Source organism: Phalacrocorax carbo, chromosome 6 (genome assembly GCF_963921805.1).
Source record: "Phalacrocorax carbo chromosome 6, bPhaCar2.1, whole genome shotgun sequence".
Lineage (NCBI taxonomy): Eukaryota > Metazoa > Chordata > Aves > Suliformes > Phalacrocoracidae > Phalacrocorax > Phalacrocorax carbo.
In genome coordinates this window covers 35,690,156-36,240,622 of record NC_087518.1, presented here as the reverse complement: position 1 = coordinate 36,240,622, position 550,467 = coordinate 35,690,156, and the positions used below count along the sequence as shown (strand labels likewise).

Genomic DNA, 550,467 nt, shown 5'->3' with positions numbered 1-550,467 from the left:
TGGTCAGACTGGATCGTTGGGCTGGAGCCAACGGTATGAGATTCAACAAGGCCAAGTGCCGGGTCCTGCACTTGGGTCGCAACAACCCCATGCAATGCTGCAGGCTTGGGGAGGAGTGGCTGGAGAGATGCCTGGAGGAAAAGGACGTGACGGTGTTGGTTCACAGCTGGCTGAACATGAGCCAGCAGTGTGCTCAGGTGGCCAAGAAGGCCAATGGCATCCTGGCTTGTATCAGGAATAGTGTGGCCAGCAGGAGCAGGTGCCCCTGTACTTGGCACTGGTGAGGCTGCACCTCAAGTACTGTGTTCACTTTTGGGCCCCTCACTACAAGAAGGACACTGAGGTGCTGGAACGTGTCCAGAGCAGGGCAACAAAGCTGCTGAAAGGTCTAGAGAACAAGTCTTATGAGGAGCAGCTGAGGGAGCTGGGGTTGTTTAGCCTGGAGAAGAGGAGGCTGAGGGGAGACCTTATCGGTCTCTACAACTACCTGAAAGAGGTTGTAGCGAGGCAGGGGTCGGACTCTTCTCCCTAGTAACAAGTGATAGGATGAAGGAAACGGCCTCAAGCTGCACCAGGGGAAATTTAGGTTGGATATTAGGAAAAACTTCTTCACTGAAAGGGTTGTCAAGCATTGGAACAGGAAGCGCAGGGAAATGGTTGAGTCTCCATCCCTGGAGGTGTTTAAAAGAAGGGTAGACGTGGTGCTTGAGGATATGGTTTAGTGGTGGACTTGGCAGTAACAGGTTAGCAGTTGGACTCGATGATCTTAAGGGTCTTTTCCAACCTTAATGATTCTATGATTCTGTGACTAAACTTCTTTCCTGTGGGGGTGACAGAGCAGTGGCACAGGCTGCCCAGGGAGGTTGCGGAGTGTCCTTCACTGGAGACATTCAAAACCTGCCTGGACGCAGTCCTGTGCCCCCTGCTCTAGGTGCACCTGCTCAAGCAGGGGGTTGGACGAGGTGATCTCCAGATGTCCCTTCCAATCCCTACCATTCTGTTAAATAATAATTACTCAGTATTGTTATAACTCTCACACCGATTTTAGGTAACACTGATGTCTTGGAAATTATTATTTTTCATTGAGCAGATCTGGTTGGCTTCTTTCCTGTTATGCAATACAGAGTTATCGAACTTCTGTCTGTATCCATACGTTGCTGTAGGTAGAAGCTGGAGATATACACAGGTATGCAAAGCCGTTCATGCATCCTTTCTGTTGATGATAGCTTCTCTTTCACCACAGAGCTAAATTCAGTGACTTCTATCTACTGCGTGGTTTACTGCATACACAAACACAATGTACGGGAAATAAACTTTATAGTTCTCAACTGCTGTAAAATCTTAATGACTGCGCTCATAGCAGACATAGTGGGTACATTGTATGCTTCAGGTTCTATTTCCAGTAGCCTGAATTTACAGTCCTCATATCCTGGTAAATATAATTCCTTGCTATATGACAAAAGGGTAGCTCCAAAGATAGTAATCTTCACTGTGATGAAGCCAAAGTCCAGATCTTTGTTCTGGTATAAAGGCTTGCTTGTCCATATAAAATCCTTAATTTTGAAATCATACATTCATATACTTCTTCCCCGCCCCCCCCAAAATTAATAGAAAAATCAGTGTATCAGATGCATCAGCAGTTCCACTGTTGAGAAAAACTGATGCGTACTAATGTTTTTTTGTAAACGTGAGCCATGTTAGTTGGTTATGGTTTATAAGTTTCAATTAGTTTTGGACTTAGGTTTCATATGTCCATAAGGAAGTCTTTAACTATCCTTCTCTTTCTTATGATGATATCGTGATCAGCAGTGGAGCTTAACAGCTTCCTGGCTTTTTTGGATGGTGTCACAACCTATTTGAAACTTTTTTAGTGTGAGAATTTTTTTCCCCAGCATTTGACTGATCCCACTTCTGCAAATATTTATGTGCATATGAAGAGTCCTACTAAAGTCAAATTTCCTACATAAATATTTCATGCGGACATGTAGGAAATCTCATGCTTGCATATATAATTTATGCACTTGATTAGTTCACTGGCTTTGAGTAACTACTTGCTGTATTTCTAAACAGTTTTCAAATATAAGATCCTAGTGTCTAACTGCAGAAGATAAGAAATACCTCCAATGTTTTCTTTCATGCTGTAAGTAAAATGAAGTTCACAACGGCTCTGAGAGCGATGAATTAAAAATAAGATTATGTTTAATTTAGACTGGGCTTTAGTCTATGTTGTTCTCAGTCCATTATTTATAAGAGGTTTTATGCTTTACTGTTCTCTTGTGTATTTACAAACTTGATAAATGTTCAACGTTTGAGGTCACCATTTCTTCCTTCTAAACCATTTGTTGAACAAAGTAAAAAATCTCCTACATACTGTTCCTATTCATCATTTTTCCTAAATCTATCTTTATTCTTTGTTACTCTTGTAATTGATTTCCTGACCTTTTTTCTTTTGCAACATGGTCAAGCAAAATATATCAGTTTCACAAGTTTATGATAGAAGGAGGTTGAAGAAAAACACAAAATTGAGTAATATTTATAGATGCAAAGACTACTTCAAAATGACAAAATATTAAACTAGCCTGCTTTGCATAAAGTACTAATTAATTAATCCAGCCCCAGTGTATGCTGTGGTATTTTTGTCTCTGAGGATAAGGTATACAGTAATGGATTTTTAGACTTGAAAACCCCATTTCTTTTACTATTATGTAGAAGTGGGAGACAAAGGTAGTTTTTTTCAGTGGTAGCTTGATCTTTGTCCAGCTTCCTCATTGGACTTTGGAAATGTTGGAAGTATTAAGGCATATTTTTACTTTTAAGCGTGTGATGTACCACATGCATGGTTAGTACATACAGAGTTAATAAAGCATAAACACTAATTAGGTTTGTATTTGCTTTTTTGTTAAAACTACCTCAAGATTTACCAAGTAGTCCAACTCTTCTTGTATCTCAAGGATACAACGTGTAAGACCAAGTCAATGCTGGACATGTCTTTCTTTGGGAGCTACAATTAGTGTTGATAAATGCCAGCTAGTTTTACTGACTGATTCTTTTTATCTTTTAGACCACATCACAGGCTCGATGATGTCTGACATGTCCAGAAAGGCTTGTGACACTGATGGGAGAGGAACTAGTCAGCTGGGATATTTTATTTTCCAAAGATAATGCATGTCAGGAGCTTGGGAGGATGAACTTGCTGCAGAGACGAGACTCTCCTTTCTGCCCAAGCCAGACAGGGGGAGTGCCAAGTCTGAATATTCTCCTGCACTCAGAAGTGGTTTGCCAAGTGCCTTCAGAATGCCCTGTCCTCAGTGAATATTTTGGCCAAAACAGAGTTGATAACAGGGGATCCTCCCTAGCTGTTTGCTCTTCATGTTTTCAGGCTATATTTAAACAGCCTAAGTTGGCTACAATATAACTGTAATTTATTATGGTTAATTGGAGTGAAAATGCAGAAAATGCAGCCAGCAGAGACTGATGTAGAAAGCTCTTTGCTACTTACAGAGTGGACAGTGTTTCTCTGTTTTTATTGTGTTCCTATTTTCTGACTTTATCTAGATTAAGGTACATCTGCCCCTACTGTTACGCTACACCCAGTGGCCTTGCTATGGGAAAAAGAGGGGATTTCTTCTTTCTTCTTTGGGGAATGCCTTAACCATGAGGGGTGATGGAGCAGGTAAGCAATATCACTGCTCTTTTCCTCTGTGCATCTTCAAAAGAAAAGTGTGAATCCTGTTCTTCCTTGGAAATGAAAGTTGTAGTAACATGTTCATCAGGTATGCGCTGGACTGCACACAACATCACCCTCACATTCTCCTGAGCTTAGTGTCCTGTGCTGGCAGAGGAGGGAGGGGGAGGATTTACAGTGGCGTTACTTTGGGCATCTGCTATAGGCCACTTGTAGAAGTCTCCGTCTTCCTGTTTTGGATGACACCATCTAAGTTCCTCCTCAGTGTTGTAGTAGTAAACAGCACTTTACTGGAGCTTAGAGACCATCTGCCTAAAAGATACAGACTTAAATCCTCAGCTTCTTTAATGGAGTTGGATGCCAAGAGTTTCTGTGAAAATCGTCGCCCTCAGCCACTTAGGTTATCATCTTTGGCAACATATATTTTACATGGTATACTACCTTTGGTACTGTATCTCTGTAAGAGCAGCGAGGAGACTCAATGTACACAGCATGTCAATAAATGACTGGATGTGCATAATGCAGGGCATAATGCTGGCTTCTTGGCTTGGTATTTTCATACCCAGTTGCTATAATGCATTGTTGTAGCATGTTGGATTTGCCTGTTCTACACAGACTTCTTTAGCAGGAGGTCTGAGTAGGCTAGATGTGGCTGAACTGTGTTAATAATTGAATTATAATTTACAGTCTAACATGATTTGGTTTTAGCATACAAATTAAAATTAGCTTTTTAATACAATTCAAGCTAATCGTAATAAGCAAGTCGGTGGCAAAAGTCCTGATGTAGAGAAGTCTTAAGTCTTAGCTGACTAAGAGTTAATATTAACTTCTAGGAGCTATTGATTAATGTAATGTAAACTCAGTTAGACTGAAATCACCATTATGCTATATTTTGGAAATTCATTAAATAAGGAAGTTTGCGCTTATGTTCAGTTGCGTCAATTCTCTTGCGATCCATTTTGTTTGCACCTTTATCTTTCTTCAAGTCCTTGGCGCTTACTATAATTATTAGAGATCAGTCATGCCTGTAGTTAAAACACTGTTTAAATTGTTAACTGGATTGAAAAACTGTAGCAGCATCCCATTTTGCCTCAAGACTTGCAACTAATGACTTTCTAGTTTTATTTGGGTTTTTAAATGCAATTTTCTCGGTATGTTTTTGTTATTTGGATGATTATATATGACCTTCATGAGTTATTAAATAATCATGTTAGTCTCTTTACACAGATTGGAGGAAGTCAGTCTAAAATTGTCAATATCAGTATCTCAGTGAGCATTTTAATAATCTTTTTTCCTCAAGAACATTTTATTTGAGTTCAAAATCCTACATGAATAACTATATTATTTTAGTATGTTATCACTTATGAAAAGTTCTTCTCTCTATTAAAAAAAAAAAAAAAAGAAAAAAGAAAAAAAAAACAGTATGCAGTCTCCTAGCAAGGTAAGATACCCACTGTCACAGAAAAACATTCTGGCTTGTCAGTCACTGCATTAAGTTTCTCAACATCCATGCTGGTTTTGGGCACTTATGTCCAACAAACAAGGATAATTTTCATTATTTCATAGCTCCTTGAACAGAATAACATCTTTAAGTGAAATTTCAAGTGCAATATCCTCTTTGTGTTGGTACACATAGCATGCAGGGTATTTTGTTTTAGTTTCCTGTGCAAAATAACATCCCTTTTGTAAAGTTTGGTTGTGGAGATAGAGGACTACAAAGGTGTCATGGTTTTAGCTGGGATAGAGTTAATTTTTTTCACTGCAGCTGACACAGTGGACTTAGTATGAAAATAATGTTGATAACACACCAATGTTTTAGTTGTTGCTGGGTAGTGCTTGTACTGGTTAAGGACTCTTCCAGCTTCCCATGCTCTGCCGGGTGCACAAGAAGCGGGGAGGGGAGGGGGCACAGCTAAGAGAGCTGATACAAACTGGCCAAAGGGGTATTCCATATCATATGATGTCACGCCCAGTATATTAACTGGGGGGAGTTAGCTGGGGGAAGTGGTGATCGTGGCTTGGGGACTGGCAGAATCAGTCGATGGGTGGTGAGCAATTGTATCACTTGTGGGTTTTTTCCCTTTTTTTTTTTTTTTTTTTGGGGGGGGGGGGGCTTAATTTCTCTCATTATTTTCCTTTTTATTATTATCATTATTATTCATAATAAATATTCTTATCTTTACCAATATTACTATTTTATTTTAATTATTAAACTGTTCTTATCTCAACCCACGTGTTTTCTTGCTTTTACTTTTCCAGTTCTCTCCCCAGTCCCACCAGGTTGGGCAGAGTGAGCAAGCAGCTGCATGGTGCTTAGTTGCTGACTGGGGCTAAACCGTGACAAAAGGTTTCAAATGCCATTCATGAACTTCACATTAACATGTACCCTAGAGCCTGTTGACTAATAGGAAACAAAGTTTAGCCACGACAGCCTGAGGTACAGATGTTGTTGCTGAAGTGGAGACTCTTGCTCACTTTAGTTCATCTGCCAAAAAACTGTAATGATAACTTCTGATTTTTGTTTCATTTCAGAAGAAAAATTTGATCTGAGTTATGAATCTATAAAACATTTTGATTTGGAAGTAGCAGCTAGCCCCTTTCTGAAAAGAAGATTCTGGAAAAACATTTTTTTTAAAAAGTTTAATTTGAATAGGTACCTTCAAAAGCAATCCTTAGACTCTAGCTGACAGTGCAGTGGAGCCTCTGAAAGGCTTCAGTTATGGCATAATCAGTATGGTAAAAAAAAATACGGTGTGAAGAAAAAAGTTGACAGCAGAGTGCAAGAATCTCAGATGGCACTAGCTAGCTTATCGCCTCTGTAATCAGTGACGCAAAATCAGTTTGCAGCAGTACTAGTTCCCATATATTTATGTAATTGTGGGAATAAAATCTAATGAATCTCTTGAAAGCAAAATGTTTTAGCAATTGTTGTTGGGTTTTGTTTCCTCCCCTGCCATTTTGGGTCAACAAATTCAGACAAAAGAAGAGCAGAAGCAGTTCTGCTGTGAATATGAGTATTGCATATTCATACAAGTATATGTAGGTGTGAGTGATTTTATTAATTTATTTATTTTAAAACCAGCTTTGACTGTTATGTTTACTTGCACGTCGATGTTAGTTTGCATAAATTAAACCTCAGCTGCATAAAGACAATGACAGCTACTGCAAAGAGATGCTCCTGTCTCTTTCTATTCTTAGATTTGTTCTTTAAAAAAAAGAAAAAAAATCCTGGAAGTCAAAACTCAAATCTTTTAATTATGGTATAAAAATGTCAGAAAGAAGAAACAAACATATGTGTAAGGGATCTCCTTGTGCCTCGTTCTTTCATCCCAAACTTTGTCTAAAAACCTGAAGGTGCTACTTGCAGTATTGCCGAGTTATCCTACTTCAGAGGGGTGCTCAGGATTTATAGTATTAGTTCCCTAGACACCTAGGCTGTGTTTGATTTTTTTTTTTTTTTTTTTTTTTAAATGCTGGCTTAATTCAGTTACTAAGGATCTCTTCTATTTGTACAGTACACGTTAGATAAAGAAACTATATACTTTTATTAGGCATACCTCCCATTCTGTAACAGGATTACTTTTTTTTAAAGTATTGCTAGAGCAGAACTTCAAAAGCAGTCAGTGCTTCCTGTTCTTCTAATGAGTTGTTGTTAGAAACTTCATTGAACACAAAAATATCCTGTTAAATCTCTTGCATGAGACTCACCACACCATGACCTGAAGCAAATATTTGTCTCGCGTTTCATAATACTGGCTGGCTGGTGGGAGAAAGTAAACCTGAGCAAAAGGAGATGATGTGTGTGTCCTGCAAAAGTAACTGTAGCCTATTTTTATCAGGGTCCAATCTTTTTCCTACTTTCAGAGGATGTAACCCTGTATGAATAGGGCCTGCACAGATTCTGACATAGATATATTACTTACACTGTGGATGTCAGAACTTTTGTTCCTTGCTCCAAAACTTACTCTACTGAATTTCACAGTACTGCAAAAATAGGCTGAATTCAACAACTGAAAAATTGGGCAAAGCATCTTTTTATGCATGAGGGCAGGAAGCATTTTTATGAATTGCTACCTTTGCCTTTCAGGTGGCCGCAGCATTGCACCTAGGGCGTCTCAAGGGAAAGTAAATCTTGCTGTTGGCAGCTCAGCAGCAAAACAAGTGAGAACAAGTCCTGGCATAAATAACGGCAGCTCAGATTGTATAGAGGATGATGTTAATGAGCAGTGTTTTGTCCTCAACATCGGTTTCTGGCTTTCCCTTGTATCAGATGTACAGTCTTTCAAATACAGACTTCCAGGTTGGGTTTTGTGGCATGGGCTTTCCGTGGGCCAGCAGGCCTCCCCTGCTGGTGGCAGGGAGGTGAGCAGTTTCTCAATTTTCTTGGACAGTCTGATCAGCCTTTCAGTGTGCTTTCTGGCTCAAATGTACTGCGTTGTGGGTGTGTCTACTTCTATCCTGAGACTTCTCTCAGGAAATAGCTACGCTAATTTTAGAAACAAAAACAGTTGAAAGAGGCCCATTGCAAATGCAGCCAGAGTATCTCCCGTCTAATCAGTTATGAAATCTGATTGATGCTAAAGCTTTTTCTTAGCAGAATGTTTATTAATCTTGAAGGGGTGGAGAGAAAACACAAGAGATCTTTTACAAGGCAGACATAAATGAACAGAAGCTCTTTAAAAATGAATTTGTGGGAACTGGGAGATTGATGCAATACATCACAGGGACAGAAAGGCCAGACAACGGCTTTCCGAGTACTTGTTGGCGTAAAATCAGATAGAGAGAAAAGAAACTATGGTACTTTTTGCCTGACATGACCTGAGGAAAAATACTGGCTGTTGTGCAGCTCTTGCATGCTTATCTCGGGCATATCATGTTCTGTAGTGATTAAAATACAATTTCTGGTAACAGCAAGAACCCAAATGCGCTCCTGAATTGTGCGCAAAGTGCGACAGTTGTTCCTGCAGCCCCGGTCATGTTTCAGTGTATGTTTTAGCAACTGCTTTTTATTGCGTTTGATCCCTGTATCGTTGCTCTGAATGAAAACACAGGAAATACAACATTTTATAGCAATATTCTGTTTATAAGGGGAGAGGTAATGTGTTGTCAGGGTCTGTGAATGTTGTATGGATTCACATTGTACCAGGAAGGCAGGGAAGACAAAAATTAGATTGCTCATATTTTTAAATCTTTCATCTAAACTCTTCTACTGCTTTTTAAAGTCATGCTGCAGAATGAACAGCTGCAGGAGGATTTTTTGCACCAAGAGTAGAACTAGTGTTATTTCCACAGCAGGACTACTGTTAAGGGCTCCTCTTCTTATACTGACTGCAAAAGCCTGGGAGAGATTAAGACAGTGTCCAAGAGTGTGTACGAGCTACTTCACTTGTGTTGTCTGGTCTCTCATCCATTTTCTGGTGCCTGCTCCTGAATAGATCTTTACCATGGGGTAGATCTTTCACATGGGGTGGGGTTTTTTTTGCGTGTACTGAGGATACTGTTACTAGACTTGAAAATGTTAATGGGCTGTAGACATAAGAAACAAGCCTTAACCTAAATAAAGTATGTTTGAAACTAAAAGGTTTGAGCCTAGCTTTAGACACACACAAATTTTTGGCTGCATATTATAGCCTGAGTTACAAGGTACAACATTATTTGGAACTGTACATACATTTCTTCTGTGATTGCTACATGCAAAACAACCAGTTCCCTCTCATATTCAGTAAGGTGATGCTTCCTGGTCTTCCTTGTAATCAGCTTCAGAAAAGGGGTATTTTGTACAGACAAAAAACTATCTGTCATAAACTTAGCACCATTCTAGAACATTTTGCTACAACTGATTGTGCCTCAAATGTTGTCTTTGGGAAGACTTTTTTACCTCTTTAGTCTGGGCCAAACTCTGATGAGCTGTTTCTTGTGTGATTGAAGTTCTCGGAGCACAACTGACAAGAGCAATGACAGTCACGTAACGTACAACTTGTTATAACTCTCTGCTGTAGAGGGTTTTACCAAGCTCTTGCCACAAATGTAGTAGGAACAGATGAGTCTGTGCTGAAAGCTTTTGACAAATCCTACCCAGAGCATTTTTTGAGAACTGTAGGACCTTTTTGAGGATATATGTAAAGACCCAGCATGAGGCATGGGAGTGAGAGCCCGAAGGCAAGGAAACTGTTCCACTATTCATGTTCTTAAAATTACTTTGGTGCTCATGTGACTTCTGAGCCAAAACCAATCAGATATTAGACCTTGGCAAACTTGAGAATGTCAGAATTGTTTTGGGGAATTGGGATCCTTCATCATAACCAAATCTTTTGCCAAGATATGGTATGTGGCACCAATTAAAAGAAACTGTAAATGCTACAATTTACCCAAATCATTATTCCATTCCTGTGCCTAAACTTCAAAGAAAAGCAGTTTCTTAATAGTTTGTATGACGCTATAAATATTTTTTTCTTGCATACTGAGAAAAGAATAGCATTTCATGAGTCATACTTATTGTGGGGTCTGTGGACAAAGCTTTCAAGGACTGATGTGTTCCCACAATCTGCAAAAGCCTTAAGGTTCAACAGTCGTGCTTCTTCCAACAATTGATTAAAGGCAGATTCTTAAAATACTTTGACATGAATAGCTGAACCTACTTCAAGAAACATCTTGGTAACTAAGTTGCTATCAGATCTGAGCAGAGGAAAGGAACTATATACAAAGCCTCTTTACTGGTCTGAGGAAGAAAAATCTTTGTCCAGAAATTTCTTGAGTTTGCTTGGTGTCATCAGTTAGTGTGTTGGTGGTAATGTGTTTACTGAATACTTTAATGCGTAACTGCCAGGATTGTTTTTGTTTGTTAATTACTTACTTGAAATGAAGCCTGCTTAAAAGAAGTGACACTTGGCCATAATTTATTGTAAGCGGCACAAATCCTCTTCTGTTTCACCTCTCTAATCCTACTGAAGTCCATGTGGCAGCAAAGAGAAGAATTTGACCCTCATTATTATAATTTAAAACTCTGAGCCAAATTGCAAGCTGTCTCTACATAATTTTCATCAAAGATTTTAATGTTTCTCTTATATGAGAATTACAGAATGCAGAAATTCCAGCTAGACTGTATCTTTTGTAAAATGACAAAAACAAAACCTGAAAAGACAACACTTTTCCAGGTGTGCATTTCTTTGCCTACATAAATTTCTTCATCAAATAAGTACGTTCTCGAGTATCCTGAAACAACACTTGATCCTTCCAGTGCTGCAGGCATTTTGCTGGCCTGTGTATCAAAAGATGTGAAGTTCAGTGGATGCATCTAGATGTTTAACCAGGTCTTGCTTAGCTTGAAGGTTAGTGGCACTATCATTCATTTTGTCTGAACAACAGCTGAAATAATAAATCACACTCCATCATTTGACACAGTTTTAGCACAGGAGAGAGAAACAATCAGAGCTGCAGTGAGGACAGGATCGCAAGGGCTGCTGGAAGTGATTGAGTAAGGTTCTTTCATGAAATTCACTGCATCTTCAGATATTTCATCCAGAAACATCCATTCATTTTGCAATGGATCTGAGGAAAGCATATGACACACTAAGCCACACTGAATGATCTTCTGACGGACCAAATCTATTCCATAACATTGTCAAAGAGTCCAGTAAATAAATATGGGAATCATTTCCATTTGCGTGCAAAAGCAAATATAACTGACCTTGTAATACATTTCTGCAGTCAGTCATGTCTATGAACTTTGCATCCACAGAGATTGCATTCAGATTGCCTCAAATGCTTTGCCCGAACTCAGAAGGCTGAAGTGAAACTCTAACTTTTATTTTTCACCCTTTCAAGAATGAGGTTCTCTTCAAAAGGTTGGGTTTGTTGATTTGTCCTCTACTTCGGAGCAGAACTCTCTTCTCCTCACTATGCTTCATTTTCTGCTTTGCTAACATGTAATAATCTCTCATTCCCTTCAATTTGGAGACTAGAGAGAATGATACTATGTGGGTTTTTTTAATTTGTTTTAGATCAGATTTTTACAGGATGGGGTGAAAGTACTGCAAAACTACTAAATGATCCTATATGATACGTTCTATAAGGAAACGTAAGATTTCTAGATGAGAGCATTGTGACAAGGGAATCATGCTACTGATCTCCTATTAACTATGAAAACACTGTAAACACTGTGTGAGAATAGATTGCTGCAACTGATAGTAACTGCAGTTTTTCAGGTGGCAAATTATGTACTATTCCAAGGACACTTTACAAGAAAATGTGATTTTTACAAATCCTATACGTGGTTGGAGGTAAGAAATATTTGCATTGATTCAGTGATTGTAGAATTTTCCTACTGAGTTGTCATATTGCACTGGGTTGTGTGGGTAGCGTGTTAGGGTCAACACAGGGTTCCGTGGTTTGCAAGCAGCAGCCAGCTGTGGGTACTCTGCTGTCACCCACTGTGCCAAGAGGGAGCCTGGTGCCTGCAGACAGAGCAGCTCTTCCACCCTCTCCCTCTCTGCTCGCCTGTTCACAGAATTTGCGACACTTTTTGTAGAACTTCTTGAAGTATCTTCCTGTTATGTTCTTTTTACTGTCTTTAAGTATGATTTTTCTCTACGTACTGGATGAATGTCAAATAAACTATGGGGAAATACTTGACTGTCTGGGATATTTGCTTTTATGGTTGATGTTTTTTTCTTTAACTGTACTGTCAATTCCATGAAACAGCAAGATACTCAAGCATGGGCCTCTCAGCTCTTCAGCTTGTTTACAAATAATGACTTCTTCCTTGGTATCTCACCTAACACACAAATGTCAATATTTATAGGGGGTTTTCCATAAGTCATGGGGTATTAATACTGTTTCACAGAATCACAGAATGGTAGGGGTTGGAAGGGACCTCTGAAGATCATCTTGTCCAATGTCCCTGCTTGAGCAGGAACACCTAGAGCAGGGGGCATGGGATTTCCATGCAACGGATCATGATTTTCCACCATCAAGAAATCAAAAGCTTTTATTGTTGCAGGGTAGAAGATATTAGCAGCAACTAAAACCAATGCTAGAACAAGAAAACAAGGGTTGACTTTGTATATCTTTTTTGGGCACTCATCCAAACCAAACCATTTCAGGTTCAGCCTGAAAGAACAGGTTGGCATAGCTGAAAGCAGGGGCAGAGATGCTACTTAAGGACATGATGAAGTAATAAATAAGTCAGTTTTCTGTATCTGTCCTTCCCTAAGAGACCAAGTCAGTTTTTTGGGAACCACTGTGAAAATTCTGATTAACCTCAGTAGGAGATAAATGTAAATATTAGCATGCCTTGAGTAACACCAACTCGATCCCAGTAGATCAGCTCCCACTATATTTTCCCTAGCTAGTGTCCCAGTGCATCCAATGCAAATATAGCTTCAATAAGAATAATTAGGTAGAGGAAGCTGGGTCTCATGACTATACCACTGGTCTGTGAGTCCAGGACTCTATTCTGTTTGGCTTGTTAGGAGAGTGGATCTCCACAGCTTTGCAGACTTCTGCATTTTCAATCTTGCTGCCAAAATTCTTCCCAATAGTCTCAATTGGACAAACATACCTTACAGCTCTTAAGGTAACCAGCTTAAACCAATCAAATATCATATTAGAATTTTTTAGGAGTTTCTTTTTGACATAACCCTCTACTTCTGAGACATTCTTTCATGATCTCACTGTTGTACCAGTCAGGTACTTTTCTTCTAACTCCAAATGCAGCCTGTTCCCAAGCCACAGATGTTTTTTCAGTCTTAACTTGAACTGTGCAGAAAGTGCTTACTGTTTCTTCTCAATATTTCTTCCAATGGGTGTTAGCACTTATTATTGAAATCATGCATCTAATTTCTATTTTAAATATACCTAACTTTTGTTTCTTTTTTGTTCTTTTACAGTAAATAAGTAAGCCTTTCCCTCAAAGGGCTGATTTTAGCCTCTTTACTCATGTCTAGCTGGTAACTGTGTTCCTACTCTTTACACCAAATCCTTAGATTTGTGCACAAAACCTGAAAAAAGTTAAAGTTTTTTTTTTTCCTGCGCAGGAGAATCTTCTGTGATCCATAAAGGGAAAATGAAGAAATTTTTATGCAATAAAAATATTGTATAAATATTATGCAAATATAAATTACAGGCAGTGATGGGACATACTGAAATCTTGAGTTGCCACGTTAAAAACTAGTAGATGAGAAATTATTGCTCATTTAACAATACTATTTCCTAAATAAGTCAAAAGGATTAGTGATGATCTCTTCACTGAAGTTCTTTGCTGCATTACAGGATATTTACCTTGTTTGTTGGAGATCATTGGCCAGTGGTTATTTTAAGACGGGGCTGCCGAGACTATCAGCTCCACTGACCCTACAATAGCTTTAGCACTTTTGAAGTTATGACTTTAGAAATGAAAGCTCTGGGTTCTCTTAAAGATTAATAACTAAAACATGTATATATATCTGGGAGACAAATCAGGGACCGTTTGGTTTTTACTGAAACTAACATCAATGTCATGGGTTTGTACAAAATGCAATTTCTTTTTTTCTCTTGGTCACACAACGTACCAGCTGGTGTTAAAGAAAGTAGGTAAAAAAACCCTCTAGTTTTCAAATCTCAGATTATTTACTTTAAATCAGTAGGAAAGTTAATCCTGAAGCACAGTGGAAAGGATTGTATTACAAAGTCTTTATTCAGACAAAACATTGTTTCTGACTGGACTTTGTGTGATGAGATGGAATAGACCTTTCAGTTGGTTGAGGTATTTTTATTTCTTGCCTGGAGGAGAGCAGAGGGAGAAGGAGAAGCAAAGGAGAACTAAGACAAGAATTCATCAGTATATTTAAATAGATCAATCATAGAAATCAGGTGTATCAAATGCATCTGGTCCTGGTCTTTTAGTTTCAAGATCAGGACAAAATATTGAATCACTGAGGTCAGAAAAGAGCAAAGGCAAGGGAAGCCAAATCCATTGTCAGCAAGTATGTTTCCAAATATAGAATAGTTTAATTGTTTTTCCTTGTTAGGCCTGTTTTCTAGGATTTAAAAATAGCTGTGAACACTCTTTAATCAAGACTTACAAACTATGGTCTGACAGTGACCTGTGTGGAGCATCTTGCAAGCCTGTGCTGTCCGGGTGGTCACAGTGGGGACAGATTTATGAGTTTTCCTGAATGCCTCCTGGACAACTGGGAGGCCGCTGTTCTTTTCAGCATACAAATGAATGCCAGTTGTGGTAATGACAAAACTTAATGTTGGGCCATGCCCTTTGCCTTCAGACAACTACCTCCAGTGAAAAACAAAGAGGTGGGATTTATCTTCGTCACTTTTAGATGTGTAGGTGCTGTTACTGTGCTGCTTGCCTAGCACTGCACTAACTTAGTGCAGAGAAATATGTTCATCTGGACTGTCATTTGCCTGCTTTATTTTAAACATCTTTCTATTTAAAGTAAACAACTTTGAAATGTCTCTTTCTCTTCACTAACTTTAAAAGAAACGTAAGCAGTGAGACCAGACATAGAATTTTTATTTAGGAGTATGAAGTTGGGCAAAACCCCTTCCCACTCAAAAGAGGCTGTCGACAGAGCCTCCTTTCTGCTTACTCTATTTAGCAGACCTCAGGTAGGGATGTTAATTTTGCAGCACTTAGTCAAGATCCAAAAAAGGTACTTATGTCCAATGGGGACCTGCTGGAGCAGCTGCTGTAGTGGCAGGTAAATCAAATTCTCCTACCCCAAGTGCATCTTGGGCGTCCCCACACTCACTGAGGATGGAAGGCCAGAGTGCAAACTGGCAGCTACTCCCTTTACCTCCTCTCTCCCCTCATGTCTAATATGAGGGGAGTTGCCACAATATATGCACCTTGCTTTATTAAAATATTTCAAACTGATGTTTACCAAACTCTCAGATTTAGACCATGCTGGTCTAAAAGGTATATGTCCTGTCCTCCACTGCTCTGTGGCAAAAGCGGGATTTGGGGGAGAAAACTGGGTGGTGATTCACAAGCATTTTTAAGAGTTGCTAGCTGATCCAAAAGAATTCTGCCTACCCCTTTAAACTACTGTATTCACATAGGTGATTATTTTCCAGTGCTCCTCCTATTTATACTATCCTTAAACTTTTTCAAAAAATGAAATGAACTGTCGTTTCTCCAACCGTTTAAAGAAATAATTACTTGCTACAGGCGTTAGCCTATTTATGTAACTGGCCCAAGTTTTAATTGAATATATATCTGCATCATTCCACTAAATTCAGTGAGAACTCATTAGAACTGGTAACTGAACTAGAACTATGCTGATTAAAAGCAGCTGATGACCCAAGAACAGTAGAAATGTCATTATGCATGCTTATAATGCTCTCTAAAATGTAATAAGAAAATTATTGAGAAAAGTTTTGCAGGGAGGAAAATACTGCATTATCCCTGCATATTGTATTGTTGTCTTCAAAAATGACTCTGAAGCAAGAATGACTCATTTTGGAAAACAGAGAATGTAAGGAAATATCCATGAAAGGTCTGAAAACTGGGTGATTACAGTGACTACTGTGAATAGACTTCCATAAGCTAAACAGGGGATTTCAAGGAGTGAGTTTGATCTGGTGGAATAATTAAGAATTCTTAAGTCACAGCAAGTATTACAGTGTAGTCCTTATTTTGGTTACCACTGCCCCTCCTGCATCTCTCTTCTTTCTCATGTTGTCTTGTTTGTAACTTTTCCTTGTGCATTGCAGGGTAATAGTAAATAGCTGCAACTATTGTACCTTGATGCTTGATTAAAGTAAATGAGAATGGGGTGGGGTGGGGTGGAGGGGAAGAAATCTGTGCAATCAGAGGAATGCTTTTATAATCTGGTAAAATATTCTTAAGAGAAAAAGTAATCCCTATGAAATGATCTCTGTTCCTAAATGGTCACCATCTTATTAGACTTTGGACTGGTTCTTCTCAAAGACGAGCTGGTCATGGAGCTCATCAGTCATTTCTAACAACATCAAGGCAACCACAGCTGCGGAAAGTAACGGCTATAGATATTTCTTATTCTTTTGCTTGGGATTGAAATTAATTTTTTTTTCTTCAAATGTTGTTGTATTTGAGATCTCCTTCTATTGTACTATCATTTTGAAATCCATCTTAACTAAGTTAGCTCTTCAGCATCTTTATCTTGTCAGTCTTACTAGAAACGCTCGATTACAAGTCCTTACCCTGTGGCTTTGTACCTGATCTGAGGTAATGTTTTTCTTCAGCCCTGTTTTTTTTAACTCTGACATGCAGGGTGAGAGAGAGACTCATAAACACTGATGAGGAAAAAAAAATAGTGTCCTACTTACATACTTGCATTAGTTACTGCACAAAAAACTTCCTGGGACTGTAAAGTTTCACTTCTTTCCTGTCCCTCAGCTTGAACAGTTCTGATATTTCTTGTTCTTTATTGTTCCACACTATTTATAACCTCTAGATACCCAGGTTGCCCTCACTGTAGCTCCCCTGCTAGTTTAGAAGAATGTTATTGTCCTCTTTCTGTCTAAAATTACTTGTGTGCTTTATCGTCTCTGTTTCCTCTTATTATTCTTCCTCAGACCATTGTTCTTGATGTTATTTCTAAAATGAATATATTGATTTCCTGTCTCTCTCCCTGTCTTTTGTTTATTAAGATGGTAAATGTTTTAAGATGAAGTCTGTCATTTATTAAATATATTGGATCTCTCTGATCTTACAAGAAAATTGCTACCTCAAATATAAGAGCTGAATCACAAGTGTAATAACTCTAGAAGATCCATCGAACACCTCTGTGTTCTTTGTTTCATTACTTCATTTCCAGGCTTCTGGTAATGAAGGACTATGTTTTCCAGGAACAATTATATGACGGCTTGCATTTACATCTCTGAATCAAACTCCCACTAAGTGTCTGTCAGACAAACTGCTTCTAAAAAGATGCTGCTGTAAATAAAGAAATAAAGATATTAGTCGTCTTTAATTTTCTTTTGCTCATAAATTAGATATGGGCAAAGCCTAAAAGTTTCAGGTTCATAAGTATGCTGCTTCTTGTAGCATGTAGTTAAATGTTCCAAAGCCAAAACTCAACTGCAAATCACGAGCTGCTGCTGCTTTGGGTTTAACAGCTATAAGCATATGAAACCAAAGGTTTGTTTTCCTACCTGGAGCCCTAAGCCAGGCTGTTTCTTTGATCTGGTAAACTGTTAAATGTTTTGATTTAAAAGTGAATGTTTTCTCTGATAGTTTTGCACTTTTGCCTGCTTGGAGCCAAGTCTTGATGTAAAGTTGCATACCTCTGCTGCTGGGGGAGCCTTCTGCCTCAAGGTGCAATGCCCTCACTGCTATGTATAAACCTCATCCTTAAATCAGGACTTAGTATCTCATGTCTGTCCACTTCTGCTGATGTGTTACAGTTGGATTTCTCTGGAGAAAGGCAGCCAAGGCAAGTTCTGAATAATTAAATGGTCCTTGGGTGCAAAGGAAGAGAAAAGGGGCACACGAGCGAGTGAAAGCCTGTATGAACCTGGGGAGACAGAGAGGAAAGGAGCTACAAAAAAGTAAACTGGATGAAGGGCAAGGACCCACAGGAGTGGGAAAAGGTGGGAATGGAGAGGTGGATGCTGCTCCCTGCTTGTTTGCTCAGAAACATCAGGAGGATGGTACCCCAAAGTATCCTGCTGGAGGCAGAGGCTGGAGCCCCCGGATCCTGTGTCCAAAGGGCAGCGTGGGCAGTGTTGGACTTCAGTGTAGCTATGGCACTGCTTAAAGATGTGATCTAAATAGTCAAAACAAAAGATAACCCAGCCCGCGTGTTGGAACCTGGCTGGATACCATTGACTTGAGTGGAATTTCACTCCAGCAGAGGTTTACTCCAGACATGGTACTATATTCAGAAAGATAAACATGAATGTGTGTTTATATCCTGAATGCAAGTTAATCAAGTTAGATAAGACAAGAGAAAGTAAATATAAGTAATACTATAGACCAGGATGCCAGCTGACCTTGTGAATTGACAGGTCACTTCTCAATATTTGTTCTGCTAAAAGGAAAACTTGTGTATTTCTTTGTAATGTTTGTGAATGGGTTCATGTATTTGTCTTTGTGCTTTTCCGCCGCAACGCTGTGAATGAGATAATGAGGGATGAATGTACCCCCATAATAGCATGAGCGGTCTGAGTGACATGCCAGCTGTTCCCACTGAAGCCCAGTGATGAATATAGCAAGAGGAAGATGTGTTATGTGTACAGTATGTAAAAGGATCTGCGGGGAGTTGAGGATGTTTACGCAGCCATAAAGAGAACAGGTGTGAGTGTGACTCCAAAAAAATACCTAACATCCTGTTTATCAAAGGAAGTTTCTTGTTTTTTCATGGAATGAGTCGTCCTTATGTTTGCATCTCTGGGCAAGAGAAATAGGGAGCAATATTAAAAATAGTTGCACTATCAAACCTTCTTCCTGAAAGCTGCTTTGCAAGGGGTGTTGTTGAAAGGCTTAGCTCCAGCAGAGAGATGTAGTTGTGCAGTGAGCTCCCAGGTGGGAGCCCTGCTTAGTCTGCATGCTATAGAATAATTTCCATCTGCTTGGTTGGAGCAGAAACCCTCTTTTTCTGACAATACATGGCATAGTGTTGACACTAGAACTACAATTTTCCACTGTTGTCTTGACCCTGGGATAACTTCTTTTATGGACAAAAGCTTACTAGCTCTGCATGTTTTGTATTTAATGTAACTGGCATTCTGCCACATTGACTTTCCTACTGCATTTTCATTAGCAGAAGGAAACTGCAAGACGGTGGCCGTGCATAGATGACCTCACTTATTTCTAGTAAGGTGCTCAGCAGCACTGGGGGTGATATCTTGGCCACTGGAGACATAAGCTGTAGAGTTAACTCTACACCTCAAAGATTTCCAGATCTAAATTAGAGATGGAAACCTTTATTTTGTCTCTTTCAGGCCAGTGAAAGTCATCTCAGGCTCCCAAGAGTCAAAGAGCAATTTTTCCAACTTGTATATAATGACAAACAATGAATATTCTATTAGGCCCTACCAGGGCTGTAGCAACAGCAACACACAGGCTGTGATGCACATGTGCAGCTTTGCAAATGGTTTTATTCATGATGCTCAAGATGGAATAAAGCCACGTTGCCCCTAGACCAAGAGTGCTTGGATTGGAAACTCAGTGGGGCATGGACGATAGCTGACTGTTGCAAGGCTCCCTTGTGTTGCAAGTAAATTGGGAGCCTGATCAGGAGCACGGGGTTACAGGGCATGCGGGTGCAGGCACCAGCTGTGGGGGTTCAGCAGCAGTGGGAGGGAAGAAGGAGCTGCAGCTGCCCAGTCACCCTTCTTGAGGAAGGAGGAGGGAGCATGTTTGGGGAGTGACTTTTCAGAAAGAAAATCTGCAGGTTTATATTAGATCAACCAAAAAAAACCCAACCTGTAACTGGGGGGAAAAAAGCCAAAACAGAAAAAAACCCTCATAATTTTGTTACTTTTAGGCATGTGCTACTTTTCACATATGGTGAGCCTGACACGGCATCTTTGCTGAATAACGGCAATAATAAAGTATCTTTAAAAACAAAATGCACGCTTTCATATCTACTGCAAAGCTATTTAAGCTGTATTTGCAAAATGTAACCCCTGAATGAACTTTGAAATGTCTGCTTCTAGAAATACAAGCCAATGCCTTTTTATAGCAGCATACTGACAAGGATAATTTATGTATTTCACCATATAGAAAATCCTGGAGGCAGTGTTATTTTTAGCTGTGTAACCTTTAAGCATATTCGGCTATATACTAGTAAATTAGTTTTTAACAGGTGAATGACTTCATATAGCAAGGCAGATGAATTACAGATGTGGATAATGTCTGTCCAAATTGCTTTTTTTCCTGGCTCTAAATTATTCATTTGCGATGGCCAGAAGCCAGCTATGGGGATTATTGATAAAAGTGAGTTAAGAATAGATTAGAACATTTCTCTTGTGAAGTATAATGTTTCTCTGACTGCGTTATTTTCCATCTTCCATTAAGCGCCACAAGCCAGACTTTTTTAACCCAATTTTAAACTATTCATGTTCTATTTAAATTATATTATTATAAATGCTTGAGTTCCTCGTTTATAGGGTGAGGGATGTTCTTTTAAAAGAAATAACATTGGTCTAAACAAGAAGACAAACATTACAGCGTTTTGCTTAGGGTTAGATTCTGTGGAGAAGTAATACTCTTGCTCTTCTAAGGACTTGCCCAGCTGTCCAAGCTGGGTGGCTGAAATGTGCAATACCCATTAATTTTAGTCAGTGGTGCAAGTGCAGTCAGTATTCTCCTGTGAGTATCAAAGTTTTAGACCAGCTGTGGTTTTGTATAGTTTTTTGTTCTCTGTCGCTTTTTTCACTATTGCTCTTTATTTTTTATAAATTCAGATCCCTGAGAAAATTAAAAAAGTCTTTGGCCTGTACCAAAAGTTGGAGGGATAGAGTTACATATGGGGAGTTAATTTGAAATGTGATTGTGAGAAAAGCATCATTCATTCTAAAGCACAAAATAAATGAGATTTTAATCTAAAAGGTGTGCAGGAAAGTTCTAATAACTATGAAAAGTAAAGGAAGACTACAATGGTGTAATAAATGTGAAGTGACTCTGTCCCTGTGAAGGTCATAAGGACTTTTTTCTATTGTAATGCAGTAAGACTGAATGCTTTGTTGTATCTGCAACTCATTTGGGCTCCCACCTGCCATATGGAGATTATAACTGAGATCAAGAAAACAGGCCAGAAGGGTAGAAAAATGAATGATTCATTAATGACAAAACAAAAAGGTATAGAAACACTGAGTTGTCAAAAATCTCGAAGTTTTTTATGGAACAGAACTGGAGTATTTCACTCCTTGAACATCTTTCCCACCTATGTCATGGTGAATGGCTGTAAGGAAGGAGTGGTAAAAACGGTAACATTGAATAATTCTGGTGTTCTGTACCAGGAGCGTGGAGAAAAGACAGCAGGCAATAACAAGGTAAGCACTAAGGGTTAAAGTTTCAGCTCTAAAATCTGACCTTGTGTTTTTCTGTCATCACCATGTATTTTCTTAGTAATTTTTCCCCAGTGTGTAATGAATATAGTTCTTTCTCTTATGTATATTGTCAGAATTGTTATTTATTTCCATGAATGCTTTTTTTTCCCATCCCAAGATGAAAATTTTCTGTTGTGTACTACATTCCCATGTGACTTTTAACTGTAAGGTAACTGTGAAACAAACTGCATTCATCTGTTGTGGTAATAGAAGAGAAAGCATCATCCTAAACATCTTTCCTGGCAGCCTCCCTGCTTTTGATCTTTCTCCAGCTCTAGATTTCTGAACTATTGGAAATGGTGCATAACTTGATAATGTGAGTAAAGAAAGTTTTTGTCTTTAGATGACTGGAGTTTATTTGAGGTACAAGTAGTATATGTGAAGATACTGTATTTAAAATGTCCAGCCTTCTTATTTTCATCTCTCCTGTCTTTGAATTTGTGTGTAACTGGGATATCTGGAAAAAACGTAATGGTGTGAACCGTGGTGGTGCCTCTCAATTAAATGTCATTGTCATTGCATTCATTATTCAAATGGTCTTCTCCTAGAAAAGGAGATTTGGTAAGAAATATTGAATATAAATATAAACCTCCATAAACATTATAAGAGTTAACGAAGTGTAAACACAGAAATAGAAGAAAGTTGGAAGTAGAAGATAGCTCCTGTGTTTAAAACTGATATTGTCTCTCAGAAGATTTTTTTTGCATTTTTTAATGTGCTAACTTGTTCTGTATATCATATCATTAGACTTTTGCAGGTTTTTATGATTACTGTTGTTATTCCACCAAGTCTCACTTCTTCTTATATTCCCTCATTATTATTCATATTCCAGCCAAGGTATAGCTTGACTGCCAGGATGAAATATTCTAGGTATTCAGTATTGTTTACCGTAGCAGTCTAGCCAATGCGACAGCTTGTTTTGCTGCTTTCTCTTCTTCCCTGCCCTACCTCTTCCTTCCTCTGCCCTTTCCTCTGCTTGCTCTTGGCTATGCAGTCCTGCTCCATCCTTGAACCCGTTATAAACCATAACTGAGCTAATTTATTTTTCTAACATAATGTAAAGCATATCAAACTTTTTTCTGGATCATTTTCTGCCATTTCAATGAGTTAAAATGGAAAGGCCTGAAAAGTGCTGGGCAAGCTGGCTGAGAGCAGGGGGAAGGGTGGGAGGGAAGATTGGAAGCTGTAGACTACAGAACGCTATCTTATGGCCTCTTCCATGTCATCATCAACCTACATGTTTGACTTTGTATGGGTTGTCCTGACTGATGGGACTGGGCCTGGACTGGGATCTTGGGTGAATGTGGGGCAAAAAATATTGCTTTTGGTGTTTGGAAGGGATACCGTAACCCATGAGGGAATCCTCTGTCTTTCTCTTCTTTCTCCTATCTCCTCCCAGGAGGAGGATGTACCTTTTCTTCAGCTGGGGAATAGCTGGAATATTATGTGCATAACCTTCAGAGGGATTTTTTCAGTAATGTCATGAAAGTCAAGTCTTGCATCACATCTGTACTTGTTCTGTTGACACACTGTAGAGGAACTGTAAGCTTTTACAGAAATACCTGGCCAAAACACACCAATTTGGTGAAAATGTATAGTTTAGAGAGCATGTGCCAGAATGAATGCAGCCAGAACTGGGGAGCAAGCCCTGCATGGCACAACGGAAAATACTTCCCTGGTTAACCTTGGCATGGTTGTTTCCTTTCTCCCCTGTATAAAAAGTTTTCTCTTCCTGGACATTGCATTATATTTCCCTGAAACGTTTCAGTCTCCCTCATGGAAATTATGCAAATGTCAGTGTACGCACATAAAAATATCTGACAATGGCACAAAAAGTACAGGACTAAAATAGGTTTTGAAAAAAAATGATCATTCTATGTAGCAATGGGAAACCTAATTTCCCTGTTAGATATTTAAATTATTGGGCGATAATTCTGTTCACGGGTCTGCAAAAGTCTCATTCAAAAAATGAACTATAAATTTTAAGGAAGTGGGTGCACAAATTTTGTAACAATGATGAAGTAAAAGCCCCTCAGATCTAAAAGCTAATTACTTTGCTGCCCCACTTCTTTAACAACTGAAAGAGTTTTGTTCATGTTTCAAAACAAGCTGACCTTCTAGCAGGGGCCAGGCATGAAGCTTTTCGCCAAAGGTGAATGGTTTGGAAAACTCTGAGCATGTGTGAAAAGGGAAACAGTGGAAACTATTCCGTGTTTGGAGCATGCTTGGGCGCTGGAAAGCAGCTATGTAAAAACATCAGCCTCTGACTAAATAGGTCTATATTCTACATGTATAATCAGCCTCAGCTTGCTCCCTGGTTCATGTCCGGCATGCAGGTTGTTACGATCACTGCAGTCAATATATAGATGTCAGTATCTCAGGCACTTAGTGCTTCACAGCCAACAGCAAATGAAGCAGATGTTATCTCAGCCCTGGTCATAAGTGGAATTGCTCTGCAAAGAGGGCTGCAGTTCCTTAATTCAAAGAAGGAAACCTAGGTGGAGATAGTGCATATACATCCCAAAGTTTTAGGCACAGAGGATTTGATTTGCAGACTTTTCTCTGCAGTGTCCTCTTGCTTCATCCTTCCAGGTTCTTGCAATGCCAGCAAGTCCCAGCAATATTCATAGAAGCACAGGATGGTAGGGGTTGGAAGGGACCTCTGGAGATCATCTCATCCAACCCCCCTGCTTGAGCAGGCACACCTACAGCAGGGGGCACAGGACTGTGTCCAGGCAGGTTTTGAATATTTCCAGGGAAGGAGACTCCACAGCCTCTCTGGGCAGCCTGTGCCCCTGCTCTGTCACCCTTAAAGAAAAGTTTTTCCTCACATTCAGGTGGAACTTCCCATGTTCCAGCTTGTGCCCATTGCCCCCTGTCCTGTTGTTGGGCACTATTGAAAAGAGTCCAGCCCCATCCTTTGACACCCACCTTTCAGATATTTATAAGCATTGATAAGATCCCCCCTCAGTATTCTCTTCTCCAGGCTGAACAAACCCAGGTTCCTGTGCCTGCAATGCCCCTTGTCCCAGCAGAGTCCCTGTTGGGGTATTTGCAGAAAGCTGGGGCTCTGCAGTACAGAGCTGCTACACATGCTAGAGGCCCCTCTGCCCTGTGAAATATAGGGGTCCCTTTGCCAGAGAGTCTGATGAGCAAGGATCAGGTCTGTCTTTCATGAGTGTCGCTCCAAAACTTCCAGAAACGAAGCACTGAGACCTTACATTTAGCAAAGCACATGAGTAGTGCCACTAAAGACAATATAGCTTCTCCTAGTGTTTTGCTGGTGGCTTGAGGTCTAAATTGTGACAGGAGCCATCCACAAATGTCTATTTTGATGTAAATATGTGTATTACACATTGCTACATTTATACTTCAGCTTTCCATCAGATTTTTAGTTCAGCTAATAACTCCCGAGGTGTAAGAGGCAGGTATAAATTACCTGAAATTGAGTGTCTGTCTGACAGGGAAAGTTAATAACGTTAGTCTTTGAGGGAACTATAGCAAGAAACATAAATAGGAGCAGAACACTGTGTTCCTTGTTCGGTGTCTTGCACTAATCCTGGCACGTGAGCAATCTACCAACACAAATAACGTTATCAGATCAAGATCTCCAGCCAATAATAAATGACTCCTGGCATTAGCAAGGCTCTCTCTGTACAACAATGTGACCTCTAGTCAGGAAGAGACTTCATATTTTATCAGAGATGCTTGTATTTGGTAAGAAGCAACTCAAGCCGGTACTTGGGAGATGTACTACACAGGTCGGAAAAACCAATAGAGACATGGGAAAGTGTAAATTTCTATAGAATATGCATTGATGAGGCTACCTTCCAGTTACCCAGAACAGTTGCAGAGGCCAGTAAGTGTTTACAAAACACAGCAGAAGTGAGCGGACAGCAGATGCTCAGCAGCATATGGGTTATAGCTCAGAATTGGAGTTTATTGATTGCAAATGGCTCACTGCTAGCTTACGTTGGTAAAGGTAAACCTCTCCATACAAACATGTGTAATACTTGAAAACCTGATTATAGGTAGATAATGGAGCCTGCTTTCAGTTACCGGCATTTGCACTGACAGAAAAAAATGCCTTTTAATCTTAAAAATTATTTGAGAATAACAATCGGTGTAGAAACCCCAGCATAACATATACGACTATCATTTGCCCTTTCTGAAATGAGCTGGATGTGGAAGAATGAAGTTCAGTGTTATTTTATTTATAGATGTCTCGGCAGCAGTGGGTGTTTTGTTGCAACTGAGTGCCTACTTGCTATTGGCATCCATAAATACATTTTAGCTAGATCCCAAACCAGAAGCTCTAGGGTTGTTCCATTCCCTCCTCTGCATTTTCTAAGATTTTGTAATCCCAACTGCAAACTATATCAAGAGTTGCAATAAGTGGGTAAATCATTAGCAAGAATATCAAGATACTGTTTCCAGCAAAAAAAAAACCAAAACGTATTTGATTAAAAAATATTGTCTAGGCTTAATTTCTATTTCAAAGTCAACAGTGTGAATCTACTGACCCTAATGCAAGATGAATTATTACGAGAGTCAGTACAAACATTCAGAGCTACTTAGCTAGAAGTAGCAGGCTGTCTCAAAACCAGAGACCACATACCACATTAAATGCACATACTTACTGTTTATGTACTAAGCAGAAAAAAAGGGTGTACGGCACACCAGGAGAGCACGACAGAAGAGAGGGAGAGAGACAGACAAGGTAACGTCTATTTTATGCCATGAAATTGCAGCTGATAACACAGTGTATCTATTTGTGAGTAGTGTAATTGAACCTGTACCATATGGGGAAGTACATAAGAAGGGATCTGTGCTGTTAGATGTACAGCCCATGACAAAGGAGGTTCCCTGTACTTTCTGTACTGTACAGAAGGGGAAGGAAGGGAAGGTTGCATGAAGGCAGCACCGAGCAGTCAGGATTTCCTCCCCCAGAATTTCTGGTGAATGTCACAGAGCATTGTGCGTTACACAAATAGACATTGCATCAGTGCATAAATTAATCATGCACATCTGTGTCAAAAGATCATAATCATGGGTGTAAAACCGGGCATGCAAAGGAAATTTTTCAATTATGGTTGCTTGTAAAATTTTTCTTAGTCTTCTGTGAGTATATGCATTGAGACATGGTCTTTAAATCCAGAATTCAAGTACTGCTTTGACTTCCAAAGATACTTTAAATGTATACTGTTGTCCTAGTTTGGACATGGCTGTGGCCAGCTCGTACCCCTGTCTCTGTGCAGATCATTCACAGGTAGGTGACATATGAAATCCGCATGGAACTGGCTTTTTTTGGTGCCCTTCTGCATTCTCTAGTTTCTGTACTGCTTCGCTGTCGCACAGTACGTCTATAAACATAACCCGCAGTCACCTTTTGTACTTTCTCATTTTCTCCCCAAACAAGAATGGTCTGGTCTGGACTTTGCAGTAATATCTGATGTACAAGCAATTTATCTCCAGTGATGCAGGAAGGGAGTTGCAACCTCTGTCAACGATCTGTGCTTGCTGGTAGGAGGCGGTGCTGGGCTCAGCCTTATATTTGAAGGCAAAAATTCAAAACTTTGAACAGACCAAAGGGACTCAGTTATTCGCTTAACACATGCGGAAACATTCAGTGGCTTCAAGATGGTGTCAGAGCCAGAATACCCGAAAAAATCCCTGGGCTTCACTACAGCAGGGGATGGCCGGTAATGGGAACTTCTTCCTACCTTCCTGTACAGCGGCTCGCAGCACTGCTGTCTATCTGCGTGGCTCATGGGCAGGAACTCCTCAGCTGCCATCAAACTCTTCTCTTGTTTTGCAGTTTATCCTTGAGCCAGTTCCTCTGCAGAGCCCGCCAACAGCAGCAAAGAGCAAGCTGGCATTGCAGAGCTTTACTTCACAGCGCTTTGTTAAACTATCTCAGAGATTTGTATGTGACACTAGCTGTTTCTCTGAAAGAATAATTAAAAGTCCTCAAAGCGCTTAAGGAAAATATGGCAAGAATTTAAGTCTTGTGTTAGAAAAGTTGTTTGTATCATTCCTCGGAGAACTTATTTATAAATAATGTTGTCTTACATTAACTTCTTGTGCATCCAGTCCTAACCTATCCTCTTTCTGACTTTTGAAATGTTTAGGTAGAAAATACAAATATATCTTATTACGCTTATTTTCTGTCTCTTGCATTTACAAAGATGCCACAAAGTTTAGAGCTAAACTACAGTGCTTGTTTGAAAATGTGCAGTTTCAGAGACCCTTGCGTAAAATGTTTGAGTTCTGGATTCTGCTTGTGCTTTACTTTTCCTTTCTTTAAATTTTTCTTCTCAATGTCATCCACATGGAGGAGAGCTTTTGTGTGATTAAAAAGTGATCTAAACATATTTAGGCCAGTTGCATCCATGTGCTCAGATCCTAAATCAATGTAGATGCAGGTGTGAGGTCTGGACAGTACATTTCAGAGAAAAGCAGCCTTTACACTGGGATTGACTTGGCATCTGTAACAGCTCCCTGCCTGACTCCACAGGTTGTCCCTGGAATCCTGAATAACTGTGCTGCTAAGTGTGATTAATGCTGTTTGTATCCAGCTTGTGGTAACAATAAGAACAACAAAAAACAAACCCACCACCCAAACCTCTGAAAATCTTCAGGCCCTTTCATGCCACCACTAATTACATTTAGGATTACACAAAAAAAGTCCCTCGTTCGTGAGACCTGACGCTAGCTGCACTGAATTAAGTACAAAGTGTTGCACCGAGAAGTAGGAGACGGTGGTGCCCGGCGAAGGACGTACAGGCGTTACGACATTCCCTGGAGATGTGACGAACGCAGCAGCCCGTTTTGTTTCTGCACGAATTGTGAAATCACTTCTTTGTCCTCATCGAGGCAGTTTTCACCTACTCTTGCAGTAGTTTGTGCTGGTCCTCTCGCACTTTGTGCATGATTTTGCTGTGTCTGGAGGCTGCCACGGGCTCTGCTGTTCCTGCTGCTGATGGTAGGGGCTGGGACATGGCTGTCCCCCAGGGACAGTAGCAAAGGCCAGGGCTGTTTCACCAGTTGTGCTCGCACACGTTAAACCAACCATAAGGCAACAACAATGCAATGCCTGGTTCCAGATCTGCATGCAGTTTTATGCTCATATATCACCTCTGTCGTCCGTCTGCAGCTTTTTCCATGATGTGCCTTTATTTTGGCAGTTTCATTTGATTCTCTCAATCTGAAATACGAGGTTCATACATCAAAAGGGGATCCCACCCCTGTCTGTGGGGTTGTGTCCATAAATGGTATTTAGATTTATAAACCAAGTAAACAGTTGCTATTTTAAGAAGCTGCTGCTGAAAGTCTGGCTCTGATCCTTGCAGCTGGGTCTAAATAATGATTTTTAAATGTTCTACAGTGGTGAGAGTCTGTCACCTTCCAGCAGACCCCTGCGCTGCAGCAACAGGGGCTCCAAGCAAAGGCAATGACATCGCACCGTTTTATGTTAGTCCTAAACACTCAATAAGAATTAAGATGTAAAGACTTCTTCAATAATAAGGCAAAGAGGATTTGGGTTGGGGGAGGACAGGCCAGGTATTAGCCTTGTAGTGTTCTGTGCTTTTGGAAGTCGTATTTCAGCCTTTGCTCTGCCACCACAAATGCTATAAATGTGTTTTAAAAACAAAATTGAATTTGTAATGTTAAACCACAACTCCAAGAACTGAGAGATCTCATAAAAGCAAAAAAGATCCCAGAAGTTAGAAATGCTGCCTGCGTACAACCTGTTTTTAATCTACATCTGATTCTAAGTCTTAAACTTTCACTTTCCATTTTTCTCTCACCCAAACCTTGTCAAATAATCTCACTACAATATATTACTAAATACCCACTTAATTAACATGCCATGCTTGTTTTCTGCCGCTGCTCTGGTGGCGGTGAGGGGTTATTTCCTCACCGCCCTACTTTTACTGCTCCGCTCAGGAAGCTGTGTCACAAGGACGCATAAGTGCGACCACGCTGACATCTGTAGCTGCGCATGATGACATCGCCGAATGAATCAAAAGGGAAGGGCAAATTTCAATATGTGTATCCTGGTGTGCAGCAGTGACTGATATGGAAAATATTAAGAAGCGGCATAATGAGTAGTGTATGTGGGAGTGCTGGGTGTACACGGAGCTTCACTAAAAAAAGCCTCACGCCGTCTGACAATTGTTTGAATAAGCCTTAAATCTACAGAGTGAGAACAAAAGGACTGCACCTAAGCTTTCTGGGCTGGCTTATGTGAACAGCAAATCAAACAAGTGGAGGGCATCAGGTTTCTATTCTTAAACTGAACATTTCTTTTGGTTTTGTGCAGAATGATGTGCAAGCGGTGAAGGGTGCACCTTTCGACGGTATGAGTGGGATGATGGGGAATTGATGTGAGTCCCCACTCCTGTTGGCTGGAAGCGTGGGAATGCGCACAGACACTGCAGTGTAAATACCACCTTCGTGCTCGCTGGGACATGCCTGTAAAGTGTAATCACCTGCAGGGTTGTTAAGAAGCTTGTCGTGGCTTGCAGCACAAGAGGTTATCAAAGCCCACTCTGTGGGTCAGACTCGGTGCAGTGCAAGCAGCTCCTATGAGAACTATGTACGTAGGTTTAATGCCATGTACTATCAAGTGTTTGAGAGCTCTGAGTCACTTAACCTTTCTCTCAATCACCTAAGTAGTTGGAGGTGATGAACTGTTTTGCCACCAAACCCTGCCTCGCCACGTGCTCTCACCCCAACTCAAGAGCTGATACTTGCGACACTGACATGGAAGGGCATGTAGGGAGCCGGCTGGCTTTCTGTTCCAGAAATGCCAGAGCTGGCATCCTGCTGAGGGTGAGAATGTGTGGGTGAGAGGGTAGGATTGCAACACCCTAAATATAGATGGGAAGTCCCCAGCTACGCTTCTGTGGGATTACATTCCAGTCTCTGACAATAGCACATGATTTTCAGACATTTTTGCAGCATAATGCTAGTTCTACCTCTTTCTCAAGTGCCTTGTGCTGTGCTATTCAAGCCCTGTGTGTGCTAGCATCTTTGGCATAATAATCTTTTGCATCCCTGACATAAAGCTAGGCAAGTACTTTCATGTCAGCGTCTATGTCCTTGTCTGTTTTGTTAAATAAGTTTGTCCTGGGCTTTTGCAGTGGGTGTGCAGAAAGAGAGCTTTTAATCACACAGATTTTTGCCATTTGTGAACGGCTGCATCTGTGCTCCTTCCTTAGCCGCACAATTCAGCAACTGGCAGCACTGGCAATGTGTGTTTATAAAAGTGTACAGGAAGGACAGACAAAATACGCAGCTCCCAAGTCCTAATTACATCCTCAGCAAAAGCGCTGAGAAGTTTTTCAGCTTTGCTTTAACCCATTCCAATTCCTAGATCTGCACATCAGCTGAACCCCGTAACTTTTAAGCGTGCTCTGCACAATGGCACTAATCGCTGCTCCTTGCCTTACTCAGCATGTCAAAGTGGGCAAGTACAAGATGATCCCTCTCCTTTCATGCCCTGGCTGCAAACCACTGCTTGATGATTTCTTGCAAGCAGACCATCAGCTCTAATAATCACTCAGCCCAATTTTATTTTTTTATCTAGCTAGTCATATATTAAAGCTGTTGATACTTTCAGCCTCTGGATGATCCAGGGTGTAATTACAGAGTGTGCAAGGATGTGCTCCCACTTGTTTGTTTTAGATCTGCCTCCTAGCAGACATAGTTGGGTGCCAGACACTTCCCGTATTGCATGAAGCAAAGAGGATTTGTTCTGGGGATTTTTTAAACATCTCTGCACTATTTGCAAAATAGCGGTGGCAAAATAGCCACCTTTTTTTTTCTCAGCTTAAAGTATTAAACCCTCTCAAAACGTGTCAGGGAACAAAATGTGAAGTCCTTCCCGAGGACAGACCCTCCACCAGCTCCTGGCCTGGTGGGATGAGTGTGGGTCTGATTTCACAATCCAGGTCTTTCTGCTTATTGTCTTGTTCCCATGGGCTTTTCTGTGGTAAGCAAGTCACCGAAAGGGAAAGTTGTCTGATGCAGTAATGGGATTTCTCTTAAGCACTCGCTACTGAAGGCCCAGGGAAGCCAAATTGCTCTTGAAAGCTATTCTGACGTTGCCTGGGGATTTTGTACATCTCTCTATTTTCCATCTCCTCCCAGCAGCACATGGCAATAAAATAAGACGTAGTGTTAGGAAATTGCTCTGGAGTTAGTTCAGGTTTGTTTAATATCTAATGTGATTTCTGAACGTCTCTGTTCCTGGAACATTACTCCAAAGGCAAGTCCATTTTAGCTTAATTCCCTGAATGGGCTAAACTAAGTAAGGAAAAGATAACTGGGTACCAGCAGCTGAATATTTCTATCCTGGACTGGGTGCTGTGGAATATTTTATTCCACATTAACCATTCCAGCAAATTTTCCTGTGAAGAAAACGTCTAATGGAACTGTGGAAAGAATTAACCCCCCCTTTTTTTCCCAGTAAACTGAAGCATCGCTGTAACCTCATTGAATTGCTTCATATTTTCCCAGACTGAAGAGCCGAGGAGGATATTTTGGACAGAAATCTCAAGATTTCTGTTATGCTGACATTTGTAAATGCCAGTCTTTTTACCTACCATCTCTTTTTTGCAAAATCTTGTACTCTGTTTAGATCAGAAGCGTCTTTGAAGTGACAGGCTTCGTTTTAGTTTGAGAAGCAAGAAAGATATAGCAGTAGCTTCCCTTTTAGAATCAAAAGTGTGCCAGCCTTGTTGTATCATGGAGCCAAGTCTAAGCCAGGGTGTCTTCCCTCATCTCTTTTAATGTGTCCCCAAAATCTAGGCTATTTCAGAAAATGAGGTTTTTCGTCTCCAGTTTCCGGCACTCCCATGCAGGTGAACAGATATCAGGGAGGCTGGAAGATCTTCTCATCACTCACTTACTCCCAAAACTGTTGTTACTGAACCTGGTGACCGTTTTTCAGGCAGCACTTCCCAGCAAATATCTTTCAGGAAGCAAAGATAGAAAACTGCAGAGCTGGAAAGCTGATGCTGGCTGCTAACAGTGAGTAGATCAGAGTGAAAAGCTTTTTCATAACCTGGGGCTGCTCCAGGGGCAGGAGAAAAGGTGCAAAGCAAGAAGGTGCCTCTGCTGCCATGGCTGCCCCATCACCCATCTCCAAACCAGGCCGGCTGTGAAAACCTGCATGTTCATCTACAAGAGTTGAAGTCACACCTTTGACTGCAGTTTGCACATATGCCTAATTAAATGAAAATTAATTGTCCTAAAACAGTGTCGGTTAGCCCTGAAGATCAAAGAATTATAAGCAAGTTTAATGTATATACTTTGGCTTTTGTTTCTTGTGCCCATTGTTGTGGCTTTCCAAACACCCAGTATTGTATTTCTTCAGTTTTCATGTCTTAACAGTTTTAGTTAAAAAAAAAAAAATAAACCCCTCCTCATTGTATTTGGCTGCAATCTTACAAAATCCACGTACAGACAAGGCCTCAGATGGAGCAATGAGAAAGGATGAAGTTAATGCTTCTGTGGCTGATTACTTGGTTTCAATTTCAGGCTTTTCTGAACGGCTGAACTTGCAGGGAATATCTATTTATTCAAAACAGTTGTTATTTCATATGTCTTGTTTTAATATTAGTTTTTGTATTTTAAACACAGTCTTTAAGGATGGTAGCTCCTATCTAAGCACTAACTGATAGGTAGAAGTGTATGATAAGTCCTTGAAGTAAATGGGATAATTTCCCTTTGCACTAGGTCTAGCTATTAATCAATAATTTGGATACATTACCTAACACCAGTCAGACAAAAAAATGTTTTTAACCACCTACAGAGTGCACAGATATCTTGTAATGTAACTCACTGTGCCTTATTTTGACTCTAAATCAAGAGCCGTACCAGTTAGCCTTTTGTATCAGCAGAAATGAGGGCAATTTTTGAAGCTGAGACTTTCAAGCAGAGCTGTAGGTCTTGATGTGCTTGATTCTCACCCTGTAAGGTGGCATTAGTGCAGTTGTGACTTGACTGAAGTGATGTTGGCTGAGCTTCCAACACCAGCTTGGTTTCAGACAAACCTAGCTTCTTGTGAAAGGTTAATCGGAAATGTAAATGCTGTATGTGTGTGGAATCTTATTGGAAAATACACACCAGATGCTCCCTCTGGGAGGAGAGCACTTGCTGTAGAGGATAATGGAAGGAAATTTGTGCTGGTGATGTGTGGCTCAAGATGTGCCCATCGGTAACAGGTGACAGGGAAAAGCTACATTTCAAAGGCATTTCAAACCAGAAACCTGGCTCTGAGGTCATCTCATGGTGATTTTCTGTCCCTTGGATCCAGCTTTTAGCGACCAAGGACAGATTTGGTTCCTTGCTTGTAAAAAGATGACAGAGGGAAAAAGACATCTGACATAGCTGACCTCATTTACTCCTGCCAAGGAGGAAATGTGGGTGAAAAGGATTCCCTGAGTTTTGCAATACTGCAGCTATGGCAGTAAATAGAAACAGTGGCTGGGGAATCAGAGAAGACTGCAAGAATAGAAAAAATTATTGTCAGACATCAGGGTCTGGGAAAGGGAAATAATCTGCTACATCAACTTACCCAAGTCTTCTGGCATTTCTGAAAGTGCAGCAGGGGTCAATCACAGCACTTCCTTGCTTGATCCCTGTTGGTGAGTAATGTATCCCCTGCTTCTTTGGGAAAGATTAAACTAGGAGGTATGGGTTCTTTAGGAATCGTCTGACAGGCCGCACCCAAAGGGTGGTGGTAAGTAGTTCTTTTTCAAACTGGCAACCTGTCACTAGTGGGGTCTCCCAGGGATCAATACTGGGCCCAATGTTATTCAACATTTTCATAAGTGGTCTGGATGACAGCATCAAGTGTAGCCTGATGAAGTCTGCTGATGACACCAAGTTGAGTGGGGAAGTAGACACTCCAGAAGGGAGAGCTGCTCTGCAGGGAGATCTGGATAGGCTGGAGGAGTGGGCCAACAAGAATCTTATGAAGTTCAGCAAGGAGAAGTGTAAGGTCAGGCACCTGGGAAAACATAATCCAGGAGTGCAGCACAGACTGGAATCCACCTGGCTGGAGAGCAGCTCTGTGGAAAGGGACCTGGGGGTCCTGGTGGACAGAAAGCTCCACATGAGCGAACAGTGTGCTGCTGTGGCCAAGAAGGGCAACAGGATGCTGGGTTGCATCAAAAAGGGCATCGCCATCAGAGAGAAAGAAGTCATCATCCCACTCTACTCAGTGCTTGTCAGGCCACACCTGGAGTACTGTGCACAATTCTGGTCCCCAATATACAAAAAGGATGTGGACAGGCTGGAAGGGGTCCAGAGAAGGGCCACCAAGATGATCAGAGGACTGGGAAGCCTGCCATATGAGGATAGGCCGAGAGAACTGGGTTTGTTCAGCCTTGAGAAAAGGAGGCTCAGAGGGGATCTCATCACTGTGTACCCGTACTTAAGGGGTAGCTACAAAGAAGATGGAGACTCCCTTTTTACACGGAGTCCCATGGAGAGGACAAGGGGGAGTGGACACAAGTTGCCCTTGGGGAGATTCTGACTGGACATGAGAGGGAAGTTTTTCAGTGAGAACAGTCACCATTGGAATAATCTCCCCAGGGAAGTGGTTGACTCGGACACTTTCACAAATCGGCTGTACAGGGTGCTGGGCCATCTTGTCTAGACTGTGCTCTTCCTAGAAAGGTTGGACTAGATGATCCCTGAGGTCCCTTCCAACCTGAGATTCGGTGATTCTGTAATGTACTCTAAACAAATTTTCAATGAAATTTTAGCAAATTTTAGGTGAAAGTTGAAGATGTTCAGGCAAGAACCATTAAAGTCCTTGCTTTAATTGGAATTCGTTTGTTTGGCCTTAGTCAAAGGGTAAGTCTGGTAACTGCAGAAGAGACCATGCAGTCAATAATAACAACAGCTTCAGCTGCTGCTGCTGAGTTGTGCCTGTTTCCCGTAAATAATTTTCTGTTACAGGTAGTGCCTAAGAGAGGGAGAATATTTACAAACTACACAGTAAGAAGGGTCAACAAACTAAGTTAAAATTAACCCTCAACTCAAATATACTGAGTTCTTGATTAAGTCACTCTGATCCTAACTTATCTCTGGGAAGATATCACTGCTTGGTGGTATTGAAATACTGCAGAAAGCAGCAAATTCAGTTGGCTACCTTAAGCGTTGGTAAAACTGGCTCCTGGAAAAGGATTTGTAGCAAGGAGTTATTCAATCTGATATTTGCCCTATAAAAATCCATACGGTTCTTGTAGACAACATTCCATATTCCATAACAGCATGGGTTTAACTTATTCTGGAATCAGCACTCATCACTGGGAAGCCACTAAATACATGACTGTGTAGTACTGGAAGATATGAATTTGCATCACTGCTTTTCTAGCTCTATTTGGAAATCAGCTAAGCTGCTTTTGGAAAATGATGGTGCTGAGCAGCTTTGTCCATTTACACTTTTGCCCATTTGCATTATGCCAATGACTCAGATCAGGCCACATTGCCAATGTGCTAGAATTACTTTCAGGCCATAATTGACCCTTGGACTTCCCAGCAAGGAAGTCAGCGTCAGCAGGTGTATTCAGGTGATCTATAATGTGAAGCTATTTATTGGCTGTTAAACCAGCCAATGAGCCTTTCCCTTTCCTAATAACCAGCCCAAGATGTCCCTTCCCTATTTGGGCATCACCACCTTCACAGCTTTGCTGGTGATAGCTGCCATTTGAACATTGCTCCCACAGTCTCTGAATGTCTCCTGCTGTGCTGCCATGTGACTGGTGTGGCTGGGTTATCAAGGAAGGAGGGGCAGAAAATCAGCAGTCCTGTATCCAGATGCGTGGCATTCCTGTCGAGGACACTGGTAATGCACCAGAAGGTGGTGGAGGAGGAGTGCAAAGGGGAAAGTATGACAAAACAGTGATGAGGGACCTGAACCTTGAGGCTGATCAGACCCACCTTCCTGCATATCAGGCCATGGGCCCCTACCAGCATGTTTCTCTCTTCCCCATCACCCTCATCTAGTGGTTAGGTGGCTGCAGGGTAGGTCAGCACAGCGTTCTGATCCCATGGAAAACAAACCCACCAAAGAAAGAAAAATTTCCTGCCCAATCAGCTTGCTCATCCAGCTCTGCAGCAGCCGCACAGCTGCTAAATCAGATGTAAGGGCAGTGAGGGACGACGTGCAGGGAATGGGGAAGGGGAGGGAGCAGGGAAGCACAGCTGTCCTGCTTCCTGGTAAAGCAGCTGCTGCTGGTACGTCATGCCGAAGCATAGCGTGAAAACCATATCCTTCGTTTGTCTGAGCAAAATTCCCTGAATCTGTGCAGCTAACAACACCCAACTCGGCCCATTGGAAAGCTCACTGAGGAATGCTGATGCTGCCCCAGCAAAGGCATAACCCGTGCCCTGTCAGTCACCCAGTGTGGCAGTGATGGGAAGGATGTGACCAAACAGCTGACACCCAGCTGCCAATGTCGCTCAAGTCCTTTGATACGCATGTTAACAGCATGTTGAGATTTAAAGAGAAGCTACCCAAATGTGTCTGGTTTTGGTAAATTGCTATTAAAATAACCCTGTGTATCCATTTGTGGTTGTATCTGTTCTACAAGTGGCTTGTTCCAGGAAAAAGTAATTTGGGCTGTATTAACTCCCACAGGCACAAGCTACACGCTGTTGTCAGTAAAGGAGCAAATCAGCTGCATTATTTCTGTCCTTGGGGACTGCAAGCAGTGATGCTTCTGCCAGGTCCTTTTGATCTGAGGGGGGGAATATTTCCTATCTGTTGGCAATCTGCTATCAACTACACCCACGCTTCCTTAGTGACATTTCATCCACGCTCCTCTATTGTTCGTGCCACTAAAACCTAATGCAAACCCTGCAGCTTTAACACGTTCTCTGCCTGTAAATAGTACTTTGTTCCCCTCATATTTGTTTCTGGTGGCATTGACTCCCAGTCCTCCCATTGCCACCAGCAGCACCTGCCTGAGACCAGCCTTCCCCCCGGGGCAGCTGTGGGGCCGATGCTCCACCAGCCTGCGCTTACTCAGAGGAGCTGCTGCTCTTTGGATGTTATTTCCTAACTTGTCACCTTGTTAATGACTACCATCATCTTTGGTCACTTACTCATTCCTAGTGGAAAATATGTTCAACATGGACTCCCTCCGAGTCCATACTGATTCTACCTGCTCATCTGCAAACAGGGGATGACTCTCCTCTCCCTCTGAAACCTTCACTCAGTGGTGATTCATGTGGCTGAAGCAAGTGCTTGGCAGGTTTGTTCTGGTGGCCAGCCAGTCCCTTTAAAATGTCCTGCTTTGACCATGCTGCCTACCACGCATCAGCCCTGACGGAAATGCTCTGTCTTCTCCAGGGAAGCCACTTCCCATGCCAGGGGCACGTCTCTGTTGTCTCTTCAATCCCAGTGCTCCTATAATTATGCTAGGCTGCTGGGCTGGACTCATACTTTTGTTCTAAGAGCATACTGGTGACTGCTGAAGTGGTGTTTCAGAGAGACTCACCTTACTCTGAGGTTTCTAGGTTTCTAGGTGCTACTTTTGGGAGCTGGCTATTACAACCCAATTGTAGGCATACTCCCTGCTTTGCTGTTTCAGTTACACTGCATTAGCTGAGTTCTTCTGGATGCTCTAGATTGGTATAATTTCTCTGCACAAAGCTGAGGATCTCCATTTAATATTTCCTAATGTATCACTCTGCCTCCTATGTATGTCGCTTAACTAATCAGGGATTTGCTTTCCCCATCTCTATCACAGAGTGAGGCAGTGGTGGTTAACCTGCTGATGGATGTAAAGCCCCTTGCTCAGAAGGCACTAGAGAAGGGCTATAGGTATCCCTGGCTGCAGTGCTGCTGGTTAGCTGTGCAATACTGATGTTTCACTGGGCTGGTTATCTCTCTGTAAACCCTTAGCACAGCAGCGGGCACAAGTTCAGTGGTATACTGGGGTAATTTGACACCAGATGCAACACCTTGCTGAAACCCTTGATGGACACTGTAAGAAAACAGACTTTGCTCAACTAGGCTTTATGTAATAATTACTCTGGGTTAAATATGTCAGGAAGGTTGCAGGACAGGTGCATCAGCTGGGATGTGGGGTACAGCCTGCGTGGTTGCTGCTTGGTGCTCTTTTCAGTACTAGACATTGTCATTCATTAGTTTGTTGCCCTGATAAATGTTTCATTTTCCCACAGGAGGGAAATTACTGAAAGAGAATAACTAACTGCTTTATGATGGTCAGTAGAGCTGATTAAAAAGTATATTTCTTCTGATTCCAGCCATGAAAGGGCAAGGCAGTTAGGAACCACTTTCAGGAGGTTCCTCTACAATCAGCACCCCAATAAAAATATAAAAGAGACTTGCTAAAGTTCTTGTCTGTGTGGTGTAGATACCTTCTCCAGAAGTTATAGTGTATGAGCACACCAAGGCACAAGTGACCCTTCAGTGTGCGAAGTCTGCTTGTTCCAGAGCACAGCATTTTTATGCTATTGTAATTTTTACTTTTTGTATGGAAACATACAAAAGGATAAATGGTTTATAAGTGTGCATATGTTCTAGAACACCACACTTCATAAAAATTGTGTACTTTTGTGTTTCCTCAGAGCCAAAGAGCTTCAAGGCATTATTATCAAGTGATACATTTTAGATTGTGGGGAAGGAATACTTGGATGGGGGGAGTGAAAAGTAGAAGGGAGGTTGGCTGGAAGGGAGGGCTGGTGCTCTTTAACCCATTTCAGGTTTTGTATCCAGACACTTGGCTTAAATGTTGAGCTCAAGGAAGATGATCTTTTTGCCTCCTAGGTATTAAAAGTCCAAATTCCACTGCTCCGTTCTGGACATGAGCTTTCTATGGCATAGTGTGAAGGCCTGAGCTCAGTGACCACTGCCAGCATCAGGAGGGTCTCTGTGGCTGAGTGAAGCTCAGTTTATCTGGGAACTGTCCTCGGAACCAATTTTCAAAGGAGATATGAAGGTTGATGCCAAGTACTGTTCTCATACTTGTATCCACCTTTTTCCAAATCTGCCTGCTGGCAGACTGTACTGCTCCAGAGATTAATTTTTACAGCTCATGGTGTTGTTTTACAGCACCAAAGATCCCTACAGGCAGCTCTGAGGCACAGAGCACACTTAACCTAGTCAGAGACCCACAGAGGCCGCATGAACCTTTGGGAAATTGCTCTGAATAAAAGCTCTGGCACATGGAATCTTCCAGCAGTTGGGAACATTTCACTTGCCAGACTATGGCAAGTAACTGCCAAGGATTTAAGCTTCTCAGCATTAGTAAAGCATGCATACAGTGGTGACTCTTGGGGGTAACTGAAGCATTTCTACAGCACCCTGCAGGTGCAATAGCTTCTATCAGGACTGGGAGCCCAGGACCAATGAAGAGTTAGCAAATATTAGTTGTAGGTACGTGGAGAGGGCAATGTAGCGTATTGTTGCTTTAGTGCTAGCAAAAGATGCGTCTACCGTTCCTTCTTTGCTGACTTACGGAAAGGGGCGTATGGATGCTGAGCTGACTCCTGGCTTAGTCAGGCCCTCAGAATGACAGACTTGGCCCTGATTTGTAAGTGCCTCTCTAGAGACATAACCTAGTTGTCAGAATTTCAGCTGAAATTGGATTTTGTCCCTTTGTGTTAGGATAACCCAACCTCTTATCACAGCCAGCTCTGTAGAGCATCTTGGTTTTTCCTCTCTAAAAACATGAAGCCAAGAGGCTTTCTTGGAAAAATTCTGTACATTTTCAATGGCTACCTATGTGTTCATACAGGCATTAGCCTGTTGAAACAAGTGTGATCTCCACAGCGTCATAAAAATGCTGTAGTTGGATCATGTAACTACGTCACTCCCTCCTGCCCTCCAAAAGTTCTGTCACTCTCTGAGCCTAAGGTCACAGCTAATCTTTTCCTCAGCTTTCAACTGTGACCCATTTATGCTGCATATTTATCTGGCACTTCCATCTCAAAGGCCACTGCTGCTGAGTGAGCTGACCTCTTCTTTTGAAAGTGGACAGACCTTACTCCAAAACCCAGCAGCCTGAAAAAGCGAGGTTTCAGTCTGTCAATGGCACTGAGTGTGGCTGGAAGGGTCTCGCCTGCCTGGCAGTCATTCCTCCCCTTGCTTGGACACCTGGTCCCAGCCCACAGTGGGTATCAGGGAAAGCCAACAGCAGGAACCAACCGCAGCCAAGTCAGGAGGCAGCTCAACTTCGCAAACAGACGTATTCAGGCTGGGTGGACGCCAGGGAGGGCAGCCACACACGACTGATTATCTCTCTGACGCAGTACAAAGCCTGCTGAGAGCTGGGGAAGGTTCCAACATCTGCACATGCCACAGCTGCGATGGTCCTGGGACAGCGGGGATGGCTCCCCCCGGCAGTCCTTCACCTCCCAAGCTCAGCCCCATCACCTCCAGCTGGTCCCAGCGAAAGGGTTAATCCTGTCAGCCTTCAAAAGCAATAGTTGAAACAGGAGGGTGCTAGCACAGCTCCTTGCTACCCCTCTGCAGTGCATGTGCCCTATCATGCTCCTGTTACTTCGATCTCCCTTGGGCATCCACAAAGGCAAAGGAACACACCAGCTCAATAAACAGCCTGCTCTGCTCCTGAGTGCCTTTTCCATATTGGACAGCTGACTTTCCAAGCTCTATAAATATTAGATTAGTACTAGTACCACGTCCCCTGAAAACCCAAAGTCAGGCTCCCAGCCAAGAAGCCATGGATCTGTTTTCTGGCCTAAACCTGTAACTCAGAAACACATCTTATTCCATGATATTCCAAGTGGGAAAACTGGCAGGGAAACACAAGTACTAATTTCTGTCAATTAGATTGTCTTGAATGGAATATTTAATATTTTTAATGGAACTTATTTAGTTGCTGCTCATGGGTACTTTGTAGCTGTCAGAAACTCTGATCTAAATTATTGTTTTAATGAAAGATTGCCAAAGGACTTACATTGTAAACTCCCACACAGGATACCAGTGTGACTATTTCCCCTGGATTTCTGTGCTGGGCAGCCATCATTTGCTGGTTATGGTGCTTGGCACTGGTAACGCCAGTTAGCACATCTACAGACCTATACAAGGCTGATTTCTGAGGGTGTTCACCACAAAGCCAACTGCAGAACCTCCTCAAAAATTCAGACAGAAAAAGGGCTCCTTCATATTTGCGTCAGGGCCCTGAGGGCACAGGGGACTAGTGGCCTTGATTGCCCTGAGCAGCCCTACCTGGGCCCCCACCCACCCCCATCAGCCAGGGTCTCCATTTAAGCTCAGCCTTGAGGGCCTTGTCTTTCCCTTGAGCTGTGCTGTAGGTGCAGCCTCATATCCAGCTCACTCTCTTGCATGGATCAAGGACCTGTGTTGCAGGTAGGTCTATCACTAGCTCTGTTTCTGGCCTGCCTCTGGGACGGACCTTGGATTAATGTAGTAGCCTTGTCTCCAGCCCTGTCCGCATCTCCTGCTGCTCCCTGGGAGTTTGTCCCTGGCATGTGTGAGTCTGTAGGGACAGCAGGTATTGCTGTCCTGGTGGGATGAGAAGGATCCATTGGTAATGTTTTGCTATCTGAAGGAAGATGAGTTTGGGATTCTGTTCCAGGTCTTGACTAGTTTCTCCTACTTGAACCACAGTAAGTAAAATTAAAAAAAAAAAAAATCCATGAGGATCCTAAAACTGCTTCTAAAGGTCACTGTTTTGCTCCATGCAAGTTGCCAAGTTATGAAGTCTCATCCAAGAAACCCTTCCACACGCATATACGTGTGCCTATAAAGCCTTTTAAACCGTCATTTGTGTCCCCTTTTCCAAACATTTCAAGTGGAAATGCAGTTTTTATTTATAGTCTTGGTATATTTTTCAGCCACAATACATAAATACATGCAGCAAGAGCACTGCAGTTAAGTTTGTTTACTGAGTGGCATTGCTTTCCCATTCGGCTGGAGTGGTGAGTCAGCATTGCTGTTGTGCTCACCCTGTTCTCAGACGTCCTCTCCAGCCTTTGGGCCAGAGGGCACTTGCTGAGGGTCAGTTGCTTTGGTATCATATTTTAGGAGATCACTTTTTGTGTTGCCTTCTTGATAGCATGGAAGACTCTCCTTCAGATTACCCTACGATGCAGTGACAGCACAATCCATTAAAAACTTCAAGCTCTTGCTGGATCAAGACAGTTGAAACTCGTGACCTAGTTGTCAAAAAACATGAGATTGGCTTAGAAAATTACATCTATTTTTTTAAATGAGTGCATAGCCTGTGCATTAAGTTCTGGTTTGGGGAATTACTAGGGATACTCTAGTTGCAATTTCAAATTTGTTTCATAAACATAAGGGTAAGAAATGTATTTTTTTGTGTTATGGAAGAGGGGAATCGCTTCGCTCTAGCAGATAAGAAAAGCACCAAAAATTGTGAGACTGGTTTAAAACCAGTGATACATGGACAGAAAAAAGTTGCCTTTATTGTGGATTTGCTGGTGTTTTTCAGCAATTCTGGATCCCTAGACTTTACACGTCACCATCAGTTATGTTAGCAGCGCATTAACTGGCATTGACTTTTTTGGGATCAGCCAGGGCTCACTGTGCCACTGAAGGCTGTACCAGCAGAGCTGGGGTGCCTTCCTACTGTCCTCAGCTCTTTGCAGCAAGTCCTTTTTCTAAAAACACTTAGCATGTTTACTGACTTGTTCAGGACCTGTGCCCCTTTGCAGCTACAGTTCCTGGAACGTAGTTACCTGTCAGGATCCCTTCTCCTTGTTTTCCTGCCCAGGTGGCTGTCAACAGGGATACGGGATGGAGCAGCTTTATAACATGATGGAAGCTAAAAAAAAGGACCGTGCTCTGGACATCTGCTTTGCAGCACCCTCACCTTGGCCTGCAGGACATCAGCTCTGCCACCCTCCCTTTGCCATTTGCAGGTGGGTCTTTTCCGTCCCACTGCGGTGAGTTCGGCTGTGTGCAGCCCAGCAGGACCGGGGTGGGAGGGTAAACTGTTCAGCTGGGCTGTGGAGGAATGAGCAGTTTATTATTTGTTGCTGTTGGATACTGACACCGGAGTACTAGGTTTAACTGCAGCTGCAAGGCTGACCAGAGTACAGAACCAGCATCTCTGAAAGCAATCAGTGGTTTTGTATTTATCCAGGAAATGTTCACAGCAATCTTTTGGGTTCCGGCACTCCCAACAAGCCTGTAGAGCCCTCTTTCTGGTGAGGCTTACCTGGGAGTTGGGAAAACAGGGCTTTTATCAAAAACTGGAGAAGCAATAATTGGAAGGAATGTTGTGTGCACAGATGTGCTGCATTTTACTAAAAATAAGGCTTTTTCCTGTTGATACACCAAAGTCTTGCTGCAAAGCTTAGCCTTGAAACCAGGGCTCTCAGATGCTGCAGACAGACCATGCCAAGGACTTGGCATGGCTTAGTTCGCTTGCTGCCCTGGTGGTATGCTCTATGGAGGCTATGGAGCTGCCTCATAGACTTCCTAAAGACCAGTGTTCACGATTCAAAAATTAAAAATACACAAGAACAGTCCTTGGGCAGTGATGCCCTGCCTAACAGCCCCACCTTATTTCCCCTCTGAACTACATACTGTCCTATAAGTAGTTCTGGCACCTGCTGAAACTAGAAATGTTTCTTTCCCAGAAACCAGACACCAGCAGTGGTTAATGACCACATCCCAAATTGGCAGGGATTAATTCAGCTTCACTGAAGCCAATGAAGCTTCATGGAATTATTCCTGCCCTGGCTCTGAGTCATTAATATGTATAATTCTAGCTGGTTTTATGATCTTCAAATTATTTTGTTAGATTACAAAAGCAATTATCAGATGAAATCTGTCTTTCCTGATTAGTAAAAACCTCTCTATTACAGTAAATTACTGGGCTGAGTTTTTCTGGTGCTGATTTTATGTCGACTCGACTGATCAGCAAACTTAGCTGTGTGAGAACAAGCTCTCACAGGTGCAGAAATGGGCTATATCAAACTAGGGGCTGTAACAAATTTGTTTCTTCCCTTGTATAGAGGCTGTAAAATACATATCTGTGTGTATATATATACACACTGCTATATAGGTGTATATATATGCATGCATTAAATAGTTGCTTTTGAAAAATCTTTGGATATGTAATTGAAGTGGGAAATCCTGTAGTTCAAATTTCTTGATGCTTGGAGAAGTGGACCATTATAGAAGTGACTGCTGTGGGTATATGTGAAATAAGCAATTAAATCTGTGACCCAAGGAGTGGAGTCAAAATAGCTGGAGCCAGGACCTAAGCAGAGCTAGAGTTCAGATAAGTCACAAAACTAACAAATTCAGGCTTACAGCTGTGGGACTGTTCTGGAAATACTGCTCTTGGATGTTGTCAGTTAGAAAAAATTATATGGAATAACGATGACCAGTAACTTTCCCCCTAAGCAGCACCCACCTAGCAGGGAATTAAATGCTTTCTTTATCATTACCTCTGACTCTACATGGGGTTTAGAGCCTGATTACTAAAAACCTCCTAAGCCCCTTCTTGAAGCAGAAGCCTTGAGCAGGAACAAGTGTGCTACTCCTGTACTATTGGTACCTGTATCCTGAATAACATCCCATGAGCTCCAGCAGCAATACTGCTGCTTCACTGGCCTGCTGCTGTCATCATGTCTGGCCATACATGTGCCTTACCCAATCTCTAAGACAGTGCAAGATTGTTAAGACAGGGGATGTGAGCTGCTCAGCTTTCAAGCTCTAAGGGGTTTTATTCTGTTAAAAAAAAAAACCAAACACGCTTGGCAGATTAAGAACTAACTGCTCTAAAGTTAGCCCTATTAAGATAACACACAGGCCCTACAATCCCAGTACTCTGGATTTTAGTGCCGGATGGTGTATCTCTGTATGTATCAAACAAGTTAAGGAACAAAAGCTTTGTATCAAAGTAGTTTATTAAAAAGAAGACAACTTCACTGAAGCTTGCTGTCCTCAAGACAGAATTATGACATTATTGCAGCATTCAACACAATCATAACCCACATATAAATATAACACTATATAGCTCCTGTTCACCTTGGCCAAGTTTTGCCCTAGGTCTGGCCTTGTGCAGTCCTGCCGCCACAACCCAGCCTTGCATACTTTAGTTGCAGAACCTGTTCCTCTGGGAACAGTCATATCCCTTCCTTACTTCAGGCTGCACAGTGCTGTTACTGTTTGGAAGTTGCACAGAAACCCAACACATCTCTTTACAGCTAGAGGCAGTCCTCAGAACCTGCGTGAACACACCAAGTTGACTGACAGCAGCAACACTGGCTGATGTTTAGGGAAAATAAATAGGTAACCAATTATTCAAGTTGCTGCACAGAGCAGCTTCTGATTACAAGGAAGCTCTGCTCTGACCTGCTGCATCGCCACTTCAGCGGTGACAGAAGGACCCTTACACTGTACTGTTTGGTCTAATGCATGGAGTCACCTTTCGCTGCAGCACTTGCGGAGAAGTGCATCACCAGCAGCTGGCTGGCACGCTTCTGCCATCACCTCTGAATGCCCTCCAACAGCATCACTCCTTGCCATCAGCTTTGCACCAAAGTCAGTATTTGTCCTTGCACTGTGGCAAACAGACTGAGCACTCAGTATCTCAGTCATTCAGGTCAGGATGCTGCCATGAGCTGTGGCTTGCTTCCTCCCTAGCCGAGAGGCTGCTGCTTGTTCTTCTCCATTGCTCAAGTCCCCTGGGCCACTTTGGTGATGGGCGTCTTCTTGCACAGCTCCTGATAGAATTCAGATTCCAAAAACCGGGGGTACGAGTTATTCTCCATTAAGCTGTAAACCCTCTTCTGTGCTGCACTGAAGCAGGTATGTGTGGCTTCTTGAATACTCTGCGCAATCATGTTCTTGGTTTGGAAGTCTATGTTTATCTGAAATACAAAAAAGGACATTTACTTTTGAGACCTGAATTTTAGTAAGTATAATACATCATAAAATTTTTGAAGAGGTAAAAAAGGCAAGACCCTATTTGTTACAGGGTTAAATTAATGAAGTTTCTTTTGAGAAAACTCTTTAATATAAAAATTCATATATACTATCTTTCAGTGCTAAACTCAGATATGGTACAGGTGCTAACTGCAGCTGCAGACTTTTCCCAGTTAAGATGGAAACTCTGAAATACTGCTTATGCTGTTTATTAACAGTGAGGTATGTACAATGCAGTTCAGCGTCTGAATCTTAAAGTGCATTCAGAGAAATAAAGGCTGTAAGAACTCAGAACAAGGCACTTATGTGAAATAGTTTTTCTTTACCTCTTTGGGAGCCTCCTTTTCAATGAAGTCATTGTAGATTTTTTTTGCTTTTGATGTCAGTTTCTGGGGTGACTTGGTTTTCTTGAAGTCCTCACAGGCCAGCCAGAACTCTATGTTCTCTTCACAGAACTCAGACTTCAGAAAAGCTCGGAAAGCAGCAAGACCATCTACAGAAAGAAAAAGAGACCACAACACATCAATTAACTGTTTCAGAAGTCTTGATTTTACCTATTGGTCATATCTGTTTCTACCAAAACACTTTGCTGTAGTTCTGGTTCTCTCAGTGACATCATTGCAATAAAAAAATTCCACATTTATATATGCAAATAAACTAACCCTTGAACAGCTTGGCAGGCTTCACTTTGAGTTAGTCATTTTTTTAGGTAAATACAAGCCATTTCTAGCTGGTATGTTCCCTTTTGTGATGCCTGCATCTATATATATTAAAAAACCACCCCTCTCTCTAGATGGGATCTCCTGGGTTAACCTTTACACAGGAGTAAATATTTATGACTGTGCTACAAACCTCTGGAATATTTTTTTCAATGGAAAGGATGACTCAAGTGCAAAGAGCAAAGAGGCGATATTTTAGTCTTTTTGCTCTGCTATTGAATGCTTTTCTCTACAGAGATACAGTAAAACTCTGGGATCACTGCAATTCTGCATTGCAGAATGTATTTGAATGTATTGGTCTTGGTTAAGCAGTGAACTCTGTGACCAAATGCTCTTTTCACATTTGGCAAAGCCAAGCTAATAGGTATGATTTTAACTACAAGGGTTACAGGAAAAAAAAATCCACTACAATGAAGCACTCCTGATGTTTCAATTGGTTTACAATTTTTTAAGAGAACACTTCTATGAATTTTGGCTTTAAACAGTTTAAAGCTTTTAACTTTCAAGACTAGAATCAAAGCTATTTGTGTTAGAAAGGTGCGATGCTGACATGCAAGGAAGCAGTCTCCTACAGACTTCACCATGCCTCTACTCTTGAATGCTTCTTTTTGAAGACAAACTTACATTTATTAGCAAGAAGTTCATCAAAGGCTTCTGCCCACAGCTGGGCTTCTTCAGGGGAAGGCCTGCATAAAGAGATTGTGAACATTAGACCCCATTGCTCAAGCTTTATTGTTTATGTAAAACACTTAAGTTACTTAAGCAGAGTCACTTTCTCATAGCTTACCTGAAGTAGGTGCGGTGTTTCCCCACCTTCTTAGATTTCATTTTAGAAGAATTGGAAGAGTTCTGCAGGAAGTAGCTCAGTCGCGTTTTCCAATCTTTAATGCTGGAAAAACAAAGAAGGAGGTACACGTTGGAAAATGACGACTCAGAAAGCTTTCGACACCAGCCCCTTTACTGGCAAAAGCTGCAGGAGTTTTCCAGGCATCGCTTTGCCCGCCTGCACCCAGAGCGCCCGTCTGAGGGCAAGAAAGCTGGTTTTCCCTCGCTTAAACCAGCGGACCCGCCCGCTAGCCAGGGGCTAGTGCCGGCCAAGGCACAGCCGCAGGTGGCGGAGGCGGGCAAGCTGCTCTGCTCCCACCGACGGCCCGGCCCCGCGGCCGACCCCCCGCCCCCGGCTCGGAGCCTCTGCCCGGGGGAACCCGCGGGGCTGCGGCCCCGACCTCCCCCCCCCGCTCTGCCCCGGGACGGGGACACGGGGCGGACACTCACATCGTCCTCTTCATCCTGCCCTTCTCCGCCTCCTCGGCCTCGCTGCGGCGGCGGCCGCCCCGCTCCATCCGCCCGCCGTCGTGCTGCAGCGCCAGGAACACGGCGCTTTGCATGGCTACGGCTCGCGCCCGCTGCCCCGCCGCCGCGCGCCTTATAGCGCCACCGGCGCGGGAGGGAGCGCCGCGCCCCGCCCCCGGGCCCGCCCCGGCCCCGCCCCCGGGCCCGCCCCGCCCCGGCCCCGGGCCCGCCCCCGGCCCCCCCGCCCGGCGGGGAGGCGGCGCAGCGGGCTGCGCTCCGCCGGCCGTTCTGGGTTTCCTGGTAAGCCCGTGCGGGGGAGTTTTGCGTTCCCCTCGGCACCGCGCCTCTCTTTTCCTTTATTGTGTTTTTCCTTTCTTTTCCCTCTTTTCCCTTTACGTTTCCTGTCCTTCGCGCCTGCCCCGCTCGGCGCGCCCTCGCCAGCGCCCTCTCGGGAAGCCCCGGTCGCACGGGCACCCCCCGAGGGCGGCCGCCCCCGGCGCTGGCAGAGGCCGGCTGGCCTTTCTGTTCCGTCACTCTGAAATGCGCCCTGCATTGCTGCAGAATCTTTTGGTTTTTTAAAGGGAATACAGACTTCTGAGTGTGGCCCGTACACGACAAAGGGTAAGGAAGGACTCAGCCACGGTTCTTCAGAAACGAAGTAACCGTAAATTCGAGTAGATGGTATTTTTGGTGGGCACCTCTCTGCTAGCTCAGGCTATCTATCACCTAATAAGCTGTCTAGACATGTGTTTTTCCTCTGTATAGTGTTGCCACCTACCAGTGAATTGTGTAAATTACTCCCAGTACACGAAGCTGGAATTGCAATGACTTACTCCAGCCTTTGGCTTGTCGGAAAGGCCAGGTGGTCCTTCTCAGCAGCATCCAGCTGAAGGGTATCAATCCCAAAGAATTTGGTTTTAGGGTTCATGTGAGTTTCTCTTTAGCCCACCTTGCTTTTCTGCTCTTTTCTGTGCATGTCTTCCTTTCGACAGTACCCTGCAGCGTGTGGTCTTCTGCCCTAAAAGCAGCGTTCAGAGAGACTGATTCCCAAAACACCGGCTGACTTCAACACAATCTCGTAGCATCAGGTGTCCGATGCTTTTAGGTGATCACTGTAGTCTTACAACCCCTCTGCTTGCTAAATACACACAAAGCTGTGCAAAGGCATTTTGTTTTAAATGAGGTGTATGGAGAAAATGAAAGCATTTAATTTGTGAAAGCATTTAAGCAAGGATGCTTTTCAGTGCTGTCTGTTCTGTCCTTTGCAGTATATAGTGGTGGCCTCATAGGAAAGTAATTTCCATCCCCTACATTTGAGCAAATCGCTTTAAACTATTTTTGTGACAGGTGTCTCTTACTCTTGTATCTAGTACGTACATTTTTTAATGGGAAATTATTATGAGGGTGTTACCATGGGAGGGAGCAAATGTGTAAACAGTAACAGAGGGAAGGCTCTAAGTGCTGTAAAACCATCAGTTCCAGAAACTTTATAGGGGGGAACTTGCCAAAGAAAAGACCAGGGCAGGCAGTGCCTATGTGATGGATGGAGCTGTGCTGACTTGCTTCCAGGCGCTTCCATCGTCACTCTTGAGTGCCAGGGTCAGCCAAGCTGTGCAGCTGTGAATGATTTGGGCAGGAGCTTGCCAGGAGCTGCTGAACAGCCTGTAACACGTGCAAGGACGGGAACACTGGCGGCACGTGCGAAACCCGCAGCACGCAGCCTCCTGGGCGGGGGGGGGTCGGGGGGCTTGCCTTAGAATAACAGATTGAAACTCAGCCCAGGGCCTTGCCCAAAGTAGAGCCTGTGTAAAGGATCAAATGCTCTGCAAGGAGAACAGTACATCCTCACCTTTCACCTGACTTGTAGGAGATTTCCCCATTTTTTATGCTGGTTTCAAGTTTCTTTCTCCTGATTCTCAAAGCTGATTGGGGAGAAATGTGCCCAAGACTAGTGGGAATGGGAAAACTTCAAGGTTTAGTAAGGTACAGCAAGGTTTTGTTAAGCATTTTTATTTTGGGGGCTTACCTGTAGCACACCAGAGATCCTGCTGATGTTTGAAGCCTGACAAAATGTTTTCTTGATGGACTTGCAAGGGTAGAACTGGGATATTCCCAGCATCTGCCAAGCTGTAAAGTTGGCAGCAGTCAGCGTATGGAAAATTGCAGCATGAATCATGTATTTGTCTGATACTTTTTATTTTAAACTTTTTAATAGCTTCTTTCAGATACCCATAAAAATGGAAGTGCCGGTTAAGGAAGGTAGTTATAACATTTGTAATATCTTTAAACAGTGGAAAAAGTAAATAGTGTTCCAGGTAAAAAAAAATAAGCTGAATATGGAATTGTGAGGTTAGATGGCCTTATAAAACATACTTACTGTAACATTTGGTTTAAAAATGATTTAGATTATAATTGAACTTTATTGGCTGCATTAAGGTACATTTTTAGTTTACATTTTTATTATACTTTTAAAGTGGATATCACTGTTTTTTCAGTAAAAGAGAACCTTTACAAAATACTTCCTCGCTTCATCATGCTGTTCAGTGTGTTTTCTGGCTACGATGCTAACCTGTGCCAGGAGGTCAATTACATATCTGCATGATAAAAAGTATTTTCCATTTATGTTTAAAAAAAACACACACAAAAAAGCATCTGACCTCAACCAATGTCATCCATGCACTGTACAATGAGCCAGTCAGGCCTGGCATGGGGGGAGTGCTTCTGGGAGGGGGCCGCTGGCTCCCCTTGCGCTGCCTCCCCGGGGAGCAGCATGCGGGCGGCCCTGGCTGGCCGGCTGCACCACCGGGTGCTGCCTGGAAGAGCATTTGGGCTTGCTGAGCAGTTTTGGATACACCAAGCCTAAGTATTATTTTGTTTTACCAATTTCTAGTTTTCGAAGCAAGGGTGGCAAAGGGGCTCAGTTTGTTAGCCTGCCTTTCTGAAGGTGGGTCTGGTTTCATACAACGGATAACATACGCTGATCTGGCAAAGCGGGATTTGGCATCTCAACCCTGTCCCACGCTGTTTCTTGCAACAGTATGTGGAAAAATTCAGGAAAATTAGGTATTGCTGCTCTCCAGAACAGCCCTGCATTGCAATTGCAGCACAGGTTCAGGTGTATTATCGTAGCCCAGTGCATACTGCTGCTGAAAAGTAAGTGCCTCCATCTCGTGATGCCTCTTGTTGGGAATGGGGCTGTGGGGCTTGTGGCCCTGGCTGTGTGACTCAAACCAGCGTACAGATCAGCACTCAGATTTGTCTGTGTACACGCTGACCTCTGCTCTTTCAAAACAGTGAAGCTCTTGGTAGCTGAGGACAAATACAAACATAGTGCCAGAACTTTTCCTTTACGTGCTTCTTAAAGCTTCAGTCTATTTCTGTTACACTAATCTCATTGTCAAGGAGAAAGGCCAATGGAAAGTGATGGGGGGGAGCCTGTCGCCCAAACTTTGCTGTTGAAGTCAGTGAGAATTTTGCTATCGCCTGCAATGAAATCTGATGTCAGACGTTTAATGACACAAGCTCTCACCCTGGAGATAACACTTCTCTTTGCAGAGGCTTTCTTGAGAATGTTCTGTTCTTCTGCTTATATGATTGCTATGAGCATCAGTGATGTCTGGATGTACAGAGGACCGTAATATATGCAATAAACATCCAGGATGGAAGATGAGGGTTTTTTTCCATCTCAGTTACGTTATGTGTTGCAATAGCTGTGTTCATCTTTTTCAAGTCCCCAGTGAGTACTTGTTCTCACTGCATAATACTTAAATTCGTGTCTGCGTTTTCTGAAATGCCAGCCTTTGTTACTTCTTTTTATAGAGAAGACTTGGATGATAGCAAATAACATATAAAAAATGGTACAGAGACGTAATAGCTGAGTTTCATAAAGCCAAGAGGGGAGAATATGCTTTTGTATGGTAGTTCAAACCATGCATTAGAGTTATGTGAGGGATGCCTCATTGAATTCTTGGTGTCTTTGACTAGCTGAAAAATCATATTCAAAAGAAGGAATAAGATGTTGAGCTATGTCTTTTTGTTTCGTAGTACAAATTGCAAATTACACGAGTCCACTTTCTTGTATTTTTACAGTACTCTCTTTAATTTACAGCTGTTCAGTCCTGGTGCTGTGTCTGTGAGATGGTTCACGTAAGCATGAGAACAGGAGATCAGCGAAGAACGCCACCGTGCTGCTTATAATAGCATCAGCTGAGCCTCTGTTCTTACCTCTCTGTTAGGCCGTGTCTTCTCTGAGGCCCAGAGGACTGATATGTATTTGTACAAAAGAGAACAGAGGTTTGCCACTCTTTCTGGTATTTTTTGTATAAGAGAAGATGTTTACTCAAACCCTTAGTCTGATTCTAGTTCTGTTCATTGCATTCTGCCTTTCTAGTCCCTTTTACTATTTCTATGGCATGTAGTCTGCGTGGGTGTTTGGGTTTTTGTTTTGTTTTTGGCTTGTTTTTTTGTATAATTACTTGAAGCTTGCTGAGGTCAAGTTGTTGCATTCTCTGACTTTGGCCCTGCAGGCTGTGCCTCACTGGCTGCTGTACTTCCCCCGGTACTATTTTCCAGTCATAAAGCTGAAAACATGCAAATCATAAGAAGTCATTTCTGGATCTAAATTTAGCACTACTGTGGATTAGCACTAAGACTGGACCAATTATATGTTCAGTCTTTCCTAAATAGAAAAGAAAATGTCTCATTACAAATGGGTAAAAGGATGTGTACGTATCTGTTATAGTGACACTAAAAAGAATACGAATTTAGGCATCGAGCAGTTGATTGTAATTCCGCCTCTACCTGCAGACATTTGGAAATGTTAGTTTTTAAAGGGAAGATACTCAGTAACAGCGGGTGAGAATCAGAACAGCGGGTTCCCTGAGGATCCTGGGATGGCTGTCCTGCTCATGTAAGATCTGCTTTATCCCTTCTGCAAAGACAAGCTGAAAGGAGACCTGTAAATATAGTCTGCATTTTGAAGGACAGGACATTCTCATATTCCTTATGTCTTTAGTCAATACAGAAAGCAAACAGCTTAGCAAAAAGCAGTATATTTTTAACAATGACATTTCCTTAGCAGATCCGAGCTGGGTTACACCATCTCAGGTAAAGAGATCTGATTAATCTTGTTTGAGGATAACTAGGTATTGCAGAACCCTGGCTCCATGTTCTGTTCAAATTGCAGTCTATTCCCCCCACCCCCCGCAAAGGCCGTATTTGTTAAACCGAGTGTGCAGAGGGACATTAAAAAATCAAATACGTTTGTTAAATCTGGATGTGGGCACCATCTTTATCATATTATCTGCATGTAACGTAGTCAACACAGAGTCCTTTTGGTGACTATTTAATCCGTCTTAATGAAACCCCCTGTAAATGCCTAAATGGTATGAGTCAGATATTGATCTAGAAAGTCTCCGTGGCTTACAAAATCAATCCCTTTTACAACTCCTACAGGTGAGTACTGTCAGGACCACAACAGTGAGAAAGCTGAAGATTACACAGGAGTATAAAAATATTTGCATCACCTAAAAAGTTCAGATTTTTGAAAAGAAGCATTTCCTTTGAAATGGAGATAAAATGTTAGTCTTTCCTGTTTCATGATGGACAGAAAAGTTTAAACAAAACCATTTCTTGGATCAACCTGATCTCCATGCTGGGCAGAACTAGCAGAGGTTTAATTAGTCTTTCTTAGTGGAAAATAAAAACACTAGCAAAATACCAAATTTGTCAGTGGAAATTTTTTAAATTTTCTTAAAACTATTTTAGAGTGGTATTTTCTCTTCATCACTTTCCATGTGCAGTATAGGCTCTCTGTGAAAAGTAGAAAGGTAATGAATGTCTTTCAGATGTGGTAAAGGATGCACGGTAATGGAGAGGAGAGAAACCACTACGTGAGCAAATCCACTCAGGTAAGTCAGAGGACATTTCATCTGAATAAGGGCAGCCTTACATCCTTTCTACTTATCATATTGACAAAAACTGTTCCAAAGTGTGTCAAGTTAATATCTCTGGAGTTAGAAAAGGCCAGAATGAAGGTTTCCTGTGCAATATTAGTAATCCCACATTTATCCAGTGGCACCCTTGCGTGCTCCCAGAGTGAAGGCTGGGAGATAAATGAAGGATGGTGTGGTATTTGTCTGGCTTCATCAAACTGTGGAAATTCCCTCCTGGTGGTTAAAGAGTACACTGAAGAGGTCAGACCCTACCAGCATTGTGCTGAGGGTGCAGACCGTCTTGCAGGTAGCCTAGGAGAGAGACATAGCCAAGTAGCTTGACAGCTTAGTCATTCCCTTAATGCCAAGTATTGCAAGATAATGTCTCAGTCCTCCAAGTGCATTAGTTGTAGGCAGATACATTGTTCCCCTAGAACATTTTTCTCATCAGCTATTAGTTCAGCATTCAAACAGGTCTTCAGAGAAAAGCAGCTCATAGCTGACTTTAGGTGAATCATTCCATGTGGAAAATAATGGTCTAAACTTTTAAAATACATGGATAAGAATGATAATGCCACTTTTTGTGTTTGAATGTACGTTAAACAGGTAAAACTCCACAGAAATTAGTAGAGATATGCTCTGCTGCAATTCCAGCATTAGACTTAGAGCAGTTACTGTCACAGCAGACAACGGTGACGGGTAATTTTGCATTAAACAAGCATTTTCTGGGATGTTTACAGAGCTAGGAAATGGCAGTGCAGGACTGTACATTACCACGGGTGGTACTTAGAAGTCTAAGAGGCTGCATATAACTCATTGACTATGTTTTGGCAAGCTGTATTTTAAATAGATGGTAGTTGGTTCCACACTGTGTCACAGCCTTCAGCTGGGAGTCGTGATGAGACCTCTACGTTAATATAGTCAGTATTTTCCTGGTTGCAAGAAGATGCTCTTCAAGGATTGCCTGAAGCGTCACTGAGAAATGAGAGCAAGAAGCCTTGATTAACAAAAGATCTAATAAAAATTTAAAATTTCTTTACTGACCATAAATACTAAAATGTACCAAATAGATAATTTAAAAACAAAAAGGTAAGTCTTGCCAGTTTGTAAAGGATGGTATAGATTGATCAGAAGTGTCAGAGAGTGGAATATGCCTGTGAACAAACTCCTATCTGAAAGTTTGGTAAAGACCTGGAAAGGCCGGCAAGCTGTGGACCCACCCAAGGATGTTGATCAGCTCATTTGGAACCTCAAAAGACACCATAAATCCTAACCTTTACAATCCCCCAGCTAGGATGAAACACATTGATAAAGTCCTGGGAAGAGAGCGATCTTCCAGCATACATCTAGATGGAAAGGAACGGAGAACCAGAATGTGTCTCTTGAGTTGCACACGAGTGGCCAAATGTGGATGCTTCCTTTGCTTTCCTCAGGTGCAAAGAGGCCTTGCAGATCAGCATTTCTCTCTTGGCTGGTAGCTTCTTTTCAAAGATAAACAGCTACTGCAGATGAGGTGCATACTCTGTGATGTTAGCTGTGAATTTACCTGACCCTTTCAGTAAGCTTTTCTTAACGCTAAACTCTTTTAAAAATGAAACCAGCTGTGTGGCAGTTTCTAAACATACACTTCAAAATAGGATCCTTCAGTACTTTTTCTGATACACGTTGCTCTGAGGTGTGACGTGAGCTGCAGTTCAAGTTCTGGAATGGTGAACTTATCATAGAATCATTAAGTTTGGAAAAGACCTTTAAGATCATCGACTCCTACCACTAAGCTATCACTGCCAAGTCCACCACTAAACCATATCCTCAAGCACCACGTCTACCCTGCTTTTAAACACCTCCAGGGATGGAGACTCAACCATTTCCCTGGGCAGCCTATTCCAATGCTTGACAACCCTTTCAGTGAAAAAGATTTTTCTAATGTCCAACCTAAATTTCCCCTGATGCAGCTTGAAGCCATTTCCTTCATCTTATCATTTGTTACTAGGGAGAAGAGTCCAACCCCCGCCTCGCTACAACCTCTTTCAGGTAGTTGTAGAAAGCGATAAGGTCTCCCCTCAGCCTCCTCTTCTCCAGGCTAAACAACCCCAACTCCCTCAGCTGCTCCTCATAAGACTTGTTCTCTAGACCTTTCAGCAGCTTTGTTGCCCTTCTCTGGACGCATTCCAGCACCTCGGTATCCTTCTTGTAGTGAGGGGCCCAAAAGTGAACACAGTACTTGAGGTGCAGCCTCACCAGTGCCAAGTACAGGGGTACCTGCTCCTGCTGGCCACACTATTCCTGATACAAGCCAGGATGCCATTGGCCTTCTTGGCCACCTGAGCACACTGCTGGCTCATGTTCAGCCAGCTGTGAACCAACACCGTCACGTCCTTTTCCTCCAGGCATCTCTCCAGCCACTCCTCCCCAAGCCTGCAGCATTGCATGGGGTTGTTGTGACCCAAGTGCAGGACCCGGCACTTGGCCTTGTTGAATCTCATACTGTTGGCTCTGGCCCAATGATCCAGCTTATCCAGGTCACTCTGCAGAGCCTTCCTGCCCTCCAGCAGATTGACATTTCCACCCAGCTTGGTGTCATCTGCAAACTTACTGAGGGTGCACTCAGTCCTCTCATCCAGATCATCAATGAAGATATTGAAAAGGACTGGCCCCAACACCGAGACCTGGGGAACACCACTCATGACTGGCCGCCAACTGGATTTGACTGCATTCACCACCACTCTCTGGCCTCAGCCGTCCAGCCAGTTTTCAACCCAGCACAGAGTGCACTTGTCCAAGCCGTGAGCAGCCAGCTTCTCTAGGAGAATGCTGTGGGAGACAGTGTCAAAGGCCTTACTAAAGCCCAAGTAGACAACATCCACAGCCTCCCCCTCATCCACTAAGCAGGTCACCTTATCATAGAAGGAGACCAGGTTAGTGAGGCAGGACCTCCCTTTCATAAACCCGTGCTGGCTGAACCTGATCCCCTGGTTGTCCCGCATGCGCTGCATAATGGCATTCAAGATGATCTGCTCCATGACCTTTCCCGGCACCAAGGTCAGGCTGACAGGCCTGTAGTTCCCCGGATCCTCCTTCCAACCCTTCTTGTAGAGGGGCATCACATTCGCTAGTTTCCAGTCGTCTGGGACCTCCCCAGTTGACCAGAACTGCTGATAAATGATGGAGAGTGGCTTGGCGAGCTCCTCTGCCAGCTCCCTCAGTATCCTTGGGTAGATCCCATCTGGCCCCATGGACTTGTGACCATCCAGGTGAAGCAGCAGGTCGGTGACTGCCACCTCTTCAACAACTGGGACTTCCTTCTGCATACTATCTCCATCTCCCAGAACAAGGGCCTGACAACCCTGAGGATGACCAGTCTGACTATTAAAGACTGAGGCAAAGAAAGCATTAAGGGCCTCAGCCTTCTCCTCCTCTTTCCTGGCAAGGTTCCCTTCCGCATCTAACAAAGGAGGGAGATTCTCCCTGGCCCTCCTTTTGTCACTGATATATTTATAAAAACTTTTTTTTGTTATCTTTAACGGTGGCGGCCAGCCTAAGTTCCAGCTGGGCCTTCGCCTTCCTAATCTTTTCCCTGCATAACCTCACAACATCCTTGTAGTCCTCCTGAGTCACCTGCCCCTTCTCCCAAAGGCGGGAAGCTCTCCTTTTTTTCTTGAGTTCCAGCCAAAGCTCCCTATTCAGCCAAGCCGGTCTTCCCCGCCACCTGCTCGACTTACGGCACACAGGGACGGCCTGCTCCTGCGCCTTTGAGACTTCCTTCTTTAATAACATCCAGCCTTCCTGGACTCCTTTTCCCCTTCAGGACTGCCTCCCAAGGGACTCTGTTAATCAGACTCCTTAACAATCCAAAGCTGCCCTTCTGAAGTCCAGGGTAGTGGTTTTGCTGACCCTCTTCCTTACTTCTCCAAGAATCAAAAACTCTATCACGTCATGGTCGCTGAGCCCAAGACAGCCTCTGACCGCCACATCACCCACCAGGCCTTCTCTGTTTGTAAACAGCAGGTCCAGCAGGGCACCTCCCCTGGTCGGCTCGCTTACCAGCTGCGTCAGGAAGTTATCTCCCACACACTCCAGGAACCCCCGAGACTGCTTTCTCTCTGCTTTGTTGTATTTCCAGCAAATATCTGGTATGTTGAAGTCTCCCACAAGAACTAGGGCTAGAGATTGTGAGACTCCAGCCAACTGCTTGTAGAGTACTTCACCTGTCTCCTCATCCTGGTTGGGTGGTCTATAACAGACTCCCACCAGGATATCTGTCTTATTGTCCTTCCCCCTGATCCTTACCCATAAGCACTCAGCCTTATCATTATCGTTGTTGAGTTCTAGACAGTCAAAACACTAACATATAAGGCTACCCCTCCACCTCTCCTTCCTTGCCTGTCCCTTCTAAAGAGCTTGTAGCCATCCGTTGCAGCACTCCAGTTCTGTGAGTCATCCCACCATGTTTCCGTGATGGCGACCACATCATAGTTTCCCTGGCGCACGATGGCTTCCAGCTCCTCCTGTTTATTGCCCATGCTGCGTGGATTGGTGTAGAAGCACTTCAGTTGAGCTATTGATCTCTCTTCCAACACAGGCATGCCACCCCTAGGCTCATCCCTAGCAAGCCTGGTTTTATCCCCTTCCCCCTTCGCATCTAGTTTAAGGTTTAAAGTTTTATAGCTAATATAAAACTAGTGTTTATTTGCTGTGAATTTTTTTTTAATGAAGTTGTTTACTTAACTCTTTGTTTTAAATAAGTTTGGTTTTTTGGTAGCTTTCCACCAAAAACTGTTATTTGAAGACTGAGACAACATTCCTGGCAAGCCTGGAACTTAGGAAGAAATCAGGGGACAAGATGGCTGAGAGTAGCTCTCTGGGATATACTTGAACAATTTTTTTCTCATTCTTTCTGTAAGTTTTTCAGAAGGAGCCCCAGGTTTAGTTTACCCTGATGAGAAAGATTAGCAGCAAAAAAAAGAGATGCTTGAGTTTGAAATGCCAAAACTTCTGTGACTACTCCAAGACTGGAGCAATAATGGGACTCAACAGCAGAGAGGACTTTCAACACTGCTGGTGACTGCTTGTTCCCCAGTTTTGCAGAAGCTGCTCTTATAGTAGAGAGCTCCTGTCAGTGATAAAATGTGCATGTTTTAACCTGCAAAGGAATTCCTTTCTGAACAATTGTCCAATCCTCTTCTGCTGACTGTCAGCAAACCAGTGATGTGGTTAGGGGATTTGTGCACCATACTATTAACTTCAGCTGAAGGGGTAACATGCGCAGAAAACAGGAGGGTGATGTCTTGATACGCGTAGGGAAAATGACATATAATTACTGAGAAATTCACTGATTGTTTTCATGAGGAAAGTAGTGAGTGGAACAAAGATGATCATGCTCTATCTCGCTGGTTCATAATGTGTTGCATGTTTAAGTGCCAGCTCTCAGGGGTACATTATGATGTATTTGTCATCAGAGCTGTAATCTCCTGATTATTTTTAAATGTGTGTTCAAATCTCGGCAAAAAAAGAGTGTAGATGTACAGAAAATACTATGTAAATTGAATATTAACTTCATTAACATAGTGTTTAATAAGTAACTGCTTTTTTATGTTACTGTCATTAATGACTGATGTTGACATAGCATTTGGCACCAATTTCTTAGTACCATGCTTCTGTTGTTGCTGCTAAGTGGTAAGAATATGGTTTCAGTCACTACTATGACTTTGCCTAGCTGACTTTATTAATAGCCTGCAATGCAAAGCCTTGAAATGTTAAAAAATATGTCTGTTATACCTGGTTTTCCTGACTTCCCTTTATATACAGAATGCATCTTAACTGTATTTTCCCTACATAATTAATAGAGAAGGGATGGACATTTGGAAGTGGGTGCAGAATCAACACATGGAAAACCTCTTGAGACAAGGGGATATTTTTGCTCTGACAGTTTCTATATAGGTGGTTTACAAGTAAAGAAGAGTAGGAGAGTAAAGGAGAGTAAAGGAGAAAGGAGAGTAAAGAAGGATGTGGCGGTTTCCTCTGCTGTAGTTTCTGCTTTTTGGGGGGTGTTACACAACTAATCTGTATGCATCATACAAGCCTACTCTGAATATTTTTTACTAAATCTTATGTCTGCCCCATAGTATTTGATTTGCATTATTAAACCTAGCAAATGGGGAATTGAAGGAAAAGGTTATTTTGTTACAACCCAAACCAACAGAGCTACTTCTGTGTTCTTTCCCAGTTTGCTTTTACATTTCCAATGGTGTTACCAGCCAGCTCATTTTCTCTTCTGATTTTCAGTTATAATTACAGCTGAGAAATCAACAGCTTTTTATTAAACTACATCCCCACTTTTTTTCTCTTTCATGGACACAGTACTGATTTTTGGGGAAAAAAGAAAAAGGAATCCAGAAATCTGAAGTTGGGCATCTATTTTCCTTTGCATGCTTTATATCCCACAACACCTTGCAGAAGCTGATGACAGGGTCAGAAGGGCAGAGATCCAGTCTCATCTACTGAACCTCTTAAGTAATGATCTATGGCCCTTCATCAGAAAAATTTATTGCAGTTTGCCCAAATCCTGCACACTCTCCCTCTCTACCCCTGTCCCCATTTTGGACTATCCACATTTTAATCGTCAGCTCCTCCATTTTGTAGTCAGTATAATTTCTGATGTTCTGAATGTTTTTATTCATTTATGGAAAGATATTTTATCATGTTCAAGTGGCAGGACTGTAAGAATCCAGTCTGTTAACAGATTGCAAGTTGTGGAGTTTCTTTTAAATATTGTAGTTCTTATCCTGTTTTTCCTTCTTTCTTTTTTTAATTTTTCTTTAGTTTTTTTAGCATATCATATATCTTGCAGGATATGTAACTTACGATTGCATGTCTTGCTTGTCAATAAATGCTTCTGAATGAGCTCAGATCTGACCAAATAATTCCCCAAAACTGTTGAGGTGACACTGAATCAAGAAGGTGATTTTCTGCCAGTATATTGTGGCAGAAAAAGGGAGAGGAATCTAGTAAGTCTTCCTTCTGCTTGCCTGTCTGCTTGACTTCTAAGTTTCTGGCTGAAGGATCAACATATGTCTGACATTACTACAGTGAGTCCTTTCTGAACTGGGGAAACTAGATAGAGAAAGTCTGCTTGAATAGACCTACTCTGGGTCTGCCAGTAGTTTAGGCTGGCTGTCTTGGCGATGGCGCTGTGTTACTATGATGGTTGTAGTACTGAAAAACAGCATTTCTCAGCTGGAGCACAGCCCCATGCAAACACGGGAGCATGGCTTTCCTGCTAGATCTGGCTGATATCCACCCAGTGGCAGGACAGGCAAAGTGATGGTAAGTCTGGCTGAACCCCCTCTGAATAAAACAGCCTTTAAAAGAGGACAGGTTGTGCCTTGTTCTCTATGAGCCTCCTTTTTTCCCTGGCATGATCAAAAATCTATGTGTTCACTTATTGAGAATGCATATTCAAAAACAGTTTTGCCTGGAAAGGGAAAAGATTTTATCAAGTGGTGAGAAACCAGCATTAGCCATTCTGTGTCCGTGTTGATCAGTATTTATCTGCCCCTGAAACAACATTCCACAGGAGATCACATTTTGTGTGAAACTGCACAGTGCCAAAATCCCATGTAGCTATGCTGATTTACACCAGCATGTGACTTGGCCCACAGCAGCACTCCCTGCAGATCTCTCTCCGGTTGTGGCTGGCTCTCACCCCTGAGCAGGCTGAGACATCCTCAGGCTGAGCAGAGGGGAGAGCTGCGCAGCCCCAGCCCCGCAAGGGTGGGAGCTCACTTTGGACCCCGTCTCATTCCCAAACAGGTGTGTGCCAGGGCCACACACTTACTGCTTTTCTTCTCTAGAAAAGTCTCTGTGGCTTCCTTCTTCCTGTATAGCAAAACCTCAGGCTCAGCAAGCCCTTTAAAGTGATACTGGCATTTGGGAAGTAATCCTCTGAATAACGAGGCAGAAGGTTTACTTTTCTGTATATTTTTATTATTTTACTTCTAACACTTTCTTTCTACTCTCAGAACTGTGTATTCAGTGCTGCTGTAATTGTAATTATTTTTTCTTTTTTTCAAGTCCTCAGTGATATAGCAATACCGGTCCAATGTTTTAAGCTTCTAAAAGCAGCAGAAAGCATATTTATTTCTAAATATTTGCCCAAAGGATAAAGAAACAAGAAACTGGGAATGTTCTCCCCAGTCTGCTATACTGACGTGATCGGGTGGCACCATGTAGTAGATTTACAGTGATTTTCCAGCTCCATGGGTTCTCCTAGGTAAGGAAACTGCCAATGAGCAGCTCCTAGTTTTCCTTTGTGCCAGCAAATACACTGGGAAAAATGGGAAAGTATGGAGCATCGTGAAAAATCGTGGGTATCTCTGTTGGTTGCTTTAACCTGCATTATACCTGACATTTATCCTCACCTACTTTGCTCTGCATAAGCTGTGTGTATCTGGTCCAAGGACGGGATCAGTAAGATTAAACAGTAATTGAATCTTAATTACATTAACAAATTATGTACTAATCTGTATGGAAGGTTACACAGGGACAACACTTGCTGTGAAGAGGATGTGATGAGATTTTTAGATCAGTTTAGTTGGCACCACAAGATTTTTAAATCATAGGCAGCTGAGTACTAAATCATGCAACTGCATTGTCTTTTGCATGAATAGGCTATCATCTTTTAGTGGCATAGCATTTATGCTTTGTGTTTTGTCTCATACCTCTTTGTCATTTTTTAGCAAGAGTTTACATGCTATGGGACTTCTTTTCCTTAAGATACATGTAACCTTTGAATATTTTCAGCCATCGATTAAATACATTGAACTTCCTGCTTAATGCAGTTGCTGGTTTTAAATAGATACTTTTTAAAATGTTTAAGTTTTAAAAAGTTGTAAAAGTTTAAAAGTTCAAATTTGAATGTTTTAAAAAAACTTTTCATGGAGCAGACTCAAATGCATGTGAAATTACCCTCATCTACAGCAGAGCTCAATTTGGACTGGAATGTTCTCAGAGTGTGATAACAGCATTTTGTGCTCTTTGGAATTTAGGATAATTTTAGAGAGAGAGATTTAAAGCTCCAATGATTCTTTTTCTGAAACCATTTTGAGGCGAGATCCTCTCTAGATAGAGACATCCATTTGTGTTGTTTACTTTGCCACAGTCACCCTTTGCTCAGTCATTACCAGGCTGTTTTTTCATCAGTTCCTGGATAAATTGAGCTTCTTTTCTTCTGGTGCCTTAGTTACTACAATGCCATTTTCATGGCCGCACAAGACATCCTCCATTTTCTAGGCACACATTTTGTGAAATATCGAAACATTACTTTTGCTCCTGTTTTCTTTATCCATGTTTTCTAATGAGATTCTAGTCAGTAGTTAAATGTGGATGCCCTCAAGGAATGTTGCAAGTACTCAAGATGTAAGACAAACACATTACTAAGCAACTACTGTTTGATGCTTAATTGTTGTCCTTTTTGGAACGTCATGTTCAGAGGTATTTGAAAAATGTAGTGAAGGTAAGCCTTCCATGTTATTTTGTTTCTTGATGCATGGGGCCTTATGGCACGTGGTGTCAGTTCTTGCTGGGAGCAGGCTGGGATGTTGTTCATCAGCGATAGGTCTGTAAATCGATACTAAAGGACAGTTGTTTACGGCTTTTCTAGCAAGGGCAAGGAGATAGTGCAAAGGAGAGAAATTACAATGATCAAAGGGATGAAACTAGAACTAGGGGGTCACTTGATAAAAACAGTAGGAGGCCAGTTAAAACAGAAGAGAAGCAAGTATGTCTTCAGCATGGTCATTCAGGTAGTGAATATCTGGAACTTGCTTCCATAGGACCATGTGGAGATGGGGCAGTCACTGGGTTCAAAAGGCATTAAACGAATTCGTTGACAACTGATCCACAAATAGACGCTGAAAAGGATCAGGATCCCTTAACTTCCTTAATGTAACAGTTGTGAATGCTGAGCAACCGTGAGGGGAAGAGAGCAAGAAAGCAGTTGTTTTCTCATGCTTTCCCTACTTAGCTGCTTCTGCCACCACTGGAGACAGACTACTGGACTAGATGAGGCATTGCTCTGACCCACTGGGGCATTTCATACGACCTTATAAGTTTTATTTATTGCTCAGACCACTACGCAATTAGGATTTAAAGCATTTACCCCTGAGAAGCCTACAAGTAAGGACCTTGTATGTGCACAAGATTTTGCTAGACTCAGGCCCTATACTTTATTTGGTTAAATAGTACCATGAGCATTTACACAACTATATAAATAATCACATCCAGCTAGGGCTGTCAGCTGAGCCGAAGTAGCGATTTTAAGTGCCAAGGACTTAGAACATCTCTTTCTAATTTTACCCTGGCTCAAAGTATGTTTAGAAGATGAGGTATAGATAAAATCAGATAAACAAAATTATTTAGTATCCTGTCACTTGTAAAATGTTTATCAGTTAAAAATAAAAGAGGTGAGAAAAATAAGTTAATCTTTTACAAGAAACAAAACTATATCTAATGGCTGGATTGGGAGCCTGTGTTTAATAAGCGACAAGAGGTGATTACAAACAGTCCACACTGGCTGTTGACAGACATCCTGTTTTCGGTGGTTTGTGCATACTTCATAAAGTCATGCTACCTGCAGAGGTAGCAAATCTCCATGCATTGTAGCTAATTAGCTGGAAGATCGGTAGAAAAACATGAATGACTAAGCTGAGTACTGGAGCTGTTTGGAGATGTTCCAGCTGACTGGTTTTCTGGCAGAAAATGCTGATTCTTCCAAATGAAAATGTTTTGCTGGGAGATGTACTCTCTATGAGACTATCATTTGTGCTTGTTCCAGGCTGTTGTCCCACTTTGCCAGGCTCTTCGGCAGTCTGCCAGTCAGATGGTGTAGAGGAGAGCTCTTTGCCTCTTCCTCTGCCGGATGTGCAGTGTCTCCTGGCTGGTCTGGACACCAGGGTCACTGAGCTCTCCCACCCTGGGGCCGTGCAGCCAGTGACCATATCTGTTCTTACAGTCCCATCAGCTGATTTTGTTGGCTGTCCAAGTCTACTACTCCAGATGATATTTTTTCATATGTTTGAAGTATTTCACAGGTTGGATAGAAAGCTGTATCTTGTTTTGGCTCTGAGGTGTACAGGCTCTCTGTCAGAGAGATTTATTTTGTGCTTGGTAATTTATATCTTTGGGTTGCAGATGTCAAGACCTTGCAACATACAAGGCAATAAAAATGTTAAGCTCAGCAAGTCATATTCCAGGAAGAAACGTTAGCCATGAGCTTGTCCTTCCTGGAAGTCAAGATGAGATATTACCTCAAGGAGAAGCAGTGAAGTCACTTATGTTTGTTTATCACAGCATAAGGACTAACTTATCCTGGTGGTGGGAAATTTGTATTCATCTTTGTCTTTTCTATACAAAAACTACTGTACTAAAAAGGAAGGAAGGAAGAAGAAAAATGGGGCAATTGCTAGACAATTAATTCTTGCAGAAGAGAAAAAATATGTTTATGGAACAGTGTTTATGTTATGGGATGGAACAACCATTAGTGACTTTAAACATGAGCCACTTAAGTCTCTATAACTCCCAGATGTTCCTGCTGGCAGAGGCCGGCTGTCCCTCAGCCCTACTGCTTGTGCATCCTTAAAAGGGATACAGAGTGATGTGGTTTCACCTTACAGCTAAACAGATCAGGTGGTGATTTGCTTCTGCAGGGAGAGGTCTTGCTGTTTCTCCATGTGCTGGGTTTAGCCCTCATGACCTCTAGGTGCAATTCAGCTGCCTATTTCAGTGCAGAAGTAGTGTTTTTTTAATGTGCCCAGTCACTGTATCTGACACGAGAGAAATAACGGGAAGAGGGTGCAGGGTACAGCTCCTGTCAGTGCTTCTTTATGTGTTACACTGACTTGGCTGCATAGCATTAGTCCCTAAGGAATGTGTATATTACTCCTTTGTTCTGGAGCAAATCCATGCCTGGAGTTCAGGACACCTACAACAGGATTCTCTGATGGGTAGAAGTTTAGGAGGAAAAATAGTTTTTGGATCCATCAAATAGGCATTTTATGGATCAGATGACTTCCCTTTTTCAGTGATAACTGGTGAAATAAGAATGAAGCCAGTTTATAGAAATGTGTGCTGTAACAGTGAGAGAAACAAGATTGGGTTGAAAGATTGGAGACGGTCCCATGGCACCATGTTTAATCTACATCTGGAATCATGCCTTTTCTCTTTGTTTTCCTTAGGACTCTGTAATTATTTAAAAAAAAAAAAAAAAAAAAACGGAAAAAAAAGAAGTCATCCAGCACAGCAGCTAGATGAAACAACACATTTAAAAAACATTTTTTTCCCCCGTGAAACATTTTCTTTTAACCCTGAACTGATGAGCACTGGAAAAACAAATTATTCCTTTCCTTTACAAGGAGAACACACCAGTCTTTCTCTATTTCTGATCAACAGATTTCACCAAGCACACACATGATATAAAATACCTTCTTTTTTTACATTATATGCACTAGTGAAACATACTTGGAACAGTTCAGAGTACTTGTGAGATGGCCAGGTTTTAATCTTCAAATAAAAATGCATCTGTACTTTCCAATTTATTTGTCCTATTTATTGACCTTTTTAACAGTTAACAAACTAGCTCCCAAGAATAAAGCAACACATGAGAAATAGTGTGGTGGGAATCCCAGTGCAGTGCAGCCTATAGAGATGTTCAAAGAAAAGCTGTCAGCCTTAAGCTAGAGTAAAAGAGAGGGCTCAGGAAAGGACGGCTCACAGTACTTCTTAAATTGATCACAGCCGGCCAACAAACCTGCAATAGTGGCAGGTGTTGATGATGACTTATGCTGCATTTTAGTCGATAGATGGAGTTGGGTGTAGTGGTAGGGTCTGTAAATATTATTGCTGGACTTTGCATGGCCCAAAAGCTTGGATAACAGGGTCCAGTAAGATATGAATGTTCTTGTATACATCTTACATGGGTTGTCTTGATGGGCTGAATACTACAGACAACATTACAGATAGGTTTCAAAAAACAGGTGCTTCACCATCATATCTTGTCAATAGCACAGAGTTTGCGGTTGCAATGAGGCCTGCTGTGATCAAGTTTTAGTGACAGTGGGTTAGTTTTAGTACTGGTATGTATTATTATACACAGGTCACAGCAAGCTTGTTTTGGGATTGTTTGTTAAAAATACAAGCACTCCACTTCTGTAGTAAAGATTCCAGTTCTGAAGTTCTCACATTCCTTTAATCTCTGGGAAGGGACAGGAGAGGCAAGCAGGAGGAAGCTCCAAGAGGCAAGCACATCCTACAGTTTTAGAAGGTACTTGGAGAACACATTCGCATTATTTTGGTTACATGCTTTCCAAAATTAAAAGCAGTTTCACTACAGGAAGGTGTTAAAATAATCCAATCTCATATTGAAAAAGTGGAAAATTAACTTCCCAGTATGACATTTAAAGGGTCTCTTGTATTAAATGGTCTTGTCTTTTGCAGTGCCATATCAAAAGAATCAACCTCCTCAGGACCAGATATAGAGTTTAAAAAGCAGAGAAAGGATGGCTGCCAGAGTTCCTTTTCCAGCAAAAGTTATTCTTGCAAGTTTTCTGGGAAAGAAGCAAGGTATATTAACAAAAAGGAGTGTTGACATACCTTCCTTTTCTCCAAATATATTCTAAGAATGACCTAAAATATATTCTGTCTCTAACCTTACAATGGACGTACTCCTGCCTCTCCAGGCCCTCTCTAGTAATGACGGAATTGCTGGAACAGGAATAAGATCAATCCCTCATCTGGATTTTTTTGCTAGCAATAGATTGTTAAAAGAACAACTTGAGATCAAATTTGCTCCCAAATATTTTGTAGAAATGCTATCTTGGTGGGGGGGGTGTGTGTGAAAGTCATAAGAATATGCCCAATCCTCTATGATTTTTGCTTACTAATTTTAAAAAAGAAAGAGGTGCCTCAGAAGGTAAATAAACTCAACAACAATTTGCAGACATTCCCACAAGGAAGGTTTTCAGTGCCCATGAGAATGCTAACAGCTCTATATAATTTGGTTTCTACTGACTATGTATTTTGGCTTGGCTTTGGTAGTACAAACACTGGAGTTTTGATTGGTTTGCTGTAAATAGATGTTGTGGGGATGCTGAAAATTAAAAAATGCGTTATTTCTGTCACGTTATTTTCTTCTCGTTGTGTAGGAACCGCTAACAACCATACCTATTTTATTGTATAGCTTTGCTACTTAGAGTTATTACATACTAGTGATAAAGTTGCTTAAGGAGCCTAGAAGGACCTTCTCCTAACAGGAACCAGTCTCAAGAACCAGCCACACAGTTCTTAAAAAGGAGACTTTTATCTGTTGTCTCATTTCCAAACCATTTGTCTTTCATTTCCCTCATAATTGCATAGTATGTTTAGGAGGCATTCTGAGTCCTGAATCTCATCTCTTCTCATAACTAGACAGAAGAGGCTTTATAAAAGTCTCTCTGTCAGTGGGATTTTGTTTGAATAACAACTCTTTCATACCGGAACAATTTTGAAGACTAAATGCATTGTTTAGCTTAGTTTATTTTTTGGGAGTTTAAAATGGTAGAATACACTTTTGTGCAAAATCATCATGTTCGCCAGAAGAATTAGAGGACACCACTTAACATCTGTATAGTTTATCTGTAAACAGGGGAAGCCGAAGAAGAATTAGCAGGAGGCATTGACTTGTTTTCTTCACACAACTCTAGGCTCAGTGCCAGAGAGGTCTTTCTACCCAAAACCTAGGAGAGGCTTCTTGGACATGAAGTGCATGGTTGTAGCTGGTTTGAGAGAAAAAAATTCCTTGATTTTGGTGTGTGAGCTTAGAAATCCAGAAGCATCAGGCAGGTAAGGGGAGAAGGAAACATTCTTGGGCTGCATTCAGAAAAATAGCAATAAGCCACATTCAAGGAACTGTCCACCAAGGAAATTAGTTTTAAAAAATCAACCTAACAAACAAACGAGGAAAAGGCACAATGGTTTGCAGCAGGAGGTGCTTTTCTATAGCACAGGAGCCTGGCACGGGTGGACATGATGGAAATACTTCGTCTTAATGAGAGTAGATATTCACTATTTAGCATGGTCTGGGGTGAGAATTGTTTGCATGCCTAATGACAGCTAAAAGCATATCGAGGAACTAGGTGGGCCTTGCTGTTTCTGGGAGAACAACCTCCTGGGCCTGTCCCCGTCGCACTGGGCAGGGCTGGCTGGGGCTCTGCCCGTCTGCCTGCCCGCGGATCTGGCTGCCTACGTCCTTCTCATGTCTGAGGCCATGGAGGTAGGCTCACAGGCCTCCCAGGCCTGGCCCCTCATCACTGCAGCCAAGCCTGTGGCCATCGGAGCCCTCCCAGCTTGCTTCGCTCGTGGGACAGGGACGGCTGATGAGGGCAGGGGCCGGCTGCTGCCCCGGCTCGCTCCCCACGCAGGCAGCCAGCCCTGCTGCCTCATAGCTCCTTCTGCAGGGCCTGTGGGGGAGGCCTGTGCTGGGGGGAGGCCGCCAGAGAAGGAAAAATTTGTACCACTGTAAATATTCTGACTTTAGACATTTTAAAACTTTCACAGACAAGCAACACAGGGAAGGATAAGAATGTGTCATCTGGGCAAGAAAAAGTGCAACCTGAGCCCGCAAGAGACATCCCATTCGGAGTGGGGGCTGCCGTGCCAGGCCCGCGCTGCAGGGGCTACTCTCCCACTGAAATACCTTCAGGGAGGTTACTCTTATTTGCCAACACACATTAATGTTACCTTAAAGGTTGCGGATTGAACATAGAGATCTAACTAATGATCATTGCCGAGAGGTATTGAGCCACTAAATACAACCTGTTCATAGATATTTTTGACGACTGTAATGAACTTATTCTGGAGAGGCCATCTTGTTGTTTAATTGCAGTTATATTATTCGTGTAGCTGGAAATGAAATGTGCTTTTTTAACTTTCAGAGAATGAGTGAGAGGACTGGTTTAACCGTTATCATATAACATTTTTTCCCGTTTGTGGTCTCCTGGCTTTACCTTCTAGTCACGGTGTAAACATTTGACATATTTCCAGGTAAACTTATCTGATAAATCTTACCTTGCATAAAATAGTATTTTACATTATTAACCAAAATATTTATTTAATCCTCAATTAATAGGAATGAGGCTGAAAGGCTTTCACAGAAAGACACAAGGTTTGAGTGACTTCCTCTAGCTTTGCTAGCAAACTCATGACAAAAACATGGAACTATTGCAGTCCTGTAAAAGTCCATGAAAACAGTCTGTGAAATCTCGCTGAAGAACAGGCATGTCATTCTCTGGATGCCTGCAGTGGTTCCTGCCTTCAGCCATCTGCCTGCTGCAGGGAGGAGAGCTCAGCCGCCAGCACCTGAGCCCCCATCAAGATTTGCAGTGTATCATATCAAGATAAACTAAAATTGCTGTTTTATGCTGTGGAGTCTCAGCAGTTGTTTCATTATCAGCTGAATCATTCTTGCAGTAGGAAAGGAAATCTCAAAGAATAGGGTAGATAGCTGGATACAAACTCTCCCTTCCTCTAATAGGGGAAAGATAAAAATTGGAGATAATTCAATTTGAGAACATAACTGCCAAACACAAGAATGGTAATAGAGGAATATGAGGGAGAGAAAAAGGAAAAGAGACATTGAAAAGGTCAGGAAAGACTGGGCATCACATGGCTTGCAGGGTACCGTGACTTCTTGTTTTCGAGTACATGTATGTTTAGAGGGGAATAGGAAATGGGAGGCAAGTTTTAGACTGTTAAATTTGGCAGGCAGTTCATTTGAGGATGAATTGGTTAGTTTTGTAATGCCTATGCTTACAGCCACTATTTGCTACATAGTACTGAAATGTACATTGTAAACGGAGGGCTGTAGGGATTAGTGTGCTCTTGCAAAGCAATTTCTTTTTAATTTTGATAGGAACATTTTTCCTTCCTTTTGACAGTGAAAAGAAAGCTTAAGTAGGTGCAGTATTTGTGAATTTCACCAAATACTACCAAAGATAGGACTAATATTGAGTTTGGTAAAAGGTAAGCAGGAAAAGGTATACAAAATTCTGCTTGTCTATCTTGTATAGCTTGGACAGCTCACACTGTATGTGAGAGTTCCTCTGCTTACAATACATTGAGCTTGCTGAAACTGCAATAAATCTTAAAAAGCTGCAGTACAAACTGAATGTACTGAACCCTAAAATTTATGAAAAATAGTCTTATCTCAAGTTCTGTTGTAGATTCGGCTTGTTTCCTAGTCTGATGCCAGACTTAAGTCAACAAGGTATTTTTTAAAGACTCATAGGATTTGGAAAGAAGATATTTGCATAGGCATCATATGCGTTTTTTGTTCTACCCTCTTTCTTAAACTGATACTGAGGATGTGCCACTATTAGTGAAAGTTAATACACCATTTTTGGACAAAACTATCCTACTCTTCAGCAAGACATATCGTAGCAGTCACATTTAGTGAGAAAATCACAGTAGCTCTTTAAACTCACTTCATTACTGCTCAGTGCTACCATAGCATTGTGCACCATTGTTAGTTAAGTGCTAAACTCCAATCTTTCAGCAATGGGCTTCTCCTGGTGAAATGATTTCTTATGCTACCTTGTAAGGTTAGTTATCTGTTACTACCTTGGGGAGTTTTATATTTTTCACTTTACCTCCCAGACCTAAGCTTCCAGCTTTGTGTATAAGCATGCAAATAAATGGCTGGAATTTAAGAAAGGGCAGAGTGACCTAACATCTAATGAAAACCTTGGGGAGTTGTGATTCAGGCTTCTAACCAAAGTTAATGGGAGCTAATCAAATGCAGGTCATACAACTACGTGAATAAACACAGACAAGCATCTAACTTTTGGCACTGTTTTTTGGAGAAGTTTGGCATGGATTTCCTGAAATGCATCGTATAAGCCGTTGCGACTTGACAGCTTCTCCAGACAGTAACTGTGATAACTGTCCTGTGATGCATCTTCTACTAAGAAGGGCAGGCTCAGATCATCACAATTTTTAATCTCCTCCTCTGTATTTCCTCTGAACTCAAGGAATTTGGCCAGGGCTGTCCTCTGTTCCATCTGTACTGGAAATTTGTGCTGAATTAATTGGCAGACTTTGTGATGCTTTCCTACTTTTGCTGATAGTGGTTTCAAAACAGTGCAATAGCGATTACAAATCAGTGCAATAGCAACCTAGAGGTAACAACTGCTCCATTGCTTAAAAAGAATAGCAGATAGCTGTGCTCCTGAGGATATAGACTGCAAGCAGAAAGTTCTCTTTTTCTTAATGATCCTTAACAGAATGGCTGTTTTAGGGTTCCCTGGTTCTGTAATCATGGTGTTATGTCAAGGGGTTTTGCAAATTCAAGTTAAACACCATGTTTTCTTTGCACGCCAAGGATATGTACTTGCAAATAAAATGCAGTTGTTCAAACTAGACAAAATTATGTTTTAGAGAACACTATTCAGAAGAAATACCAGGAAAAATATGCCATACTTCTGGAGAGAGATATTCACATCTAAAATTAACCATATAGGTAATTTGAGTAAGGGTAGCCTAACTTGGACAAGGTTAACAGTTCCTGCCCTACTGCATATAGGGTTTAACAGCTCACTTAGCAGCTGCTGTTGATTACAGTCTTGAATCCCTATGGGTTTGGGGTCATCCTAAATGGTAAACAGGTGATGTGGTGACTGCTAATTGAGAAATTAACTGCTATTATATAGAGATGCTAAAGTTTCACAGAGTTTTGAGTAAAGGCAGAGGCATATATCTGAGAAGTAAGGAGGGGGTAGAGGTGTTTTGTAAATGTTAATGTGATGAGTTAGTTTTGTTTAAGGTATTTATGTAAAATATATAGCTGAGTGATTTAAGAAGTGGAAGCTGTGCTGAATTACTCTTCTAATTCACTGACAGAATATATGTACCAAATCACCTGAGCTGCTGAGGTTACAACATTCCTATAGCAAGATCCTCTAGTACAGATGTTTGGATATATAGCCTGCAGGTGAGTTCACTGGGATTCTAATACCACAGTTTTAAGTAAATGTGCTTAATCAATTGAACAGTTGTTCATGTTTTATCAGATGTTCCCTGCAATGTGGGCTTGAACCCTGTCAGAGAGAGGAAAGATCAGAACCTGGGTTTCCTATAGCTTTGAGTAAATGTCACCTCCCTTTCTGCATATAGTAGGTGTATTTTAAAACAAAGATTTTGAACTCTCTTCAGGCTGTGAAAGTGACATGGCTCAAAGCAGCAAAGTCTGAATGAACACTGTGACAATGTTCTAGGTATTATAGAGCCTAGAAGCAGTGTTTCCCAGAAGTTTGTGCTGTTGCTTGCAGGCAAAAATCACCTTGGTCTGCCTATATGCTGAGCTGTTGGAAGGGACATTACTGTAGCTGTCTTGAGCTTAGTGGTGTGCTAGACCCTCCTGCTATGCCAGGAATATTACCTCAGGGTTTTTGCTCTACAACTTGTGAACATTTTGTAGCACAGGCAAGAGCTTTTGTCTGGTTTAGTAATGAGCCAGGCAAGCTTGATTCTGCTTGCAGTGTACTCTAAGGACAATCTGTAGGTTCAATACAAGGCTAAGGTATGTCTAGCCAGAGTATGCAAAAGATGTGTCTCTTACCAATTCTGTTTCCTCTTTGTATTTTCTATTATCTTTTGATAAAGATTTTATTGTAATGCTTCCCATAACTGCCAAGAAATAAGCTTGGGGAGCAGGGATATAGATTTGAACTGCTACCAGGAGGACAGAATGTACCCACTGCTCTGTAACATCTGAAAGCTAGTAAACTCAGCAGAGCTCACAGAGCTTATGCTTGGAGTCTGACTAGCAGTATTTACCAGCACTACACAGAGATGTGTGTATGTACTCTTCTGTTCTTTTTCTGTTTTAAACTCATCTTTGTGCTTTATCTGGAGAAAGGGTTTTTAGTCAAGTTCTACATTTGTTGCCTTCTGCTGTATGTGTGCCCTGCACCCAGGGATATTCAGCAGAGAGTAATGCTACTAAATCTAAGCCCAGACCTGCTCCAGTAACTCCCATAAGCTTTTCCTTTGCTCTTTGGCACTTAGTGGGCTGCACTGGCTGCTTATCTATAAAATAGTTTGTCACCGCAGCCGTTTCCTTGGAGAGGTACGTGACCCTGTAAGAAACAATAATAATAGGAAAAAATAGGCAAGAAGTTGGTGCTTATTTTTCTTTTGTTTTTGGTTTAATTTGCTTTTGAAATCCAATGCAGAGCTTGAAAGTGTCTCTTTTAAGAGCTGTAGCATTTTGATCAGATCACAGTCTATATGAAGTGATGTCCAACATGTAAAATACATGACGTGCTTTAGAATAAATTAGGGATGGTTTTTATACTGATGAAATTAAGTGCATCAAAAGGAAATGGGAATGTTATTTTGTTGTGTGATCTGTTATTTCTGCAACTACTTTGTACAATATAGCTATGCAAGTGTCTGCCTTTGTGAAGAATGCCATTAATATACCCGTTTCTTTTATTTGCAGCTCTGCTTTCTGGACTTGGTTATCCTCAAATTTGGGCATCACAACGTGTCATTTTTTCCACTGAAATAAGTATGAAAACTGCACTACCTGCAAATTTGTACAAGTGATATTATGCGTTCTTTACAAACCAGTAGAATTTCTTTCCTCCTTCTTCTTTAATGTTTGTATTTTGTAGCCATAAGGAGGGAGAAGAGAGAAAAAGAGAGAGCAGGACACATCATAGATTTCCTTGCATATAATTGGGCTGGGAATGAGTTTAAAAATCTTGTACAAATTAAAGGGTTAAAAGAGTCACTGGGATATAACATTTAGAAGTATGAGGGCTTTTAGTAATAAAAAATCAGCAATGAAAATGCTGAGATTGTCATTGTATGTTTCTCATTGAAGAAAATGAATGTCAGAGCACGTTTCCTTACTTCCATCTGAAATATTCTCTTGAAAACAGTTAGAGAAAGTGGGTGTAGAATAAATATTTTTGATATTGCAAATGTATACCAGAGAATGTTATGTATTCATTTTATGTCACATAAACCTACTTGGGCTTAATGAATTGCCCCTTCTTGCTAACCTTCCTTGAAGTAATTTGGCACTTGCTTTATTAATTAAGGTTTTGCATAATTACAGTTTTTTATATATTGCTATTATGTCACACGAGATAGTATCTGAGAAGTGTCACAGGGAATTAATGTTCCAGTTATAAATCTGCAAGCAAATTTGAACAGTCTGTTCTGTCTTTCTATGCAAAAAGTACAAAGTATTTTAGAAAAGCTATGTTGGTAAGCTGCAACAAGTTATGTGTTGGTGTGTATGGTGTGTGGGTGGGTTTTGTGTGCTTTAAATCTGGCCAGATCTCTGTGGTCTTGAGTCAGTACAGCTTTGCTGATCAGGACCAGGCTAATGTGTAGCTAATTGTTGGCTAATGTCATGTTGGAGATCAGGCTTGATATTCCCATCCTGTCTTGTATGTGTGAATTTGTGCAAAGCTTGACTCATGAATTGCCTTTAATTTCTCTGTTTAACTATATTTTGGTTTTGTGTTGTCATCTACAAGGAGCCCGGAAGGATTTAGATCACTAGTGACCGTTAGTACCATGTCCTGATTCAAGGTGGCTAAAACATATCCATCTCTAAATTCTGTCTTTCTGAGTTTTTCCCTTTTTGAGAGATGGCATTGTTCACCTTTTCAAACAAATCTTTCTAAAATATCTTCAAAAATATTTTTTTCAGACTTTATTTCTTTCCAGAAGCTACAAAGAAAACATGCAGTTTAAAATGTAACTAAAAATAAATTGATACAAAAAACCCCTTGCCTTATTTCAGTTTTATTATGGGTTCAGTGTACTAATAGGATGCACACTGTAGCTTGGGCATAGTAGGAAAGGACTAGCTTTCCCACCACTTAGTCCTCCTGAGGGTATTCTTAGGCAGGGGAAGGTAAGGTAGGCTGTCTGTCAGCAGGATGGCCTTTTGCTGCTCAGGCATGTTTGCTGAGTGGAGGCAGCTGTGCTGGTGGGGCCTGTTGCACTGGGGAAAGTAGAGAAAATTTCCACAGCAGAATTCTTCCCTTCACGGTATTCTAGGCAAGGTCTCACCAGGGCAGAATCACTTCCCTCAACCTGTTGGCCATGCTTCTTTTGATGCAGTCCAGGATACAGTTGGCCTTCTTGTCTGCAAGCACACATTGTTGGCTCATGTCCAGCTTTTCATCCATCACCCCCAAGTCCTTCTTTGCAGGGCTGCTCTGTCTCTTCATCCCCCAGCCTGTATTGATACTGGGTGTTGCCCTGACCCAGCTGCAGGACCTTGCACTTGGCCTTGTTGAATCTCATGAGGTTCTCACAGGCCCACCTCTCCAGCTTGTCCAGGTTCTTTGGATGACATCCCATCCTTCTGGTGTGTCAACTGCACTGCTCATCTTGGTGTTATCTGCAAACTTGCTGGGGGTGCACTCGATCCCACCGTCTATGTCATTGATGAAGATATTAAATAGTACCGGTCCCAGTACAGATCCCCGAGTGATACCACTTGCCACCAGTATCTTCCCAGGTAGCAAGCACCTCTTTCTTCTATAGCCCTGGCTTCAGGGGAGGCAAAGAAAAAATGCCCAGCAGAAAACCTGTAGGTCACATGAATGGTTTTTTGAAGACATCACTGAATAAATGTTTGTGATAGAGGTAGTTCTCAAAATGTGTTGTGCTCTTTCCAAGTATACCAGGAGGAAGTACGCCTCATTGACTGGGGACATTGATGGTTCTATTGAAAGATGGAAGAATGAATAAAGAGGACACTTTGTCTAAACAAACAAAAAGAAAAAAGGAGAAAAAAATTCACCTCTGGTGCCTGGGTACCAGAAGCAATGCTGTTTGCTTTGATCCTTTATTTGCACAGTATGTAGTCATCTTAATCTCTCTGATTCCCATTATAGTGGCAAGAACATGTTGCCCATTTCACCTTTGTTGTTGGGTTTTATGTTCCAAGTATTGTAGTCCATATAGGATTGCCTGGAAATGCTAAGTTTGTTATTGATGTAAATTCATTGCCATCAGTTACTTTTGAGTGGGGTTTTGGCCCATATCTGATGGAAGAGAAAGAACAGCACAGTGGTGTGCTGTGCATGATGAAGAAATAGCTAGGGCAATCTCTACATCTCATCTAAGCATCTGGCAGAGGATTCTTGTACTTCAGCATGCCTGTCTGTTTCTTTAAACTTGCGCACTTAAGCACAAGATGGAATTTTTTCAACTACACCTCTAATCTGATTTGTGATGTTGAATTACTTTTTAAATGAGCATGATAGATATGTGTAGTAATGGTGCTTTTTTCTTCCCACTTATGGTATCACTTACTCTTCATTTTCATGGAAATACTTAATGACATAAGGCAGTTGAAGCTTAACATACAGCTGTTCAGCAGATGCATATAAGTAATGGTGCATTTTATTTACAGCAAATATCACTTGGAGATATGTGGCAGTTAGAGATGTAGCTGATGAACTGCAACTTTCTTGTCTTTCCTTCCCTTCTTGGTCTCTAACCCAGCTAATAAGCTTATAAAAACAAACATAGTAAGTTCGGTTTCCCGTCTTATTCAGATTCTCTTGCATAAACATATCCACAAATTAAAGGCAAAATTCCTATGGATGTCTTAGTTTCATACTTGCACTCTTTTCAGAAATGAAAGGTTTTGCTCAGCTGAATGCTTCAGTTACCCGGGCCATAAGCACTTCGTGTATTAATGTTTTCTCCTTATCAGAACTTGTCTGTAGCTTTCTATGGAAGAAGGCAATGACAATTCGACTAGCCTTTTCAGTTTTGATAAAAATCAGTGGTATATGAGTTGCTGCTGGAAACGATTTCTCAGCTCTGTGGTGAAATTCTTTTCCAAATTTGAGAGAAAAACACCTTTAAAACATATTGTCTGGATGCTCAGGTGGGTTATGGGAGACCTGGCTGGAAAACCCAATACCTTCCATTTGTTTTCAGAGCGCTCTCTAAAGCAGCAGACTGCTGGCTGGCCATGGCTGGCAGTTAAACTCTCTTCTGCTCAACTTTGTGTAACTGAGCTTAACAGGAGCATTTTCTTCCATACAGTAGCTGAGGGTACTGATCAAATTACTGTTTAACCAGATTTTGGCAGGATATGGAAGCTCACTGTGATGTGACCTAAAGCTGCCTACTTGTAGGGATCTAGGACATCTACTTCTGGCTTTGAATGAGGCACAGCAAGGGCTGGTAGCTAGTTATATCACGTGGTATGGCTCCTGAAAACATAAACGGGCACCCAAAACTGATGGATGTCATTCCTAGCTTGCACTCAGCCTCAGTTAACACTGGTTAAGTCTTCGCTAACACCTTCTTGATGAAACTTTTGTTATTTGTAATTGCACCTTGTGAGATCATTGGAGAGTTTGCGCTCTACAGGAGAAATCTTTCTGATACTGACATCATGATCGCAGAGCTCACCACTGTCAGCAAGCAGGGATGAAATGGGGGATGTTTCCGTCAGTCTGTGGGTGAGCCCTGGAAATCATGCAGCTAAAACTAAGTACAGTAAGACCCTCAACAGTTGCAGTGTCCTGAGCAATGTGTACTCTATATGATTTTGAAAATACTGATTTCAGAGACTACAGATGAACTCTGCTATGTAAATGCTATCTTATTTGCCTGCTGTTAATACCACAGCATCTGTGTCAGGCTGGGTCTGAGTCTTGGATTATTTCCTGATAGACCATAGTTTTGGAGCTATTGTATTATAACAAATTAACTGAAACATCTGCTTTGTAATAGTTACATTTTCTTAGGTTGCTGAGCCAGCACTATGCAATTTCATTTTATTATGAGGATATATTACCATTTAGTGCTTTGTTGACTTGCCAAGTGTTGGGGGGCTGAGTGTTTGAGCAGCATTAGCACATGGAGCACTCTGGCTTTCTTGGTTGTTTTTTTTTTCTTTTAACTTATTATTCCATGTCACCATAACATTGAGTCACCTGATACACTAAAATTATTTGGTAATATTCCTGGAACACTGTATAAAACAGTTTATTTTGAGAAAGTTACAAACTAACACTGCCATATTCTTACTCAGCAGATCACCTCTTACTCATTAAAACTTATTCCAATTGACACTGAGAGGCAGCACACTTTTTGCTGTTTTTTGTTTCTGGAAAATTTTTGGTCAAATGTGTCATTTCCCAAACCTGTGGTATCATAGCATCTCCTGAGAGATGTTCTATTGAGCACCCCTGGACAGCTCTACATGGAAATACTGCTCTCTTCAGACATCTCGATGAGGAAAGCGAGTTTGACAGTGCAGCAAATTTTAATAATCTTCCCCTAAAGCTGCAGTGTTTGTGCACACATACAGAGGTGAGGATGATAGAAATGGAAGATGAAGAGACATGACTGTAGATGCATAGTACATTAGAAGAAAAACTACACATTTTAAACATTTTTTTAAAAGTCCACCATATTTACTGACACAAATCCCAGCAATAGGCGGAGAGATTAATAACAAGTGCTCTTAATTTTACAAAGCCAATATTGGCTACTTTTGTGTTCTGGCCCTGCTTTTTGTGAACAATGTGAGAGTGATTAATTACACAAAAAGTTATGGAGCGGGAATTTCTTGGATGAGAATTGTTTGGTGGCAATAACTGTTGCCAAAATAAAACCCTGTGTTTTATACACCCTTTAAAGAGCTGTTCAAATGCCTTTCTTTAAATCATAACCAGAAAATTGTGGTGCTGGAAGATATTGTTTTGTGATAGGCTAGTTCTAAGCTTGTGTGCTTTACAGAAGACATGTAAGCTTTGGAAAGGAAGGGATCACTTCTGAAAATCCCTCTGACTGCTATCGGTAAAGAAATGTGCTTCCTGGCTCCTTGCCGAGCCTCAGGGTTGCATCTGTCCTTTTAGAGTATGCTTTGTTAATGCTAAGGAGACTGTGTACTGTTGTATGTGTTGTCACTTCTAACTAGAATAAGAGAAGTGACCTTTTGAAGAAAAATTAATTGGATTTTCCTTACTTTTTTTTTTTGTTAGCTACTTTCCTAGTGAACCTAAGCTGTAAGTGTAGAGACCTACTGGCTCTGTGGTCTGCAGAGCTGGACTTTCACTCAGTCTCAACACGGCAGCAAATTTTAAAGCTCTAATATCTATCTATGTTGAATTAAGGGCTCAGTGGGTGGTTAATATTCCAAAATACATAGGCATCATACACTTGTATAATAATTTTGAAGAGTGAACAAACTTATAAAAGTTGCTGAACTTCTTTACTCAACATATAATGAGCTGATAGCAAAATTTGAAGGCCGCTTTGATGGCCATTTAAATTCAAATTTCTATTTGTGTAAAATTCCATCGGAATATCAGTATGCTATTTAGACACAATGCCACTCAGACTCTTATTTAGCTTATTACAGTTCATGTTTGAAATTAAAAAGGCTTTTCCCTGCTTTTACACTTATATCTCAGTACTAATTCATTTATTTATGAGTTGTCAAGTTTCCAGAATTTGGAAGTCTCTGAAGAAACCTTATAGAGAGCTGCATTGTTTACAGTAGTAGGAAGGCAGAAATATGCTGCATATCTGATAGCAGCAGCTTTTTAAGGAATTACTAAAAGGGACCACAGGTGACAGATCTTAATGAATATTTATTAATGTGCTAGAACAACATGTGCTGCTTGATTGGCTACAGCGTGTTCTGCAATGTGCACATACCCATTACAGTTTCAGTAATGTCAGGTATGCCACCTTCCTCATGTTAAACAAACTGCAATCTTCACAAAATTGAGGCAAATATGAATTTCACTGTATACAGGTTGGTCAGACTGCTTTATATGGACTAAATTGTGACAAGACCAAGGACAAGTGTAGCTTTTGGCAGTCTCCCAGTCTAATTTGGAATGAAGCAAAAAAGCAGGTTTTAAGTGTTTGTTATTCTTTTTTTTTTTTTTTTTTTTTAGGAGTCCCTTATCAATAATGGGATAGAATTCCTATAAGGAAGTTGTTAAGGTTTAACAAGGTTTAGGTCTTTTAATGTAAGCCTGTGAATGGAAGACAGAAAAGTCTAGAAATTAGACTTTGATGATATCTGTGAACTTTTTTGGCTTGGCTCGTTAACTGAGCCCTGCACAATCCTGATACTTCAGTTAAAAGCAGAGACATCAAATACACCTATAATATTTAAAGTCTCCTGCCTCAGATTTTCAAGCCTCTGCTGAGATAGCCTGTACATAAGAAAACGAAAATCTGTTACTACACAGGACATGATTAAGGTGAGTAACAGATGCTCCCTGTTGCTGTCCTGCATGGGTGCTCCGTCCTCCCAGGGTGGACCTATGTCGGATCATTTCAAATTCCAGCTGTTGCTGAAAAGATGAGTTCCTGAGCCCAGCAGGTGGCTGAATAACGGTGTATGGGTGCCCAAACCATCAGCAAAGACATGGAGCTTGTTCCTCTAGCATCAGCGTTTCAACTCTGCTTTTTGGAGTTAATTCTCAGATGGGCTAGAAAAGGCTGGATATGGTTTATCTTCTCTTTACATGAGCAGGATAAGAAGCAGTAGTGCCAGATTAGACCTACTTCTGCTATAGGTTCATAGAAGGAATCTGCCTTGTCTCTTCCTTGTAAGCTTAGCTTTCCTTCACCTTCAAATTCTGACAGATTTATACATGGGGCAGAATATTATGTAGTTGTAACAAAAGGCAGATAATTCCCCATGCTTCTCTTGCTTAACATAAATATTTGTAGTCGCTGTGTAATATGTATGTGTATATATTGGGCATATTATAAAATCATTCTTTCTAACAATGCCTAACAGCGCTTATTAATTCTTTGAAGATTGACAGTTAATACTCTATTGTCTATTCAGAAGTATCACCATTTTAGCATGTTGAGGCTTTCTTATGTGCTATATACTTGTAATAGTAAATAAAGCCACATTGTTCCTCAGAACTGGATGGCAGGAATAAGTGGTCCCTCTTGAAATTTAAGCATGGCCACTATATAAAATATCAGATTTGTCTCTATGAGGGAAAAATAACTGAAGAAAATTAATGCAAAAAGTGTGACTAGTCTTGTTGAGTATCTAGATGGGCATGCACAGCAACTAACCAATATAAAGTATATTTGAATTAACTGGACTCTTCAGGGCTTTTTACAAAGCCAGGTGCTTCTAACAGTGGAGAGGAGAAAAACCCAAAAAGGAAACAAAAAACTCCCCGTGTCCTCAAGAATGTACTGGTGTGGGGAGAAGCTGAGGCAGTGAGAACTTGAAAGGTAAAGGAAGCGTGTGGGCTTGTTGGGTTTTTTGTTTTGTTGTTGGAGGTTTTTTTTCCTCTCACAGACCATAGTTGTTATACATTCCCATTCTGGACAGTGTCATATACAGTTGTAGGAGTGCTTTGGCATGACCTGTCATTAGATAAAATTTTTGTATTACTTTAGTATGTTATCTTACTAGCAGGCTAATATAATCTACATTGAATAGGAAAAAAAAGGTTACAGCGGCAGGTTGTGCACATGTGGTATGGTTGTAAAGATACTGTTATACTTGAAGTAAAACTTCTCCCATGGAAGATGCTAGTTACGTATCTTAGAACTAAATTAGGGAGTTGTAATTAAACAAGGAAGTTAGATCTGCATATCTTTGAATGTGATCTTTAACAACGAATGAGAAGGGAAGAGGAAAACTGGGTAGAAACAAGTACAGAAACAAATAACAGTTCAAGAAACAAATAACTTCATCTAAGCTAGCTAAGTCTCTATGCACCAAAAAGGCTAGGATTTCTGTTAATGTTGGTGAGCTTACTAATTTTTAGGGTCCAGGTGGTTTTTTGTGTCTGCAATATTAGCCACATGCTCCCTGGAAACTGTCATGACAAATGTAGTACTGCTTTAAGCAGTGCTGGGAAATTACTTTCTTGCTGGGAGCTGATGAGGCCTTTCAGATGTCCTTGGGGGCTTTCAAACTGATGCTGAACAGCAGTCTTACTTTTAAAAGCATGAACTAGAACTGGAGGGAAGCACAAGACCTATGGCTACATGACAGAAATTGTGGGCTGTATCCAGTTTCTGGCTTTCCCATCTCTCTGGGCAATTTTCACTGAACAGTAATGCTAACTTGAAGGGATGGCTCCAACCGAACTCTAATATTGAAGTGACTGAGTGATATAACTGGTCTTTTGCATGTTGAAACCAATGCAGCTTTGGAGAGACTGGAAAGTAGATGTGTAAAAGGGTATAACTTGCATGTTTCCTGATCCTTTCCCTAAATACTGTTCTGTTTGTAAAGCTACCTTTGAAATCTCACTCTCTACCACAGAGAAATTCTTCTCTTGCTGTCCCCATGCATGTCCAGGTGCAACTTGTTGTTCTTCTCCTTTGATCAGTATGGGTCAGGACCAGTGCAGGACTGACACAGGAATGAAATGCAATGGATTTTAAATTACTCTATATGAAAGTTGTTCACCTTGTGCCTTTGTTTTTAAAGCACTATTTTGTGTTTGTTTCTCTTGTTCTTTTTTGATTGATTGTTGTAGGTATAGGCACATCCCCTCTTGTGACACTGGTTTTTGTTTCATCACTTTTCTGAGAACCTGTTCTGGGATTAATTCTGCATTGGGTAGTGTGGTTGCATCTGCCATTTCATTTGTCAAGCTGCAGTAGAGCAGAGTACACTTCGTGCTTTTAGCTCCATTGAGCTTTATCGCCCATTAATTGTCACAGACTTTAGTCATTTGTTGATGTGAATTCTTTTTCAAATCTTTCACTTCACATTAAAAAGAAGAATAATGGTAAGCAGCTGAATTTAAATGACAGACCTAATGATAAAATTGTTTCCCGATTAGACCTCTTTAGACAAGAAGCAGTAACAATTTTAGTTCCATGAATGTGTCTGAGGACCATGTTTCCTTTATCATGAAAGACAAAATTCTGCTATGCTTGTCCAGGCCAGTCTGCTTTGTACATCTATCGACAGAGCTGTTGGCCAAGAAAAAAGAAGAGTGGAGCTCCAAACAAAAAAAAATAGCAACAGTGGAAAACTGACCAAAAGCCATTTTAATTCATTGAGAACCAAAGGAACATTGAGTTTCTGTACTGGTATTTCCCATGGGATCCAAATTGCCCCCTTTACAACACTGGTCATAAATACTTTTTTCATTGCTTCTGTAATATTATTACACATCTGGGCTAAATATGATCAGTCTTAGATCTTGCTGTTCCAATGTATGCTGGTGCATTGGCATGAATGGACTGTGCACAAGTTGGGAGGGAGAAGAAATCTTCCGATCTCCTCCACATGTGGTAGACGTCAAATTGTTTGAGAGGGTTTTAGAAAGCTTTGTGTTAGCCTAAATGGGAAACCAGGGTCTTTTTATAGTTGGTTTGGGTTTTTGTTTTTTTGGTTATTTTTGGTTGTGGGTTTTTTTTATTCCTGCCCCCCCCCCCCCCCCCCTTCTGAGCTGTTGTTATTTCTGGTCTTGCAGGAGTGGTGTCCTAATTAAAACATTCTGTCTCTGAAGCCTGTTGGTCACATGTTAATCACATGTTAATTGTATTTTTAAATACAAAAATTCAAATAAAATAGAATGAGAAAAGTCTGTTGGAAACTATAACTTTGATTTACTTGTAGAAGTTTGCCTGGTGCAGTATGCTTCTCTAAATGCCTCTGTATACCTAAATGATTAAGATGGATTGTTTTGTGGGTTTTTTAAGCTGTACATATTAAAAAAAATTGTAATATAAAAATACAGAACTATGCACTCTTACTGAAATAGAAGATGTAATTTAAGATAGCTTGATGTGGTAATGCAGATATTCTGGGGTTAGTTTGAAATTTTAGAAGAATTTATCTTAAATAGCTGAGGATTTTTATTCATATTGTCTCTTAATTTTTAATCCTATACCTTTGAACACTTAACAATTACCATTAACAACATGGTAATAGCACCTAAAGCACTCCTGTAACCAGTAGATTCCATGAAGTACAACACCGTGGTTAGGTTGCCTGTTTTGCAGAGGCGACTTTTATCTGGTGGTTGTAGTGGGTAAAGAAGGTGCCCTGGCCTGTTGTGGTTTTCCATTCCTAGGGTTCTGAAAATCCAGCTGCCTTGTAAGGCAAGGCCCATGCCAATGGAGATGGATCGTGCTGTCCTGCAGCCTTCTCCCAGGATACCCTGAGGGACTCTTCTCAAGCCCTCATTATGGCTGGGAGTGGGTTGTCTAACAGTGTGGGTCCTGGCCAAAGAAGAAGGTGGAGGGGAAGAGGTCATGTTGGGGGTGAGCTGGCCCTTTTCCAGACTTTTCAGCTGTTTTATTTGGGGCAATATTTCTCCAGGAAACCTGGTATGCCCCATGTCTCACTAAGTTTCTTACCTGCTGGCTTTTCAGCTCTGTGTTACTCCTCCATGAGTTCTCTAAAGCAGCATGCACTAATGCCCTGGGGCATTCCATAAGGATTACCAGAATTAACATAATGTAAATATATGACAGTCTAGTTCTCTCTGCCCAGAAATCTTTCCAAATTGCATTGTTGCTAAAGCCTAACTGCCTCAGAGTCATGAGATGTGCTTTTATCAAACCAGTTTCTCAGCAATGGTTATAAACTTGTGCTAGAGAGGTCAGATCTTGACACTGGAACTGATCTTTCTTCTGCTGATGTGAAGTGCAGAAAGAGTAGATTAACACCTCCCTACAAATACTCTAGTGTATTCCAGTTAGCTGACTTCACTTGTAAACTGTTACATGCTGAGTAGAAGTCTAGTTTTACAGCCAAAATGGCTGGCAGACCCAGTGCAGATACAGAAATTAGGAGGATTCTTTCAAAATCTGTGGGAAAATAAATGTCTAGATTATTTAGACTATTAGCTTCATGTAACACTGTATCAGTATATCCAGACTGAGTTGCTAGAGGCAAAATGATTAAGATGATCTATTAAACTTTCACCTGTTAGAACAAGTAACTTGTGTGCTAGATTTCATCTTTACTGTTTGATCTCATTTTCAGTCATGCTGAAAAAAGCTCCCTGAAGTTTTTGTAGTATTATACCTTAACAAGCTTATTAGAGAAGCAGAGCTAGCCAGAACATAAGTAACTTGGCAACAGTTCTGATTTTTACAGCAACTTATTACTTTTAGAGCTGATACTAGAGGTGAGTTTTGCCCACTCTTCAATACTTTTACATTAAACTTTTACATTAAACTGTCTGATTTTAAATGTCAGTGAACTGTTCATCCAGTGTACTACAATTGCAAAGACAATGCAGGCTTATCATCCTCTGAGCCATTTTATCCTATTTTAGCACTAATCATGTTGCTAGGAAGTAATTGCCATGCTGATGTAGCAGCAATAAAAGTTTAACTAGAGTCACCCCTGTGTAATTTGTTCAGTAAAATTGCTGCTGTGTTTGTATTCTGGAATTGCATTTGATAACGTGGTATTCACCATCTCAGTCTTCTAATTAATCCCTGTGAGTAGACCTCTGAATCAGTCAACAGGCCCACTCATCTTGTGGCACTCCTTCAGAGCAGCAGAGAGCTGCCATAAGCAAACTTTTACTGCACCATGGTTTGAGTGGGATTGTAGGGAACCTGCCTGGGAACAGCATTTCTGGGAAGGCTTTATTGTATGCTCATATATTAGTGGTCCCCTGGGGCATGTTCTCTGGTGTCATGTCATTGGAGATGCTGATGTCGTTGCCATGCTGATGAAGACAGAATGTGGTGGTGTTGGAGACCATGCTGGAAGGCTCAATGTGTATGGAGTGGAGAGAGGTCTTTTAAAGTAGCATCAAGGTTACTCCTGAGAGAGTATGAACTTGTCCAAAAGGGCTGTAAGTGATCAATGTTAATCTAAAACCAATAGAATTTACAGGATGTAAGTCTTGTTTGTTTTAAATATCTCAACAATCTCTTTAAAATATGAATGTTAAATATGCTTTAAAAAAAATCAGTATTGAATGCAAAGAGAAATGGGAGGCAGATAGAAAGGGAAGGGATTTGGGGAGCTACTGAGATAAATATACAAAGAAAAATGTGTTCCAGAAAACAAGAGCAGGGTGACAGAAACTGCTGCAAAAATATAGCTAAAATGAAAATTAGTGAGAGAGTATAGAAGATAATGAGGAATAAACAGGTAATTTTTGTATTGGTATCTGAACTAAGATGACTTTATAAAGCTAGTTATAAAGTCATCTATCGTTATTATAAGATTATTTCTAGCAGCACACAAAATTGAGTGAAGGATCAATGGGGCAATGATTCACAGGCTAGAAGTTTTTAGACATTTCGCCCTTCTGAATTTTTGTTAGTTAATTGTGGCCTTCTTGAATTATGAGACTTAAAACTAAGCATGTCTTTGGTAAGGGAGAAATAGAAAATATTGATGGTTCCCACAGTTGAAAAGTGATGTAACCTGCCATGGTACCGAATGACTCATTAATAACTGACTGGATCATGTGTTGTGAATGGTAAATCTTTATAATTGCAAATGTTTGAAAATTGCTTTTAGAACTTTGACTGGAAAGTTCTTTCCCTGTGTATTTATATGAGTAAAGTTAGTCCTGTGCTCTTTTTCTCTAAGCAAAGGCAAAGCGGATCATGCCATGGTAGAAAGAAAATAACTCCATTAAATAATTGAGTATGTAACCATTTCTTTGGGGTGGGTTGGGGGGGTTGGGGTGGGGGGGTAGGAGGCGGAACCTTGTTCTTATTTACTCACCTGTTACTGAGGTGATTACTGGAATCACCATTTGCAGACAAGGAGTGTGGGAGAAAAAACTATTTGCTTTGGCTGGCGCTGTATGTAGCAACAGCCTGGGTGATGGATATTCTGGGAAACTTTTGACTTATCAATCTGAGACTAGTGAGATAAGCAAACCAGGACACAAAGCAGAGGTAACAATTTAAATCTGTCATTAGATGAATGCCATGTTCCTTCGGGACTTGGCGAATACAGTGACAATTTGTCATTTCTGATTATTGGCACTTCTGATGTTTATGAAATGCAGTCTTTCAGCTGTGGTTTCGCATTATATGTTAGGCCTTGTTACCAGCCTGGCAGAGTGCACTCTTACCGCGGTTACAAAGCTTCTGCTCTTTGCAGCTGGACAGGAAGGCAGTGGTTGTATAAAGTCTTTGTGATGTTTAGGTTTCGGCTCACTGACTTTTTTCACACTGAGAACTACAGGCTATGTGGTCCTGTAAAAATTACGTACAGGGGGTTGGGGTTGTGGAAGAGGAACTGCAGCCCTGTCTCCTGCCCTCATGCTGTCAAGCCTCAGGTTTTCCCCCTTATCCTTGGATCTGTGTACTGATGCAGAAATCCAGTGAGAGGATGTGGCATTGAGGAGCTAGGGTTGCAAAGGAGGTCCACAGCCCATCAGTGAGGGTTTTCTATGGGTAAAATCCACACTTATATAAAATTCTCAGAGTGGACCTACCCTGTTTCCCATTCATGAGGTGTGTGTACTTGCAGTGAGGTGCTGCTCTTAGTACCTGGATAGTTGCATTGTACTTTGAGTTGAGCAAAATCTGAGATACAGGGGACAAAGATTTCTGTATAAGCATGGTCATGTTGAGATAATTGTGACAGTAATTTTGGAAGGAAAATAAAGTTATAGATGAAACAGCTTTTCAGTAAGAGGTTTAAGATGGGTAAAAAATAGCTAGCAAATGTGAAACCTTTACCTAATAGGTAGGCTTGATTCTGTTGTGTAAACACAGGCATCTAACCCTACTGATGCTCTAGGATATCTTTGGCCTCCGTTTGCCACTGCAGCAGGGAATGGGTGGTATGTCCATCTACCAGTCCCAGGGGAAGCCTTAGCCCAAGGGCATTACATACTAGAAAGTTTTTATGCAACTGAGTCAAGACAGAATGTATATGTACTTAACACTGACCATTTGCAGTATACTTGCAAGATCACAGAATCACAGAATGGTAGGGGTTGGAAGGAACCTCTGGAGATCAGCTCATCCAACCCCGCTACTTGAACAGGCACACCTAGAGCAGGGGGCACAGGACTGTGTCCAAGTAGGTTTTGAATGTCTCCAGGGAAGGAGACTCCACAACCTCTCTGGGCAGCCTGTGCCACTGCTCTGTCACCCTCACAGGAAAGAAGCTCTTCCTCATGTTTAGGTGGAACTTCCTGTGTCTCATTCAATGTCACCGTTTCTAGAAGGATATGCAGACACGTTAAAGTCAACGGAAGGACACTGCCTGGAATCCATAATATGTTGTCATGCTCTTAATAATTTACATTCCTGTCTAAAGAACCAATTGCGCAACTTGGCTGCAGTGGCTGATATCTTTTTGCTGGTGTGATTAAAATCCATAGTTCTTGGAATCTGCACGCATATGACGTATAATACCTAAAAGAGTGCTTGGCTACCTGATTTGCTTCCCTAATACATAGTTTTGTCCTCTTCTGTTTTTGTCTTTCTATATTGTTGCACCTGTTTCTTTTCTTTTTCATTTAAAGAATAAACAAGTTGGAATCCTTTATGTAGTCTAATCAGACCATGAAATGGGGCTCCTATTTTAAATTTGATTTTTTAAAATTTTATTTTTCTAAAATTTCTTTTAAGTTTGAAGTTTGAGATTTTGGAATCAATGCATCTCAAAGCTGTACAGTTACTCTGTGTTACTGACATCTTATTGAATGGGTAATTCTACCGAGAGAGGTTACTGCTGCTGTGAAGCTTTGCTGTAGGAGACTAGGCAAGGCTGTGTTTGGATGCAGTTTTTTCCCTGAAAAGGCTATGATCTGTAGCCATGCAATCCAGCTAATTGTCATGTGCAGCAAAACTTCATTTTCAGCAGACTTCTTCCATTGCACTGGTTGTCCTGTCTTTAGTGAACATTAGACCAAACATCAGTTTCTGAAGGGACCTGTGATTGCAGCAGTACTGTATATTTGGCAATACTTGGAAAGGCTACAGTCATTTCCCTTTTCTCTGTTAGGTTCCTAAACATCCTCATCTGCCCTTTAGTGATAAACATCTCAGCTCATAATATCTGTTTCAACCAGTTGTCTACAGTATCAAGATGTCCATATTACTTCATTACTGTGATTAGAGTGAGGCTGCCTATAGTTTATTTCTTGGGATTTAAAAGCAGAAATATCTAGAATTAATATGGAAGTATGAAATAATTGAGAGAACTTGAGAGAAAAGCCTCCTGACAACTTATTTTCTGAAGGTATTTGATTGTACAGTGGAGAGACATACATCTCATTTAACTCCCATCTGTACAGAAAAGATTAACTATTTTATTCTTAGTTTTGTTTTGACTGATTCTAATTATAAGCAGATTTTTACTTTGTTTTTTAGACCTGATACACAGATTGCATTTGTTATTCTACACTTATCACCTAGACACCAAAAGTGGATGTAAATCTCATGAAAACAGCAGTATAACAATAGAGTATGAATTGCGTCATTTTTATCAAGAAAGTAGGCCAACACAGCTCATATTTACAAAGTGAAAATGATCTAATTGTCAGCTCCTTTTTAAAACAAAACAAAACAAAAAAACCAAACCAAAAAAAAACCCCAGACCATCTGTCTAGTGCAGTATCTTTTTTATTGTTTTGTTTTTTAGGGAACCTTAATAGGTCAACGGTTTCCAAGGTTGGATACAGTTAATTATTGTAGTGGTTCTATTATCTACATTTTTATCTTCCCAGATTTAATGTGTTTGAAGAATTGCTATAGTTTTGATTTTTAAAATTTTTTTCTTTTAAATAAATGAGGGAAGAATGAGCAAGAATTCTGCAATTTAGCTATTTTAAAGTTTTTTTTTTATCTAACAGTAGCTTTGAATGATTGATGTGAGCAAATGCCTTTTAGTGTTTTCTGCCAGTGGAAAGTATACCTGAGCTCATTCAAGTGCTGTTAATGAAAATGTTAAAAGCAGTGATTTGTTATTGCTGCTGCTATTAGTTACTGGTTTATGAATCATGTGACCTGATTAAATAGACTGTTGTTGTCACATGTCTGGTAACACAGAAGAAAAATCAAGCACAAGAAAGATCTCTGCCAGTTAACAATAACCCTATTTTGGGAAAAGGACCCTCTCTTCTTCCAACTTTTAAGAAAAATAAATAAAAGCTTTTAGTTATTTCTAGAAGGGAATATAAAGTTAATAATCCTCCAGCAATAAGGATTGCTAGATTCATGACCTCTTAGAAAAATAAATGCTAAAAATTTCATGCTGTAAAAATGTGTTTGTGAGCCCCTCTGATTTTTTCTGAGTATTCTGAGTATTCTCTGTGGATTACTTTTTTCCCCCTCCCTCTGGATAATCCCCTTTCTGCAGGGAGGAAGGTTGTGTCTACAAACACACTACCTGACCAGCCTCTTTGTGTAACCCCTTCAGCAGGCTGCATGCTAAGCCTGTTTTGGATATGGAGAGGTTTCATCCTCAGTCATCACAAACCTCTTCCACTCAGAGACCAATATCTAACTCTTCTGAATTTCTAATCCTAACAGAAATGGGAAGGCTTTTCAGAGTGTAGCCCCTTGTTTATCTGGTTTTTTTTTCTCTTTTCAGGCTGGTTTTTGTCACAGACCTGCTTCCCTGCAGGAATTGCTTTTTAATAGCTCCTCCAGTTTTTCTTTGCTGTGAGGCTGTGGTGTTTGCAGGATCAATCAAGCCAAAGTCCAATACACTGTACATACATCAGAAATTAACAGCAGCAAAAGCTATACTATCTCTAGCTGGATTTCCTGTGGAGTGCTTGCTTGCTGCGAGTGGTTTTATGAGCTGAATATTCACACATTCCTATGATAATCCCTTTATATGGGGCCAGTGCAAAAGGAAAGGATCTCCAATACTGACAATCTCTTTTTTCCTTACAACACTTTAGTTGCCCTAAAGCATTCTGTGCTAGTGTAGATTATGCTCAGACTTGCTTGGTAGTCTCCTTTAGGCATGTACATAAGTTCTAGCTTGAGAATTTCATAAAAATGATGGATAAAAAGGATTTGTGGAGCCTTAGATAATTGAAGATAAGTTACAACCTAGTCACTTATACTGTAGTTCATGTGTTGGCACTAGAGCACACATGCACAGTTACAATTTACCAATATAACTTCATACAAAGCCAGACATCATATTATGAATTTACATTTGAATGTAAACCAGAGTCCTTCAATACTTGATCAATGATCAGGAAGTTTTCTTTTGCAGTTTATGTATGAGAGAGGCACCTGTTTGTCTTACAGTATGATATTCAAATGTCAGGTCTGTTTGTATCTAATAATTAGGGTGCCTGAAGGGAAAGCAATATATTTGTGTGTCTGTGCCCAGGGGAAAAAGACAAAATACTAATGAGCTTTATCACTGGAGATAAGTTCAGGAAACAGTGGCAGTATTATACTATACAGTAGACCAAGTACCTTTATACCATATGTTCTACAACACAATTCAGCATAAAATCAACTCTACACCATATGAATCCCACAATTCATAGCTCAAGATTAAGCAGACAACTGTACTTCACAGTTTATCTTTTACTTTGAAAGAATATAAGAATAAAACAAAGTAAATTAAGCAATGCAGATTTTTTTTGCTTCTGTTATGTATAGCCAAATAAACACTTGTTTCCTAGCAGCAAAACTATTTTATTTCAGATATCTTAAAACAAGAATACTGAAATTATGCTACTGGAGTTGTCAAATGTCAATAAAAGACTAGAAACTTAGGCTATCATTTTTGGCCAAAACTTTTTTATACCCAGTTTTCACTAGTTTTTAGGGTTTTACTGAGTGGAGAGGAAAATATAAACAGAACTCTTCCATGGGAAAAGAAAGGGAAGGGGGTAAGATAGTGCCTCATCGGTTCTAACATCAACAGCACAGTTTAGCACATTAGTAATAATATTTGTCTAATGCCTGATTTTTCCTGCCTACTTTAAATCTTAAACCCTTGCATATGAGAGGAAACCTCTCTAAATTTTTGACATTTCTCTTCAATTTACCATTGAATTATTGCCATTAGTTTGAAGGCTGTGTTTGAGTTTTTGATAAAACTTTGATTCAAGAAATCGTGGATAGGAATTTCTTTCCATGTGCATGTAAATTATTCTCTGTGCTTCTTCAAAACAGGACTGTGTTGGCTCTTGAATATTCCTTATAATTACTTTCCTTGCAGGACTGTCAATGTTAATCTGAAATAGAAAACAACATTACTAAAGTATCATTGAATATATGCAAAGGAAGGGTAAGGAAGATTGAGTTTAGGGGACCTGTACCAAATGCCTTTTATACCTTTTTATATATCCTCTAGTCTAAAATCAGCACCTAACCAAAATCATTGATTCTAGCAGAGTGGATTTCTCCTTATAATGCGAGAAAACCTTCCCTTATTAGTTGGGTAATTTGATCGTCTTTTGGTGTTTGATTTAGTAAGAGGTATGTTAGTGGCTGGATGGGGAGCTTGCTCCCTTGAGGACAAGAAGCCTGGAAGACTAGGAGGTATCTGAATTTCCCAGTGTGTCCCACATCCTTAATGGAAAAGCCAGTTTAATCCTGACTGTTGTGATCAGTGTAGCTCAAGAGCAGTGGTATAGTCACTACTGCTGGGCCCACATGTAGAATACAGGCCCAAGACTTCAAACCTTAGGGACGTGAAGCGGTATAGGTTGGATTTGCTTGCTGCTTCTAGAAAGAATAAGAACACATGTATGATTTAGGCAGAGTAAGAATTCCTGAGGACATGGTTTGCATAAAGTGGCTGCAGCAGACAGAGTAGCTGAAAGGTGCTGACAACCAACCCCCCTTTCTTTTGCTAAGAATTGTTCCTGGAGCTAGAATTAGATCCCTGAAGAAGCAGCCTGACTTCTGGTTTCTAAAAAGTCCAAATGGCTGGAGGCATACAGTACCAGTGAAAAACAGTTGCTAAAATTATTGTGATATCTGAGATAAGATAAAACTGAGGCCATATATCAACCGTGTTTAGGAAAAGTTTTGATTCCTAGAGCTCTTCTGCTGCAATCCAGGGTTTGTAGCAGGTAAGTTGAAGCTCTGTATATGTGTAAAAATGTTTAGTGATAGGACAATATACCAGATAAAATGGTAATTTTGGATAATCTAATCGATTAATAGCTCATGATGAATTATATTGCTTTTTTCCCAGCTTCACTGTCTCCTAGTGTTGAGAGGAGAGCTATAAAGAAGTGAATTTAGTGCTGATGTCTTTCATGGGTTGGGATCTTGCTCCTCCAGAGGAGTCATTTGAGTTGCATCTTTTTAAATGCTGCTGCAGTTTGAATGTAAACTGTGTTTAAAATTCTCACGAGCATCTACCGGTTTAGAGTGGTACTTAGTTCTTGTGTTAATAGTGAATATCATATCAAGAAAACCTGAAATCAGCGTGTCCTGAAGACCTGGAAACCAGACAGCCAATAGCAAGATTCAAACACATAGTATTTTAGAGAAAAAAAAATACACAGCTTATTTTTAACTGTCCTGATTTAAGCCCTTACTGTTGATTAATGAATTTGTGGTTGGCAATACTGACATTTCTCTTTTAGAAATGCAGATGTCTTGCTGAGTTTCCTATAGCTGCACATGCTAAAAATAAAGTAAATAGAAAGAAAAATGCATTGTCTTTCCAATTGGCATTTAAAACCAACACAGGGAACTTTCAAATTTCATCAAGTTTTGAATTAGTGGGAGTGGTTTAGTCATTTAAAACAACAACTGCTCTTGGCCAATATTTGGGAATCCAGCTGAGTTGGTTTTGGCTTGCCCTTCAGTATCAACAGGGAGGCTGCCTTTTGAGACTTTATAACAGTTTTATTGTTATGCATAAACCAGAAAGTAATCTAGCCTGATTTTTCAGTTATTCAGTCTGACAGAGGCAGCGGCAGTTGAAGCCAGTATTAGCTTAGTTTTGCAAGGAGAGTAATAAGCAGGGATAGTTAAAGGTCACAGAGCAGGAATAACTCTCCTTTTTTGTATAGCTACTTGTCAGGAAAAAAAGAAAAAAGTCACTCAAACAATTCAGATACAAATTTGCTCTTTTCCCTAAATCTTGTGCTGCTGGAAGCAGAAAATAATCAATCTGTCTTAGAACCTTTCTTGTAGCCCATTTTACAAAGGGAACAGCACTGGGTAGAGTTTTTACTTTGTTCTTTTGAATTTACTGTTGCAAAGACGAGAGTAATATATACAGGTGCCAATGGCATTATCCAAAATCTATTGAAGTGATATCAGTGGCCCCGGGACGAGATGCTAAAAAGACTAGAACAAATCCAAGAACTTGGTTCTTAATTTAGTTGTGCCTTCTGCAAGATTTGCCTATAAACAAGATGTGAAGGTAAGTATTAAAATTTTGTGTGCAAAAGACTTTGGGGAAGATGAATAGCAACAGTTTTAATCCCATTAATACATGAGGTGCTAGGCACTTATTGTTGCTTTTTGTCAGCTACATTACACATCAGGCATTTCTATTACAGGAAATAGCTCATGTTATTTATTTTATGTCACCTCGTTGGGAGCCTCACGTTGAATGTAACTTGTAAAAACTTTCTCGCCATGGAAGTCCTCTTCCTCTGTGATGTGATCTTCTTATAAGCTTTGCAAGCAAGCCAGAATTCTGTTTTTATCACTGTGCTCTGTCTTCAAGTAGGTCTTGTAGATCATAGGCCCATCTGAAATATTTCAAAAGTTAAATGTATATACCACATATACATGCATTACTTTTACAGTCCTTTGAAGGCAATAGGGATGTTTACAAGGCAGCATAATTCTTGATTGTACTCCTATAAATATTCTTATTAGCTTATGTTAAAGTGGGGAATTAAACACATTAACTCACCCCAGAGCCCTATGCTTCAACACTGCATTTTCCTGCATGTGCAGAGCTCCCTTTAACCTCAGTGGCATTTCACTGTGTAGGGACAGAGCACCAAGAAATTTGGTCTGCCTGGTTTCTGTGAACACTATCAAACATTCAAAGACTGACAGGTATTTTTGAACTCCAGTTCTAGTTTTGTACAGAAGATATCGAAGAATTAACAAATAATCATGATATGAGTAAAAAAAGATGACCTTTTCTTGGTGTAAGAATTGGGAGAAAAAGCAATTAGCAAAACAAGGAAATAACTTTTTTCTTGCTGCTGTAATTGAGTGAAGTAAATCAGTTAAAAGAATACTCTGTTCAGCAAATAAGTGGTTAAGCACCTGAGGGTGTCTTTGAAACACCTGGCAATGAATTTTGACAGCAGCAATCAGTGAGATCTTGTCAAAGATTAAATTCCTGAGGCTGCCTTTGTCATGTTATTAGACTTACTTTGTACAGGGTTATGAGATAGAGCTGCTAAAATGCCTCTAGCCAGGAGAACATTTGTGACACTTCACTTGGTCCTAGCACTTGAGCAGGAATGGTGCTTGCAGCTGTAAGATGTACTTTCAGAGTGAAACCTTATGTAAGCAAATACTTTGCCTACCTTTCATAAAGAGCTGCACATCCATTGGCTTTAGAGTTTCTGGCTTTTCGTGCGAATACATCTTTTCATTTTCTGAGGTCATTAAGCATTTAAATGAATTCAAAACCAACAAATAGTGCCATCTAAGTTTGGTGAATGAACTGTTTTAAGAAGGGTAGTATCTGAGTACTGCTGGAAGCTACAAGCATTTTATTTAAAGCAGGGTTTCCTGTCGGTGCAGCACTCTGGGCTTTTGTATTTCTAAAGATATTGAGCACTGCCTGTCATCTGGCAGTAAGGTGATCACATGCATGACTGCTGCCTGTGCTATAATTTTGTATTTTAAATGTTTTCTGTTGTGCACTTTCTCCCTCTACTTTCCCTGCAAACTGTAACATACTAGATTACTTGCTGTTAAAGAATGTAATGGCAAAATCTTTTTCTTTATAGTTGTTACAAATTCTGTCTGTTAGTCTTCTTGCTTTTTGTAGTCTGTCTGTAGTTTGAAAATAATACCAGTCTTTAGGAATTATTTTGAGGTCTCTGCAGCGCAATGACTCTGTAAATTACTTTCTCATTGATATTTTCAAAAAAGTAATCCAGAAGTGATGTGCCAGACTGCCAGCAATATGAGAAATGTGGATGAACTTTGAGCCCTGAATGAGGCAGGGGTATGCTGGAGTGGGAAAGTTCAGATTTGCTACTGCAGCTATAGATTTTCCCACACATGAGATGAGGGTCTGAGTTTCCTTCCATGGTATTACACTGTACAGATACACCATTAGCGATGGTGGTTTTGCCATGCACAGGATTTCCCACATCCACTTCTCTTTCACTTTCTTCTAATATGTATGGCTCTATAGTGCTCTAAGTGGGGATATGGCAGATAAACCTGCTCTTATTACATGCCTTTAAAAGAATTACACATGCTTGCAGAAATGGCAAGTTTGGGAAAGCATTTACAGCGTGCTCATTTATTTTCAGTGTGATGCATGCTAAGCATGTCACACTGGAAGGAATATTGAGTTTGTTGGCAACACAAAATTGGGAGGAGCTGTTGACACTCTCAAGAGCAGAGAGATCTGGTCAGACTGGAGAGCTGGGCAATCACCAACTGTATGAAATTTAACAAGGGCAAGTGCCGGATTTTGTACCTGGGGCACAGCAACCCTGGATGTACATACAGACTGGGGAATGAGAGGCCGCAGAGCAGATCTGCAGAGAGGGACCTGGGGGTTCTGGTCAGCGGCAAGTTGAACATGAGCCAACAGTGTGCCTTGGCAGCCAAGAGGGTCAGTCATGTCCTGGGGTGCATCAAGCCCTGCATTGCAGCTGGTTGAGGGAGGGGATTGTCCCGCTCTGCTTTGCGCTGGCGCAGCCTCACCTTGAGTACTGTGTGCAGTTTTGGGTGCCAGAGTGTATTAAGGATATAAAGCTGATAGAGATTGTCCAGAGGAGGGCCGTGAAGTTAGTGAGGGGTTTAGAGGAGAAACTGTGTGAGGAGTGGCTGAAATCCCTTGGTTTGTTCAGCCTGGAGAAGAGGAGACCGAGGGCAGACCTCATCACAGTCTGCAGCTTCCTCACAAGGGGAGGAGGAGAGGCAGGCACTGATCTCTTCTCTCTGGTGATCAACGATAGGACCCAAGGGAATGGCGGGAAGATGCGCCAGGGGAGGTTTATGTTGGATATTAGGATAAGGTTCTTCAGCCAGAGGGTGGTGGAGCACTGGAACAGGCTCCCCAGGGAGGAAGTCATGGCACTAAGCCTTATGATATTCAAGAAACACTTGGACAACACCCTCAGAGACACAGTGTCAATTTTGGGGCTGTCCTGTGCAGGGACAGGAGTTGGACTTGATGATCCTTGTGGGTCTCTTCCAACTCAGGACGTTCTATGATTCTATGATTCAAAGTAGTTTTTCATTAGTTGCATGTAAGACAGCATGCATTATACTGCATGAGTTATTGATTTTGCTTTGTGGGAACTTTTTTCAGTAATCCATCTGAGATACAAACATACAATTATTTATATTTACTTGTTATCAGCTTTTCAAAAGACTGGGACCACTGTAGTACTTCCTCCAGAGACTCCCTTTAGAAAAAAAAGGAGAGATTATAGTCAGATTAGCTGTGGTTCAAAGTATAAAAAAAATTAAATTCATTATTGAAAATCTGTCCTCTAATTTAAATAAGATCTGTATGAAGTTTACATTTAAAAAAGTTTTTCTGTGTCCTAGATCTTATCCTTACCATGCTAAAACAAATATTGCTTCACTTGTCAATGTCAAGCAAGTACAAGCCTGTACTTGCTCTAACAAATACAGTTCCAACTCAAGGTGCTACCACATAATTCCTTCGGAAATGGCATTCACTTATTTAAATGGTGCTTAGGAGAAGCACAAGGAAAGTGCTTTCTAGATAGCAACTTCTTTGGGACAGGAATCGTAATATAGTTTATGAAATGTTGATGTTTGTATTTAGTAGCAAAGCCCTTAAGGGCTCAAGATCTTATTGTAATATTTAAAGGCCTTTAACATCTAAGTTGACGTATCAGCTGAGAGCTAAATATGAGCTCTGAACATAAGGTAAATAATGAAGGGTTAATACAACCTCAGCTGCAAGGGACTTCCGTCTCTCTCCAGTTGTTCACAATGCAGTATGACACATTATTACTAATCTAGGCAGTTCTCGGAGGTGACTAAAATCAGATTGCTTTCTTTCGTGTTTGTTCTTCTTAAGCAATACTCTCATAAACTTGCAGGAATCTCCTGCCTGATTCTGGGAAAAAGTATGGCAGTAGTGAGGTGAGAGACTAAACAATTTAAGGAAAACCAAATATTTGAGGGCCAATAACTCCATTTAAGTGCATGTAGCTCTATTTACACCAACTGATTCTTAAGCATTGCAGTTATAGGACATCAATGCTGGTAACTTGGAAAAAATGCTTATGCTTATATTAGTAGAAGAAAACACTGGGTATTCCACCGGTTGCTTTCAGTTATGCATCAGCCAAGCTTTGGAGGCAATCCCTTCTCATTGAGTATTTTGTTTTCACATGAGCTACAGGGTTTTTTTGTCAATGCTGCTTAGTATCACAGAACTTTATTTAAATTAGAAGTAAAATTGGCTTTGGTATGAGTGCTGCATGACGCTTCATAGATTTCTGCTGCACAACAGTCATTAGTAGCTTTGTAGCTTTTTAATTGGTGATTACCTGTTTATTTTTGGCTTGATATAATTCTCTCTTTCACTGAAAGAGTACATGCTGTGGCTTATTGATTTTTATTTTTTCTTTTTGTCTGGCTTTCCTGATCAGTCTGACTTGATCAGAGAAATATATAGTAATAGAAACCTTAGAACTGTCAAATTGTGGTGTCAATAACTCTCTAGTAACTCTTGCCAATAACAGATTTTTATTTTCCCCCTCCCCCTTCTCATGAGCTACTGGCCTCCTCTCTGTATAAACTCATGAAGCGTGTTGTTATGCGGAGTGAGAATCTCTAGTACTTTGAATGCTATTTTTTGCCTCACGAGCTGCTTCTGAGTCATATTCACTGTTACTGACACAGATAATTTTTCACCTCTGTCAGCAATGGCACCTGTATATTGAATGAGTGACAATCTGTCTCACTGAGACAGTCTGTCTCACAGAGCTTCATCAGTAGGGCCATCTTATTTCCATTTCTGATTATTTGTCTTTAGCATTAATCTGTGAAGCAGAAAGAATCCTGCCTGATGGGGCAGCTGACACAGAAGAAAACCTTTTTACCTTTTTACTTTCCTTTTAAAATCAGGAAAATATGAAAGGTAGTAAGGGAAATGTGAACATGGGTTATTAGGATCTGTAATGACAGTGATGTAATCATTGTGATACAGTAATAATATGTCATACTGCATTGTGAACATCAGGAAAGAGACAGAAGTCCCTTACAGCTGAGGTGGTGTTAACCTTTTATTAGTTCCCTTATGTCCCAACAACAGGCCAAGGGGCAATGGGCACAAGCTGGAACACAGGAACTTAAACACGAAAAGTAACTTCTTTACTGGGGGGGTGACAGAGCAGTGGCACAGGCTGCCCAGGGAGGTTGTGGAGTCTCCTTCCCTGGAGACATTAAAAACCTACTTGGTCATGTTCCTGTGCCCCCTGCTCTAGGTGTGCCTGCTCAAGCAGGGGGGTGGGATGAGATGAACTCCAGAGGTCCCTTCCAACCCCTACCAATCTGTGATTCTGTATTAATGCCACTTTCACAGCTGCTGTGCTGACAGTAAACTCATTGCCACTCTGATTTGCAACATGATTGAGTTTGATGAAGAATGTATATTAGACTGAAAAAAATTTTAATATTCTCCAAAAATAACTAAGGCTTTACAGCTGGGGCTCCAGAGTTTAAATTGGAAAATGCTGTTGTGGTGTCTTGTGGGAACTATTGTTCACTTATTGTACTCTCCAGTGTGAGGGGCTTCCCTGGCCACTGCTGTGTGGGAGAGGAGTCCTCCTCCTGGAGGCTCTTTTGGAAATGCTCTCTGGATTTCTGCTGCTTAACCTCACCTAAATGGCAGTTTCAGGAGCCATCAGACACACATCAGTAGTGCTGTGAAGGACGCGTCCTTCTCTAATCAATAAATCAATACTGCATATGATCTGATACCAGTTGTCAGGCATGCTGGGTGGAAGTATTTCACCACCCCAACGTGACATGCCAACCGAAGTTTTAGCTATGGTTGACCTTCGCTGAGGTTGGTGGCAGCTGAGGACTTGCAGGAGGCGCTTAGCCGTCTCTCTTATCCACCACGTGTGTATTCAATCTTTGTCAACAGTCTGCATTCTTTTAAAGGATTAATCAAAAATATTGGGTTTATAGATTCTTCATAGGCCTTTTTAATATAAAAAGTTCTCACTGGGATATACCCTCTTTCCAGTAGAGAAAAGCCAGTTTACACTTCATGTACTGTAAAGGAACTGGCTATATGAAGGTGGTCAGCCGGGGCAGTTGTGAAGATGTTGCACTCTTTTGCATGATCTTAAGCTTGCAAAGAAAACTTCAACTATGAATTTGAGATTTTTGTCTCCTACTCGGATAGTTGCATGCACTGCAGAACATAGGAATCATATTGTTACTTCCTTAGAACAGATCCCGTTTTCTTCTGTTCTGAATATCTTGCAAAGCCAGCAAGTGTTTGGACTCATTCTCCTAAACATGGAAAAATATGTGAGTTTTAAACCTGCTGTGCTCAGTTTTGGCTGTCTTAAATTCCACTTATAATTCAGTCTCCATATAGCAGTGGTATTCTTATTTTATGCATCTAATCTTTATCTTTGAGTTATGGCTGAAGCATTAGAATAAAATATACTTTTGTAAGATGCAAGAACTTAAAATTATTAAAAAGAAAAATCAAGCAGTCCAATAGGTATCTCTATAGGTAAAAATAGAAGTGTTAATAATTCTCCCTCTTTGTTTCTCCAACTGTGAAAAGAGATTACAAGTTTGAGCCTGACCCAAGCCAAAAGGAAACCAGAAATCTTTCCCTGAAAGTTCAGGGTGACCTGGATCAGGGATCAGAGCTCAGTGTAAACTAGACAATGCTGAGTAAGTTAAGTGTCTGAGATCAAAATTGATTTTGTCCAGCAAACATCTCAAAGTCAATAAAAATTGGTATTAAGCTTGTTTTTGTATAGAAATTACATCCATAAGAAAGCAAGTAACTTTTTTAGGAAAGAGGCAGTCAAGAACATGTTTATCTGAAAAACAACCTCACCCACCCCCTCCACCCCCAAAAAAACCCTAAATGAAAACAAAAAATCTTATGACCAGAAGTATGTTTATTTCTTCTCCTTTGGCTTTCAAAAGATGCCAAATTCCTTGCAAAGTTTACATGGAACAATGGGTAAGTTTGTATATAACTGCCTGAAATCAAAACAATAGTCTTATACGTTATTTATTTAAACTCAGTTTTTTTCAGGTTTGGGTTTGACTGGGACATACTCCTCCTACAGCCAGTTTTCTTCAGACTGAAACGTACAATAAAACACACAGAATCACCGAATCTCAGGTTGGAAGGGACCTCAGGGATCATCTAGTCCAACCTTTCTAGGAAGAGCGCAGTCTAGACAAGATGGCCCAGCACCCTGTCCAGCAGAGTCTTGAAAGTGTCCTATGTGGCCGAGTCAACTACTTCCCTGGGGAGATAATTCCAACGGTTGACTGTCCTCACTGTGAAAAATTTCCCTCTCATGTCCAATCAGAATCTCCCCAAGAGCAACTTGTGTCCATTCCCCCTTGTCCTCTCCATGGGACTCCGTGTAAAAAGCAAGTCTCCATCTTCTTTGTAGCTACCCCTTAAGTACTGGTACATGGTGATGAGATCCCCTCTGAGCCTCCTTTTCTCAAGGCTGAACAAACCCAGTTCTCCTGGCCTATCCTTGTATGGCAGGCTTCCCAGTCCTTTGACCATCTTGGTGGCCCTTCTCTGGACCCCTTCCAGCCTGTCCACATCTTTTTTGTGTAGCGGGGACCAGAACATAGAACAAGGCTGTACTTCCCAGCATTATGAACCTGTGGAATGACTGCATTTACCTTTAGTCATACTTTCCTTCTTTCCCTGACATCTATATCCAATTTTGCATTGTACAAGGTTCCTTCCGAGTAGATTTCCTACAGGATATTGAAATGTCATAACTCTGCCCGACTGCTATATTGCAAATCCTGCTGCCCAGGCTCCCCACAGCTCTGTAGGATTGCCTGTCGCCATTGCCTGTTTCCTACTTCTGTGGAATTCTCTGAACTATGCCCTCTGCCTGGTCTCTGTACGACTTACGCTACACTTGCCTATTCATTTCACTAGTATTTATTCATCTCGCCATTTGCCTGAAAGTAACCTTTTAAAACTACACAATATTCCATATTTAAGATGAAGTTATGCATTTAAATTCTGGCATATGGTTATAACTTATCACCTTATTTTAGACTATTTTACCCAATGGCCTCTATTCTGGGTGTTTTCATGCTGCAATTGTTAGTCTTCTATTCATAGAATAGAATCAAAGAATCAGAATCATTAAGGTTGGAAAAGACCCTTAAGATCATCAAGTCCAACCGCTAAGCTATCACTGCCAAGTCCACCACTAAACCATATCCTCAAGCACCACGTCTACCCTGCTTTTAAACACCTCCAGGGATGGAGACACAACCATTTCCCTGGGCAGCCTATTCCAATGCTTGACAACCCTTTCGGTGAAAAAGATTTTTCTAATGTCCAACCTAAATTTCCTCTGATGCAGCTTGAAGCCATTTCCTTCATCTTATCACTTGTTACTAGGGAGAAGAGTCCAACCCCCGCCTCGCTACAACCTCTTTCAGGTAGTTGTAGAAAGCGATAAGGTCTCCCCTCAGCCTCCTCTTCTCCAGGCTAAACAACCCCAGCTCCCTCAGCTGCTCCTCATAAGACTTGTTCTCTAGACCTTTCAGCAGCTTTGTTGCCCTTCTCTGGACGCGTTCCAGCACCTCAGTGTCCTTGTAGTGAGGGGCCCAAAAGTGAACACAGTACTTGAGGTGCAGCCTCACCAGTGCCAAGTACAGGGGCACCTGCTCCTGCTGGCCACACTATTCCTGATACAAGCCAGGATGCCATTGGCCTTCTTGGCCGCCTGGGCACACCGCTGGCTCATGTTCAGCCAGCTGTGAACCAACACCATCACGTCCTTTTCCTCCAGGCAGCTTTCCAGCCACTCCTCCCCAAGCCTGCAGCATTGCATGGCTGTTGTGACCCGAGTGCAGGACCCGGCACTTGGCCTTGTTGAATCTCATACTGTTGGCTCTGGCCCAATGATCCAGCTTATCCAGGTCACTCTGCAGAGCCTTCCTGCCCTCCAGCAGATTGACATTTCCACCCAGCTTGGTGTCATCTGCAGACTTACTGAGGGTGCGCTCAGTCCCCTCATCCAGATCATCAATGAAGATATTGAACAGGACTGGCCCCAACACCGAGACCTGGGGAACACCACTCGTGACCGGCCGCCAACTGGATTTGACTCCATTCACCACCACTCTCTGGCCTCGTCCGTCCAGCCAGTTTTCAACCCAGCACAGAGTGCACTTGTCCAAGCCGTGAGCAGCCAGCTTCTCTAGGAGAATGCTGTGGGAGACAGTGTCAAAAATACCACCTTTGTGGCTTTTTTGAAACCCGAAGAAGCTTATGTAGGTTGCCTCCTACATAGAAATGCTCAAGAAATATTAGCTGAAGCAATATTAAGTAATCTAGTTCAGCTACTTCCTTCTAAATTTGAAGTGTCAATAGGTACTTTTTTTTTCTGCAGATCGTTGCTGCATGAAGTCACATTTTTATGAGGAAATGTTATTGTTCTGAGGAACCATTTTAATTTGAGTTAGAGGCCTTAAGAAGGTATTGTTCCCCAGGGCTTGTTGAGTATACACATTTACCAGGTATACATCCAGGGCTTTGTGGTTCTCTCTTTTTAGATTAGAAACACTTCCTAATAGACCAAGGAACAGAGCATGCTGATTTTATCTTTTTCAGTGTTTCTTTGGAATGTTTTCTTTCCACTGAAGCAGAGTTTATGCTTCATTAGACTAATGTTGCTTGTATCTGCTGGCAATAGTCTTAGTCCTAAAACAAGACAGGAATAGCACAAAAAAGCTACAACATGCCCTTGAGCAATTTGTGTCCGTTCTGAATTGGCTAATCTTCACAAGTGCAGCCTCTGACTTTACCTTATATTAGTGTCCTATCTTCTATTGTAAATGGTAGCCCATCTACATCTTAACTACTTAATATAGCTTTGCAGTATTCAGCTAACTAGACGTGGATCATGGGAGCCATTTTCACCTGATACCTATAAATGACATGAAGGATCCTTTCTGTTTGCTCATCATAATGTTTTATTGCAGCAGGGCCACAAATTCTTTAGCATTGTAGGATCCGTGCTTCCTGCAGGTCTTGCAATCAAAAAGAAAGTCACATGGTTACGACAACTTTCAGAGAAGGACTTTCTTGTCTGATAATAAATTAATTTAAGTCCTGAAGTTATTCATGTCTGTAAAAGATATGAACAGTACTGATCTGGAAATGACTGTTTAACTGTTACTATATTTTATATAGGAAAAATATCAGGAAAACTGCTTTGGAAGATCAAAGAACAAGATCTTTTTGTCTTTCAAACTACAACATACATTTTGATTTTCCAGCACCCTTATGCCATGCTAGTGGATCTGTAAACTACCTAATGTCACAGTTTTTGGACACAGCATAGGTTTCAGCAGAGCCCTCAGAGAGAAACTGCTATGCAAAAGTTCTAATTAATTGCCTTAGTTTGTACCAACAGCATTATACAAACAGGGATGAAGTTGTTTATATGTCAGAAACATTTGTAAAATGAATGCCTTTGCTATTCTGAGACAACTTCACATGCCACGAGAAAAAAACAGGTGTTTCCCTGCCTATGCTACACTTTCTCTGTAAATATTTCAAAGTACAAAACCTCATACTTACAGAAACTCTTCTTGGATTGTTTCCCTTGGTTAGAGTTTCATTTAGTAGTTGCATTTGTAGGGATAACTTTCCAGATTCCTTGACCTGTTTTTTTTTGCTTTATTGTTTTCTTTTACTGTAAAAGCTCTTAATACCTTTTGGCTGTGTCTGTGCTGCTCTTGTTAGTGCCCAACTCCTTTCTTATACATACCATAGGCAAGCAGTGGTTGTGGTTTCTATCAGAAAAAGTTCAGTTGGACTCTGATGCACCACTGATAGAGGCTGTTTGCTTTGAAATTGTCTTGCATCTCTACTGATCAGCTGTAGTGAAATGAAGCTGTGTTTTACTTCACTGAAATTGTGCATGCATTGTCCAAGTTTTTTGACTAATGTTTTCCATTTCTTTATCAAAGTTCTTTATGTGAAACCTAAAGTCCATGTTGAAATGAGACAAAAGTCAAAAAGTACCCTAGCACTAAAACCAAGTTTTATCTTCTTACAGACAATACTATAAAGCAAGTACTTCAGATTGCTGTGAGAGCGCTTTATTTTCTGCTCTGACCCATTGGTGCGAGGATTTCATGTGCTTCTAACTGGCCAGCTTGGTATTGTACACCATCTGAGTGATGTTAGAACAGAACTTTTTTCAAACTTGTATGAGGTCCTCTGTCACTTTCCCATAGCTTTTGCCCAGGTTATGGCCTCTTTTTAAATTAAGACTCAAGTTATTTATATTTCATTTATTCTTCTCTAGCTCAGTGTTTCAAAGCAGCCGTGCAGTGCAATAGCACTGAAGTTCCTCTGTTCATGCCAGTGGTAGGCTCATTTGTAGTGATACAGGGGCTTTGGGAGTAAGCAGTTGCTCAGCTAGTTGTTGTAAATTAGTCACAGACTGGGGGAGGAAAAATATCTTTCTAGAGGGCTTTCTACCCTGTCTGGGGGTAGTTGTGAGCTGTGATCTCTCAGGATTTGCCAAAGTAGACACAGGCCCAGACTGACTGTGTCATGAGGGAAAGGTTGGTCTTCTCCCACTTCCATCTGAAAGCCCAGCTGTGTGCAGTGTCTCTTTCAGTCTTACCTCTCTGGTTTGAGTTGTCTTTCTTTTTCTCTTACAATGCCTCCTAGGCAAATCATGAACTGTGTAGTATTTGAACTTAAATTGAAGTTTGAGCCTACATCAATACAGTACACTCATTTATTTTATTGCATCTCACACTACTGGTATACAGGCCTTGTGCGGAAAGATGTACATCCATTTTCTAACAGTAATGATTCTGCTAGGGAGGAAATGTGTGTGGTGTGCACACCTACAGCAGAACCTGGTATCTGAGCAGGGCAGCATGAGAGCCTGCCTGTAAGGAACTCACCATGGGACTTGGCCTGTGCTTATGGAAAGGAAGAGACAAATATCACAGTGTGATCTACTTTCTATGGCTGCTATTTCATTAAATCTTCCTTTGTATTCTTCATACCTTCACACCAGTTTTTGGAGTATTTTGTTCCATTTCTGCAATAGGAATGGGCAGGGGCAAATATCTATGGAATGTAACTTGAGTTGATCATTCAAGTAATCACAATTGTGAGATGATCCGACTTTCCCGCATGGTCCCTTAAAAATAATACTTCTAATGCCTGCACACATAGGCAGTTATATACTAAAAACATCTGAGGGAAGTAACTTTGGCCTGAACTTGACAAGCTAAAAATGACTATAAAGAAGCTTATTCATAGAACTACTTAAATAAATAAAGAAGCACCATATGAATAAATGTGATTCTGGAAAAGTTACATACTGAAAATCCCAGTTATGTTGGTAGTCTTCACTAGTGATTTGCACCAGTATTTAACTATTTGTTTTACATATATTTAGTAAAAACCTTGTGTGTATCATATGTGCATATGCAAGCTCTTTTACAAAAGCTTAAAAATCTTATTTTTGCAATAAATTTTATTGGCATTAAGGGATAGCTCATCTAAAATCTTAGCTCATTATCATTCATTTTAATACTATTTAGGGCTTTTTTTTATCATCAACTGATGTTTATTATCAGGCCACCATATATGAGATCGTATCTTTGTAAGTTTAAATTGTGCAGTGACTGAGTATCAGTAACCAGTGACTTTGTTCAAATATTTTCTTTTACATATTACAGACATCAAAAAATCCTGTAACATTGCTTAAAATTGAAATAAACTTGTTCTGGGTTTTTTCCATAAGCTCGTTTTTATTATTAAGCTGAAGAAAATACTTCTTCAAATCTCCTCTTGACTTGTACAGTGGGAGGATAGTTAGGTGTAGGATTTGTTGCTTATTTCATGTCTGCAGTTTTGTTTTATCTTTGACCATGCTCTAAAGCACCATTTGAAATTTAATGGGTATCAGCAGGCACTTAGGATCACCTCAGTGCCTTAGTGTTGGGTGGTTGACTTGCTGGCAAATCTGTCCTTGGATCAATGCAGAGGAACTGTAAAACCAGAGAACCTGGCTGGCTGGGAAGCCCTCAAAGGCTGAGGGACCCTGAAGGGCTATGGATACGTTCCTGCCTGTCATCACAGTGCCTCCCAGTCACTGTGAGGGTTCTACCTTCTTATTCTCAGCAGGACTGCTACCATTCAGCTTGTTGCTATTTCATTAAACTTGTTGCAAATATGATTTTACAACTTGTTTCTCTGAGTCAGCTGCTTTCTACTACTGTTCTTTCATAGCTTGATACCCAGATCAACACCTTTCTTCCTCCCTTTCCAGCATATTTAAGGCACACAGGAGTGGAAGGTTTAGGCATTAACCAGGTATGCTGCTTCACTGAAAAATTACATGATTGAACCTTAATCATACCCTTCCTCTTATTACATAGTTATTCCACTAGATGTCGTCTGATATCACTCTGAAGGAGAAAGTATAACTTCTGTATGCATCAGCTCAAACTGTGATCTCAAGAGGGTGGACGTGAGTGTAGACTCTGGGCAAACTCTCTGCAGTTTCATTGTAGTGAAGGGTCTTATCTAGCCTGAAAGACTTCTTGGACAGATAGGTGAGACACTGAGACAAGCAGGTAACTGAGGCATATGTTGAACAGACTGGTTAACATGACTTCTTATATGGCCTTGTTCCTTTGAATTCCTTATGTTGCCACGTGTATGGGTGCAGAACAACTTGTCTTCCCAAGTAACCGTTATGCGTGATGGAGCCCTGCTTTTGTGGAGATGGCTGAACACCTGCCTGCCGACAGACAGTAGTGAATTAATTCCTTGTTTTACTTTGCTTGCATGCACAGCTTTTGCTTTACCTATCAAACTGTCTTTATCTCAACCCATGAGCTGTCTCACTTCTACTCTTCTGATTCTCTCCCCCTTCCCATCAGGGGTAGTAAGCAAGTGTCTCTATGGTGTTTAGTTGCTGGCTGGGTCTAAACCATGACAGTGTCGTGAGGGCATGTGCTATGTAGGAATCAATTATTGCTTGGTTCATTCAGCAGTTGAGCTGGACATGCTTTTCAGAAAGAAAATTATGAGGAAAATTGAAAAGTCAGAGTACCAAAGTGGAGAAAATGGCTATATCATATCAGAGCTGCTGAATTTGTCAGTTGTTCTGCCTGTTCTTTTTCTAGAGATTAACTATCAGTTGCCAGCTAGTTTAGACAATACATGTTGACCATCTTGATTGCAACAATTTTTTCTTATGAGTGAGAATAGTGCTCCCAGATGAGTTCTTGATTATAGTCTTGTATTTCCTTTTCTATTTTCCTGTGTTCACTTACCTAGTAGCATCTTTGTTAATTCTCATGCCTTCTTTTTATTTTATCTTGCCCTTATATTAATTCTTTCCTATTTGTGTTTCTATTTTAATACTCTTCTGCTTAATAAACATCTCTCCCACCTACATCTGTTTCACACTAGTGAACATAGAAGCACTGTCTGTCTCATTCTCTGTACCCATTCTTTCCATCTACCTTACATACTCCCTTGCTTACACATCGCTACCCGTTGTCCTGCCATACACCCACACAATGGCATTCATGAATGTAGGAGCACTGCTTGCTGGGGCTTGCCTGGTAGTCATTCCTGATGCCATGTCTTACAAGGGTATGTAAATAGGAGCACTGAGGATATGGAAAAGCACAGGAAAAGCAGTAAAATACTAAGAGGCCTTTGTTAACCTTGAGGAGAGCACAAAGTGGATACTCTGATCTAGGTGCTGCTCATCCTCATTGCTGTTTGAGTGGGCGTAGTATAGAAATAACAGATCATTGTTCTTGCTTTTCACTTAGTGCAGCCATTGAGGTTTCCAGAACACAGTCCTGTTTCTGTGGTTGCATCTTACTTGGTGGCTTTGATCAGGTTCTGTTGGGAACTTTCTTGCTACATAATTCAAAATAGCCTCAAGAAAAGTTAGATTCAGTGCGCAGCAAAGATCTGCTCACAGAGCAACAAGGAACAGTGTTGACAGGTTCAGCTCCTTACTGTAGGCCACAACAACCAAGAAGCTGACTGTGGCTATACAGATGATGAAGTGATTTCTGCTTCTGGGTAGAAGTAGGCATGGCCTTGACAGTAGTAGTCACTGATTTCAAGAATTTGAGTAGTTTCTATATTTGTGGCTTCAGGTTTTATCGATAAGGTTGGGCAAATCTTACATTGCACCCAGTCTCTGCAAACTCTGTTTTCACTCAGCAGATGATTGTTAATAGACTGAAGTCTAGTTAGCACTTCTGAAAACCTTACCTCAGTTGTACACTATGACCTTTCTCTTCCCTTTTTCTTCCTAAAAGCCGTGATGTCATTGTGTGAGCCTGATGTTCTGCAACCATCAAAGTAGAAAAGGAAATCATGTGACTGGAAGCTTGGACTAGTTTTTACATGAACTTTCAAACCTCCCATTCAATCAGGCTTCAGAGAGGTGGGTACTGCAGTTTGAGTGCACAGCACTGTGTGCCCTTAGCTTGCTGTCAAACTCTGTGTACACAATTGCACAAAAGTGCAGCAGTAAACAAGGCTACTTACACTTCCTGCAAGCATACTAAGTTTGAAGATGGCAGTTGTCTATCTTGCAGTTGTTTGTTTAGTGTAAAGTTATTGATTACAGTTTGGCCAAAGTTGTCAGAATATCTGACCGTGTTAGTCCAGGCCGCCCTGTCCTCCAGGTGCTTGTTCCAGCACATGAACAGTTCCTGGTTGGACTTCGTGCTTTGTTTGAACATCCTGAGTGTGCTCACTCTTTCCTCAGAGTGGCATGAACAAGTACGTTGTCTTGCTCAGACTTGTGCCTGGTCAAATTTTGTTCAATAGCAAGTCTCTATCTCTGAAGCTGTCTTCATGGTTGACAAACCATTTGCTATAGTAAATATAGTACAGACTTTTCCCATAAGTGGTATGAAATTCATAGGTTACTGAGTTATTGCTATTATGCAAGAGTGTTTATTTTGCTTTATTTTTAAAATTATCCTCTAATAGCAGAAGTCCTCTGACCACAATAACTTGGGAAAAAACCAAACCAAAACTCCTTGTGACTCAAGTGATGTCAAGTTTGCAGGCAGTCGTACTGTCACTTTGGTGACTTTAGTATCTTGGCTGTATGACAAACTTTGAAGAGAAATATTGCTAATCTGTTCTGTTTCTCTCTACGTGCAAGTCTAGAGTGATCCTGAAATGTTTACATTTCTGCATTTCATTTTTTTATTCAAGCTATTTTTAATTTTATTAATGAAAGGGACCACATGAAAGCTCATCACCGAGCTAGTTTAGATAAGTACTTTAAGGTTGCGTGGTGCTAGGCAGTTTGAAGAAACTGAAGGGAAGTGCTCAGTAGAATTTAAATGTTTATCATCTTTAGGGTCTTTCAAGAGAGTACTTTCTGGGGATGTTTTGAGAAATGAGGGAGAATGAGTTTACTTCCAAAATAAGCACATCAGTTCTTAGTTGATATAAATCCCCTTTTTGTGACTGAAACCTTTGAACCTACCCAAAACAAGCCAGGGGATAATCTTAACTCCTCTCTGAGCATCCAAGACAAATTTAAATCATCCAAATAATATTAAGCAAGAACTTGTTTTGCAATTTCAGTCCATGTTTAATGACTAAAGACTTAATTTCAGAAAGCTTCATTTATAGACATTACAGTCTCTGATACAATCAACCCATGTCTCTGAATGGAAGATGAGAACATCTAATTTTTCCGCCTATTGTAATCTATTTTTGCTTTCAAACTCATTTCATAACCATAAAGGAGATGACATCTGGAAAGTCTGTTACTTCAGAGTGTGGGCAAGGACGGGTGGCACTTAAGCATCTAAGGTGATGAATTTTATACTATTCACCACCATTTCAGCTTTAATTTCCTTCCTGTTTCACTATGCATAATGATAGGATGTCTCTATTAACAGGCTTTCATGGATGGCCTTTTCCATGTATCGGAGAGAATGGTACTATGTTATACCATATTTTTAGTTCTATTTGGGCTAATATGGAAAATATCTATTTCAGGGAATATATTTAGAGAGGGTTTCCCAAATTGGAGAGGTTAAAGTTAGTCTTCTACATTCACGTTCAGGTTCTGCTGGACTCTTGAGTCCTCCTATAAAGAAAATGTCTCTCTGCAGCAGGCAGAAATTAATTCACTTCAAAAGTATACCTGAAGGTGGTACAATGTTTTTTTTTGGGGGGGGGGTTATGTTTTTGTTTTGGTTTGGTTGGATTTTTTGCTGAAACATTGTCAAACAATTAAAATGTTTCCTTCAGGGGTAGGGTAGAACACTTAAAGAAAAGCCTGAGTCACTACTGTCAAATCTTAAAGCTTCTCCATGTACGGCAACCTGTTTTCCTATACTGAACTGTAGCTGATAGCCAAACTGATTCAACCATTTTTCTTGGAGACGGTGAATGGAACCTCAAATTTCCATTCTCTTAAGGTATATTTTTTTCAAAAAGGGAAAGCTAAATGTCGTTAAAATAAAAATAAGCTGTTTCGCATACATATTAAATATTTTAATAAATATTTTATGACAGTCAGAGCCTGATTGTTCTGGAAAGTTTTAGCAGTTAACTGATAACTAACTCATTCCAGGATATCTTGGAAAAGGACAGTTTCCTCCACTTGCCCACTATTTACAAGATAGTAAATAGAGCTTGCATTCACAAGTTTCTCCTTTGAGTATGGGAAGTTTCCAGGGAGGCACGCTTTCTGTATTCGATGTGTAATATGCCCCGTTTTGGAAGAGTCTGCCATGCTGGGCAGGGCACAACCCACAGCTGTGTGAAACCAACCTGCAGTACTGAGGTTATTCGTGTGCATGGGCGGGAGGAGGTGGTGAGTAGGAAATCACAAACGAAGTTATATGGTGCATGCACCTTGTAAATGAATCAAGAGTCACAGAAAACACTAAGTCCTTAATCCCTTTGATCTGTGTGTTCTACTGTTTTTCTGAGTCCAAAGAACCTCCATTTAGTCAATATTTTAAAAAAAGGATTCACTGCAAAATAAGCATTATATACTGCATTTTGAAAAAAAAATATTTTTAAGAAATAATAAAAATAGCTATGTCTGGACTATTTTAAAGCATGTAAATATTGCTAAGTGTCTTAAAATACCGTAAAAATTGTTGCAGTTGTACCGTTGTGTATTACTTACAGCTTCTTCCTTTGATAAAGTAGATTAGTATGGATGGCACTATAAATTGCCATAAAACGCTTCCAGATCTCTTGGACCTTGTTTAAACAAACAGCTTTGTATAGCCCTGCTATAGCAACAGATATATAATGCTAGGCTTATGACAGCACCCCAGAGAGACAGCTCTGAATTTCTGCTGCGCTGTTTATTGCTTGGTGAAACATGCTCATGTTGCCAGGGACACTGGAGTGGGCTGGAATATCTCTGGAATTAACAACCTGGGTGAGTGACCTTTGTAGTTGCTTTCAGGTTCCTGCTGCAAATGAGGTGAAAGACTTAGAAAAGTACCAAGGCTGGGTTGTAAGGAGTAGAAGAGTTTGGTTTTGAAGGTAAAAAAAAAACCGACCCAAAAAACCACTTTCTGTTCTCACACTGTGCAAAATCATGAACCAGGGAGAGATGCTTGTGGAAAAGAGTGAAAAGTCCCTTTGTCTTCCCTCCTCAGATACTGTGGTCTGTACTAACTCTGTGTAATACAAGTGGTTGGTGTGCTCCCTGAGAGATGTGTTAGTGTCTTCTGTGGATAGGTTTAGCTTATTTTTAGAGGGCTCTAACCAGCATGTCATAATGTCACTTTCTCAGCCTTTCCTGTTAGGGCGGACCCAGTGACTCTTTGCAGGAGGTGAGGGTGCACAGTGCCAGGCAGCAGCTGTGAATACCTGAGCAGCTGTGGTGTCTGCACTCAGTCTTTAGGCAAAAGATTTCCTCTGCTCAGTGCAAAGTCACAGGGCAGTGGGTACAGGCAGTGGTGTGGCCATCTCTTGAAGTGAGCAGTGGCTGCTGCATCACCCAAAACAGCACAACTGCAGAGCCTGCCTCCTCCTCTTCATTATACTCACCTCTGAGACCTATGTTGAGCTGGAAACACTTATCCACCCATTACCTTACCCAGCAAGTCTCCCCAACAGTAGAAGAAATTACTTCTGACAGTCAGTCATCTCTGGCAGCAACAAACCATTTAAAAAAATCCTAACTAGCCATACTATGAAATATGATTTTAGTCAGAAATTGCATACAGGTGTTTGACTAAATCATGGCAGAATTGTGAAACTGCTGTAAATAGAGGCTGGGCCCATTCTAATTTTAAGGGATTTACAGTCAAAAGAATAATGTTACTTGAAGGCCCTGTCTGTTTAGAGGGTAGCTGATATTTCATAGTTCTCTTTTGTCTTCTGTGAGTTTGAAGCTATGCAAACAGTGACATTTGGTCCATGTTAACTGTGTCAGAACAAACAGAAGGATGTTCCTTGTGTGGGAGGCATAGTTGTTATCCCTGCTTCATAGGAATTATATTTACTCCTACTGATCCTGGAAAATTGATTCACGTAAGAGACCCAACTGGAGACTGGTTTACACTGTTTCAGAAACATTCAGGTTGTGCAATCAGAAGCTTTCTCAGGTATTGTATACTTAACAAAAGGAAAATAATACTGCAAGACCAGATTCTTTTGTTCTATATTTACTGGCCTTGAAATTAGGAAGATGTGATTTGCAGAGGCTTCCAGCTACAACTATAGGTGATGGTGGAAGTTGGCAGCAAATGCCAGTTAGCTATGTTCGTTCCAGCAGAGTTTTGCTTGCTGGTTTGTCCTCCCTTGAAGGTCACAAGCTCCCCAAAGGGTGGCAGTATGAACACGGTCTACTCTCCCCATGAGGTCACGTCTGTCGGTTTACAGTTTCTCCATTTGGTATGGAATAACAGAGTGTGCCTGACTAAGCTCATGTTACTTTGGAAAATGGAAAATCTGCAAGGGTGTGATAACATCTTGTATTGTCACCTAGGTAATAACTGTCTCTCATGATGGTAACTCATGAAGACCAGGGCATGCTTTGATTTATTTTCATTATGAACTCACAAGATCTTAAACATTTTGATTTCACAGAATCACAGAATGGTAGGGGTTGGAAGGGACCTCTGGAGATCATCTCATCCCACCCCCCTGCTTGAGCAGGCACACCTAGAGCAGGGGGCACAGGAACATGTCCAAGTGGGTTTTTAATGTCTCCAGGGAAGGAGACTCCACAACCTCTCTGGGTTAGTGCCTGCGTTCATAGATAGATACTTCAAGCAGAATTGCAACTTTTCTTTTACTTTAGTTCTCATCACTACCTGCTGTGATACAGGCTACTAATAACATTGCATATTTTACAGAGTAAATTTAATGCAACATTTGCAGTGAAATTAAATTACCTTTCATGCTAGTTTTGGTGTTGTAAATTGGAGTCTGGATCTTGCCAAGATTAGGTTGATTAGTTCTAATATCACAAGGAATGTGACTGCCAGTAAGACTCACCAGTTACTGCCTCTCTACATAAGCAAGTGTGGGTGATCTGTGCTCAACACATCATCAGTATCAAAGCAGATTGAACTGTGGGGTCAGTGATTAAATGGTTTCTATATTTGAGACTTGACTCAGGTGCTGGTAGCTGGAGGAGTATGAAAAATAGGAAGTTTAGACCTTTTTTTTTTTTGTAGTTTCGTTTTCTTTATGGGGTTGTGAGAATGGGTCTAGGTAGGTCAGGATCACCTACTCCAGATAACTAAGATTATGGTTGTGTAAAATGAGTTTAAAAAGAGAAAAGGCAGAAAGGTGGTGTGGGGAAAATGGAGAATAATATTTGGATAATTAGATGGGAATTAGTGGCATAGCAGAACAGAAGGTAACCATGTGTTTCAATACATCAGGAATTGCAGTGGAAAGATCACTTAAAATAAGATGTAAAATGACCATAAAACTTTATTTTTAAGTATATTCGATTGAAGAGTTATTATTATGCAATAAATTAAACCGGAAAGATGCTACATACCTGCCTGTTGAATACAAACTTAGTAAAAATACAGCTTATGTAATCCATATATAATTTGAAATATATCAGTTGTAAGACACGTTAACTTACAATATATTTACATAGCACAATAGCATCATGGAGCTGCACTCATTAACACTTCGCAGATTTTAAAAAGCCATTAATCAGTCTTGTCTGGGCATTTTCTTGTTATGCACAAAATTGTCAGTCATCCTTATTTTTCTTCTGAACTTGATAATCTTTCCCAACACTCAGCTTCTTAGTCTTGCACTTCTCCTACTAATCAGCAGTACTTTGGGATCTAAGACTTGGTTTAATATTCACAGTGTTGTTCAAACATAAATAGTATCCATATCCTGTCTTGACTCCATGGCATATGGGAGGAAAGGATTTTCCTCCCTGGGATTCTTTGGTATTTGTAAGTCTTGCCAGCATTTATCCTGCATTCTCTTGGCTGTGGAGCTGTTTGCATCTCCCTTGTATCCCTCCTCCCAAGGCAGGGTTTCTCCTTGCTGAGATCCAACCACCCTGAAGGATCTCTCCACAGGATATTTGACACAGAGTCTACTTGGCTCTTCACTGCCTCAAAAGCTTCATTTTGAAGTGTTGGTCTGCAGCTGGTTCAAAAGGTTCAGGTAGGCTTTGGATTTCAAAAATCTGGGATATGAATCCCTTTCCATGAGGATGTACACGGTTTTCTGGGCTTCATCAAAACTTGTGTGAGTTGGGTCTTTAGCCCTTTTGGCTGTTGCTTCCCTCATCCGATAGTCAATATTGATCTGGAAAGTGAAAAATAGATGCTATTGACATCTTAAAAATATATGCTTGTTCTGTAACTATCACTTTGTTTTGTCAATAAACAAATTTGCAGCCTTAGAACTCAGTGTCAGTTCAGTATCAGGACTGCAAAATGAGAGAATTTTAACACTTATATCTCAGTCATGCACAAAAAGTGATACTCCCTATAGAAATGCAGTTTCTTATGGAGTCAGAAGTAATACAACTCAGCAATGGAGTAAGCAGTGAAACAACCTCCAATTAAAACAATAGGAGAAATCTTGTGTAGAATGAGTCTCCAGTTTGAAATATGATCAACATACACCACTTTTAATTCTGCAGAATGTCCACGTATTTTAGAGGACAAGAAATAATCCACAGCACTGCTACTAGCAAAGCTCTCTCTAAGTGTCTGACTCCAAATACCAGCAGTAATTCAAACTGGCCTAACTCAGAGAACAGCAGCATGTGCTGAGCTGCTGGTGCCTCTGCTGAGCTGCTGTTAGCGGTGCTCCCAAGTACTGGCCTGTATCGTGTGACTCTGATAATATCACAGCTGAAGACAATAATGATGCAAATATGCTCATAAAAACATGCCACTGTGTCATCTTCCTATATAACTGAATGAATGTATGAGCATCTCAATGAAGCTACACTTCTATCTTCTGATTTTCCAAAATCCTTGTACTGTAACACTTAAACAGATTAACTTTGTACGTACCTGTTTAATAGCATTTGACTGAACAAACTCCTCATAAATCCTCTCTGCTTTGCCATGTAAGTGATCAGACTTAGTTTTCTTGTAATCCTCACAAGCCAACCAGAACTCAATGTTTTCCTCGCTGAACTCTGACTTCAGAAACTCCCGAAAGATGCCTTGGCCACCTAAAGCCAACACAAATACATCATCATTTATAGCATGATATTTGTAACCAGGGAGGATAAAATAAAAAACAGGAGTTGAAATCTCTTATAAAAATCTTCTCAAAATACACTGTTCTTCCCCTCTTCAACATACTACAGATGCTCTAATATTAAGGGTAAGGGGAGTCTTCCTAATAATGTTCAGTGTTTTTAGATCTAGACCCAGGGCACCAAAATACACCAATCCATTTAGGCAGGACTAGAATCTATTGTCTTAGGGTACAAGAGAAGAGGAAATTCCAAATTAAACTGATGCATTATGCACAGAACACTTACTGGAAGACTGATCAAAAAACACTGGATTGAGCTACTTGGGGTTTATTTGCTATACTGGAAGTAGAAAATGGAAGGGAAAAACCCAAACTTGGAAGCAAAGCTGAATACAGTAGCCATGTTACACTGAAGCTATAAATAACTGAAATGCAACTGGCTGTTCCCTGGCAGTGTTTGCAGAATGCCACAGCTTTGCCTATTTGATGAGATTAGATAAAATTTTGTCCTCAGAATAAGAATGAAGTCATACTGAAGTAATAGACTTACTTTGGCTGGCCAAGAGCTTTTCCAAAGACTGGGACCACTGCATTACTTCCTCTGCAGAAAGCCTAAGATGACAAGAAAAAGAAAACACTTTAAGCAAGAAACTGTGGTTTTATTTGCATGTTTAAAGGAGACAAATTTTATAATACTTTATTCTAGTATAGGAATATGTACCAGGTATTTATTAAACTTATGGCTGTCACATTATCTGAGACCCTGAAGGCAAGCCCACGCTAAGAAAAATAATCAGAGATGGAAAACCAAGGAATGTTATTCTGAAGTCTGTTCCCAGGCAGATGAGCTTTTACTGTAAATATGACCAAAAAATTTTGTATGTGTACTACTGTTTCCATATTCCTGAAATAAGAATGGTAATACCCCTGTTCTTCACTTAAGTGTAAAGCATCATTTCTTGTAAATCTTTAGAGAATGCATACAGTGTTCATCTGAGGAAAATAGATTTAACTGAGGTGTCTTTTCCTTCACTGTTTGATGCAAATATGTAGGCGTCACTAAGAAAAAACTCTTAACTCCATGAATAGTTTCTACTTCCTAATGTTCAGCTGTTCTGTACTTTGGAAATTCTAGGCATTATTATAATATTTATTGTTCTAGAGTAGTTTAGAAATTAATAAAATAGCTTCCTATATAGTAATCTGGCTGTACTTAGATTTTGTTATAGCTTAGTTTATCTCAGTACTTACATGACATTTCTGGAGTTAGAAGTCTTGATCCCAGATTCGATATGTGGTACCATACACTTCAAATAACTTTTGAGATCTGCGCCACTGAAACCAATGAAAAGACATTTTTGTAATCCAATAAAATTGCAGTTGCATTTCAATTCTACTTAAATCTCTGAAAACATTTCAGCAGAGGCTGACAGCTCCATCCTATGACTGAAGTCTGGGAAGCTACCTATCCAAGTACCTTTTTTCAAAAGAGTAAGGGGCTCCCAGTGTATCTAAAATCTACTCCTGATTACTTAAAAGAATCAATTCATTGGTATGCCTCAGCCCAAGCCATTTTTAATGCTATAGTCCTGGGCTCTGAGCAGGCTTTCCAGTCATTTAGCCCAAACCATTGTGCTAATTCTTAATCTCCAAGATTCTAGTGTTATTTTCCCTTCTAATACACTATAGTTTATACTAAGATGTATATACTTACAAAGCCTTTTGCTTCTTTTTATGGATTTTGCCTTCTGCAAGCTTGCAGTCTTCTTTTCCGTTTAATTCAGTCATGTTGTTGTGGGGGAAAAAGAATCCTGGCATTTTATTTAACTTTAATGTGAAGCGACGTTTGCAACGATAATCCTCCAAGCACCAAATGTCAGTTCACTGACTCTGCTACTGCCTTTTATTGACGCAGGCGGCCCTGCTAGTTGGTGTGAACTGATCTGTTTATCATGTATCCTCACCACAAACTGTGGAAGTTCCCTTTTTTCAGTGCACAGTGACGTGAACCTTTTGAGAAAGAAAACAGACAGCGGCGTCTCGTGGTTGAGGTTAAACCGGATTAGACTGAATTACTTTGGGTTTGTTTTGTGTTTCTGTGTATGTCTGTGTTACCAAAAAAAAAAAAAATCCCCTCTAGAACTTTGAATTCTTGTGCCTTTCTGATTGGTACTTTCAAATCAGAAGTACTTCTTGGTTTTGTTAAATGGGGTGCAAATATTGCTGTTTTATCTTGACAAAATTCACCTGCTACATGCCTGTGTTCTGCAATTTCATACTTTCCATTGAGCCCATCAAATCAATTGTAAAATTATTTTTAAAAAAAGACTTTAAAATATGCTAGCACCATATGCAACAAGTTATTTACAAGTTACCAGTTGCCCTTCAAACTAGAGTACTATGTTAGATAGAGGAATCTGATTTGTTTAGACACATTTGCTGTGAAAATGCTTAAAAGTTATTTTCACAGGAAAGGGTTTTGAAGCAGCAAAACCTTAATTAATTTGGCTTAATCTTTCCAAGTCAGATTATTTGGAAGCATGCTGCCATATTTCAAGAATGACTCCATATTTTTAAGCGATTTGGCACATTTAAAGATTGATTTAGGTTTAAAGAGCCCTTATTTGTAAAGACAAAGTGAACATTAAAATGTGTTTGAGGGAGTTTTATGTTCTGTGTATATACTTGAGTTCCACTGCAAGAAGAAACCATGGATACAAAGCAAGATGAAGAATCAGTTGTTACCCTTTTTAATCCGAGTTGATGATTTAGAGGTTTAAGTACTTAATCTGGTCCCTGGGCAGCCTAGATCTGCTTGTTGGATTTTTTCTGGGAAGTTTCAAGATTTTGTTTTATTGAATAATGCATACAACTTTTGCTAACTTATAAATAACTCATGAATGATTTTTGCAGGGCTGCATGTGATTATGGTAACTGAGAACTTGCTCACATATCTACAGTTTCATAGTGGACTGTGGTACAAACGACTCAGGGAGACTGAAAGCTGCCTGCAGACAGATGTGCATGCAAGGACAGACAGTCTGCATCAGGGTGGTTTTAACCACAGGAGGCTACTGATGTTCTGAATATTAGCAGTGACATAAATGTGTCTGCATACTGCAGGAAGCACTTATCTCCACACTATCAGGTAAACACTGACCTTTGTAAGGTAGAGGTATTTACTTAACTGCTCTTAACTCCCCTGTACAAGGCTAAGATGGAAGGAAGAGATGTTATCAGTACCATATTTGTTTTCATATCTAGCAACCTGATTTTTGACATACAGCCCCTTCAGTCTCTCATTGTATTTCTTCAGTTAGTAGCTGTCCTTAATGAATTACTGGAAGGCTTATAGAGATCATGGAATCAGTAAAGTTGGAAAAACCCTCTAAGATCATTAAGTCCAACTGTCAACCCAACACCCCCATGCTTCCTAAACCATGTCCTGAAGTGCCATGTCTACCTGTTTTTTGAACACCTCCAGGGATGGTGACTCTACCACCTGTCTGGGCAGTCTGTTTCAATGCCTCACCACTCTTTCATGAAAGAAATTGTTCCTAATACCCAATCTAAACTTCCCTGACACAACTTGAGGCCATTTCCTCTCATCCTATCACTAGTAACTTGGGAGAAGAGACCAACCCCCACCTCACTACAGCCTCCTTTCAGGTAGTTGTAGAGAGCGATAAGGTCTCCCCTCAGCCTCCATTTCTCCAGACTAAACAACCCCAGCTCCTTCAGCCATTCCTCATAAGTCCTGCTCTCCAGATCCTTCAGCAGTTTTGTTGCCCTTCTCTGGACACACTCCAGCAGCTCAATGTCCTTCCTGTAGTGAGGGGCCCAAAGCTGAACACAGTGTTCAAGGTGCGGCCTCACCAGTGCCAAGTATAGGGGTACAATCACTGTCCTGCTCCTGCGGGCCACACTATTCCTGATACAAGCCAGGATGCTGTTGGCCTTCTTGGCCACCTGGGCACACTGCTGGCTCATGTTCAGCCAGCTGTCAACCAACACCCCCAGGTCCTTTTCCTCCAGGCAGCTCTCCAGCCACTCCTCCCCAAGCCTGCAGCATTGCATGGGGTTGTTTTGACCAAAGTGCAGGACCCAGCACTTGGCCTTGTTAAACTTCATACAACTGACATTGGCCCATTGATACAGCCTGTCCAGATCCCTCTGCAGAGCCTTCCTACCCTCAAGCAGATTGACACTCCCTCCCAAAATGGTGTCATCTGCAAACTTACTGAGGGCACACTGGAACCCCTCATTGATAAAGATATTAAACAAGACTGGCCCCAAAACTTGAGCCCTGGGGAGCACACTGCTTGTGACTTGTCGCCAACTGGATTTAGCTCTGTTCACCACAACTCTCTGGGCCCAGCTATCCAGCCAGGTTTTAACCCAGTGACACATCCAGATGCTGATCCAAACTCTTCTCAGAAGGGTGCAATAAAAAGGTAAAAGGCAATAGATGTAAGTTGCATCAAGGGAAAATCCCTATTGCCTACCACATCTCTGAACTTTTTAGCCTCAGGCTAAAAACAAGGCAATGCCTTGAACTTATGATTACAGGCAGGTTATAAGTAAGCCACCAGTTAGGTTCTGTGAGTCTAAGCGGGACTAGATAGAGTTGCTCCCCTGAAGAACAGGAAGGTTTGTTTCTTTGTGCCTATTAACAATGCAGGACTGTTGACAGTTTGTTTACCAGGTGAGGAGTGTCTGTTCTCCATTTAAGATGAAGTTACTATCTTTACCTTTGGGGTTTGTTAAACATATCAATGCATGTTCCATGTGTTTCTTCAGACCTTTCCCTAGAAAGGGATTATCACATGCTACTATGCGGACTTTGTACTGCACCTTCTTGCAATAAATATTCTCCTGAGTAAATAAGGAATAAGGAATAAAATTCTTATCACTTACATGCAGGTAATGCTGCTGTCACACAATATTTGAATTGTTTTCCAGGTATTTTATTTGGTAGAGAAGATCAGTTATATTGGTATTAGACAACAGTGAGTTTGTAGGATGAAATAGACTCATTTCACTGTGAGCTTTGGCCTCACTGTCTTAAGGAATTCTGAAATGATGAAATGAAGCCTCTGCAGGGGCCACAAGCTTGTTTTCTGGCACATTGAATGAATTACTTTGGCTTGTTTCTGACAAACTTCTGTGAGTCTGAAGTGTTTTCCAGCCCCATCTCTATTCCACTTTTGACATTCTTGTTGTAACATCAATTGGAGGTGATGTTATTTTTCTTGATAATGTTGCTCTGAGTGTGCTCAGGGATATTTTAATAGTAACAGACACCAACAGAAATAAATGCAGGGTTTGGTTTTATTTTCTGGCTGTATTTGCTACAGGTTGGAGGAAGTTTGGAATAGGTGGGAGTTAAAGTACATTCAAGAAAAATGCCTATTTGTGGAAAGATTGTATGTAGCCCCTTGGAAGATTATTACCCCACTTGGCTCTGGGTTGGGTAGTAGCCTTTGCTTTTGGTGTCCTGGTGCTGCTGGACTTGAAGGCAGTCAAAATTCTGTAAAGGAGAAAAAAGTTGTGGTTACCAAGCAGACCACCTGAGATTAGTTGGTGTTCTTACGTTCTGCTGTTCTCATCTTCTGAATTTATAATGCATTTAACATACTGATGTTATGTCCTGACCCTCTAAGCTGTCATCTGAGAGTCCTCTCCAGTCTTCCAAATCAGTAAGCCCCAGCCTCTGGACTACTACTGCTGCTCTTTATCCCTGTGCAAAGAAGATCCATGCTGCCTCTATGGTTTGCTCTAAACCAGCTCTATTTTTCAACTTGTGTAAAGGCTTATGTAACACTGGCAAAGATAGAAATAAGACTGGGAGTTATGAGTATCTGATTTGGAGAAGGGATGAACAATGTGTATCTAGGAAGAAGTATGGGATCTAGACTTCTAGCTTAGGGGTTATAGGAGGTGTAAAGACAACGTAAAGCAAAAATATCCTCATGTTCTCCTGTAAGCCTTGCTCAAAAAGCCCTACTGCATTCAGTAGCAGATATCTCAACATTGGAGTTTGATTATTATTCACATTTCATTTTTTTCCCTCCACTGTGACTGTGAACAATTACTTTCTTCCTCTGAGTAACTCTGATCTTCAAGGCATCCTTTTTTCTCAATTATGTCCTGACCCAGTGGAAAGCTTTTCACATAACTTCTGTCTTCCTAATTTGCTGGGGGTTTTTTCAGTTTCACCATGAGACGGTTGGTAACAGACCTGCCCCTTTCATCTCCCACCACCGTAATCTACATATATAATACTTTGCTCTATTTAATGCAGAGCATGATGGCTAATTACTGTTTAAAATACTTTCTTCTATTATTATCATTACAGGAAATTGAAAAAAGTATATTTTGAGCCTTACAGTTATAGGGCTTATTAGATATAGAACCCTTTTTGTCCTAAGGTTGGCATCACCTCATCTGACTCTTTCCAATAAAAGGACAGAGGAGTATTTCTTGCAGCAACAGTAGCCCAGCTGGCTATCACCAGCTGTTCTTTACCATTTTCCAGATCTCTTGTAGGTTTGTGATGAGTAATTCATCTAACTTCTTAATGTGCACAGAAGAAACTTGCACATACTTCCTAGTATTCAACCTGTTTCCATGCATTGTTTCCCATTCTTTCTGTCTACCACTTGGTAGAGTGCAAGAGAGAAAAAGTGTGAGAGAATTTCCAAGATTACAACACTGGACAAGTTTAGTAAAGCAAAGAGGATTAAAAAGTTCCATGAACTCTAAGTCCCACTCGCTGGTGTAAACCATTTCAAGCTTCTCCTTCTGACTTCTGCTTTCAGGTTTCATTTTGGTGACTCTTGACTGGCCTCGCCCTCATCCATTCTCGATTTCAGCCCAGTTTTCTTTCTGAATGTTACATTTTGGCTTAGGCAGGCTGTTAGCTTCCATGTATGGAAAATTTTTAGCTTTACTGTAAAACTTTACAGATTTTAACTTCTTGCCTATTCATCATACACTTCTCTGGAGCTAGCTGGCCAAATCTGTGCTGGGCTGGAGGGCGGAGCTCGAGTGCCCAGTCAAGCAATGCAGCCCCATTGCAGAATATCCTCTTGCTGGTCGCGTAGCTGAGCTTTAACTTAACTTTGAAAACAAGTGATTTCTTTGAAATGCTTCTGTCTTTTACATGACCTAAAGAGGTAAACTACTGATAATCCATCTCTTAAGTAAGCATAATTGGCGCTTAAAGGAAATAGAAACTAGTTTCTATTTGAGAGGAAACAGTGTTTGTTTTCCAAAAAAAGGGGGTGGAGTGCTTTTGAGTGGCACGGATAATAATTTGGAATATTAAAGTTTTCTCTATTATGATGTAGGTGGTCTGTAATGGAGTGATGGCATCCATTATGAATTTTCTTTTAGATCTAATTTCTAACACAAGCAGGTGTTTTCTGGAATGACATACTGTAGCCACTGAGATTAAAATCTTGCTACTGGTTTTAGTGGCCTCATTCTTGGTGTTGGACAGATTTGATTGAGAATTGGATTTTTTTGAGAGATATTTCTTTGGTTTGAACTTTCGGATGGTCCCAATGTTAGCTTTTATTCCTAATTAATTCAATGGTAGTTTTATTTTTGCAACCAGTAAGGCCTAAGCAGAACTGAATAACATCAGACTTCTCAAAATACAAGAGGACTTTCATGTTTGAAAAGTATCTGATGTCTAATGCCAACCTAGAGCAAGGGATGCCACAAGTCAACTTTGGGTAATGATCTTCCACTTGAAAAAGTCTTGTTGCATTTGTTCTGTGGGCAGCATAAAATGAGTAAAAGACATACTTAGCTCAGTGTTTCAGTTTATGTATGGACAGAGCCAGAGACTTCACTCCGGAGGACAAGTGACCAAAGTTTCCTGAATTCCATTTTAACTCGTTCACTTCCTCAGTATAAAATGCTTTCACAGAAACACTCCTGCAAACTGCCAGTTGTGTCCAAAATTGCCCTGTCTACTTCTGAAGTATTTGCAGAATACTTTTAGGGGATTTTTTAGGGGTTCCCCTCACTTCTGTAGAGGACCTTGTGAAGTTATTTTTTTACCATGACATTGAAGGGGAGACCTGGCAGGAGCTCTTGAACTCACTGTGGGGAGCCTACAAGTGAAGTGTTCCCTGTTTTTATGGATCCTATGGAGATTAAAATATAGCCCATTCCCTGCATCCATTCTGGTATGAGTACTAGCTCTGTAAACCGATTATGACAGGTTTTTCCTTTGTCTCAACCTCTAAATATTTCCATAAGCACTGAGCTCTTATCTTGTGTGACTTCAGTCATGTTACTAACTTCTCTGGCTACTTCATGTGGCTGTTGTGAGTCACCATTAGCTATTGGAAGTCTCCAATAAAAAGCATTTCTGAATAGAAGTTGTTCTTACAGTTACTATTTTCTCTATGATATCTTTTCAAACTTTTATCTTTACAGAAAAATATTAACAATATTTTAAGTGTTGTTAGCATTAAAAATCATGTTTATACTATAGAGTCAGTGCAAGGAATTATATACATTTCTGCCTCATACTGAAGCACATTTCACTTTGTGACATGCATACCCAGTAACTCTTCTTTTTCTTATGACCGTTTCTTAATTAGAGTGTAATAAGCTTATATGATTTATCAGAAATCAGATCATTTTCATTCTGGGGTTTTCCATCCGAAATAAATTAACTGTTTTATTTCTGTGAAATCAGGGTGCTTTTGGTTCTCAGCCATACTGACTGACACATGGATTAAAAAAAAAGAGAGAAAAAAATGTGCACTACTGTGACTTTTGGGTGCTGATGGTGATGCTTCCTGTGTCTGATGTTCGGTAGCGCAGGAAACGTGTTCATCACGCACCATCTGGGAAACACACACATTTCTGATTACCTACTCACATTTTTATGCAGTCGCACACTGATGCACTACACCAGTGCATTTTCTTGTGTGTGATTAAGCAAAATAATGTGAGAACAGGGCCTGAGGTACTGGGGTGTGAAGCAGGGTTTGAGTGTTTTCACTGTGAACCTGGAAATGTGATATGTGAGCACAATACAAGTCTAACTTTTGAAATTCGCAGGCTTCAGTTTCACCTGAATCTGAATGGAGAAAATTCAAATGCTTTTTCCCTTTTACTGTTTTAATAGATGGTAAAATTCTGTATCCTTCACTTTTAGAATAACAAACAGTTTGATTGAACACAGACAACAAGCTAAAACTCTTTGTTTCCATTTTGAGAAATTTTTTTAGCCACTTTTAAACAGAAAATATATTACCTAAGCATTAAGTGGAGTTATGCTGATAAAGACTTTTCTAGAGAATTACAAACAGTTTCAAGTGTCTATTTTATACTTGGTGTTACACACTTCCTAGCTGAATTATCACATCAGTGCAGGCTCAGATACATCTTTCACTTTGACCGAAAAAAATCTTCACAGGGATGGATTCATCCAAAGATTGCCTTATTTATGGGAAGCCACTCCAGATGCAATAAGGGTTTGTCCTGACACTCAGGAAAACAAGCAGATATATCAGGAGACTATCTTGGCTAAGCAGGGATCTCACGACATTGCTCAGATTCAAAGAAGTAGTGTACAAGGAGACATTGTCCAGGTGTATAGGAATGGCTGTTGGAAAACATCCTTACAGGGGGGTTATCAAGAAGATGAAATCAGGCTCTCATGATAGTGTGTGGGAGGAGGATGAGAGACAATGGGTGCAAGTTGGCATAAAAGTAGTTCATGGATATACAGAAAACGTTTTCCCCCCTTAAGGGCAGTCAAGCAGTGCAGCAGGCTGTGTGGGGGGTGGGCCATTTCCACCCTTGAAGATTTTCCAGACCAGGCTGGATAAAGCCTTGAGCAACCTGGTCTAAGCTCATAGCTGATCGTACTTAGAACAGGGGGTTGGACTAGGAACCTCCTGAGTTCCTTTCCAACCTGATTTATCCCAAGATACTAGCTACAATGAATGAATGAAAGACACACTATAGAAGTCGAATTAATTTAGAATAGTCCTACTCAGGAAAGAATGGTAATTGTAGAAATTAATACAAGTTTCCAACTTGACTTTTTTGAATGAGAACTGCATACTGAAAGTGCATCATTCAAATTACCATTTCCTCTATCTCCCTCTGAAAATACTTGCCTAGAATGTAGGTGAAGTAGCAGAAAGTCACTTCAAGAAATGGGCAAATGAAGATAGCTACATAATCTCAATGTAAATATTTAAAAATTTAAAAGCTATATGTTTTCTCTAATGTCCTCTTAGAACTGGTTCTGCTTGTGATGAACCAGGGAAGGGAGTTTAGTTCTGTTTCCTGTCATTTACTTTGAATCTCACCTGCTGTCTACTTTGAATTATCAGGTATTAGAATGTGTGCAACAGAAAGACTTGAATGTCTTCATACTTGCTGTTTTATGTGGGAACTTTGCACTTTACAAGCTGTACCACAAGGACAGACCCCATCCATCCTATTAGCCTTCATCTACTGCCCTTCCATACGCTTTGCACCTGACATATCCTGACAGTACAGATGAAACTTTGATTTTTCCTGATGCTCAGGAAGGTTATTTCCTGCCAACCATGCTGCCTCCTTCAATCCATTTAACCTCTAAGGCAAAGCCAGTCCTGCTGCTGATCACACAGTGTAACAAAAATTTCAGTGCAAAACTGCAACAACTGCAACCAAAAACTGCAGTGCCTTACGAGTTTGCACACTCACCCCTGCAGAGCTTGGGCTAGCTGGGAAAGAGCTGAAAAGCTACTGGTATTTTAGCAGTTGCTGCTGCATGCATGGGAGCTGCAAAGGAAGCACTGTGAAAGGGGGGAGGATGAAACAAGGAGAGGGATCTGAGGATTTGGAGAGTCTCCAGATGCTTGAAGAAGATGAAGATGACCCTGGACAATGAAAATACTAGGAAGTTCTAATTTAGTCTGGTGAAGGGCTTTGACTTGCTAGCAGGGTGATTAGTGTCAGTTTAGTTTAATGAGGAAGAAGCCTGTAATAAATCATATCCAGAGAGTATTGGTCAATGGGTCAATGTCCACATGGAGATCGGTGATGAGTGGTATCCCTCAGGGGTCTGTGTTGGGAACAGTACTATTTAATACCTTCATCAGTGACATAGACGGTGGGATCAAGTGCACCCGCAGCAAATCTGAAGATGAGACCAAGCTGAGTGGTGCAGTTGCCATGCCTGAGGGACAAGATGCCATCCAGAGGGACCTGCACAAGCTCGAGAAGCAGGCTTGTGTGAACTTCATCATGTTCAACAAGGCCAAGTGCAGGGTCACACACCTGCATCAGGACACCCCCCCAATATCAATACAGGGTGGGGGATGAAGGGATTGAGAACAGCCCTGCTGAGAAGGACTTGGGGGTACTGATGGATGAAAAGCTGGACATGAGCCAGCAATGCACATTTGCAGCCCAGAAGGCCAACCATATCCTAGTATCCTGGGCTGCATGAAAAGAAGTGTGGCCAACAGGTTGAGGGAGGTGATTCTGCCCCTCTACTCAGCTCTGGTGAGACCCCATCTGGAGTCCTGCATCCAGCTTTGGGGTCCTCATCACAGGAAAGACATGGACCTGTTGGAGCATGTCTAGAAGAGGGCCATAAAAATGATCTGAGGGCTGGAGCACCTCTCCTATGAGGCTGAAAGAGTTGGGGTTTTTCAGCCTGGAGAAGAGAAGGCTCCAGTGAGATCTTATTGCAGTCTTTCTATTCTTCAAGAGGGCTTATAAGAAAGACAGGGACAGACTTTTTAGCAAGGCCTGTTGCGATAGGACAAGGGGTAATGGTTTTAAACTGAAAGAGAGCAGATTTAGGCTAGATATAAGGAGGAAATTTTCTATGATGAGGGTGATGAAACACTGGCACAGGCTGCCCAGAGAGGTGGCAGATGCCCCATGCCTGGAAACATTCAAGGTCAGGCTGGACAGGGCTCTGAGCAACCTGATCTAATTAAAGATGTCCCTGCTCATTGCAGGGGGGTTGGACTAGATGACCTTTAAAGATCCCTTCCAACCCAAACTATTCTCTGATTCTATGAAATGTCTTTGCTAGAATGGCTGCTACTTGTGAACTACTGGCACCTCTGTGCTTTTGGGGAAATCCAGCTACCAGTGGTTAGTGGTCATTCCTGGGAAGAATGTGGTCAAAGGCATTATTACAATGCAAGTCTACTATGTTTCTTTGAAAACTGAACTCCTCTTTGATGATACGCTTTTTAGTTAAAACAAGTTATTTGTAACAAACAGTGGTTTTATGTTTGACAAGACGTATATTCCTGAATGTATTCCGCCCATGTTACCAGTGCCTGTGCTTGGCACCTGTTCAGGCATGCATGATTCAGGGTGCCAGTCTGAATGCTTAGCAAAGTCTTCAGGGCATGAGTCTGATTAAGAACAGCCTAAGCCTTCAGATATCTTCTCGTTGCAGAGTTAGGAACAGAGCTTACGTAGGTGCCATGGTTCTACTAAAATGTGTATCTGCCTCTTTGGGTCCCTAAGTATCTGGCTCCTCTCTAAAATGGATGGGAAGTTACTCTAATTCACATCTAAATTACAGGACATAGAAAGATGGGCCCTTGTCATTCAAAACCAATGTTCAGTTCCTTACTAATTCTCTATCTGGAAGTCTGCAGATGTCGGCTGATATGAACACTGAATATAGCCTTTGTTGAAAAGAGGAGTTGTCGTACCTCAGAATGGATTTTCCTAATAAGTATCATTATTAAAACACAAAGTAACTACCATCCCCTACCACTTCCCCACCAGTGATTAAAACTAATTATTTCAGCCTGGTTTCTGTGGCTTCCATAGATGATTAAAACTGCCATTTCTGCAATGTGGGCTATATGCTGTCAGGTCTGGAATTCCCCATCAACTGTGTGCTGTACATGTCTACTGCAGTACTGTAAACCAGGTGAGTTTTAATATATGTGACCATTTCCCTTTAATTTTGAAATGAATTTGAAGATGAACAGAAGAAAATTCAGTGTGCAAACCAAGATAACCAAATCTGGAGGGAAGGTTTCATATGAGCAGCAGGAAACGGAACTCGCTGAGTTTCATGACAATAACAGTTTTGCTATTAACTGCTGAGCTTTTTTGTGGTGCTTTAAGTTACTCTGAAAGCAGTCATCAAAGCTTCATGTATGGTCTAACCTTGACCTGAGAAATGGGGCCTGGAAACAACTCGCTTATAAAGATAGCTTTTCTTTTGGTTGGTACTGCCTGGGCAGTGTAAAAGAAGCAAAAAAGACTTTTTAATCTTTTCTCTCTTAAAAGTGTAAGATATTTCTAAACACATGTGTGGATATGTACATGTCTATATAACTTTACATTACCTCTAATATCCCTTTAAATGTAATAGTAGAATGGCTCTTTTCTTTCCACACATGATATATAACATCAGAATGTTTGCAGCAGGTCTGATGAAAACATAGCTGTTGGGAAATGTTTGTAGACCTTTACATGTGTTTTATTACTGGTGTTACTTAAATCAGCTTTGCAACTTCCAAGTCCACTCAAACACAGTTTATGCTTGGTTTTCATTTAAACCTTGGCTGTCATCTTTAACACTCAGGCAATATACTGGAACATGCTGTATTCCGTGACACAGAAGCACTGGACCATTGGTGTTACAACTAGAAAATAAGAGTAACATGGTAGATTATTATTCTGTACAGTAGTATGGGTCTGATTTATAGAATTGTTTAGGATCTGATAACACCCTTCAGTTTATTATAAAACTCAGTTAATGTAGGAATTTCCACATTAAATGAAGGAAATGGAAGATGACAAATTTTTCAGGTATGATTTTGTCATTTTTTCGTGTTTATTAATGTCCTTGAAATCCTAGCACTTGCTGTATTTGTTTTTCTGAAAACTTCTGAATAGCCCCTCCACCTATTTACTTTTATTGAAAAAATCAATCCAGGTAATGCAGTTTGAATTAAAGTCAGTGGAGCTAGACTGATCGATGCAAACAATCTCCCCCTTAATTGTAATGGTAAAAGACACTTCCCTTGAGCTTGGAAGCTTTTTGTTTCTTTTTAGTTGTCACTTCCTTCCTCTTATTGCTGTTATTCAGAAGGAGGAGACTTGGTAATGAATTTATAGTGGTGGGGTTTTTTGGCTCTGTTAAAAGGCAAAAGAATGTGGAGGAAAGGTGTGCTGGACATTTGAATATAAAGGCTGGAACCTAAGGACCAAGTAAAGACGATAGGTCAGCAAATAATAAAGCTAACTTCTAAGTTGAATAATAAATAACAGTCTTTACCTACACCAGAAGGGCACAGATAAGTAGTGGAAGATTATTGATTAGCTTTCTCCTACCACTGGAAAATGGCAGGATTCTTCCTACTTTGTGGTTGCCTTCTTCTAGTGAATTACCATGTCATGCCACTTACTTTTCAGATGTTTATTGTTATGAAGAATTTTTTCATGGATTCTTCGCCATGGGAAGGTTTTCCTTGTAATAATTTTGCTTGGTTACATTTGGCTGAGGAACTTGAATGTGGCAGACTTCCTCTCACATAAAAAAATATTGCTGCCTTGAAAATGACAAAATAAGGATGTCTTATTACTGCTGGGGGAAAAAAAAGTGTTATCTGACATTCTGCTCAACACGGCCACTCTAAATTTGACCATCAAGGATGGTGTAATCAGAATACACTAACAGAATGTTACAACGAACCTAGATGAATATTTAATACATGCTTACCGTATTCTCATGTGTCTTGCAAATCAACCTCTGAAGTTCAGGTCATAATAAGAGAGACACCTAAAAACATTTACTTACGTCATTTGAAGTTCAGAATACTGTTTGCATATTGTCACCCTCTTTCTTTTTGATCCCTCTTACGTTCATTGAACAACCAGCACTACTTTCACTTGTCATCTGGTTTAGTCTCACTGTGTGTTGCTATGGAACATTCCAAATATTAGGGAGCTGCAGTATAACAAAGCCCAAGGCTCCATGTGGTTTCCAGTCACAGATCAAAACAATTGGAAAAATATAATCTCTGAACCCAAGAGACTATCACAGACCTCAAAACATTACAACACATGGAATATATGGTTTACAAAACTTATGGTTTTACTGTTGAACGAGGATGTTGTTTACCTGAGCTATCAGTTGACAGGCTTGGTTCAAGACCAGACGTTTTCAGATTAGTCTGCTATTTCTGCAGATGTCATTTCTGTGAATTTTACTTTCTTGCTTTCACTGAATTATACTCACACCTATTTCCTTTTTGTCTAACTTTTGTTATACCTTGGTATTCATAACGAAGGAAAAGCACTTTCAATCAAAAAGAATCCCTTTAGGGACTTCTCTGAACACAGACAGCCGTAAGACTTAACTCAGTACTGTATATGCTTCTTGCATTTTCAGGAAATTAGGTGAGGGCTAATGCTAAGACAAAGAAGCAAATAACAAATTACTTTAAAAAATATTTTTAATGTATGTATCAACCTGGACCTGTACTTTATCTGGATTTTCAACTCCTTGCTTTTCATCCTCTTCTTTCTATGAAGTGTCTCTGTCAGTGCTAGAGGGACCGTTCAGCTCAGCATTTCTACCTTGTTATTACTGCATGTTAACTTCAGGAAGATGGCAGTCTGCAGGACTGTGGGTGAGGTAATGGTAATAGATGACTGAAACAAAGGAGCTGGTAAGAACATAAAAATAAAGGAATAAAAGAGTGAGAGGGCACTTTTCCCATACAACCCACAGCTGTGCTGTGGAATGAGTCCAAAGCCTGGACTTTCTACAGGTCAGATTCAGTGAGATGAGGAAGAAGCTGTTACATCATTTTCTCCCTAAACGTGAGAGCAGTTTATCTTGAAATTTCCTCATGTTCACGGAAGCTTTCCATGAAAATAACAAAGAAAGCCCAGGAGTGTCCCATAGGTAAAACTTGCCAAGGATATGTAAGGTGAGGTTTTAGAAACAAATGACATAGTTTTAAACTTCTCAGTCTTTTAAGGGTGGTAGTGAGATCTACTTGTTAGCATACAGTGGCTCCAGGAGTGATACAGAAACCCAGCCTGCATAAACCTATTTGTTCTAGAGTTAATATCAAGGCTGTAAGGCACTTCTCTCTCCTTTTTCATGTGATCTGAGGCACACTGCTCGACTCTCAAACACCTGAAGCAGTTGTGGCCACCAGTGCATCTGCAGCTGCTATCCCTAGGGGTTGGCAAAAGGAAACCACTTCAGGATGAGTGGTTTTCCGCTGTCTATGCAATGTTTATCAGCCTTTTTCAAAAGGTAACTGAGTCCTTTTCCCTGTTACAATAGCCAACAAGACGTGGTAGGGAGGGCATACCTGAGACTTAGGACAAACACAAAGCCATGATTCTTCAGAATATACTTGGAAATCTGTCACATATACAGAACATTTGCATAGCAGTGTCTTTCTCATTCACATTTCCCTCCTCTGCGTTCTTCTACATAAATGACCCCAACTGCCTTTGTTATGATCTCTGCTGAGTAGCCAGATTACTGCAGAATATTTTTGGTACCGGGCAGATGAGGAAGTTTTATGCAGCACTCACAGAACTGTAGGATGCTCCAGAAATACAAATCAGCAACTGTTAAGAGCTTACCCTGACAATGAAAAGCACTGATCTTATTTCAAAAGCAGATAAAAGGAAGTCACTTGACCATGGGCTCTAAGAAATCTGTGGCACTGCTAGAGTAGCATTAGGAAGTTTATTCATCATTCTTAGTAGACAGACTTGGAATTTTTCAGAGTATATTTTCATTAGAATATTCTAATTAAAATACAATACTTCATAGAATTGCACCTATATTAACAGGAAAACTCTCTCAACATAATTTTTAAGTTGAGATATATTTTCTGTTTCATTATCAAAGATCCAGCTCAGTCAATGGCCTCTCACTTCAGGCTCACCGCAGACCTCTGCAAGGTTCATCCTCATGCCCCTGCTCTGCCTAATGCTTTCAATTTTCTAGCTGTGTTTCCTATCAGTTGTTCTGGGAAAAGTCTCTCATATCCTTTTTTAATTCTTTTTTATTCCCTTAACAATGCAGTCATGTGCATTACAAGCACATATCCCCCTTCTCAGATGTGGGTTTCCCTATTTGCACATACCTCCTGTTGGACCTGTGAGTGCCCCAGCTTTACATATATGCCTGCTCCTCCCTACATCTCCACGTGTCAGTGAGAAAACCACCAAGGTCACATACAGACACCCTGGTGTGTGTCCCTGGTGCCGCACCCTGCACTGTCTCTGCCATAGCTAGATGCAGGCTGCTTGTGACGCCAACAGGGAGGATGCTCTGCCTGGCCTTGGCAGAAGTCGTGGTGTCAGTGGAGTAACCTCAGCATCAACGAGGTTTTGACTGCTGCTGTTTACACTCAAAGGGCTCTTTCCTCCCAGTGTCAAATTTTAATGCTTTTTTCAGGATGACTCCTCCTTTGTTTCAAAGCCTGTTTGTAATTCCCTAGTCACTGTTGAACCTGCCTAATGGTGGCTGTTTTTCTCTTTAAAACGATGAATTTTGAGCAAATACCATGCAAACATTCTTATTTTAGCATGCTTTCCAGACCATTTGCTGAGGGTGGGCCATGCAGGCACCCCCACAAGGAACACCAAATAATATCACATTTGTCCTTGTGTAGAATGGGAAAGTATTTGGAAGCTATTTTGCAGAGAAAAGGCAGAATGACACGCTCTAAAACTCACTACATTAATAAGCTTTCCTGATTGCAGAGGATAAGCTCACTAAGTACTTGTAGACAGTAAAGAATGTCAGAAGCCAGTGTGAATGCAGACACAACATGCTTTTTTAAGCTCCTTGCTGCACAGATATGGTCATGTTGTTTTAGCTCAAAGCATCAGCAGGAGGAAGTTGCAAACATCTGTGAGAGAAGGGGTAAATTTGCTCAGTTTGGCTGCCTTTATTTTCATAAAACCTGGGACACAGGCTTTGATCCAGTACTACCAGGCATTGCTGTAGCTACTGATATTAGCACACTTACATAAGTAAAGGTGAATATAAAAACCTCTTGTGATTCCTTTCTCTGTTCCAAGGTGCCAGTCGTGGGTAGTCCTGGGTCCTCAAGGTCTGGGAATAACGGGAGTAAGTTTCAGCACTAGAGAGCCAGAGGAGGGACAGTAAGTGGTGGATAGCCATAAACAATGCATAATTCATTTAACAAAGAGTTCTGGTTAGCTGTTGACAATGATTTATACAGATGTATATTTTACATAACAGAAAGAGAGAGGAAAAACATCATTTTTTATTCTTGAGTTCAACCTAAGTGAAATATTAAGGGAATTATAGCAAAGCGTTTTGGTCTTTATGTTCTGGGGCATACTGATCTTCAGTCCCAACATACAACAGTCTACATTTGCAATGCAAAAAGGTAGTTTGTGAATTCCTGGAACAACTGTTGATGTGATAACACAGGACACTCCTAGTGTGACTGCTACAGGTTAAAAAAAACAAAACACAAACAAACAAACAAAAATGCCACAAACAACAACAAAACCAATCAGAAAAACCTACCCATAAACCAAAATGGTAGATTATGCTATATTCTTTGGGCCTTGGATAAGCAAAAGTTGAGCTCGGTTGCTTTTTGATAGAGCTCCTCCCTAAATCTTAATATGAAGTTTTGTGAAGAAACAAGTATCCATAAGTGGAGATTCTTACACAACTGGGGTTGTAGATTGTACATATAGTAGTAGTCTCAAATTGGCTAGTCTTTGTTGTCACACACAAGGCTGCAACATCATCTTGGAGCCCATCCTATCTTCAAAGAGATTTTGTCGAATGCTTTGTGTAGCCCTAAACTTTATTGTTTCTTTGGAAATTATTTTAATGTTAAACATTAACATAATTAAAAGAAAATAACATGAGCATACTTATAGAAACCTACAAGGAGATACTTGTCAACCTTTGCAAAACGTCATCATAGGATATTTGACTTTGTCTAGTTCCAGTTCTGAGCAGAAGTGTTGAAGGATGTTCCTTGCCCTTTGTAAGATGAGGTCTTGATCTGAACTGTCACTTTTGAGCATAGAATAGCCTCCAAAATCTGGTAATGTGCTCTCTAACATGTGAATTTTATTTCTCCTTCATACTTTGTTTTTTTTTTTTTTTTTGCTTTGTCAAAGAGTTGTCTGTTATTCCTGTTATTTCTCCTTTGACTTCTACAACCTGTTGAGTTCACTCTCCTATCAGTTTGCTAGATGCAGCCATGCACCTGACTAAATATCAAAGCTGATTAAAGGCATTTGGAACTGGTGAAAGTATGGCCATGTGGAGAAAAGGAAAACAGATCAGCTTGCCACCTCAAAACGATTAGAGGGATTCAAACTTGCATATTTTGAATTCAAATAAATTTTGTCTGTTTTTATTTGGCTTGTAACTATTGTGCTATAGAAAAAGTTTCATTGTGTCAGCTAGACACAATTTCACTTCTGAAGAGCACACTGCGTATACTAGAATATGAGATTGGCAGATATGCAGCTTAGTGCTTCAATGGATCTTAATCTCTATGTTGGTCACATATCAGCAGTATTTACTGCTACAGCAGTGAGAACAGTACACGACAGAGAACAGGAGAAGGAAGCAGATCAAATGTTAGGGACAAAAATAGCTGAGAAGTCTTGTCAGAGTGATTGGAAGATAGAGCATGGGTTTTTTCAGTGTTGAAGGATGTATAAAAAAAAGGCAGTTTCCCACCACCAAAAAGTGGTGATCTGTTTAAATAAGTTTCATCACCAGCAATATCAGAGGTCTTGTAGTTACAGGATGACACTTAAGCAAATGGGGTCTAATTTCTGGGTCTGCCATGGATTTTCTGTGTGAGTTAGAGCAAAACTTAGTTTTTCTGGGTTCATATCAGTTGCCTCAGCATAGGTGTCTACTCCCATATGAGACATAGCAGGGTATCTGGAAAGTCTAGGCAGCACTGGCAAGTATGACACAGGACGTGTGGGGAGCCCTGTGGTATTGTGAGGTCATGAATGAAGATCAGGTGGTACATGAGGGGATGTCAGATGGCATTATATCACTATGTGTGGGCAGCTGAGTTCAATCTTCTAATTTTTTTGACACCTGTAAAATGAGGGAAGGAGTAGTTTTTTCTTGCTTTGTTTAATTTCTGTCTTCCCTACTGAGATTTTAGAATAAGCTTTCTAGAGGCTATACATGATATAAAGAGGCTGGGTGATCTTAACATTCCAGCAGTCTTTTTCTGAGCATTCACAAAAATAATTCAGTCTCTTAAGTAATAGCAGAGAGAAAACAAACATGGCAACCTGGTTAATAGAGGTTTGACAGAATAGTAATGTTATATTCAAGAAAAATTAAATTTAGAGTAGCAGGGTGTGAACATGGGCTGTCACTTTATTCACTTAAAGGGGAGATTTTTTTAAGTTGTCTAATAATTGTCAATTTAAGCTTTATTAGTAGCATAAAAAGATCCTTTTTTTCCTGACTTTGAGAGTCACAACTTGCCATCCTTGGTCAGTATGGTGAGAGGTTTTGTCCTGTTTCCATCTGCTTTAGACACTGGAAGGCTCCAGTGCTGTGCTCTTTTACAAGCATTGAACGCCTCTTCTGCGAACCACAGAGAAACCTTTCTTCCCACCTTCAGTTTGGGGCATAGTGAGGGAATGGAGTCACAGGGTCACAGAATGGTAGGCATTGGAAGGGACCTCTGGAGATCATCTCATCCAACCCCGCTACTTGAGCAGGGACACCGAGAGAAGGGGGCACAGGAACGCGTTCAGGTGGATTTTGAATGTCTCCAGGGAAGGAGACTCCACAGCCTCCCTGGGCAGCCTGTGCCACTGCTCTGTCACCCGCACAGGAAAGAAGTTTCTTCTCATATTCAGGTGGAACTTCATGTGTTCCAACTTGTGCCCATTGCCCCTTGGCCTGTCATTGGGCACTATTGAGAAAAGCCTAGTCCCATCATCTTGACACCCACCCTTTATATATTTATAGGTGTTTATAGGTATTTATGAAATCCCCCCTCAGACTTCTCTTCTCCAGGATGAACAAACCCAGGTGTCTCAGCCGTTCCTCATGAGGGAAATGCTCCACCCCCCTGATCATCTTGGTAGCTCTCTGCTGGACTTGCTCAAGCAGTTCCACACCCTCCTTAAACTGGTGGGCCCAAATCTGGACACAGCACTCCAAATGTGGTCTCACTAGTGCAGAGTAGAGGGGGAGGATAACCCCTCTTGATCTACCAGCCGCACTCCTTTGAATGCATCCCAGGATACCGTTGGCCTTCTTGGCCACAAGGGCACGTTGCTGGCTGAGGGTCAGCTTGTTGTCTCCCAGCACTCCTAGGTCCTTCTCAACAGAGCCACTTTCCAGCAGGTCATCCCCCAGCCTGTACTGGTGCATGGGGTTGTTCCTCCCCAGGTGCAGGACCTTACACTTGCTCTTGTTGAATTTCATGAGGTTCCCCTAAGCTCAGCTCTCCAGCCTGTCCAGGTCTTGCTGGTCAAAGCCCTAGATCTTATAAATTACTGTAAGGAAAGCAGAATCTGTGATTACTTGTATCCATGACTGAAAAAAGCAAAAAATACTTATACCTGTTTGGCCTCTGATAAGTTAAGTGGCAAGAACAGAAGTCAGAAGAAAGGATTTTTATGGGATTTAGCAAATGAGCTGTATGTAGTAGAACAACCTAGATCCAAAAAATAAACTTGTTAAGGAGAAAACCTAAAATGAACCTTGGCACAGTCTGATGTGAACAAAGACTAATTTTGAGTTTTATGATTCGAATGCTAGGGTTACTACATTTCACGTAGCCCTGAGCTAAGAGCTAGTGTTTACAGGGGAGTTTTATTCAGTTTAGATATGACCAGTCTGGGACAGGAAAGCTGAACTCAGAAGGTTATTAGTCCAACCTAATGTGCATCTGAAATTAATTGATAAGTTTTATGAAGCTGTTAAAGGTACTTGGCCTGGGTTTGGATTTTTCTAAGTGGTTCGCTCAGAGTATGAATAGCCAAAGCACATAGAGTTTTGGCCGCTTTAGACAGACTGACCCTGCATCACAGTTAACATTGGATTAGTTTGCCTTTCTTTTGGGGGACACCTTCTAAAATGCATTTTCTCTTCTTGCTTTAATGCTCCTTAGATAATTAAAAACAGAAAAGTATTTATTTTTCTTCCTTGTTTCTTTTTCCACAGCTTTAGATATCTATGACATGATTACATCTAGTGCTTTCCTTATTTACACGCTCTACTGTTTCACTTAAAAGGTGAATGTAGGGAGACTCTGCTTCCTCCACACTCTTACAGTGTCCCATCATTAAAATAGAAGGTCAGATAGGTCCTGAATGTCTTCTGCCAACACAGCTTTTTTCTTTTTTTAATCTCACCATGAGATTACAAATATCGAGTGAAATGAGTAACATGTGTCCCGACTGATTAGTCAGTCTTTTAAAACGGAAGCCAAAGACTTCAACCCAGAACCACGCTACAGAGGAGACCAAACACAAAAAAGGAAATTGGGGACAAGTTGTCTGAAAAACTGCGTTTGAGACATACGTCCCACATAACCACACGCTCTTGCCAGACAGACCCAACTCTGGTCTTACGTACTGTCTCCTCATATGAATAAATCAACATATTGAATAGGTCTTCATTACATCTTTTGGTACTATATTTTTTCAATCATGCTATACGTCATTTTCTAAAAAAGAAAAGGTTATTCTTCTGTTTGCTTATAGTGTGATGGGTTGTAACTTAAGCTAGATATTAAAGCAATTAGGGTGTGTATTTTCAGTATATGTAATTCAATTTTCTTGAAAATACTGTTCCCTGACTGACTTTACAACAGTTAATCCTGAGGAAAAATGTTCTAAAATATGTTAAAGACCTGGTCAAATGAAATTTTAACTCAGTTATTATAACATTTGGGTCTAAGAATGAAGTAGATTGTAAGCCTGATGTCGAAAGAAACATTTTAAATATATTTAAACGGTCTTTCTTTAAAATGCATTTCTTTAAAATGGTTTTATTATTATAAGCACAAGCCCAATCATAGAATCATAGAATCGTTAAGGTTGGAAAAGACCCTTAAGATCATCAAGTCCAACCGCTAACCTCTCACTGCCAAGTCCACCACTAAACCATATCCTCAAGCACCACGTCTACCCTGCTTTTAAACACCTCCAGGGATGGAGACTCAACCACCTCCCTGGGCAGCCTATTCCAATGCTTGACAACTCTTTCGGTGAAGAAGTTTTTTCTCATGTCCAACCTAAACTTCCCCTGGCGCAGCTTGAGGCCATTTCCTCTTGTCCTATTGCTTGTTACTAGGGAGAAGAGTCCGACCCCCGCCTCACTACAACCTCTTTCAGGTAGTTGTAGAGAGCGATAAGGTCTCCCCTCAGCCTCCTCTTCTCCAGACTAAACATGTAATTGTGATTGATGAACACAAAAGATAGTATATAAAAGAAAGCTTAATCGATCATTTTTTAGTTTAAACTTTTATACTTTCAATTTGAAATTATTCGTATGCGGCATTTAGTTGTGCAGTGAGACATAACTTCTGTCTGTTTAGAGCATGGGGAGGGTGAGGAGGTTTGGGTTTTTTTGTTTTGGCTTGATTTTTTTACCAGACTAAAACTTGCAAAAATTAATGAAGTTCCCCTATCTTACTAATATATCTGTAGACACTATTAAATTTACTAGCTTTTGCCTTTGACAAGACTATGTAAAGGCTTAAAGAGAATGACAGTCATTATTGGTGGTGGTTTTTGCTTTTTTTTTTCAGTTAGACATGATAGGGACAAGAATGTCCTGGTTAGTAGAACTATGATTCCATTTGTAGGTGATCCGAAAACTATGTATATTCACTCATATGCATTCCCTTCCGTATTAAATGCACCATAATCTGGTCATCTTTACGTAGTTCTGTATTAAACCCATAGTTTAATTTCTCATCTCAGATAATAAGGGAAAGATTAAAGTCTCTAACAAATAAAATACCTTGGTAATATGACTTATGTTCCTGTAGTTGATCAGCCCTCAGACCTTCAACTGAGTTCACTGGGATCTTGAAAAATGTAACTCTAGAAATGCTCCTTAATCAAGTTCATTAATCATTGGTATGATTTTCAAGTTCTTGCAAATCCTGCTGACAATGAAACAATGCAACTGCCAGAGATTTTAAACTGTTTCTAGCTGTTAATAGCAACCAGTGTATATCATTGAATAACTGTCCAACAGCCAGGGTGTTCTGTGTTTTCTCTTTTTGAGCGTTATTTGATTAATGTTAGTATGCTCAGCTTGCATTAAAAAAGATTTATAGATGGAAAACAATTTCATGTACCTCATGAATAGCAATAAAACAACACGATGCTGCTGATTCTGAAGTTCACGTGAGTACTTATGAGGTTCATGACGTTTACAGCAGGGCCTACAGTAATTCTAGATGACAGATCACAGAGGTAATGATAAGATTATAAGGGGCTTAAAAATATTTGCAAAATATTTTAATACAATAGATTCAGAGATTTTAAACCCCCAAAAGACCTTGATGACCTAGTTTGACCTGCTGCAAAATAAAGGCTTTAGAATCATGTACGAGTAAAACATTCTTTAGAATGCTATCCAGTTTGTATTTAAAGTCTCAGTTTAAATCTAACATGTCTTAATGCAGTGTTATCATTAAAAATGTGTCTCATTCTAGTTTGAACTTCTCTTGCTTTTGTAATTTTATTTTGATTATAAGCTGTGATTAAGTTATTTGTTGGTTTGTTCCTTGAAAAATGAAACATATTGAATTTCTTTATTCTTTTACTAGTAAGGAGACTGCTGGACCTCAACCCTGGTTCTCTTTATAAGCCTTTTAAATTTGAAAATGGTAGCTTTAAAGCATGGAAAATAGAAGTTATCTATGGGGTGGTATTTTTGGCCCACTTTGTAGGCAAGGACATTAATACCTTTCTGTATGAATAATCAAAATACAAAAATAAACTTCCTAATCACTTTTGGAATGCAGAAAATATGCATGTGCATGTATATAATATATACATATAATATAACACAGATTTTGGGGTTATAGTCTGTTGGCCTGGTATCTACTTGCTATGGGTGATGTGTAAACAGCTCCTGAATTAGAAAGAATGCGGTTTTGTACATGAAGAACAGGAATAGTTTTCCTTTTTTGATTCTGCAGACTACTTTTCAAAGGAAACTGCAGTTTAATTATCCACAGCACTTGCATACATTGATAGCTATTTGGAAATGGTCCCATTCGTTTTTCAGTAGTTGGAGATTTTACAGGGTAGTGCATATTTTTCAGAAACATTTTTAATAAAACAAAAATGTCTTATTGATATTTTTTTTAAAAGAACACTTTTTCTTATATGCCAAAGTTTAAAAAGAAGACTTCTCAATTTTCACCAGTCCTTTAAATAAGAAATCCCTTGTACTGATCTTTAAGACACAGTCAGTGCAGGCTTTTGTTAGTTTGTGATGGGGGACCGCATGAATGATGTCATTCCTCAGTGATAGACGTGTCATCAGATCTTGTGGAATATGAAGTCATGGAAAGACAGCTATGATCAGAAATTATTACATGTGTTTTGAAACACCTTCCCTACGCAAAGAATCAGAGTGTGAGCTAGCTGCCTGGTGTATACTGTCATTGTAGGTGCCCTAAAATATTGAAGGTCTAGGGCTGTCAGCTATGACATTGAACCTACAGACCTCTGCCCTTCTGAAGTAGTAACTAAGGGCAAGTAGGATCCTGTTCAGCATGTAAAATAATGTCATTAATTTTAAATCTCTCCCTGGGTATTTTGGTAAGTAAAATAGGGTGACGGTCGTATTTTTAACCTAAGGTTGAACCTTGATATCAGTACTCTGGATCTTTACTATTATTATCCTACAGTTATGGCTGAATGAGCACTTGCGACTCTTCCTTTTTGGAAGCCTTTGCCCAATGGTATCTAAAGACTGAACAGTCTCTTTTATCAGAGCAGAAAACCAGATAAATCTCTTTACATATAAAGCCTTGCTGTCCCCTGCTGGTAACTCGTGTAAAATTTTTTTTTTTTTAACACCTTTTACAGAGTCTTGTCTGAGCCCACTTTGCTGCAAACTACCATTCTTTTTGTCCCTTTAAACCTTGGTAAAGTTTTTGTTTCTTTGTTTCTTTTATTTTTGTGCCTGTGCTTGAGTGATTTTGGTCATTGAGGCAGAGTCCTCAAAGCCAGTGGTTCTGCCAGTGTCTGCTGCTGTATGTAACCGTGTAAACAGGATGGAAACCAGGTAAGAAGCCAGGTTCTATTCCTGGATGATTTATTCTTCATAAAAAGGGAGATTAATGAATTATCAAACTTGTTTCCCAAAGAAATGGAGCCTACTTATCATGTTATCTTCTGTCTGCCTGGCCACCTTGCACAGCAACTCTTTAATCTTTCAGCCAATTGTAACTGAACTTGACGGAGAGGTGCAGGTATGGTCCTTCTGGCTTTATGAAACTGGTGACTGAGTAGGCTGGGTTTGATATACTGCTGACAAACAGCACATGATGTCTCCAAACCACGTGCTGTTTCTGCTGTTCCTTTTCTTGCTGGAGGCCCACAGGCAGTGGGAGGGAGAAAGCATGAAACATAAGGGTTGTGGGTGTAGAAAATAGTGTCTTGTGTAAGGGTGAGGTGGTAGGTGACAGCAGGGCAACTATGTGATATTCGGAGTAGAAGACACAAGTTTCCATAGTGAAAAAAGGCTTCACTGGTTCCAGTGTTCTCACCACAACTTGGTGAAAAGATGCAGTCACAAATGCCATAGCTAGATTTTTACTTCTCAGTCTAAGAAGGAGATGTCTTTGAGTGGAAAAGGGGATTGTGTACCAGACTTGGTCAGGATGGGTAATTCAGGAGTGGCAAGGAGGAGAATACAGTGGGCTGACTCAAGCATGCATTAATAGGTGGGCATGTTAGCAGATACTTTCCCTGCAAGTCACCACCTTCTTTGTGTTGAGACGGCCCTTAAAACCTGCAGTTGTGGAAATATCATAGCTATACATCTATTTATAGATGAATAGGCTCAAATGTGGGCCAGAGTGCTACCTCCATCCTCCTCCCACAAGTCAGACAAACCAAAAAAAGCACACAAGCCCATAAAGTCCACCCACACACACAGTAGCATTTAGCCTTCCGTGGGTAGAGACAGGCAGGGGATCACATCATCAGAACCTCAAAAACCAAAATACCTCAAATCAAGAGAAAAGGCAAGAGGATGGAATGGGAAGTGGGGACAATGAGTCTGGCTTAAAAAAAAAAAAGTCAGTATAGAAGAACCTCACTATAGAAGTTCCTCGCTCTAAAAGAACTGAAACTACTGCTTTTACAGAAGAACCCACACCAGTCAGACAGACGCCCCTTAGTCACAAGATAAGCAGCATATGGAGTGAGGGAGAATTGAGATATGTGTCCTGTGCTCTGCACGTGCCTCCAGACGTCCCGTCTTAGCTTGTAAATCACCGGTTATTTTCAAGAGAGAAAGTGTTGTGGTGATGAAGAAAATAGATTCCCCCCTCCAACTTTGTCCTGAGAAAATTTCCTGACAACGCTTTTGAAATATATTTTTTTCTTTCGAATATCTGGGGGTTCACTCAGAATTTTCCCTTCAATAAGCTTTTGTTAAAAAATCCTAGCCAGGTTTTATCACTTGACATACAGAAACAGATTTGCAAGCTACTCATTTGTATATTGATTGCAAGATATGAACTTGGACGGATACAGGATACAAAGCTGAGGAATTGAGGTACCAATAAGTTAGGAGCAAAAATATTCACTGTTTCAGGTGCATCTGTTGAAAGCCTCCAGTTTTGTATCTCTGCCACCTTCCAGCTCTCCATTTTGCAGGCAGTTTGTGTATGGTAGTTTACAGCTTCCTCATGAAGTCCACTGGGGCATTATTCTGCCTGTGTTAAAGGAAAAAACCAAAAAGGCACAAGGAAGTATACAAGGGCTGTGTCACAGTTTGAAGATTCTTACAGAGCCTTCACAGTTTGCAATTCCAGTTCTGTGTATGCAAGTGACTACATACAACTTTGTGATCATACCCTTACCACTAACCCTATAACTGCGGGAGCACAAATGAAGGAAATGGAGTTTTCACCTATCTTCTTGCATAAATCTAAACTGATTTCTAAGATGGCTTCAGAGGAAATCTGTATTTCTGTTGTGCTTAATTATGTTGTTGTTCTTAGGCAGTCATGCCCGTGTTTTCTCATAATGTTCCTTCTCTTCCTCACACTTCTCTACAGTGAGGCACTTGACTCTCTGCTCACCACCTGTGAGGTGAGCACGTCTTTGAATACTTTCTGAATTGGCCTTCCTTGCTGAGTAGATGACATGTAACATAGTCTATTACAAGTATACAGCATAAAATGATAAATGGGAGCTTAGTGTGTTAAGGTTAAAGAAACTGTTTAAGAAACCTTCATTTAATTGGCGCAACATATCTTCCCCTTCTGTTGCTTCTCTTGTTATGAGTTACGACTTATTTAACATAACATCAAGGCATGGGCTTATAGCTACCATAAATGACAGATATTTGCCAAGATTATTCGCCAGGTTACAATCAACATTGCCTTATAGAGTATGCATGAGAAAGTTTGGAAAACAAATGTCCCAGGTACATAAGTGCCTACTTAGTGGAAAAATGTTTTACTATAGTAACAGTCTGTGATGCTCACTGTAACACAGAAGTGTGTGCTTTTAAAAGGGTAGCTTTTAAAAACTAGGAAAATAGTAAAAAGTACATATCTGATTATTCTACCAGAAACAAGCATCCATCAGACTGCTTCAGGAAAAAGTGTTTTTACTCCTCTAATCACCAAGCAAGCACTTTTTTGTGATTTTTTTCTTTTTTTTTTTTCTTTTTTTTAATCTGAGTCTGAGGTGAAGAGGTAACACCAGCATTTGGGTGGAGACATTAGAAAATGTGACAGGAAGATATCTAAACAGAGAGTATTCTTAAGAAGATGTAAGAGCCTTTGTTCACTTTTTCGATTGCTTTATATTTTAGCCTATGCTTTCTCTTTAGCTTGACCCAAACATCTGATCTTTTTGCATTTTCATATTTCATTGCCAAAGTTAATCAATAGGTGCCATACATAATCCCAGTGCTTTTCTCTTTGGGGTTCAGCTGCAAAACTAGAAAGCGGGATGCTGGAGGACAACTAGACCTCACAGAGCCAAAAGCCCTTGCTTCAAATGGTCTCATTCATGCCTAATTTCTGTGGCAGTTTTTAACCTTTTTTATGCTAAACTGATGCTTATAGTTAGTGAACAAAACAGGAGCACATATGAGTTTGAGCTGGAATGTGGCAAGCTGCTTCAAATTTGAAGAAACCCAGAGCTTCCTTGTACACAAAATAAATAACCTGTTAACTACTATTTTCAAACAAGAGAAGTTCTCCTTCCTGTTCTGTGTTTTCAAATCAGTCAAAACTGTAAGAGATAAATTGTACTTAAACTTCAATAGCCTGAGATGGACCTAAATGAAAGCAGAAAATCTAAACAGAAGGTACATCTTGTTTAAGAGCAGAAACCTTATTTCCTGCAGTGATGTGGAAAGGAGAAGGTGACTCTGGGAGAAGCAGACCAAAAAGTCCTTGAAATAGTACTGTTTGTTATATTTCACTGTCTCTAAAAACATTCAAACCCAGAAGAGTACAAAGGGGCTAACTAGATACTGGCCTAGCCAGGTCACCTAAAATAAATGGGTTTTCAGTATGATGTCTCCAGTCCAATTAGCAGTATATGGATTTCTGTGTTTTTCTTTCCAAAAGCTGATCTTTACCGTGGCAGCTCAGTTACACACCTACTTGCCTTCCAGAGTTTTCCATGCCTTCCTCTAACTTTAACATCATAAGTGCAGAAGCTGCTGTCTTCCCTGCATCACCACTCTATAGCTCTTACTGGCTTCCTTCTCTTTGTAGATCTGCGAGATAACAGGGACAACCTGGGCTCCCCCACATCTGTTAGTTCCCTCTTGTGTTGCTGATACCACCCTGCTCTCAGCAGCCTCCTGAGCTTGCACAGAGAGGGGTGCAGTTACAGGAGCTGTCAGTCCCACCTGATGGATCTGCTTGGTGGCTTCTTCCATTGCTGTGCCTCAAAAGAGGTTTGTTTTTGTTTCTGGAGCCCAGAGTTGGAAATGCTGTTCCTGATTTGTCAGCCTTGATGGAGGCAGGAAATTCCCTTGTTCGTGTCTTTTTGCTTCCCAAATTTGACAGTATTTGAGTACATGCATAACTCCAGATGTAGAAAATTCAACTGATGAGTTCTTTTATATGTGTGTGTGTATATATATGTATGAAGTGATTTTCTAATAGTGTTGAAACACTGATGTCCAGCTTGCACTGAAATACATTTGAAATTTACTTCAAATATTCTATAACACAGACACCCATAGACCCATTAAGTATTCTAATTGCTAGGAGGATGCAGATGGTTCTAAACATAGCTCAAAACTCTACTCAGAGCAAATGCTAGTTGTTCTAATTTCATTTTTAATATAGTCATTCACAGTCTTAATGCCAACAGTGCTATCTAAAAAGCTACCACAAGGTGGTACCACAGTATTTTATGTTTACATTACCATATCAAAACAACTATTTTCTTAATCTAGGTGTAAAGTAAAATAGATGTGGATATAAAACACGCCTTTTTTTTAAGATGATGTCCCTTAGTGCTGCAGAAGTACTCCCCACAGAACTTTGAATCTCTCCTATAAATGCATTAGCAGTTGGGTCTTTCTGTCTGCTGACACTGATTCAACAGGACAGAAATGTTTGCAATGTATTTTCCTGCCATAATTACTCAAGATGGATTGCTTAAGTGCTGAAAGATAAGCAGATTAAATATGTTCCTAAATTACTGTCTAAATAAGCAAATTAATCTTGATGTCTGTCTTGAGTTTTCACCTTCTTGCTTCCATATGTTAGCCACTGTAACATTTTCCAGCTCTTTGGTAAGGACAGTTGTGCCTGAATTGTACAAAAACATTTCCCTGAAAACACCAGGGTACTTAGGAGTCAACGGAACAAGAAACCTGGGCGGTTTTGTTGTATGGGAGTTGAGCGCCAACTTGGTGTTCAGCACCTGCAGTAGTGGTGTCAGTGTCCGACTGAAGTGAATTATGGCAGAAAAGAACTATTAGTGGTGAAGCCCATCTGCTGTGCCAGTGAGGATTTCTCCTCTGGTCCATTATCTATTTATTATTCCAATAAGTATCCCATCTCATGGGAATTCTGCCCTTTCCCTCAGGATAAACAAGGAAAAAAACCCTAATAAAGCCTCAATCTGTATTGTGTAGGTGTAAACCCATCACTCTGGTTCCTTGAATCACACTCCATGTCTTTTGTTTTATGCTGCATTAACGCACATGGATCATATCTGCCTGAATGAGACACTGTACTTATACTGCTTATACTGATCTCCTTAATGTTTCTTCATAAAGCAAACATCTGTTGCCTTAATTTCCTAGTCACTGAGTTCCTGCTGATTGATTAAGATCTTTCAAATAAATGACGTGCCTCAGATTCCAAAAAGCCAACGTATAAAAATTTTGGAGAGGAACAGTTCTCTGCCCTTTGAATACTAATAGTATTCTGAAAAAGAAATGAGCCCTAAATAATTCCAAACTGTAACGTTCAAGATGTGTATTGAATTCTGGAGCTGTGTTTGGACCTGTACGTTCAGATCCATACGTACTGCTTTCAACCCTTGAAGCAAAGCTTAGTGGAGTGGGTTGCTCTTAATGCAAGGCCATGCCCCTGGAATTCAATTTCTATACTTCCCATTGTATCCAAGGCCTAAAGGGCCGTTGTATAAACATTATATATTGGTTCAGATCTTTGAATGGTATTTTTGATCAGTTAATACGTACATCTGAATACACAAGCTCTTACACCAAGGTGCACAATGTCCTTCAACAATATGGCTAGATATCACCTGCCCAATGGGCTGCATTTCAAGCTGTCTTCCCTTAAATACATTAGATTAACAGCTGACTCTAATGATATTTTTTCCTGTCATTATTCTGCTGCATCTGTGCAGTTTCTCTGCAATTACATTGTACTACCTTTCTTTTTAATGCCAGCAGATTTCATTTGCATATGAATTTCCCTTGCTTTTATATAATTGAAGAACTTAAAGGACATCTCTAATAGGCTGTAATTCCTTTTGTAATTTCTCTTTTCTCATACGGTCTGCCAACAAAGGATCAATTTCTCAGATAATCTAAAATACATAATTGAAATAAAAATTACTAACAACACTAAAATAATATTGATATTTATCACAAAGTTGAGATGTGAGACACAGTTTTCTTAAAAAATAAAACCTGATAATTTTGTGCATAAAATGCAGTGCTTCTCTACGTGCTTTCATAGGCAACAACTAATAGGAATTGTCTGATGCACTTCAATTGCCAATGCATAAAAACCTATTTTCACAGAGGATAGTAAAGTATGAATTAATTCATGTTTCTGTTCATTCTAAAGGGAAATAAACTGAACAAAACCCCGCTTTGTTTAACAAAGAAACAAACGTTTTTATTTTCATAATAATTAAATCCATAGATAGAGTTGACTTGAAACCGCATTATTAGGGGGAAAAGTACTTAATGGTGGTAAGCATTCTTTTTTATTCATTCACTTCACAGAAACCTGTGGAGATTTTTAGGGGAACAGATGAACATTTTTTTTTTAAACTGGAGTCCTCCGTTTATGTCCCCCTTTACCATTCCTCGAGTTCTAATTTCAGTTCAGAATACAGGCTTACTACGTGGTCATGCGTGGCAAAAAAAAAAAAAAGTGTTAGTCCTAATAAAAATGTTAGAAAAAGCATGGCGACTTACCATTAAAAAATTACTGCAACTGGCTAGCATATTTTTAAAATATCCAATTTTCCTCTTTTAAAATTTATGCAAAAATGTAATTTCCCTAAGAAAACCAAGGTATTCCTGGCAACAGAATTCAGCTCCAAGGCGGTATGCAGTTGTCACTGCAGAGATCTACATAAAGTGTGAGAATAACTGAAAAATGGCATAAATATCAGAAAGTATGAAGTATGACCCAACTACAGTTTATTCTAATAATTCCTGTCTCAGAATATAGAATTTCCAATACTGACTTGCTATCAACAGTGAAAAACATTTGAGACTATAAAAGATGTCAGTATTAATGAGGCTGTCTAGTCTGGAATATGTTGCATTTATCATCTGACATGAAAAGATATGTCACCAAAACCCCTTTTATGTCATTTAACAAGCCACATTTTTCATTTTATTCCAAAAGGCTCAGCTCTGGTAAGAAATTCAATAAATACAAGGGCTTTTCACTACCACCATTTTATCTCATTACAACAGGCAAAATGATTGCATTTAGATCAAAATCCAGTCCATTTGTTCTGGAAATCAAATTCAAACGCATTTGAAACTATTCATATTGTATAGTTGCTGACGGTGCTTCAAGACAAGTGATAGCACCGTGCAAGTTTAGAATGGACATGAAGCAAAAGAAGTCTGTTCACAGCGAGGAGCTTGGGTAAAAGACCATGTAGGCAGAATGCAGAATTTAGGAAAATATTAGTAATACAAGCATTAGTATCTGTCCATGGCATTTTATCTGACATCTCCTGGTTTGTGTAGTGTCATTTTACAGTGTCAAGAGCATTTCAGAGGTTTTCAGCCTGAATTTCCCTATGCATCTTCTTCATTGAATGCAATGCTTTAAATAACAAACTAGTTCGACCTTTCACAGGAGCTTCCCCTGTTATATCATCTGAAGAGTGAGCTTTCCTGAGTCTGTGATATTTACGCTTCTTTACTTTCTTTATCTTTTATGTATTTAAAAGCAAACGCCCCTTAGCCTTGGGTGTTGGGTATTTGCTTAGGTTAGTAGCAAAATATCTATAACTAGATCAGAAGAACTATTAATAGCATTACTTATGTGTGGTGGTAGTTTAAAACCTAGAGACTCGGTAGCCTGTAGTTAACATAGTACAGTTATTCTATACTTCAGAGGCAGAAAAAGGTAATACATTTTTAATAAGAGGGTTTTTTTGCCACTGGAATTGGGTGAAGAACTGAAAGGTGAATACTGTGCAGGTCGCCAAAGAAGCTTCAACCCAGGGATGGCTGGTCGGTGTGGGAGACTGGGTTCGGTAATCTCTCTGTATCACGCGTTGCTACATTCCCCATGCTGTGCAGCCATGGAGATGTTGCTGCCAACACAGATAAAAACATGAAGGTTTTTTATCCAAAATACTAAATCATTCATCTTCATGATTTCTTCTCTTCCTGCCCTCTTCTTTCTGCTAAAACATACTTAGAAGACAGCATAGCACATTAGAGGTTATTCAAGAAACATAACTTATTTAAGGATTTTTATTTTTTCCCTTTCTCTTCTGGTTTGTGAGCTTTCTAAGTTATATCCACTGTATTAGAAACAAAAAAAGAAAAGTCGTTTCCCTAGAGTTTTTACCAAGTACATGGTTTTGTTTGCCTTTCCAGGACTGTTATGCATAGTAGGGAAACTATTCATAGAACTAAAAATAACGTACATGCAAACCTAAATGGAAACAGATATGGACTGAGAGACAAATCCAGCTCTACTCATTTTATATGCAAATAACAAAACCCATGCAATATAGAAAAAAAAAATATAAGGCAATGTCTCATTTAAGAGAGAAATAATACCATGGCAGCTAGAAACCATAGCAACAATATAAAAAAATAAGGAAGGGAATCATTTGCTCTAGTATTCTCTCATTTTTCTCACTGAAGATCAAAGCATCCACAGTCACCTCTGAAATGTGTAAGAATACATTGAATCTAATTTCTGATACCTAATATTATAGAAGTTGAAAATCTGGGAAAAAATGGAAGAAACTTTTCTAGGAGGTGTTTTCTCCCAAAATGAACAGCTTAAGAATACTTTAAGTGGAGCTTTTAGTGATAATTTTAATGTGACTTGTCAATTCTTCAAAATACTTTGTTACTAAATGAGTATTTAAAATTAAGCTATTTCAACATTACAGTACCAAGCAATTACAGTTCCTAGGCAGTGCAGAGACAGCCTTTTATGCTGTATTTACTGAATGAAGGTGAATATGCATGGAGATCTTGTTTTCATTACTGAATTTCATTTTTCCTTAACAAACATGGGCTGCCTCTTGAGCTGCATGAGACCTTTAACCAGTGTGACAATGCCTCTTTTCATGGGCTTTTTTTCCCCCTTGTTTTTCAGTATACTTGAAGGCAGAAAATATGTTTCATTTTTCAGATCCATAACGTGCCTTTAGAGTTCTACCAGCAATACAAAGTGTAATTGTCATTCAGAAATAAAGATGATGTACTGATTTCATTAATTTGATCTACCTGCCGTTCTTTGTAGGAGCCAAATTCTATATGGTAGGTTTCCCTTTCTTAAGCATGGAAGTAAAATACAGATGTAGCAGGTAGTCTTCCCCAAGATTGAGGGAGTCTTTCTGGTAAAAACCAGCTATTTTTGGCCTCTAGTCTTCAGAACTTCTGGATATTTTATATTTCTACTTCAGATAGTGGATTGTGTTATCTTGCATCTGATTTACCACCCACATAGGTGAGCAGGGGCCCTTGCACTGGGTTACGTGCACATGATTTCACACAAGCTGGAGTATTCCTAAAGATGTGTGGTATAGAGAAAAGATAAAAAATGTAGTGAGCCAGCTTTGACGTGCGTACGTGGGGAAGTTGTCAAACTGAGCATTTTCTAGCTGCTGCTTGCTGGAATAATTTGACCCTGCTGGTACCATTCACGTATGGATAAATTGCAGCAGTTTATTAAATGCTTCTTTCCATGATTGAATTTCATTACAAAAGCTGTATCCTCTAAAAAAGGGAACCTGCTGTAGACACCTTAACAAGAGGGAGATCTTATATGTAGAAAATACGGCTAGCTGAAGAAGGGCACTGTTGCCCCAGTGGCTGGAGAGAGCTCAGGGAGGAGAGGATGAGCAGAGTGCCAGTGTGCCATGGGACAGGTCTCTTGGGTCTGACATCAATCAAAATGCCTCAGGAGAGCCCTGCACCTAAAACTGCTAATTTAAAATCCACCTTGACAACTCTGTAACCAGAGCTGTGTTGGCAGCAACATCTCCATGGCTGCACAGCATGGGGAATGTAGCAACGCGTGATACAGAGAGATTACCGAACCCAGTCTCCCACACCGACCAGCCATCCCTGGGTTGAAGCTTCTTTGGCGACCTGCACAGTATTCATCTTTCAGTTCTTCACCCAATTCCAGTGGCAAAAAACCCTCTTATTAAAAATGTATTACCTTTTTCTGCCTCTGAAGTATAGAATAACTGTACTATGTTAACCACATACTTGGGTACACGAGCAAGACTGTTATTCAGTATGCGTTAATGGGTGCAAAACTCTTCTCCAACTGTGTAGGTTCTTAGCACGATGGTTGTCTTATTTAGCGGCAGACACTGCTTGAGGGATTCTGTGTTCTGAATTTTTTGTTTGGATCAAAACAGAAGTCTAGGAGGTTCTCATGCAAAATCTGTGATTACGTGTGTTTGTTCAAGTACATTTTTGCATTATAGTGTTAGCAGAGAATTTTCTGACAAAACAGAAAATACAGAGTCTTTGTCTCCAACATTTACAGAAGCATGCTGAGTGTAACAAACTGACAAGACATTGGTAGGAGTCTCACAAAGTCCTGTCTGCCGTTGGAAATATACCTGGCTGCCTGTAATTTGGGATCCTGTGCTTCAGAATAAACCTGATATCAGTCCTGTGTGGATGAATAATTATGCATTTATTATATTTATGTATGTGCTTATGAATCTATATATATTATATAAATATACAATCTAGCATACATTATTTATTATTATGTTATTATGCCTTTAATTTTAATTCTGAGGTAATTCTGTCATGATGTAAGCATGATAGATCTGATGGGGTCTGCGAGTCTAAGTGCTGTTGGAGCTTTAGGATTGGCACTGCATGCAGTAATTGAGGTTTTTTATTTTTAAGAAATGTGTTGTCCACTTTACATTTCTTTATTATTGTTATTATTATTATTATTATTATTATTATTATTATTATTATTATTATTATTATTATTATTATTATTTATTAAGTCCTTAAAAAATATATATTCTTCTCAGAATGGAGATTTTGCCCAGCTGGGACTTCTAAGCAGAGGGGGAAAAAGCCCGAATAGCCACTTTTTGTTTTCAGTGAATGCAAGTGGGAGGCTTGGAGTGCAAGCATAGTTTCTAACGCAACTTTTTACAAGTGCTTTCTATTTAGCAAACAGTATTTTCTTCCTCTTTTTATTATGGGCTAGCAAAAACAACCCACAACACAACCTCCCTAAAAATTCCACCGTAACTTCTACAAGATAATTATTCAACATGTAAAATTCAGTGTTAACACCACCTGTAGTCTTCTTTTCCTATCATAACCCAGAGCTGATATTATGATAAATAATTCTGGTAATGTGTTAGTGCTTGAGGTTCCACAAGAATAGGTGATGTAGAAACTTATAAGAATAGTTGTGACCCTTCTTTACAAAATTTATATCCAGGTTTTTAAAACTTTAGTGGCATTGACAATGAAGATCTTACTCTGATATTAAGTGGCTTTGCTCTGAAGCCTGAACGTAGATCCTGCCTTCCTGGAGTGTCTGCATGTTCCCCAAATACGAAAGGGCATAAAAATATATTGCATTTTGATGGAACATGGAGGGAACTTCTCCATTTCATAACTGCTGCACAACAGGTTATACAACTGGGCCAAGCTCATGCTGGAAGTCCTTGGTAAAGCTCTGGGATTTTGGCAAAGCTCAGTCTAAATCTTCTGAATCACCCTTCAGTGCCTGGCCTTTTTCTATGTCCAATTATCAGAGCTCAGATGCTAGGCCGTGACCTTTTTTTTGGTGTTGTAGACATAAGAAGCATCAGTTTTAGACCTAGAAAATAGAGATAACTACTGGCTCCCATCTTTCAGATCTGTGTATTTTCAGATACATTTGGAAATGGATCTTTAATAATGCTTTAATAATAAGTTATATTATACACGTTTTCAGAAATTTTATTGTTAAACTTCAAAACACTTCAATATGCTGTAGATTCTTTTGTTTAATTGCGTGTGATATAGTCAGATAGTGCTCTGAGGAGGTTAAAAATTAATTGTAAATGTGCGTCCAATTATCCAATTATGGATATATATGAATATACAGTGATCATTTATTTAAACTTTGCAAAGTTTCATCTCATATTTAAACATCTGACACAGATTAATTAACAAAAATGTTGAAAGGCTTGATCAACAACAAAAGTTTAATTAACTTTGTTAGTTAATTAACACTAGCATAGTTTTAATGAGGGAATTATGAAAGGATCAGTATCGTTACTTTACACTTTAGTCTATGATAACTCCTGAAAGTGCAATTAGTATACATTTGTCTTAACACATTTTCAATTAATTTAAAATGTTTTAAAACCTTTCATTATATTTCATTATGTAATTATTAAAAAGAATGTCAAATGCTAAAATGTTAAAAATTATCTACTCTTTTGACAATGATTATGTTGTTGTTTATAGAGAATCAGCCAGACATGATGTGAACAGGATGCTCCCTGCTACTGTTTTACTGTTTTTGTATAGTTATCAGAATAATAACAAGCATTATTTTATTAAATTTGACTATTTTATATATTTTTCTAACTTCTCCTTATGCTGTGTTTTCAAATAATCAGGATTTAGAGATCCCTGACAGCCATCTTTCTTCCACTTCCTAGCTCTGTTTGTGATGAGGTAAAGTCAGAAATGTGCAAGTTTTAAAGGAGCACAGAGACAGTTGTGAGACTTCATGATCACACATCTGTTTTCAAGGTACTTTTTTTATCCTTAACTCCCAAACGATACTTGCCCTAGTAAGAAAGATGACGTGATCCCACTTCTTCCTACATGTGGGAATTTTCTCTTCTGAAAATGAGGATTGGATTTGTAAGAAGGGAAAATTACTTGCTACATTTTTTAGTAACTGATGTAATTTCAGCAATCCTGACTGCTGTTTTTACTGTGACTTTAACCAGCAGAAATCCCCTGGTGCAGAAAGGATACCCAGGCTGCGCTGCAGGCGGAAGTTGCAATTTTCCGCTGAAGTATCATTGCAAAATAAATGGTAGCTGTGGGACTGAAAACAAACCCACATCCTCCTTGTAGCTCAACTTCAGTGATCGAGTTCATTTCTCTGTTAACCACTAGTAATGGGGAAGAAAGAAAAGAGAAAGAAATGCAGACAGCAAGAAGAAAAACCAGGTGATAGAATAGATGATGGGTATCAAAGAATAGGTACTTTATACCCTACCTACCTACCTAAGCTGTGGCAGGACATTAACCAAAGTATGTAATGAAGGCAGCCTACTGGGGCTTTCAGGTTACTTAATATCCTTTACTGTCTAAATGAACTAGTTCCTTAATGTAGTTTGATAAAATAGAAAGGATCTTTTGTATAGTGGGTGTGATGGTGTATAGGCATGAACAGAGTTCCAAACAGGGAGAGATTCCTGGAGGTTTAGAGCAGCTCAAAAGTAAAAGAATCAAAAGGATCAAATTAATATCAAATGAAAGGGGTTTGTTTTGGTTTGGTCTTTTAGAAAAATCTTATTGCTGTCTCTTGTGTTTAGAATTCTATCCATAGTGAAAATTCTTCCTGCCCCATATGGTTTAAAATATTTTTTTTCTTCCATACTATGACACAGCTCCTTCCTTCACCTAAACATATGCACTAAATCCTCTAATAGCAATGAACAAGATCTGGAGACACCTGAGATTGCACTACAGTCCTATCATATCTTGCTTGTTTGAAAACTAACACCGTGACTAAATTCTGATTTACATGCTTACTTGCCTGAAACTGTTTCTCTGATGTCTTTTCTGCTTATCTGTATTTCACTGAAAAGTGGTAATAATTATTGACACTACTTCTTCATGAGTGCATGAGGACAGTATCACTGATACATTTGGAAAAGAAAAAAAAAAAGAATTATTAATTGAAAATATACAAGGGAAGATTTACTCAGTTTTTTCCCAAATGCATACACAATTAATAAATGAGACTTTTCAATAAAAATTTAAATGAAGTAAACACAAAGAAAATTGAAGAGAGTCATAGCGAAGACAGCTGTATTATGAAACATTGATTTGCTCTGAGTGCCAGGAACATTTGTTATAAAGCAGCTGCCTATTTGTTAAATATTATTATAGCATGTTATCTACCATATTTCTACTTCTTCTGTTTTGAATTGGTATAAAACATGTTTAAAAGAGAATTTAAAACTTTTTTACAAATTACAAATATGATGATGAATGGATGAGTAAACGTATTTAAGTCCCCTGGGAGGAATTTATTTCTGAGGGCATACTTCTAAAGAGAAATCAATGACAAACCAGAAAACCAAAACATTCTGCTTAAAAGTGTGAAAACAGTTTGACAAATAAAACAAGCACTGGAAAAATGGTCAATGGCAAACTTCTTTACTAAAAATGTTGCTAAAATGTCTTAGCACATTCCATCCTCTTTCTTGAATATTTCCCTGCTGTTATGAGAAAGTATCATGTGCATATTGCTCTTAAAAACAAGTTGGCACCACAATTCTTAGGTCCGGATTGTGCAGTCACTGTAATACAATATTATCTGTACTGAGTTGCAATGGGAGACATTTACAAATTCATAATCCCTTGGGTATTTTCTCACAAAAATGGGAGCCATCTCTTCTGACTTCCATTCTGTTGCTTCTTTACTAGTTCCTTGTATGCCTCTGACCTTAGAAACCTGGGAAAAGAGTCCTTTGCCATGAGACTATAAATTAACCTCTGAGCATCATCAAAGCAGCTGAGGGTGGGCTCAGAGATATTCTGGGAGATGTGGGTTTTGGTATGGAAGTCAATATTAATCTGTTGGAAGAAAGGAGGCATAAAACCAATGTCAGTTTTATTGGAAAGCTGAGGTCTGTTCATGTCTGCATTTGAATTTCCTCCCAAATACCCTGGCTGATGCATATAAGCAGGAAGGTGACCCCTTCTTTCTCTAGCATGCCGAATTCTTAATTTCATTTGGCTTTTGAAAAGATGGAATCACTAAAAAAAGAAGGGAAGAACTTGGTTCTGATTATCTCATCTTTTTACCAAACCAAATCCTATGAAGTACCAATTACCGAAGAGTAAGTTAGAGATGAAGGTACCCAGTATTGTTTTAGGTTTTGGCCCTATAGATTTTGTAAGGATTCTTTGGTTTTAATAATAATAAAATGGATTTCAATCAAATGTAAGATATGGGGACATTAAAGCACGCTCACTATCAAAGGCAAAAACATCAATGTAAAAGTTTGTTACGGAGTAGAATGTGAACAATAATTAATTAGCAGATTGTTCCCTCATAGTAAGGATTTTTAAAATACTGATAAAATTGAATGCTGTGATGGAAATTTGTGCAAGTTTGCACTTTAGTTTCCATGATGTCAAAAATACCTGTACAAAAGAACAAATAGAATCATTAACATTCCAATACACTGGTACTTAAGATATGGAGGAAATGGCACTTATTGCATTATAAAAATGGTTAGAGAAAACAAATTATATTGAATACATATTTCCTTATATCTTAAGGTAGGAATTTCAGGAGAGACAAACCCATGCCCTGTGTGAATAATATATCGAAAATATAAACCATACCTGGTACTCCCTGTTTTCTACCTGGTAAATAATTGACATGAAAATGGGAGTACAGCCGTGTTGAATTGTATTTTCTGTCATGCCTGGAAGTTTGGATCTGAATTTTTCACTTGATTCCTACCCTCAGTACCCAAAGTACACATGAAAACCTATTTACCTCCTTTGGAGCATCAGCTTGTATGAAGTCAGAATAAATCTTTTGGGCTTTTGAGGCGATCTTAATAGAGGACTTGGTTTTCTTGAAGTCCTCACAGGCCAGCCAGAACTCCACATTCTCCTCACTGAACTCTGACTTCAAAAATGTCCGAAAAGCTGCCAAGCCATCTGGGGAAAAATGCATGAGGTGATGGGTAGCTGAAAACTGAAAGACCAAAGCAGATTATATCTATGTGTATACACACGTGTGTGTGTGTGTATATAAATATATGCAGCATATGTAGTGCAATTTATGAGCTTTTGTGTCTGATATTGTTTTGCCTGTCAGCTGGCAGTTAGTCTTAAGAGGCTGTTGTGGGAGAAATAAATAGCAGATGAAACTATAGCGATGTATGAGGTGACTAAGAGAATTCTTTCGGAGTTACCAATTGAGGAGTGCTCCCAATGCCTGCTGCGGTTTGGTCTCTCTAGCACTGATATACTAGTCAAAAGGGGTTCCTGGAGATTTTGGTCTTCAAGAAGATCTGTAGTGACTAGGAAATTAGGGATTTGAGGCTGACCCTTTAATCCTTCTAGTCTAAGAAGCAAGCAGAAGATTAAGTCATATGGTCGTAGTGTGCTCCTATCAGAGCTAAGGTTAGCCTGCCTCAAAAGCGCTTCTATCTCCTTTCAAGTAATGATTAAGGCTTAGATGAAGAGACAAAGTCTTCGTTACTTTTTTGTTTGGCATTTTTTCCTCTTTTAAGGGAAAAAATGAAACAAAGAAAGGGTTTATTTGGAAGAAATTGTTTTAAAATTAATCCATATCACCAGCTCTTAGAAAAGAACGTTGCCAGCACCCAAATTTAGTTGTGTCAGTCAAGTTAATGCTACTCAGAAAAAGTGTGGAGGCACTTCTGGGTCCAGGCCAAAAAGTTGCTGCAGCAAAATGGGGCAGGAGTGAGGAAATTTTTGTTACACGTGGTTTGGTGTTTCAGGTCCGTAGGAATGGGATCTCTTGGAGAAGTGACTTTGGCTATAATAGAAGTAATCATTTTTTGTTTGACTGAAAGTCAATGCACAACACATAGACTTCTTTGTGACAGGAGAAACCTAAGAAAAGGTTTGTGGCTTCTTTAAAAGAAAAATTAAAAAATGGAAAACCAGAACCATTACACAGAGAGTTTAACAACCATTATCTTCATAAAACAAAACCCTTTCAGAGCACTTCTGCTTTCTTACATGTCCCTTAAGCATTGGCCAGAATGTATATATTGTGTTTGCAGCTTGGAGAAACATGTTCCCTCTGTCTTTCAGCACAGCAGCTCGCATGCCTCCAGCAGTAGCGCCGGTGTGGTTCAAAGCATGTGGAGAGTTGAACTGGACAGCAGCGTGAAAACCTGGCAGCAATGTTTGTGAACTGGGTTGACACACGTTTTTAAAAAAATGTTTTTCACTTGCTTCTTACCTTTATTAGCTAGTAGTGTATCCACAGAATCAGACCAGGCCATTGTTTCCTCAGAGTTTGACCTGTGGAAACAACATCTATCCTTGAAAATAGCATTGTGATCTTTTGCCTGTGCAGTCTGTGGTAGTGAGTCTATTATTTGGCTATCTCCTTGAGGGAGCAGGGCGAGTAATTCATGGTACCCTATGCACTGAAAGCGACCAAAAAATTGTGACAAATTTTTTTTTAGAGCGTAGAGAACTATATAGACTCATAAAGTACACCGTTATTTGACATTGGCAACTTGATTATTCATCCAGGGTATAGTAATGCTTGCTATTGGCTGAACTAGAATAAAGGCATAGGAGGGATATTAATGTTCTAGAGCGTTCACTGAATTTCTTCTCAAGTTCAAATGGATTAACCATTAATTTATGTGACAGTTTTTGCTAGGAATGAGTTAAATTATGAGTCAAAAAGTTATCATGCTAACAGTGGTAGGATAAATGGACATTATTTCTGTTTCTCAGTGGTATAAAAATTGAGTAAATTCATAGTTTTGCATTTCCTTTGTAATTTGCTGTAGGCTTCTGTTAGAAATGAAGCATAGAACTAAACGCTTTTAGAAAGACTGGGCACTCTGAAGATGTTCAAGCTGGTTCAGGAGCAAGGCTTAGTGTGCAGGCTAACAGAGGACAGCCGCATGATCTGACAGGCAAAAGGATGTCAGATGAGGGAACTGCATGTCAAGTGTGTGGAATGGTTTTTTTTCTTGTAACTTGGGCAGGATGCTGATATTCAATTTAGTCCATGAGTACATAGGTAAAAGACACCTGTCTTTTATTCTTGCAAAATTATGCTTTGATTGAAATGACTATCGTATGAGTTTTTAATTTAAACATCCAGCAGAGAGAAAGAACCTCCTTTACCAGCATTATCATTATTGCTTGTATTTTTTTGTCACAAAACTTTGGAAGAATATGATTTCTTGAAAAGGAAATAATTTGTGGAAATGTCAGCCACAAGTCAGCATGTGCCTACCTGCTTTCTTGCATGCCCGTCTTTCTGTTTGATTTTCTCAGGTTGTTGGCAGTCAGTTTGCAGCCTCAGGCAGCCCCAAATGAATATTAGTCTCTCATCTGCCGTTTGGTGATAAGCAGGAATAAATGTGTCTAGTCATGTATCTCTCTTTTTTTTTTTAGAATAAGGCGCATACTTCTTCAATAAACCTCAGTTCAGTGGTTTGTAACTGTTTTTTTTTAATAATACCTTTTTTAAAATAAAATTTTGAAAAAAATTCAAATCTAACATATGTCCTCAGCCAAAATTTTTGAGCTAGAAATTTCAACTGTTAATCAGTTCTTCTTGTGATGTTTAAAGGCAGGTGGTAAAAGGTAGAAGAATTTTATTGAGGTGGTACCCTATTACCTTCTCAGAACAGACTCAGTAGAAGGTTTTATGCCAACTTATTTTAAATTTTAGTAAAATGAATGCTTTTTTTTTTAACATAGAAGTTTGGAGGGAATGAAAAATGTTTTACTAGCATTTTGTACTTGTGAAACATCTTGAAATGAAACAAATAGTTCAAAGTGCAAGACCAAAGCAGAGTAAGTAATTGACACTCCCACCCCCCCCACCCCATTTGGATACAGATTTGTTTATAAGGAGATACATCAACTCTAGAATACCTGCAAGAATACCTGGAGAGGTAGGTAATAATTAATTAGATCGGTATCTCATGTTGCTGTTGTTGAGACCGTTACATTTTATACAAGTAGTAAAGACGTATTAACCAACTTTCTAATTCGCTGGTTATGTATCTTGTATAGGTTATGGTAGGCAGGGATTTGAAACTGAAATTATATTCTGTGTGAATGTAGCAGTCACTTGATATCTTGGCAGCTCTGGAATAATTAGTATGTATCTTCTTTCTCGTTTGGTAAGAAAGGGGAAATTGGAAAATTTGGAAACATTTTGTTTAGTTTCAGTGCAAAATCAAAACAAATTCCAGGATTTTTGACAGAAACAGAAATCTTATTTTCTGACTAGACCCTATTACCATTCGAAAAAACCTCACAACTTAATTTTCATGGAGGTTGGTCATTCTGTACTGAAAGGTTTTTCTCAGTTGGTCTTTCTGGTTTCAGATATGCAAACTCATAGGGTGTAGGTCTTTTCTACCTCATGCCTAGTTCTTATATTCACATCCCTTACAGAAGACAGGAGTTCATCCTAACTAAAAGTAGAGCAGGTCATCCATGGCTCAGCAAAGCATCACAAGCCACAGACATTGTCCACAATACTGAGGGGTGGGAAATTTGGGTGAGTGGAAAACAGGGTGGGAAAGGATCTGCTAAAACACAGCACCTGCCTGCACATGCAGTGCTGCTCTTTCCTCTAGGCTAGCATTATAAGAGCATGTATTTTCACAGCTGATAAGATGCCCATCTATCAGGAGAGCATTTTAAAATAACCTTTGAAATGACGTTTACTACGCCTTTTTCTGTCTGAGCAACTGGTGTCTGAAACCACCTATCAAAAGACCTTTATGCTGACTATTGACTGTATATACTTGCTTTAAAAAGTGAGTATTTTAGGAGTTAAAAGTCTCTGGAGTCTAATAAATGGACCAGACACTTTGTTCTGTATAAAATATTACAGATTTTCTCAATTTACAAAAAAAACCCACCCTAGAATTCTGTAAAAAATATTTCATATTCTTAAGGGGACTCTCAGACCTCGACCTGCTCTGACATATACTGGTTAGTTTGAGAGCTGTATTCCACAGCCACTTCTCAGCATCACCAGTAATGGTATTTTCTAATTGTAAATTTATAAAGAGATTATATGATAGTGTCACCATATTACGTAGCTGTAGTTATTACAGTAGATTGTGACATTTACACCTTTCACAAACAAGCTTTTTTTGTAGTTGTCAGCTTGCTTGTACCCAGAGTGCACAAAATTATATTTTTTAAAAAGCATAAAATTATGCATATTTATACATAGATACGCACACATACATGAGGGTAACTGGAGTGGAAATATAGTCAGTCTGTATTGAATACACAAATGAAAACTAGATGTAGCATTATGTAGTACTTTGAGAGACATTGTGTGCTGATGGAATTAATCAGCAGAGAATTAGTTTTAGTAACTGTAATAAACTTTTATCAAACGTATAACAATTTTTCAGGTTGTTCAGGAAATATTTACTAGCTTTCTTGTCAAACAAAAAAGTAAAATGAAAGAACAGGGTAAAGCAGACAGCATGAACTTAATTCTGCTTCTCTTTCTTATGGATAATATTATTTGTTTCAATATTTACTTACCACTCAGAGAATTATCTCACTGACCTCATGGGATCTACTTAGATGGGAACGGCAAGCAAAATTGACAACAAGGAATCAAAATGGTCATATCTACTTTAAAAGGGGAAGGAAAAGAAAAGCTGTCCAGATCATTCAAAAGTTGATCATCCCATCTCATAAATCTCCTACAATTAAAATAGCCATAAACAACAACTCACTTCACTGGCATTTTTTGTTCCACTGTCTGACTGTCACAGGTAGGGCAGAATTTCTTTTTCTGACTGATCTTCAAGCTGAAGGTAATGTGACAGCAGGAACAATACAAATTAGCATGTGAATAACCAAACAGTAAAATGCAAATAGACAAACTGCTTCTAACAATTCCTGTAAAATTATTTCTTTCAGAAACATGGCTTATTTTCTAGCAGTGGCCATTCTAGCTTAATCTAGCAAAAGTAATTTTAAATAACAACAATTCATATGCAAATATTTCTCAAGACATATTTATGTTCTGACCAACATCTTAAAAGAGAAATCATCTTGTGATTTTTCTCATTGACCATTTGGCTTACTGACTGTTGAAAAGAAAAAAGGGGAAAGGGTTTCAATGCACATAAGTAGAAAATTCTTCATTGTAATTATTTACTCTCATATTGCGTCTGCAAAGCTGATCCATCACCTTACACGACTTGAAGGTCTAAGGCCCTTGAGTCATTATCTGTTTTGTTGATTCAGGCAAGACTTACAAAAATGGGACTAAAGACTGTTGGGGTGGTCATCATTTGCACATTGATACTGTTACAAATAATGGGATCATGCAGGATTTGATACTTTCAATGCAGTGATTTTGTTAGTCTTATTGATATTTCATCTATGAGCCCTCTTCTAGGAGCGTTTCTCTGCCCCAAAAATATTTTAATATAATTTTGTCTTTTGTTCTTGATAATTATTCTTTTCTCCCCAGCTCTTTTCTTCCTCTGTACGTGGCTTGCTGTCCTTCGCTCTCCTGAACAAGCAGACTTACTGGTTAGCTTCTTGCCTCCCTCCAAATCTTGTCCTGCTGCCTATTCCTTTGCTCACCCTACCCAGCTTTCTGGTTCTCAGTGTCTCCACTTGATATAAACAAAATTCCAGTAGTTCAGGAACCGGGATCCAGCTGTCCCAACCTGCAGAATAAGGGATTTTTGTCTTCTCTGTTAACATATTTTACACCAAGTAAAGCAGCCTCAAGAGTTTAGGTCCCATTTGATTTTCCCACACGGTATAGTCACATTCAAAGCTGCCTTCTGCCTGACTGAGGACAGTCTTTCTCATTTTAGATATGCCTATCTTCTAAGGTAAGAAAGAAAAACCCAAACACCACATGCCACATTTTGACCTCAGCAACGTTATGGGGTTTTTCTTTATCCTCAGCTTTTGTGGATCTGTAAAAGAAGTTTCAGGCCAAACTATTTGACAAACTTCACATGGGACAAAAAATAGTGAATCTGGTCAGTAGTGTGCCAGGAAGTTGAAATCAAATGGGAACAGGTATAGAGAGGTGGGTTACTGGGATGCTTGGGAGAATTGAACTGTCTTGCAGGAGAAGAAAAAAAGACTCCAGTTTGTCTGTAAAATGAAAGCAAAGAGGAGCCGTGATTGCTCTCTGTGAATACGGAGGGGTAACCCAGAGGAAAAAAAAAGAAAATAATTATTTTAGCTTAATGATCATGTTGGCAAAAGAAATAATTTATATAAACAGCCAGTGAATAAATTTGGCTGGAAATCAGGCAGCTTCAGAAAAGTGTTGTTTTTAACAGTATCCCATAGAATGCTTGTCCTCTCTATTCCTCTGTACTTCAAAGATAGAGCTTCATATATTTATGAAAGAGATATTTTTAAATTGTTGCCTTTGGTAATAGGGAAGTATAAATGATGAGCCAAGATACCCCTTTCAGTCCTACATAATACTAAAAAGGATTCCTGGCAGCAAAATACAAATTCTTTCTGCAATTTCTTACTTTTGCATCCACTTGCTTCTGAAAGTTATAACGGACAGAAATATGAATAATCATCCTGATTCTCTGCAGTGCTTCTAATTTTCCTTATTTTCCTCTTATTTCCACAGAGTATGCACTGTGGACTGTAACACTGTGCCAGACAGGACCAAAAACCTTCCATGTATTGTGCTAGTAAGACTAACTTCAGCATCTTACAGCTAGAGAGAAAACCTTCAGCATCTGCATTTACATTAAATCCTTTGAGACCAATTCAGTCCCAGGTTTGAGCTTTGGCAAAAGAGGATAAACATGATACCAAAACCAAACAATATTTATTTGTAGAGTTTCTGGCCTGGCAGACTGTAAGTAGCTACAGCTTGAATTTTCTAACAGTAAGATTGCCTCTTTCTAATTTGTTGTTGAAACGGTACTTTTTTTTCCTAACGTTATGTTTTGTGACTGCTGGTCTACCTTTCTCATGCAGCAAACAGGAGGTTCCTCTGCAAGTATGTACAGGCATTTACATGCATTACTACGTCATTATTTTTAGGACGGGACTTTACTTCTAAGTGCCCTAGGTCCTCACTGAGAAGTGGCCAAGACTTAGAAGCAGTTCAAAATAGGTTTTGAATTTTCAGCCAAGTAACAAAATTCTAGATAAAGGCTTGATGCAAGTTTCCTTCAGATTCCTTGGTGTAATGCCAGTAAAGTCAGTGCAGTTAAGAGGACAGATATGACACCAAATTAAGCAACACATCATTCTTGGATGATTGCATTAATTTCTTGATGTTTACCCTGTGTCTAATCCCAATTATTATACTATTCACCCACCTTAGAACTGTGATTATATATTGAGGTCATATCATTCTTGTTATATAATAGTCCCATTAACTTCTGTGAGACTATTTATGAAAGGGAGTGTTGCAGGACCTGTGCCTTTTTATAATGATCATCTGATGATATCCTCTTTTTAAAAAAAATCTCTTGAACATGTTTAAGTCAGTCTTAGCAGCCACAGAAAGATGATAAAAACCACCAGTATTCTGACTAGCACACAGAATAGCTGGATGGATGCAATCCAATTGCTCTTGCATTTTATGGAATACTGATCAGAATTCGCAAAAACACAAAGAAGCTATGAGGGATTTTCACCATTGTATAACATGCTGTTCAGTGGCTGCTTAGTCTATGTAAGCTGACTGTATTTCATGTACAGAGCAGGTTATTACTATTATCCCAGTACAAATATCACAAGTACACTAACAAAAGTTAGGAACAGTCACCTCTTTCCATAAAAAGTAGCTGGTAGTATTGTCATATACTTGCTCTGCTTGGAACTGAATAATTTCTGGAAAGAAAATTTAATATTTTACTGAAATTTCATAAGGAGAAGAAGCAATCAGTATTAAAACAAATGCATCAGATGCTTGTGCAAATATATTAGGTCTTCACAATAAACAGTATCAAGCAAATAAAAAGAAATATGAATATGTACTAAAGGTGGGCTGGAAATTGCAGATAGAATTATTTCTAAATTTCTTGGAAATCTGGACCCACCTGACACTGCTGATGACTGCAGCTTCAGTTCACTAATAACCCAAATTGGTCTTGCAGAGTAGCTCAGGCCCTTATCTGCTTAGCTAATTTCAGTGTATTTTAAAAACTATCTGTGAGGCCTCTGGCTTAACAATTTTGTTTTGAGCCCCTGCCTTTGACAGGCCATAGGAGAACCAGAACTGTAGGAAAGGGAATATGGATCTATTGGTTGAATGTTTCCTCTTTTGCCAATATTACTTGCTAAAGACTATTTAAATCTCCTGAACTTTTAGGCTTACTGCTTGACTTTTTACTGATACTAATCTTTTATTCTTTAGCTATCTTTAGCCATTAGTTTCACTTAGTTATCTTCCTTTATGAAAAGCTATTGGCTGCTTAGCGGAATAAGGCATGTCATTTTTTTGTTCCTCTGACCCACATCTGACCCAGATAATTATCTTAATAGACAGTATCAAAAAAAAACTCTTCATGTTCAAACTATTGGTGTATTAACCTAAGAAATCACTTTCGTTTATATGTGTTCCTAAAAGGGTTGCCTTGTACTCACCTGAGTGCAACGTAATTAAAGGTCCCAATGGCTGTTTTGGTGTGTTGGTGTTTCCCCTGGATCAGGTTCAATATGTTATTGCCCTTCAGCAATCCATTAAATCCATTCCACACCCAGGTTTGCTTGGGTAGTGTTGCTTTGTACAGTGTGACCTCAGCAGAAAAAAAAGTTAATGTGCTGCTCGTCCAAGCAATTCAGGCAAACAGAACTTGACTGCATTTCTTATGTTGGGAGAAGGCAAGATCATCTGAGCACTGCTGGCACCCTAGTAACATGGAAATGTCTGTCATATGGGATGCAAATATATTTTAATCACAGCTCTATGTAAAACCTACCTTCTAACAGCACTGCACAGCATGGTCAACTCACAAAAATAGGGTTTTTTCCATATGAATAATTCCTTGTGTCTTCAGTATGCCACAGAGTGGTTTTGCATAAGGAAATGAGCTGTTATTTTCCACCCAAGCAAAGTATGCCCTTCAGGTAAAATGTTTCCGTTTCAAGAATAATCCATCAATCCCCTGAACCAGCAATGTACCCTTGTGGCCAAGGCGGCCAACAGAATCCTGGGGTGCATTCAAAGGAGTGTGGCCAGCAGGTCAAGGGAGGTTATCCTCCCCCTCTACTCTGCACTAGTGAGACCACATTTGGAGTGCTGTGTCCAGTTCTGGGCTCCCCAGTTCAAGAACGACAGGGAACTGCTTGAGCAAGTCTAGCGGAGAGCTACCAAGATGATCAGGGGACCAGAGCATCTCTCTTATGAGGAACAGCTGAGACACCTGGGTTTGTTCATCCTGGAGAAGAGAAGACTGAAGGGGGATCTTCTCAATACTTATAAATATCTGAAGGGTGGGTCTCAAGAGGATGGGGCCAGACCCTTTTCTGTGGTGCCCAATGACAGGACAAAGACACAAGCTGGAACACAGGAAGTTCCACCTGAATATGAGAAGAAACTTCTTTCCTGTGAGGGTGCCAGAGCAGTGGCACAGGCTGCCCAGGGAGGGTGTGGAGTCTCCTTCCCTGGAGACATTCAAAACTCACCTGAACGCAGTCCTGTGCCCCCTGCTCTCGGTGTGCCTGTTCAAGCAGGGGGGTTGGATGAGGTGATCTCCAGAGGTCCCTTCCAACCCCTACCATTCTGTGATTCTGTAAAAATGTTTTGCAGCATTCTGGGCTCCTCATATACAGTATTACCAAGCACTAGACAAACACAAACCTACATTAGAAGAGAATTTGAAACAATTCTCAAGAAAATATGCAAGCTTAAGGATTCTCATTTAATACTAACCAGCAGATTATTGGCACAGCTCATGTCCTGGATGAATACTACCATTTACATAGCACCTGACATCACAAAACTTCATACAAGAAGCCTACACAGCACAAACATATAGTATAGGATCATATTATGAACTTGTGTGTGGAGACAAGTATAAATCACACCAATGAAAGAATATACAAAAGGTAAGCATTATGCCTCAGAAAGCTCTTGAACCGTAATTTCCAATGTCAGTTATCTCTTGAGTGGTGCCTTGTGGGTGGTCTGTCCCAAGCCAAGCTGTGCTAGGAATGAATGAAAGGGAAAACCAATATACTGGTGTTCTTGATTACCTTTTTGTAATGTAAATGGCTACTGGACTCTGACTTCTCCAGTGTGCCCATACCCAAGTACTCTGGGCAAAGTATGTGTACAATGCCAGAGATCTCCTACTGAGTCCCTGACAGGGGAGCAGTCCACATGAGGATTTAATCCTTAGAAGCCTTCTCTTTCTTAAAGAAAAACTGGAGTAATGTTAACTGCAGAAATTTAAAATTAGTCTGGAAAATTGGGAAGAGTTTCTGAAATACAGGCAAATGGTATGGTGAAGAAACAACAGTTCTGGTTGTCCTTATGTTAGGCTTCAGCTTAATCTTTTTAATCTGTTTGAAAACTCTAAGTTGACTTCCAAAGGATCATATTTCATGCTAGTTAATTTTAGTTACGTTTCATAAAGAAGGCAACAGTAGAGGCTAGATTGTAAATCTTGATGTCTAGATAACCTCTTGTAAGGAGGCTTATGAGGAGGTTATGCAGACGGATGCCATTTGGGAGAGGTGAGAGAAGAGCTTTGATATAAAGCCAGAGGGAGCTTTTATGAGACCAGCCGTAAATGATCAGAGTACAAAAAATGGAAGATGACAACAAGACACTAGCAAGAAAAAAAGTAGGAACGGAAGCATGCTGGACAGTGTATCGAGGAGATACATTTTCACCTTTGGCACAGATCCACAGAGGAGCTTAAAGGGCATTTTATTGAGGTATTTGACTAAAATGCAAAACAGCAGGATTGAGGATAGGCGTCTGAGCAAGGCATAAGTTTATGAGCATATGAATCACTGAAGAGAGGCAGATGATTTTCACAGGTTTTTTTCTTGAGGTCTTTTGACAGTATACGTGGAAAGGAGAGGGAACTGCATTCAAAGCAGTAGTTCATTAAGACAGGCTGAGCAGCTGGGACAAAAAGGAGAGAAAAATGATCTCCATTTTGTGAGTCACTTATAAGCTGTAGCATGTAAAGGCATGTAAGAGCCATATTACCAATCACTTACTTCAGCAGAAGATGGAAATCTATCTTTTTCTTTGAGACTCTTTATCTTAGATCCTTTTGTTAGTTCAAATATTAATCAAGTTGTCTTTTGCACAATAACAAATCACAAAAGCTGAAGAAAATGTGTGTATATGTGTATTTGCATCTCCCTCAAGTTAAAGAAGAACAGCATGTAATTAGACCTAAGTATTGAAACAGGAGGCAAACCTGTGTGCTGTATAAGTCACCAGACCCTCAAGTAATTAGACCCTCATACTTTGGGTCTGGAGACTTCATGTATGTAATGAGTAAAGGGAAGTGTTTGTGTAGGGTAAATTATTGTGTTGGTAAGAGGAGGATTTTGAAAGCTCTTACTGACTGCTGAATGGAACACACAAATCTAAAAAGCTGCTACATAAAATACTTGCCCAATAGGCTCTGTATATATATTATTTGCACTAGGTCAGCTAAACAAGAGGATTTACATAACTGTTGTGTTGATTCTGCCAAATCTAGAGGAGCCCAGCTACGTTCTCTGGCACTACTGTAGTGTTCGTTCTATAAATACATCTGTACAGGGCTAGCCCTTACTGTGATCAATCCTGTCTAACTCAATCCTGGAACAACATCACAGACTTCTACTAAATCTATGCTTAATTCATCTTCCAGAGTGACAACAGAGCACTAAATAGTAGAGCACTAATTTTCTCTCACTAAAGGAGCCTCTTCTGGAAAAAAAAAACCCCTTTGCAGGATAATTATGTCATTTTAGCTTATCTGTGCGCCCTTTGCCTTCCTTTCTCTGAATTTATCTTGACTTTCTTTTTACAGTAGTTCCCATGGCATTAGTCTGCTGTAAATTCATCTACGGTTCATAATTATCTTTGAAAAACATACATGCATAAGTAGCTACCAGGAATATGTTATTTGTTTGTTTTCATTGTAAAACTCTTAAGAGGGACTAGCACTGTCAGTACCACAGCCTGATGGCTTTGAGGAAGGCCTTCCTGGAGATAAGCAAAATTTTCCATGTGTCTGTGAAACAAAACAAAGGGCATGGGCTGACTTATATTTACCATTACAGACCTTTTTGACTAACAGCTGGTTTTTTACTAAGACGAAAAAGTCTTACTCAAGGTACTATATTTGTAATTTGTTTGGATTTTGGAACAGTATTAAATATACATATTTTTTTCATTTCATCCATGGCAAGAGCAAAGGTGCAGATTCTCAGCTGGTGTGAAGGAACATAATCACACCTGGGGAGAATCTAGCTGCAAACGTGTAGGTCCTGCACCTGTGTTGCAACAGACCCACTGTGAATGCTCAGGTGGGTCTATTCTCAGATCTGTTCTCTTTCTCTCACAAAGTTAGTAATACAAAACATAGGAACATGCATATTGTACCTATCTGAGAACTCTGGCATCCAGACATTCCTGGTGATATTAGAGATTCCTTAATTGGAAACAGGATAATTTCTGGCAGAATTGATGCATGTTTAAGGGACAGACAGTCAAAGAGCAAGGGTAAATAATCTGTATGGAAAACTATACTGACTTCAGCAATGAAATTGTGTTAGAAAGTTGCCTTTCACTGCATTCACTCATTTATGTGACAACAGGAGTGTAAAGTTCTTTAAAAAAGGAGGCTGGCAAGCTCCAAAGCTGCATCTGATATTGATAAAGAGACCAAAATACAATATCAACACTACTAAAATATTTGATTTGTTCCTGAATCCCTGTGCCTAGGTTCTGACTGGTTACAGAGTTAGAAATAGCATGTGCCTGGAGTTTGGGATCAGGGAAGGATGATGGAATAAACCAGCAAGGATCATGCTCCTCATAGTTACAAATGTATTTCCTGTCTCTTCTCCAGGTAAAGCTAATATCTTGGAGATAGTTCCCAGGTCATTGTGGCTCAGCAGCATTTCCTGTAAGTTGGTCTCTGTGCACATTAATACTTTTGATTGAAATGGTAATGATTACAGCTAGTATTGAATTATAAGTGAAGTCTTCACGCTTTACTCATCAAGCTACTAGTGATAAACTGAATCCTGACAGCTTTTTAATTAGATCACTTCAAATTTATTGAAAGTTGGTAAAGCAGACAGAAACCCTCAGACCACGCAGTTCATATATACACTGAATTAGTAATGAACATGAAGTCCTATCATCAGGAACCACACCTCTTCACTTTGACAACTTACAGAAAGGGGAAGAAAAGGGAGAAGGCTTAAATTCCATGCAAAGTGACTGAATATACAAGTCATAGTTACAACTAAATCCTGCAGCCACTTGCTAAACTGAACCAATGTTTAAGATTTTAAGAATTGTCCCATGCTTCAAGGTATGTCTGCATCAATTCTGAAAGAAAAGGGCAGGATAACTGCGTATACTGACTATGAAAAGGATATGCATGACTTTGATGATAGTAAAGAAAGAAAAGGGGAAAATATATTAATGACTGGTAGAACTGAAGGTTATCCTACCTGACTCCAAGAGCTGTTAATTTCCAGATTCTTTTTCAAAATAAAAGGCAGAAAATATTTAGAACTAAGTTTAGTAACAAAGTTGGTAATAATGAATATTTACAAATAAAAGTAGAAATATTTTTAATATACACATACACATGACCTGGTATTTAATGACACACATTATGTTAAAATAGCATTCTTGGCCCTTTGTTGCTGCTCATTTGGTTGCAGAAAATTAAAATACAGGTATTTGATGGCAAAGCTAATCTATACAGGATAACTTAAACTGAGAACAGGCACATGTAACAGGAAAACAGTACAACGTGTACCCCAGAAAGTTAAATAGGTATTCTTATATTCCTCTTAAAACATGCAATAGCTAAATTTTAATTATGCAGTGGCTGTAGTTAAAATCCATGTAACTTTACATTATGCCTAATAACATTCCGATGTGTTTTTCAGTATGAGAAAATACCACAAATACTCTGTGCTTAGTGTAGGAAAATTTGCAGAAACGTAAATATGTGCAAAGGCTAGGTATATAGATTCTAACTGTGATCAAACTCTGTCCTAAATAGTACAGGCCCAGGATACATGATGGATATTATCAAATAGCATTTTATACAACATTTTGATGCAGGAAACTCAATTTTTTCCTCCAAATAAAATTACAGCTTTTGCTTGAGTTTAAAAAAAAATACTTTATGAAAACTTTACATGATACGTCTTGCCTGCTCCTCTATAATAAATGAGATTAATCACTGGCTACAGAACTCTGACCTGGTATAAGTGCGTGTAATTTTGCTTTCCACTCATTTACACCTGCTAAGGATTTGGATTTTAAAACACATACGAGTTGCTGCAGCAGGTAGAATTTATGATAGTTGAGTTTCCCTGTTACCAAACAGTAAGGTCTGGTCGTACACCCTGGAAATCACTGATAGTAAAAGACCGTGATCGTCTCCTCAGGGTAGGGCGACTGGGATTTCTCCCCTTAACCAAGTTTAAGTAAAGATCAGATCTTAGGAAGCGCTGGTAGCTGTCTTGCTCCATCAGCCTATAGACTGTGTTTTGTGCTGCATCAAAGGTGGTGATGATGGGCTGCTCAATATTCTGACTTGTGACTTCTTTGGTTTGAAAGTCTAAATTCACCTGGAGAATGAGGAAAAGTATATTTCTTTAATGTACATTCATGCATTTACTGCGTAATTATCCATAGCAATGATACTGTACTTCGGTGAAAGTCTTTTCTGATAACAGGGCCTTGAATCCCTCATACAAAGGGATATTAATACCACAGAACTAGTTAATATGTTCATGTTCAGTAATGGCTGTCAGAAAGTCTTCACAGATGTGTCATTGGTCAATGGAAAACTGGTAAAATAGAAGATAAAGTTCAATATTTGACTAAAAGTAACTCTATAATAGTGATCTTGGTATAGGTGCAGCTGTCAGGCTTTGCAACACCACACTAATGCAGAACTCCATTCTTATTTAGGATTCATGTAGAACTTCATCTCATTAGAATATGTCAGTGAATATTTAAAATTTCTGGATCTTGTGTACAGTTTGGGTAGTAGGAAGGTGAGAAAACCCTAATAATAATAAAATATAAAAAATATTTGAATGGGTTTCTGGAGGCTTTTGATGGGAAAAGCATATCAAAATGATCATTTATTCCATGTACATTTATTGCATGTCCATCCTGGGAAGTTTTAATTAGTATGAGAATTTTACTGAAGTGTCAAGCACTGATTTAAGCATGCTATTTTGAAAACTAAGATAGAATATATATATATTAAAAAAGGTTGATCCAGTCAAAAAATGACTTCTATAAGATGCTTTTTTTCTCACTGAGATACACCTGTCATTTCCATAAAGCTAGTTAAAACAAATAAGTGAATAATAAGTGAAGCGCAATTAATGATGATAAAATGGTCCACTCATCAAACCTAAGATTTTATGATCTTATTGAACTGTATGTTTAGAAATTTCTGTGTAAAAGAGCTCTGCTGGACAAGAAGTTAGAGAAAGGATGCAATCTCCAGAGCTGCGTGGTCTGAAACAAGAAGCTGTTGGCTGGTCTCAGATGCTCAGCTGAGCCCAAGGAAGTCAGTCTTACCAAAGCTGACTGCTTAAGGTGAAGAGCACCCATGCTACGTGCACCAAGTCAAAAGCACAACAGATAAATAAATTGTTACATTACTGTCAAGTCGAAGTACGAGTTCCACAGCCTGTCCCCTCCCTAGCTTTCCTCCTGCTCATCTTTTCACTTGCATCAGTCTCATGAGCATTGCCAGTATCAGCACTTGATGCCCACCATAAATGCTAATAGATTGATAAATAGTCAATGACAGGTACTACCTCAAACAACTCAGGGGTTTTTTTTTTATGTAAGGTCCACCCCAAAGGCATGCAGCGGGGAAAGAAATAAAAAGGGATGTAAGCCTGTGAAAGTGGATATTTCCTAGAAAAATCTGATCTGAATCTTAAATATACTCTATGGGAATTACAGGTGGAGATTGCACTGTTTTGCAATCCTCTTAAAATGAAATTTATACCTTTTTCACCCTTGTTACATGGAAGTAGCAGTTAGTGTTTAACTTTTGCTATTCTGGCAAATAAAAGAGAAAGAATACAGGGGAAAAGGAGTATTGGCAAGTGACAGATTTGATCTGCTCAAACTTGATAGAATTATAGGAAATTTTAAGTCCAAAAGACGTATTGAAAAGGATGATTGTGATCTCAGTGAGAGCTGATCATCTCCCAACCTGTTCATTTCCTTCCTAGAGCAAGCAAAAAATGTTCCTTTTGCTCATTTATGAATTTTTAATAGCACACTTCAGTAATGTGAAGAAATTGTAAATATGAAAATTTTTTGCACTACTGTAGTAATATAAAAAGGCCTTAGTGTTGGTGAGGATTAACATACCAACACATTTTTGTGCATGTGCTGGTAATAACATGCCAAGAATATGCAATTAGAGCTGGGGGGCGGAAAAGGGGGAGGGGCCAATCGAGACAAGTCCATGCTTAAAACATAATTAATATTTCAAAGGTTATGTTTCATTGAATAGTTTCTTCTAGTCTCTTTTAGTCTTTGGGCTTATTTAAAATTAAAGCTTCTGAATCTCAGTTATGTAATAATTTAATAGTTCATTACTGGTTTAAGAGAAAAGGAGGATAAGTCTGTTGTTCTGGAGGTAGCTTTAAATAAAGGCAGAAGATACTTTTTCACAAATGCTAGCTGCTGTGTCTTATTGCAGCTTTAACATTCAACATCACTATTTTTTTCTTAAATATTCCCTGTATATGTGTATATATATCTGGGCTTTACAGACCACTAGGAATCTCTGATTCCTATGATATAATACTTAAACTCTTGCTCTACACTTAGAAGGGTTACATGGAGGGACTATTGAAAGGAGTATGGAGAACAGTGAAAATAAACTATGCAGTTGCTTCCAGATTTCCTTCCAGAGCTTTGACGTTTAAGATACAGCCTTCTTACATCAGCAACTGCATGATTAACTGTTGCCCCTACTTCTGGGCATGTGCTGCTTAAAAGCAGATTTCATCAGATGCAGTTGTGTCAAACACTGTGTACAATGAAGAAAGATTCTACTGTACCTCTTTTGGAGCATCTTTTTGTATGAATGTTTCATAAATGGTCTTAGCTTTTGGCAAAAGTTCGTGTGCACTTTTGCTTTTCTTGTAATCCTCGCAAGCTATCCAGAACTCAATGTTCTCTTCACTGAACTCAGTTTTCAGAAACTTTGTAAAGGTATCCAGTCCAGCTAGAAAAGGGAATGTTGATTGCATGAAAAAAAAAAAATTTCCTTATCAGACAGTTACTCTTTTTGCGCAGTCTGTGCAAGGTAACAAATTAGATTGTACTCACTTTGAATTACATCACACTATAGAGAATTTTAAAAATATATATATAAAGGTTTTCAAATAAGTGCAGTTCCTTCATTACGATCCTGAGTGCTGTAACTCCCCTTACAATATTCTCAGCATCTGTAAAAATCCACCACCAAGGTCTCGTGAATTTAGAAATGGAAGCAATCAAAACATGTGGATGTATGTGGAAGTGCTGGACATTGTTCCAGCTGAATATCAATTTAGGTTGACTGAAACACTATTTGAATCTTTGCTCATAAGTAGACTGTTCTCCAGTAACAATTTCCAATGAATGGCTTTTAGCATCTTTAAAATTTGCTTTATCCTATTGTTATTATGGTGAAGATACTTTTCTTTCCCAAATGTGCTTAATCTGTGGAAGTAGTGCAATTGTACAGATGTCAGCTATTCAAGGAACCGATCTGAAAAGCACATAGTGTCCTGCACTGTAGCTGGATCATACGTATGTCCCTCCAAAATGGAAGGAGGGGCATATGTGCATTTGATAATTATGTAAGAAACAGGCCCTTTCAAATGATACGCCTGATTTTGTTCCTATCACTGTTTTAGAAACAAACTGTGCCAGAAGTGACAAAGTCTTTTCTTAAGTACATAGAATATGTTTTAAATTTTAAGGTTTGGTCCTGCCATCAGGAATATTTCAGCAATATTCAAATTAAATTCTACTGTTTATTGAAGGAACTGTTTGCTGGTTGTTCTATTACTTTGTTCAATAAAATATGAAACTTAAACGTTATTTTCATCTATTTTCAGTAGTTGACAGCACGCAAAACCTAAGCACATGAGAAGGGCAGAAACTGCTATAAATTATCTAGTTTAGGTAACTACCTAACAGGTACCTAGTTAGGTAACTATTTAGGTGCACGACTGGATTTTCTTTTCCATCATTTTATTTTTCCATCAATTTTCCATAGTCTGCATGGAGAGGAAAAAAACTACTAACCTTTCTCAGAAAGCAGTTTGTCAAAAGATTCTCCCCATTTCACTGCTTCTTCAGGGGACACACTGTTTAAGAAACAGAAAGTGGATTTGAGAATTGTGCATATTGTGAACTTACGAAGCTGTTGTCTGTTACCATCATTGCCTGGGACTGTTTCGTAAAGCCTTTGATTAGATCACATTACTAAAGGAGCTCATTAACTCATTCTTTTATGTACTTCAGAAACATTTGGTTTAATTTTTTTCTTATATTTTTCCTGCATAGTTGTACTTTTTTCCCCCTGTTTAAAAAAACATCAGAGCAGAGATTTTTCTCTTCAGTGTTTGTGTTGCACTACTAATTTTTAAGGAAATTGAGATCCTGCAGTATGGTGGACTCATGAGGGAACCAGGTCTGTCAGCTATTTAAACTTAAAAAATAGTCCTGCAGAGATGTGGTTTTGAATGCACTCGGTCTGAGGCTGTGTTACCACACACTATTTTTAATGAAATACAGGAAATGCTATAGCCTAAAGAAACAGTTGTAGCGATATGGTTTAGGTGATAGTTTTATAGGGTAATTGCACACATAGCCTGTTTTTTTTACCGCAAACATGTTTCAAATGTCATGATATTCTCAGACACTGTTGTCCATTTATAAAACTCCACATATCCATCATCAAATATGTCACGTTGCACGTATTCTACTTGGATTTCAAGTATTCTGCCTTAGAGAGCAATGCAAAAAGGAAAAAAGGACACCCTACTTCATTCACTCAAATACAGTTTTGGGGAAACCCTTTGCTGGCATTGTATAGATTAACCCTGAACATACACCTGGACAGTACTTTGAGTTTTGTAGACCAGAACTGGAGTAAGCCTGGAGATGAACTGTATCATACTAGGACTTGGACTTAAGTTCTAAGCCTGAAGGTGAAGTCAATGTTTATAAGATGCTTTATGAATATTAATATTTAGAACTATTTTCATTCTAGGGCAAAGCACAGTACACTGAAAGTATCAATAAGCAACTTGTCCAGGGTTAGTTGGTTAGAACAGCTTCCTATGGACTGAATACTTCTCAAAAATTATTCCCCCTTCCTTGTGGAGGTTTGCCATTCACATAGTTGTGAATTGCCTGATTCACATAGTTTGGGTTCCATTGGCAAAATCGGTAGGCATATGAAGCTTAGATGAAGGGAAGTTCCAATCACTTTGAGACTGAATTTAAGCCAGTAATGATCTTGATTTTGCACAAAACAAAAAGGAGGATTTTTTTTAATAGGTGTCACATCTCTCCTAGCTGAAGTCATTGCTTATAGGAATTAAATTTTTAACTAGGGAGAGACAAACAGTTCTTGAGAGGTACAAATTCTGGAGAACTGAAATTCAAGAAATGAACATAGGCCACTAAAGTAGGGGGATTCTGGAGTCAGGGAAAATCAGACCTCACTCCCTTACAAAGTTTTTTGATTATGAGAAGTACAAAATGTGCAGTTCTCTGAACTGTGTGGACTTGTATGTCTGGGAACAGTGGATTTCTACAGCTACAGAAGCTAATGTGGTCATAGTGAAAGATAAACCCTTATGTCTTCAGACAACATATGCAGTCCACAACTGCACAGAGTGGTGGAGAGGTTCTTTGCTGGCTTTGGAAACTCCTGGTGTGAATTTCTGATTTTCTTTCAGGAACTGCACCAACCCAGTAGCCTCACAGATCCCCAAGAGCTGGCTGTAGCAATGAGTTGCTGCAATAGACAAAAACCTAGATTTGTTCAGCTTTGCCACTTTCTAAAGAGGAGAAGAAACTAGTTAACAGGTTATAGGCATTTCCACTATCACCATGCTGTCCACCTGCAGTGTTCCATTAAGTTCTTTTTCCATTAAGTACTTTTTCTACTTATGTTAGTATCTCTGTGAAAAATCATAAAAACTATGTAAATCACTTAATAAATCCCAAAGTATTATCTCCCTTTATTATTTGAAAAGGGGTATTTTTTTTTCATTTTTACAAAAAATAACCTACTTCTCTATATATATGATGTATGTAAAGAGAAAGATCAGTAAAAAACCACCAGTTTCTCTTCTATACAATAAAACCAGCAGAATCACTGCTAGTCAGGTGCCTGGCTGAGAGTAACATGGTAAAAGGCAGTTGGCTGAGTAAGGAAGTGGTAATCTGTTAAAAGGGGGAAATTCTTCAGAGAATTTTTGTATTGCTATTGTATCTGCCTCTGAAAGTGCCTTTTCACAGATTATAAGAATGCACTGATGGCTGTGTACTTTGTATGAAATACCCAAGGGTAATCAGCTACCCAATACCAGTTGCATACAGGTGGCAGCTGGCTGAGCTTTCTCTTTTTAGATGCAATCTTATCATGGTTTTACATGTCTGGAACCAAGACACAGAAAAAGAGTGTTCTCAGCACTGTTTTAGCTTTGTTCACCATTGCAACGTCTTGTATTTCTGAGTGAACTGTAAAACCATTGAATTAAGGCTTCTGCCAGCAGCAAAACAAGAAAGAAAGAGAAAAACAGAAAGTAATGGAACTCCCCACAAAGGTGGAGTGGAAAGTCTCCCAGGTCACGATTACAGCCTATCATTTGGATGGGCATGATATTTGGACATGTGAGCAACAAACATTGCCTAATTATCCAGATGCATATGTGCAAATGTTTAGATACCCACTTCTCGGCCACTATTTCATGGGTTCTAGAAAGAGAGTTTGGGCCTTTATGCAGTTTTTACCACGTATTCACTATTAGTAAGGGCTAGTAGAAGCAGTTGTGATCATCGCAGGCATCTTGGCCACAAAGTTAGTAACTTCTTAAACAACTTCATCAAGCTTAACAAGACAAAAAGGCATAGGAAGTCCTGAAGTGTTCTGAAGTGATCTGTGATGAAAAGAAAGGGGCGGTAAATCTTCTAGGCCACGGAGTTGCAGTATTTTACACATTCCTTCTTTTAAGTCAAGACCTACAAATGCAATTCTTAATATATCAGTGAGAACTTGGTACCCCACTGAAGTCAGGAACTAAGCTGTTATTGAAGCCAACAAAAACAAGATTTCACCCTGCATTCTTATGAGAAATAGTATAACAGGAATGCTATTACAACAGCATTTAAACATCAGTATCTGAATTTTGGAGACAAGAGTGTTCAAACAACTACCGCAACTATTGAGGAACTATGCATTTGGTATTTGACATGCATCTGGCATTTGTACGCAACAGAATTTTTTTGAAAACCTGCTTTCCAAGGAGCTGTATGATTTTCCTGTGAGCAGTAATTTGTCTGCTATATTTCTGAGTAGATTCTTGCTCAATATAGTCAGCGGACTAATGAAAATGGAGTTGGCATGAGTAAAGGTTTAAATGTGCCTGCAAGTGTATGGGGATCGGTCAACACTTAGTGATGTGAAAGCACTAGTGGTGAGTTACCTTGACGCATACCAAATAATTCTATAGTGCTTGTATGCTTCAGTTAGATTGCTAACTTTTAGATTAAATAGATCTTGAAAGTGTTGCTCTCTGCCAGGTCTGAACGCACACGCACAAATGCAGGAAACGTTCTGAGTCACACAGTCACTTCCTGAAAGGAATCCCCATCGGCTCAGTCTTTTATAATGCTTACCTTGCTGCTTTTGTCAAGTTTCCAGGTTTACCAAGATGATCACCTTCATGGAATTCGGATTTCTGCAGGAGAAGGCTCAGCCTATTTCTCTTCTGCTTAGCTCTACAACAGAATTAGGGTAGCTTTTCAAGCAACCGTGTTGAAAGTTGGAGTTGTTTTAGTTTTTTTTTCTCAGACATTTCCTTTGACTAATATCTCTGCTTCTACATCATAGATCTCCTTATGTTCACTTACAGAAATGTTGATGTTACTTCTCCTACATAAATTATTCCCATGAATGATTTTTTTTCTTTATAGCTTAGAACAAATTTACATATGAAGCACTGGCAAAGAGAAATGGAAATGTTTTAATTTTCAATATCTTTTTTATTTATTTTAAAGATGAGGGGGTGAAATTTCACATTAGCGAACATAAACAGTTTGCTCAGCATCTTCTACTTTTAATGTTTTGCAAAGAAAAAGGAAGTATTGCTTCCTGTCATTTGAAATTTTTAAAAAGAAACTTTCCCAGATCATGTTCAGAATTTAAAGAAGCATTTCCCAGAACTTCTTGAAACCTCCGCCTCCTGTTTTCCTGCTTTATTTGATTTGTTCTTGTTCTTAGAAATATTTCCCCAATTAATTAATATTTTATATATACAAATCCTAGGACTGCAGTATATGAGTTTTCATACAAGTCATAAATAAAATGATCTGTGCACTAAATTCCTACCCACAAGCTATGTTAGAAGAATCCTCTATGTACACAGAATGCTCGGAGGGTCAGCCTGACCTTAAAACTTACCCAGACTTGCTTGCTTGGTGCGGCTCTTCTTTAATTGTTGTTTTCATTACTTTGTAATAGGACTTATCCTTTGAAGCAGAAATGTTTAGTTGGGGGAATAAAAGAAGTGGGTTCTCCATCTTCCTTTAAAAGAGCTTCCCAGTTTCAGAAAATGTTGCTTTTACTTCCTTACAGCAGTTGCATCTGGGGTAGCTCATGCACTCAGGAGGGTTCTCACATGCTGTATTGGGCTGGGTTGCCCCCAATTGGCTGTTGAGCAGTTTCCAGAGCAGGTAGTGTGAAGAAGGAGGTTCTCCACCTTCACTGCCACTGCAGCTGCACATACACAGGACTTTAAGTAGAGTTCTGGTTTTACAGTCGTCATTTAGGGAAGTGAGATTGCAACTTTGCAAAATGGACGTTGATCACCCAGACAAACACAGCTACCAGCAGACAGCAGCTCCTGGGTTTCTGCTTGTGGAACTTGATATTTTACTAGGCTCAGGGTGACACTATCACTTTCCCCCAAAGCCCTGTGAGAAGTGTACACAGTTTCTCTAAAATTAACTTTAATGGGAATACTTTTGCGTAAAAGAATGTACAATGTTGTCTTAAGCTCTTAGAAGAATTTCTGTCTGACCTGATTGCCCTCTACAGCCTCAGGTGCCATATGCTGGACACAAAAACAGTTCTATCTGCACCTATCTGCAGCATGGTAACTTGAAACTCGGGGTTTCCTAGAGTCTCCTGCAAGAGCCAGATGAAGCTGTCTTGATCAGATATTTTGTAAGCAGAGATTTTAACTTTGCTACTATTTTTCAGAAATGCTTAACACTTATTTCTAATTTCAAGTTTGTCTGCTTAAACCTCATCCTTTATCTTTTATATCTAGGGCTTTATTTTCATTTATAATCTCCCAGCCAGGATAAAACATCTTTAGTTCAGCACAAATTTTGGGTGGGTTTTTGTTTTGGTTTTGGTTTTTGGTTTTGGTTTTTTTTTTTGACAGTCAATAACCAGAAGTTTCTCATTTCAGTTTGCATAACATAAAAATGTTTGGGTTTTTTTTAGGCTGATCAGCACAAATTACCTCTTCACATATAAGCTTGATGTCAATTAAGTTTCTCATTCTTAAGTACAATTTGTGTTGGAGATGTCATAGGAGCAATACACCTACCAGAGAAACCTCTTCAGTGTTAGTTGGATGAGGGGCTGGCAATGATGAAGATTATGCAGCCAAGAATTGATTAAGAATTAATTCGTCCTCCTTTTTTTAATGCAAACGCATCATTTTGATTATTCAGGTAAGACACCGAGCCTTGGGAAGAAGATGTGACCCCATCACCTTCCCACAGTTTTGCCCAGTTCTGTGCAATTACTGCAACACGGGCAAGTTCTGGTGAGAGTCCCGCCATGGCCTTTTCCTTGTGGCTTGCAGAGCTGAGGAGGACGGGAGATACTAATATTCAAAAGAAATTAGAAAAAAAAAAATCAGACAACTCTGCTGGGACTCTAAGTTCCTGAAACATAACAAAAATGTTATCTATTGTGATGTTTTTTAAGAGAGACAAAAATGAAAGAAAACTCACTTGTATTTACATATATGATACAAATTTTAAAATCAGACTGAATGGGAAATATTCTGCCTTTTGTGACCCAAGGACTTTTAAGAATCAGGGGTATGGTTTTAAACTGCATTTTCAGTTTCAGAGTAGGTTTATATATCACATCCTGTTTCCTTTAAACTGGCTTTAACCACAGCTCTCTTTAATAATATATTTTGCCTTTTATCAATAAGTAAATAAATATAGAATGCATTCTTTTATTTCACTTTTCTGCAACAATGGTAGGGGTGGTTTTCTTTTCACCTATGATGTGCATATAATACTGTCTGTGTTCATCTGCCGTAATTATATTACCTGGTGATTTCAGTTCCTGAAAAATGTTGTTAATTGTAGCTTCAATAGTTAATATAAGCTGATTTAAGAAAGATTTGTAGCATGAAACATCACTCACAGGTGAATTATGGTGGCCTTGCCACTATACTGTGTAACTTATAAAAGGAAATGACCTGTTATGTCATCTCTTTTAGCACCCACCACTGATGGGCTCTCCCCAGCACACATCTGAATGGTTTGTCCAATCCACTCTAAAATGACTCTAAAAGCAGCGGATGTTATGTCTTAGTTGCTTGAAATATTACTGTACTATACAGTGACAATAGTATCAGTCCCAAATGTAGCAATGTGCTGTGCATCTCCTGAGAATTCATTTGGAAACTTTGGGAGGACAAGGGAAAGAATAATTACAAACAATCTCTTTTTTTTCTTCTCCCTACTTTTTTTTCCATTAATAGAAAACTAATATTAAAACCAGGCCCTGAAGGAGCCAAATTGCATCAAAGTCAGTCTGTGTTTTGTCAATGGTGGTGCTGGAGCTAATAAGTGTTTCTGTTTTGCACTGCAGGCTACAGTAGTTATAGCAACGGTATTAATGACCCTATGAATGCTTCTGGGCTGTTTTGTATACTGCAAGATGATGATATAGAAAAATGAATGAGTTATTTTAAGCCAGAAAAAGCAGACCCAGAATATTATGTTGATGACATGACTAGAGACCTAGAAAGCTCTAAATAAATTTGGGATGTCCGGATTCCCAACCATTTCTCTAAACACTGAAATGTATTCACAAATATTTTGGGAAGGAGACTAGTGATTTTTAAGCCCTCAGATCAAGATCATCTCTGCAAAGTGAAAGCAATATTGACTTAACGATTTATTACTTGTAGAAGAGAATAAATACATTTTTCAAGAGCTTTCATAGTTACATGAACAAAATATGTATTTTCAAAACAATCTTTATGTAACAAAAAAGCAAAATTGAATAGATCACAAAGTGCAGGAAGTTCCTTGAGGTGATGTCCTGATTTCTTTGGGCCTGTGCTTCAGTTGAAAAGTGTCTGCACTGGCTTCTGTTTGATAAGATCCTATCATAGCTGATGATCAAGTCATGCTTGACTTGTGTAGAACCAATAGCTGCCCCCTGTGAAAGAAATATTGACTGATACCATTAACAATAAGGACATTGTATTTTACACCGAATACATCATATTTCTTCTTTAAAGGTAAGTGCTGAAAGATCCAGACTGTCAATTCAGCTGAACAGACGTGAAGCCCCGATTGAGAGGTTCAGCTCAGCACAAAGAGCTCGAGCACAATGAGTTCTCCTTTGTTAGTAATCCTGTCACATCTCTCTTCAAGCTCTTTTTGTTACTTCCCAGGTGAGTGTAAGCTTTGCCTCCTTCATGTCCATGCTCAGGTTCTAGCACTGCCTGGGCTCTTCCACAACTGAGCTCCACCATTGTTCTTATTCAAATACAATTTTACCAGTATGGCTTTTGTGGAGTTATGTTTGTTTTAGTTTCTGCTGAAGGGAAGTGATATTCATCTTTGTGGGAAGAAAAAAAAAGCAACACATCCTCTTTACTGTCCTGTGAAGAATAAGCATGGAAAGAAACTTCACTAAAGAGCATGGACTGAAAGGATGTATTTCCATATTTCTCTTCCTTTTTCCTGTAACGGGATCTGAAGAGTTCAAATTTAAAATTAAATTTTGAATTAATTTGGCTTTAATAAATAATTCTGTTCTTCACTAACTTATTAACAATTTGTCACTCCTCAATATTTATGTTATTTATTCCTTATTGGAAACCATAACTGTACCTACGAGTTAATAATTATATGATCTAACATATGGTTGATTTGCTTATCTTCAGGTAAAAAAAAAAAATGTTGTTCTTCATGAAGCAATACCAAAAGGAAAATAGTTTTATTGTAAATCTCAAGTCGAGGAGCTTGCAGTCTGCTAATTCAGTGAATTTCTTTAGTGGTGCACTTAAAATATTAATCCTAGAGGAGGAACTTGGTATGTGCGATACTTCAGGGTTAGTGGATGGGAAGCATTATAACACCTACCCATAGTTCACATCATAAAACCCTCTTTTGTTGCTGCTGTTTAAAAGGAAGGAAACAAAATTGCAGTTCTTCAGATATGAAAACTCAAGCTTGGTGCAGGCTTGGGAATCTCTGTGGTTTCTGCAGAACTTCTGCTGTGGAAAATGTTTACATCTGTGCTAAACTAAACTAATCTATTTAGTCTTTTGAAAGGTCAAAATAAGAAAGTGAGTCTGCAGAGTTCTCAGCTGTATTCATTTCCTGCCTGCCCCATGGTTATATGGCCAGCATCTCTGATTAGTTCTATTTACATATTACATACATCACTGTCACAATTAATCTACAGGAAGCTGGTTTCTCAGTTGAACCACTCAGTGTTTACAAGTAGCTCTCCACAAATGTATAGCAATGACATCAGTGTCCATTAGACAATTGCGTTCTGATGATGAGCTTCCGTAAGTACTCACCTAGGACACTCACATGCATTTTAAAATGTGGTTTTTTTAGTGTGGTATTCACAGGAAATGTAAAAGGCAGGAGTGTACTCTAAATCCTGCCCAAAATATACTACTGAAGTTGTTCGCTACTGGATTTATTTCCGTCTTACGGGAACCCAGAAGAATACCTCACATGACAACGTGCTTTTTTTCCAAAAGAAAGATTTTATCAATCCCTGCTAACAGTGCAAGCAACAGCAAGTATTAGGCTGAGTGTTTTCTGGTCCTTCCATGAAAGGTGTGAGAGAACAGAATGGAGAGACTATCAGTCATGCAAGAGGGCTGTGACTCCTGGTCCACTGAATAGTAGCCATAAAAACAAATTCCCTACAGCAGACAAGGCAATAAAATGCATTTTACATCAGAACTGAGTCTGCTATCACTGAACTGCTGTGTGGTTTAAGCAGAGCCCTCATGTTGGATGTCAGGTATGTCCTCCCTCTGCGCTTTTTTTTGAGGATAGAAAAAAGCTGTGTTCTAAAATATAACTTGGGCAGTTGGGCAGTTTTATTTCCTAGATGATGAAAGTTTTGCAGTACTAGTTTCCTTTTCCTTCTCCCAGTCTATTATAAATCTTCTCTTACAAGGAGGCTGGCTTCAAGACAGGGACACTCATTGTCACTGTTCACCAGCCAGTCATAGTCTCGCCTCTTCTTACCTAATACCAGACTTTCCAACAAAAATCTTGTTATTAGGCATCAGGGTAACACCAGCTTCCCCAAAACTGCCATCCAATTTCTTCTTCAGATCTGCAAGTACCCCCAAGAAAAGCTTGCTGGTTACCTAGCACAGTAATATCCAGAGGGTTGTGAATCTTAGCCTTCAGAAAAGCTTCAGGCATAGCAAAGATAAAGTTCTGCTCTAGTAAAGTCCTTATGCATATGTTTAATTTCAGTCATGCAAGAAATCTTATATCTGATTAATTTGCTATGTTGGATTGGAGACTATGTGATCTGGCCAAGATCTGAGACATTCTGGGATGCAGCAGATGTGAACTGCAGTGTAAGAAAGAATTGGACCCACTCTCTGTTCTGGACTCTAGGCAGTTACGGATTTTATGGTTTCCTCACTGTCACCCTTGCCATCATGTTTGTGACAAAACACCTTGCCATTTGGGCACTATCCATGTCTCTAATGTTTCTGGCTTTATGATGTGCTTCATTACTACGGTTTTGATTTGACACAGTCCTTAACTTTCGCAAGTGTTGACCCTGTACATAATGCTGTCCAAGATTAAAATCTTTGCTTTCTGATGACCAAATTACGCCCCAGTCCTGACAGTGTTGTTATATCCTCCCCAGAGGGTGGAAGGTGAGATAGCTGTACTGGCATCCAGGTCTTCTAGCGCCAAAAAAAGGCACCTCAGGTTGACAGGGTTGGCAGTGCCATGGCCACGGCTGTCCCTGTGCTCCCTCTACTGGAAAACTTCTGACATATCCTTTCTCCTTTCCAGCAGCCCTGCTTTTGGAAATCAACGTCCCAGGTGTTTTTCAGTCCAATGCAAGAGAGCTGTGTGCGAGAGCTGTGCACCAGCGCATCCCTCTGCTGCTGCCACCTTCCTTCCTCCCTTCCCACCTAACGCTGGGATTTGTCTGATGCAGCCCAGAAAAGGGGAGCTTGCTTTGGTTTTGTTCAGTTTGGAGTAGCGATATACAGAGCAATAAATATTTTTTTTACATTTAATACATTAAAAAAAAAAAAAAGAGCAGTAAAATAGTCTGATCTCTTGCAAATATTTTGCCTAGGAGGTTTTCTGGCGAAAGGAGTTTGTTGGGGGTTTTTTGCTGGACAGAAAACACCTGGGCTCGCCAGGCCCATTTCCAGTGCAGGGCACAGGCCTTGGCGTGGCAATGGCCTTGGCTCAGCGATGGCCTCGGCGCCCTGCCGGGGCCCACCAAGGGGCAAAGCCTCAGCCTCCACCACAGCAGCGGGTGGCTGTCACTTGGGAGCAGACACACGGCGTGGCTTGGGCTGCGGGGCCACGCTTGCTGATGGGAAAGGCGGTGAAAGCTCTGCTGGGCAGAAAAGGGCCTCCAGCAAGGCTCCATCTCCCGGCATACTGTGGCCACAACATGCTGGCCTGGATGGCGTTCTCTCACATGAGGGCTCCAGGACTGTATCTCCTGGCATCCCTCTGGGTAGGGCCAGGGAAGGGCCCAGAGAGGATGACCCTGACAGGGTCCACCAGCAGTAGCTGCCAGTGTGGCCCCTGGCATGGCTGGAGCAGCTTGCAAAGCCATCACCCTGTGCAATTGCACACAGGGCAGTGCTCTGCCTCTGGGCTTGCCCCACTCTCATCTTCCTTACGTGGGTAGAGAGAGTAACAGGCAGTGGCTGGACATGGGCTGACAAGATGTCATCTTGGGGTGTGGTGAGGCTGTGGATTGCCTCAGCGTTCTGAAAACAGTGTTCTGGCCACTGGGTTTCCTGCAGCAAGCGGGTGGCAGAAAGCCCTGCTCCCTCACTTGTTGCTGCTTGTAAACAGTTGCCCTGGGTTGGGCTGGCTGTGCTCAAGGACAGGCAAACTGGGCTTCCTGGTCTGCTTACCCTACTCTTTATCCTATGCCTTTTACCTGTGCTGTTTTCCTTATCATACTGCATTCCTTTTCTGGAGGTAATTTTGTCACATCATGTCCTGTTCAGGTTTCCCCCAAGGTTCAGAGCTCTCTCTGTGAGCAGGGCCAGACCTGTAGCCAGCAGAAAGACTAGCCAGGGAGAGGTGAATACAGCCAGGCCGCCCTGGGGCCAAGGGGAATACACCCGTGTCCATGATATACCCCTAGTGGACCCCTGCAGTGTCTCCTGGTGGGACAGCTGAGCAGCCTACATGAGTGCACAAGTCCTGTGTTGACTCTTGCCCTGGCTTCAGGTTTGGGCTTACAGCCTGATCTGCCTTGTGAGCTATGGGAGAGCTCATATGTGAGCCAGGCCTCTCTAGTACCCTCAGTTTTGCTATTGGGTTCACAGTGACTCACCCCAGACACATGCCACAGTGTGAACTTCCTTGTCAGCCACCTGGGGGGACAAAAGAGTTGGCCCCCTTGACTCTGCAAACTCAGACCACCAACCCTCAGTTCGAAGACCATTTGTATCAGAGAACCCTTCTGTCCCTGCTGAGAATGATCAGGATGCTCTTATTACCTGCTCAACCTATACATTGTCACTTCTGATGGATCTCTGATATCTAGAGCTGGGTGATCATGCACCATTTTCCTGGTCACCTTCTTCCAATGACAGCCCCATCAGTAAGAAATCTGTTTGTGTTGAGGGCACACACCCCGGTCATTTTTGTTTCCACTACTTTTGTGGCAGGGCTGTGTAGACGTGGCAAAAGCCACAACTGCTCTATTGACGTTTGCACCTGGCGTCATTATATTGTAACTGAGTGTGTGCAGGAACCTACATAATCTCAGTTGCAAGAAAACAGATGGACTATGAGCTGGGGTCCTTTTCTAGCTTCTGAAGAATTATTTGCACTGCTTCACCTCTGTGCTTGCCATGCTGTATTCATTTAGCAGGAGTGACTGTGATGGTTATCTGAGCAAAGCTGAAAACAATGAAGCCAGCAAGCCCTTGGGGCAGAACCAGAGCAGCCACTTCAAAGTAAAATCCTAGGCTTGATCCTACTACACGAGGGAAAGCCTCTTGCGCACAGGTAAGCCTCTCTGAAGTCTCAGGCTCCCGCAAACGTGCTTCTTTTCAGGTGACTTCTTAATCTGCACTTTCTGCTTGTTGTCACTTGAGGGCAGTTAAGCTCATATCAGGTCTTGCTCTAGCTAAGCGTGATTGGATCAAACCTTAGCTGTAAAATTATAAAAAACCCAGTACAAGCAAGGAAAAACTCATGGCTTTGGGGCTGGCTATGCCCAGACTGTGCCAGGGAAGCTGGGGTTTGTTAACTACCATCTTCCTTGGTGGGATAGGATGCTCCCCCTTTGCTTGAATACTGCCTGCTTCATCAGACCAGCTGGGACATTCTAAGATTATGAGTGCTAGATGTGAGACTGTCCTATGGTATTTCTTGATGCAGTCTGGTCTACGCAGAATTGAAGCTCTTGGACAGAAGTTGCTGGTGAACAATATTAGTCACGTGAAAAAGATGGTTGTCCAGTGACCAATGTTCAGCCCTCAGTGTTTAATTGCAGCTGAATGCCACAGTAATAACAGGAGGCTGAGTAAGTCCAGCTAAAGTTAGTTTCTTGAAGAGGACAGAAGCTTCTTATCTCTCATCCGCACTAGGAGTGACTCACTGGCTTTGTATGGACATAGTGTTGGGCAGATGTGGACACACAAGAAACAAGTACCAGGGCTCCTAAGATGGAGGGATGCAGGGTTGAGGAGAGAAGGCCAAGGTGTATGCAGAGCAGTGACCCATCAAATCACAAGTGTGTGGTGAAAACAAACCTGAAAAAAAGTGATGCTCATTGGTGCCTATCTACTGCAAAACAGGCACCCAGCTGGCTGTTGCCTCCTTGCTGTCCTTCTGGCAGGGGTGGTAGTCCCTGTGCCATACCTTCCCCTTCCTTAGGAGACACTGGAATTTTTCTCCTGCAATTTTTCTCTCCCTGCATTAGCAGCTGTGAGCTTTGGGAATAGAGGCATGGGTGACAGATGTGTACAGCTCCTGTCCCTGGCCTTAGTGATCAACATTATGAAAAAGTGTGAGGTGAAGTGGTCCAGTGTCATCTGAACCAACACTGAAAGAATAAGCAATATTGTTTTGGCCTTACAAAGCTCTGAGTAGGCTAATCAGCCAGGGTGATGGCATGGCTAATTGGACAAGTCTGGGTGTTGTGCTGGTACAGCTGCTTTCCTGGTATGTGCAGGGAGGAAGCCTTCTTGGTCAAAGTTAAACCACTTCTAGGTCCTCCCTAACATGCCTGGTTGAGATTTCCTTTTGGTGGGACCAGCTATCACATGATCCCTAGATGATATCTCACATGACTGGAATGCTGTAATGGATGGCTACATACTTTTTAGGAAAGACAGGCCAACAGAGCAAGGTCGGGGAGCTGCTCTTTATGTGAGGGAGCAACTGGAATGTACCGAGCTCTGCCTAGGTGTGGAGGAAGAACAAGTCAAAAGCATATACACAAAAATTAAGGGGCAGGCAAATATGGGCAACACTGTTGTGGGTATTTGCTACAGGACACCTGATCAGGAAGAGGAAGTTGACATGGTCTTCTATGGGACAGCTGGAAGTAGCCTCACAATTGCAGGCCCTGGTTCTCATGGGGGACTTCAACCACCCTGATACTTTCTGGAAAAGCAACACAGCAAAGCGCATGCAATCCAGAAAGTTCCTGCAGAGCATTGAGGATAACATTTTGACACAGGTGGTGGAGGAGCCAACTAGGCAAGATGTGCTGCTGAACCTTATATTAACAAACAAAGAAGGTCTAGTTGAGGATGTGAGGATTGGGGGTAGCCTTGGCTGCAGTGACCATGAGGTGATCAAGTTCAGGATCCTGCACAGTAGAAGCAGGGTGACAAGTAGGATTACAGCCCTGGACTTCAGGAGAGCTAACTTTGGCCTCTTCAAAGGCCAGCTTGGAGGAATCCCATGGGTTAGGACTCTAGAAGGCAGGGAGTCCAAGACAGCTGGTCAGTCAGTATTCAAGGACCACTTACTCCAAGCTCAAGATCGGTGCATCCCTAGGAGAAGTCAAGCAAAGGAGCCAGGACACCTGCATGGATGAGCAAAATGCTTCTAGGGAAACTCAAATGGAAGAGGGACAACCCCATGCACCAATACAGGTTGGGGGCTGACCTACTGGAAAGTGGCTCCGGCTGAGAAGGACCTAGGAGTGCCAGAGGACAGCAAGTTGACCATAAGCCAGCAATGTACCCTTGTGGCCAAGAAGGCCAACAGTATCCTGGGTTGCATTCAAAGCAGTGTGGCTGGCAGATCAAGAGGGGTTATCCTCCCCCTCTACTCTGCACTAGTGAGACCACATTTGGAGTGCTGTGTCCAGATTTGGGCACCCCAGTTTAAGGAGGATGTGGAACTGCTTGAGCAAGTCCAGCAGAGAGCTACCAAGATGATCTGGGGACTGGAGCATCTCTCTTATGAGGAACGGCTGAGACACCTGGGTTTGTTCATCCTGGAGAAGAGAAGACTGAAGGGGAATCTTCTCAGTGCTTATAAATATCTGAAGGGTGGGTGTCAAGAGGATGGGGCCAGACTCTTTTCAGTGGTGCCCAACAACAGGACAGGGGGCAATGGGCACAAGCTGGAACACAGGAAGTTCCACCTGAATATGAGAAAAAACTTCTTTCCTGTGCAGGTGACAGAGCAGTGGCACAGGCTGCCCAGGGAGGCTGTGGAGTCTCCTTCCCTGGAAACATTCAAAACCCACTTGGACACAGTCCTGTGCCCCCTGCTCTAGGTGTACCTGCTCAAGCAAGGGGGTTGGATGAGGTGATCTCCAGAGGTCCCTTCCAACCCCTACCATTCTGTGATTCTGTGACACAAGACATCAAAGCTGTCCTTGCTTTGCATGAGTGTTGGACCAGATGAGGCTTGGCTCCCTTCCAACCTCAGTTACTCTCTGATTCTGAATGCACCAAAGGACTCAAGAGTGTTCCTCAATACAAACAAGCCAGCAAATTGTCCCCAAAGAACCAGAATATTGTAGAGCAATGAACAACACAAACCCCATTGATCTTTGCCTCAATCCAGGGTAGCAACTAAAGGAGTTGTACCTTGAAATCTCCACCAGTTTGCTCTCAGACATGCTTTGCAGGGGCTGCAGGTCCCTGATGTGAGGTGGGGTGTACCTGGCTCTGCCTGGACCAGATGCTACAGCTGCTGTGACTCTGTCTGAGTAATTGGCAGAGACGCATGGTTCAGGGAGCAGCTGTTGAACAGGAATCATGGAGGTTTATTTAGTTGAAGTTAAAGCAGAATCAAAATATAAAGTGTTTGCCAAAGCAGATATTTTGCTGTTGGCAGGGCTGTGCTGTGCACACCAGCAGTGGGCAGTCAAAGTTCATTCTAATGTGCACCCAGTGTCCAACATTCACTGAGGGTGGGAGGCTGAAGAGGTGTCCCCAGCAGCCAGGGGAAGGCAGAAGTTTTGCTTTGTGTTAGAAGGTAGGTTTCCCCTTGGTCTTAGCACTGCCCTGGAAACTAGCACCTGAATGGAGTCTGCAGGCCAGATAAGAGCTGGGAAGAAGGTTCAGTGTAAGGAAGAAAGTAACTTTGATTTATTTTTCTGAGACAGATGAGATCATTTCTTCCCTCCATGTCACGGTCCTGGGCTCTTGTATTTTTCATGCTTCATTACAAGTGTTTGTAATTATACGTGTGGCTTCAGAGGCCAATTAAGCCTTCATTTGGCGGCTGCTCTGGATGCTGGAAGCCCTCCATTAGGCTGGGCTTCTGCCAGGGAAAAACACTACATTGTGTTTAACAACTGCACCAGCTCCTATCTGCTTAATGTTGATTTCCCGATTAAGTTCAGCTAATACTTTTCTAATTGTGTGAGCTGGGCCTGAAGCCAGGCTGGGTGACTTTTGCCAGCTGCTTCCTAGGCTGAATCAGAGATGTGCAAAACCCTCACAGAGAGTTCACTGTGCACATGTTCAGTTACATCTAAACAGTGTCTGTTCTCCCCAAAACTGACTCAGGCTTTTATTTTTGCCCACCACATTGCTTCCCAAGGCAAGCCCCGCACAATCAGGAGATGTGGATGCTAGAGAGCATACTCACCAGAGCATTCAGGGCCTGGTATGGCATGCAGCTTACACCATGAGCTACCAGAAAGGATGCCATGGAATTCAGAGACTAGCCCACATCTCTGCTTGTGGGTGAGCCACGGACCATGAATCCTTTGAAGCAGATAATACAATACCAACTGCCCAGGAGGGAATATTTACAAATGGAAGGATCTGCTATATCCACAGGTCTGGACGTTCACAGGGGATGGAAGGGAGGACACTGACACCATGGTAGGGTAGGAGATCTCAGACACCGTATTCAGGCAGAGTGCTCAGGGTGTTTGTCTGCTGCAGATGAGTCACTCACAAGAGGGTGGTATGACAAACCTACTGGACCAGACACTTGTCACTGTGGTGGAGGCAGAGGTGTGATGTGGACCACCACTGCCTAACTGGAGAGGTACCAGCTAGCTGCAGGCTGGGCATCTGTGTCCAGGAGATGGTTCTGGAAGCCTTGAGGAAAGATGGGATTTTTTTCTTTTGGGAGCAAATGTAGAGGGAACATCCAAACAAAACATGTGTGTATAACACTAGTAGAAGAAGGCTTGGCAATTCTCTGACATTCTTGCTGAGAAATAGAAGCCATTATCAGCAGATGACTGACAGCCATCACTGGAGGAGATGCATGGGCTACACATTAAAAGTGTGTCCTTCTCAAGCTTTTTCTCTCCGCTTCTGGTTCAAAAATACATATGATAACTAAATCTAAGCAAATGTGTCCATTAGTTGCAGGGTAGGAATGAACCTAAGTACGTATTATTTTATTTAATAAATGAATTAAATTTAATAATTGAATATGCAATGGCCAAGCAAACAAATAATTTAATTAAAAAGCGTATTTCATTTTAATTTACTCTGTGGAACGGCTATACCTTCAAATTAAAATATCAGTAGGGTAGAAAGCACTAGTTTTGAATTTCTTCATTTTAGAAACATTACTCTATTTTAACTTTGAAATCCTTGCAGTTCTAATACAATTATTACACACTGGTCAAGTTTTAATGCCTTATTACAGCCTAACACTGACAAATGCAAAAGAAATTCACACTGTCTCTCAGCAGCTTGTGTTTGGAGCTGATTTGCTACTGAGTGCAGCAGCCCCCTCCTTCAAGCTCCTCGCAGACGTGGCACTGGGCATCTCTGCAGGCAGTCACATTACAGGGAGCCTGGGCCAGGCCTGGGCCAATGCTGCATGACAGCACCTGCTGCTGGCCAGGGCCCCAAACTCACTGGTGGCCACAGGACAACCTGCATTGGCTGCACATGCTTGGACTGCGTAGATCATCAGGTCTCAGCCTGCGCACATTTTGGAGAATTTGTTTTTCAAGAGTTTATTCATCTACTAAGAGAGAATAAAGAAAATTAAAGAGATTGATGAAAAATTAAGTGTTTAAGATAGGAAATAAGGTCTGGTAGAAAAAAATCATTATTTTCTTGAGCATAAAAAATGAAAATAAAACTTTAAAAGTGGCCACATGACAGGTTGAAAAGCTCATTTATCTTGGAATTTCTGGCAACAAAGCATGCTTCCTGCTTAAGGTGTTTGAACCACGAAGAGGAAAGTATAGAAGCTTGAGATTCACCTCAACTGAGCACTAGACATCCAAACAAGTAATTATTGTAGATGGTTTCCTGGTAGCATAAAGAAGCAGAGGGAGCAGGGGCTATTTCAGAGCAAAGTTGAAAACACTAATTGACTTTTACTCACTGGGGAAGAAGACGTAGCATGAAAAATGGCTTTGTGGTTTGAATCATTAGAGGCTTAGGGCAGACTTACCAGCTAATGGGACGCTACTGGGAAGAACTGGCAGTGTTAGTAATGTTGTAAGCAATTTACAAAATGCATTTAAAGCACAAAAGGAGTCAGTGAAACCTGGCTGGAACTGCATGGCCAAACCTCCCCTATAACTTCACAGAGCCCCATTATGACTTCACAGAGCCCCCGTATCACTGCAGAAAGCCCCCCCTATAACTTCACAAAACTCACGATGACTTCACAAACCTCTACTATGACTTCACAAAGCTCGTCTATGATTTAACAACAATCCTTTATGACTTCATGAACCTCCTTTACGACTTCAGAAAATCCGTTATGTCTCCACAAAGCTCATCTATGATTCTATGAGCTTCCATTATGACCCCATAACTTCCTCTAAGGCTTCACAAAGCAGCTCTATGAATTCTCAATTCTCCTCTATAACTTCGTAAAACCCCACTATGAATTCACAAACCCCATTACGACTTCACAAAGCTCTCATTACGGCTTCACAAAGCTCCCATATGACTTCACAAAGCCCCATTATGACTTCACAAAGCTCTCCTGTGACTTCACAAATCATCTATACGACTTCACAAAGCTCCCTAGGATTTCACAAAGCACCATTGTGACTTCATAAGGCTCCTCTATGACTTTTGAGTGACCAAGTATGAGTTCACAAAGCCTCTTTTGCCTTCACAGATCCCCATTATGGTTTCTCAAATATCCACTATGACTTCACAAATCCCTGTTTTGACTTAACAAATCTCCCTATGACTTCACAAACGTCTTCTACAATTTCAGAAAACTCCCCTTTGACTTAACAAAGCTCCATTATGACTTGACAAAGCCCCATTATGATTTCATAAAGCCCCCTGTTTTTGCAGAATGCTCCAATAGGACTTCACAAACCTCCCCTATGATGTGAAAAAGTTCTCCTATGACTTCACAGGGCCCCATTCTGACTTCCTAAATCTTCTCTATGTCTTCTTAATCTCCCTTCTGACTTCAGGAAGCTTCCCTATGGCTTCACAAAGGTCCTCTATGACTTCAAACAAATTCTGTATGAGTTTAGAAACCTCCTCTGTGACTTCACAAAGCTCTTCTATAACTTCATAGTCTCCCCTATGACTTCATTGATCTCCCCAGGACTTTACAAAGCCCTATTATGACTTCACAAACCTTTATTATGACTTCACAAAGCTCCTGTTCTCATGGTCCAGTAGCTCTTTATGAAGTCAGGCCTTGGGCTCCAGTTCTCTCCAGAATGATGCTTTATTTGGGTCTGTCTCTGACACATATCCTTCTGCTCCTTAATGGTGTCTCTAAATGCTCCCTGCACTGATGCCTCCCAGGGCTGTGAACGGACCATTAAGTAGCCCCTCTGCAGCCTGCCCTGCACCGGTGCTGTGGGACTGTGCCCCTCAGTGAGGGCAGAGCCTGTTCTGGAGTTATCCTTCAGAGCCTGGCTTGTCCCTCCTCATGGAGCATCTCCACTCCTGCTGCTCCCTAACACAGTGCGTTTTGCAGTGGGTCCTCCTGAGAAGGTGACTGAAGTCTCATGACATGCAGAGGCATCACCAGACAAACCTTAGGATGAAGGAGCTGCTCTCATGTCTTGTGGCCTGTTTTCTGGAGGAGAGATACCTTCTAGCTACAGCAGTCAAACATTAATATTTGTTGAAATAATAAGGTATGAGTCCAATGCTCCTTATTTCACATACTATGCATGTAGCTGCTGGAAGAAATGAGCTCAGAAATAATCCAAGGGTCAGTTTTCTAACATTAGACTGGAAATGTCTGTATTTACTTTTACAAACTTGGCAAGGCTCAAGGCACTCTAGCATTATGGATTGTTCAGTAAACACAATTAACTGGAAAATCAGAAAAACTGATATCATCTTTTTCCCTTGGGACTGGTCACTCTGAGCTGGTTTCTCCAGCCAGAAAATCAGCTTCCTTTTCCCCAGGGTTGCAGAGTAGGTGGAAATCATTTTGGCTCAAAAAAAAAAAAAAAAAAAAACAAAAACAACAAAAAAAAACCAAAAAAAAAACAACCCAGGTTTGGTGGTGCAACCTAGCTTGGCTTATTGCAGTGGTCAAAGAGTCACAAAGCCTGGTAAGGGTGGGAAGCTTTGGATTACAAAGCTGCACTTCCTGTGTTGAAGACAAGTTGTACAGAACCGGTGGGTCCCTGCTATCCAACAGCAGTTCTGTGTTTGTCTCTGAGGCAGCCAGGTGGGATCATTAGGAACAGGATACACTGTGCACCCAACATTTAACCAAAAACCTTACGTGTGGGTATCAAAGCTGAACTTTAGACTTCTGTTTTATCACCTCCTCAATAAGTCCTTGCTGAGAAAATGCAGAAGGGCCATCTAGAGCCTCACCAAGGTCCAGGGCAGAGGTAAATAAACTACATTTGTAGTAGGAGCTTTTATAAGTGGTATTATAAGCCCTTCCCCAGCTGATCCAGTCTAGTATTTCATGATCTTACAGCTGGAAAAATCTTTTCTGCTGTCTGAGCTAAACCTTACTGCCATAATTCAGGATAAACATTTCTTGTCCTTAACCATCATGGACACACTGAACAGTTTATCATCTTCCTCTCTGTAACCGCAGCCTTTTACGGATGTGACATTTAGGTACGTCATGTATCATTACCCTGTGTCCCTTTGGTCTGCTCACTTCTAGATTGAACAAACTCTCATTTTTTCCATCTTGCCTTATAGGTCTGTGATCTGGACTCTCTCCAGTTGGTCTATAGCCTTCTTGAAAAGCAATACCCATCTTCCAACCTCTTACTGAACATCTGAATGAAGCAGAGCATATTGATTTTTCCACATAAACATGTGTAAAAGATTTGTAACAGAAATAAAGGTTGAAGCGAAGTCTGAATTAAAATGTGTGTGTAAATGATTTGGGGAAAACAAACAGAATGAGGATTAAAAGAATGACCTGTGCTGATAATGCAGAGGACTGCTTCCAGAACTGGGTTCCTAGGATGCCATTCCTGGTTGTAAAACTTAATATGTGTTTGTGCTATGACCAAAAGGCCTCCACTCTCATAAGGTCACAGCATAGACAAGTCATCAAGCAGATGACCCCACATCCTGCCCAGAAAATGGCATTGAGGTTGCAGCAGTTCATATACCATTTCTATTCTTGACAGACCACCAGGAAAACAACTGTGTCCAGGCTAGGAGAAGCAGATAGTTCTCAAATCTGAAAAGTTTAGCCCATGCTGTTTTGGTAGCAAGGAAGGCACTGTGTACAACTTCAAGCTGACATACCTGGCTTTCTGCACCTCCTGCATCTTGCCGTGCCCTCAGCAACCTTTCCCTTCCATTCCTCCAGCAACAGGAGGCTGCCCCAGCCTTTGCTGTTCTCCTGTCTGTACTTCCAGGTCTTTCGTTCTTCGGTCTCTGTTGCTCCTCCCCTGCAGTCTGTTACCTTTCTTGCTGGTCTTGCAAAGCTTCCATTTTGCTGCTGCATAGTGCTAGTCCTGCTTCTCAGTGCATAGTGGTCCCAGGCTGATGGCCTTTTACCTCCTGGGAAAAACTTTGTCTGCTTAGCCATGCAGTTGATTGAAAGCTTCTGTATCTCATCCATTCATCCTGCACTGACCTTCAGCAGAGCATCTGTGTGGATAGCAAACTCTGCTCTGCCTCCCTTCATTTTCTGCCCAGGATTGCTCACATTATAATTCTCCATGATTTTCCTCATTATTAAGTCTGTATTTACACTGCTTCTGAGTCCTGTACATGCTAGATTCAGCACTGCTTTTCCATGCCTGAATATTTGGAGATTCTGGACTGATTAGGAAGGAGGACAGTGTCTCCACCCAAGCTCCTTGCAGGTGTGATCTGATGTACTTGCAGCTAAACAAAGTATTTGCTTCACTGAATTGAAAATTTGGGTAATTGGGCCAGTTAGTTCATCAGTGGAGGTTGGTTGAGATAGTCATGTTTCTGCATCAATACTGAAACAGGTTTCCTGAAAATACATTAGCAGCTGCAGAACACAGAATAGGGCTTGATAAAAATTGGATGGAGTCTTGGCTGGGAATGACTTCCATGTCCCACTAGAATAACACCTGGGCATATACTGTGGGTCAGCTTGGGGTTCAGGCTCTGTTACTGTTTTGTTGTGTTATCAAGCAGATACTGTTAGACTAAAGGATTTGCTGTAAGGCTCTGTTGATCTCAGGCTGGGGGTAGCACATTTTTCCCCCACTCTCTAATGAACAACTCTAGACAATATATAAAAGGGAAATTGAAAAGGAAAAAAAAATAATAATCCTTTGGCTCTTAGAGCTGTCCCCATTCCCTTTCCAGCCTCTGCTGGACATTACCTTGTGTGACTCATGCAGAACAAAGACAAGCAGGATTTTAGAACTAATGTCTTTAAAATTTGAGCCTACTTTGGTCTCTGCTGCTAAGTCCATCCTGCCTCCCCTACTGGACTGATGGGCTTTGGACCAAGTGTGCACATATTAGAGAATTTAAAAAGCAGTAATACAACACAGTGGGATTATGTCTTTATTATCCAGGAGCAATAAGTAAAGGCAATCTACAGCTGGATGCAGGAAAATGGAGAAAAGCAGAAGCAAAAGCCCTTCCTGACAACACTATATTTCATGCAGTGGAGTAACTCTCTTACGCTCAGGACTATCACGTTTATGTACCTTGGCTATGAAAGTACATGATGTGGGTGTCATCTGTTGACAGTGCCTGTTCCCTCCTAGTAAGAGCATCATAGTGTGTAGTCCTTTTGATGAACCAGTCCTGGGGGTGTGGCACCAGGCCGAAGATGCTAAACTGGAATATGCTGGCCCTAGGGCAATGAGTTCTTGAGCAGGAGCAGTCTAAGTTTTCATGAGAAATACCTTGAGCCATATTTTCAGGAGTTATGGCAGTGCTTTAGCAGGTGACGCTCTTGGTCCCACTCCTTTCTCCATTACTTTTTATACTTTTTGTGATTGGGATACAGGTGGCAAGACAGCTGGCCTCTGTCTCTCCTGGCTTACTTGCTTCACATCTCTTTGATCAGCGGCTGCTTCAAGAGTTGCTCATTAACTCTCAAAGAGAAAAATCCTGTTGAAATAGAATTTTTGCTCGGTACAGAAAGTGTCACAGCCCTCACTGGGAAGCTGCAACAGAACAGCTCTGCAGACCGATGGAAGCATGCCCAGGATGGTGCCTGTAGAGTACTTTAGCACAGTCCCTCAGCATAACAAGGATATGAGCACCAGTGATTAGCAGAGAAACCAGGCTTGAGGGCTTGTTTTGATTTCTGCTTCAGCCTTCCATTCTAATACAATTAATGCGCATCAGGGAGCAGGCCTAGGAAACGCTTTGTTCTCATATCTTGCAAAGTCAATCAGTTGGATAATATGAATCATAGAGGCAGCAGGAACGTGATCAAGTGCAGAGAAGGGACACATCAAACACTTTATTGTGGCTATGGGGAGGGGTGAGCCAGCTTATCTTTCCCAAAGTGCCTTTAAGCCTGTTTTGTATCAGCTGCCTGTCACTCTAAATACAGCTCAGACTGCAAGGTAGCTTCCCTGGAGCCCCCGTCTATTAGAATAGAAAAGGTAAGCACCCCCAAAAGACTCCAGGATGATGCAGAGTTTAAATTAGCGCCTTCCTTTGCATTAGCCTCACAGCGGGGCACAGATTGCTCAGGGTCTGCACAGCACTGTGCTGAGTGGAGCACAGTTAGTGCCAGCATGCGTGTGAGACAGGTGAGAGACAGCATCAATGCAGGGTGTCACCCTGGCCCTTTGATTCAAAGGGCTGAACTCTAAGGGGGAAATGGCCTTTTTTCTTAAGATAAGGCTTAAACTTGGAGCTCCTGCAACTTGGGAGATGTGTCTAGGCAGCTGGCCTGGTATGGTGCAAGTAGGTTTCTTCCTGTCTCCGCCCCCACCCTTCTGAAGCTGGGCCACTGTGCAACCAGGCATACCTGTCACACCATCCTCACACCTGGTGTGAGCATGATGGATCCAGGTGTCATGGTAGCCTGAGCTCTTGGCTGTTTCCCCTCATGAGGCTTCTGCTTTTCTTTCATCAACACATGCTAAAAAATTTTGCAGATCTGTAGTGCTTATTCAAAGCTCAAGCCGCAGATGTACTAGCCTGCATCAGAGGGGACAGACCCTCCACAGAGGGCAGAAATTGCAACACCCTAACTGAGGGTGAGCCTGAAAAAGCCATTCCTGGTTTTGGCAGCATCTGTGCCTGACAAGGAAGAAATGCCTCATTGAAGCTTGATGCTGACTTAGAAAATGGCAGATGAGCAGCCTGTTCGCTCCCAGCACAAGGTTTAACAGGATGCCTTTACCAGATGCTCTGTCCACACCTGCTGGCAGCTAAGCCCCAAATATTTTGGCTGAAGGAAGCAGAGCTACAAAGCGGAGAGCAGTGAGGTATGTTGAAGAGAGAGGAGGCAAAAAGAAATCACCCCAATATGAAGCCTTCCAGACATCTGTCACTGTCTTAGGCAATTTCCTTCATTGCCTAACAAACAGCAAGAGCATTTGCTGTTGAAAGCACATCTGAAAGCTGTGGGAGTGTATAATGACTGTGAGGGGCTTCTAGGCTTTCTTGCTCCACTTCGTAAATTCATCTTTCATACTTGTTATATTAGCACTATTTTTAGCTGCTCTTACTCAGAACATAAGTGACTCTCCATTAGGAATCTCAAGCACAAGATAACAAAAAAGACAGTTAGGTTTGTTGCTGAGCAGAAGGGTCATGCTGGAGGCCTGTGTCTGGCACAGGTCCCCTAGAGATCCTACCGCACTGTCCCAAAGCACTCGGGCACTTGTTTCAGCTCTCATTGACCTCCCTTGCAGGGCAGCAAGGCCACTCAGTGCATGTACGTGCTTCCTCCAGAGATGGTCACGTCTCCCTGGAGACCCTTGGCTGCTGGACTGTGTTCCCAGGGATTGTCTTGTCCTGTTGCCATGGGATGTGACAGCCTCCTTCCCACGGCTCATCTCTGGGGCCTCTCCTCCCATAGCTTCCTGCCCGCTCTGTACATCACTGACCATTTCTTCCCCTCCTGCTTTCCTCCTTTCCAGCTCTCATGACCCCAGTCTTTCCCATTTCTGGCCAATGAGGCTCCATCCTATTCCTCAGCCTGGCCTTCCCTCCACAGGCTCTCCAAGACAGCAGAGTTTACAGGGCAAGGGAGGAATACAGCTGGGGTCTGTAAAGAGGTACGACATGTCTCACAGAGTGGAGGTTAATGCAGAGTGGTATGAGGCTATCTCAGTGACAGAGGGAGAGGTCAAGCAATGCCCAGGAAGGATTTGCTGGCTGATGGGATATTGGGCATGTATTTGTGGGCATATAGTATTCTCTGTAATGATCCAGGGTCCATGCCCTGCAATCCTTTCCAGGTGGGATAAGCCCATGAAATTAGGCTGAGTGGCAATCTCGTGTGAGGGTTTTGGGGGTGAAGTTTAGCTGGACTGACTCGGACTGCAGCATTATTTCACAAAATGGGGAAACAATTTGTCAGTAGTACCCTCAGCAGGGGCTTGCAATTTCCTACAATGCACAAATAAGATAAACACTCTAGTTACCGAATATAAAGCACTTTGTACATGATGGCAGTCAATTTATACCGTGATAATGTTGAACAGTGCAACTCCTGTCAGAGCCATGCTTGTCTTTAGAGCTAGTTTATCTTTCCAGTGATCAGAAACAGTAGACTGGATCTGAACATACTTGATCTGAGAAAGTCCAGGTCCATAGTGTACCTTTGTGACTCCATCTCTGAGATTATCCAAGGCAGCACCTCCTTTGATTTTTGCATTATATCCTTGGGACCACAAGTTCTCTGTGGATGATCTGATGTGATGATGTGATGTCTAAGGATTGCTGCTATAGGTCTTGGGCAGATTCCTCTGTGATCCAAGTGATCCTGTTTTAAATGAGCCAGTTATGGATACTTGAGGCTTGATTCAAAACAGGTGTAGAAGCCCATTTTTTTCCTTCTGTGTTGAAACTTATTTCTAGCTGAAACACCAAAGCACAAATGTGCCTTGGGATAGCAGCTTGCAAGCGTCTCACCTGCTGAGCCAGTAATTGCAGTCTTTAGCATCCAGCCTGCATCCAGAGTACCAGAAAGACGGGCAAACACAGTTTCAGAAGAGACAGTAAGATCTCAGCCACATGCATCCTGCTGGGAAGTTCAGAAGGATGAAATGTAACAACATGGAGCATTTATTTATTTTTTGTAAAAAGCAGAAATTTCTAAATGATGAAGCATTAAATGTTGTCACTCAGCATGATGCTGTGAGCATCATCTGCAGGGCACAGCCATGTACCATAGATTTTGCTCACGACTCTTCCTCTGCTTTTTCTTTCCCCTCTGTGGCACAGTGAAGCTCAGGTCTGCTTGGATTTTCAGCACTGCTGCAACATAAATTTCAAGTAGCCAGAGGTCTTGGCAAAACTCAGCTCACTGAGCAGTGACTGTTTTCCAGTAGCCTTTGCATGTCTATCATATATTGTATACATTCCTGTGCCACCAGCCTCTGGAGCAAGTGGCTTCTTCCCAGTGTAGCAATTCCACATTTTAGCTATATTGGATGTTTGCCACTTGTGGTTTCAATCTACCCAATTCACCTCCAAGACACAGATCAAGGAACTTCAGGCTAGGATCAACTGTTTTCCGTGCAGTTTCATTTTGCTGCTTCCTTTTTGTGATTTCTAAACTAACTGCACATCAGGGCTGACTGATCCGTTGAATACCTGGCACCTCTTAGACCTGCCCTTCAGGCTGGGGCCACATCAAAAGCATTTACTTCTACTCTGAGTCAACTCAGCCATTGTATGCAGCAGGCTGGCATCATGCAGTGCTTTTGAACAGACGCTGTTTCCCTCCTGCAGGTGCTTGTCCTTGCCTTTGTGTTTCTTTAGCCTGCAATCACCATGCTCTGCAACCCCATCTGCAGACTTGTCAGATATCACCTTTTAAATAACTGGCATACCCTTGAGACAGACATTAACAGTTGCTTGCTGCTGCCTTTTGTAAGAGGGCTTAGAGAATTAAACAATAAACAGTGACCAGAGCAGTAAGCAACGTGCTTTGGATGCTGAGCCATGACCCCACTGACAAAATGTCCCCTGGGCTTTGCACCTTTGAATAAAGCTCTAGCCTTTTCCCCTGGCATCAGCCCTTGTGGTATGGCACCTCTAATCCTGCTCAGCTGCTACTGGAAAGATAAGAGAGAAGGAAGGTTCTTCTTCTCTAACCATCTGAGGGTAAGACAGTAGATCTCACTAGATGTGCAGCAACAAAAGATTTAGCCTTGCAGCCTGTAACTTCACATCCTGTAGTAGTTGTCTAGGCAGAAGATAGCTCGATCACGTTAAAAAGTTGGGCTTTTTAAAGCTGTAGAGAAGTCACTGCACAACTGGGTTGCTAAGGTGCTGAAGACGGGGAGTGGTTTTGTTGTACACTGTACATAAAGGCGTCTTAATTTCTGATGCATCAACCCTCTTCCTGCCTCCCTTTATGCCTCCTCCTCCTCCTCTCCTGTACCTTAAGGCACATTTGCATGAAGCAATCGGCCCATGAGTGAGAGGTCCCCAGGCGAGGTGTGCGCAAAGCACTGACTGTAAGCTAACGCAGTGATGGGCCCACAGGGGTCAATCTGAGCTGTCCCACCATCACCCATCACAGCCCCCATCTCAATAGGGGATTTCCCAGTAAGCTTCAAATAGTTAAGTGCAAACAGCTTGCAGAGAAGAACATGAAGGAACACAGAACTTGGTGTTTAAATCAACAGCAGCTGAATTCATGTTACACTATATCAGGTCAAAATATGGAGTGAAAACACTTAGACCTAGTTACTGTCAAGGGTGAAGTTGCTCACTGTGAGCAGTCCATGGTGCATCTCTTACTAGAGCCGCCCTTGCTCAGCGGGAGCAGCACCCAGCTCTCTGGTGCTGTGCTTCAGCCAGGGTGTGTGGGCCGAGGAGGGGCAGGCAGCACACAGACAGGACAAAACCAGCCGCTTCACGTGCCCAGCCATGTTTCAGGGACAGAAGCAGCAATGGCAGTGTTGAGGTTTGGCACTGGGAGACTTCCAGAGGAGCTGGGACATAGTGCAAGTGACTGCTCAGTGTCCCTTGCAAAAGACCGGTGAGTGTGTCCCCATCTGGGGGCTACGCAGCCCTGTTGGTGATCTACACAGTTTTATATCAACCAAGTGCAACTAGCTTGCACTAAGATTCTTGGAGGAATAGGCAAAAGAGCTCTCGGGACAAAGAGTGATCCTTTTCCATACATTTTAGAATAAAAGGAGAATGGAAGAAAGCCATGCTTTAAGAGGGGATGAGCTATATAGTCACAGAGCTATTAACCTTCTGATCAGTGCAGGAGCACTATTAGTATGCACAATAGCAGGCTCATTTGAAAAGGTGGTGATATAATTGATACCAGCTGATGTGATTTAATGGAAAAGTAGACCTTTTCTAACGAGCTTAATAGAGCTTTTATGAGGGAGTTGTGGTGGTGAAATAGATTTATAAATGAATATGACTTGCTATCAATGTTTGGCTTAAAATGTCATAAAATCCATATTAAATGGACTAAAAGTGGCTAAATGAGACATTTCAAAGTGTTTTTAGTGTTGGGAAAGCATCAGTGAACAGGCATATGTTGGCTTGGTTTGAGATCCAGTGTTATTGAAAGCTTTTTTAGTGATTAAGAGGAAATGTTTAAGGGGCTGTTAATCAAGATGAATGACGAGACAGAGATTTGGGAAACTGGAGAGCAAATTACTCAGATTATAGCTTTTTCTGTTGTCTGATGCCCACAAACAAGAAAAATAGCCAGACAAAAAAAAAAAAAAAAGAAACCCATACTTATTTCTTTAGCAAACCCAAACCAGGAGAAAAAAAAAGTCCATGTGGGCTGAACAAAATTCTTTGATACAAGATGGAATATTTTCTTCTGGGTAGTAACAGAAGAAGTAGGCAGCCCAAAAACTGAGGGTCGAAGCAAAGGAAAACCCAACCAAACCCCCCAAAATTATTAGGAACTTCCAAGCTCTTAGAAATTACAAAAATCCACTAATGTTGTAGGTACATGTATAAGTAGAAAACACATGAGAGCATGGGAAAACTGTATGAGTTGTGCATTTGCTTGTATGAGTTGTATGAAGTTGGGGCTAAGGAGCATGCTGAATGAATGTGCTAACATTTACAGAACATCACATCAGAGAGGAGTAGGATCAGCAAGAAACTACAACAACAAACCAAAGCTCCTCTGCCTTTAAAATTTCATCCTTGCCTCGTCCAAGAGAAGCAGAAAGGTGACTGTGTCAGCCTTGAAGGTACATCCATTTGAGAAAGTTTCTGTTTGAGCAGCAAATTAACCATGTGGCAGAATGATGAGTCATCCCTCTCATCAGGGCTAATTTGGGAAGAGATGTTCTCTCTTCAAAGCCTGACTCTGGGAGCTGGTTGTGAGAGCCATGGCTGTGGTCAGGCGTGAAGTCAGCAAATCAGGGAGTTCAGCACAGGTCCAGGCACCCTCCCCACAGCAGGGCTCAGCGCTGAGGCTGCTTACATGGGCAGAAGTGTCATGGGGACCAGTGCCACCATGGTTAGTGCTTCTCAGGGGTGTGGGAGCTGCTCCCGTTCCTCACCAACGCTGTCTGCAGAGGAGATGGAGGAACAGACATGTGCTGGGTTGGGATTTCCCATGAGAAAGATGGGCATGCTCTGCCTAGCATCCCCCTGTGTACCCAGGTGATTTGCTAGCTCAGTCCCAAGATGCCTGGCTGGCTTTGGGAGACATGAAGAGGAGGAAGAACAGGCCATTGTTAGCCTCTGCAAGGTGGTCTGGGGAAGGCAGCAGTGACAGGAGAGGGTCTGTCTGGCCCAGCAGTACATCCTCACAGCGTCCATGTCATGCCCTTCTCTGTTTCCAGTGACACAAAGCAGCTGTCTGCCTTGCATGCTTGTGCATCACACAGCACGTTGCACTGATGGGAAGGGACTGAGGCGGGACAGCCCCGTGCTGTCAGGAGGGCAGCAGCCTGTAGTAGCTTTGCTCCAGGCAATGACCACCAAAGCGTTGTCCCCCATGCTCCCTGCCTCCTCCCACGGCCTGCCACTTGGCTGCAGCTGAGCTGAGGGATACATCCCACACGCACTTGTGTACAGGGGGGAGCATGCCTGTGTGACGTTCTTCCCCAGCAGTGATGTGGGAGGTAAAGCTCCATTTCATAGTCTTGTGTCTAGCTGCTTGGGGAGGCAGGGCGGGGGATGCAGCAGGGATGAGTGGGTGGGGAACAAGGGATGCCACAACGGGAAACGAAGACATTCACTATCGAGCCCCCAGGTGAGCCTCCTGTGAGCCCCTGGGTGCCTCCAAAGCACTGCACTGCCAAGAGATGTATTGTCCAGCAAGCCCCCATCCCCATCCCTTCACCCCCCAGCCCATTCTCACTGCTGATTTCTCCGTGCAGCAGGTGAAGTGAGACAGAGATGATGTGGCAGGCATAAAAAGTGGCATGAGCTGCTGCTCCTCTATCTGGCAAGGAGGATGAGATTTTGGTGTTAAGCACAGCAGTCTGTGCCCTGGGAGAAGAGGCCTGACTATGAAGGGTAAGAGGTGGAAGTGGGTTCTTTTGACTGGGGACTAGTTGGAGCAGCTAAGAGGATATTAAACTGCAACAGCTGGGAAGCACAGCTTGGAGGAGATACAGTACACAAACTCAAACTCCTTGCATGGGGACTGAACCAGTCTGTTTTAATGAGCTGGAGAAAGGGAAATTTCAGCTGTAGCAGTTCTAGCAGTCTGCATACCCAGGGCAGGGAGGATGGGCTTAATTGCAAAGCCCTTTGGGCTGGCTGTTGTGACGGCAGTGTTAGACATTCCTTATTGCAACCTGCTCATACAGAAGTCGGGGATTACAGAAGGTGACTTGATGTTGACAACAACAGCATTTGAGCGTCATTAGAGCCATGCAACAAACATGCTTACAATCCATAGAGAAGTGCGACATTCCTAAATCTGGTTAAATGCCAATTTGCAGAGAAACTGCAGAATTTCTGTGTTCCGCACAGAGGTTCCCTGCCCCAGCAAGCAGGCTTTTGGAGGTCAGGCTCTGGCTGCCAGGATTAGGGTCAGGGTTAGAACTTGCAGACACCTTGACCATATCGACCAACTGAGCTCTTGAATTGCTTGAATGAATGTGCTGCAGTTGCACACAAACAGCAGTAACATCGCACAAGTTTGAGACTAAAATTAAATTAATTTAATTAATTAAATTCAATATTTAGTAATTAATTAATTAGTTATGTTTTTTAAGTTTGTCCTTATTCTGCCCTTTGGCTTCTCTCCTCCCCAAACAGAAGACATCAGAGAGCTTTGGCACCAACTCTGCCAGTGCTCAGTGGCTTACTACAGATCCACTCAAGTGCTGGCAACTCACCAACACTAAAAACACAAGGTGATGCACTCAGCTGAAGTTTTACACTGCCCTGCACTGGAGCTCATTCTTAGTCCAAACAGTGCAGGACTTGCAGGCATGTTGCCTCAAGGTTTGGCAGCAGAGATAGTCACATTTGTACAAAAGCATTTTGTACCTGGGGTGCATTCAAAGGAGTGTGGCTGGCAGATCAAGGGAGGTTATCCTCCCCCTCTACTCTGCCCCAGTAAGGCCACATCCAGAGTATTGCATCCAGTTCTGGGCTCCCCAGTTCAAGACAGACAGGGAACCACTGGAGAGAGCCCAGCAGAGAGCTACCAAGATGATCAGGGGACCGGAGCATCTCTCTTATGAGGAACAGCTGAGAGACCTGGGTTTGTTCAGCCTGGAGAAGAGAAGACTGAAGGGGAATCTTCTCAGTGCTTATAAATATTTGAAGGGTGGGTGTCAAGAGGATGGGGCCAGACTCTTTTCAGTAGTGCCCAACAGGACAGGGGGCAATGGGCACAAGCTGGAACACAGGAAGTTCCACCTGAATATGAGAAAAAACTTCTTTCCTGTGCCGGTGACAGAGCAGTGGCACAGGATGCCCAGGGAGGCTGTGGAGTCTCCTTCCCTGGAAACATTCAAAATCCGCCTGGATGCGTTCCTGTGCCCCCTGCTCTAGGTGTCCCTGCTCAAGCAGGGGGGTTGGATGAGATGATCTCCAGAGGTCCCTTCCAACCCCTACCATTCTGTGATTCTGTGATATGCCCCTTAGAGCTTTTTTTCAGCCTCACCAAAGGCATATATCCATATTCCTCTTGAATAAAACAGGACAGTCTTATTTGCCTGGGTAGTTACTGGTGAATTTACATTCTTTTATCCTTAGAGCTCTGGTTTCTGCATTTGTTGGGATTATGGGAACATTTTGTGTTTAAAATTGTTGTCCCTTATTTTCCCCAGGTTGCTTTAAATAGAAGGGGAAAAATGAACAGAGGGACCAGCAAAGCTTATGTCACTTCTCAGAATTGATTCTCTGACCCTTTTTACTGTCTGTGCCCCTCTGAAAATCTCCTCCAGCTTTTATCTGCACTGTTCCACCTTCTGCAATAGAGGAAAGCCCCTGAAGCATTTTCCACCCATTTAAAAGAATCTATCTCTGCAGCCAGACACCAAGCTTCATTTCTGGTAAGGTCTTCAATCTCACTCACTCCTTTGTCTTGGCTTATACGTCACCCTCTTCCTCTTGGGTGGGCAGAAAGGGGACGGGTGCTGCTGCTGTGCTGACTTCTGACTGGGTCATCAAGTGCTGCTGGGCTGTCTGGGCTAGGCTATAAAACAGAGTCGAGGCAGCACAGCTGGCTCAGAGACGAGACTGAATTCTGCAGACAGCAAAGGATACACACACAGCCTCTGCAGCCTCCTGCGTTGTTGTTTTTCCTGGAATACAGAACTGACCTTGGGAGCAAGATGTGCAAGGGACTCGCTGCACTGCCAGCCACTTGCTTAAAAAGGTACTGTTTATTTCCAAGCATCTGTTAATGATCTTGTTAGTTTGGAGATATACTGATGTATTGCACTTTGTGTCTGAAGCAGAAGTGACAGATTTGGCTCTGATTCTTTTGTTAGATTAGATACAAATGATTGCTTACAGGCTTTTTTTTCTGTTAGTCAGAAGCAGAATTGCATGAAGGTTTTGTACGGAGCTGTTGGAACTCTAAACCCATCCTTCCCATCAGCAAAATAAGCAGCGTTTAGCGTTGCTATATTTTGATATTCCTGTCATCTGCTTCTGCCGCAAGCTTTGCACCCCTTTTCTCCTTTGAATCCTCTTTCTCTGCTGAATTTTCTTTTCTTGATTTTTGAGGAGGAAGCAAGGCAGACAGGATATAAAAAAAAAATAAGAGTTGTTCCCCAAAACACATCCCAAATGCAGAAACCCAGCCTGGCAGGACCAGAGACCCAGCCGCCAGCAGGCAGGGCGGGGATACAGGCCAGCCCAGGGCACCGCAGATCTGGATGCGGCACCAGCCGGTGTGGGGTCAGCCTGTATCCCCTGGGGGTGTACTGATGGTGAGGGACCAGGTCAGGCTGTACCACTGATGCGCAGCACTATGGTGCTGGCGTGGGGCTGGCTGTACCCCTGTTGTGCAGTGCCAGTCAGGATGGGCTGAGCTGTACCACTGCCATGGGTGCATGATCTGGCTGCACCCCAGTGTGCGGTACTGACCAGGCGTCCCAGTGCTGGCAGCGCGGAGCCTGTGCACCCCACAACCGTGCCCTTGGTGGTATGGCCTGTCCCACAGCCCAGCATCAGAGATACTTGGTGGTATGGCCTGTCCCACAGCCCAGCATCAGAGGGTCTCCATGCCTGCATGTGGCCACAAGCCCTCCTGGAGGGGTGTTCCTCACTTTCAAGTGCTCTAGGGCCTGGAGACCCCAGCAGGCTGGCCCAGATACCCAGAATGGCACTGGCTCCACAAAACTCCCTGCTCATCCAGGCCACGCAAACCTGCACAGGTCTCTGATGGTGCAGTGCTACCTTTCTGGCCACTCATCCCACCAGGAGCAGTCCTGAGGCTGCTTCCCAGTAGCCATGCAATGGGAAAGGGTTAGGAAAATAGAAACTGAGACTCAGCCTGCTCCCGTCCGGGAGAAGTTGTTCCCTGCTCATGGTGGATTTGAAAACAAGTGTTGAAAATGTGAGGAAAAAATATTGACACCTTTTACCCCCAATTTGCAGGAACATTTGATTGGGGGGGGAAGAAGAACATTTGAAAAAATGCAAAGAAAAAAAAAGTCCATGCCTTTTAACCACTTCTCTCCAGGATTCCCAAGAAAATCCCTCTCTCCCAGAAAGCTGCAGAACCCACTGCAAGCAGCAGTGTCTTGTTCTCTCCTGCTGCTGCCTTCCTGCAGATCTGAGTGGTCTCCTCCTTCTGGGAGCAGGTAGTATGGCAGCACGAGACATCCAGAGTCTGGCAGTGCAGAGTACCTGATGCCCGCCTGAGCAGGGCCTGGATGTTGGGCCTGGTCACATACACCTTGCTCTAAAGAAGCTATGAGTTTCCTTTGCTCTTACCCTAGTACTGGAGTTGTTAAGGAAACATTTATGAGGACAAGCAAGCAGTGAGATAAGATATGGCCAGGACTGCTGACAGGGTGCTACGGCTGGAGCAAAGAGCAGTGCTTGGGAGGCTGAGGAGCTACCGGAGTTCAGCCCTGCGGCACAAACTCTTGCTCCTTTCCAGGCACTGGTCTAAGGCGCAGAAGAATTTCCTGCTTATGCTATTGTTGTACCCTGCAGCAGGGCTTGCGCACCTGAGCAAGCAGGACTGATTTATCCACCCCCTCATTCTTAAACTGGATGGAAATCCAGAGGGATGCTGAGGCCAATAGCAGCTGCATATCTAGATGCTGCTGTCAGGAAATTGTTGTCCTGAGCGCACTGGAAAGCAGAACAAAATTAAGTATGCGTTCTCACAGGAGCTCACCATGGAGCAAGGGAGTAGCTTGCAGTCAGCATGGACTGGTTGTGGTGAAGCTCCTGGCTCATCCTCTGATCTCACCCCATGGTCCTGCTCCAAGCCCTTTGCTTCCTCCCCTTCCCTCTGTGTCACAGGCAGCTGCTTGGTGGGTGGCTTGGCACTGCCCTGCTGCTCCTGTAGCTGGGTGATGAGGTGGGGAGACGGCAAGGGCTGCAGGAAATGGTTAGTAAGCATGTAAGAACTGGACACGGGTAGCTGGGCAAATCAGACATTTACAGCACAGTGACACCTTCCTATCACAATATTTCAGTAGGAAAACAGCAACCTCTCCCCCTTTGCCAGCCCTGCCTTGAGGCTGATGACCTTCTCAGCAAGAAAACGGTGCTGCTGAACACGAAAAATTACTTCTTTAACTTTGTTGTATTTGTTTAGCAGCAGAAATGTGCATTATGTGAGGACTGGAAAGCCAGCACTGGAGTCACCAGCAATGACCTGGATTTGTGTCACTGAGTAATGCTAAAGGAGCTTATTACGGGTGAGGAGGCTGCAGAGGGAGTTGTAATGCATTATCTTAATCTTGTTCTTGAATTGTTTCTTTTAGTGCCAAAGACATGAAGCATCGTCTGGGCTTCTTGCTGCAGAAGTCAGACTCCTGTGACTACAGCTCTTCCCAGGGCAAGAAGGAGAAAATATCTTCAAGCCAGAGGTAAGAGCAGATGCTGCCATGTACCCAGGCTGGCTGCAACATGTTTACTCTTTTACTGCACTAGACTTCATTAGCCTTTCTGCTGCTGTTTTCCAATACCTCCTGAACACCTGTGTGTTTGAATCTAGTGTGGCAATAGTCCTCAGGTATTGATAGTCCCTTTCCATTTTCCAATCACACTTCAATAAGCATGTACACATGGAAAGACTTGTGCAGTCTCCTGCGCAGGGGAATAACACCATCACAAGACCCAGTGTGACTTAACATGTCACAGAATCAGCATCGCTCCCTCTTTGAGTTGAATTTGTGCAATGGTCCACACAGCTGCACAGAGATATCAGCACAGAAAACAGAGCGAGCAGCCTGTCAGGTTATAGTTGCTCTCACTGAGGTCCAAGTAGATGGTGTCCTTTCCAAGGAGGACTCCAAAGGCCAAGGTATGCTCCTGAAATAGATGAGCCCTAGGATTATCTGCTATGGTAGGAGGAATGGATGCAGGATGTGTTCCCACGTCCCTCTCTCTTCCACATAGCTACTGTTCCCCTGAGAGGTTAAAGAAATCAGCTCTTTGGAGTTCACTGATATGGCCTGTAAGAATGATCCCAGGTCCATGCCCCATCAAGAGATGCAGCCAAAATAAACTCAAAGTCCCCAACAGTTTTTCCAGGAAAAATCCTTTCCAGCCCATGACTGATGATGGGGATGGCAAACTGGAATTTCCATAGGTTAGATCTGGGACCCCCAGGGCTCTGTGAAAAGCAAGCAGACATTTCCTTCTTGGTCTCTTCTTGTGTATGCTCTTACAACAATCAGGGAAAGAGATTTTGTAACAGTGCTGAGCAAAAACCCAAATTTATCTTTTCTGTACTCCCCTTAAATCTTCCCTATGCTTCTGCCTTTGTCTCCTTTTAGGGTTAGCCAAGAGGAAGTCAGAAAGTGGGCAGACTCTTTGGAAAACTTGATCCATCATGACAGTAAGTAAAGAGGGCCCTTCTGCTGGAGATGTTGAGGGTGCTGCCTGCTAAGTGTGTGTGCTGAGCAGTCCCCCGGAGGGGGCATGGGACATTATCTTAAATCTCTCAGCAGCACACAGCAGCTCCTTTGGCCACACAGGCCTTTGGGAGGGGTGGTGAAGGGTGCTCTTGGTCAGATCCAAGGGACAATCCGAATGTATCATGAGTGGGACTTATGACCTACTGCTGAGCCATCCCTTTTGTGAAGGCAACTGGTTTAGCCCTGTGCAAGGGGAGGGTGAGACTGCAGCACACAGTTAACAGTGGGTTAAACAAGAACCAAAAAGTGGAGAAACTCTTTGCAGCTGAGCCCATGGGAGACTTTGTCTTCCTGCTGGCTCCAGGCTACACTGATGTCCTTAATGTTTTCTTCATGTTGTTCCCATGGCCTGAAACTTTGTGGCGTGTGTTGGCTGTCTCCTTGGGGCCTCCTGGGAACACGCAAGTTGCTTGTGTTTTCCTGGCTGAGCCACTGAAGGTCACAGTGGGGGAGCAGGCAGCTGAGGACCACTGTGAGACATCCCCATGGAGCCTGTCTGAATTCCAGCCTCCCTCAGCATGCACAAGCGACTGTCGTGGAAGCAGGCAGCCGTCCCCAGGGGAGCTGCTCATTCAGCTCTGGGAAGGAGAACACAGAATTGCTGTTTGCTGGGATTCATGGGTATGACTGTCCAGGAACCCACACTCTTACCTGATCTGGTTTTCCTCTAAACAATCTGTAGGAGGACTGGCTGCTTTCCGTGCTTTTCTCAAATCTGAGTACAGTGAGGAAAACATCGAGTTCTGGGTCAGTTGTGAGGACTACAAGAAAACCAAATCACCAGCCAAGCTCAGCCCCAAGGCCAGAAAGATCTATGATGAGTTCATCTCAGTGCAGGCAACAAAAGAGGTATGTGCACAGAACATTTCTTGAGCAAAGGTATTGCCCTAAATCCTGAATCAAGCCAGCAGCACAGGAAAGTAGAGATCTGGTAGTTTCACAAGAGTAGAAGGATGTTGCTTCTCTGTTAGTTAGCAAGCAAATGGTGTCATTTTTATTGCTTTCATATTAAACTTGGATAGAGAGAAAGTGGGTTCAGTTACAACCATGTGGCCGTCCCATGTGCACACTCAAAGCCCAAGAGGACTATGATTCCCAGTGTTCCAGCTGCTCCTGTGCAGTTGTTTGAGTTTTCGGGCTGGTTGAATCCCAGAGGGATATGTGTCAGTCTCCCCTGACAGTTCATCTGGCAGCAGAGAGATGTTGGTATACAGCTGCACAGAGTCTGCCAAGGCTACAGGGTGTCCATTGGCCTTTTCTTACCACTGCCCATCAAGGACAGCTTAAACCCACTTGGTGAAGAGACACTCGGATTTTTCTTTACCTATGCTAGCCAATTCTGGGGCAGATTTGACTTGTGCTGTCCCTTTGGCCCACAGGTGAACCTGGATTCATGCACACGGGAGAAGACGAGCCACAATATGCTGGAGCCTACACTGTCCTGCTTTGATGAGGCTCAGAGAAAAATATTCACCCTCATGGAAAAGGATTCTTACCGCCGTTTCCTCAAGTCCCACTACTACCTGGACTTGGTGAGCCCACCTGGTGCTGGCTGCGGGCCCGAAAACTGCAAAAGCAGCCACAGTCACACCTTAGACTGCAACTCGAACATCATCTCTCAGTGCGCCTGAACCTGCAGCAAGGCAGGGGCGGGCTGGGCTCTCGCAAGAATATTCGGCAGCAAAAGCGTTCATTCTCATGAAGCAAAAGAGCTGTCTCCAATAGCTGTCTAATGTCCCAGTTGTATCCCATGTCATGCAACAGCCAGCATTTGTAACCCAAGCCAGGCTCAGTTTGTGTAGCAAACCCTCCTCTGACTCCACCGGTATAGGAGACCTGGAGTCTGTGTCTGACATGAAAGCTGGGTGCAATCATTGCGTGTCTGCTGTGTTTCTGGCAAGCCCTGCAAGCCCAGGAAGGGGGTTGCGGAGCACGTGCTCAGACCCAGCACTACCCACCAAGGGACCAGACGTGCAATGTTGCAGTGTGACACCTAGCAAGGAGCAGGGGAAAGAGGAAGCCAAGGCAAGTATTGGGGACAGTGATCTCCCCTTTCTAATCAGCAAAAGCTTAGACGAAAAGGACTTGCTCTGGACCTTAGCTGTTTGTATAGCTCCTGAATGTCTGGGCTTTCAGTAGTATTTGCTCAGAACTCAGGCTGTGCTGCATTACAGTCATCAGACATAGGAAGAGCCCCTGAACTTTCTTGAAGGGAGACCAAAACTCAGACAAACAGCCTCCCTCAACCATCACAGCCACAATCACAGGGAAGCTCTCCCCAGTGGGTGCTTCTCCCTCTGTAGCTTCTAGTTTAGGCTGGCAAGGCTATTATTTTTGGGGAGGTTCATTATTTTGTATATTATTAATTGTGTCTTTCACGCTCCCAGGTTAAATACCATAGCTGAGCAGAAAAGAAATGTGTTCCTTCTCTCCCAGACTGGCAGGTGTATATTACTAACTCTGGGACTGCCATCTGAATTCAGGTTTGACTGCCCTGGCTTGGATGCAGCAGTTTGCAATGGAATAGGACCACTACCACAACAGCTGGGAAGAAAGGCCCTGCCTGGGTGTACTTGAAAATGCCTTCTTTTTTTTTTTTTTTTATATGTTATGCGAGTTTATAATTCAGTAGTAGCATGACTCACTTTTTCCTGAGGATGGTAGGAGGAAGGTGTCAGTCTCATTACTGCTCCTGGGCCTTGCCAGAAGGCAAATTACTTTTTAATCATTGCGGTTAGATATGGCCTTTACTGGGGGCTTTGGGACTGACACTGACCTGCAGTTGGAGGTGCAAGGGATATAGACGCAGGGCTTGCTGTCTTGGGTTGCAGCACCAGGTATTGCCAGCCAGCAGCTGGGACCGCCTGCTCCGAGCAGTCCAGAGCTGTCCGAGCTGTCAGTGACACTCTCCCCCAACCTTTGGTCCCTCCTTAGCTGGATATTGCGGCCCTGACAACCATGTATTCCTCACTCTGCATCCCAGCCCAGACAACAGTTCTCACACCGGGGTTTTGACATGGCAGGAGGAGGCTGTGGTTCTCCCATAGGCATATCCAGGCCCTCTTTTGACATTAGCTTTATTTTGTATTTATTAGATTGTACTGACATATACCACCCCTGCATGTTCAGCTAAGAGATGGAGAGGCTTGCTAGAGCTCTGAATATAGCCAAGCATGTGGCTATGTTTTATTTTCCCCCGGTACTGGGAACTCTTGATAACTATTGCAAATACTGTATTGATATTTAAATAATGATGAATACATTCTAAATAAAAATGTTTGCAGTAGTCCATTCTAAAATGCCATTGTGTGAACCAAAGAAAATGCATGGTGATGCAATTCATTGGCCAAGCTTACTCTAAAAAGTGATTTTACAAATGGCTTCACTCAGAGGTTGTTTTAAATTACAGAAAGATGAAACAGCCATTATAACCTTCAGATGCCCTCAGCACTGTGAGCCTGAGGGATGCTGGGCTTTTTGGGGTCCATGCTGTGCCTGACAGCAAGCTCAGCACAGAGGCAACCCATCCTCGCCAAGGGGCTGGGGTGAGCATGACACCCCTTTGACAGCCTTGGAGGGAGGAACATAAAGGAATACCTCCTTGCTGCAAATGTTTTCCCACCCAGAGCTCCAGAGGGGAACACGTTTTAGCTCAGAGCTCAACCTGTCCCTGGGCCCAAACCCTGCGAGTGCAGAGCTGCCGCTCAAAGGCGGCATGGCTGGGGGTGAGCAGGGCTGGCTCTTGCTGTGCCCCAGCCCCTGCAAGTGCTGCAGGTGCTACCACAGTGCGAGGCAACTCTGCGAGCCAAAGCCTGAGGCTGCACCCAGGCAGTGGGGTTGGGGGTGCCCGTGCCATGCTGGTGCTGGGGAGTTTCCTCTGGACCAGCATCCTGGGGTGATATTTTTATTCCCTTTTCAGTCTCCTGAGAAACCACCACATCTGTTGCAGCAAAAGCCCTTGGAGGCCTTTGGTCTTGCCAGGGCTTTTGGGGACAAGTTTTGGGAGTGCCCTGCAGAGAGCAAGGAAACACCACACCACCAGTGCAAAGAGATAAAATGAATAGTCCATTGAGATAGTAGCAGAAATACATGTTTATGTGTGGATTATTGAGTCGTACAAGAATATGGGTTAACACAACCAGCCCCTCAGTGCACACCAGTGGCCCACATGAAGATCTTTAGTGGACATCACACAGGGAACGTCAGACTGAAAACCAGCTGCCTGCAGGTGTGAAGAGTCAATCCCCACTCCTGACCTCACCCTGGCCCTTGGCCACAGCATTCGGCATTCTCTGGGGAGTGACCAAGGACTGGGGCGAGCCTGGGGGAGCCCTGGGACACCTTCAGCCCCCCATGGGCAGCAAGCAGCTCCTGCCGCTGCCTCACAGGCTTCAGCAGGCCCCAGGGCTGGGACAGGGCAGCACTGGCAGAGCCCTGCCTCAGCATCCGGGGGAAAGCTGGGTGATTCACACCGTGGCTGTTGAGGTGTGAGGCTCCAGGTCACTGAACTAACCAGAAAACACACAGCAAATAATACCCAGCATTAATTCGAGGGATGCAGCTGCAAGGAGTCCTCCTCCTCATGTCCCTGTGGTGGGGAGTGGGTGCCAGGGAGACATGGAGGCAGCACCTGGTGCCCCAGGGACCCCGGCTGCAGCGTGGGGTTGCCTTGCCCCACGGCAGGGAATGGGTGTCCCTCGGAGGACATGAGCCCTGCCTCCTGCACCAGCTCAGTCACCAGGACATGCTGCAGCTGTGGGCACCCAGCAGCCACGGGCACAGTGTGATTTTGGAGGATGTTTTGGAAGATGCACCTTCATGGTCACTCTAGCGGATGGCCAAGGTTTCCCTCAACAGGGTCTGACACCACAATAAACCCACACATGCTCATTTCTGTGACAGATCCCAAACACAATAACCAGAAACTCTGCTTTTTGGCTCTCTCACTTACTGGGGATCCAGATTCCTGTGTTAAGAGTATGTATATATGTGTTTGTGTATACCTGTTGATGTCTATAGAGATATAGATATACAATGTCATGTGTATAGTGCTCATACATATGTCATATTTGACGAGAGCAAGAGTGATAAAATACATGAAGTATTTCCTACCAGAAATATAATGGTTGGTATCAGCCTGACAGTAAATACCTCTGGGCCTGCAGAAAGCTCGGTCGTGGGGTGGGTACAGGCATTGCCACCTTTTTAGGGCAAGCTTGCTCAAGTAATTAGCCAAAGGACCCTTCTACACAGACACAACTTCCCAAGAGCTCCAAAACATTTCAGGGGCCACATTTCATGGCCACTCGGTAGCTCACTGGCACCTGTTCGCTCATCCCCTAAAGTAGGCCTCCAATATTTTAGCAGAAATCAAGCTGGGGAGGGATTTCCAATAGGGCTGTTTCACCTCTCCTGAATCCAGCCTCCACCTTTCTTTTCAGCACATGCATACCGAGACACCTTCTCCCTGCCCCACACGTCACTGTTGCAGCTAGTGACATCTCAGGTTTTGATGGTGCTCAGCAGGCCAGCCTCCAGCAGCATCCCAGTGTTGGCATTTAACCATAAAATGTGTGAGAGTATCTGGAAATAGCTGCCAAATGATTAAGTGAACATTAAAGATCTGGATCTTTTTGCAAGGAAGCCTGTTTAGTTTTGCATTTCTATGAGTCATGCTGCGAACAGGGAGCTTGAACATGCTGAACCCGCTTGTCTTGACATTAGTTCGTGGAGGTGTTAGGAGGGTGCAGGGACCGCGCCTGGGCAGAGGCGATGGGAGCACCCTACAGCAGAAGGGCTGGCCAAGCGCCCCCTCCAGTGCTCAGCCTTGCTCCTGCCTTCCCCTTGTTGCCCACGCTCTCTGGGCAGTGGGCGCTGCCAGGGGTAGTCCTGTGCCCTTCCAACAGGACCCTCCTGCTGCTTGCGAGCTCCCTTGGGCTCTTTGGGGCCACCCAAGCCGCCCGCCATGCTCACCCCTGGGGAGTGCCCCACAAGCATCACAACCTGCCGCTCCAGCACTGACTTTCCCAGGCCACTTGCTTCAGATGAAAACAAAAGTCACGTTTGTGACTGCCTCCGTCCTTCCCCTGCCTCTCCATCCCTGCCTGGAAAACAAGCTCGCTTATTGCAGCTCGGGATGTATTTTTCTTCGTAACCATAGTGACAACATGTAAATATTTGGGGCTGATGGGGTTTTGATCAGATTTTGAAAGTCTTGAAGAGGCTGGCAAACCCATTGTTTATGTTACTGTATTTTGGATGGAGTCTTATGACTTGCAGTTGAGGTTGAGCAGCCGGGGGTGGCCGGTCCAAGCTGCTTGCTGGGAGCACTGTCACTTTTTATTTTGTTGGGTTGCTGGCTGGGCAGCTCGATCCCTGCAGCGTGCTCATTGCAAGCCACGGCCCTGCAGATGCTGCACCAGGAAACCATCACAGTGACGAAATGTCCAGGCCCCACGGAGCACAGGTTCATTGCATTCACCTCATGGCTGAAATGAGACCCCAGCCACCTTTCATGTATGCCCTTGCCCCATCCTCAGATGTGATTTCTTCTGGTAGCGAACAGTGGGCTGGCTTTGAATCATTCAAAAAGAGCTGGTCTTTTTAAGAGACAGCCTGATGGAAAGACACGTCCTAGGCAGACAGGAGGAGACAGGAGAGAGATGCAGGCTACACAAACTCAGCAGAGTTTGTCATCTGTTCAAGAAGACAGGGGTTTATTTTTCGTATTTCCAATGATAGTTTTGTCTTTGGGTTTTGGTTGGGTTTTTTTTTAATTGGATCTGAACAGTTGCAATTAGCAGCTTTTTTTTCCCCAGCATGATTTTCCTCCCTCCTCTAATTGATTCCCCTTGATTGAGTTTGTGCAGAAGTATCGCTTTGGCATGCCTACTGCAGAGAGAAGCAACCGGAGCAAGAAACCTCTGCAGCAACACCCAAAGCTACAATCCAAGCACACCACCAGCTATCAGCACTGCTGAGGGCTGCGCATAGGCATTGGGGATACAGGCACAAGCTGCAGACTGGGAGCTCAGTACATCATGCAAGTGGCTGGAGCAAGCGGGAGGTCTGGGTTGCTAAACAGTCCCGGTGTTTTGAACAAACAGATCTCATTTTATCCTCTTTACTGTCTTCAGTGTGAAACAAACAGGCTGTCTCACAGCTGACTCCAAGTGGAGTGGTGCTGCAGGCTTGCTCGGCCCATCCCTTGTGCCAGCCAGGTGCACACTGCCGCACACGGACGCGCTGCTCCTGGCTCTGCCACACAGCCGTCCCTGCCATAAGCCATCACTGTGCCTGCTGGACAGCTGCTTTCTGAAGACAAGATGACGCTGATTCCGCAGTGGGCATGCCCCACCCTGCACCCCAGGGCTGCAGGCATGCTGGACTTGGCCAGGGAGGGGACAACCCATAGGGTGCCCTGTGCAGCCTCAGCAATGCCCTGGGAAGCCAGGAGGAGGGAGAGAGCCTGGGGCAAACCAGCAATATGGGCAAAATTGGAAGAAATACTGGAATGTCCTAAGAAGTCCTAAGACAACAGAGATGGTGCCTCAGAGTCTCTGACTAAAGCCGATCCCCATAGTGCCAGCGATGCACCAGCTGCCTGAGTGGCTCCCAGTCACTGCGGGGCTGGGGCTGCTCCGCCGCCCTTCTGGGTCCCAAACCCAGGGAGGATCGCCAGGGGTTTCTGCTAATTGGTCTTTTTTGGGAGGGGAAACAGACTGTAAGAGAGGAGACACCGGGCCATCTGGCAGTTGAAAGCACAGGGGAAGGTGTTTAGCAATGCCCCTGCGTGCTCTTTTAGGGTGGTATCAAGAAAGCAAAGCGGCTGCAGGAGAAGGGGCAGGTGTTTAGACAGAAGCAGTGGGACCACCCGTGGGGAATGCCTCGCACAGCCCTGCCACATTGCTACTTGATTAACTCCTGATAAAGCTCCGACCGCACAAATCTGGGCAGGGAGTCTTTCTCCATCAGGGCAAAGATCCTCTTCTGGGCCATGTCAAAGCTGCTTGGTGATGGTTCCACCAGGTTCTTCATGGTCACAGCCTTGGTGAAGTGGTCGATGTTCACCTGTGATGGGAGTGTAAGAGGGATGGGGATCCTGCCTTTGCAAGGGGTGGGTGATGGCATCTACCCTTGACTGCTCTGTCCCACCAATAGCCACACAGAGGTTATGGGGAGGGACCAAAGCAGGTTCACTTATCTGGGGGAATTATGGGTGGCAAATCTGTAATGGAAGAAAGATGAGGTCTATCCTGCAGCAAAGGAAACTCTGGGGTGAGGGCTACCATAGATTGTAATCACTTATGATTAATGTAAGCCATCTGTTTGGAGCAGGGGACAGGTATGTGCCTGTGGCAGGAGGCAGCCCAGCAGAGGCTTGAGTGTGTGAACAGGAGCACTGGGGCTGCGAAGAGTGGGATTACAGCCTGTGGGGATGGGGTTGCCCCTTGCCAAGGGTACAGCCCTCTGATCCCCTCAGCCATGGTACAGGGTGCCCTGCAGCCATCACTCTCTTTTGGGATGGAGGCCACCTGGGCAGCAGCCTCATCCCTCCCAGCACAGTCTCCTGCCCTGCAGCCACTGACCTCTTTGGTTGCCTCGGTCTGGATGAACTCCTCGTAGATCTTCTTGGCCTTCTCTGCCATCTTCATAGGGGACTTGGTTTTCTTATAGTCCTCACAGGCCACCCAAAACTCAACGTTCTCCTCACTGAACTCAGAGCGCAGGAAGCTGCGGAAGCTGGCGAGACCATCTGCAGGGAGAACAGGCCCTTGCTGAGCACTGGGGGTCACAGGGGGCTGAGCTCTCACTGAGCACCAGGTGGGACATGGGATGGGGAGGATGTGACAACAGGGGGATGTGAACTTACAGGGGTTTTGCAGGAGTTTCTCCAGGGAATCACGCCACTGCAGAGCCTCCTCTGGTGATGGCCTGAAGGGAGTAATGAAAGCCCAGGTAGCCCATGCTCACCCCACAGCCCTAGTCTGGGCTGTAGGTTTTTAAATAATTACTTTAAAAATGTGGAGGAATGGAGTAACGAGCTGTGGAGACTCTTGCAGAGCAGGGGTGATGGTTGAGCAATGGAGATGTCGCTGCATCACAGCATGGGTACCCTCCTCCTGGGGACAGCCGAGAGCCAGGGGAGGTGAGGACCAGTTAATTCCCCTGTGTTTTCAGCAGAGACATGGCTTAACCACAAAGTGAGTCCCCTCTTCAGCCATGGGTCCCCTCCTTGCCCCAGCACCCATGTACAGGAGGGCAGAGTGGAGGCTCTGCAGGCAGCTGGGAAGCATCCCTATGCTTTTCTGCTGGGGTGAGGAAGGATGCTCCCCACTGTGGAGGGGTGGACGGGGCCGGATCCTACCAGCCCTGCGCTGCCAGGGCTGGGGTCAGCACCCCTCCATCCCCACAGCCCTCCCACCCCAATCCCATGCCCTGCAGTGGGGCAGGACACCAGCCTCGGCTCCCTCCTTCCATGGTTTTCATGTGTGGCTTTTCCTCTCTTTTTTTTTTTTTTTTTTTGCAATGCTTGCAATGTGAGTAAAGAAGGTTGTGGGGTCTTTGTTTGTGGTTTGTGGGGTTTTTTTTTAAGCCCCAAGGAGTTTGACTGAGCTGCCCTGAGGCACAGGGCTCTTGCCCACCCTTCTACCCACCTCAGCTGATGCTCAGTGCTGGAGGGGAAAGGATGCCTTACGAGGCTGCTGAGCACTGGGCTCACTGCCAACCCGCCCTGCTCCCTGTGGGCAGTGCTGCAGCTCAGGTTTGTTTTGCTGCCACAGGGTCACATGTCAGGGCTGAAACCATCTGGGCGAGCAGAGCATCCCTGTGTATGGTGAGGGAGCAGCAGGCAGGACAACCTGCTGGTCCTGGGGGCCTTGGTGCTTCAGTGGTGGGTCTGCAGAAAGACCTAGGAGCTGGGGTGCTCCTAGCTCCACCCAGCTGCCCTGCCTGGGTGGCTCCAGCAGGGAGAGGGTAACAGCAGAAACACACGGCTTGCTCAGGTAGGGTATCCAGCCCTCAGTTATCAAACTGCCAGCACCCAGCAGTAAAGACTATGATGGGGGCTCTGATAATTTTCTTTCTGGACTTTGAATTGCATTTGCACTTGCTATCAAGGATCAAAAGCCCTCCCTGCCCCCATGTTCCTTCCAGGTATCTTTGCAACCCCGGTGAGGGGGAGCATTGCTGCAGCGACCCAACACATTCCAGATTTCCTGGAAACTACCAAATTCACTTTTCCATTAGCTGAATGTCCCAGGGATGATACTAACTGCAAAGCGAGATGCTGACGGGTGAGTGATACCGAGGCTGTATAACAGTGCAGTGCAGAAGAAAAACAACTCCAGCCAGCAGGGAGTGAAGATGTTCTCCGGCTTTCAGCAGGGACAGCTAATGGGGACAAATGTGTCTCCTTTGCAGAGGCATCCGGGGCACAGCAGTGACTGAGTGCAAAACATGCTGCCTGCCAGGGCTCTGCCTGCCCTACCTGACCCAGGCAGCTCTCACAGAGCAGCACTGCAGTGGGCAGGCACCACGCTAGCAAGTGTCCCCACACACTGCAGTTGTTATTTTAAAGTGGAAAGAGAGGCTTGGCCTTGTGAAGAGTGGGCATGTGCCCCTCCTGGTTTTAGTTTAGACATGGCTACTCGAGCCCTTGAAGATGAGCCATTGTTCCCAGTGCCATGAGAACAGCTGGCTGGGTCAGTCAGCCTTGCCTACCTCCAGCAAGTTAGATAGTCTTGGTGTCATCAGACCTGGGTCCTCCAGCACTGCGTGGGTCTGGGTGCAGCTCAAGGACAGGGAGCAGCTCCCTGGGGCAGGAGCAGGTGTCTCTAGGAGAGTCACCCACATCTGATGGCAGCAGGGCTAAGAGGTGGCAGAAGAGCAGCTAAGCAGCAACTCAGGTACTCGGCTCAGCTTCCTGAGGCTGGGCTGGAGGTACCCTGGGTAAGGCCATCACCCTATGTCTGGGAAGCCATCCTGCTTTTAGATTTAAGCTAACCTTTCTTTTAAAGGTTTATTTAATCTCCTTTGAACTGTTACTCCTGTGGCACAGCCCATCTGCCTCTCTAGCTTCTCCTCTGTTTTGCTTTGTCATTAAACCAGCTCAGTGCTGGAGAGCAGAGGCTCAGGACAAAGGCAATAAGGTGGGACGGCGCCATCATCACAGACCTGCCCAGAGCCAGGCATCACACCATGGGACTGTGCACCCAGCTCAGGGATACACTGCCGCCCCAGAGCCACCAGGATGTGCAAGACTGGCACCTCTGGGCTGAGGTGGTGACTCAGAGAAGTCCCAGCGCCATATGCCTCTGGCAAAACCTTTATTGAATGAATGTGAAATCTCATCAAAGTAAATTGAGTTTCTGTGGGAAATCTGGTTTTCATAAAGCTGTATTGCCTGACACGTCTTATGCTGCCCTGATGTAACTCTCAGAGCCCACACCTAGCTGGCAGGTCACGAGGAGCGTGCCACGAGCCACCTGGCACGTAAAACCCGCTGCGCCCACCCTGGACTCTGCAGCAGGGAATTCAACTCCTCTGCATCCCGAAAGGGCTCGCATCCACCCCTCCAGCCAGGCACGGCCAGCACAGCCTGCCCTGGTGCAGTACTCACTTCTGGGCCTTGGGTGGCTTCTCCGGCTTCTCTGGGTAGGGGATGATAAAGTCAATGGCCGAGTCAGGCTTCTGGAGCAGTGTGCCCAGCTTGGTCTTGATCTCCTTAGCCCTGCAGGAGGGGACAAGCAGAAGCAGGTCAGGCAGAGGGATGGGGCAGCTGGGATGGTCCCTGCCCCGCACCCACATAGACCCTAGCACAGTCCCTGGCCCTGCTGCTGGGGAGGTACAAAGCTGTGTAATTAATTACGCACAGACAAATGGACCCTAATGCTGTAAAGGCACCTGGCTGAGGCATTTCAAGCTGGGCACTCAGAATTAGCAGCAGCTCTTGATCTCAATCTGTCTGCTTTGTCCCCATCTGTGGCCAGGATAATTGTATCAGTGGAGCTGGTGGGCTGCTCTGAGGATGAATTAGGGGATATGTGTGCAGCACTCAGTTTCTATAGTGATGTGCTCCGAGGAAACACTGGTGAGGAGCCGAAGGGGCTCCATTTGGAGAGGAGGCTGTGCAGGGTTCTGCAGTGGTCTGCATGGCAGCACCTGCCCCGCTCTGAGCCCTATCCCACATTGCACCCACCAGCCCCACAACACCAATGGCCTCCGGAGCACGATGCCCTCCTCAGGTCCTGGTCTGCAGCTAGAGGGAGCAGGAAACTCTCCTCATCATGTCCCCTGAGCTTTCTGAGGGCACTGCCTCTGCCTCCAGTGACACATGGTGCAGACCCCGAGCCCTGCACTCTGCTGCCAAGCACGTTCATGCCACGCAGCCAAAATGCTCCCTGTCCCAGGGGATGCTATTGCTAACACACAGGTTAGCATGCACATCTATACTTGCCAAAATCAGAGTGAAACACTCCTTGGTGTGATCTGTGCCCACCCCTGATCTTCCCAAGCATTCATGGATGGGAGCGTCCTCCTCTTTAGGCACTTTTATTAGGATTGTATTATTTTTCTATTGCCCTGTCAGGGACCTCCAGAAATACATGCTGCCAACAACCCACCACACTTTCTGCTAGTGCTTGAGGTTTCTCTGCTCACACCTAAGTAATATATAAGCCTTATATCTGCAATGGGAAGGGTCCTGCAAACAGGTAACTCTTGGGTGCTACTTTCCCTGGGCAGAGGGGGAAGAAGGGTTTCAGGAGGTGAAATAGGTTTGACTAGCAATGGAGTTTTATCCTTCATCTTTCACCCTTCATCCATGTGGAGGATACATAGACAAGGAGGGTCCTGGGTCTTGAGACCAGGTCCAGCCATCTCCCAAAATGTGCCCTTTTTTTCAATATGACTTGCAACATGGTCCTGAGCATCCAGAGCCACCAAGGAGGCTCCCCACTGCTGCAGCTCAATGTTGGCAGCAAGAACAAGCTGAGATTTTGCAGACAAAACTCAGGTGTTCTGTGTAAGACTGAACAAATAAAGGGGTGAAAATGGACACACACCCATCTTTGCAGGGCAGGACTCGTGGCACAGCAGCATTTGGTGACTTCCAGGCTTACTGCCACAGGGGTGCCTTCACCACAGCGCAGCTGTCAAAGCTGGGCTCCAGATTCCCGGCCTCAGGGCTCATTGTGCTTCTCTCTGCTGTTTATTTTCACAAGCCCTCTGTGGATGATCACTCCCTTGCTATGTCTGCTATTTCGTTTCCATTCCTTCAATTTTTTCCCCTCCCTGTAAAAATCCCTCTGTGTTTTGCCAGCCCCCATGGGTGACTTTGAGACCTGGCATGGGCTCTGTTCCCCCATCAGCTGCCCCCTGCTTCTGCTGCGGAAACCTGCCTCCAACAGCTATACTTGCACAGGAGTAGGCAGGGGCCAGCAAGGCCAGCGTTGGTCGGCACAGGAGCGGGAGTAGGCAGCAGGGCCAGCCGGAGCGAGCAGCCCAGCCTGGCCCTGCACAGACCACCCGCAGCGGGTGTACAGCACGCAGCAGAGCAGACCCAGAAATCCAACTGTTCTCATGGAAATGTCAGCAGCTACAGGGACAGCTTGTGTTGCTCATGCTTCTGAGAAAATCTGCATCTTGCCTGGAAAGACCAGGACCTTAGGTGAAGGGTGATGAGGTCCCCACGCTCCCTGCACTGAGGTGTCTCTGGGACAGGGATGCTGTCATGCACAGTTTGTCCCATTCCCTCTAATAAGTAAATAAAATACAGATAAATGCTCTGAGCCAGCTCCTGATGCGCAAAGCCTGGGGCTGGCTCTCCTGTGAGCCTCAGGTGCCCCTTGGCACCCGCAGGCTGGCACTGCTGTGCTGGGACCCCCACAGCACAGCCCTAACCCACATGGATGGCACAGCTGCAGCAAGGAGGAGTGGGCAAAGGCAGCAGGAGCTGCAGCCCTGTTAGCACTGAAGCAATGGGTGAGTGCAGAGGGTGCCCCAGGAAAGCTAATGGGGCATGACAGCCCCCATGGGGTATGATATCTGTGCTTGTGGCCACTGCTCCCCGCAGGGAAGGGGACACATGGGCTCGGGGAGCATCCCTCAAAGAGAGGCTGAGCAGAAACGCCAGCTGCCACATGGTCCCTCTCCCTGCCACTGCCCTGCACTTGAGAGGGCAGAGCCAGAGATGCTGTTGTGGCTGACCCACTCACAGTGCTGCCTGCTGTGCACTAGGGAGGGTCCGCTCCAGGCAATTGGACCACGCGCCTCATCATGAGGGTTTTATCTGGCAGGAGCAGGGGTGAAGGGGCTCGCCCACCTCTGAAGCAAGAGCAGTGGATGCCAGGGGGTCCCAAACAGGCAGGCGGAAAACACAGGCTGTGCAGAGTGCAGGGGCACCAAGAGCTATATCTAACACACAACACCTAAGGAGGTGGGAAGATAAGATCAGGACTCTGTCACTGCCTGAGCAGGACCTGGGAGCCTCGCTGCTCTGGTGCAGGTGGGGACAACACACATACAAGATTTGGATGCAATCGATGGTGGCTTCACACAGCAGCAAACACTGTCCCAGATAATGCTCAGACCTGGTTCAAAATCTTGGTCTCCAATTCCCTCCCTCTAATAGTAACTTACAGCCAACATCTGTTGGGCTCAAAGGGCACTAATGGGCCTTAATGATCCTGAGCAGCCCCAGGTGAACCCCATAACCTGCCCACAACTGGGGGCTCCATTTAAGCTGGCCCTCAGTCCACCTTCCTTTTAGCTGTGCTGTAGGTGGGCTTCTCCCTAGCCTGATCTCCTGGCTTGATGTTGGACCTATATTGCAGCTCCACTGCCTGCTGCTCCTAATAGGGCTCCCCGGATGGTTCCAGTCCTGCTCCATCCCATGGGGCTGTTGGTGGACCATCAGCAGCTGCCCACCCTGCTGAAGCCCCACAGGTCCCAGTGTGGGGACAGTAGCGGGAACCTCCCTACCCCAAGCAAGTCCTCAGCTGTAGGGCCTTCATGAAATATGGGGAGATAGCAGAGATAAGGAAGCTTGTTGAAAGGAAGCGAGAAAGGACAGCCAGAGGGCTGAGTTCTTGCAGGCAGGCAGGCTGGCTGGTGGGAGGGAAGGACTATTTAAAGACATCATCCTGGTGTCTCCCAGCAGATGTATTACAAGCTTTCAAGCAAGACTTCAGCAAAGGCTAAACAGCAGGGTAAAAAGTCAGTTATAAACAGAAGGGCACCCTTCAAAATGCCCCCAGCGATGTCCGAGTGAGAAAAAGCAAGAGGACCGTGAACTCGGGAAGGTTAAGTGTGAGAACATATGGGAGCAAGCCAAGAAAAAGTCTGAGAAACAGCTTCCAAGAAGCATTTAAAGAAAATATGGGCTCTGTCAAACACAGCAAGAGCAAGAAGGCTGCCGGGGAGGGCCAGGAGAGACTCCAGCTTTAAAAATAAAAGAAAAGAAGCTCAAAGAAGTTAAAGCTATAGCTGAAAGCTAAAGCTGTTGCTGTGTCTGAGGACAGGGAGGTGCCAGAGGGAATGCCCCTTCAGGGGAAAAAGGCTCCAGGGTGGATTCAAGAAGCTGTAAAGCTGCAAGTGTGATACTGTACGAGCATGTCAGCGGCAGCTATATCAGACAGCCATGGTGGACACGTGGACAAATATGGTCTATTGGAGAGTAGTCAAGGCAGCTCTGGCAGCAGGAAGAGATTCCTTCAAACCCCTTGGCCTTCTCTGGAGGCCAGTGAGCATATGCCTTGGGGAGAGTCAGGGGGTACCAGCCCCTTGGGTCTGCAGGAGACCTTGGATGGGCTCTCCAGACCCCAGGGCAGCTGCAGAGGGGAAGGTCATCTCATGGATAACAGCGTGGGAAAGGTAGCACACAACATGTAGGGGACATGGTGTGTTTTCCTCGGTGGGGACGGTCAGAGGGGAACATGGGCTAGGAGCATGCTGTTAAACATGTCACACACATGGGGAGAAGGGCTGAGCAGCAGATACTGTGCTACCTGGGTACAGCACTTGGGGGGCAGTTGTAAGGAACTGCAGCAGGGTCTCGTGAGACTGGCAGTGAAGCGGCTGTTGAAATTCCTCAAAAAGCAATATAAAACAATGCACATGGCACAAACCCAGTCCTAACTCCATGTATAAAACAGTGGGCTGTAAGCGAAGCAGCCTTTCAAGAGTGAGGATTTGAAGGTGTAACAGAGGTCAGAAAAGCATCAGCATAGCAGCAGTGAAAAAAACCAATGTAACATTAGAAGTAGCAGAAGAGTGACAACAAAGGCAATAGCAGGGCGTAAGGGTGTGGTTCACCCACACCTGGAAGAGCGCTGCCCATGGTGCAGGAGGCTGCAGGAGACCAGGCAAGGTGAGTATGGAGCCATGAGGATGGCCAAAGGGCACATTTCAAGCAAAGAAATTGTCACAGACCCACGCTCCTGTTCATGCCTGTGCTGGGAATTTGCCTTGCTTTCAGGCAAGGAGCATCAGCTTTAGCTGGCGAAGTGGGACTTCTCCAGAGCTAACCCAGTACTAAGGTATTTGCAGCTGCGAGGAAATCCTTACTTGGTAATTCATGTGTAAAATCTTTTACCAAGTTTCCTCCTTGGGTGAAGGACCAAGTGCCCCTACTGCCACAGGGAGGCCCCAGCCTGATGCTGTGGCCCCCCTTGCACCTCTGCTTCTCAGCAGACCCCCTCCAAAGCCCTTCCAGATCCACTGGAGTAGAAGAGGGGTCATTTTCAATTAGCATGGAAATGGCTGGGGGCTGGGGGCTGGAGCCTGCCTGGGCCCTTAAGGGGTGAGAGCAGCCTGGGAAGCACTACCACCACCGGGGGCAGGTTTTGAGGTGAGCACTGGGGTGGAGGAGGATGAAGATGAGGATGGGTGCTATGAGCAGGGCAGAGCAGGCACTCTGCACAGAGACAAGCCTTGTGAGAGGGGCCAGGGCTGGCTAATCCACGTGCAAGAGAGGCGCAGGCAGTTAAAGAGGATTTTGAAGCACTTTGGAGCCAGGGCTGTTTTCACTTCAGAAAAGCAACCTCTTTCCTCCATTTTTCCTCCCCACCATATTTTGCAAACATTAAGGTTTGAAGACAACATGCTCCGGCTCCAGGCCCAGAAAGGTGAGCAGCTGAGGTTGAGGGGTGGGTTTGGGGCAGCCTGGACTGGCCCAGCAGAGAGGTTCCCAAATCAAAGGGGAAACTTTGGGTCTGGATCAAGCATTTTCCCCCCACAAGGGTCCCAGCTACTTGCAACATCCCGCTGAGCCCCTACCACCAAGGCTGCCTTCCCTCCCAGTTCAGAGCTGGGTGATCCCAGTTCCCATAAGAGATGTCCATCAGGGGATGTACTGGATGAAAAGCCTTTGTGCCCCCAGCTGCCCCTGGCAGAGCTCTGCAGGGACACAGGCACCCCAGCATCCCCACGCGGGCTGTCCGCTCTCACCTCTCTAGGCATGTGTGGGGCAGCGCTGCTAATCCTTTGCACATCTTGGCAGGCTGTAGTCTTCCTCGTCCACAAGAACAGTGTGAGCAATGGCTAAAGCAGGCAACAGCAGCTCCATCTGCAGCCCAGCTCCCCCCTCTCCTGCCTATATAGTGCTGGGAGCTGGACCCCTGCCAGTCCCGTAACCAATGCCGTCCATCTCGCCGCAACTGGCCTCAGTCCCAGCAGCTTCTGGATCTTGTTTTCTCCTCTCTAAGCTCACATGGGGGGAAAAATGTGTTTTTTCTGGGGTGAGATCAGGTAATAAAAATGGAGGGGCCAAGCTGCTGTTGGGGGGCCTTCAGAAAGCCCACAGGGTTTCCTCTTAATAATATGTCGGGCTCTGGGTCAGTATTTAGAAGAGCCAGGTAGAAATGTTTCATTCAAGTGAGGGGCTTTTTCAATGAAAAATATCACTTTCATAAAAATAAAAGTATTAGGAGAAGTCCTGCTGTTGACTTAAAGGCTGTGGCTAACATCAAAATATCCACAGCTTCAACAGTGGTTATCAGCTTGTGGGTAACAGTGACTTTTGTTCCAGAACAAATTCATTTTAATGGAAGCTTAAAAAAAAAAAATCTTTTAATCATAGCAAATGTTCCAGGTTTACCTGACAGTGACACTTTGATGAGGCCAAAAAGGATTCCTACGAAGAATTTTGTTAAGTGGAAAATTTTGACCCTTTTTCCAGCCCCTTTCAAAGCAGTAAAACACACACCAGAGCCCGGAGCTGCCAGCAACGTGGGTTGCGGGGCCTGAGCAGGGACTAGTTCCCCTGCATGGCTCTGCCCCATTGGGATGCAGCCCCTTGCTCACCTACAGCTTGGGTGCTGCACAGTGCTGCAGTATTTCTGTTTGCTTAGGTAAGATCTCTTTGATTTCTCCACTTAAACTCGTAATCACGGAGCCAGTGCCTCTCTATGGTCATGGTATCTGTGGCATGAGTTCCTCCCAGCCTCAGCCAGGCACCCAGGCACAGAGTAGGTACAACCCCAGAGAGAGGCTGCCTGCTGAGAGGAAAATCATGGCAAAGACGGGACAAGCCTGGCTCTGACGGGCCCTGTAGCCAAAGCCCTGACTTGGTGGCTGCACACAGCCACGCAGGGGGAGAATGAGCTGCAACCAACAGCAGCAACGGAGTCAGTCCTAACACTCCTTATCAGTTCTTGGAGTGGAGAAGGTAATTGCAGCCATCCCGGATGTTTCCCTCCTGGCTTCCAGCTGGGATATGACAGCCCATCCTCCACAGGGTCACCCGGGGCACCGCTCACCACCTGGGGTCTGTACAGACAGACTAGAGCCAGCACACAGGGAAAGCCCTCAAACACATGTAGGGTGGCTATGGGGGCCTCAATGCCAACTCTTTTGCAGTTTGTGTAGCAGGATTTACACCAACCCAGGTCTTTGTCACCTCACACCAGTGCCTGTGCAACTACACATGCACCTGCACAGGCACACAGAGGGTGTGCAGCTCTGCTCTGCCTCCACCTCCCGCTCCACCACTGCCAGGGCATCCCCTGGGCATCCAGCTCAGGGTTCACCCTGAAAATCCACCACATGCTTGTCCCCACCTCAGCTACCTGGGTGACTTTGAAAATTTGCATCCAAGTGCTTTATTCAACACCCACAGCTTGGAGTTGGGAATAAGAGACCTTGCCCCCAACCTGGCTGTCTAGACTCCAAGGACGCTAATGGCCTTAATTGCCCTGACCAGCCCCACCTACCCCTTCAGCCCAGGGCTACATTTAAGCTCTGCCCTGGGCCCCCTTTCTCTCTCTGAGCAATGTCAGAGGTGTGCCTGACTCTGGCTCCTGGATGGTCTTTGGACCTATGTTGCAATCTGTCTCCTGCTGTTCTGGGATTATGCAGCAAATGATGTCTGCATTTCAGCATGTGAGTGCAATAACTGAAAGTTAGAAGTCTGCTAGAAACCGTGCCTCACTGTGGAGCTTGGTTTAGCTTTTTACTGGTTTGTAATAAAAATCTAATGAAAAAAGTACACACTGAAATTTCAGAGGATGAGATGCTTGAATGACCTTTCCCTGCTTTTGTACTGACTAGAGACCTCCAGATGCACTCAAGCAGGGGTGCCACACCTGCTGGAGTGGGGGCTGCCCCTTCTTGCTGCCTGGCATTGATGTGCCCACCAGCCACTCCTTGCGCCTCGCAGAGCGGGGGAGGAAACAACAGCAGCGGCAGAGGATGGAGGTACTTTACTCCTTCAGAGCCTGCTAGTATTTTGCCATTTTCACAGAGTGGGGGGGAGGGTCTGTTACTAGCACAGAGGTGCCTTGGCCAAATCTGGGGATAACCCAGGTCCCAACTGCCCCATCTCCCAGCAGATGGGGTGCAGCAGCCCCTGTCTCTGCTGAAAGACTGCAGCCTTGCAAGCTCAGCAAGTCTTGGGGCCTTGGGGCCACAGAGGGACCATTCATTTGCCAGCAGGGATGTCACCAGGGTATCCCAAGTGCCAGGTCAGTGCCTGCCAGCTCAGCGGCTGCTTTGAAGGGCTCCTTTGAAGTTGAGGTGCTGTCTGCAGGGTGCTTTGATAGCTGGCTGGGCACTTCCCAGCACAGAGGGGAGCAGGTGGCAGTGAGAGGTGGGCAAGAGCTGCTGGCGGTTCTCAGAGCTGCTAGGCTGGGAAGGGCAGTGGGGCCATGGGACCACGTGGGAAACCCTCACGCTTGACTGCTGAGCCACAGGGAACACAGTTATTTTTTCTCATTAATCTTCAGTAATAAAGCCAGTGTCGGAAATCCCAGGGGAGCTCGGATCTGTGGGATCAGGCAGTTTGTGTGAATGCTGTCCAGCAGACACCAAGTACCCTTATGTGCTCTCCTTCCAGCTGCAGCCAGGACCACATGCCCCTGGAAAGCAGACAGCCTCTCCAGGCATACTGGGAGCGTGGCTCCAGCTCTGCAGATCTCCTGCTGCTTGGAGGAGCCTGGGGCTTTGCCCTGTCAGACCCCATGGTGGAATTTTGTCTGTCCCCCAAGGACTTTTAGCTACTTTACCTCTTTCAGTCCTGGGAGGGCAAATCTCCTGGTCCTGTGTCTCTGCCGTAGTTCAGTGACCGCTGCTCTATAATCTCTTCCACAGCCCCAGGGTGGGGGGGTTTAATTAATGCACAGAGCAAGTTGGGGAGACTGGAGCCCAAAATGAGCGATGAAGCTTCATGCGAGAGGATCACAAGGAAGCTATACCATGTGCTGGGATTGCAGTTGTGCGTTTTAGCAGAGACTTACCTGAAACACTGAAAAATAAACCATATACCATTGAGCAGAAACAAGGGTTATACAGAAATAGCTTGTATTTTCCACAGACCTTTGTCCAGTAAGAAATATTTGGTTTGTGCATTTTAAGGCTTTAGAGTGCTAAGAAAATATTTCCAATTAGAAACTACCCAGACCTTACTTTTCTTCCCACGACAGCTTAATTTCTTTAGAAGCCCTTCTGGGAGAGCTTTTTGGAGATCCAAGTGCACTCCGAGGACCAGATTGTCTTGTGTACACAATGGCTGGTTTCCTCCAAGAATGCCTTGCAACTGCCCCCTCAAAAGCCATGTGGAATCTCCCATTAAACCAGATTTATCCTGGGCTCTGTTATTTCAGGACTTTATCCTTTTAACAATTTGCCTTTTATAGAAGGCAGCCTTGCTGCTTTGCTGTTTCCTGGTTCCCACTGGAACTTTTTAAAAATTAGCATCTTATTTAACAACATTGGCTTTTTGGTAGAGGGACCACTGTAATTCTCACCCAGGTGAATATTTGGCGGCTCATCTGAGTGCTCCTTCTGGCAGATTTTTAACAATGTGTTCTAAAATAAAGTTAAAAATATTTTTGGGGTTTTTTTTCTACCCCCTCCCCCCAGTGCCTTGGGACAGTCACGTAAACGTGTGTCTTCTAAGAAATGAACCTTGTGTGAGCTTCTTCACAGCAAAGACCAATGCAAGTAACTCACCAAGCTTTTCCATCGTGCCTCTTTCCTTCTCGTAGAGCCTGACCACATCCTGTCCCCACGGCTCTCTGGAGACCTTTCTCCTTCTCACATAGTCATGATTAATTTTTATGCCTTTAGGATGCTTTCCTCGAATATTCAGTGGCCTGCCTTTCACCTGTAACTTTCCAGAGCTTGTATTCTTTCTTTACTCTCCCATCTGTATGCAATTTTCACTTCTTTTAAGGTTCATTTCCACTCCCCTGTATAAGCACATCACCTTTTTCAAGGCCAGCCTACCTCTCCTTTCTCTTTTGACATTAGATGTTACTTTAAAGTTACTGCTTTTGTAATTACTACAAGTAATTATGGCTCCATGGCCTCTCATTTGTTGCCTTTGAACTAAGCCCTGTGCATGGTTCAGGAGACATTCGGTTAACACACAGTGTGGGGTTACACCATCCCACTGCCTCCAACAAGCTTCTGAGGTCCAGCCCGATGATAAAATGCTTGTGTAGAAGGAAGGAGGCAGGGGATCCCGGCTCCCTCCACTTGCTGCATCCAAGTCACTGACACAGGAGCTACGGATGAGGTCAAAGAGGAGAAAACCCTGGAAAGCAGCATTATCCAGAACAGCGGGACTCTGGCCAGCTGGGAATTCAGGAGTCACGTAAGCCCTGCATCCCAGCTGCAGAGCCACCAAGTTCCTCGACCCAGAGCACAAGGCCTGAGAATAGCTGGGGCCACAGCTGGGACACAGCGCTGCTCCTCGTGCCTGTTCTGTGCCTGCAGCAGGGACCTGCTCCCCTTCCAGCACCCAGGCAGTGCAGGGCAGGGGCAGGCCCACCCTGAGATGTGCACAGGGCTGGCCTCACCTCTTGTGCACGCAGATCCCAGAGGAGCCAGCAGTGATAGGCTGTCAATGCAAGTATTTCTGTGGCATTTATGCTACTATAGGTACTAAAGCGACAGCCTGCATCTGAACAGCAGCACTGCTGCTGCGGCCCCTCTGCACCCAGAGCAGGTCAGCAAGGACAAGGCACATGCTGCGTGTTTGCTGCAACCAACTGCAGGCAGAGCCAGTGCCCCAGGCGCATCAGCAGCCACTGCTGGGCTTCCAGGAGCTCCCGCTATTCAAGTGGCATTGGTGCCACCGTGTGCTCTGTGGTGTGCAGCCTCCACACAGGCAGCTGCGCACTGCCTCTGCTTGCCGGTGTCCCTCTACAGCATGGCCACTTGCCCGTGTGCATTCCTTGAAGTGTCACCAAAAAACACGATCTGTGAATAGATGCAGTTGGGTTTGGCAATGGGCAGGAGACAAACGCAATTTCAACACGAAGTTGACACAAAGAGACCAGTCATAGGATTTTATTTAAGGCCTGATTTCAAGAAATTGCCTGGATTACACCATTTTTACCCAGATTCGCATGCTGGATGCAGGCAGCAGAGCACATTTTTTTCTTTTAACCCATCAGCCAGCACTTGCATTTTTGATCACTGGACAGAATCAGCTGCCATGCAGAGAAGTGCACCTTTCTCTCCAGATTAGCCAAGCACCCCACTCCCCTCCCACACGTGCATTCATCCTCGACCCAGAAGAGCACCTGAATGATGACTCAAGCTCTTTCCTGCCCACTCCTTCTGCTCTACGTGCCCTGCTGTGGCACTGCCTTTCCCAGCCTGTGGATGGCCGCGTTCTCCAGCACCTCCACCTTCCCCTCGCCTGGCTGAAGCACACTGGCCACCATAGCTCTGGCCACTGTTTCCACAGGTACCGAGTAAGCAGTGGGGAAGACCCGGGCCACAACACTCAGGAACTGCTGGGCCATCCATTCTGTGGGGCGGGACTCCTGGCGCTTGCACAGCAGCACCCTGCAGAGCGAGGAAGTAAGGTGAGTCAGGCTGAAATCATCCCCCAGTAAAAAACTAGAGACTGGGTTCTCCAGCTGCACCAGGGACCCAGCTCAGCTTGCGAAACCCACGTGGGGACCATGGGGCTTTGGCAGGGTCCCAAAACTGAGCTGAACCATGGGACACTGAACTCCTTTCCCTGCAGTGCTGCCAAAAGCAGGATGCCAGTTTCCCCAGGCAGCAAGAGCATAGTACAGCTGAAAGAATACAGGTGAGTATGCCCCCTGCATAAGGGGAAGGTCTGTGTGGAGCTAAGCTTTGACCTATGTCCCCCAAACTCTGCTCTTAACACAAGCCTCTTCTCCTTGCGTGTCATGCAACACTAACATTGGGATGGGCTGTGGGAAACTGCTGTGCCTGCTCCCTGCGGCACTGGGAAGCAGTGTGCTCGTCCAGGAGCTGCATTTGCAGCTGGCAGCTTTCTCCACTTCCCTCACCAGCTCTCCCCTTGTGCATCCTTTTGCTCTTTCTCCATCTCCTGACCTGCTGCCCTGGCAACACTGCACCTGAGTCCTGGGCCCTCCCTCCTTGACCACTACTCACGCTGGCCGGAGAATTGTACAGCGATCAAAACCAACAGCCTCGACCAGGTTCTCCACTTCTCCCTGTCAGAGCAGTTGGGCAGGATGAAAGAAGACAAGGATGACTGCAAGCACCATTCCTGCCACCCCGTGAATTGGCAGAAGCGTTGCTGAGCCAGGGGCAGGACGGCACTAATACCAATGCAAAGCTGGTACTGGTCAGGCACTGCCTGGGCAGCCAGCAGCCCTCCAGGAAAAGGCAGCGTGGGGCGAGTGTCCACGTGAACATGTTGACTGTTAGTCAGCAGCGCACCCTTGCAACCATCATGCTAACTGCAAATGGATGCTTCTAAGACAGCATCTGGACACAGCGTCCAGCCTGGGAATCTCAGCACAAGACATGGGCAGACAGCAGTGAGTCCAGCAGATGTTGCGGGCTGCAGCACACAACGTATGGGGAGAAGAACTTTTGTGATGGGTATGGTCCCACCCGGGGAGTCTGTGTGCTCTCCAGATCTGGATAGTTATATCTCACCTGGACACAGTCCTGAGCCTCCCCACCTAGCTGTGAAGCTGTCCCAGCCTGAGGGCTGGGGAGCCGGGCTTGGGCTGGAGAGCCCAGCGGGTCTTTCTGGTGGTTTGAAGAGGGAGGTGCACAGTGCATGCAGGTGCTGTGCTGCTTTGGAGGAGGCCAGTCACACAGCTGTCCTGCCAGCCCCCTTCCATCACCCCCTTGTCCCCCACACCAGGAGGACCCTTGGAGTCATTTGCATCTCTTGACACCTCAGGTCCGGCTTCCTTCCTGAGCATCCCAGGAGGAGCCCACCCCAGCTGCCCCCTCACCTTCACGCGGAGGTAGAGGAAGCGGCTGTGCTGGTTTGCCCCCTGGGAGGACTGCAGGACGAAGTGTTTGCAGCCCCCTGCCCGCGCCAGCTCTGCTGCCTGCGCCACGTAGTCCCGGTCCACGCGGACAAAGCCAGCCTGCAGGTAAAGGGAGAGGAGCGTGAGCACGGCGGTGCAGAGGGCAGGCAGGACCCCTGCCCCCCCGCCCCGGGGGTCCCACTCACCGCCCCAGCCTTGGCCCTGGTGGTGCCCAGGCAGCAGAAGCCAACGTCGTGTCCCTGGAAGGCGGCGGCGTGCTCGCTCAGCCGCTCGAAGTCCACTACCGCCTGCTCCTGCGGGGAGGCCGAGGGTCAGCGCGCCCGCCCCGGCACCCCCGGCGCCCCCGGGACCCCCGGCCCCACGCACCACGGCCGCCCCCGTCTCCTCGCCCAGGCTCAGCCGGCGCCGCCCGACCAGGGTCACCCTGGCGAAGAGCCGCCGGGCCAGCAGCTCCCGCAGCAGCGCCCGGCCCGTCTCCCCCGAGGCGCCCAGCACGAAGCAGGCCCCGCCGCCCTCCGCAGCCGCCGCCATGCCGAGGGAGCGGCGGCCCGGCTGGAGGCGGGGCGGGCCCCGGCGCGGAGCGGCTGCGCTGCCGCCCGCCTGCCGCGGGGCGGCCTGCCGCCGGCCCGGTGCGCGCAGGCCGCGGAGCTGGCTCCTGCCGGCGCTGCCGAGGCGGCGGGCTCCAGCCGCGGTGCCGCGCGCTGCACTTACACATAAGACAAGACCCTTTTCAGGGGCTGGCGGGGGTTGCAACCCGGGAGGTTGCAGGGTCTCTGTCCGCCCCCCGCCCCGAGCCGGGGCTGCCCCAGGGGACCCCCCCCCACCCTCGCCGCTGCTCCCAGCGCGCAGGGAAAGACGTCTGCTGGTGTCCCCACTCCTGTCCTTCCACCTGGTGTCCCTGCGGGTGGCAGGAAGCGTCCCCGGGAGGATCTCCGTGCCCTCCCTGCTCAGGTGGAGGGGATGAATCCCGGGAGGGATGCTCAGAGGGGTCTGTGACCTGTCAGGCAGCTGCTTCCCAAAAACCACTGTGCTATCAACCGGGACGCCCCGTAGCTGTGTCCCCTGGGCAGCAGGTGAGTCACCCCCAGGCACCAGCTCCACACCTGCACACAGCCATGCGGCTCGCGCCCCAGCAGTGGCAGCAGCCCTGGCCACCAGCAGCAGCCTCCCTGACTCCTGTGTGAAGCAGCTGCCGGTGTCTGAGCGAGGGGACAGAACCCACTTCCCGGGGCGCCCTTGCCAGGCTGGTCCTGAGGCATGCTGTCAAGCACAGACACCCTGCTCCAGATCACGGCCTGGACGTTGGCCCACTCATGGGGACGATGGCAATCATCACTGGGGGTCCAGGTCCCACTGGGAGCCAAGCTGGGGCATGGCTCTGGAGCAGACGTGTGGGCACCCCGGAGCTCTGCACAGCCACTCCCATGGGTACTGTCAAGGGGCCCCGCGGCACCCTGATCCCGTTTGTCCTGATTCCTGGGGAGGGAGGTGCAGAGGCCTGAATGGCTGCTTTTGGGATCAGCCAGGTAATTTTCCAGCCCGGCATGTCTGTTGAGCGCTCCCCTTGGCCGAAGGCTGAGGATGAATCCCTGGTGCACGTGCTGCATGCCAGGCAGGATGCACGTCATGACTGTCACCGAGTTAATGGCCAACATCCCGCTCCACCTGCCAGTGTGCTGCCGGCACCCACTGCTGTGCACCCCATCCAGCGGGCTGCACCCCACCCCACAGCCACAGGCAAACCCAGGTGGGTGCAGGAGAAGGAGGCTGGGATGTGCCGGGGCTCGGGGGTAGTGGGGCAAGTGCTTGAGAGTGGGAGGGGAACAGTACAGTGCAACAGTGTGGAGTATCAGCAGCAATGTGTACGGGGGACATGGTATGCTCTATGCAATGGTGGGGATGCCTCTGGGGAGGGATGGGATTGGGATGCATGGGGGCCATGTAGTGCTCCCACTGCTCATGGTCTGCTTGTCCTCAACGGCAGGGCTTGGCGGGGCTGGCCAGGCACCTGGGTGCCCGCTCTCCTCGTGGCATGGAGGCACGGTGCCGGCACAACGCGGCATTCGACTGCATGCCCCAGCCGGCAGTCTGCTGCCCTGACTGGATGGCGGCGCTCCCCGATGCCCTGCCCCTCTCCCGCCTCTCCATCCCTGGCACCCATGACTCCCTCAGCCTGTTTGGCGGCCGGCGCCTGCGGTGCCAGAGCTGGGGCCTGGAGGCTCAACTGGCGGCTGGCATCCGTTTCCTGGATGTGCGCTGCAAGCTGGCACGGGGTGAGCTTCACGTCTACCACCTCTGCACCTTCCAGCGGGCCAGCCTGAGGGGGGTGCTGCGCCGCACCCTGCGCTTCCTCCGTGCCCACCCCAGTGAGGCCGTGCTCATGCGCATCAAGGAGGAGCTGCCCATCTTCCCCCGGTCCAACTTTGCCACCCAGCTGCACCACTGCTTGCTGGAGGAGGGACGAGGCCATGTGTGGTGCCAAGAGGAGGTGCCAACGCTGGGCCAGGCACGGGGGAAGATCGTGGTGCTGGAGGCGCTGGCACAGGAGGTGCTGGGCATCCCCTACGAGCAGTTGAGCATCAGCGACGCCTGGAACGTGCTCTCACTGGAGCGCAAGTGGGCCCGGGCGCGACGGCACCTGGAGAGGGCAGCTGGCGGGGAACCTACTACCATGCACCTCACCTTCTGCTCCGGCAACGGGCTCTTCACCTGTCCTGAGGAGGTGGCTCGCTTTGTGAACCCCCGCTGCTACCAGCACCTGCGGCGCCGGAGGGGGCAGCCCGTGCGCTGGGGGGTGGTCATCATGGACTTCCCCGGGGCAGGGCTCCTCCGGCTCATCATGGAGAGCAACACCTCATGGGCCAGCGGACACATCACAGCAGCCCCTGGCACCCCCACAGTACCCTCACGGCACCCCCATGGCAGAAGGGACAGGCGCCGCAGCCGGCACAGCTCTGCTCGCTGCCCACGCCGGTGTCCATTGGGACAGACGCTGCTCCCAGCCCCACGCCTCTGCCAAAGGACGTCAGCGCCCACAGAGCAAAAACGGTTTTCTAGCTCTTGCTGGGCACCAGTAAACCTTCCCATGATGATGATGTGACAGCGCCAGAGGCAGCAGAGGAGGGTTGGTGGCTCCAGTCAAAGCCAGGCAGCCTGGGAAGCTGCCCCCTGCACGGCGCCGCTCACCCCCGAGGAGCCAGGTACAGTCCCAGCACAAGGCTGTGCCAGCCGGGTCCCTGGCAGAGCTGCAGGGACGGGTGGAGGGAGAAGATCCTGCCTCCTCTTGGGCCAGTGAGTCCAGCCAAAATGCGTCTCTGCAAAACAGTCCTTTTCCTTTCAAGGGTAAATGAAAATAAAAAGAAGCTAGGAAAGCGTTGCCTTGCCATTTCCTAGCAGAAGCAACCTCTTCCTTTTGCTGCTCAGCTGTGAAAGAGCCTGTACCCCTCTGCCCATGGCTGAAGAACAGTTAAATTGGTGTTTGTAACAGTCTTGCTCTTAAAGCAGAGCTGAGAAAGGTCAGAGGAGGAGGAATTAATTTCAAAGTTGTCAACAAATGCTTAGGAACATCCTTCCTCCTGTTATTTTAGCTTTTTTCTTTTTTCTTGCAGGGGCTTGCCCCAAAAGTCAGGACTGTTAGAGAGAGACAACTTCAGCAGGCACCGCCGCCCCCGTGCATGGAGAGCTGGATGGCCACAGCAGTGGTGTTTCCGATGGGGCTACTCCATCCCTGGGGTTGCACACCCAGGGGACGCTGCACAGGGCAAAGCCCAGTGGTTTGCAACGGTGCAGGCAGAATGGGTGGGGCAGTTTGTAGATCCACAAAAGCAAAGTGAGTGAGACATAAAAAAGACCTTAAAATACACATTGTGCCAGCACCTATCCTACTTGCAGAAAACAAATCAGCAATTTAAATAGACTAGCAAGTCGCAGGGCACAGTAGCTCCTTGGAGTAGAAAGATGACTGAGATCCCAGGGGAGAAAGGATCAAACTGCCAGCTGTGCTGAACCAGGGAGGGGAGAAAGAGAAGAAAGTTTAGCCCTGGCCAGCCAAAAGGTGAAAAATGTCCTCAGGGACGCTTCTGTCTCAGGGGAAAACGCAGCTGGGCTCGGTGCCTGCTGGCAGGGATGCCGCAGGATTTCCTGGCCAGAGAAGAGGACACTGTTGCTCCACAGGGGCTGGCCCTGGCTGGAGACATGGCTCTTGGTGCTGAGTATGTTCATCCGCTAGGCCCAGGTAGGCTGCGGTGGCCCTGCTTGGGGAGCAGGGGAGGACATAACCCATGCTGCAAAGAGCCAGATAGGATGGGAGGGGAGCAGGCAACAGCACGCAGACAGTGACAGCTGTGACAAACAGAGGAATAGGTCTCTGCGCTTGCTTTGTGAGACAGGAGAAGACTGAAATCTCTGCATTAAACCGGATACGGGACAAAAGCACTGGTGATGTCCAGGGTGCTGGTGGCCTGCTCCACCAGCTGCCAGTGCCTCCGCTGGCTGGGTTGCCCCTGTGCCAAGCCACCATGACAGCTCTAGGTATCACTCTTGTGCTGGGAAGATGGGTGCCATCAAGGGAGGGCCAGGCGGGTCAGTGGCCGACCCCAGCCTTCCAGAGAGACACAGTGCCGTGGGGAGCTGGGCAGGGTGCAGGCAGAGCAATCAGTGTTCCCAGGAGCTGCTCTGCAGGCTGGGTGGTTCTGCTCTCACTTAGGGCAAGGGCTGCCTGCATGGCTGTGGGGCTGCCTTCATGGCTGTGGGGCTGCCCCTGGGTGCGGCACATCCCTGGGGCTGCGCCCCAGCAACCCATACCCATCTTGTGCCCCAACTCACTGGCAGGGCAGAGGCGCTGCCTGGGATTCCCCAGGTGGGCAGAGCCACTTGTTTACTGCCTACCACACAAGCAATGAGATATCTTCTGTGTTATCTATGTGCCCTGCATCCTGTTTGGAACCCTTATCTGTGCCACCCATGTGTTTCTGCTGCCAGGCACCAGGGAGCTGGCAGGCAGCATGGGGAGGAGTACCCGGCTGGAAGCAGTGCCCAGCAAAAAGGCTCTCCATCACCAAGGTGGCAGGACAAAGGCACAAGGCAGAGAGCTGTCCTACAGCTGAGATCAAAGAAATATCTCTGAGAAGGACTGAGTGGGGTGGACAGGAGTCATTTGCCCAAAACTACCCCTGCATCCCACAGCTGGGGCTGCCCCAGTGCAACAAGGTCCCTGTGGGTGGGTTGTGGGTTGCCACGGCCCCTGGGCTGACTTGGAAGCATCCCCATCCTTCTGGTCCTGGCTAAAACTTGCAACCATCTCACCTTCTGCAAGCCAGGGCAGCACTCAGATAACACACGTGTCTTCTTGTGGCCAAACACTTTCAAATTGTGAGAAAGATTTTATTGGGCACTGCTTTCCTCCAGGGCCATTGGAGGAGGGTTTGGCTGCTCAGGCTGCAGGCCAGGTGTCATACAGGGAGATGTGCCCAAAACCACCCTGCAGCTCAGGGACACCCTTTGGGTCAAACACCCCCTGGGGACCTGCAGTGAGGGGAAGCCATCCCCTGCCTGCACTCAGTAGGTGCCTCGAAAGCCTCAGAGAGCTGCCTCGGTCCCCAGAGTGGAGCAGGGGGATGGCAGCAGTGGGGCTGCAGCCCAGTGGGGTGTGGGCCCTCATGGGCACTGTGCCACATTCCTGCAGGGGTGCCTCCGGGTCCCTCCTCACTCTGGTGGGCTGCTGAGCCCTCCCTGGCGGTGGGGTCGAGGGGGGCTCCCCAGGAAGGTGCACGCTGTATCGCTGGGCACAGCCGAGGCAGGCCAGCTGTGTCAGGGTGACTCAGTTCCTTTGTGGTTTGCTGGGGGACATTGCTCAAAGAAGGGAACAGGCTGTGCCACCATGGGGCGGGAGCCTCTGCCAAAAACAACACAAGCGTGCCTCTGCATGGGGAGGGAGGAGTGTGGCGTGGTGGTGATGAGGGTGACCCTTGCAGCCCCTGCCCCCAGGGTCTCACTCCACCAGGTCCTGGGCACTCCCTGGGGATGCATTGCAGGGCACAGCCTGGACTTGGCCCTGGGGCTCTGCAGAGGGTAAGCCCTGGGGCTCTGCCCACCTCTGCCCATGCTCACCTACCTCCCCATGGAGCACATGCAGGCCCTGGCGCTGTGGGTCACATCCATACCTGGGCACTCCCAGCATTGTCAGGGTACTTGTGCAGGCATTGCACCCTGCCCTGCACGTCACCCTGGCCGCAGCACGGCCGAGCATGCCAAGAGGGAGCAGAGCATCAGCCTGGACGGGCAGTGACAGCTGTAGCAGCAGAGCCACTTCCCGCTGGCAAGCCCTGCGGTCACAGCCTGTGAGTGGGTTGCCCAACTCCGCCGGCTGTCCAGCACCCTTGGCAGTGGTTTGCAGGTGGGAGTGGGGCACCCGTGCCCCTTCCCCACAGATAAAGCCCATGGCAGGGCTCTTGTGAGAGACAGAGCATCACCTCGATCTGTGGCTCAGGACCAGGGCACAGCAAAGGAGGCACATTTCCATTCCAGATCCCTGCAGAGTCCAGAGGGACAGTGAGGAGGTGACACAGGAAAGTGTCTTTGTACCTGCTCCCTTGAGGCCCTGCCAAGCAAAGCCCTGGCTTGTAGCTTGCGCTGTGCCCTCAGAGGGGTGGCCGTGGTGACAGGATGCAGCATCCTGCCACCTCAGAAATCCCTGAACTGCTCAGCCTGTAAGGCAGGGACAGACCATTCCTTGGTAAGTGGGGCAGCAGGAACCCAGTGGGGAGCATGTGCCAGGCAGCATCCTGAATCCTTCCTGGGGAGCCAACCTTGGAAACCACCCGAGATGTGAAAGGGCTCCTGGTGATTAGCCAGCTCCCAGCAGAGCTGCAGAGCTGATTTGGGTCTTCTCTTCCTCCCACCACGTGTACCTTTGTCTACTACCTGAAAAGCAACCCTCAGTACCTGTCCTGCCATGCAGGACCCCCTCTCTGAGCCCAGGTACCTGCGGGCATGGGATACCTGCCCCCACAAACAGCTTTGAACTTGGCCACGTTCTTCCCTTTGCCGCGGCAGCCGCTGGGTCTCAGCCACCTTGCTTCTGTTTTTCAAACAATACCAGAAACTGTTTGTAGTTACAAAAATAAAAGTGGGAATAATTTTTTGTTTTTTTACTGCTCTGTCCTATCGTGTTGGGTTTCAGCAGAAGTGAAACTGGCAGGGGCACAGCCTGCGCCCCCAACCCCGCCAGCGCCGTGCACCTGTGAGCACCCCTCTGACTTCCCGCAGGTCTCCCACCACATGGGAGAGGCACCTCCCACCTTGCCTGGGTGACCCTCAGCATTTGGAGATGCTCTCCTGCCCAGCAGCTGTCCCTCAGCCTATCTGCCTGCTCGGCTTCTTCTTCCCTTGCCGTAATTGTGCACCCTCTGCACATGAGCTGCTAGAAAGCAAGCGCTCCTAAATTACTGGACATAAAGGCTCATCCTCTGCAATTCCATAAAAATAGATAATTGCAGTAAAACATTTTTCAAGGAAGATATCCAGAGACAGGAACCAAGTTTCATTTATATTGGCCAAGTATAAAGTCATTGTAATAATCTACAGCTTTTGTGGTATGGGTTCCTCCTTTTGTCTAGCATGAGTCCCACTGGAGCAGCATCAATTTCTCTGGAAGTGGGAAATGATTGTGACCTGCATGACTCTCACTTTGGCTTTAGCTGGAAGTGAGCAGAGTAATTCCTGCAGAAAACCATGCCAAGGCAATTTTTTTTAGAAGCAGATCAGGATAAGGAAAGATTTATGATGATTCAAGAATGATCCAAGGGGAGATGGACACAATAAGGCATGTTCCTGAACCATTGGTGGAGGAAGTTCATAACAGTTATTAGCAACTCAGGGGAAGTTCCTCTGGCATGTTCTTGGACCTTTCTCATGAAGGCTTGAAAGCAAAGATCGGAAAATACATTGTATAAGTAACTGTTTATAAACGGTATATGAAGATTCACAGCCAGAGCAAAAAGCCTGAGAGCGAGGAGCGCATCCGGCGCAGGAGCCGGGAAGCTGTGAGCCACGCTCCCACTCAGCCCGCACAGGAGCTCATCACTCCTCGTCTCTCCTCCATCCTCTGACCGCCAGCGCGGGCACTGTGACATGGGCATGGTGGGTCGGAGGGGTGTCAGTGCCCTGGGCACCATGGGCTGGGACTGGACCCTTCTGCACCTCCTGGGGGGCTCAGGCAGGCCTGGCTCGTTGCAGGTTGGCTCCCGTGGCAGCGTGGGGATGCACCCAGCTCCTGTGCCATGGGGTGGGTGATGAGCTGAGTCCCTCCAGGGCTGCAGCCGGTGCTGACCCTGCTGTTCCCTTACAGCCCCAGGCTGGGATCAGGGTCTTGTGGGGTGCGAGAGCCCCACGGCAGGGGAGGCGGAGGCGTGGGGCAGGATGTGGGCTGGCAGCAGGACTGGGGCGGGAGGGGAAGAGGCCAAGGGCAGGGAGCGATACCCTGTGCACTCGGAGGAAGCGTGAGAACCGCTGTCCGCTGAGGGTCAGACACGCCTGGTGCTGCTGGTGGCTGGGCAAGGTGTGTCTGTGGCGCCAACATGGTAGGTCTTGCTCCTCTCCTTGGGGATGGGTCGGGTTTCCCCCAGAAAAGGGTGTTAGGGAAGGGCAGGGCTGCAGGCAGGCACTGCCAGGAACTGCTGCTGCTGCCGTGGACCCACGGGATGGACCCAGGCTGCCCCAAAGAGACCCTGCCCTGGGCAGCAAGGCAGTGCCAGGCACACCGGGCGCTGCGCTGCAGGGGCAGCTGCCAGCCCTGGGGGGGAGAGGGGTGGGGGGCACAGGCATGCCCTAGACTTAGGGGCTCCCCAGGAGTGAACTGCACTGCTGGCACAGCCTCCTCCGCTGCCCAGCTGTGCCGCGGGCACGGCCCCCGCAACGTGCCTTGCTGGAGGGGCCCTTTCTACAGCAGAGCTGTACCTGGCTGGCAGCACCACAGCATGCAAGCTGGCACAAGCAATGTGCCCTTGTGGGTACCAGGACTGCCTGGTAGCAGTAAGGGTGTTTGGCGAGGTGCATGAGCCCCCGTGGGATGTGCATGCTCACATCTCCCTCCCTGGCATGCAGGGCACTGCTGCGGGACTGCGGTCTGCTGGGAGGACATGGGCTCTGGCATCTCATGGCATCTGCTACCTGGGCATCGCCGCCATCACATGGGGTAAGCTGCCTGCTGCCTGTGTGGTAAGCCCAGCGTGACCCTGTTGCGAGAAGCCTGCATGTCCAGGAAACTGGAGAAGGGCAGCAATGTTATTTTGGGGGTTCATCAGTCACACCCCACCATGCCTGCCTGTCCCAGGGCTGGAATGTCCAGGGCTTGGAGAGGGCTGTGTCTGCCTGGGACAACTCCCTCCAGCCAGACCTGCCACAGGACCATGTTCCCGCCGGGAGGGACAGGCCATGTGCAGGGGCTCCACAGGTTGTCTGGTTCCCCAAATGCAGCGCAGCAGCCAGTGCATTGTACTGTGAACTGTAAAAAGGCAGCAGCAGCTCTACCCACTGCCTACACCCATGCCCATGGGCATGGACCTAGCCACAGGACCCACAGGTGCAAGGGTTGGGAGCACAGCTATGATAGCACCATGCAGAGTTAAAGGTCCTAACTGACATCAGGAGAAGAACTCAGAGTATAAACTAATTCAGTTTTGCTGCTTGTAGGATATCTCCTTCATATGTTGGCATTGCACAGAGCAAAACCTGCTGGTACCTGCTCTGTCCCTAAAGAACCTCCATGGGCTGGGTTATTTTCCAAAGGACCTTTCATGTTTGAGCTAAGGAACAGAGGCAAATGCAGAAGTGCCAGGAGGAGGCTGAGATTTAGCTCTCAGGGGAAAACAAAAACACATAGGCACCACAAGTGCGGCAGGTGCTGAGCACCACCCTGGGGGGAGGCGTCAGGGGCTCCCAGGGGAGCTGGAGGGTCAAAATGCAGGCAAACAGCACCCACCCGGTGGTTCAGCACTAGGTGGGGCACAGAGAGGTAAAATAAGGTTGAGGGGAAGGAGTGGGTGTGAGCTGTGCTACAGAGATAGTGTTACTGCTGGAGCTGGAGGAAAGAGGCAGGAGGCTACATAGAGGGTGGGCATGTAGCAGATGGGGTCGCTTGGTCCTTCTCAGTTTGGGGATGGTGTGTGCAAGGGTAGTAGGGTGGCTGCCCTGAGCTGTGCTGGGGAGGTAGTGAGGGCCAGGAGGTGGGTGGTGGGAGCTGAGGATGGAGCAGGCACCCAGGTTGTGCCCTGAACTTCTGTCCTGCAGCCCCAAACTCCCAAGGGGTGTAAAGGAGGACTGTTATTGAAGGCCATGTTTTCCTTAGCTTCAGTTTTATTGAACAAAGTGGATAGGTTGCTCTTTCACAAGGAAAACCAGACAAATTATGGGAATTTTGCTTAGAAAAATGCGTAATTATTGACCAAGCTAGAGCCCTAATTAGACTTGGGAAGCCCTAGATTTACATCTAATCTGCAATGCCCAGCCCTTTGCCCGCATGACCACAGTGTGATATGCTCTCCTGAGACACAAGGGTACCCCAGGCTGGTTGTTTGGAGCAAACTTTGATCCCCATCTCACTTTTTGCACAGATGGAAATATGATCCCTGTATCATTTTCTGCAGTTTTGGAGATACCTTCTTATGGGGAGGAGGGAGGAAGCTTTTTTTTGTGGCTAAAACCCTTTGATTGCATCAAGTTGTGGTGCAAAGTGCTGTAAATAAGAGCAGAGTTTCAGCAAAGTGCTTTTTGCTTCTGGGTGTGGGTTTCAGTTAATCTCTGTCTTTCCCCTGCCTGGTGGGCACGATCAGGATGTGAACTTGACTTTTGCAAGACATTGTTTTGCAATTCTGAATTTTACAAGACTCTTCAGACTATTTCTGGCTCAGATGAGCAGCTTGGGATCCAAATGCTTTTGGGGGTGAGGGCATACTTGTTGCTCTGCCTTGCTCCAAGCTGACTTCGTGTAGAAGCGTAAAGTAAGAAAACCGAAGTGGTACACATCTGTGCTCAAAGAAGGAACCATGTTTAAGGAACCACCTTGAGGTTTAGTTTTCCCCTTTGGGAAACCTTTGTGGGCAGGGGAGTGGGACTGTGGGGCTGGGCTTTCACCCCTTGTGCTGGAGGAGGGGTTGGAATCACTGCTTAGGGCTCTTCTGCCACCTGGGCTCTGCCTGCCCCATCCCATGCTGCCATCTGTCTTAGCCTTCACCCCATCTCCCCCACCTTCCTCCTCCCTGTGCCATTCCCCCTCTGTCCCACCTGAGCTCCTTCTGCCATGCCTCATCCACCTAGGTCTCCGTGTACCCTTAGAGCCCCATTCTCACCCATGCTTGTCCCTTCATCCCGTTTCCTCACCCAGCTGGTTGCTGGCATCTCTTGGCCCTGATGGAGCCCTAGCTCACCCTATGTCCCAAGGGACCCCACCCCTGACATGGCTCCCATTCTTTCTGCATCAATCCCACACCTCATCCTCTCTTGCAGGTGCAGTGACATGGGTGGAGGTGGGTGCCTGGGTGTACCACTACAGTGACCAGGGGGACTACACATGGGAGCAGGCCAGGAACTACTGCCAGACTTTCTTCACCGACCTGGTGGCGATCCAGAACAAGCAGGAGATCGAGTACCTCAACAAGAGCCTGCCCTTCCATGGGCACTACTACTGGATCGGCATCCGCAAGCTGGGTGGCACCTGGACCTGGGTGGGCACCAAGAAGGTGCTGACAAAGGATGCGGAGAACTGGGCAGCTGGAGAGCCCAACAACCGCCGCTCCAACCAGGACTGCGTAGAGATCTACATCAAGCGGCAGCAGGAGTCGGGCAAGTGGAACGATGAGCCCTGCAGCCGGAAGAAGAAGGCACTGTGCTACAAGGGTGAGCAGGGGAACAGCAGCACGGACCCAGGTCGGGTGGGCTGGGGGCCTTGGCAGGGTGGCCAGTGGTTCCTGATGACCATCCTCTGTGTGTGCAGCCTCGTGCCAGCCATTCCCATGCAGCCAGCATGGTGAGTGCGTGGAGACCATCGGGAGCTACCGCTGCGAGTGCTACCCTGGCTTCCACGGCCCCGAGTGTGAGAACGGTGAGCCATCCTTCCCCACCACTCCCTCCCTGGTGGAGAGCCTGAGCCTTGGTGGCAAAGCGGGCAGGTTCATTATGCACCTAACAGGCTGGTGGCACTGTGTCTCTCCCAGTTGTGCAGTGCGCTGAGCTCGAGCCCGCGGGAGCACACATGAACTGCAGCCATCCCTTCGGAAACTTCAGCTACAACTCCACCTGCACGTTTGAATGCCAGGAGGGGTTTGAGCGGCAAGGGACAGGCGTGCTGCAGTGCCTGCCTTCCCAGCAGTGGTCAGCAGAGACCCCCACCTGCACAGGTAGGGCCTGCCAGGAGCTGGCGGGGTCTCAAGAATGCAGCACTGATGCTTTGGGCGCCCAATCCTGCGTTGCCCAACATTGCTCAGGCAAGCAATGGTCTGGGCTTGCTGTCCCCCTGCTCTTTGGGGAAGCAGCTCCTTGTGCTGCGTGCAGGGACCAGTTTCCCAATGTGGCTGTGATGGTCAGAGTGGCTGTGAGCTCTGGATAAGCCTCCTGCTCTCCCCAGCTGTCCCTGTGCTCTTGCTCCCCATTCTGAATCACACCCAGGTGCCAGCACCCTGTGTGCACCACATGGGGGGAGAAGACAGTGTCTTGCACCTCCATCACCCTGGTGGCACCATCTGATCCTCCCTAAGCTCACTTCGATGCACCTTGGGAGTGTGCTTAGCATCTCAGAGGCCCTCAGAGAAGAGTGAAGGGGGACTGCCATCCCACAGCGGGGGGAAGGGTGTATCCTGGCAAGCAGGGTGAGGACTGGTGAGATCAGATTAGATCTAAGCTGGGACAGACAGAGCAGGGCAGGAAGCCACAAAGGAGAGAAAGCTGTAGTATGTTATGCTGCAGGGGCAGGGAAAGTCTTCCCACCAGTGGCTCAAGAGTTTGCAGCCAGGTGCCTCAGAGAGGTGCTGGGCTTTTCTGGGGGTGTGAGACCCCTGCTCCCCTTTCCCTGTGCTGCTGTGTGGTGGATTCACAGCCTTGCACAAGGGAAAAAAAGAAAACCTGCCTTGAAGTTAGTGCTGCCAATGACACCTGTGCTGGGTGGGCCTGTGGTCCAACCTGGGACTTGTTTTAGGCATCCAAGAGCAGCAAAGCTTTCTGCATTTAAAGCGAACAGGCATGGAGATGTGATGTGACTGTCCTGTGGTCAGCATTGCCAGCAGTGGCAGGGACAGGAGCTGGCTCCCAATTTTGTGGAAGTCCCCCAAGGCAAGCTGGGCTGAACCTGCCCACTCCAGGCTTTTCAAGTCCCCAAAGGCTTGCTTTCCCAGCTCATTCTTTTTTTCCTGCTGGCTGTAGGTATGATTGTTTTTTATTTTTTGCAAAGAGTCAGATGAGTCAGTTGGTCACCCTTGCTGGTAACGAAGCTGCATTAACAAGCATTGCCACTTGGGTTTAGCCCAAAAATGAGCAGAGGCTCCTGCTGCGGTGAGGCTGACAATGCACTTGCACTGCAAGGGATGAGGCTGCCTGCCCTGCCCTCATGCCATGCCCTGTGTGCGCCTATAGTCATCGTGTGCCCCCAGCTGGTTGCCCCCAAAAGAGGCTGGGTCAATTGCTCCCACCTGTACTGCATGTTCGCCTTCAACTCCACGTGTGCCTTCTCCTGCCATGAGGGTTTTGAGGCAATGGGAGCATGGAGGCTGCAATGTGTGGTCAGTGGGGTCTGGATGGACCCACCCCACACCCCGCACTGCATAGGTGGAGCCCAGGCTGCCTGCTGGGGACTGCCTCAGTGCTGGGTTTTGGGGCCCCAATAGACAGCTTCAGGGATGCTGTGAGAAACCAGACTTGCCTGTAAAATAGCTATGAAATAAATCCACCAAGGGAAGTGTTTGGTGTCAGTCTCAAAGCAGTAGATGCAGGGAATGGGGTCTGTCTCACCCAGGCTGGGTGCCAGTAGTGTTAGATGTCTTCCTGGCACTAACTTGCAGTGGTCCTGCAAGCAGTGGAGCTGCTCGCCCAAGCAAATGTTGGGTGCTGTCCCAGCATGCAGCAAAGCACACCCCAGGCACAGCCTGGGGAGGCTGGCATGCAACCCCTGTAACTTTCTGTCAGCCCCTCCTGGTCCCCTACAGCCTCACAGCCATCTGGGTGTCCTTCCCACTGTACCACTGTGACAAGGCTGGAGGCAGGTCTCTGCTCCCCTCCAGGCAGGGAGGTAAGTAGGACTGCAGCAGCTGTGGTCCTTCATCCCAGGGGCTGCGACCCAGGGTAGCACAGCAGATAAACAGGGCCCTGGCAGAGCAGAAACTCCTCCCCCCAGGAAATCACTCATATGGCACAAAAATCATTGTGCCAACTACATTGTTATTGTTTTTGAAGACATGAGACTTGTCCGGGTGAGAAAGGTAAATCAAAGACATATCACCATAGATCTGATTTTATTTGACTGTGATTCATCTATCCTGTCTCTGAGACCTGCTCTCCCATTGCAGCCATCACCTGTCCAGTGCTCAGCGCTCCAGACCGGGGAGAGCTGAACTGCTCCCACCTCCACGGGGACTTCACCTTTGGCTCTACATGTGCCTTCTCCTGCCAGACGGGGTTTGCGCTGATGGGGTCAGAGAGCCTCAAGTGCACAGCCACAGGGACTTGGACTGGGGATGCCCCACGTTGTGAAGGTAGAGCTGCTGCTAGAGCTCAAGGTGCCATTGGCCTTGGGTGACACTAGGATGTTCCCCAGCCTCTTGGTCCCAGCAATTTAGTCTCCCAGTCCCCAGGTTCCTGCTTGAAGTGTGCCTCTATCCCTGCAGCCATTACCTGCCCGGTGCTTAGCGCGCCAGACCAAGGAGAGCTGAACTGCTCCCACCTCCACGGGAACTTCACCTTTGGCTCCACGTGTGCCTTCTCCTGCCAGACGGGGTTTGCGCTGATGGGGTCAGAGAGCCTCAAGTGCATGGCCACAGGGACCTGGACTGGGAATGCTCCAAAATGTGAAGGTAGAGTTGCTGTTCAAGGTGGCACAGGCCTCAGGATGACACTAGGATGTTCTCAGGTGTCTTGGTCCTTTCATCCTAACAGTTTAGCCTTATAGTCTCCAGGCTCCTATTTAATTGTGCCTATTTACCATTGCAGCCATCACCTGCCCGGTGCTCAGTGCTCCTTTCCACGGAGAGCTGAACTGCTCCCACCTCCACGGGGACTTCACCTTTGGCTCCACGTGTGCCTTCTCCTGCCAGACGGGGTTTGCGATGACGGGGTCAGAGAGCCGCAAGTGCACAGCCATAGGGACTTGGACTGGGGATGCCCCACGCTGTGAAGGTAGAGCTGCTACTAGAGCTCAGGGTGTCACTGATCTTGGGTGACACATCCTAGTGTCTCCCTAGCCTCTTGGTCCCAGCAGTTTAGTCTCCCAGTCCCCAGGCTCCTGCTTGGACTGTGTCTCTACCTCTGCAGCCATCACCTGCCCGGTGCTCAGTGCTCCTGTCCATGGAGAGCTGAACTGCTCCCACCTCCACGGGGACTTCACCTTTGGCTCCACGTGTGCCTTCTCCTGCCAGACGGGGTTTGCGATGACGGGGTCAGAGAGCCGCAAGTGCACAGCCCCAGGGGCCTGGACTGGGGATTCCCCAAAATGTGAAGGTAGAGTTACTGCTCAAGGTGTCAGAGGCCTAGGATGACCCTGGGATGTTCTCAGGTACCTTGGTCCTCTCATCCCAACAGTTTAGCCTCATAGTCTCCAGGCTCCTGCTTGAAGTGTGCCTATTTACCCTGCAGCCATCACCTGCCCGGTGCTCAGTGCTCCTGTCCATGGAGAACTGAACTGCTCCCACCTCCACGGGGACTTCACCTTTGGCTCTACATGTGCCTTCTCCTGCCAGACAGGGTTTGTGTTGGTGGGACCAGAGAGCCTCAAGTGCACAGCCCCAGGGACCTGGACTGGGGATTCCCCAAAATGTGAAGGTAGAGTTACTGCTCAAGGTGTCAGAGGCCTAGGATGACCCTGGGATGTTCTCAGGTACCTTGGTCCTCTCATCCCAACAGTTTAGCCTCATAGTCTCCAGGCTCCTGCTTGAAGTGTGCCTATTTACCCTGCAGCCATCACCTGCCCGGTGCTCAGTGCTCCTGTCCATGGAGAGCTGAACTGCTCCCACCTCCACGGGGACTTCACCTTTGGCTCTACATGTGCCTTCTCCTGCCAGACAGGGTTTGTGTTGGTGGGACCAGAGAGCCTCAAGTGCACAGCCACAGGGACCTGGACTGGGGATACCCCACAATGCAAAGGTAAATCACATGTCTGGAAGTCCTCTCTTGTAGCAGCCTGCTTTCCCCAGCATCCTGTTCTCCTTAGCACCCCTGGTCCATAGCAGTTCATCCCCGGGCTCTGCAGCCCACATGTCCCCGTCCTGCCACCACGGGTCCTGTCCTACTGATGCTACCACTGTGCTTTCTCTCCAGCTATCAGCTGCCCAGTGCTGGACCCCCCCAGCCGAGGCCAGTTGAGCTGCTCTCACGTGCACGGGAACTTCACATACAACTCCACATGTACCTTTTCCTGCGAGGAGGGGTTTGTTCAGTTGGGAGCAGAGGTGCTCTGGTGTGCGGCCACAGGGAACTGGACCAGGCGTCCCCCTACCTGTGCAGGTATGGTGGCACGCCCCCCTCCTCTAGCACTTGCAGGGTCCAGCTTCCTGCAGCAGATCTTGAATGTGGTGGAAGGCACCCCAGCAACTTGGGGGCTGTGAAGTCCTTCAGACAACTTTCTAACCTGTGGGTCTGTGTATCTGTTTCAGAGGACAGTGCCCCCTTCTTAAAGCAAGTCCTGGCTTACAGCAGCGGCACAGCTCTGGCGGTAGCTGGTATCGTGCTCTCAGGGACACTCATCGCCCTCCTTGCCAAGCGGCTCAGCGACAGAGGTACAGAAATGCCTCTCATAGCCCACCATCACTTTGGCCAGGGGCTCTCAGGCAAGGTGGTTAGAGTCCCATGGAAGGGTGGGATGATCACAAGAGTTTAACAGTGTGACTGCCTCAATCCATGTCTCTTATTTGCTGTGAGTTGCTTGGGTCCTTGGCAGTTTTTCCAGCTGAAAGTGTCAGCAGCCAGGTTTGGAGGGCAGAGCTAGAAAAACACCTTCACTGTGAAGGGGAAGAAGGCAAATGCTTCAGCCCCTCCTCCCTGCTCCATCCCATGCTCGTCAAACACGGTTCAATTTCAAACGCTGCTGCTGTGGCTTTTCACATCCTTCACTAAACAGATCTGATTATTTCTTTCCTATCTACTCTATCCCCGTGGACATTTCAACACCATTATCAGAGGAGAAGAAGAAGCTCCTGAACCCGACCAGGTGAGAGCTGCGCTCTGGAGAAGGGCGGCTCTGCCCTGCGCCCCTCAACAGCCCTGCAGTGACTCCGCTGCCACAGAGATCTGCCTGTGTGAGGCTGCTCTTGTACGCAGTGGGAGCATCTTCAAGGCTGACTGGGTGCTGCTGGCCCACGCCCTTCATGCTCCCGCCCTCTCCCCCAAGGTGACACCCGTGTGTCTGTTTTCCAGTGACCTAGGATCACCGGGAGTCTTCTCCAACGCAGCGTACGACGCCAACCTGTGAGGTGAGCGCTGGCGAGACGCTCGCCGCACCGGCAGCGTGCTGGAAATGTTCCCCCCGTGCTTCTGCTGAGTGTCACATGTGGAAAGCTCGCCTGGGCAGCTGTACTCCTGGCTGGGGTTCTCCCGGGTGGCGACACCCCTGGGAGGGGAAGGGGGAACCCGCTACTTTCTATGCTGCTCCAAAGGGGGTGACGCCAGCTCCGGCTCTCCCGCGCTTCCAGCCTGGCCGTGACCGAAACCCACCGCGTCCCCCAGCGCTGCAGACCCAGCGGGAGCCGCAGCCGGCTCCCAGAGGGACTTCACGCCTCCGGCTGCAGCCCGGACCGATGCTGCCGGGTGGAGACGGCACCCACGCTGCGTGTACGCCGCCCCTTCCCGCCCGCCCCGCCGCGTGAAGCTGCCTTCCTGCACCACTCACGCACGAAGACCAGCCTGGGGCCGTGGGTCGCCTCCATCGCCTGCCGCGCCAGCCCCTTCCCCTCACGGAGCTCTCTCCCTCCCCTTGGACGTTCCCCCACGGCTCCTCCCGCTCGGGCTTCTGGCGACGGGCTTGTGTCAGCGGGGCCTGAATAAACGCCTATGTCTAATGAGCCGCCTCTGTGTGCCTGTGTCTCAGATCCCGGGCTCTGGAAGCGAAACCCCGGGGCGGGCAGCGGCCGTGGGGGCCCACGCGAGCCCGGTGAGAACGCCGACGTTGTCTGTCCGCCGGCGGCCGCCGTAGGCGGGGCGGGGCGCTGCCCGGAAGGAGACGTGGGTTTGGGGAGGAAGGCGGAAGCGATGGCGGCGGCGGCTGAGTGGGAGCCGGCGGGGTTGCTGCCGGCTTCGGGGGGCGGCCTTGACTGGGGTGAGCGCGGGGTCCGGGGCCGAGACTGGGCGGGGAGTGGCTGGGGCCGAGCGGGCGGGGGCTCGGCTGGGGACCGGGGCCGGGCGGGGAGGGGCTCGGCTGGGGACCGGGGCCGAGCGGGGAGGGGCTCGGCTAGGGACCGCGGCTGGGCGGGGGGGCTCGGCTGGGGACCGGGACCGGGGCCGGGGCCGGGCGGGGGGGCTCGGGACCGGGGTCGGGCGGGGGGGCTCGGCTGGGGACCGGGGCCGCGGCCGGGGCCGGGCGGGGGGGCTCGGGACCGGGGCCGGGCGGGGGTCTCGGCTAGGGACCGGGACCGAGTGGGGGGACTGGGTTGCGGTTGAGGCTGCTATCTGTCCTGCAGAGGCGGTGCTGGGCGAGGAGCTGAGCGAGCTGCTGGGCGCCGCCGAGCCGCGGCGAGCCCCGAGGGACGAGCCCGACGTGAGTAGCGGGCGGGGGCGGCGGGAGGCCGGGGTCCGTAAACCCTTCCAACACCGGTGTGACCCCACGGCCCGGCACGAGACCCCCCGGGAGCAGCGCTGTGGGTCTCATGGCGATCGTCTGGCAGGAGACGCTCTAGCCCACGGGCTGCAGCGCCGGCGGCCCCCAGGGCTTCACCCGTTCTCCCCTGCCTTAGCTACCGGGGTGCGGGTCCACCAGCCCGTGAATAAACTGTCGGTATCAAAGTTAGGGGTTTAAAGGCTGAGGTTAGAGGTTTGAGGTGCTGTCGCTGACGTCGCGAAGGTAAGGCTCCCGGTCACGGCAGCGCTGACCAGAGAACATGCTTCAGGGTTACGTGAAAGGAGAAGTGTGGAGAAGCGTGGGTGTGCTACCTCTGTGTCCGCCAGGGCTGTGCTTTATCACCATGCCTACAAGTTGGCTTCTTGTTTTTTTTCTTGTCTGTTTTTGGATTTTCTCCCAAACCGTTTGTTTGTAACCTTCTCTGTTAATCCCCATGCTTTTCGCTGTCCAATCCTACATACTGCTTTTTCCATCCCGGGGCATTTGCCTCCTGGATTCTCCACTCTCTGTTCTTCCCCCTGCCTTCTCGCTGCTCTCTGTGTCCTAACCCACCTCCAGCACAGCCCCTGGGTTATCCAGCATAAACCTCAGGTACTAGAAGCATCCCTACAGGTGTTGTAGAGCCAGACACTGGAGAAAAATTGGGAAATGCTGTGTTGTACAAGGGCAGGGTATCTCTCATCAGCAGGTCAGCGTCAGTTACCTGCATGGAGGCTCTTGCTGCACAGCTCAGGTTGTGGGTTTTGGTCATTCTTCCTATAAATATGCTTGGATGAGCTTTTTTTTCATCCTAGCCTGCAAATACTAATTTCTGTGTAGTCTGCAGATTTTCCGAGCCTCCCTTTATGAGGCAAGCTGAAAACATAAGAAGAGGTACACCTGCAGGCTAGTTTTTAGTAAGAGAATCTTTGCTGTGTATTTGTGTAAGTTGTGTATGCAATATTTATATTTTTTCATGCAAGTGCCCATAAAAATGTTACATTTGAGTAGGGAACTGAGACTTACAGTTGCATCAGAAGAAAAAAATGGAGCGTAGGTGTACCTGGTCTAGGTGTACCTCCTCAAGCAGAGGGGTTGGACAATATGATCTCCAGAGGTCCCTTCCAACCCCTACCATTCTGTGGTTGACCTGTTTTAAAGGTCAAACAATAAATAATATGTATTAATTGATTTTAGTCTTTTTTTTCCTGTTGGAAAAGGAAACTGGTGTCCCTGGCTTTAGAAGATCATGATGTCTGTTTATTCAAGTGTAGGGAGGCCTAATACATACTGTTCATCAGATCTTGAGCAAATCTTTTCCTGCTGGTAAACTGATACTGCTTTTGTTTATAAAGTGCTTTGAGATCTGATGATGGAAGGGCATTATGTAAATCTTTCAGTTAAGGTGAAGGGGAGGATGCCAACAAGTTGCTAAAACTTGTGATTTATGTGAGGGGGTTTATTGACTGGACTTAGAACTTTCACTTTACAAGTTACTGATAGTAGTACAGTAATTACTGATGGTCTTAAACTGGTATGCTCCTTTCCTACAGCTCGGAGCTTTAAAAGAAGCCTTGTCTTGTGTATTCCAGTTAAGAATTGCCCCCTTAAGGGCTTTTATCTCTGAGTGCCTCAAGGCAGCTGAAGCGATAGTTTTGTTTTGTTTTCCAGAGCTGTGAGAATGTGAACATAGTGGCTGGTGGTTTCAATGTGTATATTTTTTTAATTGTTTGTTTTTCTGAACTATCATTTCAGGAAAATGATCTCTATAACTTTCATTTTGATTTGGATTTGATGTCTTGGGACTCAGACCTTTGGAATATTACAGGCCATGCTTATGCAGGTAACTTACATTTTGTACTTTGCAGATGTGACTATTCTCCCACCTCCACCCCACAAGGGTGAGCTGTTAATAACTTTAGGATAGTCGTAACTTATGTGAAAGTTTTTGGTGTCCTGCAGCACTTAGCTCTGTGATGAGAAGTCATCCTGTGTTTCTGTGGGATGGGTAGAGCTGGCAAGGACTGCCCTACAAGCTAAGCTGTTTAGTATCTTTAATCTCACTATATTTTCTGCTGTGCTTTGCTTCAGAATTAAATAGCTGTTGTAGGGCAGCGTGTTCTTTACTGAACTCTCATTGTTAAACACTTGTACAGCATAATTTCTTTATCTGCCTCTTGCAGATACAAGTGTGAAGACAGAACCCTTGTCACCAGCCACTTCAAATTGTTCCATCCCTTCTCCGTCATCGGTGGACTCTCCAGTGCAGAATGTGCCTGTATGCATAAAGCTCCATGTAACGCACATAGTAGCAGTCACTCAGAACCAGCTGTGACAAACAAAAAGCCCAGTGATTTACTTATCTGACCAACTTCACAGCATAAGAGGAAACAGCTTATATTTCCAACCCTTGCAAAAAACAACTTCCCTTCAGTGATGTTTTCTTTCCTCTCCTGTTGTGACCCATTTTAAAATTAACATGTTCAGTTCTGTTTCCTCAGCTGTGTGTATTGGCCTGGTGCCAAACAAAATGCTTTCTGAAGTCTAGCAGTTGCTGACTTCTGCCCCTTTCACTCGGCTGATAAAGAAAAGTACTACTTCGTTTTTCAGGGTACTTGGCATTGACCAGAATAAAACTGCAGAACAAAACCTTTCTTCTGTTTGCTGAAGCAGCAACACAGATGCATGATGAAAGGCTGTTATACTCTGAACCACTGGTAGACACTTTTATGTGTTTCTGAAGCATTGATCTCATGTACTTTCTGTCTGCAGGATGATGTGGACTTCAGCTGTAGCTCCCAGATGTCTCCCATCTCTCTCTACAGCAAGAGCTGCAGAAGCCCTGCATCCCCCGAAGGAGATGGAGGGAAGAAGCCTGCTGTCAGCATCACTTCTCGGTCTGGTATGGAAGACTGAATTACTTTGATTCTGCAGATAGCATGTGTATTGTCCACATGCAAGACATTTGACTAACAGACACTAGTATATTCTGTCATTTCTGACTTGAAATTGTGATGGGGTATGTCTATTTTTAGTAAATATTATAGAGGGGTAAAAAACCCCATACCAACAGCCATGTTATTACTGCTTGTATCCTTTATTTTATATCTTCTGGTCCCACTCTGACACTTTTTCCTTTCCTAGCAAATAATTCTGCAAGAACTCTGAAGAGGTGTGGTCAGATGCCATCCAGGCCTTCGATACAGCCCAAACCCCTTTTGCCTGCTGTACCCGAGGCTCAGGCTAACATTGGTATCCCAGCTAAAACCATCATTATTCAGACTCTTCCCACGCTTGTGCCACTGCCAAAGCATCAGCCAGTTGTTAACATCCAGCCAGCACCTCCTAAAGGTACGTGAATTGCCATGACTGAGCCAGGTCTTGGGGGTAAACACCATATCTGTTTGGGACAGTTGTTAGAATAAAGTTAGCTTTGGCAGGTGAAATGGGAGGGGTAGGGGAAAAAAAGAGGGGTCCTACATGGTTTGCTGAAAAAGCTTCAGGCTAAGAAGATGGCCTTATTCCTCTGCCATATAGTCCTATGAGAAACAACACTCACCTGGGCATTGAATGGAAGGCAGTATAGCAAAAGAGGCTGTGCTCAGCACTAGCAGTTGTGGAGATAAAACTGCTGAGCTGGAAAGATCTCTAGGGACTCTTTGCTCTACTTGTGATGACAAGTGGTGTATAAGGTGATTACAGTGCTGTTCTGTTTGTAACCAAAGGAAGATCCAGCAGAAACATGTGGGGTGGCTTGAAAGCTTGGGAGGAGTGATGAACGCTTTTTTTTTATCCACGTGAAACTCTGCCACAGGATGGTGGGAACATGGGTTTATGGCTTTTTATCTCACTAAACAGTGTTAAATAGCATGTTGTAAAACCTGCTAGCAGTTGAGTGTGTCCTGTCAGAGGTTGGGATAGTTGCTTACAGCTCAAGCTGATGTTAACAAGAGGGAGGTGATACTTGATAATTCTTCACTGATAATTCTTCATTCCTCTTGTTGCCCTGTAACAGATTTTTTGAATTAGCTTGAGCCCTCATTTCTGAAACCCAAACATTATTTTACTCTTCAGCTAAGGCAGTAGGAACATTACTTGCATTGCTGAAATGGTCAGACGCAGTTACTTTTTTTCACCAGCTGATGGCTGCAGTCCCTTGTGGTTGGCTGTATGGGCACTGAGGCATGGAAGTAAAAGGAGTCAAATACTTAAGGGCATGTATCTAGAAATTATTGCAATAGTGAAAATTTGTCTTCATTACTATTTGCTCTTCCATCAGGAGTTAAGCGAAAGCCGGAGACACTGATATTTGTAACAACATGCCTAAGATTTTTCAACTGCTTAAAACACAGGTCAGCACAGTGTGGCCTATTTCTTATTCCTTTTGATGTTCCAGCTGATAAAATGCCATCTGGAATAAGGAATGTTGGGGATATGGATTTTTTGGATAGAAGTATAGTACTATGAAGATCAGCTTCTCCTTTTCCCTGAAGAAAAGTCAGGAAAGGCGTTTCTGTGAGGCACTAAATACATGCCATTTATTTACTTTAACTGATGGTGTGTTTAAAAATTCTGTAGTGCCGCTTCCATAACAGAAGCCATAAGGATCTTTTTTGTAAATCAGCATCCCCTGCACATGGCAAGTTGGAGCTACCGTTTTGGAATATGCTATTATCTTCAAAGGAGCATGAGGAATTATATTTTTACAGTCCCTTTCATAAAAGCTTAAGAAGAAAGTGTGATCTTAGAGCATCACACACTTGATGCATTAAAAATATTGTTGAAATAATCTCAAATTCACCATTTGAGATTCTTAGATAGGGTAGCACTAACTTAGGATGTCTTCAAGATTATCTCTGCAAAAAAGGAGATCTAATCCAACACCTCATACATAAAAGACCTTGATGCTAGGTAAATGAGTGCTGGGTAAATGCTGTAATACATCATCCTGCATTTTCGTTGTAATGCTGAGCTGGAACGTGCTGTTTCAGAAAGCTGGCAAGATCATCCTGTTACAAAGGATTAGAGAGGCGTTCATGTGTTTTCAGACAACAAAGTATTACTCAAGCACCTGCTTCAGTTAAATGTAGTTGTTGGACTGAAATTTCTTGGAAGTGACTGTTCTTAATTCCATTTCAAACTCTGTTAAAATTACCTCATTTTTTCTGCTTGGTTTTCTTTAAGCTCTGTTCAGCTTGTGCCTAAAATTTCCTACATAAGACATTTTTTTTTTAAAAAAATGGTCTTGTCTTAGTGTGAATTGAGGCTTTAGCTTATGTTTTGAAAGTGTAACTTGCACTGTTCTTTCTTGTTTATCTTCTTTCTCTGGACTGTTTCTGTATTGGTTTGTATAGTATGAGTCATTCTGTGTAGCAAGTTTTCCACTGAGTACAGCAATAAAGTAGGGATGGACAAAAGGGAGAAGAAGGATTGAGGTAAGCTGGCTAAGGTCTTTGAAAAAGTTGCTCAAAGTGCATCAGGTATTAGCAATACTGAAACAAGTAATGTTTCTAACAAGTGTTGACTTTAATTAACTTTGAAGAGCCATCAGGTTTTGGGAGAGAGCTTGATTTAGTGGATCCCTTTAATATGTGTAGCTTTGGTTTGCAGGATGGATTAAGAGCTCTGCAAACTTTTGAGCTTTTTTTTTCCCTCCATTCCTACCCTGTGGAATATACTGATGCTGAAGAACTGGACTTGAGATAAATCATGTGGGACAGGAGAAGCAGCAAGGCTTTCTACCTCCCATATCAGTATTTCTGTACAAACTGGTCATGTACATTTCATATCAGACACTGAGCACTCCTATTTGTTTCTTCTGTTCTAGGTCAATCAGTGGTGCTCCCCCAGCCTACTGTGGTACAGCTCCAGGCTCCTGGGGTGCTTCCTGCTTCCCAGCCAGTCATTGCTGTCCCTGGAGCGACCACACAGCTTCACAATCATACGGTGAATGCATTGCCTCCAGCTGCTGGAAATGGCTCAACAAGCGGCAAAATACCAGTGACTAAGCCCTTGCTTCAGAGCACCACACCAGCAATGGGGCTGGATGTAAGTTCTGACTGTGTGATGATAGCTAATAACCAAACCCTGGGAACAGTTTTCAGTTACCCGCATGAGGGATATAATGGGAGAACCAGATCCCTTTAGAGTCTCAGGAAGACAGCTGTAGTTGGGCTCATCTAACAGGATTTCTAATAGTAAACAGAGAATTCGGCAGCTTGGCAAAGAATGGGGAGGAACGGCTTGATATCTGCTGGCCTGCCTGGTGTTGCAGACCAGGTATGCAGACATTGTGGCAGAAGACAGTGCTGATATATTTTTCCTTCTCAACTTCTCAACTGCAAGCTCTCAATGGCTGGAGCTCTGTTACATACAGGAAGACTTGACACATCTGATTTTTGATTAGTGCTAAACAATTCTTCTAATCCATATAATAAAAACACTCCTTTGGAAGTAGATGAATTGGAAATGTCAGCAGTAGGCCTGATTCTTTTTCCATCCCCTTTATCTCCCCAGATTCTACTCATGATTTTTAGAAATTTCGGGGTTTGAGTCTCATAGGATCCTAATCTCCTCAGGCTCCCTTTTGGTCATATACTGGATGAGTAGAAAAGGGGATAAGCTCTCAACAGTCACTGTATGAGTTTTTCCACAGTAGCTCACAGTAAGCAGTAAATGTAAACAGAAATAGCTTTTGAGATGTGTGGGGTTTTTCTCCCCCATCAGCTTTGACATCTTAACTAGCTTGCAAGCTGGGTGTTAACTTGATTTAGTTCCTAGTGGCTGGGAGCTGCTTTCATTGCATTTTGTTGTCCGAAAGAAAGCATGGTTGTAGAAGGTACTGAAGCTTCTTGTTTGTGGCTTTTAAACTCTCAGGGGGTCATTCTCCAGTGCGGCATTCCAAGCGCAGTTGTCGTGAGCTGAGGGTCCCGTTGCATATCTCTGCGAGGGAGAAATCACTGGTGTTCGTTCACATGAAATTTTGCAGTATAGTCACCTGCTTATTAGCAGTGCAGGACACTTCCTCAAAGGCACGTGCCTTCTGGCGTCTTTGGAGGGATGTTGTTCTACAGTTTCTAGTGTCTGAGAATTGCCACTCGTGCTTGATGTTAAATTTTCTTCGCTATTTGTGTTTGTCTGTGGGCTGCATTTTTAAATGAAAAATTATTTGCTACAAATAATTCAGTAGCCAGACTGCAATGGAAACCTAATCTTGAATTTGCAAGAAGCTAACAAAAGGTCTGTCAGTAGAGAGACTAGTTAAGAGTGCTGTATTTTTAAACGATAATTGCCTGCCATGCAAAGCCAAACTGAAGGGGCCTGTCAGCAGTCATTAGATTTGTGACTTCCTGTAATTGGGACTAGCACGGCACCTTGCCATTGTCTGAATATAAGGTTTAATTGACAAAACCCACTTATTATCATCACAGTTCATGTACACATCTGTGACAGTAGTCAAATATGTGGCTGGGGTAATGAGTAGCTGTTTTGAATGATGGTTGTGTGGGTATTTCCACTTGAAGCTGTTTGAGGGAGGCAGTTTTAAGACTTGGTATCAGCCTAAACGCTGCACATCTTACCTGTGTTTATTGAAACATGAAAAAACAGTTGCAGCTGCTCTTTGGCACATACTGTGAAATAGCCCTTTGAAAAAGAACAAATGTTTCAGGATGCAGCTTGTGCCAGCAGGGTTAAAACATCTTGTTACTACCATAGATGACATATGTGGCGCTCAGAGCTGCACAGATGTAGCTGTCATTTGAGCTCTATAACATGTGTTTTTGTTTGCTAAACTAAGGAGATGTTGCAGGACAAAAAAATACTGCAGGACTTTCTTTTGGCCTTAGAAGGGATAAACTCTTAGCTTAACACTTAGCCCTTCCAATGGATTAGACTGAGATGAGCTGATAGCAAGCTGTACACGTGAGCCCTACATTGTGCTTGTCCTAATGGCACATGTTTATGCAGCTTGCCAGTCCCGGGGAACTGCCAGGCTTTGAGTGCAGTCCCTCTTCACTAGGAAACTGGTGAAGAACTTTCCACTAGGAAATTGGACTACAGAAACCACTCTTCCTGTTGAAGGAAAGAGGCTCGTAACTGAAAAAGCAGATTGCTTTTCCTGTTGCAATGAAATGGTATGAGGACTTAAATGGTAAGTGTGTGATGGAACCCAGTTTAGTTGTGTCCTTACAGGGCCTTCCTCTCATGTTTCCGCTCTGCAGTGAGAAAGGGTTTAATTCTGCCTCCCAGTTCTGTTGATAAAAATACACTGAAAATTTTTTTAAAAGTTAGATTATGCAAAATTACTTCAACATAAGTGTGGATTTCTATTAAAGAATCCTGGTTTTGGTGCTGTACATTGGATAAATTTCATATGAAATAAACCCATCAGTCAAGTTGTGTTCTGTTGAGCTAGAAACAAGAAAACCCAGATCTTTCATAAGAACAGAGAAAACACTTGCATAGGTTTTGTATTCCCACATTTAAGATGCATCTTCGAAGATGGCAGCTTTCATAAGCTGAGATAAGAAGCCAGCCAATGTAAAGCTGAAATGGTTTCTACTTTCAGCTCTTTGTTAACTTTCCCAGCATGCGTACAAAAAACTCTGTGGAGCATGAGAGACATTCTTACCACCTTGTGCTAGAAATACAGCTTGCGTTGGAATCGAGGTTAAATTTTGGTCAGTACTGAGTTTTCTTTGGAAAGCTAAATTGAGGCAGTGGTGTTTATTTGTGAAATGCATGACTTTGTAACAATTCTGAAGATAGCGGACAATGCGATTCTAGTTAGTCCTGTTTGAAGCAACGTTTTGCAACGAACCTTGCATTTCAGGTTTACAACAACATCTTTTTGGTGTGTGTGTTAGTGGTCTTAGTTTTTAAAGCTAGGAAGCAGAAGTTGCACCTCTGATTTAATGTTTGATTTTAATGACAATGTTTTCCCTTTATGGTCTGTGTTTACTGAGAACCAGAAGCTACTATCTTGAGTGGTAAATTAATACAATATGACCTACAAAGAGGGAGGCTGCAAAAGAAGTTAGCAGAGGTGTTTGCTACGTTTAATCTTTGTTCAGCACTTGTGCAAAGCAATGTTGCTCAAGCAGTCTGACATTATAAATAAGTTCCTCTATCTCTTCTGATTATCAAAATGCTCAAGCAAGGGGCATGTTTAGCTTGATACCAAGAAAGCTATGTAATGCTTAGGGTGATACTGCTTCCAGGTTTAAGCATTGTTGCACTATTTCACACACACAGCTCTTTCTGTTTCCTGCATCAGATTTAGGTAGGATCAGGCGTGAACTTGTGGTTTATTCCCCAAGAAAAGCCAGGCAAGTGCTAGAGGGTTGACCAAGGGCCTTAAACTGTTTTAGGGATTGTCAATTAAAACAAAATAACTCAAGGACACAAATAGTTGAGTTTCATTTAGGCAAGCTTAAGAAATGTGTTGAAGTGAAACTAGTGTAGTATAGACTGAAACATGCAGTTATTGCACAAGAGTACCTTGAATTGGACTGGGGAGAGCTGCTGTTCCTGACAGTGTTTGGAGAATACTGAGTAAAGCAGGGCAGTCTAGGTAAATACCATCTGAAACATAGCTGGTAGTGTCTGAAACAGCGATAGATGTACCTTAGTGTAAAAACACTGTACTGGTGCTTTAACTCCATGTTTTGTCCAGGGAAGCAGGTAGATTTGCCAGAGGTTCCAGATACTTAGTCAAAAGCTATCCAGTAGTGAATAATCCTGAGCAGGTCTGCAAACAAGAATGGAAGTCAAAAATTTGGTGGTCTTTGACTTCATGATGCAAAACCTCTCTTAAAAAGAGGAATGTAACTACTTGTTTGGAATGTCGCACAACCCAAGCCAAAGCTGCTGCATGAACTCATTCCTTATTATTTAATCTTTGGACAGTTGTAGTGATCCTGGCCCAAACTAGTGTGTTCTATACACTGCAGTCCTTGGCTAGCCTGAATCTTTGTTGGTTTTTCCCCCCCCCCATAGTTTTTATATGTCTGCAGAAGTTTTATGTATTGTGGTACTTAAAAAAAATTCAAGACAAAGATTAATGTTAATGAAAATATGTTAAAGTTTTTTCCTTCTCCACTCTCTGTTAAAGAGAGAAACTGGAGTTAGAACAAACAGCTTCACTTTCACAGACTTGTTGGTGGCAGCAGACTGGACATATAATAAATGATCTTTACAGAAAGCAATTACATTAACATGGAGACAGCCCAAAATGTTAATGCCCTGTAACGTGTTTTCTTAGTCTTTGTCACCAGACTGCAGTATCATGAAGAAGAATGACTTCTTCAAACAACCTGTAGCCAATTTTTCTTGTAGACACTGAAGCCCTAGAGCAACATGTCTGTGTGCATGTGTATACAGGGAGAAAACTATGGTTCAGGTTCCTTAAGCAGCCAGACTGTGAAGCATGCTATTGGAGATAGTTAATGTTACTATTCTGTGACTTATTTTTTTCCCTGGACTGATTCTTGTAGTATCTTATCCTTTTTCTTTAGCTTTCATGCTTGAATAGATCCAGGTTATTCCAGTGTGAGTGTTGGTAGCTACTGGAGGACATACTGGGGGTCTGTGTAAGATACAGCATTCAGTTTTCTTTCAACGTAAACATCATTAAGGCACATCCTGTTGTAGTTTATTAAAGTGATGGAAGTCTTCTGTTTTTAATAAAAACAGAGCTGCTGTTGCTAATCTGTGAGGTAAAGGAAATAAACAAAGTAGTGTTTAAACTTAAAATTTCAAGTAGTTTTGTATAGCTCTGCAGTATCGATCATCATTATCCTTGTCAGCAGCAAGATGCTTTCAGTCTAGGTTGTCCTACTCAGTGCAAACCACAAAATAAGTAAGTGGTAAAAGATGATAGACTGTTCTTGCTTGGGGAGAAAATCAGAGTCATGAAGGCTGTTGGAGGATGGGGAGGGGTTACTTTGAACTGTTCCAGTCTGATCTTGCAGACTGAATGTCTAATAGTGGTTGGAGTGGATTATGTACCCTCCTGGAGTATACTTGCTTGTTTAGCTTCATCCAGAAGGAATCCAGTTTGTACACTCTATCAGAGACTGTTCCATGATGTGAACGAGAGCATCTTAAGTGGGAGAACCAGAAAATGTGCATCAAAGCCACGCTCCTCATCTGAATTAAAATGCTAGTATAGATGCACCCAGAGACTGCATTTAAACTGCCATGTAAGTGCTTGATACACATAGAATGACAGAATCACAGATTATGTCAGGCAGAAAAGTTGATTTGCATCACTAATTTCTACCTGATATTAATTTGAAGTAAAGACAGATCCAGGATTAGCTCTCAGAGTTTAGTATCCGAACATCAGATAGTCTGGCAGATAGCATGTGAGCGTTTCCCCAAGATAAAGATCCTCCCCTTTTCAACACCCTCCTCCTCTCTATCCCCTTCCCATCTCTGGAAGAATCACAGTATCACAGAATAACTTAGGCTGGAAGGGGCATCAGGAGGTTACTCAGGGTCTTGTCCAGCTAAATTTTATGTATTTCTAAGGGTGGAGAGACCACATATATTGAACCACATTATACATGAGGAGAGAAGTCACTCACATTTGCTATTGTACTGGTGTTTTGAACAATGCATACTAGGACAATGTTGGTGGGATTTGATTACCTAAATAAAGACATTTGCCATCTGTGATGCTCTAGGGTATTCCTCTCAGCTTCCAGCTCAGGCTTCTGATAAACACAGGTGTCTTGTATATCCCATATAATATTGGTCAGACCCAGGAGCATATATTAGACACAAAAGGACATCTCAAATAGCACAGACACTTGTTTAGTCAACTAAGTCATCTTAGCTGAGGACAATATTTCCCCCTGTCCCCTTTCTGTTTGTTAAATTCACTTTAGGCAAAATCCATTTAGGTTTGGCTCTTCATGTGAAGTGGAGGGAAGACAATCCAATCACACTTCTTTCCTCACAACGTCACTACTATCAATAGATGCGGACCAAAGACAAACTTATTCTGTCTCTTCTGGTGGAGGAGTATAGCTTTTCCACTGCAGTGTAGCCCACGTATGTCACTCTTTTGCACTGTAAAGCAGTGCTTGAAGTGACAGGAGTAAGTAGAAGCATGGTTCCCAGGTCAGTGAGAATCTAGTCCCTGGCTGAGGGAGAGCTAGGATCACAGAATCACAGAATGGTAGGGGTTGGAAGGGACCTCTGGAGATCATCTTGTCCAACCCCCCTGCTTGAGCAGGTACACCTAGAACAGGGATCACAGGAACGCATCCAGGCGGGTTTTGAATGTCTCCAGGGAAGGAGACTCCACAGCCTCCCTGGGCAGCCTGTGCCACTGCTCCGTCACCCGCACAGGAAAGAAGTTTTTTCTCATATTCAGGTGGAACTTCCTGTGTTCCAGCTTGTGCCCATTGCCCCCTGTCCTGTTGGGCACTACTGAAAAGAGTCTGGCCCCATCCTCTTGACACCCATCCTTCAGATATTTATAAGCACTGAGAAGATTCCCTTTCAGTCTTCTCTTCTCCAGGCTGAACAAACCCAGGTCTCTCAGCTGTTCCTCATAAGAGAGATGCTCCGGTCCCCTGATCATCTTGGTAGCTCTCTGCTGGGCTCTCTCCAGTGGTTCCCTGTCTTTCTGAATGTGCAATGTGAGGTCAACAACAGTATTCAGAATCTCAAAAACCATATATCAGAGCTGGAAAAGCTACAGAAACAGGTGTAATCAGTGTGGAAATGGCTTCCATACAGAATGCACTAAAGAACTGTAGGACATACCAGTTAAGAAAACAGCTGACTGATTCTAGCTTATAAAACATGGTAAAGAGAAGGTGAAAGACATTCTTGCTACCTTGCAGACCTCTAGATATGTATTTTTTTATCTTTGTGATGTGATTGATCAAATCAAGCTGCTGCTCAAGCATACATTTGGTGTCTCCTACACATAGAAGGCTGAGAATGCAGGAGAAAACAGAGGCAGTGCAGGACCTGTTTTTTCATTATTCATGAGCTGTAACTCTTGGGGGTGTATCATGATTCCTAGCTGCCTCTGTACTCATCATTTCAACTCATTTGAAGCAGAGTGCAGGAAACTATCTGTGCAGACTTTTGACAAAGTAGAGGAACAGCAAATATGCATTAAATAAATGCACTTTTAACTTGCAGATCAATAACAGGCCTCCATATTGTCTGTCCAGGTCAATGTCTTGAGAAGGCAGCAGCGCATGATCAAAAACCGGGAGTCAGCCTTTCAGTCACGGAAGAAAAAGAAAGAATACATGTTGGGACTGGAAGCGAGGCTAGAGGCAGCCTTACTGGAAAATGAGAAACTCAAGAAAGAAAACAGCACACTGAAGAGGCAGCTGGATGAAGTGGTATTAGAGGTAAGAGATCGTGGTGAAGATCTGACTCTATATAAAGACAGTTGCTCAGTTGGAAGGCACTTGAACAAAAACATGGAAGTGTTGACTGGAAGACTTTTGGGAGTTTCTAGCCCAGTGTCCCACTCCGACCAGGACTTTCACTAACTCCAGGTCAGGACAGCTGTTGCTTTATCTAGTTGACTTTTAATTCCTTGTTCATGGTGCTTCTGAAGATTTCACTGAGAAGATAGAGTGGATAGAAGCTGAATATAATGTACAGACAGAAGAGTTTTATTTTGAAGTAGTCCTGGGATGTATTCTTACATAATTAGGCACGTATAAATCTAAAAAGCAAGCATAATTTCGTTTATTTAGGTCCTGACATACCTTTGCATGTCTGTGCCCCTTTTTTATTGCATGTCGTCTTTGTTTTTTTCCTGTCTAGAACCAGAAGCTCAAAGTATCATCTCCAAAGAGAAGGACCTTGTGTGTGATGGTGATACTGGCTTTCATAATGTTGAATTATGGTCCACTGAGGTAAGCTGCCTAAAATTCTTTTTTGCATAGTGAGTTTGCTGTCCTGCAATTTTTGTTTGAATCCTTAATACAGGCTGAGTTGTGTTTTGAAGCCTTGTGCTTGAAATCTGACTTCTGTCCTTTACTCTTCTCCTGCGTAGGGGAAGACTTATATGTATAATGGTTCCTCTTTCAGAATCCTTCTGGCAACAAGAGATGGATCTTGTACTTCTAATTTATCTTGGCTTGGCATTTTGTTCATCAGCGCAGCATACAGCAGTTTGTCTGCTCCATTTATACCTGAAGAGATTAAAGACCTGTGTTTAGAATCCTTTTAGGAAAAAAGTCACAGGCTTTGAGAGCTCACCTGCTTGTTTATACCTGTGCTAATCTCAATAGCTAAGAGTTTAAGCTGCTTCTAGTACCCAGTGCAGGAAATCCCACTGTTCATTCCTGTGCTTTGCAATCCTGACCATTAGATGTATCTAGCCACAATCTTCCTCATTACAGTGTAAGTCCTATATTACTTCTAGATCTGGTGAAGAGGTGGTTCCCTCTCCTTAATTAGTTGAACTGGTAATCAGAAACCTCTCTTGTTTGAACTGTATCAACGTAGGAACCAGAGAGCAGGAAGGAAATGCTGCATTACTTCCCAGACACTTTATAAAGAAATCTGTGGAAGAGAGGAGACTAAAAAGGGATACTTCTTACACATATCTGTCTATTTAACCTGGCTTTGGAACATAAGGACCTTTTATATGAAGCTGTTAACTTTTTCAAAAGGGGAGGATATTTCAGTAGATTCCCAGTCAGCAGTGTCTCCATTTGTCCTCAAAACCCCAGATGAACTAAAGGAATTGGATGAGTTTCTGACTATGATAAACTTTTACAATGTTGGTGTTTGTATTTTTAATCATATTAGAAAATTTGCTGAAATCACTTTTAGAAGTATTCGCACTTATTGCAACTTCTGTTCGTCTCAGGCAGTGAAATACATCTGATAATTTTACTTCAGTATGGATGATTTTAAGGTAGACCATTTCTTAGTGAATTTAGGGTGTGTATTGGGATCTTTGACTATTGGGCAGAAAAATCAGTTTCCAGATACTAAGAGATCGATTTGTACAGCCCATCTGCATTTGCAAACATTACCACTCACTCAAGGGATACCGTTCTTACTTGGTGAGAAGTAATAGGACCAGTAATCTTTTTGAAGCTGGAAGAAATTTTAGTTCCCTCCACATTACAGTGAGGAGTTGGCATGCATGAAGCTCTTGTTAGTGTTGAGAGGCTTGGAAACATTCAGAAGATGAGTGGGAGTCTTCTACCACAGTGCTCTAGAGTTCCTGTGTCAGCTTCTCTACCCCCAAGAATGAGTAAGGCGTTGAGCTTGATGGCAAGAAACTGCTGTCAAAGTAGACTGAAAGGTCAGTTTGTGTTCATATCTTTGCAACAATCAGTAACTATAGAAATGTGACAGGGTTAATTTCTTGGCCTGTTTGATGTTTAATATAGTAGATAAAGCAAAAATAAATTCTTGGATGTCTGGCTGAGCATGCCAGTGTAATCGTTGTGCCTGAACTAGGTGGTCTGCGTCAGTGCTGGATTTAGGCAGTGAGGAGAAATGTGACTGCAAATTTGCAAAGAATCACTCTTATCTTTCTGCTTTTTTTTTCTCCCTAGCAGAATAAATGCTTGGACTGCAATTAAAAACTAGACTGTCAAGGTGGTGTGAATGTTCATTGTGCAATACCCTTTGGAAGGCCCAGAATGTAGGATATGAAACCATTACTTAAGATTTCACTCCTCCCATACACATTTTCTTCCTTTTATAGAGGTGTCACTGAGTTGTAGCTCCACCAACATGATAGTCATGATTGCTGTTCTGCTTAGTCTTTAACAACAGAAGTTTCCAATGCACGTGGTGTTTTTCAGTCCCAACAACTTCTTACAGAAATAAGGATTTTTTTGTTGTTGTTGTTAAAATATCTGTGCTAGCTTACAGTTCACAAAAGTATTTTTTTTTCCCCCCAAGCTCACTATCTGTGGAATACTTAATTTCCATACAGCAGTCAACTGGAGATAAATCTGATTTGGAACTTTGTGACAGTGTTGCCATTTCTTCTATGTAGGAAATAATTTCATTTGCATACCTGTATGGAGCTATGACAGCATTCAAGCACAGGATGTTTTGATTCAAGCATATTAGCAGTGAATATTTTATTATTTAAAACCAATGAACCATTGCAAGGAGAGGGTGATATCCAAAAAAAGCAAAAATGTGAGAATTTCACCCCCTACATTCCATAGCAGACTTTGAAATTATGTAACAGACTTTGAAATTCTATTAGCTGGCATTATTGTAAGATGCTTCTCACTTTCTTAACCAGAAGTGATGGGATTCCTTGAAGGGTAGAGGTAAAACAAAAGAACAGATATATAGGTTACCTCTTTAACTGCCTATTTCCATCAAGTGAGAGAAGGCAGGGGAGTGGTGGGGTTGCTCGGGGACGGGGCTGTGAATCTGAACGACAAGCAGTCCTGCAAACCCTCCCTGGCCTGTAGCAAGTCAGTAGAGGTGCAGTGCAGTGTTTGGGCGCTCGGAATCCCACATAAAACCATCTGGATGGTTGGCTGCGTAGTTAGTTTTGTTTTCTTCTGTGTTAGTGGACATGTGTTGTACTAGCACTGGTTCACACATAATTTTCTTTACTGGTCTTAAGTCTTGTTGACTGCGTATGTAGGTGGGGGGATGTTTTGTGATGTTTCATGGAGGGCTCTGAGGCTGTGCTGTTCTGCTGGTTTAATATTTTGAGAAGCAGCCCAGGATGTGGCAGCCCTTGGCAAACAAGTTTAGCAGATAAAATTATTCTACTGACACATTTTTTCATGCTGACAAATATACTCTGTGTATGGGTAATCTGTAACATTGAACATGGAAATATGGGAGTGAGGCTGAAAGTCTGGTAGGGAAGGTGGAGTATTGACTCAAGAAATCTGTTCCAAAATATTCAGAGGAGAGTCTAGTCCAGTCTGTTTAATTGCCAACAAGCTTTTCAGAATATCCTTCAAGTCTTGGAAATGGCACCATGTTATCTCTGATAAAAAATATAAGTTGAATTAAATATAAATTGAATAGAAATGTGAATTGAATGCTTTCTGGTCATGAAAGTGGCTTGTATTGAGTTAATGGTAACTCTGCCTTATATTGTACTATGTTACTAAACTCTTTTGGGTTTGTTGATATTTGTATAGAAAACTGAGACTTTCAGTTATTAAAAGCAGAAGTGATTTAGCAGAAATTCTAGTAGTATAAGTTTCTATTTCTTCTCTTTGCTTTATATTAGAAGAAAGGTGTCCAGGAATTTTCCATCTGTGTGTCAATGAACTATTCTCTAATCTTTGTGAATGATTTGTATTTGGATTTAACATCTATAAAAATTTCATTTTATTATTATTTAAGAATGATTGGTGAGGTGTATGAAGGGAAGAGGGTACATTTTGATTTAATTCCTTGAAGAGGTCACCCCGTTGCCCCCGGTCTTACATACCATGAGGTGAAAGACAGGAATTGGCAACCCACCGTGTTTGCACAAAAGGCAGTGAGCATACAAACCTTGGCATGTGGCAGGGTTGGGAGCTGGAACCACGACGTCTGGAGGCAGGTATCTGTGGGAGGCAGTGTCTCCTGCCTTAGCATTTACCTTCTGTAAGAGCCAGTGTCTCGGTCAGCGTGGCTGCATTCTCAGCTGGCATGGCACCCCTGAAAGACTGCTGACTTCTGGCATTAAGAAATATCTAATTAGCTTTGGTTTTTTTAATCACCTACAACATGAAATCTGAAGATTTTGAGAGTGTTACAGTTCCTGGATACTTTTTTTTCCTTTATTAATTTCCATATTTGTGTTACTGTGCCTGGGTACTAACCAGATCTACAAATGTCTTAAGCACAAACAATGTTGAAACAAATGGAAACCAAGCACACACTCTAGTCTGAACAATACCTGTATTTATTTTGGGACTCTTTTTCTTATGTTTCTCTTCCCTGTTCCCACGTGAATATAAATTGTCTTGTGTGTTTGGTTTTTTTCATTAAGTCCTACATGTGATAGTAAAATATGTGCAGGAAACTAACCCAACTAATGTATGAAAAGTAGGGAAAGGAGAAGGATCACAGAAGATGCAAAAGATAAATGTTTCTGCATCTTTTCTTCTTGGGGCAGTAGCAGCAAAGCAGGTAAGCGAGGCACTTGCTAGTGGCCCTATCATTATTTTCTTGGCCATGAAAAATGTCCAAGTAGTTATTTTTTTTCCCCTAATCAATCTGCTCAAGCTTACATGGTGGTAATCATCTAACAACAGTCTTGGAGCGTTTATAAAGATGTCAGCCAGACAGAATGTGTCCTAACTACCATTTCACATATTTAGTGGACAGAAAACAAAGAAAAATATGAAGTTGGAGAGAGGAAAGGCAGATCTGCAAAGAATTGGAACAGGGTGTTTGAGAAGGTGGTGTGATTTGTTTTTATTAATTTTGGGGTTTTTTTTCTTACAAGTTGGCCATCTCTGTATGGCTGGAACCCCTTTCAAACTGGAAAACAGACTTGGTGATGTAACCAAAAATTCTTAAGCTGTATTTGTGGTGGAGGATGACTGAGGTGGTGATTGATGGAGCTGAGTAAAACTGGTGCTTGAAAACCTCCTGTGTCCTGTTGACCTACAGCAGCTGTGCTAGAATTGCTGGCCTTTTGTAGAGACTTCACTGCAGCTCCTCTCCAGAGTGTCCTGATGGTGTTTCCTCTACTTTCCAGGACTATCCTGGAAACTAAGTAATCTATTAAAAATTTAGATCTACTGAGCAATCTGCAAATAAAGACACCAGCGTGGGTAGCTGAGAAGCAGGATTTTTCTGGTGTTGTCGTAGACTGCAACAATTGGAGAAGCAGTGATTTTTGACTATTCAAAGACTTAGGGTGTGTCCCATTTCTTAGATTCGTAGCACAAACATTAGGAAAGAAACCCAGAAGTGGTAAGATTAATCATCCTTTACTAAAAATGAGTAAATAACCCAAGGGTTGTTCAGCTGTGTGCTGCCATGATCTGCTGCTTGTAAACATGAAGTAAGCAAAACACAAGTCTCTCACCAGCACCAAGATTAGTATCTGACCTAGTCTGCAGGCTTCTAGTCAGTACTAATGTAGCCTGCTGAGCTTTTGGAGCATGTGTGGTTTGGGCTGCTGAAAGCACCATCCATTAAGCACACCTGTATTGGCGTCAGTATGGTCTAGAGGCCTTGCGTGAGCTGAGAAATCTTGAGTTGGTATGTGGGAGAGAAGGATTATTCTGAGTTTTGGTGCATTCGGCAGTGTTTCGTACAAGTTTGCTATTGTTTGAGCCTTAATGCAGGACTCCTTGATTAAAGAAACAGACCTGTCTTAAGGCAGTGTTGTGGTTTAACCCCAGCCAGGAACTAAGCATCACCCAACTGCTCGCTCACTCCCCACCAGTGGGATGGGGGAGAGAATCAGAGGAGTAAAAGTGAGAAAACTCGCAGATTGAGATAGAGAGTTTAATAGGTAAAGCAAAAGCCGTGAACGCAAGCAAAGCAAAACAAGGAATTCATTCACCTTTTCCCATGGGCCGGCAGGTGTTCAGCCATCCCCAGGAAAGCAGGGCTCCATCACACGTAACAGTTACTTGGGAAGACAAACGCCATCACTCCGAACATACCCCCTTCCTTTCTCTTCCTCCAGCTCTATATACTGAGCATGATGTAATCTGGCATGGAATATCCCTTTGGTCAGTTGGGGTCAGCTGTCCCAGCTGTGCCCCCTCCCAACTTGTTGTGCACCCAGCAGAGCACGGGGAGCTGAAGAAGTCCTTGACTCTGTGTAAACACTACTTAGCAACAACTAAAACATCCTTGTATTATCAATGCTGTGTTTAGCACAAATCCAAAACATAACCCCATACTGTGAAGAAAATTAACTCTATCCCAGCCAAAACCAGCACAGGGAAGCAGGAGCCTAGGAATACTTCGGTGGTGGGATGTCAGAAAGCTAGAGAAATAATTTTGTAGTTCCCTTAAAGGGAGCTTTTGCTGTGTGGGCAAAGGAGCTGATCTTGCTACCATAGTATCACATGCAGCAAGTGTTGTGTTCTTGCAGAGATGTTTGAGCTGTATGTTGTGTGCTCATGTTTGCCAGTTCAGATCCCACCCACAGCAGCCAGTCCTGGGCCAAGGTCTCAGTATGGTCTGGATCACACCACTGTGGTGTCCTAGGAGGTGAGCTCAACTGTGAGGTTGAGTAGCATCGTGGCATGTTTGAAAACACCCCAAACGTCCACTTGAGTAATACATTCTAAGCAGACTAAAGCCATGTGTCTGGCACCTGCCTAAAATGAAGGGCAATGACTAGCAATTGAAACACAGAATGTTTTTTTTTGTTTTTCCTGTTGCCTTAACAGTTTTTCCTGATTGTATGTGTGCTCTTTCTTCACACCATTCCTGTGCAAAGCTGGGCAGGTTAGTTGAAACCACCGATGTCTTGCAGTGTAATGGAGGAGGAACTCCCCAGCCAGGCACCTTGCTTGGCCCTTGCCACCTTCCAGCTGACCTAGTGCCTGATCTGGGAGTGGACCTGAACTGTAAGCATTGAACATTGTACCTGTGGCCCGTGATTTCCTTCAGCTGCGGGTTGGATAGTGTTGTCTAAACTTGCGCCAACTGCTGAAGCATCTTTAAAAGATGTTATGAGAACAGAGAACCACAAACTGTGGGCTGTACAACAGGGTGTTTCTTACTCTCAGTTCATCCAATCCTGGGCTTTCTTGCACTTGGTGAAGGATAAAGGAGGATTGTTTCTCTGCTTTTTGCAAGCCTCAATAGCCTTCCATTTATCTTCAGAAGGTTAATAGGCTTAAATGTGGTGTGTACCTGAAGTATGCTAACAAACATACATACAAATCATGGTAATCAAAGGGCTATTAATTTCTTACACACTAGTAGAGGGGAACTGGTGAAATGTGAAGAGAAAACTATTAGATGAGTGCAAGAGGCCTGCAATTGTGCCATGTTAGCCAGCTCCTCCTGGCTGCCAAGGAAATACGGAGCCCTCTGAGTTTTTTAGCAAAATCAACAGAAGCTCTGGAAGACATTTGTGGCTCTTAACACTTCGAATATGGGAAACTTACTTTAATGTTTGTGACACTGAAAGAATCCATTTCAGTGCTGATTTGAGTGTGCATTTGTGTTGGACGTGGCCCAAAGCTAGGAAACTGTAGCACATCTCTGACCTTGTGTTGTAGTTTCTCCTTTAAGAGAGAGAGAGAAATTGAGAGGAGGAGAGGTTGAATAATTTGAACTTGGGTTCAGGTTCCAGACCTTTCAGAACCTGTCTTGATGGACTGGTGCTTGAATAAAATGGAACAGCCTTGATTTCCTTACAAACTACAACTGCAGGAGCAGGAAGTGATTCCTTCCTCCTTTCTTTACTGATCACAGCCACATGTTCACCCTGGCAGAATTGTGCCTTGGCCTGGCTGTGCTCGCTTGCCTTGTCCTGCTGGTGCAGTTGCAGAGCCTGCACGGAATGCCAGGTGCACTCGCCAGTAACTTACCCTTTTCTCCATACGTTCATCTGCCTGGCTGGGAATGAAATAAAGTTTTTGCCCTGAATGAACACTGTAGCCTGCCCCAGCCCTGGCAATAAAGGCCAGCCCACTTCCAAATAACTCTATGTCATTTTCTAAGCAAAAATAAATGCTCTGGGTGTTGATACTTGCTTTCTTCCTTTCTTTTCTAACAGCTTTATTAAAACCAAATTTCTTTTTAAAGAAAGCAAAACAAGAAAAACAGATACCGTCCCTCCAGTTGGGGTTGCTTTCCTCATTCTTCCCAGCAGAGGAAAGAGGCTGGGCTCCTCTCACCAGCCCAGCACTTGCAGAGGGTAGCTCTGGAGCAGCCTGGCAGGAGAAGGTAATGCCTTGCTGTCGGCAGATGGTGCCCTCATCAGGAATAAGAAACAAGAAATACTTTCCAGAGAGTGTTTGGCACTGTGGCAGCCTCGTCTGGAATCAGTTAGGAAGAGGACAAGGTCCTCGGTTGGTGTCTCCTTGCAATGTCAACTTTAGCCCATTGGAAACATCCCAGTTCATATTCAGGGATGGTTCTGTCCCCAGAAAACTCTTTGTTATGATATCACTATTGGCTTTTGTCTACAAGTTACCGTACGACTTAAATGTCGGTATTCAAATCTTGAAGTGCAGGGGGTTTGTTCAGCCAGAAGTACAAATGAAATTTAGTTCGGGCTCCTGGCAAGCCTTGCTTTCGCATTTATCAAACTGACATTCAAACCAAAGAAGTAAAAATACAGCTAAAATATCAGGTGCCATTGAATGCCTGGAGAAACCATGACAGGATTGTTGCTTTTCTTTCCCTCCTATAATCAAATTTATCTACACTTCTGAACAAACATCTGCATGAAGTATTTAGTGTTTCTTTCTTTTTTCCTTTGGATCTGGTATTGCATCTTAAACAAGCCAATAGCTCAGCCAGCTTGGACAGGGTGTTTGCGGCTGTGTGAAAACCCTTTAATGCTCTCTGTATCTGGGATGTCCAAATGCAGGCTGCAAAGGCCTGGTAGAACCCAGGTGTGTAAGTGTGACCAAACAGAAAACGTTCCAGCTTCCAACTTTTATAGTCTTGTCCAGTAAAGCCATTTCTCAGCTTCAATCTTTCTTGACTTTTAATGTGGGGCAGTAACTCAATTCCTGCAAATAGTAGTACTTCCTCAGGACAGATATGCCAAAGTACTCTTTCTTTTCCAAATTCTCATCTTGTAGCCCAACAGAATGAAAACATTTTCCATGCTTTTACCATCTGTCATATTAAAACATTTTTAAGCAACTATTGATATCTTAGCTGAAAATACTGTTTTTCAGAAGTTTTTTTTCCCTCTGAATGGGATCATCTACTTTCCTTTTTCACTGTTTCTAGCCTATTCTACCTAATGCTTTTAAACGCTCAATACTGACTTCATCTTCAGTGTCATGGTGTTGGGATCTGCTCTGTAGACCCCTTCTTTTCCAGATTGTATTGTTGCTGTTCTGCCTAGCACTTGTAAAGCCCAGTATGCCTCAGGTGGGCTGGCATTTCCAGATGTAGCTCTGCAGGAGAGTTCTGTCCTTCATCCCACCTGCTAAAGGGATTCCTTGGTCCTAAGTCATGCTTTTCCCCCTGTGTAAATTTGAGTTGTCAAAGGAGGAATATTTCTGATATCCTGTGTCATACTCTTCTGTACCCAGTTGGGAAGGAAAGGTCTTTGAGAATGACAAGTCAGAGGATATAGAACATTACTTACCTGTCCTCTCCTATCTATTACCTGAAGATGGAGCCCTGTTTACAGACAAACTCCACAAGTGATCCCTTGTGGGAGAAAAGAAGGGGAAGAAATGATAGAACAGAACATCTTCTGTTCAGATGGGGAAAAACTAACAAAACTCCCCAAGTAACTAGAAGGTGGAGGCAGGGCAGTATTTCAAGTTGTGGAGTTTTTCCTTATCGGAAATGAAAGTTATTTTGGTTTTGGGTCATTGCCACAAACCAAAGGAGCAAGGAAGGGGATTTTTTTTTTTTAAAATGTATTTGAGAGTTTGAGAAGGAAGCTTTTGATCATCTTCAAGGTCCTGAAAAAATGAATGGGAAAGGGGAGGCAAATGTAGCCCACGTAGCTTAAGGCAGAAATTGCTGCTAGTCCTGTTTCAAACAAAGCATTTTGTTGAAAATAACATTCCTGATAAAGGAAGGGGCATTGGAATAAATACGATAAAAAATACCATATTTTGTCATCAAGTTGGTGCCCATGTCCTCAGAAGTGAGAGCCATGGTTTATGGCTGTAAGAATGGCAAAATATACTCTGTTTGCTTCCTTCTTTGTCTTTTTCTGCTGAAGATATCTTTGTTCAGGTTGAAACATCCCATATTTAGCTGCTGCCAAAAGTGAAATTTTATTTTTTATTAAAAGATTAAGGTGTTTTAAGCATGACAAGAGTGAAAATAAACATTTCCTCTCTATTAAAGCTGATGTAATAAAATGAGTTGTGTGTGGTTTTGAGTGGCTGTACAGCTAAAACAACTAAATTACCAAAACTGAAAATCAGCTGTGATTGCAGAGCAGTGCTTATCTTTATCCTTGATGGACTTAGTTTGGATTTCAGAGTTAAGGGTGGAGCAGAAACGTGTTGCATATGGCACTTCACTTCAGAGTAGTCACCTTGCCAAGCTGGAACCTGAAATAACAATAATAGCCTTTGCGGAATGAGGCAAATAGGAAGAACCATGAGGAAAAATGCAGATTTATTAAAATTCTACTGATTAGGTTTTTGTCCGCTTTAACTAAATAATTACATGTAAAGTTTCTCTGCTTTGATGTGTCATTTTGAACAGGAAAGGAGAGAAGTAGGATAGGATAAAGCACCAGACCCGTTAGGTCCATCAACACACTGGATGGCTGTGGAGAAGGTTTGCAGGAGAGTTACAACTTTCTGATGGATATTCTTGGTTTCACAAAGAAAGTTCCAAATACTTTTAGCTGTTGTGGCTACAAATTAGGTAGAGACGAGACAGTTCACAGATGAGTGACTTCCAGTAGGAACATGTGGCATTCCTTTAAGCCTCAGCCTTTGTTTTGAGCTCTGGTTCTGGACTTGAGATGCTGCCAGCTGTGCTGACGGTTTCATTGGAAGAGAGGAAACAGGATCTCCAAAAATACAGTAGATAGTGGAGATAATTTCTGCCAAATTGGATAGCTTGGTGTTGCCTGGTGGATGAAGCTGTGAATAAACCATCCAGCTTTCCATGCTATGCATTAGAAGCAATGAGACATTGGGATGCTAGTGTACATATACAGTAAGGAAGCTGTCTGTACTTTTCTGCCCACTGTCACTAGTGCAAACAGAGCCTGTAGCATTTCTGCTGCCCTGATTCTGTGCTGCTGCTTCAAAACCTGAAGGAGAAGAGGCAGTCCAAGCAACATCAGCCTGGATCTGGGATTGCCCTGGCTCCGACAGTTCTGCAGAATGGGACAAAATTGCTCATGGGTAGACCTGGGCTACGGCTAACAGGAGCGCAAATGTGTTGGCAAAAGAGAGGGGATTGCTAGGCAATTATGGCTATGTGCCTTCTGCTACGTTGTTGAGTATTTGATCTACTCTCCTTGCTAGTTCTTGCCTTCCTCTGTTATTATCATTTGTATTCGTTGCCTGTTACAAAGTGATGCCATGTAACAAATTGGAAAATGAGATCTTCCCCTGCAGAGTTTATGCTCTGCTACACAGGAGAGGTGGGGCTTGAATTAGAATGTACTCTGTAATGAGTGATCAACATGCATAGCAAAGATCTTATTGGCATGCTGGGGTCTTGTATTTTCGTGTTTTCACTGTGTTGCTGCTGGTGATGCTGTGCTGTTGTCAGCTAAGAAGGTTAGGACTTGATTTTATAAATATACGTGTTTCAGGAAGCAGCCATGTTTACTGAAGAGTAAAGCTAGCCTCTGGAGAGGATATCTTGAAGTATTGCTTTTGTGCTTTCAGGATTTCTCACTTGTAAATCACCCTTCTGAACTAGGATGCAGTCGATCTTGTATAGCAGTTGTCTGGTCATTTTTCCAGCTCACATGTGAAACGCTGCTATGTTGCTTTGCATGGAGAGCAGCACACAGACATTCCTATGCTGCATGGCTGGCTGGCTGGCTGAGCAGCCCCCAGGGGAAGATCCTTCAATCAGGGCAAGACAGACCAGAACGAAAGGGTAACTGTTGCTGCAGCTATGTAGATGGGGTTCTCAGCCCCGCCAGTATTTCTAAATCCAAGTAGAACTGAACATATGTAAGTTTGTGTACAGTTTTGTTAGATGTCTGGCATAGTATTCCAGGCTTGCATCTGCACAGAATTTGGTAGCTATATTTTCCTTACATATTGTATTCATATAAACTATGTCAATTGTGCTTTGAGGCTGATGAAGGTTAAAGTTCAGGGCTACTTTGATTTGAATATAGGTAATTTTCTTATGCCTACAGGTCTAGGTTACAAACAGATTGATCTCAGTTTCATCAGGTGAAGCTTATGGGGGAACGGGAAAACCAGGGCATCAAAATCCTTCAAACAATTAAAAGTGAAAAAGAGAACAGACTTGCTTTTCTGTCTATTGATGCTTTGAATGACAGTAATATAATGACACAAGATATCATGTTTTTGCATTAGATATGATGTGAACCTTATCTATGTAACATGGCAGGAGCCAGAGACTTTTCCACCTGAGTATTTCACACCTTACAGTAAAGTGTCTTGCAGACCTTTTATATATGTGATATGTTTTGCTATGGTTATTACGTTTTCCAGTGTATTCGAAAAAGATCCCAATGGAGTTGATTCCACTGTGAGTTCCAGCCACCGGACCAGAAATCTTCTGGAGTTCTCAGCCAGCCAGGAGTCCAGCACAGCTCAGAAAATACCTGAGGACATTATTCCTGAAAAGAGTAATAGGTGAGATTAAAACCTTGAACATTTTTTAAGTCATACAGGGCAATGGTGCTTTTAGACCTCACTGGCCTTCCATTTGCTAACCTTTTTGGCCATTGCTGTTGCTGCTCTTGTAGAGCAACTGAGTTTACAAACATAGTGTTTTGAAAGCTGACCTCTTCTACTTTTTATTATTTAACAAAGTTTACCAGGTTGCTTTTCAAATGAATATATTGTATCTCTAAGATCACCAAATACATAGAGCTTCAGAAGTGTACCCTTGGCTATGTTGTATGGTGTTAGGGACAGTGTGGTGGAAGAGAGCATATAAGCAAGTGTATATCATGGAGATCTTTATGACCTTATTCAGTTCTTCATCTGTCTTCTTTTTTCCCTGATCTTTATTTTAGTTTGCATAGTTATGGTTTTTGTCATATTGTCTATCTCTTCTTACTTTTCAAGCTGGAGTATTTATTTTCTTAGTTGCTCAAGAGAAGACTGGAGAAGTTCACAATTAAGAACGTACTCCGAGCTTAGCACTGTACTTTTTTAGAAAACTGTCAGTCCATCCTTATTATATAGTTGCTTTCAAGCTCCCTAGATCTCTAGCATTCAGTGCTTAAGTGAACACATAATTGTCTCCAGATTGAAGTCTGGCTAATCCAGCTCATGTTTTCCCCTTACAAGATTTATCCTATCGGATTGTCCCTTTCCAGTAGAGTGTTTTGGCTGGTTGAACAAAGCCAGGCACAGATGTGCAGAAAGCCCTAATGTATTTTGCCATGCAGAAAGAAGGCAATAAATCAAGAGCGTTTTAATGCTGTAGCCATGGTGAGGGCTCTGTCCTATGTGGCACATTTCAGACATGACTTATGCAACGTAGTAGTAGAGTGGTTGTTTTAGGAGGATATGCTAGTGCCTGTACCTTCTTATTTTCTTTCACCCTTTCACCCTGTTTTTTGGCAAGCTGTGAGCTCTTTGCTGCATATTCTTCTTTATCAGCTCTAGATGCAGTAAACAGGAGAAGCAGACATGAAGATGGCGAGAAAGCTAGGAAAGGGAGGGGAATGTAAATAAGGCTTTCATAAGCTCTTATACCTGATTTTTCAGGAAGAAGTTGAGGTGAGGAGCTACAAGTCTCTATCAAAACCAAGAGGACTAAGGCTGGTATATTGATACCCTGTCAAGAGAGGAACTTATGTTAGGTATTTTGTGATAAGTAGTTAACCTCTCAGGAAGTACAGATAACCAGGAGAAAGGAATATTAGTCTTTGTTTTGTTGCTGAGAGTGCTGTGGATTTTCGTATTGAAATACGTGCTCTTTTTCTCTTTTTATCAAAGTCAAGCTCACTTCTGGAGACTGTTGAAGATGTAAATCCTCTCCACTCAGTTGTAATATAGTTTGTGGCTGCTCCATTGTCATATAGCTCATGGTCTTTACATCTGCATGGTTTTAACGGCTAATAAATTTAGCATTTCTGTAGCAAATCTTGCACGGCTCTGGAATGAAGGAGAAAGTTGCCTCTGCAGAGATCTCATAGTTTTCATATTATGAGGAATATTTTACAGGCTTAATTTTTTTTTCAATATCTGGCCTGTTTGGGAAGAGATCCAACATCTGCTAATGCTCATCTGTCTTCCCTGTGTTGAGTGCTATCAGACCCTTTTGGGGAACTGACTGATACCATTCGATGTTTGCTAGAAATTGTTATTCACCTGTTTCAAAAGTCCCATAGGAGCAGCTGTAACCTTTGTGGGTTTGCTGATGGTAGTGCTTATTCTCTGGATTTGGTCAAAGGCTTGTGAAAAACTGTTTTAAGAGATTTCTTGATGTCGTCTTCTTTTTTCCCCAGGTATGATCATTCTGTGTCTGATAACAAAGCACTGATGATAGTCTCGGAAGAACCACTGTTATATATTTCACCACCGCCGCCCCCCTGTCAGCCCCTGATCAACCGGACAGAGTCGCTGAGGTGAGCAAACAACCTTTACTGAGCATTTAAGCTTTTATTAGGAGTTTAGATATAAATAGTGTGTTGGGTGAGTGCTACTGGACGGACAGATGTGAATGGTGTTATTGTCCATTCATAGTGTTCATCCAGTATGTGACCAGTGCCTCTGAAAGTGCCTGCACTGTCCAATGTCTGCTATCATGGGGGCAGGAGATTGATGCAGATCATTGTCATCTTTTTATGTTTTTAGTAATGATTTTCACTCAGTTTTCCCACTGATCATTTACTGAATAAAAATTTTCTGGTTGCCTGGAGGTTTTTCATGACTTGAAAGAGAAATCGCTTCATAAGTAGAAACACTCATAATATGGAAATCAAATCCAGCTAAAAGCCTGTTCCATCTGAAATACATAAAAGATAGTCTTCTACTCTTCAGCTTCTGATACAAGCAGACTTAAACTGACATTGCAGATGTGCTTTATTCACTGTTAGAAAACACCTAGCTTCACTTTTTCCAAAGATATGTGTGTCACTAACCTTATCTCCATTCTGCTATGTCCATTCTTTCTCTCAAATTTATTTGCCGGATTTTAGCAGCCTTAACCAATATTTTATCTTGAACTGATCAACTTTTAATTTTAAGTTTCAGTAGTCCTTCCAGTAATTTCAGAACTACTGTTCACTGGGCAAAAGAAAGTACTGTATCTGCTTTATATTGAAACATCCATGATCCAAATATTTTATAGATATTTCCTTACAAATTCCCTCACAAATTTAATCTTGCAATTATATTTTCTTACTCTGGTATTAAAAAATAAGTTTTCATACGGTAAAAAGAGTAGTAGTCTGCAGTGATTTTATAGTGGCTAGTTAAACTGTTTTCTAAAATTAAAAAATTCTGCCAACTGTTCTTTGAAACATCTGTTAACACTGTGAGTTTTTCTAGGCTGAACCATGAACTTCGAGGATGGGTTCATAGACATGAAGTGGAACGAACAAGGTCTAGAAGGTTGTCAAATAACCAACAGCAGAAAGCCCGGGTCATGCAGGTAGGCAGGTTTATACGGGTGAGTCAATAGCATGACAAGATAATTTCAGACAATGTAGCAAAATATTCTCTTTTACTTGTCTGCACGTGTCATTATAGACAAAAGTAGCAATGGTGCCTATAATTAGGGTACCCACCACTTCACATTTTAAATTGCTGTGTTTGGTTGATTATTATGTTGTCAAAGTTCTTCCATTCTTGCTCTTTGATTCAGGCTAAAAGCTTTTACTTTTTTTTAGCTGTCATCAAAATATGATCAGTGCTTTCCAAAATTTCCAAAATTACTTTTATGACTTCTCTGTAAGTCTGTGTAAGGGTACGGATAAACAGTTGGTTAATGGAGAGAAATACAACTTACAGCACATTCATGTGGCTCATGTTTAAGGGGCACAGCTGATTGGTTTTGCTGCAATATTTCCGTTTCATTTTTTTCAGATTTTTGCTAGAGGCATATGTTTTTGGTAAGACTACAGAATTATGAGATTTGTGCTCCTGCTCCTATTTCCCATTTTTTATAATGCCTTTCATCTACATGGCATACCTATAGTGCAGATTAAATTAAGACCATGAATGTTCAAAGTGTTTCACTTGATTAAGAGCTAATAACAGCCTTAAAAGGAATTGAACTTAACAGTGTGGGGTCTACCATGTTTTTCTAGAGAAAAAATATTGAATATTAAACTTCAGACTCTTCTCACTGTTTTCCAAAGAAGAATGGTAGAACATTTAAGTAGGGTGAGTTTGGGAATTTCTGGTGTTTCAAACAGCAGAAGTGTATTGGGGGTAGTATATTTTGGCAGAGGTACAAACTGAATGTGACCTCAGCAGAATTCTGCAAATCTGATATCAGTGATAGCAAATTTTGCACATGGATGACACAGTATGTGCAACTGTTGTGTTTGGTGCCGGCTTCACTTTTTTGTCTCTGATGTGCGACTTCAAATTTGGCTGTATTAGAACACTTGCTTTTTCTTTGGCTCCAGCTTGATTGCTGGTTGCTATTTCAGTTATTCACATTTCACAAGTGAAAAAATGTACATTTATTGTTCAGGGCACTAGTTAACCTCTGCACCTCATTATATATTGACTCTGCTACAGATGTGATTCATGTTTCATGTAGTGCCAAACCAAGAAAATGCTTATTGTTTTGAGTTTTTGTCACCTATTTGTTTTCTCCTGTTTTTTCAGAGCTCCTTCAGTGAGAAGGCAGATTCCCAGCTAATGGCCATGCCTTACACAGACACCAGCCTCAGGTAAGGCAGAACAACTACTTTGTTTTTGCTTTTTACTTAATAACCTATTTTTTCACCAACAGCTGGTAAAAATGCAGTTTTCACCTTGTCACAATTCTTAGGCCAGGTGCTAGCTACATTTATTGGCTTAATTTCTGTCCCTTAGCAAATACCTGCTTCTAATGATTCGAACTACACTTAAAGAAACCCCTGTGACACAACAGCACCACTCTTCTGGGGTCTTTCTACCAAAAAGTCTTAAGAAAATCTTTATTTCAGTCTCAAGGATCCCTTCCTAAACAGATTTGAATCTTAAGTGGAAAAAAAGGGGCAAATTGTCTTGGGATTATGTGGAGGAACATCCTTAGTTTGTAAGAAAGTTTCAAGGGGCCATGAGTTCAGTAAGAGAAAGGTTTCTCTCACTATCTTGAAGAATAAAGTCATTACATATAGCACCAAATTATTTTGACAAAGTTAAAGTATCATTACATCTTCCTTGCATGGTTTGTCTTGATCTCCTGATTTTCCCTGCTGATTATTAGAACACAACAATACGGAATTTCCCGATTGCCCCTGCCCTCCCTCCCGCATACCTACCCTGTCCCTCTTCTCTAGGTACAGGAAGAACTGGAGAGAAAAGGTTAAGGAAATGAAAATTCTCTCTCCTGAATTCTCTGTGACAGTGTTTAAAAGGATCTCTGCTGTGAAGTGCCAAAGAGAGGAGTATAGAAGCAGAATGGAGTATAAAAGGGATTTTTGTTGAGAACACCTGAAATGTTACCATTGAAAGTAAGACAGCTGGGGCCCTTCTGTTTGCATTATGGCTTTGAAAGCAGGATCAGCCTGGGAGAAAATAGCAAGCTGCAGGGAAATGTTATGGAAACCAGACCACCAAATTTTGATATCTCTTGACTAATAAGAAAAAATGAAAAAGCTTTTTAGTTCTATAGGCAGAAGAAGGATGTCTGTTTTAACTGGAGACTGGATGAACAAGCCTCATGGCATAAGGCAGTTTTAGATACATACTTGCATTATTCTTAAAAAAATATTATTTGGATTATTAGAAACAGTCTGCAACATCATGCAGCTCTGTATAGAATAATCTGCTGTGCTCAGAAGGAAGTGTGGGGTTTTTTCGGATGAATGATGTTTAAATGAACAGGACCAGCGAGTCATGGCAGCTGCATGCTGTGACTGTCCTGGAACTGCTGAGAACATAGAACAGACTTCCAGTTCCTCCCAGAGCCATCAGCTATTAGATGCTCCATGAAATCATAGAGTCACAGGATGGTTTAGGTTGTAAAGGACCTCTGGAGATCTCCAGTCCAACTTCCTACTCAAAATATGTTTAACTTCAGGTTTACTGTGTGTCTCTGTTAGAAGAGACTGTCTCCATCTGCACTGTAACCCCCATTAAGAAGCTGAAGACTGCAATTAGAGCTCCCTCAGCCTCTTCTCCAGGCTGAACAAGCCCACTTCCCTCTGTCCTCTGTCTGTCCTTGTATATCCTACGCTCCAGGCCCTGACTGTAATGCCAGCCCAGTATGCAGTTGCCCCCCAGATGCCCTGCTGGCTTGTGTTCAGCTTCCCTGCCAGCAAACCATGTCCTTCTCTGCAGCGCTTGTACCTCATTGATTGGAAAGACAGAAAAGGTGCTGTTTATTCAGTGCTATCACTGATGCTACCCCTGAGGCATTGCCGTTGGAGAACAGTTAATGTGCTAGTGGTGTCTCTACAGCTGTATAAAACCAAAACCTAAACCGCTTGTAGGTTTTCTGGTACATAACATAGATGTTTGTAGATGGCCCTGAAGTTTTTATTAATGATACAGGTGCCTTTTTGTGGAGCGTACAGTCAAGGCTTTTAATTTTTAATACCAGTGCTGTGGCTGGAAGATGAGCGACCTTTACATTCTTCAACACCCTTGTTGGTGACCTGAATCCATGAACAGGAGGACATTAGCAGGATCTAGATTTATCTTTGTAGCACTGATGGTACAAACATTGTCATGTTGGTCCTGGATTACAAAAGAAAATGGATGAATTGAGAAGTTTTGCAGGGAAGTCAAAGCAGAGGAGGAAGATAAAAATTACTAAAACAACTGGTAGCTTTGCACCTGCTTTCAGATCTTAAGTTCCTCCCTTCCTTTCATGGAGCAGTCCACAGTGAGTACCCTTAAATGCCCAAAGGTAATGATGGTGTAATACCAGTGATCCACTCGTATTACTTGGAATCTGGGACTAGTGTTAGACTTGTTCCATGGACCCAAGAGAGCTTTTTAAAGCACCAGTGGTTTCCAATTGCTTTGGAACAACTTTCTCCCATGGCTGGACTTAGAGTTATAAAAGGCTGCTTTTTACGTCTGGCTGTATCTTCTGGAGTGTGGGCGAGCAAATGGATCTGTGGGGCCTGTCTAAGTTTTCAGGATGTGTTTTACTGAGCAGTGCGTGGGCGTGATGCCTTTTATCAGAGTAAAACTTCAATGCTGAATCTCAGGGGTGGTTTGGTGGGCCTACGTGTTTTTATGAATGAGTAATCAAGCTCAGATTAGCTCTGATCTTTGTTTCCTGTGTGTGAAGGATGTGATCTGATTCCTCACTTGCATGGCTCTGCTAAAGAGGATATATAGGGTAGAGCTGCCTGCTCTTGATCCCCCAGGACTTACACCCCCAATCCTGTTAAAGGGCAACTGGCTTGGCAGCTGCAGTCCTTCGATTGCAACAAGACTATATTAGCAGTAGGAGAGGAGATAATGACCGTCTACTATTACTGCTGCTCAAGAAAATCACTTGATGATAGATTTGTGCTTTGTTTTGGGTGCGTAGTTATGTATATTTTAGAAACATACCAAAATAATCTCAGTCAGCCATGATAGTTTAAAATCTGGGTCAGCAGAAGATGGCTTGGAAGGGATAGCCTGATCAATGTTTTTGCCACAAATACTGCAAACAGACAGTATGCTATTAAAGTGGGAAAGAATTAAAATGACTGGTTGAAGGTCCAGCTAATGGTTTGTGTAAGTACAGCTTTCCAATTTGATTAAATATGTTATTTTTGAATGGGATTGGGGAAGTATACATGATAGTGATGTGTGCTGGGAATTTCTCACCTTTCCAAGATAAACAGTGGATAAGTACCACGACTATATGACTTCCAGTGTTTTTGCTTAGAATAGTTTAGGCAGAGTGTCTTTTCCTCATGTCTGGTATATGTGAGACAAGGAATTGTGAAAAATTATGTGTATATCTTATTTTTGCTCCACTGTCTAAATTGAAAACCAAGAGCAAATCTTTCAGTTGACCAAATTGATGCCAAAAAGATAGTGGATGAGAGAGAAGGTGGGGTTGTCACTTGACAGCAAATTAAAAGCTCTGTGTTTAACTTTGCATTTCTTTCAGTCTGAGTGTTTGGGTCCTTAGCAGTAAAAAAAAGTTAAAATGTATTAAATGTTTTGATTTTTTTTAAATTTCAGAATAACATTTCATTCTAAAATTTGCTAAAAACTATTTCCAGAAGTCATCACAGTTTTTCAGACACGTTAGGTTGACTTGAAACTATTTTTTTTCCTGATGAGCTAGCAAGCCATCAAATTTTTTGCCAGCCTCAGAAGCATGATTAAAATCAAGCCTGGAAAAGTTTCCTGCAGCAGGACCTCTAAAGCACCTTGAACTTTCAAAAACTACCCAGTAGTTTCACTGTCTTCACTTGTGTTTAATGTTCCTCATGCTTCTCTCAATGGATGAAAAGCTGCTGTTCTTTTGAAAAGCAGGTCTTTAAAGTCGTTGTCTCACTGAAGTTAACTTTCTTGTCTAAAATAATTACCTTCCCCCTTCTTTATCTTAGCAGGAACTCAGGGAATGAGCTGCAAGTGTATTATGCCTCTCCAAGGAGCTATCAAGATTTTTTTGAAGCTATTCACAGAAGGGAAGATACATTCTACGTGGTGTCATTTCGCAGAGTGAGTGTAGTATTTGTTCAATACTGGTCTTTTATGTGTATCCAGAGGACTGTTTCTAACACTGTCTTTCCTTGTAATACAGAAGATGACCTAGTCAAGGTTGAAGCTAAATTTGTTTCTTCATAAGTGATGCTTCTGTATATCCGTTACAGTAATATGACCAGATTGTGGTCTTTGCAAAATACGTCCATCACAGTTAGAATGGAAAAAAGGGCTTGGCAGTAAAAATTGTAGTGCCACAGCAAGAGAGCAAAAAATTGTATGAACACTGTGGTTAACTCTTACACATGGTAGCAGTCCAGTAATCGGGATAGTTAACTGAATATTTATTTAATAGGTGTATAAACCTTTTGTGCTTCTGGGTATGGGAATAAATGTACCCTGTGCACAAATTATTTCTGCTAGCTTAACATAGTATTATTTTATCTTCCCCTCATAACACTTGCATTTGCAGTTTTATATGTTGCATATTGCGGCTGCACAGGACCACGTGCAGCAGCACAATTTTCCTGCTGTTTTGAGACTTGTAAGTTGAGACAGATGAGCAATTCTGCTGTGCTGCAGCTTTGTGCTTGTGCTACAGCTTTGTCAGGCACATCCTCACATCTGCAGCACAGTTAGTGACAGTAAAAGCTGTTTTAACATGGAATTCCAGGTGTTTGAAGGCAATTTCTGTACTGCAAGCCTAAACAGTGTTGAAGCCAGGACAGCTGTAGTTGTGAGAAGCTGCTTGGGTTCTGATGATGGAAATGATCAAGGCAAACAGTGATTGAAACACCAACTGGGGGTTGGGAGAGTTCATTCCCTCTCTTTTGCAGAGGTCTTGATGAGTCCTTAGACATGACTATAATGCATATTTTACCTGGCCTGAACCTGGGGTCTTGGCTTGCTAAGCCTCCTTCCTTGCTGTTTTGTAGTTGTGATATTAGATTAGAATTGTTAAATGCATCTCACTTTCCTAGCCATGGCTTTTCTAGGATCCTGTAACTCTTCATTTGATTCCTCATCATAGGAGTATCCTGAGAGGGGTCCCAAGGTTGGGGGGACTGTTGCCACTGCACAAGTTCATCCTGTTAGAGCATACAAATGAGCATAACTAGTTTTAGCAGTTTCTGTGTTGGCATAATTATACCAATCTATAGATGCCATACGTACATAGGTAATACACGCCTGGTCTACGGTAACTTTCTTAATCTGTGAGATAAGTGTCTTTAGGAAAGGTTCAGGCAAATAAAAGTAGTGGTGTTCTTGTTAGGATTCAAGTTTTATGCTGAATAGAAATATGAGGTTAGTTTCCAGTCTTGGGATTACTGGGTTGTGTCACAAGGCTGGAATTTTGTTATTAAACGCTTGGCATGTTCTGCTGTTCTTTCAGCTAGCAACACAAATATAACTGACACCAGGCTCTGCATATCCTGAGGATGAGTAGAAGAGAGTGGAGGCTTGATTATAAAGCTTTTCTGGAAACTCAGAACAAAAAGCAGAATAGTATTTGTCTAGTTCTTCACTTTCGGCCATTGCTGTAGTCCACCTGAATGCATATACGGGTACATAGGTTCCGTTTACACTGTTGGATTAATGACCTGGAATTTGAAGGCTCTCATTTCGACTTGCAGAGCTGTCCTTGGAAACAGAGTGTGTCTTGTGCCATGGAATCCCTACAGCTTGGCTCTGCCCTATTGCAAGAAGAGGTGTGGGGACTTTTTAAAACCATCTATGAAGTTTATTTGGTAGCAAAGCTGTTGGCATTTCTGTTTTATGAATGAAATGTCCTCAAATCGAAGGCAGTTTTATGCATTACCTTTTATTATTTTAACAGGGCCAAACCTGATCTAGTGACAAGCTCTGCCCCCAGGCACTTTTAAATTACTTGCTTGGATTCTTTTGTGAGTGCAGAAGAAAGGACTCCTGCAGGGCCAGAGGGGTGTCATCAGCAGGGCCTCAGCCAGGGAGGTGCCCTTTCACCTCTCTTGAGCACTGCTGCCTTCATGTTCTTTGGACCACAATTCCCTTTTCACTGATGATTAGGAGCTGAGAGAGGGGAACTGATTTCCTCCTCACTGTTCCAGGACAGCTCACTCGTGTTGCTTACTGGCTTGTACAAGGTAGAAGGCAAGGCCTGGAGACGATTGGTTTTGTTCTCCTCTCTGGCTGTTTGCCATGCAGACACTCCCAAGCAGTTAATAAGCTGTTAACAGCCATACACAAAAGAACAGGAATCATCCAGTTAAGAGTCCCATGAATGGTTCTGGTATTGGGGATGGTCCTGCTCCAAATGGGAGGTGGGACTATGGATCTCCAGAGATCCCTCCCACCTGATGTCTCTGGGATCCTCTGTCCACATGCTTTCTGCTGTGTGCAGTGTCATGTAATGCAGCACCTCTCCTGGGTGCATGTGCTGAAATGCAACATGTTTTTTGTGTGTTTTCTGCAAGTTCTCACTTGCACTAGAGGACCTGTGCCCTGAGTTCCTTGGATTTTCTAGAAAATGGAATTTGCTGGAGCTGCTCATGCCACTCATATAGTAGGTCTCATCCAGGGCTCTGAAGGTGCAAGGCTACGGAACAAAGCTCACATGCACTGAGTTATCCTCTGGTGATGCTTGGTACCTGTAAGACTGAATTTCTCATGTTCTCTTCAACTTTGTTTTCTTTCCTTGCCTTGGAAGGCTTGCATGTCTGCGTATTTACAATTGGAGTTTGATTTTTTTTCTTTTTTTAAGCAGGAGAGAGGAAAATAAAGTAGTATTTGGATCAGCTGAGTCCATACAAGAAGCAGGGCTTTCACTCTGGGAGTCTAGAGAAATTAATTTTCTGCTATTGCCAGGGGAATCTGTAATGTCATTTTTAAACAAGAAGAAATATGTAGCTGACAGTGAGTAAAGAATTCTTGAACTGAGGCAGTGTTGTCTCCCAGATCTGCCAGGCCTCAGCAGCCAACATCCGTCATAGGCAGGGAACATCACCATTTATTTCTTGAGAGGTTAACTTGTAAATTTTGTTTTTTCTTGCTGCTTAACTTTTAGGAAGCCATTGTTCTCAGTGTTCATTTAGTACTGCAGAAACTGACATGTGGCAATGTAACAATATACGCATTCCCTCTAGTATATATTCACACCTGGGACCTCTGCTGTCCCCAAATGCTCCAGGACTCAGAGCTATGTCTTTGCAGCCTGCCTCTGAGTTGGGCTGTTTTGGGTTGGTTTTGGGAACATGGTCAGAGCTGAGAGGTCTGTGCAGTGGGTACCGAGCACAAGTTGCTGTACTTCTGTGAAAAGGGTACAGTAGTTTAAGCTCTCCAGTAGTTTAAGCACACTGTAGTCTCCAGTTGGCATTGAACCTTCCTCCCATTTCTCCCAAGTTTGAGAGGCAGAATTCAGAGTCTGTTGCTCTGCCAACACCTTTGATTTCTGCCCTTTAACATTTCTGCTACCAAGTCTGCTTGATCTGTTCTAAAACCCCAGTGGAGCATGGCTGCAAAATTCAAGCTAGTTGATATAACGTGCTCTGTCAGCAGGGAGATAGGCACCTGGCTGCCGCTCTAGTTCTGTAAGCCTGGCGCTAAAACAGTTCTCTCTGAGAGCTCACATCTGGTTTGCCATGGAGTATTCAGACCTTGAGATTGTTTCTAGAATTACTTGAATAACTAGCTTAATTTGAAAGGTAATTAAGTAACTCACTGGAGAAAACAAATCCGTTCCAATTTACTTTGGCCTGTAAATGCTGCTCCAGATCGTTCCACTCTTGTGTGGGTAGGATCAGAGTCCCCACAACTTGCAGTGATTAAGCAGGAGATATCCCCATCCTAGAAGATTCTGTCAGTGATGCTTTGATGTGATGACATCTCTGCCGGCTTATTAAGGACAGTGACATTTTTTAGGGAAAGAATGTAATTACTGTTCTTAAGGAAAGCATGGTTTAAAGTTTGATTAGCTTGGGAAATTTAGAAGGCCACTAGCATTTCCTCTCACTACTTTCTCCATTTGTTTCAAAGCACAGATGTCTCCTGGTATCAAAGTTTGCCAATTACATTTAATGCAGCATGCGTACAATATCTTACAGTATATTGCAATTAAAAAAAAATACATTAAAAGATGATTCTGCTTATTATTTGTTAGAGCAAGAGTGGTGTTGGCCGTATGGAAATCAATAGCAAAGCCTTTATCAACTTCAATAGGACTAGAATTTCACTTTGTAAATTTCTGCTTCAGTGCTGTGGCACTTAAACCATAGATTATTATGGATGTGGATTTCTGGTCCTACAAGCCAACATCTGCAACAAGCATCCAGGGATTTCTCATTTCTGCAAACAAATTTTCATTGAAGTGATTAAGCCAAATCAGAACTTTTCTTCTGTCTTTGTGTGCCCAATGTGCTAGGAATAAAAATATCTAGGTTGTGTTTTGCTTTTGTTGGTAATAAGCCTGTGCTGTGTTCCTTGTATTTGAGATGATATATTACTTTCAGGCAGCAAAAGACTATAATGCTTGGCTTTGACATTCTTGTGTAGCAGTAGTTTACTGTGCTGCACACACAATTCTGGCAATAGTTTGAATTTATTCAGAGAGCACGACTGAGGCAGGTTCCAGTTCACTGCACTCTTGATGCCATCTGCATCCTGCAGGCAAAACTGCATTATAAGTCAGCTTCAGGTGATGTTTCATAGCCAGAAAATCAGTCCTAATGTATACTTCTCTCCTATTCTGTTACACTTGACAGTGGGTGGTTTTTACTGAACATGAAGTTTGCTGCTGTTGACTTTCTATGTGGATTTCCCTGGGCTGGGATGTGTAATTTGGTCTTCCCGTCAGATAAAATGCGATTAGACTCACATAATCCTGCTGCTCCTAAAGACGCGGTAGCTAATTTAAATGTTTTAATATACAGGGTTTGCAAGTTAACATGCAGATTTTCAAAAGACTTTACAAACTTCCCTTTCTCCTTGAGTAACCTGACCTTTGCTATTAAGAGGAAAAAATTACTTTATCCCAGGATCCTAGGATCTTAAGATTTTGTTCTATATTGTATACAGATGCTGAGAATAATTGAGGGTAAGGATATAGAATCCATGATAAACTTGCTGCCCTTTTCAAAGCAGATGTCATCCTTTAGCCTGTCCTCTCTGTGAGGCCAACCCTTGCCTTCCTGGGAAAATTTCAGAAAGCAAACAATGTGTGTGATTGTGCTTCATCATGCCCCAAAGCTCAGTGAGCCAGCTTCTGTCAAATTATGGGTGCATTTGACTTTCAAATTTGAAAATTCATTATGAAAATCTGCTGTTTCCATCTTAAGTGTCACTAGTGAAAATGAAGTCTAGTTTGCTGCATTCTTTGTTACAAATTCCCTCTTTTCTGGCTAAACTGTGGATTCTCTCCATGTCAGAGAGAACTTTCTCCTCCCAAAGCCCTGGTGCCCCTATGAAAACAGTGAAGCAAGCTTTCTTTTTGGTCTTTTTGAACTGTCATCCTTCCTGGTGTGGTACATTTCTGGTAGGTGAGGAGCGGGGAGAGCTGTCTGTCAAAGGGGCTGGGGGGTGATGGGGAGAAGGGTTCTCTGTGATCTTCTGGATAGTCAGCTGAGGAAGATGTTGCTTTTGGTAGAATCTTAGAACTTAGTCTAAAAACCTCCAGAGAGAATTTAATAATCTAAAATTAAGTCTAAAAATGTATGTTGGTTTATAGAGCACAAATGGCCTTACCTCAGTCCTGGGATTATCAAAGTACATGCATATAAGAACAACACAGTTCCAAGTCTAAGTAACAGGAAGCTCAAAAGAAGGTTTTTTAGGTTTGCAGCTAAAGGCCAGCAATTCTTTAAAAAGCATTTCTATCAACACCTTGTAGTATTTTCCAGCAAAACCTCTGCTTCGTTATTTCTCACTCTCGTTACTGTGCGATGCCTAGAAGTTGTGTTCCTGTATGAGAACATACTTTCAAGAGTGAAGCAGCAGAAGGCTGTGCGTGTGCTGTAGAGAGCAAGCAGGCTGAGCAGAGAAGGAAGAGAAAGAGCCAGGCAATGAGACACCTTAGATCTGTAGTGAGTGGAAGCCAAAGAGGAGCAGCCAGCAAGTACCAGCTGCAGCGCAGCCGCTTCTGGGCAGCAGCTGTTTGGCTCAGCCAGATGCAAACAGCGGTTAGGAGAGACCGGAATAAGAATGCAAAACGCGTTTCTGAGAAGGGAGGTAATGCCTGTCGCATCAAGTGGGGTTTTGTTTCATTTGGAAATGTGTGTTCTGTTCCTAGCTCTTCTAGACATTTTGGAAGCAAAGTCTTAGTCATTCTGATTTTTATCTCCTTGGGTCCCTTTGAACCTCACTGTCCTCCAAATAAAATTGGGAATGAATGTGCTGTTGAGGACAGATGTATAGGCAGAGACAGAAAAGTCAGTCGAATATGTCTGGCATGGAGCAAAAGATTCTCTTGAGTTTTATGTGTATAGTCTTGATTCGTTTGTCTTCTGTATGGTTGCTGGAACTTCATGAATCATATTAATGCCATCACTGAGCTTCTTTCAGCCTTATATGTCCCATGCCTAACTAATACTTTGTTATTTTTAAACTAGTATTTGGAAAGACAACATACACTGTAGATAATTACAGTGAAAATAAAACATACTGCAAAAAATGTCTCCAAAACCCAAACTGGTTGCAGACAGACGTGACCAGTAATAGTATATGCTTATTTAAAATGTGCTGCATGGTTAACACACAAAGAGTTGTGGGCAAGAAATAGAGGAAGATTGTTGGTTTTGGAAAACCTCTGTAAAAGACCCACTGCTTATGAAATTGGTGTGGACATAGGCTAGCAAAGTGTAATTGGGAAGTGTGGGAGGAAGATGTGATTATAAAGTGGGAATTGTCTCAGGAAAGGAAGTGATAAGAGTATCTCAATTATTAAGAATAGAGAACAAACAATTGCTGGCAACAAAGTGAGCAGGGACACAAGTTTATTCACAAAATATGTGGATAATGTGCATTCAGTTAGGGCAGGCAGTGGAAATACAGCTCTGAAGAGGTTCCTTTCCTTCAGGAAATAACCGAAGTTTAATAATGCATTAATAATAGTTTAATAATGCCAGACAATAATGCTTTTTTCTTTAGTAATAGCATGGCATTCACTGAAGAAAATTTGGCCCAGATTATTCTGAACAGTTCCCAGAAGGGAGTGATAGGTTCTTGCTTATGATCTGTAGCAGGATTTAATTATGGAATCGGTGCTGACCAAGCCCTAACTGTATAAAGACATAAATGATACCTTCAACTCTGGAGCTGCAGTAGCTGGTAAGGCATTGACTTCTGTGTGGTAGGAATGAGCTTCTGTATGAAAAAATTACCTTCATGATATTTCATTTGCCTTGAATGATAGTATATGCAGAGAGCACTTTGAAATACCCATGCTTATTTTTCTTAATTGGACTTCACACTTTCACAGCTTCAGACTACTGATTTTTTCTATTCATTTTCAGTTTTTATATCTAACAGCCCTAGACAGAGTCTTTATAAAAGTAAAATGTGCAGAATTGAGATGTTCTTGATTTCATTAAGTAGTGTGTATGTGTACCATAGAAATCCTACCTTTTTAGTGAATGTTAATAATTATGGTACTACATTTGAGAATGTAATTTAAAACCTTAGGCACACTTTTAGAGTTAGTTCTGGTCAGATGAAGTTATTTGCTTCCAGTTTGAATTAATCCTTTTGCCAGGTTTTTAGCTGGACAGGACACAAAGCTTATTTTATGAAGTAAGAGCCCAGGTGCTATTATGAGTGTGTAGAGATTATCATCACCTCCCACTGGACCAAACAGAACATTTGTGGCTTCCAGGTTTTATTTTTAAATCACTTACACTCCTAGGACAAGTGTGATAAAATTAACTGTACATTTTCATCTTTAATCTAGTTTTGAAACTCGTAACTGGCTTTAAAACTGAGTGGAACGTAAAACTTTTCTTCTTCTGGGATTCATGGTTGCTTGTGGCCTGTCTACCAGGATGGCTAATGGAAAGGCAGGGTAGTAGCTGCAGAAATTCACTTGCTTCTCATAAAGGGCTAAGACATGTTAGGAGACTCTCTGACACCTAAATCTTATTTCTATGAATCCTAGGAAGCAGTAGGGCCTTTTCCACAGAATGTAGTTGTTTGTTCTTCAGTATGTTTTATTACAGTATCAGGATGGGTCTGTTGATGGAATATATGCTCTATGGCTAAACACTCTTTTAGAGAGTCCTGTATAGGTGTGTTCTACCTGTGTCCATAGCAGCTTGTCACCACTTAATTTGCTTAAAATATACTTTCATACTAACTCCCAGTGGGGTGGACCTTTTTTTCTGATAGTTAAAGGAGAGGAATGGGTCTGAGAATGAGATCATTTTGCTTCATGCATGGTGTGGCTTGCTTCTCACCATGTAGTTGGATAAACTCCAGTTCTGCCAGCACAGTTGATGGAAACTGTCTGGCTTTGGGTCGGTGATTCAGAATTTGGAATATCTTGGGCTAAGCTGAGAGATCTTTCATGCTGGAATCCACTGATCAGGAAATCCTCTTTGTGTTTTGATTGCAAATGTTAAAACGTGTCTGTGAATAATTCTGGCACTATGAAATACTTCTCATCAAGAGAAGGCAACGCTATGTGGGAGAGGCATGTGCACAACTTGAACAGCATGTGCACCACGAGAGTCCTAGGTAGAAATGGCCTATATGTTAAGTCCCGTGGATCCCTGCCCTTGGAGTTTGGCTAGCAAAGCTCCACTAAGCATTGTTTCATAAGTGATTATTATTGTTCCTTGGTTTTGTGACTATCCAAAATAAGGTTTGAAGTGTTAGCCGCCTCAAGGAAAGGTGATACCCGATATGAGGAAAACAATCTAAGCTGTGCTCAGACTGAGAGCTCGCTCTGTGCGAGGAAGGTACACAGGCTGCCTTCTCTTGATCTAAGTCCAGCCAGGCTCCTGTGTATCAAACAAAACTCTCCTCTGAGGCTCTAAAAGTACACATTCCCAAGCTGTTCCTCATTGATGGTTCCTTCCCTGAAGCCTTGGCCAGTGATGAGGTTTCCGGGTTGAGTCACTTGTTAGTGTCTGGGAGGCCCTTGTTTAATATTCTTTCCAGGAAACCCACACAGAGCTCTCCTCCCTTCTAAGAACAGTCCTGAGTGCTTGGACCTGGAATTTTTCACCCAGATCAGGAACTCAGCAGGTAATCACAGAGCAGGTGACTAATGGAAAACAAGGTTTCAAAGGAACCGTTTTGCTGTTTCAGGTAGTCTGGGGCCAGCATCTCCAGAAGGGTATCTCCTTGACATCAGGGAAATACACTGTAGGTTTCTTGTTGGTGTTGCTAAACCATCTGTTTGGTATTTGCTTGCCAGCTGTAACTTTCCAACACGCAACCAAGGTGCCGCGTACGATCTAGGGAAGAAGTTTCCTAACTTCTCAAGTTCAGTTTCTGAAGTGCCAACATAGAGAAATATGTACAAAAATGAAACAGGACATAAACGTGCTGTCATTTGAAGAAAAAGGACAGATGCAGCAGTTTCCTTGGTGCAAATTTTTGACAAAAGCAGTTAATTATGGCACTAGGAGAATAAGAGAAAGTGTAAAGAACTACATCTACGGAAGCAGAAGGGAACTCCCTAGCTTCAGGCTGAATACAGTAGTGATACTACAAATGTTAAAAAAGGAGCGTTAAGCCAGCTGGGTAAACTGTTGCAATGTCATGACAGGATATTTCCGTTTCAGTGTAGAGTCGGTTAGTGTCAGTTTGGTATGGCTGTCCAGGATCAGCCATACTCCAGCGTGCACAGTAAAAGGATGTAGCAAATGCGTGTAAAAAATGTGAGTGTACTTCAGTCTCATTATCTTGCACATGGTGTCTGTAAACAGGAGATTATAACTGCAGACCTTGTGAGGGAGCCCAATGTCCTGTATGTTCTCAAATAATTAGCGTTTAATTCCCTGCAGCACTCCTATTCCTCCTTTGCTCTCCTGGCAGCTATAACCATCACTGTCCATTATCTTCCTGCATGTGGATCAAAACTGACAGCCCGTATGACTTATATAGTCTCTCCAAATCTCAGTAGTTGATTTAAGAATTTACCTGTCACTTCCGGTAACTTAATTCCCATAGGAAGTAGAGGCCTAAGAACAAGGCTGGTCTGGATTAAAGCAAGGAAAATAAACCCACAACCCTGTACCTTGGCTATGGCATCTTTTGTCTGATTCTGTGACAAATCACCTTTACCTGCTTGCAGTGCTTTTTCTGTTTGAAAACGTCCTGACAAAGCCTTGATGAAGCTGCTTTGGCTTGTATGAAATTACAGTATTGAATCTGACCCATCAAACGATGTGTTGCTGTGCTCCTTGTTTGCGTTTCCCTCCCAGTAATGGCATGTGTAGTTGTTATAGGGCTGTGTGCGCTTTTGGTATGCTTATAAACAGATTTCTGTGTGATCAGAGGGAGGGAGGGAAATGATCTGCAGCTCAGGGACTGCCTGGAGTTCACATTGCCTTTGTGGAGGTCAAGGGTAGCTCTGCAGAGCCAGGGGAGGTTCAGAGGGCAAGAGGGGAATGGCAGTGAAAGGGAGTACATCCACCAGGATGAAGTAGCCTCAGTCTTTTGCTCTTCTGTATACCCTCATGTTGAAGGCCTGATTAGGTATTTTCACTGATCAGCTGGAGTGATAGAAAGAATAGAGACTACACATATTAAATTGGTTAATGACAAGCTCAGTGGTCCTCCAGCTGTGTTGGAGGAGAGGATTAGGAGTTAGAGCCTTCAGGGTTCTCATTACTTCCCTAATATTTTGCAGAAGTTGTGGTGAGTCTAAGATGTTCAATCTTCTTGTGTAGAATTAAAAGCACTACAGTAGTAAGAAAAAGAGGGGAGGGTTCATATGAGAGTATAGTTCAGATGATTTAAAAAGTGTCCATGCAATCGATGTTATCCAATTCGTGAGATCAGTTATTTTGCCGTAGTATTTGTAGCCTCAGTGTCTAAGAGTACACTGAGGTACTTGTCAAAGAACCTTCATGCATCGTTCTTCATACCTTTAGAATTCCAGTAGAGCCTTTCTTTGACCTGAAAGTTACCTGTATTTAGCAATAGTTAGAAAAGCTGGAAACTCCAGTGGCTTGGTGAAACATTGTCAAAGGGATATTTATTTTTTAAGACCCACATTTATGAAAGCACAGCATCTGTGGTTCTCTGATATGTTTGCATCATACTTTGTAGGATATTGGCAGGAAATGTTGAAATTCACTTGAGACTCTGTTTCACAAGCAAAATGTACATAATTAGAATACTTGAAGGCAAAAGCATTTATTGTAGTTCTAGATATTTAAGCTGGTGGCACATGTCAAGTGAGATGTGCACAGGTAAAGGCAAAGAAGTGCACCCATTCGTTTCTGTTTGGTATCACTGACACCATCTCCCTGTACACCAGAGTTTCTAAATAATCCTTAATGAAAAGGATTTTGTAAAAATCCACTAACAGTCTTGTGCAGTATTGCCATTTTGTTTTTACTTGCTAACAGTTACATTCAAACTGTGAATTCACAAAATCATAGGAGTGTTTGCTGGAGGGACATCTCCAGGTCTCTAGTCTGAAGTGGGACTGTTGTCAGCATTAGATCAGATCAGCTGCGGCTTGGCCCAGGCAAGTCTTGGGACCCACCAAGGTTAGGGAGACCTCCCACCTATGTGATGAACTATCACAGGACTGCACTGTCTGGCAGGGGAAGAATCTGAATGTCCCAAACCACTACACGTGGCTGTGGCACCCTGGCGTGTAATGCAGCACTATGGAGTTTGGCTCCATCGCCTCTGTAACTCCCTTCAGGTAGTTGTAAGTTGCTCCTATATTGGCTAATCGGCCACTCATCTCCTCTTCAGCAGGCTGAACCAGCCCAGCTCCCTTCATCTCTCTTCACAGACCACGTGTCCCAGGCCCTGACCATCCTGATAGCCTCTGCCAGCCCCTCTCCAGGTTCCCCACATCCATCTGCCTGAAAGAAGAGAAGGGGACCCAAAACTTTACATGGTATTCCAGTTATGGTCTCACCAATGCTGAACAGAAGGTGACAAAACTTTCCTCAGTCCCCTGGCCACACTCCCCAAATTAGGCTTAGGTTTGCTTCATTTGCAGCGTTCCTCTAATACTTCCATTTTTCTTCCTTAGCTTCTTTGCGTCTGGGTTTTTTTCTTAAATCATTTCACAGACTGCTGTTGCTCCTTTAAGGACTATCAAGCACCACAAATTCTCAAGCACTACGCAAGGCTGCTTCTTCACTTAACAGAGGCAGAAAAGCCCATCTCAATTGTTCCCACCTATCCCAAACACCTACCATTGCATGCACTGAATTTCCTTCCGGAGGTGCCTCTCTCCTGTAGATTCTAAAGGGAGCCTAGACAAGTCTGTCAGGCAGCTAAAGCTGGAAAAAATTAATCTCACCCTAAGTGGGGAGATGAAAGGCTTCTATTTGCTCAAGCCATTATGTTTTAAATGTGGTTGAGAGTTGGCAAGTACTGATAGAAGAAAACATATTGCTCTCCAGGAAGAGAGACAGGCCCAGCCTGAAAGCTATAGCCGGATGTGTCTTTTGAGTAGCGTGCAAGCAAGTCTCTCTCTACATTTTTATCTTCCCGAAGCTGACCTTTCACTCTCTTTAATCTAATCTGGTGCCTGTGATCTTACTAATTCAATTCCTGTGGCAGGCAGGCAGTTACTTATATGCACATCCACGAGATGGACAAGGAGTATGATGTTCCTGCACTGGTTTACACTCCTGTTTATCCTTTACCAGTCAGGCTTCAGACCAGGATCCAAGTAAACTATTGTTGTCACAAGAAAAAGCTTTTTTTAAGGAAACTCTCATTTTGGTCATGAAAAGCGCATAGTGCTTAGCCTCCATCACAGTTCTGTTAGTTTTGATGGCTTGTAAGAGTTCCCACAGCACCGTAGTGAAAAAACAAATGCTGTGCTCTCACACTGTTCAAAATTGGATATTTTATTTTCTTCCCTAGCTACATGAGCAGCTTCCAGGATTTTTTTAGGGTAAAGACCAGTGAGCCAATTAAACAGTTTACCACCACCAGAAAGGAGAGTTCCTGTTGTCAGTGTTGCTTTGGTTGTGCATGCTCTTGTCAGATCTGTCCTTGAGCCATTTTATTGTATTGGCAGAAAAACAGTCTGAAGAGTTCAGGGTACTCACAGGAGAGCCTAGCGATTGCCAGAGGTAGGCATGGAGTGTGAGGTCTGAGGGAAGGAGAAGGAACCCTCCTGTTTCTGGTGGCCATGGGGGTCAGATTGCTCAGCCAACTGTAGGATATGCCCAGCGATTCTGAAGTACACTTTTGTAAGGTAGGTCGGGGGTGATTAAGGAAGGATCCTCAACATCAGGCATTCAAGATCCTTTTTGCCACCAAGTGTGAGTTAATCATATAACTTCTTTATGCCTTTTAAGACCATTTTCCATCAGGTTATGTTCTTGTTTTGGTTTGAGGTTTTCTTTTTTGGGAATAAAATGTTAAATGTTTATTTTTCCCCTTATAAAATGAAACTTGGTTTTAGAACTTATTTACGCCTTCCTCAGCAACACTAGAAATTCAAACAGAGCAGGCGCTTGGCAACAAAACTGGACCTAAAAATGAGAATTAAAAGTGAAACTTAGCTACAAATGTGAAGAGGAGGAAGCTCATCAGGCTGGGGGATATACGAGTTAAGCAAACCAACAGGCAAGAAAATGGAAGGAAACTTCATCTTCATGCTCTCTTGTTTTAACTGAGATTATTAGTAACAGAGATGACAACTTCTTTAACATTATTGTATTGAATATCTCAATTTAGAAGAAACTATGAATAGTTGATGAATCCTTAGCCATGCAGATGTCCTGGGATCTGCAGAATGAGGAACATCTTTCCAACAAGCATCTGTAATGCAGTACACATTGCACAGATTAAAAAGCTGTCGTGAAATTTGGATTCAACCCACTGCATCTTGATATTAAAACCTTGTTGTCTCTGAACCGACATTTTGGGGAAAACAAAAGGCAGCTTGGATTTGGAGCACCAGCCCTGGCCTGAGTGTGCCAGACCACCATCCAGCCATCGTTGGCCTAGGAACTTTGCCTGTCCCTGCTGCCAAGATGTACAGAGACCCACCCAAGTCTGAGCTGAAGTCATTGCTGAGCTTTGGGTAAATCTAGGGGATTCAAGCAAAAATGCAGTCTTGCGGCTGACTGAGAAGAGTGTTTGTTTCCTTGTTATCTGGTTGTGTTTCTGAATCTCTCATGCTGCCTTATTTTTGTGGTTTTGACAGTGGCATTTGCATTGTGGGAAATTATGTAAAGGCACACTTTTATTCAGCTTCGGCAGAATGTGGAAGGAGGGGGAAACCATTTTCTGTAGTGAAATCAGAGGAGGGAAAATGATAGATCAGTAGAGAAGGAAGAGCGCCCATTTCTTTAGGTTCCTCAGAGAGATGCTCCTAAAGCCTCACCCAGCAGATGCTGACTATGCAAATGAGACCTAAAACTTTAAAACCAGGTCAAAGGCAGTTTACTGAAAGTACTGCCTGTATTTATAAAACACCTTTCTGCCTGTAATCTAAAACATTGTTTCTTGCCACTGCTGGGAGGCGATACCTCCATCTCAGTGAAGAGGAATTACCGTCGGGGAAGTTAAAAGGTATGTTCAGGTACCCTGAGCGTATGAAGTTGAAGGATGGGGGGCAGGAGGAGGCCTCTGGCGACTTACTTCATGGTCAGTTGGTTTTTCCAGAAAGTTGAGGGATAACAAGTATTTCTAACAGAGACTTTCCAGTTCTTCTGATGTATGTCTGTGTAGCTGATTCAACTGCCATAATTAGGAAAGATGTTTTGCTGCTAATTTCCTGTACATCTGTGGCTGTCTCAGAAGCAGCATCTCTCTAGCTGCAGATTAGAATCAGGCTGCCAATCTCTGCTCTTGGGCAGTCAAGGGCAAACAGGCACAAGCTGCGGCTGTCCCAGCAGGGAAAATAGAGAGGAGCGCGCTCTGCTACTGGGTTTTGTTTTCACTGTTGACTGGAACCTTCAACAGAGCAGAAGTTTAATCTGCAGAACTGGGATCATTTTTAGATAACTTTAATTGCATCTATTTAACAATTATTTTAGCCTAGAGTTTAATTCAGACTATTACTTTATTCTCTCCTGTCATTAGACTTGAAAGCTATTCCTGGTTTTTGCCACTCACTGCTTTCACTTTTTTCGTCTCCTCCTCCATATGCATTACCTTCCCCAGTGAAATATATTGCCAGTAAGTTAGTGACAATAATGGATCACCGTATGGATCAGGAAGAGGGAAGAAGTCACAGTGACTGTGAGATGTAAGTTGTTGTTGGCCAAATGTAATTTCATTCCCTGAAACCAGATTTGAATCCAGTACCTGATATCCTGGATGCAAAGGACACGTATGTTCTTTTTGCAGACACTAGAATATTTTTTAAGATAAATGCCGTGCTAGGTGTCAAGCTCAAGAATGCACCTGCTCACGTTCAGTATTTGGGCTAATGAACAGTTTGGTCTTTTTGTACAATATGACAGACCGGGTGCATACTTTTTGGAATAATTAGTAGCTTCTATAAAATGGAGTTTTGCAGTCTGGCAGTACTTTTATCCAAAACTTTAAATGTATATTCACCAGTGCACCAGTAATAAATAAAATTGTTCTTTTCATGAGAACATCATTTGGATCCATTTTCTAAAGGTTGCCCTTCAGACTGAACCCCGCACCTGTGTTCAAATTCTGGCTGTTTGGCTTTTGGCTGAGTCGTCCAAGGTGATGGGTTCACCTGCAGGTGATCCGCTCCTTGCCTTGCAGCTGTCTTACATAGTGTGGAGATTCAGTGGGAGATTTAAATAAATTATTTCTGTTGCTGCAGAAGGCAAAAAGACAGTAATTTCAAACCAGAGTTGGATCTTGTGCCATGTGTTGTAGGATTGAACACACTGTGATCAAGTTAATTGCCTTGATTTAAAAAGGTTAAAGTGTAAACTCTATTTGAGAGTTGTTTCTGGTTAGGATTTTAAAGTTCTCTCGCATTCCTTACTACCTGATTATGTGGGCAGTTTTACTCTGTAAGAAAGGATGCTTTCTTTTGCTTTGAAAGGAAATAGTTTTGCCAAAGAGGGTTCAGTCACAGGCTGTGCAGCCTTTCATGAACTTCTGTAGCTATTCCTAAACATTTCTTGTGTGTATGTAGCCCTGATTGCTGTCAACATCTTTCTCATACGGTCTCTTCATGAGTGGCCTGCAAGTTAGTGAGACAGGGAAAGGGTAAGGTCAAAGCATAATCTTGTCACACCCTTGCAATTTTGAGACAAGGTCCATATGGATTCTAGAAATGGCGGTTAGAAAAGCCCTCTGGTCCAACCTTCTGTGTGAAGGAAGGACACTGCGTGAAGTTGGTTGTGGCATTGTCAAGTGGGCTCTGAAGACCTCTAAGGATGGAGATCTCACCACAAAGTGAGATCAAAGAACTTCGCTGTTCTTTGAAATCAGTCAGAAGAGGAAGCAGAGCACAGCCTCATTAGCAAATGGACTTTGAACTGCAGTGGTATGTTGATCCAGCATTTGGAAAAAGCCTGACATAAATTTCTTTTTACCCATCCAGCTTCTGTTTCATGGGCAATCTGATCTAGAGAGAAATAAGGGTTTACAGTCTAGTCCATCTCATGATACTGGATCCAAGAGGCATGCCCATGAAACCACGTCATTTTTGTTCATTGGTTGGCTCTCTGCTTATGTTGCAGGGCTGCAAAGGCAGAACAGCAGAAGAAAGGTGTTAGTAATAACATTTCCCACTCCAGTCTGTGTTGTGTGTGCTCTTTTGGGGCAGAGTCTCCAGTTGGGCAGTAATTCTGGGAATCCAGAATTTGTCTTACGTAGAAGACCTGAGGTCTTGCTAGCAAATATAGAAACTTTGGGTTAACGTTTTTTTCTCTTTTGCTGAGAAGCAAAGAATCTGGATTATATCCTTTTTGGTTTTCCTGGACCTTATTCACATGCCCTACCTAAATTACATGTTTTTGCAATTACAGATTGCAGTTGCAAAACTAATAGCCTGCAGATGCTATGCAAAAAGCAGAGCTCTGCTGCACTGAATTAGAGAAGGAGGGAAATTTCTTTTTATGGGTAGTAGTAATAAAACAATTAATTCCTTTTGGGTCTTACAACTTTGCAAAATCTACAAAGATAATTGACAGGCTCAACTGGGAGTTACAGATGAACTGCATTTCTAGCCCAGAATATACGGGAAGGACAGAAAATGGCAGAGAAACATAATTTTCAAATAAATTGGAGTGAACTTTTTTTAATTTTATGATGCTAGTTTGATTGAAAGGGCCTTTAAAAGAAAACCTGATCCTTATCAAACACAATAGGAGGAACTTTTCCACCAGACCAAGCTGGGACTTTTTTTTGTTTTCACAGAAGTGCAGAACTGAGTCAACTATTCATATACAGGTCTTCTCTAGTTTATCTTGAAATTCAACTAATTTCCACAAGTAACATACATATAAATTATCAGAATGTTTTCAAGTCCCTAAAAATCTTCCTATACAATTTTAGCCAAAACTGTCTACTTAAACATAGAATTCTGTTCTTCACATCCTCTTACTCTGTGTTTAGGAATTTTTTTTTAATCTGCTGCCAAACCAAAATTACATCATAGCAAATGCATGCATTGTTCTTTACTTTCGGGTCTTGCGAAGCAGTCCTGCAGACAAGTTTAATTGGCTGGATTTCTGTCCAGTCTCTGTCCTGTGCCCTCCTTGTTCACGTGGCCTTTCTTTTTCTTTCCTATACAAAGGAAAAAAAAATGAAACTACAAGGAAGAATACGTTTATGATAGAAATAAAGTCCAAATGGAGTGTCTTCACCTCACTCGCCACTGCAATCAGACTGGCCTGATTAACATACATGCATGCAAGCTTCTGTAACTGTTGTCCTGGAGTATTCCCTATTCAAGGGTGGGGGGGTGGGGGGGTGGGGAGGCTGCTGGTATTTAGTGCCCCTCATTTAGGTTGCGTTGCAAGTCAAAAATGAGATTCAGAAAGCTCGGGAAATGAGGCAGGTTCATCTTGGGTAATTCCAGAATGAGGGATTTGCAGAGGAGTTGGGAGCTTGAGAATAGCTGGTCATTTTGGAGCTGGTGTCACTGTTAACAGGATGAAGATAGATGTTTCAGTAGGACGGAAGGTTAGTGGGCCTGTCTTCTGGAAGTGTGCTTATATTCTGATTCCTGAGGGGAGACAGAATTTATTCTCAGAGGCCACTGGGTAGATTCTACTGTTTGACTAATAGATACCTAATTACCAGCATATTCCAGTGTTATCTTAAAGCATAAGTCCTCCTCTTTGGCCTTGAAAGTTGAATAAAGGGATTGTAAAATTGAGTGTAAAAAACCTATGAAAATAGAAAAACTGAATATTATATAATTTTTCCACCTTTGATGACATCTGCTTTACAGCTGCCTTTCGTGCATCTAAGTAATACTTTGCGTTATAGTCTGCTGTGTATTAGAAAGTTGTTGTGTTGGTCTTCTCAACTCTTGATGGAATAACGAGATTCTCTTGCATTTGTATTCTTGCTTTCTCAATTGCAACCATGATCTTCTACCTAGAGGGAACTGAGTGGCATACGAAATGAAATGAAGGGCAGCAAATTAAGCTAAGAGCATGCAGGTTCAAAGCCAGGAAAGGAAGCGATTTATACAATAGAAGTAAACCTGTGGAACTTCTTGCCAAAATGCACTATAGATGCTATAAGTTTACATGTATTCAAGGGAGGACTGGGAAAGTTCATGGACAAGAAATCTATTAATAGCTACTAAATATGTAAAAGTCATGTCTTTGTTAGAAAAACCCCAAAACAGTAACTGAAAATGGTTGGTGGCTGGAAGACAAGTAGGGGAAAGTGTCATATCTGTACACTGCTTGTTTCCATCTTAGCAAGATGAGTTGGCTTTCCTTGGAGTCAGAGGAGACAGCTTCAGCTCTCAGGCAGCAGCAGGAATGCCCAGCCCAGGACAGGCAGGAAGAGGAAATCAGGAACAGCTTCAGCAGCAGGAAAGCTTGGTTTGCCTCAAGTCATTGTGATGCTGGGTCCTCTGCTTTTACACCTGGAGAAACATCTTTGTTCTAAAATAGAATCATATGGTGACTACTGTTATGTCTTAGATCTTTTGGGAGTCACAGGCTACTAGAGAGATGATCTGAAAAAACATCTAAGCCCAAGATACTTGCAGTCCATTTAAAAATATAAATTAGGTCACTTTAATTTGGCCTCTGTTTTTTAGGTTCCTTTTGGTCTTTAAGATAACATAACATAAATTCAGTGCAAAAGGAGAAGGGACAAAACAAAGTAGTAATTTTTGCTTTATTTGTGTTTGCTTTCTCCATTCGTGAACTGCAAAGAGGACACAGTTCACAGCAGGCCTCCATATATTTGGTAGTCTCCATAACTTTTTTAGTTCTTAATCCAGCTCTTGTCCTTTGCCACTGGTTCTCCTTTTGCACTGAGAAAATGTTTAGTGCTGACCGCCAAAGCTAAGCCCTGCTTGTAGACATGCTGTAGTGCTGCCATTGAAGGAACGGAGGAAACTCCTCCAAAGGATCCTTGTGACAGAGTGAATTTTCCACTCCTCTGAGATCTCTGGGATTTTCATAAGGCACTCTGACTCACAGAGAGGTGCTTTCCAGTTAGTTTAGTTTTGGAGCCCAGGCCATATCACATCTGGCAGTAGCACGGTTGACAGTAAAATGCACTAAATACTTCTTCATTAAAAAGTCTCTCATGTGGGAACTAAACTGGATAGCAGCTCCCTCTTCTGCAGGGACAGTGACGAGAAAGTGTTCCAGAGTGCAGTTAGGTGTTATTTATAAAAATTTGTCTGGGAATGTCAGAAAGTTGTAACCTTACACTACAGGACATTTTATTGACTGTGGGATTGAGCTATTTCTGGTAAAACACTTAAATAAAAAGCGTATCTCGTCACTTCGTTGCTGTGTGCAAAGTATAGGCTGTAAAAGCCACCTGTGCACAGAAACACTGGGTGTGAACAGAACAGCATTGGTGTGAATAGGAGCAAAAATAAAAGCAGAAGCAGCTCTATTCCCACCATTTTTGGGAGCTTTCTTGTTATGAGACTGTTTGCCCCCCTCCTCAAAATAGGCTTAAACCTTAGAAAAGTAATTAAATTCAATTATTAGGGATTGGGACTTGAATTCTTGATTACAAACTCTCTTCTTTAGTATGCTGCAATATCAAACTGTGTTAATATATGCTAGCTAACCTCAAGTTTAATATATGCAGAACTGGTACTCTTTCAAATTAAGTTAAATGTTTATTGTTAAACCCAAAGTACTAAAGCTACTGGGGCCTCACAGGGTGGGCTCTCAAGAGCCAGTATAGAGAGGCTGAGACCTTGTGAATTTTTATTGCAGGTTTTCTGTGGATTCCTTGCTATCATTATCCCATCTTTCACTCACTCCCATACTCATCTTTGCACATCATGGATTCCCTGCAAGGATGTGTGATGGGGGGAGTAAATCTAGGTGGATTTATAAGGTCTACCGTTTGTGTTTTTTTTTTAAAAAAAAAGGAAAAAAGACACACCAATATTAAAAATAAGGCAGCTTTGCAGTTCATGGTATAATGAGCAAGTATTGTGGCTATGAGTCACAGTTTGTGTAGAGGTTTTAACTAGTTTCCTCTTTTTTCTGCTCTTAAAACTATCCCCATGCTTTTCAGATATAAGGGTCAGACTGAAATGGTAGGATAGCAGTAGTTTCAGAGGTATCCTCCCCTCTACAGTTACTTCCCTGTTTAACGTCCACCGATAGCGAAAGCAATGTTCCAGGAACTCAGGAACTTCTGGCATTTTGAGATGGACCAGTGCTGTATCCAGTGTGGTGTATCCTCAGGACACCATATGGTTACCATCACCCAACCAAATCAACAGTGAAATTATACAGCCGTTTCCTCTACAAATTTGTAAACTTTTATACACGTCCTCTTTGAACTGCCAGAGAAAACCAGAAACAGATAAGGCAAGACCTGATTCACATTTACACCGTGACCTGTGCTATGTGCTTTGCAGTGTCAGGAACTGCTGGGGTAAATGAGAATCAGCCCCTAGGCCATGAGTAACATTGCAGTAAGTTCTCTTCCCTGGAGAACAGCCTCCTTTTGTGTCCAGAGAGCTGCAGGTGTTCAGCCCTGGCTGTCCTGAGAAAGAAGGTCCCATTTCACAGGTACTGTTTCCCAGTTGAGAGTCGCATGACAAAGGCTGAGATGCTGCTCAGTGCAGGTTTGGTGGCCTGTGTAGGAGATCAGGACAGAAATATCACATCTCTGGTGACAGTCAGAAAGCCTGAAGCAGTTATTTTGAAATTTTAAAAAAGTATAAAATCTGTGGTTTATGAAAGAAATGCTGGCTCATTGGCTCTGTCAGCCCAGGGTTTTAAAAAGTCCAGCTCCTCAGAGAACCTGTACAGGGCAGTCTCTGAAGTTGATTGCAGTTTTTTGGGCCTGTGAAAGCACATTTTTGTTTCACACTCTTTGTACGGCCAAAAGCATACCTCTAAAGAAGCTCCAGTGTCATCTCATTGACCTGAAATCCGTGAAGATGTTCAGAAAAAATAGGTTTGAAAGTACGTGGATTTGATGCATGATTTTTTTATGGTCAAAACCCACTTTCTTTCTATCTGCTCCATCTTGAGATCACTAGGTGTGGTTGGATAGTTAATAGATAAGCTTTTAAGCTGTAAGGGTGTGTTGGACACTAGCAAAAGCAGTGCCATTAAAGAAAAATGGTACCCTGGCAGCTTTGGGAAGCAGGGTGTGGGAAGCTCCTCAGCCTGTATCGGCAGTGGTTGTAATGCAGTCCTAGAATCACAGCGTGAAGATTCAGGCTGGAAGAGATTGAAGCATGATTCCCTGGGAGAGCTCTTAGTCATAAACAGAGATGAAAAAATGCCCAGCTACAGTGTTTGTTTACTGTAAGAAGTCTTCTGAAACTGCCTGGACAGAGGACCCTTTGGCATGCCAAGGCGCCTGGCTCTATTTGCCCGCTCTGCCCTGGCAACTGTCTTTGTTGCAATATTCTAGCACATAGCTGGTCTCCAAGGCAATGGTACAGATCAAATCTCATCAAGGCAAATTATGAGAACAGCACATTAAGGTTTGCCTTTGGTATTTTAATCCAGTCTCCATGGAGCTTTTATTCCTGTAAAGTAACAAATGTCACTTGTTTTCGAAAAGATTATCCTTAGTTCATCAGAGATAGAGCTCTTAAAACAAAGAACAGGGCTCACTCGGACATCTTGACGAAGTCTTTGTGAGAAGTGAGGTAGGGCCTGTCTTGCAGGAGTGGAGTCATGGCTCCCACATAGATAACATCAGTACTTTGCAGGGTACATGCTTCAAACCACTGGGAAGGGTCAGAGTCACGGCTTGCCCTTCAATAGCATGATAAACAGTGTTTACAGAGGCAGATGTGCTAAATACACTGTAACAAAGCACATTTAAATCAAGTTACATGAATTATTTTCTAGTAGGAAATTATTTTGCTCATGACACTGGAAAAGGCTTTTGAAAAATACTTACCTGTTCCGAAGCACAGCAGCTGAGAAGGTAAGAAAAATCTAGGGGAATTGATTTGACAGATAAGTAACCTCAGGGATGGGAGGAAAGACAGCTCATGCTGAGAGTGCAGAGCCTTGGTGTGTTTGGAAACGTGTTCCTTTGTGTCCCATGTCACTCGGGTATCCCTCAAATGCATGTACATCTCTTCTGAACATTCCCCATAGCACTGGTAATATATCCCTCCATCACAGGCATGCTGCAAGGATTAATTCCTTTGTGTTTCTTTCAAGCACACAGAAATGGAGGAGGAGCCCTGCAGATTGCCTATAGCGAGGTGGCATACTGCTCCCCAGGGAGGCGTCTGTTGCTGGGTGCAGTGTTGCTGATAGGATATGCATTGCAAAAGCCAAAACAGGCAATGTTGTAAATTCTAATAATTTAAAAGCCAAGAGTCCAGCTTATGAAAAGATGATAGATTTTTAAAAAATCAAAAAGACCCTTGACTAGCATGTGTTCTCTCTGTTTAATGAAACTTCATGGTGTGCAGTGATGATGTTTCCTTTACATCCTTTAACGATGAGAGTTAGAAACAATTTTTTTTTTTTTTTTTTAATGAAAGCTAAGATGCCTGCAAGTTTTCATGTGTCTAGGTGGTGGGGACTTTGAGAACCAAACCACATGTCATAAGACTCAGGCTGAACCTGCAGGAGCAGCCAGTTTCGGAATATTCTAGCACAGTGGAACAAGTTTTCCATTGCCAGTTGACTGTTGGGGTTAGAGATACAGGAGTCTCCAAAGCTTAATCCCTGTTAGAGCCCTGACAACACTGGTCTTATGTAAGAAGCCTTAAAATCTTTATTGAAGTTCCATGAGTTGTTGAGTCCAGAATCAGATCAGCAGACACTGAATTAGCCAGCAGAGTAAAAAGATTCAGTGAGGAAATACATTCTGTAGGGGCGTCTAATTTCTAAGCGGTTACAACTCCGGGTAATTTTATTCTAATAATATAATGTCCTGAATGTTTTGTGGTGGCAAGGCCCTAATAAGTATGGTCATTAATCAGAAGTTTAACAAGTAACAGCTTCAGACTTCATCCCCAGGAAAAAATGTCTTTCAGTATTCCAGCTTACTAAATTAGGGTAATGCATTTGTGGCTGGAATTTTACTATCTATAACTGTATTTATCTATCTGTCTATCTCATCTGGCTTCAATATCACTGGACTGTAGAGGTGATCAAAAGCAAAATGAGAATGCTGAAGCTAGGGTCTCATTTGAAATATTGTCTTTCCAGGCTGATATTTTTCCAGTTGTTCTGCCAGCAGTCTCAGGTCTGCATCGTCTATTTAAATTGTCATCTCATCTAAGTGCAAATCTTGGCCCAAGCCAAGGCCATCTGTTGTTGGGTAATAGTTGTGATTTATTCTGCTTCTGGTTGACATTCATGCTCACGGGCCAGATGCTGACTTGCAAGATTTGCTTTTATTCATTTTCAGTTTTATACCATGTGTTAATGTCACAAACAGCATTTTCATTTTAGATTTTTTTTTGGTCTATTGTTTAAAATTAGGGATGAGTAATAGCATCACACACCCCTCTGGGATGCATTTCAGCATACTTCAGAACAGAATAGGACAGGAGAAAATATTTTACGTTTTAGAAATGCATTCAAACAATGTTTCTAAATGTTTAATTTCTTCCTAATCGCTAATCCATACACTCTTTTATGTTGCATATAAATAATTAGGTATTGCTTTCAAATAAAAGTTGTGGACTATTTGAAGACTTTGGGCCTCAAGAATGTTGCAGGTAGCTAAACTTTACGGAAGATGTTTATGATACTCTGCAACATACCTGCTGCTACCTTTGCCCTCAGTGTAGAATTAGGGTAATTATGAAACTTTGCAAGTTAGGACAGATTGTCAGAGGGACACTCCTGCATGTAGAAGATAAAGATTATTAGGGAGATGGATAAATTTCCCTAATACCAGATTTTTTAAAAATGGCTCTCTGTAGTAGACGCGGGCAGTATCCAACTTCCAGAAAATCTGTGCGTCTTGCACATTAGGTCCTGGTAGCAATTTGAATTTACAGCTGACTGGATTTTATGTCTATCTTCTCCAAAGTTGGTGTTGAAACACTGAGGAGTTGTGCAGAGCGTGTTTGGGTACACAAATGCAAATGGAAATTACTTCACTGTCTCACTAACTGTCGTGGGAGCTGAAGGCTCTGGGTCTTCCTTCTCACACTGTTCAAACCGCTCCAGTAAAACAGAGGAGTATCAGGTGAATTGATACATGAACATACAACTTTGCTGTGTAGTTTCGGGAGATGTTTCAGAGTCTGCAAACTAAGAGTCAATGTTAATGTCTTGGGTAGCAGAGCGGCTTCATCAGAAATGGTTCCCTGTGCAACTTGTTTCAGATCCAGTGAGTTGATCTTGTCAGGTTGTATTTGGAGGGGTTGCTGGTAACAGTGCCTGTATGATAGGTATCAAAGTTTTTATTGTATCAGTTTCTGTCTCTAACAGGATTTTTGTGTGGCTGAGCAGGATATGTCAGGCCTGCCATGATTTGTGTAAAATAAGTTCACTTCATTAGGTTAGACTGAATTATAATATTGGCATTTTATATATCTGTCTTCCTTCTTATGTTCCTTTGACTTTGAGTGACTGTAATTGTGATCTAGAAAACAATGCTCCTTTTGTTTCTCTGAGTCAGGGAAAGAAGGCTTTCTGGGTGGGATTCATTTAATACAGCTTCAGGTGTTTGGATGTTGGTTGACAGGTCTGAACTAGACCTCATGATAGTCACTGGAGAGCAGCAGGCTTCTCTGGAGCTCCTGTCATCTCCAATGCTATCTTAGTGTAGAGCAAAATACCTGCTGCAGTTGGCCACTTCAGTTAACTGATCTACCAGAAAGATCTAAGCCAGAATTATGAGGAAGGAGAGCAGATAGTGGTGAACTGTTCATTTCTTCTTCACACCTCTTGAAACATCATTCACAGAAGTCTAAAATCAGTTGCGATTAAATCTAACTCCTGGGGTTTTTTAAAAAAAAAGGCTTCTAGGTGAGGCAGAACTAAGGAAGGTTAATCTTACATCTCATTTTCAGTGCATGGTTTAGACTTAAGCATTGTTTTCCAGTAGATCAGTTTGGTGGAATCTGAACCTGCCCAGCAGTATTGATACATAGCTCGGCTGCATGTAGTCAAGGAAATGAAATTTTTTAACTGCAGAGTCAGTCTGAGCCAAGTCTTTGAATTTAACCATGATGGAGGAGACGCAGAGCTTGTAAAGGCCAAGTCTGCGGCATTTACACTGCCTCTGCAGTTACCATAGGACTCTTATGAGAAGTCGGTACTGCCAGTGTCTGTCCTGTGAACTGCAATAAGACAATCATAGGATCATTGAAATGGGTAGAGAAAACCTCTGGTGTCCTAGCCCAACCTTCTCCTTCAAGGGGAACTGCTGCAGACAGTAGATAAGGGCAGCCATGGCTTTGTATACCTGGGTCTTGGAAACCTCCAGGATCCCCTAGCACTCTGCTGACCTGTTCCAGGATTGCACCACCCTTGGGTGAAAAACTGTTTCTGAATGTCCAGCCTGAACCTCCCATGGTGCAGCCAAGAAGGTAATGATACAGGAAGTATCTGAGGAATTTTTCTTATTGTGTTGCTATCCAGAAATTTGGCATTTCTGTCATGACACTGCTGTTTATTTCTATAGAGGTACTCTGATTGTAAAGTCTTTGTGATAGTTCTTACAACATTTTATACATACAGTAAATAAAGGTGCCATTATAAGCAAAACTAAGCCAGCATCAATTAATGTACCAATCTTTGGATATGTTAGCAAAAAATAGTAGTTGCTTGTAACGATTTACAGGTGATCATCTATACAGTACTTGTGTTTTGCTATGTAATGATGTTGTGGACTCTCAGAAGAATTGTAAAAGAAAAAAACCAGGGTAAATATTTTCTTAAGCTGTGTTAAAAATAGTCGTCAAATCATGACAAGGACATTGTATAAAATGTGGTTTTAATGGGCATCTTATCTTTGGCCTGTTCTCTTGGGAACACTGAATTTCAAGAACCGTTTTTCTGTAAAGTTCATTGTCTTACTAAGTGTTGTCTTAATGTCAGTAGTTCAAAAGTGAAATGGGAATTACATATGTAGTCTGAGAATTATACCAGAGTGGTTTTATAATTTTGGTACCAAGATGGTTTTAATTACAGTCATTTATTGAAGTAATGTTTTTTTTTCATGGTCGGTCATTTGGGTTTTGGGGGAATTTTTTTTGTGGGATAAAAAAGAGACCGATATTTCCGCAATGTATCTACAGAATATCTTAGTATATTTGGCACCCAACTTTGTGTGTAACTCAGTTCCCTGTATCTTAGACACAACAATGTAGTGTTTAGATATTAAAATGGGGAAAATACAATTACCCTGACATTAAGAAGTTAACACCCATGTCCTGAAAGAAGTCTAATTCAGTCTGCCAAAAAGATAACCTTGTCAAAAAGCATAGAGTATTTGTGTATCTGTTCTTACCCTTAACCAGGGAGCGGAAGAGCTGCTTGAAAAGTTTCTGAGTGCCGGCTTTGTAAAATATCGTGGGAGTTTTACAAAGGGGAGAGCGTGAAATGAGATGAGTGCATCAAACTTGTTTCCACTTTTTAAGTGTGAAGATAGATGTCTGGGTCTTGAAAAGTGAAAGGCAGATGTTTGGATCTGGTTTTAGGACAGTTGCAAAAACTTCTGAACTAGTGGGTCTCCATGTGTGTGACATGGTGGCACCTGCTGGCTTTTGTTGTTCTCAGAGGCAGTGGGGGCGAATTTGGCATTTCGGGGACTGGGAGAGGGGCAAACACAGGGGCTGGGAAGGTAAGCCTTTCCATTAATTCTTTAGGGCCTGTAAAAGATACTTAGTGACTGGCAGGTTTTTGTTTCACTTAGAGCCTGAGTTGGAAATTTAAACTCAATTTTTTAATTCTATAAACACAGTCTTTTGCTCCTAATTACTAAAAGAGAGAAAATATACTTCCCTGACAATGCCCACTGTGTATTGAGATGGTGCAGTGAATCAACCTTCTGTCAGGGAAGCTAAGCTTTGAAAGGCATGGGAAGCTTCCCTTGGCCTTAGTGGTCTTTCTTTGGTCCATCAAGATTGGCATAGTACCACAGTATGGGAGATGCCTGGACTGGCACTTTATATTCTGTTACCTCTGTTGATAAGGGAGGAACCATATTTTCCCAGGCTGCATGTTGAGCAGTTTGAGTTCAGCAACAGCAAAAAAACTGAAGTGAGGCTGCATTTTTCCTGGCAGGTCAGGTCCATGTCCAGAGCATCTGCTGCAGATGCAGGTTCCACTGCTAAAACCCGGGGTAGTTAGTTTGAACACTGCTGTCTTATAGAAGCACCTGGCTGCCTCACAGTTGAGATAAGCTACTAAAGCACAGCTTTGCCATCAAACTTCCCTGGTAGGTTCAGTTGCAGAGCTCATATTTCACACCCCATCACAACCCTGACTGTTACAGTCCTACTGCAAGAGGCATGCGGTGTAGAGCTTGTCATAGTTATAACAAGATGACATTTATATGTAAAGCAGACAGCACTGCAAGTGAAGGCTCCAATTCAGGAAAGCCCTTAACCACATGTTTAAATATCACTGAAGTCAAGTTAGATTACTTTAATCATATACATGAGTGCTCTGTTGAACGAGGGCCTAGTAGTAGTTTCGATCTCTTTCCACATGATCAAGGCTTTTTCCTATTCTGCTGCATGTGATAGGGATTTCTTCACGGGTACCCAGCATGAGCAATTGCTGTGACTTTTGGAAGACTCCCTCAGCAATTTGAATTTGTTAAGCTGCTGTAAATAGTTTTATGTGGAATGCCTGTAAGACAGAATGGAAAGGAATTTTCCCAGCTCTGAACTTCCAGGGTGGATTTAACACATCTATTCCCCTGTTTTCCAGGACCACCTGTTATTGCCAGCCACCACACATAACAAGACCAGAAGGCCAAAGATGTCTATAGTGTTGCCAGCTGTAAATATCAATGGTAAGTCCAAAAGATGAAAAAGAGTGATAGGAGAATAATTTCAGAGAGATCTCCCTGACTTGTATGTGGAAACCAAACTTAAGACCAAATGTCTGTCATTGAAAAAGAAGTCAGACTGGTCATTACTGGGCCTTAGTTGCCAAGATCCCCGCTGGAGCTGGGATGCTGGCAAATTACCAGTGCCTGGTCACCAAGACTGTGACGAGATGCTCCATGACTTCGCCAGCAGTTCCGCAGAATCTCATTCTACCTTCTTCAAGGATAGGGGTAGTGTCATCCAGTCCCAGTGATTTGTACACAACTGATTAAGAGTTACTTGAATGCGATCTAGCATCTCTAACTTGGTGGCTACAGAGAACCCATCAAGTGTGGAGACCGTCCTCATCCTCTCATTTGGGTTCCTCCTACACAGCTTAGCAGGACAAATTCCTTGTCCTTACTGGTCTGTTAGGATGCTGACTGCCTTCCATCAGCTTCCTCAGCTGTTTACCACTCTGTTACACAACACTCAGTGTGAGTGGGACCTCTCAGCACTGCATGGTCAAGATTAATAATAATCATGTTACAGTGCTGCAGGACAGCAGAGAAAGCAGCTTTGCACTAGGGGCACAGGCTTATTAGCAAAAGAAATGTTCTTGATCTGCATTTTAGTCCCACATGAGAGACAGGACATGAACTGTATGAATATAATTAATTTGTATGGTGAGGAACTGCCAAGTCAGGACATGTTTGGGGCACAGGGTCACTGTCACAGTCATCAAACACATCGTGAACTCTGTAACAGTATAAACTTTACTTTCTGAGTATCTGTGCACATAATATTTCATGAAAACTTATGTGTTTTACAGTACAAGTAAATCATAAACACAAATGTTTTTGTTAAATTCAAGCAAGCTGAAAACATCTGATGATGTGAATTTCCATGAACTAAGAAAAAAAAAAAAAAGAGTTCAGGCTGTCAGCATTTTGGTAATTACATTTTCCTGTGCAGTACAGTAAGTCAAGTGTGATACTCTATAACCAGCTATCTTAGGGAAATTTGTATGAGAAGTATGACAATTATTTTTGGCATTTATCTGCCTGAAACTCCTTTTGCATGTCCATTACAAAAATCCTTTTCTGGCTGAGCTGAATTATCATGTGCAAATGGGCACTTTATCACTTGAAGAACAAACGCTACTTCTAAATTAAAAAGTATTTCTTCTTAACAAGTCTTGTTTTACTTGAAATAACTTTTTAGTTGTTGGAGTGAACATAATTTGGAAAATACACATCAGAATCCAGTGACAAATCTTATCCTTATTAATAATGAAACATTGTGAAATTATAGTTACTTGAGTTCTTTGGGATTTTTCTTCAGAACATCAGCATAATCCAGGAAATAAAAAAATGTCCAGGGATTTGGGCAGATATGTTGAAACAGATGAGACACAAGGATAGCATTAAGTAAACAACGGCATCAAACACTGCTTCCTTTGTGACATTCAGCCAGGTATTAGGAAAAAAATTACAAGATACACAAGAGCCAGTAGGTAAACTTGGCTTGATTTTTAATTTGATTATTAGTAGATTACCTGGAGGAGACGATTCCCTAAAAAGTTCTGCCTGGGGAAGAGCCCATTTCTCTCCTTTGAGAACATTGCTCCTCCACCCTACTCTGCCTCCGCAGGGACTGAGCACGTCCTGAACAAGCATCTGGAAGTTAGCTGATGACAAAGCTTGCCTCCCAGCTGTCTGCTGTTCTTTTAAGCCTACCTTAATTCTTTGTCCACCTGCAGCAAGTTGGCTGCTAGAAGAGGATGGGTCTCTCTGGGAGGAATTGGCAAAACATTCAGTGAAAGAATTTGTCCCCTCCTGCCTTTTCTCATGCCTCAGCCAGATCTCTGTGGAAGAAGGGGAAAACTTTTCCACTGCCACTTACTTGCCCTTCGTTTTTGCTGCCACAACCCTGGCAGAGGAGATGAAGGGAATGCAAATGAAGTGGCATTTGCTTTGAAACTTTTTCGGAACTTCACCAGTTGCTTTCTTCTCCAGGATCTTTATTTGTCTGTGTACTAAAGTTTACTCGTGACACTGTTTCCAAACACGAAACAGCTTACAGTTCAGTTGAGAACCCTTTGAACTGCTTGGACAGTCTTTTCCCAGCAGGACTGTCATCCTTTTCTGATTGCACTTTGCTTGAGTGCCTTCTGAGCTCTGGTAGAGACTCTACCTTTAGCTGGCTCAAGCTGTTCCTACTAGTGGCTACAGGGACAGAGAACAGGGTACGGACAACGGTTAGGAAGTATAATGAGTTGTCAGTTCCTGTCCTACATGACTCTGTGTGGAGGTTAATGACGTGGTTCTGCGAGATTGGTCTGGCAGTTTTCACCAGTGTACAAAGCAGAATCAAGTTTCCAGTTTGAAGAGTTTTTCTTGGAGGGAAGAGTTGGGGTAAGTCTGGCCAGTGGCAGTCCTAGTGCTTTGCAGTTAATGGCAAATCTCAACAGACAATTTTTTAGTAGACGGGTGTGCGTATGTGCACATATGTGTGTTCAATAATATGGAAATTTAAGAGAAGAGTATTGTACAAAGCAGTAACAGTATGTTATTCGTTTTTATCATAAAAACTTGATAAAAACTATTCAGTTGTTATATGTTGGAAAAGAGTAAAAATGGCAGTTACCTTGTAACTTTCTCCTATGTGCTCCTTCTTCTGGTCACCCTGCATCGCCCATGCGCCTCTGAGCGTGAGGATAAGGCAGCGAAACCCCCACTGAGGGCGTCTGTGCAGGCACACAGAAATATGTTTAAATATTTAAATATGTTTAATATTTTAACATATGTTAAATAATTTTAAGTATTTTTTTTTAAGAAAGTATAGTAACTTGTTACATGTTGATCCATGTTAATCCTCCCCCTCTTACCCTTTTTTCCTTCTTGCCCACCCTGTTCCAAGCCCCCTTCCAAGTTCACTGGGCCACCTCCCCAGTTCACAGCCAGTACTCGCTGTCAGCTCCTCCGTTCCTGCCTCCCCAGATGCCCTTGCAGCCCTTTACCTTTCTCCCATTTCCCTGCTGGCGGCTGTCCCTCAGTACACCTCTCCCCTGCAGCCAGCCATCCCCGCAGTTTGACCTGTCTCTGCCCAACGATAAAGCCCCAGCATTTCTGGATATAAGTATTACAGAAAATCTGCCTGGTGGTACCTGAGGACCTTAGGGTTGGTAAGCCTGGAGGGAAAAAGAACAGAACTGGGTAGTCCTAGTCTCACTGTACATGGTTTTGGGGGCACCACTGGTGTGCCTTTACTGAGAAATTATTCCAAGCAGAAATATCTTTCAGTTTCTCATGGGAATGAAAGCCAATTGCAATTTATAGTTAAACTCCAGCTTTTGTTTTTAAGCAAGTCATGTTTGCTATGCTGGATTGCAGCTATTATTTTAGAAATGTAACTATGCACTTGAGACCAGTTAAGTCTCCAGTAGATTTCGTTCCTAAATTTGCTTTTATTGTAATTCAGTCTTCTTGGCTCATTACACCAGTTCCAAATCAACATATAGGCGGTGCCTTTCTTGAAGTTTAAATGAAAACATCTGCCATTAGTCTCCTATTTACTTAACTGCTGTAAAAAATGCAGTGGGTTATAACATCGATCTTTGGATCAAAACAATCTATAGAGTACAGTATAGCTAAGCCAGTCTTCCTACCCCAAGCACAAGTCTTTTGTCTCTGCAGGATGCCTGCAGCTCTGCAGCGCAGCACACACCATCAGTAGTCTTCTCCTTGCAGCACACATAAGTGAGAACATATGTACAGTCATTCAGTATAGGAGATAGCATTCAATGTTTAGCCCCAGAAGCCACTGTCATTAATGCGTTTCTCCCTAGGATTAGGTTAGATGCTCCCACAGCTTGCACTTTCTCTTGGTAGGAGCAGCTGTAAACGTCTGTGCAGGTGTGTACTCACCATGAGTGCTGGTGATCTTAGCAGCAGCACAAATCTGCAAAAGGCTTTTTTAGTTCTTAGGATCCCTGTGCAGAACAGTTCCCCATACGTGAAAGTCCTTCCATCATTTGCTCTCCCTAAATTGAAGGTTGGTGTCTGCACTCTCAGCCAAACAAAAATGAGACACCTGCTGGGAAAGTCACTGGTAAGAGCACGGCCCATTTTCTTGGAATTGGCAGCCATGACAGAGAGTTTTGAATTTTATCCAAATATTCTGGATAGGTCCTTAGTCTAATGTCACACAATGGGACTTGCCTTCAGTCTGCCTCTGAGATAGTTGTTTGTGTGCCTGACTCTCTATAACTTGCATGCTCTTGGTTCTTCAGGAACCCTGTTCTCTTAAGGGTTGGTTTTTTTCATGAAACACAACAGCAAGATAGTCTCCTAAAGGCAGAAATTTGTTGTGAACAGGATGGTGAGTTTTGCAAAGTCCATGTGCTCTGTAGTGCTGGCCAGCTTCTGATCACTGAAACTTCCCTCAGCCTTCCTTCCTAGCATCCATCATCATACCAATGTAACAGACTTCAGAAGTGCTTTGAAATAATACACATTCTAATTAAAATGATCAATAACAAATCTAGTGGTAAGGCTTTTTGATCAAAACTGGAGGGATTTCTGCCATCAAGCAGCATGATTATTTGCATGCAGCTACACTTTCAACAGACAGCTGCGTGCAAAAGCCACTCACAGATGCCCAAGGCTGGTAGCAAAAACTGCCTGTGAAAAATCCATAAGGCAAGCAGAACCCACACAGGCTTAGAAGAAAAATAAAAACAAAAGCTCTTTGGGAAGTGACAATGTTCTGTAAGTTCCCATGTCATGGGGTTGAATAAATAAAGTCTCCAGCTTCCTCTGCCTTTCAGGGTCAAGCAAACAAAAGATGCTATTTCGTCTTTCAGAGCAAGAAGCAGAATTCCCAGTCAGTCATTGAATGAGGAAGGTCTAAAACAACACATACCACTTACTGCAGCTGACATCCCTAAAGGTTGCTGCTTAACATTTTGGGTAGCCTTCTCTCTCATTTTGAATAGCTTCAGAACAGCTTCCAGGAGACTAATGGCCCCAGCTATCTCTAGCTGTCATTGGTTCATTCTTCTCTTCATGTTAGAAGCCAAATCATAGTCCCTGTGGCTCCCTCCCACAGCTGCTGTCCTTGGCCGCACACTGAGAAGCTCATGCCACATTAGTAGGTACAGAAGACTCTCTCTTGGCTACACAAGCATGATCTGTAGAGCTACTTCTCTCATTGTTTCTGCTTTTATCTCTGGATTTAGCAGAAATTGCTGAGAACTCAGCACAGCCTTACAAGCTATAGAATATGAGCATAAGGCTCTGCAAGTTGTGTATGTTGGATTACAATCTATCTGTGAGATGAGAGAGGGTGGCTGCTAAGGTTTTTTAAGGTCACTGAGAATCCTTCAAGCATCAAGACCTCTAAACCAGGATGTAGGAAAATATATCTGAGAATGTCTCCATGCTGTAAGTCTACAAGCCATTTAGAAAATGCCACCCTTCTGCTTCCTGAACTGCCATTTGAGGTATAAAAGTAGTTTGGTGAAGCCTGATGAGGGAAAAATCAGAGCCACAGCTAGCGCTCAGACCTCACTGCAAAAGCAGATTACTGAGCCTGGACTGAGATACAGGAAGGGTCTGCTATCTCCTGTGTGCAGTTGTGGACAAGCAGCATGTTGCATTACTGTGGTTCTGTTGTAATTAGGATGGTTTGCTGATGTGACAGATGTACTTCAGCTCTTGTGCTCATGTAAAGCTATCCTGTAGAGGTCAGGATGGAAACTGTGGCAGAACAGATTTTGTCAAGGAATTTTACCCATAGAATTTAGTCATGTTGCTATTCTCACTCTTTTTCTCTTTTCAAAGTGATATAAAAGCACAGTTTATCAAAACCCCCTATATATATATGGGGGGTTTTGATATATAACCCCAAATAACGCCCCAAACTTCCCTACATTTCTTTGAACCATCAAAATTGATCATTGCCTAGATTCAGCATTAAATAGAAGTTTTCAACAGATTTAGTTGTCTTTGGGAGATTTTGCTCTTCCCAACCATTGTCTGTTGATATATGTTGTCTTTGACAGGAAGGAGAAGATTAAATTATTTTAAAAAGTATTAAAGCAATCATTCAAGTATCTGTGCACAAAAGAATGGAATCTGTGTCACTTGAGTTCATGTTTATTTAGTTAGACAGGAAACGAACAAGAAATGAAATCATAAAGGCTTATTCCCCAGTGACCTTTCATAACGAGCTGTTTACCTAAATTGCTAAATGAGTAACCTATTTTTATGTATTCAAAAGAACAGGAAGATGATTTCAGAGGATCTTCTGTGCTTTTTTAGCCCTTTGTTAATACGAAAAAGAGTATCTCTTGGGTTTGTGTGATAGAGCAGGCCAAGCCCCAGTGTGACTGGTCTTCCCTGTATAGACAGGATAAATGCCACAGATGGCATTTTCTTGGGAGCACACTGTTCACGAAGGGGGTAGAGAATGACTCATAAATTAATTGGACTTCATAGTATTTCCAACACCAGTGTTGAGTTATTACACCAGATTGTTTTTTCCATATAAAAGGCACACTTATATAAAACCCACAAAGTAGAAGAAAAAAGAAACCCATGACATTAGCTGCCAGTGTGGATGCCAGTATGGAGTTGCAGAAGGAGCCAAATTCCGAGTCCACATCTCACTGCAGAGACCCTATCTTTTAGATGTTCATTAACCCTGGATGCTGATACTGCCATGTAGGTAGGCTCTCCCATCAAGCTTCACAGAGAGCACTGTGCTGAGAGCTGAGCTGCAAAGCAAAGAGAAAATTTTCATCCCCATCTGTGAGATTACCATCGCCATCTCAGCTACATTGAACTGCGTTTGTGCAGCACGTCGTAATTCTAGCCTCAAGCCCAGCTGATCTGCCTTAATACATTTTCAAGTGTTGTAAATTCAAGATTACATAATTCCTCTTAGTGTTAAATTATAGGTGGAAAACACAGTTTTATGTTTGTGATACACAGGCCAACTCTGATTACTGGTAGCTCTTTATTTCTACAGTGATCTAAAACATAATTATCCATAATGAGCTCACCCTGTAACAACATAAAAAACTGCAACAGAGCTGGTAGAGGAGGTTCACATTTATGAGTTCTGTCTTGAGAACATCACTGGAGTAAACCTAGAGATTAGTAAAAACACAGCAGTCCAAGACAGTCTTTTTCAGTGTTTGGACTGTAGTCTCTAAGGACTGCTGCCAGCGGGGCCAGGAGGCCTTTGCCGCCTTCTCACATCCCAGGTCTAGTCCTCCATGCTGCAGTTTTCCTCACCATCTTCATACAGTCCACCTTACCTCTGGCTCTTCCTGGTGTGATTCCTGGGTGTCACCCAGGCTTGATTCTTTGTAGCAGAGTTGCTGTAGGAAAGCATTTGAAAAAGTACATCCTGAGCATCTGAAGAACATTTTCAATTTCAGTCATCCACCACTTCATTGTAAATCATCTGCCCCCATCCAGTCTTATTTTGCAGCAGCCCCAAGTGTAAAGGCCATGGCATATCCCAGTGCAGCACAAATGCCTTCTGGGTGAATGTGAAATTCATGATCATGAATCAATCAGAAATGATTGCCAGCCCAAGCTGCCCCTCACCATGAGAAAGGAGACACCTCTGTTTCAGGGTAGGATTCATACATTAAAGCTGTCTGTCTCCTGTTGCTGTAGCTGGGAAACAGAAATCTCTGAAATGGAGGTCTCACTTTTATTAGTGTGCCATGTTCAGATAGGCACTCTGCAGCATGTGTATGTGATTATTTTTTAATTAACTGGCAAATGTATTGAATCAGAGAAGCTCGTGTGCAGGAAAGTGCTCACCCCACACAGACAGAAGCTTCACAGAGATGGTGTTAAAAATACGCTTCTGTGAGCAAGAGCTGATCACAGTATCTAAATAAATGAGGTAATTTTATGTATCCAAGTGAGACAGGTGGAAAATTCAGCTCACTCTTTGGATACCATCCAACCTATAAAGACATTTCAACTGTAAGTGAATACAGGCTCGCACCAGCCTTCACTCTTAAAACAGTGAGACACTAACACTAGGATACAAATGATAATGGGTGATAGAGAAGGTGCATGTCAATGAAAAAGTGACACTGCCTCTTGAAAAAAAATGAAGTAAATTTTGTCAGTAAGTGCATACAAATTAAAATAGTGAAGTACATACTGCAGTTTAAAGGTAAGGGCTAAATAAGAATAGGAAAACATTAAAAGAAAAACCAGTAGGGTAAAATGCTGGCAAATGGTATGAAGATTGATTAAAGATTAAAAGCTCAGTGCAAAAGTCTTTAAAAGGACCCTAAAAATCCAACAGGCTTAAGTAACACATTAAAGTAAATTCATAGAAGTAAGAAGATATCTTTTAAACAATAGACATCGTAGCCAAATGAGGGGATAGAAAAAAGCACGATTTCTGGCAGAATAAATGTCAAACCATAAGAAGTCAAGCCAGAAAAAGATATTGAGGAACAGTGTGCCTGAGGCATAAAAAAATAATAAGAGCATTTTTGAGAGGACGCCTGCCAGGGAATCTCTAGTGCCTGCAGAGGACCAAGGTGTGAACGAGCACTTAAAGTTGAAGTCAGCACTGTTGAAGAAAAGAGCAACAAGTTCTTGTGCTGGTGTTAACCGCTGAGGCTATATAATTGTCAAGAGAAGGGCAAGTGACAAATGAGGCAAACTTTTTTAAAATGGCCTCAGGAACTGTAAAAAATCAAGTCTCACTTTTGCACAAGCTGGCTGAATCTGTGAGAGTTGAGCATGCCTGGGGACATACAATAGATTGGGAAGAGCTAGCAAAGCTTCTGCAGAGGGAAGTCCTACCTTAGAACTCCATCACAGGCCTCAGAGGGATAGCAAGCATGAGGATGAGGGTGGTGTCTTCAGCACAAAAACATACCTGAGTGTTCAAGAAACATGGGGAAAAGTAGTTCTTCAGAAACTGCTAAAAGAAAGCAAGTTTTTGTGAGGCAAGACAGGAGGCTTAGTTGTGGATTGGCGTCTCCCTGAAAGGTATAAATGAAAGGTGGAAACAGATGGTCACATTTTGCAATGAAGGCGATGTTACCAGTAGACTCCCACGCAGGTCTGTGCTGGGGTTAGTGCCCTGCATCTCCAGACACAGGTTGGAAGATCTTGGGAAGGAGTGAAATTCTGTTCAGCAGGTGAAACTTGGTGTGAAAAATGCAAAAGAATTTACATGGGAAAAGTGTTGCTGACCAAACATGCAGTAGCAGATAACCAAGCTGTTACTGCTCAGAGGCACCACTGCATGTCCTTCCCCAAGTGTCAGCTTAGACAAGGAAGAAAAGCAATGTAATTTTTAGAGAGGGGGTAGAAAACAAAGCATGAACCATTTTTAGAGCCTTGCTGAATCTCCGTCTTCAATACTATGCATTTTTGGTCATAGATATTTATAGATATATAAAACAATGAAAGATGCAGGAGAAGAAGCAACAGGAATGAAGATTAAGCGTAACAGCTTCCCTACCACAGTGACTATTGAATTTGACAGCGGTGGCTGAGGGAAGGGTTGTAGCAGAACCTGAAGAACCACGAACGGTGTAGATAAGGTGTCTGGGAAGCATTTACTTAATAATTTCATTTATCGCCAAAAGTACATGCTTGCCCTGACTTTTGCTTCTGCTGCTGGTCACTGTTAGAGGCAGAAGCACAGGTTGGATGGGACTTTGCTGCCAGAACTGTGCTCTCCTGCCTGTGCAGAGCAGTCATCCTTAGGCAATATCAAGGCTAGCAAAGGAGAGTGGCCAGTCCACCAGCACAGCAGGAAAGGAGGAGCTTGCTAGCATTTAAAACCAAAGGTAGCATTGGGCCAGAAGGTTTTCCAGCTCTAACAGCATCTGTAGGATGCTAGACCCATGGCAGTGACCAAAGGGAACATGCCCGTGCCTCCTGGTCCCTCCCTGCTGCACACAGAAGGAGCAGTCCCCTGCATGCTGCCCTGGGACAAGCCCTCCACCCCTTGTTCTTCAAAGAAGCCTCTACTGGCATGCCTTTTTAGGCTACTCTCCTGTGTACAGTTTTTTGTCTTATAAGTGGGTATGTCTGCATTTGCAGGCTGTGTGGGGAGTTTGTGATACTTTTTGTGCCTCCCAAGCAGGCATGGGATGGTTCTGCCTAGCAGAGTTGCTCTCTCTTCAGCCTCTGTCCTTCACTCCCAAGAGAGCTGTCTGTGTAGCAGAGCTGCTTTGCCCCTTGTCTTTGTTTTTTCTTCTTTTCTTTTTTCCCTTGTCATTAGCATTTCCACAGCTGGTTAGGTTTCAAATATGGCTCCCCTGCAGCAAAGGTACCCTGCCAACAACACAAATATGCACAGCCAGTGCTGTCAAAAATGTCTCAGTATTTCTGAAAAATACTCTACCTGAGGGAGCTTCAAATGATGTGCTTGGGAGTGTCAACACTGGTGATTCTGATCTTGAGATGGCCATTGGCTCCCTCTCCAAAATGAGCAATCAAGGTAGCTCCACACTGGACCCTCTCCTCTGTAGCTCATGCTCTTTCTCTTAGAGGGAAGTGACTGCGCAGCATGAAAGAAGATTGGAAGGGGAGGTGGGAGATCAGGTGGGAAATGGTCACTGGGAAGAGCCAATTTTCCTTCCCTCTCCCTGAGACCTCCCAGTCTGGACCAGGTACTGCAAAGCACATTTGGCACACATCTGCCACTGGACCACATTGCCCAGAGGCGATGGCCTTTTCCAAAAATCACATAGTGGTGTAAGCTAAGGGCACTTTGTGCTCTTCATCCACAGCCTGTGTTGATCTCTCCTGTGGCTCCCTTATTTACTTAGGAGGTCACAGAGAGCTTATTTCCTCGATTTTTCTTGCTTACCCCTATGCCTCTATATATCTTCCCCTTTAATAGCCCCTGGCACCAATGCTCCAACAGCTTAGACATGGGAAGAGACCCTGTCTCCTTGCTGTCAGCTTGTGGCTCATCAAAGTGATTTTGACTATGTGGATCCAGTGTTTCTGACCATGGCCCCTGTTCCTGTATGCATACAGACCCAGAAGCTTGGCTCACTGTTTGAGAGATGCTAGGAGACCTTGAGAACTGAAATGCCCAGGATCTCACTTAACCTGTGTCAGGGACTGAGGACAGCTAAGTCCACAGAGGTGAGACTATTGCAACTGGTTTGTTTGGAAATAGTTCCAAGCAGGAATTTGCTTTTAAAAAGATAAGTTATTTGGGTCACAGTATAACTTCCCTTGCCTCAAATAATCCTGTCTAACAAGCAAATCTGTAAATGTTTTAGGAACCCTGCTGCATTGTTGCAGTGAGGGTATTTTTAGTCTTTGTAGCTGTTACAGTACCACTGCTTCATTTATATACTTATTTGGTAGTGTATACCAGCCCTTCAGATGGAAACATTGTCCAGATGTGCTGGGTAGGACAGTCAGGGCTGCTCAGTGGTGAAGAGATGGAAGATTGCAGCGGAGAAGGCCCCCTGAATTATGTCTGGGGACAGCTGCAGCCTTTCAACAGGCCAGCCCCAGGTGCAGCTGGTGCCCTCATCTTCTTCTGAAGCTTGCACTTTCTGAACTCTGTGCTGCCCTAGACATAAGCTCTGTTTTGGGGCAGGGCTTTATGCATTTTGTTATGAATTGTTTGGGTAGTTCAGTGCTAAATAATTATTTAAACCAAACTTCAGCATCGTCAGCTTGGCACAGCTAGCACAAAGCAACCAGATACTGCCACACATCCAGTGGCTCTTTGAAGGCTGCCTAGGTTGCTGCCGGTGTGATAGATGGGGCTGCAGATGGGGCTCTAAGTGTAAATTAACACTGACACTGGCTGTCTTTGGAATCTGGTGTGGCAAAGCAAGCTTTCTCATTAGAAGGAAATGTGGAAAATATAAGGGGCATGAGTAGCTGTTCAGCAAAGATGGTTTTAAAAGAGCTGGTGGTTTTGCATCACCATATTCAGAGATAATTGCCTGGCACCTAACTTTGACATCAACTAAACTGGTTTCAGGGATAGCAGATTCACTCTATGCTGTTGTCCATGAGGAGGGGATGATTCTCTAGCCTTGTTGACAAAGGCAGGTAGTTAAAGTAAAGATGGGGCAAGTGATTTCCCTCCCTGTATCTTACCAGCAGAAGCAAGGATATGTAGACCAGAGCTATGTGGTCAACACTAACTTAACTGTATATTCAGTGAGCACAGCGTGGGAGTAGAGCTGGGCAGGTTCTGACCACTTTTACAAGTCACCTTCTAAGAAACCAGACAGTAGGTACATGGGTTATCTACTGCAAAGGCAGTTGGGACCTTAGAGAAAAGTCTTAGGACTGCAGGATGTCAAATCAGTGGCCCAGGCCCTGAATTATACAGTATTGGTCTCACAGAGTATTTTTTGGGTAGTCTGCTGTGGTACTGCCAGGGGTAAGGCAAAATTCATAGTCAATCTGGTAGAAGAAGGCTTGTATCAATGTACCTAAGGCATAAGCACATCTTCAGAAAGCTGCAAAGCTCTTCCATGGTGGTTTGTTTTAGCCTTGAAACACTTCACAAGGTCAGGCGGTATTTCAGGGGAGCTCTGTTGCACCCTCTCTGCAAATCATGCAGTTTTCAAGACAAGCATTTTCCTGCAGCAGAGCTTTGTGGGGAGCGTGCATGTAAGTGGGAAAGGGTAAACTACCAGCTTAACTTGTTCCTGTCCTATGACTGCATCCATAGGGCCAAACAGCCCACTGACGTGTATAGAGTTTGAGTCTAGAGAGACAGTTCACATCATCATTTGTTCTGACTTAGTGCAGAACAGACTCTTAAGATTTTCATTGCCCGCCTCTCAAGCCCTCTGCCTGTCTTCTGCCTTTTTCTAAGACAGTATCTCTTACAGAAGTAGATGCTTGATCGATCTCAAAGATGGACATTTGAACATTCAACTGATTGATATGTGTCAGTACTACTGAGAGGAGAAGGAGGACTTTGGCGTTATGGTCTTTCTAATAAACCAGTTTTGAAAATCTAATACTTCAAATATGAAGACAATCTTCCATCATCTTCGGTAATTTGTAACAGTAGTTATTACCCTCAGCCTTATTTGCTAAACGTTTTTGGTTTGGACTGCTGGGTTCAGCTTTCATCAGTTGGGTCTTGCAACATGTTTGTTTTTAAGAGGAGCTGCTGTAAGCCTTAGAGAGCAACACTGGGGAATTAGATTTCTGTTCCCTAGACCAAGCTCATGCTGGTAATTCGGTACAGTCTGCGAAAGCCAGCAAGCCTCTTCAAGAAGGAGCAGTCAGAGAGCAGCAATGCTTGGCACAGTTACCTTTTCTGTTAATTTGAAATAGTCTGTCATCTGAAGCACAGCTTTTAAACCTGTTAACAAATAATTAAGTGCAACACAGCCTTTTGGCCTGGGAAGGATAGCTGCTTAAGCCTGAGGCCATATGAATAGCAGTGTGCTCTGAACTTCAAAGAGGAGCAATAAATCTATTTATAAATCCAGACACCTCTACAGGAGATCTGTTCTTGTGTTTTTACTTATGTAATCCCACAAAACATCAGTCATAGGTAATTCAACACAATAAACTTTAGAAATAATTTAATGTCACTGTTGCTCTGGGCTAATAAGCATCCCCGTGTAACATAGGTTGGCAGCTCTGACCTTCCAGCCGACAAACCAGCAGCAGCAGCATGCAGAAACTTTGAGCTGTTGGTCCTCCCTTCACAGACACCCCTTCCCATGTCTGCCACCCTGCAGAGGGCTGTGAGGTGCAGTGGGTGCGTGCTCAGGCAGTGCAGTACATGGCTGACTTGGGCCTTGAGAGAAAGCGCTGGTTACATACACTGACCCTGCCAGACATCAGCCATATGCAGCTGCCAAGCTCAGCACTCATCATGGCCTCTCTAGAAAACGCACCTTGTGCTCCATTAGTGTCTCACAGATGTTGGTACTGCTGGACGACCCCATGGAAGGGGAAGGAAGGAAAGCCTGACCAGGGTATTTTTAAGAGATGTGATGCAGGAATCACAACGCAAAATTGTTGGCCTGTTCTGTGTATGATGTCAGACCACGGAGTCCCGTGGAGAACCCACAGCTCGACTCCAGGTATTGCCCACTCACTGACAACAGATTAGGAATAGCACAGCTGGACCTGTCCGACTGCATAGCTGTTGGATGTAAACTGACCGTCAAGCAAACATGGCACAGCAGTGTTCTCACGGCCATCTGAGCCGTGGGGCCTGGCTTGTATGCTGCCCTACCCTGCAACAAACATCAGCTCAAACCTCACTGAAAGGGCTTTGCCCAAGTTGCCCTGCTTTGTCTTCGTCATGAGCGAAGAGCAGACAGAGAGCCATCACAACTCAACTGATGTATGTTGGCTTCTTTGTGGACCTGGGCTCTGTAATGATCGGTTGCACTCTACCCTGAGGGGTGTCAGTCATGAATAGGCACCTGCAGCTCACAGAAGGGCAGGGCTAGAGGGACCACTGGCAACTGCGAGTGCCTGTGCCGGTGTGGAGTGAGGGTCAGGTACCCTGGGTCTTGTCTGACAGGCGGTCATCCAGCCTTTCCATAAAAACTGCCAGTCACAAAGACCCTCTGGTCTCCCAAGGTAGCTTCAGCCAGGGTTTAAATTTCATTATTGTTAGAAACTCGGTCAAAGATAAATCTGTTTCTCTTGAAATCGATCTGATCATTTCTAGTCCTGTCATGCTGTTGGCTTATGCATAGTAATCCTCTGCAGTCCTCAAGCTTTTTCTGCAGTGCTTCTGCCCAGCCCCATTTTGTTCTCGTGTTTTCCAATTCTCTTGAGCGTTGTACTTTGTTCTGGCCTTGGTTGAAATGCATCCTGAAGATTTTGGACAGCTTCTCTCTTTTATCGAAACTGCAGTCTAATCCAGTACTCCAAGGTGGTTGAAATCTCTCCAGTCTAAACTGGATTCCAGAAATCTTGTAAGTATGCTCTCTATTCCTTATCCAGATCATGAAACAGTTTAATGGCACGGAGCTCAGGACGGAGCCATGTGGAATCATTTTTGCAGTCCCTGCCCCTTTGACAGTTAAGCTAGTCTTTCCAACATCGTGCTGTGCCGGCCACATTCAGGTCACGTTTGCCTGTTGTTTTGCTGAGAGCATCACATGGGCTGATGCAGAGCACCAGCCCCTCCACCCTCTGCGCTGAGGTGGGCCTGCAGGGCTCTCTGATGGTGGCCAGGCATCCAGGGGCTGGCACGGCTTTCAGACTGCTCATTTGAACAGAGCTGGTCCAGGCACCGAGCAGCATCACCCAGCAGCAACTGCTGTCTCTGTGGAAAATCCCACCTCCTCTTCTATGTCATTTCGATGCTAACAGTAATGAGAAAGGCTGCTAGAAATGTCTGTAGTGGGAATTGAGCCATTCCTGCTACTGTCGTCATCCCTGTCAGGTGAGACCCTTTGCAGAGGCTTTCTACAGCAGTTCTTCATCGGCAGTGCCTTCTACCCAAAAGGGGAAAGAATCAGATACCTGTCTTTAAACCCAACTGTCACTCCTGTGCTAATTCACATGCTCAGGGCAGGATTCAGGCACTTCACAAATGTCTGAGTTGGGTGTGAGTCCCATCCATGCCTGCTGGCCAGAGAGGCTCGTTGTGAGCATGATTCCTCCCAGCTATCTATCTCAGCTGTGGTGGCCTTAGAAGACACAGTACCTCTTGCACAGGATAGCAGAGCTGTGGCTTGCTTAATCGTGATCCACGTGGCCTCCCGTGGGGGGAGCCTGTCAGCACTGGGAGAAGCAGGATCCTGGCTGGCCTAGATGGGCTGATCTGGTTCCCATGCTCCCTGCTGCCACCCACACAGAGCAGCTCCCTCCCTCGCATGGGCTGCTTTCTGGGATTGCCGGTCTCTATGTTGTGCAATGCCAGGGAACCTAATGATACATCGCTGTGCTGGCCACTGTGGGCAGAGGCAGGAAAGCCTTCCTGCCATACCGAGAATTTTTCCTGTCCCTGCCTACTGTCCCATCCCACCTCACCCACTTGTTGCTTTGGAGCACATTTTGTCACATAGCTGGGGTCCTGTCAAGCTGTCGTCTGCAATGTGAGAGCTGAGGAGCTGCTTTTTCAGCTTGCTGTGTCACAGGGAGCTGGTCCATTCCTGTTTTCTCTCCAGCCCAAAGGCCAGGCTCTTACTCCCACCAGCATCTCATTGTGCCCGCAGCCGCCCTGTGTAGCCCCCATCCTGAGCAGCACCACCAGCCCAGTCCCGTCCGCCATCTGGTCCTGAGCTTGTTGGGTGACAACCAAGAGCACATCCAAAGGATGAGAGGAGGGGAGGCCTGTAGCGATGGTCTCTAAAAGGGTCCCAACTGGGGACACAGCACCCGAAGCTATGGCAAGTCTTTATCAGCAGCACCGCGGCCGGGAGGGATGAAGCACTTCTTGGGGTATTTGAATCAGAGGCACACACAGCTGCTGCTCGCCTCAGTCACTTGGTGGCACATACAGAGCTTTTTCCATTTCATTTCTGCAGGTGGGAGCTTTGACTTTCCTTGCAGGCTCTCAGCCCTTGTAGCAAGGGTTTGCTCCTGCTTTTCATTATTACATGAGATGTACTTGATCTAATGGCTTCTACAGGTGGCGTGGGGTACAAGAGGGTCCGGTCGTGGTTGTCAGCTGTCATCCAGAGTCAGAGTTAATCCAGGAAAACAGTAAAAATTAGTAATGTATATTGCATTCCTCCAATCCATACGCTTTCCATTAGGTGATCTTCCATCCTTCTTAGCAGAGAAAGAAAACCCTGCCCGTGGCAGTCAGTGTTTCTGACTCTGAAAGGCAAGGATTGGTCGTGCCTGGAAATCCGATCTCGTCTCTCACATTCCTGGACACACTGTCTATGCAGGGAACAGTCTCCCACCTTTAAATCCAGGCAGCAGATGCTGGCCATGTGCACAGCCTCTGCCTGCAAGCCCAGGACCTTCTGCGGCAGCAGACGTGCCCGGCCTGGGGCCACGCAGGGGTGGTGCAGTCTGGCGTGCCCTTGCACAGGAGTCCCGTGTGCTGGCCTGGGTCTCCCCGTGTCCGGAGGCCTCTTAAGGGTAATGGCCTTGTCCAACATCACACCACAACATCATGCAAATACGACAGCAGGTCAGCATGGTAATGAGGTGCAGTTAATTGTTTCGAGAGACAGCTTTTTGACTTTTTTTATTAATAATCTGGTGACGAAATTCCTTTAGCTTCTCATTGTCAAGAGGGTTACAGTATTCTTAAACCAATAAAAAGTTAAACATTCAGCTTTCTTAAATAAGCCCTATCTTCAATCACCCCTGCACTTTAGTGGCTCAAGAACAACAATTCAGTAATAAATGTTATACAAGGCAAACGCCATTGGTAATTATGTACAGATGAAGAAGTGGAAAAGATTTATATTAATTTCTAGGTGTGACTGCACATGCTAAGCGTGGCCTGGGCCCTTTGAGGTGTCACAAGCAGGCTGGGGCTGGCTCTGTGAGATGGAACTCCATGTGTGGAGCTGCAAAAAGGAAGGGATTCCCTGCTCCAGCTCCTGCTCCAGAAAAAAAGGGTGCAGAAAGCTCTGCTTTTGGTGCCATTAGGTCACTAGCTTGCAGGGCTAACTGACGACTTTTTTTTTTTTTTTTTTTTTAATTACTTTTGCAGAGAATGTGATCAATGGGCAGGACTACGAGGTGATGATGCAGATCGATTGCGAAGTGATGGACACCAGGATCCTCCACATCAAAAGTTCATCTGTCCCTCCTTACCTCCGAGAGCAGCGCAGAAATCACACCAACACTTTCTACAGTGCGTCTCCCTCCGTCCCAGAGACACCCCATGCCCTGAGGGCTATTGTCAAATCCCTGCAGTAGCTCCTGCGGCATAGCTGCACGGCCTTTGCACCCAGCATGCAGCAGGTCCTGCTGCCAGACTGAGCCCTTTCGCTGGCGGGTCCTCAGGGCTCCTGGCACATCGGCACAGCAAGAGCAGTCCCCACTTAGCCCATTCCTGTGCCTGACCCTATGTAATGGCTGCATCATGCCCAGGGATTATAGAGCTCAGCTGGCCCCTCGCCAGGGGCAAGCCCAGGGGACCGATGCAGTGTGCCATGTCCGGTAGCAGGGGTGCGGTTGATGCACACTGCTGCAGTCCTGGTGTCAGCATCAGCAGCTGGTGCCTGGGGCTGGCACCTGAGGGGCACAGGCCACCTTTGCTACTTATGCACTGTCCAGAATTGTGGGGTTTGGGTTTGTTTGGGGTTTTTTTTTTTGTGGTGGTTTTTTTGTTTTGTTTGGGTTCTTTTTGGGTTTTTGAGGTGTTTTTTTTTTCATCCCTGTTAAACTGGCTCTTGAGGTGGGGTGCTGAGTTCTGGGGTCCTGCCCAGAGATACTGCTGGGGAGGCCCATGCTTGAGATCAGGCTCCCCTCCTCCCTGCCCAGTGCATTCGTGCAGCAGGTGGAAGCAGTATCTGTCTCCCAGCTACAGGTGCAGGGAGAGCCACAGCTCTGCACCCATGCCAGGCCTGCCACCCCAGCCCAGACCCTGCACCCCAGGAGCAGGAACATCCCTCCTCTGCCAGCATGGCTGTGCTGGTCCTGGTGGGACAGCCCTGCTCCTTGTCAATCCCATGCACGTCCACACACCTGCCCCGAATCCCTGCCCGTGCAGCCTCCTTGATGGGAAGCAGTGGGCTGCTGCCCAGGGTTGCAGCAGTGCCGTGGGGCAGCCCAGCCCCAGCCACCCAGCAGGGTTCTGGGAACCCACACTTCGAGCCAAAGCACTACAAACAGAACGACCCCCACTGCCACAAAGCATGGCCTGGCTCCTAGGGGTCACCCTGCCAGGGGAGTCTGTGGGTTGGATGCCGCAAGCAGGGCGCCCGGGTGCTACGGCACCTAGGCTGCCCTCCCAGGCAGTGTACACACACACGCACATGCACACGCACCTATGAATACACACACACCCACACCCCTGCGTGGACTATCCCACACACTGTTGCTGCTGCTGTCTTCCCCAGCCCACGCAGCCACATGGCAAAAGGCTGGGGCTTGGTCCAAGAGTGATGATGTAAGTGTAGGACATGCATTTCTAAAGATTGTACTGCTGTTCTTCCTGCCCTCCCCCGCTTTTTTTGGTTTGGGTTTCCCCCCCCACCCCCCCGTTTTTTCTTTGTGGGTTTTTTGGTGGGGTTTTTTTGTGATATTTAATGCTTTATACAGCAAATGATCTACAAAGCAGCACTGGCCCTGCTGGGGCAGAAGAGCTGCTTCAGTTCAGTGGGCCACAGACACAGCACCTTCCTCCTGAAACACGAACACACGCGCACACTCACACGCCCCTCTCTGCCTTGCCAGCACTGACAGCAATCCCGTCATGCAGCAGGGGAGCGTGCCATTTGCCCCCAAGCACTGAGCTACCAGACACGGCTCTTGCTGCAGTCTGCTGCTGTTACAAAGCCCACTGCAGAGCTCTATTAACTGGTCCCAAGTTTGTCAGCCAAGCCCTGGGCCAGAGCTGGGCCAAGGGGCTCCAGTGCACGGTGCACTGCGGTGCTCAGCTGGGATGAGATGCCAGCAGAGTATCAGCCTTTTGTAATGACTTCAGCATGTTGCTTTTTTTTTTTCCCTTTGCAGTTAGCACAGAAGATGCTGGGCTTCGGTTTGCCAGCCAACTGCCTTTCCTTCATTGTCTGAACCGCTGACTGATGTGGGTTTTTTATTATTATTATTATTGTTATTATTATTTTTGTGTGTGGCTGTTAGGAAATAAAGGTTGATCCTGCAGCAAGACAAACAGCTTGGGGAGGCAAGGAGGAGGAGGGTGAGGAGCAATACACCCCTGTGAAGTATGTGCCTTGCCAACACTATGGAAAAGCTTTGCCCTTTGCCACGTAGTCAGTGCGAGCTGCACAGGCCCCCCGTCCCCTCGGCGCTCGCGCTGCTGGGAAGCAGCCGGGCTCGGCAAGGGGTTTGGCTGCGCTCCTTGCACCAGTTCTGTTTTCCTGGCCCTGGCCCCACCTGACTGTGGGCCAGCTCACACAATAGTCAAAAATAAAAACCCCAGCAGTGCCCCAGCCAGAGGCACGAAGCTCTCCCACAGCCCCAGGCAGGGGTGGCTGGCTGCTCTGGGGGAAACATTTGGTGCTGGGGAGCTGGGAGGGGACCCAGCAGTGGTGGCTGAGCTTGGCACAGCCCAGCACATTGGAAAGGGCTGGTGCTGGGGGCTCAGGGACTGCTGTGGCACCCCATCCTCAGCCAGCACCCACAGGCTCCAGCTGTGGAGAGCACCTCTCATCCTGTGTAGTTTTGTTATCTATGTCCTTAGCACTGAAGGCAATAAAATGGTTCTTTTATTTATTATTTATCATTTCGCTTGTTAATACTATTTTACTTGAGCAGTTGACTAGAAGGCCAGCACTGTCTCTTGGGCTGCAGCATGCCTCTGCTTGGTACAGCGTTGGCACTGCCCAAGGCACATGCACCAGACCCCACCGCTCCTGGGCAGGGGACACCCTGCACCAGCCACCCCATGAAGTGCTCACCCAGCACTTCAGGAAGAAGAGGCCATGAGGGGCCTTGCCACAGCCCCTAGTGACCTGAGGGAAACTGCAGGCATGACAGAGCCAAGCCCTTCTCAGGGCTGGACATGGCCAGGCCATCCTGTCCTGGTGCCAGGCCCAGGCAGCCTAAAGCTCCCCCACAGGTACCCTACAGCCCTGCCTTTCTGCCACTTGGTGTATAAACCAGCACTCCCCAAACCAACTAACACCCACCCAACAAAAACCCCTGTGCATTTCCATGCACCCAAAGAAAGCCCCAAACAGCTGCAAAGGTACTTGATCTTTTATTATTAACAGCAGGTAAATACAAGATGCTGCTGGGCTAGAAGGGCAGGGGCTGTGCCTCTGTGGGGGCTCCCAATGGCCAACAGCCAGGACCAGGGCGGCAGTGAGAAGGCACACGGGCTGAGACCCTGCGGGAGACAGAGCAGCAGCAGAATGGGGAGCAAGGGCTCCCCCAGCCCCCCACCCAGGCAGCCCAGCAGAACAGAGCCTTCACCCAGCAAATGCCAAAGGTGGCTAGTTTGGGTTACAAAATGAACAAACAAAAGCCATCTACACATATTTACAGTGTCCCCCTGCTGCTGCCAGTTCACTCCAGACATGAGTCAGGGCTTGGGGTGTGCCCAGCCCCCCAGAGCAGGTTGCAAAGCGCAGAGCCCCGGCCAGTGGGGACAGTCCTTGGCATAAGTGCCAGCACCAGGGGCTGCCAAAGCTGCACTTGCAGCCCCGTTGTACAGCAGGATCTCCGAAGGGCCTGTTGGCCATCAGCTGGGAAGACGGTCCCGAGAGATGGGACATTCCCACGGGACATGCACCCCCTCCATCAGGAGAGGCAGACATCAGAATCCTACTGGGACCTGGTGCCTGCAGCAGAAAGGCCAGCTTTGCACTGGGTTCTGGGTCACTTGCTGATCATCTTTAGCTAAAAACCTCATCAGGAGGACTGTGTCTGGGCCACCTCCTCCTCTGCCAGCAGGTAAGCCGGGTCTGCCCTCCTGAAGGAGGGCCTCCTCCCTGGGGGGAAGGAAAAGCAGAAGCAAGGTTACAGCAAAGACAAAGGGGGTGGTTCTGGCCTGGGGATCGATCTACAATCCACCATAAAAAAAAAAAAAAAACAAGCTTGAAACAAAATCCATCATTTACTCTTTGATTTGTACAAAATAATAACAACAATAAAAATAATAATAAAAGGTGCTGGTGGCCCCTGGCTCGCAGTGCCCCACTATGGCAGGGGGTCTCAGTAGGCAAAGATGACATGGTAGGTGACTTGGTGCCCATTGTCCCAGGCGTAGAGCAGGCGGTCCTTGGGGTTATAGTCTATCTGCGTGGTGTAGGCGTACTCATTCTCAAAGAGCAGCCGGGGGATGATCTGCGTGTTTGTGTGCGTGTCAAAGGCATAGGAGATGTTGGCGTTCCTCTTGTTGTAGCTGTCAACTGCGTACAGGACCCCGCAGATGACAAAACAGTTCCCGTAGAAGTTCTTCCGCAGCCCTGTCCGCCACGTGGTCTCCTTCTGGGTGCTGAGGTCAGCTGCATTCAGCTTGCTCAGCACAATCACCTCCTGGTTGAAGCCTTCGTAGCTGATGGCCGGGTAGATGACCCATAGGCCATTCTCATCTACAGCGAAGTCCACGTCCGAGTGGCCCCGCCACCGCCACGGGGTAGACTCCTCATAGGCCACGTCATGCAGCATGGCCCAGGCAGCCACATACCGCTGCTTCAGGTCATATTTGATGATGTTGCGTGTGAAGGCCCGGTTGTAGTAGAAGGAGCCATTGTAGACAACATGCCCTGTCCCGATCCAGCTGTACGGGAGCTTGTAGGAATTGCTCCAGCGCCCTGTGAAGCAGAGACACCTTGCTAGTGAGAACCTCCCTTTTACCGTGGGGTTGGTGGCCTGGCCACAGCAACCCCCAGCACGCTCTGCCCCTCACCCTGCCTGCACTCTCTCCCAGCCACCAGCCACAGCCTGGCATGGTGACAAGCAAGTCCAGAACCACTGTGGGCAGCCCAACCTGCCTGTGCTGTGAACCCCACATGCTGAGTACCGGTTCCCAGAAGGGGGGTCCCCAGGCAGAGCATCCCACCATGGTGCAGCATCCCAGGGAACAGGGGTGCTACTTGGACCAGCCAAGTAGCGACCAGCACAGCATCAAGGCTGGTGCAAGCCCACCTTGCTTGAAGTTGTCAAGGTTCCTGAACTCCACCAGTGTGTTCCCGTAGTAGTAGTTGGTGACATAGATCCGCTCCTCCCGGGCCAGGGGGTCCTTCATCCAGGCCCCCTCGTTACGCCCATAGGTGTTCTGGGTGGTGGGCCCAGAGATGGTGGACAGCGTGTCCTTGCAGCGCCCTGCATGGGCAGAGAGAGGCTCATGAGGCCTGAGGCAGGGCAGCCATGCTCTCCCGACTCCTGCCGGTGATCTGTGGGCATCACCCCCTCTCCAGCTCCCTGCCCACCCACCAGGTACCCCTGCTGCCTTGGCCTGGGTTCAGCCTCACAAGGCCCAGCAGCATCAGCCCTATGTCCCTGCCCTGACTGAGACCTGTCCCCTGGTCTGTCTCCAGGGAGGCCTCTTTCTGCCCCCAGTAGGTTCCAGAATAAACACGCAAGTAAAATCTGTTGCCCCAGAAAAGTGTTTGTCCAGCCATCATCTCCACAACACCTCCCACCCATGACCAAATCCAGACATGCTGTGCTAGCGGGACACACTGTGGGCACAAGTCAGACACCATGCGCAAAGCTAGACCTGCAGGCACTTACCGATGATGTTCCTGATGTCCTCCTCCTCCAGGGCCTGCTTTGGTGTGGCAGGAATGGTGGGGCTGATCGGTATCGTGGGGGTGCTTCCCTGTCCCCACGTGCCTGCGCTGCTCTCCGCGGCAGGGCTCGTCTCCACGTCACTCAAGGTCCCAGTGGTGGTGGCCATGGTAGGGCTGGGGACAGGGCTGGTGGCTGTGGCCAGGGTCTCCATGGCTGTGGCCACCACTGTGCTGGCAAAGGCTGCCGGTAGCTGTGGTGTCCCCTCCTCTGCCAGCCTTGTCGGGGCAGTTGTGGTCTCTGGGGTGGGTGTCAGCCAGCTCACAGCGGTGGGGTCTGGCGTGGGCCCCATGGACGTGGCTGGGGACAGGGGCACTGTGGCTGTCGCAGCTGTGTCGGCAGCCGGCGGAGTGGTCGGGTCACTGCCAGGGGTGGGCGGCCATCCCACGGGGGAGGGCTTCCTCACGCCCTCACCTGCCCGGCTGCTGGGCCTCAAGAGCTGGTCCTCGATCAGCAGGTCCATGGTGTTGTCCCCACTGAACAGTTCATCTGCTGCCAAACACAGGCATGGATGTCAGCCCCACAGCAAGGGGGAGCAGGTCCCCTATGGCCACTCTCTGCCTGCCCCACCGTCCACTTCTCCAGCTTTCTTGTACTAAATTAATGTGATTTTCCTCTTAATTTCCAGCCGGAGAAAGGCTGTATGATCAGCAGGGGCTGATGGTGCCCATGTTAGGTCAGTGAGACCCCATCACTTCCACGTCCACCACCTCAGGCCAAGCAGAGCAGGAGGTGATGGACCACTGTTCAGTCGCGCCAGCTCCCAGAGACAAAGCAGGATGGAGACAGCTGTAGCGCCCAGCCAGATCCCACCCACCTAACCCAGGCTGCCAAAGTGAGTGCCTCACCCAGGGCACAGGACCACCAGTGTCCTCTGCTCCTCCTCATCTTAGGGATCTCGCAAATCCACGCATGGCTGTGCTGGCTGGCCTCGCTGCTGAGCCAGCTTTGCACAGGGAGGGCACTTGCCTTGTTTGCCCATGTTGCCAGGCGCTGCCAGGCACTGCTGGTCCCTGGGGGCTCGGCCCCCTGCTCAGCCAGAGCCATGAGCAGCATCTTGGTGAGCTGCAGGGCAGCCAGCCGCAGCCCTGAGCTGCCTTCTGCCACCCCAACCACTGCACAAACCTGCTGGGAAGTCATCAGGCAGGTGGATCTGCAGGACTAACACATGTAATAAGCTTGCATTTACTTTCTGGATAGGTGTTGATGCTGGGTGTTTTAAACTGAAGCAGTGACCTATTTCCTTAGCTACCAGGGATTTTCCATGGAATAACACTGCACTGCTCCCCTGCACAGGGCTTAAAGGCTGCACAGCAGTGAGGGACCAATCATCCCACCTCCTCCTGCCTCCAAGCCCTCCTCTCCATGGTAGCCCCACACGCTTTGCCCCCACGTTCCCAAGGGACAGGGCAGGACTCAGGGACAGATGGTGGCTTTGCTGCACAACACAGCCAGCTGTCTCACTGGATGCGGATTAAACTCAACTCACGTTGCTCCTCAATGTCATTCTCCGACTCAGTGGACTGGGCTTTGTAGTAGGTGACTCCTCGAACAATGGTGGGCTTGGAAGGAGGTCGGCTCCTTATGTGCAGCTTCCTCTGCAAGAGCTGCTTGGGCTTCTCATCCTCCGGAGAGAGATGCAAGTCTGGGAGGGACTCAACGGAATTGATCTGCTGGGAGATGGTTTCATCTTTCAGGAATCTTTCTTCATATTTGCCCTGGAAGACACGCAGGAAGTTGTTATGGGATGGGCCAGAACAGCCGTGTTTTGGGGGACAGGGCAGGTCAGGCTGGCCAGCCAAGCGCTGGGAAGGACACTCTGCCTTCCCTCCTTTCTCAGGGTCAACCCCAGTCCCTTCTGCTGTGGGAAACACCCCAGGAGACAGCGTGGATGGCAGACCAGTGTTGCCTCTGCCTGACCTTGGTGACCTGCAAACCCAGGACTCAGTGCTCAGTGAGGTACAGCCTATGGGATGCAGGTCGTGAGGGCAGAATGGAGGGACCCCAGGGCAGCGTTAGCAGGGTACACCCCTCACTGCAACTGCTCGCATGCCCACCCACCAGACATCTTGCATGCCAGGGACTGGTGCTGGTGGCTGGTCCCTGGTGCGTGACAAGCTTTGGTGGAGCGGAGGGGCTGAGGACACCTTCCCAGCAGGACGGGGAACCCCCCAGCGAAGGGACTGGGGGCTCCGTGCTGAGGCAGCCACCAGCTGCTGCAGCTCATGCCTAAAGGATTTCATCTCATTAAAGGAAATTGGAAAGACAGCCCAAAGGTTGAAGCGGTGCCCATTTGGCTGAAAAGACGAACCCAGGGCTCCGTTGCAGCCCTGCTGCAATTAGCAGCAAGAAAAGGGGAACATTGGGAAATTAGGTCACTTCGGGTAATAAAAGCCCTGCGTTTCGCTCTCCTGCCTGGCCAGGCTGGCCCCTCTCCAGCGGGCAGCTGAGCCCCTGCTCAGGTTACGGCCTGGGAAGCAAGGGGAGAGGGGCTGGGAGTGCTGCTGGATACCCTCTGCGTGGGGCATGGCCGCCCCCCAAGCAGAGTGCGCTGGCATGTCGTGGTCAGTGCCATTTTCCCACCCACCAACCCCCAGAACGTGCATGGGAGCCCACCCTTCTCCTCACTGGGGCTCGGGGAGACCACTCCTGTGTAGGACCAGCAATGCTTGCTCTCAGCTGCTGGGGGAGCAATGCGCAGGCTGTCCTCACCCCCAGGAGCTGAGATCCCCTGTTTGGAGCTGGAATTGATGCAGCAACTATTCCCCTCTTGTCCTGACACCTCCTTTGCCCTTGCAGAGAGGGCCCTGGGGTAAAGGCAGGATCCAGGAGCCACTCAGTATGCACCAGAGCAGCGTGAGGCCACCCTAGATTGCACCACGAAAGCGGCAAGGTCAGGACACCCTGGGCAGGCCTTTTCCCAAAACACCCCTCTCACCCCTCTCTGGGACTGCACAGAAGCTGCTGCCCCAGGCAGACGATGTACCCAACACTGGACAGACCACAGAGCCCACCACAGTCTGGGGCTGGGTGCTGGAGCCAGCAGGATGCCCAGATCTCCGCCTGGAGCCTGACAGGCACAGGAGCTGGCTGAGGAGGGGTAATTCCCCAGGAAGGGAGGGTGACAGGATATCCCTCCACTGAGCCCCCAAGCCCTGCTAATGAAAGGCTCTGAGTTTCCCAGCACTTCCCAGCCGGCCCCGCAATGACATCACTCTTTCCAAGCAGCACGGCCGCCGCTGACCTCAAAAACCAACAAACCGACGGGAAGGGGGGAGGCCCAGGGAGCAGCGCACTCCTGTTGCCTCCTACGTCCTGACGGCAGCTGGGCTGTGCCGAGAGAAGCAGGCTGGAGCCAGAGGCATGAAAACAGGGTCAGTCAAGCCGAGAAGAAAATAACCCTGGGCCGGTGGCCTGTTGGGGGCCACATCCAGGAGACACCCTCTGGGCTGGCTTGCGTGGCGGCAGCGACCTCAAGCTGTGCAACCCACTGTGGCGGTCATACCTCTGCGTGTGTGTAGGCAGCCTCGGCGTCCCGCTGCAGTGAGCTCTCAATGTCAGCAAGGCTGTTGGTAATGAGGCTGGAGCAGTTCTCCCTGTCCCTGTGGAGGTGATCCTGTGGGCCCTCCTCCACGTTGGCTCCTGCCCAGGGGCCTTTCTGTGTGAAGTTCCTCGACATGCCCTAGAAAAGCAAGACAGGAGACTTTTCTGCACATAAAGGCAAAGGATGCTCCATGAACCCCAAACCACAGCTCAGGATCCAGCAAGCTCTGTGCTCCCATCTTGGGCTTCTCCATGGAGCCGGGCACTTCAGCTGCTAAGAAGGTGCCCCTGACACCAGCTGGATCCAGAAACGCCATCCCTGGTGCACTCATCCCAGCTCCACTCTTTGCCACAGGGCCCCATGGAGTGGGAGAGCAGCCTTGAGGTTCTTCAGCCATGCTCGCTGGCTCATGGAAGGAAGAAGAAAGACAACCAAAGCCCCAGCCTCTCATTCTTTGCCTACAGTAGCAAGTTCACCTCCCATTTATTAATCCCAGTTTCCTAGCAGGGTCTCATCCTGGCTGGCCACTGCCTGCCTGACCCCCAAGGTAAGTCCCTGAGGTCAGCATCCCACTTGTCTGGTTTCTGTTCTCCCTGTCCTGCCCTGCTGCCTGGCCACACAGCACCTGCATTCAGGGACTGCTCCTCCCCACCACCCTCCACTCCCACAGAAAAGAGGAGAATCTGGGGAGAAGAAGAGAGCCAGTGACCCTCAGAGAGCTGTCCTGGGACTGGGAGGGAGCTCGGGCTGGCTGCAGCTCGTCGGGCAGCCCAGGGCAGGCAAACCCCTTTGTGCTTCTCAGTCCCCCAACCATAGGCACACCTTGCCACCAAGGGGCTGTTGCAGTCTCTGCTCATCACTCCTTGGTCTCTTACATCTTAAAAGGCAACTGCTTTGAATATGTGGCACATCAATCAAAGCATTTTTGCACAGTGACTGGGGACAGTTCCCCCAATCCTTCATTTTTAATCTATCCTGCCATTATTTTCTCCTAAAGCCCACTGTGACCACCATCTGCGACCTCAGAATCACCAGCTGATGCAACAGCTGTTAGCTAAAGACAAAGCAGAGGAGCTGCCTTGCTAGCGAAGGCTCTAGCTCTGTGGACCAAGTATTTCAAGGGATTGAACCCTGACTGACACCATTTGTGTAAAATACCTTGTTATACTGGAAACATGTTGCAATGCCTTCTCATCTCTGCAAAAATACCGTCCTGAGCTCAGTTAACCCCCAACTGCCTCCATGGACATCTGAGCTCCCAGTCTTTACCCAGGAATTAATTGTGAGTCACAGTTTTATCGTGCAATTTTTAAGGCTGAGTCAAATAACGCAGGGACTTTTCAGCAAGTATTTTGCTGTAGTAAGAAAAGGAACAGGGGATCTCATGGTGCTGTCCTAGGAGCAGTGCAGGAGCAGAAGCAGCTTCAACACCTTCCTCCTTTTGGGAGGATGGCTGATTCCAACAGCCTTGTGCCCTTTATCACTTATTCTGTGTAATGTTTGGCTTATGACCCTCTTAGGGATAAAATCTGCCTCCCCTTGAGTGGGGAGGCACCACCAAAGCCTGGCCTGTGATGCTGCTTGAGGCCGCTCAGCTGCTTTGCTGGGGAGCAGCTGCCAAAAGCCCACCTGCCTGGGAGGCCGATGCTTTGAAGCCATGCCAGGCTCTTGTTCAGCATCTCAGCTGTCTATCGTTTCAGATCCCATGGCCAATGCAGGGTGTGATCCTCCTCCTCTCAACAGGAATTTATGTGCTAAGCCCACAGCAGGAAGTATTTCACACCTGCTGCCTGCACGAGCTCTGCCCTGCCCCAGCGGCACTGGGAAATCTCCATCTAACCCAGACCTCTCCTGTCTTTCTCCATCCTGTCCAAGTGATTACAGGCAGCTTCAGCTGCTCGTTACATGATCCTGCAGCCCTGCTTCTGGGAAATTGAAGACCCAAATCTGTGAATTCTCCCCTCCTACACCTTCACTGCTCCATCTCTGACCACACTACTTCAGCCAGGCTGAGCTTTCTGCCATCTCCCTCACTGCGATGGGCTGCAAGCAGAGCAGCGCACTGCAAGGTCAGCTCAATGTGCACAAAGTGCCACCAGCACTGCTCATGCTGAACCCCCGTGCAGGAACCGGCCAGTAGACAGGGCCACGCTGGTACCGAAGAAGAGCGCGGTGGTACCTGCATGTGAAATAACCACTTGTGTCATTTGCCAATGACAAGTTTGTCAATCCAAACTCCTAACGCTTACGTTACCTTAGCCTCAGACTCAACCATCAGCAAGGTCATTTAGGAACCTGCACTCCCCACTCACTGACCTGATGGGCTGTGTCACTCTGGTCTGACCAGTTTAAAGGTGATGACGTCTAACAGCATCATTTTCAGTCAACCAGTTTCAGGGTGAGACAAATTTGTGGACCACAGATCCATAAAGGATACTAAAAAAGGGTTGTCTCCCCATCATCCCTAATCCAGCAACTGTGGAAGTTAAATAGGACTAGTCCGTTGCTCAGTCCTGATGAGCCCAGCTAAGGGTGCCGCCGGGCAGAGCTCACCCCACCGCCAGACCCGTGGCTACCAGTGCCGCAGCAGCAAAGCTCCGCACCGGGGACAAGCACCACGGGGCTGGCAATACAGCTCCTGCTTCCCTCCCTCCTCTCCTCTGATTAGCAAAGACTAGGCAGCAAACCCAAGTAACAACTCGGAAACAAGCTAAACCACACAAAGAGGCTGGGATTGCAAACAAAATCCTTGGTGCTTTATTATTTTTAGACCTCAAAACCCCTTTTCCCCCCTTTTGGGTCAATCACAGTGCTTGGAAAGCAGAGTCCCCAGGCAAGCGTGCTCCTCTCGGCTGTCTCCTTCCTGACCCCAGGATGGAGCACGCCATGCCTTCCCAAAACACTTTGCAAGTGGAATTTTGGCTTTATAAATCATCGCCTCTCAGCTCCTGGCTGCAGACAAACAGGACTGCTCCGCTCCGACAAGAATGTGGAATTACTGTCCCAGATATGGACCATGGGAGAAAACTCCAGTATTTAATCTGGCAACCTGTTGCTACATAGCTGAGCACAGCTCAGCAGACTGCAAACCCTACGTTGTACTAGCCAAAGAAATATTAAACTGTATGGAAGTGAAAATGATTTCACTGGCAGTCTGCTTTTTAAAAAAAAAAAATAAAAAAAATGCGGCACTTTATCTATCTTTTTAGCAGTGCTGAGGGTTCAGCTCTTTTTAAACACAGGCCAAGATGTAACTTGGTCCTTAAGGAATTCGACCTCCTTGGCTACCAGCTGTTCCAGTGAGCATGTCCCGGCACCAGCCCTGAACTGCTCACCCCCACATCAAACAGCACAAAAGCACCTGGTTGAGAGCAACTATCACGCCAGCAGAGACAAAGTGGAGAAGAGGGAAAAACTTAACAGCAGGCCCTTTGGACCCCAAGGAGATGCTGGTCCTGGTGAGGCCACAGCTAGGATCCCACACCCGGTTTGGGCCACGAGGGATGAACTGGAGAGGGCATGGTGAGGCTGACAGGGTGGTGATGCCCTGGGCACTGCCTGCGAGGAGCAGTAAAGATCTAGTTTGGAGAGTCCAGTCTGGTCTAGTTTGGGCAGTCTAGTTTGGTCTAGTTTAGCTTCAGCCAAATAGTTAACATTTCTTCCAAAAGGAACAAGGCTCTGAATGCACCAAAGGTAACGAGTACTTATTTGAGGCAAGTCGCACTGAAGGCAACAAACTCAAAGGAGAGCAGGACTCATCTTACCTCCTCAAGCTTTTCCACCCGGCCCACCAGCTTGGTTGTGACCGAGTGCAGCTTCAGAAGGTCCAAGCCATAAAAGGCACTTTCCAGCATCTCGATGATGGAGGACAGCTGCAAGGCAAAGGGAACACACCGTCAGTCAAAGGCACTTGCTATAAAGTACCCTGTGTGGTTTCTGTAGCCAAAAGGTCAAGGGCAATGCATGCATCTGAGCACAACAAGTTTATTAAAATGCAAGTTTTTCCTTACACAGCTCTGCTGCATTGCTGCTGCAGTCAGGAGCGCGGCATGCAGAGCTTCAGGGGTTCCAGAGCATGTTTTGGGTACTGGGGATTAGTAAGCAGAGCAAGGAGGAGCACTGCCCTCCTTGCCAGCTCTAGGCAGGCTCTTTCACAAGCCCAAAGGCTTAGCTACCAGTGACGTGATTGGCAACAAAAGAGGCAACAAGCAAACGGCAGCTCAAATAAAAGTGAATTTGACATCAGATTTTGAGTTTGTGCCATCCTGTGTTTTTTTTCCTGGAACAAGAAGAAACTTGTTAAAAAATTTTAAAGTGTTCACAAATGCAAGATTGAAGTAACTGAAATTCAGTGCCAGCCTGCTAACAGTTTGCTTCCCTGGAGAGCAACTTTATCAAAGGGATGCTGCCCTCTCCTTCAATCACCCATTTCAGAAATGCCCTGTATTTAATTAATCTCCTTCCTGCAGCAGGAAGAGTTGCATCCCTGCAGCTTGCCCAGCACCAGCCCCTGCTCACCAATCCTGGGGATCCAGACAGCAATACCCTCATTCTGAATTTCATACAGTTCCTGGTGCTCAGTCTGCACAGGACAGCACCAAGCCAGGCATGGGCTGGTGGGGAGAGCTCCCAGGCCATCCCCCGCCTAAGCTCTCACACACGCCTGTTCCCTCCAGTCCCACATGTCCCTACACGTACAGCGTGGTACTGCAGACCTTACAGCCCTGATGGTTGAGAAGTATTTTCAATGCGTGGGAATTGCTACAAGGCAGTGACATTTTCTCCCAGCAGCTACAAACTGGTCAACAGAGCTCCATAAACACTGGAGAAGTACAGGCAACACTGCTGGCAGCGCTCTGAGTTTCCACCCCAGCCTCTGCAGTCTCCCTGTGGAGCTGACAGCAAAGGAAAGATTTTTTGGGGCCAGATAAAATGGCAGCATTAAGAGACAAGGACTGTTTTATGGCTATGCATCCACTTTCCACCAGGAACTGGACCGAGACAACCAAGACAATGCACGCAACTTGCCAGACAGCCACTGGAGACATGCGCTTTCCCTCCAGGCTGGATAATTTCCATCAACACACAAAGGTTGCAGACTTTATTAACCACCTTCCAAATCTTTCTGAGCACAGGCTCCTTGCGCAGACCCTGCATCCAAGACCCCCAAAACATATGCTGCGCCTACAAGCAGGGGAGCAGCAAGCTGCAATTTCACAAAAATATATCTTAGAGTCAGCTACCCCCACCCACACCAAGTTGACCCTCCCCAAAACACCCTACGGATGCACACATCAACTCACTATTTCCTTCCCTTCACCCACTGCAGACTTCGGCTCTCACTGTCTGAGGGTCCATGCATTCCCATTCGACCTTATTAAAGGCACAGATTGGACAAAGACCTTCAGCTGGGATACCCAGCACAGCCATAAGGCACTGTGCTGGGGTGTCCCCAGGATACCCCTGCTCCCTGGGCTTATCCACTCTCTTCCTCACCATTCTCCTGGGGATGCAACCTCCAGCCCCACCCATCGTAAGGGAGGGCTCTCATTTTGGGCAACTTCCCACAGCTACGCAGGGATTTTGAGTCAGAGCATAAGAAAGCCTGTTAAAACACAACAGACATAGAGCACAACTACATGCATCCTGCTGCTGGGCCAGGCAAGAGCAAGAATGATGCTCATCAGACCACCAAGGAGACTAAAACCCCTGGGGCTGTTAGGAACAACAAGGTGGCCTGGCCTGTCCCTCCCTGCGTGTCCCTCCTGGCCCCCCCAAGGAAGAGCATGGGAGCTGCTCCTCATGAGTCACATAAGAACTGGAGCTGTGTCCCTTACTGCCTGCTGGCTTTTTCTATGAGAGGTTGCTGTTCCCAGCACACCCGACCCCAAGAGGGACTCCGCACTCGGTGAGAAAGCAAGCCTGTTTTCACAGCTCCCAGGGTTTGACTTTTGCAACAAAGAAAAACCCCACGTGTGTATATCTGGATAAACCTTGTGAAATTGTTTGGCCACAGATCCTTGCGAAATGAGCGGGGGAACCTGGGCCAGTTCCTAGAGGACAAGCTTTCACACCACAGCTGGCTGTGAGCAGCTCCCCAGTGGGAAGAGGCAGAAGGAGCCAAGGGCACAGCTAGCCACGCCACTCTGTTCCTCCTGGAGGCTGACCAGCCCTGGAGAGGATGGCAAGAGAGGTATAAGCTGCTGGTGGAGGACCTCTGCCTGCCTCCGGGTGAGGTACTTCAGGGGCCACTCTGTCACCCTGGAGGGTGTCCCCTCCCCTAACCACAGCTCCTCATCCAAGGCAAAGTGAGACATCCTGGCTTCTCCTGCAGACAAGGGACCACCAAACAACTTCAGACCGGGATGCCTCTTTCCCTGAAATGATGGATTGTCTGCCTGTGCCTGTTTATCTTCCCTAGCTGCAGGGACACTTGGACAAGGAACTGCTAACTGTCTGCAGTCGGACAAGAAGAAACACATCCTTGAGCTCCAAATTAATTAGAACAGACCCGTTGTGATGGCCCTGGCAGGAGGCTGCCCCGCAGCACCTCGCAGGATGCCTGCCTTCCCACCTGAGCTGGCACTAATAGCACGGCCACAGGGTACGTCCTATCACCACCCACATGAGTGCCACCAGCACGAAACCTTCTACTCTGGGGATTCCCCAGGGCTGGACCGAGAGAGTGACCCTTTGGGGGGGATTTCTGCTGTCCTACCCAAAAAACTGGGAAACTTGGTAGGGTCTGATGGCAGCTGCTAGACCAGCAAAAGTAAGCATCCAAGAAGAGTCATGAGCACTTAGAACAAACACCATTGTATTTAGAAAAGACATACATATTATCAAAGAGATAAAATGCTAAATAGTGTAGAAGCATCAACATTAAAAACAACAAAACCCATCCTGCCATCAGCCAGCTGTATAACACACCCTCACGCTGACGCATCAGTGGCTTTTGGCCCATGGAAGCCAAAACAGCTTTTTGCGTGGGTCCTCGGGAGTCCCCCTCTGATGGGAACAAGACCTGGCAGCTGCTGAGTAGAGCAGAGTTGTCCCTGGGGATGCTTACTGCTGGACAAAGAGCAGGGAGCAGCCCAGTCCCTCCTGGGCTTCCAGCACAGGCAGCCACAGTGGACCCCAGGCAGCACAGGATAAATCAGGCAGTGTGTTGCTGAGTGAATCATCAACTGCAGCTGCTTGAATCAATCCCTTAAGCTGAGCTTGATTTTTACATAAAACATGCAGATATAAAAGTAGCTATGGGAAAATTTTTTTAGAAAAAAGTTCAGGAAAAAAGTTTTACAGAAAAAGCACAGAAAGAAAGGTCTCAGAAGATCTCCCCCTCCCAGAAAACGCCCCAAATTAAAGCTGCTCTCCTACCTTCAGGTCACCGCTCTCTGCCTCCCGCAGCTTCTTCAGCCTGAAGTCACCCTCGCAGGGATTGAGTGCTGATGGGGGGGCCACACATGCACACTTGCAGCTGGGTCCTGACGTGATGGTTTCCACTGTGTAGAAGTCCTCCGCTTTGAAAGCGCCTTCGTTAATCCTTTGGCAGGCACCGCGGCCCAGGGGTCTGACCAGGCATTTGCACCGGCAGTCAGAGCCTTCAGACACCGCCTTCACCTTGTCATAGTCACCTAACAGCTGAACACAGGTCACCAGCAGTTAGCAAACTTCTCATCCTCTGCTTGTCCAGCAAGGGACAGGGACACCCTGGACCTCAAGGTCCAAACAAGGACACTTTGGACACCCTGAACCTCGAGGAAACTGGTCAGCTCTTCCAAAATCCGCTGACCAAGAAGTTTTCTAGAGAGTGCAGAGCTTCCTGGACCCTACCTACAAGGGGAATAAAAACTGGCTTCTTCCAACAGGGTATTTTTTTATTCCACTTTGCATAAAACAGACCTAGCTGCTTTGAATTTTAAACGTGACAATTTTAAATACAAACCCCATCCTGCTGTCTTTTAATGTTCTACATCCAGTAGACCCAGTAAGTCACCTGCTACCCTGAGCAAAATTCCTTTACGTGGGCAAACAGGGTAAGGGTGCGCTGGAAGGGCAACTGAAAGCCACCCTATAAGCAGCGTAACCTGGTGGTGAAGCAGTATTTCTGATTAGCCCCATACAATGCCAGGAATTTCCTTTACAGAGATTTGCAGACAGAGCTTCTGAAAGCCCAAGCACAAAAATAACTTTGACGGTATGTTTCCAATAGTCTCCACGTTAGCTATTTCCGAGGGCAGATAATAGCACACAGTCTGATCGGCCAAATCTAACAGAAACCTCACCGCATCCCACTGGCGGGGAAAGAGCCTGGATCCTGGATCCCTCCCCGCTGCACACAAAGAGGCTCCACCAATTCCCCTCCCAAGGAGCTCCCTGGTTTGTTGAGTCCCCGCAGGGCAATAGTAGGATGGTGACTGCGAACTGCTCCCCCTCAGACTGCAGCGAGTTCGCTGCTCCCCGGGCGGGGAAACTCCCTGCAGCTGCACTCACCCAGCACCTCCGGTGAGCGCACAGCATCCTCCCGCCCCGCCGAGTGCCCACGTCCAGCACAGCCCGGGGTGCGCCCAGCATCCCCCCGCCCCGCCACTGCCCGGCCCCACGCCGCGGGTACCCAGCGCCCCCCGAGCCGCCCCGCACCCGGGCACCTGGGAGAGGATGTTCTCCTGGTTGTCCGCCTCGTCCTGCAGCGGCTCGGCGGAGGGCCCGGCCGTGCCGGCGGGGGGGAGCCCTGCCCGGCAGCCGGCGCCCAGCGCCGCCAGGCAGAGCAGCAGCGGCAGCGGCCGAGCCATGGGCGGGCGGCGGGGCGGGGGAGCCGGGACCGGGACCGGAGCCGCCGCTGCTCGCTCAGGTGCGGCGCAGCGGGCGCGGGCGGGGCCGGGCCGGGCTCCCGCCCCGGTCGGTCTGTCCTTCCCTCCCTCCGCGGCGGGACGGGCCCTCGGGCGGAGCCGAGCGGGCGGCGGGGCGGGACCGGGGCTGCCCCGGGAGGCGCTTCCCACCTGCGGCGGGGGGTCCCCGCAGCCCACCCCCAGCCCCCGGGCGGGGCGCGGGCCCGGCCCTCAGGCTGCCTCCGTGGGATAGGGCGAGCCCTGCCCCGGGGGGAAGGCCGGGGGGGGGACTCTCGGGCATCGTCCCCCCAAAGCAAGTCGCCATGAGGTCCCGCACGTGGGGCTTCTCTGGTGGGCTGCAACCCGTCTTCCCAAAACACCCGCATTGTCTGCGTGCACCAAGCAAACCTGCACATCCCATCCCTGCTGTTTGCCAGGGAGCCGGTGGGGGATGGAAAGCCATCCTCACAGCCTCCCTGGTTCCTTTTCTATCTGCTAACGGCCTGGCTCCCATCCTCTGTGTGCTTCAAATCACGGGGAAGCTGTCCTGATGGCACAGCACAGCACGCCTGCAGCTCTCCAGTAACGCTGCATGCACTGGGGTCACACAAGCAGTTCATGTTTCGAAGACAGGCTCCTAGCCACGAGCGCAGATCTCCATTTGTTTACTGAAATTTAGGCTGATACCGTCAGGAAGCAGCCACGCTCTGGCAGTCCTGCATCCTTCTGCACCTCCTGCCAAATGGAAAAGTCCTGGACACGCTGTTCCCAGGGAAAGCACAGGCGCAGCATCCTCTGCTGCGTTGGTGTCTGCACTGCCGTGACTGTGTCTGGGCCTCACTGACATGCAAGGAAACCTGAGATGCCTTTATATATGTGCTGATGACAAACACACGCCAGCACCGTGCCCCAGGTATGGCACAGGCTCGTGTTTGCCGCAAAACCTCCCCCACGTCAGAGGGAGAAGCCATGTGCACAGTGGCACAAGAGGCCTCGCAAAGCTCTCGCTGACGCAAGGCTGTGCACCAGTGAAGCACCCCCAGTCCTTAATGCACATGTGTCCCAAAACCACCCCAAACCTGGTGCCTGCAGCCCTGGGACAAGGCACCTCTCTAGGGGGGGCTCCAGCTCTCCAATCCCCTTGCTGTCTCCCAGGGACATTGTGTGGGGATGGAGCTGCCAGACACAAAGAAAACATCTTGTGTGAGAGAGGAAGCGGCTGTGGTGTGGGGGACAGCAGAAGCTGCTGACTCCGGGGCCAGGACCGCAGGCCTCATGTGGCATGGCACTGTGCCTCCCACTCCTTTGGCCTCCCTGGGAAGTGAAGCCTGTGGAGAAGGGGGCAGGGATGTGCAGGTCCCTGCAGCAAGGCCGAGTAGAACAGAGAAGGAGGGCAAGCAGCCAGGGAGCATGGGAGGACAAGGACAGCCAACCTTTGGGTGACTGGAGAGCAGTAGGAGGGAAAAGCCTCCTCCCAATAGCCTCTCTCAAGAATAAAATATCCCTTGCGCAGCAGCTCCTTCACTTCTGTTTCCATTGCTCTGTGCTGACAAGAGCTGAGCTTCCCTGGGGGCAGTGACAACATCTGTCAGCACAGACTGCCCTGAGGCTGTGAGAGTAGGGCTTTTGGAGTCCCCAGCTCATGTCCAGCAGGGCTTCCAGCTGGCTCAGCACACCAGACCCCCTGCAGTCATGTCACCATCAGGGCAGCAGCTAAGAGCAGCCCTGAGAGGTCCCACAGTAAACAGCACCTAAAACTTTCTAAGTCTTTTCCTAACGGTCACTTTCAAAGACTGGAAAAAGGAGAACAAATCGACCAAGGTATTTCAAAACTAAAAGGAAGGACTTCACATATTACTGCCATCCTTTGTTGATTTTTCTTTATAAGGGAAAGAAAGCCTTTCTGGTGGCATTTAGCTTGGGTTAAAGACAAGTTTAAGTTTGTCCTTTGGGGGCAAAAGGAGACAGCGACAGGCACTTTGGGTTCACTGCGGTCATCTCTGAAGTCTAAACATTCCCCCTTCAAGAAAAAAACAAGACAAACCCACAGACAGAGGAGGACAGTGGAGCAAGCAATTGTGGCTCTGGCTCTTCGGTCTTGCTGACGAAGGCTAGCCCAAACCTTGGTCTGAGCGGGAGGGCCCAGTGTCCCCACACCTGACTGTGCAACTGGTCCCATGCAAAGCCAGGGCTACCCAAGGAAGCAGGTAGACAGTGCTCTTCAAGTTCCACAAGTGAAAATATCTCAGGGGCTGGGAAAAATGAAATCTAACAGCCCCATGACAGGCAACAGAGCATCTCTGTGCCTGGAGCCGTGGGTGCAAAACCACTGTGCGTCGTCCCCCCCCCGACAAGCGCCCCTGGAAAGCACGCCTTTGTGTGCCTTTCACCTCCCTGTGCTGATCTAGGCCCCCACAAGGTTTGGGCAGCGCCTTGTCAGAGGCACTGGCAGCAGGGAGACTGCGACATTACAGGTCATGTCAGGCCACAGATGCGGTGGTGGGAGGCTTACGGTCCGGGCTGACCCGGACATCAGCTCTAGGCAGTCATTCATTTTGTTTTTAGGGGTCGCTGAGCTTGGCAGGAGGGAGGGAGGCAGTGCACGCAGCGGCGCACGGTGCCCTTTGAGGACAACCTCAGTTCTGGGGCGGCCGGGCGCTCCCCCCGCCCGGGCACGGCTCCCCGGGGATGCTCAGTGCCGGGGCGGGCGGGTCCGTGGGCGGGTCCCGAGTGGGTCCCCGCAGCCCTGCCGGGCTGTACCCGCCGCGGTCCCGCTCCGTGGGGGCGCAGCACCACCGCGTGGCACCGCAGCCCCACTCACTGAGACAAACAGGGTGCTCGGGGCTGTCAGGCGTTAAAATTCTTTGCAATTAAAATGTTTCATGTTGGAGGCAGAGAGCCAGCGCTGGCCTGCCTGAGACACCCCCCCCCCCCCCCCCGAGCCTTCTCCAGGCTGAACAGTCACAGCTCGCTCAGCCTTTGCTTGCAGGGGAGAGGCACCAGTCCCTCCAGCATCTTACTAACCCTCTGCTAAGACTCTCTCCAGTACGCCCATGTCCCTCTTGTACTGGGCAGCCCAGAACTGGACACTGCTCTACTCCAGGTGTGGCCCCACCAGTGCTGAGCAGAGGGGAAGGATCACCACCCCTCACCTCCTAGCATTCCTTCTCCTGATGCACCCCAGGACACCACTAGCCGCCTTTGCTGCAAGGGCCCATTGCCGGCTCACGTGTCCACCAGCACCCGCAGGGCATTTTCTGCCAAGCTGTTTTCTAGCTAGGTGGCCCCAGCGTGTCCTGGTGCATGGGGTCGTTCCTCCCCCGGTGCAGGACTCTGTGGGTCCCTGTGTTGAACTGCATATGGTCCCTGCCAGGCCAGTTCTCCAGCCTGTCCCTGCATGGCAGCACGACCCTCTGGCGTGTCAGCCACTCCTCCCAGTCTTGTAACAGTGGTGGGGTGGAAAGGGCATACACCTACCCAGGACACACCGCAGCTAACTTAGGGCCAAAAGCTGAGAGATACCTAGCGTTCCCAGTGGGACGTGTCATCTTCCTTGTTGTCTGGCCCAGAAGTGAGCAAGGCTGTGGTTGATCCTTGCACACCCCTGGTACATGTGGTAGCTTTTCACAGCTCCTCCCTGTGGCCTCAGCTCCTGTGGCTTTTGGTCCCATGACCTCAGGTGCCAGAACCACATCCTGTTGAGGGACACCCGAGTTGTAGGAGGCAGGTCCCCTTGGTAGCAGCCCATGCTGGATTTTGCAAGGGACTATAAGCTAGTCCAGCTGCGCCTTCCAGAGGTCACACATAGAAAGAGGCTCGTGGAGTATGCCATCATGTCCCTGGGGTCTACAGATCAGGGCCTGCTGCCAACAGCAGCCAGGGGCTCAGGAAGGCAGTGTTGCTGTAGCTGCCAAGGACCAGCAGACAGATACCTGAGATTTTAAAGTGAGAGGCAGACTCAACAGATGGCACTCACCTGGGGACAGCACACGGTTGGATGGCAGGAGGCCATGCAGCCTGGTGAGGGGCCACAGCAAGCGGTGACAGTCCTTCATGCATCAGCTCCACCATGCAACTTTGCTGCAGGTGCCCAGGGTGAGGGAAGCTCCCTCCTACCTCCATCCACTGACGGAGGAAATCCATTTCAGAGCAATGTGACTTGACAGGAAAGCTCATGACGTGACCCTGAATTGCAAGGCAATTTGAGAGGTTTCCCTACTGACCTCAGCGGTGACACTTGTGTTTATGCTTGTGAGTCAAGTGAGACCGGGGTGAACAGGTACATGCCCTGGAAACCATGTCTTTCAGAGGCTGCCCAACCCACGTCACCTGCAGGAGGCACAACTGTATCGAGCCTGAGCATTCAGCATCCCTCCTTCAGCAAGTCCTGGGCAGACACAGGTCTGTCCGATCTAGAATAGGAGATGTATTTTAAAATATGTCAAAAATAATAATAATATAAAAGATTGTTTTTTTAAAACCTGGAGCAGGCCAGGAAGTTTGCACTGTGTCAGATGGGCTAGCTGGCTGGGATGAGCCCCAGGCTTCCTAGGCAGGTATCTTCATCCTGGTAAGAGCTTATAAAAGCAGCTTAAATCTGGGTTTAGGAGAACTTACACCAAGCTAAGGTGCATAGGCACTGGGTACAAAGCTCAGAACAGATTACTGTAGTATGAGAAAAGTGGGCCTTCATACAAGTTCTGCCTTATATTATGCTGAAATTCACGGCTTTCTATTCTCATTCCCCAAGCAGTGCCAGACCCTGGGGCCTAGCAGTTTCCCATCAGTGTCAGAGATTTTTTGGACCTGCCTGGGGTTTCCTGCACACAGCGGGTGCCTGTCCTGTGCCAGCACTGGTACCTGCAGGGTGCAGGCAGCACAGCTCCCATGGAAGCCTCAGAGACCCTGCAGCCCTGCTGTCATCCATGGGAACTCCTGCCCCATGGCTACCCTCTGTGTGGCATGGCTGGGAAAATGGGTCTGGCTACGAACCCAGGTTTGAGCAGTACAAAAGATGACAAAAAAGAATCTAGAGGGTAATGGAGGGGAGTGTCCATTCCACTGACCCCCAGCTCATACCCACTGCCTTCTTCCCTGGTACAAGGATGCAGCTATATACATCCTGCCCCCCTGAGACATCAGCTGTTTGTACCCGTCCCCACTGCACACTGTAATTAAATCTGGCTGAGCGCCTGTAAACAAGGAGAGGTTCCACCTTGCTGTGTTTCAAAATATAAATCCCTTGAACACACACATCACAGCAGCACAACATGCCATCCCTGCTTCATGGGGCTGTGCAAGATCATCCCTGGGTTTTGAGGCCATTTAGCCAACACCAGCGCCCTGCCACATTGCCATGCTTCCAGCACACCCAGACACTGCCCTGGCCGCCCCATTAATACCTGAGCATTCAGGGGTATGTGAGCTGCCCCTCGGCTTCTGGGCCATCTGGAGCTGATCAGCACGTCCCACCCTTGGTGGGGGCTGTGAGGGGAAGGGACGTGCAGGGGATTCACTGCAGCAGCAGCATCCCCAGGCACAGCATACATGTGCTCGCACCACCCTTCGCACAGGGGCTGCACAAGCACAAATCTGTGCTGAGCTCTCACTAAAACCCAGCACAGTCAAAAAAATCAGCACTTCTAGAGATGAACGTTCAGCTGAAAACACAAAATGAGTGATCTGTAGATGAAAGCTGTGATTTAACAAGCTGGGTCAGAAGGATATAAAAAGTCAAAGGGGTCATCTCCAAGCAGGTCCTCACAGTGGGCATCTGCTACCGACCTCCTAACCACGATGATAATGCTGATGAAGTGATACTTGGGGCTCTAAAGCAAGCTTCTGGCCAACAGAACCTGGTCCTTATGGGTGACTTCAACTACCCAGACATCTGCTGGAAGAACAACACAGCAGCTTGCAGGTCATCCACCAAGTTCCTGGGACGAGTAGAGGACTGTTAGATGTTCCAACCAGGAATGAGGCGCTGCTGGACTTGCTATTCACAAACTGAGAAAACCTGCTTTGTAATATCTCAGTTAGTGATAGCCTTGGCTGCAGTGATCATAATATTGTGGAGTTTGCGATCCTGCTGAGCATGTTGAAGATCAGTTCTAAGACACGGGTTCTGGATTTTAGAAGAGTGAACATCAGTTCACTCAGGGCTCAGTTGGGAGAGATTCCATGGGAAGCTTCCGTGGAAGACAAAGGAGGTAGTGAGTGCTGGGAGTTCTTCAAGAACTCTATTGGAAGCACAAAAACAGTTTAACCCCTATGAACGAAAGGGAAATAAGCAGAGCAAGAGCTCCCCTTGGCTCAACCATGACCTCCTGGGTCTACTCAAATCCAAAAGGGAAGCACACCAGAGATGGAGAAGGGGAGGATTATCCGTCGAGAGCTACAAGGGCATTGCCAGAGTGTGCAGAGATGCAGTTAGAAAAGCAAAAGCCCAGCTCGAATTGAAACTGGCCATAGATGTCAAAAATAACAAGAAAGGTTTCTTCAGGTATGTCAGCCACAAGCAGAAAAAGAAGGAAGACATAGGCCCACTGTTAAACAGAATAGGACAGTCAATCACCAACGATGCTGAAAAAGCAGAGGTCCTCAACACTTTCTTCACCTCTGTCTTTACCAACACTGTAGGGTCCCAGGCTTTGGGAACTAAATTGCCAGTTGATCCAAACACCGACCCACCATCAGTGAAGGAAGAGTTAGTACATTAATTATTACAGGAGTTTGACCTATACAAATCAACGGGCCCTGACACCATCCACCCGAGGGTGTTGAGAGAGCTGGCTGACATCATTGCAAGGCCACTATCCATAATCTTCGAGAAGTCGTGGAGAAAGGTGGATGTCCCAGAGGCCTGGAGGAAGGCAAATGTTACCCCTACCTACAAGAAGGGCTTAAGAGAGGATCCGGGTAACTATAGGCCCATCAGCCTTACCTCAATCCCTGGCAAAGTTATGGAATGAATCCTCCTGAGGGCCATCACAAGTCAAATGAAGCACATGATTGGGAAAAGCCGCCATGGCTTCACTAAGGGCAGATGGTGCTTGACAAAGTGAGGGGCAGTCAACCATTGGAATAATCTCCCCAGGGAAGTGGTTGACTCGGCCACATAGGACACTTTCAAGACTCTGCTGGACAGGGTGCTGGGCCATCTTGTCTAGACTGCGCTCTTCCTAGAAAGGTTGGACTAAATGATCCCTGAGGTCCCTTCCAACCTGGGAATCTGTGATTCTGTGGAAAAAAAAAAATCTCCATGCAGCCCTGGTCGTAGCATCCTGGGTTCACACCTTCCCACCATCCCCAGGATCCTCTCTCCGGCTGCCCTGCCTCCAGGCTGACCCAGCTTTGCTCAGAGCAGTCCAGCAAAGACAGGGATCAGGGACAAGCAGGGCCCACAGGGGAAGCAGGGGCTTGGGGGCAGGGGGGACGGAGCGGCTCACACCTGCATGAAAGCAAGGAAGCGAAAGCTATTTCAGTCTCCCAGACAGAGAGCCCCACTAGAATTTTCTGGGGAAACCTCCAACTTGGACAAAAGCAAGCCTCTGAGGACTGTTTGGCTTCAGTCCTTTTGGGTCTGGGGAAACCAGCCTGGCTCTCCCGCATAACTCCCAGCCGCTCTGGCACACACCTTGGGATGTTGCTCTCGTTAATACCCTCCTCTGCTCTCTCCTGGGCTGAACTGTGGACCTGAGAGATCAGGGGATCTGGGCTGTGCAAGAAAACAGTGGCAGAGCTTTGCACACCCCAGACACCACCTGCTGAAGCTGCTGGTGGTCAGCATTTGGCAGTCCTGGCAAAGTAAGCATGGGTAAGGTCCAGGACAAACTGCCTGTCCTGCTCTAAGCAGCACTTTTGTGGTGTCCAGGACACTGTGGTTGGACTCACAGGTCGCATACTAGTGTCCCTCTAAAGACTTAAAAGGCCAACCTTTGTCCTGCAGCAATTGTGTCACTGCTTAGCACCTCAGAGAGGGAGACGTGGGCACAGACAAGAGGAAAAGGTGGGGAGAAAATGGGGATTAGCAAGGGCTGATAAAGGTATGACCTCTCCTTGCCAGAGGTCTGGGTCACAAGGAGGGTTGGCAGGTCCTGTTGTAGCTAATTACAAAGCTCATCTGGTTGGGTAGTGAGCAGCCAGCATCAGCTTGATCTGCAGCATTCAGGGCAGGTGATGGAACAGGTAGGGTGGATGGGCTAGGTCTCTCCAGGATGCAGCCACAACATGCCAGCAGCACCCACCAGTGAGGTGCCCCTGGCAGGGCATCCGGAGATGGAACCAGCCCCAGCACCACCAAACCTGTCCCAACATGCTCCCCATTTGCCCTGGGGTAACAACAGCAGCTGGCTCCACCGCAATTGGTGCCCACAACTCACTGAGGATCCTACAGACTCACAGAGGCCCAAGGGACATTTGGGAAGAAGTATCCATCCCACCAGCTTCTAATCCCCCTATCAAGACTGCGTGTTCACCCTTCTCTCCTATATCCTCACCAGCACAACTCATCTACACCCCAACAGCATTGTCTCCAAGTTTGGGAAAAGAGAAGAGAACAGAGGCTGGACCCAGCTCAGCTTCCACAGATGAAGAATGACTGTGCACACTGAGGAGTGATCTCCTGCAGATGTCCCACCCTTGTGGCCCCTTCTCATTAAACACTGTGTCTGGGACCCTGGCACAAACCATCAAAGTTGCTGATGGCTTTGTTGATGAAGGAAGTGCCGAGGGCCATCACCACGTGGGTGGGAGGAAGCCTCTGGTGCCTGTGGGACTGAGGCAGCTCTCTGGCATCTGGTGAGAGCTGCCTGCTGGGCCATCATGCTGCTGAGTGGTTTGTTGGCCCAAGGGCTGGATTTTGGCAAGGCAGAAGCTCAATCCTGGTGTCTGCTGTGGGAGACAAACTGGGGGCTGCTCATGTGACTGGCTGGGTCTCCCCACAGCCAGGGGGACCTCTGTTGACTTCTGGTCCCACTGCAAATGTCGGAGGGGTCCCCAAAAGGCCTGCAATGTGACAGGGCAGCCGCCAACACACCCACCTCAGGCAGAGCAGGGAGCTCCTTTACAGATGTCCCCATTCTGTGGTCTCTGCTACCCTGGCACATCTTCCCCTTCAGAGACCCCTCACCCTACAGGACGTATCTGGGCATGAGGATAGACCTCTTACCTTAGGTGCATGCTGCAAGGCCAACACATAAGACCCCTGGCTCCAAAAGCCTCATGACTCAGGGAATGAAAGGAGAGCAGGAGAGCCCAAGGATACGACCAGTACCATGGGATTCTGTAGCAGCAGGGAACAGAGAGGTGGACTATTATGGCTAGTGCTAGTCCTGCTGCAAGAAGGACATTCCTGACAAGGGACCTGCAGAAGCCCTTGTCATCAACACTCCAGTGAGTCTACAGTAAAACATCTGGAAACACTACCCACTGCCTGTATACAGAGAAGTGCCGAAACTGCCCATTGCCTCCCCAGCCTTAGATCTGGTGTTCCCCTCCAGCCTAAACATGAAGCAACATTCACACTATGGCTCCCTCTCCCTAACTTCACTGACCTCAATCTCTGCTGCTGCCTAGCATCTAGCCCAGAGATGAAGCTACCCTCACAGCTAGCCTCCAACCCTTTCTTTTCCCCAACACCTCTGCTATCACACGGACCCAAATGGTCCCCCCAGCTTATTCTGCCTGTTCCCATCCATGCAGCCCAGACCCAGGTGACAACACATCCCTCTCCAGACAAGAATGCCTACCATGAGCTGGCTGGTGAGCTGCTGGGCACAGCAGAAAGAGCTTGAGTCAACCCAAGAGCTGCCCAAGGCCAAGGAAGCCATGACCTGCTGAAAGGTATCCAGGGAATTCGAGGCAGGGATGTGATTTAGCTCTCCTGACCCCCAAGCTGTGGCAGTAACTGACTGGCAGAGCATGGGCAGGTAGTATGTAGATCTGTTCCACTCCTGAGTGGTGTTTCTGCATTTTAAGGCCATTAATAAAACGCCAGTGCCTGGAGGCCATGCAGCACGTGTCTCTGGGCTCTGCAGGGCTGGCAGGCACAGAGCAGCATCCCTGCAGCCTCCACATGCCACTGCTTAGAAATTACTTATATAAACCATCTCAGGAGGTCTGGCTTTTGCCGGCTTACGATGGATGAGCCACCATCTATTCAGATGACAAGGACATGAGATATTGCTGCATCTGCGTTGCACTTCCCAGAGCCATTCAGGCCACAGTGACTCATGGAGCTACTTCGGAGGTGAATCTCAGAAGTGCCTGAGTTGTGGGTGAGCATGCATAGGTCTCCAGAGCTGAACGTGATGCTCAAAACCATGGGTGTCCTCTCAGCCCTGTCCCACACAGCCACTTGTATAGACTGGCTAGATCCCCCACCCCTGAGGTCACTGCTGTCCCTGAGGGTGGAACTGTGTTCAGTCCGCAGTGCTCAGCTGGGAGTGGATCTACACGCCATCTCAGTGCTGTGGTACCAAGGCAGGGTTACGGAGGCTCTCTCCATGCAGCCAACCCTGGAGGGGGCCCTGAACGCCCTGCTGCCTCCTCTCTGCCACCTGCCTCCCACTGTCACTGCCTTGGAGGAATAGATGCAGGTTCTTCCAGGGGACGTGACTCCTGCAGGCAGATGTATGCTGAACCAAACTGAACTGACCAAAACTTCTGCTGAGACAAAAACCAAAGAGCAGGGCAAGACTGGAGCTGTGACTCCCCAGTGCACTCTGTGGTCATCTTTGTCTTTAGTACCTTCTCCTTCAAGAAAGAGGATCCTACGTGAGTGTTTAACACGTGCGCTGCCCTGCAGCAAGACCTTGTACAGCTTGACCCCAAGCTAGATATCCAGCCACCTCCTCCTGTTTGCTTTGTTTGAGGCAGTTTTAAGGGAGAAATGAATGCACACCAATCAGTTCAGCTACTTTGCCTCAAGATGTATGTCATCCAGCCCTGGTCGTTCATCTGCCTACCCTGTAGTCTCCTCTGCTAGCACTTTGGGTTGATACAAATCTTTGCATCTGCAGAAAGGTTTCTGGCAGGGCAGCCTTGCCAGGCTCCTCTCACTGAGCACTAATGCCAAAAACATTACAGCACGGCAGCTTCTCCAAGCTCTGGTCTTACACAGGAGCATCTATTGATGAGCTAGATAAAGGATTTACTACTCATTAAGATTCTTCTCACAAGCTGTTCTTGAACTCATCTACCAGTTCCCCTTTGGGGTTTCTCCTTTGGGCACAACACACTGTGTTTTGCAAAACAACACTGAAGAGACACCCTGCCCCTACAGACAGTCTCAGCTCTCTTTTGGCTTTCCCATTTCCTTGGCCATGTGGCACACATCTGCCCCGAGCCTCCGACATCTCACCTTTCAAAAAATTCAGCCTTATTCTCTCCTCGGAAGCTACCAAGTTGGGTGGTGTGTGGGAGCAGCCCCAGGACAGGGCTCAGTAGGGCTGCGGGGTCTTCAACCCTGGAGACTTCACAACTCACCTGGACACATCTCTGAGCTGCCTGGTCCAGCCATGAGGCCATACCTACTCAAAGCAGGGCTGGATGGAGATGTGAGAGCTCCCTCCCAGCCAAAATCTTCCTGGGGCTCTACAATTTGCCCATTCTCAGCAAAACCCACCTGAATCCATGTTCCCCTTGGCTCTTCTCTGCCAGACAGACCCATCATGCTCCTGCAACACTCTCAGAGGGGTTTCCACTCCCTGTTTCTCACCCAGCTCTTGAGACCTATGTCTCTCCTCTCCCCCAGCCCCTGGGCAGCTCCCCTCTAAGCACTTTCAACATCAAAGCTGCTGTTCAAATGTTAATCCTGGATGTTCCAACACAAGTTGGCTGTATCACATCCACCCCTTTTTAGAGAGGCCAGTCCTTGTTGTTTCCTTCAATCCCATTGCCTTCTCCTCCTGGAGAGGCAAAGGTCACCCAGCTATGGGGATTTCAGCCCTGCCACACCAATGTGAAGCTTTCTCCTCCCTTGGCCATAGCTTGGGCTGGCAGCTGCCACCCACGCTCCTATTATCAGTGCCCTACATAGCCGAAAGCCAGCTGAGCTGTAAAGCAATGGAGGACTTAGACTGTATTTGGAGCAAGACGACACATTTGCCCATGATGATAAGAAATCAGCGTCTCGGGACAAGGCGTGATGATTGCACAGGAAATCATAGAGCAACCACGATGAGTTTTCACTCTCAAGACCTGCCCCAGAGCATCTCTGGAAAGCTCCATATCCAAGGATCACAAACAGAAAGCTCCTGTCTCAGCACTGACTCACCGCTGCCAGCTCTTTCCCCATCCCATGCCTAGCATTTCTCACCGCCCTGCATTGCCCCTGGCTCTGCCACAGGGCCCCATGCTCTGGGCAGGACATGTTTTCATTGCACAAAGGCCTCAACAACTCCACGTGCACAAGTTCAATGGAAGCACCTGACTCATGCAATGGCATTAGCAGTGGCTGTGTCTCCTTAGCAAGCGAAGACAAGGGAACAGGAGTGCATTGGGAAGAGGTTGACAGATGCACATACCTGCGTGCTCTCCTTGACCCAGTTGCTGTTTCTCCATTACTGCTTTCATGCCTGGATGCATCTGCCGGCCAAAAGGGGTTAGCTGGGGAATTAAGCTCCATGTGTAGGCATCTGTTAGCCAAGAGCATGTCTGAGGCTCCATCCCTCCCTGGAGACCCATAGCTCCAGAGTGTCAGCCAGCTCTGCTCACAGTCACCTGGGTGATGGGCAGCCAACCAGCATCCCTTGGGCCAGACTCACCAGGCAAAGTTCACAGATGGCAACAAAAAACTGAGCCACCCCCTGGCATTTGGGCAGGTTCCATTTCAAGATACCAGGTCCTACCTGTGCCTTCAAGACAAAAGAAGAAATTTGAGAAATGGTTACGGTTCCCATCCCATAGAACATCCCCATCCTTTGGATACAAAAACATCCAGATGCTCACAACATGGAGGAGAGGAGCAGAAGGTGAGGTTGAGCATGACCAAGCTTCCTTCTACAGAAGGGCTTGGACAATGATGCCTGGGGTCTCAAAAGTGGGCAGAAACCCCTATAGAGCAGTGGGATCCTGTGACAAGTGCTGTAGGACACTACAGCACCTCCTCCAACTAGAGAGCAGTCTTCTAGAGACGCCTGGGCTGACTGTATGTCTTCAGCTCCATGCAGCACCAAACTCGTGGGAAACCACAATGGTTTTTTTCATCTTTCTAGGTTGTTCCATCTCTCCATGGCTCAGCTTGTGCTTTAGCGCCTTTTGTTCCTTCTTCGAGTAACTCTGTTCAAGAAGGAAGCTGAGCTAGAGATCTCCAGAGGCCACTTTGCATCCACACCAAACACATGCTGCAACTCCTGAATCTCATACTTGTATCTCCCAGGATACAGTGCAGTGCACACACGTGCTTTCACAGCAACTAAGGTGAAACTGAGCCATTCAGCAGGCTGAGCTCAGACAGAACAGGACAGCAACACACATTTTTCCTCTAACCCTGAACCCAAAATCCTCATGGAGAGTTATAGAGTGCTTTTAAGATGAACCCAGAAACCCATTCTTAGTTCTACTTGACACCACAGTCACAGATGACTCAAAGACTGGTTGCAGTATATCATACATCCTCTCCTCTCACCAGCCTCTGCATGCTCCATAGGCAAAAAAGCACTCACCTGATCCCAATAGGCATGATGATAAATCATCAGCTTCAGCCCAAAGGCATACACCTGAGAAAAAACCTCAAAGGTCTTACCTATGGTCATCGATCTCTGCCCACCCTAGAAATTTGGCACTTTATTCCAGACTTTAGAAAAAAAGACAAAACACAAACCCAAACTCATGTGTGAGAAAGCCTTTATTTTTCCTGACTATACTATCTTATTCAAAGCTATCTCTTCTAGCACCTCCAGACCTTACTGAATTCAAATCATCGGACTGTCACAGTTACAGTGACACCTCCCAGTTAAGTTGCACTCATCTCATGAAGTGTTGTGTCAGACTCTGTTTTGAGTAACATTTGCTATTTCATTTATCTCACCCCAGAGAGAAAATGAGGCAGGTACCTGCTGCCTGTACCAGACAGCAATCAGAACAGGGATAAGGAATGACTGAGTGCCTCTGGCTTTGGGGTAGATGAGGAATCCTAAAGGTGAAGGGGGTGAACGATACCTACTACAGACCAGGGCAGAAGCATAGCAAAGTCCAAGATGCTAATCTAAAACCAATCAAGACATGCTTAATTAATCTCCAGAACAAGGAGCCAAATACTGTTGTAGGATGCCGTAGGGTTCAAGTATAACAAGTTAAAGTGACAGCCAGCTGCTGCCTCCTTCCCTGTGGAAGAGAGACAGCACCATAGAGGGGGAGGTCTCAGAACACAGCTGAACAAAGCCACAGCACCCAGGTCTGGTAGTGGGACAGATTTTATTGTGTTTGAATAAAGGTCCATATAAGGACACCCCAATCTGCTTCATGACTCTGAACAGCTACAGCCATAGCCAAGAGAAGCACCACTCCACAATAGCCAACTTCTCATTCTGTTCCAACACCAGGCCAGGACAGAGTATGTTCCCACCTACACTAGCACTGGTAGCTCAGGTATTCACACAAGAGCTGAGCTGAGAGGTGCTGCTCAGCCCAAACTCAGGACTGAGCTATTTCTACTACAGACAACACCATACTAGCAGTACCCCTCTACTTGGCAGAGATGCTCAAAAACAATGGAGGGTGGGAAGAAGAAAAAAAATAAAAGCAAGATTCTTTAAATCTGTATCCCTACAAGCCAGCTCAATGAAGAACCTCTGCAGAACATGGATTCTCACAGATGACAGTTCTGTGCTTCTGCAGTTTCCTACACAGAGCCCTGAGCCAACCCTTGTGGGCACTCCAGCCCCCCAGCAGGATGCACCAGCCTGGCCAGCAAAACCACACCTCCAGAGCTCAGGGAGTCTCTGCCACAGCCAGGGTGGTGCAGGGCTGAACAGCACAGCCTCCCTCCTAACCATACCCAGCCCCTGCCAGGCCCCAGGGAAGCACCTGGGCACACTAACACCCCCTTACTAGGGAACATTACAACAGTAATTGTGACATACGAGAGTGAGCAAGCACCAGTGAAATCTACACCTCCCAAGTGTCTAAGGCTGAGAAGTAGTCCCAGACACCCCACAGGTGCTCAACACACAAAACCACACCAAACACTTCAGAAGTCACTTATGTCTTTTGTTACTTAGAAGGAACAAGAAGTAAACCCAAAGAGGTGGTTAACAGCCCTCCTATGGCAGGAGAGAACAGACCCCATTTTTTCGCTAAGTATGCACAGGTTTATTGGGCAAGGCAGCAAACCAACCTCCCTTTCAGCCCTCTGAGTCAAAAGCAACAGCTATCGGCATAAAGACACCACTGCAGCAAGGACAAGTCAGTTCCAGTCATTTATTCATTGCAGCATTTGAAGTACACCAGGTATTTGAAGTTCCCCAGATAGACAACAGGAAGAATACTTGGTACAGGAGATTTATATAAAAAGGCAGTTAAATAGATAAAACATGGTAACCTCTCACTCTTGTTACAAACAGAGCAGGCTAGCCCTGAGTCCAGGTTAACAACAGCTTCAGTCTGTGTGGTTACAACATATACAGCCCCACACCCAAGGCAGAGCAAGGCATGTGCCCTCACAGTTGAGGTGCGCTTCTCAGGACAGCTCTTCAGGAGCTTGTCTTCAGATGCTGTGCAGAGCCTGACTTCCAGTAAAGTGCAATCTTGTTGAGCACATCTGGAAAGTTGGCCCCAGCTTTGGTGTGCAAATGAAGAGCCGCTCTTCTGAAGATGGGCCTTCAAGTACTTCAGGATCAGCCACAGGTAATGCGTTTGAGCCATCTAGAAAGACTGGTAGAGCCAAGATGCAGGGCAGCACCCCAGACTGTTGCCTTTTCTACACTAAGCCAGATTTAAACCATGTTTTGAGGCTGTTCCCAAATTGTGCACAGTTCAGTCACGCTTTTACAAGACACTGCTTTGTAACTGTGTTAAGGCAGTCTCCACCTACTCTAGGTCTCCAGTTTTATGCCAGAAAAAAATTCCATACCAGAAAGACTAAGTATTTCTCTTCAGTTTTCACATTTCCATTTTCAGGAACTGTTCACCTTCTGTTGAGAAGGAAGATGGGGTCTGAAGCCATGTGCCTGCAGAACACCAGGCAACACAAGTAGCACCAGAATGAAGAAAACCCATGTTACCAATACAAGACTTATCCCAGTGAGCCTGGCTCTGCTTAATCTATGAGATCACTGTATCTCTCGAGAGTCTCCTTCTCCAGTTCCAGCAGCTTTTGGTAAAATTTCTCAGCAGTTTCTTCATCCACATCAATCTGTAAGAGAATAAGAGCAGCACTGTGAGACCACCACCTTGGTGGCAGCCAGCACAGATGCTGAGGGCAGTTCTGGGGATAGCAGGGTGCATCTCCAGACTTCCACATTCACAGAAAGACAACTAAAGGCATTTATCACGAGGCACAAGCCAGAACATATTTTGGGGAAGCATCGTTACACACTCATCCTGTTCTAACCATCATCTCCCACTGTCTTCCAGACTCCAGCCAGAGCCAGGAGTTAGTCTAAGAAACCTCACAGATAACCCCATGTCAGCATTCAACATGCATCTTGTTTCCACTGCAGCCACAGGACACCCTTGGCACCAACCCTTCCCTACCAGGCAGGTGGCAGACCCCTAGCCAAGTCCCCTGCAGCAGGGAGCTGCCACTCCATTTACCTTTCTGGGCTCCACATAGCTCTTCCCCAGTCCAGAAGTACAGCTGTGGTATTTGACAAGTGCATCCAGGTTCTCTGGCTTCTGTTTGAACAGCCACACCTAGGAAGAACAGCACAAATGTGTACCAAGTCTAGGACACACTGTCCCAGCAAAGCGTGCAGTCAAGGACCTGACTACCAGTGGACAGAGGAGAACATACCACAGGTGCTTTTACCAAGCAGTGGAAGACTTGGTATCTCAAGAAGTTCTGAGCTGGCTCCCCTCAGCTGTGACCTACCTGAGCCAACAGTAAATCACATTCATGGCCCAGTGCTAAACCACTAAATTGGTTCACATGGCTAAACTTGCTCATTACTGCTCTTGATATACACTGCACCCCGCATTTCCCACCTCTGTCCCCTATGCCTGCTTGAGTGCAAACATGGAAAGCAGCATTCTCCCTGACCAAGAGGAAAAGAATAGTGTTTTTTTTTCAAAAATACTTTATTTTATGTGCATTTGATAAAGGGCATAAAGCACCACCTGTTGGATCAGCCCTGGTCACAGCTGGGCCCCTAGCACTCACTGCTGTAAGCTGTTCCGGGGGGAAATACAGCACCCACCCACTAGCCTAGCAGAGAGGCTCTTTGTTTAAGCCAGCAGACACTGGAAGAGCTATCCAGAAGGGAGTAATATTAAAATCAAGTTGTGAAGTACTTACATGAGCTTCTGCTCCGTTATGCGGTGTCAGAGTGTAAGTTTTGGCAAAAAAGCGGATCTGAGGGGGAAAGTACATGACAGAAACTGTATTTTGGCCGAAGGTTTCTTTGGCAAGCCCTCTGCAGCCCAGCCACAGCAGGTCATCTACCAGAGGTAAAAATGCTTCTAAAAGTTGACTGCAGGTGATGCTGAACACTTATGACTAAAGTATCCCCTTACCACCACAAACTCCGGTTCCTGGAGCTGCCCACCAGATCAGCAGGTCTCACTCCATGCCCCCACACAGAGCTCACCCCCAAAGCAAGAGGCAACAGGCCATACATATGCCTTGCAGGCACCTCTCTTGAATGGTCTAAAGAGCACAACAGGCAGGAGGGCAGAGAGGATCTGCAATACTGCCAGTGTTGAGGACAAGTGGGAAGGCATTGTGTCTCAACTTCCAGGAGAGATGTGATCCATCAGGATCAGCTGCTGCCAGCTGGGGCAGCTTAAGCAGAAAGGCCAATATCACAGCAAGAGCATCAAGGCTCAGAGCAGGCAGCCTGCATGCAGGGACAGAACTGTAGTGAACCTGAAAAGCTGAAGCCCAGAGGAAGAAAAGGCAAGGGAAGTTTTGGGGAAGCAGGGGAAGAGGCAGAGAGAAGCAGGCTTTGCTTTCCAGAGGGATGGAAAGAGAAGAGCTGGAGACACTGCCTTCTAGAGGGATGGAAAGAGGAACACTGAAAAATACAGAGTCTGTTATAGAAACAAACAGCATTTCAAAGCACAGAGACCAAGTTCTGTCCTAAGCTCTGCTGCCACCAAAATGATACGATTTCAGAAGCCCACAACAGGCTGGCAAACCTTCCAAGGGGAGCCTTGACAAATGCTGCTCTAGCTGAAGGGCTGAACCCTGCTCTATATACAGTGCTGTCCAGCACAAAACCTCCAAACTCAGCTTGGAAATTAGGCCCCCAAGGTGCCAAAGGGAAGGTTGCAGAGGGGCCAGCCTGCCCAATCCAACAGAAGGAAAAGCTGTATAGCAGCGTGAGTAGCAAGGAGCCAGAAGCACACTGCACATCACTTGCAGTGAAGTATCACAGCAGGGCTCCCTCAACCCAAAACCAGCCAGGAGAGATTCACTTACCAACCACATGATGGGCATTAGCAGCTTCCATAGAAAAACTGGCAAAATTCTGTAGGTCATGTTAGACATAACAAGACCAGGACAAACAACACTGGAGTACAGACCCTGCAGAGAAGAAACGGGAGTCAGTGTGCAGATATATAACAGTTAGTTTAAGAATAGATCATACTCCTTCCCTCCTAGTACTTCTCAGCAAGAAAATGAAGGTGAGTATAGAGACCAGTAAATAGTAGATGCTCTCTAACATTACCAGAGCCAGAGAGTGATTAGATGTAGTGATTTCTGAGAGGTCCAAATTGGAGACGTTCATGTTAAATGTGCCCATTGTAAGTCCACCAGACAGAAGGCGCAGCCTCCCAGCACATCACAACCTCATGTTGCAGTCTACGTGCAGCTCAGCAGCAACAGCAGTCACCCCACAAATTACAGCCCACTCAGATCAAATGCTACCTCACCTTTAAGAGATAAAAGTTCAGCCTTCTAGAACAAAATCATTTTTTTCCTGAAGTATTTCAAAGAGTGCAATCACTATTGCTGGACTAGGGCTGCATCTTGCCAACAAAATCCAGCAATCCCCCACACAGGGAAGGCAGGTTGCTCATACATCTTAGTGTGACAAACTTGATTGGCAGCATGGAGCCATCAGGAGAGAGAGCAGAGCCTGCACCTGTAAAGCTTCCTGAGCAGCCCTGTTCTGATAGGCAGGTATGTCTGTAAAAGAGCAGCAGCTCTTCACTCTTTAAGAACAATTCTTTGGTCTACAGAGACAGCTAGAACTTGCAATGTAGGGACCGCTCCTAGAAATCTTCTGCTTTCAGAAATTATTCTGACAAGAACCCCAGAAGCAACCTCTGGAAGATTCTCCACCACCCACACCACCAGTTCTACCTCAGCCATGTTTAGCTCTTTCATGTGTGTTAAGGAACATATCAAATCACTATGAATGAATGCAACTAGGTAACAACAATGTAATTATAATTACAAATAGTAGGAGCTCATTAGGTTTCTTCAGCCATGCAAACCCCATCATCACCTGCTTATTAAATTTCCTGTTCAGAACCACACTTGTCAGGTCAGTAGCATATTTAGAGGAACTGTATGATTCCTGCCCCTTGGCATGCTGATAGTCAGAAAGGCTGAAGGCAGACTCCCTGGCATTGCTGGAAGAGGTCCAGATGAGTCGTGAGGGCTTTTCGTTACCGCAGAGTAGAGACTCAAGTTGACGAACCTGCAAAAGAATTGTTAAATTAGTTAACGCTGTGATTTTAAAGTCTTGCAGTACAGCTTTGCAGTGTTTAAAAGCCACCAGCTTATCTCAGCTTTCCTAATCTTGACCAGTGACTTCACTAGACTAGCCAGAAGCAGCCGCTGCTCAGGTATAACTTCAGCCCAAGGTCCACCAGGAGCATTTACAAGCTGCTACCGTTCTCTTACACAGCTCAGCTGAGCACCTCAGAATGTCATAGAGCCAAGTCTTGGTATTTGCCCTGGACAGAGAGAATTACGTATGGTTTACCTCTGTCCACTGACTAACTAGAGTAACATTCAGATTATATTAACCCTTGCAACAAGGACTATCACCATTTATTGCTATTTTTACAAAGCCCAAGACCTTTGCCCTATCATTCCTTATCTGTGAGGCCACAGCCTGCATCAGCATCCGAACCTGTAAGACAGAACTGATTCATCAGTACCACCTGTACCCACCCCTACCCACACCAAGCACCAGACCAAGGGCTTGATCCTCATACGCAGCCTCACCAGGATAAAGTGTCCAAAGAGGTTGGTGGCAAACACCTCCTGCAGTCCATCTCCATTAAGCCTGTCCGTCTGTGTCATTATGCCTTCCGCAGTGGTCAGCATGTGAAGCACCTTCCTGGAAGCCAAGGACAGGAGTTAGAGAGGAACACAGCCAGGAAGCAGCTACTGCTCCCCCACTTCCATCCTTCAGCAGCACTCCCCACCTCACAGGTTCCACACAGACTCTCTATTTCACCTTCGAGGGCTCTATTAATAGTCCATGAAAAAATGGCTGGAAAAAGCTTACAGAGTATCCCAGCCGCTTTATTTGCAAGTGTCACAATAACAACTAGACCAGAGAAGACTTCTCCCTTCCTTCATTTCACCGTGGTACAGTACCATTAAAAAAAATTCTTGCTTTTCCATTTCACTGTCAGATAACAAAATCAAGCTGCAGCATGGTCCAAAGCCCTAGGGTCATACCTAATTCAGATAAGGAAAGCAGTCTAGCCTCTATGTTCAAGACCCAAACAACTGTATTAAACTTAATGGAAGTCACTTTGCTCCCTAGCTCAGCTTCCCCATGCTGCTTATAGAATAATGGTGCTTATAGAATAAGCATCAACTATTGGCTTCACAAAAGACTGTGATCCAAGGCAGAAGAGATCTACAAAAACCTACCACAGAACCAAAATGACAGTAAGACCACCCAGTAAGAACAAACCTCACCTCCCCAGCAACACACCAGCACCTTTTACTCAATGACTTGTGCCAGGAGCTGCAGGCTTTGGGCAAAACCCATCCCTCCCCCTGCGTGTGGTGGGCCTCACGCTAGGCATCAGAAGCAGCACTGGGTGCCTTGGAGCACCCTGCCACTTCACCCAAGTCCACCCCACGCAAGGCCATGCATCCCACAGGGATGCACTCTGCATCACACTGGGGAAGGGAGATAGAGTGTTCAGCCCTGGACCCAAGGGCATGCCTTGGCCACGAGGATGGTGCCAATACCCAATATAGCCCACAAGCTGGGGACCAGACCTCCTCAACATCTCCTACCCAGTGAGGAGACCATGCCAGAGGGCCTTGAAGTTCACGTGTGGGTTGGGCATAATCCCAGCATTGAGGTAGACAAAGTCCAGGCGGTGAAACCTGCATGGGAAAGAGCACAGGGTGAGGGGCAGAGGATGGACAGGGGGGGTCCGGCAGGGTGGAGGCCGGAGATATAATACCTGCAGCGGAGCTCCTGGGCGACACGCAGGACAGAAGCCAGGTTACCCAGATCCACTTCCACAGTAGAGACTTGGGCAGAAGGGTGGGTGGCCAGGATGAGGTCCCGCGTGGCTTCGCTCTTCTGGGCGTTGCGGCAGGCGATACAGAGATGGATGCGGCCATCCTCCTCCAGCAGCCGCTGACACAGCGCCAGCCCCACGCCGCTGCAACGGTGCCATGTCAGATACCCGGCTGAGCGGGCTGGGGCGAGCCAGGGCGGGCTAAGCCCCGGCACGGCCCGCCCCATCCCGCTCCATTACGGTTCCCCCCCCCGCTCCCCGCCGCTCACCCGCTAGCACCGGTCACCAGCACCACTCGCTCCATCGCGCACTCCCGTGGGCGCCGCCACCGCCGCCCCCGCGCTATAAGGGCTGCCCGCACGTGACGCCCCGCCCCGCCCCGCCGCCCCCACCAATCGGTACGCGCGAAGGGGGCGGGGACAGAGCCGCCGGTGGCGTGACGGTGGGCCGAGCGGATGGGGCGGGGCGTGATCGGAAACGCCCCCTTGGTCCCGCCCCTCGGTCTGCGGGCCACGCCCCCGCCGTGCTGGCCACGCCCCCGTCGCACAAGCCCTGCCCACTCCGCCGGGCTGCTCGGGTCCCTCCTGCTGCCCTCGCCTCGCCTCGCCTCGCCCTGTGCCCTGATTCTGGCTGGGATAGAGTTGATTTTCTTCGCAGTAGCTGGTATGGGGCTGTGTTTTGCATCTGTGCTAACAACAGCGTTGATAATGCAGAGATCTTTTAGTTGTCACTAAGTAGCGCTTACACTAGTAAAGGACTTTTTCAGCTCCCCGTGCTCTGCTGGGTGCACAAGAAGCTGGGAGGGGACAGAGACAAGACAGCTGACCCCAACTGACCAAAGGGATATTCCACACCATATGACATCATGCTCCTCATATACAGCTGGGGGAAGAAGAAGGAAGGGGAGCACGTTCGGAGTGATGGCGTTTGTCTTCCCAAGTAACCGTTATGCATGATGGAGCCCTGCTTTCCTGGAGGTGGCTGATAACCTGCCTGACGATGGGCAGTAGTGAATGAATTCCTTGTCTTGCTTTACCTATTAAACTGTCTTTACCTCAGCCCACGAGTTTTCTCACTTTTACTCTTCAGATTCTCTCCCCCATTCCACCAGGGGGAGCGAGCAAGCAGCTGCGTGGTGCTTGGTTGCCGGCTGGGCTTAAACCATGACACCTTGCCCTACCTTGTTCTGCCCTGCCTTGCTGGCCCAGCAAAGAAAGGCAAGACCCTTGTGCTCCACAGCTGCTGCAGGCAGGCTTTCCGCAGGCAGCCCGGGCACGCTCTGCCCTCCCATCCTTTGCCACAGAGAGACGTTTTTTGTAGCCAAACAGAAATGCCACCAGGTCACTGTTCTGCCGATGCTGCTGCAGCAGAGAGGCCTGGTTGTGCAGGGCCCACTGGAGATCGCGTGTGCAGCCCTCCTCCTGGTGGGGCCGGTGTCACAGCTGGAGCAAGGGATGGACACAGCAGCCCCCTGCACCTCCCAGGGCGCTAGTGCTGTTCCCCTGGCACCATAAGATGCTATTTAGCCCATGGCTGTGCAGGCCCCCATGCAGGGTGCCCAGGCACAGAGCCCAGGGGCTCGGGTCAGCAGGAGTTGCAGTGTCCGTGGGGCAGACGTGCCCCTACCCAGTGCAGTGCTCCCACCTCCCGGCTTGCTGAGGCAGGGCTGGGAGAGGCCAAGATGCACCCTGAGCAGGGAGAGGGCAGAGGCAAGCGGGTACCAATTACGTGGCATGAACAAAGCCTGTCCTCACTCCTGGTTCAGCTGCACAGTGCCATCCTGCTGCAGGCTACTCATGCAGCAGGGAGGAGACCTCACCTGCCGCAGCCAGTAGGACCATGCACAGGGAGACCAGCTGTCCCCTGCACAGAATACAGCTTCCTATCCCTTCCCTCCCCTCCCGCCTCGGTCCCTGCCCATTGGCATCTCCTGATGTGGATGCTGAGCCTCAGAGCACCCTCCCTGTCAGCCAAGGAGATGGGCAACTGGTGTGGGTCAACCAGCAGGTCTCGTGAGCATCCTTCCTCCAACTCTTCCGCTCTTACCTGTGTGCACTCCCCCAGGCTCTCCCCACACAGCATCTCAGGGCACACAGTGCAGCCCCAGAGCCCCCTGGCACATGGGTACCAGGCAGGCTCCCAGGGGTGCCCACCCCTGGATGAGGTAAGATGCCTCCTGAAGTGCCGCAAGGAAACCATGCAACCAGATTCACGTAGCAAATGTCTCTTCAGCGGGTTTGCCCCTATACATAGGTGCATCTACTGAATATATACATGCCTTAGCAATAGTATACTGGAAACTGTGCCACGCGTGACTTGATGGTGCTGAACTAATGAGTACAAAAGTATGGAGGGGTCCATGTACCCTCTAAGTACAAAGTTCCTCCTGCCTAGCTGCAGGAGGGTCCAATCTGGGGGCATGACAGGTAATCTGCCAGGGCTCCTGGGGGGGCACGTGGCTTTGACACCTGCCCAGTTTGCTCACAGAGCTGCCAGATCCGGGAGTACGGACTGGTGCCAGACTTCCTGGGGATGCTCAGGGTGGCAGAGTCCAGCCCAGACACTTCAGCCAAGCTGTGATACTGGGGCTGAGAGCCAGGGTGCCTGCTGCTCCATGCCCACTGGCTGTTGCAGGCTTGGGCATCGGGCAGCAGCTGGCGAAAGCTCTGCTATGTGCATTCCTCTCATGGCAGGTGAAGATGTGGGTTAACCCTGGGAGAAGAGGACCTGGAGATTTCCCCTTGGAGGTGAAAGGTGCTAACACCCTGCCGCCGGCTGCCACGCAGCACCCACGGGGCATCCAAAATGCATTTCGTGGGCAGTTGAGCAGCTCTGGAGTGGCTGTGGTCAGTGAAAGAAGGTCCCCTTGGCACACCTCTTACCAGGGCTGACATGTCTGCTCCTCCCCGCCCGACACAGGAGCCACAGCTGAGCACAGTGCCCACTCCAGCAGCTGGGTGAGGAGCCAAGAGTGCCGTCACTCTTCTCCCTGTGCAGCTGAGGTCTGACTGGCAGGGACAGGGCTTCCTGCCCCTCCATGCAGCATGTCCAAATCCCAAAAAGTCCAGAGAGTTTTTGGTTTTGCCCTGTAATTGCACAGCCCGCAGTGAGCTAGTGGCAACATGCGGCTTCTCCTCAAACAGGGAGTGGCTGCCGGATGGTCCCTGCTTCAGCAGGCACGTACGCACATGCATCCCTTCCCCAGTGCCTGCCCTGTGCACAGGCCAGGCGCTTCCTCATGGAGAAAGTCCAGCTGATATTCCTCCCTTCTGACTGGCGGAGAGAAGCCACTCTGTCCCAGTCATCGTCACCAATAATACGCTGCATCAATAAATAACCCTCGTCTCAGCCTGCGCCACTCCTGGGCTTGGGTCAGCAAGCGAGCGGGAGGTCCAAGTCGTCCAACGCCGTGGCTCTCCTTGCTGCCCTTGGGGTTTTCCTCTGAGGCTTCACTGTACAATGAGAACAAGACCAGTCGCCCGGGTTTTATTTCTAAGTCCGAGTGAAGTGGCTTCAGTTTGCGTATGGGGCTCCTCTGGGGATAGGGAAGGATGGGGACCAGGCTGGGGCGGGAGCAAAGGGTCATTCTTCACTGGCTGACTCCTGGAGAAGGCGATGGATGTCCTGGAAGGAGGGACGATCTTTAGTGTCCCGTCTCCAGCAGCTGAGCATTAGCTTATAGACTGAATCAGGGCAAAGTGCAGGCTGGGGAAGGTAGGTCTTCAAAACAAAAGGCAAAGAGGACAAAGGGAGAGAGTTACTGGCACGGAAAGCAAAAAGTAAACTGCTCCTGAGAAGCCCCATTTCTCCATGCACCAGGGTGAGGGGCCATGCTGCTGTGTGTCCAGGGGCAAGGGGACCCCAAGATGGGATTGTGGTGGGACTGGGGACACCTGCTCGTGTCTCGCAGCCGACTAAACCCCCAGTGGTGTCAGTGGACAAGTGGTGCCTCAGGCTGCACAGGGTTTGCTGTGCCAGGCCCTTCACCAGGACTCCTTCCCAGAGGAGTTCCGGCTCCATAACTCTCCCATAGCCAAGATCACTATCTGGTCACCCTAAAGCCTTTTCCCAGGTCCCCCAGTGTCCCAGGCACACTGCTGCCTGTCCTGTCCCATCCCATCCCATCCCATCCCATCCTGTCCTGTCCCATCCCAAACCTACCTGCCGGCCCTGGTCCCGGAAAAACTCGCCGGTGTTTTCGATGACCTGCTCATCAGACAGCTGGGAGTAGGGCTGCTCCCGGCAGAGCGTGAAGGTCTCCCACAGTGTCACACCAAATGCCCACACATCACTGGCCGTCGTGAACTTGCCCTGACCGAAGGGAGCAGAGTGGGATTGGACACGGGCATTACTCCATCCTGCTCCATAAGCCCTATGTGCCCAGGGTTCAAAACCTCTTTCTGGATGCTTCAGCTTCCAGACCTGGGCCCAGAGGGGGGCTTGGTCCTGCAGACCTGCTCTCTGCCTGGGGCCAGAGTCTGGCGAGCTCCGGGTCTGGCTTGCAGCGACTGCTCTGAGAGCTGGGGCTTGGTGAGGACCGAGCTCCCTGCAAAGATAAAAAGTAACCCTGCTCCCTCTTCCAGGTCTGACCATGGCTGTGTGAAAATATCAAGCATCCCACTTAAAGGCTGGGCACTGGGGCACCAAAGACCACTGTAGTCCTTCCCACCCCTCCTCAAAAAGCTGCTACCACTCCTGCTTTCTGCATGCTTTACCCCAAAGCTTCTCCAGAGGGGAGAGACTTCCCCGTCCCTTCTGCACCCCCTAGCCCAAGGAAAAGAGGCTGTGAACAGCCCCAGGGCCATGACAGTGTCCATCAGAGCACTGTCCATCAGAGGACCCCAGCCCCCACATACCAGCAGGATGCTCTCCCAGGACATCCATCGGATGGGGAGCACTGCCCGCCCCTGGATGCGGTAGTAGTCCCCGCTGTAGAGATTCCTGCTCATGCCAAAGTCAGCTATCTTGATGGTGTACTGCTTCCCCACCAGGCAGTTGCGTGTGGCCAGGTCTCGGTGCACAAAGTTGAGGGAGGAGAGGTACTTCATGCCAGAGGCGATCTGGGTGGCCATGAACCGCAGGTCACTGTAGCTGTCAGGGGGGACAAGGGAGGACTCAGGCACTAGGCAGGACAGCAGCCAGGGGGTACACGGCCCTGAGTGGGGTGCCCCACAGCCGGGCAGGGTGCTTAGAGCAGGTAGACCTGCCAGCCCCAGGCAGCGCTACCTGACGGTGGCCGCATGGCCAGCAGGGGGGCTGCCTGCCTGCTGGCGGGACAGGAACTGATTGAGGTCTCCATTCTCCATGTACTCTGTGATCATGCACAGGGGGTCATCCGTGATGCACACTGCCAGCAGCCGGATGATATTGGGATCCTTCAGCCGCGACATGATCTTGATTTCCTTCAGAAAATCGTTCCTTTCCGGAACAGAAACCACACAGAACGGATAGACAGACCCAGAGAGGCATGGAGGTGCACACATACTAGCTGAGTGTGCCACCCACCCGCCTCAGCCTCGCAAGGACCCATGGGTCCCCTCCCCTGGGACTGAGGACCATGAGGGAGAGCTCAGGGCTGATCTGTGCCCAGCTGTGGAGTGGACTCGGCTAGTAGATGGGTGCTGGGGAGCTGGTTAGGACCAGCAAGGACCTAGAGTCCTGAATCACAACAGCCCAGCATCTCCAGACAGTTCAGACATGTGGTCGTCCAACTGTACAAGTGCCTGGCTTCCAGAGGCAAGGGATGCTTTCCAAGCATCCTGGCTTTCCTGGGGGTGCTCTGTGCAAAGGGAGCAATGCCAGGGCAAGTGCACCCACCAGCCCCATACCTGGCATTTTTGTTGGCATCCGCTCGCAGCATCTTCACAGCCACCAGCATGGGGCGGTTGGAGCTGGCGTCCAAGCCGTCCAGGGCAAAGTCCTTGCCCATGAACTTCTCCATCCCCTCCACTTCACAGAGGTGAACCTGGATGGGGGTGATGGGCAGCCATTACATCTGCTGACTGACAGCCTCCCGTGACCCCCACAAACTGGGAAAAGCCTTGCCCAAGCCCTGCTCAGAGCGGGTCCAGCTCCCACTCACCTCCCCAAACTGGCCTTCCCCCAGCTTCTCCTTGAAGGTCAACAGCTTCCTGGGGAACTCCTCAACAGCCACATCCTTGCCCGAGAGCAGGTCCATGGTGAGGGCTGGCACCGAGTAGGTGTTGCCGCCCGTCACGCCCTGCAGGTTCACGATGTCAGCCTCGGCATAGTGGGGGACGCCCTCGGGGACGCTGGCCTGGGATGGCTTCACAGGGCCACTGCAGCCTGCTGGGGAGACAGTGGGGCCAGCCCTGCCATGGGTGTCCTGCCCTGCACCCTCCACTCCCCAGGGCACATTTGTGCTCCAGTCACCAGCTTCTCCATCCCTGTCCTCCCCAGAGCTCCCGTGCTGTCCCAGCATGGCTGGGCTCCTGCAGAGACTGCAGGCTGCTGCACTCCTTCCCCATCACTGATAAATGCACTGTCCCAGCCCCAAGCACCAGATGAGCAAGGATCAATGCCTGACCTCTGGATCACCGAGAAAGGGATGCTAGAGCATCCCAAGGACAGTGATGGGGACACAGCTCAGCCTGGTGTGGACACCAGCGATTGCTCTTGGTCACAGGTTTTGTGTGACCTTTGAGCGGGATGTGCAGGAGGTCGTGCAACATTCCCCCCCTGCTTTTGTGCCAAAATGTTTGGAACTTGGCCAAAAGCTGGGACTGGGGCTGCACTGGACTCAGTACATGGTCCAATGAGTACATGGCTCGCTCTCAGCACGCAGGGTGTCCCAACTCTCACCCGTGTCCTCCTCCCCTGGGGTGAACTCAGGCAGCTTGCGGATCAGGCGGGAGGGCTCCTGGTAATCAGGTCCCAGAGGGAATATGCGGTCATAGGTGGAGCTGGACTCCTGCTCGCTGGAGGAGGAGGAGCGGTTGTGGTTGAACATGCTGGATTCGCTGGGTAGGGAGAGGCTGACCGTCATTTCGTCATCTAGCATCCTCCGTGATGCCTGCGAGAGGGGGCCAAGGCAGAAAAGAGCTAGGACAGGGGATCTCCGCAGGACTGGTGGGACTGGGTCTCCTGTGCTCCATGGCACTGTGGCCATGCCCAGCCCTGAGCCCCCCTCTCTGGTGCCCTGTCCCAGGGCTGCAGCACCTGCCTGGAGAAGACATTTGTCCTTATTTTCCCCCCTTCTACTGTCTGCCCCTATGGAGAAGAGTTTGGCTCCGTCACCTCTGTGGCTGCCCTTGGTTAGCCAGGGGCTGCAGTGAGACCCCCTTGGGCTCCTTTTTCCCAGCCCAGCTTCAGGACAGAGGGATAGACAAGCAGGCAGGTCCTAAAGTCACCACCTTGCTTAGCTAAATTCCCTTGCTTGGGAGGTGGGTGCATATCACAACCTTCCTGAGGAGGGGAAGGGAGCATCAGCCCCCGCAGAGACCCTGCTTTCCCCATGCTGAGCTCCCAGCAGAACTTGCGTAGGACAAGCCCACCACCCTGGGGCACCTTGCCAGACGCCCCACCCTTGCCCACCTTCTCCAGCATCTTCTGCCAGAACTGCCGCCACAGTATGATGACGATGATGGCCACTAGGATGAAGATGATCGCCACCAGGCACCCGATCAAGATGCGTGTGTTGCTGTCATCTACCTTGAGCGTGGGGTCTGGCAGGAGAAGGGAAGAAAAAGAATTGGTCACACCAGGGCAAGGGGAGAGCCCATGCCCCTTTTGTCCATTGGATGGGGTAAAGCCCCTCAGAGCATCACCCCACAGGGAGATGACCCCCAGCCCCTGCCCAGATCAGGGCAGTGTGCTTTTCAATGCCTTACCATAAGTTGTGGGGACCATGGGCATCTCCGGGGGGGCCACCGAGTTGTTGTACATGGCTGCGTCTGGCAAGGGAGAAGAGGAGACCATCAGGGTGAAGGGCATGGGTGCCCCACAGCCCCATTCCCTCCACAACCCAACCACAGTGGGGTCTGGTCACCATGAGGATCATGGTGGTGGGTACCCGACTGGAAGGTGATCTCGCTGAACATCATCCAGGTGTCAGCAAAGTAGTACTGGCACTTGATGGCGCTGGCCATGCGGTGGAGCAGGGGCACAGTGACGAAGCGGGCGCTGGGGTTGACATCATCCAGCACCAGCACTGAGGAGACAGCGCTGGGCTCCCACTCGCTGGTGTCGGCACGGAAGTAGCACTGCACCTCCTTGAAGATCTTCACCCCTTTGGCAAACATGTTGTTGCAGTGGACCTGTGGGGCAGCCTGTCAGCACAGCCATGGCAGGGGACAGGGACGAGGGACAGGGCAGGGGGATGCACGGACCTTCATGGCGGTGAAGTTCCTGATGCGGTCAAACTCGAAGGTGATCTCCACATAGCCCCCAGTGGTGCTCTCATTGTGCCAGCCCACGTAGTCGTAGCCCGGCCAGACATGGTACTCATGAGTCTGCGTGAAGTCATCCAGCCCCGACACCCCATCTGTCAGCTGGCCCAGGCCCTCCGTCATGCTGGCAGGTGTGAGGGGGAAAGGGAATGTGACTCTAGCCGACCCCATAAACCTGCCAGCACCTGGCACCACCCCCGCCCCAGCAGCTTCCTGCAGCCCCTGGGAAATTTGGGAGGGTAATTTTTTTGTGCTTCTTGAGATTCTCTCTGGAAAAGGCTGCAGGACAGTTAGTGCAAATCCAAAGGAAGGGCTGGGGGTGCTGCCCCCAACATGCTGTCCCCATAGCCATGTGCATCCTCCCAGAGATGGCCATGTCCCCCGCTTTGGGGAGACCCCAAGTATTTGCTTTGCTGAGGATCAGCATGCCAACCTGCAAATGCAGGGAAGAAACACCCCCATCCCCTCCTGCCTGGTGTGGTGCCCATCGCATGTGGACGCTCCCCTGGTCCTTACCTGTACCCGAATGCCCCATCGTACACCGAGTCATTCAGGTAGATGACAGTGCCCCCGGGAAGGATGAGCTGCTGCCCAGCCGGTGCATTGTAGGACACCAGCCCATCTGTGGAGAGTGGAGGGTGAGCAGCTACCCATGCTGGACACCCCACTGCCAGTGAGCCCTGCCAGCCCCAGGTTGCTGCTGGCCCCCAGTGGGACAAACAGTCCCCAGTAGACAGATGGCCCCACAGCCGGGCTCTGGGGACACAGGGAAGGGCACAGGACCATGCCACCCACCCAGCCAGACACAGCCATACAGCTCCACGCGCAGGCAGACATTCATGGAGTGGTCGGTGACAGGGATGAAGCGGATGAAGCGGGCAATGAGGGGCGGCTCCAGGTCCTTGAGGACGATGTCGTAGGGGTTGGTGTTTCCATCCAGCACCTGGAGACAAGAAAGAAGCATGGTGGGGACAGGCAGGTGCAGGCCCCCACCTGCCTCCCAGCACAGCCCCTGACTGCCTCCTCACCTGCTTCCTGTGCCGATTCCTCCAGGAGATCCAGCGGGTGCCGTCCCGGCTGTAGTTGATCTTATACATGGGGGCAAACTCGTTGCCATGGCCCCCGGCATGGCGCCCCTGGGTGCCCACCAGCGTGATGAAGTGCAGGGCGCGCAGGTCGATCTGCAGGAACTCCTTCAGGTCATCGGGCTCCACCGGGCTCTCAGGGCACCAGGCGCCATCGCCATCCTCCGAGTCCAGCCTGCAAACCCAGAGCGGAGGAGCCATTCACAGGTGGCCAAAACCAGCCCTGTGCCCCCTTCTGCCCCTCTGTGGCAGCCCAGACCCTGCCGTGACTGTCACAGAAGGGTCCCCACACTCACCGTCCGTACTTGGCGGCTGTGGACTCAGACCACTGGCTGGAAGCTGAGATGTCCTCATCAGGGATGTGCCCGCCTGACATTCCCAAGGGGTACCGGCACACCGCTGCAACAAGACCAGCGGGGTGCTGAGCGGGTATCCCTCCTTGCCTCCCTACATGCCAAAATATGGCATGGCACTGCTGGGGGTTGGCACATATCCACAGCACCGCAGGCACTGCAGCCCAGGCAGCTCGGGTGCAGCAGCCTCCATCCCTCTGGTTTACAGAGGGAAGATGAAGCATGACAGGACAGTCCTACACAGGCAGACACCTGCCTTGGCAAATTGAGCCACTGGCCAGAGGCGGATACCAGCCCAGCTTGAACTGAAGCTGAGAGCAAGAAGAGCCAGAGCTCCAAGGCCTGCTGGATGCAGCCGGTCCCCATTCCCGCAGACCCCTTCAGCCTTGCTGGCAAGCATTTCAGCTGCGGTGGGGGAGAGCCCGTGGGCTGGCACTGCTGTCCCCACATTCCTTGTTCTGGGGGTACCCAGAGGGCTCAGTCTAGAGGCCGCTCACACAAAAATCCCACCCACAGCAACCTGTTCTTGGCCATGCCTCTCTGCTGCTCCCCCCACTTGTCTGAGGGAACAAGTGACAAAGGTGGGTGCTCACCCTCCCTGCTGGTCCTGTGGCTCCTATCACCAGCCCTGCTCCCCCACCGGCTGTGAGTGGAAAAGTACCCAGGGTGGCAGGCAGGCTGCATCCCCGAGCAGGAGCCGGTTCCCCCGGCACCGCATCCACACCGCTTCCCAGGAGTTATTTTTTCACACCCAGCTGCCAAGAGAGCTGCTGAAAGGCTGGCTTGTTTGGCCATGTTTACTGTCTGGCCACCGGCTCCAGCCCACAGCGCTCCCTCCGCACACCGCCCCAAGCAAAAACCCACACTGAGGCAGCAGGGCCCAAGTGAGGATGCAGCGCTGGGGCTGCCTCCTGCCCCTACAGCCCCCAGCTCGCCTGGTGCTGCACCAACAAGCAGCCCGTGTCCCAGCTTGCAGTGCCACATGGCAGCTGGCTCCCATCCCTGGGTCCCTGCGCCACAGGGACCACCTCCTCATCCGGCAGAGGGACAGGCACATCTTCAGCATGAGCACTGGCACAGTGGGGAGCATCTCGTCTCCAGCTCTCCCACTTGTGATGCTCTGCAGAGTGCAGCTCCCACTGAATTCCCATTTAATTCTTGCCAAGCATGGAGCCAGCCCAGCTCCTTTGCCTTAAGTAATAACCATCCTGGCCTGGCAAAGCCGAAGCTGCCAGGCCTGGATGGCTGCAGAAGAAACAGGATTGCTTCCCTGAGACCCAGCAAACTCTTCCCATGAATTCAAGAAGCCTTTGAAGGGTCTTGTTACAGGGATGCCCCAAGGAAACCCTAATGTGCTGAAGGAGCCTGGGCTCTATGTCCATCCCTGCAGTGCAGGAAGGGGGCTGAGCCCTGCAGAAAAAAACATTTAAACAAACTTCTCTTGCTGATGTCCAGCACAGTGTTGTGGTTTGTGAGCAGAAGCCAGGCACCTAGTCAAGCCACTTCACTAAAGCCAACCTTGGTTTGCTGTGAAACTGCCAAAGAAAGCACGACCCAGCAGCAGCAAACAATACCCTGGTGCCTTCCCTTCTGCACGCCGCAGCCTCAAAACTGAATGGGCTCGATGAGCCCCTGGTGGAGAAGGGCCCCACTCAGAGCCCAGGGCTCCGGCTGCAGCACTTTGCCTGTAGCCCAAAGCCCCTCCAGTCTGGCAGTGCCAGGACACGTGCCCAGGGCACATGGAGGATGATTTCTGGGTCACCAGCAGTGGCTGAGCCATGTGCAGAACAGCAGAGTGTCCCAGGCAGGCAGAGGCTGAGGGGCCAACACACACTGCTCCCAGAGCTGGGAAAGTCCCAGGGATAGTGAAGATGATGTGAGCCCAAGCTCAGATGCCCTGGCATGAGCACAGCCCAGCGAAACACACCTCATAGCTCTTCCAGCCGCCTGGCCCCCATCTCACTTACCCGGGTTGACCTGGGCTCTCGCACCCTGTGGGATGTGCAGCAGCAGCAGCAGCAGCAGCAGAAGAGCTGCTCTCGGAGGGGCAGGCATGTCAGCAGTCCTGCAGAGTCCTGCAGAGACAGAGCCAGGACTTGTCAGTCCAAGGCAGCTAAGCTGCACGGGAATGCCAGTCCTGTTTGGGGCAGCTGGCTGAGGCCAGGAGGGCTTCCCCTGCACAAGACGCCTTGAAGGAGGCACAGAGACCCAAGCCTCATGCCTGTGACTGTGGTCAAAGGGGTCCTGCTGTCCCACCCCCTCTGCCACCAGCCCCCGGGAGCCACAGCGTCATGACACCGTGCAGATACAGCCTCGGCACAGGCAGGTAACACAGCCCTGCTACATCCCTGGAGCCAGACATGGGACTTGCATGAACATCCCAGGGCTCTGCTCAGGGCCGGCGCCGCCCGGCTCCACTGATGGGCAGAAAGGCTCCGGCCGGGCCACCCGCCCTTGGATTGGCTTTGAAAGCAAGACGTTGCACAACCCTGTCATATAACAAAATAATAGCACGTTGCAACACGCGGTTTCCCTGCCTTCTGGCTCGGGAGAGATAATAGCAGATAATCACCCGAGATTTACAGTGTATTTAGTGTGACAGGTCTCCATGGCAGAGCAGATCTCAGGGGCATGGGTGACACAGAAAGGTGTGACACAGGGCATGGGAGCCAGCTTGCACCCGCTGCCTCCGGGGGAGCATGGGATGGGGCTGGGGGGGACCTGGGGGTCCTGGCAAGGCTCCTCGGAGCAGCGCACAGCCCATGGCACAAGGGGATCCACCCCCGGCCCCAACCCCACGGCATGCCCGCCATCGGAGCTAGCACTGCTGCTACAGCCACTTCATAGGGCAGCAGCCGTCACCCTGCTAGCCCTTGGCTGTCAGGAGCCCCCAGAGCCCATGCAGCTCCTGCTGCACCTACTCATCTCTGCGGAAGTGCCATGGAGCATGGCACCAGGCCAGGGGATGCACTAGAGACTTCAGTGCTGGGTGGAGAAACCCACCGTCCCCTAAACATCACCAGCCACCCCTCCACCCCAGTTCCCCTTCCCCTTATTTGCCAAGGGGACATTTGTCCACCTGGGAGAGCCCTTCACACAAGCACTGGATGCAGATCAGTCTTCTTTTTATTAAAAAAGTCTATTTTACATGCTCATTTATTATTTTACATGCTCATTAATCTTTGCAGGGACGACTGACTGCCCTGGGGGATAAAGGGACCATAGCTCCTGGCCAAATGGGACCTGACTGCACTTGAGTACTGGGGTAAATCCCAGCTGAGCCCTGCCATATCAGGCATGTCTGGGCTGGACTGGCAGATTGCTGAGCTGGCCCAGCACCTTGCAGGTGGGCGCCTGGTTGTGCCCCTGCACCTATCACACACAGGGACCCACAGCCTTGTCCCCAACACCAAGAGAAAGCCCAAACCCATCCTGAACTGGCTGCCACATGGCAGATGCCCCCATCCTGTGGAGCCCAGCTGGAAGGTGCTGGATACGGCCCTGCTCACTGGCAAAACCGGGGCTTGGCACAGCAGGAGCAAGGAAGGCTTGGGGTGACCATGCCAGCACGCAAGGGGAGTGCAAAGCCCTGGGAGCTGCCAGCTGCACCCTGCTAGATGCTCTCTGCACCCAGCAGCGCACTGCTGGATGCCCTGGGGGTCTCTGCTAAACATCACAAGCTCTGCAGGAGGTACAAATAAACACCTGGAATTAGGGTGGGTTTTTCCCCCCTATTTTTCCTAATATTTTTTTGGAAAAGCACATACATGGTTGCTTTTTTTCTGTTCCCAGCTGGGAAAGTTTAGTTAGTTGCAACTCACTCAGTTGCAACTGAGAATTTCAGCTGTATTGCTGAGACGCATGCATGAGGCCTCTGTGTTTGATGATGGCCAGTTCCCCCAACATTAAAATCTCAATTTCCTTCTGCATTCCAAAAAACATCCAGGGATATTTTTTCCCACTATTCTTTCAGGCTGAGTAAACTCTTTAAGCACCAGGATACCAGATGCCATAATCTCCCACAGGGAATGCATTTACATTTAGTCTAATATAGGGAAATTATCCCCACGCAGCCATTGTGAAGTGCTCATCGCTCCTAGGGGAGCAGGGCTGGGAGACAGTGGGGAGATGATGACTCAGGCACCGAGACTGGGGGCTAAGGGACGCGCGGGCAAATCGGCCAAGCAGTATTGGCAACCCAGCTGGAAATCATTTTTATTCCACCAGCCCTGCAAAAGGGATGGCTTTGCAACATTTTGTCTGAAAGCGTTTGCTGAAAATTTTCAATCACTGGAAATTTTTAGTGTAAAAAATCTTTGGAGCTCCTCCCTGGCGTCTCCTGGGCTTGGGAGCTTCCCTCAGCCACTGCTTTTTTCCCCCCTTTTTATTTCCTCCCCTTTTATTCTATTGAAATCACCAGGGAAAATTAGTGGAGAAAAAAATTGAATCCACATTTGTTTAGAGGCAAATCCCACCCGAGCTGTGGGCCCTCTCACTCCCAGCCCGCACTGGCTGGTGAAGTCCCCAGCTCGCTTCCCAGGTGGGCACTGGCATCCTTGCCAGCACCGGAGGAGCATCATCCATGGGGAGGGGACTGGACGTCAGCAGCCCGCAACCCCTGTGCACGCCACGTCCTGGGTGCAGGTCTCCCAGGGCTGCCAGGGCTCCCACTGCAGAGCCCCCATCCTCACATGGGTCCAGGGGCTCCCCTTCTGCTGGAGTGGCAGGCAGGCGGGAAACACCGAGGCCACGCTAGAGGGAATGTTTCTGAGCAGCAAGAGGCTCCCTGTGACCCTGGACCACATCCAAAGGCATGAGGTGTTTCGGCAAGGGGGTTTGGGACCCCCACCCCAGTTGGCACTACAGCCCCCAGCATGCCGTGCCACTGGCACAGTCTCAGCGGGAGCGCAGCGCAGCATGTCGGGACCCGTAGTCCCCCTTGTCTCAAAAAATGCCATTTTAGACCTTCGCTGGGCTGGATGCAGCCCCATTTTCTGCAGCGGCAAGTGCCTCCCCAGCCACAGGCTGGCCAGCTCAGCCAGAGGCATCACAGCTGCACAGGCTGCAAGTTGCGACTGGCACGTCCCCATGGCTGCCAGCTGCCCCAGAGAGACCTGCTAGCAGCACAGCCCATGGCAGTAGGGCCTGGGCACATGGTCCTATGGGTGTTTCACCCAGCAAGCACCCCCGCCAGCCAAAAACTTGCAGCCCTCCTCCTCCTCCATGACACTGTGCCACGGTGCACAGCATTGCTCTGCCACAGCGCAGGGCTGGGAAGCCACAAGCAGGTCCCCAGCACCAGGATGGGGGCCAGGGTGCTCAGGAGCACCAGACTGGTGGCCCTGTGTCCCCCTCCCAGGTGTGAACTGGTGCCTGGCTGGGGGACGCTGGGGACAGCGGGGCCTCTCTGGCTGGCCAGCACTGCTGCTGGCTCTGCCAACAGACACACAGGCGGGAGCTGAGAAGGGACACCAGGAAGCGCTAGCCTGGCACAAGGCACAGGGGGAATCGCTGGCAGTGGGGGAAGAAAAATGGAGAGAAGGGGCCAAATGTCACCTCCCTGGCTGGGGACACTGCTCTGCTGCTGCCCCGGCCCCTTCCCAGGTAGACCTGCACCCCAGCCCCTCCACCCAGGCTCCACTGTAGAGCATAGATAACCCCACATCCAGCCAAAATCCCAAAGCCAGAGGGGCGAATGCCTCCCCATGCGTCCAAGAACAACTCACCCGAGCGGGGAGGCAGCGGCGGGCGGGCGGGCTCCTCGCCCCTCACCCGGGACCGGGGAGCCAGGCGAGGAGCGAACTTCCCTGGGCTGATGCAAGATGCCTCTGGGAGCGCATTCGCATTCTGCGGATTCCTGGGAGCCAGCCAGAAATCCCACAATCCTACATCTTGCACATTTGGTTTCAATTAGGGAGTGGAGAGGGGGAGCCAGTCACCAATCCAGGCTGGCTTTTCGGCAGAGGTTATTTTCCTCGGCCCGAGGGAATGTGTGCAAAGCTATAATTTACAGCAAAACCCATTCATAGCGCAAGAGAAAAAAAAAATTAAAAACCCTTCCATGGCCGGCAAGGGAACTTAAAGCAATAGGCAGCATTTTGCTTTCTGGCGCTCACCCCAGCGGCTGCAGGATGGCATGCGTGTCCGGGACCCTCCTCTTGCACTGAGAGGTGCAGGGGCGAGGCAGGACATGCCCAAAATGCAGGTGATGGAGGCACTCCGTAAGCCCCCATCACTAGCTTGGAGGGTCCCGCACAGGCTGCCCCACTCCAGGCCCCTGGTGGAAGGGTGCCGGACTCCTGTGCAGGCACATGCGGCCAGGACACCGGCCGGAGAGCCGACCTGCCCCAGCACGTGGTATGGAAGAAGCGCTCTGGCTCCCCAAGCTGCACGCTGAGCTCGTGGTTTTACATCATTTCCAGGCACTAGCTTGGCACTGTGGCCACCGACTACGCAACGCAGCAAGGAGAAAATAATAACAATCGGCTCACATTAATTTTTGTGCAATAGCTAAAAGTGCAATTAAAAAAATTTTAAAAAAGAAAACAATTTTTTTTCCAGACTAGTGTTTTGGCTGTATTTTATGTCGGCACCCACACTGCTGTGGGAGGGCAGCAGCACCCCTGGCAGCAGGTCAGCAGCTCCCAAGAAGTGCTTTTGTCCCACAGAGCACTCCACAGCCCCAGCGCTGCAGCCTTGCTCCTAAACCAACCTCCTCGCCAGACTCCCAGCCCGTCTGCTCTCCAGACAAACAAACCGAGTCACAGGTGAGGAAAGCCATCCACTGCCCACATTGGGACACCAGCGACCCTCGCTGCTGCCACCAGAGAGGGGCTGCAGTGCCAGCCCAGCCACGAGTGCAGCGAGAGGTGCACCCCAGGGCAAGGCAGGCAAGGCAGAGCACCACAGCTACCTCTGGGCTGGCAGGCAGGGAGCAGGTTAGCGCAGTGCCTGCTGCAGGGCTCCGCACCATGCCCTGGCATGCAGCCCCACATCAGCTGGCAGGGGGATGCCCTCGCTCACCCGCGCGCAGGCTGCCCTACGTGCACGCCAGCACAAGCGCCGGCCGGCTCTGCTCCGCCCCACTTGCCTCCTGCTACCTGGAATTGGTGCTCAAATAACTTGGCAGCAGCCAGTGCTGCGTCGCTCTGTCCCAGGACTTAACGCAAAGGTGTTGGTGTGCAAACAGAGCCAAAAAGCCAAAGCAAACACCTCCCCTCCACCCCTCCCAGCGCCAGCAGAGCCAGCCAGAGCAGCGATCCCCCAGGCTCACCGTGCAAGCCCCTCACTCCTGGGGCCACGTGCATCCCCCCACCAAGGTGGGCCACGCTGTGCTCCAGCTGCTGCCTGCCTCATGCCAAGGAGGAGCCACTCTGGGGGTGCCTGCCTGCTCCCCAGGGAGCAGAGATATCACTTTCCTGTGGCAGCTGCTCCCAGGGCCCGGCAGAGCTGGTGGGCAGGCAGTGGTGCAGACCACCCGCAGAACTCCGCACCGCTCCTCGCATCCAGTCTGGCCCCCATCCCAGGCTGTCTCCCCCGGGGCCCAGGGCCGCCAGCCTGCCTCGGCCACACGCAGCTTGGATGGCCTGTGGCAAGTCACCAGCAGCCACAGCACTAGCTGGGACCCCCCACATGGGCCCAGCTTCCCAGGCACACTGCCTGGGGACCTGAGCGCTCAGCTGAGCCCAGGGTGCCCAACGGCCACCTCGGCACTTGGGGGACTTCGTGACTTCCCCTGGGGTGAACAGTTTGGGCCCCATTCCCAGCCCTGCAAGGGAAAATTCCTCCCCAGGCTGCCATGGGGCAGCGGGCAGCTGTGCCACCCTACCCCAGGTGCTGCAGCAGGACTTTGGAGCCAGCCAAGCACCATCTCCCCTCCCAAAAAGGAGAGGAGGCAGCAAAGCCACTCTGCCCAAGGACATGGGGACACCACGCTTCAAGGCAGTGGGCTCTGGCAGGGGCCAAAGAGCCCCCTGGAAAAGCAGAGGGTACACGATTCTGCTAGAGAACACCATGCCAGGCTGGTTTGACCCTGAAAGCTCTGGCAATGTTGCATACCCACCCTTTCCTACCTGCTCAAGGCTTGCCACCGCTTGCAGAAATTCAGGAGGAAAGCACAGCCCTCTGCTTCCTCCAGAAACACTGCAAACGGGCGCCACAGGCCAGAGGACCTGCCTGCAATCCCCCCAGGCAGCAGCTGCTGCTGAGCTGGGCAAAGCAGGGCACTCTGTGTGACACAGTCAGACCTCTGCCGTATGAGTAGAGCCTCTGCGGAAAGCCACCATCACTAAAATAACACTAGATGACAGATAGGAGGGACTCTGAGTTTAATTGGGTGTTTCCAGTTCTGCAGTGTACAAAGGATGACCAAAAGGGAGGACATGGGCAATGACAAGGACCCTATTAAAAAAAATAGTCATGTAGATTTGAGAAAAATAAAAAATCCAGATAAACCCCAGCCCTGTACCGTAAAAATCTTCTGCATGTACAATGACTATTACTATATACATGTTTAAAAATAAATGCCTACAGCCTGGAATGCAAAGAGCAGTGCCATAGCTGTGCTTTGTGGCAGGGGAATCCGTAAAGTGTTTGGTTTTTAAATTAAAATATAAATAGAAGCATACAACATGCCAAGAACTGAGTGGGTTACATCCTCCTCTGCACAGGGCCAGAGCAAGCAGGATCAGCCCCTACTAGTTACAGCTATAAACCTTCATGTGTCCGAATTCCCAGCCCGCCAGGTGGGATGGGCAGCTCAGTTTGGGCACAGTGCCACCGCTACATCCCGTTCTTCACCAGCTCGTGGATCCCATCCTCGTCGATAATCAAAGGTGCACGAAACTCTTGGTCCTTCACATACTTTTCCAGACCCTAAGGGAGGACAAAGCAGCTCGTTAGGAATGTACCACACATCAGGTGCTCTGTTGGCCTGCTCAGTTGCTCACAGGTAGCTCTGGTCCCCTCCCATGCTAGCAGCTTGGAGGACACTGCCTCGAAAAGCTCCACAGTGAATTCAAGTTATGCTTTCATAGCTCACCCCCTCACATGCATACCCTGCCAGCCTCCCCGCCCGCCTAGTTAATCTGCAAGGGCACCCGAGCTCTGGAGAGCCAGTACTCACTTCTCCTCCATAGGAGACAAGGGGAGAAATTTCACACTGGATTGGCAGGTCGTTTGCATCCTTCAGGCTACAGAGAAAAATAAAAAGTCAGGAGGGTTAGCCACATCCCACCAGGGGATGCGGATGGGGCCCAGAGGTCCCACAGATGCCAGCACAGGGGGTCAGAGGCTGCCTAGGGCACCAGTGGCTGCCTGCCCACGCAGACCCCATCAGCGCAGAGCTGCCCTGGGTTAGTCAAGCCTTGCGTGCTCTCCATGGAGATGCGAGCTAAAGTTTATAAACCAGCAGTGACTGAAAGGGAGGAGAGCTTTAGATGCAGCTTTAATGAGGATCTATGTGGCTTTCCGTGTGTGCAACTACAGCAGCGCCTACACCTCTGGCCTGGACCACAGGCCCGCTATATTTGGTGGTGCATGCAGGCTAGTCACCCCTTCCTCCTCCTCCTCCTGCATCCTTGGGTTGATGAGAGATTCACAGCACTTTCCTCTTCAGCTACTCGCAACAGGTCTTTTTTTTTAAATTGTTTTTAATCGTACTCCTTGTTTAAAGCACAACCTGAGGACACAGGGTAAGCCGGTCTGCTCGCTCAGGAAGACTCCCTGTGGCACTGCCTGCTCCTCTTGCCTTTGCCTCTTAGATCAACTGTCTCAGCTCCTCTGATCTGCACGCAAACCTGAGCTGGTGAGGACAAGAGCAGACCCATGCCAGCACTGCCTGCCACAGCCTGGCCCTGAGAACAGCCGCCGCAGCAGCGCTGCGGGACAGGGGTTCGTATGGGGTCCCTGACCCTGCTCCTGCTGCCATCAGCCTTTGCAGGACCCCCAGATGGTCCCTGGATCCAGCTGGTGGGGAAGGCAGCCATATGGAGCCAATGAGGAACCACAGCAGCACCCCAGGGTGCTCCTTCACACCTGCTTTCCACTGCAGCTGGGCAGGCATTGCAGGACATCATCTGTGACAAAGCTCCCTTCACCCAGGTCAAAGCTCCTCCCTGCTGCCGCACACTCGCTCAGCCCCCTCCTGTCCCAGCTGTGAGTAAACAAAACTCACCCATCCTAACCCAGCCCTTGCACTTGTGTTTGCCTTAGAGTCAGATTCATTTCAAGATAATATTTTTTTTTAAAATGCCATTAACTGGCAATGAAGGATAAATGTAGGATAAAGTGCATCCTTTACCCCACATTATAACTAGTGTGATGGCCTAGTTATAAGCCTGAAAGAACTTGGAGTCTTGAATTAAAAACAGAGACCCTAGGTGTATCCCACCAGAAAGTACCAGAAGATGCTACTCCTGAAGGGGGGTAAAGGCCAACTAAGCAAGCTTGTTACAAGTCATGTACAACCACCAGTCCAAGTCCCAGCCGCACAGACATGCCCTGTGCCTAGAGAAGAACACGCTGCTATTACAGAAGTTGCTTTAACACTTCTGTCAACTTTCCCGTTTACTTCTGTAAACTTTCAAGCGCTGAGCCAGAGGCTGCCCCTGGTGTCATGGTCTGGATCTTCAAAACTCAAGAGCTGAAGTCACACAAAGCACAGCTGGCCGCCTACGCTGAGATTTGCACATGCTACATCAAAGCCTGCTTGACATTTACTTAACATTTTTAATCCCGTTTCAATCAGCCTGGACGCCTTGCAGACACCAGGAGACGGCAGCTGTCTCCAGCTACGGGACAAGCCGGGATCAGTCCAGGCTGTGCTACACCATGGTGTGATGAACAGGGGAGTGGCATCGAAGGGCCGGGCCAGGCCAGGGTGTTTTCCAACAGCATCCCGCCCGTAGGTGACCTTTAGGGGCTGTGCGCGGTCAGTGGCAGGCTGCCTGCTGCCCTGCATCTGTACCAGTGGCACAAGCCCCTTCCAGTTATCCCCGCCGGCTGCCCCTGTGGAAAGGAACCCAGGAGGGAGCAGATGCTGCCTACCGCCCGCCACCGTGAAAAGCGGCGTTCGCAGGGTCCTGCAGTGAGACATGCCCCACGCCCAGCATGCGGCCCCGAGCCCCCCAGCCCCGTTAGTCACTACGGGCGCCTGCTCACCAGCGTGCACCCACGGCAGCAACCGCAGCCTGGCACACTGCTTCGCCTACAGCCTGTTAGTACCTAAGCACAGCCCCGCCACCATGCATGCTGCACGGTATAGTTACTTGTCATTGACATCTGCTGGGGTGGCCTCTGACCTTCCGTTTGTGACACTATGTGGGAATAAACAAGGGTTAGCAAGGGTGGGAAAAAACAGAGCAGAACATGTCTGGTATTTGCTGTTCTCCAAACAGGTGGCAGGACGTCTCTTGGTCGTGGGATGCTACAACCTCAGCCTGGCTGCTACATGGATCGGCTGGTGTGCTTGGATTTTGGGAAGCCACCTCCTCTCTGCACAGGCAACACTGGCTGTGCAATGTAGACCAGCAGGATTCGGTTCACAGGTGCTGAATCAAGAAGGAAAGCTCCTGCCGACCAAGCAAACATCCCTCCAGCAGCCACTGCCTGGCCCACACCCGGCTCTGCCCCACAGACCACCTGGGAGAAGGGACTCATGGCTGGTTGCTCCAGCAATGCTGGTTTCAGTTCTGAAACGGAGAAGGGCTGGGGACTGGCCAGTGCTTTACACCCAGCTACAAAAAGCATGCAGGAGTGCTGGAAGCAGCAACTCACCGAGGGATGGCAGGGATGCGCGTGCCATTTTCGTCCACGAAGTGCCCTCCCGCATTGAGAACCCAGCAGTGATGCAGGGACATCAAGGCGTGTCGGGCTGTGGTGGGGTTGTCCTTGCCGTTCTGACTGTCCGCGTTCTTCAGGGGAGAAAACTCATCCTCACGCAGCACCTCATACACCACAAAATTCCTGGGGGGAATAGGGTGGGGGAGGGTCAGGTTTGGGCAACATGGCTGCTCCCTGTCACTTTGGTTTCTCCCCTGCCAGGGTGGCTGAACCAGGGCCACAGCCCACCCCGAAGCCCACACCCACAGGCTGTCCTCACAGCCACGAAGGAGGGAGGGGAGGACCTGGGCTGTAGCATCAAGCAGATGCTCCTCTGGCCCAGGAGCAGAACTCGGCCGAGCAAGAGGCACGTAGCACCTGTCCCTCCTGCTGCTCACATCCCTGCTCATCTCAGGGCATAATCATGGCACTGCTGCTGAACAGCATGGGGGCTGACATCCTGTCCTGACCCTGGGGCATCGCCAGTTGGCACAGCCCTGGCACTCCCCCAGAGGCTCTCAGAGCTGCCTGAGGGAGACCCAGCAGTCTGCTGCCTGCAGAGAGAAAAGGGCTTACTTGGAAAACTGGAAGATGTCAAAGACGAACTTTTCCATCTTGATCCCGTTGGGCTTCTCAGGTTGGATCAACTGCCCTGTAGCAACGTCCACATGTGGGATCTTCTTCTCGGCTACATGGTGCTGCAGCTGCGGTTCATAAGTGCTGCAGTGGGCCAAGAAAAAGCTGTTGCTCACCTGAGCAAGGCACATCTCCAGCCCCCTGGCTCAGACATACCAGCAGGACAGCCGCTCTGCCCTGACCCCCAGCCGCCTCAAGGCATGGGCTGCTCGTCCCCACACGCAGCCAGGAAGAGGATGGCCCTGCACGCCTGCGCTCTGCACCAGCAGCCAGTGGTTTGTTGGGGAAACCTTATCTCAAGGAAGGGACTGTGCAGAGAGGTAGGGGTCAGGCCACGCGTGCAGGGGCAGGGGCCAAACCCTGTGGGCCTCATCCCAGCATGCCTGCGAAGAGCTGGAGCTCAACCAGCGGAAAGAAAGGCACAGCCAGCTGGGCAGTCAACTCTGCTCAGCACCAGTGCTCCTCCTCCGGCACACCAGCAGTACCCCGGCAGGCCCTTACTTGACTACATCTTTGAGGAAAGTAGTGGTGAAGTAGTGATTCGCAATGTTGCCTGCATTGAAGAGCAGCCGCCCATCTGGGCCCCGTTTCTGGGCAGTGGCCAGGGAGATCTCACTGTACTCCACCACCTGGTAGACACCATCCACTCGGCACACCACGCCAACCGGCTCTGTGGGGTTGGTCTTCTCCACCACCTGCCCAAGAGGAGCACCGTCAGTGAAAGACTCCCAAATCCCCGCACTTCAGATACACCTCCCTGTATCTAACAGCCCCCATGGAGGTGTTTTCCTGCACAGGACGGCAGGGCTAAGGCAGGCATAGGGATGCTGGAGCCCTCCCCTCCCAGGTGCTTCTGGTTACAGGAAGAAGGTGAGATGGCAGGGCTGGGTGACAGGGTGTCAGGCACACCCAGAGGGCGCAGGCAGGATCTGGCACCAAGCCCACATGCAGCTGGCAGAGGGCATAGATATTTTTAGCACCCAGCCTGCACATGAACAGCCAGCTTGCTGAGCACAAGCAGGTGGCTGCTGGCTCAGCAGAGCCATCTCCCTGAACCTGACCTCCCTCCTCTTCCTCACACCCCACATACCCACCTCTTGTCATGAGCCCCCACAGCAAATCCCTACCCATCACTGCCACCACGGCAGGGCAGCATGCAGGGACACAAGGCTTTTTCCTTTCTCCCTGCTATGGTTTATTTCCTCCTTCTCTCACTCAGGCCAGGAGGAGGAAGTGCTTTCTCTTTTCCAGCTTGCTCTCTGAAAGCTTCAAGGCTAGCAAACCCTCTCACTCATTTGCCAGAGCCAAGCCCAACTCAAACACAATTGTGTGGCCCCTTTGGCTGTTAATCCAACCTTTAAGTAAAGCTTCGGGCATGCAATGTCCTACCTGTGAGACATGGGGCTGGGCTCAGCGTCAGCAGTCAGCTGCACCCACCATGTCCTGGTCTGGTGCCCAGGACATCATGGCCAGAGATGCTGGCTTCCCATGCTCCCCACAGCTGCCCGGACAACAGGTGCCCAGCATCCTGGTGGGAACCATGCAGCCCCACAGGGCTCCCCAGCAGCTCTTGGTCCCAGGGACTACGGGACCTGTGAGCCCTGGGCCTGTCAGTGCCATGTCTCCATGCAAGGCAGGAGGGGAGCAGTGCCAGGCAGGGGTCAGTGATGCCCCACATCCCCTGGGATGCCAGATCCAAGGGGCAGGTAAGGCTCTGGCAGCACATGCTACTGCACCAGTGAGCTCCTGGTGCTTAGTTATCCCCCATGGCTGCAGCAAGCCAGAGAAGGAAGGGTGAGCAGTCAGGGAAGCCAGGCAAGGAGCAGGACAGAGCCCACCCTGCTCCAGGGAAGCGGTGCCTGCCTGCCCCCAGAACCATACCTTGGCCCCGCAGTCTGCTCCCTTCTCCAAGCAGAACCCAATGAACCTGGGGTCAGCCACCTTCACCAAGATGTTGTCCACACAGTAGACGTGGACACTCTGCACACCCCTCCGCTCCATATCATCCACGATGCCGTGCATCCCCAGGGCCCGGTACAAGCCCCCATTGCCGTCTGCGGGGGGAACAAACCGTTGGGGCCACAGCAACACCCGGCTGTTTGCCAGCCACCCACACTCATCCTCCTTCCCCACAGAGCTGGGGTGGAGAGTCACTAGCCCGGCCATAACCCACCCTGGTCCTCCCTGCCAAGACGGACACCTCCCAGCCTGAATCACCCATGGGTCACGTCACGCCATGGACTGCCCTATGCAGGCTCCTGCTCCAAAAGCATGGCCTCAGCACTGTGCCTCACCCCTGCGCACCCCTCCTGCCAGCTCCCAGCCACCAACCTGGTGCCATAGCAATCTTGCCCTTCTCCTCTAGCAGGATTTTCCCATCAAACCCCAGGGCGGGCAGCATGCCCTGCTGGAAGAAGATGACATTTTCCTTATTCAAGCCAAAATAGTGATGCTTCAGGAAGAACTCCTTGGTGGACTCCATAGTCCTGCCACTTGTCATGATGTACCTGCCGCAGCGCATAAGAGACCCAATGAGCAGGGAGGAGAGGCAGGGTCCCACACCCCTCATCCCAAACCTGGGGAACCTCCGCTTTAGCCTGTAACACTCAGGACAGGCTTCTCTCCCCCCCCCCCCCAAACATCTATAAGCATCTGACCTGCTATGGTCCCACCCCTTTGGCAAGCCAATGAAGGGCTTCACTCCTTCTTGCAACACACATCTTCAAAACCCTACCACACCCTGTGCGGTGGGGGGAGACCCAGCTGCAGCAGCCAGCTCCTGCCACAACACCAACCTCCTGCTCACCACATCACCACAGCCCCTCGCCTTGCGTGGCTGCCGTCCCCCACGATCAGCTGGCCACAGGCAACATGACCCATGTTCCCAAGGGCTGTGGGGTTGAGCCTGACAAAGCGGGACCTGTCAGTGCCACCCTCTGGGCCTTGACCCACTAGCTCCAACAGGCTACGCCCATAGCAACAGCACCGGTGTCAAGAGGGTCTATGTCAACCCATGGGCCCTTGGACTGCCAAGGGGGTCTGCACCAACCTGCGGGTCCTCGGCCTGCTGATGCCAGCAGCGTCCATGCCAACCCACCAGACCTTGACCCACCAAGGCCAACCAACCAACGGGCCTTTGGCCCAGCCAGCACCAACGGAACGATACCAACCCACGGGCCCTTAAACCCACCAACACCAATGGGGTTGATGCCAATGGGGCCCCGCTGACGCCAACCCACAGGACCTCAATCCAGCAATGCCACCCCATGAGCCTCGTCCCAGCAAGGCCACCCCAGGGGCCGCTGGCCCAGCGGGGCGCAGGGCAGGGCTCTCACCAGGGGATGTGGCAGGGGGTGCCGTGCCGCTCCTCCGCCAGCTGCTGCAGCCGCCGCAGGCGCTGGGCCTGGAGGTGGAAAAGGGTCTTGCGGGAGGGCAGTCCCACGTCGCACATGCCCTTGGGGTAGGGGACGCCGAGGCGGGTGCCCTGCCCGCCGGCCAGCAGCAGCGCGGCCACCCGGTTCCCCGCGATCTCCGCCAGCCCTGCACCCGGGAGAGCAGACACGCGTGGGGCCCGCCGCGCCGGCACCGCACCACGCCGGGCCCCGCCACCCCCCGCACCTACCGCGGCTCTCCCAGCGCGGCAGCAGCCCGCGGTCACGGCAGGCGCTGCCCAGCACGTCCCGCGGCACCGGCTCCATCCGCGCGTCCAGCCCCGCCGCCGCCGCCGCCCCCCCGCCGCCGCCGTCCCCGCGGGCGCGGCGGAAGAAGCGGTTGATCTCAGCCACGTCCATGTCGCGCAGCTCCGCCGCCAGCGCCCGCCGGGCCGCAGCGTCCAGCTCGGGCCAGAAGCGCAGCACGTGGCCCTGCCCGCCCGCCGCCAGCCGCTGCCCCAGCGCCGCCGTCCCAGCCCCGTCCCCAGCTGCGTCCCCCTCCGCCGCCGCCATCCCGCCCGCCGCGCGGGGCCGCCGCGCCCCCGCCGCCTCTTTATAGCCCCCCGCCGCCGCGGAGCGGCCAATGGCAGGCGGCGGCGGCGGCACGTCCCGCGCCCTGACTGGCTGCGGGCAGCCCACCCTCCCCGCCGCACCGCCAATCGGAGAGGCCGCTGCGGTGACTGCCATGGCAACGCCCGCCACGTCAGCGCGCGGCCCTTCCGCCCCGCTCCGGGAAGGGCCGGCCGCGGCGCGTCCCGCGGGGCGGCGAGCGGGCGGGCTTTCCCGTAACAACCCCACCCCTCGCAGCTGCTTCTCCCTGCGCCCGGCCCACGCGTGAAGCGTGAAGCTGCGGCCACCGCCTGTCCCAGGGCGGGCCTTCCCGGGAGCCCCCCTGACAGGGGGGCGGGCCCCTCGCTTCTGTCTCCCCTCCTGCAGGAAGACGGGAGGGGCACGCAGGGAAAAACCCCAAAATCCACCCAAAAAAACCACCCGACAAAAGGGCAGGCGAGGGCGCTGCAAAGGAGGAGCCCCACTTCGGAAACATTACGCCCGAACGGCGTGGAAAGCGCCCGTCCGCGGTGAGTGAGCGATGGTGCGGCGGGAGGCACAGCCCCGAGGGACCAGGAGGCGACACGGCAGGCTGTGGCCGGGCGAAGGCCACCCCAGCACTCCCACCGGGATCTTCAGCCGTGCTGGTGGGGCTGAGCAAGGGGCGACTGAGTCCCCGCAGCTGCAGGTGTCAAGCGCAAGATGCCAGCGTCACCGTGGCAGGGTCACAGCCCTGTGTCCCCCCTGACAGACACCCTGGCACAGGGTGACAGAGAACTTGCTCAGCTACAAGGCATTTCACCGACAGTCCCACAAGAAAAACATTCTGGACAACCGCTTCGTACTGAAGCATCATTTATTAATCATCTGTACCAAGCACAGATCTGCTCAGCAACGGTGCGCAATGGGATACAACAGTCAACATCGAACCCAAAGGGAGGCACGTGGTTACAGGATCCGGCCCAGCAGAGGAAGCGTACTGAACCCTCTGGAAAGACAACCCGGGCGCAACGTGCTGCTCAGGCTTGGTTGTTAGGGGGCTGGAGACCAGTGAGAATAAAAATCAGGAACAGAACTAAGATGGGAGCTGACTTGTGCTTCGGCCAGTGACTTAAAAACCAGTTACCCTCCGTGCACCTATAATAGATAGGTGGAAGTGTAAATAATGTTCTCTCTCCCTCCTTACTCCCACACAGACCACAGTGGCAGAGGAATGACAGCTATTCTTTGATGGGCAGTGACATTTCATGTCAGATCAACTACAAAACACAAACACCACCAAGGAATTGCTGGGTGCCAGCACGTTTCCCGCTCACACACACTCCAAAGGACGCAGCCCCTTGGACTGCTTCCTCCTGTGGAGGAGGGCCGGGTGCCTGCCCTGGCATCCCATCGAAGCAGCTCCAGCCATCCCTGGCTGTCTCCAGAGGTTTCCTCTTTCATCCCTTTCCTCTCCAAAGCAGATCTCTTCCTCAAAGGCAGCCTGTGGGTTTTCATGTCTAGCTGTCAGCTAGCTAGGACTACGCAGGTCAGTGCTACACTGAGGGCTGTTTGAAAGGAGCTGTGTCAGCAGCACAGGTTGAGAAACGCAGCGAGCATCTAAGTGGAAAGCCTCAACGCTTCTGCGACTCAAGCGGGCAGTAACTTGGAGATGAGGAAAGCCAGGCCCATCCAGGCACACACCGCAACAGATGCCTTGGACTGAATTACCATACACACACCTCAGATACTATCTAGAGTTAAGAAACTCACAGCTTTTAGCAGGGCTGAAACTTATGCCAAGCCACCAGTAGCTCGCTGAGACACCAGAGTGAGCTTCAACTTGATAGAAAAAAGCTTTGAAGGCAGAGGGTGAGGGATAATGATAGAATATTTCTGTTCCAAGGAGTTTCTAAACCTCCCTGTACCCCACAGCCTGCATAGGAAAGCCAGGGGCTGGATCCAGTGACAGGACAGAGATCAGCATCTTCAATTCTTGCCAGGAGGAGATAAAAAAAAAAAAAAAGCAGCAGCTTTTGGGGTTTTTGCCCAGCTCAGTGCTCAAGCCTGGTCAATGAGCATCCAGAGAGAAAACGTGGTGGCAGGAGTTTGTCTTGAAGATTTATTTAGCTCCTATTAAAGCAGCTGAACAAAACCCCAGCCAAACTGGTGGAGCAGCTCTACCATGCTGCAGGAACAGGTTGCAGCTCCTCTCTAAAGATTAATCCTGGCACAGTTCTTTATCTTTAGTTGCAAATCCAAAGCACAATTCTGACTGAAAGAGAGATATACTTGAAACACAACAGAGCAGCTCTCAGTCCTAGACAAATGCATGTGAGAACTCAAATGTGTTTACGTTCTGCACCTGCACCCTGGCATCTCCCTGTCCCGGTGCCGCAGCAGGTGACAGACCTCACACCCTGCACCCCCACATGGGTTGGCACTCAGCGGGGCGGAAGCTCTCGGGTCTGCTTCTGCCAGCTGACAGGCACACAGGCAGCCAGCTTAATGCTGCTGACAAGATGGCATGCAGCACGTGAATTTCTGGGCCAAAGTGCTTTCACCCCTGCCTCAGCCCACCAGGGACAGGAACAACTCAGGGCTGAGGTCAGTCAATACCTACCAATACTTAAGAGTACTTTAAACACTGCTCTTCACTTAGGAAGAACCCCCACCCAGTTATCATCCAATTCTCCCCAGACACTAAAGGCGCTTCACTGCAAGGACAGTTAAATTAAAAGCAATGAATCGAACACCCCATCTACGCAAAGCTGCTTTACAGCTATGTACACCAAAATAGCATAATTCCCAGAAGTAGTCTGATCGGCAAATCACACCTTAAAACTCACTGTGGGCTTTTTTTTTTTTCCTGGAAAACCTACTACCTCAAGGCAAGAGAAAAAATCAGAGATTGGTCCTTTTCTGGGGGAGCTTGGAAAGGGCCACAGTAGACAGGACTGTACACCAGCACAGAGGGGAACTCAGACTCATGAAAGGCTTAAGACATCAGATCTCCTGACATACCACACAGGGCAAAAATCAAGAGGAACTTCTAAGTGCACGATTCCAGCAAGTCCAGCATCTGCAAGACACGAAACTAAACTGCAAGGTAATTCAGGTATTATTCCAGGGAAGGACAGAGACTGTTCAGGCAGCTGTCTGCAAGAATTTCACCTGGAGAAAAGAATTCACGAGGGCTCTCCTCCTCCCTGAAGCTGGTACCAGAGCTGCAAGCCAGAACACGCCAGTCCCCCTTCTAGGTAGGGCTGTTCCGCACAGCGCTCACCAGGAGCAAAGTGCCCACCCCTGCAGGGAGAGGCTGTATGGGTTCGCACACCCCTGGGAAAGAGCCACCATGTACCTCATGCCAGCAGCTGCACGAGCGAGCTTCTGCCTGTGCATTACAGCCACATGAGCAGCGAGCTTGCTCCGGAGGGAGAAGTGATGCTGCTCGCCCAGGTTTTTTTCCCCAAAAGCATGTGGTTGTCCCTGACACTGGGAAAGATCTTCTTCTGGCCAGTCAAGTCTGATGACTGAGCGAGCCCTTTCCATACAGGATCTCAGATTGCCTCAGGCCCTTTGTGTAACCTATGAAGGACCAAAAGTGTCAGTGCTTCTAATCTACAAGTCTAATGCATTAGCAAAACCAAAACGCACAACACAGAAAAGCCAAGCATGGGACCTACAACAGACAAATATTTGTTCTTTCTTATAAAACTCGCAGGGCAGGAGCCCTGCTGAGACACAAAGAATACTGCGTGCTATAGCACTCCTTTCCTAAAATATCACCTAAAGACGCTTACGTACTACAGATGATTTGGCATCAGAGCTAGGGAGCATCAGTGCCAGCACAGGGTATATGCTAGTAAGATGACTCCACACGACATGGTTTTCACATCACCTCAGGCTACAAAGTGCTTACAGGTTGTGTTGGGTCTGAGGCTGGCACTGCTCTGACAACAGCTATCTGCCATCAGTCCCTGCCCACCCCAAGCATACAAGCAAGTTTAGCTCACCGCAGGCAGCGTCACCCGCACTGCCAAAGCCCAGCATGCCATCTGGGCCAGGTCAGACGGTTGGCTCTTCTTGGGTCACAAAGCAGTGACAGGGTAACACTGTAGGCTCAGCAGATCTGATTTCACTGCCTCTCTCTGCTCCATGTGATGTGAAGACTCAAAAGTGTTCCTGGTCTAGTTTAGAGAGGATGGTGCTTCTGGTTCTTTATTTACCATAGATATCAATAAAAGGCAGGAAAGCCTTCCTCCTCTGCACTGCAGAAGAGCACATGCATTACAGGAAAATTTAACAAAGACATCCTCTCTCCAGAGCAGTCAAATACTACAGGCAAGACTTTAAATGGTCTCATTTCAAATCACTTAAAAGTGCTTTACCAAGATCTGCTCGGCCTCCCAGGCTCCCAGAGTCACCACTCCTGCCACCTGAGCACCTGCTGGGGCAAAGCCACACACGCAATGTAAACGAGCGAGCACAACACACACACAAGCACACGCTGAAAGCCATCCCAGCCTCCTCTGCACATCACAAAGCAGCAGTAAAGGTTTCAAAGCCCAGTTAAGTCCTTTGCATCTCTCCTTCCCAGATGACTCAAAAGCAGGGCTAGGAAGCTCTTTTTGTACATTCAACTGTAAAACACGTGAGGAAGAGGAGCAAGACAGCTCTCCTGATTGTTGCTACTGCCTACAGCAAGTTTTGGTACAGGTATCCTCTCTTATAGGCACTCAGTGGGTAAAACGTAGCCACAACAAACTTGCCATCAAAAATCTTTCCAGTCAGCATTTTTTGGGCGGCTTTGGAATCACCAGCATTTGCATATTCAACAAAGACCTGAAAGAGAGAGGAGAAATAGGACATCCAGTGCAGCATGCCACCGGCCCCCTCCCACCCCTGCAACCAGGGAAACAGTTCCTGAACTAATTTTTCCCCTCTATCCTTGGTCAAGCCCAGAACAGTGAGCTAAAAAGGAAGGAGCTGCACCTCTGAACTGGAATTTCACCTCTTGCTCCTCATTTCTAAGGGCAGCATATTCGTTGAAGTGGGAGAAAGTATGACGATGCTCTACATCCTCAGTGCCTCCTCTGCCACCCATTGCTTTTCCCCTTCCCTCCCATATCCTGGCTCCCCTGCTAAAGCTGTTTGGGGACCTCCAGGTTAGGCAACCTTACATAACCAGGAAGGAACCTGTGCTGTCCTTCAAGGTAACCAGCTACTTTTAGCACTGTTGTCAGCCAGGAGATTTCCAGGAGCTGAGCAGCAGTCCTGCAGCACATGGAGTATATGTGGGAACACACAGCCTCTTCCCTCCATTCACTTACTTGGCCTTTACCAGGATTCTCCTTTGGAATGAGCAAGGAAACCACCGGTCCATATTTCTGACACTCCTCCCGTATGTCTTCCAGGATATCTGAGAAAGGAAAGAGTTGGTTGTCTTTCACCTTGCAAACTAGGATGAGCCAAAAAACAAATGAAGGCCAGATGAACACATCAAGAACATTCAGTCAACAGATAGTCTTTACCTCTCAATTTAGAATGAACAATCAAGGGGTGCCATGGCAGAAGCCAACACTGCTTAATGGCCACATAAGGAGATGAAGGGTCTGAACTGAGGCCTAGGAACACAGAGCTGCAGGCAGTGAATCCCCGGCAGCAGGGCTCAGAGCACATGGACAGTACTTTTCCTTGCACAAAAAGCCCAGCCTTCCAGCCAGTAGCTAAAACCTTTGGGATTTGTGAGTGCCTTTTTTTTTTTCCTATTGGTTACAGCGCTTGGAGGAGTGGGACTAAAGTAGCTGCTACAAACCCCTCTTTGTGTGAGGAGAACCCAGCCTTATAAACTCATATCCCCAGAGCTCTCCAGCTTTTGCTACTCACGTGGATTTGACAGCAAGCAGAAATGCAAATTCCTCCACCATGCCTTGCCACCTACCATGTATAGTTTTTGCTATAGTTTAAGAACTCTGAGATATTTCAGTTCTCTGCTGATATCCTGGATAAGTTCACCAGCAAACTTCTGAGAATTACTGCCCAGTAGCAGAGGTGTTCTGCATGCCCAGCAGAAGCTCAGAGCCACAAACACACATTATGAGGTCTGTGGGCAATTAACCAAAGAAAATCAGAATAAACCCCGGACTTTTTTAAGCTGGGATCCTTCACTACAAGCTCTGCTTTCTGTCTCTATCTTTTATTCTATTCTCTGTTGAGGCAGTTGACTCACTTGGTATCATATCTCAGCTGAGCAGCTCTTAATTTGCTGTTCTTGCACCTATTCGTTGCTCTTTTGCTTGCTCTCGCATCCCCAAAGCTAAACAAAAAGCCTGAAAGATGACATTGCTTTATGAGAATTGCACAGCTTGCACCAACCTTCATATTCTTCTTCGCACTGCAGAGAAGCATCGCTTAGAACATTTAGCAGCCTCAGCACAGGCGTGGGGAGCATCACCAAATCTTCGATATGGGGAGCTGTTTCATACCCACAGAGTTAGACAAAAAAGAAAATCTAAGTCCAAATGAGCAAGAAAACAGGAAGTTGACTCAATATGCACAATCATACACAAGCACTTGCAATACAGTTTTGCTTCTCTCCACTACTACCTGCATTTATGACTTGTATTCTTCCTGTTTCCAACTTATCTTCACCTGTACAGAGACTCTTCCAAAGGGTTCAGTGTACTCTGCAATTATACTGATGCCAACACCTGAAATTGCTTTTAAGATTACAAAGCTAGCAGAAATTAAGACTAGAGTTATGTCTACTTACCTCAGATTCAGAAACTGATGTGACCTCAAGAGTATGCTAGTTGAGCAAACTGCCCCGTACATATGGAGATGCAAGAAGATGAAAGAACTACTCTGCAACCTGCCTCTCCTGTTACTGCTACCAGACAAGCTGAAAACAGGCTGGCCAGCTTCTGTAGCTCCAATTCTTAAGTTATACTAAGACACAAGCCTCATCTCTCTCTAGAATATCCTTTCGTTCTTCCCTAAACACCATATAACTCCTGCCCCCACTTCAAAATCCAACTGCAATGCACTGTTTGAAGACCACCACACAATCTTGCAACAGAAATGGGGAACGCTGGATTAGTTACTTAAGCAATCCAGTTCTATAGAATAAGGCATGGCCACAAGAGGGTGGCCACAAGGTAGGTAAGCAGTGATCCCATGAACAGGAGCAGAAACAAAACTTGCTGCCATGGGGCACTAAAAACAGGCAGTTCCAGGACGGTCTGGAACAGCGTAGCATGAATAACTACTGTGGAACGAGGAAAGAGTCAAGGTGGACAAACTACGAGAGTCACATCTAAGAGGACACCCATTCCTCTAGAAACTCAAAGCAGCAGGGACAGTGTCGTTTCTCCAGGGACGAAAGCTTGATTTCATGTTCCTGAAAGGCACTGGCAGTCCAGTCATGAATTTAAGATCTGGGAGCCCAACTTGCAGCACTTGGAGAGTGCTAATGTTTTTATTTGTATTGGCAGCTACAGTAGCCAAATGCAATAGCAGTACCTCATAGTTCTCACACCTGACAGTGAGAGAGAGAGAGAGAAAAGGGAGGGAATGGCTCCAGTTTTCCAGTCTGAGCCTTCTGACTACGTTTGCAAAGATAGCAGGCTATTATTTCCTTGGAAATACTTTTCCAAGCTAAGCATACAACACGTATGAGGGAGCTGATGTCTCTGCCACGCACAGACAGAGGACACTGATTTCCTAGTGCAAGAGAAGACGATAAGCAAGCACACATGCTATAAATCTCCTCCTGTCTGACAGGGAAGAGTCCTTACAAAAAGCTTAGAGGATGAAAGGCCTTATCAGTCTAGACAATGCCCAGAGCGTTCAGGGACAGCCCTTTGAAGAAAGGTGCTGCATTCAGATAACCAGGCATGTTCCAGCTCCATGCAAACCTCTGGGACTGTTCTTCCACAGGATTGTTGGCAATCAAGAGACAACACCAGATGAACCAGGGACTGAAAGAACAATTAAGTGTTGCCTCAGTCTTATACGCTGCCCTTTTATTCAAGTAAGTCTGTCCTTCCTTTCACATGTCTTTTTTCAGAGAGGGAGACAAACCAACCCCTATGACTCAGAGCTACCTGGTCTTCCTGTAACCAAGTGACAAACGCAATCTTGCAATACTCTCTGCCCTAGGAGGTCCTTTCTGCCCAGTCCCTCTGCTCTTCTTCAGAGTGCCAAGTGATACCAACCACAATGACAACAGAGGGCTGCAGCCTGCAAGCAACTCAGAAAAGAAGTCGATGAACTGGAAAGTCAAAACTTGGCTGTAAATGCCAAGGAAAGTCATTCTCAGCTGTCTCTGCTTGAAACAGAACCACCATGTCCAAGTGAAAGGCAATGACAGATCATGTTTTGGCTTCCCAGGAAAGCAACAGTAAATGCTTCTTTGTGCAGACAAGCTTATGTACAAGTTTGGCAAAGAAGAGAGGCAGCAACGAAGAAAAATTGAAGCTGTTTTATAAACTTCTACCACTAACCACAGAAGCACCTTCCTAGGTACAGTTAGAGGTCTGTGTGTTTAAAACTAGACCAGAAAGCACTGCCAATACACTATTCCCTCTGCTCTAAAGCTACACTAGCTGCAAGATTCAGCTCCTTCCATGGAAGGTGGCTTTGATTACAACAGTCCCAGCTTCTGAGATGCATGAGAAGTTTGAAAACAGGAACAAGTTTGTTACCTTTGCCTAACAGACAGAAACACCAGTATCTTGATGGGACCTCAAGAGGCATTACTTAACCTTCACTGCAAGGTAATCCAATCAGCTTAAGAAAAGCAGGGCTGAGATTCAAGGGAAAATGCTAGCCCAGCCAGAAGCTGGATGCCTGAAGCATTAATTTATGCTGCAGAAAAGCTGGACACAAAGCTTTTCCACCACTGGTATTCCTGAAAGCCGACAAGCTCTGGAGAATACTATTGTGTTGCTTTTGGAACAGAAAACAGGGAGGGATACAAGCCTGAACAGGGTGGTTTCAGCCCATCTTTCGCTGACAGCCTGCAACCCACGTGGGGGGGTCCTGGGTAAACATCACCATTTTATTAAATTGAAGAGAAAGTGCCAGATTAAAGTGACAGTGACATCTGTCTGTGACCTGCCACACATGCACCAGAAGAGGCAGGCCAGTCCCTGCAAAAATAAGCTCGCCCCAACGAGAACACACTGGGATTATTCAACCTGTGCAGAGGAGGCAGCAGCAGATGTTACCACCAGCCACTGCCATAGTCACTCACATTCCTGGCTTCAGAACTGGGGAACTCTTGGCATAAGAGCCATCCACTCACCATAAATAGCACTGCACCCTTCAAAAGCACCTTAACGGTCACAATATTAGGTATGTTAGTTATTTCTGTCCCCTCAGATGAACGCTGCTGCCAAGACACTCTTTGTCAGAATTTACCAGGAGTCCAACCAGGGAAAAGCAACAGCCTGCAGGGCTAGAGGGGCAGGGCAGCACTGAGAGCACAGGCATCGCTCTGACCTGCCTGCTGTGGTACCGCAGAGGGCTGGTGAGCACCGCAAAGGAGCAGCAACGAGGCCAGAACCAGAAACTACACAATTTAACTGCACTCTGTGCTGCTTCCAGTACATGCTGAGAAAGCCGCGAGGAGGGAGATGTGCACAGCTTACCAAAGGGAATGCTGAAGAATGGGCTGCATAAAGCCTTCTCAGCGGAGGCTCGTTTTCCTTGGTCACAATGAAGCATGCTGGAAGAGAAGACACCCTTATGCTCTTTCATGTGACATTCCTGCATCGACAAATTCAACTCAGGATGGAAGCCACTACAGAGGAATACCTTATCTTTGGGGTGCTTATGGTACAAGAAGAGTTAGAAGCATGTCTTCCAACTGACAGCTGAAGCACACCAGAAGGATCCCATGAAAGCATTTTGGGTACATGGTACAGTAGGCTTTCCTTCTGGATGTCTCTCAGCACCAAATGATGGAAGTTGCCCACTTACAAGTTCACAAGGAACATGGCATGTTCCAGCTCCACCTCCCCAGGCTATTCAGCCCACATCTCAGGTACACATGCAGCCTCACGAAAGCAATCACATTCCAAGGAGCTCCCACACCTTTCCGCAAACGGGATTCAAAGCAGCTAATAGCTGAGGGCCTGTCTGAGAACATCTCCTGCTTGGCTTTACCAGTGGCTCCCGATGCTATTTCTGCCAAGCTGTGTCCTCATTCACTCTGTAGCCTCAGAGCAGAGTCAGAGGACAGCATAAACAATCCCCTCAGCAGACCTTTCAGTAGACAGTTGCACAAGTGCATCTGAATCTTGACAGTAGCAGAGAAGCAGCACTGTCTGTCCCTCTCGTGTTTCTGACAACGCTCCCCTAAAGCAGCAAAGTCTCCGGTTTTCTCCAAATAAAACCTCACTGGCAGGAAGTGCAAAGCACTGAAACAGCAAATGATGAACATAATGACTGATATTCTTCATGTGCTTACTCCAAACTGCGCCAAAATCAGAGAAGCTGAAGCATCTCTGCTAATGCTTGCGCTAGTTACTAGCAGGGAATTTTTTTAAAAAGAAAAATAAAAAAACATTCAGTGTGGGCTCTAAGTTACCAAGAGCAAGGCATGAGACTTTACAGAGCACATCTTTAAGGAACAGTTAGTAAATATGGTAAGATACCTTTTGATAAGGTCTCTGAGGTGATAAGCTGGAATGGCTGAATTTACCACCCCTTCACTGGCAAATATGCGATCAATGATGGCAGAACTGTTTGTCTGGAAAGAGAAAGAAAGAGTGCTTTGGGCGGAAAGAAAAGACCAATGCAAAGCTTGCAATAACCCATCATTTTCTGGACTGGATGCAGAGGGCTCTGGTACCGTGGCATTTTGTCAGAGATCCCCAGTGCTCCAGCCTCACATGTTAAACCAGCATGCCCATGTCAGATATAGGTTTTCCCATTTGCCTGTGTGAAAGCTGGAAATTGCCACGCGCAAGCAGATTTTCTGTTACCGTTACTGTGGACATTATGATGCCGAAAAGATACTCTTACTAGGAAGGGGAACACAAAACAAAATTATTTAATGCAGGACAGAGGCAGGCTCCAGGCTCACAACACAGAGCCCTCCTCTTGTTTTCTCAGGATACAGACTTACAAGAAGATCCCCATATTAGAGCTAATGCTAGACTAAAATCAGCAAATAATTCCTCTGTCATTGTGCTGCTGAACTAGCTGGCAGCCATCAGCCATCCATTTCATTCTGCCTTCTGTGCCACGCTATAGACAGCACAACCCACCTCCCAGATCTTGGCAAGACACAGGCTCCAAACATAGACTCCTGGAGCCCTCAGCTTTCAGTAACCTGAACACAGGCAGCATTCAGACATGCCAGTCCCACAGGGCAGGCAGGTCTTTAAGGCTCTGGAACCTTAATTCTCAAGGCAATAGGATTAGAGAAACATCCTGGAAACAGTCTCTAGTTGCCAGGCACTGCCTCACAAATCCAGGTTACAACAAGAAGCAGGATGACTCGTTCGGTGCAAGCAAGAATGCCTGAAGCAGCTCTCACTCACCTTCCATTCCTGAGATTGGACTGTATGTTTCAGTTTCATTCCTGAGAACATTTCCAGTAAAACAATTCCCAGACTCCACAGATCCACAGCAGAGGTACACTCTGTCTCACTCTGGAGCCCTGCCTGTGCCAGGCAGTTCTGCAGTTCTGCCTCTGGAGCCCGATACCCGTCTGTTTGAATATATTTCACATCCTATGGAAGATCAAACACACACAAAGTTAACTTTCAATATTCAGCTCTATCCTTAAATCAATTCACAGAGGCCCTTCCAAATGGGTCACCAAAATACTATTGTTAAATTGACAGAAAGTATTGCACAGCCAGTCATGTTAGGCAGGCCGTTCAACTCCCTATACTGCTGTGTTGATGAGGAAAAAACCAAGACCATCTGGAACAGAAAACATCTCCTAGCAAGACAGCAGGCATCCCACTAACACCTGATCTCTCTGGAAGACACCACTGCTGGGAAAAAGAGGCTGGATGTCACTGCTGACTGGCCCATTAACCTCTCATAATCGCAGAAGATGCTAGAAGTTTCAGGATAAGGGTCGAACACCCATAACATGTTCCCACGTCAGCTACGAGAGCACAAACAGCCCAGCCTGAACACTGAGGATCAGTAACAGCTGCCATTATTCAAGTACTGATGCTCTCTGGAGCAAAACATTAAAACAATGAAGCAGGCACCTACTGCTTAGACAAGGAAATTATCAAAAGTGCCTCCCACACACCTCTTCCTTCCCTCCCTCGCAGCCAGAAGTGCTGCAGCAATCAATACCTGCCCAGCTGCCATGACTGGCAAGAGTAAAATAAAATGTCCATGCACTTCCTGCTTAAAAGAAATCAGGAAATTATAGAATCACACAAGTGCTGTCTGGAGGGGCTGCTCTGAAGGTCTCCAGTCCAGCCTCCTTCTCTCAACCAATACCTGATCAGTCAGTTGTGGCTTTGTCTACCCAAGTCTTGTAAGTGTCCAAAGACAAACTGCATGCTGTGCCTTTTTAACACGGGAGGGCTCAATTTATACACACCGATGTGACTCAAGGAATGACAGAATATATAACCCTACTTCCTGGATAAAGCACAGGACTGGGAATTCTTACCAGAGGATTATACTCAAACCAAAATTATCTGGTTCTCTGACTGAAAATAAAGTTGACAAAAGACGTTTTCAGGCAACAGAGCTCAAAAGTGTTTTATGAACTTAAAAAAAGATACACAAATTGCTCATCAATGTCCCTCCCTCTATCAGCAAAGAGCAGAACCTCTAGCATGGCAAAAGCAGCAGTTTAGCAGTCCCACCAAACAACATTTAGAGATAGAGAAAACTTGTGGTCAATGCCACCAGCAAAAATTGCGAGATGGAATTTCACTCCTACCATCTAAAGCATTTTGAGAGATGTAAGTGGCTGAGACCTTGCTCTATGCACAGCCATTCTCTGTTAAACAGTAACAGCAGGAAAAGTTATGCAAGGACAAGCTCGGCAGAGTCATCACAAATAAAAGTAGTATAGTCTTGACTCAGATAAGCATGAACATACGCTGCTGCCCAAGGCAGGAGGGGGTGAAGGGAAGCTGATACCCGGTGCACATTCAGAACAGGGTCAGAAGGTACACCTGCATAGCCAGCATATTTCTGAGAATGGGCAAAGGAAACTCAGCCCGAAGAAAGCAGATCGGAAGGAACCATAGAAGCAAATAAAACACCTAATGAACTATTATGAGGCAACTCACAGAGCAAGCAGCAAAACACAGACCTGAATTTAAAAAAATAAATATCTGCATTAGACACAGGATACCAGGGGAATGTTTTTTGCTGATAGACAGCAACAGATTAGCAGCCAAACCAGTGTTCAGCCAAGAACATGGGAGAACTGAAGAACAACATGGAGGAGTTAAGAAGTACAAACATTTAAAACAGCTCCTGTACCAAGAATTCAGACACAGGTCACCCACAAAATCCTGTGATATTCACAGATCAGTGGGCTCTACCATCAGTACCAGGTAAACCAGTAAAAAAGTACACGAACTTAAAACCTCTAAATGAGTGCATGGAACAGGGGCAAGCCAGGACAATGTCTGCACAGAAAAGTCATAGCTCATTTACTAGACTTACTGCCCATCACCCCGTGATGAAATGCAAATTTGTGAAGAGGCTACCTGATGAAAAATCTTTACCAGTACCCCTCACAGGCTGCTTCTGAGAGAGGGAGGGGTCAAAGGAAACTCTATCAAGCCAAAAGCAGAACATCTTGAGGTTCTCTCCTTTCATCAGAGGCCATGTGAGAGAATAAAAAGGGCAAGAACAAACTTACAAAAGCCAGTATTACCAAAACAAAAAAGTGACAGCATGAAGAGGGAGCAAAAGTCCAGCAAACAGGAAAAGCAGAGCAGATCGGGCAGAGATCTGTTGGTGTCAGTAAAGAACAGAGACTACCTACTCACAGCCAGCCAGAGCATGGGCTTTCGTCAACTCAGTGACATGGGAAAGAAACATCCAAGCTTACTGAAAAAGGAAAACTGCTGAAGATAAGATGAATGTAAAGACAAGCACAAGAACACTGCCAGAGATAACAATATTGACTAGGGAGGCTGATGGTGAAGCCTGGATTACGACCACATATGATAAGGAATGATAAAAGGAAATTCTACAGATTTGGGTGCTCCCAGTCGTCTGACCACATAAAAAGTAGCATACTTTCCAGGAAGCTGAGACACTACTTTTTTCAGTGCATCATTAACTTTGGAATTCGTGGTCATGTGTAGCACAAAGGCTAAGATATCAACAGAAACCAGAGACATTCAAGGAGAATGGGAACACAAGCTTCTATTTCTGTGGCCAGACAACATTTTAGCCTTTTCCAGGAAACTCTCAGCATCAGCTCAGCTAGTACTCTGATCAGGTCACGTTGAGTCTTACGCTCATGAGCCAAAAGCATCACAGACCCACACAACACAGAGCCAACTGCTCTGAGAGCAGCACGTTCCAAACCTGATTCCCCTCTTTGAAGCTAAGTCCAAAGTCAATGAGCTTAAAGCACTCCTCCTCTGCACTCCACAGGATGTTGCGTGGCTTGAGGTCTGCGTGCACGTAGCCCTTGTGGTGCAGAAATGCCAGGGCTTCAAGAACATCTCGGGCGCAGTGCTGGATCATCCACATGGAGCAGCCCTGGTTGCTGGAGTGCAGCAGCAGCTCTGACACGCTGATGTCCAGCAGCTCCAGCAGGAGACAGCGAGACGGGCCATTCGCAGAGTAGTGGTTGGTGAACACGCCGTACAGCGTCACTATGGTGAGACGCATTGACAGGTATTGGTAACAAGCAATTACAGAGTCATCAGGCTCCACCGCTCTCCACTACTGCCCAGAAGACCACAAAAGCTGCAGGAGGCAGCTCATCTGTCCTACAGAGCATGATGTTCAGAGAGATGGAGAACCAAACTTCAGAGGGAAGCAGCAGGGGAAAAGCAGCCATGTCACCCCTCTGGGCTTTGGCAGACAGGCTGGTCTCACGACGCCCCGCCGGGCCCCACTAAAGCAACAGGGCTAGGCACTCCTGCTCAGGACAGTCTCTAGGACATGGATAAGCAGATCCTAGTGGGTAAAATGGAGGTAGTACCACTCTTTTTGGGACATCTGCCAACCTCCTCTTGTATGTGTCTAGGTGTATTACAGCATTAAAAAGCATTTCTCACAGACAAAAAAAAAAGCAGCACTGAGAGAACCTCGGGGCTTCCAGCAGCCGCCTCCAACAGGCGGGCTTCCTCACTTCCCAAGCCCACTCCCACCCACGCAGAGAGTCCAGGGGCTCCTGCCAGAGCCAGGCAGGCTGGTGGGCAGGCCCTGTGGGCAGCACAGCTCTTGCCAGAGCTGCTCAGGCAGCCCTGCCCAACACAGGACTTAGGACTGGCTGCCTGGGGCAACCTGCTCTGCCCAGCCCGGGGAGGCGACCTGCGGGCCCCCAGCCCAGGGACGGGGTGGGGTCAGGACCTGCCCCACGCGGGTACCAGGGAGCACACACTGCAGGGGTGCTGCTTTGGGGTCTCTGGGCCCAGGGGCTTCAAACCTGCCCACCCAGGGGTGCCAACCCGAGGGGCACGTTGGTCTGGGGGCCGCTAGCCCTGCCTGTGGGGGCCAGTTCGGGAGCGAGGGAACCCGGATTCCCAAAGGGGTCGGGGGTTCCCCTCCCGGTTTGGAGACAGCAGTTTGCCCTGGGGAGACTGTCTTTTTTTTTTTTTGGGGGGGGGGGGGGGGAAGGGGGGTGGGATCCCCGGGATGAGGGGTGCCTGCGGGGGATTAGAGGCGGTGGGGGTCACCGGGGGTGCCGTTACCGATGTTGCGGTGCCCGCGGAGCTGCTCGAGCGCGGCGCGCTCCTTGCGGAAGCCGTACTCGGCGCAGTCGGCAGCGGGCGGGCGGCCGCCGGGGCGGCGCGCGGGGCCAGGCCGCGGCGGGGGCGGCACGAACTCCTTAACGGCACCGGGGGGGGCCCGCGGATCCCCACAGCAGCGCACCCGGTAGACGGAGGCCGAGGAGCCGCTGCCCAGCGGCGCCTGCACCTCCCACAGCCGGCCCAGCGCCTCCAGCAGCAGCGGCGGCGCCGCGCCCCACACACACCCCGACATGGCGCCGTCCCCGCCTCACATCACCCCCCCGCCGCTGCCCCGCCGCCGCCGCCGCGCGATCGGCCCCGCTACCGGCCTCGGCCCCCGCCGCGCTCCGGCCGCCATGACACCGGAAACGGGGCGGGGCGGCGGCGGCACCGCCCGGCGGCCACTCCCCTCCCGCGGCGCTGGGCGGGCCTCGCGTGGGTCACGTCCCCTCAGCCCGGGCACCGACGGGGGGGTCCCGGCCCCTCAGCGCTGAGCACAGCGGGGCAGCCATATCACTCCCCTCAGTCCCGGACACCGCCAAACTCCCGAGCGTCCCTCAGCCCCCCGTGGCCGTGCCCCTGGGCCTGGCTGCCGGCCTGGGGGGCCCCTTTGCCGGCGTCAGGCCTCCAGCAGTGCTTTTGGGGGATATCTGCTTTAACACCGCAGATCACCCCAGCAAGTCTGGCGCTGGAGGGCGGCCTCCCCAGCACCCCTCAGCTGCACAGGGCTGCTGCCTCACTCTGCTCTGCAGACCCCATGCAAGAGCATCCAGCAGGTCCCCGGCCTCATCAAGGGGCTTCAGGGCTTTGCCACGCTGGTGCAGACGGTCCCCTCCCATCAAGGGACTGCTACATGTCAGTGGGTAAAAAAAAACTCAAACGTTTATTGTGCAATCTGCATCTTTTGTCCCAAACTACACACACACACTGTAGACAACATAAATATAGGGACCGGACCAGCAGTGAGGTTCCCTTGTGATCGGCAGGGTTGGAAGATGCTGGTTCCTCAAAGAAGGGCTATAAACCCTAGTTTCCATCAACATATACAATGCAGTTTAGGTCTATGCAGCATACGCATATACATACTCATATAGATTTCTGTTTGTGGGGTGGCATCGGCCATGCACAGTATAATCACATTTTACACAGGGTGTGTTATATCTCAGCACCGACTGCCAGCTGACCACAGGTTCCGCACAGCTCTGGCATCTCCTTCGCTCTTGAGCAGGGCCACCCGGGGGCCAAGCACAGCAAAGCCCTGGTACTGCTACAGCACCCGCCGTGCCAACGGGTAAGGAGGCATGGTGGCTGCTACAGGGGCAAAGGGATCTCTCAGGCCCACGGCCTCCTTCCATCAGCAGGTCCACAATGTGGTGGAAGACATTTCTCCAGCCCAACTGCCCTGCCTGGCCAAGAGGAGCTGGGAACAAAGGTGCCCCATCCATGAGCCCCATGCCTTCTCCAGCCCAAAACTGGTCTTTGGAGCCTTTCCTCTCAAAACCACCTTTGTGGTGAGGATGCACATAAAAGCTCTAAGCAAAGTGACATCTCGTGGCTGCTTCCTTGCACCGGCCCAAGGGTCTACAGGCTGCTTAACCTCTCCTGTAATTCATAGGGAAACAATCATAGAGCAGTATCAGAGGAGCACGTGGCTGCTTGTCTCCCGGTCTCACAAAAACGCCACCATTCCAGGAAATAAAGGAGAACAGAGGCGCTGGTACTCATGGAGTGGGCTGCCTGCCTGGGCAGGTCAGTCTGGTCCATGGTGGCTTGTGCGAGACCAGGAAACAAGCAGAAGGTGAAGGGAAGTCTCTCAGAGGCAGCTCGACTCCCCACCAGAGCACACTGGCCAGCAAATGTGTGGCCTCAGGCATCCAGCCCTGTGCCCCACCAGAGCCTGCGCCATGAGTGGGTCTTCTGTGGCTGGGGCTCTGGTGCAAAGAGAGATGGCACTGGGAGGACTAACACCAAGGGGCTGACACCTAGAGAAGGCCTTGGGGATGTCTGCCATCCCAGTGCTGGGTGAACCCGCTGGCACACGGGACAAGGTATCTCAGCAAGCACACAATGTAAACTCGGACATGCTCCGTGCCAGGACAGCCAGCCCAGACGTGGGGAATCATGGGGGACACTTGCCCCAGCAGAGCTGGCAGTGGCAGGGGGGGCAGGCTGGCATTCTTACACCCCCACACAAGGACCGAGGCTGCTGAGTAAGACCACCCTCAGTCCCCAGCTCAGCGTGGCCCTGGCTGCAGACAGGATGGGAGCTTTGCAATGACGAGTGAACAGGCCAAGGATGGAGCTGCAGAAGCTGTGGCAGGACAGGCTGTGCCACTCCTGGGAATCTGGGGAGAAATGGGGTGTCATGGCTCCCCACACCCCATGCTGGGGCAAGCAATGGCTTCTGCCACGCTGGGGCTCCCCCCACTCCAAAATAATGACCCCAAAAATGACAAGTGGCAGAGTGAGACATGTTTGGGAGAGCCAGCCCCCACGGTGCCCCGTCATGGCTCCCCTGCTGCTACTCGAAGGACAGCAGGTCGGGATGGGTCCCCTCCACCTCCCGGCCAGGGGCACATGGCTCTGTCAGCCCTGTGCTCCCCGGCAGCTCATGCTCCAATGCTGGTCTCCGGGAGGCCTTCTCTGTGCAGGGTGAGGTCTCAGTGGTCACCTCTCCTGCTCGCCAGTGGCTCTCCAGGCTGCCCTTATGGATGAGGTCAGGCACAGGGAGGGCAGAGGTGGGCTGGTCCCCACTCAGCTCTGGGGTGCCGGTCATACTGGGGAACCCAGGGCATTCTGGAGGGGATGGGTCCCTCATCCTCGGCCACTCCTCTGTGGGGTTGGGGAGGGCTGCAGGCAGCTCGGGAGGCTCCTCGGTGCTGGTCCTTGGGCTAGTCCCTGCTGGGTGCGGCGCAATTAGCATGTCCTGCGGGGTCTTCAGGGCACGTGGCGTCCGCTTCTTGGCGACAGGGGGTGGGGGTTCCAGCCGAGGGAAGGTGTCCAGCCCCACAGCCCTGCAAGCACAGAGGAGCAGTGACACACAGCCTCACGCTGGGGACCCTCCAGCCTGTCCCAACAGTCCCGCTTCAGGGACACTCACCCATCCTCGCTGGCTGGCTGTCCTGTACCCAGCATGGCCCCGGCGCTGGCATTCACCTCCATCACCCCGACACTGGGGAGGCCGGCCGGCTCCTTGCGGCGCAGGAGGTCGTTCACCTTGGCCCCCACAGCCTTGCTCAGGTTGCGGAGGTGCTGGCTGCCAGCGGGTCGGGAGGGCTGCAGCGGGGCACCTGCTGTGGCGGGGACATGCTGTGGCCGCAGGGTGGGTGCTGTGCTGGCACTGGCATTCTCAAACATGCTCTGGTCCACTGGAGGGGGAAAGAGAATAGAGAGGGGATGTGAGCTGGGCTGGAGGGAGGACCCTGGCAGGGATGGCACATCCCAGAGCTGCCCACCAGCTCCCAACACAGCAGCATGGGAGATGCAGTTTGGGGTATGGGGAGGCTCCTCCTGCAGCTCTGCAGAAGCTGTGGGAGCTGTGCCATGCCAGGGGTGTGCAGGGCAGTGCATGCACTGGGGACAGCATGGGTGAGATGTGGGAGCAGCAAGCCCAGGCCTCCACGCTGGCACAGCCAACACACGGCGAGCGTCACTTACCTGACACCGAGCGACTTGGGAAGCAGATTGTGGAAAGAAAGAGAGAGATAAGATTTACCAAGGGAATGGCAAGGGGACAGTGGGCCTGTCCCTTCCACACCTCTGGGTGAGGTACACTGCCAACCCTCTGCCCAGATCTGCCATGCTGCCCACAGAGATGGGACTTACATGGGGCCCTTATCAGTCAGGCACCTGTGAAGCAGCAGGGGTTCTCTGGGGGCCCCCACAGCCTAGGTTCTGCACTGCTAACCCCACTAAGCCTCCCTCTCCAGCCCAGGCTGGCTGTTCCCTTGCACTGGCCAAAATCCCCAAAGACCCCGGGGGCTGTGCCCGCTGCCCAGGAGCATCCTGCTGTGCACTGTACACACATGCAACATCAGCCCTTTTTGACATCAGCTGACGATGACATGGATACCATGGCACAGGAGCCACATGCCGGCTACTTGAGTGTGATTGAGAGCTTTGTCCTGCCCACCATTTCCATCAGGGCTGTGACCCATGGCACTAGGACAAGAAGCTTGGAGGCCTTATGCCCCTGGGGCCCTGCCAGCCTGTCACCTGCCAGCTGTGGCCAGGCAGAGGGTGCAGGCAGCTGGCACTGCCTGTGGGGAAGGCTCCCCTTGTACTTTGCACTCCCCGGGCATGGCCACGGCACCGCTAAACCTCCCGCGGCACAGTGAGGGCCTGCGGGCAGGCAGGCTGTGGAGGGGTTTAGCTGGGCATATCCTCCTGTGCAGTGGGAAAAGGGGACCAGGAATGCCCATGGCATTGGGTGCTTTCTGGGGACCTGTGGGGGTTCTGCAGTCACACCCCAATTCTGAGCTACACCGGTCTCTCCCCCATATATTACCAGAAGGAATCACCAAAGCTGTGGGTGCTGCCCCCGTGAGTGCCAGCTCAGCTTCCCCATTGCTGCCCCCATGCCAGTGCAGCTCTCTGTGGGACAGGTCCAGTGGACTGCTGGGTGAGCCCTGTGCTGTGCTAATGCCTGGGTGCCCGTCAGCATCCCACGCCCACCTCTACCCCTGCACCCCATAGTGGGAGGGTGGTACCTTCCATGCTGGGGGGATGTACTAGAACAGAGCCAGCCACCTCTGCAACCCATGGAGAAAGAGAGAAAGGGTCCCCAGCACCGCTCCCTACCCTGTGGGGGGCCAGGCTCTTGCAGGGACCTCCGACTCACTGCAGACCCTTTTCTCTACAGCCTGCAGCCCCACAGCCCTGCTGGGCAGCGAGCTCCCTGCCCACACCTGTACCATCTACTGGCCCTGGTTCTCACCCTACAGGTACTTCATGGGCACCAAAGGAGCTGCCCAGCAGCACCTGGGCAGCCCCTCCAGCTTGGCCACCAGCACCTGGGAGACTGAGGAGCCCAGTGACCTCTTGGAGATTGTCTGCTCCTCAGACAAGCTCCAGCTCCCTGAGAGGGACAGGTTGGCCAGCGGCAGAGCCAGCATCACTGTCCAGGGCATCCTCACTGCTTCCCAGTGGCAGCCGGTGCCCCAGTACAGCTACCCGTGCATGCCATGCTGCTGTGTCTTCCCAACACTGTGGTCAGTCAAGACCCACACCCAGCACGGCTCCCAAGAGGGCTACAGCTGCAAGGGGTACTACCGCAGGCTCAAGGGCCTGTGGGAGAAGGAGCATAAGGAGCAGGAGGCTGCAGCTCCCAGGGTGCCTGTGTAGCCCTGCCAGCCAGGCAGCCACCACAGGAGGGCACTGCTCCATCACTCCTGCCAGCAGCAGAATAAATAGTTTTAGAAGCAACTGCCCTCATCTGCCTGCTGCTCTTGCCTACACAACACTTCTGCCATCCTTTGAGAGAGACTCTTACCAACTTTTCCTTCTCCAGAAGCCAAAAAATCTCCAGAGGCCTTGAAAGTGCTGCTTAGTATCTCTGCATCTCCACGCAGTGCTCTACAGATGCTGGGAACTCCCCAGCACCCTTGAGCTGTCAGGCCAGCCCTGAGATGAGCCTGTGCTGTGCAGTGGCTGAAGGGGAAGGCTGAAACCCCTCTACCCCCAGCAACATTCGGGGCACCTCACTCTCACAGGCAGCCCACAGATGGCACTGCAAGCAAGGGTCCTGCAGGGGACGATGCTTAGGTTGGAGGGGGTCTGTGCAAGGCCAAGAGATGCCACCGTTGGTGCTGGCTCCCAGCATGGAGAGGGAGAGAAGTACAGTGAGAGAGAGAGTCAGCGAGAAGGAAAAGACAACAGAAAGCCTTGAGAAATAGAAAGATTTATTTAGCAAAAGCCAGTCAACTAATGACAACACCCAAGGGTTAAGTGCACTTACATTGACAGATCAGTTTCCCAGATAGATTGAGTCAACAGTTAGTAACATAACAGTTGTAGGAAAAGAAAGGACAAAAAATATAGCTATAAAACCCCAGTCAAGGTCCATAACAAAAGTGAGAGGCTAGAGAGGCATCTTGGAGACAGCACTGAGTTAGGGGGATCATTTACACCGGTACCCCTAGAGTGTGGCAGAATGCTGGCAGGGTCCCATCCGGCTCTGGCAGCACCCTCTCAGCCTATGGGGCACCTGCCACCATCCCCTGCGGGTAGAGTACCAGGCAGGAGCCCAAGCCCGCAGCTGGTCCCAACAGCTCCTTGCAGGGTACTGCCTGGACTGAGCATGTGCAGCAGGGACAGCAGGAGCGATGGCCTGGGGAGATGGCTCAGCCCTGCCTTCCTTCTGAGGCAGCCCAGCCTGGATGAGACCTCCTGCCTGCTGGTGCTCCTCCCAGCCTCTCCCTTCATCTGCCCTGCGTGTATGGCTGAGCTCCTGCCATCCCTTCTCCTCCATGATCTGTCTGCCCACATGAAAATCCCTCTCTCAGCTCACCCACCCATCCCTACCCTGCCTGCGCCATGTCCTGTGCATGTTGCCATCCCCACTTCTCCCTCCTGGCAGGACCAGCCTCCCACCTCATGCTTTCGTCTCCAACTGCTGTGAGCTGGCAGTGGGATGTCAGGGTCCCCAGAAGAGGGGCTGGCACACAGCTGCGCCCACAGCAGTGTAAGACAGGCCATATGGAAATATTGGTGGCCAGACAACAGGAGCACTCGAGTCCCGAACAGCCCACGCTCCCACTCTGCCCCATCTGTGGCTGGTGCAGGGGCTCCCCTGGACACCAGGCCACTGCTGGGGGACACAGAAACATGGCCTTTCTTCCCACTAGGACTCTCTAGTTCCTTGCAGCATCCAGCCTTCTCCTGTGGTGGAGGGTGCATAGCACACCTCGTACCAGCCCCTGGGGTCTCACCCACACCTCACTCCTTAGCAGCACTCAAGGGCACTGGGACAGAAAGAAGCGATGGACCTTGCTCAGCAGCCGTGATAAGCCCTGGAGGAGAGCAAGAGCTTGTGCCTGGAAGATGCTCAGCTAGGGGTTAGGTGCAGGCAGATCTAGCAGACACAAGAGCTGGTGAAGGCAAGAGCAGAAGGAAGCAACAAAGCAAAGCAGAAGCAGGATAGGAGGGTGGATGGGGTCGAAGACAACTGTGCCAGTCCCCACCTTGTCAAGTGTTTCCACAAGGAGCAGGGGGACATCAGGACTCTGGCTCACACCCCTTCAGCCAGGGCCTCTTAGAGGCTGCAGCAATAGGCAGCTGATAAACATGGTTGCAGAAAAGAGACAAGCTCTGGACCACTTGGAGTTTTCCACAGATGCCTCAGACATGGGCATCTCAGGGTCTATGGAGGATCCTGAGATCTTGGGTTCATTTTTCTGGAGGGTGCAAACCAGAGGTGTGAAGGACCCCACCTGTAGACACCAGCAGTTCACCCTCCATCAAGAGGCGGCAAGCGTGCCCATCCCTGCACACAGCCGATGCCAGCACTGAATCCCCCAGCTCTGGTCCAGGGGCAAGTGACTGCTTGGAAATGGGAAGGTTTGTCTAAAAAGCAAAGCAGGGAGTTTGTGGTGACGGTGGGTGCAGGGAAGTGCTTGGAAATGTCACTTGAGAGCACCAGAAAGGCTTTGAAACCTGGCAGCCATGCTGAGGAGCCCAAGGACTGGGCAACAAGGGAAGGACACTCCACAGCCCCATGCTGTGTGCCCTGGTTCCCTGCTCCTTGTCCAGCCATGCCTTCCTTTCCGCTCCACAGCCTGGAGAGGAGCGGGCAGTGCCCGCACACCCTCCAGACCTGCCTCAGGCAGGGGCAAACCCTGCCCTGGAAGTGCAGTGAACACCAGCACTTTGCCAGGAGCTGCCTGCACCCAGCCACCCTGCATGACCTTGTCTCACCCCTTTAGCTTGTCCCAGGCTTGTCCCCACTGTCCTTCGCTGCCTCACCTCTCACTTGCGCACCCACCCTGACAGTGCACCATCACCAACCCTGACCACCCTGGCCTCATCTCCCACCCTCTCCACCACGCAGAGGGCCAGACCCCCTGGCAGTGGCTCTGTCCCTGCTCACCGCCCTGTGCTGACTCCTCAGTCGCTCTTGTACCTGCCGACTGCTCCATGCCTGCTCTCTCATTCGCCCAGCAAAAACCTTCTTCTGCTTTACTGCTCCTCCCTGCAGCAGGACCAGCAGCAGTGGCTAATCTGGCAAGGAGTTCCTTGCCTCTGCCTGACCTCAAAACACAGCTTGCAGGGGGACGGGGACCAGGGGGTAGCACGATCAGCTGTGAGCTCACTGTCTGATGCAAAGCGGGGGACGCTCCAGCTCAGCACACAAGCCCATGCACGCTGGAGCACAGCATGCCCAGCGCACCCCCTTGGCACAGCTCTGTCCTCACCTCCACACACCTCCTGGCCATGTGCTGGAAGCCTCACACTCCCTCCTCTGCCCCCTCTCTCTCTGGGCTGTCCCCTCCCTGCCAGGGCCAGGGGGTTACGGCCAGGGCCTGCCCCAGCTCCAACAGGTTACAAGCTGCTCCGCACCACCTCCTGCCAATGCCTACACTGCGATCTCGTCCTCCAGGCTGTCGCCCAGGTCCTGCCTGGGCTGGACGTGGAGCAGGCGCGGCGGTTCCTCCTGGGACCAGGAGTCGCGCTCCTCGCTCTCGTCCGTGTTGGACTCATACTCAGAGGCAATGCCCGACTCGCGGAACTTGATGAGCTCCAGGCTGCCCAGCGCCGGCTCTGGGGCAGGCGGCCCCGAGTCTGGCAGAAAGTGGTAGCACTCCAGCTTCACCAGACAGTCGTTCCTACCTATGGGGCTGCCCAGGGCGCTGGGGAAGCCCGAGCCAGGGCCCAGTGATGGCGGGTGGGTGTCCTCAGGCTGCGGGGTGGTCGGGTCGCAGAGGACGGGGAGGACGTTGGAGCGGAAGGTGATCTCCAGCAGACTGTCCTGGGAGCCTGCTGCAAGAGAAGGGCACGGCTGAGAGGCAGACAGTGCCACCCTGGCTTGCCTGGGTGTCCCCTGGCCACCACGGCTGGCTGCAGACTGGACAGAGGAGGTTGGTTCAGGGCCATTTGAATGTCAACCTCCCCACCAGCACTGTTTAGAGGGGCTCACTCAATGCCACTGGTGCCAGGAGCTGCTGCTGGCCATCGAAGTGCCAGTTTTGCAGGATAAAAAGTTATCTGTCTCCCACCCCAGCTCCTTTGGGGAGCTGATGGCCAAGTCTGCTGGAGAGGAAGGTCAAGGAGGGGCTCTTAGGCAGGTGAGGAGCTGGCCTAGACCACGCAGCCACTGGGGAAAGTGGACATACAGCTGATGGACATACCTGACTGCCTGTCCATACAGCCCTCCCCCACACGCTGCATGCAAGCACCCTGCCACGCACGTACAAGCCATGCCAGAAGGGCACTAATATTCCCCTACACAAAACCACTGGAAATGCACAAAAACCCCTCAAGAAACACCCACACACATGTCCTCCACAGACCCAACTAGCTGCGAGGGGAGAGGAAGGGGCAGGAGTGCTTACTGGTGGTGTTCCCTGCCAGCTTCAGCTCCAGCTCTTGCACCTGTTTGACCAGGAGCGAGATGTGCTGCAGCAAGTCCTTGTTCTGGAGCAGGAGCTGGTGCACACGAGCCTGGGCCTCCAGCCGTGCTGCTGCCTCTGCGGCCAGCTGGTCCTTCAGCAAGTGGACCTGTGTGACAGGAGAGAGCAGGTGAGCATGTGGGAGATGCTGCTTGAGGGCTGAGAACTTTGACTCCAGCTATCCCTGCTCCTCTACAGGGCTCACCAGCATTCCACCAAATGATTTGAGGAAGACGACATTCCCCGTGGGTACCTGCAGATGTGACGAGGAAAGTGGGGGCAGGTGACAGTGTCACACCAGGGTGTGCTCAGAAAATCCAGCACATGGTCCCCTGGTCTCTCTGATGGAAAAACCCAAGGCAAAGGAAGATGGTGCTGACCAAACCATCAGTCGTGCATGTACACCATGAGGAAATGTATGAGGAAAGAGCAGACCAGGAGGAAGCCAGATGGATGAGGAAAAGAAGACACACTCACCCAACCGGATGGTGCTGTGGGTGCACAAGGGTGCAGCCATGTGCTGCGAGCTGGCCCTGGCAAAGCTCTCTTTCGGGCAGGTTTCCCAGAGACAGTGTTTTGAACAAGGCAGGGTGTCCTGCCAGTGGCATCTGTTGCTAGCAGGGGCTGGAGCACCAGAGCTGCCCTGGAGCTGCAGGCTGCTCCGGCTGCGACAGGCATGACATGCCTGGAGCAATACAGATGGCAGAGCATTGCTGAGATATGGTGGCTCTGGGGATGCGAGCTGGCCGCTCATTCTGGCCCTGGGAAGCAATGCCTGGACATTAGCTGGTGGGAGCCCACGGGCAAGTCCATTGATTTTGGCATAACTACCCACACACAAGCATCTATATCACCAGCACTACCTCCCAGGGAGGGTGGGACACTGCTGGGCAAGACCAGCCAGGAGGCCTTGCCCAGGGGCAGCAGGCACAGCTCTCTGCTCTGAGCTCAAGCAAGGAAAGCCCCAGGAGCATGCTCTGGACAAGAGGACAGCAGCACAGAGACATCTGGGAGCCACACCAGCTCAGCGTCGCCTCCTGCCACCCACCCATGGCTCCTACAAGTGATCCTCTCTCCAGCAAGGACTGAGCCAGCCAGGCTTGTAGGGAACCAGGAAAGCATGGATTTAATTAAAAAAAAAAAAAAAAACCACACAGAAAAACACAACAACAAAAAACCAACAACAAAAAAACCAAACCCAAAACAGAAAAAAAAAAACAAACCCCAAAAAAACCAACAATGAAAAAGGCAGTTTTACCTTGGCCTGGAAAGTGACCTTGGGGAAGCGATGGGGAACTCTCTGTAGCTTGCCAAACTCAGGAGCTGCTGCTGTGGCTGCAGGGCCCCAAAAGCAGCACAGCTGGGGGCCACCTGCCTTCCTGGATGAGTACCAGGAGGCAGCACTGGGTCTGCTGGCAGGCAGGTGCCGCCTGTTTTGTCCTGCGCTGCACGACTGCAGCCAGTAAGGCAGCAGGGCAGTGCCCTTGGTGGGACAGAGTTGAAGCACAGCAAGCTCAGGGGTGGCAGGAGGCCAGGCAAGGGGCTGGGACTTGCTCTGCCATTGCTGCAGGAAGCCAGAGGCCCAAGTCACCTCCTCCTTCTCCTCTTGCCAGCGGTGGGACAGTGGGGCACAACAGTGTGGTGGGACAGGGTCCTTCTGCTGAATAATTGTGCGTGAAGTGGAGACCCCAGGCTGAGCTAGCAGATATGGAATCACAGTTAAATGCTAAGTGGGTGCCAGAGTTCATTGCTCGCAGTGTCAGCCTGGAAGTTATCCTCCCTCACAGCTGGATAGGTGTCTTCATAACAGGCACCTGCAGTAGGGCCCAGGCAATGCTCAGGTGATGCCTGGAGAAGATGCGAGCAGACCCCAAAGGTCGTATCGTGCAGAGGGGCAGTGGCTCATGCCACCAGCCCCCTGGGAACAACACCCAGGAAAGACTCCTAGCCTTAATTCAAGAGGAGGAATGTTCACAGGTATCTGGAAATGCCCCACTAAAGCAAGTCTCTGTCAACAAGAGAACTAAATGGCATTTCATCCTCAGCCAAGTAATCCGAGGCCAAAATAATTACATGATGGACCCCGTAGCTGTGGACCAAGCACAGATCCTGGTCACCTCAGTGGATGTCCCAGTAAAGAATTAAGCCGGTGCCCATCACCATGTGTTCAGAGACAAACTGATTTGGTACTTCTTGAGAGAAGACAAGAAGTGCCATTGACAGCAGTATTGATATAATGCATTCAGTCATCTGAAAGGCATCTGACATGGTAGGGCCCAACTTTTAATTAAAAAGGTACAACAATACAAAATCACCATGCCACAGGCTGAAGGGATTAGAGAGCAGCTAAGTGACAGTTCCTGGGACAAGAACCATCCTGGGGTGGGCAGAGGTCCAGGGCAGGGTGTCAGCCCTTGGGAGAGGGGGAGAGGGCTGCCATCCCAGGAGACAGCCAAAAAAACCGTGTTACACTATTTCAGCTATTTTTTTTTTATCTGGAAGGAGGAATAGAAAGAAATAGCCACTGCAAAGCTCTGCAGATACACAAAGACTGGGAACTACCAAAGGTGAGCAGTCTCTACCACAGAGGGACCTGGCTTTGCCTGGCAAGCTTTGTCTGCAGCAACACTATACTTGGGCAGACATAAAGGATCCCCTGAGGATGCAGGTTCCTCTTCCAGAGGGGAAAGCAACTTCCTGAGCCTGTGATGCCAGAAGGCATGCAGGCTCTTGGGGCAGCAGCGTGGCCAGAAGGACCAATACTGATTTCTGATGCATGAAGAATGCCATGGGAAAGCACAGAAAGGCTGCCAGAGCCAATCGCTCAGGCCAGGAAGAAAGTTGAGCAGTTGCAGAGAGCTCTGGGAAGGGTTAGGGAACAAGTAAAGCTAAGATAATGAGTTGGATAAAGTAGCCAGAGCTGCTTAAATGAGAAATACCTGAATAGAGAATGAGTCAGCAGGTGCTAACGCTGAGGCCAGACATTGGCAAGAACACAGGGGCCAAGGGACCAAGAAAGCTGGTAGCAGACCTAACACTAATCCACGTGGCCTTAACGGAGCCATCGCTGGGAGCAAGGGCACAGCAAGGGCGCAGCCAGGAAAGCGTGAAAAAGCAGGCTGTGATGCAGAAGATCGGGGACACAGCCCAGCCCACTTCCCACCCTGGCTCAGGTTGGGTCCCCACCCATGCCTACCCCCTTCCAGGCACAGGATGCTCCAGCACCAAGGGGGTCAGTAGTGCACCCCAGCCCTGCCACTTCCCCCAGGAAAGAGCTGAGGGGAGAACCTGTGCCACGGCCACTTGCGTCTGCTGCTGCTGCTGCTGCAGGAGCTGCTGGAGGAGCTGCATTTGGTGGTGGGCAGAGAGGGGTGTTCCGAGATCAGGCAGCTGGGCAGACGAGGGCAACAGCATCTTGGGCGACGCTGTCAGAATATCTTCAGGGTGGAGACAGCCCTGCAAAACACCAATGCCAAAAGTGTGATTTCATGCCCCTCGCCACAGATTGCCACCAGGCACATATGGGGTGTGGCACAGAGCAGCCCCCCAGAATACCCAGGAAAGAAGCTACTGCATTCAAAGCAAATGCCTTGCTGCAGGTGCTGAAAAACTTCTGAAGACAGTATTTTTTTCAGATTTGACAAAAGCCCAAATACTTTTGTAGAAAATGCCTGAGAAGGCTGATGCTTCCCATGGGAATTTCTACTGTACCAAAAAAGTAGTCTTTTTTTATTATTATTTTTGGTGGCAAAAGTCCCTATCAGCTCTGCCTCAGATGCTTTCCATGTGGCTGCACATAGCTGAGCCTCAGTACAGCACTCTCCAGGAACGCCCCGGGCCCTGAGCCAAAGGGCAGCCCTGCGGCGGCAGATGGCTTGGATCCAGGAGCCAGGGAATGCTGCACAATCCCTCCTGATCCCTGGGCCCCCAGGATGGGCATCAGAGCCACAGAGCTGGGGCCATGCCATGCCCTGAGTGCGGCGGACAGGGACCCACGCACCTTGGAGTCGGCATAGGTGCTTGCTTCCTTGCCCACAGCGTCGAGGTCAGTCACGCCACGGCTGAAGTCAAGGATGTCAGCTCCGGGCAGCGGCAGCTCCACGGCATCAATGTCTGTCTCCTCCGCTGAGGTGGCCACCCTCTCTGCACCAGTGAGGCGGCAGGCTGTGGGAGCGGCGTCAGAGCAGAGCACAGCCCGCTTGGAGCAGGAACTTGCTATGATACACCCACAGTATGGCGAGTGATGCCCACCTCCCCTGTGCCACCCACCCTCCAGCTCCAGGGGGAAAGCAGGTACAGAGTGGCATGACTGCGCTTCCTGCTGCCACCTGGGACGGGGCTTGCAGCAGAAAACACACCCAGCCCCAGAACGACAAACCTGGGGAACAGTGGCCAAAAGTCCTGATGTGGGAGAAATGGGCCATTGAGAGCAGAAGACACAGAGAAAACTAAAGAAACGTAAACAAGAGATTATGGGGGGAAAAAAGCCCGGATGCTCAGAAATTGCCAGTGAACTGCGTATCATGGCCAGGACATTGTGCGGAGGAAAAACAATGACTGGTCCAGGACAGGTCAATGATTAGGTCATCACGACAGTGCTGGCTGCAGAGGCAGGCAGGAAACTGCAGCACAGCCCAGGCTGCTCCTGATAGGATGGTGGGGATCCAGCACCCAACACGGGGCTGCATGGCAGGCAGCCCATATGTGGACAGGCAGCAGGACACACCAGCATCCTGACAGGCACTGGAGGTGTTCGACCAACCTCTTGCAAAGCATCTGTCTCCCCTCCAGCACAGCTGCTGGCACCAAGCAGCACAGCAGCTCCCCAGGGCCCCACAGAGCCTGGGGTGACAGGTTGGACCAGCAGCCCCCAACTAGGAGCATCCCTGCACCCTCCACCCAAGGGGCTGAGAGGGGAGGGGAGGTCTGCAGGCTGCCTGCAGCCCTGGGAGCTTGATGCAAGATCCCAAACATGACTTCATACACACAGTGAATTGCAGAGGTGGAAAAGACAGAGCCAGACCCAGCCCTGCAAGCACCTCATGATATGGGGAAGGTCTGTGCTTAGGGCCTCTTCTGTGGAAGCAGCGAGGAAACGTTTGCTGCATGTGCAGCCAAGCAAGGAGAGTATTTAGGCACCCAGCAGAGTTCCAGGCACTGTTAATGGGCTCCCAGCAAGGGGGATGTCTGTGAGGATAATGGCTAACACCTAGCAAAGGCTCCTTGCTGGGCAAGATACCAGCTTGAGCCCAAGGTGCCACAGGCCAGATTGCTGTGCAAATCCATTCCCCGCTGGTGTCAGCCAGCAAGGAGCTGTGTGGAAAGACAGGGACTCTGCAGACCACATCTGCTCCAGGCTCCAGGACCCCACACCACCCCTGCCTCTGCCCTTGCAAGGTACCTGGGACATCCAGGTCATCCCCGTTCCTCTCGCTGTCTCCGTCCTCCTGCCCGTCTGCGTTCTGCTGGGTGTGCTGCAGGCTCAGCTTGTGGCAGACCTCGAATGCCTGCCCCACAGTCCGGACAATGCGCATGGCTTGGCTCTGCAGCGGGCGAGGAGAGGAGGAGTGTAACCTCAGCTGCCCCTGCCTGGTGCCCTCCCCAGCCTGGCACAGCTCTCAGGGGTCTCTTCGCGCTGCTGGAGGGACTGAGCACAGCCGCAGGCACCAGAGCTCACATCACTGCAGTGCTCTGGGCTGCCTGCTGCAGTGCAGCACCATGGGGCTCTGCTCCAGACGCCCCACTGAAGCTCCCACCGGCGGGATGAGCATCCCAACACCTTTACCTTCTTCTTAGATTTGAAGACGTTGCACCTGAAGACATTGCTAGACCCATCCCTGGCAATGTAGCTGAAGATCTTTAGGTCCTGGGAGTCATGAGACACATAGAATATCCTGAAAGGACAGAAAGGAGGGGAAGATATCAACATACATACTATCCACATGCCCAGGAGGCTGCCAAGGCCACAGCCAGTGCTTCCCAGGGCACAGGGTGCTGGTAGATGCCCAGCGTCTGCAGCACATCATGGCTAAATCCCATCAGAAATTTTTTTGGCAGTGGTTTTGCCTCGGCTGGGATAATTAGCCTGCTGACTCAACGGCACCAAGCATTTTGAGAAGGCAGCACGGGGCTTTCTCTGCTCAGCCCCCAGGGACAGAGGGCAGTCCAGGAGCCCCCCAGGGACCAAGGAGAGCAAACCTCACTCCTCTGCCTTGCCCATTCAGAGAGCTGGCCTCCTTGCTCTGGCATCTTCCCCAGCCAGCATGCTGGCCCCTCCCAGGCACAGCTGGGGCTCTTGCTCACTCCTGTTCAGCTTCCCTGGGACACAGACAGCCCGTACTCTTAGCTTTTGCCAGCAAGATGTAGGAAAAGAGCTGGGGACTTTTGGAGAGCACAGCAAGCGAGGGGAACTGCCCTCTGTGGGGACGGTAGTGGCTCTCCACGGTCAGTTCCCAGCACGATGCTGGTGTGGTGCAGAGTAAGTGGCACAGCAGAGCCACGCAAGCTTCCGTCCCTTCAGCAGGCAGGCTTACCTGTAGATGGGATCGTGCATGACGAGCATTTTGTTCTCGTCCCAGGCCCATTCTTTTTTCTGCAACAAAAGAAGCTGAAAATGAGTACGTCAGATGCTGCCCTTGAGATCAAGAACAAGGCAGACAGTCCAGGGACAGACCCGGGAAGCGCTTGTCACAGCTCTGCTACTGCTCCCCTGCAATCCTTTGCTAAGGACTGGATCCTGCTGGGACCGGCATTGTCCCACACCATCTCCTATGGGGCCCCCCAAGCTCCTTCTATGCCCAGTCAAGACTGGCTCTGCCGTCCTGCAGGAACATGGCTCATCCATGGCTGATCCCAGCCCATCCCTGCCTCTCCCAGCACACTAGAGTCTCACAGAAATTCAAGGACTCTGCAAGACCCTGCATCATGAGGGGAGGGCTCCTGCTGCTGAGGCACCACTGCTGCAGGGACAGGGCCTGCCTACCTTCTTCTTCTTCTTCAGAATGACCTTCACGCCATCCACCGACACGATGAGACTCACTTTCTTCTTCTTGATGTTCTTGGCTTTAAACTCGTACTGCAGGGGACAGACGAAAACACCTGAATTAGCTTTCCTGTGCCAGGAAAGGCCCAGGAAGGGCTGAAGAGGCTTTGACAAGAAGAGGCAAGATGGGCAAAGAAAGATTTCCCTGACCCCACGTGCCTCCCCAAACACAAGCACATGGCCACGTCAGCCTGTGCATCCATGCCAGGACAGGACAGGGGCCCTTACTGCCCCACAGTGTCCCCATGCCCAGCATCGGAGGAGCACACCCTGAAGAAATCTGGCCCCTGCATGGGGATAATGCTTTGCTCAGGCCAGGATGCTGCTGGGAATGTTAAATTGCATTTCAAAGGAACCTGCTCTGCCCCACCAAAGGGCCACACCTCCCCAGAGAGTGATCGCCACCTCCCCAGCCCTGCCAGTCCCCAGGTCTCCTCAGCCTGGCCAGGTTTGCCCCACTGGCTTGTGGCCATTGCTCAGTTCTGGTAAGAGAAACCTCATTTTGAGTGGGGCTTTTTAGGGGCTTGGTATAAAACTGAACATGTTTGCTGAGGACTCTGTGAACCTCTCCAGGGGAGATGGGGTAATGTAATTACCCACTTTCATCAGAAGTCACTGGAAAGGAAAAAACCCAGCAGGAACTTCCAAAGATCAGTGACTAAACACAAAGCTCTGGCCCAGCCCCAGGGAGAGAATAAGATTCCCATAATCCAGCCACTTTTGCATTTAGAGTCTGCAAGTGGGGAAGGGGCTGGCAGGGGAATAGGCTAAGCATTTAGGCTGAGCAATCTCCTGCTGTGGAACTTTTGGGGAGTCCCATAACTGGTCTACCATGGGCGCACCCACAACAGGTACTGGTCCCACATGCAGGGTGCTGTGCGCAGCTGTGGGGACAGACTTTCTGCGCCTGCCCAGTGACAGAAAAGCCCTGCATTCTGCACCTTGCCCTAAGGAAGAGGAATTTAATTAATCCTCTCATTATTTTGCCAGTCTCTCTGCAGAGGTAGCACAGGGCAGGCGCCTGATGCAAAGCCCTGCCTCTGGTCCGTGCCGAGCCTCCATGTGACATTTCCAGCACTGCATGATGTATTAACTTTGGCAGGCAGAACCAGCAGGCAGGAAAAGCTGCTGGCCCTGACCTGCGATCAAATGATAGAAGACTTGAAAATACACCTCATCAAAGCCATTTTGAAGTCATGGATGGGGATGGGAGATACAGATGACTCAAAAAACAGTGAGGGGAAGGCGGCTCTGCCCTCCCCAGTGCACAGACCAGGCAAGCTGTGCAAGCCCACCAGCTCCAGGGCTGAAGCCATGGTGATGGGCTGGAGAAAGCAGAGCTCAGGTTCCCACCATGTGTACAGTGAGCCTCAAAATCCCCAGCACATACCCGTATGCTGCTTGCAGGGCTTATTCTTCATAGAGAAGGGTCTCACCAGAGCGCATCACCAAAGAGCCCACTGGGGTGGGTTTCTAAATACCATCTCTCATATCCCGTTGTTACAAGTAGAGGTGAAACTGCATCGAAGAGTCTCCTCTCTGCACCTTGCTAAGACACCAGACCAGGACCGAGATCACAGCAGTGTGTCTAGTACATAACACTAAAGAAATGTCTTGACTTAGTTGGAAAAGGTGAGCTCCAGCCTGGCTACCTTGAGGTAATTAACCTAGCACCTTCTGAAGCTCTGCATGTGATTTTTCCAGGAGCCATGGGCTGAGCTGAATGCTCTCTGCAACACCCAGAGTGACTGCATGAAACCTTGTAGAGCTGCAGCCTGATTTATTGGTCCTAACAATCACAGATTATAAACATCAAGTTGCATTTCCGAGCTGCTGGAGCCGTAGGGTTTCTATTCTGCACCATCCCAAGTGCTAATTTATGAGGACTTGGAAGAGACAGCAACCCTGAAAAATATCTCAGGGTTAGAGAGGCTATTTTTAGCCTGGTTTTTGGGTAACAGCCCCAGGATAGCAATGCAGACAGGCCAGGACGTTTCAGCAAAGATGCTACCCAGCCCCAGCATATGTTTCAGGAACAGAATCAATGCAGAGATCCTCAGAGAGTCTTCTGCAATCCCTGGCTGCAGGCAAAGGATTCTGCCTGGGCTCGCCCTGAGCCTGGCAGAGGGGAGTGCCATGGGGAAAGCTGTTTTGCCTCTGCCATGCTGAAGCCAAAGTCCCCTTGTGCTGACGGCTCACAGCAAAACTCCGGCAAGAACTGACAGGAACAAAGAAGTAAAACCCTCAGAAGGGCCGACCAGCCAGATTTGTTAAGCCCTTGCATAAATCCAGGCCTTTATCTCAACATCGAGAGCCCAGCTCCTTAGCAAGTATGAGTCAGGCACTCAGAGAGCTATTGCACACCCTGCCCCAACCAGAGCTCGTTAGCACAATCACTCCAAAGAATGCTCATGCTCTTTGGGATACGTTTCCCATAAAACAAAGCACAGCTCTAGCCAATAAAATGCTAATGAATTCATGCTCACTGAGGCTCTAATGAAACTCTAACCATAATTTAATAACAAATTAGTGAGGAAGAGGATTCAATAAAACAGCAATTCAGCCGAGCCACCTCTTGCATCCCTGGGCTGTGCGGGGCAGGCACATCAAATCCCACAGGCCAGGAGATGCACTGGTGATTTAGGGGGGCTTTCAAATTTGAGTTTGGGTAAATAAGTACAAGAAGGGAAGAAAAGCACTCAGGGGAGAGGGGCAGCAGACCAAACCAAAAGGGAGTATTTATCGCTCTGCAGAGTCCAGCAAGACTATCAACACCATCCGTGTGCTGCTTCACTGCTGCTTACAGCCACAGCGTGCAATTCGCTCTGCCTGGTTCACAAAGCTAATTTAGCAAACCAGGGGGACTTCACCCCAAGAAGTAGCTCTGGCTAAGGTCAACAGAAGCATTAGGTTTGCACAGTTCCTTTAGGCGAGATTTGAGCCAGAGAGACTGTAAGGGATAAACCCAAAACCACACAGGGCAGAATCTGTGCTCAGACCTGCAGGCTCGTGGCACAGCACTTCAAATTAGCAGCAACTGCCCACCACCAGCCTCGCTCAGTGCCCTGTGCAGAGCAGCACCGCTCACTCACAGCCTGGCCCTGCCGGCACACTGCTCGCCAGCTACAGCAGGAGAAAGGCACGTCTCATTGTGAGCCCTTGCATGCCCCAGCAACTGATGGTTGCAGTCAGCCTGAGGCGCCAGGAGAGGCACCAGCCCAGGCACAGTACTCAGGGCTGCGCTGTGTGCACCCCCACCCTCCCCAGCACTGGAGAGGTAGCTGGCCCTGTGCTGCCTCCTTGGACCTCTCCCAAGCAGTGGCCAATCCTTTCCATTACAGGCTTTTTGTTCCTGAAGACTGCTGGATATCTCAGACGGTCTCATCGACATGCCACATGTCGACAGGACCAACACCTGCCCTGCAAGCCTGTTCACTAACAGGGCAATGGGAAACCTCTCTCCATACGACCAGTCAGCACCTCCCTGGACTGGCACTATTCTTGACCATAGCTCTGTCAGCCCTGGGCATGGAGATCTGCTGGGTCTGCCCACACTTGTCTACATCCCTCCTTTTGCTGTGAAACAGAGAGAGAAACTTGAGAGACATACAAAGCATTAGCATTTTAGCTTCCCCTGTTGCTGGGAGGAGAGCAGAGGTGATGGTGGGGTGGGAAATGCCATTGAAGGGACTCTGAGACCATCTACATAGCCACAGGAACTGCTGCCGCATCCAAAACCTTTGGGCACTGGCTGACCCAGAGGAGAAGAAAACCTGCACGTTTCCAGGGCTGTTGGACCAATGCCATACAACCCTTGCTGGGAATACACCCTGCATCCCCACAGGTGCACTAGAAATCACATCATTGCTGCTAACGAGCTTCTCACCAAGCCAAAATCTGTGTGTGTGGCAAAGCAGAAGGGGAGTTTCTCAAAGCCAATAGTGTGGGACCCACTCTGCCACCAGGAGGAGCTTTGCCATGCATTGCAACAGGAGCAATAGGAGTGCCTCTGTAACCGGGTGCGGGAAGCTGAGCGACAGCGATTCAGCCTGCACTCTCCGGATACGGCATTCTGATTTAGGTGACTACTTCAGAAGAAAAACACATTTTCCTCCCCTGAGGGAACTCAGCTACCAATGGCTCCAGTTTGGAGAGTTGAATCCCAGCCTACTGTAATAAAGAAATTATACACAAATAATTATCCAACTTGGGATCAAGGAAGGAAAGAGGATTTGTGCAATCTCCCCATGATCCCTTTTGGTTTCACATCACGTAGCACTTCACTCTATTACTTATAGCTCATTAAATGGGGCAGTGGTCAGAAGAGCTTTCTTGGCTTTCAACCCAGGTAGTGTGCCCCTCTTGGGCACGATTCTGGATCTTTAAATATCTGTAATAATACTAAAAGTTTTGGGTTAATTATATTAATTATTGGCTATAGCAATGTGGCAATCCCAGAAGATAGATAAGAAATCATTTCAGGGAAATTCACAGAAAGTGGAAAGAGCAACAGTGAAACCCATCTGTTCCTGGACTTGCACAGCTCCACAGTCTCCAACAGAAGCTCTAAGCACACTACTAAAATTTTTAACCAAAGATTGAAAATGGACATTTTACATATGCCAAAGTTTAAAAATACAAGTATTCAAGAAAAAATAAAAACGGTCTTACTAATGAAAAAGAAGTATTAGGTCACTTGCAAACTCCAACCAACTAATTAGAGAATAAAGATTATCCCATAACTTTACATTGCCCATGAAAAACCACGTTCATCATCTCAATTAGAAAAGAAACATCTATTTTGTCAGAGCACAAGGGCCTTACCATTGACCTCAGGTAAGTGGGAGTCTATTTTCAACATCTGGCTTTTTTGCAGAGCTCACTATTTAAATAACTTTAGATGGAAAATAATGCCAGCTAGTGTATGCATCACTGCGCAGCACATTCCTACTGGCACAGTATTAAAACTGCCCTATCTGGAGAACAGAGTAACATATGTTGCTTAACAGAGAGCACATATAACTGTGTCAGCTTAAAGTAAAATTATGTATGCATCTGTGATGGGTATGTGTGAAAAGCACGGAAAACTCAGTGTCCTTAGAATCATGTTATCTACCCCTGTCACACCGTTTCTACATGGTAAAAGTGTAAGAAAACTTGTAACCATGCACTGCATGCTAGGTTAGGCAGATCAGGGAGATGATGTCTTTCTAGATTCATCTTCCCCCCACATTCACAAGCATTTAAAAACAGTTAACCTGAACAAAAATGCCCTCATTTCATTCCAGCCCACCTAAACCGCAGCAGGTACCGTCTGCCCACTAGCACTCTCCATCAGTGAGGGAAGGTACCAGGAATGCTATATGGTCAGATTGTGCTAACAGAATACAATTAAATGATACATTTTTAAATGGAAATTCCCCTAAATGCATCAAGCTGTCCCTCCCCCGTTCTATCCCCCTCCTCCTACTCAAAAGGAAAAAAATGTTTACAAGCTTGTACTGGGGAAAGAGCAGTGGTCTGAGAAGTCAGTTAATAGGGAAAAGGCAATTTCCACAAAAATTGCTACTCCGGTAGCTCAGGAGGCAAGGGAAAAAAAAAAAAAATCTGTTTTAAGAAAAAGCATAGAAGGGGATGTATTTTTTGCTAGAAAACTGTATTTCTTTGTGTTTATACAGAAAGAACATGAAACTGAGCAGAGCTGGATCCTATGGAGCCACCCTTACCGGACCTGAAGGGCTGGCTGGCAAGGACCCTGCCACATGAGCAGCCCGAGCTCTGACCCCTGCCGCTCTCCCATTGCTCCCTGTGACGATGCCCCTGCAGCTCTCCCACGGCTCCTGCAGCCCGCCTCATCACGGGAATGAAACCGCAAGTGCTGGGCTGGCAAGGCTGGTGCAGTCCCTGGCAGGGGAGCAGGGCAGGGCGCTGGAAGCTGGTGCCCACCTCCCTCTGCACCCCGCGGCAGCTCCTCCTTGCAGCTGGCTGGCACAGCAACTAATAAAATACCTTTACAGTTAGACTTTAGCCCAAGGTCAGCTCAGGCTAATGAAAGACATGGCAGACTAGCGGAGGCTTTCCCAGCACTTTGAGGGGAGGAGCGGTACTGTTCTCTTGATGAAGAATTAACTTATTACAACATGACAGCTGAGCTTGAGTTCAGTCGGCACAGGCTCCACAGCTCCAAGAATTAATGACTGGCAGGGGAAACCACATACCTCGCAATTTCTGCTGCTGAAAACACAGGAAATGAAAGTAAATCCCAGAAATGTACAGGGGATCAGGCATAACCTGCAGGAGGGAAGCCTGAAAAACCTTGCCGGGATCCTAATAGCAGTAATTGGGAGGAATGCAAACAGCAGCACCATGCAGGGGACAAGGATTTCGTTTTACTGAACCACACAAGGAAACGGCAGCAACACCGGTGCTCTTGGATGACTCACAGCCGCCTGCAGGCTGTGAGGGAAAGGGAACCAGAAAGGGACATGGCTCTTTCCTGGCCAGCGGTGGTGAGCCGCCCCAGGGATGGGCATGGAAAGCAGGGAGCAGAGGAACAGGAAGGAAACACCTGGTGCCTGCATGCCTTCATGGGGTAAACAGCGTCCAGAGCTCAGTGCTGGGGTCCTGCAGGAGCGCTAGGAGCAGACCATACTCAGGAACATCTCTCCTTTATTTCCTTCTGGCGCTTTGGAACTGAGGATGAGTGTGACTTCCAGCAGTGGAGGGGCAGCAACACGCTGAGGTGGGCAGCACAGCAGGCACAGGACCACGATGTGTCTGTGTGTCCTGTGAACCAACAGTTTCTTGGGCCAAAAGGCTGGGAAAGCCCATACGTAGGTAAGGCACACACTGCACCCAGCTTGCCAGGTGCAGAGACACTGCTGGCACTGGCAGCATGCATATGGGATGCATCAAGTGTACCCATGCCTGATAAGGACAGGCAAGCTGCAAACACCTCTGTGCGGGATGAGCTGGACATCTTGTTAGAATCACGCAGCACAAGCCCAGGCACACTCCTGTGGGCAAGGAAGCGGCACAGAGAAAGGCCTCCCAGATGAGTTTCAGCATGGAGTGTTGGCCATCTAAGAGGAGCCTAACCATTTCAGCCAAACAAGAGAACATGACCAGTATCTCTAAACACAGCGGCAGAAAGAAAAGAGCACTGGAGAGGAAAAGGGAATGATTTTAAAATACAGCTTTGGCACAGCAGCAATCAGATGCAACCTGGCCAGGAGCAGCCTCGCAGATCAAAAGAGTCCCTGACCATCCAAGCCACATGGGTCTGGCAATTTTGGGGTAGCATCCAGCAGACAGCTGAGCAGTCTGCCATGCAGCAGGGAATGGAGGCAGCAACTGTCCCAAGAGCCCGGCTGCCAGGTGGTAGGGCAGCAGAGAGCCAGGGGTCCTGCTGGTGGGGTACCCAGGCATAAAGCATCACTGCGTCCTGCTGCCTTCACTGCAGGTTCCTGCCCTGAAAGCAGAACGGCATTTGCCAGCCTGCACCAGCCTGCATCTCCCTCATGCATTGCCCCAGCTCTACTGAGGCAGCAGCAGATGTCAGTAGGTAAAGCAGCTGGAAAGCAGGATATCTCCCAGGAGGGTGGTCAGCTTCATCCAACAGGCATTTCTGAACAAGGCTTCAAAATATGACAGTCCACTGTTTCTGGCCTGTGCTTTAAGCCCACAGGGGCTCAAGCTTGCTGGAGGGGAGTACACTGGAATACCTGCTTAGCCTACTAATCTGATCAGCAATAAATAGACTAAAACCCATTTTTAGAAGACTGCCTTAAGCCACTCTACTGAAGTGCTGTGCTGCTGCCTATGTCTATCGAGCGCTCCCCTTTGCCACGGGCATCTAGTCCCATTGTGGCTCTAGTGAGCACACACTATCACCCTGATTCCCGCATGCAGCTTAAGGTATGTGCCCAGAGGCGGGCATGCCTACGCACCACACACACTGGCAGGGTGCTTGCCCATGGAATGCCAGCAGTGCCTCCTTGCTCCCTCCTGGGGTTGGGAGAGACAGAGGCAAGGGCAGTGGGGAGATTTGGGGATCCCATGGTGTGGTCATTTCAGTTGTGCTTCCTTCTCCTACTGCCAAATCCTGGGACAAAACCAGCCTGCAGCGCTCATGCCTGCAGAGGGGATGGCTCCCATTGCAGGGCATGGAGTCACAGAGATGTTTGGGGGCAGGACAAAGGTTCCCACCAGCTCCATTGGCAAACCGCTGGCATTGTACAGGCAAACTCACTGGACACACCTCTGCCGTCCTGCCAGCTTGGGTTTGAGCTGCTCCTTAGGCTTAAATTTCCCTGTCTACACCCCAATGCTGGTAGTTTTGCCAGTAGCTAGATTTTAATCAAAGGGCACGGTAATTTGGAAGGGGGGGAGGAGTAACGAAGTACTGCATGCTCATTCTTGGGCTTAATGATGCTTTTTAAAACTATTCCACAGTTCCTCGGAGTTTGCATTTGCACATATAGGAAAATGCAGCTCTTAGGTCCATGTGTTTATCTGAAATAAGATATGATTTTGGTTTCTACTGACAAGGTCAGTGCCTATTTTCCCATCCAACTTCAGGTTTAATTTTGGTAACCGTCTGTGACGCTACTGATGGGTATAAATGGGAATCAGTCTAAAAATACCCATGTTGTGAGAGCAGTGGAGCAGAGTTAAGCTTGCCTCTTTGAAACAATCCCTGGATCACAGCATACGCATTTATCGCACAAAATATGTTTTCCAATAACATTGAATACTTCACAATAAATTCCTCTGCTCAGTATGCTATTTCCTACCAGATAGCTGCCTCGATCTCCTTCCTCTAACCTCCCCTCACTACCTCCAAGTTTCACACATTGAGCTGGCAAACTGGGACAAATACACAAGCCATCTTCAGTGCAAGCAGCTTCACAGGAATCTCAGAGAAACAAGAACTGGTAAAAATTAAATCAATATCAATCATAGAGTTAAAAGTGTAAAGTTCCCCTAAGTAACAGCTTATTCTCACCCCTTCTTTTGCAGGCATCCATTCACAAGATGATTTACCTCCCTTACAAGAAATTCTTAGGCGTTCCACACCTCCCTGACCCAGTCTTAAAGTGTTGTGGTTTTAATTAAAAAAAAAAAACACAAAACAACTTAAAAATCAGAGATTCAAAGGAGACCTGAGACACATCTGTGTATCCCCGCAGCTGCTCTGTGTGCACAGGGAGGCGGGATGCAGCAGCACGGCGCACAAGGGATGCAGTCAGCAGTGCGGGAGCACACTTCCCAGCAACATCCCTCGGCTCCACCCAGCAGCTCATCGAAGCCAACAACAGGTCCCTGCGCACGTGTTACTGTTCACTTCATTGGGGATTAACTAATACTGAGCTTATAAGAGAAAGCTGAGGGCCCTGTCCCAGCACAGCCATATTATTTCTCCCCAAGCCCGGGCACAAAGCAGTGATGGCTCCAAGTGGGAGTGACTGCTTGTGAGCTGGGAAAAGCAGCGCTTCTCAGCCAGGCACGAAGGTCAGTGGAGACTGCCACAGGCTAGCCCCCCAGCCTTGAAAACATCTCTAAACCCCTTTCAGAAATCCAAGGAAGTGGTAACAGCATGGAGTGGACCCGCGTGGGAGGCAGGAAGCTCCCACCTGCCTTTACATGCTCCCATCTCCAATGACCAAGCACGGCATTTGTGAATTAACTGGTGCGTGGGTGCGTATGGGATACTGGTTGAACTGGTTGCAAAAATAACCAGGCTTTGAGCTGCTCCCTTTGGTTAATGAAAATAAAGGAGTGGGCTCTGCACGCATGTGCAAGCACTGCTTTTGCACTGCTTTTCACAGCCCTGGAGATAAAAGACAAGAGATGAGCTGTACATGTTTTAATATTTACCACCTGTTGCTAAAATAAGCAGAATCACATTCCTTGCAAACCCCACACCTAACTGGAATTTGTGGTATTTTTAATTAGATATGCATTGGTTTGACCTATGCAGGCAAATGCAGCGGGTGCATGGTTCCTTGCAATTGCCCTTTGAATAAGGTAAGAAGCTACAAGAGCCTAGAAATGGCCTCTCTTCATCCAGCCTACAGCGGGTTTGAACCCATGTGCCAGAATGAGCTTGGCTTAAGGAAAAGCATTGCCATTTGCAGCAGTTTAGTCATGCCCACTTATGGTAATCCCTAATTAAACATCTGCCTCTTTCTGGCACCGGCAAGACCTGATGCCCTGGGGGACGCCGGTGGTGCCGGGTGGTGAGCAGTGCGGGTAGTGCCCGCCCGGGCACCTTCCTCCGCCCAGCAGGAAAACAACATTTCTGTGTTCAAGATTAGGTTTCTTCCCCAAATGCTTTCTTTCTAAGACAGACCCTGCGTCAAGGCAGCTGAGATCATCCCCGCCTGCCCAGAGCAGGCCAGAGGCAGGGCTGACACCACAGAATGGTGCAGAGTCACCGTGACTCGAGCTAAAGACACCCCAATTCCACCCCCAGGGCAGGGGACAGAGGGGCACCATTAAGAACGTACACACGCAGCACTTCAGGAAGGTGTCAGTGCAGCAAAGTGAGCCGACTCAGAGCACGGTGAGATTTACACCCCAAGCTGTGACATACAGGATTTATTTCAGTATTTTTTACTGCTCACCAAAGAGCTGGCCTCCCACAGTTGTATAAAAAGCTTGAGTAAGACCAGTTGATAAGGCAGATGAGAATAGCCAGGCAGAAGAGCAGTGACAAAATAAAGGAAGGCAAGCTGGTAATACTGTAACTAAATCAGCAATTACAAAATTCAGACAATTAATAAAGAATGAATGAGCAGCAGCATTAAACGCTTAGTACATCAGAAACAAGCCAGTCTTGTGGGGCTCATTAGATGCCAGTGGTGCTGAACAACGTTTCTGGGTTGTAACTGGAGAAAAGAAGTAATTATTCATATCACACTTGTTTCATGGCTCCTATTTCAGCAATAACTAATGCGGGTATTAAAAATAATTCACTAAATTCCAGGTTTTAAAGTCAACAAGTCCGAGTAATGTCCTTTAGAGAGATTTAGAAGGAATTATAGACTCAGGTCCTTGAAAAAATTCCAAACTAACAGAAGTCCCCAGATTTTAGGAGGAGTTAGAAAACAGCCAATGTAGGACTTAATGTCAAGCAAAACGATCACAGTACAATCTGGCACAGCACTAGTTCTATGAAAGTTGAGATCCTAAACTATCTCAATAAAATGGAAAGAGTACCTCACGAGGGTATTAGGCTGGCTAAGAAACTTAGAGAATACATTGCTGTTTCCCTGTTTGCATGCATTTTGACAAAAATGTTATCTGTAACAACCACACAGCCCAGCTTAGGGTAACAAAATCCACCTCACCCGCGGATCCCAAAAATGAAGCAACGACAGAGACAGATGGCAGAATGCCACTGTGCTTACAGGAAACCCCACAGCAATCCTCATTTTTTTATGCAGGTCTGGAAGAAAACACAAGGTTTTTGCTATCCAGGTCAAGCATACAGGAATTTGGCATCTACTCATTTCAGGTTGATTTTCTATGGCATTGGCCAAGTAGGCTCCCAAAGGAACAAGGAACAGAAGTTGCATCCAGAAGATGCAGAAATGCATCCTAAAAAACCCCAGAGGCACCAAAAAGTATCATCCCAGCAGAAAGGACACTATAAAGATAACACTATCTTTATATCCTGGGTACATGAGCAATGTACAGTGAAGTAGAAAGTTGAAATTACATCAAAACATAGCGCTGTTGAAATCACAACTAACGTAATATATCCTGACATAACATGTTCTGCTTTATCGTACTCTTCAAAGAAGCAATAGAAAAGAGTTTAGGAAAAAGCAACAAGAACATGAGGCAGGTTTCCCAGACTCTTAAGTCCCAGAGGCTAAACCAAACTATTTCGCTTATCCAAAGAGTAGACTAGGAGGAGACCTGTCAGATCTGGGACACGGGGGCAGCTTCCTCACATCAAAGGCTCGCTTACTTCAGGGAAATGCAGAAGATCAGCTAGGTGGGAGTTGAAGTTGGATCCATTCAAACCACAGAACAACCCATCTCTTCATAGAACGCTTGGTGGGACCTGCACCCCAAACCATGCTCACCACCAGCTTTGGGCCAATTACTATGGATTTCTCTTTTTTAAATATTGGGGATTTCTTAGCATGTATGTAGAGGTCAGCAGGGATGTGCTCTTCACATTTGCAGTACTGGAGAGATACACAGACATCCCCAAAGTTCCCAGGGATCAGGGAGTGTTTGAAGGAGTCCAGACCAGTCCCATTCATCATGTTAAGAGGGAGTAGGAAAATGTCACTGAAGCAAATGCCAAAACAAAACTGGAGGCTTTGGAGGGAAAAAGAAAGAGATGGCCCTCTGTAATGCATACCCCTACTGCAATCAAAGAACAACTGTCAAACATCTCAGGTGGGGCTGTTTTTCAGTTAAAGAGTTACGCTGAAATTAAAACATCTTTGCTGCAGTTCCCTGTGGGAAATATGCACTTCAGGTCGATTTTTGCAGTTTCTGCTGCAACGGATCAGCAGTTTCCACAGGGAAGCATTTAGCAAGGAGAACTGGTTTGGTTGGGTTTTTTCCCACCATGTTAAAACTCATGCTGCTGAACACCAAGCAACAGATTAAGAATGACTAGTATCGTCGTACTCCATCAGGGAAGCCTGGCCTGAGAAGGAAACATTTCCTTCCCTGAAAATTGATCCAAATTTGGCTATATTTTTCATCTAGAGTCTTTCTCTTGGCAGACTTCACTGCAGCCTGAGAAAGTCCAATCCCCCATAAAATCCCAGTTGAAGCACATCACTTCATGCACTGACTATTGTCCACAGGGACAGCGGTGCAGCCGGGGACCTCAGCTGTGGCTGCAGTGCTGTGCCGAGAGGCAGCAGCCCTTGGGAGGCCACTGCAGCCTGCCCATGGGGCAAGGATGTGTAGGCACGAGGAGCCAGAGAACCTCCAGGGCTTCCATCATGCTTTGCACACTACAGCCCTTCTCCACTGGGACTGGGAGAGTGCTTGGTTCCTTTATCTTGTTCTCGGCTGTGCTTGTTGTTCTGCTCTCCTACAATAGACACATCCTTTCCTCCAGCTCCCCCTAATTAAACGAGATCCATTCCGCAGACCAGCTCACACAATAGTTTTTGCAGCCTCTCCTTTTAAACAGATGTGATCCTTTCCTCTGCTCCCACGGACCACAGGAACATGCCATAACACCCCCACCCTTACAGCTCTCACAGCCACAAAACCCCATGCCAAAATCCTTCTCACCTTGCTGCAGGCTGCAAGGCAGGCTCTGACGCTGCTTTTCCCCCTCAGCCATTTGCGCATAGCATCGTCTGAAACAAATCTTCATGCTGCACCAAGCCAAAACCACCAAGAATAAATTTTAGCAGTGAAGAAACTGGGCATATGGTATTTTTTTGCAAGGCTGCAGCTCCATGCTTTGCCTCTCTTCTGAGGCAGCAGAGGAGAACACTTCAACAAATTAAATCAAGGGGTCCTTGGCCTTCGAGGACTGGCAGAGAAGCACAAGAGCAGAAAGGGTCACACACCAGAGTAGCATTTAAAGTGTTGGCTTCAGCTTGGTTCGATTTTAATTTGGTCCGGTTCCCTGCGCAGGGGTGCCTCCCTTGGAAAAAAGTCTGACAAGTCATTTAGTCTCCCTGTGTCTCTGTTTCTCATGCATAAAACAGATATTAAATATCGCTTGACCCCTGACGCCCTGCTTATGAGTTTTTTTCACTCTTTGATCTCCTCTTCCTAAGCTATTTCTCCCCTTAATCACAGAGCAAGAGCCAGGTATCATCTCTGGACGTGCTCGTGCCTGGCTGGAAGAGCCCAGGATACAACTGCCTATGTCTCTTCTGCTCAGGTCCATGCAACATCCAGCAGTCAGCACAAGGGAGTGTTTGGACCCTGCTCTGTCCCAAGAGTAAAACACTGCCATGACAGCAACAGAGTGATGAAAGCCCTGATTTATTGAGAAAGACAGGAAAATTTCATGTTGCAGTAAAGCAGAAGAAAAAACGTCCAAATAAAAGCAGTGCCATGGGTGTGAGGAAACACAAACCCAAGGGGACTGGAAGAGAGGGACAGGTCCAGCTGTGCACTGTGCTGACCAGGAAAGCGCTAGGAGATGCCAGGATGAGTTGCAGACCCTGAAATCAGCCACACCTCAGCGTACTCTCCTTGAACCCATTTTCTCCCCTCAACCACCTTTCAGGTGACATGAGCTTAAATCTTACGCACAGTTAGGAATTTACTCTAAAATGCAGACATGGTTATCTTCACTAGCAAGCTTCTAGCAGAAGAGACTGTCACACAGAGCTGGGTGTGTTATGGATAGCGATAGCGACACCGAACACAGCCCTTTCCCTCAATAACAGTACTTTCTGCAAGTTAGAGGGTCAGGCAATCAAAGGCAGCTCTGTCACCTTGCAGACGGAGCAGAGAGCTATCAAAGGATGACAGTTTCTGTAAGAACTCTTCAAACTCTCACAAACAGCAATTACCAGTGCTCTCAAGACCCCAAACCTCCCAGAACAAGCTGCAGACCTCCCCCATGACAGCCAGACTAAATCCAATCATGCCTGTGAGCCAGATCGTGCAACAAATCATTCCTTTCTAGGCAGGAGGAAAAGACAGAGCGGGCACACGGAGAGCAGGAGAGCCACCTCAGCACCACCAGCAGCTTCCATTTGCAGCGCTGCAGACGTTATGTGCGTCAGTGCTCCAACTGCTCCGTGTTCCTGTGGAAAGCCAGGTTTGCAGCACCAGAACCCTTGCTTCTAGTGCACCTGGGCCCTGGCACTGAACTGGGCCCGCTGCGCTACCAAAAACAGGTGTGCAACATGGAGAGTGTCAAAGGAAGGAGCCACAGGATGCCAGGGACACCTCTCCAGTGTGCACCAACACCCCCGCACATGCTCTGGTGAGCCCAACAAATAATGCAGCTCCTTAGTGCAATACTTAAAGCCTGCTTGAAGAAACATTTCAAGGAAGAACAAGTGTGAAGCAGGAGGAAGAGGAGAGAGCACAAGGGCACAAGAAGGGACAGACATTTGTGAAATTACTTGACGGGCTCTCCACGAATTTAGAGAGGGGGTAGGAGCCAGCAGAGCACTCCCAGGCTCAGAAGAAGCAATGCTGAAGATCTTCCCTCTCCCCAAAGTTTAGGGGATTATTTAGGAATAACCTAGCAGATATTATTGCCCATCTTCTCCCCTGAGCTCCCAGCAGATAGTTGCCAATGGCTCAGACAATGGCACCAGTGAGCCAGTACTGTGACTCACCTCGAGGGCTGGCGGGGAAAGCCCCCAGCTGGGTAGCAAGATGAGTCACACGGAGACATGGTTGGCTCTCAGAGAGGAAAGAAAGCCCAAGTTAGGAAAGGTCGACCCAAGCAAACACAGGGGAAGGATGCATGACGGGGACACAGGGGACACAAGGCACTGCTGCCTCCCAGGTTTTTGCTGGCAGCTCCAGTCCTGCCCTGGGCTTGGTGCCTACCTGGCTCCCAGCCCTCTCAAAGCCATTTGCCTGGCTACAGGCCAGAATAACCCACCAGAGGCATTGCTGCTTGCACTGGCATGCCCAGCACCAGTTGATCAAGGCTCCTGCTAGAGCCCCGAGTGCCACCAGCCCATGGGACACTTGGCCAGAGAAGGGCTGAGCATACCAGAGAGACAGGACATATGGGGAAGACCACAGACTAGCATGTGCCCGCTGGCTCATCAGCCTCTGCAAAGCATACTTCCCTGTCTGGGTTACGGTATCCTTCATCCTCACTGGCTCCACAGTCAAGGTCTCTGTCCAGCTGGGAAACTCCTGCTCTTTCCCAGACTGGACCCCCTGCCACCAAGCTCTCCTCCCCACCGCAGTTTAGAGCCTGGCCACAAGGGACATGCTGCCACCCCAAGCCTGGCGGAGAACGGTCTGCTAGGGTACTGCTGAAAGCCAAAAGGCAACGAGCTTATCATGACTTGTTTATCAGGCCAGCTACTGGGGGAAGAGGATCACGCCCATTGCTCATCTCGCCAGGACCTGTTGGGTCGCACGTCCAGCTGAGCCCAGTCATTACTGCCACCGTGTGACCCAGCAAGCCTGGCAGACAGATGGCACAGGCGGTACTTCCTCACATCTGCTCGGGAACACCTTCCCAAAGTCCCTCTGGCAAGCAGTACCCAAAGCCCCATCCCTACCCAGCTCCCTCCACAGCTCAGACTTTGCTTTCCAGAGTTAATGGCTCACACTTTATACCTTCTTATCAGAAGGTTCAGATGTCTGCCCTCTGCCACATGGTGTCATTTACCTCCTTAAATTTGTAATTTTACTACACATGCATTGCAACAGAGTGTAAGTACAACTCACGCAACTTAATGCTACCAGTAATCTTCAAAGCTTTGCTGGAAAGCACTCGTCGCGTCCTGGCCATGGTATTAGAACAGACAGCAAAGTCAGAACCGCCATGCTTTGGCCAACTCTCCTGGAAACCACCCCTCCCCTATGGGCAGTCTTGGTCAAACGGCTGCTCTGGTTAATCTGGGTACTAATTTAACCAGTTTATTGATTAAATACTAACCACAGGATGAGATCCTGACCTATCTCATGCAACTGAGTAGGCAGCATGATGGTAGCAATACCAGACTAGCCATTATTTTATTAGGAAGTTAAGTGGCACTGGTGGTGCTGGGAGAAATACAATGAACTTGCCCAGAAGCCTTCACCCTTTTTACTGCAATTGTCAGAGCACTGAAAGAGCAATTGAAATTATTACAGACATCCCTTTGGTTCCTCCCAGATCTAATACAACGTAATCTTGTTCATCTTGGATAATCATGTCAAGTCATTAGCTTGCCGATAATTCGTCTCACGCTGAGTGCCATCATTTGGCAAAGAGCAGGCTGCACTCTTCAGGCAGCCAAAGCCTGAGCATCTCCTGGCCAGCCCACTGCCCGCCATGCAGGTGCCCCGCAGGCAGCTGGGGGTGGGCTGCCCCCAAGCAGGACTCATGCATGCAGGGCCAGCTCACTTTCAAATCCTGCTCTGTTTTATGGCAGGGACAGCCATGCTGCTCCTTGCATGATGAAAGAAGAAAAAAAAAAAAAAGAAAAAAGAAGGCATCGTTGTAAATGATCTAACACTTATAAACTCGCCATGGCAGGAACACGGGTATCTCGGAAATATTTTAATTAAATGAGCTCAAAATTACACCAGGCGTTCTACACAAATAACTGGCCAAATGCACCAATTTTCACACCAGTCCGACTGTGCATGTGGCTTGCAGAGGATGCAAAATCTTGCTTTAAACAAGCCTGTCGAAATTCAGCAATTTTGCCAATTTGCTAAAATAGAGCTCAGCTATGCAAAGCATAAGTGCCACAAAATCAGATGTACCTGACACAGAGTAGGAGGTGTAGAGGAGCTAGATTTTAAAGTGCTTGAAAATGTCTCCTCGTTTCGAGCCTGCAAAACTCAGCTGGACACTTCCCAAAAACAGGCTTGCAGAAGCAGCTTTTAAGAAGTGCCTATACAGGATTTCATCCTTTCTGGCATCAAAGAAAACCTGGATTAAAACTGCACTTAGCAATCCAAGTAGCAAGAAAAGGATGATTCCAAGTTCTCTAGAACGACCGCACCAAGCCCCAGCCAGGTAGCACTGGCTGCACTGGAGACATGCCAGGGGCACAGAGGGGAAAGCATTTGCATTTATTTACATCATGACAGCATAAAAAATACACACAGTTGTCATAGTCATTTAAGGCTCCATGTGCTCAGCCATTCTGGGGGAAAAAAGAAAGAAAGAAAAGAATGGATGTGTTGCAACTAGCTCAGGCACTTTAAACTGAAATCTTCAACAACTCATAGTCCTTATGGTTGGGAAGCTGCATCAGTTGTGCTCTTGCTCTCCAGTACTTTTAACACCCTCTTTGGTAAGTGACAGACGTACGACCCATCCCAGTCCACTCTCATGAGCTCCCATCTGAACTTCTCAGGCTTTGCCCATGATTGGCACAGAGCAGAAGAGCACTGTGGCCTCTGGACTACTGCTTCCCAGGAAAGCCTGGGCAAGGAAGGTTCCCTGGGCTTACACCAACAGGTCAGGCTGGCTGCAGCTTTAACAACCATTTAACTACTGTTGAGCTTGGGACTTTCTGATGTTCAGGTGCCCACAGGTAACTATCTAGACTTACAGATGGTTTCTCACACATTGCATTCAGAGGAGCCAAGGAGCAGTTTAGGGCATGAGGCAACATGGACCAGGTCACCCTGTTTTGGGATGAGGAGGAGAAGGGGTTCAGTTGTACGAACACAAGCCCAACCGCTTGCCAGGAAAACAAGCCCTGGCCTGTTGTACTTATTAGTACTGACGTGACCATCAGTACTCTGCAGAAAAGCCAGAGGACATAGGCTTTGGAGGAAAGCTGCAGCAAACACTCACAAAATGGCTGCCCAAGTGCATCCTTGGCATGGCTAACATGCCATTCCACCGAGTCCTTCCAAGGCCAGGTATTTGCACCAAGATGCAGAGCAAGACAGGGCTATGTTCCCAGCAAGCCCAGCCGATGCAAGCGGAAAAGCAGGAAGGCAGAAGGAGCCAGCTGAGCACTTCCCCTTCCCTCCTGACCCCCAAGCTGCAAGAATCCTGGGAATTCTCCAACATCCTCCTGCTTCGGGACAGAAACCCTCCCTCCGGCCAGCACCGTGACGATGGCCATGCCACCACCAGCCCTTCAGCAGCAGGAAAGAAGGGGATGGCATCCCTGCCCTGCAACACCGACTCCCTGTATAAAGTCCCTCCCAACCCAGATCCACAAAAGGGACCAGATTTGGGCTTAATATATACATCTTGCTCTGGTGGAGCCGTTCTGCCCATGGCCATTGCTCTGCTTTGCTCTCGGGAGAGTGGCAGCAGGGTGGCAGAGCCCTGCTGGAGCAGGAATCCCAGCAATGCCAGTTATGCCATGCCCTCCTCTTTGCCCCAGAGGGTCAGGTCTCCATCCAAACAGGAAGCTGGCATCAGCCAGGCCCACGGTGCTCACCCTTCAAGTCCCAGCTGCTGGTGAGGAGAGGGGAGGCAGCACTGCAGGAGCTGCTGCTGCTCGTGGCTCTGTCCCTCCCGGCTCCCAGCCCAGCAGAGGCAGATATGGGGGGCTTGCAGGGTGCTCTCCCCCTCAGAAGCCCCACTGTCAGGCAGGGTGCTTCCTCACTTCTTTGCAGGATCTTTTTTTTTTTTCTTATCATTTAGTAAATAGAGGCAAAGCCCGTGAGCAGCTAGGGTGAAGGCAGCACTGAGAAAGGGGAGTTGCAGCAGCAGGGGGTACGGCAAGGGTCCCCCTCCTTCACCACCAGTGACTAACTCAGAACAAACCGGGACACAGCACTTTCCCCCTAAACCAGGGACTGCATTAAAAACCATATAAACCTCAGGGTCAGCAGCTGCTTCACACACCACTCGCAGAACTGCTGCAGCTTGCACTTGAGTATCTCCCATCACTTGCTTTCTATGTCTAAATATGCTTTTTCTTCCTCTGGTTTCCCCATGCCATTATTTTGTGATTACTTTATTCCTTAAAGAACACAACTACCCTTCTGCTTTAAGAAGGACACGCATTCCTTGACCTCCAGCCAAATTGAAACCAGCTTCTGGTGCCCAGCCCAGCCAGCAAATGCCCTTGCAATGCTGCGGTAATGTCTTGCTGCTGGGTGCAAGGCCAGCACAAAACACGGGAAACCAGGGAAGGGCTATACACATAAACTCCCGTCAAACAAACCATCCTGGCATCCTCTTCATAAACAGCACCCTGCGACAAATAAACAGTCTTTCTGGCAGATCTGATCTGCAAACTCAGGGCCTTTCAATGACTTGCATCTCTCCCGTCTTACACGAGGATCAAGAAAGCCTGAGCACATGTTTCAAGCACATCCTTCATAAGGAGAAATCATTATTTTACCCTAAATTGTGTCCTTTCACCATGCAGAGCTTTGTCTATGAACTTTCTAGACCATGCTTCAGTTTATTTATATTGGTCAATGAGGATGTTTTGGTGTTTTGTTTTTTTTTTTTCCCTAGGGTTTATTTAAACCCTCAACCTTGTGCCAATGCTCCCATACTGATGTGGAGTTACACGATTTTGGGGCTGGAGCTGCATTCTTTCAGAAGTCTTATCCTGAAAGGCAGCAGAGGAGACAGCAGTTTTTAAGAGCTCTTGATGGCACAACAGTTGTTCTGTCCCAAACCTTGTTTGGAACCAAGGTGAGCAAACCTAATGCCGTAAAGGACTTCCCAGATCATGCACTGGCCACAACTTTAACCACCACTGAGAGGACAGGGCAGTGGGTAGGAAAGCTGCTGAGAAAAGCCCACAAACTTTTTACATGCTAAAAGTTTGAAACAGAAGAGCCTTGCAATCTGAGTCCTTGTGATATGATACTCTTCTCCTCCTCTGGCAATAAGAAAAGAGAAAACAAGATTTTACCAAGAATCTGCAGGGGGAGCTGAGGGAGGAGCAGGGTGGCAGCCAAGCCCAGTAGTGCTGCTCAGCCACACAAGCAGGTCCAGTGCTCATGGGATGAGATGAGGCCACTAGAAAGACAGCTCATCCATTACTCAATGTCCCTCAGCAACTCCTCATCCTCAGCAACTTCCAATTAAGAGTGTTTATTCCCAGGAGAGCGCCATCCCGGGAAGACAGGGCAGACCCCTTGCTGTAACCCACTGAGCAGACCAGATTACCTGCGCCTGTGGCCACACCACCATGTACATCGGACCAAGGTCCAACCACTGCCTAAAGGGCTGTCTTGTGCATTGGAGAGCAGTCAAGCTCCTGCTGTTTTAAGCCTGGGGCAGCAAGCTCACTCAGCGTGTGGTTTGCTCACCTCCCAGCCTTCCCTTGAATGCCTTCAAGTTGTGCAGGCGCGAGGCTGGGGCCCAGAGGAAAAGCTCCTCTCCTGGCTATCGGCCAAGCATTATATGGAAACAGCTCCCCGTACCCTGACTATAAGTATTTTGGGAAGCCAGATGACTTCATTACCAGCTGACATCCTCTGACCTACTCACTGTTAAACAAGCTCGCTGCTGGCCAGACCCAGAGCTCGTTACTCAGCATTTTAATTTGCACATTGCCATCGACCAGGCACTAACCTGCTGGCATATCCAGGCAGCGCCCAAAGTGCTTACGTAAGCAGTAAAACACAAACGTACCTCTTTCACAAGTAGTTTGCTGTTACCTTTGAACTGAGACTGACACATGAGGAAATCCTCCAAATCAAGGATATGCATAGTTTCCACCCAGTGCTGGCAACCCCACATCCCGCACCCACCTTCCACCCCATCCCTGCCTCCGCAGCACACACTCCATGAGCATGGGGACGGCCCTGCTACCACTCGGGCTGCAGCTAACCCCCGCTGTGACACACAGGATGCCCAGGTACCACAGGGCACAGCCCGTGCTGGGGGTGCTCCAAATGTGATGGCGCGCCACATGAAACTTGCAGGCACCGCACCCAGGTTACATGGAGATCTCAAGGGAGAGAGGGATGGTGAAAAATACAGAGTTATGAATAACCTGGAAGATGGGACTTGGGCGAGAGTAGGCTGTAAGTGGAGACAGAGAAGCGGTGCCCCCACTACCCCAGTGCAGAAGGGGAAGGAGCATCCTCATCACACTCACCCTGATCCGCCGCATGGCTGTCACGATCTCCACCCGGCTGTTTGGCCGTGGCACATCCAGGCTCCCGATGTACTAGAGGGAAAAAAAGAGCCAATTAGTTGAGTTTCCACAGCACTGGAAACCTCACAGTCCCACCACAGCTTTGATGGTATCCCCGGAGGCACCCCAGGGTCACTTCTGGGAAACAGGCGGCATTTTACCCACTGTGCCTGAAGCCTTGCACGCCTCCCACCACAACGCTGTTCCCTCACCACAATCTTTCAAGGATTCAGCCACCATTATTCTACCAATAAAATAACTTCAGTAATCAGGCCAACAGGACTCATTCATATATGCCGTGATCAAAGTATGGAGGTATAATCCAATATCCCCCCGGCTGCACTGAGTCATCTATTATAGACCTGGATATTGGAATATCCCTAAAATAGCTGGGGCAACCTGTCCTGTGACAGGCCCTTCACTATTTAATTATAGCCCTGCCAAACCCTTGGCTGTTTTTGCAGCGATGCTGAGCCTCCAGGCCAAGCCTGCAGAATAAAGGAGCCACTTTGCTATTCAAAGGGGACCAAAGGCAGCACCACTGTGACCCAGCACGGAGAGATGGCAAACAAAAACCTTTTTAAAAATAAAATGGAAGAGGGCAGGTTCAGAAGGAGGATCAGAAAACAGACAAGTGATGAAGAGTCAATGCGGAGCACTAAAAACATGTAGTTAGAAGAAAAGCGTTTTGAGTCTATTTACTAGCCCTCAGTGCTCCCACGCTTCATCTTGACATGAGCGCTGACGTAACCCTCAGCAGCACAGCACGGGCACTAAATCTGGCAGGGCTATATGTTCCTCTGAATATGGCCATAACCTCTGCTGACACTGTGAAAATCCAGGTCACTGGTTTCAAGCACCAGTGCTGAAGACGGGTGCTTAGATGGCCAAACACGTGCTACGGGTCATCGTACAGGCAGAGGCCACAGAGAGGGGTTATTTCTCACCCAGCATCGCTGCATGACTCCTGGCTCCTCTCTGCTGAGATGCTGCTGCCACCTCTATCGAGGGCATGGAGCAGGGGCTGCACAACCACCCTGGGTGTTGTGTGTGTGTGTGCTGTCCCAGAGAGCTGCCCTTGCTAACCCTCCGCACCCCAAACTCAACAAGCCCACCTGCACAGCGAGGCCATCCCCAGCTGCACAGCTCCTGCCCTGGGTGCAGATGGAGGCAGGCGCCCAGTGACCAGCACCAGGCAGTCGGTGCTGAGAGTAGATGGGAAGAGAGAGGATATAAAAATAAACACCAAACAGCTGGCGTGTTCTCATGTGCGGAGCAGGCTGCCACAGAGCAGGGCAGCTTTATGTAACCAGGAATTAAAGCCCATGATGCACGCTGCCGGCAAAGGCAGCATTAACTGCCCAGACCCCAACTGCTGGAAGCCCAGCTGCAAAAGCGCAAGTCTTGATAAGTTTTTAGTCACATCCTCTAAATGGAGCCTTCCCACCCCTTCAAAGGTTCAGGTCATATTAAGAGAGGTCTCTTTGACATCAATCAATTCCCTTTTCTTACACAAAGTCTGGAAACCATCAGTAAAAAGGAGATGAGGAGGAAACCCTCAGTAAAAAGGAGATAAGAAGGAGGGCCGAGGCAGCCAGAGCCCTGGGCACACAGTCACTGTGCAGCACATAAGGGAGGAACCTTTCTGCGTCTTCTGCCACCAGACGAATGACTTGGCACCTCTCCCTCCAAGCCTACCCATGCCACTCTTCTGCCAGGGACCACCCAGCACTGCTTCCCGCTCACCTGCAAGGGAGACAGCTTGAATTATGAGAAGGACAGACTTTTGCTGGCAAAAGGGACAGCCAGAGGACTGCTACCTTCTTCTAGCTATTCACAACAGCACAAGGTCACTTACACTGGAGGGGTAATCGCTTTCTTTGCATGGGAGAGTGCAGAATACAGCCACGTGCAAGGACAGCAAAAGAGGTGACAGCTGTCAGCCAGGCAGAGGATGGCCCCGTCCACTACTGGCTTCCACAGCCACGTGAATTCAAGCAATGCCAACCTCCTGGCTGACAACTGCAACCTCAGCCAGCAGCAACACTCTCATCAAGCCCCTAATTGCATGTGTGAGCCTGGCAGGGCTGGTCTGCCCCATAAGCAAGTGATGGAGCAGAAACCAGACACCACCTTGGACATCCTTGGATGGCCCTCCCAAAAGGCAGCAACAGCAGTAGGAAGTGGCTTGATGCCATCCTATATACACCCCTTTATTCAGCTATTCCCCTCCCGCCCATGCTTGCAAGCACCTGAACCAAGGGGCTCAGGTCACAAACCATGCAGGGTTCACCTCTGCTTCCAAATCTGGGCTCCAGGGCACCCTGCTGCATCCCACACTTGGGAGTGTGGCTACACCAGAGCCTGCGGCTCCTCCAGCCCCAGTGTGGGCTCACTTCACACAATTACTGTGCTCACAGCTCCAAAAACACCCACCTCTCCCTCCACTCTGGAGGCACGTAGTTTTTGCACGTTTCACAAAACTCAACAGATGGGCAAAGTCTCCCCAAATTATTTCTGCGTTCAGGGCAGAAATCACAAGCAAGGACTGCACTGCAGAGGAGTAACCCTTCACAATGTGATGAGTATCCTTCAAAAATGTGGACTTGGAGGTTGACCTATCAGCTAAACTACTATTTCCCAGATGAGGAGTGGAGATGGCCTGAAAAACCACCCATATTTATTAGTGATTTGCAGGCGGTAAGCTCACCCAGGGCTGCTCCTGCTCTGCTCTTCTCCAGCCCTCCTACTCACAGCACTGACTTTCGTTTCAGGAAGAGGTGGGGGAAAAAGCAGGTGAGGCAGAGGCAAGGATCAGGAAAGCCACAGGAGCCTCTGGGGCGGAAGACTCCCCCCTCATTCCACCCCAGCGCTGAGACTCAGGGACCCCTGAGCAGGGGGGCTCCCAGACCCCAGGCATAGCTTTTGCCTTCCTTTAAAAATCTGTGTGCCCCAAGCGAGGTGCCAGGCGTGGCGGTGGCGCTGGTCCCTGCAGGGGCCAATGCCCTGGCTCCCAGGGCTCGGGCCAGCATCCATACCAGCAGGTCAACCCTGCAGAAAAGGAAGGCAGCGGGACCAGGGCTGAGCTCGGGGAGGAGAAAGGAAGGCGCCCGAGACAAAAGGAAGGAAAATAAAGCTGTGTGAAAGAGAGCTGACAAAGAAAATAAACCCATGAAAGAACCCACTCTCCCCAAGCCCTGGGGAACCAAGGAAGAAGAAGAGGAAACCATATGCACATATGCAGGACACAGCTTTCCCAAATAATCGCCTCCAGATCCGTGGCCCCACCATCCTGCCACCAGATGGGGGCCAGCGGTGGAGCCCCCCACGTGTACCCAAAAGCCAGGCGGGATTAGGAAGTCACCGATCCCCATGCTCTGAAGGCAGGGGGCACGTCTAGCTCCGTGGGGAGGGCAGTCCCAGGCAGCCCCCTCTTCCCCAGCCCAATTAGGAGGAGAAAGGCTGCCAGCTGGGAGCACCAGTGAATGGGCAGCCGAGGGAGTCCCTCCTGTAAGTAGGTGCTCTGGAAGCCCCACAAAGGCAGCCCTCACATTGCAAATGGCCAGGGCCACTTGGGGCTCGGGCAGGCAGGCACAAAGCACCTATTTGCAGGGTCCTTTTGGTCCCTCACTCACCCTGGTACTCCTCATCCCCGTGTGTGGAACCCAGCCTTCCATCGGTCCTTCCAGGGACCCTAGAAAGGGCAGTCCCTCTCCCTGCCATTGCACAGGCTTGGTGTCCAACACCCACGGGGCTTCTCAGCACCCAAAGGGAGCTTGCTTGCTGTCCCCCTTCCATGCAAATAGGCTCCCCTGTCTATCACAGGCAAGGCTAGAAGGGGCCTCCAGGCACAGCCCACACCATGCACCCTCCATTCATGGCTTAAAAAAAGACCTGTCCAGTTCAGGGAAACACCAGTCCTCCCCAGGCCAGAGGAAAAAAAAAATCCAAGAAAACAAAGGAGAGCATTCTGCCAAAGCAATGTTTGCACAAGTCACTTAGTTTCTCATTTTTCCTCAATACTGAGGTTGTTTAATATTGCTTGTTTTCTGCTCTGTCAGAAATTAATTTTCTTGAGTCGGTGCCTTTTCTGTGACAGCAGTTGGTGGATATTTTCAGAAAACTGAAGGCCAATCACTTCCCTGACAGGGGGATGCCTTCCAAGGGGTGTTGATGAGATCCCTTGTGGGTGGCGGGCAGTGGTGGGCAGCAAAAGCCTTCCTGGAAAGGAGCTGCTGCCTTCCTAAGGGAGGCATGCTGCCTCTCTGCTAGCCCAACACCGCATGCAAAGGTCAGGGCTGAATCATACCCAACATATAGGGGAGCCTAGATCGGATGGCTGCAGGGTTTCCAGCTTTGAAAGCCACCCTGAACCAAAGAGCTTGCCACAGATGGAGAGCCACTGCTACTGCAGAGGAGCTGCAGGAAGGGTGGCAGCACAGGCAGAGGAGACACGCTGGCACCAGTCGTAGGCTGGGGCATTGCAACACGGGCTACACAGCCACCCTTGGGGCCAGGAGAGCCTTGTCCGAGCAGGGCACCGTGCACCCAGGCTGGGGAAGGGTTACTGGAGGTACCGGCAGCTCAGTGGGAGGAGCCAGATATGGATTCTGAGTGTACCAAGATTTCTGAAGAGTCCAGGGCGGCGTGAGGCCACAGCAGGTACTGGGCTGTCAATCCCGTGACACATGGCTGTGCCACAAAGCGAGGTCCAAAGTGCCCAGGCACCAGTCCCCAGCCAGGCACCCTAAGCCCAGAGATTTGAAGTCTCTTTATTTCCGCAGTGCCTGGGGAAACGCCCAGTGTCTCTGCAGCCTGGCTGATAAGGGCTTCTCCCAGGACTGCCGTGGTCAGGGAAAGCAAGGAAGAAATCAAATTCCTGGGACTTTTGCTGTCGCAGTGCTCCCACTCTCCCACGCACAGCCTCCACCCAGGGAGCCAGGGGGCTGGGCTGGCACGGCCCCAGCTCTGCCCTGCACCCCAGGAACACCCTGCTTTACTGGAAGGAAAGGGGGGAAGTTTACTCAGACTGCGGTGGTGTGGGCTCAGAGGCCAAAAGGGACGGAAAAGTCAGGATGCCAGCTGACTTCAATGGAAAAAAGTCTTGGCTCTCCATCCTGAGCCTGGCAAGCGGGTGCAGCAGGCTCTCTGCTGAGCTGGAGGGCTCCAGCCCTACCCAGTCCTCCCATAACAGGGCTCTGCACCCTGAGGACACTGGGGTGCATACAGCCCTGGGAGCCATGTAGTTTAACGCAGTGTGTCAGACCTGTCCAGAGCTACTCAACCAGCCAAGGGGCATTAACACAGGGACCCCTCATGCCAGGCACCGCTGGTCAAGCTGGCGCCCTAAGGGTATTATTGCTTACCTGCCTGCTGATCCTAGAAACTCTTTCACTGCCTATGACCTGCGCAGGAGCTTGAGCACCAGTAACACAGAGCTCTGGGGTCCCAAGACAAGACCCCAGTGCTCACCAGACCCATGTGCACTGCACTCACTCTACCCTCTCACCAGCCAAAATGGGGCTCACGCAATAACGGGAGACACCTTTGCAGCAGGATGCAGCCCTGCAGCAGGCACACCAGGACACAGAGTGACGGGGTGCAGCAGGAGAGCTAAAGTTTTTCCATGACAATAAAGCAGGGCTGTCCACTCACCCCCATTTCTGTACCCCACCCAGCCACGCCGCCCACAGCCGCCCCCCACGCAGGGGCTGAGCTTCCTGCACTTACACCCAGCTACAGCCTTAACTCATGTACAGGATGTGCGAGACTGGAGCACTTCAGCATCCAGAAAGCAGGGCTGGGAGTATCCCACCCCCATCGCTGCTTCTTTGGGACCTTCTGGCATCTGCCAAGCCCACGCACTGCCTGGCCGGTACCCACAGTCTGGGCACATGCAGCTTTGCCAAATCCCAGCAGAGCTGGGTTTGGGTTTTTTTTTTGTTTGGGTTTTTTTTTTTTTTTTGCTAAGAGCTTCACTGAGCAGCCTGTGAACTGAGTTAACAAGTATGGCAGAAATATGCCACTGTTTCAGACGAGAACTTTTGTGGCACTTGGAAAGGTTATTTATAGCCTCGAGCAAGCAATCCCAGGCTAAATCACACTGCAGCTTTGCTCTGGGCTGAGCAGCCCTGACAGAGCACACCATACTCCAGAGCTGCCAGTACAAACAGCCCCCAAATAAAGCTGCCAAGTCTCTCCCAGGCAGCTAAAGAGGTGCAGAGCTTCACACAACCTGTCTCTGGCTTCCCAGCCCTCTGGGAAAGGGAATCTCGCTGGGAAGAGAGCCCGAAGCAGAGGAGGGGAACCGAAGACCGCGATCGAAGCTGCCTGCAACTCAACTCACTTCAAACGCTTTTATGTATGGCCCCTACACACATAAAAATATACACAAGAGTGGAAACACATGCATTTGCTGCTTAGTGTTCACCTGAGGCTATAATCCCTTTCCTGAAAAAGTTTTTATCTTCCAAGCAACCGGCAGGCTCTGCCAGCACTGGCAGCCTCAGGAAGGTGGCAGCAGGTGAGCTGGAGGGGTTCATAGGAAGGGACATACTGGATCAGACTAAAGTGTCCTTCATGTCCCATCTCCAAACATAGACAGCAGCAGATGCTTGGTTCAACTTCAGTTTCCCACGCACAAGAGAAAAGTACTGACAAACATGAGAGAAAACGCCTGGTTGCCAAGATCCCTTAAGGGGGGGAAAAAAAAACCCAAAACCCCGCACCCGAACCCAAAACTCCCACCTCCTGCCCAGAACAGCAGCGATCCTCCCAAACCTCCAGTCCCATATTTATCTGCAAACAGGTCTGGTATCAGGAAAGCCAGGTCTCAGCACACCTTGTCCCAGCCCACAGCAGTCCCAGGCTGCAGGCAGCAGGTCTCTCCAAGGACCAAGGTCTGCTTGGACAGCCCCTTCTCCCCTCGCCTGCAGATGGGGGAACAGCACAGAAGGTCCTTGTACATGCCTCCCCCATCATTGGGAACCACATACATTAGGGCACCGCAAATGTATTAACAAGCCTCAGGACTGAAGGATTAACAGCTGTTTCCAAACAATGGGTATTTGGTAGGTGCAACCTTGCTCTGGACCACAAGATCTCCAGGGCAGGAGGACAGTCCAGCCCAGTGAGCTCCTGAGAGTGGCTCTAATGATGGGAGCCAGTAACAGCTTCTCCATGCAAACCCAGCAGCACCCAGCACCCTTGTACTCGAACACAGAGGGGGTCCAGCAGTCCAATGATAAGCTCCACCACCCCATTTAATTCCCTCTACATGCTGATCTCTCTGGAGGCACTGGAGTAGCCTGAGTCACAATTTCTGAACGTGCAAAATTTCTGGTGTTGTACAAGCTGGCCCCTGCATCTTGTCCTGCAGCACCAGGCTTTGGGAAGATAAGGAGTAAGCTTGTATCCCTTCCTCCTCTCCCTGACTGGGGGAGAAGTGCTGGGCGGAGAGGTGGGGGAGGACGGAAGGAGCCTACTCTTTACATACCCATATATTTAACCAGGAAGCCATTGCACAAGTAGGAATTTATGCCTGCTCCCCTGTGCCACATTGCAGCTCCCAGCTCTTTCATCCGAATGCTTCAGCTGACTCAAGAGGCCAGGCTTTGATTTTATTCAACAATTCAGATCACAAGATGCAGAAGAAAGCAAATGTTCTGCCTTCCCTCAGAGCTAGCTCCCCCGACTCCCAGCAGCCTGGTTGAGGTGCCTCAGGGACACAGAAGGGTTTGATGCCAAGAGAGGTGGCCAACGAAAACAGATCCAAAAGTGTGAAATGTATTACTATTCCTAAAAAGACGGAGTGGGATTTTCCAACTATTGGATTTATCTCCAGAAAATGGATTAACATAATCCCTAGAGGATACTTCACTCAGACTCAGTGTCCCCATGCCAGAGCATATGGCTGCAAGTAGCTTCAGGGGGGACAAGCAACATGAGTCTCCTGATGGCAACACATGTGACAGCATTGCTTGCTTCAGAGTGAGTCCATCGCTCTGTGCTTGAAAAGGGCCCAAATCCTGACTGCCCATGGCCACCCACCCCGGGACGCTGGGACTCCCTGGGGGAGAAGCAAGGGGAATGTCAGCATGGATGCCAGCTGCTACTGATGAACCAAAATACGCATTACATCTACTATGTGAGCCATTTAAAGACAGAAGCAGACAGCATAGGCCTGGGTGTAAAAATAAAATTAAAAATTAAAACAATAAATCAGCACATACCAACTCAGGCCCGTGTTACCCCCCCTACAGTGAGCCCCAGGCAAGCTCGTCAGGAATCCCAGGCTGCTGGAGCAGAGACCTCTGATCTAGCTGCTGAGGGCTGTAACACCGGGATCCCCACCACCCGCGCTACCAGCAATCCAGGAGGCTTTTAGGAGACAGGCACATGAGTCCCAGTGCCCCAGCTGAGCATTTTTCTTCTTTAATCTTCCCCCAAAGCTCTACTCTAAATCAGAGTTCCTCATTTTTGTGACTTGTGCTGGGTGCCTGGCTGAAACAAGAACCACACGGGTTTAAGCGCTTGGGATTCTTGGGGATAAAAGGAACTAAAGGAGTGTAAGCATTTAATTAATCTCCAGCAATCTAATAAAAGGATGGAGTAATTGCCTAAGCCATCTGCATTCTGCATCTGGCATCAGAAGATGCTGGAGAGACCCACAAATTCAGAAGCTGGGTTTCGTAAGGATTCTGCTTGGCATTAACGTGTGGCACAGGATACAAAATAAGAGGAGCTAACAAAGGCTAATATGCACCACCCCATTAACACAGACAGACCAGCAGCATGGAAAAGAGATGAACCATGAGCAGACCAAGGGGCAACTAAAACCCTATCCCACTCGCCACCTTCCAAGCTGGACCACCCAAACCTGGCACGGAAGAAGCCAGGTGAGATGATTTGCAGCCTCCCCACAGGTGAGGGGTGAGCATGTACTGGCAGTAAAACAGCAATTGGCTCCAATAATCCAGGAGCGAAGGGCTGCAAAGCTGAATTTGTACAGTCTTTCCCAGAAGAGTTGCAAAGCAGGTTTAACTTTTCTCTGTAAACACCTCCTCTACTGTTTTCCTTTCTGCAGCGCGGTGCCTGCCGCCAGGCAGGCAATGGCCTCTGCAGAGGAACCCTCCCAGCCACGAGAAGAGGGGGAAATAACACAACTTTGGCACCCTCCAAGGAGCTGCAGCCCTGCCCCTGGGGCACTGCACAGGATTAGGTGCCAAAGCTGTGATTCTTCCCTTGCCAGCACCTGTGCTCCAGGGACAGTGCCATGCAACAAATGCCTCCCTCCCTGCCACTCAAAAAACTGTTTTACACCAGGTTTTTTCCAAGTCAGCCTCACTTGGAGTATCTCATCAGTGTGACAACTGTACCCCCAGAAACAGCAAAGGGGGCAGGATCTTCTGCTTCCCCTTTTCAAATTTCATGGCCAGCTACTTCCCAGTGTATTGCTGGCCAGCACTACCTGCCCAGGGCTGGGCAACGTGGACGGGTAGCTCGGCTTTTTCCCAGCCTGCTGAGAGAGCACGAGCACTCAGACTGTGGGAAGCCACAGTCTAAGTGGAGTAAGAGACTGAGAGGTCCCAATAGGGAAAAAAAAAAAAAATAGCACTTCCTGCCAAATCCACTAACAAGAATGGTTTATATATGTAAGGAGAAATAGCAAGCTTTTATTTTGGGTGAGCAGCCCTGGCCTCTTGCACCGCACCGCAAGAGGCACGTGGTTCCTCTGTCTACTCACAGGATGAGTCCATTAGAGGAGCACCAGGGTACAAGGCATCCTGCAGGACACCAACCGTCCCCATCGCACCGGCCCTCCAGCATTACCCGCAGTGCTGGAAACTCAGAGCAAAGCCTGAGCCCTCAACTCTTTCCCGGGAAGTTGCACACAGTCCCCGGCTCTCCTGGGCCAAAGATCCCCAAGCAACACCCTGCCGAGTCAAGGAGGAAAAGCAGCAGGGTGACCCCGCTCCAGCTTGACCCATCTGTCCAGCTTCGACATCCTTACGGGATGGGTGGGAAGCCTCATCCAACTCTTCGCAGCTGAATTTGGGGGAGAGCAGGCAATGCCAACGGGGAAAGTAGAGAGAACCCAAGGCTATGCAAAATGAGAGCTGGGAAACCGGGAATCCCGGCGGGTCGGGGATGCAAGCGCTGGACAGGGACCCCCCGCCAGTCCCCGCGTCCCCCTTCCGCGCCCGCCGCCCACCTTGGCCTCGAAGCAGATGCCGTGCTGGAAGGCGTCCTCGTTGTGCAGGGGGATGCGGAGGTCGTGCCGGTCATCCACCAGGTTGTACTTGGACTTGGCGGGCATGGCGGCCCCGCGGCGGCCGGGCTGCCCCTGCAGCGCGCCCGGCGCCGCCGCCGCGGAACCTCCGCCCCCGCCGCCGGCCGGCCCCGGGGCGGGGACGCGCCGCCGCGGAGCGAGGGAGGGGAGGGGGATCGCGGGTCTCGGCACCCCCTCCTCTGCCGGCGGGGAGCGAGGGAGGGGCAGGGAAGCGTCAAAAAAAGGGCGCTGGGGAAGGCACCGCTGACATCTAGTGCGCGGGGCTGGGTCTGCACCCCAGCCCCGCCAAAATTTAAAAAAAAAAAAAAAAAAAAAAAGGGAGGGGGTGAAGCCTCGCAAGTGGTTACGGTGGGGGGGGCCCAGCTCAGCCCGGGGGTGCGCTGGGGGCCGCCGTGCCGCCTCCCCGGGGCACCCAGGGCAAGCCCTCGGCTGGGAACGGGGCCCCGAGGAAACACATCCCTCCTGGGTGGGAGAGCCTGGGCTGCGACAAACGCTCAGGCCAATGAACTCTGTATCCAAGTGTTGATATAAACACCGGACGTGATGGAAATCAAGTGAGCTGGAGGTGAAAAAGCTCCATCTTGTGCTTAATGAAAGGCCAGTCCTTGTGACCAGACCAGACCCTACTGTGCCCTACCTCATAAAAGCCCTAAAAGCTGTGAACGTGCTGAAAGCACCCCAGAGTTGCTTTCCAAATGTGCAGGAACCCACTCATGCAGCTCTGACTGCAAGTCCAGGCTGTTTTACCCCTCATCCCCACGTGTGGCACACCCTCAGGTAGGGCTCCATCCCTCTCTATTTTAACACCCACAGATGCTATGTGACAGCGGTGAAGCTCATCTCGCTGCAGCATGACCAAAGAGTTCACGCTGGCCTTCACACAGACAGCACTCAGGACAAGGCTTTCCCAGGGCAGACATGTCCCCTGATCCCACAGGAGAGCCACAATTCCCCAAACCCTTGTCTTGCTCTGCTTGCATGGTCCTACACACCAGAGCATGTTTCCCTCGCTTGCCTCAGGTTTCTAAATGACTGCAACGCAAACAGCAGTGCTGGCTTTTGATCCTTCGCTGGGCACAACAGATTACGTTCAGGGTGGGATCGCACTGGGCTCGGGGTGGGATCACACAGAGCTGTCAGCACTTGGACAAGTGAATCAAGGGATGATTTCCCACTGAAGGAAAGATGCTAGCAAGCCCTGGGCTCTCGAAAACCTTTACCCCTTGCTTTGGAAAGGGGCAGGGGATGAGCGCTGTGCCTTGCAGCCAAAGCAGCTCGGTGACTGCACCTGCAGAGATCTCTGGGCAAAAAGTGTGCAGACAACACCCACAAGGCACTTGAGCTTACTTGCGTCTGGGACAGGCAGAAGCTGGTGGTGGGACAGTCTTGAGTCTGGATCTGCTTCATGGTGTTTGATATTCTGGGTTTTTGCTGAAGATTTCTGTTTACCTCTAGCAAATGTTTAGCTGACAGCACCGAAGTCCCAGGTGCCAGAAATTATACAGCCACTGGAGAATTCCCCTGGAGGTCTCTAGTCCAAGACCTGCTCCAAACAGGGCAAGCTTCAAGATGAAAGCAGCAGCTCAGGACTGTGCCTAGGCGAGCTGCAAGTATCCCCAGGGGCAGAGATCCCACAGCTTCTCAGGAGCCCTGTTCCTATGCTAAATCTGATTAAAGACATAGAGTCATGGTGACTGCTGGCTTTCCACAGCTAGCAAAGCCCCATGGATTTGGTGAAGATCTGAATTCCTGTGCGGGAGGGCTTGTGAGCATCTCTTCAGTGAATGGTGCCTTTGGGGCTTTTCCTCCATGGACAGAAACGGGTGTTTGATGAGAAGCCTTCAGAGCCCAGCAAACAAACCAGCTCCTCCCAGGCAGTCCCGGTGGATTTGTCTGGCAGCACTGGGGCTGCTCACAGACCCTGGTGGGTGGTGGATGCCCTGGGCAATCCATAGCCTGCTCTGGCCCCTTCCACAGTCACGGTGGCTGTTCTCACCGACAGCTGCGGCACCTAGAGCAAAACTGGAGACTGCTCTTCAAATACTGGGGTTGACCAAAGGATGAGCCTCGCTCTGCAGTTGCTTCTGGACTCTCAGCTTCTGGGCCTCTCATGTCAGCAGGTCAGCTCTGACATGCAGCTCTTCCTGCAACAGGTCTGTCCCCAAATCCCACCCACCTATTGCCCCAAGCATGATTTGGGTGGTACTTGCAGCATCAGGGAGTGCTCCAAAGTCCTGCAGGCTCTGCAGGGAGTTTAGGACACCTGCAGCATTTGACATGATTCCACCTTCTTGTTATGTTACAAAAATTAACAGTGATCCCAGAAACAAAAACAAGAGAGGCTATGACCAACTCTCCCTGCCCTTACACCACGCCTGCCGACCCAACGCCTGTCCCTCGGATAGCCTTTCCAGCCTTTTGATCCCAGGACGTCGAGCTTAGTCCGCCACCACCACGAGGAGGTACAGGAGATACCCAAAGAACAAGGAGAGGATTAAACTCTCACGCTCGTGTTTGTCCTGCAGGACCAGAACCTGTTTCCTCCCTTTCAAAATCAATAATTAGAAGCCCTGGAATTACTCGTTGAAGTTGTGTAACCGGTTTGCTCGTTTTCGCGTTTCCGCCCCCTGCGAGGCCGCGCAGGCCCGCCCGCGTTTGCACGGCGGCCTGGGACGAAGGTCCCATGAGCCACCCGAGCAGGAGGGGACCGCACCGAAGCCGGGGAGCCGGGCCGCCGGGGATGCGGCCCGTGCAGCGTTGAGCCAACGGCAAGGACGCCTTGAAGGACTCTTCCATTATTCACAAGAGAGCTTTGAACAGGGTCCGAGGCGCAGGGAGGAGGGGAGCGGCGGAGCAGCCCCGCCGCCGCTCCCGTCCCCGCTCCCCCTCGGGCTCTCGGGGATCTCGCCCAGCCCTCTCTCGGCACAGGTTGCAGCTACTCGCGGCCAACAGCGGGCTCTGGATTTATAAAACTGGCCTGCCATCTCCTGGGAAGGCCGCGAAATGCAGCACAGAAGCACAGCATCTCCCAGACCAGACCGGAGAAGAGATCGCCTTGCCCCAGCTCCCCTGCGCTGCAGCCCAGGGCTTTCGGGGGCTTCTGCCCTTGCTCCTGCCCCAGTACCCAAGGGAAACCGGTCCCACGCCCCACCTGAGATTCAGACTTCCTTTTTTTTCACCCTCTGAAGTTGAGACTATGTTCTCGCAATGCTTATGTGAAAGCCAGACAAAAAAAGCGTATCACCCCATGCCTGCTCCGATACTCCACCACGATACCCCTCCGGACAGGGCCAGAGGCAGGTGAATCAGAGGCAAAGCCCCACAGCTCCACTACATCCTCTGGCAGCAGCTGCTGGAGTGTCACGGGGCACAGTGGGGAGAGCTGACTGTCACCCTAGCTGGCAGCACACTTGTGCGTTTGTTTGCATTGAGCAACACACCCAAAAGCAAGGGACCTGAAAGAGTTGGCCAGAAGCATTTCAAGTTCACCCAGGGTGGTTTTCAAAGCATCACAAAGCTTTGGTATGTTTCAGGATTAGACGAGAACTGATATTGTGCAAATATTTTATGAAGGCAGTCTGGCCTGCAAGTGTCAGCATGCATTGTCTAGTCTTGCCCTTAAAAAGAACCCCACTATGAAAATATGCAGAATTTCCAGGAGGAAGACACGGCTTGTTACCATAATGTCCACAGCCTATAACAGAAGCCACCTGCAGCCCTTTAGCTAGCCTGGGAGATGTGGGGAAACGTAATGTTTGCAGAGCACTTTGCACATCAAACACAGCTTGTGCCAGGATGGCAAAGCTGCAACTTTTTTCGCAACTCTTGTGCCACACCGTTGTGCAAGGAGATGACAGCTGTCTGCCAGCAAGGCAGCCGCAAGCACGCACCACAGCCCCAGCAGGCCAGCACCCCCCTTTTGCAGCTAGCACTCTAAGCAAGGGATCCAACATACCCATGGCTGATTACTCCATAGCCATCATTGCACGTGTTGCTTCCACAGCAACAGCGCAGCACAGTGGCTTTGGGGAAGAGACCCTGTGCATTGTTTGTCCTCGGGAGGCCCCTCCTCCTCCAGAGAGAAGTAATAAAAGGGCTTTTGGCCAGGTATGCAAATATTTTTTTATCGTACTGGATGCGGGTGGGAATGAGAAACATCACAGCACGGCTACAAGAGGAAATGAGCAGATGGCAGATTTTGCAGCTCTAAGCAATAAATTGTAAAGTAAATTGGCTCTTGGGCAGACATTCAGATAGGAAAGGTAGGATCCGGATCATAGTTGGGTGTCACGGTTTGCTTTAATGTCTTTCCACAAAATCCTATAGCAGCAAATTCTTTCAGGGTTGCGGTCCGGCAACTGAAGGGTGCACTAGAGCACACACCTGTGCAACTTCACAGCCCAGCTGGCACACAGCACCCCAAAGCACTACCTGTGAGCCCGTGGTGGGCTTGGGCAGGGAGTCACCAGGGGGAAGAAGCGCTAAGCAAGGTGTGCTGGTTAGCAAAGCAAGCAGATGCCTTTTCTGCCTAATAAAACCTGGTTGTTAACATCTAAATAGCAAGGGCTGGGAAGGAAGCAAAAAACTTCAGAAAGCGGAGGAAGGCAAGCCCGCCAGAATTAAGGTCAGGAACTTGCTGGCATTTGCTGACATTTTGTTCTGATGAGCTGGCAGAGCTCATTCTCATCAGGCACACATGTATAGATGTATTTATTTCTTTTAGAGGTGGGACTGGGAACAATTTCAGAGCTGTTTTTAAAAACATAGGCCCATCTTTGATATCCACTGCAGTGTGGATGGACTGTTAATGGAACCACCTGAAAACCCAGATTTTGTCTTCATAGGCATTTTGATTCTCTACACCACAATTTCCTTTCAATTTGCAATTATCCCAGGTTTTTGGAAGCTCTCCACAAAAGCCAAGTCTAGAAACATTTTTGTTTCAGAAAGACAAACACATGGTGCTTCTGAAATATGCATCCTGCAGCAGAGCAGGTGCTGGCTAAAATTAACATTCCTCCCTGCCAGCCTCAGCCAGCCCCACCACGGTCTGCAAGTAAGCTGTGAGATCCTGGAAGGTTCAGGGCACCCAGGGCCCCATTGCCATGGCAGGCAGCTGGTGGCAGTGGGAGCCCATGCATGTGAGCCTCCCAGGGGCTCCACAAGTGGGAGCTACCCAGGACCAGCAGCCAGAGCACTCCCACAGCAGGCTGAAACAATGCCCGCATCCAGCCGTGCAGAAGCCATCCCATAAAATAGTCATTTTGTCTAATTTTGTTCTAATATCACTGGTCTATTAATGATAGGCATACCTAAATGGCATTTTAAGAACACACTACATAAACATTATTCTTAACCATCATCAGTTGTAGCCACTGTCAGAAAACATATCAATAAATGTATTAACAGCTGCTCATTATAAAATTCAGTACTTACCCCCTTAATGTAGAGTGTTTCCCACCCCCACAGCAAGCACAGCATACAGCCCCAGGGCCCAACTCCTTCCCCAGCTCCAACAGCCTCTAGGCTGTACCTGGGCACAGCTGGAAAACATCTGCAGCAAGCTGCTAAAACCTGCACACAGGACTCAGCTTCCCCACCACTACCCACCCAAGAAATCTTGCCACCCTGTCTGCCAAAACCACCTCACTGCAAGGTAAGTCCCATCCCCTTAAATCACAACTTCTCCAGGTGCTCCCAGTAAGTGAAAGAAGCTGCCTGCCAGACCACAGTGGGGGAAATAATGCAAAAGTGGAAGAAGCCAAAAAGTGGGCTTGTTCCCGGGTAGCTGGCAGTTTCCCTGCTCACATGAGACTTGGGCTGCCCACCGCAAGGGGGATGGGAATTGCTGAGGGCGAATGACCAAGAGAATGAGGGCAAGGACCTGAAGCAAGGAGCTGAGCTGGCAACCCCACGGCGGGGCATCAGGGAGGGCTGCAGCAGCAAGCACCTGCTCTGGATGTGTGACACCTCAGGGCGCTGTCTCTGTGAGCCATTGGTCTGAAATTCATTCACAGCTTATCATGTTGCCATTCCCAAGGTAGAATTACTGCAGAAGGAAAGGTCTTGAGGTTGGTTTTGTCTGGATATAGGGGAATTTTTACAGCAAGACCTCCCCTCTCTGCAGGAAGAGCCCAGGGCACCCAAGACTCCAGGCCAGCCTTGTCCCTATGATCCCAGTTCAGAGGGCAAGATTTTGGCCATAGCTTTTATGTTGCACCAGAAACGAGAAGCAATCTGAAGGAATCTGGCTTTTCTCAGCTTCTGTACCAAGAAGCAAGGAAGAAAAGTGTCTTCTTCATTTGTGTGACAAGCAAGTAGCCATATTCAAATGATATGTTAACCGCCACGTCTAGCTGTCAAGCTTCTTGTAGCAATCCCTCACTTGCAGCTGATAAATAAATACAATACTGGCATTCTTTGTTTGGGAATACAGCTTGCGATCTTCAGACATGTTATTGCTCAGTTCCTGAGTGCAAGACACCAAACTGAGGAGGAGCTGTTATCCTGGGTGCTCTCCCCTGTGAATCACTGCAACTAATTGGAACTACCTTTGATATGTTTGTAATTTGCCAAGGCTTATTTGCTGTATAATCAGACACATGGCCCCTTCCTTTAATTGCCTTGTAAACTGCCAGAATGATTAATTCTGACACAAGCCTGTGTTTATCTGGGGATTGACATGCAGTGACTTACGAGAGTGATGAAGCAAGTGCTGGGACACCCCTGTCCGGCCCACCGGGCTGAGGAACCATCTCTCCTGCTAGGTGCAAGTGGTTGGTCCTCAGCTTTTATAAACACGAGAACGTGCACACCTTTCCTCATGCAAGGGAACATGAAAATGCTGTGAGTGCCCAAACCACAGCCATGCCTGTGCAGTAGCTGTGCCCACAGGCCAGTGCCTGCCGATGGGTTCAGCATTCCCAGAAAAACACTCCACGCACCCAGCCCCGCCAAGGCAAAATCCACAGCAAATGGCTTCCTCAGCACTCACGTGCACCCTTGTGGACACGTGCCAGTCCCTAACCTCACCTAGAAAACCTCCCCAGTTCTGCCGCTCTCCCACAGCTGTCTCACCACAGCCTGTCAACAGGCAACGGCCTGCGAAGGCAATATTTCATTTTCACTCCCACATATTTTACATGCTAATGCCGTAACTCAGAAATATTCTCCTAAGGGACCTCTCATATCTGGGCAATGAACGTTTCTGTGTTTGCTGCTGTGAAAGAATAATATATATATCAGCCCCCAAATCCCAGTGACTGCAAATAACCAGGGAAGGATTAAAGCAGCACAGTTAATAGCCCTGGCTGCCGTCATTACAGAATTTACGTAACTTCACCATGGTTGGACACTGATGGAAGGAGGAACAAGCAGCTCAGGTGCGTGCCTGGGTTCTTGGCTGCTTGCTGCTGCCAGAGCGGACAGATGGACGGACAGACAGATGGAAGGAGGTGCAGGGAGCGGTGTGCTCAGAGCCAGCCCAGCCAGCTCCTTGTTGGGGTGTTGGGGAGAGGAGTGGGGGATGCTCAGAGCCCCTTGTGGCCCACCTGCTGCCTGCTGGGGCCAGAGCGTGGCTGGTGCCCAGCATCACCAGTGCCACCAGAGGGAGGTGGCAGGCCACCCTGGATGGGGTGGTGTCCCTGTGCTGGCACCTGCAGGCCAACGGACCAGGGTCATGGGAGATGTGGAAATACGCTGGGTGCAGTGGGATGACAGCAAATGGGCAAGAAGGGCACGTGGGGCTGTGGCTGCGGGCTGCACAATGGGGGCAGGGGGTGACCAAGCCTCACAGCTGGGAGTTGGGATCCAGAAGGAACCATTTCCGCATCCTCAGCTGAAGGTGGCACCCAGGGAAGGGTCATCTGTCCAAAAATGTGAGGGAGAGAGTTTGCCCTGGGCTGTGAGCGAGTGCCTGGGGTTTCGCAGGACTGGGTGTGGGGGCACGTGCCTGCATCCCCCAGGGAACCTGAAGATGCACTTCCATGCAGGAGGCTTTGGTGGGAGCACCGAGAGGTCAGAGGAAGTGTTCAGCAGGAAGACCGCTCTTGTCATTGTCTCTCTCTTGCCTTATCTCTGTTTCAAGGGCCAGCTTATTTTGGAAACATGCTGTGGGTGGAAAAATGCCCACAAAGGAAAGAAGGCAAGGTGGGTAACAGGGTGGGTGTGGGTGCTCAGCGGGAGGGCAGCAGCTACACACCAGAGCCCGTGGGTCCCCCCTCAGTTTTCTCTTTCTGCTCTTTTTGGGGCCTGATTAGGCATCAGCTGAACCCTGCTGTAGCTGGCTCAGGCCCCTCCCAGCCCCGAGGAAGAAATTAAAGAGGACTTTGTTTCCAAACAATTGCAAATGCATAGTTTGAGAATCTGTATTTTAAACTCAAATCCTCCTTCTGTTAACAGTGATGGATGGCTTTTTCCTACTGCTTTGAGAGCCCTTGGATCCTGCACGGCAGATGCCTTCCTGATTTATGGCTTGCCTCTTCATGTGAGGGGGGAAAAAAACAGCCCAATTCTAATTACTACACTCTTGTTAGGATAGTTTCCTATACTGCTTGCACCTTATTACAGGGGTCCCCACTCCACCTTTGTGCAGCTGACTTGTATTTTATGGGCAACCTTGGCACAGATTCAAATAAATCTCTGTTGCATCCATTCTGCTGGCAAATAAGTTCATGTGCACCATAGATGGATGACATGCTAGAAATTGTATTTTTTTCGGAGTAGCTCAGTCAGTGAGGGGGGTCAAGATGTGGGGATGGGGATGATGGGGAGGAAGGAAAAAGCCGATCCCAGCAGTATTTGTCTGCCTCTGACAGGCGCTGGCAGAAGAGAGGGAGGGATGGATGGGGCCACACGAGGGTCTAAAAATAAATGTTCTTCTTCCTATAGAGAATCTTGCTGGTTCAACTCTTTCCCATTCTTTTCTGTGTGAGAGTGGTTAATTCTCCTTGGGAGCCCATTCACTCAGCAGATGTCGCTTTTCTTTGTATGATTAGCCTGAAATCAATGGAAAATAATTCTCTCCTTTAACAAATATTGGAGCACACGATTCCAGTGCTACAAGGTGCTTCAGCAGCCTGAACAGATGCTGAAATTACTGTCCATAAGAAAAGCGCACACGGACGTATTCATTTAACCCAGCTTTTAAAATAGCATCACCCAGGTTTATGAGCTGATGGGGGAAAATGCCTGTTTGCAGCTGCAGAGCTGGGGCTGGCTTGGGCTCCCCGGCACAAGGACAGTGACATCCTGAGAAGAGTACAGTGAGGCCACTGTGGTGGCTGGGGTGGGAGCATGGGCTGTATAAGGAAAGGCTGAGAGGTGCATTAGTTCAGCCTGGGGAAGAGGAGCCATCTAAAAAGCCTCTGCCCCTGTGCTCCCTGTTTGTCATGGGCTGCAGAGCGTGTCCTGGCCACGTGGCAAATGCTGCCGGTAGCGATGCTACCGGCAGAAATGCCAAGTCCTGGCCCTCACAGACCCCACCAGCTGAGGGTTTCTGGCTCATGCTGACTTCTTGAAATGGGCTTGTCAGCTACGTTTTAATTCATTTAATATGACTTTTACTGATAACTTAAAATCAGACTGTCACACTGTCCAAACTCAAATGCCAGCAAAGTCCAAGCATTTCATGGCTGTGCTGTTACCTTTACCAGCCAAAGTCATAATCTCATCAAAGAGCAAAATCAGAATTATCTGATGAGAACCAAGTCCCCATAAAAGCCAGAGAATGGGAATGAATTATCTTCCTATCACCTGCTCTAAAATCATTGAATCCCAGTAAACTTGCTTTTTATTTGCTGCTGTGAAGTTATGAGGGATGTTAACCCCCAGCACTGGCCCAGTCCAGCCCTCTGCCAGCTCCTTTATGGCCCTTCAGTCGACATGCCTAGCTGGAGCATGCTCTGATGCCTGCCTCTTCTCTCCTCCCCATCGTGCAATGGGGGAAAATATACTTATTTCTGATCACTCCCCTCCTACTTGTGCTCAGCAGCCTGGGGCAACCCCTGGCACAGGGACACCCGTGTCACCGCTCTGTGTGGAGCCCAGACCTCAAACCATCACCAGTCGTGTCTTTCTACTTGCCCAGGTGATAATCTTCCCCACCAAGAAAACCTTTGGGTCACATAACTAGTACTTTTATTTCAACTAATTTGCAGTCAATGCCATTTCATATTTCAAAGTCACTTCTTTTGTACTGAGGAGAGAGGAGGGAATAGCCCATGAGAGCTTTCTTGAAGTTGGTGTCTCTGATCTTTCTCTCAGACATATAAAAATGCAAATGCTTTCCAAATGGCATTAGATCATTGAATTCAGCAATATATTTGTATGGGTAATTTGTTATCAGCCCCTGAAATCATTGCCCTGCCTCAGCGCAGCACTGGGGTGCTCTTTGCTGTGACAGCTCTGAATCGGCATCTCCCTGCTGGCTGAAACCTCACTGGGCGCGGGGGTGTAGCACTGCCAGGGTACCCGGGTGGCCTCACCCAAGCAGCTGGGCTGGCCCTGCCTGTCATTGGGATGCTGACACCAGCCCTGAAAAACTTCTCTCCCTTGCCCAGGTCCCAAGATTGTTTAAAGGAGCAAGGCGCTGTGCCGGGCTCTGCTGTACTGCGAGCCAGCAATGAGCTGCCTCCAGGCTGGCCCAGCTCCCTCCAGCTCTGGGGGGGAACTGGGGACAGCCCCCACAGATGGGAAGACATGAAACCTGTTAATCATCTCCCCGGTGCTGTGCCGTTGCATGAAATTGGATTTAGCACCATTAGCTAAGCAGCTTCTGAGCAGCTCCTTGACTCCTACCAGAACTGCTCTCCCACTGCAAAGCTGATTAACCGAGTGCATCCACAGTATTTAATTAACCTAATGAACCCTGACGATAAAATTAGAGTCCACTTAATTCCTAGTCTGCCACTGTGGCATGCAGGTGAAACAGCTCACGGTTCCACAACAACTCACAGCTGCTTTGCAATGGCTGCCAGGGACCTGGCACCAGGGCTGGGGGGTCCCGCACAGCCCCAGGCTATGGGGAATGAATCAGCCTCTTTGCTCACTGTACTTGTAAAACTCTTCACTGCCCCAAAAGAGAGGACTGGAGATAACAGATTGACAACTTGCATTGGAGCAATTAACTGGTCCTTGCACACAAGGGGCTGGAACGCCTGCTGCTTCTGCAAAGGACCCCAGGTCCCACCTCTAGGCATTTCTTCTCATAGGAAAGGAAAAGATAATACATTAAAGGCTTGGGGACCCTGGGAGAGTCTGTGATCTCCAGCTGTACTGCCCTGGATGTTACAGATGTGGAACCTATAGGGAGGAGGAAGGCGATGGACAGGGTGAGGAGGTGGGTACCTGTGCTGTGCACCTGGCTCAGCTCTCTGGGGCTGGCACAGCCCTGATGGATGCGTGCTCCTGCCGTAGATGGCAGCAGCCGGCTGGATTGGTGCTTCCAGCTCAGCCTGAGCTCAGCCTTCCTCTGCAATTGCTCCAGATATGTGGAAGGAAACGGTTGAACCAGAGAGGCTTTTTCCTGGTGTAAGCAGAGCTGTGTCTTAATGAGAGAGCCATAGCAGAGCGTAGGCTGCTCCGCTGCTGCTTTTGGGACGGCAGGGGAGGAGAGCTGCCAACCACGCTGTGCGGGTACAGGGTGCCCGCAGGTATTGTAAATTCTCCAGCACTTGACGATTTCTAATTGTGACTGCCTTTTTCTCTGTGCGAAGATGGATTGTTGCTCGGCCAGAAATGTTGGGCTTGAGGGAGGAATCATTGGGCGAGCTTCTCTGGCCATGTTCTGCAGATCATATTAGTCCCTTCTGGCCCTAAAGCTTATGAATCTATAAACCAGATAATTACTAAAATAGCTATGCCATTTCCCTGTGACATAGCAATCATTTAAAATCTATTTTAATATACAGAAAGTGAAAGAGAGATGTCCCAGGGAAACAGAAATGCCAAAGAGCATCAATTCTGCCACTTGCAGCGAACCAAATGGCTTTTTGTGACAGAAGTGCTGATTTTAGGAAAATGAGAAAAACCCCCTCTCCCCCAGGTTCCCAGGAGGCCCGCTGCCTGACCCAAATTACATCCATGTCTCCACTAACCCCTACACTTTGCAACTTGTGCAGTAGCCAGGTGTGTGGTAAGAAGTGACGGTACAAGTAGGGGCGTAGCATTGGGTAGTGGTGTAAGGGAAAGCTGCCTTTCCTTATTGAAAGTCAATGATTCCCTTTGTGCCCAATTTCTACAGTCCAGATGCCTTGCAGCCTTGCAATGACTCAGCGGAGGAATTTAAGAGGCTAATTTAAAGACAGGTTCAATGACTGGGGAGCCTCACCCTACACTTGCTTTGTGCTTGGTCCTCCTCAGGATGCTCCGTTCAGAGAAACAGATCCAAAACACACAGGAGAAAACCTCTTCTGAGCCCAGAATTAAGAAGAAATATGATGCACTTATTCCTGGAGACTTAGAGTTGCAGGAGCATGACCCTAGTGTAAGAATTTGTGGGAGCAGTTTCTTGCCTGGATATCAGTATGCCTTTAAAGTCTCAGGGTCTGGGATCAGGGCAGTGAAACTGGGGACAAGCAATAGTTCAGCTGCCCAAGCTGTTTACAATTGGAAGGTGATAGGTATGGAAAAAAAGTTAAAAAATAAAGAAAATGAGAGAATGAGCAAGACTTTTTTTTCAATTTTTAACTTGTAATAACCTATACTGTTGCTTGTCCTGCAGACAAGCAAATGACAGATACTCCAAATCCACCCAGATGGACTTATTTAGTATGCCTTCAACATGGGGAGAAATGGAAATGAAGTCTAATAAGGCTCCTGAACTCTTTCTTTACTACCCTCAGAGACAACCGAAAGGCATTTAATTTCCTGCAACCCAAGAGCATAAACTGCACTCAGACACTTTATAAAACCTGTCAGGCAACTTTCTGAAAGATTAAATAAGTAGGACAACATTTTCAAGAAGCTGAATGGGAGCTGCATGAGCAAACTGCCCGGCCAGAGCTGCGCCGTGCCTCTGCCTGCTCTGATTTCTGCCCTGCTGCATGGCTCTTCTCTCACTGTCAGTGGAGCAGAAATGAACCTTGGATGGCATCAGCATCAGCAGTGCCCCCCCGAGCAGCGGCAGTGCCCGGTGCCTGCGGGTGCCCTGGCAGCTGAGGTGCGGGGCTTGTTTAGCCACCTGCACATCCCCTTTTAAAAGGTTGGAGCCCTCTGTGCATCACACCTGGTGCATGGCACAGACAGAGGACGAGCTGCAGAAGTTGCTGTCCTTCCTGTCCTTCTGCAGGGGAGATGCCGAGGTCTGATTCCTCTCCCCGGGCTGATCAGCAAGGTGGAGAAAGTTTGAGGGGTCTGTCAGAGCAGCCCCCACACCTAATGCAGCAAGCATGCTGCTTGCCTGGCCGTGGGTGCTGAGCCCTGCGTGCAGGGCAAGGGACTGGCAGCCCTCCTCGGAGACGCCGCTGCTTTCACAGTTGTGTAGCTCTTGCAGTGTGTGGGAAACATGGCGAGCCATTGCCCAGGGCAAGGTTACATTTAGGATGCTTTTTGTTTAAGCAGCGGGAAGACAGTTGGATTTGCAAGCATGCTGGCTTGCCCATGGGAGCAAGTGTCAGATTATGGCTCTAAGCAGGGGATGGAAAAGCAATTCTACCTGCAGGCTGTATGGCGTGGAGAGGGAGCTCTGCTGATGGGCAGCATGGAGGAAACCACGGTGCTCAGGGTAAGAATAAGCAAGAATTAAGAATCATAAGTTCTGACCCAGGTGCACAGAGCTGTGCAGGGACAATGGGGGCACCCCATTCTGCACTATCCTCCTCTTCTGCCGGATTAGGGTAATTCAGAGAAGGGGAGCAGACCAGAGAAACTCCACTCCCCTGTTCAGGTGAGAAACAGGGATCTCTCAGCTGCCCCCACACCCTGGTGCTCTTCTCTGGCAAGCAAGAGCCATGTGATTTGGGCAGCTCTGCTTCTTTGCCATATGCCTTAATCTTGCAGCAAAAGAATTCAGGGAGCAAAGTACAGATGTTAAAGGGAGAGCCCAGTTAAAAGAAGACCTCCCAGTGCCTATGGGAAAGAGCTGTGGGCACGGTGAGGGGATGATGTGACTGCACGCTGTTGCCTTGGGCATCCAGGTCTGCACTCTTCAAACTCTTTGCCATGGGCAATAAAACCTTAAAAGGGCAGGAAAGGTTCCCACGTGTGACGCTTTCTGTCCTGCACCCAGGAGCAAGGGGGACAGCTTGTTCAGGGAGCATCGCAGGGGGAAGGGGCCGGATCCTTCATGTGACGGGCAGCTCATTTCTGCACAGGAGGCAGAATTTCTGTATCAGACACGGAAGTTGGAAAGAACCCAAAAACTGCAGCTGTGTTGAGCAAATTGGATCGTTATATTAGAAACTGAACAGGAGGAATCTGTGAACGAGAGCAGCTTGATGCTAGCTATTTTTCATCTGAAGAGGGATTCAACAAGGCAAACCCATTTCCCACCGTTACCTTGGCCACAAGATGACGGAGATGACAGTTTGATATTCACTTCTATCATATCTCCTGCTATCAATGCAAATAGCCCGTCAGGCTTCTGCCACCCCTGCCTGCTTCTGTGGCTGACATGCTCCTGCTGGGAGCACGCAGAGCACCCAAGCTCCAGAACTCTGGAGACCAGAAGAGCTGAAGCACAAATCAAGGTGAGACCTGTCAGTGACAGGAGCCCTCCATGACCTAATGCACTGCCCAAAAACTCCACACTGGGGCCCGGGGGGGAAGGGTGGCACCTAGAACCAGGCATCCTGGTAGATGAGTGCTGGCTTTGGTGCTGCTGGAGGGCGTTGTCACAGACCCTCCTGGTTGTGGGTCCCCAGGACCCACCCTTGGGTGCTAACTGTGGTCTCTGCATGCAGTGGTGAGGACTGGAGCAGGGAGCAAAAGGGCACAGGCTATCCTGGCTGCTAGACTGCAGGGTTGGGCTCTTGACCATGCTCCATGGCTTTATTTAGGAGAGAAGTGGCCTGCAGCACCACAGGGGAATTAGCTACTGGTATAGTGAGCTATGACTCCACTTCCAGCCCCTTTGCTAGGGGAAAACCCAGCCCTTTGCTTTGCTGGCAAAGTATGAAATGGGAGATAGGCTCTTCTGCAGGATGGACAGGATTGTGCCTGGTTAAAAGCTCCAACCAGCCAGCACGACCTGAGACTGAGCAGGAGCTGCAGCTTGCAAGGAAAGTTTGACCAGGAGCTGTGCTGCCTGTGGTTGTTAGCTCCTGGGGACGGCAGTGCCCCAAGCCTCGAGCACCAGCTGCAGACATGAGACCACCTGCAAAGGTGCTGGGGGCTCCTCTTGCCTTTGCTGGCACAAGCCTGCCTGGAGCAGGCTCTCATGCCTGTTGCAGCACACTCAGCAAGGGGAGTTTAAGTTAAATGTCAGCTGTGATTTGGCATTTTATCTCTAAGTGGGGGTGAATGACCTCCCTGGCTGCGGTCAGCACGTGTTCCCAGACCCACAGAGGCAGGTACAGGTGGCTGGGGGAGGAGGCACCAGGCCACGCACTGATTTTTGGCAGGTACAACATTCTTTCTTTGCTGTTTGACGTTTCTTTACTGCCCTTGAGTCATTGTTAAATTTGTCAAGAGTGATTTACAACTGTGTCAACAAGTGGGATGCAAGCTGCTGGTCCACACCACAGGGAGGAAGACGGGGAATAGCTCCTGAGACGTGACATGAACTAGAAAGCTTGAAGAGAAAAGCGCAGCTACACTCCTAAGTTGCAGGCTCGCCTAGTCGTGTGTTGCTGTAATTGCTCTGCATTTCCCAGGGTCTGACATCGCCCGATGACATTTCTCTCACCATTCAAATGCTGCTGAGTCTGTTTAGCAGGGCTGAAATTCAGGCTATGATTCATGGGGGTTCAATATCTTCAGGTTGTTTCTGCAGTATGCTGAGAAGCAACATGCTTGTCTCCCCAGAGATGTCACAGTCCCTCCTTCACAGGGAATGCTGTGCATGTTGAACCCCAGAATCACCAGTTTGCTGTTTGGTCCCTAGTCCAGACCCTGGCTCAGGGCAGGACTATTGCCGTGACCATCTTAGTAGCCTTTGGTTTCACCATGTCTTTCCTGAACTGGGGGCAGGGACCAAAACTGGACTATATTTCAGGTGTAGCCTTGCCAGCACCAAGCAGAGGCAGGTTATAACTCCCCTCCATCTCCTGGCTTTGCTCCTCCTAAATTAGCCCAGGGTGAGGGTTGCCTTGTCCTGTGGTGTACCTGCAGGCCGCATGCCCATGGGCCTGTTTGAGGAGGACAAACCAAATCCATGTCCCCCCTGAGATGACAGGGAGCTGGCCACCGACCACAGGATCACCCACCATGAAGCAAACATTCTGGTTTGCAGTGGATGGAGCAGGATAAACACATGAAGGAGATGACTGAGCTTCTGCATCGCCCTGATCAAATGAAACACCCTTTCCTTTGCAAAGCACTGAAGGTTTCAGCAAGCCAAGCCAAGGAAAGACACGATTCACTTCTGTTTAACATCATACGTCAGTGCCTGCAGAGCCTTTCTGCTCCACTGGCAGCATCACAGAGCCCTTCAGTTGGCACCAGGTGCTGCTTTCTTGTGGCAACGGGCCCTGATCCTCGGGTACTTTGCTGCCTGCTGTGTCCTAACTCCAAGCAGAGGGCTGTGGCAATTCCTGCTCACAAATCCCCACTGTAATGCTTGTCTGAGGTTGGGTGGGGAAGGACAAGTTGTCTTTCCCTGGAGACCTTTGGAAGCAGTACTGTGGATGCATGACATTTTCCTTCTGCTTTATCACTGGAGCAATCTGGACAGACAGCACTTGTCTGTTGGAGCGAAGTACCACTGCTGCCACATAGTTACATGTAGCTGATGTGTATTTGCCAGTGGAGAGAATTATTGTAACGACTGACAAATCTATAATTGCCAATAAAAAGCAGCAATGGAAGCAAGCACGTACTGGAGCAATGCATCCCATTGCTGTGAAATGCATCCATGACAACTGCCATTCTGCTTCTTCAACAGGTAAAGAAAATTGCCATGCATTTGTACTGTGAGGTCTCAGACCAGCTGGGTCATCTTACCATCCCAATGGCCTGGGGAGCATGTCGTGCTGGGTCTGAGGTGATGGAAAAATCCCTTCTTTACTTCTCTGTAAAATTTGCCCATGACGAGTGGGTTCTTTTCCTCATTATGGGCTATTCACATGTGAGTTGACTGTGGTGGAGCTGATCTAAATGTATCATCCTGACAGTAAAACCTGCTGGTAAAAAAAATTACCTTGATGAGAAATCCTCATAAGGGTTGGGCTGCTTGTCCTCGCAGCTCTGCAGAAGAAACTCTTATAGCGGAGCATGGGTGTCTGCTAGGCAAAGGAAGATGTTCGCGAAGTCAGGGGCTGCTATGCTGGGGAAGGTTTTGAAGCTGCAGAGAGCGCCATATCCCACCCTACCCCTGCTTTCACATGTGAAAGGGCTTATAAATCAGATTCCCACAGCTCGACAAATAGCATGCGCTGGGGTTGCTCTTTAAAGGGCCATATCTAAGCAGGAATTCCCCGTTCATCTCCGTCCCTTCCTTTGGCGTTCTGCTCCTCCTGCTGCAAACGCCGCCTATTGCTGTTATTATTGTTATTGCTGTTATTATTATTACATATCACTTTTTAATTGCCTGGTAAATTTGTGATAGCTTGAAAGAAAACAAAGGAGGATGTGTAATTTGAAATGCTAAAGAGAGCATGAGTAAAGACAGGGAAAATGCAGAGCGTCTAGTAGGATTATTGGAGGGGTGATGAGGACATTCTTAACCTTAATTATTTCAAATCAACTCATTTTGTAGAGTGTGTAGGTTTATGAATCTGATGAAATGTAAATTGATTCATAATTTCCTTTAATTTTCTGCTCTTTGGAGAATTTAAATCCATATTAACATAACCTGTACCAGTCAGTTACTAAGAGACAGGAGAAAAATTAGTATGGGTGAAGTTGGAAGACTGGCATTTTAATATGCTTGAGCCCACCTGCTGCGTGGAGGCTGTGATTGGGACTCATCAGCGCGGGGCTGCTCCCGGTCCCCCCGAGCCCCCGGCTGCTGCTGCCTCCTGCGGGACTCCTGGTGTCAGAAGCGGAGGGCTTGGGGAAGAGTGAGGTGGGCACAGGTAGAGGACACAGGCCAAGCTTGTTCCTGCTGCTCCATGGAAATTAAAGCAACTCAAGAACTAGTAGAAAATATTATCCATCACAGAGGTGGAGATCCACTGCCCAGTCCCATCCAGGCAGCCTCAACTTGCTTTTTGCAAGTATTTTCCTTATAGTGCCTTTCATTTTTGTGACGTTCTCATCATTTGCTCTCTTGCAATTATCCTTCTGGCTGGTGCCTGTTTTCTGCTACCCAAATTTGCACATTAAGGGAAATGTATGAGTCAATTGTGTTGTGCAGTGCTGGAAAAAAATGGGTCTTTCTGTAAGTCCCGGTACGTAAGGACTGCACAGGAGTTTTGAAAGCTTCTCGGAAAATATTTCCCCCTGCATGTCCCTGCTGGCAGGTTTTGCATAGTATCATTAAAAGTCATGAAGGGAAACTAAGTGGGAGAGGTTCTGTGCTCTGCTGCTGGACGTCCTATGCCGCTGGACGTCCCATGCCACTGGGTGAGGCAAAGCAACACCATGTCCCACAGGTACCAGCTCCCTGCCATGGCAGGCTGCACAGGGATGTGCAAGCCTTGAAGCACTGTATGAAAATAACACCAGCATTTGTCATTTCTGGTTTCAAAGAGAAAGCTTTCCTTTAGGAAATAAGAAAATACAAGAGTTACCAGCTACAGGGAAAAAAAAAAAATCAGGCCAGCTGGACTGCAAGGACAAGGATGGCTGTAAGAAAAATGGCTTTCTTGCTCTTCTTATTTGTACCAAGCCTGTGCTGTACCTGTTTCCTTTGCTGTGCATCTGGAAGCTGAGGTGGGACATGGATGGAGGTCTGGGGACAGTATGTTTGTGCCCTTCTTCAGCACAAGGCACTGGCAAGCTGCACTGCGGCGATCCGGGCTGACCTTGCTTGCAAGTCCTTTTGGGCAGTGACAAATGCCTTCCTTTGGAGACTGCTCTTATTTCAGGTTGGACGGAAACCAAATGTAAAAAGCATACGAGACAGCTGGCCATGTGGGAAGCTGGCTCTGAGTGCTCTCGCTCTGCGACGGGAACACTTCATTACCATTTTCACTTGTCCTGCACATTGTCCCCCTTGAGTCAGCTGTACTGATGTGGGTTGGGCAGCTCAGGCATCTCTGCTGCTACCAGTGCCGGCAATGGCCGGTGCATGGAGCTCGGCAGGGTTGCATGCAGCCACCTGAACAAGTCACCACGAAGCCCTTTGCTTGGCAGCCGTGCCAGATCCTGCAGCTGGCAGCGGGCAGAGGGAGACGTGGGGAGGCAGCAGCAAAGTTGCTCCCAGCCTTGGCAGGTGTTGGCAAAGCAAAACACAACCCAACCAGAAATATTTCGAGGTGGCATTTACTGTTTGCACTCCCGGCTGCAGTCTCGTTGCTGTTCCCAGCAGTCAGGGATTATTATTTCCCTGCAAGAGTGCCAAAGCAGGGGAGAAGCATGTGCCTCATGCGGGAAACGCAGTTTGTGGCAAAAGAGCTGCACGGGTACATTCTTGCCAGCATATTAAACATCCTGAGTAAAACAGCAGGTCATGGTAATATTAATCCAATAAAGCAAAATCAATAGTGGAATTCAGTTCAGGAGGGAGGGATTTCATGGCTGCCTCTCGCAAGTGCAAACACACATTATGTCATCAGCAGAGCGGTAAATCAGCATTTCTGAGACCAGCTGCCCAATTACTGAGGCAGTTAGATGATGGAAACTGTAAATTGGATGTATGCAAATACATTGCATGAGACAGTAAAGTAAACATCTCCAAAAATTACTGAGAAGTCTCTGGACCGAATCACTGACCGGGTGACTATCCAGGTGTGAAGGCTGATGGGACATGGAGCAGAAAATGTGCCTGGATCCTCTCCGTGTTCATGGTCCATCCCCTGGGCCCTGGCAGGCCAGCTCAGAGACTTACAAGCTCCCTGTGACTTGCAAGACCCCATGGCCTTGCTGCTATGGCTGGCAGGAGCACTGACTGCCTTGCACTGCTTGGGCTGTCTCACCAAATGCATCTTCTCCATGTGCTGCTTTACATCTTCTTCAGGGTCCTTACGTATCATCGACCTCTAGGTTTCTACAAAGCTAGGAGCTAGGAGCTGCAAGTCGAGGCCAGCTTCATGCTGCTGATCCTGAAGGCGAGGTAGCCGTCATGTATTTCCATGTCCTTTCTCTGAAAATCATCTTTCCTGAGCACATGCTGTGCTAAGAAATGACGTTAGTTTTGTCTTTTTAACAACTTCACAAAACATTAACACTTTTAATTGCTTTCCTCCATGTACAATTTCTTCCCTCTATCATACTTACAGAGATAAGGTAAAGCTGTGATTCAGAGGGAAGCTGAAGAATTTGAAGCGACGATGGTGGGAGAACTCAAAGCGTATGTCTGTGCCCACAGAAGTGATGAGGAAAAGTAATGAGTTCTGTGTATTTGCAGGAAATATGCCCATGCCAGAGTGCACTGTGAAAGCCTACTTGGAGCACGCCTTCTCCTGTGCCTTTTTTAAAGGACTTCTGCTCAACTTCTTTCTCTGGTTTGGTTCCTTTATATCTATATCCTTCACTCCCCGGTTCTCCTCCTGGTCTATGCACTCCTTGCTTTCTCTGAGGGTCTGTCTGTCCATCCACCACTCTGCCTGGGACAGCCCTTCTCACCCACTGCTATGAATACTTGCAGATTACAGTGTAAGTTTTCACATTTGTGCACCTGCATAAGCCCGAACAGGGGGGTTTCACTGCTCATCTGCAGAGGACACCAACAATTTGGGAGTGACCTGACTCCAAGTGGTGCTCAGTCCACCAGGCCTCTCAGTAATCCCCTAGGCAGCCAACTGCTCTTAGAAGCAAAGTGCTCGTTGCATTTTTAACTTGAAATTTGCTGGATTTTTAGTGCTGGACATTGTGGTATCTTCCTCAGCTACTGCAAAGACCTATTTAAATATTGTACATCATCTCCCTGCACAGGTGCTTGAAGACTGTGGCTAAATTTCTTCTTTTCCCAGCTCTTTAATAAGCTAAACAGATCGAGCTCCCTAAATCACTAGTTGATGTAAAGACAGTTAAAGAGCTAATTACCTTGAGGGCAGGGCTCAGGACCCAAAGCAATGTGAACATGGATCTGTAGAAGTGACTTCTAGCCTGGCTTCCTAAGGAAAATGGCACTTATGCACCTGGGTTGTTTGCCTATTGCTTGTCTGTCTGTCTCCTTACCTCAGTCTGTTGCAACCCTATTTGTCAGAGGGATATAGTGCTATGGAGATGCACACTGGAAGCCACCTGGGTGCAGGGACCTGGCAGCCATAACCCTCACAGCTGTAACAGAGGCGGGGTTGTACCCCAGTTACTGCAGTTAGCTCCGGGTTTATTGTGTGCCTCTCACAGCACCAACAAACCAAGGGCACCCTGCTGAGGGAGGTATCGATCATGAATTAATAGCAGCTAGCCTGAGCTGAGCGCATTGTGGAGCATAATGGGCTGCTGGCCCTCGATATAGAGATGTCCTCGACAGGAAGATGAAGCCTCCTCAGCTTAGCCTGGGGGCTCCCTGGGCCGAGGCTGGCACTGCAGGCGTAGCAGTCAGCAGTGGTGAGCAGAGCATGGCTCCGGGATGAACCTTCTCCCCAGTGCACCCCACTGCACTCACCAGGGTCTCAGCTCCACCAGAGCCCCACCTCCATTTCACTGCTGTCTTGGCTGAAGACCAGTGTTAGGTGCTCCAGCAGGACCAACAGCAGGTGGGCAGGAGGAGATACTTCACTTGCTCTGGTGCACCGAGGACCCCCATGGTCTGGCTGCGGTGATGCAGCCTCATCTCCAGGACCAGTTTGGTCTCTGGCCAGTAACTGGGTGAGGAAAGCTTCAGGGAGGAACCTCTTTTCTGCCTTCCCTTTGTGTTGCCTAAACTGCAATAGCCAAGGTGGCAAAAAGGAGCAGCCTGGCTCAGACCTCCTTCTTGACTGGAGGGACACTGCCCTGCGCATGCCTGCCCCGGCAAACGTGGGGCTGCAGCTGGCGAGACACTCTCTGCCATTTATCCATCTCTCCAGTGGTCCCAATGGGATGTTTCTAAGCTTAGCCTGGCATTGTGACACTGCAAAAATCTCCTGCCAATGCCATCATCTGCCAGAGCAGAGAGTGGGTTAAAAATAACAGTGCATCTGCTAGACCGAACCTTCAAGCTGCTCCTGGGTGAAACACAGCCATGCTCCCAAGTGATGGAGCAGGAGAGAGTGTGAGCCAGAGGCCAGGCAAGTTTTTAGAAAGGTTTTTTTAATTTGCCATCATTGGTTCCTGGGGTCAAGATTTCATCCCATGTCCTGGAAGTGGCAGGCTCTGTTCTTGCCATGGGATGTGGTGCCCATGGATGGCGCGGATGGAGCAGGCAGCACTCGCCCAGCTTCCCAGGTGGCATATGCGAACATAGAATCATAGAATCATTAAGGTTGGAAAAGACCTCTAGGATCACCAAGTCCAACCATCAAACAGACCCAGCACAAGTGTCAAAGGCAAGACACTGCTTCTGCTCCCCGAGCCTGGCCTCTGTTTTAATTTGTGTTTATTTTAATTTTAACTCTCCAAATGTATTTGAATTGGCAGCTGGCCAAGGTCAAACCACAGCAGGCTCCCAGTGAAAGCTGCCATGCCTGGAGGGGCTCTGATCCCCACAAGCTGCCAGGGGATGTGGGTGCACTGTAGGAAGAAGCAATGGGCCCCGGGGTGCCAGGGGGAAAGGGCGGTGTTAGCAGAGCCCAGTGTTGGCAGGGCAAACGATGCTGCATTTCCATCCCATTGCTGGAAATTTAAATATTTAATTATGCATTTATTATAATTTAGACACAAGCTAGCCAAGTGCGTAATGAGTTGTATCAGCACCGGCATAGGGAAACGCAACGCCTGACTGTCACTGGCTGCTCACCCAACCCCACGTGTTCTCAGGTGACAAGACTGCCCTTGATGGGGACACCTTGCTGCTCAGTGACCTCTCTAAGGACAGGACTATCGGCTATCAGGCCTGAGGCTAGCAGGGCTAGCACACAGATGTGCGAGAACTGCTGGCTGTCCCCAGAGGATGGCTGCGGTGTGGGAAAAGGCAGAGACAGGAGCGCTTGGAGGAGGGTAGGCTTTAGCTAACCACCCTTCCAGCAGGAGGCGAGTGGTGGGACCAGCAGAGCCATGCAGAAGCAGCTGGGATGCTTGAGAGCCATGCTGCAGTGCCCAGGGGATGTGCCCTGGGTGGTTCACTGCCCTCCTCTTCACGGTGAGATGGCCCTTTGGGACTCTCATGTGCCCTATCAAATGCTGGGGGCACTGAGAGCCTGTGGACAGGGATCCTAAGGGAGGTGCCAGCCTTTCAGAGCAGGCTGCTGCTGTCCCAAGACAATGGCATGCTCCAGAAGTGTCTTTGCAGCCAGGTCCTGGGAAGCTGGGAAACACAGAGGGAGAAGGAGGTGAGAGCCTCAGGGCTTTGCTGCAAGGCCAGTGTCCGTGCATTGCTTCCAGCAGCCAGTGCCGCTCGAATGCTCTCTGGAAGATATTTGCTTCTCCTTTTTCTGTGCTGCATGAAAAAAGCATTGGAAATGGAGGTGGTATCTCAGTAGGGATGCTGTTCTTCAGCCTGGGCTGCTCCAGCGCATGACTCTGCACCTGCCCCTCCAATGCCAGCCTGGCAGGTCTCTCTCAACATCATTTTATGGAGCAGCAAACCCAGAGCTGCTACCTGACTAGTGCTGGTGTGCAGGAGGAACATGACACTCCCCACATCATCACACCACCCCTCGGATCTGAAGCATCCCCCAGGGGCTGTCCTGCTCTCTTGCTTGGCCTAGAGGTTTGGATTATTTAAATCCAGGCTTGATAATGTGATTAATTCCAACCGCTGATTCATGATGTCTGCTTTCTGAACCATAAGTGCTTTAATATTTCATTTTATGTTGCTTTTAGGATTACATAGTTTATTCCACAAACAAGAGGTTGGGACAGTCATTATTGTGTGAAATCAGAAATGCATGCATCAGTAACTATGGCAACTCCAGAGAGAACACCAGTTTCTAGTAAAATCAAGAATTAAGCTTACATGAAAATGTTGAAGTAGGAGAGATCCTATCCTCTGAGGTCTTAGTGTGCATTTAAAAAAAGAAAAGAAAGGTCTGAAATACTCAAATAAACTAAGCCCACCCAACCCAGGAGCACAGGCAGCCCTGTGACCCGGCCATGTTGGTGCACCCACACACAAGGTCAAGCCTGCTCGCATCTGAAAAATAAATGCATGTAACAGCTGAGCCTGCCAACCTCATCAAAAGGCCTTTTGTGCTGCCCCTGCACCCCTCCACCTGCTCATGGGGGTATGTCTTTCCTAGGAGCAAGCTGATGCTGTAGCAAAACGCGCAGAGCAGCGAGGCTCCAGGCAGAGGGTATCTGCCAGGGGATGCTTGGAGCGACATCCATAATTGATGTTGTAAAAACAGTGCTGCCAATCTGGGCCCTCTCATGATGTTAGGTGTCAGATGCCAGTTAGCTGCTTTCCATACAGCTTGTAGATGCAGCAGTTTGCTGCGCTGTGTGAAGGCATCACAGAGTTCCCCCTAAATAATTCAGGCTATCTTTCTGACAACTTCAGTATGTAAGGACTTTTCCTTGCAGCAATGAAGAAAGTCTTTGCTCTGTGTTCCTGAAAGCTTATTGCTTCCTCAGTATTTTCCTTATCCTTTATATAATTGAGAAAGCATAAAAAAATAACATCACTGGGGAGAAGTTCTTAGACACCATCCCCTCTGCGGAGCGATTACACCTACACGGCTGGAGAGATTAGATGTGTGACAGGTTGGTATTAATCTGCAAGCAATCAGGCGCCAAGCCCCAGTGCTGCTCCATGGATGGCATCTGCTTGCACCGAGCAGGGTTTTTAATGCAGCACCAAACAAGGTGCTATAAATACCTTGGCAGCCCAGCAAAAAGCAGAAATTAAAGAAAATTATTTTTTGGAAGAAGCTGCTTTTTCAGAGCCTGAATTAGTGATGCTAATACCGCTACCTGTGATTATGTTTTCCCTATTCTCAGTTGCTTTACCAGTGTAATCAGCCTCAAAGCATTCAAATTGAAATCTTTCCCTCCGCTTTCCACTTCACACTGATTTGGGAGCAGGAGAGAGAAGGGAACAGCCACTGGCTGATGGGGGCCACGGGGAAATCAGGGATGGTGTTTGGAGAGCGGGAGCTGGGTGGTGGAGAATGCAAGGCAAAGCAGCACGTGTGGGAAGCAGCCTGCGTGCCCCTGCCCATGGCAGGATGCCCTCCTTGTCTGGGCTCACCCCGGGTGCCTGCTTTACACAGCAGTTCTGGTGCCAGGATACTGTATGAATTCCTACTTACATTCTCCTTAAACACATCTATATATGAAATAGAGACCGGTTAAGAAGTGACCCTGCGTGTTACAATTGCATTACAGCAGACACAATGCAGGTCGTTCCTGGCTGCAGAAGAGGACATTTCCATTGGCTTGTCCCTCTGAGCCAGAAGACACCAGCTCTGCACCCAAGGGACCTTCTGCCAGCCCAAGCTTGTTGATGACCACATACTCCACCACTCTCCATGTGCGGGACAGTTGGGGTGGGATTGCCCAGGCTGGCCTAGCAAGCTCCTAGCACGCAGACCAGCTTCCAGCTGTCTTTGCACCAATGTTGACAAGGTCAGACTGCATGGCCTCCATCTTTTAATCACCTGGAGCTCATCAGCTGCCTTCCCAGGCGAAATGCTGTGGTCAGAAAGAGCTCTTGATGGGACTGGTTGAAATCGTCTACCTGCCTTTGCTTTGGAAGGCCCAGGTGATGCATTAGGCATCTGCTGCAGGGAGCATCCCACCACGGGCAGGAGCCTCCTGCTCCCCAGGCACAGCTGAAGCAGGCTCAAGAGCCCAATTGCCCAATGCCTGCACTCTCCATCACAGGGGAAGCCCAGAGGTCCTTTATTTTTATGGGTTTGAACTCTTCTTCATGTGTTCTTGGCCCTGGGAGACACCACTTGCTCTCATGATTTGCTCATGCTGGCCGTGGCAGATGTTGTCCCCACTCACTTCACACCTTAGGTGGGGAGAGCCCAGAGTGATGGGCAGGATTTTCTCCCTTTCAGGAGAATGTGATAAAAGATAAATTCTCTTTGGCCCTGTGCCCAGCTGCCTTTGAAGGCTCCTTTCTCCTCCGCTGTTGTCTCCTTTGATGTGTCTCCTTTGATTTGCACTGCAGAGGCTGTATCAGAGCCCTTGCACTTTTCTGGGCTGGAGGGACACAGGGTTTACAGTAAAAGCAGTGTCCTGCAGCATGGCCTGACCTGCTCTCCATCCTGCTGCAGCATCCCGTGAAGCAATGGATGCTGCTGGCAGCCGCTCATGGGGAATAAGCATGGAGCTTCACAGAGCAGCTCCCAGCCCTAGGGGTAAATGCGGCGAGGGTGGCTGGCTCTCTGCCTTCTGCCTTCAGTGGGATTGCCCTGCTGCCCATTTATTATTTAAAATAGTGTTCCTGCTCACTTTGAACCATCTCAATAAGAAAATAATACAACAGAAGATTGGTACCTGTGGAGTGTCAGCAGAATTACCACCATTGAGTGATGCCTTTCCATTTCCAAATACTTTGAGATCTATCTATGAGCTAATTTTCAGTCCATAAACTGCACACATCTGTACCTTGCGTGTGTATTAATCAGACTGATACCATGGCAGTTGCCTACGTGTAATGTCAACACATTTACTTTTATCAATCAGGCTTGTAACTACAGGGGGAAAATACTGCAACACACAGGGTTTGACAGGATTCATCTTCCATTAAAATGTACAGAGTGGAATTAATTTTCCATTAAAGTGTACAGAACACCAACTTGTGCTCTGCCCAACACTGGCATTTGTCCTGCCATATCTAGTTGCTCCTTGTCAGCCCCTCATCCCTGGCTGCTGGGGACATCACTGTGAAAGCTGATTTTACAGAGAAATGATCTGATTCCTCAGGCCTGTCAGGTGGAGAGGCTGTCACACAGCCGCTCTGCGTGACGGCAGCAGAAGGTACCTTTATCTCAGATGTCTTCCTTCATCATCCCCAGCTAGGGAAAATAATTTGAAAAGTGACTGACACCTCTTAGGCAATGCTGGAAAGAAAACCCATTTGGAAATAATTCAGCTTCTGCTTCGTGAGTTTGCTTAATTTTCCCGCATCCTGGCAGGGTGTGTTAACATGGAGACAGAGTCTTTGCTTTAAACAGCTCATCAGCTCTGATTATTGACTGCATTCCTCATGTCAGTGCCCAATGGGAGGATGTGGCAGCAGAAAATAGACCCAAGCTGCAAAACCCCACTTGTGGTCCATGCCCCATCAGCAGAGCTGCCACCAGCCTCTGAGGAAAGGAACTGGCAGGGACAGAGGTGAAGGCAGGGTTTGTAACCTGCTCCCTGGTGTGACTCCGGATCTCAGCGTGTGCCCTCGAAGCGTCATGGTGAAGCTAGCAGCTTGCAAAAGCAGAGGGCTTAGAGAAAGCATCCTACCCACTAATTGCAGCCTGTCCAAGTTGTGACTCACGGACAGTTCAGCCAGCCCCATGGAGACAGCTTTCTTTGGAGGTGATGTGCCTCTGTTCAGGTTTCTGCTTCCTGGGAAGGAGATCAGCAGCATAATGCTGAAAGCCCAGGAAAAGGGTGTTTTATAGAGGGAATAAATGGCTGAGATTGGAAGCTGTGAGATGAAGTCTGGTGATGGCCTCAATGGAAAGATGGCCCTGGATCTCAATATATACATGGATTAGATGGAATGTTAAATTAAGATATTTAATGCAACATAGAGGTTATGAGTTTTAACCCAGCTAGTGGGGAAGGTACCCATGCCAGTGTCCCGATGCTGAGGGATGTGCAGTGCTGCTGGGAGCTGGTCCCAAGCTTCCTGGTGGAGGACAAGCCAGAGTCTGTTGGTAACATCTTTCTGGTGGGGAGGTTCACATCAGGCCATGAATTTCAGGTAAATGTAAAGCACACAAGATTAATACCTAGAAAAAAGGCACTGAGGAATTAATCTTTGTGAAGCTTGGAGGCTGAGCACTCTGGTCTTGCAGCTGGACTTCTGATGAGCAGACCCCATATCCACCAGGGAGATATTCGCACTCATGAGGCGAGGTGAGAGCCTGCAATGACCGCATCTAATGTGTTGTGAGAACAGACAATTTGGCAATCTCTCTGAGAGCAACAGTGTGATAGAGGCTGCCTGCAGAATAAAGCAGCAGAAATTTCACAGCTCTATTATCACGCTCTGAAAGGCAAGCAGGTCTCCGCTCTCTGAATGAGGACTGCTGGCCAGCCCTGCATGCTTTGATGGCACAGAAAATCTCACCTGTAAGTGTAGGTTCAGCCGGAGCAGTCGGGCGATGATGCCATGAGATGCTGGCGATTACCTTGAAGGAGAAGAGGATGCTGCACTCCATAATTCACCAGAAACCAAAGAAAAACCCTCCCCGGCAGGCAGCCAGGAGGTGGGCGAGGAAGGGCTTGTGCCCAGTTTGTGGGGGCCACAGCCTGCTTGGGTCCCTGCACAGGGTGAACGTTAGATGAGTGGTTTTGCTGTCTTAACCAGCACGAACACCCCTCTCCTGTGCACCCCTGAGTTTGAGCTCTGTGAAAGCTGCCACCTCTCCGCACGCTAAGCACTCAGCACCCTGCACAGCTTTCTCCTTGGAGAGTGCTCCAGCTAACAAGTCTTTAAGGAAAGCAACAGCTCATATTCCCTTGATCTTGAAGAGCTGTGATTAGCACTGCTAGGGCCTTTGCAAACCCTCTGGGGCTGGCTGGGAAAGCAGTTTGTGCTGGAAATGCTGCTGGCTGTAGCACAGCCAGGGGGATTTTCTGGTCGGCTGGCAGGTGGGAACAAGGAGAGGAGCTCCTTGCTGGTGCCACAGCATCAGGAGATCCCAGGAGGTGAATGCTGCTGCAACGGCTCCAGGATCCTCTGGGCTGGTAGCTCTTTCGGTGCCTTTGCTCAGGGACAGAGTACACATCTTTCAAAAGCACCTAAATAGTTCAGGAGCCTGCGTGACCTAGGAAGTACTAGTGATGCCCACAGTTGTACAAACATCCCACAGCACCAGTGATGGGCCCAGGGACCCGAGCAGGCTCGACAGCCTGCTGTTCCTCCTTTCCCTCATGAGGAAGGCAAGGCAGCAGCCACTGTGGCTGCAGCAGCTCCATCAGGCCATCAGATGCCAGGGACCTGTCTGTCTGCATTTTCTTCATCAGCATGACCTAATTCCTCCAAATGTTTTTCAGCACCTCTCCAACTCTGGCAATTAGTTGCCCATGAAAGAAGCACTGCTTCTGCCCAGGATGACTTTCTTAGTAGAGAAGCTGTATTGCTCCACGCTGGCAAAGCTTTGCAGAGCCCTGGTGTGAAATACAAGAGACCATCATCTGCCTAAGGTGGGCTCCAGAGAGCTCCCAGGTGTGTTTTAGCTCCTTGTCACCTCCAGGAGGACACTAGAGGACACCCACTGCAGCCTGGGGGAGTGGGAGACTACTTACCAGCTCACGGGCTGATCTGGTATTTGAGCATCATAGCCCCACTGCAGCCCGTTGGCTTGCACCTCCGTGGCTCAGGGAGAAAATGCAGCATCCAGACTGCTCCAGTGGCTGAAAGCTGTCTTGGGAGCGCAGCTGCCCAGGTGGAAAATAGGGTCAGCTCAGCTCTTACTCCTTTGTGTACACAACTGCTCCCTTTCCCCTGCTAATCTGGGGACTTTCTGGGGAATTCTGACATTTTGGCTGTGAGCAAAAATGCAGCATTTTGTTTTCCACAAAAATTGATAGTTTGCCAAGACATATATCTCAGAGGAATCCCTGCCCTCTCCTATTCCTCCAGCCTGAACCCTTTTAACCAGTGCTTGAGCCATCCCTGCGCCATCCCTGCTTCCCTCCACTTGCCTGCTTGCAATGAGGAAGAGGAGGAAGATTTGGGCTGGATCCTGTGTTTCTGCTGCCTGCTTTCCCCTGGCTTTGCAGAAACACGAGCCCCTGAAAAAGCCAAGAGACAGAACAGCGTAATTAAGGAAAAGAAGCACTCCAGATGACACTGGCTGTAGAGAATGGTGCTTTCCCCTCCCTCTTGGTGTTTTCTCATTGAATCGGTCTCTCACTGGGGGCATGAGTCACATTGGTTCTGGTGATGGATGAAATTAGCTCCAATGTGAAATGGGAAATAAAAAGCCATTCACCGACAAGACAGCTGCACAGACACGGGGCTCAGGGCAATGATCTGCTCTGCCTTTTTCTGCTCCTGCGCTTTTTACAAGCAGCTCCCTTTTAATTAGATAGGACGCAGTTCTAAGTCAACTATAAATGATATTATCAAACTAATAGAGTATGATCATATCCTGGCTTTTATTGGTCTGGGAACTGCTGCTGGCTGCCATGGGAACTGCGAATTTCACATAGCTCCTCAGCTCTGGTTTGTAGGCATCAAAAGAAGGGAAGAGGTGATGGACCCCCCAAATGTCCTTGCTTTGCAAGGATCCAGTGGTTTGTTCTCCCCAGACTAATCCATTAGGACTTTTTCATTCATTCCTTCTTGGCCAAGGCTGCTCTTCAGCATTGCTCTTCTTCTGGCAGGCTGCTGCCCCCCATCCTCCTTCCACCCACTTGCCAACCCCCTTGCTGTGGCTGGGCTGGGTGTAACCAGAAGTGATGGAGAAGGGAATTAGAGAGAAAAAGAAGGACTCTCCTGCTAAACCACAGCACCTGCGTGTGAGTGATGAATGGAGCAATGTTCAGCCCACCCTTGGGCTGTCCCCAGGAACAAACCCCCTCTGTCCCTGGCTGTACACCCCACAGGAAGACACCCCGCTGCAACGTGCCTCTGTGGGACATGAAAAGGAGAGATTTCCTGAAAGTTATCCAAGGGGAGGGAAAAAAGTAGAGTGGGGAGGCATTCCCTGCATCCCACAGTGTTTCCAAAATGCAGGGCAGTGAGGCAGGCAGTGGCCAGAGGGGAGAGGAGAGTGGGGGCTGCAGCCTGCCCCCTCCTCAGCCTGCCTGTGCGCAGCAGAGACAGGAGAGTCTATCTATATTAACAAACACAATCAAATGCAAAGGGAGAGAAATGGAGAACGACAGCTTGGTCCTGGCTGCCATTAATGTTTCGGGCTTGGCAGGAGATTGCAGGCTCCAGGTGCACCCGTGCTGCCCTGGGTAGCTGGGCACCTCAACTGGGTGCTGGGTACCTACATCAGCATCTCAGCTGGGTCCACCCAGCCAGCTGGCTCCAGCTCAGAAAGCTGGCTATTAAGCTGAGCCCAGGTGAGCTGACCCCAGACTGACCACCCACACCCTCTACACCACAAGGAGCAGCAGTTAGCCTCATCTATGCCTCATCAGTAGCTCCCCCAGCTCCAGTGCTTATAAAGGTCAGAACCTGGCATGGGGGGGTGTGCATCTGCTGGGCTGGGAGTACAGGACAGCTGTGGGGACATGGGCCCTAGCAGGGGTCAGATGGGGCCTGGGTGAAAGGAAAGTTTCTCTGTCAGGTCTGTTACTGTCCTTCTGTGGCAAGAGACCCAAGTCCAGCCTCAAATCAGGGGTTGTGATGGTGCACAGCTGTGGGTGACACAAGGGGCAAGGGGTAGCCTTGCCTGCATCCCACCAGCTGCTCAGCTGGGTCCTGCCTGTATCCCTGCTCCTGCTACCCCATAACACTGCAGCTCTGGCTGCTGGCATGGACTCACCTTGCCTGGCTAGCTGCTCTCTTCTTCTAGGATTTGGGCTCTTCTGAAGCAAAAATACCTTCAGCAGGAGAGGCTCATGATAACTATTAGGCTGAAAGGCCTCTTCCCTGCCTGCCTGACCCTGCTCCGTGATGTCCCTTTGAAAGGATCTGTCCATGCTCTGTGAGCAAAGGTGCTGAGTGTGAAATCCCTGGCCCCAGCTGAGGTCTTCTCTAACCACCTCCTGCTGCACTGATTTTTTTTTTTTTGCATGGGTGTAATTTTTTAATCAGAGTGATGTAGGACATGATCAGTAGCAATTAAAGGCTGTCAGGCTAATTAATGTCAATCAGCATGGTTCATGGGTATTGGCCTTGTCAATCAAACTTGATATTGTGTCGGTGAGATTGCTTCTCATACTCTACAGAGAGGTTTTCTTTCCTGAGATGCTCATTAAAAGAGTACAAGTCATTCAGGAATGAGTTAAAGGACATATCTAAAAGTTCTTTAGGCACTGACAATTACAGATAGATCCTTTGCTAAATCCTACTTGGTGCTGCCACAGATTAAATGCGAAGCTTACTACTGTGCTCCTGAGAACTGTGCTAGGTGCATCTCACCCCTCCTGGGGCCAGCATGCCGCTGGGAACATGCCCTGCAAAGGTCTGCGCTGAAGGAGACAGGTATGGCGAGCTGCTCAGCCCAGTAACGGAGTGATTAAATGGGCACCGTGGCAAGGCTTAAGCAGGACAGGGGTAGGATTTCTTCCAGGGACAGACTGGAAATATGGAATGGGCCGTTGAGTGGTTTGCAGAGGGGTGTTTGGGTAAAAGAGAAAGAAGCAGAAACCTATTGTAACCTTGGTGCTGACAAAAGCAAATGCCCAGGGTGCTTTGGAAATGGGTTTGTAAGAGAGGAGACCTGCTGCAGCTGGGGCATTCCCAGCACCACCGATCTCTCCACAAGGCCCCAGATATTACCTGACTGCGGACACTGGCAACCCTTCCAGCATCCCACATGAACCCGTGGAAGAAGAACAGAGCCAGCTATTAAAAGACATCCCTTCCCTTGCAAGTCCATGTGCCCTGAACCTGGAGCTGCTCTTGTTGAAACAAAAATCAAAGAGCATTTATGGTGTGTGTGTTAGGATGGCACAGGCACAGTTGCTATGAGTACTTGCTGCCTTTTAAATCCTGAACCCCACAGCACTTGTGTTCTTTGCACATAATAGTATGGAAGTAATTTCCTGCTTTTAAGAAAAACGAATAAAGGAAGAACTTCATCAAGCAGACCCCCTGGAAAGTGCCTGGCAGAGGTGTGAGGAGGCAGAAAGGGGATCTTGCAGGGCACAGTCAGCCACAGGAAGCAATGCTCAGAAGTCCAAACAGCCTGAAGCAGGGGTGGCACAGACAGCAGGGTACCAATGGGCTGGTAGCATCAGGTTCCCAGCAGAAAAATCCTGGCCTGTTGACAGTGTTGTGTTTGGGAGGTGTAAGACTCAATGCTGTCCATGCTTCACAGGCAATGTAATGCCAGCCCCTTCCTATGCAGAGCTGGAGAGGGCTGAAATGATGGTCTCCATCCCACTGGCTTTTATAGGCCTCCCTGGGTCTGAGAAAGACTGGCATATTATTCAGCAGCCTCATCAAATATTACAGTTCAGCCAGCAGGTCTCTAGGTGGTCACCATTAAATTTATCTTTGTGATTGCTGGGGCTCGTATTATTAAACTTTGGAGCAATATAATTTTATCCTTTCTGAATGGCTTACAGTTCTTTGCCACAGCCTGTTAGCCGGAGATGTCTGAAGGACCACAGCAGGCTGAGCTTGGCTCTCGTTACCAGTGAGCTGGAAATGCAAGCCATGCAACACTTCACAGCCCCAGTAGCCCCAGCATGCAAAGAGCCACTGCCGACATGGTGGGAAAAGGGAAACGGTAGCCATGATGTGGGAGCAGAGCAGCTTTTATGACACAATTATTTTCATGATACAAAATCACATATTGACATTATGGTGGAAGATCTTTTGCCTAGTTATCACTTAAAGATGTATATTTTGTCTAAGCAAATGCTTAATTGCTCCTCATTGGACACTGGTCATGGGACACTAAGCATCAATAAAAGGCAACTCTTAAAATATGGGCTGAATACTCTTTCCAGCACAGTGTGGTGGTTATGGCCTCAGAACAGACTTGCTTTACTGTCTTTATTTTTTCATTTGTCTCCCATACCTCTGCCATAACCATGTCCCTGCTTCCCAGCACCAGCCTCTGCCCTGAATGTTTCCTGATGCAAAATGCCCTGTCCCTGAGGGGGCCACTGTGGACAGAGCCACACATTTAAATTCCTCGCTGATGTGGGAAGAGTACGGCCCTGAGACAGAAGACGAGGCTGCTTGATGTTCAGCAAGAGCTTGGAGACGCTGCTTGCTCTGAGGACATGGATGCTGGAGAGAAGCAGTAATATTCTGGGCCACCACATCTCCCTGCCATCTGTTGCACCAAAGCAAACAACACCAAAATAAACTTCAAAATCCCCTGCAAGGGAGAAAACTCTGGATGCTATTTCTACAGCAAGCTGTTCAATTGTGCAGATCTCCTTTCTCCTTTCCAAATGTAGCATTTTTCAGAGCTGTCCTGCCTTGGGAGATGCGTTTGGTAGCTGTGAGGATTGTAGGAGTGTGATGTTACACACTGGAGGTGCATGGCACGCTCCAGCGCAGCCAGCCCTACCTATTGCTGAGGATAAGGATGAGGCAGAAGCCATGTGATCTCCAAAGCAGCTAGTCTTTGAGCTGGAAGTGCTTGTAGAGCAGTTTGTTCCTGAGCGGGCAGCACCATTTAAAGCTTTTAGACATTTTCTGGAATGTCTGATGGAGAAAAGGAGAGGTTTCCCCACAAATGCCTGAAGATTGCTCAAGGCCCTTGTGTTGCCCCATCTCCTGCTAAAAGTCCTTCCACCAAGGATCAGTCTCCTTCAAGTGCTGATGTCCTCTTCCCATGAGTGGATCAGGAGGAAAATCTTATGAGGATTTATTCTGTAATTGGCATTTGGGACTCTCCCAGTATAGCACGCTTACTGCTTATGGCCTATTCCCCTGTCTCCTGGTATGTGCAGGTAAAGATTTATGCTATTCCAGGTGCCAGCCTCACCGGAGTGATTAATGAGAGATAATTTCTTACAAAGAGGTTTATTGAGTTCTCTGAGTTCATTCACCAGCTGTGAAGTGAAACATCTGAAAACAGTTTTTGAATACTAAGTTCTTCCTGGCACTAGCGCAAAAAAAGGAAACAGTGCCTTTTTCTGCTCAAGGTATTTATTCTGCTGGGCGGAGCAGGCTCCATGTGCAAAGCCCTGGGAGCTGAGGGCCTGCTGGCATGGCTCACCCGGGGTGTGGGAGGATGTGCCTGGCAAGGTCAGGGCACTGAGCTCTGCTTCTCAGCATCTTCAGCCCCATGAGCTCCCATGAGCAAGGGGTTATTGTTTCACAGCAGATTTGGAGAAGCAAGACAACCCTGGAGACCAAGGCAAGAGTGATCGCTCATCTAAGGCAATGTAAAGGCACCAGGAAAAGGCTTTGTGGCTATGGCAGCTTGCAGAATCTCATGCCTGCTGGCCTTATGGTTTGAAATATTGGTCTGGTTTCATGACAATATCTCTTCTGCTATGTTATGCTTTAAGGGTGAAGGAGGAAGGTCCTTCCTTGGACCTCAACCTCAGCCAGTTCTCTCATTGCATGTGTATTGACCTGCCTCTCAGAACATCCCCGCTCCCTCTGCCCCACCCAAAAGCCAAGCAGGAGCCTAGCACTGGCTCCTGCACCCTCACACTGTGCTGGTGCAGAGGGCAGAGACCAGACCAGCACAGCCCAGCAAAATAACATGTGGTTGTACTGTTAGAGATAATGCTGTTTTGCTACAGCCAGTTTTCTTCCTTGGCACATGGCTCCTCTGAACAGAAGTCACCCTGCTTGGGTTGGAGGCAATTGGTTGCAACTAGTAAAACAACCTTTCAGAAATGCCTCCCATTAGCAGTTGGGCAGGTGGCTGCACAGGGGCCTCTGGGATGTATATTTGTATGCAAATACTGGCCACGAGGTTAATTATCCTCCTCTCCCATCTCAAGCACATTCCTACCTCTGCCAATGGATCATTCAACTAATTTTTCTCTCCATTGCACGTAGTGTACCATGCCCATAATAATTTTGCCTTTTCACACAGACATTGAGGGTACATTAGCTGGGAAGAGTCAATAGGGAAATCCACAGCTATAAGGACAGATTTCGGAAGATGATTTACCATTTCCCTCAACATGTTACAGAAAGTCCCCAGTAAGCCATGGTCAGCCTGTGGGCTCTTCCTTACTTCTTACACCAGTGGGGAGGATCTGGTCATCTTCCTCACTTATTTATTTATTCACACTTTGATACCCCTTCCTTGGAGGTGATTCTTCTGCTATCTGCAGCATTTTTCCTTCAAAATCCCCTTCCTGACAGCATCCCAGCTCCAGCAACAAGACCACTGCTTCTCCACATCCCGATGAAGAACTTCCAGAGATATATTTGCAAATGCCTTTTACACACAGGAAATGCTGTAACATCAGGGAATCTCACATAAAAGCAAACTACAGTACTCACTCTTCCCTTTGACTGGTCTTTGTCTTCAAACAACTGTAAAAGAGGGCGATCAATATACCTTGCCAGGGTCTTTTTAATGCTTCCTGAGCCGTTATGGTCGTAACGTTTCTTCAGGCTGCCATGTCAATACATTTGAGACACTGAACATGTCAAAACCACATAAAACCTTTATTAAGGTGAAATTAAATGTGCAAGCCTGAATCAGTAACTTAAATGGGTATTATCCTTCAAGGATGCCAGACCTAAAAACCAGACACAGCTGAAACATCCAGGGCATTCAAAGGATAAAATTAATGAGAAACTCAAACTTTTGCCACAGAGCCTGGGCAGGAGGAATTTAGGTGGACAGGAATTGCTGTTATGGTGCTCTGGACACCTGCTCTTTGTTTTTTTATTCCAGCACTGGCCTGAGCTAAAGAAGTGCAGTGAATCTGGGACAGGCAGGAGGAAACCAGTTACTGGCATGGATGTTCAGTCTCCCTCTGCTCAACAAATTAACCCAGACTGAACAAAAGAAAACAAAAAAACCCCCACCCTTATTTGCATACGGTCTGAGGCAACCATGCATGGGGCTGCACTGGGTGTCACTGGGACACATGGCACCCAGCAGGGAGGCCATACGGATTTTGCAAGGGAGGGAATGGAGAGCCTTTTTGCCCTACTCAGTTAAATACAACCTGACAGCCTTGACCCCTCCCTGCTGTACCTGAGGTGCCTGCGGCAGCGGGGCTGTGCACACAAGCACACGGTGGCCACGAGGAGGAAACTGGAGCTGTGCAGGTTACGAGGCACAGCATCCCGCTGCTCCGCTGCCTGCGGGATAGCATCTCTCTGCACACTGCCACTGCTTCCCTGCAGCTCAGGCAGCTTCTGCCCCCTCCACCTTTTCAGGGTTAGTTAAGGGTGTGATGCTTTCAGGTACCTGCGAGGCAGAGGTGGGTGTTTGGCTGGGATTGGGTCTCGGTGCTCCCTGGCCATGTGTAAGCAACCATGCTCTGGGGCTGCGAGGGAGCCTGTGCTCTGGGAAAGATGAGGGTGGGAACGGTAATTAAATCCCAGAAAAAAGGAGCAGATGCTGGGCTGGGCTGGAAGAACAGCCTGTCCCCAGGCACCCCACTCTTGGTGTGTCATCTGCAAAATCCCCTGCTGCTGAAAGCCAGCCTGACCGCAGGGCCGTCCTTGTGCTGTATTGCCCAGGCGGGTCTTTCTTCTCCCAAACTGTCCCAAGCACTTTTGGACCCTGCAAAGACACCAGTGCTGTGCCCACAAGGAGAATCTGGCTGCAGGACCACAAGGCACTTTGGGCTCAAAGCCTGATGCCAGCTGTCCCCCTCCCAGCTGTGCACAGGCTTTGCAGCATCAGATATTTTCACCTGCCAAAAGGAGACCATCAGAGGACAAGCAGGACATGTGAGAGCTGCCAGGACCCCGGGAAAGAAAAGCTACAGCTTGTGCCCAACTCATCTTCCCACTGCCCTTGGCTGTGGAGCATGCCATCACACAGGACAACATAGCAGCAAGGAGTTTGTGCTGCTACGTGCTGGATGCGAGCTCCTAGGAGGATAAAATTCAGCTCGAGGTGGCAAGAAGGGTGGAGGTACTGCAGGTACCATGAGGCTGTTGGGACGCAAGAGCTGGGTCCAGGCTCTTCTCGCAGATAGTGTCAGGCATACCATGCAGCAGCTCAAGCCCACGCTGCCTCTTCATCCAACTCTTTGGCAGGGGGACAGGACCCAGATGGATTTGTCTGGGCTCAATGCTTCATGACAGCCTGGTATGGTTTGCTTTGCTCTGCTTACTTTGAGTTCCTGTTTTGCAGTTCTCCACTGCTTGGGAAGTGGATGGGTTCAGTCCAGCCCATCCCCACTGCCTGGAGAGCGATCACAGATTGTCTGTGGCTGTGCAGGGCTGGGACAATTTGCTGCCCTTTGGGACCAGCCTGATAGGAAGGCTCAGAGAGGCTCTGGCTTTGCGTCTCCAGAGGGTGCCATTGCTCTGGTGTCCCCTGCAAGCTATGGAGTGGAACTGGCTCCTTCAGAGGCTGTCTCTTGGCTTGGAAGGAGGCATTCACCTCAGCACTGCCCAGTGGGTTGGTAGCTGGTAGGATGGCAGCAGTTGGGCTCCCAAGTACCACTGGCCTCTCCGCAGCAAGGGCAAGGTCTCCTTCATGCCCATGGCCTGTTTTCAAAGAGCAGCAAGAGATGCTGCCCCTGTGGGTTTTCCACTGGAGATCTTGGAATTTGCATCTCTCCTTCTGCGGTATTGTTGTGCTGCTTCCACTTCAGCAGGTGGGAGTCTATAGCTTACCAGGAGGATTTCTCATTTCACAAAGCAGCTCTTTTGCCAACACACCTCCTCAGTGGAAAACTGAAAAATTGCTCAGTTCCATCCTGTTTAAATTTAATTGTTTCCTTTAGTTCTCATCGCCAGCAGCAAAATATCACACCCCCACCCAACAACCAAGCTGGGTGCCTGTCATCCTGCACAGCCACCACCACCATGCTGTCCTTCCTGCTGGTCCCATGGCTCCCAGGGGTCTTGCCTGTGCTGGGCAGGACTGGATTTCAGGGAGGAGGTGGCAGCTTGCATTGCCCTCACAAGCACCAGGCAAGGAACATTTGCAGTACACCCATTGCTGCACTTTCTCCATGTCTCCAAGGTCTTTGCAGGCAGTGCTGGGTCTCCCCTCTGCTCACAGATGCTTGCTGTGCCACCTTTGCCAGCTAACTCTCCTCTCCTCTGCTTCCCAGCCTTCCTTCAGCAGCTGCTGTGGAGGGGCCAGATCGTAACACTTGCTTTCAAGATGGTTGTGTTGCTCAGTCTGAAACATGATGCACACAGAGCCCCTGGGGGACGTTGAACCGCAGAAGATGAGAAAAGCCTCTCCTCCCTCCCTTCGCCACAGAGCAGGCTTCGAGCACCAGTGAGCTCAGATGCCTTTACGGGAGCGGTGCAGTGCACTGCATCCCAGGTGAGCATCACCTCCAGGACCTCCCTTCTCACACCTGCTCCTAACGCAGGGGCTCAGGGCAGCCCTTCCCCAACAACACCCCTCTCCACAACCACAACAACCCCATGTCACCAGTGGAGAGCAGGGCCTTGCAGCCTTAGGGCAAAGGTTGTGGGGACTCTTAAGCCTGCTCAGAGGTTATGGCACCGGGAGGATAAAGCACTATTCCCCATCCATGCAGGCTCCATCCAGGAAGCATAGCCAGACATCCCCCAGGGCAACCTTAGCAACAGATAAGATTCAAGGGAATATTAACTTAACCCAATATAAGGCATGGCTGGAGAGCTAGGTAGCAGGCTGAGGCAGAACAAAAATACATGCAACAACCTGTCAGAGTAACTCCCGGGTAATTTATTTTATCCCCAGGAGAAAATACCGCCGCGGGTGCAGCCTGATGCTGGGTGCTGCCCAAACCGGCACATCCTAGCCCCAGGCTGCACAGCACCGTGCTGGCGCCAGGAGCGCTGCACTTCCAGCACCTGCAGGTTTTCCTCCACTCGGTTCTGGGGAAGAGCTGTAAAACAAAAGCTCATAAATTAATTACCTACCTAAAAGAGTGGCAGAATGTTATTAGATACTTGAGAGTTAATTGTACTGATGTTAATCGCATGTATTTTAATGGCACCAGTAGACATGTAATATGTAATTCCATAGGTATTCCAGAATAATTTAGCAATTTAATTAATTTCTGCTAATACCTTTTAAATCACCTGCCCTCTTCCTCTCTTGTTCTCTGAGGGAAAGGAGGAAGAAACTTTTTCAGTTGGCTAAATCTATTGCAAACTCACTTTTGTTGGCAAAGATACCATTTTGTTTCTCAGTGGATTTATTCCCAGTAGAGAACCCACACCCCCAGTGTCATCCCTGGGTGACAGTGTGGCCAAGTAGGGCTGTGATTGGCTGGTCCTAAATTTGGAAGGCTGGATCAGGGCTGGGTGAAATATTCTGGACAGATCATGATGGGCTGAAAATATTAGACCAAAATGATTTGTGGATTTAGGTCAAATTTGTTAAGCAGAGCCAGGAGAAAATGTGGAAGAGAAATGTAAACAGCACCAGGCATTTTATTTCTGTCTCCTCAAAATTAAATGTTTAGTTTAGCAAAAAGCAAAAAGATCCTGTTTCAGCGTGTTTGAGATGCAGCTTTTTTGCTTATCTCCCTTGTGTGTCCCTCCAGGCGAAGGCAGCTGAGAGGTGCCCTACCCCTAGGGCAGCCTTTCAGCTGATAAGGCTTTCTGTCGATGAATGCGGGGCACAGCACCTCAGGACAGTGCTTGGGGCTCCATGGGAGCTGGATATAGGAGGAGATAAATGATTTGGCTATGTGGGAGATGACCCCCGGCAGACTGCCCCCCTCCCTCCCCACGCTGGCAGAAAAGAGACCACCAGAAGCCACTCCTCTCATGGGGCTTTTATTGTTCGGCTGGCCCTCACCTCCTGCCCCGCTGCCCGCAGCCAGCCGCGCGCCTCGACACCGCACACATCAGCAGAGGAGACCCACGCCCAGCCCTGAGCCCAGCCACCTGCCCAGGACAGCGCGTCCTTCCTGGCTCTTTTTTTTTATTTTTATTTTTTTTTTATTTTAAAAATATAGTAGCTGTGGAAAGCAGCCCTCTTTATAAACGCTCGATGTCAGAGTGAAATGCATTGTTGCCATCCTTATTACTAAGCCCTCCTGGGTGCCCGTGCCTGCCTGCAGCAGTGCCGACGGGGCCAGGGCAGCTGCACTGGCTGCTGCAGGCAGGGAGGCTTGCAACGGCAGGGAGAGAGAGAGAGAGACCCTTCTAAAAATAGAAATATTGTGCTGAGTTGCTTGGAGTGAATGAAATACATAAAACATCAGCATTGGATTAGCTTTAGCTTGTCAAATATTGCTCCCAGCAGAGTTGGTGTAGTGCTCCGGTGGAGGCACATTCCCCCTCGTCCTGGGGCAGGGGAGCCATGCTGGCCCCGGCCCCGCTCCCCACCGCAGGGCTTGCTGCTCTTGCCCACTGCTGACCGCAAGGACACTGGCCCCTGGCCCCCAGGAGCCGTTATAAATAGGAAACTGTAAACACAACCATTGGAGATAAGAGACATCTACTATCACAGGGTTTACTGGTTCAGACATCCCACCCTTCCCCCCAACCCGTACACCTATGCCCCTGTCCCCACTCCATAAAAAGGTTTCTGGTAACAAAATCTTAATTCCAGGCTTGGAGTAAAGGTGAGGTGCTTGAGGAGTAAAAAGGGACATTGCAACCTTAGTGGTCTTTGCTCAGGGGGGGAGAAGGTAGCAGGAGGGAGAAAGAAGGTTAGCTGGTTCAGGTCCTTTGCAAGTTCATTTGGTTTGTCTGGAGGACTCCTAGGGTTATACCTGAGATGAAGACGTCTAGGGGACACTCCATAGCTCGATTAAAACATGGTTGGTATTTTGTGCCTAGAAGAGCCCTTGCTGCCAGGATTTGTTCATCGCGCTCACCCCACGCAGCAAGAGAGCAGCATCCCACCTCCGCTCGCACAGGGCTATCTGAACCAACGCTCGGCTGGGGGTGATCCCTCATGTGTCAAGAATCTCGCTGGTGGGCGATGGCTCGTGGGGGATGCCCTGTGTGCTGTGGATGGTCTGGTTGTGGGAGAGGGAGTTCTGCTGGAGCTCCAGGGCGATGGCATTCTGGGGGAACTCCTTCACCTGCCGCTTGTACTCGAGGAAGGTGCACGCCTTGGTGGCGATCGCGATGATGTTCTTGCCAATAAAGATGGTGGAGACCCTGCTGTCCTGGAACAAGACCATGTTGATGGCCCGGATGAAGATGGTGACAATGTTAATAGTGACCAGGCTGAGGACAGGGTAGAGCATCATTTTTTGCGGGGCAATGTGCTCCCCTTGCATGCTGATCTCACTGAGTGACACACAAGGCAGGATCAGGAGGAGTATATAGCAGTAGAAGAACATGAGCCCCTCTGCCCAGATGGGCAGGCCAGTCCTGTGAGGTTCCCACAGGTTGGCCTGGATGTCCAAGATATCCAGCAGGTCAAGGGCCACCCAGAAGAGGCGCCCCCGTAAGTCCTCTTTCTTCCGAAAGGTCCGTATGTACTCCATGCTGTCTAAGGCCACCAATACCAGGTAGAGCCCCGGCACACAGATGGAGAGGAGCAGGGTCAGGGCTTTCCTGGCCACTGTCTCCAGGTTCTTCTTGTCCGCTTTGTAATTCTGGAAGATGAAGTACAGCTTGATCTCCAGCACGAAGATGTAGAGGAACCACAGGATCATGGCGTATCCCCTCTTGGCTGTCTTCACCTCCGCCCCCACCCACACTGCCACATAGCGCAGCACGATGAGGAAGCAGATGTCCCCCACCAGCACAATGATGCAGACGCCGATCTTGCGGGGCCCCTGGTTCTGCTCCACCAAGTAGGCGTCCATGAAGGCCATACTGGTCATGATGACGATGGTGGTCAGACAGACATGGCGCTTGTCAGGCGGTGGCAGCACCATGGTGAGATGAGCGGACCTCCCTCTGCACTGGCACTAGGGGAGCAGTCCTGCTGGCGGGGCACGGGGGCACATCCGTGGTGAGCCCAGGGACCAAGGGCTGCTCTGTCCCCCAACCCCAGGAAGAGGTCCCTGGAGGAGCAGCAGCTCAGCTGGCAGCCCTGCTCTCCCTGCGGTCCTGTTCTCCTGGGGCTCTGGGCTGCCCCTACAGACCCTGTCCCCAGCTCTTCACCCTTCGCTGGCTGTGCCCTGCAAGCACCGTGCCTCTGCCCCCAGGCCTCAGCTGGCTGAGCAGCCCAGCCCCAGCTCAGCCTCTGTCACCAGCAGCCAGGGCTTACAGAGGTGCAGGGCCTCCTCGAGGGATGTCCCTCCTCTGCGGCAGGTCCCCCATCGTTGTCAGGGTCTCCAGTGATCCTACAGCACTAATGCACCTCCAGGCTCCAAGCCCCAGATCCCGATACAGATCTCTGGAAATGCAGTAGGTGACTGGGCAGCAGGCAGGCCTGGCTGGCAGGCAAGGAAAGGGAGCTTTCCTCTTCCCAGTGAGACCCTGTGCTCCTCTGGAGTCTGCGGGGTCCCACTGTGTCCTCACAGGGAATCACCTTCACACCTATCACGACGGGGTTGTGCCATGCTCCTGCCGCTCCCAGCTGTATACACATCCCTCCATCCCTGGAAAAGATAGCAGAGAATGAGCATTAGGGTCCCTCCACATGCTGGCCATGGGTTGGCGAGGACGACAGCACCCCTCAGCTCCCACCACACTGCAGCATGAGCCAGGCTCCCGCCAGGTACCATCCAACCATTGGGGCACCCACCACCGTGTCCTGTGCATGACTTAATGCAGAACAGCTTTTTATTGAGGATGGACACAGCCTAGGGTGTCCTGCATGGAAACATGGCGTGCTGCCCTTACACAGGCACCCTGCATCCAAAACTCCTCAGCAAGCTCAAGCCCTAGGTGCTCCTGCAGAGAAAGCAGGAACACAACCCAGGTGGAGACAGGCAGATCCACAAGTGCAGTGTACACCACAAAATCCCTCTGGGGCCGCAGCAACCCCAGCTCCAAGTGTCCCAGCCTGGCTGCGTGCCAGCTGCAGCAGGGAGAGGCACCCACATGCTCTACGGAGGTGCCAGCCTGGGGGAAGTCTGCTAAATTATGTTGGGGTTTTACCAGTTACTGAGGAGGGGAGCACTCAGCTTCCAGTGAGCTCTCCAGAGAGAGCTCTGGGGTTATTTCTCTCAGCTTGAGCAGCCACCTGATGGAGCGTGGGGAGGCATTTGGTGTGCCAGGCTGCCAGCCCTGCCCACAGCTGCAGCAGGGGAGGGGGTACAGCAGCTCGTAGGATGTGGGGCACATCCCTCTTCAAGTAGGTGTGAGGTTAGGGCTGGCCCGTGGGGCTTGGGATGTCCCTGGCATGGCAGGGGAGGGGGTAGCAAAGCTGTCCCTGGGGTGGCATGAGGTCCCAGCAGCTTTCTGGACTGGCTCAGCTGCTCATGGCCACAGCTCCTTCTCACTGAGCTGTGCTTGCATAATTTGTTAATCTTTTCTGTGCAGGGACCACACCCCCAGGATATGAATAAATCCCAGTGCACTCGAGAGCACTGTCAAACTGCTTACACAGAGTGAAGGAGATAATGATCACAGTTGGATGTGCACATCACACGTTGCATGACAGCAAGCCCTGCATGGGTAGGAGCTCCCTGGGATGAAAGTGCTTGACCCCACAGACCCCCCTACAGATCACCCCATCCCATCCTGTGGAGCCTTGGCCACCACAGCCATGTCTGCCCACAGATCCCCATCTCTCAGGCAACCTGCGCTTCACCAGCCCTCAGCACCATCCGCCTGCATCATTCGGATGTCAGCCCTGGAGGTAACATCTCCAGCGTGATGCAGCCAGGCTGCTGGGGTCTGCGAGCACTCCTTACCCAGCCCCCAGGGTTAGGCTGAACCTAGACCTGGATTTGGAGGGCTGCATAGGTGCTGAGCTGAACCCCACATATGCATGCAGTTTGGCTGCCCTTCCCTTGGGCCGGGGGGCATCCCTGCTTGCAGGAGGGGGACCAGGACCCAGGGAGAGCCCCAGGAGCTGCCAGAGGGACTCAGCACAGAGCCTGCTCAGGACTCAGTGGCACTGCTTCTGCTCCCCACTGGCTGGCTTAACAAGAACACGCACAAACCTGGGCTCTCTCATCTTTTTGGGAGAGAGGCAGAGGTGGAGGCTGAAGGGAAGAAACCAAGCCTAGGGAATTGTAAGCCATTAAAAACCTGCCCTACTTTGCACCGGCAAGTGTATTGCAGCTGCTTATGTTTATGGGGTCTCATTTAAATAAAAGCTGGATTCTCTCCTGCTTCAGGGAGAAGAAGAACAAAAATGAAGAGGTGGGAAGCCCGATGAGTCAGAGCCAGCCTCAACGTGTGCCTAGGTAGGTGGACACCAGGGACGCATGTACCTGTGCCCTGGTTCCCAAAGGACATAGCAGGCAAGGACATGGTGCTCAGCAAATGTTAGCAGGGGACTTAAAAACTTCTGCCCCAGCCGGGACCCACATGTTGCTCTTCTGGTCCCACTGTTAGACTCATACACAGCTGGGAAAACTGGCATATTAAAATCACTGCTCAGGTAGGAATTGCTCAGAAAGAAACCAAAGAGCCCAGGGAGATTCAAGAGTACCCCTAAACAGTGCTCCCCAGACAAGGCACTCACCACAGCCCTGCTCTCACCAGTGCGGCTCTCTGCGATGCCTTGTATCTACCGTTTAGTGCCTCAATTTGTTCTTTCTTGAGGTTTTGGATAAAAATATACAGTCACTGCTGTAATGGCTTTTAAACTCATGCCAAGTTTTACAGGGGATTTATAGCCAAGGATGGATAATTCCAGATAAATTAGGTCTTTCAGGAGGGAATGGTGGTTTTTCTCTTTCCCCCTTAAGTATTTATGTCTTCAAAAGACAGCGGTTATTTAAAGGGCAGTGGGTGCATCACAGCACATTAAGGTTAAGAAGCAGCTTGCTGGTAAATCGTACCCCTCTGTAAATCAGGGTGAATCTGCCCCTGTGTATTACGCGTGTGACCTGAGAAGCCGGGGGAAGGCACGCACTCCCAGCCCAAGGTGTCCTCATGCCTATATGAAAGCACACAGAAAAACCCTACCCTGCCTCTCAGTGAATACCCAGGGTACCAGATGTTATTAATTCATGGTGTTTACAACAGCAGCAAACAAGTCTTTCACCACTGGTGCTGAGCAGATTGTTTTCAACAAAAAATATGCTCAAACAGTGGATTCTTCCCTCCCATCCGCTCCTGAATGATTTGCAGCAGCTTGGGATAGGTTTGATAAACATGTTCATTTGTCGCGGTGACCTTTCAGAGCAGATGAAGGGGATCGCGGGGCTGAGCTTAATCACAGGGCTCGAGCACTGCTTTCTCTCGAGTTAAATCCTATAGTACCCAGGGCGAGAACCTCTCTTGCCTTTTGCAAATAGTTTCCAAGCATCTGCTGTGGTGCAAGCTCTTCTTATTATTTTCTAGTGTGCGAGAACTGGTAATTTTCCCACCTCTTGCAGCTCTGGTGCTATATGGAAATACGGAGGTCTCTGCTTATCCGTGGAGCAGAGCTTGCCCATTTGAGTGATGAGTGACCATCCTACCAGGAAGGGGGCACGTAAAACTCTCCTCAGAGGACTATTAAGAAAAGCAGGTAGTTTTTAAACAGCCATACTCTTGGAAATGCTGATTCATAATTTTTAAACAACTGCATTTGACAGTACATTCAGCAACTGCTTGAGAAAGGTGCTGGATAAACAAGAAAATGAGCATGTCAGATAAACATAAGAGCATATCTGAGGCAAATATTTATTTAGACAAGTATTCACAAAATTTTTCTTCCTGCAGGGATTCTTGTAAATAAAAGGCAGCTCACCTGAATGCAGTAAGCTTAGAGTGTCATGGATGCCAGCAAGCCAGGCTGGCACCTTCCTATGGGAAGGGATCCCTTTGCATCCCATTTGATGCCAGGGCTCCCACGAGCACGTATTGCAGCGATGCATCAGTCTTGGCAACTATGGACCTCCTTACCAGGACAAAATCCAATCCATAATCGCATATTCTCCTCTACCACTACTCTATGCAAATGACTCTGTCACTTGTATTGGGGCAAACAGGTGCACTCGATAACATACCACAGCAGCTTATGATCAGCTGGTGAGACGCAGCCCAAGCGCAGTGTCCAGCCACACCAGTGAAGACTGGCAGCACGGCATGGGGACATGCAGCAGCAGCATGTCCCCTCTCCATTTCTGGGCCAGGCAGGGTACAGGAGCTTGCTTGGGGACACCCCATTTCCCAGCCCAGCCTGCCTCTTCCCAGCATCCCTGCAAGGCCAGAGAGGCTGTGGTGGGAATGTGGGGGGCTGTGATTTCCTGGAGAGACAGGGGGTCCTGCAGTTGGGTCCAAACCCAAACTGAAGTGCAGGGTTTGCACTGTCACCCCTGCCCTGCTTCCTTTGGCACTGAGGGAAAACAAGCAGCAGAGATGCAGCCAGCCCCTGCCCTTATTACTCTACTGCCTCTGCTCTGACTGTGGAGTTATTTCTTGGTCTTGTACCTGTTTTTCCCAGCCCTCCCAGCTGCTATAAAGCACCTGTGGTTATCCGAAGACAGGTGGTCACAGCCTTGCTTCACCATTAACCCAGGCAATTTGGAAGAAAATTAGACTGTGCTTTCCACTGCGACGCTGGTGGCTTGTTGCAGTGTGATTAATTACTGGTCACCCTGCTGTTACCCATCACCAGTGCCTTCCTGCATCCCCTCCTGCCTCCGCCTGTTGCCTGTGCCCGGCATCACCTGGGATGGCACCAAGCACCGCACTCGAGAGCCGCGCGGCTGCAGGGAGCCGCTGGCATCCCTGCACACCCACACAAATCCCATCTCCCAGGTCTGGGAGCAAGGGGCCACAGGCAAGCCTGGAGGGCTTGTGGAGCCACTGTCAAAACACAGCCTCATTAATGCCAGCAGGCACTTCCCAAACCCTGGCACTACCTGGCAAATTAGTTTAAATTATTTAAATGATTTGAATTTTGTCTATAAATAAAAGAGGGAGTGAGCGAGGCAAAAGTATACACAACGTGCTTCCCAGGTAGTTAGGATGCCATATTGCTTAAAGCTTCATTTGCACTTTAATTGCTTTGATTTATTCCAGCTTTGCTGGGTGTAAATCCAAAGCTCCCCTTTAGTCCTTCCGCCCTCTGAAGAGCTGCTGTTCCACAAAGCCCTTTCCCACACACGTTCCTGTCCCCAGCTGGACGTGTCCACCCCACCATGCCCTGCGCTGGGTCATGGCACTGTCCGCACTGTGGGGCGGGATGAGGCGATGGACAAGGCCACCTTTTGCGAGGACTAAAAGCTGGCTGTGCTTCAGAGGTCAGGGCTGGGAAGTGGCTCTTAATTGCTTGCGCTTTTTGTGACCCACTGAATTATTCGCAAGCTCTGTGCACCACATAAGGATGGGATTTACAGGGAGAGCAAATTCTTCTCTGACTAAGGAACTATAAATCATGTCACCCCCGTGCCATTGCATTTTCCTGCCTCACTCTGCTGAAAGTCAGTGCTGGTGGGTGTCTCATTCAGCCTCACTGACCTGCAGGCTGGGATTTTTCCTGTGCCTACAGGGGAGTCCCTGGGGACTGATGAAGGGGGGGATGCTCGTACCCTGGGGAACGGGGAAGGCTGTGCCCTGCCTCCTCCAAGACAGCACTGGCATCTCATCCTGTGAAGAAAATAAGATTGAGGAAGATTTTTCCTGACTCTGCCCACTAATATTGTCTGAAGGAGGAAACAGGCCGCTTGGTATTGATTACAGATAATTTACCATAGGCACAGGGGAAACAGGGAAAGAGCTGCAAACCGTTACCAGAACCTGCCCAAAATAAACAGTGCAGCAGGGCTGGCAGAGAAACCAGCTCCTGCTTATACCAGTGAGTGCATCCACTGTGCTCTTACACTGGCAAACCCCTTGATTCCCTCAGGGGATTCATTTCTCCCCCCTTTCCCAAAAAGAAGCCCAAGCAGAAAGTATCAGACCTGTTGCCTGAGTAGAAAAAATATAAAATCACTCTCTCAATCACATCATTTTTGTGATGGGGTGGGGAACTTCTGCTTGCCCAAAGCAGATCCCTGCATGAGATGGATGGCCTTTTGTGTCCTTAGCCCTGTCCCCCGTGGCTGTCCTGGCCAGGGCTCCCCCACCAAAGCAGCCAGCTGGAGCTGCTGGGAACATCTCCCTGTTCACAAACTGCTGAGTTTGATGATATTTGACAGATGTGTCAAAAAAGAAAAAAAGGCTTTTTAGATATTTCGAGTGTTTAAACATAGTGTTTAGAGAAGGTAAATGATTCATTTTGACTTGTACATAAAACGTTCAATTAAAATACTATGTTTTGACACTACCAAAACAACTTATCGTTTTCCCAGCAAAATGTGCTGTTCCTTTAGAAGAATTGCCTGGTATTTCCAAGTTGGGTGGATTTTCAAGATTTCATTCTGATCTGGACCAAACCCCAGATTTAAGTGTCAAAATCCCCCACAGTTTGTTGGTTTGGGCATAAAAACCAGGGCCCTGTCTGTTTGGGTGTGCATTTGTCACAGTGGGAGATGCACATGGAGCTCAGTGCCCGTGGCATGCAGGTCTTGCTTGCAGTAGCGTCCCCATCCTCTTCCCCTGATCATGGGCTCCCTGCACCCTCTGCTCACACCTCAGCAGAGTTTTCCGCACTGGTCCTGGGGCTCTTCCACCCTCTGCTACCTCAGGGGTCCTCCTGGACCTGCCCCACCCATAGGGACCTGCTCCTCCTTTGCCAAAGTCCATCAGCATCTTCCCCATGCCCCACCCTCCTCCCACCCCAGCACTCCTGGAAACACTGTGCTCAGCATTGGCTCTCCCAGCGATGACAGGACTTGCCCCTGCCAGGGGAATTTGACCCAGCTATACTCTTTTTTTCTTGTTTTCCAGGCACTTTTTTGAGACACTGATGGATTTTAAACATTTCCTCCAGTACAATCCTAGCCCACCCCAGAGTGTGCTGTCAGTAGATATAACCAACACTCTCACTGGTCCCCTAGCTATGCCACTGGTGACAGTGCCAGTTCCCCAAGCAGGACCTGTCCCCTGCCTGAGAAAATACTTTGATTTCAGCTGAAGGAGCTATGCCATCCTTGTGCTAGGGGTGAAGCACGTCACATGTGCACAGAAGTCCTCTTCTCCCAGCCATGGCAGGGTTGGCAGTGCACCTGAGACTTGCACTGCACAGCTGATCTAACTAAAATACAGCAATACACCACCAACTTTAACCTCTGCTGGTACCTTCCTAGGCAGACAGACCTAATCAAACTGGTCACCAAGTTTCACCTGCAAGCAAAGCCAGAGCTTTGATTTTCTCTGTGCTACAAATAGGCATAAATGCAAACACCAGGACCAAGCCAGGCCAGGAGCATAAAACTTGGATCCTATTTCAGTAGCTTGAGGCTGTACTTTTGTGTACGAATCACTGCTACGTCCTCAAATAACCTCACGTTATCGGTGTTGGCGGAAAGGCAATTATGGAGCCAGTGTTCAGTCCTCAGGGGGATGCTTTCCCCCATTGCCTGCTGGAAATCCCTGTAGATGGAGGATGGAAAAGCTCCCTGCTCTTGATGGTCTTTGTCCTTACTCTCCTGGGTGCTGGCGGGGAGGCATGAATTTTCCTGTGAGCAATGCTCCCAGCACCCTCCCTCAACACCCCAGAGTACTCTCAGCACTGCTCTGGCAGCATCAGGTGCCTGAGAGCCAAGGAGCTCTGGCTGCCCCTCGTCTCATCTAGGCATGATTGAGAGGGAGTGAGCTAATTAACAGAAAATGGAAGCTCATGTGTGAAGCTATAAATAGGAGAGTGCTGGGAGTTTCCTGGTGCTAGAAACATGTTTGCAGGGGAAGGGGCTGCTGGGAGCAGAACTCCAGAAACCTTCTAGGGAAGGTGAACCTGAGCTTAAAGCTTCATCAAAGCAGGCATTTCCTACCTATGTGAGACAGCATTTAGGCAGGGATGATTCTGCAGTGAAGGGATGAGGGGCTGGCTTGAAGGCTTTCTTCTAGAGCCCCGGGCAGAGAGGCGCCTGCTGGTTTCTCTGACCTGGGGCTGGACAGGCTAGCAGACTGAAGGCAGTGGTTGAGGGACCTATCCTCTTACCCTGTTACTCACCCACACAATGCAAGGAAAGGTTGTGAGCAGCAAGTGGCTGATACATATAAGCCAGGGTGAGCTTGAAAGGTAAGAGCTGGAAGGACAGAGGAGTCTGACTCTCAAACTGCAGTCCTGGAGACCCCTGCTACTTGATGCTGAAGGTTTTGAGCATTTTCTGCACTCAATGGCTTCTGGAAGGTGGTGTGCCAGCTCCCATAGGAAGCTCTGTGATAGGGTGGAAGGACAGCAAGAATGACTGCGCCCTGCTACTTTGAGAAAGCTTCCCCCTTGTCTCCCCAAGCGAGCAGAAGCCTGGGTGCTCAAGGAGAGGAATTAGCTTCAGCATTGTGTAGGTGGGGAGGCACTGCTGGAGGCCAACTGGCTCACCTGCTAGACCCAAGAGACAGCTCCTGCACAAAGCAAGGGGCTTCTCTGCCCTTCCTGGGAGCTGCCTCAGGCTTGTCCCTGCTGCCAGGCTGTGGTGGCATGTTGCAGCCTGGCAGCAGTCAGAAACAATTATGCCCCTGTTATTTCTTCTCTGCCCTGAGCGTGGGGTTAGTGGAGGTGGGATGAGCTGGGCAGTATGCGGAGCATGAGACAGGCAGTCTGCTGCTGCTGCCATCAGTCTGGCCTTTGATTAAGAGTGATTGTTCTGCTCTTAATTAACACAAGGCAGCTGCTGGCCACTCTGGTGGAATGGGGGAGCAGAGCCCAGTGACTGTGATAAAAGGAGAGCGTGTCTGCTGGCTCCTGCTGAGCCTGGCAAAGCTGCTCTCTCCACAGCCATGCATGTGGGCTGCCTGTGATGCCACCTCCAAACCTTGTTGGGGAACTCTCCCTGTCCTGCGATGCCATGATTCAGCTGCTGTGTGAACTAGTGGCAGAGATGGGGGGGATCTGGTTAATCTCGGGTAAATTTGCTGCTGTCTGTTCTCCCATCGTGCCGCAGGCAATGCCTGGCTGGCTCCCACAGGGTTTATTCCCCCATCTTCCTCACAGAGGAGACCTTCCTGAGACAGACCTTCTCCTGTGACAGCAGGTCTCATCCTTTGGTGACACCTGCTGCTGCTCACCCAGATTTAAGGCAACCGTCTGCCCTGCATGGGGCAGTTCCCCGTGAGATGAGAGGGCATCCCAGCTATTTTTGCTCCCTACTGAAGTGACTTGTGTACAGGCAGCAGGGCATGGGTGTATTCTAGTAAAAGTTTCACTAAGAACATAATTTCTTTTTGCCAAGTTCAAGTGCAACAAAGCTCACCTCAAACCTCAGCAATGCAAGGACAGCAAGCAAGACCAAGCAGGTGGGTGACTTGCAAAATCAAGGGACCTTTGCCTTGCCATGCACTTGGTGAATTTATTTTGGCAAGGCTGGTACAATTGTAATTATTGATAGCAATACCTCACTGCTGATCGTTGTGAAATCTTAGCAAGATGAGAACTCCCAGTGGCAGGTCTTCCAGCAGACAACTATTCACTTGTCTGGTCTTAAATCATGGTTGAGTCATGGTAGGGAGCTGGAGATGGGCCTCAGTGGACTCTGCTCTACATTCATTCTCCATCATTTAAGTTCATGCCACTGCTGGATCTTTTTGAGGGTGGTGCGCTGATGGATGTGCTGTGGTGCTTGTTAGGCTCAGGATAATGGCAGGCAGATGTGGTTGGCCCTCCATGTAGGCACCAAGCTCAAGGTCACTCTCCCCATCCTGTGCGTGCCTGAGCTGCTGGGACAGGGGCAATGCTGGCATCTGCTGCTCTGACATCACTTGGGAAACAAACATTGCACCCATCTCAATGCAGTGCAAGAAAAATAATGCTAGCCCAGAGGTCGCCAGGGAGACATTTCTCTTCCCCTGGTTTCCAGCCTTCCTTCTACCAGCTATCTAATAAATCTAATAAAATCTGTCTTGCTGGTGTCTAATTCAATTCCAGCATCCAGAGACCAGACTTTTTATATCACTCACAGACCTAACCAGCTACATCCTTGGCCTACCAGCCAGGCCAAGAGGCTGCTGCAGGCTACTCCAGAAGAGAGCAATTACCTGGGATCAGAACATGCTTTCCTGATCAATTACATGTTTATAGGTTCTCCTTGGGTCACACCTAATTGATTTATTTAAATGCTTGAACACCATGGTCAGAAGCAGCTGATGACTTCCAGACTGAAGTCTGGGCACTAAATGAGGTGCCTTCTATTTCATCTCGAGAACAACTCTCCACAGCACCTCCTGTTTATACCCTTATACAGCACTTGGTAATCTGCAGTGTGTTCAGCCTAATGCCATCTCCAGTGAGCAGCTGGGTTTTGACTCCTGCTCTAAAGGCAAAGGACTTCCAAGGTTGCATGGAGAGTCGTGACCAAGCCTAGCTCTCCAAATTTGCTCCAGCACCTGGAAGCACAGGGGCAGAAAGGTGGCTCTGCTTCATGGAGCATCTTCTGGTCCCTGGCCCTGGGTGGCTGCAGGGTCACACAACAGAGCCAGGGCTGCAAATGCCCTGACCTGATTTTCCAGGAGCATGTCTGACAAAGGCTTCTGGTTATCATCGTCTTCACAAGGAGGATCACCCATGCTGTGTCACATGCTAATGAACCACTGCACAGCTCCCAGCAGGAGGGATTTGTGTCTCCACAGTGCTGCCCCTTCAAAGGTCCTCCACCCACCTTGCAGGCAGCGACACAGCAATGCTCTAAGCCACTTGGGAGCCACAGCCCCTTGCATGGGCACCAGCCAGCATGCAGCTGGGAAGGGGTCAGGGTAGCCACAGTGAGCATGTGCTGGTGGATTTAAAGTAACAACCTGTATATCTCAGTCAGGATCTCTGGTACCCTCTCCTTTTCATCCATCCTGTGGTGTCAGCCAGTCAGGGACACTTCTATGCCTCGTGAGCTCAGCTCACCAGTGGCCCAGCCAAAACACCCATGAGGTGCCCCTGCAGGGGTTTGAGCTGCAGATTAGGCAGCACCCCATCATGCAGGAGGTATACACTGCTTGTTTGGCTGAGGGCCTGTTTGGATTGAGCTGTTGGTTTTTCAGGCTTTCTTTGCTAATGAAATTCTTTCCCTCCTGCAAAACAACCCTTCATTAAAAAAAAAAAAGAAAAAAAAAAATCTAAGTCATCAATCCTTGTTGAGATTCCGTGCTCAGAAGGACCCACATGTCACACCAGCCCATGGAGTGCTGTGAGCCAGGGAGGGCAAGTGGGCAGGCGCAGGAGCCCCATCCCTGGGAGTGGGGAAGCTCCTGGGCTCCTTGCTGCCAGGTCCCAGGCAAGGAGAGCTCTCAGCACAGAGGCTGCACTGAAACTGGGAGATGCTGCGGCTTCCCCGTCTGACAGCGCAAGCAGGCATCCGCTCCCCCAGGAGGATGTGAGCTGCGCTGGAGCTCATTGCCAAGTAGATAAAATATTTATGGTTGCTCTCTCTTGCTTCCCGATTCAAGCCACGGTGACTTATTTGTTACAAATTTACATGCATGTTTAAAGATATCTTTATATTCCTTCTAAGTACAAAAGGTTTATTTCTCCATGTAGCATTTTGCCAGTCAGAATCAGCCACCCCATCTACTCTGTGCCTGCATTTGTCCCCGGCTTCAGTGCTCATTTTCCTCTTGGTAATGATTATCATTATACTAAGAAAAATGGGTCATTTAGAGGAGTTTCTCCCCAAATGAAAGGCTGTGGGATACAGGATATCATTAAAATTCTAAACCTGACTTCCAACCTCAAAAGCAGGCTCTTGCTATTCGGGTATCTCTGTGGATGGGAGGGGAGGAGGGGAGAGGGTGCACGATGAATGTGCTTTGGCCACAAAATGACTTGCTGAGTCCATGCGGCCTGTGCTGCCAACATCTGTGCTGGCATTAAATGCCCCGGGGCAGAGGCCGTTGCGTGCCCAACGGCGGAGGGCAGAGGCTGCCCCCCAGCCAGTGCATCCACGGGGCATGCATCGCCCCCGTTTCCCAGCTATGCCATGCATGGGACAGTGCAACCAGAGCAGGCAATGGGAGCTAATTCCTACCATAAAAAGAGCAATTTATCTGCTGCCAGGAGGGATGTGGCCAGGTCAGGTCCCCTGGAGAAGGGGAGGCTGGCAGGCTTAAAAGGACAAGGGAAGAAAGCAGGATGAAGTGCTTTGACGCAGCATCCCTGGAGGCAGGGATTGCCTGCCTTGCCCTTACACATTGCTAGGACTTAAGTAACCCCTGTCTGAGAGTGTCAGTGCTGTCCCATGAGCCAGCTGGCTGTGGGCTAAGACCTGCTACCAGTCTCTCCGACATCCCCATCCCCATGACAGCAGGTGCCTGGGGACGGAGAAGATGCTCAACCAAGGTCTCTCCCCACTTCCTCAGCCCTGGATCTCAGCTGCCAGCACCAGGGTCCCCGCCAGGCTCCAGGCTGACTCTTCGCCTCCTCATTCCTGATGATAGGAAAGCACACCCTACCTGAGCTGGATGCTAGCTTTGTCCATGATGGCAAATCTCCCACCTGGCTGGTGTTCTGTGCTCCCTAATCTCCAGCATGCTGCTCCCCTAGAGTCTTGTTTCTGTCTCCTGGTATCCCTAGAAGGGGCTTCATGGGAAATGTTTTGCTTGGAAAGGCTATGCAACTTCTGTGCAAGCCTGAAATTGTGTACACAGCTGTAAGGCAAAGCTAATCCATTTTGCAGCTTAGCCAGCTGCTGAAAGATGCTATTTTGGAGTGGGGAACTGCTAACTGATTTTCTCCCCCCTGTGAAATGGGAGGGACAAGGAATATTCACAGGATGACAGATGGAGACTGACCCAAAATGGCTAATTTAGAAACATCTTTTAAGGAGGGAGACTTGCCCAAAATTGTCAGTTTTTGAAGTCGGTTCTTTCTAACTGTGCTCAGAACAGACTAATTTTTCATTCTCCTTTTTCACATTTTAAATCAAAATGCATATGGAAAACTCTCTTCTGCTGATCACAGACAAGCAAACACATGGTGGCTAACACCACATCGCGCACGCAACACGCAGGAACAACCCCATCAGCTTGTTGCAGTGACTACATTAAGCAGCTCCACACCAGAACATTGACCTCGCACAGTTACAGCCAGGAGTTATCATCATGCACCACTTCCAGGCTTGCCACGCCTGGACGTGTGGCTCTCCCCATGCTACACAGTCCCCAGGCACCCAAAAACTGGCAGCTGCAGAGCTGGGCTCCCTGCTGGGGAGGACAGAGGCAGGGGAGCATGGGTGGGATGCAGGGCATCCCCAGGGCAGGGCAGGGAGAGCAGCTTTCCTCCTCCTCTGGGCCATGTCTCCATTAGGGGTGTCTGAAGGCGAAGTTAGTTTTGGTCCAACAGACAGGCTGAAAACCCAAAATAAATTATTTCTGTTTGACCGCCATTTAATAATTTTCACTTGGGTTTTTGAGCAAAATAAAAACCGGCAAAGAATGGTTAGGAATCAACCTGAGACACTTTGTTCATCCCCAGAAAAGTATCCTTTCTCTCTGGGGTTATTTTACCCTTCTCCTCCTCCTCCCCTCTGCTGCTAACTTTAGATTGACTTTAAAGTAGCAAACTAGTTGGACTTTTCAGAGAGAATAAAGAAGATAAACACCACATTGTGTGGTTTGCTAGAAAACACAGTTCCAGGGGAAGAGGATTCAAACCTCATTCCCACCCAAGTAATGTCAGAGAAAGAAAAGAGCAATAAAACCTCTTTCTATCCACTAATGGCCACAGAGCTATCACAAACCTTTGCCCTTTCTCCCCTGGTGGGAGGGAAGCTCATCCCTGCAGACGTGGCAGTAAAGTGTGGAACAGTTCAGAAATTTCCCAGTTTTTCAGAGAAAACATGAAATGTGGTAAATGCCTCTTTCTGGCAGACGTTTCTCACTGAATTTTCAACTGTAAGAGGCATGGGAAAACCGGTGTTTGTAGAGCAACACAGAGGCCTTCCTCCTGTACAAAACAGGCGATCACAATGACCTGCTAAGGAAGCAGTGAGACTGGGAGAGACTGGAGGGTTGTGCAGCCTGGGTCACTGCTGAGCTAGGAGAAAGCCCACCAGGCTGCAGAGGCACAGGGGGTGCACTTGCAATCAGCTTTTATTTGCATTCTGAAACCTTCTTCTGGAGGCCCTCCTGGCCTCCCTAAGCCCTATGTGAATTATTTGCACTGATTTTTGCACCATTTTCTCTCTCCCACCCTTGCTCAGCCTTACCCTTTGCCAGCCTCCAGCTGGCACACCACCACCCTCCCACAGGGTCCCCCATGACTGCAGCCCCCTCCCCCCGATTTGTCTTTTAGGCAGCCGTTTCTCGTTAGGATTCCTGGCAGCCCACGTCCCAGCACAGGGGGGTCTGGGGGACCCTCCGCCACCACAACTCCAGGAGTGCTCGTCTGCTCCCTGGCCCTGAGCATTACAACAACACTTCCCTGTACTTATATATTCACATGACACAAGCTCTCTCCCACTCTGGGTAGTTAATTCATGTGTAAACAGGTAGCTAACATCTGCCGCAGCAGTACCACAAAGGCCACACCTTGTAGCCGCCACCACCACACTCAGCTCCTGGCCGCAGGGATGTCCCATGTCCCGTGCAGTCACTGCTCTCTGGGCAGAGGCAGCCTGGAGAAGCTGGGTGTGAGCATGTAGGTTAACCATTGGACAGAAAATGTTGAATTTCTGTTGTTGGAGGGGTGCAGCAGGAATGTGCAATTAAGAGGGGGCGGTCCTTGCACCTCCTAGCCCTGACCTGGTGCCTGCCTGGCCCCTCTTGCCCCAGTGGAGTGGCTTTGAGGCAGGGTGCAAGGGAACGGGGCAGCAGGCACCAGTCAAAGAGTTAGCTCACCACAAAACCAGCTGCAAAGCATTCTCACCCTGAAAACAAGAGGCATTAAGGACCCGGGTCTGTGCAACTGGGGAATGGCTTTCAGACACAAAAGCCACTGCAGCTGAGCTCTTCTAGAGGAAACGGTAGTAGCAGTGGCTTCTTGCTCTGTCCAGGCACGGAGTATCTCTAGTCACCCTAGGGGCTGATTTCATCATGATTTCTGCTATTTCAGGCTTTGGTAAATCAAATGAGTGAAAAAAAAACAAATGCTGCTGCAAGCAGCCAGGCCTGGCCTATGTTTGCTCCTGCTGCGCACTGGGAGTGCACGCTGGTCTGGGGCTGATAGTGCTCCCTGTTACGGTGCTGGAGGAGCTGCCTTCCTGGAGGAGCTGGCTGGAGCTCGGTGCTCTGCTAAGTGGAGCTGTGCTTTTGGGATAGAGCTGCCCCACTGCGTAGCTCTCCAGCCAAGCAGCACCTGCCACCAGCACAACCCAGTAGGGCACAAGGATGGTGGGACCCTCCTTTCACCTTGTGCCATGTCCTATGGAGCCCTGACCCCTTCCTGATGAGTATATTGCTTGAGCAATTGCTTCATCACTTAGTTCAGCTTTCTGCTTACTCAACTGTGGGCTCCTGCCAAAGGAGGGACGGGCCTTCCAGGCTGCTCTTGGCTGACACCACGGCACTTGTACTTCCTTCCCTGGGGACAGCCATTAGTGCTATTAGCTCCGTGCTGCTTTCCCTGATGAGTGCTGGCCCAGGTAGGGGATGTCTCAGAGGAGCTCTTGGCCAGCGGGGATGCATCCCTGCTTCTGTGGGATGTGCTTTGGGCTGTTTCACCCAGCATTTTGCTTCAGCTCAATTTTGGGGGGTTTCTTCCTGACTTGGGAGCCCCACAGCCCTTCCCTGAACTCTCTTCTTTCCAAATCCCTCTTCCCAGCCTCCTCTGTGTGTCACAGCCATCACCCTACTCCAGTGTGACATGCTAGGGCTGGTGGCTGGCTGTTTGTGTGTGCTACATCCTGCAGGATGCCCCATAAGTCTCTGGCCCTTAGCAATGCCAGGACTGGGAGAGCACAGCTAGATTCAGGCTTGCACTAATTTGACGTCAGGTCAGCTTTAAACTGATTAGGGAACATCCACTACAAATCCTGAATTAGTGCAGTTTATAACTAAATAATAACCTATACACGGCTTTCCAAAGAGTAAATTACATGTGCATAAATATACCCCTTCTGTACATTTAAACAAGGTCTTGAAATACAACCAACCATTTGTCGCCATACAAATCTGCCACTGCCAGATTGCCACTAATGCTGGGATTCCCTTTTCTGCTCAGCAAGGAGTCATCCCCCCAGTTCATACATAGTTTGGCCCACAGCTCTCGGCTGAGCATTGTCAGTAAGAAAACAATGCGGATAAGGAGGAAGGAAAGAACGAACCTCCTACAATAAACACCGGCCACATCTGTCCCCTTTCTGTTAGCTGACAGACATGCTACACTGAACACCAGATCCTAGGAAGTCATCACTTATCCCTGGGTCTTGCTAGACAGCATCTGCTGCAGGCGAGATTATAGATGGACTGTTAGAAGTGATAGTAGATGCTAAGATCCCATTACAGGCGTCATTTCTTCTGTCAACACATGGAGAGTTTATATCTGCAACTTCTGTTTGGTGATGGTGAGCTCCCAGACATGAGGAGGCTCCTCAGTGTCAGGCGATGCACATTCCTGTGGGCTGGAGATAACCCACAGCAGCAGTGTTCTGGGACTCTGCAGCAAGAACCGGCATTACTCATTTTGGGCAGTGCTCACCAGGGAAGGTTTCTGGGAAAATCTCCATCTTTTGGTACAAATGTTACATATCAGGAACATGGAAAAGAGTCATCAAGTCTAAGCTAAGCAAGGCCATGCCACTTTCCCCTCCCCTACTGCACTGAAAGTAGTAGAAAACAGATTTGGTTTTTTCATTTGGAAATTCATCCACTTGGAGGGAAGAAAAAAAAAACCAGAACAAACCCAACCTAAGCAATCCATGCTTGGGTCATGTTCGGATGCAAGCCCTGAACCAGAGCCTTGTGCTCCATCCCCAATTTAACCAGGAATCAGCTCACTGCCTCAGAGCGCCCAGCAGCCAACGGGGTTTTGCTGGCAGCAGCTGCTTTTGGCTCTCTATAACCCTGAATACTAATACGAAGGAAAATGGGATGGGTAATTTAATCCTATCCTCCCAGAAGCAAAGCAACACACAAGCCTGCTCATCCTCTTCTCTAAGTTTAGCCCAACAGTGTATTAAAAAGCTGCCACTGGATTCTTGCCAGCCCCTACTTAGCTAAACTACCTGACTCTGCAAAATAGCAGAAAATTCACCATTCTGTGTCATTTCTGACCCTTGGGAGAATGACCCACATCCGTCTGGAAATCTGACTCCCTGAGCCAGTGGGAGGCCAGTGTAATTTGGGAAAATGGCTGGAGTGATGAAGGCTTTTTTGTGATATCGGGCATGTTTCCTGCGGACATACTGCTGCCTGGAGCCTCAGCTCAGGGTTTCCTCCGTCGCTCCACTGTAAGCTCATGAATAGTAATTAATAAATCTGTCCCTGCTCACTTATAAATAGTTTATAAAAGGTTCATAAATGATTTCTAGATGTTTTAATGAATAGTTAATCAATTGTTGCAGGGCGCAACAGGTCAGCAGATTGCTTATAGCCCTCCATTACAATGTCTGCTGATGAGCTTATAAGCATCAGCAGGACTTCACTGATGTCTGCGACAGGCTTATAGCAGCTCTAAAGAGTTAAGAAATAATTAATAAATTATGCGAGTATTCTTAATTAAAAGCTTTAGAAGGCCATTGAAAAATGCATTCTTGGAAAGCTGTGGGCAGTACAGTAAGCATCTGTACCTGGGTTTGAACCCCTACCTCTGAGGATCACAGCTGGCAGAGAGGTGACAGGCCAGCCTGGTGGGGAACCCGGCTGCACCAAGAGCAGCAAATTTCCTTTGTTCAAGGCAATCCTGCCGATGACAGAGAATCTCTGTGCCTCCATGGGCTGGAGCAAGACAGACTGCTCCTGATCCCCTCTGAGCCCAGCAGCAGGATGCAGCAGCGCCCACACCAAGGAGTTCGGCCACCTTGTCCCAAGCTGCTGCAGAGCATCCTCCATGTGTAGGCTGCTGTGGGGAAGGCGTTGGAAAGCCAGGAAACATGCCTGCTAGGGAAACTGTGAAAATTTCGCAGTTTTGTGGGGCTCTGGCCTTGCGTCTTTGGACACCAAAGTGCTCTTCCCTCCTGGCCAAAGGGTGATTTGGGGTAAGCTGCTGCTCCCCTGGCCTCAGCATCCCCCTCTGCCAAGGGAGGATGGCGACGCACAGAAATGCAGTAGCAAGGAGCTGTGCACTACCGCACCATGAGCAATAATGTATATGGTGTTTGGCCTCCTTAGCAGAAGTGCTTTATTATCATTAAATGCTGAATATTTCTGGATGATAAAAGCAATTAAGTGTAAAAAAAGGTAATGATCCATTCCATACTGCATCCAAAAGATATGAAAATCCCTCATAAAATTATCACCCTAGCACAGAATTGGACCTAAATATCTTTATAATGTAAGACAGAGAACTTTGCTTACAGTCGGAACATTTGTAAGGCATTCAATTAGCCACCGGAGGGTTTCTTCGTATTCCCCAATTCTCCATGAGCACAGAGGCAATTACAGGAGATTCTAACTTTTTAAATTAAAGACAAAAGAGATGAGAATTTGGATAAAACCTGTTCCCAGGCTCACCCTGGAATGTACGTGCAGAGGAAATTTCACGCAGATCAGGCTTAATTTACTGCACAATTTAGTTTAAGCCAGAGCAAGACTCTTCCTGCTGGAAGAACCTTCTGTGTGGGAAGGGGACTGGTACGCGATGTACTACTCTGCGAGTGGGTCCTGAGGATGGTCCCGCGAGGGGCTGGAGCAGGATGCTACCCTTTGTCCCCCTCCTGCTCCCTCCACAGGCCCCACCACCTCTGCAATGTCCCCAAGCCTGTCAGCTGGCATCCCATCCCCCTCACAGAGCCACTCTGAGGGTGTCTGCCATGGGGACTCCCATCCCCCTTGTTCCCAGCCCATGGGTGCTGGCAGTGGCCATGCCCGTGTGGCAGTGAGTATCCGTGCCTGCAGCCTGTGCTGCCCTGCTGCCGCTCAGCCCCTGCGCGCTCCTCCACACATCATTGCACCACGCAGCCATGCCCAGGTGTATATTTGTAACAGGCAGTTAATGGTGAGGGTAATTAATCTCAGCAGGAGATTAGCAAAGGACATGATGGATTTCCTGATTCTGACATCTTTAAATCACAATCAGTTTCTCCTTCCAGATCTGCTCAGGCTAAGCCAGAAGCGAAGGGCTCAGTGATTCATCACCAAGTCAAACCTCCCCACAAACCGGTGCCGCGGTAGGGACCCCCATCCTCACCCACCCTGCTGTGGGTACCAGGGCTCTCCCACCCTGGTGGGAGGAGAACCTCTCCCCACACCGGGGCCTTTGATCACTTTCTCCTGATTTGTATTTTGAGAGCATTTCAATGGATCAAGATGTTAGATCTGTACTACTGCCAGGAAACACCATTTTCTTTTAATAAGCAGAGAGCAGCAGGTCATTTAATCTCCTGTACCTGCTCTGCTCCTTCAGTGGAGAGGCAGGACTACACCTTCCCAGGGTGGCAGCACCTGTCTGTTCCTTTCTGGGTGGCTCTGGCAGACCTTTCCCTTCACTGGGAGAGTGGCAGCCCAGCACATCCCTTTCCCCACAGCTTCTAGGGATCCACATGCTGCTATATTTGCATGGGCATTTGCTTTTTCAGAGCTGTTCCACATGGTGATGTGGCCTCACACAAGCATCGGCAGCCAGTCCCAAGCATTTGGGCCTCCCACAACAGATTTTTCATGAATGGCTTCACGATCACGGCAATACTTCAAAAAGGATTCTAAAGCCATGCATTTCCCTCTGCCTTCTGGCTCCTGAGCCTGCAAGTCTTGCTTGGCTCACATGTAAAGCCTTGTTCTCCAGCCATCAGCGCTAGACACTTCACGCTGGCTTCCAAAGGCAAGCCAAAAACTTCCTGCAGTAGCATGAGAGCCTGCTGCCTTCCCAGGCGGTGAGATTGCAAGGCACTTAACGCAACCACATGGGTCACCAGCCCCACACCCCAGCCTTCTCGATGTTGTGTGGGGCCCCAAAGGACCTGGGTAGGCAGAAGCATCATGGCAGCAGCTGTGTGAGCCCTAGCATGGTTCTGGCCCATGGGGTGTCCCCAGGGGCCTTCCCCGGAGCTGGCTGGCACAGACTGCTATATGAATCACTGCGTGGCCAGGGAGGAAGGAGACAGGCTTCTCCAGACCCCATCACCCGACCGCTGCACATCCAAACCCTTCCTGTTAAGCCAATCCTGTTGGAAGAGGCTGGGCTGTGCATAGGAAAATGTATGCAGGGGAAGGAAACACCACTGAAAGGTGAAGTGAAAGTTAATATACCTGCAAAGATGAACTCAGACACTCAGCACAGGGGGGATGTAGGAAGGCGTAATGCTGAAAAGTACTTGTTTTTTGCTGAAAAGCAAAGCGCTCTGCTACTTTTTCCAAGTACTTGAAAATCTGAGCACATCCCGACTCCCTCAGGGTATTCCCTCGAAACCTCTGGCATTCCCCTGAACCTCTCTGTGGGCAGCAGACAAAGGCCATGCAAACCGTTTAATCCCACGCTACTGTGCATTTTGACGCTGCTATTTTGCCAGAGCCGAGATCACTACAGTGGAGGCCAGCTGCAGCAGGCGAGGGAGGCAGGGCTGCAGGCAGCATCCCCTGCCAGCATCCTCAGGGCCTGATGCCCGTCAGCATTTTGTTTTACCCAGGGCGGTGCAGTGATCCCTGCGATGCTGGAAGCCGGCGTTAAAGCCATGCTGTGGCATTTCCCAGATGATGCTGCCCAAAGAAATAACGCTAACTGCGTGTTAACATGGCAGAGCTGGGCACCCGCACTGCCTTCCCTGTCTGCGCCCAGGAGAGGAAGAGAGGGATTGCTAACATACAGAGAGATTCCCCGCTGAGAGAGCAAGTGCTGGCTCTTGGGGCACTTACATTCAGCAAAAAAAATGGGGAAAAAGAGTGTGTTTACAAACATATATATTTATATATCTATATGCATATGTATATGGATGTCATTATTATACGTCATGGTGAGACAAAGTGTATCGGCTACAGCCTTGACATTCTAAAATTAGGTTTTATGTCAAATAAGTATTTGCTTCATGTAGGGCTGTTTGTATTAAGGTTTATTTTCATCCTGACTTGTATTACTGCTTGATATGATTGGGTAAAGCCTAGGGCACATGCATATCGTTGCCATTCATAACATATACATGGATTCACGACCTAGCTAGCAAGCTGAATTGCCTTGCAATCTTTTTTCCACTGCAGAAAGCTTAAGAAGCATGTAAGTCTTAGAGAAAAAAGAGACCCTATGTATTTGATCTGCAAGAACAGCTCTTGAATGGAGTTGTAGGAGCCAGAGAAAGCATTGCACCAACTGCCTAGCATTCATTACACACATGGGCTCATTTCTAAGAGCAGGACCCACCGTGCCCATGGGAATAACAGTAGGCAACAGGGTAGTAAATGTTAGTGGAGCAGTTGTATAAGCTCCAGGACAGCCCATGACTTCCCTTTCCTCCAAAAAAAATTCACAGTGTGTTTATTTACTTCAACTCTTTAACCAAATGCCTCTGGCAAAGGCACTTTACCGTTATTAAGAAAGCATAACTTGAATGCTTACAAACATACATGTGAACCCCCATGCTGCTGCAGGAACAGAAGTATGGTTACCATCAACAGGCAGAAACAATTATTTTAGTAACAACTTTTATGACCCCTGGGGCTTTCCTGACACGGTGAGGAACGCGTCCTTGCCGCAGCTCAGGTGCAGGGGTGGGAGCAGTCACCCAAGCCAATGGGGTGGCTGTCGTGGGGATACAGCATTTACTTCATGGATACAAAAGGTCCATCACCAACAGAGGTCAGGGAGCTAAGGCTGCCTGTGGAGGGCAAGGAGAAGAGACATGAACAGGAGGGGAAGAAGCACCTGCTTATCCCCATGTGAGGGGAAAACAGGCAGTTTGGTTTCTGCTGCAGGGGAGCAAGGGCAACAGGAAAGGCACTGCATGCACTAGCTACACTGCTGAGAAACAGCCCTTTTCAGACCTCTGCCACTCCTTAGAGAAAAAGCTCCTGGCAAAAGATGGAAAAGCCACAGCCAGGTAAGGAGAAGGAAGATTTGGGTTTATAGAAATCTTTTCTCACAGGGAGAGAGAGATCCATGAAAGACTAGCTTAAAAGTCCTGGGTTTCTAGCGTCAAGGCTGAGCTATGATACCCTGACGAAAAGAAACAACTTGACGCAAGCAAGAGAAAGAGGCTGAGCAGCTATATGGGGGAATTAGGATCATTGGCACCAGCCAGTAGTAGTTTTAGAATAAAAGGACTCCCTGGGAGTCATTTTGGAGCACTGCTGCTAGGACTGACATTTTTTCGTAAAAGGCTGCTTTCCAGGTAGAGACTGAGGTGCAGATGCTCAGCTGATTCTGCTTGGTTATGACTGGAGTAGGCTTTTTACCTGCCAACTACAGAACCAACATATGGAGATGTTGGTTTTGTTTGCTTTTTTAAGTAGAAAGACCATTATAAAAAAATGCCAGCTGTAGAAAGTAAGCTTGGAGCGAGCAATCACCACTGGCTTCAGTATAATTAAACAGAAATGTATGAAAAACAGGCTGGTAAATGAGGGCTCCATCCTGAAGAAAAGAAACTGGATGAAAAGATCTCTAGCATCTTCCACGTGGGTACTTTTGGGCCCTTTGGCCTCAACTTCAGCAGGGGCTGTTGACAGCCCCAGCCAGCCCAGGAATGCACCTGGCTGGGGTTGCTGAGCCACTGTGCTGTGCCACGCTGCATGGGGTGTACACCCTGCATGAATCCCACGCACCAGCCTGCCAAGGCAGGATCAGCAAGGCCAAATGCAGCAGGGCCATAAGCACCAGCAAGAGAGTAGAGCTATATAAGCCAAAGGACGGTGCTATCTCAAGAATAAATGAGCATAAACTGGCTATGAATAAACTCAGGCTGGAAGAAGGAAGGATGGATCTCTGGGCCAGCCCCAGCACAGAGAATGGGAGCTGGGTTTTATTCCCAACCTCTCCAAGGAGATGACAGGGGGTAGCACCTGGGCTCTAAAACCCCCAAAGTCTTCAGCCCTCAGACCTGCTATTACCTGCCATGTCCCCTTCTCCACCCTTCCCGCTGTCATGGGGCCAGGGGCTCCCTGCAGGACACTGCACCCTTGACTCCCAGCTCCACCAGGATGCGTAATCCTGCTTAATTTATAAAATGTGGTTTTTTAAAAATATGTGGCATTTCTTTACAACTCTCAGCATTGACCTTCATAGCTGCCATGGCAATAAGCACCACAGAGAAGCCTATAAATAACAGGAACGTGCCACACGCTGGCCCTTTTATGGCCCCTCCTCTTTTTTATTTACTTATATGCAAGATATTTTACAGGACAGCCCAATTAAGCTTGACAGCTGGCTGATAATGAATTCCTGCCCAGCGACGGCTTGCAGACACTTCATATTAAACCAGACAATGTGATATAGAAGACCAGTAGAAGCTACTGGTGAAAGTCTGCATTTGTACTTGTTGATACCACTCTAGAGTCCCCTACAATCTTTACAGCAACAGCCACTAAAGGACCCCCACACCACAGGACACAGACAGAGCTTGTCCTGTTGAGCACCAACAAGCAGCACAGTACCAGGCTGCAAGTTTTAGGAGGGACCTTTAACTTCCCCCGCTGCATGCATCAGGCAAGCATTGTTACAGGGTCCCACCAAGTTTCTGGAATGCTACGATAACGTTGCATGCTGGATTGCATACATTTTGGCTACATCTCAATCTGAGCAGGTTGCTCTGCTGTGAATGTAATGCAGAAGTGCGGTCAGCCACCCTGCACTATACAGTGGCTTTGAACTTTGTAGGAGGCCACTGTGGAACCAAAAGCCCTTGATCAGGGGTGGCTTGGCGGCATCAGCACCTACTGCTGATCCAAACTCAGTCCCTTTGCCTGTAGCTGGGCTGCTCACCTGGGCTTCCACCGCATCGTCCAGGACACACATTCCTCACACAGCATCTGCTTTAAGTAACATCTCACTCGGCTGTTTTCATCTGATACCTCTGTCATGCCAGCAGGGATTCCTATATTCCAGAGGGGCAAGGCAGAAATTAAACAGCACACCTGGGGCTTGTATGGTTTGTGTCTCTCAGAGAGAGAGAGGCTATTCTGGGAAAGCCTCTTTCACTCTCCAGACCACTTCCACCTTTTCTCCCAACAAAATAAATGGCTGTGATGGACCACCCTCATCCCAGAGCTGCTTGAGCCAGCTGTCCTTCCCAGCTCAACGGCACCTTTCTTACTCTCTCCCTGCATGTTCCTGTCCCACCGAGCCCCGGCTCGGTGGGACATCCCCAGAAGAGATATCTGAAGAGCCATCCCCAGAACAGATAGCTGAAAAATGAAGTTATTCACTGTGGAAATAATCAAAGTTTCTTTCTATGTTGCTCTCCAGGGAAGGCAGTGACTGGATCCTGACCCACTTCTTTGGAGAGGCAGGGGGAAGGAAGCCCCCATAGCATGTGGGGAAAAATACAGACTCCTCACTTACAAATAAATGCAACACCCTTTTTTCAGCTTTTCTGGCTGGAACCCAGTACTCGGTTTCAGGCCCAAATATCCATTTTCAGATTTTTGATCTTGAATGATTTAACAGTATTGAGGAAGGCAGGTGCCTCACGAAATCACATTCAGTCACTTGAAAACCCAATTTTCCAGTATTTTTTCAAATGGAGAAAGTTTTGATCGGCTGCAGTTTGATGTTGAGCTGACACCTGATCCTGGGTGACTGGAGGTTAATGAAGAGCAATGAGTCCCAATAATGTGACCTAAACTATCCGAGCTCTATGATTATTTGACTTCAGGTTTATAAATTCCCCCTAGATTCACATTAAGGGTGCCAGTTCTCCTCTCTCCTTCAGCATTTTCTCTTGATGTCTGCTGCATTTCCTCTACTCTTTCTTCCCTCTTCCCTGGATGGTTTTCTTTTGCCTTTGCCAAGGAAATTGAGCGCAGTACAGCTTCACAAAGTTCTTTTTTTTGCAACTATAAATTTCCTCTACTCTCCCTGCTAGGTTTGGGTGTGAAGAAGGAGTTCAAAGCCACAGTCCTCTCTTCCCATGAATTTGACCCACATGGGACTGTCACGCTTCACTGCCAAAGCCTGGTTACACAGGAGGGCAGGGGAGAATTAATTAAGGGGTGATTAAGCCCTACCATGACCTCCACCTCGAGCCAGGGAGGCACTAGCACTGCCCGAAGTCTAAGGGCACACGATGCTACCTGAGGTGAAAAATTGTGCTGGCTTTTAGGTGGGACGAGTTGTGTAGCTGCAGAAAACATGGGAAGATCAGAAAAGCTAAGAAATCAAAGGAGAAACCAAAGAAAACATGAGATTGATTTCTATGAGGGAAATAAGAACTGAACAAATCAGTGATTATATTACTGTAACTGCAGAACGGATGGGGAGGAGTAGAAGGAAGAGGATCCCCTTCCTGGGGAGCCGGAGGTGGCTCACGGCTGTGCCGCACGCTGAAAACCAACAGTCATTCTCACTGAAATTTAAGATACATCAGAGGAATTTGAATAAGAGCAAACCAGAAGCTGGATATTTTGCAAAGGGATTAGAAGAAAGCTTTAGAATGGCTCCACAGGTAAATTAATTATGTGGAAGCTGCCCAGGAAAAGGACGTGTAGCAGCAGTAAGAGCTTCATTAGCACCACCGGTGTGCAGTACCAGCAGGTTGGGAAGCCGAAGTGCAGGCACACAGCCTGCATGGGGCAAGAGGAGGTGCTGATGAGCAGAACCACTACACAGCAGGTTCTCCGGGAAATGCAGAAAAGCAGGTAAGCTGTCACCAGCCAGGATCTTGCTCGCAGAGGTAAACTGCAGCAGGAGCTTAAAATCCAGCTCTGGAAGAGAATCACAAGGTTGCAGTCCACAGCAGGGAGCAGTTGCTTGGATGCAGAACGTGCCTAGCCTTAGCACAAGGGAATCAATCACGTACCGCCAGCAGATCTACAGGAATTTCTTGTGCTTTTTTAATGTAGGCATACAAATCCAGAGGGGTCAACTCAGGCTGTCCTAACTTTAATAACCCAACAACTCGTTATCTTTATTAATAAAGTTTCTATCAGACTACACTCCAACCTTGCAATGTAAATGATGTGCAAGGGCAGCAGGTGGCTACAGGAAAGCTAACCTAAATCGCCCGGCTCTGTTGCTGCTGCAGAAATGAACACACAGGGAATAGAAAAGCCATCCCAGGGCAGCAGCAGCCAACAGCGTGAGCTATCTGCTAATTGCTAAGGACAACCAGGGACCTGCAATTTGTTTGCTATCTTACTCAGTCTCATGTGTGGGAAGGGCGAGGGCATGCTCACATGCTGCATGGTTTGCAAACAGCACGGAGGGAAAAGTTCAGCTGAAATGCTTGAGTTGGGAAAAAACAGCCACATACAAGGACTAATAATAGCGGCTTTCTTCTTAACTGGAGTTACTAGCAAGACCCCAGAGATGCGCTTGCCTAAGCAGGTAACGCTATGAACTATTTAATAGGGGTAGCCCAAAAGCAACTACCCAGAGCTCCTGCCATGCTGGGTAGTGCAGCAGCTTTCAACAACCCACCTAGCCAAGGCCAAAGTGCCTGCAGGCACAGACAGCCGCTGTGCCCAGCTATTTCAGTAGACAGGACTTAAACACCAGGAGTGCAGCATGGCCTGCAAATGCCTACGTCCCCATCTATTTGTGCAACAGCTGTTGCAGTGGTAGGAAATGGAGAGACTTCTCTTTCATTTTGGAGGGCCGTCCCAGCCTCAAGACCAGGGAAGGTTTGGAGAGAGCATGTCTCCAAGGTGCTCATCTGTTTTCTTACGACCAGCCTTACGACCTGAGGAAGAACCACTTGGTCCCAAGAAACCAAGGACTTGCCCCTCCACTGGTGCAGGGACCTGAATCCACTTCCAGATGCCTCCTCTGGGAGAAAGGAAAGGTGTGATGGGCTCCTGGAAGGGATAAAGATTTCCTTATGCAGCCGAAGCATCAAATCTACTTTCAAAGCAGGCTCTCTATGGATGCTCTGCACAGCTGGGCTCTCACACAGGTTTATCTGCAGAGCTGTCACAGTCCGAGCCTCTGCTTTGCAGCCAGATTTTTATATTCTGTGCTGATTTCCCAAGGGTCTCCATTGGGACTCATCATCCCCACAGGGATCAATAGGACTGCAGCTGCCATCCTAGCATCTGCAGCCAGCTTTGCTGAGTAGCAGTGTGGTCTGCTGGACAAAGCAGGGGCTGGGAGCCAGGAGCACTGAACGCCAGCCCCGCTCCTGCCAGAAGCCTCTGTTGAGGCCTTGGTCGAACCCATCAGTGTCTACAGAGACACCCAAGGCGTGTCCCCACTGGGCATTAACACTGATGGCCGCGTGTCTGCCTGATGCTCAGGGATCATGCAGCACTGGGGATGGTGGCCAGGGAAAGCACCGAGGAGCTCTGTGCCTCCCACAGGTGGAGTGGGACGAGGCCAGGCAGTGGTCTTCTCCCTCCACATCCCATCCCAGCCCTTCCCTTAGCAGATGGCTCTGACTTCTGAAGCTGAAAGGCCACGGCATCCATGGCCTGGATCAAGTGAGAAAAATATAATTAAAACAGCCAGTGTCCTCCATCGCAGCAGTGAGGAGGTGGCTGGAGATACCTCCTCTGCTTCAGCATTATGCTTTGGGTAATGTCAGGGGAGAAGCCCTTCTGCAGAGAAGGCTGGTGCATGTGGCTGGCTGCAGAGCTAAGCACCGTTCACTAGCAGAGCCTTTCCCATCTCCCTAAGTGCTTCTGGCCCTTGCCAACTTATTTCTAAAAACCCTGTGGAATTATAGGTCCAATAGAAGACTGTAACAGACATGCCAGAGACCAGTAGCCATCTAAGACAATGTGGAAAATATACCCATAACTGTGGGCTAAAATCTTGTATAGGATCAGTTGCATTCCCTTTTGTGGAGATCCGGTGATCTGTAATTGATGGACACTTTGTGTTTTGACACCACCTCCCAAATATTTTTATTAATGCCAGGCATAACCTACCTTCCTTCACTCTTTGCTCTGTGATCATTGTGCTTGGATGTGCAGTGCCAGCATTGCCCGGCATAGGGAATGAAGCCTGATAAGCAGCAGCAAAAGCTCTACTACTACAACTATATAATGATGCCCTCCCAGCTCCTCTGATCTGGAGGAGCTAGACTCACAGGGAAACATGCTCGTCCCCCAGCCACTGCGCAGAGCCACATGCCTAACAGCATCGCCTCGGGCTGCTGCCAGAGCCAGGCCTGACCCACCAGCACATTTCCCTGATACATGCTCCTTCAGCTGTAATAAAGCTCCAGGGGAAAAATTAAGGCTGCAGCTTGTCAGGTGTCTTTGTATGCAGTGATGGATTCTGCATCTAGTTATTAACCTCTTGCAAAAGCTCAGTGTTATCTTGTATGGAAGTAATATTAGGTTAAACAGCTGTTGATAACTTATCTCCCATTATCAGCGACTTCATTCAGGGCCAATATTTATTCACATCCAAGAAGCATCGCTGTATTCCCAACAGCACTCTTTATGGAGTCAAATGAGAGCAGCTTTTAATAGATCTTAGGTACTTAGGAGGCCCATATTACCCAAGCACCTCCTAATCTTGAGTGCATGGCACAAGAAAATTCCAGGGGGGGACAAAGCCTGGACACAGTGCACAGTCTGGGGAGGAAACCTCATCTGGAGGAGGAAACCTAACCTGGGGGAGGAAACATAACTTGGGGAGTGTCTCCTGCAGACAAAAAGATGCTGACCCAAATTCCCCACCTGCTGCCTCCTGCACCAACTGCTGGCACTGCTGTTCCTTCCCATCCTTCCTCCCTCGGAAAGCAGGTCAGCTGTGGGCTACCAGGTCCCAAAAGGTTCCAACCTTCATCTGACCCTTTCTATCCCCCTTTTCATCCTCTAATGACAGCCCTTCAGCTGAGGGCTCAGAAGAGACATCCCCTGCCACTCTGCTCCATCATTCAGACCTAGCATAGGTAGGTTCCTCTTAGCTGAAAAAATAAGTCTTTGTGCTCTAGCTGTGGACACTGTCAAAAGCGTGTCAGTGGTTTGCTTCATGGCATTTTTCCAAGGAATCCATCCTCTTCTTTATTACTTTTTCTGATGCTATAATAGTATTGCAAAGCCTTAGGCAGAGACTGAGACCCCGCTGTGCTGGACATGGTAGAAACAGAGATCAGAGGAAAGAATTTGCATCCAAAAACTGAGATTCCTGCAGTCTAACTTCTCCCACCAGTATTTATGGGGCGTGACCTTGCACGTCAGGCTTGGCATGAGGACTGGGGGTTTTGAGTTCAGAGCCCAGGTACTTCCCATCAGTACAGGAGCTTGAAGCCCCCCACCACGCTTCCACACACACACACGGTACCGCTCAGAGTGGTCAGCAGTGGCACAGGCTGTCCACACGCGTGCTCCTGCTTTCCCTGCCTGAACTTAGCAGGTGTGAAGGCAGAGTTTCCCAGTGAGCTACACAGCGCGGGCTCTGCTCACAGCCTCTCCTCTCCTCCACACCACTGCTGGTCCACACTGCAATGAGAAATTATACCTCAGTGATCACTGGGCTGTTTTATTACGCCTCTGCAGTCGATGGAGTTAGTTGAACTGAACCCATGATCTGTAAGGAAGCAGCAGCCCTAGGAATGGCCAAGGGCTAGAGAGAGACTGTAGTTAATGCTGAATCTGAGCTGCATGTGGCAGGTACATTGTAAGTGTGTCCCCTGACTCAGTACCCAACTGCGGTGGGTTTATAGCCTTTGATATTGTTACATTAATCATAAGGAATCTCCTAGTTCCTTGGAAATACAGCAACAAGCTCTCCAGGGCTGGTTTCAGTAGTTTTATTCCTAGGTAATAGCCCTCTCCCTCATTTATAGCTATGTCTAGACACAAAGTGAGGAAGGTGCTATAAACGCTTGATGTAAAAATCCTGTCTTCCTCCTAGTTCCTTTATTTCACATCCTAACCGTGCACGGAGTGCACAGGCTCAGAGTCTGTGCTCACACACCTTCCCATGTCACCAGCCCTCCATGACTGCAGCTTGCTGTCCCCAGCACCAGAGCCTGGCAGGTCCCCAGGGTCAGCCCAGAGGGTACCCAGGGGCGGGAGGCTGTTTGCACAAGTCCTACAATCTGCTTCAAGAAAATAGCCAAGTAAGAGGCAAGGTGTGCTGGAAATCTCGGGAAGATACAGTAGGAGCAGCTCTGCCCCGATGGCATTTCTCAGTACTGTCCTTTCATGCACCCTCTGACCACACAGGACAGCAAGAAGCAGAAGAAAGCAATCCTGTAAACAAGAGGAAAGGGAGGAGCTATTTAATCCTTTTTTGGGGGGATGTTAATTCATTATTGATCAAACCCAACAAAATTAACATAATGGAATGAAATCCTAAAATGTTCAAAGCCTCTGTGGATGTCAAAAAAGCATTTACTAAGTTTAAATATTGTGTTTAAAGCACCCATAGTTCCAGCGACACCACATCAGTTATACCTCGTACAGAGGGAGCCTCTCTACCTATTTTAAGTCTCCCCAGGGCACTTGAAATAACTAAGGCCTCTGAGGCAGACAGAAGAGGGTGAGAGTGGTCAGGGAGGATATATGCTGAAGCCTGGGGATGACCCAACATCACCGAGACTGGGTACATCACAGGGAAGGAGAATGAAATCACGACCCTATGGGAGATGATGGTGATGCTGCCCAGGACCAAGCACGCAAGGAAAGGGCTTGGGAAGGGGCTGGTTAATACCATCATGCCTTGGCCATGCCAGGCTAGCTCAGGACCACACGTCCTCATGTAAGTGTCACACAAGTGTGGCTTCTAAAACTTTGGCCTTGGGTCTTGCAGAATAGCTTGGCTGAGCCAACTCACAACACCGGTGACAAAGCCAACAAGCACAAAGGCAGTCAGGGACTGATGGCAAGTGCGCTGGCGACCTGCCTGTGGTGACTCTGCTGCCAGCGAAGGTGGTGACTTCATCTCATGACGCTAGTTGTTGCCAATTATTTTCCAGCTCTGGTGTGTATTTGTGCACCGCACAGGACTTTGGAGCCTCCAAGATGAAAGGTACTTTCACCAGCACTTCAGTGGCTTGTTTCCTATTATAGGTCTGGTTTTGACACTCCCCCACCCTCTTATCTAACTTTCTCTACAAAGCTCTTCTCACTTTTTCATCCTTCTTCTGTGGTCCCTAGCCAGGAAAAAAAAAAAAAAAGCCAAAACAAAAAAAAAACCATAATTATTTCCTTTTTGGAAAGCTTGAGATTAATCAGACACAGTGGTCTGGGGATAGGAGACTTTCACAAAGGTGATTCTTTAACAAAGAAGTCTGCATACTTTTCTGTAAACTCCTCTCTTCAGAATGGCTTGGTGCTTGAGGAAAAAAGGCCTTTGTTTTTTTTTTGCTTTTAACCAGCCTAGTGGATGTTTTAATTAAGTTGGATAGGAATTTTCAGAGTTACTTGATGTGAAAATGTGAGCCCGTAAGAGCTGCCTTTGATGCTTGAGTTATGTTTTAAACACTTGATGAGTCCTGCAGAGCTGTTAATCCTTTTCGCATAGCTAATAGCTATTGCTAGAGCGCTCATGAAATCGTGTTTTGTTTGTGTCTCTACTGAGCTGGAGGCTTCCTCCAAAATGGCAGCAGTCCACCCTGGAGCTGTTTGCAAATCCCAGTCCCAGCAGCCCCCCGCACCACTGAGGGTGGGGAGAAGAGGACACCCGGGGACCCCAGAGCAGGTAGCCGTTAGATGGGAACCACAGGGGTCTCCCAGCACATCTAAACGGGGTAATGCTGGACCGCTCCAAGGACCCGCTCGCGGGAGCACGTCCTGGCGGCAACCCGGACTTGTGCCAGGGCAAGGTCAGAGGCATGTGTGAGCCCCCCGTCTCCCTCCCAGGTGGATCACCCGCGTGTGGTGCCTGGTGGGAGCTCAGGAATGGTTTCTCAACAGCACAGCACACTGCAATCTGTGTGTGCAATCCTCCAGCGTGTCCAGAGTTGCTACCTTAAAATAAGAGCTTTCCTTCTCAAATATTTTGAGTTCACCTCTCTCCAGATCCAGAAAGCCATCCCTCACCTTGTGAAAAGGCTTTCCTCTGCTCTGTAGCTCTGGATTTGCTTGAGGGACAGGTAAGGAAGGACTGACTTTGGAGAAATGCAAATGCCTTCCACAAAGGATGCTGCAGGGAGAGAAGGAAGCCAACTCCATTTGCATCAGTTCCATAACTCTGGATGTTTTCCCTCTCCTGTTTATACTGGCGTTCACACACACACACACACACACAGACACAGGTTTTTGCCACAGACCTATTCCATTGCCAGCTGCTCCTCCCAGCAGTTTTGAAGAAATCCCCGTTTACACATGAAGCTACTTGTCAGAGCACCAGCAGCAACCTGCGAAGGCAGAGGGAGTGCCCAGGTAGCTGTGATTCAGCAGAGCCCTGCTGTGGCTCTCAGGGCCATCGTGAGCTCGCTCCTGTCCCCCTGTGCACACAGGAGGACACCCCAAGCCTGCAGCAGGACCTGCACCTCCCTCCTGCCACCGCCCCATTAGCCAAATAAATGGGACCTGTCACAGTCCCATTAGCCAAATAAAAAAAAGCAAGATGTTGAGCTCCACCACAATGCACGAGCTGTGCTTTTAGAGGCCCACAGCAAAATATAAGCCGCAACCTATCAATTTGTTAAAGCAGAAAAACAGGCAGGAGAAAACACTCTCTCTGGATCTATGGGCTAAATAACTGAATAAGCAGGGCTGTCTCCCAGGTTGGTATGTGTCTTTACTCGGTGCTCCTGGGGGATATCCTGCTGCTGCTGCCGCCTTTCCACAGCGAAGCAGCAGAGGAGCTAGGTCCCAGATCCTCCACTGGGTTTCCTTTGAAGAGCTCCTTGGTGTGCCTGCCGCACACAGCAGGGCGCCCAGAGCCGGACGGGTACATGGGGACACCGTGTTGAGGACTCTGGCTCCAGACCGTAGCTCCAGCTGTGACGCTGTGCAAAACCATGCTCCCTTCCTCAGCTCACTGCTCTGAAATCATCTTCCAGCATTTGCATGGTCTTTTGTATTTATTTCTCTTATTATATCTTAAAGGGAGCGGGGGGATACCTCTCTGGCAGCAACCCTGGCTCTGCCAGGTCCAGGGGAGTTTAAGAACGCTTATGCAGAGGCAGTTTTTGAAGCCACAGAAGTAAACAGGACGGGGCTGGAGATCTTAGTACTACTAGTGTCTTAACAAGAGGCAATTTTCTGTAAAACTGGCTTAAACAGGCAGCCAAACATCTGTTTTCATTCTGATGGCAAAAGCTTTGCATTGGGAACTAGAGAAAAACCCATTTTATATTCAGCTTGGTCTACTGTTGGTTGCAGCAACACCTGTAGAGAGCCCCAAAATTGCAGCATCCATGCTTATTTCATCTTACATTGGTGGTGATCAGGAGAAGGGGAGTTCTGGAGGAGGATTTTGCATGCAGTGATGAGACTCTTGCACTCACATTCATTGTTGCAGATGAGGCCAGGGTACCCTCTGCACCTGACAGGCACCCGGGTGAGAGAGCAAGTGCCACCTATGATGTACAGCCACGACATGGACATACCACAGCCTGAATGCAGCCCAGCCCAGTGTCAGATCAAGGAGCTACCCAGGACCCACGGGGCTCAGCAGGCTTGGGAGATGTGGAGTAGATGGTACCTGGACTGGGCATTATGGTAGGCTCAGATGAAGGCAGCTCACAGCTAAAGAGGCATCCAGATCCCTGGCAAAACCCACCATGGCACACCTAAACCCTCCCACCAGCTGCCCTGATGCCTGACAAGAAGTATGACAGCAGTGTGTCAGAGTGAGGACTCTGGATCTGACCCCATTCCAGTTCAGGAGCATCAGATCAGGCTCTCCAGGTGACACGCTGGGCTGAGCACAACTTCCACGTGGGCTCTGGCAGAGCTGCGGACCCATACCCCACGACCACAGTAAGTCAAGGCTCAACTGCACAGCCTGTCTGCCCAATGGATGGTGACAGTGTTCAACCATGCAGGAAAAAGAGGGAAAATACTGCAAACGGGGATCTTCCAGGAGCACAAAATCCCCCCGAGTCAAATCCACACCAGATAGCGCCAGTGAGGCAGGACCCCTGGCACTACCCATGTCCTCCCGTGCACATCAGGTCTGCAGGTGAGCAGTGCCTCTGCTAGCAAGGTAGGAGAGGGGAAGGTCCCACTCGGAACACAGCATCCCCAGGGGACAGCCGACCCCTCACTATGCCCTGGGGCGTGTGAGGAAAGCCGGGCTGTGCCACCTCTCCCATGCTGGCTTTCTGAGGTCGGCTGCAAAGGGGAAGGGTTTCCAGCATGCAGACCGGGAGCATCCCTGCCCGCAAGGCGAGCCTCCGGCACTCAGCCCCGCTGCGAGGAGGGCTGGAGGGAGTTCACAGTCCCTAGGGAGGACAGAGATCAAACACGGCTCTCGCATCCTCCAGCTGAGGCCTACCCGGGGAGCATCACCGGGACGGGCACCGGCCGAGGCGAGGCACCCACCACCCCGAGCGGCAGGAGGCTCTGAGCATGCCCCTCGAAGACATCCCCGTCCCGCGGGTCCCACGCCGGGGCTCCCGTGCTGAGGGCAGGTTTCCCGCAGCCAAGTTTGGTCCAAAAGCAACATTGGCTTCTCCCGCATCACCCCAAGCAGCCAGCTCTGCTCTCCCCCCGCGACCCGGCCGCCGACCCTTCTTTTGGGGCGCGCATTGCCCGCAGCCCCACCGGCATCCCCCCCACTGCGGCCAGACTCACCGAGTGGGACCTCGGCCCACGCCGCTCCCCCGCGGGGGGTCTCGGGGGGAGCCGGCGGCACAGCGGGGCGCGGAGGGGAGGGCCAGCGGTCGGCGCGGGGCGGGGGGCGCAGCCCGGGGCAGCCCCATCCCTGCAGCATCCGATGGCGGAGCGGCGCGGGGGTGGAGGGAGACGGTGCCCGGTGGGACCGCAACGGGGGAAACTTGTGCCGCGTCCGGAGCCCGGGGAAGCGCGGGGGGGGGGGGATGATGCTCGGAGCCGCGCTGCGGGGGCGGCGGGAACCCCCGGTGCTGCCGGCGGTGCCTTACCTGCGGGGGCCGCTACGGAGGCTGCAGTCCGCGCCGTAAATCCCTGTGCCGGGTGCGGTGCCGGGTGCGGCGCCGGGCGGGCGGGCGGGTGAGCCGCCCCCCCACCCCCCCCACCCACCCACGGCGGGGCCGCGGAGCCCCGGCCGGCCGCCGCTCAGCCCCGCGGCGCCCGCCGCCCCCGCCGCCCCGCCTCGCCGCCCGCCGCCCCGCCTCGCCGCATCGCCGCCCTTGCCGTCGGGGGCTGCGGGCCGCCCCGCCGCCGCTCGCCGCCCCGCCGCCGGCCCCGCGGCCCCGCGCCGCGCTCCGTCGTCCGCGGGAGGCGCGCTGGGGGCGGGCGGCGGGGCGGCGCGCCGGTGCGGCGGGGAAAGGGGGGGGGGGGGGGGAGGCCGTCCCCAACGGCCCCTCCGCCCCGCGCCGCCGGGGGGAAACCG

The 550,467-nt window shown here is 46.8% G+C and overlaps 20 protein-coding genes and 1 long non-coding RNA gene across 35 annotated transcripts; 6 read left to right on the top strand and 15 right to left on the bottom strand.

Moving 5' to 3' along the window:
• Positions 1-45,668: 45,668 nt before the first annotated feature.
• On the bottom strand, positions 45,669-48,802 carry RGS2 (regulator of G protein signaling 2). Its single transcript, XM_064454732.1, has 5 exons — positions 48,656-48,802; positions 48,168-48,269; positions 48,005-48,066; positions 46,988-47,154; positions 45,669-46,606 (listed from the first exon to the last, which is right to left on the bottom strand). Exons 1-5 carry the CDS (start codon positions 48,766-48,768, stop codon positions 46,412-46,414), a joined length of 639 nt encoding a protein of 212 aa, XP_064310802.1. The 5' UTR covers positions 48,769-48,802; the 3' UTR covers positions 45,669-46,411.
• Positions 48,803-48,906: 104 nt separating this feature from the next.
• LOC135313915 (uncharacterized) lies at positions 48,907-53,922 on the top strand. Of its 3 annotated transcripts, XR_010373410.1 has the most exons (5): positions 48,907-48,973; positions 49,255-49,294; positions 49,666-49,778; positions 50,899-50,932; positions 52,782-53,922. It is a non-coding gene; the product is annotated as an uncharacterized LOC135313915 (long non-coding RNA). The 3 variants fall into 3 exon arrangements; XR_010373408.1 differs by lacking the exon at positions 49,255-49,294; XR_010373409.1 differs by lacking the exon at positions 48,907-48,973 and having other exon boundaries at positions 48,982-49,294.
• A 39,689-nt stretch (positions 53,923-93,611) lies between these two features.
• RGS13 (regulator of G protein signaling 13) lies at positions 93,612-104,877 on the bottom strand. Its single transcript, XM_064455772.1, is given in 8 exon segments — positions 93,612-93,809; positions 96,133-96,170; positions 96,173-96,243; positions 96,245-96,296; positions 99,085-99,160; positions 102,192-102,264; positions 102,618-102,673; positions 104,728-104,877. Coding segments are annotated over 8 exon segments (714 nt in total).
• A 12,068-nt stretch (positions 104,878-116,945) lies between these two features.
• On the bottom strand, positions 116,946-120,667 carry RGS1 (regulator of G protein signaling 1). The gene is made up of 5 exons (XM_009507897.2): positions 120,435-120,667; positions 119,972-120,055; positions 119,271-119,332; positions 118,528-118,691; positions 116,946-117,808 (listed from the first exon to the last, which is right to left on the bottom strand). The coding sequence occupies exons 1-5, from the start codon at positions 120,536-120,538 to the stop codon at positions 117,623-117,625; spliced, it is 600 nt and encodes a 199-aa protein (XP_009506192.1). The 5' UTR covers positions 120,539-120,667; the 3' UTR covers positions 116,946-117,622.
• Positions 120,668-159,344: 38,677 nt separating this feature from the next.
• Positions 159,345-164,965, bottom strand: RGS21 (regulator of G protein signaling 21). The gene is made up of 4 exons (XM_064455771.1): positions 164,863-164,965; positions 162,124-162,363; positions 160,678-160,844; positions 159,345-159,743 (listed from the first exon to the last, which is right to left on the bottom strand). The coding sequence occupies exons 1-4, from the start codon at positions 164,963-164,965 to the stop codon at positions 159,540-159,542; spliced, it is 714 nt and encodes a 237-aa protein (XP_064311841.1). The 3' UTR covers positions 159,345-159,539.
• A 9,692-nt stretch (positions 164,966-174,657) lies between these two features.
• Positions 174,658-184,136, bottom strand: RGS18 (regulator of G protein signaling 18). Its single transcript, XM_009503509.2, has 5 exons — positions 183,797-184,136; positions 183,013-183,114; positions 179,404-179,465; positions 178,167-178,333; positions 174,658-175,688 (listed from the first exon to the last, which is right to left on the bottom strand). Exons 1-5 carry the CDS (start codon positions 183,913-183,915, stop codon positions 175,434-175,436), a joined length of 705 nt encoding a protein of 234 aa, XP_009501804.1. The 5' UTR covers positions 183,916-184,136; the 3' UTR covers positions 174,658-175,433.
• Positions 184,137-212,490: 28,354 nt separating this feature from the next.
• Positions 212,491-219,686, top strand: RGS4 (regulator of G protein signaling 4). Of its 2 annotated transcripts, XM_009507670.2 has the most exons (5): positions 212,491-212,667; positions 215,243-215,347; positions 216,260-216,321; positions 217,083-217,249; positions 217,780-219,686. In XM_009507670.2, exons 1-5 carry the CDS (start codon positions 212,624-212,626, stop codon positions 218,029-218,031), a joined length of 630 nt encoding a protein of 209 aa, XP_009505965.1. In that variant the 5' UTR covers positions 212,491-212,623; the 3' UTR covers positions 218,032-219,686. The 2 variants fall into 2 exon arrangements, with proteins under 2 accessions (XP_009505965.1, XP_064310800.1); XM_064454730.1 differs by lacking the exon at positions 217,083-217,249 and having other exon boundaries at positions 212,526-212,667; positions 217,780-217,983.
• A 788-nt stretch (positions 219,687-220,474) lies between these two features.
• RGS5 (regulator of G protein signaling 5) lies at positions 220,475-233,981 on the bottom strand. The gene is made up of 5 exons (XM_009507669.2): positions 233,849-233,981; positions 228,021-228,131; positions 225,273-225,334; positions 224,989-225,155; positions 220,475-224,470 (listed from the first exon to the last, which is right to left on the bottom strand). The coding sequence occupies exons 1-5, from the start codon at positions 233,890-233,892 to the stop codon at positions 224,309-224,311; spliced, it is 546 nt and encodes a 181-aa protein (XP_009505964.1). The 5' UTR covers positions 233,893-233,981; the 3' UTR covers positions 220,475-224,308.
• A 5,194-nt stretch (positions 233,982-239,175) lies between these two features.
• On the bottom strand, positions 239,176-241,721 carry HTATIP2 (HIV-1 Tat interactive protein 2). Its single transcript, XM_064454729.1, has 5 exons — positions 241,504-241,721; positions 241,323-241,430; positions 241,099-241,236; positions 240,278-240,339; positions 239,176-239,695 (listed from the first exon to the last, which is right to left on the bottom strand). Exons 1-5 carry the CDS (start codon positions 241,666-241,668, stop codon positions 239,470-239,472), a joined length of 699 nt encoding a protein of 232 aa, XP_064310799.1. The 5' UTR covers positions 241,669-241,721; the 3' UTR covers positions 239,176-239,469.
• A 1,308-nt stretch (positions 241,722-243,029) lies between these two features.
• Positions 243,030-244,269, top strand: LOC135314081 (1-phosphatidylinositol phosphodiesterase-like). The gene is given in 2 exon segments (XM_064455738.1): positions 243,030-244,070; positions 244,073-244,269. Coding segments are annotated over 2 exon segments (1,023 nt in total). The 5' UTR covers positions 243,030-243,169; the 3' UTR covers positions 244,195-244,269.
• A 5,347-nt stretch (positions 244,270-249,616) lies between these two features.
• SELP (selectin P) lies at positions 249,617-259,385 on the top strand. Of its 6 annotated transcripts, none has more exons than XM_064454724.1 (16): positions 249,617-249,716; positions 250,240-250,330; positions 252,640-253,029; positions 253,127-253,234; positions 253,347-253,529; positions 255,687-255,872; positions 256,005-256,190; positions 256,327-256,512; positions 256,648-256,833; positions 256,969-257,154; positions 257,290-257,475; positions 257,650-257,835; positions 257,985-258,107; positions 258,508-258,538; positions 258,745-258,800; positions 259,020-259,385. In XM_064454724.1, the coding sequence occupies exons 1-15, from the start codon at positions 249,714-249,716 to the stop codon at positions 258,797-258,799; spliced, it is 2,286 nt and encodes a 761-aa protein (XP_064310794.1). In that variant the 5' UTR covers positions 249,617-249,713; the 3' UTR covers position 258,800; positions 259,020-259,385. The 6 variants fall into 6 exon arrangements, with proteins under 6 accessions (XP_064310794.1, XP_064310795.1, XP_064310793.1 ...); XM_064454725.1 differs by having other exon boundaries at positions 258,984-259,385; XM_064454723.1 differs by lacking the exons at positions 258,508-258,538; positions 258,745-258,800; positions 259,020-259,385 and having other exon boundaries at positions 257,985-258,497.
• Positions 259,386-259,542: 157 nt separating this feature from the next.
• Positions 259,543-343,782, top strand: ATF6 (activating transcription factor 6). 2 transcript variants are annotated; one of them, XM_064454721.1, is made up of 16 exons: positions 259,543-259,642; positions 260,004-260,080; positions 261,896-261,983; positions 262,324-262,418; positions 262,913-263,042; positions 263,285-263,491; positions 265,968-266,188; positions 273,340-273,525; positions 273,950-274,041; positions 286,420-286,563; positions 288,393-288,512; positions 289,438-289,540; positions 290,728-290,792; positions 294,618-294,729; positions 323,331-323,415; positions 341,090-343,782. In XM_064454721.1, the coding sequence occupies exons 1-16, from the start codon at positions 259,576-259,578 to the stop codon at positions 341,296-341,298; spliced, it is 2,001 nt and encodes a 666-aa protein (XP_064310791.1). In that variant the 5' UTR covers positions 259,543-259,575; the 3' UTR covers positions 341,299-343,782. The 2 variants fall into 2 exon arrangements, with proteins under 2 accessions (XP_064310791.1, XP_064310790.1); XM_064454720.1 differs by having other exon boundaries at positions 294,615-294,729.
• Positions 343,783-344,253: 471 nt separating this feature from the next.
• Positions 344,254-359,357, bottom strand: OLFML2B (olfactomedin like 2B). 2 transcript variants are annotated; one of them, XM_064454718.1, is made up of 8 exons: positions 359,002-359,357; positions 357,731-357,994; positions 354,115-354,222; positions 350,312-350,488; positions 348,296-348,524; positions 346,750-347,295; positions 346,162-346,338; positions 344,254-345,827 (listed from the first exon to the last, which is right to left on the bottom strand). In XM_064454718.1, exons 1-8 carry the CDS (start codon positions 359,143-359,145, stop codon positions 345,226-345,228), a joined length of 2,247 nt encoding a protein of 748 aa, XP_064310788.1. In that variant the 5' UTR covers positions 359,146-359,357; the 3' UTR covers positions 344,254-345,225. The 2 variants fall into 2 exon arrangements, with proteins under 2 accessions (XP_064310788.1, XP_064310789.1); XM_064454719.1 differs by having other exon boundaries at positions 346,750-347,298; positions 359,002-359,336.
• Positions 359,358-374,590: 15,233 nt separating this feature from the next.
• Positions 374,591-381,167, bottom strand: HSD17B7 (hydroxysteroid 17-beta dehydrogenase 7). Its single transcript, XM_064454717.1, has 9 exons — positions 381,063-381,167; positions 380,734-380,937; positions 380,561-380,653; positions 379,526-379,640; positions 378,798-378,992; positions 377,765-377,869; positions 376,640-376,696; positions 375,940-376,038; positions 374,591-375,538 (listed from the first exon to the last, which is right to left on the bottom strand). Exons 1-9 carry the CDS (start codon positions 381,095-381,097, stop codon positions 375,443-375,445), a joined length of 999 nt encoding a protein of 332 aa, XP_064310787.1. The 5' UTR covers positions 381,098-381,167; the 3' UTR covers positions 374,591-375,442.
• A 1,826-nt stretch (positions 381,168-382,993) lies between these two features.
• Positions 382,994-396,778, bottom strand: DDR2 (discoidin domain receptor tyrosine kinase 2). Of its 2 annotated transcripts, none has more exons than XM_064454715.1 (17): positions 396,366-396,778; positions 392,607-392,714; positions 390,583-390,685; positions 390,230-390,461; positions 389,997-390,144; positions 389,718-389,823; positions 389,142-389,325; positions 388,826-389,069; positions 388,644-388,706; positions 388,348-388,478; positions 387,616-387,826; positions 386,876-387,099; positions 386,622-386,758; positions 386,020-386,211; positions 385,650-385,884; positions 384,955-385,104; positions 382,994-384,513 (listed from the first exon to the last, which is right to left on the bottom strand). In XM_064454715.1, the coding sequence occupies exons 2-17, from the start codon at positions 392,692-392,694 to the stop codon at positions 384,376-384,378; spliced, it is 2,586 nt and encodes an 861-aa protein (XP_064310785.1). In that variant the 5' UTR covers positions 392,695-392,714; positions 396,366-396,778; the 3' UTR covers positions 382,994-384,375. The 2 variants fall into 2 exon arrangements, with proteins under 2 accessions (XP_064310785.1, XP_064310786.1); XM_064454716.1 differs by having other exon boundaries at positions 386,876-387,102; positions 396,366-396,540.
• Positions 396,779-398,949: 2,171 nt separating this feature from the next.
• Positions 398,950-407,054, bottom strand: UAP1 (UDP-N-acetylglucosamine pyrophosphorylase 1). Of its 3 annotated transcripts, none has more exons than XM_064454712.1 (10): positions 406,718-407,054; positions 406,431-406,635; positions 405,427-405,602; positions 404,977-405,149; positions 403,597-403,790; positions 403,036-403,179; positions 402,415-402,603; positions 401,907-401,954; positions 399,764-399,830; positions 398,950-399,513 (listed from the first exon to the last, which is right to left on the bottom strand). In XM_064454712.1, exons 1-10 carry the CDS (start codon positions 407,037-407,039, stop codon positions 399,421-399,423), a joined length of 1,611 nt encoding a protein of 536 aa, XP_064310782.1. In that variant the 5' UTR covers positions 407,040-407,054; the 3' UTR covers positions 398,950-399,420. The 3 variants fall into 3 exon arrangements, with proteins under 3 accessions (XP_064310782.1, XP_064310784.1, XP_064310783.1); XM_064454714.1 differs by having other exon boundaries at positions 405,427-405,502; positions 406,431-406,498; XM_064454713.1 differs by lacking the exon at positions 401,907-401,954.
• An 859-nt stretch (positions 407,055-407,913) lies between these two features.
• Positions 407,914-423,360, bottom strand: UHMK1 (U2AF homology motif kinase 1). Its single transcript, XM_064454711.1, has 8 exons — positions 422,939-423,360; positions 421,602-421,894; positions 418,610-418,801; positions 417,719-417,813; positions 416,711-416,787; positions 413,433-413,531; positions 412,388-412,476; positions 407,914-411,899 (listed from the first exon to the last, which is right to left on the bottom strand). Exons 1-8 carry the CDS (start codon positions 423,228-423,230, stop codon positions 411,753-411,755), a joined length of 1,284 nt encoding a protein of 427 aa, XP_064310781.1. The 5' UTR covers positions 423,231-423,360; the 3' UTR covers positions 407,914-411,752.
• Positions 423,361-423,833: 473 nt separating this feature from the next.
• C6H1orf226 (chromosome 6 C1orf226 homolog) lies at positions 423,834-428,715 on the bottom strand. The gene is given in 4 exon segments (XM_064454710.1): positions 423,834-425,991; positions 426,078-426,345; positions 426,752-426,902; positions 426,904-428,715. Coding segments are annotated over 4 exon segments (1,020 nt in total). The 5' UTR covers positions 427,012-428,715; the 3' UTR covers positions 423,834-425,498.
• Positions 427,277-428,320, top strand: SPATA46 (spermatogenesis associated 46). The gene is made up of 2 exons (XM_009511771.2): positions 427,277-427,310; positions 427,839-428,320. Exons 1-2 carry the CDS (start codon positions 427,277-427,279, stop codon positions 428,318-428,320), a joined length of 516 nt encoding a protein of 171 aa, XP_009510066.2.
• Positions 428,716-428,860: 145 nt separating the features above from the next.
• NOS1AP (nitric oxide synthase 1 adaptor protein) lies at positions 428,861-471,781 on the bottom strand. Of its 2 annotated transcripts, none has more exons than XM_064454707.1 (10): positions 471,560-471,781; positions 461,308-461,379; positions 439,565-439,657; positions 439,116-439,189; positions 438,368-438,476; positions 437,984-438,125; positions 436,583-436,746; positions 435,871-436,038; positions 432,526-432,691; positions 428,861-431,953 (listed from the first exon to the last, which is right to left on the bottom strand). In XM_064454707.1, exons 1-10 carry the CDS (start codon positions 471,662-471,664, stop codon positions 431,550-431,552), a joined length of 1,497 nt encoding a protein of 498 aa, XP_064310777.1. In that variant the 5' UTR covers positions 471,665-471,781; the 3' UTR covers positions 428,861-431,549. The 2 variants fall into 2 exon arrangements, with proteins under 2 accessions (XP_064310777.1, XP_064310778.1); XM_064454708.1 differs by having other exon boundaries at positions 439,116-439,174; positions 471,560-471,780.
• Positions 471,782-510,536: 38,755 nt separating this feature from the next.
• TMEM121 (transmembrane protein 121) lies at positions 510,537-550,155 on the bottom strand. The gene is made up of 2 exons (XM_064454706.1): positions 550,037-550,155; positions 510,537-515,314 (listed from the first exon to the last, which is right to left on the bottom strand). The coding sequence occupies exon 2, from the start codon at positions 514,643-514,645 to the stop codon at positions 513,707-513,709; it is 939 nt and encodes a 312-aa protein (XP_064310776.1). The 5' UTR covers positions 514,646-515,314; positions 550,037-550,155; the 3' UTR covers positions 510,537-513,706.
• Between the last annotated feature and the right edge of the window lie 312 nt (positions 550,156-550,467).

Bases quoted from the DNA above. Each gene is read 5' to 3' on its own strand.
- RGS2 (XM_064454732.1), bottom strand. From the start codon at position 48,768: ATGCAAAGCGCCGTGTTCCTGGCGCTGCAGCACGACGGCGGGCGGATG. The intron at 48,270-48,655 runs GTGAGTGTCCGC...TTGTTTTTCCAG, and splicing joins GGCAGGATGAAGAGGACGAT to CATTAAAGATTGGAAAACGC. The intron at 46,607-46,987 runs GTAAAGAAAAAC...TTTGTATTTCAG, and splicing joins AAAAGGAGGCTCCCAAAGAG to ATAAACATAGACTTCCAAAC.
- RGS1 (XM_009507897.2), bottom strand. From the start codon at position 120,538: ATGCCAGGATTCTTTTTCCCCCACAACAACATGACTGAATTAAACGGA. The intron at 118,692-119,270 runs GTAAGTCTATTA...TGTTGGCTTTAG, and splicing joins AAAGCTCTTGGCCAGCCAAA to GTGGCCAAGGCATCTTTCGG. The intron at 117,809-118,527 runs GTACGTACAAAG...TTCACTTTCCAG, and splicing joins AGTCAAATGCTATTAAACAG to ATCAATATTGACTATCGGAT.
- RGS21 (XM_064455771.1), bottom strand. From the start codon at position 164,965: ATGGTGACACTATCATATAATCTCTTTATAAATTTACAATTAGAAAAT. The intron at 162,364-164,862 runs GTATATGTCAGA...GAGTCTATATAG, and splicing joins TACAGCTCTCAAACTAACCA to TTCTCTACGCTCTAAAAAAA. The intron at 159,744-160,677 runs GTAAATAGGTTT...TTCTTCCAACAG, and splicing joins AAGCTGATGCTCCAAAGGAG to ATTAATATTGACTTCCATAC.
- RGS18 (XM_009503509.2), bottom strand. From the start codon at position 183,915: ATGGAGAACCCACTTCTTTTATTCCCCCAACTAAACATTTCTGCTTCA. The intron at 179,466-183,012 runs GTAAGCATTATA...TTTCTTAAACAG, and splicing joins AACTTGACAAAAGCAGCAAG to TGTGTCCCCTGAAGAAGCAG. The intron at 178,334-179,403 runs GTTAGTAGTTTT...TCCCTTTTCTAG, and splicing joins CAAACTGCTTTCTGAGAAAG to CTGGACTGGATACCTTTACA.
- RGS4 (XM_009507670.2), top strand. From the start codon at position 212,624: ATGTGCAAGGGACTCGCTGCACTGCCAGCCACTTGCTTAAAAAG. The intron at 216,322-217,082 runs GTAAGTAAAGAG...AACAATCTGTAG, and splicing joins AAACTTGATCCATCATGACA to GAGGACTGGCTGCTTTCCGT. The intron at 217,250-217,779 runs GTATGTGCACAG...TTTGGCCCACAG, and splicing joins CAGTGCAGGCAACAAAAGAG to GTGAACCTGGATTCATGCAC.
- RGS5 (XM_009507669.2), bottom strand. From the start codon at position 233,892: ATGTGCAAAGGATTAGCAGCGCTGCCCCACACATGCCTAGAGAG. The intron at 228,132-233,848 runs GTGAGAGCGGAC...CCCCTCCTGCAG, and splicing joins CCCCACACATGCCTAGAGAG to GGCTAAGGAGATCAAGACCA. The intron at 225,335-228,020 runs GTGAGTACTGCA...TACTCCCTTCAG, and splicing joins AAGCCACCCAAGGCCCAGAA to GCCATCACCAGAGGAGGCTC.
- HTATIP2 (XM_064454729.1), bottom strand. From the start codon at position 241,668: ATGGCGGCGGCTGCGGAGGGCGGCGGGGCCTGCTTCGTGCTGGGCGCC. The intron at 241,431-241,503 runs GTGCGTGGGGCC...GCCTCCCCGCAG, and splicing joins AGGAGACGGGGGCGGCCGTG to GAGCAGGCGGTAGTGGACTT. The intron at 241,237-241,322 runs GTGAGTGGGACC...CTTTACCTGCAG, and splicing joins CCAGGGCCAAGGCTGGGGCG to GCTGGCTTTGTCCGCGTGGA.
- SELP (XM_064454723.1), top strand. The intron at 253,235-253,346 runs GTGAGCCATCCT...TGTCTCTCCCAG, and splicing joins CGGCCCCGAGTGTGAGAACG to TTGTGCAGTGCGCTGAGCTC. The intron at 253,530-255,686 runs GTAGGGCCTGCC...CTCCCATTGCAG, and splicing joins AGAGACCCCCACCTGCACAG to CCATCACCTGTCCAGTGCTC.
- ATF6 (XM_064454720.1), top strand. From the start codon at position 259,576: ATGGCGGCGGCGGCTGAGTGGGAGCCGGCGGGGTTGCTGCCGGCTTCG. The intron at 260,081-261,895 runs GTGAGTAGCGGG...CTATCATTTCAG, and splicing joins CCCCGAGGGACGAGCCCGAC to GAAAATGATCTCTATAACTT. The intron at 294,730-323,330 runs GTGAGTGTAGTA...CCTGTTTTCCAG, and splicing joins ACGTGGTGTCATTTCGCAGA to GACCACCTGTTATTGCCAGC.
- OLFML2B (XM_064454719.1), bottom strand. From the start codon at position 359,145: ATGGCTCGGCCGCTGCCGCTGCTGCTCTGCCTGGCGGCGCTGGGCGCC. The intron at 354,223-357,730 runs GTAGGAGAGCAG...TTTGCCTTGCAG, and splicing joins CAGAGAGCGGTGACCTGAAG to CTGTCCTCCATCATCGAGAT. The intron at 348,525-350,311 runs GTATGACCGCCA...CGTGTCTTCCAG, and splicing joins CTGCCTACACACACGCAGAG to GGCAAATATGAAGAAAGATT.
- HSD17B7 (XM_064454717.1), bottom strand. From the start codon at position 381,097: ATGGAGCGAGTGGTGCTGGTGACCGGTGCTAGCGG. The intron at 376,039-376,639 runs GTAAGTACTTCA...TGTTCTTCCTAG, and splicing joins ATAACGGAGCAGAAGCTCAT to GTGTGGCTGTTCAAACAGAA. The intron at 375,539-375,939 runs GTAAATGGAGTG...ATTCTCTTACAG, and splicing joins GCTATGTGGAGCCCAGAAAG to ATTGATGTGGATGAAGAAAC.
- DDR2 (XM_064454716.1), bottom strand. From the start codon at position 392,694: ATGCCTGCCCCTCCGAGAGCAGCTCTTCTGCTGCTGCTGCTGCTGCTG. The intron at 389,326-389,717 runs GTAAGGACCAGG...CACACCTGCCAG, and splicing joins GATGGGGCATTCGGGTACAG to CATGACGGAGGGCCTGGGCC. The intron at 387,103-387,615 runs GTGAGAGTTGGG...CTGTCTCCCCAG, and splicing joins CCCAGGGGAGGAGGACACGG to CAGGCTGCAGTGGCCCTGTG.
- UAP1 (XM_064454712.1), bottom strand. From the start codon at position 407,039: ATGGCGGCGGCGGAGGGGGACGCAGCTGGGGACGGGGCTGGGACGGCG. The intron at 405,150-405,426 runs GTTGGTGGCTGG...TTCCCCCCGCAG, and splicing joins CAAGATTGCTATGGCACCAG to ACGGCAATGGGGGCTTGTAC. The intron at 399,514-399,763 runs GTGAGTACTGGC...GTCCTCCCTTAG, and splicing joins TTGTCTCCTATGGAGGAGAA to GGTCTGGAAAAGTATGTGAA.
- UHMK1 (XM_064454711.1), bottom strand. From the start codon at position 423,230: ATGTCGGGGTGTGTGTGGGGCGCGGCGCCGCCGCTGCTGCTGGAGGCG. The intron at 421,895-422,938 runs GTAACGGCACCC...GTCTCACCATAG, and splicing joins CCGCGGGCACCGCAACATCG to TGACGCTGTACGGCGTGTTC. The intron at 411,900-412,387 runs GTAAGTGAATGG...TCTCTCTTTCAG, and splicing joins AGAATCCTGGTAAAGGCCAA to GTCTTTGTTGAATATGCAAA.
- SPATA46 (XM_009511771.2), top strand. From the start codon at position 427,277: ATGGCCACGGCACCGCTAAACCTCCCGCGGCACA. The intron at 427,311-427,838 runs GTGAGGGCCTGC...TTTTCTCTACAG, and splicing joins GCTAAACCTCCCGCGGCACA to CCTGCAGCCCCACAGCCCTG.
- NOS1AP (XM_064454707.1), bottom strand. From the start codon at position 471,664: ATGCCCGCCAAGTCCAAGTACAACCTGGTGGATGACCGGCACGACCTC. The intron at 461,380-471,559 runs GTGGGCGGCGGG...TTTTCCCTCTAG, and splicing joins GCATCTGCTTCGAGGCCAAG to TACATCGGGAGCCTGGATGT. The intron at 436,747-437,983 runs GTACCTTGCAAG...CCGCTCCCACAG, and splicing joins GGATGACCTGGATGTCCCAG to CCTGCCGCCTCACTGGTGCA.
- TMEM121 (XM_064454706.1), bottom strand. From the start codon at position 514,645: ATGGTGCTGCCACCGCCTGACAAGCGCCATGTCTGTCTGACCACCATC.